The 576716-nt window shown below is 37.4% G+C and overlaps 5 protein-coding genes and 2 long non-coding RNA genes across 18 annotated transcripts; 5 read left to right on the top strand and 2 right to left on the bottom strand.

Moving 5' to 3' along the window:
• Positions 1-11202: 11202 nt before the first annotated feature.
• Positions 11203-48747, top strand: sema3e (sema domain, immunoglobulin domain (Ig), short basic domain, secreted, (semaphorin) 3E). The gene is made up of 17 exons (XM_027162065.2): positions 11203-11862; positions 26977-27137; positions 28602-28661; positions 28763-28882; positions 34446-34539; positions 35542-35658; positions 38297-38439; positions 38602-38716; positions 41605-41674; positions 41775-41919; positions 42837-43059; positions 43170-43261; positions 43353-43394; positions 43892-44061; positions 45305-45372; positions 45700-45827; positions 46736-48747. Exons 1-17 carry the CDS (start codon positions 11760-11762, stop codon positions 47186-47188), a joined length of 2304 nt encoding a protein of 767 aa, XP_027017866.1. The 5' UTR covers positions 11203-11759; the 3' UTR covers positions 47189-48747.
• A 12412-nt stretch (positions 48748-61159) lies between these two features.
• On the top strand, positions 61160-130543 carry pclob (piccolo presynaptic cytomatrix protein b). Of its 8 annotated transcripts, none has more exons than XM_047822561.1 (39): positions 61161-61391; positions 64808-64968; positions 68583-69337; positions 69659-70528; positions 71832-72695; positions 72982-73929; positions 74099-74971; positions 76071-76922; positions 77717-78391; positions 80736-81329; positions 81469-82245; positions 82584-83336; positions 83941-84720; positions 85418-86194; positions 86316-87584; positions 87805-88797; positions 97007-97582; positions 97656-104337; positions 104668-106382; positions 106866-109014; positions 111637-111663; positions 113122-113210; positions 114431-114506; positions 114623-114748; positions 116134-116242; positions 116404-116471; positions 116867-117075; positions 117854-117904; positions 118129-118259; positions 119708-119734; positions 121130-121223; positions 121940-122011; positions 122288-122570; positions 122661-122855; positions 124486-124591; positions 125142-125209; positions 126004-126270; positions 126787-126932; positions 127846-130543. In XM_047822561.1, the coding sequence occupies exons 3-39, from the start codon at positions 68789-68791 to the stop codon at positions 127987-127989; spliced, it is 24984 nt and encodes an 8327-aa protein (XP_047678517.1). In that variant the 5' UTR covers positions 61161-61391; positions 64808-64968; positions 68583-68788; the 3' UTR covers positions 127990-130543. The 8 variants fall into 8 exon arrangements, with proteins under 8 accessions (XP_047678522.1, XP_047678517.1, XP_047678518.1 ...); XM_047822565.1 differs by having other exon boundaries at positions 61162-61391; positions 126004-126138; XM_047822566.1 differs by lacking the exon at positions 122661-122855 and having other exon boundaries at positions 61160-61391.
• Positions 130544-138681: 8138 nt separating this feature from the next.
• Positions 138682-240832, top strand: LOC113652492 (voltage-dependent calcium channel subunit alpha-2/delta-1). 5 transcript variants are annotated; one of them, XM_027161603.2, is made up of 40 exons: positions 138684-139095; positions 147155-147236; positions 147683-147799; positions 178449-178508; positions 181168-181203; positions 181748-181880; positions 193959-194090; positions 196919-196988; positions 197417-197467; positions 197632-197731; positions 203322-203480; positions 203772-203876; positions 204050-204128; positions 204938-204987; positions 205119-205202; positions 205379-205456; positions 206087-206167; positions 208743-208817; positions 215579-215650; positions 216346-216420; positions 216512-216573; positions 217303-217376; positions 221376-221384; positions 221759-221819; positions 222179-222276; positions 223245-223326; positions 224667-224729; positions 225878-225981; positions 226966-227052; positions 228368-228435; positions 228607-228645; positions 228769-228840; positions 230826-230978; positions 231218-231270; positions 231357-231412; positions 231660-231777; positions 235467-235579; positions 236789-236871; positions 237285-237373; positions 238088-240832. In XM_027161603.2, the coding sequence occupies exons 1-39, from the start codon at positions 138989-138991 to the stop codon at positions 237369-237371; spliced, it is 3228 nt and encodes a 1075-aa protein (XP_027017404.1). In that variant the 5' UTR covers positions 138684-138988; the 3' UTR covers positions 237372-237373; positions 238088-240832. The 5 variants fall into 5 exon arrangements, with proteins under 5 accessions (XP_047678459.1, XP_027017404.1, XP_027017402.1 ...); XM_027161599.2 differs by lacking the exon at positions 237285-237373 and having other exon boundaries at positions 138685-139095; XM_027161600.2 differs by lacking the exon at positions 237285-237373 and having other exon boundaries at positions 138685-139095; positions 203775-203876.
• An 11786-nt stretch (positions 240833-252618) lies between these two features.
• Positions 252619-255168, bottom strand: LOC125146223. Its single transcript, XR_007144729.1, has 2 exons — positions 254920-255168; positions 252619-252902 (listed from the first exon to the last, which is right to left on the bottom strand). It is a non-coding gene; the product is annotated as an uncharacterized LOC125146223 (long non-coding RNA).
• A 62-nt stretch (positions 255169-255230) lies between these two features.
• On the top strand, positions 255231-281828 carry LOC113652610 (hepatocyte growth factor). Its single transcript, XM_027161798.2, has 18 exons — positions 255231-255473; positions 256804-256960; positions 257688-257800; positions 258240-258354; positions 260359-260501; positions 261594-261714; positions 262749-262867; positions 264959-265124; positions 266906-267039; positions 269934-270027; positions 273094-273230; positions 275384-275413; positions 275510-275615; positions 275916-275990; positions 276585-276734; positions 277793-277899; positions 278006-278148; positions 279046-281828. Exons 1-18 carry the CDS (start codon positions 255425-255427, stop codon positions 279229-279231), a joined length of 2145 nt encoding a protein of 714 aa, XP_027017599.1. The 5' UTR covers positions 255231-255424; the 3' UTR covers positions 279232-281828.
• A 132602-nt stretch (positions 281829-414430) lies between these two features.
• lrrc4.2 (leucine rich repeat containing 4.2) lies at positions 414431-420645 on the bottom strand. Its single transcript, XM_027161364.2, has 3 exons — positions 420444-420645; positions 419379-420309; positions 414431-419248 (listed from the first exon to the last, which is right to left on the bottom strand). The coding sequence occupies exon 3, from the start codon at positions 419137-419139 to the stop codon at positions 417190-417192; it is 1950 nt and encodes a 649-aa protein (XP_027017165.1). The 5' UTR covers positions 419140-419248; positions 419379-420309; positions 420444-420645; the 3' UTR covers positions 414431-417189.
• Positions 420646-424012: 3367 nt separating this feature from the next.
• LOC125146156 lies at positions 424013-424528 on the top strand. Its single transcript, XR_007144628.1, has 2 exons — positions 424013-424176; positions 424259-424528. It is a non-coding gene; the product is annotated as an uncharacterized LOC125146156 (long non-coding RNA).
• Positions 424529-576716: the final 152188 nt, after the last annotated feature.

Genomic DNA, 576716 nt, shown 5'->3' on the forward strand with positions numbered 1-576716 from the left:
CTTTGAAAAGATTTTTGAAGAAGTGAACATTGGTAGTGACGAATGTTTGTTAGACATTGTAAAAATTGGATTTGAATGTTGCATTAAAAGCACATACACATAGCTAAGCAGTCTTAATGAGTCATCGTTGGCTCCAGTAAATGCCAAGTAAATAATTAAACAGAACAAAAACTGGCTCCTACAAGGTTCCTAAAATGTTTTGGATGGCTAACAGGTCAATCTCCTAAATTGTCTTTACTCGGAACTTTTTTGTTGTTTAAGTAGCAGAAGGGTAGAATAAATTAAATCAAGGTAATCAGAATGGGACGTAAAATACCTTATAGCCTGGCACTGGCTTGTGCCAGAACAATGCTATATTTCATATGTATTAAAAAATAACTTCAGTATAGTTTGGACAAAATGACCAAACAGTTTTACTTCCCTGTCTCCCAGTGGTCGAGTTCAGGTTAATGGCACCATTTTCTTACCCTTATTCTAATTTTAACAGACAGACTGTGCACACTTGTTCCACCCTCCTCCCAATTACTACTGACCTGTCACTTCATGAAGCCGTATCCCAGCATGACCCAAGGTCTGCTAATGTGCAGGGCTATTTTCATTTCAGTGATTTCAGAGAGGAAGTCAATAAGACCCTATACTAGCAGCTGACAGTTTCATTTGTGTGGTCACACACATGCCATGATAGGAGTTTATAAATATTCCACAAGGAATCATCATGACATCTGGAATTTTTTGCAGAATGGTTCTGGACATGGTATGTGGTCTTGGCTCATTATTGCAAAACTACAAAGAGTAACACTTGGCACTCTCCAAGCACTTGAAATGGGCATAAACTCACCCCTGTTGTCAAAATGCTCACTAGTCATTGGGAAAACCCCGATTTTTCCCTCAGTTTATGAAAGCCATTGTAAGAAAATAGAGAAAATATTCTGTTAAAAATGAGGGTTCTAAGAAGCTTTAGATAGTTCAGGGTACATTACTTCCTAAAGAGGTTTCTCCTTGCAGCGTTCTCTAAAAGTGTAACCCTCTGTTTTAGAGTTCTACGTGGAAACTTCACAGGTTTCTTCACAGGGACAGAAACAATTAAAATTAGATGTTATAAGCTGAATTAATGGATAAAAGCAAGACCCAATACATGTTAGACATTGTGTAAATGATAAATGAACAACCAGCATAAAGTTCAAACCTGTGTGTGTGTGTGTGTGTGTGTGTGTGTGTGTGTGTGTGTGTGTGTGTGTGTGTGTGTGTGTGTGTGTGTTAACAGAAGTGTTCAGGCTCTTCTAATTTCAAACTGATTTATAAGCTGTTTTGTTGAAGTTACCAACAGGGTTTAGGCCGCATTCTAGTGAAGGATATTCAAGGCCATTTAGACATTTACTGTATCACCCTTCAGCTATTGTTTGGTGTCTGATGGAATGTGATAGCCTAGGGGTTAAGGTGTTGGGCTATCAATTGGGAGGTTGTGAGTTTGATTCCTATGTCCACCAGGTTCCCACACCAGGGGCCCTGATCAAGCCCCTTAACCCTCAATTGCTTAGTTGTATAAAAAATGAGATAAAAATGTGCCTTTGGGTTGTTTTCATATTGAAAGGTAAAACAGCTTTGAGAATAGTTTCAACCTCCTTGTTCAGGGAGGAAAGAAAATTACCCTGTTCTGCTTATAATCAAGGCATGTTTGTGCAGGATATGGGGTGCCATAGACACAAACATACCCAGTGAGCTTGTAGTGATCAGCATGTTTTTTTTCTATATGTTAGCTTTTTGGGTGTATTTTGTGTAATCTAGTGGCATCAGCAGTGATCACACAGAGATTTTAATAAAACATTTTGAACACTGGCACAACTTGCATGTTATTGTATCGCAGGGTACCATCGTGCTGTTCAAAACAAGCCAGCTCTTATTCGGTGCCCATCCCTTTAATCGCTTTAAGTTGACAACAATTTGGATATTCAGCTCTGTTAATAACTCCATAGTGCTTAAAAGGCCAATTTTCAATCTGCTTCATCAGCAGAATATTTAGCATTGCTGCTGATTGCACCCCTTTCCACGGCATTAAGATACACTAGCATCTACCAATATTCACTCCCATCTGCCCACCCCCATTAAAAAAAACTAACAAAAAAAAACATTCTTCTCAGGCAAACTATCAGTCCCTCTGAATAATAATATAAAAAAAAATGCTTAAAATGGCTTATTCTTATGATGGCATTTAGAAAAAAAATCTAAGAACTCCATATGGGACTATATTTTATATTCCATAGGTCACAAGTTTGTTAAATCAGTCTTTGTGAGAGAGATGTTCTGGAAAGGTGTGGTAAATTTCTTCACCTTCTTTGCCAGCTGCTTTCAGAAAGACACTAGTCAGGTCACCATTAGGGATTACAGCGTGTGTTAGTGTATATGTATGTGCAAGTTGGACATTCTTTTAACCCCTCAGGGTCCAGGGAAAACTCCCTTTAGTCGAGAGTTGATATTTGTGTGTGCAGTGATGCATGGGTGAACACAAACACACCTGGATTCACTGTCAGATACACACACAGACAGACACACACACCATTCTTTTAAAACGTACATTCAGAAATCGTCCATAACACATAGCTTTTTCTGCATTTCATTTATTAATATTTTTCTGTTCTTTAGAGTTACAGGGTATTAAGGAGAGATATGATGCACATAGAAATGAGACAAAGAACAGGATACATATCCTAACAGAAAAAAAGACAAAATACCGCATAAGGCTTCAGGAAGTATCACATTTACTGTAACAGTCTGCAAGTGGAAGAACAATTACATCATGTTTAAATGTTAGGACTTGAATGTTAAATGGAGGAGCATGGGGACTTAAATGTTAAAAGCAGGAACAAATGACATGATCCTTGACTCTCCCATTAAATAATTGCCTTTCAGTAGGAAATAATGACCTTTTGATTTTGTCTGTGGTATTTCTCACTGTAATTAAGCTATTTGTGCTGAGTAAAATGTTAAAAGGTGAATGACAAGTTGCTGGAACTCCTACAATAAAAACTACTTTATTAATGTTAATTATTTCAAATAAAATACCAGCCTGGTCAAATTGATGATGCTGACATCTTTGCGTATTCATCAACAGCACTCACAATCCCAAGCATGAAAATATTTTAAGGTAACAACAGACATAAGGATGGCAGTCATTCAGAGCAAATCCCTGCGTATCTGTCACAGCATGTGGTTTCATTCAGGTTATCACCAAGAATTGTAAAGGATAGCATGTGTTTTAAATATAGAGAGGGGAAAGCAAAATATGATTGATATCAGCCGTTTTGGATTAGACCTTTATCAGATACTTGGCACATGTGGCTTGAGGTACATAATAGATGTGAACTTTAAGGCATTATTAGACCCTTAAAGACCCACAGGCTGCCACATATGTCCATGACTGCTCATTGCTCACACAATGAGTAATTGTTTTTAAGGAAAAGATGCTTAAAAGAAGAAAAAAGAATTATATTCAGCAAAACATGCATCTGTACCAAATATCAGGTGTATATCAGGTTGGTATAAAAAGACTTAGTGCCCTTCAGTTTTAACGATAACAACACGTTAATATGTTTTATGAACAATAACAAATGCCTTAAGGACAACTTGTTTTGAAGCACCAGTAGAAGTAAGAAGAATATACTAAATTGTAAGAAAAAGCAAGGATCAGGTTGAATTCTTTCTTACCTGTTTTGTAAATATATGCAGTCTATTTGTAAGAGTCATGTCAGCTAACATACTTTTTTCCTCTTCAGGATGCTTTTGGAGATTAAATTATAAAAGGGAATGCAAAGCAGAAATTATTCAATTATACAACCAACTGTGCAGAATCATTCCAAAGCAATTTTTTTTTGTATAAATAATTTTTTGTTTAGCAGGTTTGCCATGAATACAGTATGACACGATGACCCACAAATCGCAAATGCATTTACAGTATTGAGCCGTCAGTGTATATATTATAGTTTGCACCACATCATTCTTTTAATGCTTTTGAGGAACACTTATGAAATAATGCCACTTTTCTGGATTTTAGCCCTTATCTAATATCACAACCAGCCATCTTTTATTAAGTCTCTGAAGGTGCTACACTGTTCTCTAAATCATGCCTCTATTCCCAACTAAATCAAGTTAAAAAGGTCTGTATTATTTCTAATCTATCTGAGCTATCATATACCACTTATCATTCTTTGTGTCTCTGTGGCCAAGAAATACAGAAATCTCAGTTACGGTAAGTCAATGTTTTTGCATAGTGCTATGATGGTTATCTCAGCAGTGATAGGGACCACTTACCACAAATTCAAACAACAGCATCTCATTGATTAAAAAGTGTTGAGGTTTAGACCTTGGACGCTCAAGAGTTTGACACCCGATCGATGGCGTGTGAATCGGCTCTGCAGTGAGGCCTGTAGGGGCTAACAAGCTCTTCATTCAAATCGTCTAGACATATGAGAGCCGCCTCGGTCAAATGGGATTTAGGTGAAACCATTGCTCTTGCTAATCTCCCTCGCCTTTACTAAGATCCTACTGAGCAAAGCTTTGTTTCTACATCGGCTGGAAAGTTGCACTTCATTCTGAGTGAAGTGTAGTGTGGAGGCAGTGCACAGGAGGCCCTTAAATCGCTCTGCCTGGTCAAACTTGGCATGAAAATGGATGATCCTGCACATCCACTCCTCCTGAGTGTTCTCCTCATGAGCCTGATTTAACCCCGGTCAAATTGCACAGCTGTGGGTGGCATGCTTTAAAGAATTTGACATCCCATTAAATTGGGGAGTTGTGCAGAATGTGTGGTTTGGGTATTCCACAGCAAAATCAGCACTGATAATTAACATCAACAATGTTTAGAATGACCTGTGACAGACAACATGAGTCTTACAAGTGATCTTCATGTTCAGTTAGTTGATTTTACTGTAGATGCCTGATTATTGATGATCATTCTCATTACTGGACCACTTGTTTCCCCCCCGAGGGTGTAAACATGGCCACCTCATATGCTGGACCTTAACAAACCAAACAAACACCTAACATCTGTACAACTCAATAAACACTGCCTGCACACTATGACCACAGCCATATGACAGACAGCTGAGTAAACTGGCGGTGAGCTTCGTACTGAGCAGGCGGAAAGCCGAGAAGCAGCCCGGCAGAGAATGAACAGTGCTTTTGTTAAGAGCGAAGGGATGTAGACATCACAGAGGAGCCCCCCATCGCTACAGCCATCCCCACTCCCTAAGACCTCATCATGAATTGTGTGTTTCTCTCAGCCAGCTACCTCCTCCTAATGCTGTGCTCTGGGCCTCTCAGCCTACCAAGGATGTTTTCATAGCATTAACATAAAAGAAAATATTTTCTCTTCTATACAGGAGCATGAAAGGTCCAGCACCAGACAAAGCAAATTTAAACAAATCAAAGATATTAACACTGAGTCAAAGCAAAATATTTTTCACTCTCAGACAGACATACAGACATACATGCTAGCAGTGGTTGTTTTTTGTGGATGAAGCATGAGACTGTCTGGCCTGAAATGGTCTAGACTCTAGAGGAAGCTGAGAAATAAAAAGAAAAAGAGAGTCTGAGATGATTGATAGGTGATGAAAGATTGAAGGTTGACCTGGAGCTGGTATTACACCGGTGCATATTACAGCTCAAAATCAAATGAAAAAATATATATTTATAGACATCATGAGCACACTGTCAGATATTGTAAGTACCCCAAGGTTAATTTAAAATAAATATATCTTTAGATGTTCTGTATGTACAAATACTTGAAATTGGTCACAGTCAGAAAATCCCTGACAGACGTATCCCACCCACACTGACTGACTGATGAGTTACAGCCAAAATTTCTATGTAATTATTTACTTTGGAAGTCCTCAAATTGCTTTTTAGACATTGAACATTTATAGTTAAGAACATTAACGATCATATAGTTTAATAAATAATAATAAATTAAATAAACAATGGCACAAACTTATTTATTTATTTATTTATTTATTTATTTATTTATTTGTTTGTTTGTTTGTTTATTTATTTTAAATTAATTTTCTTGATGTGTAAAATAGTTACAATAGTTAAAATAGTTAGCATATTTTTAAAGTTTCCAATTGTCTATCGTTACAATAACAACCCTTTTTTAAATAACATTCAAAGGATATAATATGTGTGCATTAAATGTAATATTTAAATGCATTTTTATATTCATAATTGAAACAATATAGTGTATTTTCTTTTCATTTATTAATTCAAAATATATGTGCATGACCATGTGAATGAATTTCTTTGAAAACTAAATCTGATAAGATAAAACTTGTTCAGTAAATACTTTCAGACAAACTTAATCTGTAAGTTTGGTAAGTAAAAAAAAAACGGTAAAGAAGTGATAATCTGGGAGTCTGGAGGAGCTTTGCTGATCCAAAGCAAGTGGCAAAGTTTAAATTACAATACAGTAAGAAAACTGCACTCCTGCACCATCATCAGGTACATGTAGGATTCCAATCTTGCTTTAGCATTGTGTTAGAAGAAGAAGAGAAAGGAATCCTAATAAAAACAGACAAGTGTTTGGATCGCTAATCTTTAGGAATGACTAGCATGCTGACATTCCTATTCCCATTCATATTCCTATTCTCTTTCTTATCTTTGGTATGTTCTTAATCAGGACAACATACCAGATGAACAGAATAACAAATTTCACTGAACTCCTCTTCAAAGCTTGTTGGATTCAAATTTATTCTTGAAATCACACGCAATTCAGACTGAAACACCCTCAAAGGCTAAAACAAATACTTGGTCCATTCTGCCCCTTCTCGACAAAATTTAGGCTGGATCGAATGGTGAAAATTCTGATTGGAATAATCCAAATCAGAATACTGCTTATATTTCCTTAGCCCTGGCATACCTTTTCTTCTCATCTCTGTCTCAGTTGCTGTGTGTCGATCGTCCAGCTGGAGATTGTAGGATGCCTGTGTGTAGGATCACTGTTATTAGGGGCGAGTGGTAATGAAGGGTTAGGGGAGCAGACATCCTGCAGATGGAGATTATGTTGCATTTGGCCTATTTAAGTAGTTTGAATACAGACATAACAACCGTTGAGTGATGTGGTTTGTAAAGATATGTAGTATATATACACTACGTATATGCGGAGAACTGCATGACTAAATTCGTAAGTTATGCTGATCCTGTTAAAATTGAATCCAAATGGATCTAATATCAAATTCTGGCCCGTGAAAGGAAAAAAAAATCAAGTAGTGGTTCTTAAAGTAGTGGAACCAACACTTTAGATTAACTCTAATGTTGTGTCCCTAAAATAGTGGCTTTACACGAGTTACAACAAATACTGTTTAATTCTACTGGTTTTACAGAAAGTTTATTCGAGGCTAATTAATTTTGTTTTAATGTATTTAATTGCTAACTGTTTACTGGTAATAATTTACAGTATATAGCAAAAGGTTTGTAGATACTTGAACATCACACCTACAGTATGTGATTTTTGAAAACTTTATGTGTCGATGTCTATTATTCTGGGTAGCTTTCCACTAGATATTGGGATGTTGATGTGGGGAGTTGTGCCCATTCTGTAACAAATACAGTAATGAGATCAGGCAGTGATGTTGTATGAGGAGACCTGGTGTGCAGTCAGCATTCAAATTCATCCCAAAAGTGTTCAGTGGGATTGAGGTCTGGGCTCTGAACACTCCAGTTCAACCTTGGCCAACCAGATCTTCATGGAGCTTGCTTTGTGCACATGCTAGAACAGGTTTGGGCTTCAAATTAATATCTTTTTTATTAAACTTTATTTTTATAACAAATTTATTTTGAAACAAATTACAATGAACTGAGCATTCTTTGACAACCATAGCGACTCGAATAAATAACCAAAAATAAAATAAGCAAAAAGAAAACACATGGTAAAAAACACGTACGAAGAAAATAATTAAATAAATAAACAAACGGATATTAGCATTGTAAACCGTAACAAAAATTCCAAGGGAATCTTTCTGTTATGGAAGAGTTAATAATTCTGTTTTTACATTCCAAAATACTTTTTGTCTTTTTGTAATTTTCATTTCTGGAACAAATTTTTGAAGCCCTGTTCAGATTCACTCAAAGTCTTACAGCTACAGTAAGTGACAATAACAACATTATTTTTAGCCTTTATACAACAGCACTCTTAAACTCTCTATTCTGATTGGTCAGAAAGTATTGATTCAGTAATGTTATCATAAATGTTATCATAATCAGACAAAATTAAGTACATGTTTGTGTTGGCAAATTGTAAAGAACCGAGAGTAATAAATCGAGAGTAATAAAACATGTTATTCTATAACCACACACCCTGTCATTTTTGTATTCCATTCTTAATAATCTTACGTCTTACAATTTAGCAAGACAATAAGTATCAAAGCTACAATACATTATTCTTGACAGTATAGAAAAGTCAATTTATAAGTTTTTCAGAGGATTTTTAATATCATAACCGAAGATTATGATTGTGGCCAGAATTACGCCTTGTATTTAGGAGTAATGTTTCATTAAAAGCACTATTTATAAAGATTTCTAATTCGGACTTGCCCCTTGGTATTGCCCGCGCTTAGAATGAGAACGACAGAGAAACAGTTGTACTGTATTTGGGTTACACAAAGCTGTGGGGGAAAGCAGGTGTAGAACATGAGTGATAGTTTGCTACCACAAAGAGGACACATGCAGGGGTCTGGATCCTTTTGTCCTTCAGTCTAGTATAAACATCTTTTTGGACTGATGGGAGCTTTTACCTACAGATGCAGGTTACAGAGGCGATAGGTTATGCTTCTCTGAATGTTTATACATGAGAGCATGCCTGGAGTTTACAGGGTCTTACCAAAGATAGCCAATAGTGCATACACGAACATAAAAAAGGACAGACATGTTAGTGCATTGGCAAGTAAATACATCATTTACATCTTATTTTTCATTCTTTTTATTTATAAGTTTGTATATAATTAAACAATTATCATGCGCTATTCTGTTACTAAAATTATTCAGTTACAGGAAAAATGTGTAACTGGAAAAATATGTAGACTACACTTAAAGGAATGTCTGGACCAGTCCAAGGATCATGGAACACAATTCTAATAAAATTTAGTGCAAGAGGCATGACAACATTTCTACAGGCACATCAGGTCTGCCAGTGTACTAACTGAATTACTACAAGTTCATATCAAACCTCAATAATAATCCAGTGTTATCACTTTAAGGAATATCTCAGTACTGTTCCATGCCATAGCTTACTTGCTTACTTAGATACAGATCTCTCATATGAGTACTGTATCAAATGACACTTCAATGACACTTAAAGGTGGTAGAGTGAATTATGTTACTGTGCTACATCTGTGGCCACATGCTAGTGGCTTGTGGTGTGTGGGTGTGTGGGTGTGTGCGTGTGTGTGTGTGTGTGTGTGTGTGTGTGTGTGTGTGTGTGTGTGTGTGTGTGTGTGTGTGTGTGTGTGTGTGTGTGTGTGTGTGTGTGTGTGTGTGTGTTTGAAAAACTGCTCCCTATACGTCATTGAAGCCTCAGGCACACACTCTACCTTTCAGAGAAGAAACTCAATTCTCTTAAGGCTGAGAACAAAGATGTGAGTGGACTAGGCAGGACCAAGGGAAATGGAGAAGAAAAGAGGTGAAGAGAAGAGAAGAGAAGAGAAGTGAAGAGAAGAGAAGAGAAGAGAAGAGAAGAGAAGAGAAGAGGTGAAGAGAAGAGAATAAAAAAGCAGTATTCTAAACTAAAATTATATAAAACAATTATAAATCTTTTTATAATTATAAACAAATTATTTTTATAAATAAAAATATTATATTAAAATAAAATTTTTTTATAAAATAAAATATTTTTATAAATTTTTATAAATTATAAATAAAAATGTATTTGTTTTATCTTCTAAACCTGAATATTATATTAGATCACTAATGTTTATTTTAAATATTGAATACACTCAAAGTTGTATAATGATACTTTTGAGATAATGCTAAAACATTCATTCATTCATTCATTCATTCATTTTCTACCGCTTATCTGAACTTCTCGGGTCACTGGGAGCCTGTGCCTATCTCAGGCGTCATCGTGCATCGAGGCAGGATACACCCTCTACGCAGTGCCAACCCATCGCAGGGCACACACACACTCTCATTCACTCACGCATGCTAAAACATTTCTAAGCCTATTAATGATAATTCACTTGATGTCTTTTTTGTGAACTCCAGCATCCCAACCTGTGCTGAGGATACTGCCTGTGTGGTTCCTGTGTGTGTGTGTGTGTGTGTGTGTGTAAGGGTAAGTGTGTGTGTGTGTGTGTGTGTGTGTGTGTGTGTGTGTGTGTGTGTGTGTGTGTGTGTGTGTGTGTGTGTGTGTGTGTGTGTGTGTGTGTGTGTGCATTGCCATCAAATGCAATCGGTCCTTGTGTTTCTGGGATAGAAGAATATCTGCTGTAATCCAGATACCAATAATACCTGAATGAAAATAAATGATTTTTCAGAAGAGAAGAGAAGAGAAAAGAAGAGAGTAGAAGAGAGGAGAAGTGAAGCAAAGAGAAGACAAGTCTGTCTAATGAATATGGCATTGAGCTCATGACTACAAGCACAGTACCAGATGGAAGAGATGACTCTTTATGTGACCTCAATCCACAAGGGAACAGAAACCCTACAGTGCTGAAAGTTTGTTTGGGGATGATTGGCCCTCGAGCTGCAACACATTACTTTTAAGTGTTAGTGCCTTGATGGGGCATCAAGAGAAAGAGCAATTTTAACAGTTCCACAGTGAGATTCAGGTTCAGACTCAGGCTATGCCATTAAAGATGTTTTTTTATTGCCAGAAGAAGATGACAGGGTTCCTCCCTCTATACTGTTACACATAATACCAGCAAATTGGGTGGCAACGTTTGACTTTCAAGACATGGGGACATGTATGGGAGAAGTGGAAAGGTATTAACAATATGTAACAGACAAAAAGAAAGTAAGGCAAAGAAAATAACACACATGAGGAACAGGTGACATATGAATTTTGGGTGAGGAGAGAAACCCAGCAGCTTAGAGAAAATAAATGAATAAAGAGATAGACAGAGGAAGGGGGGAGGAGGGAACAAGAAGGGGGGGAGTGAGAGAGAGAGAGGGGGACTTGGCAGGAGTCCATGTTAGCAGCAGGGGAGTGGAGCAGTCAGTAGGGGAGGATCACCGAGTGGCACGTGGAGAGGCAGTATTTCACCGAGCTGAAAGAGATACAGAGCTGCGGAGGAGGAGAGAGAAAGAGAGAAAAAAGAGAGAAGGTGGAGGCAAAAGACAAGCCTTCTTCTCCTTTGTAAGACAAGTGAGCAGTACACCTCGAGCGCTCCAAAATCAGCACAGACCTTGACTGACACACACTCATGCGTGCACACCCACACCCAGAACGTTTGAGGTTGTGGAATGTGCTTGCTGTGGTGGAGACTGACAGGGCAGGCAGCCAGCGTTGAGTCACAGCACTGCGCTTTCTATAGAAGAACGCCGGCTGCGCCCTGGAAACACATACAGAAAGCTTTGCACATACAAAACACCCCTGAATACTACGGACATAACACAGATACTTCCACACCCAAGGATTAATGATTGATGAAACAGTGACTGCATGCAAACCAGAACCGGGGCTGTCATCTCTGCACTGAATGATGGATGCTCCTTGTCCTGGATGGTAGGCACTGAGGGACCTTTCAACAGGATTGTGTATACAGTGTGTGAGTGTCAGGATGGCGACATGGATCTGGACCGTTGTACTTTGTGTGGCACTGTGGAGAGAGTCTTCTGTACACGGATTGAAGAACTATCCAAGATTACGGCTGTCCCATAAAGGTAAGGGATAAGGAGGCAACAGGTTTATAATAAAACATTATATTATTATTGAATTAACATTAAACTACATTAACTGTAACTGCTAATTTGGATTACGGTGTAATCCCATGTGAGTGTGTCCCTGCTTAAGGGGGTCTAATGATGCGTGTGAGTGGGTTTTGATGCATGGCTTCTGCTCTTCTTTATGCAGGCTGAATAGATTAACAGAGTGCATAATTTACACGGCTTCTTTAACAGCCTGTCATTCCACATTTCTCAGATAATCCCTCATTAGATTTATTAGATCTAGAGTGAACTACACTTCAGAAAAGAATGAGCTATGTCAATTAAAAGGTTAGAAATGATCAATTAGACAGTGATGGTTTATGGCCTTCCGGATTCCTTTTATATCTTTGCATATCACTCGTGTAGTGTTTAATTTGTCTTTGTGCTTTTTTTTTGCATTGGTTTATACTTTATTATTTTCAGTTCAATATATGATGCTCTAATGCATAGTGTATTGTGGCATGATGTTGGTAGGAGATATATGGCCACTGATTTAAAATGAACCCATATTTTAAATGTGAATTGTATGCACATATACTGAATGCTTAATGAATGCTCAACCCTTATATAAGATTTCTTTAGTGCGATTTATAAAAAAGCATATAAATTGTATTATATGTGAATATTTCGCATATATATTTACTAGTATCCTAGTATCAGGACATACTATGGTATCTATTTTATTCCTAAGTTTCATTCTATAAAGCTAAACCCGATTTTATAAAAGATGCTCCTTTGCTTTCTGAATATTCCTCATTCCAGCATGAATCGTTTATGCATAACTTATTTGACTCCTTTAAAAATGTCAAGTCTTGTCTTTTATTGTTGTTTTCGCTCTATTGCATGGTGGTTGAGTTTCTACAATGTGGCTTTCTTTAAACTCTACAGGTTCATTGACAGAGCATCAGCCTTTGTTATGCTGGTGTCTATCTTTGGTGTTTTTGGTATAAGATGAGGGCACTCTTTGTAGATAGGTTCATAGCCTACCATTAGGGAATCCTCAATGTGTGTGTAACTCCCATACTTTGACTTCATAGCTGTGGAAAGAATGTTGTATAAAAATCCACAGTGCAAACATGGTCATGTTTGAAAAGATCATGTGTGGACTAGAGACCAGAGAATCTTTTTTTTATTTTGCACTTCAACCATCTATGCAGTGGAAATTGAAAGTCTTTCTGAGCTTTGATCTTAATTTTACAATATGGTGCATGATACCATGATAAAGCGGTATAATTAAATACCTATGAGTCATAGCTGGATGACTGACATGCTCAGAAAGAAAGCGCTTGTTTTGCCTATTCCTAAGATTATTCGCTTATTCTCTTTACACCACTTACCTCCAATTGACTCCTTTTTATCAGCCGCTGACAGCAACACTCTCTATCACTTTATGCAAAACAGTCTATCCTTTACTGTTTACTTCACACTCCATTTCTCACCCGTTCCATCGCTTTGCTCTCTGCATGCCTGAACTGATAAATCGTGCTTTGCCAAAGCAGGAAAGTGTGTTCAGCGAACATCCTATCATTACAGAATGAAAAACAGTTGGCTTTTAAAGAGATTGTCAATCTGTTGCCAGTCTGAGAAGCCAAAATCCTGTGGTATGTGCTGAGGGATTCGCAGACCTTGGAGGCATTGCGTGCGGTTAGATTTTATAGGTTTCACCCTTGAGATATTAATATGTCTTAAATTATAGTCTGATTGAAAACAGGGAGGTAATTTCAGTCAGATTTGCTGTAATCTGTCAGTAGCTGCAGAGTGCAAATGTAAGTGTTTGCTGTAAGAGACCTGTCAAGAACCTGTGGCAACATGCCTTTGGGTCTAATATAGATTAATTAGACGTTCTTTCAGCGTCTCTATTTTTTTAGGGCTGATTTTCTGTTTTACTACTTCCTTCACGTCTGATCTTTGATTGCAGTTCCGTTTACCATCTGATTGCTGTTTTTATGTTAAACGTAACTGGATAGCACCTTTCACAGAACAGCTTGCTGTATTACCTTCTCACAAATATTATCCCTGTCAGTACAAATATTTTTTTTTATTGTAATTGCAACAAGATCCTAGGCTAACAATCCTAGATAAGCCTTATAAGGTGTTGTGTTGCAATACAAAATTATATCTTAATATGTTGAGCATTGGTTGGGCAATTTGGTTTCATCAGAATAATCTCAGAGACAATCTCAATCTCCTTTTGAATTCTTTGGCGAAGAAAGAAATAACAAATATTTGAAAAGTTCTAACTTTTAATCATTTTGAATTGGAAAAGTCTCTCAACAATCAAATGTTTTAATGGAAAAAAAAAGAATTGCTCAATAAACCCTAGATTAGATCAAAGCATGAACATATGGCAGGCTAGCTACAACTCTTTGTGGAATATATTAAGGGAACATATATCAAAAACAGAAAAGAAAACTTTTGTCTTTTCAAAGACAAAATAGCAAATTCATAAGATAATTCATACGGCTGTTACATTTTAGAGTTATGTTCAAGCGTTTGTTTTAATGGTCATAGGGTAACCATATACCCCATTATTTGTGTCAAAGAGAATAAAATCTCTCTTGCTTGTTCTGTTTTTGTACAAATGTTACAGTAATTAAGGTAGTATGAAAGTAAAATAGCCACAATCGACCACAAATTTGTGTTGATCAACTGGAATTTCAACAACTTAAATTAATGTATCTATGATTAGAAAAGTTTTACGTGTTAGGGTGGAGCTGCCTGGGTGGAACGCCACATTAAAAACTCTGTGGTAAACATTTTCAGTTTAACTGGTACAAACATAACTCATAGGATGGTTCTAACCACGGGAGTTGAGCAGTCTCTGCAGTGTTTAGGGTTAACACATGCTTCTTGAAAGATTAGAAAGTTCCGTCTAAAGACAACCATCCAATTTTGAGGCATGAAAATGGTTTGGCCCAAATCCTTAAAAGCACGTCAATGCTACATTCCTGGAATGACAGTCGACTTGCATCTGTTCTCTGGTATTTTGTAGAGAATTATATCATGAGGCTAAATTCCTTTCAGAATATTGAATTGATCTAGATCATGCCCTTTTCCACCAAAATGATTGGGGTAGATTAAGGGGTGGCTTTGAATATCCAAGAGCTGTACATTTATCCCCAGCTGAAATTAGTTTAAATCTTTTCCAAACATTATTTCAAAACACTTCCACCTGGTTGTGCAGAGTGGGACTCTGTTTTAAGTGATGTCACGATGTTATGACAGAGTTCGAGTTTCTTGCATTAACTTGTATAAATAAATGTCTCGGGATGTACCACAGCGTCGTTGAGCATTTACTTTTCACAAATTTTAAACACTGAGCTGCCAAATGCTCTCCAGAGCTTTCAGTATATGTTTAAGCTACTTAAGAGGAACCAGTTTCTAGCATGTATCGATAATAGTTCAAATAGAGTTGTCCTGCTGTGCCAGTCACATCGATATTAAGCACCATTTACCACTACCCACTTTTATAGTGAGCATTTGATTATGAATCGAAGAGAGTGTTTGTATAAAGCCTTAGTTTTAACTGGCTTATCATCGTTAACTGTGTGCTAAACTGAAAGATTCATTGCAGTCTTATACCACATGCTGCCAACGTACCTGCACCTTTGATGTTATTTTACAGAACTTCTGGCAGTAATGCAGATGGAAGCTGGTAGTGTTAAAGTCTGTGCTTTGTTTTAAACCTGATAACATTAAACTGATATTCTAACCACCCAAAAGTCATCTCAGGTTGCATGTACTGTAGGTTGAAACCATAATTGCTTGCGCTCCACCCCGTCTGCAGTGTAATTTTAAACCAAGCTTTTTAAGTCAAATAAAAGCGTATCTACTGTATGGCGTATCTGTGGCTTTAAATGATTTTGATCAGTCATTTACTTAAAAAGGCAGCAGACTGTGTTATAATAAATGCGGCGAAAGGCAATGGCATTATCTGTATCAGTTGCTGTTTATCTAAATAACCATAACTGATTTAAACCCAAAATAGGCATGGCTTAAACTAGAGAAACGTTTTTGTTTGTTTTTAGCTCTGACAGTTACTCAAACTCAGCTTCATCATTCGGATTCATAGCTGGTCCACAACTTGAGATGTGTACTACCTGTATACTTCTGTTTTAATCTCATGAATTCAGCTGTTGGTGTTTGGACTTCCAGAATATTTTCTAACTGATTCAGTTGGTTCTAAATCACAATATACATATAAACAAATTTTAAACCGCCACATACCTGACCAAGCAGTTACTAAGGATGCTGTATATGCTTTGTGTTTACAATACCGGTATTTCAGGAACTACTGATCTCTTGGGATTTTCATGCACAACAGTCTTTAGAGTTAACAAAGAACGGTACAAAATGTCCTTGTCGATTAGAGAGGTCAGAGGAAATTGGCCAGACTTGTTTGAACATACAGGATGTCTACGAAAACTCAAACAGCAACTCTTTACGGATGTGCTTAGCAGAAATGCATATCACGAATGCATTTTTACAAAAAATATCATTTTAGATTATAAAACATTTTATCTTTTAACTATTAAAGTTGGCTGTATTTTGGTATAATTAATAATACAGATTTGATAATCTTAGTTTAAGAATGCTAATTTTCCATCTTGGTCATTCAATGAAAAGAGGAGGATCTCTGCAGTAACAATAAATCTATGTTGCCTTCTGCCACTGCTGCAGGTATTTAATTAAAGTACTTCGAATACTGCTGAGTTCTGAGGCTGTAGCTCTGACCTCCCACACTTTCAATGGCACAAGGACGCATCCAGCAGATCTCTCTGTTTCTGCCATCACACCACCCCCTCTTCTTTTCTTGGCATTTCTCCTGAGTGCTAAAAGAGGTCTATTTACCCAATAAACCCATCACTTCCTTTCAAACATGGGAGCTAAGCGGTCGTCATGGAGACAACTTCATGGCGAGAAAAAAGAAATGAGAGATATTGAGAGAAAGGGAGATAGAGATTAAGAGTTTGCTATAAACATCACTAGCAGTGCCATCAGTAGAACAGACATTTGTATGTAAGGGCATCGTTCTGCCTGAAGCAAACTTTGGTCCTAAATTAGATATCTAAAAAACAGTGCAAACTTAAACCAAGCTTTTTGTGTGGCTCCTTCCTTATAAACTCAACCAAATACTTGACTTGATTTAATATGACATTGAAAACAGCGAACTCTTAAAGGTCATTCCATCACTTCTTCTCTTTCCTCTTCTCATTAGATCTCAAATCTGCTTCTCTAGTTCACCCAAAGCTTCTCCATCCTTCAGTTTCCCATCGTCCTGTCAGCCCACACATTATCTCCACCCTTCTTCATGTGGCATTCATTTTGGGTCACAACACTTCACAAAAGGCTGTAATGAAAACAGAGTAATTGTCCTTGACACTGATGAGACTTCCATCTGTCTGTTCTCCCACAGCAAAGCAGAGTGATAGGGAATATTCAGGCTTTTTTTTTCTTCGCTTTTCAGAAAAGACGGTCATTCAGACCACTTGAATGCACAAATTTAAAAGTCGATGTTTCTCTCCAGGTCTCCTGCTGTCTGACTGGCTGTGCAGGAAAGAGTAGAAAACTCATTGAGTTAAGTCAAAGTATTGCTACTATAGTGAGAATTCAATGTAGTGAAGAAAATGACTCATGTAAGAGTCAGCAAGTAAAGATGTCTGATGAAAATCTACTTAATCTGTAATTTGTAATTAAGTGGTAATTCATTTCAAAATAAATGGCTACAATTTGACACAAGTAATTAAAAAAAACTTCTATATGTGAGGAGTGTGCTTCATCGGTAGCTTACTAAATTCAATAACTAGCTAGCTAGCTAGCTTGTTATTTATTTAAATTAATGCATGTGTTTAGCTACATAGTTAACTATTTAACAAAGTTGAACTTCACACATTATTCTGGATGTAACCTATAGGATTTATCAGTACTTTCAGATCGTTACATAATGCTTTCTTTTAATTGAAAATATTATATAAATTGAGCCCAAGATTCTCCTTTGTCTTCACTGGCTCAGAAATTGCTGCTGCTGACTAAGCATTTGATGCCTGAAGTATAGACTTCAGAACAAACGTATTTATTTGAATTGGATCTTGAAAATTCATCACTTAATATTTGTACATGCTGTCTATTAAATTATCATTAGGCCTTCTGGGGTTAAATGCATTACTATTTATATACTCTGTAACAGTGATTAAAAATAAATGAACTAATGTTACATGTATTGTGTTAATTAATTGAAATAGATAATAATATGTTTGTTTTTTAATGAAATGTACAGGCTTAAATATACTCAAAATTGCCTCTACAATGAACCATGTCCACTATTCGATATAAAGTGTTTTAGTGGCATTTCCCCTGGGATGGCGTTTAAGTAAAAACCAATCATCTTAATGACCGCAGATGAATTGCAGCATAGCATCAATCACCAGGTTACTCTCACTGACTGCCAATTCTCTTTACAACAAGCAAAGATTTATAATACACTTTTAGTGTTCTGAAATCAATAACTCATTTTCATTTAAAGCTTTATCCTTCTATCTCATGTACACTCTTCCCTCCGTATACTTTACTGTCTTTGTTTTTTCATTTGAAGTGTGATTGAAGTAGACTTCGGTGCTTCCAAGACCAATTTCCTTTAAGCTTCCTGAGAGCTGACAGGGAACGTTTCTAACCCAGGTGGAGAAAATAACAGGGAATTATAAAGGGGGAAATTCCAGCAGTAAACCTTCAAAGCATTCAGCTGTACATGTGTATAGGCAGTGTGTATGATTTTAAGTGGAAATGTTCCTTCGATAATCACAGGTTTTAATGTGACAGCCGTTTTTGAGAACTTAGAAAGATGTCAAACGTGCCAGGACGCCAAGAGAATTTGTAAAATACCGTTATTTATTTATTTATTTATTTATTTATTTATTTATTTATTTATTTATTTATATTAAACCATGGTTTAATATAATCAGTTCAACCCAAGACACTATGCAGACATACTGAAACTATTAGGTTTAATATTCCGAAAAAATTTTATTTCTCTGTTTCTCTATCATTCCATGACTACATCTTAACTTTTAATAACTATACTTAATTAAATAAAATGCTACATAGTTTAAAATTAATACATAATGTGAACCTCATAAAATATTTTTGCAAGATTTCACATTCAAGAGAACTGGTATTGATTAATGCCGTATGGTTACTCCAGGCTAATTGTTATCTGCAATCATGTAGAGAAAGGTTTTCAAAACGTGCAAACTTAATTCAAACAGTCTTCACATTTTAGATACATTTGAGTTGAATTTTGTCTTCTGTAAATTCTCAGCATGTGTCCCATCTGACCTCTAAGGCTGAGAATATGACTGATGCATTCCTCCTGTTCCTGAAGGAAGCGCACAGGCAGTGTGTGTTTGTACATCTGTCAGTCACTCAGGGAATAAGGTTTATCTTGTAGCCATTGGGAAACAGCAGCTGAGTGTTATTTTTACTTCTGATGGTGTATAAAGTTAGAATATCTGTCTGAACGCCCATCGCCATTAGCAGGAGCAACAAACCAGAATACTGTAGGTGAGCAGGGTGAAAGGTCGAAATGTTCTGTTCCTGAATAAACGACGAAATTCAAAGGATGACGGAGTGAGGCAGCAGTGGGTGGTAGAATTTGAAGTAAAGGTGCATTATCATCTGTGCTAATCAGTACTGATACTAGATGAAAAAGATTAAACCTAATATCAAGCAATAAGCTTTAATAAAATAACATCAATGGCACAGAAAGAATGATGTAGATATGAATATTTAGAGCATATTGTTGCATGCACGGGTGGGCACGGTGGCTTAGTGGTTAGCACGTTCGCCTCACACCTCCAGGGTCGGGGTTCGATTCCCGCTTCCACCTTGTGTGTGCAGAGTTTGCATGTTCTCCCCGTTCTCACCTCAGGGGTTTCCTCTGGGTACTCCGGTTTCCTCCGCTGGTCCAACGACATGCATGGTTGGTTGATTGGCATCTCTGGAAAATTGTCCCTAGTGTGTGATTGTGTGAGTGAATGAGAGTGTGTGTGTGTGCCCTGTGATGGGTTGGCACTCCATCCAGAGTGTATCCTGCCTGATGATGCCTGAGATAGGCACAGGCTCCCTGTGACCCAAGGTAGTTCGAATAAGCAATAGAAAATGAGTGAGAGAGTGAGTTGTTGCATGCACTCACACACACTGACACTTAAATAATCTCTAATCTTTATTGTGTCTTGAGTATGTAATAATCTGCTAGCTTCATGTTTTCCATGTCATGTTTTCAAACAGAATATCAAACAGAAATCTTGCCATGTAATTCAACTAGTCTACATACCATATACAAAAGTCTAAAATTATTTTGTCTTCCTGACTTCCCTGATGCAAAATAACCATTTGTAAAATTAATTGCTTAGCTACAGCATAAGGGCAGACAGAAAAAAGTTCACAGCATCGACTTCTGAACTGCGCATGTGACATCATACAATTTTATCTCTATTTCATCTTCTCTACTCTGATATCTCCTCATTACAGTATGATATCATCATATGGAGTCTCTCCTCTCTCTGTGTCACAACAGTGTTTAAAGAGGCAGTAAGTTCTTTAATCTCACTCTCTATCAGACACGTCTACTATAAAGACAAAACAGCTCACATGCAATGCAATGCTGGATCTGAACACTGTTCCATGATGGTAGCGAAAGCAGATTAAACCATATATTCCCCATGATGGTTCAAGCAGGATAACTTCTAGAGAAAATGAGATCAATGCTTGTAGTTAGAACATATATAGAGTGGATTAATGTTCGGATTATGGTTTTTAAGGACATTCTGAATTAATATTTTGAGCATACTATCATTAACTATCAGATGTCTCAGGAATAATAAAGCTTAAATATAGGAAAAAATGTTCCCCAATTTAAGGCTACAATATTAGTATTAGTAAGTGCTGCTGTTATTGGAGCACTCATACTCCAACACCTGAGTTGTTAATTTGTAGTAAACAATGAATCATGACTTTATATCAGTAAACTTTCTAGTACAAAGTCACAGATCCTTCCTCCACCACCCGACTCCAGTGTTTATACATATTATAAATGTACCATTATATCCCATCAGTGTTGAGTTCTTAAATCTCACAAACCTGGTCAGAAAGTGTTGAATGGTATATTGTCTAAAGCAGCAGTTCTGACAGTATTTCTGTTTTTCTTTTTTAAGGCAAAAAAGAAAACCATTTACTTCAAGTGTAATTGAAGTAAATGGTAAAGCTGGTGCTTTTTCTCTCTTATTAACATTATTAACAAAGTTGGAGGTTGGTGAGGAAAAACAACTGTTTGTAGCTGCTATAACAAAGGTTATAACATGACTATACTTGACTCACAGATGATCCACCACAATTAATATAACGATAAATGTATAAAAAACACAATGTGTTATTTATTAAATTAAAAGTCTAAAGTAGATGCTACATTGTGTGAATGCATTGTGTGATGGCATTTTCTTAGAAAATCAATTAAATGTATTTGTTAATTCATCAAGCCTACAAAAACCAGAGCTAAATTTTTGTAAAGAACGGACTTGTTGTCTTATGTTAATGGCACAATTTTTGTCAAATGCTACAGTTTTTAATTAGTGTTATGTAATAACATAGTAAACCTTATAAACATTCAGCCATATCTTAAGACTTAGGCTTCCATGATAAATACTGTATCAGGAAATTCCTAAGATTTTCCTCAGTACAGGAAATTCTATGGTAAAGTCTGTAGTAATCTTACATACAGTAAGCCACAGGTGTGGTGGATGGAGATTCGACTGAAAGACTAAAACAATGAAACACTGACTGATGTATGCTGAAGTTACTTAAGTCTGCAAATTCATGAATACACATCTTTAATTCAGTTAATCAGATAATAGTTTCACAGTGAGTGTTTGATAAGCATATAGTTGGCTGAAAATTATAACAAAATTGAAAACATTTGGCAGATGCTATTATTCAGGGCGACTTACATTTTTATCTCATTTATTACAACTGAGCAATTGAGGGTTAAGGGTCTTACACAAGGGCCGTGCAGCAGTGTAGCTTGGTGGACCTGAAGTTTGAGCTCACAACCTTCCAATCTGTAGTCTAACACTTTAACCTTTGTGCTACTATATCTCCACATACCACATAAAACTGTGACCAAATTTAAATAGACTAAAATATTACCGCACACATGTTTGTAATTCTAGCTTTGTGGGGCAATTCCACTGACTTGTGTGTTACTGTAGCTAAATAATTGTCTTGTTCTCATGTAGAAGTAATTGCTAAGAGGAAGAGAGGCATGGCTGGTTAATTTCCGCTGGATAGTGAATCATGACAGTCCTAATTTGGCACAGACACACAGTACAAATAACACCAGTTACTGGGAATAATACCAGCCATACACAAGGCAGTGAAGGGTCTGCTGTTGTTCTGGAGCGCCCCAAAGGTATCATCTCTACAGGGCCATCTGGACTGCAGAGCATAGAGATCCCCCTGCTATTCAGGCCCACAGGAAATAAACTCCTCTGGGTTTCTGATCAGAGCAAAGAGCCTTCACCTCCCAAACCCTGCAGAGACATAGACTCGGTGACTGTTTATCATGCTGTTCAGTTTGATTACAGGGAAAATATTTCAGGTGTGTGTCTGGAGTGTCCTTCTCTTTTCTGAAGTAAAGACATAAATATTAATGAAGTAAAGCCAGAGGTTAACGTTAAAAATCCAGGTCACGCTGGTTATCAACAACAAAACCAATTCCAGCTTACAGTAACCAGGTTTTTTTTTTTGTGTGTGTGTGTGTGTGTGTGTGTGTGTGTGTGTGTGTGTGTGTGTGTGTGTGTGTGTGTGTGTGTGTGTGTGTGTGTGTGTGTGTGCATTTTAATCATATGTAAGGAGATTATTTGTTAGAATACATATCTATACAACTGGTTAAGCAGCATTAATTGCTAAATAAGGAACAAAACATAAGGGGTGTGAGCTGTTATAGAAAAAATAATCACACTCTGTCAGGTAATGTGGAGCTCAACGCTCTTACCACTTTAAATTTGATTAGCATTGCTATAAGTAAATGAATGAAACATTTAATTCCTCTTATACCACAGCAACTTACATTTATTGATGCTTAGTCACACAGTCATCATCTCACCAGCTTCTATTATTTTTCTATCAATATTAACAATTATACAGTTTTACTTTGCTAGCATGTTTTAAACCATTTCATTTTAGGTTTCGATTATGTGGAGAGTCTGCCTTACAAGTGTGTAATTAACTGTAAATAAAGTGTATTTATTATTTATTTTATTTTAGTATTTATTACATTGCTGTTATTGAAATGGAAAGTAAGCAAGTATCTCTTTCTTTCACATGAACAGGCATTGATGCACAGACATCTTCATTCTCATAGGATTTCATTAAAGGACAAAAAAGGACAGTCCTTCACAAAGCCAGAGAAAATGAATATGGGTATTGATTCCTGAGACTTTTACAGAAAATCTGATCAGTGGTCTTGAGCATTTTACTTTTCCCTTATCAATGGCAAGGCGGGATAGTTATTCTAGCCAATTGTGCAGTCCAGACATTCAGTCTGTGAAGGTGAATGCAGAGGTCAGGTTTCTAAATGGAGCATCAGCTTTGTGATAATTACTGAGGTTAGTGGGTTAACAAAGTCAGTATGGTCGTATAATAAAATCTGTGCTCTACTAACCACCATCTGGGTTTCCAAATAACCTCCTTTTCCCCATCAGTCTTTTGATTAAGTATAGCGAGTTCCCTCTATCCAACTTAAATTCATCTTTACTGCTAAATTTGCTTTAGACCACATCATATGAGATCAAATAGCAAGGCAAAAAGGTCACATAATGCAAGATTTACTGTATGGAGCTTCTTGTTAGACGGAATGATTAAAATAAACTCAAAGTGACAGATAAAAGAGAGAAGTTCTTTTTCTCTCTGGGATGAAAGCATTTCCCTATCAGTGATAGCTGATAGCCCCATGAGTGAGGGGATACACACACACACACACACAGAGGGAGAGAGAGGGAGAGAGAGGGAGGGAGAGAGAGGGAGGGAGAGAGAGAGAGAGAGAGAGAGAGAGAGAGAGAGAGAGAGAGAGAGAGAGAGAGAGAGAGAGAGAGAGAGAGAGAGAGAGAGAGAGAAACAGACATGTCTGGGTAGCACATGTGGATAAGGATTTTAAAAGAAGCACTGGTCTATTTCCTTTTCAATCTATATTCCATTACATATAATTTCCTGTAATAATAGGCTTTCTGTGTCATTTCTTTTTTTTTTTTTACATTTATTCCTTCAGTGACATATGCAATATTTTTCTTGAAGAAATTCATGGAAAAAATTCTAAATAAGTATAATTAAATTAAGTATAAAAATCTTGTTAATTATTATTTCCCCATATTTATTGCTATAATATAATATAATATAATATAATATAATATAATATAATATAATATAATATAATATAATATAATATAATATACAAATGGAATAATTAAAAGCATTAATGTTGTTCTTGATCCACTTACCCTAACTGTCTAATCTAACTACTACTATTAAAACTTTCCAGACATCTTTTTTATAATAGACACTAGAAAGCGCCACCATATAATAACATTGCAAAAATCAGTGCAATATATAAAGGTCATATATTATATATTATTTGGTCATTTATTAATAATACAAAATATTATATTTCTGGTTATTTAAGCTTAAGTTTGACTGATGAGTTTTATTATTTAAGAACAAGAGTTCAATTAAGCATTCAGATAAAAAGTCAAATCACCCATAGCACTGTGGCTTTGATGCTGAATTTAATAAAGAGTGTTGGATTTATTTCTGTTGTCCCTCTTGGTCTACCACTCCCCTTAAGCACTGTATGGTATGACCCTTGTCTATGCCTAAAGCTCTCCGTCAGTTTCTATTATGGCGACTTTCAAACACTCATTGCCTTAGGGGGAGTTTGAGGTTTGCTTTTGGCTTGCAGTAGGACATTTGTTACATGCTGTTTGTTCTAGCTGTACTTCCCCTTCATAAACAGTAATGAGCCGCATGCCTCTTCATCAAGACTAGAGCTGATGAATGGAGCACAGCAGGTCATGTTGAGCTGGATGACCCTTTTAATGCATCTGATGCACAGACTAGAGTAGAGTCTCTCTAATTTATCTGGCTCAAATTACTGTACGCTGTTGTTTTTGAAGCCGCAAGGATAAGGTCAAAAAAATAGATGAGTAAGAGGCTCGTAACAAAATTAAACAGACGATGGTCCCCTGGGTTGTGTCTTATATATTATGTCCTAATCTTACATAAACCAAAATTAAATCAAATAAGCATCAGTAGGACATTTGAGTCAGAGTGGAACATGGGGAGTGCTTTGAAAAAGTGAAAAGCAATTATCAAAGATTTTCATTTTATTTTTCTCACATGTATTAGCTGACTGTGCCGTAATTTCACCTTAAGGTATGTGACACTATTAGCCTCAATTTCACGGCCCTTTTATTTCTTCTTCGGTCAACAGAGAGATCTCCTGCTGCGGGCCACGGGTGGAGATGGTTTAGAGGTTATGGCTTAAACAGTGGGATGACTGTAATTTTGAACAGCTTGCAGCAAAACCACAAGCTAGTAGAATTACCATGAACCTGCACACATCACATAGATAGAGTGAAGGACTGAAATGCAAAAGATGATTTTATTTTATAGGACTTTCTAAAAGGAAGAGAAAATAATGTTGAAATCTGTCAATCTATCTAAAGTATAAAGGCAAAAGCATTTGGACACCAGACTCTCACACCCACATGTGTTTGTTGATCTTTCTATGCCAGGTTTAGGCCTCATTTATTTTTATAATAATCACTCTTCTGGGAAGGATTTTCACTAGATTTTGTGGGATTTGTGTTCATTCAGCCACAATGACATTAGTGAGGTCAGGCACTGATATTGGGGGAGAAGGCCTGGGGTGAAGTCAGTGCTTTAATGCATCCCAGAGTCCCTTAGTGGAGTTGAATCATGGTTCTTTGCAGGACATTTAAGCTTTTCCACTCCAGTCTTGGCAAAGCATGTATTCACAGACCTGGATTTGGTAGTCAGGTGTCCACAAACATTTGGCCTCATTGTGCATTTGATCTATCTGAGTTATTTTCTTATCTTGTTTCCTATTGACATGTCCTTCTGTTACATTTTATCTGTTAACTGAAGCAACTGGTGAGCCTTTGAAATAAGCAGCTCAGCAGGGAGCAGCTTCTGGCTCTTGTGTGTGTGTGTGTGTGTGTGTGTGTGTGTGTGTGTGTGTGTGTGTGTGTGTGTGTGTGTGTGTGTGTGTGTGTGTGTGTGTGTGTGTGTGTGTGTGCGGTGCCCAGTAAGGTTTTAGCATGGTATTTGTGACACTAAATCAGCTACAGATTTCAAAAGAATGCCTACTTTCAGAGGAGTGTATGGCCAGTGGGCCCACACAAACACACACACACACACACACACACACACACACACACACACACACACACACACACACACACACACACACACACACACACACACACACACACACACCTTATCTATATTGGTTTAAATTACAGCCTGGCAGGGAATCTGGTGCACATGCACAGACACACACGCACACACACATAGCCAAAATGCCATAAGTTGTTGACACCATACACCTTGTTTATCAGTTCTCTCCATCTATCTCACACAGAGATGCTCCTCTGAGAAGCACTGTGTTTAGCTGTGTGTTTAATTATGGCATGACTAATCTTTCCGCTTCCTCAGCTGTATGGACTCTCACACTGTGCTCTCTGCAGGAAATATTATGTGCACTGGAGTAGACAGAATACTCCTGACTCTTTCTAGTGACTCTTACAGTACAACAGTGTTATGTCTCTCACATGCTCCAGCACCTGCTATTCTCATAAACATTATTGATTTATTCCTCAATGATGTCACTTACAGTGTTCATTTTGTGTGTGTGTGTGTGTGTGTGTGTGTGTGTGTGTGTGTGTGTGTGTGTGTGTGTGTGTGTGTGTGTGTGTGTGTGTGTATGTGTGTGTGTGTGTGTAGAGCTGTGGGATTTGAACAGGACATGGGTGTTCCAGGCGGCAGAAGGGAGTCTGCAGCATTACAGTATGCTGCTAGATGAGACTCAGGAGAGGCTGATTATTGGAGGAAAAAACACACTGTATTCTCTTAACCTGGACAGAATCAGTGAACCTCATAGAGAGGTAGGTGTGTGCGTGTGTGTGATTGTGTGTGTGTGTGTGTGTGTGTGTGTGTGTGTGTGTGTGTGTGTGTGTGTGTTTGTGTGTGTGTGCGTGATTGTGTGCGTGATTGTGTGTGTTTGTGTGTGTGAGTGTGCATGTGTGTGTATATGTGTGTGTGTGTGTTTGTGTGTGTGTGCATGTTTGTGGGTGTGTGGGTGTGTGGGTGTGTGTGTGTGTGTGGACACTCAGTGATGCAAATTTCAGTTACACATTCATGCACTATAAAACCAGTGAATCTCAAAGTGGTTCTGTGAACCATACCCAGTGGCTACATGATTACTTTAATTAAATACAGTGCTGGAAATCACAACCTACAGCTGATTATGTGTTTATATTTTATATGTATATATGTCACAATTATAATGATCATTTATATTATTAGCCTGTTTGAATTCGCATGTGAATTGAATGGGATTAAAGAATATGAGGATACAGAATATTTCAACATTCAAGATTAAAAATCTCTTTGGCTCCAGTTAATAAGTAACATATTTATGGAATATAACTTAAATAATGATCAAGAAATGTATCTGTGTTAAATGGGTCTGTGTACATTGATGTCCCAGTCAGTCCCCAAGCTTAGCTTCCATTTTCTGCCTCTAAAGCACCAATGATAGAAAACAACACCCTAACAGACCTAGATTCATAAAAGGTCATAGATTTAAAACAAATATTTATAAATGATAATAATAAGAAGAATTCAGAATCAGAAAACAATAAATGCTAGCTAGTTAGCCGATACTAGCTAGGATGATACCTGTTTACAAAAGTACAACAGTTCCCCCTGGTTAAAGTGGGCATTTTTCTTTTATATGTCTGCTTTTTTTGGGGGGAAAAAAGTGTTATTCAGCAAATAATTCATAATACATAACCAACTAGCAAGATGATCTTTATAATGACATACAGTAGTAGGGACTAACTACAACATATCACATAATACATTAAAGTAATGCTGTTTTTGTTGTTGTTCTTGTTTTTTTTTTCCCTTTTAATGCTGCAGTAGTTAATGGGCCTAATATTTTTATTCATAAAGTAAGAGAAAAACAAGCTGACAATGAATACCGAGTCTAAAAGAGTGCTTTCAGCTCAGATATAAACACATAAAGGTCAATTAGATAGTTTTCCTCTAAAAGGTATACTCTTTCCATGGTTTTAAGGGAGGTTGTTTAGTTTTGGTCAGAAGAACACAGACAGTGCTACTGTGTGGACCTGCCCTTAACCTCAGGGCCTTGAAATCTATCCATCTCAGTTTCTGTTTCTGTGTTTAATTTAATTTAATTCAATAAGGAACGGGGGTTTGTAAATAATTCTGTCTAGAAGCACATTTTACAATGACCACTGCTGTTCATGACGTGATCGTTTACGAGAAATAATCCATGTTCTTCAGTGACCTCAGTTCACTGTCTCTGTCTGTCTCTGTTTTAGATCCACTGGGCTACCTCTGAAGAGCAGGTGAAGGACTGTCTCATGCAGGGCAGGGAGAAGGTACGTTGTTGGGTAATGTGTTAAAAAAAATAGATATTTCAGGTTTTCTCTTGCTTTAAGGAGACATGTTGTAAAGTATGTCGCCCTGCCTTTTTCCCCAGCCGGAGTGTGCTAACTACATCAAGCTGATCCAGCCATATAACAACACTCATCTTCTGGCATGCGGCACTGGAGCCTTCAGCCCGATGTGTGCCTACATCAGAGTCAGTGATCGAGCAGAGGTACTGCAGCTTCTCGAAGCAGCTACCGCATCAACATTCAATTCAAAGTGTTCTAGTCACTACATTTCCAAACACTACATTACTACACATCACATTTGTTAAGTTACAAGCTGACATTTCTTCAAGGAGTTTGAACCAAATTTTTAACAACTCTAAACCATATCAGATGTGACAGCAAGAATGAGATGATATACTATTTGTATTTATTATAGTAGTTTGTACTGAGCCAGCTATTAGCATTTGTGTTATTAGCATTACTAGCTAGCATTGGAGATACTAGGAATAAAGCTGTAGTGAGTTTAAGCTAATTCTAGCTGATTTTCCCAAGTTGATTAGTTCTTTGGTAAAAGAGGCACTCATTTATCATCAGTACCTGAAATAAGTGTGCAATATGAGGAAGATATATATTGTGAATCATCTTCATACTTTCATACTATAAGTAAATGTAACAGTTTTTACTTACTGAAGTAAAAAGTCTGCATGTTCTGATGGTCATGTTAACATGACTAAAGCAATGGATTAAGGATGAGGATTTGTCCACATAAAAAGGCAGAATAGTTATACTGTGTGTGTGCCTGAGGCAGATGGGTGTAGTCAGAGGCAGGATGATGGTCAGTGAAATGCTTTAATTCTGTCTGGTGATCATTAACCAGCATATGTCTTGCAATGGATATGTTTTCCTCTGTTGGAGAATTTGTCAGTGATTCAAAATATTCCTTATACCAGAAAAAAATACACACTGTATACTTCCATATAAATTTTGATTGTGCCATAAATAATTAGAGAAAATCGATTAGATGTAACCTAAAGGCTGCTACTGATTCAAACGCTAAATGAAGAAAAAAGTGATGGTGTTGACAGCCATGACTCTACTGTAGACCACTTAAAAAAGGAATTTGTTTAGGCCTCAGTGATGGGACGTTTCATTCTTCTCACTCCTTCTCAAATCCGTGACTAAACATTCAGGCAACCAAAAACAAACAGTCTCATCCTCTCTGGAGAGCACCAGCCAAATTACAGAGTGGCTAATCACAGGGAATGACGGTTTATTTGAAGCAAAAAGCAATGTTTAAAGAAACATAAAAGGCTGAGGGCTAAAAAGCTTTTTTTCCATATGTTGGAGACCTCTGGCTGGCCTGAACCATTTTTACACAATCACTGTATTGTGTTGTGTCTCTCCTCCCACTGTCTTTAAATCCATGTGTCCTGTAAAGTCAATGCCATGCTCATATGTTTACGATTAGAAGAACCACAGTTTGAATTGGTGCTTTGGTTTTTTCCCCTAAAGTCTGCACTCAATCCTAATAACTACTTAATTCATCATTTACTGTATCAAAATGCAGTAAAATTTTATATTGAAATGTTAAAAAATAAATAAATCTAGACTACCTTGTTGATTTAAAAGTGACAGGATACATTTGCATATCATTTTTGTTCAAAATGTCACATTATATGGATTTTTTGTGAGATGTACATGAAATAGTCCAAACTTCACTAAAATAGGTTATATACTGTAGCATCAGCAGCAAAATTTGGGACGCTAATAATTTAGTTATTTTGAACTGTATAAATGTATGCAGAAATCAATGAAGGAAGTATGGAATAGAAATAACAAATAAATAAATAAATAAATAAATAAATAAATAAATAAATAAATAAATAAATAAATAAATAAATAAATAAATAAATAAATAAAAATGTTATAATAATTACATAGAAACAAAACAACAAAAGAAAGAAAGAAAGAAAGAAAGAAAGAAAGAAAGAAAGAAAGAAAGAAAGAAAGAAAGAAAGAAAGAAAGAAAGATCATACAAACATTATATATTTCCATGGAATAAAAGAATATATTCTATTATGAGAAAAAATGTTGAACTTTCCCCACATCTTTTCCTGTGCACATCTTTTCCTGTGTTCTTACGGGTGAGTTTCCCATGCTCATTTCCTTAGGGAGAAGTTGCAAGTTTGCCTTTGGCTTGTGGTAAGGGGCAGGAGATCAGAGCGAGGGTAATTAGAGGAGGCAGGTTTGAGCAGGGCACCTGATAACCCCAGCACTCAGCTGCAGGCAAAGAGGTAAACCGCTCAAGCTATGAGGAAAGCAATGAGGCAATGAGCTACCAGTGTTACTGCACATGCATAATGTTCTTCAACCTCAAAATACAGAAAACAGATGGATATAAACACAGAGACAGAAAATATAACTGTTCATAGACTAAACCAGTCTGATGGGTGGTGAGGGTGAACATGCTGATGGCATGCAGATGTGCATGTGATGACAAGTGAGACTGATCCAAGAGCGGACAAAGAACAGAACCGGAGTGAGAAGAAAACTCACAATGGATGGAATCTACACATACAGACAGACAGACAGACAGACAGACAGACAGACAGACAGACAGACAGACAGACAGACAGACAGACAGACAGACACACACACACACACACACACACACACACACACACTTGCCCAGCTAAGCCTGGTTGTGTCTTATGCCTGAAAATACACAGTAACTTTGAAGCCTTCTGCTCACTTTCACACCAATATGACACATCACCTACTTCTACACTCCTTTAAACAGACCAGCTCACATCCCCAATACACATCAACTTCCCACATTTTCTCAATTTTATTTCAATTATTTAGAATGAATATTTTATAGACTGACATCAAAAGAGACAAATAGCAGACACACTATTTTAATTATTGCCTTATTCTGGAGATGCTGATCAAAATTAGGGACTCCGGGATTGGGATCTTGTTTTCATTTTCAGAATTATTTTCCGAGGAAAAAAAGAGAAATAATAATAATAAAAAAAATTAAAAATTTGATTTAGGCCTTGAGTATTTAGGCCTTGATTACTTGAGTATCCTCAACGATAATTATTTTGCACAATATTGTATATCCAGTTACTTATATTCCACAAAATCTATAAATCTCTGAAAAAAGATAGCACCTTAGTCACTTTGAGTCTAATTGTAAAAATATTAAAGAAGCTATTCGTTGTAATAAAACTGACAAAAAAAATATTTTAAAATAAAAATAATATATTTTATTTCTTTAACTACATTGAGCATTTCTACTCAAACAAGTAGTCCTATGGTTTTACTGTAGGAGGAAATTACAATATCAAATAATTTAAATACCTTTAACAAACACACACACACACACACACACACACACACACACACACACACACACACACACACACACACACACACACACACACACACACACACACACAACTACAAACCATATGCCCTGCAAATGTGAACCATGTGTTTGAGAGAGAGAGAGAGAGAGAGAGAGAGAGAGAGAGAGAGAGAGAGAGAGAGAGAGAGAGAGAGAGAGAGAGAGAGAGAGAGAGAGAGGCTCCAGGTTCACTTATTCAATGTCCCAGAAGAACACTGGTAGCTGTGATGCTTATAATTTTAGCATATTATTATCATTTCCATGATGCTGTTTTCTGTTTAAAGTTATTTACCTAGTCAAGGATGAATGGGCCAAATTGATTTCAGATAAGTTATGAATGAATGACCAGCACATTCCACCAATCTTTTAGCTAAACAGTGATATTGTGGAATATATATGTAACCCTGAAGTACTAGCCTAATTACATATTTGATTCTTAAAGGTTTAAGAAAGGTAAAAGGTAAAAAAAAAAAGAAAAAACAGAAAACCAAAATAATAAATAAATATATAAATTATTTTAATTTATTTTATTTTTAGAGAGGGTACGGTCATTTTTCTTTAGAGCTATATATTACTAAGAAAAAATATTTAGGACATCCTCTCATCCACTGGTGTGTATAGAATGGTCTGTAGAGATTGTGTGTGTATGTGTGTGCGTGTGTGTGTGTGTGTGTACTGTGCCTTTGTTCTCTTCCACAATTTTCATTTCACTGTCCACTTATTCACCTGGATGTAATATTTCCTCTGAGATTGCTAAAAATGGTGTGTGGAAGTGCTAAATGGAAGTGTAGCTGTGTGTGTGTGTGTGTGTGTGTGTGTGTGTGTGTGTGTGTGTGTGTGTGTGTGTGTGTGTGTGTGTGTGTGTGTGTGTATGTGGTGTGATAGATAGGTTGTGTAATACATCCTGATAGAGACAGTGTGAACAGATTAGGATGTGTGATAGGTTGCATTATATGCCGACAGGCTGATTGATGCTTCACTCTCTGTGATCTTCTGCCCATCCTGCTCCAGATCTGTTTATGGGAATGGCTTGAAACCATTTTCTACAAACCACATTAGGCCAAATCCAATGAGATAAGACACACTGAATAAGGACATACTGGATTTGGTGTTCTGTTCTGTGGGTTTAGGGTTTTGTTAGAGGGTTGAGGTGTTTTCTTCATAGACATGAGAGGTCACACTTTTCAAAATGATTAGTACTGAATATAGAAGAATGAAAAAAGGAATGTAATAAAATACAAACCTTGCACCCAGATAGACTGTACAACAGTTTAACTAGCTACTGTAGCTAAACAACCATGTTAATGACGTATTAATATGCTAATATCACCTCATTTGACAAACTTGTTTGCAAACTACTATGTTGGTTTAGGAATTATTGAATTTCCAGCATTTTTTTTTCAGACACTCTTATCCAGAGTGACTTAAATTTACTATAATTTTATACAACCAGTATAGGCTCAGTAATGGTAGCTTGGTGGACCTGGGGTTTTGAACTCATAACCTTCTGATCAGTAGTGCAACAACTTAACCACTAGGCTACCACATCTCCATATAATGCATAAATTATTTCACGTTATGAAAATCAAAGTCTATGAAACTTGCTATGCACATGAGCGAGCTAATGTTGGTAACCAAGTCATTAATTTAGCTAATGTCAATTGCTACAATATTTGACTTTATTGAATTATTACTATTACTATTTGTGAAGTACTAGTTGAAAAAAATACCAACCGTTTATGAATTTCTACTAATTATGCTACATCATAAGAAGTTATCTTTAAGACAATAACACAAGGCAGTTAGAAAATCTAGTCAAATAATAAAACTTGCACTTGACCAGCTGGTCAAACAAGGCTGGATTTCTATTTTCTTTTATTTTTTATTCTCTTTTTTCTTTTTTACATATTGCTACTTGACTAGCTCATGTAGGCTTAATATTATCAAGTAAAAAGCAAACATGAGAAAGCTAGCATTAGGTTTATGTGTAAATTAATTTCTGGGTAAACTGTAAATTGCTAGCAAACTAACATGAGGTAATTGAGAGCTCTGGTCTAGCTATTGTAAAGTAGTAAGCAAGGTTATTTGCAAGTTTGGTATCACAATACTGTGAAATAAAAACAGTAGCAAGTTTTGCTAGCATGTGTTAGTTCTTATTCTCCCATATTGCTATTGGTGAAACTAAATTAGGCAGTAGGCATTAGTACTGTCTTAGCTTGTTCTGTTAGCTTAACATTGCTCACTACTTAAAATTCTATCTTGCAATTCCAACCCGATGTTTCAACCCTTCCCCTAAAGAATCCATTGATCCTGTTACACAACTAGTATTTCCAAATTGCATCAATCCCTTCAAAAACTGTTTTCTTTTTAACAGGAAGGAGTGTTTCAGCTGGAATCGGAGCACATTGAGAGTGGCAGAGGGAGATCCCCGTTTCATCCCAACAGCCCCACAATGTCCACGGTGTCCAGTAAGCACTCAATAACACAACTTTTCAACAACTTTTCCCTCTATCCGCTTCCTCTCTCATAAGCGCCCCTCCTCCATATCCATATCTATTCTCAAAGCTGGTGTGTTTCACAATAAGAGCTGTGTGTTTCAAGCCTTGGGCAGTCTGTATGGAGGCTCTACATCTATTCAAGGTTTTCTACCTCCCTCGAATTCGCACATAAGCAAGTCAAGTCAAATCCATCAGCTCTCCCTGTCAGAGTCCACAGATTAAGACAAGGATTAGAATGGAAGAAGCTGGGAACTATGGGTGGTGAATAATGTTTGGACATTTCATGCTGATGGAACCATCAATAAGCTCTTTACAGGATTGCTAATTCTCTCTAATTTACCATTTTACACCTTTAGATAAATATTATTACTAATACTCCTGATAAATATGCTAAAGTGATTGTTCTATTGACATGGAATGGTTTTGAGTTCTGTACTGTAAGGCTTTTTTTTTAGTTATTCTTTTGCTGCCACCTTGTGGAATATTTAATAATAACAACTTAATCGTTATCAATATTTTAAAATTATAAAATATTTTTGGGTTTAAAAATACAACAGTCATTTTTTTTATTATTATTATTCAAAATAACATTTTTTTAAAAATTTGATTTTTTTTAAATAATAGTTTATGCAGTGTTCTCAGAACAAGTGTATTTACAACCCTTCACATCTCCCTAAATTGTTATGTGGAGAAGCTGCAACTTGGCTTTCAAGCATCTCATGGTACGTCTAATTAGCATAATAATCAAAGTTGAACTACAATACCACAAGTTTTGGGTTAGGTGGGTTATATGGATGGACGACCTCCACCCATTTAACTCTCAGAAGGTATTCCAATACCACCAACTCGGTTATCTTTAATAAAATTAGGTTTATTATTACTATCACAGCAGAAGGAATACTCAAAATAGTAAAGGAATAAATGATATGTTCAATAACAGGAACATATTCTTCTTTCTTTTTGAATCAACAGGGGATCAACTGTTTGTAGCAATATACACTGATTACTGGGAGAACGATGCTGCTCTGTATCGACTCGGCAGCCATAGCTACACTAGGACCGAAGTAGGAGACAGACAGCAGCTAAATGGTGAGAAAACCTCCAACTTTTACAACTAATTTATTATAACGGCCTTACAGATTAACCCGGTAAGTTCCACTAACACTCACTCACTCACTCACTCACTCACTCACTCACTCACTCACTCACTCACTCACTCACTCACTCACTCACTCACTCACTCACTCACTCACTCACTCACTCACTCACTCACTCATTCACTCAATCCCTCACTCACTTACTCACTCACTCATTCACTCACTTACTCACTCACCCACTCACTCATTCACTCAATCACTCAATCACTTACTCACTCACTCATTCACTTACTCACTCACTCATTCACTCACTTATTCACTCACTCACTCATTCACTAACTTATTCACTCACTCATTCACTTATTCACTCACTCACTTAATCACTCACTTACTCATTCTCTCACTCATTCACTCATCCACATGCCCCTTTAATATTGTTTTATTCCATGTTTTATGGGGGCTTTTAACACAGATATTGTCTTTGCAAAAATCTATTAAGAAAGCAAAAAAAAAGTTTGCTTCATTCCCTGTGAGGCACCCAATTGCCCTTAAAATCTTAAATAAAATTATGCTTTCATTATAATGGGGCCCTTGGGAAATTCCTTTAGTCTGGGTCCTTGGCTGCAGAAAGTGTAAGAACCCTGCTTGAAGTCATCATGATTTCAGAAGCAGGCTGACTTGAACATGCAAATAGTTTCAAGATGAAGCAGCAGAAGCACACACTGACACACTTACAAATTGTATGTTGGACAATATAAAGGCTTTTAGAAACTGAATCTTATGTGGTGAAAGACAAAAAAATACTCTTGGTGTGTTCTTTAATTTATCCCACCTGATCCACCATCTGAACATCGTTCTTAGATGATTATAGCTGGAAGTACTCAGCAGGAGACTCGAACACAGTAAGCTTTTTCAACTGGAATGTTTCCAACTCTGATCAAGAAATAACCTCTAAATTAGATCTGGTAATCTGATGATTATTTGGATCAGGTGTGTTAGTACAGAAAAAATAATAAATTCTTCAGACTAGGAGTCATCAAGGACCAGGATTAGGAACCACTGCATTATTCTTGAATAAAAAAAAGCGCTCTGTCTCAGACATAATAAAGAGAGTAAACAGCATATGGAACCCCATTTTATCATCAATCAACATCAGTGACCAGTTAGATGGTTGAGTGTGGAGTGTGGAGTAGTTTCATGCTGTGAGCTTGTTTAATGTTTACCTCATGCCCATACATCTTCCCTCAAAGGTTCTGAGCATCACTAAAGAACACTGGGGAAAAAATGAACATAGCCTTTGTTTTATATTTATAGAAGTAGCCTTAGAGTATTTCCTTGCTGTGCATGTGTGTATATATTTCAGTGTAATTCTGATGCACACCACAGAGGGGCATTGTGTGTCTGAGAATAAAGGAGTATATTCTTCATCTTTAGAGGGGCTCATGTAGACTGAGCCCCCCAGTGCGTGCCATTAATCATACAGAGAAGCAGAAAAAAATGTGTGACAGATGCCATCTATCTCTTCCCACTCTGTCTCAGACAAATCCAGCTGCAAAATGGTCAAAGACAGTTAAAGCCAGTCACAAAAATAAACGTCATACAACCCTGTTATACAACAGTGAAAATCTGAGATCTCACTGAAAACATCTACAGTCTCTCTCTCTCTCTCTCTCTCTCTCTCTCTCTCTCTCTCTCTCTCTCTCTCTCTCTCTCTCTCTCTCTCTCTCTCTCTCTCTGTGTGTGTGTGTGTGTGTGTGTGTGTGTGTGTGTGTGTGTGTGTGTGTGTGTGATGCTGATGGTTTGTATGTGATTTGTCACATACACATTTTGCAAACTTGCCATATGATTATTTTCACATGATTCATTTGTTTTTATTTTTAAATGTTTCCCATTATACTGTATGTAAACCCATTTTCCCATTATATGTACAGTATCCATGGTTTTATATGTAATTAATTTATTTTTATATGCGACATATACACAGTTGTTCATTTATGTTAATGTAAATTTTAAAAATGTATTTTTAATGTTATTATAAAATGTTATTATATTTACTATAAATGTCATATTAAAAAAAAAACAGATTCACATTACATGTCATCGAAATATGGCATATGGCACCATTAAAAAAGATCGCACATGATTTTCCATAAATTGATCTAAATCTAAACTAGGGTGAAGGTGTGTAAATATTCTTTAAGGATCTAGCAGGGAGTAAAGTGTATTCAGTCTAAACTAAAATAACAAAAGATATAATATCTTCTAATATCTGCTGTGGCAAAAAGTAAACAGGCAAATTTAACTCACTGCCATGGTCTATGTCTGTCACTAGAAAATGCTCTCATTTTGATATATAAAGTATGCATGCCTTGTTTTTAATCATTGTTTCAGAATAGACATGTGGATAAACAGAAATCTGTGGCTCAATGACACGACCTTGCTTGAAAGCTGTAGCTAAGATGTTTATTCCACAAGTTTAACAACTTCCTGCTACTGTAACGCTGCAACTACCCCATGAGAATATTGATGAATTGTCTATCTGTCTGAAACTATTACGCATTGGCAGACAGTGGACAACTATTTTTTATCATTAGCTGCATTGACACATTTCCTCTGTCTTTTTTTCTCAGAGCCCAAGTTTGTTGGTTCTGCGGTGATCCCTGATAACGACGACCCTGCTGATGACAAAGTTTACTTCTTCTTCACTGAGAAAGTGTCCACAACAGAGGCAGGAAATAAGGCTGTCTACAGCAGGGTGGCTCGTGTATGCGCTGTAAGTCTAGACAATATTAAAATGAAAGGCTTGAATATAATAGTATAGGCTTGAATTGAATAGTTAAAAAGGATAACAGTTTAGCAGGTTGTACAATCAGAAGGAGTCAATGCTAACTAACAGCTTTGAGTAAATCATTTTACTGTCACTGTTGTCTTTCAGAATGATCAAGGTGGTCAGAGGATGTTGGTGAATAAATGGACCTCTTTCCTCAAGGCTCGTTTGATATGTTCAGTTGCAGGACCCAACGGCATCGACACCCACTTTGATGAGCTGGGTAAGAAACATTATGAGTAAATCTCAGTAGTGGTACTCATTTAAATAAAATGTCTTCAGATCAAGCCTTATGTGTGCCAATGTGGGCCTTTATCGCATTGTTCTTCTTCTTCTTCTTCTTCTTCTTCTTCTTCTTCTTCTTCTTATTATTATTATTATTATTATTATTATTATTATTATTATTATTATTATTATTATCGCATTATTTTTAAACTACTGATTCTAGTGCAAACTTTAAAATAAGAATGGAGAAATGACAATATTGTGCCAAATTATACAAGTAATCTATATCGGTGACAAACCTTTGATGCTCAGCTCTATCTGTAGAAGAAACTGATTGTTTTGCCGTTTGGTTTAGCACCATTTTGTATAGATTAGATTTAATCCATCTTTATATCTGATGTTTGAGACTTTTACATTTTTGTCTCTGTAAGGATGCACTACGCTCAATAGGAGTATCTTATATATATATATATCTTAAGACTGAATCTTGCATGGCTCCTGTTTATATATGATTATAGCTGGATTTAATCTAGTCCATTCCGTAATGATAATCTGTACACACACATTTTAAGACATTAATGATGTGACTGATTTTATACTCTATTCCACACAGTCCTTTCACATGTCTGGTGTCACAGCCTTTAAAATGACATTTTGTGAGTTTCATCATAAGTTTATTCCCAAAGGGTAATGTGTAAGTCAACTATATTAGTTGGCATTTAGAAGAAATCCCATTTTGTATGAAAGCTGGACTACTGTATAACCAGAGGAAATGTTTTGGATACATAATTGCTTTGGTGAAATGGCAGTAATCAGTATGCACAGAGTGAACTGGAGAAAAGGAACTGCTATGTGAAATAGCACATTCACATATATCTGCTCAGAGACTGTGTGGGTAGGTTTTTTCTCAGTAGTGTGTGTTTGTAACCTTTCTTAGACTGTGCATTTTTTTAAGTTATTTTGGTTAGGCTAGCATAAGGGGGTGAGGTTTTCTCAGTGCTGTATCAGCCAGGTTTCACATCATGGAGCTAGCTACTGATTATTACCTCAGGAGGTGTGATGTTATTTATTATTATTGTTATTTATTATTTTATTATAACTTAGATTTTGAGAATAGCTTGTAGAGTTTGGGTTATTTCTGTATTTTTACTACATGTGGTTTGAGTTAAAGTTAAGTCCTAAATCATTTGCCAGTTCTGTCTCACAGTTGAAATTTTCCCGATCTTCTTCTGGTTAGCTGATGACAAGCAAAACAAGTCTCAGCTCTCTTTCTCCCTCTCTCTATCTTTCTCTCTCTTTCACTCTTTCTCTTTTCTGACACTGTATTCTTATTAGCAGGTGTCAACCCTGTTTCTTGGACATGCATTGATCTGTAGCAGTATTTAAAAAAAAATCATGCTAAGCATCTTCTTGTGCAGATTAGCAAAACAAGCACATGTATATTTCTCAGTGACTCAAATGATCTTTAAACACTATGGGTGTTTGTGCTTGACTTGTGTGTGACAAGATTAGCATGAAACCATGCTTGCAAGGAAATTGGATCGTTTAGCTCAAAGTCTAAACTAAACTAAAACATCAGACCACTTGTACAACAGGATTAGACTGTGGAATCATATGAACTACATATGAACTTTCTATCTGCATAGAAGTTATAAAATGTCAGTTGATTTGTCACGTTTACTCCGTGTGTCATGAGCACATATAAACCGAATGGCCGTCTGTTGATTTAACTCTCGCTAGCGTGAATGTAGGATGGCATTCAGTTGACGCACTTTTCATTTTTCTTAAATTTTTTAGCATTTTTGTTGCTAACCTTTTATTTACACAAAAAAATAAGCACAAAGCAAAAATGCAGTGCTACCTGGTCCTACAAAAACAGCTACACTGCAGTATCCTGTAGCTCACTAAATAAACACAGTGACAAAAAAAGATAAAACAACACTGTCAGTATGGACTCGGTGAGCACAGCCTGGCAATAGAGACCAGCTGGAATTAGAAATCACGGCTCCCACTTGAGGACAGAGTGTGTTAGCAGTGCAGATGTCTCTGTTAAGACAGAACTAAACTTTCTAACTGAATGAAACAAAAAAGATTTCAGACTACTTAGGTGCAGTTTGCACAAAATTTGCACAAACACACACACACACACACACACACACACACACACACACACACACACACACACACACACACACACACACAGCATGCTTTTATTTATAGAAGAAATTCACATAATGACACATCCAAGGCAGGTATAAATTTTTTAGCTATTTCACATCACTGCTAACTCAAAGGCAAGATAAATAAGAACTAGCTAACACAAACAGTCTGCTAGGAAAGTCAGACATGGCTATAAGAGCACCTTCTCCAAATACAGTGGTTACACATAATAACAGAAATAACAGAAATTTCCTGTGTTTCTTGGATTTTAATAACGGGACCTGATGTAAGGAAGAAAACATAACAGAGAATGTTGTTATAAAGGCAGTTTTTTAGTCTGTTTATTATTAGGCTCAGATTATTGTGTCATCTGGCACACAAGTCCCTATGAATGAGTTGTTACCATAGAAACAAAAACGAATTGGATCTAGCACATTAATATAAATTTTGAATTATACTCAGCACTATAGTATTATTGTCAGAGCTGCTGTTGGGGAAAATTAATCAACTTCTGATTATTAGATTTAAGAATTCAACAGAGGCATAAATTATCATCCCAATATTGTCCTCTCACACACACACACGCACACACGCACGCACGCACGCACGCACGCACGCACGCACGCACACACACACACACACACACACACACACACACACACACACACACACACACACACACTCGTTTATCTTATGTCTTTATGTTTGTTCCCTTTTTATGAATAGAGGATATCTTTGTGCTGAAGAGAAAAGATGAGAAGAACCCCGAGATCTTTGGTCTATTCAGCACAACCAGGTACTTGACATTTTTAGTACAGGTTCTTCTATATATTCTGGTAATTTAAAGAATTTGCAAACACACATTCTTTGCAATCTTCTTTTTTTTCTCTGTACAGTGCTGTGTTTAAAGGTTATGCTGTGTGTGAGTATAACATGGAGGAGATCCGAGCTGCATTTAATGGTCCATTCGCACACCGAGAGCACAGTGACCATCACTGGGGTGTGTATGAAGGGAAGGTCCCATACCCTCGCCCTGGATCTGTGAGTCACATACAGTACACTGCATTCTTTTTCATTAGTTAGTTATAGAAGATTGTCAGTGCTTTATATTATATCTTGTCCCCAACTGAGGCACAGGATGATGAGTTCAATTACTGGGTTGCAAATAAATCAAATTTGGGAGTTTATTACATGATTTCAAAGGCTTTTTTAACACCTTAATCTGATAAAGGTGCAAAACACTGAGAGGCAGAAATGGGAAATTTTTAGAGGCACATGCAATTAGGACTTGTAATTATAGATGAAATATCTGACCTTTTAGATGACAGTATTAGGATTTTATCACTTTTTTTCTTTTTTCGGAAAGGTTAGACATATAAAATGCTTCTCTGAGCAAATAGCATTGGTACCATGGTATCCACAATTATCAACACCGATAAAAACGAATCCAAATATAAAATGTAAATATATTTTTCTTTTAAACAATAGAAGAAACCATTTAGTTTTGTAAATAGAAGTAAACAGGAATGTTTTTGTAAGAGCTTTTTTATAATTGTTTTATTATTATTATTATTATTATTATTATTATTATTATTATTATTATTATTATTATTATTATTATTAATAATAATAATAATAATAATAATAATAATAATAATAATAATAATAATAGTCCATATTTTGCGCAATTGTCTTATTTGTTGAAAACTGGGAAATTCATACAAAGAAAGTGCTTAAGTGTCAATGGTAGAGCTCAGAGTTAATTATCACAGAACTTCTTTATTCATTAAAAAGTGACACATTCTAGTTTATACTTTTGGAATGTCACTGAAACGAATTCCTGTGAGAATCAGATTTGCTTGTATTATTCTGATCATGTTCTCATCTCATTAGAACAGTTTCGTCCGTACAGTTTATCAGCAAATTCATTCTCTTACTTTATTTTCTTCCACTTTCAGTGTGCCAGTAAGATTAATGGTGGTCAGTTCTCCAGTTCTAAGGGATTTCCAGATGAGGTTCTGCGCTTCATACGTTCACATCCCCTCATGTTCCAGCCAGTGCAGCCGGTCCACAGGAGGCCCATCCTGCTGGACACAGATGGTGGACGCAGGCTCACTGAGATTGCTGTGGACAGAGTGGAGGCTGAGGATGGACATTATAATGTCCTGTTCATTGGGACAGGTATTGTGACATGTCCACGTATTAAACTAAATTAGGATGCATACATCTAACATGTCTATTACAGAAGTAATATTACACATACCAAATAAACAGCATTTATTCTCCCGCAGATGATTCATTTGTGTTAAAATTAATCACCATTTTCAACAAAGAGGCCAACACGATTGAAGAAGTGCTTCTGGAGGAGCTACAAGTGTTCAAGGTAAATAGACAGTAATGAAGATGAGCGTTACATCTGGTTTATAATGTATACTTCCGTTAATGGTGGGATATTTAATCCTTTTGTATTATAGGTTCCAGTGCCTGTTACAGAAATCATCATCTCAAATAAAAGGGTAAGATACTTTAATTTTTTTTTTATCAGTTTATTTGTCTTCAACATTATCAGGTACAGTATAGTGATATGTGAATAAAATGCAGTCCTGGACAGTGCCACCAGATGGCAATAAGGAGTACAGTTACATTGTTAAACGTTATTTTAAAGATACGCCAGTAAATGAAAGTAATACAACAGTATTAACCTTAATAGTAAGTGCAACAACAACAACAACAACAACAACAACAACACTATTATTAATAAGAATTAATTCGTTTTTTGTGTTATATAATTTCTATTATTGTTATTTATTATTATTATTATTATTATTATTATTATTATTATTATTATTATTATTATTGTTGTTGTTGTTGTTGTTGTTGTTGTTGTTGTTGCAATTATTTATTTATTAATATTATTTGTTTTTGTTTTTATTTACAATACTCAATACTCTTTATAATTTCTTTCAATATTGTATCCCATCGAATTAATTGCAAATTCTTCTCAATGTTATAGCAACACCTGTACGTGGGCTCAGAACTGGGAGTGACACAGGTTCATGTGCACCAGTGTAGCCTGTATGGCTCAGCCTGCGCTGACTGCTGTCTAGCCAGAGACCCTTATTGTGCCTGGGATGGAAACACCTGCTCCAGATACATACCTGCTGGCATTTACACTCACAAGAGGTACACACACACACACACACACACACACACACACACACACACACACACACACACACACACACACACACACACACACACACACACACACACACACACACACACAATGTGTTAAACTGATGTGACATAAGCCAGCCCCATATTTCTGAGAACAATGATTTTGAGGTGTTTTAAAATATAATACAAATAATCCAAACAACAGGATATACTTAATAAAGGATTACTTACCAGTAAAGGATTTTGCCATGTCATGGGTTTTAAATCTCACACACACACATACACACACAGTGGTACAGACACAGAGATGGTGCTGATTCTGTATGCTACACAGTGTTTTCCAAGAGGTAGAACAATGAACACACATACACATACACATACACAGATGGGCTGACACATTCTCATCACACACTCACGTGTACAGACACGGAAATCTTCCTGCTCCAGATGCTCACTGCTGCAGTACACAGAGAGAAATGCACACAGGGTTTTAATTATGGCCATTACAGAGGCTAAGATGGAGACGTGCTCCTGGTGAGTGAGTGTGAAGTCTCACCTCACCTCCTGCTGTCTCATGTTTCCTACTCATCACCTACTGCCTTGCTACTTCACAATGTGTGTCTGTGTGTTCAGTTCTGGCAATTTTCTAGTCTTCCATCTGAGACATTGATATGTCAGTTCACAGAATCTCTGCTACTTACAGAGGGTTTTTAAGAGCAAGATAAAATTCTGTGTGTGTGTGTGTGTGTGTGTGTGTGTGTGTGTGTGTGTGTGTGTGTGTCTGCACTCATCAGACCAGAATAAAGGGTTTGTGTGGGTGTTTCCCTAATCCAATGTTGTCAGATCTTTCACGGCTATCAGGTTGAACCCATTAGCACTTTATGCTAACACTTCCCACACATGCTAATGCTCATCACACACTCATTCTGCATGTACAAGCGGACACGGAAATCACAAATAATCAGTGCTGAGTAGCCGTCAATGCAGTCACAGGCAGGATGCTGATGGAAAAGATTAGCTGCTCTCAATTGATTTCATTCTAAGATTAAACATCAGCAGGGGAGTGACAATCTATTTCTGTCTCTCCCCCCTTCCTCCCTCTCTCTCTCTCTCTGCCTTCTTCATTTTTTTTGCACTGTGCTTTTTCATTTCTTTGGTTCTTTAATCCTGCTCTTGATAAATGAGTGTCAAACAGGGCACTTGGAATGTGTCTGAGAGAGTTCAAGGCTTCTATTCTCTTTCTCTCCAGGCGATTCAGAAGGCAGGATGTCCGTCATGGCAATGCAGTGCAGCAGTGTAACGGTCTCCAATTGAACGGTGCGTGAAGAGCTTATGTGTTGATCTTAAACAACCGAGGCCATAATAACACCTTCGGAATCCACTAACACCATATCATAAATATGAAAAATATCATAATGAGTAATCATGCATTTGAGCAAAAAGTTCTATCAGTAAGATACAGTACGTACTGTACTTACTCTATTCACTCATACACACTTACCTTTACAAAGCACTGAATATGTTTTCTAGGGTTATGGTTGGGGTTAATCCTGACAACTATGTCAGGCTCTATGTCTTTATTTTTTATTTTATTTATTTTTTTGAGTCAATGTCAATTAAATTTAATGTCGGTGTGTGTTTCAGAGGCCCAGAGCATATCAGAGAAGTTAGTGTATGGAGTGGAAAAGAACAGCACTCTGTTAGAGTGTAGAGCCCGATCCCTACAGGCATTGCTCACATGGTACAAAGTGAAAGGAACAGACATGGAAGAGGTACACACACATACACACACACACACACACACACACACACACACACACACACACACACACACACACACACACACACACACACACACACACACAGAGAGAAATAAAGTTATATTATTTTAGCCTGAAATCTTTTAGTTAAGATGTAAATACAGTAGGTATATATGATATAGATTTTAAAGTGAGTGACGTGACATACGGCTAAGTACAGTGACCCATACTCATAATTCATTCTCTGCATTTAAAGTGCACACACACAGCAGTGAACACACACACACCGTGAACACACACCTGGAGCAGTGGGCAGCCATTTATGCTGCGGCACCCAGGGAGCAGTTGGGGGGTTCGGTGCCTTGCTCAAGGGCACCTCAGTCGTGGCCGGCCCGAGACTCGAACCCACAACCTTAGGGTTACGAGTCAGACTCTCTAACCATTAGGCCACGACTTGCCCGTGTGTGTGTGTGTGTGTGTGTGTGTGTGTGTGTGTGTGTGTGTGTGTGTAATTGTTAGGTTGCTTTCTTCTTCTCTTTCTTTCGTTCTTTCTTTCTTTCTTAAACAAATCTCATTCTTTGAAAATAACTATCATCTTTAACACACAATATTATTATTATTAAGGCTAAATACTTGTGATGTATTTTTAAAGCATTTTATAAGTAAATTAGATATTAGAAATTCATTTATACATGTTATCATATAGTTTTTAAGTGAGGATAGACTTATGCCATGTGTCATGCAGCTCTATGTACATTATGCTAAAGGTTATATGAAAGAGGATTGTTTTTAAGATTTAAATGATACTTATATAACATATAATAATAGAATAACAATAAAGATAGTAAAATATATAAATCAGTCCAATCCAAAACTCACCTTTCATTATCAGTAATTCATATTCCTCTTCTTTCACTCAGATAAAGGGCGACGATCACATTATTCAGACGCCTCATGGCTTACTGTTTCTGATAACCAAGAAGTCCGACACCGGTGTGTACCTGTGCCAGTCTGTGGAGCACGGCTTTGTTCAGACCATAGCCAGGGTGACTCTGGATGTGTTGGAAGAGGACAGACTGGAGAGTCTGTTCCATAGACGAGACTACGATGAGAGCGAGGCCCAACTGCGTTCTCACCCTTGCCCCTTCCCAAGCCTCCCATCTGCCTCTTCCTCCAGAAAGCTCTGGTATAAAGAATTTATGCAGCTGATTGGTTACAGCAACTTCCAGCGAGTGGAACAGTACTGCGAGAGGGTGTGGTGTGCATCCGAAAGAAAGCGGAAGAAGCTCAAAGGCGCGCCGTCTAAGTGGCGGTATTCCCAGGGGGGTGAGCGGCGAGGGAAAGCTCGGGCACCCAGACATACACTGGACTAGTGAAGAGCTCCATATACTGTACCCTGAACTGAACAGACAGAGCACGGGGTCGTGTTCACACATCCAGATAATATTCAGACATATTTTGCCCATTATTGTGTAAGATTATATTTAAAAATAAAACCAAATTATGTTTTAGTTTTAGTAGTATCACCTAGGAATGCTTCTCTAGACACAGTTGGATCAAATTTTTGTGCTATTCATTGTCAATGATTTTTCCAAACTGATGGAGGAAAAACCTCAATGTGCATGTCTGGAGATCTGTGTTTGGTTTGGAATGTATTAAATCATAGAAGGTGTAGAATTCATGTATATATGTAACTGTGCTTGGTGGTAAAGCTTATTTTGAACCTGATTTTCAGATACAGGAATTTGTTTAGGTGATATTTTCAACAGAGACTCACAAAATGAGATGCAGTGACCCCACTGTTTCCTGTCACACACTGACAAACATGGGAGTGCAGTGATTCCATTTACAACGGCGTGTGCTCTCATGTGAGAAGCAACAGAATAACCTTTCTCCTTGGTTGACAGCCAAAAAAAAAAATTCAGATTCAATGATTGCTCTTGCTGAATAGAATGACTCATTACTCTGAAAATATTTAACACTGTTCATTCTCAGATTCTCTCAAAGACAGGCAGCGTTTTCTGCACATAATTTACATATTTATCACTTGTATTTTATACTAAATTATTGTAGTTGGTGTTTGGTAGTGCTTTAGATGTGCTCATTAGTTTGAACTGGAGATATGTTACTGCTTGTGTTAAGTGTTTCTAGGTTTTTATCACTGATGTGTAATGATCATTTTTAAAGACCCAGTTATACAAAAATTTTGAAGGTTTGAAAAGAGGTTTCCAGCAACATGAATCATGTAGGATTCTATACACATGTAAATATAAGGTAAAATGGAGGTGAGTACCGATATAGAGGTTCTTATTTTCATGTAGGCTACTCTAATAAATGCCATAAACCATTGTGACATGCAGCTTGTTATACAACATAAATCGGTGTACTGTGCTTATCATAACATGGTATCGTTACTCTAAAGGGGCTTTATTCGGAGTTGGTGATTAGAGTTGCATCAATATTTACACAGGTTTATTAATGAAGATTATTTATGCTTCATTCAGGTTACACCTCTGAGTTTGCTAGAGTTTAACAGGTGTCCATTGTTTGTGTGTCTGTAACACCAAGTATGCAGGAACTTGGGGTGATGATGGTGCTGCAGCACCCTCAACCTTTACGATTACAACTGCTAAATAATAATATTAATAATATATAGATAATGCACATCATACATGTGCTGCTTGAATGTCCAGCACTACAATTTAACCCCAAAATGCATTTCTGCATCCCTGTATGTACAGTAACCGTCTTTAAACGCAAGCGCTTGTGTTAAGTCTGAAAAAAATGGGGGATAGAAAATGTGGACTGGAGAAGAAGCTTTTTTACTTTTACTTTTCTGTCAAATGTAATCTGATGTAATGAGGAAATATAATGTAAATATATATGAATGTGAAGATAGCAACAATTGAAATAAAGATCTAATAGAAGCTGAGTCTATTGCCAATATACAGTATTTTGGCATGGAGTCATAGATATCACATTATTAGAATTATCACACAAATCACTCAATTTTGTTTCTATTTCAACAATATGGCACCCACGCTTCTGATTCAGCAAATTATCGCAGTAACACTCGATCCAGCATATTCTATTGTTTTTACTTTTTTGTGTGTGACAGTTAATTGTGCACACAATGCAGTGAAGCCACAAGATATATAACCATAACATGTTGAATGTGGCGTTTTATTACGCTTTTATTTAGCATTTATTTAATTAAGAAGATAATTTCAACAAGCTGACCAAGTACTCATTGCATATGCTTATTGATCACTTAAAATTCATTGGTAATTGTGGAGATTTTAAAAAATAGACTCTTTATTGGTCATATGTGTCATATTTAATTAATTAATATTGTCTCTGAATGGGATTCCATAGTTTTTCTGTCTCTTTTTTGAGTGTATGTACTGTCCAAAACATACATTTTAATGTTCCATTGTGGATAAAGTCAAACTGTCAGAAAATTAACGCTACACCAGCCAATATTACACCTCTTTGTGCATACGCACCTCTTAGTTCTTGCTATAGGTGCATATCTCAAATCTGATTATGACTTAAAGTGAAATTTTAAAAAGACTTTAGCTTCTAATTTGTATTTCCAAACATGAGACTATTCTGTACACTAACAGATTTAACTGCAGTTCTTTAATTACTTTGTACAGCCTGTCCAGGTAGGCTGTACAAGTTTAAAAGAACTCCAAGTCTACTTGCTGATCACCTGAACGTGAAATATGGAAAATATCTAGATTAATCACCTGCCATTCCTGAGATATAGCTCAGCACACATTTCAGTTTTAGGCATAAGAAAATGTACAATAACTGACAATTTTGTTTTTACAGAATTTCAGTCATTTTCTCAAGCTGCAAAATTGCTGAAAGTTATCAGAAACTAGGTATCACGGACCTCAAAGGCATGCAGAGTTAACAAAAATTGGCAATTCCATTTTAAGTAATTTTAGCAGCACCACCTTGTCGATACAACACTCCATTCTATGGAGAAACAAGTCTTATTTGTAAGTGAATTAGATTTCCAATAATCACTGTGAAAGTAATAGTCCCCTCTGGCTTTAGCAATCAAATATAAAAAAAAGCAAAGACTGAGTCTATAAATTTGTAGCAGCTACTATACTATGTATAGCTGTTATAAAATTGTTTAGTTCTTTAGTTCTAACTCCTAAAGCACCTACACAGCATATATATATATATATATATATATATATATATATATATATATATATATATATATATATATATATATATATATATATATATATATATATATATATATATATATATATATATATATATATATATATATTATTCATTAATTAATAATTGATGATAAAGTACTTATCAAATGATTGTTTTATCTTGACTGACATTCTAACATACTGGATCATTCACATTAATTTATAATAATTCAATAGCAACATTCTGGTTATGGAGAAAATGAGCCAACTGAGATTTAAAATAAGCTATACTGTAAGTAAGAACTGCACAGGAGTAAATTCTTTGCACAAATATAAAGTCAGATTGATGGGAAATGTGTACTGAACTATATTTACATAAGATATTTTGTAGGATTTCACTTTAAAAGAAATATCAGACAATACACACAGTATCTCACAGAAGTTAGTACACCCCTCGCATTTTTGTAAAAAAAAAATTGTTACATACTTTCATGTGAAAACACTAAAGAAATAAAACTTTGGTATAATGTAAAGTAGTCAGTGTACAGCTTGTATAACAGTGTAAATTTGCTGTCCCCTCGAAATAACTCAAACAACAAAACAGCCATTAATGTCTATACTGCTGGCCACAAACGTGAGTACACACCTAAGTGAAAATGTCCATATATATATATATATATATACATATACAGAATATAATTAATTTGGTTCTGAAACCATCAGTAGATCAGAATCTGTAGTCCTAGAAAGCCAGCATGGGGGAAACCACAAGCTTTTGTTAAGAGAAAAAGTGCGATGTTTAATAAAACGTGAAAGTTAAGCTCTGATCATTCGCAAAGAATGTGAGAGTCAGTGAATATAGAAATACAAGCTTGACAAAAACATTAGTATGTAGACCCTGTGCACTCAGCTACCGATGCTTATCCAAGGTGACAATATTATACCAACTCCTATCACTGCTGATCACAGAATAACATCTAAGTCATCAAAACTATGTATAAGCTTTCTTTAAACAGAAATTTACTGGCACTAATATGTATCTTATTGGATGACACAAGAAACAGCACATTATCGTTACTACGGTTTCCTACAATGTACTCTGCTCTGTTTTTGCTGGAGATAAAATAAGACTAAAATGATGACCGGCAGCCAAATTAAAAGAACTATAAGTCATATTGTTAGTCATACTCATTTATAGAAATGGGTGGTCCTCTTTTTTCCCTAATTACATAACGGTTAATTCAAATCCATCAGTATTGCTTGGGTCTGTAAAGGTTATGTTATCGATTATTATTATTTATATTCAATTGTCAAGACTTATACAGACTTGGATGCAAAAGTTAGGATGAGTGTGTTAATTAAAACCAGTGGAAATAAACAAATGGCCCTAGACTGTAGTCAAGAGTTATGAAATGGTTGAATAAGCTATGAAGTGGTAAATAAGTGTTTTTCAATGAGGAAAACGTCAATATCAAAGTCTATAAAAATTATTATCATAGAAATATTTTAATGAAGATTATAAAACTCCACTGCTTTAGAGGGAAGAAGAAAGCACACATTACATAATTTACTTGTGTGAGTGTGGACTAGTCTTTACTTGATGTACAAAGGAATTCAGTAGAGAATAGAGGCACACAAGCACATTTACACTTTTACCCTCGTAAAAAAAAATCCTGATTTTATGAATATGAATGTGGAAATGCCTCAAGCCTGGCGAACACCCACCTGCTCCTCTTATCAACTAGTGTTGTAACAGTAGACTGCAAAGCTCTACATGCTCTGAATTTGCAAATTGGTAGATGATATCCATTTCTGGCGTCCTAAAAAAAACAATTTTTTTAGTTCAGGCCCTTTGAGAGCCACCCACACCTCCAGACTCTGGGAAGTCAGTTCTATTCCCTCTAGCACTGACGCCTCTGATGATAGTTTCATACCTTATGATGCAATAACTAATAACACTAGCCTGTCATGCTAATTTAGCTTTTCACATTTTCACAGTTTTGTCCAGATTGCACACATTAATTCCCCTGAAATTATTGAATCATAAAAATGTTTTTAACTTTTTAGGGTATAAGTTGTTTTCCTAGCACATTTTACAATGCAATACACACAGCAGAAGAGATGGTTGAAGAGATCAGATCCCTTGAGACTACCTTTCAATTTATCCCCCCAAAAACTGACTCAATATAAAACTATATAAAAATATATATACTGTATTACACTGCTTCTGTTGCTTGATGTGTATAACATATAATGGATATATAACATATAGCTAAAGACTGAAGGACAGGGACCATACTTTTACTTTCAAAGAGTAAAATCCTGAATAAGTATCAGAATGGAATGCAACCCACCATGAAATGTAATCTTCTCTGCTACATTGCATTTGACTGGGTGTTACGTCAACAGAGCCAAGAATACATGCCAACCACCTTGCTGCATTTCTCTAAAAGTTATTGTAAGATTATACTTATTGCATTTCAATATAATTAAAACAATGCTACCCTAATAAAAAGCAATTATGACCAATAAAAGATTGTAAATAATTTTAAAGTGTGGAGGTACAGTTTTTTTTGTTTTTTTTAAAACTGCTTTTACCTGCGACTGTGATCCCATGACCCATATTCTCTAACAGACACTTTACCAAGAGCGCAGGTGTCTCTTACATCACCACACACTAACTGATGCAGCAGGTTGGTAATATCTTCTCTAAGAAATCCAATCCACTGCCTGGCATGAATATCCAAGCCTCATTGAAATGCAAAGCATTCCCACACCTCTCAGTTAAAGTTTTAATATTACAAAGAGGAAAGTCTAACAAACAAATAAAGTCAAACTGGATCCTTTTCAGCTCTACTCTACAAAGTACAGTAATATAGAAAATTCAGATTTTTGTGGGACCAACCACTCACTCTCACTCACTCACTCATTTTCTGCAGCTTATACGAACTACCTCGGGTCACGGGGAGCCTGTGCCTATCTCAGGGGTCATCGGGCATCGAGGCAGGATACACCCTGGATGGACCATTGTATAACCATTGTATAACAAAAGCATTACTACTAATGAGCGCAAGAGGATCCAAGCCAAACAATTAATTTTCAAGTGTCTTCCCAGCAAATATTATGACTCGTCATCACTACAATCTAGAAATTGAACATATTATTCATGAGTAACAGATACATCATAACGAAAGCTGTTAGTGGTTGTATGGGAATGGGATTTGAGATAGGAATGCTATATGAGAACACACACACGAACACACACACACACACACACACACACACACACACACACACACACACACACACACACACACACACACACACAGCTGCAGCTAAACTATACCGGATTGCAAAAGACTTGATCTGGGTTATTTGACTGATTGAAATACTTTTACATCATTTTAACTGCAGCTGCAGTGCAAAGGTTACATTTCTACACTTTTTGACTGTGTTCCAAATGAAACACTCTGCATTCTGCTCACAAAAACACACCTAATTGAATATTTTGTGTGTAGTGTATAAACAGCATACACTACAATATGACAGCATGGCTCTACCATGAACGAACACGACCAAAAAGAGGAGGCAAAAATCTGTGAATCTCCATAAAGGGCACAACCTGCTTACACAGAAGAGTCTTTGATGGTGGCTTCCTCATGATGCTGGTTGACAGAAAGCCAATAAAGTGCAATGCTGTCAAAAAGGCTGCAGTGCAGAAACTAAATTATAGATTATTTTCTTTAATGTTTCTTGTTCAATGCAGAATATGAATACAAAGTGTATATCAGTGGACATATCAGCACTCAAGTAGAATTAAAATTATAATTATTGCTTTAGTTATTTGCATTTGAAAACCTACATTTTGGAGTTATATTGATTTCAATAATAAATTTATATTTACATTTACAGCATTTGGCAGATACTTTTATCCAGAACGACAGACATTTGATCTGATATTATACAGCTGAGCAATTGACCGTTAAGGGCCTTGCTCAGGGGCCCAACACTGGCGGCTTAGTGAACTCGGGGTTCAAACTCACAGCCTTCCAATTAGAATAGATCTACTGTCATAGGTCACTTTATTATGAACATCTGCATATCTGCTATTTCATGCAATAATTTAATCAGCCAATCAAATGGCAGTAATGCAAAGCACAAAATCATGTAGATGAAGGTAAAGAGCTTTAAGTTACTGTTAACAGTTTACTTCAGTTGACCAACACATCTTCAGTTGACTTTGACACATTGGTGTTGATGTGCTGAGTTAATTATTTCAGCAAAGGTTCACACAGACTGGAGCAAAGTGCAGTATATCTATGTGCATAAATGCCTTAATGATGACAGAGGTAGACAATGGCCAGAGTGTTCAAATCATTCTGAACCCCACACACCTGGCCGGCCACCTCTTTGAACCTATTCCATCTTGGTTGATGCTACAGAACACGAAGCCCCAGAAAATTCAGGCACAAGGACAATTTCTTCCCCCAGGCCTTCATCTGTTCATCTGATCAATGTAAATATCTAATGTGAATATGTTGATTCCTTATTAATTCAGCACTCATACCTTGCACATTAATTTTACTTGCACATGTTTATGCCTTATTTGTATATGACTTATAAAACCTATTTTTTTTTTGTTTATTTTCTACCTTGTTTCTATTTTGCATGTCTCACCGTACACTTTCTCCCACACTACAAAATATGCTTTGTATGTGTGAGCATACTTGGGGCATTTTGAACATGATTTCTGATTCTAGTTCGAGCTAATAAGAATTCTAGACGTCACGTTAAATCTGAGGTATAGTAGCTTTGCTACAACAGGAAAATACCACATAGGGTTTCACTCCTGTTAGCCAAGAGTGGGAGTGAGCAGTCTTCAGTGGGGAAAAGCTTACAAAAACAGGACAGTTGAAGACTGGTTAAAATCAATCATATTTTTTTATCCATTCTGATGTTTGATGTGAAGATTAAATAATCTAATGATTTAACTGAATCTGCATAAATTTATTCATAGCGATCCTGTCACATGATGGATATTTTTGATAATTAAATGATTGCATAATAGCATGAATGATAAAAGTTACCATTATATATAGAAGTGGCGACCGGTTTATGGGAGGATGTATTTTTTAATTATACTGCACATAATCTACATCTCAAAATGGTTTATGTGCATAGAGTGAGGTAGGTTCAAATATTTCTATTTTGTAATATTATGAAATACTGTAACTTTAAACTTATTTTGGTTTGTTTGTCAGACATAATCTATTGAAACTCTTGAGTTTAATGAGGTTGTATTACTTTGTACCGGTGCTGTATGCGTGCAAGGTATAATCTGTCTCACTAATTGTGCAGCTGAAGGTCATCAATGGCATGAAGATTCTATTCAGCAGAACTTTATTGCTTCCTGAGTGTCTAGCATTTTAGTAGAAACTTCTTCAAATGACTTTTACTGCATACAATGTATATGAGTGACAGATACTGCAGTCGCAAAGAAAAAAAAAGTTAGACTTTTATCTCCCAGATGTCCTTGTCGAACTAAAGGTGTCTGGTAGAGATTTTTATACTACTGGGACTATTTTACTCGCACCATTGCTTCAGGAAGTACTTGAGAGGACAGGCAGATTGGAGCAGCAGTAATGTCCACAATTCATCTGTCGGAGACAACATTTTGGCTCGGTTTGCTCATTACTTGGTATGAAATGCAGAGAGAAGGAAAGTGCAAAAAGAAGAAAGCAGTAAGATGGAGCATGACTGCTGAGAATAAGGTAGCATTTAAATCTTGCTCTGATATTTTGTTTATTCATCCATCTTTAATAACAGCTTAATTCTGGGCAGGTTAAAAACAAATATCACCACCAAAACCAAGTAGTAGGTGGAAGAAGCTGGAGCTCCTTATTTACAATTACAGAATTTATGTCACTCAGTGGAGTTGTGAGGTTTCAGGTGTGTTTCAGGGCCAGCTATGCACTGGAACACTGGATCATGAATACTATATGAATGAGACCCCAATCAATTGTAGGATATCATGTATAGCCGATCCATCTACTGGCATGTTTTGGGAAAAAACGAGAACACAGAGGAAACCTTCAGAGACGAACATCAGAAGAACATCAACGGATCAATTCTTTTTGCCTTCATTTCAGTTTGCCTAGGTAAGACATTATAAAATGCTTAATCCAAGCCATAATGCTTTCCACAATAAAAATAACAACATGAATAACAAACTTACATATTGTGCTCGTTTCTTTGCCATGCCAGTTTCCTTCAACTAATCTTATTCTGCCTACAGCACTTTAATTATGTCCTTTTCTACAGTGCAGAACAGAGCGATCAGGGTCAATCTCTCTGTGCAACAGAAACATGTTAATCTGAAAGTAATCACACTCTCTCTGGGTTTTCCTGAATGTAGTTCTGCTGTGTAATCTCTTTTTTCCCATGTATACTAATTGCATAACCCTGATCTTTAAACTGTAAAGACACAATCTGTTCCTGAGCTGAGGAACACATCATCTGTACTAAAAACACCATCAGTAAATTACACACTGGGATACTGCTGGTTAAAATCAATAAAATGAATTTGTAGGAGATTATTTTTTTTTCTTTTAGCATTCACATGACCCTTTACACATCATAAGTCTAGACTTATAACATTGCCTTACCACCAATTCTAGTATTCTAGTCTTCTAATAAGTTTGGAGAGCTTACTGTTTTATTTGAGAGACTCAGATATCAAGCATGTTGGTGATTAAATGTCCCTTGGCATGCTGTTGATGACCTGAGGGGAAAGAATAGATATTCAGTTTCAATGAAGTTTCTTACAGTGTAAAGTCATGACTCTAGCGTTTGTCTCTAGAGAAAAAAAAAAGGATGAGAGGCAAATGTAAAAGAAAAAGTGTTTATCATGCTTTACAAGTAGTTTGTCATTGTCATCCTTTCTGATTACTTTTCTAAAGGCCTGGGTAGATAGGAGCTCTCAAATGTTCAACCATTTATTTTATGTGATCGGTTACTGAAAACATTCTTAATTGAAATGACTGGCTAAATAATGATTCAAAGACTGCTTTTTGACACATTTTCAATAGCAATGCTTTTAGGAAATAGTTTGTGGACACTTGAACATCACATTCATGTATACTCTTTAAAAATTACTCACAACTCGGTCCTTTGCTCTTATAATAACCTCTACTCTACTGTCAAGACTTTTCTCAAAATTTTGTAGTGTGGGTTGGAGATTTGTGTTTAGTCAGTAATCGGAGACTGGCTGCTGTGATGATGGTCACACCTTGAAGTTGGCTATTTTCAAGTAATAGCACATTTGTTTGGGTTTTATTTACTCTTTAATTTGCCAATGTTTTCAGTTTTTTAAATGTTTTTTTTTTTTTAATTTATTAATATGTCATCAGACTTTCAGCTATTTCAAGTTAATTTGTTTACTCTCTCACTCACTCATTTTCTACCGCTTATCCGAACTTCTCGGGTCACGGGGAGCCTGTGCCTATCTCAGGCGTCATCGGGCATAAAGGCAGGATACACCCTGGATGGAGTGCCAATGGCAGGGCACACACACACACACACACACACACTCATTCACTCCCACACTCACACACTACAGACAATTTTACAGAGATGTTAATCAACCTACCATGCTTGTCTTTGGCCTGGGGGAGGAAACCGGAGTACCAGGAGGAAACCCCTGAGGCACGGGGAGAACATGCAAACTCCACACACACAAGGTGGAGGTGGGAATCGAACCCCCAACCCTGGAGGTGTGAGGCGAACGTGCTAACCACTAAGACACCGTGCCCCCTTAATTTGTTTACTGTTATATTTAAATTATTTGTGTTTTTTAACAATTATACTTATACTAATACATAAAACATCTAATTTTCTTGTTTTTAACTCAAATCATTTATTTTATTACAGTTCTAAACTTAAATAAATCTCCATTTATTAAAATTAATTAAAAAAAAAAATGCAACTGGCCATAACAGTGTCAACACATGGGATAACCCTCTGTATACAGAATGCTTTGCCATAAAAAGAACCTTGTGTGTGTGTGTGTGGGGTGTGTGTGTGTGTGTGTGTGTGTGTGTGTGTGTGTGTGTGTGTGTGTGTGTGTGTGTGTGTGTGTGTGTGTGTGTGTGTGTGTGTGTGTGTGTGTGTGTGTGTGTAATTACAATTAATGCATTAATATTATTCTAAGATTGGATTTCATTTCATTTCATTTGATTACAGCTGGAATTTTTACAAAATTATTTCAACACCTGACCAATCACATTTGAGAATTCAGCAGTTCTGTGGTCAAAAGGTTCATTTTATTTGACTTTCACACTGAGCAGCTCTGTGAAGGCTCCAGTATATGATCTTTTTACCAGGATGTGATGCATTTTTATCAGGATATACTGCATTAATTCCTTTCATAAATACTATACATGAGAACAAAATCGATGATGGATAATTTCTTATATTTTATTTCAATTGCTGCACATTACTGTTACTTATCAAGTGAAAGTTGAATTTATGAAGTGTTAAGTAAGACAGGTTAGGTGAGGTATGTATCAACGCATTAATATTTCATGGCCCAAAAAATCCTAATAACATGCCTGAGTTCCCAAACACTTAAATCATTTTAAAAGAGTTCTTAACAGCTTTTGCATCACCTCCACCATTTGCACATCTCATTCAGCTGCACTTGGTAAAACATATCAACTCTGTATTTGTGAGTAAGACGGCAGTGTAGCAACAGCTGCGTATTTGTGGTGACTCATGAATATTTGAGCAGGGACTTGATCTGGTATTGTGATGCAGAAATACAGTAACATTGCTAACTTATACCCTGACATGCCCCGCCAGTGAAGGTGATATTAAAGTATAACTTTTCTCCTATTCATGAAAGGTATACCTGAAATTGATGCTGTTTTTTCTCCCTGCACTCTGTCTGACATGCAACACGTAAGGGCATGTAATTGACAAGGTCATGGACACGGAATCAGATTCTAATTCAAATCAAAATCTTTTCTACTTATTACAGTGAAGCTATATTGTACTTAGAGGTTTTTTGCATTATTGAAAGAGAAGTGTTTTCAAAATGTTTCAAATAATGCAGCATTGTTTCATCCAGCATTAATAATTTAAATGGCAACCACTTTTATGAAATTTCTAAAAGAATCTCTAAAATTGATTGTTCCTTTTGCTAGTCTTTATGAAAGGAAGTCTTTTAAAGCAAATCCACTAGGCTGGTGCGTCATATGCTTGTAAAAACACTCCATAAAGCAATATCTTTCATAGTTAACCAAGACTCATGCTGCAGATCCGAGGGGATTGTTGTATTTTTATTCTACTTACATAAGGCTATGACAAGGCATTTTTGCAAAGGCAACGACTTCAATGGCTTCAGCTTTGAATGAGGACCAAAACGAATTGTGGCTTTTGACACATTGGGAGGTTTTTAATGAGTTTTTTTTTTTTTTTTTTTTGTGGAACTGTTATCAAATGTCAAAATCTTTATTAAGTCAAACTTCTTGAACATGCAATTAACTTCAGCATTACAGTTTTTGAATTCTTATTTATATGTACATTTTGTTTGTTTAACCTAAATAGCTGAGCGTCATTATTATGTGAAGTGACTATACACAACTTAAATTATCGATTTCAAGCTTTACAGGTTATGACTCTTTTATCTCTGTTTTAAAATAATGACATTAATGAAAAATAGATGAGTTTGGCACAAGCTAGTGACTAATTTAAAACCTGAATCCAAAATTCAAATAATAAATATTCATGAATAATATTTCCCTTATTCATTTTTTTTTGTTCTTGCTGTAGCATGACACCTGCTATTGCAAGAACATCAACAAACACAAAATTCAAAACAAACATCGAATAAATAGCTCCAATGGCAAACAGTGGGTATCTTTGATGCTATACAGCTTCAGCTTTTCCGTGTGTTCATGTGTGTTTAGTGCGTCTTCTCCGGTTTCCTCATAGCTCTCAAATACATACAGCTAAGTATACTAGCTATACTAAACTGTCCATAAGTGTTCATGAGTGTGTGCATGATGCCTTCTGGTAGACAGATATCCCATCTGGGGTGAATCCTCTCACTTTCACTGCCCCCAGTGTTGCCTGGATAGGCTCCTGATCCCCTGATACCCTGATCAGGGCAAATAAATAGATAAATAAATAAATGAATGAATAAACAGCTGATTTTCATATTTGATTTTCTTATGAGCTTATGTTTTATTCAACATGAGCACTTTTTTTTAGAATTCTGATTATAGCTTCAATAAATACATTGATATTCAAGAACAAGAGTCCTTCCCCATCTTGATTTACACCTCTTCAATTATAAAGTGCTCAGTCTAGACCTCACTATTCTATTACTCCTTCAAGGACAGTTTGTGTCAAGAGCCTGTATGACAGTGCTATATTTACGCCCGTGTTGAAAGGCCGAAATGTAGATAAATATATCACACGATTTATTTTTAGGGGAAAATATATACATTTTGTTAATAAATACATTTGTATGGATATAAAGGGAAAGGTTCAAATGTATACAGCCATGTTAAAGAAAAGGTCCTTTAGGGAATTATGTAACTAACAGGTCAACTGAAGGTCACTTTATCTGTAATAGCTGGATATTAGCTTTAGGCACTGTGTTGTGTGTGTGTGTGTGTGTGTGTGTGTGTGTGTGTGTGTGTGTGTGTGTGTGTGTGTGTGTGTGTGTGTGTGTGTGTGTGTGTGTGTGTGTGTGTGTGTGTGTGTGTGTGTGTGTGTGTGTGTTTGTGTGTGATGCTGATGGATGCATTTCATAACTGTCCTCATTGTAGGAAAGAGCATTACGAAACCATTTTCTGTTTTGTCTACCATATACACATATGTAAAACTCAAAACCCTCCCACATCACACTACCATCATTAAACACTGCATCTCATAAGCCTATAATCTCCTGCACTTTCTCTTCTGACCCCCCTCTCTCTTTCTCTCTCACTCTCTCCATCTCTTTCTCTCATTCACAGCTGCCTGCATCTCTTTCTCGTGCCGCTTACTACGCATCACTACTGATTTCCTGACTACATCTGATTGGTCTGTGAAGGAGGAGCTGGAGGGCAAAAGAAAAAAAGGAAGGGAGGAAAAGTGAGAGGAGGAGGGAGAGACAAGATGCTGTCTCTTTAAGAGTATTTTTAGGCTGGCAGTTAGCAGTGGTCAGTGTTGGGGGAAAAAAACATTAGTGGATGTAGTGCAATAACAGCCCATGAACATGGCTGACGAGGACAAATCCATGCTGATATGGATGTGGATTTAGGAGCGTCATACTTAAATTCATATCCTAGTGCTGTAGAAAGGTATATGTTTTCCAGCTCATGAATGGAACTAAATTAAGGTAAGTGCTGTTTCAATGAGAAATTGTTACTCATTCTTACTTAGTAGTGCAAGTTATCAAGTGTGCAAGTTTAAGGAAACCAGCCTGTGTTGCATACTGTTTTCAGTTCTGGTTAATAGCAGATAATTTTTTTCCTCTCTTGGGCAGGCATGTAAATTTAATGAAAGTGGCAAACAGTGGATGATCATGTTACAGGATTGATTACAATTTGACCCTCTGCTGTACTCTACACTCATGGCATGCGTGTGTGCAAGCACTGTCAGTTATTGTCCTGAGTGACGTAGAGCTTAGATATATGTATGGTTTTCTGTATTAGTTGTGTTTAATACAATTACTTTATGTGTGTCTATGTATTTATGACTAAACATGCTTTGATAAGTAAAAAAAAAAATGCTTTTCTTATAATTTCTTATCATTACATTTGTACTATAAAAAACAAAAAACAAAAACCATACATTTGTTATCAAATATGGTCAGATATTTTTAATTTGTGCTTAATATGTGATCACATATGAAAAACATGTGAAACGTGTAATTCAGTAATTCAGTATCTCCTGAAATTGCAGGTGATCACAAAAACATGTGATGTCATATAAATACTGTCAGATCTGGAGAAAGAAACAATGTGTAAAAAAATCACATGAATAAAATAAATGAATAAGTGTTAATTGGTGAAATATGTGAAAAAGTTATTATTCATTAGATTTAGGTGACACAATATAAATTGTACTCATACTCATGAAAAAAAAATACTAATCTGTCCTATGTCCTATTCCTTGTCTCGGGACAAGTGCAACTATTGTACCCTTAATATGTATTTTTCACCTGGAACTGTGGATACGGCCTATGTTTAAAATGATTTAAGATACATAAATGGAGTGTAGTTAATTTTTTAGAGGAATGCTTTGAAGATATAATACATGAACTTTTCTAGGTAGAAGACACATACAAAACATAAACTACATGCTAATGTACAGTACATATACATATAAAAGGTATTTAGCTGACAGGGTGACAAGAAAAAATCGTCACACAGTTCATACCATTTATTTAACAATATTAACTTATTTTAACCCTTAATATTACAACTAATATCAATACATGCAAATTCATATACATGTATAGTATATGCAAAGTAAAAAAATATGAATTGTTAAACTATATGCATTTGATATTTAATTGAAGCAATGACTATGCTATGACTGGCTTGCAGTCACACTTAGCTTTAGTAAATGTACACTTTGCTCCAATATATAAAGGACAATAGCACATATTTTATTTATAAATTGTAAAACTCTCCACACAAATACACACCCACTCCGTACACTCACATATAGAGGGAGGCGAGAGTGATTCCAGCTTCCTGCTGTTCACACAACCCCACGCGTGACGCAACAAATGACCATCATCGCCCACAGCCTCCCCCAGAACACGACACACATGCCAAGTAGGAGTAGGGAGAGTGGGGGCTTTATATCCTGCACGACTCACATTCTCCACACATGCTCATTGCTCACAATTTAACTCTCTCACGGTGGCTAAGGAGTGCCGGAAAGCACATCTCTCATTTGCTCATGCTCCGTGTTTCAATAGATTCCTGCTTACTAGCCGCACTACAAAGCAGAGCAGCCTCCTTATTTATATTCAAAGGTGTTGCACCAAGAATGCGTGACTTGGATCTTGCCTTGCCTTCATGCTGAGGAAAAAAAAAAAGTGCTTTGCTGTGTTTGAGTCTAAATGTACTCACAAGTAAATGGAGCATTTTCATTTCGGGATTATAATCTGAAAGGATAAAGCACCATCTCAGGGTTATGTAACGTAATATGTCGTGTTTCTGTGGCATCACAGGACTTCTTTTAAGTGAGACCAATGTAATAATGCTATAGCATTTGTTTTGTAGTACATTAGGGAAAATATAAAATAAACATGCCAGTTTGAGAAAGATACATATGACTATTCAGTCTCTACATTTTAAGCTGCATTTCTTTACTTTAACTGTCATTGTTAACATTTTACACAGTCAGCGTAAAATGTTATCAAGGGTTTCATGGATATTGACAAGAATGTAGGCTGACTGGAAATGTATACAGAGTTTTATCTGATTTCTGCTCTCTGGTGTATACCGCACTCTGTAGCATACTTGGCAGACATTTTGGTCTGTTCTTGGTTAGGTGTCATTCTTTGGCAAGAAGAACTTAGTGAGCCATTTAGTGAGCCATTTTAAAGGAAATCTCATCTGGGCTAGAAGCCAAGCGCCACAAGTTCCACACTCACAATCCAGTCTGCTCTTCACTGAGCCTACTCAACCAATGTTCTCTTAAAAAGAGACAGAAAAAAATAAATAACCAAACCTTTATTGTGCAATGGAAGATACAAGGTCCCAACCTTCCTATACTTTGTTTCATTCCTGGGTCATGTAAATGTTAGTCGAAAGGTGATAGTTAATATCCCATGGCTTTTGTTAATACTGAGACAACTGACCCAATCCAAGAGAATGTTGTGTCCTCTTTGAATCCTCATGTTTGGCCGGAGCACTATATGTTTTTGATTTATTTTTTTTTTATTAATCTTAGCATGTTTAGTCTGATTCATTGACCTGTATTCTAAATTTATGTGTGTAAATTGTACCATAACGATATAAATCAAGGCTGAATTAGAGGTCTTCTGTGGTACCATGTGAATTATTATACTCACAAATCAAAAATTTAATTGATAGAAAGTATGACAGTCTAAAATTAGAGAACTTTAAACCATTTCATCTACTGAGGAATTCAATGCAAGCTTATAGAGAGCAGGGGAAGGGGTGTTGTCAGCCGGTGCAGAGGACAAAAAATGTTTGGATTATTTTAGTTGTGTAATAAGTGTTTGACAACTGGGTTTCAGGGCTTGGTTATAAAGGGCAAATTATTGTCTATAGCATTTGTCGATTTCATCTTTAACTGTAAAAATTAGGTGAATTATAAGACATATAATATTTACCTTGTTCCAAGCAAACCTTAAATTATAATATTTAATAATAAACATCATTCAATATATGTGAGATACAGAGGAGACATTTAGTCACCTTTAAATGTTCATTAGAATCTTGAAGGTCATTGGTTTGATATATATATATACTGGATCAGAACTTTGGAGAACTAACTAGAAAGCACAAATCTCAATGTTCAGCACTGAATTATACTGTTTTGGCAACAGAAGTGCATTTGTTTTCCTTTTCTGTTCACAATCATAACGGTAAATTCAATTTTGGCAGAAAATACAAGGAATTTCACAAAACGTTATCCAATGAAAATAAAGAAAGAACAGTGATTTTCAGAAGAAAAAGGAAATAACATCGATACAACAATTCTATTGTAGTGTTGATTAAAACATATTGGCTTATAGACGTAGTTTTGTCTCTTTAACTCCACTCTTAGTGAGGTGATAGGCTAATCACCTGTCCTGCGTAGCGCATGCGCAGTAGCGAGAACGGGAGCCGCGGTCCTTTTCCCAGCCAGCATCACGGAGCTGAGAAGAGCGAGCAACAACGGAAGCTCTCCGTGTAGAAATGGGTGAAATACCTTGGCATCCACGTGAGGTAGGGGCTGATCTGCGACTTTATATGAGGTTTAACGTTTCTCAGTGCAGTTTATGTGAGAAAGCAGGCATGCGTGTGGAATGGGAAGGAGTTTGTGTGTGTGTGTGTGTGTGTGTGTGTGTGTGTGTGTGTGTGTGTGTGTGTGTGTGTGTGTGTGTGTGTGTGTGTGTGTGTGTGTGTGTGTGTGTGCGCGCGCGCGCCTTTAGGCTGCCTCAAGAAGAAGCCGCTGTTAGGATGCGGTTGTTGACTGTAGAGCTGTGAATCGGCCCTGACACGGTAGTAACCTATAAATTGTCAAGGGCAAAGGCGAGGACATTAAATATCCTACAGATATAAACTAAGCAATATTCAAAGGTATTTTATTTGCTTTTTGGAAGCTGATTCATATGGAATCGACACCATATTAATCGTAGTAGACCACATTGCAGGTCTGTGTAGCATCTCGACAGACATAGACGTGTACTACAGGTTACTTATGTAACCTATTACTCCATTGATAGATTATACATTGAAAGTATCCCAAACTGCTCACGCTGAATGAAATATGATTTTCTCTTGTTGTTGTTGTTGAGTAAGGGACAACTCTACGGCGCCCGATTAATCGAACCAAACTCTGTAATCACATGAGTTTGTCATGTTTGTTTGTTGTTGTTGGTTTATGTTCTTAAGGATATTACTGTGGAGCGAGTAAAGGTACCACAGCTAGTGTTTTGCAAGGCATTAATCTAGCTTTTTTGCTACCCAGAAGGTCGCCAGAGATCGAATACTGAGCAATGTTTTCCTTCTCATCCTATAAAGCACGAAATACAAAAATCTAAAGGTTGATTCAAACGGGTGTGGAGAAAGCGGAAGTGGCCGAATAACTGACTGACTGAATAATATTTTACTGCTTATATAAACATGAATCGGAATGAGATTAAGGGATTGAATTAAAGAAGTCTGATGACCTTATGCATTATTTAAAGTGTCTGGGTATAAATTGAAGGCGAATAAATTGTGCAAAAATGACACCTATGTAGGAAACACTTCACCAACCCTCGTCTGTGCAGAATTACAGTGCACTCACTATACTCCAGGCTCGGTTGTGTTTTGGCCCGTATTGGATTTCATGCCGTCAGGACAGCGCTGATGAAGACTAGCATTGTCGCGGGTGTATAGCGCTGTCCACGGTGCTGAACGACAACGTCGGAACAGTGTAGTAAATACAGATCAGTAATTTCCCATCTAATATATTAGCACCTAGTGTGAGCTTTCATTTTCATCTAGAGCCGGTACGGAAAATAAAAAAGGTGTCATCCAAAAGATCGTTTATACTTATATCGTTTTACGTTTGTGTAATGTGTTTTTAATCCTCGACATTCAAATAATGGAAAAAATGGAAGAATATTCTAAATAAATTCCATGTGGGTTGCTAACATATCTAACGCGATATTCTGGCTCATTTATATTATTTCTTGTGTGTGTGTGTGTGTGTGTGTGTGTGTGTGTGTGTGTGTGTGTGTGTGTGTGTGTGTGTGTGTATATAGTTAAATATACTTGACCATAGTTGAATATATACATATATATTTCCTTTTTTAACAGAAGTAAATATGAAGCAATTTAGTATTTTCATTTAAATAGTAGCTGCACCGAAAGATGCTTTGCTTAGTTCTACACTGTGACATTATGGAAAATATATATGGGAAATGTTAAGGAATTTTACTATATTGTTTTCTTACAAAATTAAGCCTTATCCTCCTCCTCCTAATCATCATCATCATCATGATCATCGCCATCAACAACATCCCTTCACACTGTCACATCATTTCTGTTCACACTAACACGAGGGATTGTTTCAGTCTGTTCTGCTAACTAAATTTCTTTTTAATTATTGTATTTAGATTAGGTCAACTTAATATTCTAAAACTGTTTAATGTGATCATTATGTTTGGATGTTAATTTGACAGTGCAAGAGTTTAAAGAAAATTTTGTCAGTTACTATGTAATTACAGCATTGATTGGCCATTAGGTTAAGGTTTTATGCATCTTTCGGCAGACTGGCTGCACTTATTGCTGTGTTTTAAACTGGCCCTTTACTCAACGTTATCTTTTCAGAAAAACATTTCTAAGATAATCTAATTAAAGATTTTCACCTTCTTTTGGTAAGATATATACAGTGGTTAGTATCGATGCCTCACAGATCCCAGTTCTCTAGTTCAGTCCTAAACTGGGCTACTGTCTGTGCATGTTCTGCCCATGTTCATGTGGATTTTCATTTTTGCTCTGGTTTCCTCCCACTCTCCAAATCCATTCAAATGAACATGAAATTGGGAAAAGTTTTTGTCCATCCTTCTCCATAATAGCCGAGTTTAGAGAATGGGAAAATTCAGCCACAGTGACACCCGATGTGATTTCCCAGACCAAGGCTGAGATTACATAATCATTAGGAACACTTAATCTTTTAAGTAATCTACGCTGTATAAACTGGGTATTTTTAGAAAAGACATGTGTTTATGTCAGTGTGAAAGCATAGCACTTATTTCATTGCCTACTAATTTTTCTCTTTATCTCCTATGTGGATCATACAAAATATTGTTTACACTATTTTAAAAAGACAAATTCATACTCAGAAAACCTAAATAATCACAAATAATCATGACATTTGGTTAACATTTTTTGACTTGCTTTAAGAATAATGTTTATTCAACTTTTTTAATACTCTGCCAAACCTATAGGGCTACATCTTACCCTTTAATGTCTCAGTTAATTATTGAGTTATTAATCTTAAACTCTTACGAGTCTCTGATGGGACCCATGGCTTAAAATATTATACATAGGTCTTACATATTGCTTAATAATTTAGGTTATATTTGAAATTAAACTTACTTTAAAATGCATCTTGTCACAGATCTGTGGTATACCAGGAGAAAAGATTTTAGGTGTGATAGCTTCACGGTATAGCAGTAACAAAACTTTATAAATCAGCACTCTGAGAAAGTTTTGTATGTTTATTTAGTCTGTGTTTTATTTTCAGGTCCAAAGCCTTATAAAAGTTTCATTTTAACCAGTCATGCACATTTTATTTCAATAACCAGTAATCAGATCATTCAGCAAAAGGTTTACATAGGGATAAATAATAAATAATGTCAAATACTTATTTGGGTTAAAGAATATTATTCGTAACCGTTATAACAGTAAAACTAATAATTTGAAACTCTAGGCAAAGGAGAATAATTAGAAAGTTTGGAAATGCAACACTAGACCCATCTATGGATGCTGAGATTTTTAAGTAGCTTAGCTCTCAGAAGGTTAATTTTTTTTTTTGCCTTAGTTTATGGAAGTCACTAAAATCTAAAGGGATCCGTTGTTCTGTAGAACTATAATTCTGTCTGTGAGAAATACAATTTATGTTACCATCTTGAATTTGTCAGGCCTGTCCTCAGAATATTTAACGGAATTTCTATTTCTTTAAAATTGTCTACTCCTTAGAGAATCATATGTCAAAGTCAATAACTAAGTTTTAATTCTGCTACTTTCACTTTCTATCTAACCTTTTGTCAATTTATCATTTTCTTTCTCTATCTCTATATTTGACTTCTTTTTTATCACCTTCTGTTTCCTTTCTCTGTCCCAAGGTAATGTGCCTGCAGACGTGAGTGAATCATAAAACCCTCCACAAACCTTTCACTAGACTCCCCAACCAGCCCTGGAGCAGTTATTTTATTGATTTTCTGACTCCACCCCATACTGGCAGACTGCGCCTCCCAGGAGTGTAGTCCCCCCATCCTAATCAAACCTTCCTACTTCACCTGCACCCAGAACCCTATACCCCCCAAACAGAATGTTTTCTTCCAACTTTCTGGGTGGGGGGAACCCTCTGAGTGCCATGTCTTCTGCGGTGAACAAGTTTAGCCTGTTTGGTGATGAGACTGAGGATGCAAAAGAAAAACAGCAGCCTCTAAAGCAAAAAATTCCTGAACAGCATGGAAATGGACAACCTGTTTCACACGGGTCTCAAAATCACAGCACAGAAAAGACAGCAGGAGCTCGTATGGGTGATGCTCACCAGCAAGGAATAGGCAAGGGGCTACCCCAGAGTCCAGCATCTGAAAGAGGTAGCCCTCAACAACAAAGAGCTGGTAGAGGAGGCCCTCATCATCAGGGGGTAGGAAGGGGAAAATCTCCACAGCGTGAAACAAGCAGGGGTGGACCTGGGACTCGCCAATCAGAAACAGCTGCAGCATCAGCTTCAGGCACAGAGTCACTCTGTCCAATCTGTAAAACTACAAAACTCAAATTTCAGTCTAAGGAACCGCCCAACCATAACACCTGTACAGCATGTAAATCTGTAGTCTGCAGCATGTGTGGCTTTAGTCCTCCAGATGCAGCTGTGAGTACACAATATCATTTATTTATTCACTAAAATGTCATATATCCCCCTGTATTGTTGTGATAAAACAAAGACTAGTCTTAGTACACTATACAAGTTGACTTAATGTTTCACTTATTACAAGTGCTTTACCTTAGGACAAGTGATGGGAAATGAGAAGTGAAAAAAAAAATCTAGTAATCAAAATATTTAAAATACATACAGTACAGTAGAACTCAAGCGTAGTTAATTCTAGCTGCATACATGTATGTTTTGATGATTGTTATATATGAATATATGTTGTATTGTTATATATGAATTGCTTATGTATTTGCTTTGCAGAATAAAGAGTGGCTTTGCCTCAACTGCCAGATGCAGAGGGCCCTTGGAGTTGAAAATGCACCTACCCCTTTAATATCCAGCAAAACTCCAACACCTTCTCCATCTCCTGTCAAGCAAAGTTCATCAGCAGCACAAAAGAAGGGCACTATAGAAATTCAAGCATTACACCCAACCTCCAGTGAGCAAAGCAAACCTCCAGACGGTCATAAACCACCTGGACAGGAAAGATCAGCAAACAAAACAATGTCACCACATCCACATCAAAAGCCAACTCATCAGCCAAAAGGAAAAGATTCCCCAACTCCTTCCAAGTCCGAACCACCAATAAAACCTGAAACTCCCAAAGAGCAGTCTGGATTTTTGGGTTTTAGATCTACTGGTGCCCGATCCCGCTCACCATCTCCTCAGCCTTCAGTCTCTGCGGTTTCTGGTAAAGTTTTAGGCTTTGGCTCCTCCCTTTTCAGCTCTGCATCTAATTTAATTTCATCAGCTGTTCAGGATGAGTCTTCCATAATACAGCCAACATCACGTAAAGCCTCCAGTGTTTCCCAAACCTCTGACAGTTCTACACCTCCAGCATCCCGTAAAGGATCCGAAGCATCTAAGGCTTCTCCCAAACTTCCTGCAACCCCAAAACAAAAGCAAAAGAATCCAGAAGTTCCTCAGCCAACCAAAGCAACTGTAGACCAAACAAAAGAGAGACTGCCATCTTCTCAGTCCCCAAAAGCTAGTTTGAAACATCTTCCCAAAACCTGTCCTATCTGCAAAGTGGATCTCAAAAAGGAGCCCCCAAATTACAATACCTGCACTGAGTGCAAAACTATTGTGTGTAACCAGTGTGGTTTCAATCCCATGCCTAATCAGTTAGAGGTAAGCAAAACAGACAAATTACATTTTGTATCTGTAACATTTTATTGACATCCAGCAGATTCATTATGGAAACAATCTCACCATTTTTGAAGGCACATTGAAGACTGAACATTTCTAGTAAAGACATTAATTTATTTATATAAATAATGTATTCTCTGGCCAAACCTGGGAATGTGTTCATAAGGTAGATGACAGTGATATGTACATTTTGATCTGCAAATTACAGTATTCCTATATAGTATGTAAATTAACATTTCAGTTATGTGATTAATGAAAGGAGAAAAGTCTGTGTATTAATTTTATTTCCAAACAGTGATTTGTTAGATTTATATGTATAGGAGATATCGAATACAACACATATAATCTTGAAATATCTTTCGTATATCTTTTTTTGGACAAAAATTAGCATAGTATTCATTCACTAGATATACAGTACAGTATATTTTGTAAGACAATTAAACAGTGACAGTTTTAGTTGTTAAACTACATAAAAGTGAGCTTTAAACTCAGAAATGTTTTTCTTTGTAGACCAGTGTGTGGGAGTATTCATAAGGGTTATGAAGCACTGACCTTTCATTTTGAGCTTTGGGTCAGGCGTGTCATTAGTGCAAAATGTGCTGTGAAGATGTAAGAAGCTTAAAGCAGTCCCAACCACCCAGAGAGACTTCATCTGGCAAGACTGATCATGTTGAGCAGCACCTTTTTTCATATTTTAGGGAAGAAATTATGGCACATATTTCTTTAATTGAACATTTATGATTTGAGACTGTCAAGCTGATGCTATTTTATCACATTTTGCGATAAGTAAGAGCATGTCTGAACATAAGAACATGTCTGAAAGTATAAAACATACGTATTCAGGGATTGCAGTATATAACATATGAAATAACTTCATGCACTGTAATTACATCATGTCATAAAGTGTGCTTTAAAGCTTCTGATTTTAATTTTTTTTTTCTTCACTTTTATAACTAATCAGAGTAAAAAGCATATCACCCTATGATCCAATTACTATCATCAAAACTATTGGTACCCCTCTAGTTGTTATTTATTGTTAAAGTCTTCCACTTTGAGAAGAACAGCACTCAAGAAGAACAAAATATAATTTGCAATAATTCTTAAATAAAAATTTAATATAAATATGGTATGTGGATGTGTTTATTAATGAAAGCATATTTACACTTTATTAAATAAAACAGAACACTACAGGATTTCTACAGGATTTCAGGGTGTATGTGAGTATATTGCAGACATTTTTTATAGCAAGTTTTACATTAAAATCTTTGTTTTGATTATATTTCAGGGGACAGACTGGCTTTGTTTAACCTGCCAGACACAAAGAGCATTAAATGGGATTGAAACACAAGGGTCTCCTATGATGAAGCGTCACCCTCAGTACCCTGAAGCTACAACCCAAAAGAAGAATTCTACTGCAGGGTCCACATCAAAACAGCCCATCCTCCAATCAACAGAGACAAGTTGTGCCAACCAGACAGTTGCTCGGAAAGAAGGAAATAATGAACAACATCTTAGTTCAAAAGGAACAAAACTGACTAATGAGCATAATCAGCAGGCATCAAAAACTGGCCTACATACTACTGATACAACATCAAAGGCAGAACCTCCTCAAGAAGAGACAGGTTTCTTTAGCTTTGGCCTTGGTGGTGTGCGTTCTCGTTCTCAATCTCCATCTCCTCACGTGGTTAACTCTGATGTTTCTGGAAAGGTTCTAGGCTTTGGCTCTTCCTTACTCAGCTCGGCCTCTAATCTGATTCCATCAGCTGTTCAGAACGAGCCTTCCACCACACCACCAACCTCTCGAAAGGGATCAACTGTGTCTCAATCCTCTGCCAATGGAGCCAACACACTTCCTGCAGCACAAAAAGGATCTGCAGCATCAAAAATCGATGCCAAAATATCCTCAACATCAACAACTGCTTATAAGGAGAAGACACCAGGACATCAGCAGAGTAAGGGACCATTATCTCAAGAAAAGTTACAAGAACATGTGCCAAAAATAGATAAAGCTGCTCAGCATCTTCCCAGAGCCTGTCCACTCTGTAAAGAAGAGCTCAGGAAAGATCCTCCCAACTATAATGTCTGCACTCAATGCAAAAAGTATGTTTGTAACCTTTGCGGATTCAATCCTATGCCTCACCAAACAGAGGTAAGATAATTTGATGCATTGTATATCATTTTATATGTACTGTATAATTGTTTTTTCTTCTTTAAAGACAATTCCAGAATGTATGGATTTTGTCCCTTTTGTCTAGATACATTTTTGTTAAAAGGATTTTCCATCGGATAGTTTTGCAGAACTGTACATTGTGAGCATGTTCTGCTGAATGTTCAATGTTATCTTAAAACAGTTTATTAGACTGGCTATATACATTTATTTTGCCATACTGAGAGCTACTTGCATCATTCTTTAATTATTTTATATGACATTTCAGGTGACAGAGTGGCTTTGTCTGAACTGTCAGGTACAAAGAGCTCATGATAATACTCCAGTGGTGTCCCAGAAAACATCTGTACAAACCCATTCTTCACCAAAGGCAGGAATGACGCCATCATTACAACATAAAGATGCTAGTGCTGTGGACTCAACAAAGAAAATGTCTAAGTCTGTAATAGCAGGTCCACAGAAAGACAATAAATTTGAGGCAATTCAGAAAATAGAGCATCCATATGACTCACCCCCTCTACATAAACGTCAGCAGCTAGAAATTGGGAAACCTCAGGGTGACACATCAAATATGAAGAAGTCAGAAACCAAGGATGAATCAGGTTTCTTTGGTTTTGGTTTAGGGGGTGCTCGATCACGCTCACCTTCTCCCAAGCCTGCTGCCTCTGCTGTTTCTGGGAAGGTTTTAGGCTTTGGTTCATCCTTTCTTAGTTCAGCATCTAATCTGCTCTCCTCAGCTGTTAATGATGAGCCTTCCACAACACCAACAGTCTCTAGAAAGGGTTCATCAAGTTCTTTTACTTCTACTACACCACCATCTTCTCGAAAAGGTTCTGCAGTTTCACAGACTTTGTCTAAAACAACACCACCCACTTCCCATAAGGAATCATCAGTTTCACAGTCACCTCAAAAGACAGGATATTCAGACTCATCTCCAGTTACTTCACACAAAGGGATTAAAATTTCCCACAATTTAACAAAGGAGTCCAGCAATTCTTCTAATGAAAAATCCGAGGAAAAACAGCCAGGCCAAACACTATCTGAAAAAGTTAAGGACTCTGCAGCTGTTGAAAAAACATCTCAGCAGCTACCACAAACTTGTCCACTTTGTATGACAGATATAAAAAAAGATCTCCATAACTATAGCAGCTGTACTGAATGCAAGGGCATTGTGTGTAACCTGTGTGGATTCAGCCCCATGCCTCAAGAAACAGCGGTAGGCCATTACATTTTGCTAGTAGGCCTATATACATGAAAATAAGATCATAATGTAATGTTATTAAGATGGTCTTGTAGTTCACTTGTTTTTCGGTACTTTGTACCTTTTAATCCAATGGATATGTATATATATATATGTGTATTCAAACTATTTTCTTCAACTGCAGATAACAGAGTGGCTCTGTCTGAGCTGCCATACAAGACGAGCAACAGGATTATCTTCTATGCAGTCAAACAAAATGCCTCCATCATCACCTCAAACTAAGAAGACATTTTTGTCAGAACAACCTGAGAAGAAAAGTGATCTTCCTGATAAAGCTATTCAAAAAGGCAAGACAACCACTGAGGTAAAACAAAAAGATGAAATATCTGCTGGAGCAGCAGGGAAACAGGCCAGTCAGCAGCAGTCTGCTTTACATCACAATGCTGAGAAATCTCAAAAGGGTTCGAAAGTTGAGCCATCTCCTGCCAATGATAAACCCTCTCAAGAACGCTCAGGATTATTTGACATTGGTGGTGCTCGATCCAGATCACCATCCCCTCAGCCTTCTGTCTCTGCTGTTACTGGGAAGGTTTTAGGATTCGGTTCTTCCTTTTTCAGCTCTGCATCGAATCTCATCTCATCTGCTGTTCAGGATGAACCTTCCACCACACCCCCAATTTCTCGCAAAGATTCATCAGTCTCTCAAAGTTCCATGAGGTCCAGTACTCCACCTCCAACGTCCCGCAAAGGTTCAAGTGTCGCAGTACCACAAGGGGACTCTCAGAAAAAACAGACAGATATAAATAAATCACCATCTGTACAGAAAAAAGAAGGAAAGAAACCTGAAGTAACAAAACATCAAGAAAAGGAACTCCCAAATTCAGATAAATCCAAACCAGAGCCAGCAAAAGTAAAAGATTCTCACATTCTGCCAAAAAACTGCCCTCTCTGCAAGGTGGAGATAAAGAAGGAGGCTTCCAACTACAACACCTGCACAGGCTGCAAAAATATTGTATGCATGCAATGTGGATTCAATCCCTCACCACATCAAACTGACGTAAGTAGGATATATAGCTTGGTGTTTAAATAAGTCTTCAAGGGTTCTTACACATTCAAGTGCCCATAATAACCCCGATTCCCATGATTTGATTTCATTAGTTGGTGTATATAAGTAACAAACCGGATGCCAGGGAAGGAGCATACGAAAGGGCTTGACTGATTTAAACAACAGCCAATAGCATTCAATATACACTTCGCCCACAAAAACTTTAAACTCAGTGGTTAACACTGTTAGCAAATTTGCTTTGGTAGGATTTTTCATTGCCAGTTTGAACCTTGAAGCTTTTTTCAGTGTCCAAATGCAGGGGTTTCCGAAAACCTCAACTTGGAATGCTATTAAACTGTGTTTTTTATTATCAGCCCCAAGCAATCTTTTCTTTCTCACCCACAATAATACTAAAACAGCACTGGACTCCCTGCTGGGGGAGATAAGAAAGATTGTCATTTGACACAAGGCAATGAAATAAAGCTATAAAGAAGCATATACACACAACTGTATCACCCTACACTATCACCAAATGTTTGCTGCCTTGTCTTGCTATATTTGACATATCATATACATTAGCTGAATGGCAAGTTTTTAAATAATGCCATGCCAAAGCTAATATATTTGAGGTAGAATAAGTGCAGTTACGCATACCGTGCAAAATACCTTTTCAATCCATTGTATTACAGCTACTGCATGTGAGAAAGAAAGAAAGAAAGAAAGAAAGAAAGAAAGAAAGAAAGAAAGAAAGAAAGAAAGAAAGAAAGAAAGAAAGAAAGAAAGAAAATAAAAAAGCTAAATTAAAATAAGCTACCAAAAATTCAATAATATGTCCCTGATATGGTCTAGTGGTTTACAGAACCACTGCTTTATTACAATAACAAAATAATAAATGTTCAAATTTGATGAAGAAATCTGTGTAAGTGCTTGTAATGATCAAGTGTAGAATGGTTTCTCTCTGATAACACTGTGGGTTAAACTGTAAAGAATTTTGAATTATGACTATAAGCTTTGGTAATTTACATTACCATCTTGTTTGTAATGCAACTGTTTGCTAATATCTAACATACCTACAGATGTAAACTGTATATTTTTTCCCCCTGTGATACAGAGAATGGAGTGGCTATGTTTGACCTGCCAAATGCAGCAAGCAACAGGAGCTCCTCATCAGCCTCAACCACAGGCAAACAAAGAAGCACTGCCTGTCTCAAAGCAGAATAAAGAGCTTCTAATTCCAGCAAAGGATAAGAAATCACTTGCTGATGGAAAGCGACATGACAATCAAAGTGAAGCTGAGAAAAAGCAAGACAGCTCTACAATAACACATAATGTGCAAAGTCAGCATCCTACACAACAGATTCAACAAACAAAAGATGGGCTTTCCAAACCTGCTAAATCAGAAACTCCTAATAAGGAAGCCGATTTTTTTAGTTTTGGTAGACGATCTCGATCACCATCCCCACAGCCTGCTCATTCTGGAAAGGTTTTAGGTTTTGGTTCTTCAATCTTCAGTGCAGCATCTAATCTGATATCCACAGCTGTTCAAGATGGAACTACTTCAACATCATCAACTTCACGGAAGGGTTCTACTGTTTCTCAAACCTCTGAAAATGCTGTACCAGTGGTACCTGACTCTAGCAAGAGATCTGAAAACAATACCCTGCTAGCTACCAGTAAGGTGTCTTCCCAAGTCTCCATTAAAGAGAATTCTAGTAATGTAACAAAACTACCAACTAAACATGATGAAGAAAGAAAAATACAGGAAATGAAGTCACCCAATTTGAAGTACAAATCTTCATCAGATTCCAAAAAACCTACAGAAAACACTCAGTTACTTCCCAAAGCCTGTCCTCTCTGCCAGGTAGAAATCAAGAAGGATCCTCCTAACTACAGCATCTGCACTGAATGCAAGAATGCAGTATGTACCCTTTGTGGATTCAACCCAATGCCTGACAAAACAGAGGTAAGAAAACCTTAGCATTAAAAAATATAATCAGCTGACATTTCACATCTTTTGTGAACTGAAACTTTAGGTTCATGTTTAAACACATGAGTATGAGATGTTAAAAGCATATGAAAACAATAATGATGGGTTTAGTGTGGAGTCTTTTGTTTACGTTTACCTAGAACCTCATTAAACTTGCTTGAACTATGATATTTTCTTGATGGTAGTAATAAATTGAATGCTACCAATCAGAGCAATGGTAGTGGCGTTCAATTCACAAATGATTTTTACAAGGCATGATAAACTAAAGAATCTTAATCTATGTGAGTTTTTACACTGGGTGAACACACACAAGGAATTCTTTTTTTCTTGCATTACTTTTAAGCTGACTGCAAATGATTTCTTGTATTTCCAAAACAATATTTACCACCCATCATTTCAACAGTGATACAGGGTTACATTAGAAGCTTTGCCCATGGTCTTGCACCACACATTCTCACCACAGTTAAAGTAAAAACCTGCATGACTACTGAAGTAACCCTAGGTGATCATCTACAGTGCATTAGTAACACATGGGTTGTGAAGGATACAGTGAGTAATGTGTTTGGGACCTGCATAGATAACTGTAGTGTCCTTGTTATAATGAATTTTGTTTTCTGTAGTTTATGTTTATACTATTTTTACACTCCGGTATTTTTACTCTTTTACCAATCAAATAAAAATAAAAATAAAAACGTTTTTGAAATTTGTCTAATATCTTTGAGTTGAGAGTTATGAATATATTAATGCAGAAACAAAATTTTATGTTACAGATGAAAAAGTGGCTATGTCTGAATTGCCAGATACAGCAAACATCAGGAACTCAGACAAAACCTATCAAGATTCCTGCCACCGCATCTCCACAAAAGAATGTTCAAGCTCTGCAAAAATTCTCTCCAAAACAGGGCTCAAAAATTGACCCATTAACAAAGCCTGTCCTTTCACAAACAGAAACCATTATAGATAAATCAGGCTTTGGGGTTACTCATGACCAATCTCCTCAGCCTGTCACCTCTACTGTAAAAGAAAAGGGTTTAGGGTTTGGCTCTTCCATTATCAGCTCAGCATCTAACCTTATTTCTTCAGCTGTTCAGGATAAAATATCTATAACTCCAACACATTCTCAAAAAAGTTCTGAAGTATCTCAGGCATCTATAAAAGCATCAACACCACCTGCTTTAGGCAAGGTACCTGCAGTCTCGGAAAAAGACCTTTTCCCTAATGAGGCAAAAACAGCTTCTCAGAAACCAAGATATGAGGAGATAATATCAGAGCTTCAGATGTGCAAAGAAGAATCTATGGAAGTCAAAGAAGATGTTAGTCTACCAGCTTGTCCATTGTGCAAAAAGAATTTCCAAAATAACCCTCCAAACTTCAGCACCTGCACATCATGCAAGATGACGGTGTGTAATTTCTGTGGATTTAACCCCATGCCAGATCAAACTGAGGTAAGACCTTGCCAGTCCTTTAATACCATTGTGTGATTGTTCATCTTCTACATGGAATTTACAGAGGATCGAATTGTTTACCGAAATTTTACACAGATAATTATTACTTTTTTAAATTTACTGATAGAAAAACAAAATGCAACATTTGAATTCTATGTCAAGTTACAAATTTACATAAAAGAACAAACAAAGAAACAAAATTATCTTTAATTTTACTGTATATATTCAATATGGTTTTATGAAGTCTCTGATCAGAAGCATTCATAGGCTTATCTTGTGTGATGTAAGCTGTCTCATGGGTGTTTTCTATGGTCAGAAATATCTATACGTCTGCCAGTATGCTTAAACATTTTCAGCACTCAAAAAACTGTTATGCAGTCTTACAATGCATTTTAGTCATTGTCTGTGCAAAGATTAATGATTTAACCAGAGGATAATTTAATCAGTCTAGTCAGAATACAGAATATTATCTTTGTCTGAGCTGTCTAGGTTAGCTTTAATAAAACCCCGGCCAATTCATTATCCAAGGTGCTGTGCTTTTTCAGCCCTATGTGACATCTTTAGGCTTAGGCTAGTCTAGCTGTGCAGAAGGTGGCCAGGAACTTTAAAATGTTTATGAGACGTTTTAACATTTGTCCGTGTAACATTTTCAGCATACATTGCTATGGTGTAGTAATGATGAGGGAATCATGCAGCACAAATTATACAACATTGTACTGCTAAACACCATGGAAAAAGTCTGTTGTTTTAACAGGAAGCTTTCTGATAATAGGGGCACAACCTCTCAAAACACTCAATAAATATGTCCACCCAGCTAAAACAGGAACAGATGTACTTAATTACCAAAGGGGCATATAATGAAGGTTTGAATGAGAAGGAATGAGATGTTAGGGTAGGGTTAGTTTTCTGTTAATTAAAGGGAAAATATGAGGGAGAACCGCAGAGTTATTTTGTTTGGTGAGGTTGCAGAGAGCTGGTGGTCAAGAAGAAGAATGTACCTGACTTCCAGCAAGTTTACAAAAAGTAAAGAAGAGAATAAATGGAGACGAATTATTCTATGGTTTGCTTGCCCATTTCTACATCCATAAGAAAAAAAATCAGAATTCCCTTGCTCAGCACAAAGCAGATAAAACCAGCAAAGATAGAATGACAGAACAGACAACAGAAGAAACATTTGTCTATAAATAAAATTACACTTCAGCTGTCAGATAATATCTTACCAGGCCTCTTGTAAGGCCAGTAATTCAGCACCATATATCCAGTTCTTCAATTGAATGATAACATTGTGTCTTCTACATATGTCCATAAACATCTAGATCTTTTGTGGACTAATGGGCTCTACTTAGCATAAATAATAAGCCCTTGTACTGCCAGAGGCAATGGAACTAGTCAGTTTTGGCACAAATTTCTTTGTTCAAAAGGTTCTGCCCATCATGAAAAAAAAAACACTATCTAAGTATCTAACCTGACTTAGTTAGGTACCATGTTCAACATAATAAGTATGCCTTTTAAAAGAAAGAGGACCTCACTCTCACTCACATGAACTTTTTTTTGTTGAATATGCCTGCTTTGCACTGCTTGCTAATCTACCCATGCCACTTTCATTGCAATTAAACACTGAAGAGCACCTAATCAGCACAAACACAGTTTCTTCTTCACTGACTAGCATTTGCATTCTGCCACATACAAATGTTAAATGCATGCATTAAATCTCACCTCTACACCACACAAATTGGATATTGTTTTATTTTGGCTGCTGCCTGTGCCTGCTAGTGTGTGGGTTGTTGTGCAAGGATCTAAATTACTGGCATACGGGTCGGGTAATTCTATTCTCTGAGGTCTGGTTTCACAGGTATTAACAACAGAGATTTCACACATAAGTAATAATGTTATCTTTTTTGTTGTTTCTTTGACATAATGATGCATTAAATACCCATCTAGCATCATGCCAATGGTACTTGCTTGATGGATTGCATGGGAAACTACTAAAAATTATATTTCTCTTGGAGTTTCAAGACTTTACATGAAAGGATGTCTTGACATTTATGTTAGGAAAAAGTGTGCACAGTGACCTCTTAAAGACAAAAGTCAGGCTTTTACTGTTCATACTATCCAAGCCATATTTGTTGGATCAGAGTTGACACTCATATTGATGCTCTGTCAAGTTTTTTGCATGTTGCATATTATTATATGTATAATTTATATTACATATGTAATTATAATTTATATGCTATTATTATTATGAGATTGAAACTTCTCTGACTGTATGTGTAGCCATGTAGTTCTAATAAGAAATAATTAATTATATGCAAGTAAATGATAACCACTGCAATTGTTTCTCTAGGTGAAGGAGTGGTTATGTTTGAACTGTCAGATGCAGCAATTATCAGTGGTTTCACCTGCACAGCCACAGGCTAAAAATATACTGCCACTAGGACCAGAAGACTGTAAGGAAACTCCAGTTGCATCTCAGAAGCAATCGATTCACTCACTAGATGTCACAGACAACAATACAAATCTTTCTGAAGTTGGAAAATCTGAGGCACAGCCCCTTGTGCCAGCATCACAGAATCCCACCACACCAAAAGACGAGCCTCTGAAAGAGGATACGGTTTCAGCTATTTCTCAAACTTCTGCAAAGCCTGCATCAATTTTGCCTGCATCTGTAGAAACTCTTATGTCTGGGAAGACAAAATTACATATTGTTCAGCAGCAAGAAGAAATCAAACCTGCAGATGAAGCACAGTCTGCCAAAGTGCCATCTGCTCTTGAAAAAGGTGATACGAGTTTATCTAAGCTTCAGAAAGAATGTTCAATCTGCAACGAGAAATTCAAGAAAGATCCTTCAAAGTATAATACTTGTGATTCATGCAAAGCCGTTGTTTGTAACCTTTGTGGAGGACTGAACTCTAGGGCCTCTATGGCAGACATAACAGAGGTAAGTGATTATCCAACAAAATATTAGCATAGGTAGTAAAGAAGTCTTGTTGGATTGTCTTCTCATTTACTCGGGTCTTAATGTGTACACGTTTTATCTTTATAAGATTTAACTACTTCTTGTTTTGTTTTTCTTATAGAAGAACTGGTTGTGTGTGAACTGCCAGAGGCAGAAAGAACCAGGTCCATTTCCTGCAAAAGAAAAGGAGGAAGTACCTCTTACAGAATTAGAGAAGGGCACTCCAAGTACAGGTCCTATGAAGAAAAAGACAAGTATTCCAGTTTGTGATACAAAGTATGATAAGAAACCCATGGAAAATGGAAAACCTGATGATAAACTGACTTTAGAAAAGACCCCAAAAGCCACTGCTAGTGTGGCAGAACCTAAACCATTACTTGTTGACTCTGTTGAACCGCAAAGTACAAAACCTTCAGAGAAACAGTCTGGCATGTTTAGTTTCAGTTTTGGTGGTACTAAATCACAACCATCATCTCCTCAACTGGCTGCCTCTGTAGTTTCTGGGAGAGTTCTAGGCTTTGGTTCATCTTTCCTTAGCTCAGCCTCTAATCTGATCTCTTCAGCTGTTCAGGATGAACCATCCATCACTCCACCAACCTCTCGCAAGGGTTCCACGTTTTCTTTAAAAAATGCTACAACCCCACCTTTGTCACGCAAGAGCTCAGCAGCACAGCAACACGAGGAAAAGAAAGACACAGAAAATAAATTGCAAGACCAGGTTGCAAAGGAATCAGCTCCTCTTCTTAAAAAGGATACAGCTTTTTTAGAGCTTCACAAAGCTTGTACACTCTGCAAAGCTGATCTCAACAATGATCCACCCAACTTTAACACCTGCACACAATGTCAAAATATTGTGTGTAACCTTTGTGGATTTAGCACTATTCCACAAGAAACTGAGGTAAGGCACATCATATATGATTCTGTAAGATATGACAGTTTAAATATATAAATATTTTCACACTGTACGCTTGTCTGTCAAAGGTAAAAATATTTTAATATTATGATTTTAATGGGAACACTCTTAGACAAGTAAAGTCTACTGTATAGAGAGTGCAAATGTATGCCCAGGTTTGCCTAGGTTATATTGTCTATTATATTGGCAGGAACAAATCCATTATGCTAGTAAGATACAGTAAATGTGCAGATTCATACATGTACTATATTATACATGTACTATATGTACAATTCATACATGTACAATTGACTCAGGAGACAACCTCTATCATGGATCAACAGGTATCAGAGTGGTTGTGTTTGAGCTGCCAGATACAACGAGCCACAGGACCTCCTCAAGTAAAAACACAGTCAGAAGATAAAAAGGTACCTTCACCAGCATTACCAAAGAAAAAGGAGACTCCTGGTGCAGATGATTCACTGAAGAACCCAAGTCTTCCAGTCAATGCCAAAGATGAGAAGCCATCTGGATTTGTTAAACCAGCAGATAAACCTATTAAAGCAGAAACCCAACCCACCCCTGCTCCATCAACACATCCTTCTCCAGGAAAATCTGCAACACCACAAAAAGTTGAACCTACGAAGGAGGAATCAAGCTTATTTGGTTTCAGTTTTAGTGGTACTCGATCTCGGCCAGCATCTCCTCAGCCTGACATCTCGGCTGTGTCTGGAAAGGTTCTAGGCTTTGGCTCCTCCTTTCTCAGTTCTGCATCTAATCTGATATCATCGGCTGTTCAGCAAGAGCCTTCCACGACTCCACCAACATCCCGTAAAGGATCATCAACTTCCCAAAGTTCTGTAAAAATGTCTTCAATTCCACCCACTTCTCACAAGAATCAAGTGGAAATAAAAGCAGACCCCAATCCAGATGTGCAGTTGCCAAAAGCAGATAGACCTCAATCAGAGTCACTTGGAGCTTGCCCAATCTGCAAGGCTGATCTTAAGAAGGATCCACCTAACTACACTACCTGCACTGAATGCCAGAAAACAGTGTGTAACCTTTGTGGATTTAGTCCTGTGCTACAAGAAACAAAAGTAAGACACAATCTTTAAATGCTTTTCTGATAAAATCCTTTGCATTCCTTTGCATTACTTTTCCCTGTGGTTTCCCAAAAGAATCACTGCACAAATGACACCATAAAATGACAAAGTATGCATCATATTCCACAGAATAGTCTTAATTTTATAATGTTGTAGGGAAACTGACATTTGGGTCAATGTTGTGCCAGCATCGGTTGTTGCTTGGAGTGCTAAAATGTCTTGTTACATTAGCCTGCTCAGTCTTGTGGTCTAGAAGAGTTAAATTTGTTTTATTGGAATTGAGTGGAACAATTTGTTAGTTCCTTTCCTTCTTCCAGTATAACAGGAAGCTTACCAATTAGAGTAATAAGCTACATAGTTTGACCCTTTGGGCAGTTAATGTTGTCCTTTGTGATTTGTCAGTATGTGATCTGTCAGGAAATTTTTAAATGTACACACCAAACACATATTATTTCATTGCATATATACATTTGAAAAGAAATTGTACATTATTTTTCCTATTATTATTATGATTCATATTATTAATATTATTATTCATATGAATTAATATTGTATTAATGATTACTGATCATATCCAAAAAATGTGTTTGCTAAACAGGTAAAGAAATGGTTATGTTTGGACTGCCATAAACAGCATGCATTAGGACCTTCATCTATACAGCCTCAATTAGAGGCAAACAATTTACCTTCACCAGCACCAAAGCTGGATGGTCAAGCTACAGATGATCCACAAAGGGAGCAAAGTCTCTCAGTCGATGCAACAATGAAAGCTGCTGAAATTGTAAGAAAAGATGATACATCTACTCCAGCAGAGTCACAGACACCTACTACTGTTCAGTCAGCACAACAGGCATCTCCTGGCACACCTGCTATTCCAAAAAAGCCTGAAAGTTCAAATAAAGAGAAAGGCTTTTTCAGTTTCAGCACTGGCAGTGATAAGTCACCAGCTCCTCAGCCTGATATCTCTGCAGTTTCTGGAAAGGCTAGAGGCTTTGGTGCATCCTTTTTAAGCTCAGCATCTAATTTGATTTCATCAGCTCTTCAAGATGAACCGTCTACCACAACACCAACTTCTAGAAAGGGTTCTACAATTTCTCAACAATCGGAAAAGGATACTCCAACAACACATACATTGGACAAGGGGTTCATCGTACAGAAAGAAGAAGAAAAGACAGACTTGAAAATGACATCAGATGGCAAAACAGCTGTGCCAACTACTCTTGTCGAAAAAGATGAGCATCTCAATAAGCTTCTTAAACTTTGTCCACTGTGCAAGGCGACACTCACAAAAAATCCACTCAACTATGAAACCTGTACTGAATGTAAAGCTATTGTTTGTAATCTTTGTGGATTTAGTCCTATGCAACAACAGGCTCAAGTAAGTTATTTTATTTAATCTATACACTAAATCACCAGTGCATACCTTTATGGTCATGTTCTGAAATGAGTCATGTGTGGAGTTGGATTTGCCTAAAACAAAGGAATGACTGTGTTGCATATCATTAATTTTAAGTTAAGTTTAAGTTAAAATTTAATCATGTTTGGGCTATGTACACATACTATACAGAATTTCTTTAGAACAGCAAATCAAATTAACAACAAAAAGCTAATTATTTAATTACTTTGGAAAATCTAAACATAAACATGATACAAAACGTGGTAATGAATCATAATTTGGTATGTCTTAGACATTAAAATGTGTATACTGTCTAAATAGAATATGAACTTAGTAGATAAGTAAGTAAGATACAATTCAACTCCTGCCTCACCTCCTTTACTTCAGGTTCATCAAACAAAAAAATCTACATTTTCTTTTCTAAATAAAGTTTATATGTTGTTTGCATCAAGTGCTGTTTTATGAGCTGCTGGTGGTTTGTAAAATTGAAGAATCTATAATGTTAAATTATTAACTTTTTGATCCATGGAAAAAATATATAAGATGTAAAACCAATTAAACCAATTTACAGTAACTGGCCAACACTGAAAATAGGACAAAATATTTTTTATTCAGACATTCACATGTATTAATAAATTATTCAGTATTTATACCATTGATTTTTGCTATGGCCCTACAGGTGAAAGAATGGCTATGTTTGAACTGCCAGATACAGCGAGCACCAGGAGCTCCCTCTACACAGCTTCAACAACAGGCTAACAAAGTACCACCACCAGCATCACCACAACAGAAGGCAAAATCTCTTGCTGATAACCCAGAGGACAAACCAACTCAAGTAATGACAAAAAAACCCATTCCTATGCCTACAAAACAACAGTCCACTGCTCCAACACCAAAAGGTGATCCTTCAAAGAAGGAGTCTGGCTTCTTTGGATTTGGTGGTGCTCGTTCTCGATCTCCATCTCCTCAGCCAGCTGTCTCCGCTGTTTCTGGAAAAGTTCTAGGCTTTGGATCTTCTCTCTTTAGTACAGCATCTAATTTAATTTCATCAGCTGTTCATGATGAGCCTAAGACACCACCAACACCTCGTAAGGGTTCTGCTACTTCTCAGACATCTGTAAAGTCCATATCAGCAACTCCTACTTCTTCTCAGATAGAACCTGTAGAGCCAGAACAACACACTAAAAAAACCAAAACATCAGCCACAGAGGAACAGCTTCCTGTTGCAGAGAAACATGAGAATAAAGAAAATGAAAAGCAAATGAAAATGACTAAGGTTACAGATGATTCCCCGAAAGTAGAAGAAAGTTATAAACATCAGAATGTTGCTTGTCCTCTCTGTAAGATGGCACTTAATGTTGGCTCAACTGAACCACCTAACTACAATACCTGCACAGAATGCAAGGACACAGTGTGCAACCTTTGTGGATTTAACCCCATTCCTCATCAGACTGAGGTACCATATTTGTTCATTTGTGCATTTCCTGTTTTATTTAGTCACTGTATATTTTATTCACTCTATATTTTATATATTTCCAATTGAAGAAAGAATGTAATGAGTTATTTGATTTTTATAGGTTTATGAATGGCTTTGCCTGAACTGCCAAACACAGAGAGCATTAAAAGGAATTGAACCAAAAGAACCGAAAGCTAAACCAGATATCGTATCCATTCCAACGATGTCTTCAAGCAGCATAACACCTAAAACAGCAAATGATGGTTATGAAACCAACACAAAGGTTCTACATCAGGTGCAGGCACCTCACAAAGATGTACCTGCTGCAAATCAAAATAAAGCTTCTAATCTAACTCCATTTCAAAGTGATAATATTTCAAATACAGCTCCAACCCAAGTGAAAGATACTGTAAGTGACACAGTAGTTACAAAAGCCCAGGAAAAAGATCGACAAACTATCGAGGACACTGAAGAGGGAACATCATCAAACAATATGCAGTCTTCTGAAGCAACAGCTATCATAGAGGCTCAGAAGTCTACAGTTTCACAGAAACCTGGAATTGACCAAGAATCAACTGGAAAGCCATTAGAAAGTAACTCAAAAATAGAAAGCATTCTGGAAAAACCTGAACCCTCTGCACCAGAAGTAGACATCTCAAAGCAGGAAACAGGTTTTTTTGGGTTTGGATTTGGCAGTAGTAAATCACAATCTATGCCAATTAAACCTTCTGATACAAACGCAGGAAAACGCTTTGGCTTTGGTGGTTTGACTGAGGCACCTTCACCACAATCTGCCTCTTCTGTTTCTGGAAAGGTTTTAGGTTTTGGATCTTCCATCTTCAGCTCGGCTTCTAATCTGATCTCATCAGCTGTTAATGATGAGCCCTCCAAGACACCACCAAGTTCTCGTAAGGGTTCCACAGTTTCCCAGACAGCTATCAAATCAGCCACAACACCCTCTTCCCGTAAAGGTTCAACAGTATCCCAAGCTTCTCTTAAAACACCACCGACTTCTCGCAAGGGTTCAGCTGCTTCCCAGACCTCCTTAAAGACTTCTCCTATTGGAGACACTAAACCATCTGATTTAGAAAAGCAAGATGAACATGAAACAGATGACAAGTCAAAGGTCAAGCTAGATGGAGGCTCTTCAGAAACTGCCAAACCACCTGATTTAGAAAAACACATCGACAAGACACCAAATGACAAGTCAGAAATCAAATTATCAGCTCCTTTACAAGCAGCCTCTAAATTGGAACAGTCTAGTTGTCCTATCTGCAAAGTGAAGCTAAATATGGGAACTGAAGAGCTGCCGAATTTCAACACTTGCACTAAATGTAACAACAATATATGCAATCAGTGTGGATTTGATCCCATGCCAAATCAGACAAAGGTGAGGAAGTCTATGGGACATATGAGATCTATGAGGTCTATAAGACATACATTTGATTTTTTTTTTCACTTGTATCAAATGCATGACTTATTGGCACTTAAGTCTAGTATTTAAATATTAAATACAATCTGATTTACTCTGTCTGAAGATATATCCCCAGTGCAGTGATATAGTCAGAGGTTTGACTGTGAGGTTTTTTTTTCCCCTAAATTTCTTACAGGTAAAACAATGGCTTTGCATGAACTGCCAGAAGCAAAGAGCAGAAGCAGGAATAGAAACAACAGGAAGTTCCATAATAAAGCCTCACCCAACATTGCCCAAAAAGGACCAACAGTCGATACCTTCAGAGCACAAATTAGCTGAAACATTGACTGTCTGTGTAGATGGAAAGACTTCATCTCTCCCAGAAGCAGCAAAAAAAGATAATCAAAAGCCAAGCTTGAATGAAAAGGTACCCCATTCAAATAAAGAGCTGTTTCAACAGAAGGCACAAGAAGTGAAAGATGAAAAGTCAGAGAAGCAGATGAAAAGAGGTCCTGAGTCACCAGCCAGATCCATTCCACCTCCACAGGCCGAGGTTCCAAAACAGCAATCAAGCTTCTTTGGATTTGGCATCAGTACTGGTAAGTCTCAGCCTACGTCTTCTAAGTCCTCTGAATCGACAACTGGGAAGCTTTTCGGATTTGCTGGATTGACTGAGACAGCCAGATCACGATCACCATCACCACAATCTATGACTAATGCGTCTGGAAAGTTTTTAGGATTTGGATCAACCATGTTTAGTTCTGCCTCCAATTTGATTTCGTCAGCTCTTCAGGATGAGTCATCTCCACCAGCCTCTCGTAAAGGCTCTACAGTATCCCAATCATCTACACCACCTACTTCTCGCAAGGGTTCTGTAGTTCCTACTGCAGAGCCTAAAACTTCCATTTCAAAGAAGTTAGATGACAAACCAGTGGAAAAGAAGATAGAAGAATCCAATGTAAACAAAGACAAGTCACCTGTTAGTAAAAAGCAGGAAGCTATGCCTGAGTCTATGGAAGTGACCGTACTGCCTAAGTCTCCTTCCAAAGCAAGCCAACCAACCTGTCCACTTTGCAAGGTGGAACTTAATGTTGGATCAAAAGAACTTCCCAACTACAATACATGCACAGAGTGTAAAGATATGGTGTGTAACCTCTGTGGATTTAACCCCATGCCTCATCTTGCTGAGGTAAGATATTTCTATGGTTACTATATAATGATTTTGTATGCAGTCTGGTTTTCATTTTCAAAATCCTGGTTAAATGCCTCATTAAAGCTTGTTGATAAATTGACTGAATTATATTTGATGTGCAAAAAACAGCTGGCTGTTTAGTTTATGTTACAGAGTTCTGTTCTGTTATGTTACATGTTCAGAGAGCACAAAAGCAAGTCCAGAGTAATCAGACATAATATCCTTATATAATATCCTTTAGCAGTCCTAAAATGTGGTGTGAAGTTTGTCTATACTGTATATATATATATATATATATATATATATATATATATATATAGATATATATATATATATATATATATATATAATGTGAATATTTCATTAGTTTTTTTTTTTGTGACTTGTGATTTCAGCAAATTTATGAACTCCTTGTTTAATTGGTTAGTGATCCTTTGAAACTAAGCAGTGACTTCTTGTTTGGTGTATGAGAACACCTGACTAATTGATGAATCATGGGTATAACTGGGTATAATGGCTAATAAAAATGTTCCTAAAGCTATCAGACCTCAAATCTGGATTAGCGAGACTCTGTGTGGCTTATAGCATCTATTTCACCCACTAAAAATCCAGATGGCTTTTATTATACCGCTGTGGTTTCAATTTGGCTTTCACAATGGTTTTAGATGAGAGCAGGTGGCCAATAGAGGAAATATGGCTAGCAGAGTTATTCTTATTTCTTCACATGTCAACAAAACCATATGAAATAAAGCAAACTAAGGTTCCAAGTTTAGAAAGAGTTGAGAAGTTGAAAAGAGTTTTTAAGTTTCAAGTTTACATCCCTTTGTTGACTTTAAGCTGGCATTACAAAGCAGTAATAGAAATCTACTGCCTTTAGATTGTATTTTATGTTATGTTGACTATGTTCATATATAATCAGCATTTAATATATGTCTGGTGAAAGCTAGTCACTACATATGAGCTACAAGTGTCAGTTACAAAACAGACACATTAAATTGATTGTCGATTGTGCAGTAGCATTAACGAGATAAGATCTGCATTAGATCTTGTAGAGATGTAGATACCTGTGTGATATGGCACTAAGCAGACATGGTGTCTTTCCTGTGCTTACTTGTTTTCATATAAATAGGGCCTTTTTCAAATGCATTTGTTTTTGTGTTTGCATTAGTCTTGTTTCTGGGTGCAGTACTATTACACCACAATCGTTGTGAGTGCTTTCTTGGTGCACTGCCTCCACACTGTAATCTAGCCTTTGCATATTTGTCAACGAAATCTTGTTTGTGCGATGCTTGCTACTGAAAATCCTGCAGATCCTTATAACTGATTCTGAATTTTTACGCAGTAACGTCTCAATGTTGCTATGTTGGAAGACAAAACAAGGTGGAAACATAGTATAAGGTGCTTTTATTGGTTTATTTTGTGTCGGTCAGGATGTATGGGTTGAATAGACTAAAAGAAATCTGGATTTTAATAACTTTCGGTGTCATACACTATCTATAACTGACAAAAAGTATTTTAGTACTGAAGTAGTCATATTCTCTCTAGATGGTTTCCAAATACTTGTAAACATGTAAGCTACATATAGAGGGATGTAGCTCTATGGCACTATCTGCATCTGTGTTGATTTCAACAGATACCAAACTTTTTAGTTGCTTGTTTATCTGTTTATAGTGTATAAAACCTCCAGTCTTTTATTAGTTTCAAAAGTTCAAGTGATCTAAAGTTCTATGAATCATTTTGGTCATGATTCATATATCAGACTGAACCCACCTAAACGAATCTAAAATATTTTCTTAACCCACATAAACTATGATCCAGACTATGAGTCAAGCCCTGGCACACTAATAGTGAAGCTGTAAAACTTTCAATGGCAACGTGCTTCCACATATGGCTGCCATGCACATGTCTGGAGGTGCCATTTCAAAAGCCAGTGGCTGCTGCTGAGATACAATTTTGATCTGCAATAGTCACATTATCCAAACACATTTCTGGCCAAAAATAGGATATGATTTAATCTACCCCACTTAGCATCCTCATGTGGGCTTGGAGGGAACTGTCATCAGTCTCAAGAGATTGTAGGTATATTTGGAGACCCATTGTAATTCAAACATTGCCTGCAATACATTCTGCATTTACATTCTTCTATTAAAATATTACACTAAACTACATATTGGTTACAGAGATATGCATTTTATGTCTTTTAAGGAAGCAATAAAGTGCTGCCTTCACTCTTATGAGAAAATAGTCAACAGTGCTGTGGGGTGATGTAGAATGATGTGAAGTTAAGTTACTGTTATCACCCTGAAGTTAATTATGATTATGGCATGCCCTGTTGTGTTTTATTCTTTTTATAAGATAGTAATGCTGTATTTTTTTCATTTATTACTAATGATTAAGAAATTGCACTTCCATGGTTAAATTTAATGATGTGGAACATCCGTGATATAGCAATTTTTGTTATGAAATTTGTGTGAAGATTCAAGTTCAATAGAACACTTAAATGGAGAAAGATGCAAACTCCAGCCTTTGAGGCTGAAGCCTAAGAGACCTTCAGTGCTCTGTTGTTCCATTTATTGCCTGCCACAGTCATTGCAAACTCAATAGTGAATTCTGTCAGGAACCCTGGTGATGATCAGGAGATGCTCCATGGCCTCCCTTCCATCTGGAGAACAGTGCAGCAACCCATTTAAAGGACTAGGTGGGCTTGCCCTCTTGCTCCCACACAGCTGTATCCCACATCAAAGCCTTACTAATAAGTAGGCTCAAGAAGAGTGAAATCTTCTACCAGCCCAGCTCTCCTGCTGCATCCATGTTATCTGCTTTCAAGAAACCAGAAAGATCTCAGTCTTGAAATATACTTGAATAATATTTCAAGAAACTGTCACCTGAGGCTCTTTGGATAAATGTTAAATATGTCTGCTTATAGATAATGCAGTCATATCGGTATGAATAAATAAATAAAAAAAATATTATACTATATATATATATATATATATATATATATATAGATATATATATTATATATATATATATATATATATATTAGTTATGAGTACGTTAATATATACTTATATTAACGTACTCATAACTAATCTATCATCACTATTTGGAAATTAATTTGAATTATAATAACATCATTGTCAGAGCCATGCTGTTTTAGAAAAATTATTAACATCCTCTGACTAATGAAATTTGAGACCTCAACAGTGTTGTGGTATAAATTATGCTAAATAGCATTTAGAAGCAATAAAGAGGCAATTCTAGGTTATAAAAATGTAGCTTATATCAAGCAACTGATTCACATTGTGTGTGTGTGTGTGTGTGTGTGTGTGTGTGTGTGTGTGTGTGTGTGTGTGTGTGTGTGTGTGTGTGTGTGTGTGTGTGTGTGTTTGCTTGTTTCTCATATTTCTATGTTTATACGACTTTGTGCCTAGTGCAGTAATGTGATCATCACTGTATACTATGCAGTTCTAATGAGACAAGTGTTTGGAGAGAGCAGGAGGTCTGCTGCTAATTCATCAATTATAAGTGTGCTTGATGGAAGAGACTGAGGGCAGGTCAAGCAGGCTAGTCTAGTGTCATCTGCATGAACCTCATATCATGAATCTGATATACATTTTAGCCCAGCCAATGAGGGTTTCTTGTTTCTGGTGTTTTGCAAGCACTGTTTACATTGTTGGAACCAGATGGATGATTGTAATTTATTCATTGTAACTAGTTGTTGCTAAAGTATTAGCATAGATTTCAAGTGTGAAGAGTTCACTCCATGGAAAGTCGTATCTTTGACTATCAGGTCTTAAAGTCGATAGCCTTAATCGTTTGCCAAAAAAAAAAAACTTCTCTTTAATGAATACATTACCCACTAGTATCTTTTAGGATTGTGTTCAGTTATACACATTTGCATAAGGTTAAGATACCTTACAAGCTATCAAAGGCAAGCATATACATAATTTAATTGTGTATCCTGGAACAATGGGCATGAGGTGGGAATATGCAGTGAATTTGATGCAGTCCATCACAGAGCACACTCATTCATAATAATAGGCAGGTTAGCCCAGCAGAAGAACATACTGGCTTTGCCCAGGGAATCAGAGGAAATCAGATGAAACCCACTTGCACAAATGGGAAACATTCACAGCAACTCCATACAGACAGTAACCTGTAACTCATCAGGCAACTATCGCAAATTTTAGTAAATATAGATTTAATAAATCATAGATTTATTCACTGATTTATCATCAGTACCCACATCATCCCGGTCAGGGTTAGGGGTAGACCTTCAGCATATCACAGAAAGCTAGGCACAAGGAATACAACATATAGATACCAGTCCACTGCTGCACACCCAGAGTCATCCAGAGTCACATTTACAGGCAATTTACACGAGCCCCTCCACTGACTGGCTTGTTTTTCAAAAAATGGTAGAAAACCCACACAGACACAAAGAGAACATGTGAAAGTCAGAAAGTAATTGGAGCTCAAGACCGAATACTGAACCCTGGGCACCAACACTACCTGTTGTGCCACTCTGCCTCCTCTAGATCAGGTTATTTTGTGTCCTGTTCAGACAGGATTTCATTTACACGGGGATGAAATGCAATTCCATTATACGAAGGGGCTCTTGTTTTTGTGACATGTTGCAAATTGCAAAAAGGATGTTATAATATCATCCATATCACCCAGTTTTGTAGATAAACATTGTCTCACCCACATTAATTTAATTGACATATGTACTATAAAGTTTTTCAATTTTGTTCTGAAAAGCTGTGTAATAGAAATTGTCACAACCAGAGGAGGAAGGAGACTGACCCGTATGCAGGATAGCTTCAAATGAAAGGGGTTTAATAAATAATGAATACAAAGACAAAAAGACAATAACTGAAACAATACAAATGACGACACTTAACAACGACTAGACATGACGAAGGGGTAAACGTAACTAATGATTCCGCGCTGCACTCGGCAACGCGGCTCACTTAAATATAAAAGACAATAATGACACAACAAGGATCAGGTGTGGAGACAGGGAGGGGCGGACGAAGGCGGGGCAGACACGTGACGAGGAAAATAAACAAAAGGCACGTGGCCAAAAGTCCGGACTGAGTCCTGACAGAAATATATGCAATAATAATAATAATCATAATGATAACAACAATACAGAAGTCTTCATACATAGAAGCCTATTTTTGAAAGCACCATGTCAGTTGTGCCTTCATCAGTGGATGTTAATGGACCTCTAATTTTTCGTTCGTCTGCAGAACGTCCAGTCTTTTTCAATTAGTTAATGTGTTTGGCAGCAGTGTTGTGTGTGATGTGTTTGCCATTTTTCCTGTTCAAGTCCATTGCAAGCCATGAGAATTGAACCATGAGAATGATTTCAGTATGTTCTTCTTTTCTCAATTATTTAAGCCTACCTGAAAAAAAAACAAAATGATGTCTGGATATTGAAAATGTGTTATCTTAACCTCAGCACTTCAAGTCAAGACTTTCTATTATCATTAGGCCTGACTTATAGAGAAAGCACTACTATGGGGGCTGATGAAAATGTACTTTATTAGCCAGCTACATCCGATGCCAGTTACTGCTGCCAGGAAATCAATAATGGTCCAGGCATACTTCTGAAACAGCAGAGCCTCTGCTCTACAGTACAATGCATATTTTATTCTACCAATCAAAGGATATTCAGTGCAAATCCTCTTCAGTTCAGTTGTTCGGGTTTACTGATGAAAGGGCCCTAATGCACTGTAGGTAGCTTCTTTATCTGCCTCCAAGATGCTGTAAGGTGTCTGAGAACAGCATAAAAAGGCAAAGCATGTTAAATGTACAGTACTCTTCGGGAGAGTTACGCTTTCTTTATAACTATTAAAGCCAGCTGTTGGTATGCATTCATATACTAAGTCACTCAGAGAAGATTGAAGCTTTGAACACTAGCTGTGAAAGAGGAAAAAGAAGGACGATAATTCTAATGAGTCTCAGGAACATGAATTGCTGCTGTCAGCACTTGTCTGTCTCAGCAGATGAATAGCAGTAGTCACTTTTACAGAATCAGATTTAGAGATTTTTAATCCAGGATAATATAATGAATGAGAACCGTTAAAAATATAACTGCCAGTGACTCCTAATAGCTGACTGTCTCTACATTATTTAAATATCCGCAAGAGTCCAATTGCTCTATATCTCCAAACAGCTCTATAAATCTTTAACATTTCTATAATTTACTGATGAAACTACTGAAAATAAACTAAATTTAATGTAGCTAGACTACTCTCTGAACTACTGAAAATTATTATTTAAAACTATCCAATCACACAAACCAAGCCTAGTGTAAAATAGGGACCCACAGGGTCCTGGTTCACCCGAATAAACCAACCAGTTGCCTTAAATTTATCTAGGTTGTGTTCCAAATATTATCAAATATTATTATTTATTTTGTTCTAGTAGCAGGCCTATTTCCCATTATGCTCTGTCCAGTATTATAAGGGGCATCATTCCAAATCTAAATGGCTAGAAACAAATGAGACACAGGAAATACAGACTAATAATGCATCCTGGGATAATCATGATACTTAGCCTGAATACGGATACCAATAAGGATGTGAACAGCAGATGGTCAGACGATAGACAGTAATGACAATGTTGCACTTACTCATTCTTGTGAAGATGCACTGTTTGTGCATGTGTGTGTGTGTGTGTGTGTGTGTGTGTGTGTGTGTGTGTGTGTGTGTGTGTGTGTGTGTGTGTGTGTGTGTGTGTGTGTGTGTGTGTGTGTGTGTGTGTGTGTGTGTGTGTGTGTGTGTGTGTGTGTGTGTGTGTGTTAGGTCAATGCCAACTGTGAACTCTGTTTCCTAGAGCACACTATGGCCTACAGTCATGGACTCCCACAACTCGTTCCTTTAATCCATCACAGATAAAATGTTTTTAGTCTCCAGACTTTTGAACATCCTTGCAATTACCAGTCACACATACATACACACACAAATGTGGGTGTGAGTGCGCATATCAAAATGTGTTTTCTGTTACAAAAGAAAACACAAACATGAGCATATTGAGCAGTGTTCACACACTGTTTTCTTTGTGTTAACCTTTTCTCGGGGGCACTGATCACTGATCTCTCACTTTGTTCTACAAATATCCTTGGAAAAAATGTATGGCAAGGGATTGGTGTTTCTCTGTGAATAGTTAAAACGATGGAATTAAATTTAAATGGCTAAGCATTTAAGATGTTAACCTGGTGAATAACTAGTGTCTAGTGAACTGTGTCTTTTTCACCCTGTTCTCCATTAAATAATATTTTTCCTCTCCATTTGACAATGTCAATACATTTAAGGTTTAATTGATACAAAGCAAACTATATAATTATTTTCCTTCTATTTTCATTTGTGTGAACCAGCTCTTGTCATGTTCTGTTTTGTGCTTATTAAGAAATGTAACCCATTTGCTTTCTGCACTGTAATCAGATAGCTTTGTAGCTAAATTGAATTGTATTGATCCACCCTTAAACTATGGATAAATTATTGAACACCCTGATACTTTCAAAAACCTCAGAAATAATTAACTGACTAATAGATCTAAAGTTCAGACAGTGAACAGTGCAAAAGTCTTCGTTGCACTTCAGAAAAGGAAAATTTAAGCCTATTTGTTCCTGAGACTTGTCACTGGAGTGTCTAATTGCAACTGAAAGAAAATACCATTGTCCGAGCTTTGCGTGACATCAGCTTTCATCAGCCAGTGGCCAAAATAATCAAATGGCAACTAGCCATTATTTTCACTTCTATTGCTAAACATATATATATCTTCCCTAAATTACTGGTCTTATTTGCATAATGTAGTTTAGCAACATTAAAAAGGATAACCAGTCGCCACTATATTGTATAGATTATTAATGTTAATTCTCCTGAAGTAAGTGTTTGATAATGGCTATATAAGACATTCAGTATTGTCTTTATATTGTAATAACTTGTCACCAAATTGCTAGCTAGAAAATTAAACATACTAGGCATACTCTGCATAGTATACAAACAATATACTATTTTTTGCAAATGGCTAAACAGGTCATTACAAATGTATTCTATAAGGGTTCACCAGACTACATTTGACTGGTAATTGTTATCATGATATTTATTTTTTGCTATGTAAATATATAAAAATTAGAATTCTGCTAATTTTGTCTAATAAAAATCTTAATGATTGTTCTTTATTCATACAGGGAGAGTGGCTATGTTTGAACTGCCAGACTCAGAGAGCCCTATCTGGAAACCTGGGAGACATGGGTCAAATTCCTAGACCATTAAGTACATCTGTAACTGAATCAGCAGCTTTACCCAACAAGCAAACAAGCAAAATATCAGATGATGTTCAGGGCATTGAAACCCCTGAGTATACTGTCCTTAAACCTACAGGTGAAGAACAAATAGCGGTTTCAAATGTCCAGCCTGTGGAACCTGTTGCTGCTGCACCGGCTTCTATACAGACTACAGATAATACATCTATTAAAGCTGCTGTTAAAACAGCTGAGTGGAAACCTGTGCCTCAAGAATCTGCAGTAAGACAAGAGAAACTGGCTACGGAAATCGCTCATACAGCTGAGATGCTACAAATACAATCAGAAATACCACCTACTGAAGCTGTCTTCACAACAATTAAGTTAAAAAGTGAAATTGTCCAACAAATGGACAGTACAAAAGATGAACCAACACAGGCTGTAGACTCTCCAAACATAATAAAGCCTCCTACTGTTGAAGCATCACTTGAATTTAAGGAGACTTTGGAACTAACATCTATGGTAATGTACAAAACCCATTTTCCCATTTTAAAATTAATACAATTTATTACCTAACACAATTTTTTTTTTACAGGCAGCAAAACTTGAAGAAGATTCTGCATTTCAAGATAAACTTATTTATAATGAAGGTCCACTAATTCAGTTAAAGATTACTCCTACTACAACCAGTGAACCAGAAAACATAGCAGTATCAGTATCAGAGGCAGAGGATAAGACAGATAACTTGGAAGTTGATAAAAAAGGCCCACATGGATATAATTTATTTCCAGTTTCACCTGAATCATACAGTTCATCTGAGGAAGAGCTTAAAGAGATTCAGAGAGCTAGCAAATCTCTTTTTAAGGAAACTGCAGAAGAACTAGCTCATATTAAAGAAAGAGTATGTACAACGCATTATTCTGATTCTGGAGAGGAAGAGTTCATACAGACACAGATAAAGCAAACAAGTGCCGATAAGGATTCGTCACCAACTCATCATCAACCTCTTATCACAAAACAGATCATAGGAAACATCAGTGATGCAGATAATGAAGGTACTGACCATGAAGCTGAAGGGACCATAAATGTGCTTGATGAAAGTGCGGATAGTTGTCACTTGTCTCAAGAACAAGAAGGCCAAGTAATGGAGGCCAGTTCTGTCTATAAAACAGTTCTCCTGAATGATAATGAAAGAGAAGAAATCACAGACCCTAACAGCACCAGCATCATTTCTGTACAACAAAATGTTCCTGTTAGTCAGATTTCAGAAGACGACAGTATAGCTGAAGATATATCTAAAGATGCTGGATCATCCAGTGTCCAAGGATCTCACATCACATCAGGAACAACATCACCTACATCACTGTCCTCACTTGGTGAAGAAAGTGATAGCAGTCTGTGTCTCAAGAAGGAGAATTTAGAGGGCAAGCAGCAACGGAAAGTTAAGCATAGGCAAGGTCAACCCCTTCAAACTATAGTAGACTCTTCTGAAGATGAAGAGATTTTGGAAGAAGGAGAAATTATAGAACAGGAAATACAGACTGAAACTGACCATAAGCAGTTCAAAAAGTCTCACAAAAAGTCCAGTAGAGAAAAAGACAAATTGCTAGATCATCCACCAGTTAATCACTCTGAGATCGAGTGCATATATCAAACTGATGAATTATTGCCGGTTTCAGAAATAAAAACCTATGATACATTTTCTTACTCAAACATATCACCAAGTACAGAGTCAGAACAAGAAAATGTTGTTAGCCAACATCTGTTACTAATGGATGCAATGCATGATGTTGGTGAGAAACAGTTGAAAAGTGCAGATGAGGCATATGAAGAAATGATGCAGAGAGCCCAAGAACTCAAGGCTATGACAAAGAAAATCACTCCACCTGACATTGAACCACTGTATGGAGGCATGCTGATTGAGGACTATCTTTACGAGTCACTAGTGGAAGAACCAGCACAGGCTAGAGCAATTGATGAAAATACTACTCTAGATGAGTATTTGACAAATGTGTCCGTTCCAGAAACAATACGAAAGCTTAGAACACCAGAGGAGGCCTATGAGGAGATGCGGAAAAATAGAGAACTCATGCTAAAAGATCAAACAATCGAAAATACACAGGTAAAAAAATCAGTTCCTTACAGAAATACCACTGTAACTGATACTTGTTATGTGAATATGTCAGAAAACTATGAGTTTACACAAAGCCAAGATGAAAATTGGCAGTGGTATGCTGAAACAGCAAATGATGAGCTGCTGAACAGGGAAAAAGAAATTATGACACCAGGAACAAGTCCTTCACAATCAACCCCTCTATCACCAGTATCTCCTTTGTCTTTATCTGAGCCTTTAGACGATTCTGCTGAAGTAATACAAATTCCCTCAAGTGGGGAAGAGGATAATGACAAGAACGAATTTGCACCTGAACCTATTGAGTGTACTATGGAGCCTTACAGACCTGAGGCGACACCTCCACAAGATCAGTCTGTTAAAAATGTTCTCTATCCTATTCCTGACTTAAAAATTACTCAGTGTTCATCTGGTGAAGAGGAGGCTGACGACGAAGAAGGCATCATGCAAGAACATCAGAAAGTAGTAAATGGTATTGCTCAGTGTGATGACAGATCAGAGGGAGATTTTGAATTTATAGAATCAGTGGAGGCACAGTCAATAGAATCTGACCCTACATCTGTTGTGTCTGAAGTTCCACTGTCAAAATCACCATTTGAACATGTGTCCTTTGCTTCTTGGGATTCACAATCATCTCCTTTGTCACCACCAAGTACATCTTTAGATTTATCACTTTCATCATGCCTTATAGATCAGACTGCAGAGCAAGATTCAATTCCACCAAAAATATGTGGTATTGAAAGTCCAAAAACTCTTGAATCTGATTGTGCACAAGTTATAATTTCAACGACAGACTTAAAAGCAGCACCTAGGGTGCAATCTGCCTCTTTAAGTGGCATTTCTAATGAAGAATTTGTATGCTTTTCCCAAGTTACTGCATCTGTCTCAACAGCTCCAAGTCTACCAGGGATGCCTGCTACTAAACCACCACTAGCTTCAAAACCAACACTAGTTGTGTCCACAGAAGAATCTGCTCTTTCAGATTCATCAGTGACCATACAAGCACCTAAACCAGCTGATGTTTTAATTTCTAACCCACCACTAAACTCAGAACAATTTTTCACCTCAGAAAATACCACAGATACAATTATTGTTACAATAGATGATGAAGTATCACAGCTCAATACATTTTTACAGATGACACCAACAAATATTGTTGATAATTCTACTATTCTGTCAACATCTACAGTAACTTCAATGTCCACACATGAGCAAATTACATTTCCTGTCTCAAGTAAAGTAATGAGTCAAACCACAGTATTAGCTACAGTTCCTTTAATTTCAGATTCCACAATTGCACCAGCTTTTGTGTCACAAGCCCCAATTTCATGTGCTACTTCAATTCCTTTTGTGCCTGAGATTATGTTTCCTACACCAGAGTGTCCAATTCAAGTACCATCTTTAGATCCCACTCCAAGATATACTGGTAGAGAACATACACCTGCCATTGTTCCAGAACCTCTTCCATGTATTGTTGAAATACCAGAGATAATGTCTTCAACTTCAAAGTATCTAAATCATAGTACTGGTATGATGTCAACTCTAGCACAGACTCCAGCTTTAACCAGTACCTCAAGCATATATGAAGGCCATGCTTATGCCCCAACTGCAGTATCAACATGCTGCTTAACAGACACTCTAACTACAGTCCAGAGCATATCTTTTGCACCATGTCTTCCTTCCTCATTGGTGGAACCGAGCTATATTTGTTCAGAGTCAACAAAACCAAGTACTCAACACCCACATGCTTTGCCTAATATTCCTTTTGCAGATAACACAGCTATGAGTCCAGCTATTAAAATTCCTATTACTTCTGTAGATAAAGATAAATCACTTGTGGAAGGAACAGCAGCTCATGATCTCCCTGTTGCAGTTTCACAAACCTGCCAGTCAGTAGAGCATGCTGACACAAAGCTTTTTCCATCCATAAATTCAGCCGTAGATTTTGTAAATGTGTCTTCTCAACCAACTAAATCAAAAGTTATGGACTCAAACATAAAGACACAAAGTTTTCAACTTGTTGAAGATGAGTCTCAGATTGTGACTCCTGGTATGCAGACAGTACAAGGTACTAATTTTGTTGTGCCAAGTGTTGAAAGCATACCTATGATAAAAGATCAAACACATGATATCATTACTAACACAATGGAAACTTCTGTTCAACAAGTTAGAAGTCTGCCTGTTGTTGTAAGTGTATCGCCTGTTATCAGTTCAGATGTTTCTCCTCTTGTGGGACTAAAAGTTAGCTTGCCTAGTGACTTAGCTTTTGTGTCATCTCAACTTGAACCTCATGTCACTATCTCAAGAGAAAGAGCAGATAAGCCAGTCATTGAATTTCCACCCCCACCTGCAGCTTCGCCACCAGCCCTACTACTTGATAGTTTATCTAATACACCTTTTAACCAACAGTCAGTGGTACCCACTACTATTGAATCTGTCAAAAGTATAGCCAGCCAAGTACCTAGGGCATCAGAAAAACAAATTGCAACCACCATACACAAGTCACCTCCCCCAGTCCCACCAAAGCCATTTACCCTACCTGGTGGCCTAGTGTTCAGTCATAAATCTATAGAAAGTGTAAAGCCATCAGTGATTTCCAAATCTGCTGTTGGCCATGCTGCAACTTTACCAAGAACAAGAGAACCTCCCAAGGCCCTTACACTGTCCTTGACTGCCCCCACCGACATCAAACACAGTATTTCATCTCCAAAATCTCCCTTATCACCTAGATTTGCTAAAACTCTTGAGACATATGTAGTTATAACATTGCCGTCAGAACCAGGATCACCAGTGGAAGGTATTACAACTCAGGCTCCAATACATAGACAGACTCTACCAACTTCTAAGCAGCAGGGCCTTGCAATAGACTCAACAGTGTTTACGCCACCTGTGGTATGTGCACCAATTACCATGATTTCACAACATAGAGTGGATACTTTTCCAACATTAGTATCTGCCCCTGTTTTGACAACACCATTTATTCCCGGACAAAGTAGGGATTTTGCCACAGATGATACAAATAAGAAAGCAATAACTTGTGCATCTACTATGATTTCAACAACAGATCTGATAGATGCTCCAGCAAGTGCAATTCCAGTACCACACTCAGTAGCAACAAGTATTGCCTTTGTTCCTGGAATAGACATAGAAATACAACCAATGAAAAAGGAAATGTATGAGCAAAAAGCCATCTACTCAGTACCACCTGTGTGCACAACAATATATTCTTCACCAACAGTAGTTTCCATACCCACTGTAACATCAACAGTTGTAGCTAAAATTCCAGACGTTACTATAGAACCAAAAATAAATTCTGTGTCTACCGTGATCTCAGCACCCATAACAAGTACAGTTGCAGTACCATATTCACTAGCACCAAGCCCTGCTTTTTTGCCTCAGACAGAGACAGATCCTGTAGTACCAATCAAAAATGTAATTTTTGAGGAAAAATCAATTTACTCAGACATAGTGATTCCTGTAACATCACCAGATACATTGCATACAGTATCAGTTGTCTCTGAAATTCCAGCAATGACCATAGAACCTAAAACAAGTAATGTTTTGAGCTCAGTTGCAGAAGAATATGCCACTTATCCTTCAGGCCCACAAGCCAATTCTCAGTCATTGGTACCTAAATCACTACTAATACAAGAAATACCTGTTGAGTCAACATCAGCAGCTTTTTCAATAGGCATTACCTCGGCATCTTCAAGAGAACCTTCAGCTTCACATGATATCATGCAAGGACATGAGAGGCAAACGATTCATCCAGGTTATGCTGCTCCAATAACAACAACAGAATTGCAATTAACCACAGATAATCTGGGAGTACATCTATTGGAAACTAAGGAAGAGGCAAAATCAACAAATGGACAACCGTCTGACCAGATTCAACAGCACCACGTATTTTTTGAATCAGAACAAATGGTACCATCAATGTCTACATCAGCATATATACCAACTGCACCAGTAACATTTGCTCAGTTAAAAAAATCAGTTGAGAATCAAGAAATAAGAGGCACTGATAAAGTCTTGTCTATGAGCCAACTGTTCTCTACAGTTTCAGCGAATGAACAACACCGATTTGCATTACCTAATCTTTTGGCACAAGTTGTCACAACTGAAGTCCAAAGAACTACTACAGTATCAGTGGTGCAAGAAAGAATACCGCTAGAACCCATTTCAGATCCTTACTGCAGACAAGCAGCACCTAAACCAAGTGGAAAAACACATTGCATTGATGATGTTATAGATCTCACAACATTAAAGGTCAGTTTTTCAAATACTGACAAGGGAATGGATCTAACAGCCCCTGAGTCAAATCTGCAGTCTTTCTTAAACAAATCAAGCAGTCGACAGATTACTGCTGTACAGCCAGAAATTGTAAACCTAAGTGCTGAGACAATTCCAGCTACAACAGTCTCTGTTGTGACAAACAGTATCACTGTTGTTACCTGCACCTCAGCATTCACATGCAACAAGAACATAACAATTGACACACACCCCGATTTACAAAGTGTTACTTCTATGTCTGTACCACTTAAAACGTACAAACCATTTGAACCCCTGGCACAAATAGTTTACAGACCAGTGAATTCACAACCAAAACCAACTACCAATACAGAGATTCCTATTAACCTATCATGTGGGCTTGCAGAAACCACAGCACTTTCACCTTTATCAGTAACAATGGCCCCAATAGTCTGCACACCTTCCACTGTACCTATTCGTATTGGGCCTTCTGCAGGTGGAGCTATTGATCTTACAATATCAAAGCCAAAGCGAACTATGTTGGCTATTACTGCATCTACTGGGGTGGTTACAAGTGTGGTTGAAGAAGATGTGGCACCTGTAGATCTGACAGCAGGGAGGCGAACAGTGTGCTGTGACATCCTCTATAGACTTCCATTCACAGGAAGCTGCAGAACACAGCCTCCAGTGACCACAACAGATAAAACGGCTGGCTTAATTAATTATGATCAACATCATGTCACAACCCTTGGACTTGAGGATCTTAGTAATACAAAAACTTTAGGGTTTGGCTGTAATGGTGAACAGACTGATTTGGCCACAAAAAATGGACTTGTCAGCCAATATGATGCGCCAAATGGGGCAATCGATTTGACATCAGCAAAAATGCAAAGAGGTCAGTATTACACTGCATGTGTATTATGGTATTTTTAATTTTTGTGTCATGTTTCCTTTTTTTTTGAGTTGTTTAAATATTTGAACAGGCTCTGATTATTTTCATTCATTTGTTCTTTTTCTTTTTTTATACAGATGCATGCATGTGCCTTCGTGTTCTCCCTCAGTGTTTTGGCTTTGCATCATGCTAGTATGACAAGTGTGACTTATGCATGCTCTCTGGTTTTCTCCTTGTAGTCATTTTCACAGAAACTCTATAATCTTATAATATATATTCAAGGTGAGACTAGTAAATTTATTGAACTAAAGTGTACATTTCCAACCACTACAGATGAAGCTGTGGACTATTCAACGAAAGGCACACTACCATTTTCTGAGATAAGCACCACTCACTCTCCCCAAGGAATATCCTCAAGAAATAATACTTTAAAATCACAAAAGGGAGTTGTGTATTCATCTGTGGCTTCACCTATTTCATCCTCATTTGCAATTACCACTCAGCCAGGCTCAATATTTAGTACAACATGTGACAATCTGACCACCAAAACTGAGCCATCAACACAGAACAAGGCTTCACCCTATGATATAATGAATTCCACTGAATGCAACCGGTCAATATATTTAGAAACTGACCCATCCAAGGATATATTGCCCTCTGCCATCACTAACCTGATTCCCTCAATATCAGCCTTCCCAGAACTATACTCTGATGCTACTCTTGAGGTCATTGCAGCCTCTCTGGATGCTCTTGTCTCCCCAAATTTTCCTACCTTTGATGACAGCAAGAGTCAGCAATACCAAGCTGAACATGAGTTTTTGCAATTAGAGAAACTGAAGCAGATCTGCTTAGCTGAAGAGCTTGAATGGGAAAGACAGGAGATACAACGTTATCGTGAGCAAGAACAGTTCATTGTTCAGAAAGAATTAGAGGAACTCCAGAGCATAAAACAACAGCTCCTAATGCAGCAAGAACAGGAGCGCAAGGCTCATTTCATTCTTCAACAGGAGACCTTTGCTCAGCAGCAAATACAGCTTGAGCAAATCCAACTGCTACAGCAGCAACTACAGCAACAGCTACAAGAACAGAAAATATATCCATATGGTTTTGATGGCATATCACAAACCACTAGTTCGGGTATTATTCTGGATTCCAAGTACTGCAGAGGAGATAATGGGCAGTACTGGCCAGTGAAGGATGACAACATTTTATCAAAAGTCACTGTCTCATCAGCTAGCCAAGACTGGCACAGAACGCCATCTGGTAATTTGTATCATAGTCTGAACATACCTAAATCAGAAGATGATCTTAAAAAAACAGAGGAAAAAAAACAGGATTCAGAAAAGCTTCATGAAATAACCAAGCAAGTACCTGGGCAAAATGTAGGCTTAAGTAGTAAGAAAATAAGCAGTAATTTTGTTCATACAGATGATGAGGAAGGTTTAGAAAGGACCTACCCTGGAAGAAGAAGGAGAGGTAGGAAAAGTGTGGATAGCTGTGTGCAAACTGACGATGAGGATCAGGAAGAATGGGACGTCCCTGTCAGAAGCAGGCGAAGGTCTCGCTCAAGCAGATATACAGATGGAGAAAGGCTCAAAGGCTCCAAAGTATCCAGCATTGCAATCCAAACTGTGGCTGAAATCTCAGTTCAGACAGATCATTCTGGCACTCTAAAGAGGTCCCCCGTTCGAGCTCAAGTTGATACTACATTTGACCTGCACAGAGGAGGAGAAATAGAGAGTGACTCAGATTTTACATCAGACAGAGATAAGAAACATTCGACTCCTATCGAAGTTGGTGTCAACACTCATCTAAAAGCAGATGGAATTAGCATTTCTTCAGTACCAAAATCTCCAAAGGTATTGTACTCCCCAGTTTCTCCTGTGTCTCCTGGAAAAGGAAATCAGAAAATGTTAACAGCTGAACCACCAAGACAGCCAAGTAGCCCAAGATCACTAAAGGCCTCGCAACGATCTCTGTCAGATCCCAAGTCTCTGAGTCCCACAACTGATGACAGAATCATGTACCAGTACTCAGATGCCTGTTTGGTAAGTACTGTATTTATATGTACAAATGTGTGTGTGTGTGTGTGTGTGTGTGTGTGTGTGTGTGTGTGTGTGTGTGTGTGTGTGTGTGTGTGTGTGTTCTTTTTTCTCTATCATTATTCCTTTATTTAGTTGCTAAAAAACCTGCAGTTTTGGGTATGGGTGTGTAGACTTTTCACACACACACACACACACACACACACACACACACACACACACACACACACACACACACACACACACACACACACACACATTTTAAAAGATAACAGTTAAGAGTTTGAATGTGATTAGTTATTCTGAACTAAAAACTAAAAAACCTAAAATTTTAACTCGGGTGTGTAGACTGTATTGATATAATGGTTTCATTATACACTTGTCATGTTTCTATGCAAATGGCTGTTACCAATGGGAGTCTTACGTAAAACATTCTAAGTATGTTTGATGATATATAAATAAAAGCATTAATTGTGTTTTAATCTCCAGAGCAAAGGTTCACAGAGCAGTACTCCAGTGGGAACCCACAAAAAAATAAAGCGTACCCTTCCTCATCCACCACCAGATGAAGACACTGTTGTTGGACATTTGGGATACAGTACTGGCTCATCCCGTAGAAGAATATGTCGAAATACTACCATGGCTAGAGCAAAAATTCTTCAAGATATTGACAAAGAGTTGGATTTGGTCGAGAGAGAGTCTTCTAAACTCCGCAAGAAGCAAGCAGAACTGGATGAGGAAGAGAAAGAGATAGATGCCAAGCTAAGATATCTTGAAATGGGAATTAATAGAAGGAAGGAGGCTTTATTAAAAGAAAGAGAGAAGAGGGAGAGGGCATATTTACAGGGCGTGGCAGAAGAGCGTGACTATATGTCTGATAGTGAGGTTAGTAACAACAGAGAGACACGAAGTAATGCTCACGGACTTGAACGACCAAGGACAGCACCTCAGTCAGAATTTAACCAGTTTATTCCACCACAGTCCGAAGCTGATTCTCAGTATGCACAACTTGCATACTCGCACTACCAGTATGCCTCACAGAGTGATTCCCCAAGTCACTATTCCCAGCAAACTCTGTACCAACAACCATCACTTTATCATCAACAGGTGTCTCCCTATCAGACCCAATCGATGTACTCTTCAGTCCCCACACTTAGCCAGCAATCACAACAAGCTGGTTTTGATCATGCCTCCCAGCTACTTCTAATGCAACAGAAAACCCGTCAAACTACTTTGTCTGACTTGGAGCCAAAGATAACCACTAATTATGAGGTTATACGGAATCAGCCTCTCCTAATTGCCCCCACATCTACAGAGAGTGCCTATGGGGTCTCACATCTTGCAAATAAATACAATAACCTTGATCTGAGAATTGGGCTTGAGGAAAGGGGAAGTATGGCCAGCAGTCCAATGTCCAGCATTTCAGCAGAGTCCTTCTATACTGACATTGACCATCACAATGTTAGAAACTATGTCATGATTGATGACATAGGTGAGCTCACTAAGGGTTCTAGAGGATTGGGCCAAAGCTTTAATGTCCCTGATAAGGATATCAGCAAAACTGATCGGCTACTTTGTGTTGCTGATGTACGTCGAACAACAGATGTGTCTGACTTCATTGGGCCACTCCAGGCCTCCTCAAGGTTACATTCATATGGTAAGCCAGAGGAGGACTCAATGGAGGAGCCATATGAGTTAAAGCTGCTAAAGCAGCAAATCAAACAAGAGTTCCGGAGGGGAGCAGACAGTCTGGAACAACTCACAGGTCTTCCTCACTACCTACACACTGAGAGTTTTAGACATTTTCCTAAATCTGAAAAATATAGTATTGGAAGGCTTACACTTGAAAAGCAAGCTGCAAAACAGCTTTCAGCCTCAGTCCTTTACCAGAAACAGTTAAAGAACAAAAGAACACTAATTGATCCTAAAATTACAAAGTTTTCCCCTATACAAGAGAGCCGGGACCTAGAGCCTGATTACAGCAGTTATTTATCTTCCACTGGCTCGGCAATGGGAGGGCTGTCCAGCAGGGCACGGCTGCTTCAGGATGAGATCACGTTTGGCCTGAGGAAGAACCTAGCTGAGCAGCAGAAATATCTGGGCTCCACGCTTAGTTCCAACCTGTCTCACTCACTGAATCTTGCTCACTCTCTCAACCTTGGCCCAAACTTGAGGTCATCTGTCCAAGAGGATGCCACTTATCCAAGTGGCACACAGTCAAGACCTTCTTCCAGGCCTTCCTCTGTATATGGACTTGACTTATCCATCAAAAGAGACCTTTCCAGCTCTTCACTTAGGTTAAAATCTGAGGGTGAAGGTATAGAGTCCCAATTTGGCATAGCAAGGGTAAAACCAACAAGTTTACCTATTAGCCAAAGCAGAGGCAGAATTCCCATTGTGGCACAGAACTCAGAAGAAGAGAGCCCACTGAGCCCAGTTGGGCAACCCATGGGTATGGCAAGGGCATCTGCAGGTCCACTTCCACCAATCTCTGCTGATTCTCGGGACCAGTTTGGTTCCAGTCACTCCTTGCCAGAGGTGCAACAACATATGAGAGAAGAATCACGAACTCGTGGCTATGATAGGGATATAGCCATCATTATGGATGACCTACAGGGAGCTATGTCAGACAGTGAAGGTAAATTTGCTATGCAACTTTAAATGCATTGAAAAATGTGTTAATAATTGCATGGTTAAAATATTTTTCTATATGTGTTCATTTTGTTTGATCATTTTGTTTCATATCTTCATATTTCTGGCATTATTGTGTACTATATATTTAGTACATTGCTCTACATTTCAAAGATATACTTTACCATTGTCTACTTTTCTTTCACTTACAAATAATATATTAAAATGTAATGTATTCATTTTTGCACTGAATACTCAGTCTTTGTTGCGGTTCATTTGCATGCTTATTTTCTTTTCTTTTACTATATACCAGGTGCCTCCATAGATCATGAATTTGTGAGGTATAAAAACATAAATATTACATATAGTGCAGTTTTACATTATTGTACTGTAATGAAAAATATAAATACTAGAGTATAGAATCTTAAAGTTTGGGACATCTGGCTTTATCCCAATATGTAATATGTTACATATGTGAAATGTATATATTTTATTAAATTCATTTAAATGGTGGCAACTGGTGTTTTTGTTTAGTGGAAATGTCTTATAGTGCATTGTTAAAGTGGCTCACACTGGATAAAGGATTTATTCAGATTATTTATTGGTGTGCCTTAGTCAATATTATTCAAGCATGTTACTATATGTAGCCTTATAAGAAATCAAAACATATTACATCTCATAAAAATTAAAAATTATTTATTTCATTGATAAGCACTTGGCTCAGTGATAACCTAAGATATTACCAAGATGATGTACCAAAACAAAATGTTCTGGAGCACAACATTCCTTCCTCTAAAATCCCTAAACTAACATACATTTGATTATTGTCTTCACCTGGCTCTGTCATACATTGTTTTTAATCTGGTTTCCTGAATCCTTTTTATGCTTAATCTACAGTAATATTCCAACGGATATAGTTTAAACCAAGGTTGAGGAATCTCTTCTCATATCAAGGCAGTGTGTGGCTAATTTCAGAAATGTTTACACTTTAACTAAAACATATAATCTAATGCTAAGATTTGTCACAACTACTTTAATATTAAGTTACTTTATTTAATTTATTTATATCACAATACAACTGGGTGTCAGACATTATTACTATTATTATTCCTATTCTTCTTCTTCTTTTTCTTCTTCTTCTTCTTCTTCTTCTTCTTCTTCTTCTTCTTCTTATTATTATTATTATTATTATTATTATTAATATTAATATTATTATTATAAAATGTAGTTAGTATTAGTTATTATATTACCATAGCTCAGGTTTGCTTGTCCATTACCTAAACCAAAATGAAGATGTGATCATTGGTGCTCAGCCCAATTTAACCCTTGACTTTTCCCAAACATTAATTAAATACAGCTATCTGAATATTACTATATTTTTATTTAAAATGCATAAGAACAAACAACCTATTTGTGAATCAGCCAGTTGATGTGTACAGAACATTAGAATGTCAAAGGTGAATAAACACCATAAAGGTAAGTAAAAATAAATATAGACATTTACATGAGGTAAATTAAAATGAGTTAGGGTTGGCAAATAGATTGATATATCTACCACCAAAATATAATAGTGATGTCTATAAATAAAACTGTATGAACTGGATTGGGAATGAAAAGAGTTCATTTGATTGCATATAAACAAAGCACATCTCTTGTGTTCACTTTGATCCTGTGATTGTAATCTTATGTATAATGAACCATGAATCTCTTATTTAGTATTATTGCTGTGCTCATGCTGTGATTGTAATATATTTGTTGGAGTTTATGTATTCACAACCAGTAGCAAAATACTTTTTCATTACTAGAAGCAGCATGTAAGACAATAAATATGTTTGTGGTCAGCAGGATTAAATAGCCCTTGATGGTGCACAGAAGTAATTATGACACAAGCAACTGACACAGTAAAAATATAAAACTGCAAAATCTTTAGAAATACTAATAAAGTTTGCTTACTAAATGGTAATTATCCAAGGCCCACCCAATATTTTATAATACAATAAACATTTTTTTTTACCTTAAAAAAAAAAACAATTTTAATACAATTAGTGGATATATCAGAATAAATTCATATTACAAATATTACTTTTGATCACATGACTGTGAGAGCAACTAAACAACTACTTAAACTTTATCTTACAGTAAATGTCTAGTTATTATAATAATTAGCTTAAAAGGAGTTTCTAGTGCTAATTTTCTTATGCTTTTCATTTTTGGTGTTTTGAAACAATGCAGCTGTCCTGAGTGGGTTATTACAGTACTATAGAATGATTATAAAATTGATATAATCACTAAAACGTTGCAATCCAAACTGTACGAGGAATCCTCATTATAACCAAAAGTAGTTGAATTTCTTTATAATAGCACAATTTGCCATTCTACTCACATTTTAGTATTCATGAAAAAGTAATTGTTAGTGTTGGGGACATTTATAATAATACAAATCACTGACAGAGTTAATATCAAATAGAATTAATTAACAGTTTACTATGCTTATGCTATATTTTCACCAGTCTAGATTTTTACAATGGAACAGAAATAGAATATCAATTTACAGTAGCATTTTTTTCTAAAAGCTCTTTCCTAGTATTTTTGTTTCTGTATCCACTGAATTGCAATGCTTGTGTTACAGCAGGTTGTCCTAGCTGGAAAGTAGAAGGTGAGAGTTATTGCATAATGACATTAAAAAACCCATTAAGCATAAATCAAATCTTTTCATATGTGTCATAGTCTTGGATAATGGGCATATCTCTGTGGTACACCTCAGCCCCATCCTGGTATTCATGTTCATATACTGCACTAGGTACCTCTGACATGAACCAGTCATATCATTGAAGACACATACATATCAATATTCTTACATATGTGTTGTGCCATGGCAATGGCATGTTGGAATGCTAGATCTCTATGTGTTGAGGTCTCAGTTCGGTCCATTATATGATCATAAATTCATACCATATTTGATGTATCCTCACAAGTGTGTTTTTCATGGAAGAGGACATTAGACTCTACTCAAAACTACAATGTACTGTAAAAAAATGAATAAAATAAATAAAAAGCTGTTATTTAAAACATAGTCTTTTTAAAATTTAATTTAAATGCTTTACACATCAATATTTATATCGCCACAATTATAAATTAGCCTTCAATTTCTTCAAATTTGCAGCATAAACAGATGAGAATTTTTTTGATTTCTCACACATTTGAACTTGAATATTTTATAAAATATTATACTTATTCTATTACTGATTAGAATGATTATATGTTTACAACTATCACAGGGTGGATTTCTTATAGTGTAGAATTTCAGTTAGGTCCAAATTAATTCATCAATATACAAGATCAACTTTTAAACATTTAATAATTCTAAAACAATAAACCACGACAGACAATGTATTGTTTGAAAGATGTATAGCAATGTATCAATAGTTATTATTAAATATCTCTCAGGTAATAATATTTTAGGATTATCAAAAAAGAAATACATTTCTATATAGGTCTATTCTAGTGTTTGCATCTAAACTGTGATTAAAAGTATAAAAGCAGCTATAAGGTGGGTTTTATGTAAGCTAGGTCATGAAGGGCACTAATGCTATTTAATGTTTTGTTCTTTATTGTACAGTAATAAGCAGCTCACAGTGCTGAGGTTTTTTCAGTATCTTATCAATTGTTATTAAGTGCTGGTCTAGAGAAATGTAGGTAAGCCATCTCATCTTGTGTGTACTGTATGGCTGCTGTGGTTTGAACCAGCAGTGGCTCTTTGTCCCACTATCAGTGCACGATGTGTGGACAAGCCCATTGTGTGGGATATGGTTTGCATGACTAAACATGCATGTCCAGTCCATAAAACCCTTTGTCTTTGTCTCAGTCCTGCAGTCTTAAGCCCCACTCTACTTCCCATAACTATTTCCACTAAGGTCAGCACATTTGAGCAATCATTAACCCACAGTGTTTCCTTTCAGCTTGTAAAGTTAAGCTCTGTATATGACTTACATCCATTAAAACTATCTCCTAATGGCTAGTATTTTGGGAAAAGGGTGGTAGAATGGGACACATTATCTAGTTTAAATAGTATGATACTACAATCATTGCTCCTTCTTCCCTGTTCCCCCTGAAGCCTACCACCTGCAGTATGAAGAGACTGACTGGTTTGATAAACCACGTGAGGGACACAGTGGATCAAAGCCAGGACAAGATAAAAGACAGGTGAAATGTCAAAATCATAAACAGTTTCATTTACAATGTCGGATTAACTTTTATTGCTCTTTTGACTGCTAATTAAATGTACATTTAAATGACTGAAAGTAGAATTTCGCTTCAGGCGAACAATAGTAAAGACACAAGATCTACATTGTTAAATACAGACCTACTAAAAAAAAAGAAATAAAAAAATGCCCAGCTAGACCAACAGTTACAGTCCAGTAGATCAGTCTTACTAGCATGCTTCAATAAAATGAGCATTCCTATACTGTATAATAACATTCCTGACGTTAATACGTTTTACAGATTTTCTACCCAAAAAGCTGGATAAAATTCTTACTATTCATCTAGCAAAAATGATCCTCACAAGATTTTTTAAAAAATTATTATCATCCTAAACCAGGATGCTTAACAGACTCCTAACAGCCTACAGAAGTCAGTCACGTTAGAAGGTCATAAGGGATGTTGCTGATGTTGGACTGTACCATTACACAGAGCATAGGGGTCATGAGATTTTTATAATATCCTAAAGTAGTGGAGAACGTACTTTATTTCTCAGCTATTTGTGTTGATGGGTTTGTGTTGATGTCCAAACTTTATACACCCGAATGGATGAGTTCTCCTATATATATGTGTGTGGATGTGAGTCGATGCATTACAAACCCAGCCATAGACTTTGCTAAAGTTACTGGACTTGTTCTTGATACTGTATATGTGCATTCTGTCATATAGAACCTGCAACAAAGGTCTTAACTAGATGCAGTCATTCATCACAGCAGACTAGCTAATCATTCAACTCCTTCTGCAATTTCTATTATTAAGTATTAATGAGAACAGGTGCAGAAAGATAATAGGCATTCTGAAGCTGGCTGATTACCTTGAAATAGCATAAATAAATGCTATACAGTACATTAATGTGTCCCTGTAGTCCCTTAGTGAAAAGCCCAAAAGTTTGGTGCTTACAAAAACATAAAACCCTTGAAATATCTTGATAATTGTTCATACTTTAATGCAACTACAGATGTATAGATTTTGTATTCTTTAATAATGAGCCAGAAAACATTTCCATGAAGTGAAACAGGACACATGAAGCATGGCACAAAGACATTTTATTACAATTGTCTTAATATTTTAGGCTCAATGTAATACACAGTATTTCCTAGCTGTAAAATGTTTTCTGATATTAATCCTGAACAACAATCAAAATTTTGTATGATGTCTTGCAGGTGAAAGCTATGCATTATAATTTCCCCTACACTCGCATTAAACTACAGAGAGACCCCAAGGACTACAGTGTTTCGGGTATTTTTATTTTTTATGAGCTACAATCATCATTCACTATTAACTGACTGATCTCATAATATAAAAAGTAAAATTTTATTCTCTGACAAATGACAGCCAACATCCCTTGTTTTCAGGGGGTGGTTTTGGCATACGTGTGGTGGGAGGGAAAGAGATTCCAGGTACTAATGGAGAGATTGGGGCGTATATTGCTAACCTGGCACCCGCAGGCACTGCTGAACTGTCAGGAAAGGTCATAGAAGGTAAGGTTATAACAATCCTGATACAATTCTGTTTGTTGATAGCTATTTCTTCATACTTCAAATGACAGTGAACCTGCTTGGGCTTATCATTTTGGAGACAAGGTTGTACGTTGTCAGCCTTTGCTGTGGCAAAGTTCTTTTTCATCATTCTGAATAGGACATACCAAATAAAAACAAAACCACCACCAAGGAATTTTGTTCTGAACGCTGATTATTATTGTGAAATAAAATTTGCCGATTCTTGCTATTTATATAAGTTGAATAATATTAAGTAAAAGTTGTGTTGTGTTTATTCAATAACATATGCTGTTATAATCTGTCCATTTACAGAAACCCTATTTCATTTCTGAACCGTCCACTGATATAACACATTTTGCTGACGTTAATTAAACCTAGTTATATTGAGGCACTGATTAAACACATTTGGTTTGATTGACAATTATACCAATAAATAGGTATAACAGCACAATATGATGTAAAAAAAAATACTTACACTACTGCATACTGTGTGTGCTGTAATGTCAGGCATTTTCATGTTTATTTTGTTTGAAATGGATGTTAGAAATTTTGTGCTTAGGGCCTCTGATGTTTGCCTTAAATGTCATCTGCCCTGTTAAAGTGTGACAAACCAGAATGCAAGATAGAGCTTATTCATAGTACTATCAAAGTAGCAATACAAAATTGATTGTTTTCATCCACTTCGGAAACTTACTCCACTATAGAACACTAGCGCTTATATATGTATATATGTATATATTTTTGAATGATGTTATTCTCTTATTCAGCTGTGGAAGAGTATCATAAGCAAAGGGCCTATATGAGCAACCGCATTTTTCATTTCTGTAAGTGCTGAGAAGTTGGCCTTGAGAGTGGGTTTGCAGTGCTGTTTTCTAAGCTGGACCTCTTCCCCTCATTTATTTCTTTTTGTTCTTTCTTGGCAGACAATTTTCACTTACTGAGTGGCGTGTTTCAAGAAAGCTCATTTAAAATGAATGCATTGTGTGTGTGTGTGTGTGTGTGTGTGTGTGTGTGTGTGTGTGTGTGTGTGTGTGTGTGTGTGTGTGTGTGTTTCTTCTAATCCTGCACTTATAAAGATTTGTTTACTTAATTTATTGTGCGTATGGTTTGAGTCGTTAATTACAAAGTTTCAGCAGTCTCAAAGATGTTTTATAACTGATGGCCACAGAGTTTGAAGAAAAAAAAAACTCATTTGAAGAATAGGAGTTTCTAGAACCAATGAAAATAGACATTTTTTATAGACAAGTTTTAAAAATTGTTTAAGATTAATGTTTTACACCAACAATGTGTGTCAGTCTGGCCTTAAAGATGTTTTTGTTTTTTTTCCCCCAATACTTTTTCTGGTCGGCATATTGTGTGCATTACAGGAATGCAGGTCCTGGAGTGGAATGGAATACCTCTGATGGGAAAAACCTATGAAGAAGTGCAGAGCATTGTGGGTCACCAGAGTGGGGAGGTAGAGATATGTTTGCGCCTGTAAGTTTTTTTTTTTTTATATGTATATCAATTATCCAATACTGATATTTTTTTTTTTTTTACAAATGCCCATTTCATTTTTTTTTAAGAATATTAAATCTTTAAAATGTGCAAATAAATAACATGAATGTAAGAAAATGATTCGTGTCACTGTTGTATAGAGATCTGAATATGCGCTCAGACTCAGACAGTCCCAGGTATCTAGAGCTGCAGTCTCAGCTAAAAGTTGGTAAGTATCTTTATACTGAATGTAGATACAGTATCTTGTTTTTCTCCATGCAGCATTCAGAAAAAATGCATTGTCATTTTCTATTCACTGCACATAGTTATTCAGTATTTTAGATAATATTTGAGCCATGATCTACATTCAGATTACTACAGCATCTGTTGTTTATCTCAAAAGCTATTTCCCCTGTCGTTGTCATTGCACCTGCTGCAATAAAATACAGGGCTGCATATCAGTTTACTGATAATACGTTCAGAAGAAGATAAACTCTAGGCCTGTCTTTGCTGATATACAGAATTGTTTGTGTGTGTGTGTGTGTGTGTGTGTGTGTGTGTGTGTGTGTGTGTGTGTGTGTGTGTGTGTGTGTGTGTGTGTGTGTGTGTGTGTGTGTGTTGCAGCTGAGCATCAGCGTTCTCCAGGTGTAGATCCTAAGCAGCTGGCTGCAGAGCTGCAAAAGGTCTCTCAGCAACAGGCTCCTTCCTCTGTACTGACTGTGCTAGATAAAGCAGGACATCTTCACTCAGCGACAGCATCCACTGCCTCCAGTGGAGTTCCCAGCCCTGGACAGCCAGGATCACCCTCTGTCAGCAAGAAACGGCACAACAAGGTAAACAAGTGTGTGCAAACAGAGTGATAGGTAGACAGACAGACAAAAAGCCTGTCAGACAGGTAGTTAAGGAATTGTGTAGATAGGAAGGTAGACAGAAAACAAACAGACAGGATGATAGGTGGGTATGTAGGGATGTAGGTACACAGGCAGACAAGCAAAAAGCAAGCAGGTAAGCAGGTAGAGAAATAGGTATGTAGAAAGACAGATAGACAGATATGTACACAGACAGTAAGGCAGGTAGATAGATGGGAAAATAAGTAGACAGACAGACAGATTGGTCTGTAGGTGGGAAGCCAGATTGACAGGTAGGTATGTGGATATACAGAGAGATAGATCTATCATTTCATTCAAGGGACCATCTTAAAATTGATCAAAATTAATTGTAAACATCCTGCCTAAACATCCTAAACATCCAATAGTTGCTGAACTTTAATGCCTAAACTATACACAGTCTATATTTGGGAATATTCAAATATTGTGAAAAAAAAATTGTGAAAGTTCACATAAACTCCAAAATCCAGATAAGCAACTAATATGATAAATTGATATTTACTATCAACTTGCACTATGTATGCCCCTAGGCCTATCACAGTTTCATGTTGTCTCGAGAGATATATTTTATAACATGCTGTTGAAAGATAGTTAAACATCATTTGATATGTTTTTGAGAATCTGTAGATAGCCTGCTTCATTACAGTCTACAGATAGATCATGTTACAAATTGCTTGTCTATCTTCACTACAGACATTACATAATATTTGTTTGTTTATTACAGTCAGGTGATGGGGTAAAACCACAACCACATCCCATTACTGGTGAAATACAGGTAAGTCTGTCTATGCTAATGTTTGGTCTCATGCTGGAGTCATGTTAAATGCATAGAAGTCTATTCGGGACACAGAATCAGAAATGACGAATGCTTCTATCATTTTGTTATTTTTAATCATACAAGGTGAATTGAAATAACAATAAGTGCATGCACATGGCCTTTAACATAACTACATTTATGAGGTGCAATATGATATGGAGGATCATATTTTTTCCCCACAGCTACAAATCAATTATGACAAGAATATGGGTAACTTGATCGTCCACATTCTACAAGCCCGAAACCTTGCACCCAGAGACAACAATGGATATTCAGACCCTTTTGTTAAGGTGTATCTTCTGCCAGGAAGAGGGTGAGTGTGTGGGTGTATATAAGAGACTGAAATGAGAGAGAGAGAGAGAGAGAGAGAGAGAGAGAGAGAGAGAGAGAGAGAGAGAGAGAGAGAGAGAGAGGGGTCTGTTTTATGTGTCTCTGTGTGTCAAACTTTTCTGTTGTATGCGTATTATTACTTCAATGATGTATCTGTCTATAATTGTTTTTGTGTACTTGTGTTTGTGTTGTCAATTTTTTTTTTCAATTTCCTCCTACCCTGCTGATTTTCAATATATTTTATCAATTTCTTTCTCATACATGGTTGAATAATTATTCATTCACCATTATGAAAAATAGGAAATATATTTAATAATACATTTATAAAATATGTATACAATTATAGATACAACATATAGAATGTTTTTATAAAATAACTTTAATATCGTGTGCTATGCTATTTAGATTTATGACATACTGTAAGTCTAAATCATGGGGGGTGAATACTTATAGAACCCTCCAAGTTTATATGGTAAAGCTATCATTTGGACAATTTGGGTTTTTGTTAGTGAATTTTGGTCTGTTTTTCAGTTTTGTTGGTCATATAGATTATTATTTATTTCTATTTGTGGATTAAGGAGTTAAAGTTTGCAGCCCACTTAGCATAAGACTAAACGTTATGTGGCCCATTATATAAAATTGTGTTGGCTGCTCAGACTCCACTCTTGATAGGTGAGTGCAGAGTTTTAAATTCTACCCCATTTACAACATCTTATTCAATTGAATTGCCCATTATCGAAAGCCTATAGAAATGAAAGTAGAAGAAAGAAAATACAGATGTCTGTATACTGTGTGCCCTTTAGGACCTGAGGTTAATCCTCTTTTATTAAGAAAAAATATAATAATAAATAAATAAATACATAAACAAATAAATAAATAAACCTAAATGCCATGACACATTGATGCACATTCTCAGATTGATAAAAAGCGTAATTAGTGTGCAATAAACTGAGTGAGGTGCAATCGCTGAAACACTGCGTGTACACTTAATGATTTAGCACGATGCCCTCTGAACTATTAAAAAAGTCATCCAATCTGCACATGGTTAACGCTGTTAAATCTCTGAGCCTCAGCATCTCAGCTTGATGCGTATGGAGTCAACAAACAGCAAAATCAATATGGCTTTCTCCGGTGTCAGGTATATAATGATATATCTACTATCTCCTAATGGCCATATCTCTGGAGTGTTTATGAGATTATGCTGCATTACCTGACTGGACACTCCTCTGGCTTATACTAGGAGCTGGCCTATATACACTCTCTTAGGTGTTGTTTTCCCGATAAACAATATACCCAGGATTGTTCATGCTGCAGTTTCTTCTGTACAGTACATTTGTTTTCCTCTCCCCTTTTCTTTTTTCTGGAATTCTCTGACTGTTTTCTGTTTGTTTGTCCGCTGTTGCATTCCTAACAATCTCTGGATTGGTTCAGACAAGTCATGGTTGTCCAGAACGCAAGGTAGTGTGGTGCTCCTCCTCCTTCCTTTCATTTGCTTTCCTTCCTCCTTATATGTCTGTTTTTGTCTCGTGTTCATTACTGAACTGTGGTTCATCTGAGTGGTGACTGGTGAGCTTGCCGTTGTGTGGTGTCAGAAATGTGTCATCAAAGCTACCTCAACATCTCTACCTCTGTCCATTGGGACTAAAAGCTACATAATTTTTCATCATAAGCTAAATACGCTGGCTATTAAAACTAACACACACACACACACACACACACACACACACACACACACACACACACACACACACACACACACACACACACACACACACACTGATGATTGACACAGAGATGAGGTTTAATGTAAAAGTCCAATAGTCCTTAAATAAAATTTATATTGGATTAGTTAACATTATTAAACTATGAACTTCAGCATCACTAAAACTTAGTATAGGTGACGGTCAGCACACCCTATTGGGGTGACCGTCACCTATACTAAGGTTTAGTGATGCTTTTGATATTGTATCAAATGCATTATTAGCACATCAACAAAGTCAATTATTATCCAACAACAGCATGACACAAAGTGTTCTATTTTCTTGATAACAACAATTACCATTTTAAATCCATTTCCAAAATATTGCCTTACAGTTTATCCATTTATAGTGGTACTTCAAATTAGTTATAGCAGCTTATAGCAGCATATCAATGATGACACGATTAGCCAGTGCTATTTAACTCGTGTATCTTTAATGTTTACTCAAACAATGAGAAAAATACCACCTCACTAATTAGCAAAAATCGAAATATAGCAGATGTTGATAACTTGATGAACCTCTGGTTTTAAATACAGTATAATAAATTCTTAAAAAAAAAAAAAAAAACTAGCAGTTAACAATGATGAACATTAATTAAGGGGAAAGTGAAGTTCATGGTTCGTTTCTGACAACTTGTGTGTTAAATAATGTGAGTTAAGGAAACTTTAATGTAAACTATTAACCAACATCATAGTGGCTTATAACAGATGCTCATTTTCCTATTCTATACTTATGTAAGTCATGCAGTGTTAATGATTCAGAGGTTCTACATGTATGTGCAAGCATAATTTCATGTAAACTCAATGTCATTCACATCATCTGCGATCCATACAGTATAGTAATCAGTATGGCTTTCTTTGAAGTAAAAGTTTTTTTTATAATTTGCATTCATTTTGATCTTTAAATGAGGACAATCTTTAGAAATGGTGTAGAACATTCTACAGTAATTGGTTAGGCGTTATTATTTATGTATGTATGTATGTATATAAGCTCTAGTTTTCATATTGAATTTAAACGAAACTGTAATTTGCACAGTTATTTTGTCTTCTCTTGTATCTTATAATCTGTATCTCTGTTTATAATGATTTAACAGTGCTGAAAATAAAAGAAGAACTAAATATGTGCAGAAGACCCAGAACCCTGAGTGGAACCAGACTGTCATCTATAAGAACATTCACCTTGAGCAGGTAAATATTATGATGTGGTTTCTTGGAGAAGGTTCATTTTGAACAATACTGTCAGATCTTATACCACTGTTTTCTCTTTTATAAACTCTTGGGGAAGTTGTTTACGAAGACATTTTCTATAAAGTTAATTGGAAGGAGAATGACTCAGATACGAATATAAATTTGCTCACACATACATAAAAAAAAACATGAGAGTGTAGCTGAAATCTGACAAGCGTGACAGCACGACAGCTTTATTTAGTTTTATTGGGTAATGATTGTAGGTAAAGAAACTCTGCAGATATACATTTGTCTTGGTGAGAGTAAAAGAAACACAGATTAGTGGATCATTTATTAGAGATAATATGTTTAAAAACAGGTCAAGACAATCCTTATTGTCAGTTACACAGAAGATGTACTGTATCTAAAACACAGTGCTGACACGAAGGAAATATCCAAAAGGAAAACAAATCAAAAGTCGATTTTCCAAGTAAAAGGCTTGGAAAGGTAGACAGAACGGACCGAACAAGCCGCAGCAGTGAACAAACTAAACAGATATTTAAGGCCGTAGTAGTCAGCAAGAGATTTTGGGACTGTGTGACAACACTGATGTCTCTGATGTACACTTAGATCTTGAGTTTTCTGCTCGAGTTTGGAGTTAGTTTTCTTGTGTTATTGTACTTGGGGAGGCATAAGCCTTGTGACTAATTTAATATGTGATTTGTTTTAACTTTCAGCTGAAAAGAAAAACCCTCGAGGTGACAGTGTGGGACTATGCCAAATATTCCTCCAATGATTTCTTGGGAGAGGTGAGTGTTGCTTGTTAACATCCTGATTTGATGTGTCAAAACCCTTTTTTTTTTTACAGTGTGAGAATTGAATACATTTTTTCTAGAACATGTTGAACAGCTTTCAATAGTCTTTAGACCTTTAGATCATAGAAGAATAAGAATATAAGCTTATACAAATGGAAATAAGTATATTTATAAAAAACATAATCATAATCATACTAAGATTAGAGACATAAATAGCAGACTTACTGCTTTGCACTTTATGCTAAAAGAAGTGTGCCTTATGTGTTACAGGTGCTTATAGATCTGTCCAACACTGCTCAGTTGGACAACATGCCTCGCTGGCACCCTTTAAAGGAACAAAGTGAAAGCATCCACCATGGAAAGGGACAGCTACCACATGGAGGAGGCGGAGGATCCGGTGGCCAAGGAGGCCAAGGAGGCAATGGAGGTCAGGGAGGCCCTGGAGGATCAGGTGGACCTGGGGGTACAGGAGGCCAACCAAGCAGCGAACAATCCCCCAAAACCTCTGTGATCAAGAGCAGAAGTCATGGAATCTTCCCTGACCCTGCTAAAGGTAGTCTACATAGTGTACATCTCTAAAATAAAGTATTCTTTAGTGAATTAGCAGGAGCATAATTACAAGATAAAATATTTATGCCTTTAGATACTCAGGTCCCCACTATTGAGAAATCCCATAGTAGCCCAGGCAGCTCAAAATCCTCATCTGAGAGTCATCTGCGTTCACATGGCCCCTCTCGCAGTCAGAGCAAGAGCAGTGTTACTCAGGCTCACCTCGAGGATGCTGGGAATGCCATCGCTGCTGCCGAGGCCGCAGTCCAGCAAGCCCGCCTCCAGCCAAGTAACCTTTCCCTTTACACATGAGTGCACAGCTTATCTCTCTGTCTTTCTGCATGTTCTCACACCCTCCCTGTCTTTCTGTCGCTGTCTCTCATGACTTTCCTTGTGTGTAATCATTTTTTTTTCTTTATTTCCCTAACCAGATAAATAATTAATAACTATCTATCAAACTCCTGTGGTTGATAGAAAATAAAATACAGTGCCTGGCATAAGAATTCACGCTATTAAACTTTCCACATTTTGTGGTGACTCCTGTATTGACATAATTAGGATCATATGCCATGACCCTCTGCAATATTGCCTTTAATATTGAAGTGATACACATGTATATGGTTTACAACATTATTTAATCCTAAATAAACAAAGAAAATGTTCACCAAAAGCTAATAACTGGGTAAGACACATTCTAACATGGTTAAACTTTGGTCAAGGGGGATGTACTGCATGCATACAAAATGTCTACTGAACCTTTGTTTTACAATAAAAATGTTTTGTTGGTTTTTTTTTTAACCTTGAAATGAAAAAAATAGCAATTAGATGCATTTCAATTCCAAGTTGAAATGCTGCAGGATCTAAAAGTTAAATGGGTGTGAAAACATTCGCACAGCTTTGTATTTAACCTTTATTTAAGGAAAAAAGGTGTTATATAAAGCATAGTAGGCAAAGAAATACAGTGCAGCATAAAAATTGCAATCACTTGTTCAATTCATAACCTGTGGTCTTTATGCTAATTCTTTATCTTTGAAATGCTCTGAAACAAAATTAAATAAAAAGAAAAAAAAAGCTGTAATATTTCAGTATTTCAGATTAAAATATCTGTCAAGCTCTCCCACTTCACAGTAATCAAAAAAAATATGACAATGAGTCAACCATGAAATACTTCCAGATAAGGATGAACTCCTCAGATACACAGATCTACATATAATAAATCTATTATGAATTAGGAACATGTGAGCATTTGTTACCTGTAGAAGTATTTCCTTTAATCCTACACACATTCAGTTACTTCATATTAAAATGTCCAGTATTCCAATGTAGCAATTTGCAATATAGAATATTTTCAGTAGGACTTTAAATTTCATGTACGTTTTTTTGACAGAGCATGACAGTTCCTCTCTTCCTAAATATTTCATGCCAATCACACCTTTACCTAGGCTGAACCCATATTTTTGTTACCATGATTGTGGTGTGCAAAAGTCATAAGCTGGTTTCATGTGAGAGTAACCACAGTCTCTGTGGAAAAGTCCAGCTCCATCAGCCAATGAGTGCTCATGTGTCAAATCAGCTCAGCATCAAGGGAGGAGATCTATTGAGGAGGTGAGGCACATGTCTCCTCTGTAGCCCACAAAATCCCAACAGGAAAAGTATAGTATGAAGATATAAAAAAAAAAAACCTAAAATCTAAAAATGTTTTTAAAACCCGAAAGGTTGTTAATATTGGTCTTGATAACTAAAAGAAAATAATTAAAGACAGTTATATTTCCATCCCTTTCATCCCTTGTGCCACAGCATTAGTTGCATAGTGAATGGATTTATTACTTACACTTAGAGCTTTGCTAATTGATATTTATCTCTATCTTTGCTGTAATATCTCTTTTTCATTTCCTCTTGCTGTACCTTCATATTTACAGACAGATCAGGACACATGCAAAATGATGGAGATGGGTACACCCTGGACAGCGAGGATGGCAATGGCACTAATACAGTGGACAGTGCTATCTTTCAGGTGCCTCAGCTGTGAGTGCACTCTTTCAACTTGTTCTTCCTCAGTTCATGATGCATTAGCATAAGAGATGCATTAAATTTTTTATTAGCACAGTTTGACAAAACATATATCATATATTAGTCAGTCAGCCCCGTGGACAAGTGAAAGCCCCAGTGTCCAATCTGTTGTTTGCCCAGAAATAGAACTGTCTAGGTCAAAATATTCTAGCTAAAGTAATGACGTACTGTATAGCAAGCAAGATATCTAGTTAATTGTGGTAATACAGACACAGGGACCATAGCGAATATTCCTCTTTTCATTTAATAAAGTTTCTAAAGTAACATCATGTTTGAGCTGTTGAAATGTTGTCAACATGTCAGTTATGAAATCATAAATATTCAAGTCTAGCTAGCATCTCCTTATCTGCAAACTTCATTTTAAGTCTTATGGTTTTTTTTTTTGTTGGTTTTTTTTTAGTGCATAGTGGTATTCTTTATAAGTGCTCAGATATACTGTACATAAAAAAAATAATGAAACAACCAGAAAGTTATATTAATAGACTGATGTTTCCTTGTCTACCAGGAAGACAATTCCTAATGGTTTGGATTTGAGAGGCTCAGACTCTCTGAAGAATCTGCACGACTCTGACAGTAAGTTTTTCTGTCATTAAGAAACGATGACCACTTGTAGTAAAAATTATTATGTACAAGTACTGTGACAGTGTGAGCTACTGAGAATAAATATTTTTTAGTCTATTTAATGTTATTTTAAAAAGCATTAATAGATAACTAGCATAGTCTCATGCACTAAAAGGTTTAAATGAATAACTGGGTCTAATACTAATACACTGTATATCTACAGTGTCACTTCTCTACACTTCTGAATTATTCATCAGAGAAGGGAGTGTGTTTGCATGTGTGTGTGTGTGTGTGTGTGTGTGTGTGTGTGTGTGTGTGTGTGTGTGTGTGTGTGTGTGTGTGTGTGTGTGTGTGTGCGCGTGTGTGTGTGTGTGTGTGTGTGTGTGTTTGTGTGTTTGTGAGAGAGAGAGAGAGAGAGAGAGAGAGAGAGAGAGAGAGGAAGTACTCTGCAACCCTGATGTAAAACATATGAAAGAAATCTTTCGAATGCATAAAGAGAAAGATGTTACATTTTTAATCTTTACTTATAATGTGATTACATTTAAAAATTAGAGTTGTAATGTTACTTTATCATCACCACAAGGTTAAACTGATCAAGTTCAGGTTGAACTGTTTTGAGGTGTACTTGATTAGTGTGGTTTAAAATAAATATTCAATTCACGTCCACTAGAGGGCGCTGAATGTTTACTTTAATTTCTTACATATAATCATTGTTCACAGTATACAAGTGTGTTGAGTAATGTAAATACTCTATAATGTCCTTTATCACTAATACAGATTTTTTTTATGATTGTTTATGGATGTAGGTAAGAACAATATGATTGGAGAGATTAAGGTGGCACTGAAGAAAGAGATGAAGACCGAAGGAGAACAGCTGGTTCTTGAAATTCTGCAGTGCAGGAATATTACTTACAAGTTCAAATCTCCAGATCATCTGCCTGGTAATGGAGAATTCACTAAAGCCCACATCTCAGCCACAGGATGCATAATGCATAACATTTATATCCTAATCAGAAGCACTCTCAGCACCCAGGATACAGCCTGGATTTTAACAAAAATAATAACTGTTGCAGGTCTGTTGTTATTTAATACCTTTCTGTTGCACAGTGTGTAGTGTTGCTATCGCACAGCTGTAGAGTGATCAGTTTGACCCTGAGTTCAGGTCTGTGTAAAGTTTTGCATGTTCTCCCCGTGTCCATGTTTTTGGTACGTTCCAAAAATATGATAGTGGGTGGAATAGCTACACTAATTTGCTTGTAGTTCATTGTGCCTTGCAAAGGACTTGTGTCTCATATAGAGCAAAATCCCACCTCACACCCAGTGTTTCTGAGTAGACCCCAGATTGACCACATCCCTGACCAGGATAAAACAGTTATTAGAAAAGTTGATGAAAGGAAGACTCTGATAGATGGGTGGATGGATGGGTGGATGGATGGATAAATCAATTATGACTGATGAAAGAGCCTTTTACATTTAAAGCCAATCATGGGAATCTGTTTGCTTGGGTCCTTTGAGACTGTAGGGTGAATTTTGGGAGAAAGTGACTGAAGTGAATTAGTGTCGTATTTAACTAAAATTTTCTTGTTAAGATTTGTATGTGAAGCTCTATGTGGTTAACGTGGCCACACAGAAGCGCATCATAAAGAAAAAGACGAGAGTGTGCCGCCATGACAGAGAGCCTTCCTTCAATGAGACGTTTCGCTTCAGTCTCAACCCGGCCGGTCACTCCATTCAGGTGAGGAAAAATGGATATTTATTTATATTTATTTATACGTAACAAACTATAAAATAAAAGTTTTACTGTCATTTGAAGTATCACAGGCCTGTAAAAAGGTCTTTACGTGTACAATACATGGTCCAAAGTATGTGGATACCTGGTCAAACTCACCCAATTATGCTTTTTAATTGAACCTCCCATTTCAAATGTAGTCCTTCCTTAGCCTTTAATATACCTTCCACTCTTCTTGGAGGGCTTTCCATTAGATGTTGGAGCATGGCCGTGTGGATTTGTCTATTCAGTAAGGTAAGGCACTGATATTGGGTAAGGAGGCCTGGCATACAGTCAGTGTTTCAGTTCATTCCAAAGGTGTTGAGTGGGGTTGAAATGAAGCAGTCAGTCATTAGCCTGCTCTGTACAGACTACTAGAGTGCTCTAATCTAATATTGGCAATCCATGACTTCATGGAGCTCACTTCCTGCACAAGGTCATTGTCATGCTGGAGCATGTTTGGGCCTCTTAGTTCCTGAAATCTTAATGTTACAGAGTGCAAAGATAATTTATACAGTCTTGTGCTTTTACCTATGTGACAACAGTTTGGGGAAGAACCACATTTGGGTATGAAGGTCATGTGTCCACATACCTTTGGCTGTATAGGGTACTATACGAGTATATACTGTAAGTGCACAGTCATGTCTAAATTCTAATTCAGGTTTCATTTACAAATTTTCTCACTGTCTTTAACTGTCTTTAAAAGGAAATATACTTATTCTGAAAGCCTATAAGTTTCATACCTGTCATGGCTATCAAGAATATTTAGCATACATGTTAGCACTCTTTTTTAGGGATCCTAGTAAATCAGGGCATTATTATGGAATTTGGCTCGGAAAGCACATTCCTAATGTTCTGAAATGTCTCTCTTAACAAACAGCTGTTCCTGGTGTCTAATGGAGGGAAGTTTGTGAAGAAGACACTTATTGGTGAAGCTTACATCTGGTTGGACAAAGTGGACATGCGGAAGAGAGCGGTGAGCTGGCACAAATTAGTAGCCAGTTCTCCTCATACGCAGCCCTGATTCATACCATCCAGTGCAGAAATAAATGACCATGATGGAAAAAAGGAAGATAGTGGTATTTCAGTAATAACTAATGTCATGATCAAACCTTATTTACAATTTCATACTAAACGTTACTGAAATTCAGACCCCCAGTCAAACTATCTCAGCTGCTGCAATTAATGTACAGAACATTTATACATAAATGTATAAGGTCAAAGTAATCAAAAAAATATATATATATAGAAAGAGAAATCAGTAGCAACATTTCTGATCTTATCAGAAAATATAACCACCTCCTTCCCTCGCAGTCCACTGTATAGTTTATATGATTAAATCGATCATATCAGATTATGTTATGTACATAATGAAAAAATGTATTTGCGATAAACACAGTATGAAACTTTATCGTATCTTTATTAAGCACACGTTCTTCGTGATACCATGTCTCTACTGTCATATTCAGTGTCACGTCAACATTTTGGGAACCTTTTCATCTGATTTATTACTTATTATTTTTTTAAATCCAGTATTTCATTTTGTCTGTGGAAAAATGTGCAGTCAGCGGTGGTATGATTTCATTCCTTCAAAAGGCTGCAGTAGTGAGAAAAGAAGCACTGCTAGTTTTATTTGTATTTCGATCGCCACTGTTGAACATGAACTATGTTCTCCAAAGAGTCTCGAGTGCTCTGAAAAGTCGTAGCGACAACAAAATCGAATCAAATACAGAGAATGATTGTACGTGTGCGTATTTTTTGAAAGCATCAAAATAATTGTCATGTAACTGTTCTGATGTCAACAGTGATTCCTGTTTTGTGATAATGTTCTGTGTTTAAACAAATATGCAATGAAAAAAAGGGACGAAAAAAAAAATCTGAATTGGTTCAGCTGAAATCGGGTCACTGTTTCTGTTTATTTCAAATGGTGCAAGATGTCCGTATAAAGGAGTGTCACTGTGCTACAGTTTAACGCTGTTACATTTTTTTATTTGGCTTTAAAAATGAATAATTGTTGCTGCTCATTTCATTTTTAGTAGCAGAGAATCAAACATATTCACTGCCTGCACCATATCAGTGTAAAAGATGTGTAAACAGTACATTTGCCTGTGCTCAAACACCAGACAGTGTGGCTATGGGTTAAAGCTCTAAAAATAAAGATTCATTATCTAAACACACAGATCTTCATAAATCAACAGCAGTCAGTGTTTCCATATCGGTGTCAGTGGATTTTTTTTATTTTATATATATATATATACATGCGGAAAAAGGATCTTTACCGATTCTTTAATGATGATATTCAGAACATTTTGTAAAGACAGTGTACATATAAGAAAGAAGAAATGTTCATGTGGTGACTGGGTTGCTGTCACAGTGAAGTAATCTACGTGCCAACCTAATGTCCAAACCAATTCCACTGCTTCAGTTTGGGTATTTCTATGCAACATGAATTATGCCTGGATGCATTTCTTCAGAATTTGAATATAAATATATATATATGAAAATCTTTTAAACATAATTTTACTTTTCATTTTACTTCTGATGAAGATATATAAATATATATGTAAAAAAAAACAACTGTTTTAACATTTTAAGAATATGCACTTTAGTTAAGTTCCTGTTCCAATGTGTGTTGGACTTTCATTATGACTATGAAAGTTATGACTATTGCGACATGGAATACAGTGACCCCTGAATTGTCCTGGAGAAAAAAGGCATTGCTTAATCTAAAATCTAAACTAAAAAAAAAAGGAATTAGCCTTGTCGGTGCTCTACAAAGTATGAGAGCCAAAGTTTATTCAATCTCATCGAATCAAATGAATATTATTGTTTTTTACGTCTAAAGCATTCCACCTCGAACAGTGCTGTGTATCTGGATTTCAATCAAAAGCTGTGTCCCCTTTAAATAATGACTGAAAAATGGCTGTTGTCTCCTCTCTGTTGTGTCAGTGTAATGTCCGCCTGGTTTGTTATGCTGTATTCCTGGGAATTAACACAACGAGTCTGACGTGTTCAGTTGCAGTAAATGGTGTGAATGTGATTTGATTATTTTTGATTATGTAAATACATAAGATATTTTCTATAAGAAAAGGTTTGAATATTTATTTGGTTTGACACTGAGCATGTGCGTGTGAACTCAAGGTCAAAGTCCTGTCTGTACATATGTATTTGTCTAAATATGTAAGCAAGTGAATCCATGTGATTATCTGGATGATGTCAATCAACCCACATCAATCTCTCTAATGAACTCTGTGAAATCTCACGCAATCAAGATAATGAGGTGAAAAAAAAAAGTGCACACGATTATCAATGGAATTTCTATGGTTTTACATGGATGTTGCATGTTCTGCTAGGTGTCTGTTGATATTTTTGCCTACAGATTCTGTTTAAAAAAGGAAAAATGATTACCTTTATCTGAAACATGTATGCTGACTGTAAAATGCTTGTAAAATGAGTCTTGTTTTTTTTTCCACTTGTAAAAAAGAGAAATTTAATGTCATGGTTTTATGGTTGTCCATAGGATGTCATGAAATTATGCAAATTGTGCTGTAGAAAAAAAAAAAAAAAAGAAAGAAAGAAAACATATGAATAAAATGTTCCCTAAGTCTAATAAATATTAGCGATTCTATTCTAAAAATTGATTTTTATTTCTATATCCAGTTTCACATAGAAGGACCTGATTTTGTCATCTTACTCTATCTATGAAGTCTGTAACATTTTGAAAAAAACAAGTGACTTCCACTTTTTTGTTGATCGATTCATTTTTATAATCAGATTTGACATGTATATCTCTATAGACTTCACTAGCTTGGAATTTTCCAATATAGAGGTCCTGATGTAAAATAGTAGCTAGTATCAGCTGGCATGTACCATTTTCCACTCTGACCTAAAACAGAAACGAGCTGTCAAAATTGAGGCAGTGGTGGCTCAAGTGCTTAAGGCTTTGGTTTGTTAATCTGAAGGTCGGGGTTCAAGACCCAACACTGCCAAGCTGCCACTGTTGGGCAATTGCGCAAGGACCTTAACCCTCCCTGTTCCCGGGGTGATGTATCATAGCTGCCCCTGTGCTCCAATGCCAACCTCCTCGGTTGGGATATGCAGAGAAAAGAATTCCACTGTGCCGTAACATATATGTGGTGATAATAAGATAAAGGAAGGTGTCCTTTTCCAGTAACAGGGCTTTAATTGACCTTGTTTATGAAGAGGGATGTGAACGCATAGCCGTAAAATGTTATTTAAATCAACACTCAATCAGTCTTATTAGGAAATGGATGTTAAAGCCTTCTTTCCATTCAGAAAGTACAGGACCCATTTATTTGCAGTACATTGCAATTTTCTATTTTCTTTCTTCAGAATGGTGAAACTGTATGACACTGTTATTACCTAAATATTCAAAGTACAGTGTATTGTTTCCAAACATTAGGCCAAAACTACAGATAATAATTGTTTTTAGATTCAATAGAAAAAGTTGTCAGATGGTTTTTGGGTTTGACCCCATTACCGGAGTGCAATTCTTGTGCAAAATACTTCCAGGAGAGTCAACATATTAAGGATTCCATATTTAACACTCTTAACCTCAAATGAATCCCTTAGTTCATATCATCATATTTAATTAGCCAACAACTGGCAAGAAACAGGAATAACTAATCCGAATAATTAAGTTATTTTCCAGTTACTGTTTGAAAATCCACTCTCTACACTCTGCATGCAGGGATAATTTCTTAATTATTAGTGCATTAGAGACACTGCAGTATATTTCCTGCCACTGTTATGCTGCTACTTTATGCTTCTGCATTCGAACATGGAAGTTCTGTAGCGATGTAGTTGACCTAGGAGTCATCATCAATGAGGTGTATACAGCATATAAATAAAATAATATAAATACAGTAATAAATACAGTGCATATTAACATGACAATTTATGCTTCTTTGCTTGAGAAAATGTATTTGACAAACAAAATTTATGGATATGGGCAAATATAGCCAAGTTGAAAATAGCTGAATAATGTCCTACAGGACATCAATTTCACTTGGTTCTAAGGTTGACGATGCCGAAAAACATTTCCTAATGGCACCTGAAAAAAATTTGTATATAAAACTGCTTGTGTTTCAACTCCCAGAATTCCAGGCCACAACCAAACACTCACACTGAACTTCATGTCCCAGCAGAACAGTGAACTACAAACTCCACCACATGGTTAATCACATGATCTATTTCCTGTACCTTCAGAACAGCTGTTTATAATCATACAATCCCTTAAAATACCAATATTTTTACAAGTTCAGTGCAAATCCTCACTCCTAGTTCATCACTAACAGTGAGAGAAGAATGTCTTCAGTTTGTTTGACATTCACCTGCCCTTTGCTGTTTTGTGTTCATCATTACATCCAACGTGAGCCTTATCCCTGACAATGACCATTAAAGACTGCATATTATAATAAAAAGATTAAAATAAGGAAATAATTTGTTTAGTGGCCATGATCACCTGAGTTGCTTTAGTTCTGAAAAGAACTGTAGTTGTTTGTTTTGTGCATCTGTACAGTGAGTTCTTTAAAGTCCGCAGGTTGCTGTTGTCACTGCTGATAATAATTCAATAAGATGAGATAACATAAGACAAGATAAACTTTATTGATCCCACAGTGGGGAAATTCACTTATCACAACAACTCACTGACAGTTAATGTGCAGGTATTAAAGACTTACGATAGGAAGAAAGAAACAATTAATATAAGACAAAATCAACAAAAGTAACAGTATAGCACTTCTAACAATGGACATAGATTTTTTTTCTCAAATATTTATGTAAATGTAATTGTATTATCTTTTTTTTTTATCCCTAATGAGCAAGCCTGGGGGCTGTGGTAAGGAAAAACTCCCAGATGGTATAACGAAGAAACCTTGAGAGGAACCAGACTCAAAAGGGAACCCAAACTTATAAATTATATATATAATAAATAATAAATATAATATATGAATGATTAATATATATATATATATATATATATATATATATATATATATATATATATATATATATATATATATATATATATATTTGTGAATATTGCAGTTTCTATTTTGTTCACATTGTCCCCCTGTGACTTCTTAAGTACATAAACCTTTGCACTAAATCATAGTAATAGAAGCTTTTTTTTTTTTCAAAACTCTGCTTATTCCACTTATAGCAGTAAAAAGAATTTGTTTTCTCTCACAATGGGTGGTCCAAAAGTGCAAAGTTGCATAATCTATTGCTGGGTAGCGGAAATGAATTTATTTAATTCAGTCTGATGAAGCAGGGATAAAATGAGTCCTCAACAGGGATAAAAATAAATTAATAGACAGGACGAATACAGATGCAGAGAAGATGGAAAATCCATGTGAATCCTGAAGAAGAAGGTGAAGAATGATGTGGAACATTTAGAGCATTTGGCAGACACCTTTATCCAGAGCATCTTGCATTTATTTTATTTAGACAGCTCAACAACTGAGGGTTAAGTGCCATGTTCAGGGGCCCAGGAATTTGAACTCATGACCTTCGGATTAGTAATCCAACACCTTAACCACTGAGCTACCACATCCCTAGCTTAGTGGTTACGGTGTTTAACTACTGATTGGACTGTTTGAAGTTTGATTGCCAGGTCCTTCAAGCTGCCACTGTTGGACCCCTGAGCAGGGCCGTTAACCCTCAGTTGCTCAGCAGCATTATGAGCTTAAAACATATTTTTCTCTGGAAGAGGGTGTCTGCCAAATGCCGTAAACAGAAGAATAACAAACAAAATTCTTCATCGTAATCAATAAACAGCCACTCATGCTTCTAGCTGATGAAGTTCAACAATAACAAGAACATTCAGCTCATAATTACAGGCTAGACTTTAAAAAAAATGTTTTCTTTACACATTATATTATTGACAAAAACCTATGTGAAAAATACCATCTTTTAAATACTTACATGGATTTCGACATTAGCAAAACTGACCCTGAATTACAATTTTACAATATGCTAGTGTTCTTCTGTGCACTAAAAATACGTACATGCTACTCAGTAAAAATATCTTTGTTGGCTCATTTTTAAAAATCAATAATACAATATTGAAAAATCTTTAATGTGTCATAGGGATTAGTGTATCATTGCAAACCATGACACGCATAACCTTATTTGTTTCTTAAATTCTTATTCGTTTACTTAAATGAACTAACACATTTATTTAATTTATATAAATTCAGTTAAAATTCACAGTTTGGTTAATAAAATGTGTTCTTAAGTGCATAAGCTGGTCTCTGGTGTGTTGTAAAGAAAGTTGTATTTACAGTGTTTAACCACCAGAGGGAAGCATACGACCATCAACACTTGTGAGATCATTACGCTTATTTCATCTCACAAGGGTTCCATCTCACATGAAGAAAAAAGCACAAAGGAGGTGAGAGAACATCACTAACTGGACTAACAAAGTTACTGAGTAACAACTGGACCATAACTCTGACACTGATGATGAGATTCAGTAAATAAATCATATTATCAAATCATCTCATGGAATGAATGAATGAATGAATGAATGAATGAATGAATGAATAAATAAATAAATAAATAAATAAATAAATAAATAAATAAATAAATAAATAAAAGTGGCAAGAAGACAAATGCCAAATATTTCCACTCATCTACTCAACATTCACATAGGTTTGAAAAGTAAGGCTATAGGCTACATGTACAATTGCTACAAAATCTGACCACCGCTTAGCTGTAAACATTGCACTAAGCCCAAAATGCCCCAAAACAGCAATTTGAATAAAAAAAAATTGCACCAAGACAGTGTGTGATAAAACTGATACCACTGACAAGCTCTTTCTGGTTAATGCAGGCAGGGTATGTTGCCATGGAGATGCAGTGTAGAAGGGTAGTAGGGCCCATGGGACTAGTGTAGTGTGTGTGTTTGTGTGTGTGTGTGTGTGTGTGTGTGTGTGTGTGTGTGTGTGTGTGTGTGTGTGTGTGTGTGTGTGTGTGTGTGTGTGTGTGTGTGTGTGTGTGTGTGTGTGTGTGTGTGTGTGTGCGCGCATATATAATGGTCTTCTGGGTTTGGTCTACAGAACACAATTGTGTTGCGCTGTGTTTTGTTTTAAGTGCACATGACATGTTTTTTTAATCTTGTGGAAATAGAAATTCCTTCTCCCACTAAACATGTAATAATACATAAAATATTGTCAAATAATGATGTTTATCTCATCTCATATATAATTATGATGATGATGATGATGATGATGATGATGACGATGATGATGATGATTATTATTATTATTATTATTATTATTATTATTATTATTATTATTATTATTATTATTATTATTATTATTATTATTATTATTATTATTATTATTATTATTAGCAGTAGTAGTAGTATTGTTAATACAGGTTATAGAGTGACCCCAGCCTTTATCTTTGGGCTTAGCTCACTGTTTTCTCAACCATAGTATTGTGCTTGTGAATAACGGATTTGGGTGAAATATGGCTTTAGACTCAAGTATAGATGATACTCAGCCTCGGCACTCAGTCCTTTTTTAAACTTGTTAATTACTTTTTTTTTACTTTTTTGGCACTGCCCCAGCTTGCTTTTAATAAACTTTTAATGCACAGTGGATATTTTAGACTTCTATATATGTGTTTATCCAGAATCTGTGCCTAAGTCCTTGAGAATACACTGAATAGAAAGCAAGGACATGCATTAGATCCATTTTGCTGTTTTTCTGGTGGGTTTTAAGGTGAGTGCACATGAACTCTTGTCTTCACTGAGCTTTAATCAGTGCCTGAAACTTGAGTTCTTTTAGTGAGAAAAAAAGAAAAGAAAAAGAGGTCACTATAACAGTCTTTGGTGAACATCTATTGGGAATTTTAATGAGAGGGCTTGTTTTGATGATGCAGTAGTGCTTTTTCCGAAGTTCTTTTTATTTAGTTGCTGATGGCCTTGAGCTTTTATCACACAGCAATATTGTTGTTTTCACTTAACCACTGTTGGGTCATGCGATGTCTCCTACTCAGAAAAGCAGCCGATCCTCTTTCGCGTTTCAGAAATCCTTGGCTCTTTTTAAGGGCTGGTCGATGGGACAGTGCTAATTGAATTGCACGGAACAATAGAACAGGAAAATAAGCGAACTCCTTGTGCTTTTGCCATTAGTCCAATTCAGAACCCTCCATGAAGAAAGAGAAAACATTTCATTCATCACTACGTGATGGCCTTGCTCTTTTCTTTTACACTTCTATCCCCCATTCTCACTCGCTCTTCCTCTTTATGTCTCTCTCTTTCTCTCCTGCACAACCTCTTTGCCACAGCCGTCGTCGAGCCAGAGAACGGTTGCTAGGTAACGGATGAAAGCCGAAATCCCTTGGCAGCTTGTTCCCTCTGCCCCGACCTGCCTCCACGCCTACTCTCTGATTAACTTTTATCTCTTCGCAAGGAAAGTGTCTATCTCCAAGAGCAAACAAAACACAAAGACCTTTCAAATGCATTTTATAGGAGTGGGGAAAACCGGCGGTTGTTCATTAAAGGCTTTAAACGGTACTGCACTGATGCTCTGAAGGGAATATCTAGAGTTCACTAGGAGCATCAGATTACTGACTGAATTATTTAATCTAAAACCTCTGTTCTAAAGAAAAGTAAGAGATCACAGCTCTTCTATGACCAGATTGTACTCGGATCAATGAGGTAAACATTGGCTTGATAATATAAAGAAGCAAATAAATATTGTCTTCTCTTAAAAAGCTTTCTATTCAACAGAGTAGCTCTGCTCATCTATATGGGCTGCTCTGGGTGCCATAAACATCAGAACTTGTCTGTAATGGTCACACTCATAAATATGTGACCAGAACCCCCCTACTAGTACTGTGAAAATATTCTGCACATGGTAATCTGGATGGTTGTGTGAAGAGTATATATAGGATCCAGTTTGACAGACCAAGAATAAAGCAATGGGCTCTTTCTATAAATAATAAATAAAATATGCTCCAACAAAAAACTTCAATGGTGTGACATTTTTCTTTGTTAAATTAGAATGTACATTAACATCAAGTGTTATGCAATTACCTTTGCTATGCAAATATCTATATATCTGTATGGTCGGTTAGTCAAGAACAATAATATACTAGTAGAAATGCATTAAGCTTGTATAAAGCGTTTTATTTGTCACTACTGTAATTACAGTCTGAGTTGGGCAAGTAAACAAAAACAATGCACACTTTTTGACCAATCACATCTATCTATCTATCTATCTATCTATCTATCTATCTATCTATCTATCTATCTATCTATCTATCTATCTATCTATCTATCTATCTATCTATCTATCTATCTATCTATCTAAGAACACCCTTACCCATGATAAAGTACCTGTCAAAACACTCCATTAAAAACTGTGTTCTGAATATTACACTGTATGCTTAATAACTAAAGCATACAGGTGAAGGAGTTAGTTATTTTTTCAGTAAAGTCTTAAAAATCCTATACTGGAATTTGCAGCCTTGCAAAATCCACCCTCACAGCTTCTCTAGGGTTGCCTGAGCCAGTTCATCCTCATGAAGACAAAAACTGCTAACAAACCCAGAGCTACCTGCAGGGGTGGGTCGGGTCAAGGGGGTAAAAGATGCAGTATTATTCCAGTGCCTGTAGCTATACTGAGGCAGTTTAAGCGTGTGTAACATACTGTTGCTGTAGACTGTGTAGCTGCTGTGTATGTCATTAGAATCTCTCCACTGAAATCTACTTATATTCCAACATTTCATCTTTATTCATTCATTGTCTGCTTCTATACTGCTTTTATTAATATGCTAATTGTGTGTGTTAGTTTTTACTTTATCTGTATTTATTACTTGATTTTCAGTATGCACTTGTCAGGGATGTGGGTGATGTCCAGCGTCTTTCCATTTAATAATATAAAATAATCTAAACTAAAAAAAAAAAAAAAAACAATAAACCATGAGGAGCATTCTGTTACAGGAAAGTCTTGTTGATTAGAGCAACAAAAAAATACTGTTCCCGTGCCAAACTTGATTATTTTCCAGTAATAGCATTCAAAAGTTTCTTTTTTATATGTCTTATACTATAGCAGGTTGCTAAAAAAAATTATAAAAAAAAAATTACATGGGCTTTACGGCTTAACAAAATTGAATACAGAATAAATTACATTACATTCTGATATATGTATATATATATATATATATATATATATATATATATCCAAGAATCTATAAACTCTTTCTGTTTAAGGTCCACTATCAAAGTATCAGCAGTGACCCAGTGGCAATACTGAGATCTTACACTCAGTTATTTAGATCCTTAACCACTGCTACAAAATAATGGTCAAAGCTCAACCAAGACTGATTTAGGGTGTGTGGCATATTTTGATGGCATCACTCGGATAGATACAGACAGAGAGACAGACAGACAGACACAGAGAGAGAGAGAGAGAGAGAGAGAGAGAGAGAGAGAGAGAGAGAGAGAGAGAGAGAGAGAGATATGCCAGCCAATAGGCTCTACCACTAGAATAGAGATGAGGCTCTGATAAGAGAAATACACACACACACACACACACACACACACACACACACACACACACACACACACACACACACACACACACACACACACACACACACACACTTTCTCTCTCTCTCTCTCTCTCTCTCTCTCTCTCACTCTCACTCTCTCTCTCTCTCTCTCTCTCTCTCTCTCTCTCTCTCTCTCTCTCTCTCCCTCTCTCTATCCTCAAACACACACACAATACACACCCACCCATCGATCACTTTTCCCGCCACACTCCTGCTTCAAGAGTTTTCTCAGGTCTTAAAACGGGGCAGACGAATGACCGTCTGCTGCGCGTGACGGCAAGACGTGACGGAAAGACAATCTGCGCGCGCACCCCCCCGGTAACCGGCGGGCCGGTTGATCTCATTTTAACCTGATGCCGGCTGATCCGATTAACTAGCAGGGAGGAGCGTTATCTGCGGAGAGAAGTGCAGCGCTGGATAAGTGGAGCGACATGGCGCGCGTGATGAGCCCGGGATCGCCGCTCACACCTCTGCTCATTGTGCTCGCCTGTACGGCGTTACACGGCTCGCGCGCATCGCAGTTCCCCACGTCGCTCATGTAAGTACCGGGACATGGTGTGGGGCTGCTGTGTTTACACTGAGAAAAGTGCTTTACTGCTCAAACTGTTGATTGGCATTCTAAACACAGTCTTGTCCTTACAGCGTACAGTGAACTTCAATAATAATAATAATAATAATAATAATAATAATAATAATAATAATAATAATAATAATACAAATAAACAACAACAACAACGACAACAATAATAATAATAATAATGACAATACTACCACTACTACTGCTACTACTACTAATAATAATTGTCATCTTCATTCAGATCACCGTTATAAATAAAACCGAACAAAGTGCTCCGCAATTATAAGTAGATTATAAACAGGATTTTAAAAGTGCTGATAAAACCCCTTTAATACACTCTCAGAAATTGAAGTACCAAACTGTGGGGCGGTACATTTCCATGCACATTTAGCAGACACCCATATCCACTTAAAGCACAACAAATCCTCATGTTAGTTCACTAGAGTCTAGTGACTAGACCATGGATTAAGACTACCAACGAGCATATGTGCATCGGAAATATATGATACATTAGTAGAGGCTGATGTGACAAAAACATCACATCAAGATACTTGTAGACATTTGTATGACATTCATTGTGTTTGAGGCAGGCAGCAAAACAGTGTGAAATAGAGTTCTGTTTGTTTAATGATGTTATGGTTTTATGAATGATGTTATGTTTAATATGTTATGTTTAATATGTCATCAAATTGACTGGTCCTGGTTGCTATATGAATAGCAAATATGAACCTTTGCCATACTGTCTAATGTTATATTGTCATATGTTAAAGGAATTAGGGTTTTGAGTTAATAGTATAATTAGTGTATTGCATTTTCTTACAACTTAATTAGTATCATAAAGTGTGTGTGTCTTTGTCAAATATCATTACTATGCATCTTTTATCAAGGGAAGAGCTTGTGTTGTTCCTTTAATTAACTTTTACTGTAATGAGACTATAAATTTTTTAGATTTGTAGTTAAAATATATAGTGGGCACTAAATATACACATAATTATTGTCCTTTATTGATAATACTACTGCAACAACAAGAGAAAGCACAGTCTGATACCATTTGTGTGTACAAGAAAGAAAAACAACAACAACAACAACAACAACAACAACAATACACAAATGACACTTTCAAATAGGTCTGGCTTATACGATGATACAATGACAGTCTTTATTACCAATATTGTAATCATGCTTACAGCTACAGTGGCTTGAGTTACTCACTGTAACTACTAACTAATTGAACATTTTAATATATAGATTCTGTATAAATTGTTCATTAAAGACAAATAAAAATCTCTGAAGGTTTTCATAATAAGGCATCGGTTGTTATTGCTTTCTTAGCAATACCTCAGCCAAGCAAACAAGATACATGTCTTTTGCCATGGGATGTGGTAGCTTAGTGGTTACGGTGCTTGACTGCTTATTTGAAGGTTGTGGGTTTGAATCCTAGGTCCACCAGGCTGTCACTGCTGAGATCCTTAGCTCTCAATTGCTAAGTTGTATAAAATGAGAGTGAGAGTGAATGAGGGCATTTTCTGTTGCTTTAAAACAGCTCTAGATTACCCGATATGTATTGAAGATATAGTTATTTTTATCAAATATCCTACAATAAATGTATATTAAAAATCTATTTGAAATGTTAAGAGTACTAAAATTACCTGCAATACATGTATTTTGACATTTACCACAATCTCAATATAATATAGCCATATTGCCCAGTCCTACATCCAATATTGCATTGTGATTTATTTTTTTTTTGCCATATTGTCCACCTGTACATACAAACACATGGCAACTCAGTTTGTACCAAAATAAAGAGCCCTGCTTTGATTGGATCAAACATATATAAGTTTGATCCAAACTGTTCTGACTATTGTTCTGAACAACAGAGGGAGTGTGTAGGAGAGGGAAGTAGAGAAAATGAGTTGATGAATGAGAATAATACGTGTGAAAGCATCACTGATGCCTCAGCTCAATAACAGCCTGTATGTGTGATGGTGTCTTCAATTTAGAGGCTTATGGTGAAAATGAGAAGAGAACACAATGTATAGGAGAGGAAAGCAAAATAAAAGGCCAAATGCTGCATTGAATCTGCCTTTGTGAGCTCTCCAGAGATGGCTGAGACTAAGGGTCATTAATAAACACAGTCTAGTATATGCCTTTGGCTTGCCGTAGCTCAGCGTGTTTCCCAGGCCACAACTGCATGTTGTTAGTCTTGCTTGTTGCAGGTACTGATGTTAGTTCTGACTCCTGCTCAGTAATGATCTATTATTGAGGTGAGATGAGAGAGGACGTCCTCAGGGATGCCCATGCTGGAGCAGGTAATTATTCCCCTGATAAACTGCCAGGGAATTCTGTCCCACTGTCTTCTAGCCCAGCTGGTTATGGACAACATACACACATAGAAATAGACACAGATGTTGGTGGTCAGACAAACTGAAATGGCGTGTGTGTGAGGGTGAGAGCTAATGATGTACTTTATATGTGGCAGCCTGGGAAAACCATTTACTCTGTCAGAATTTGACATGTTCTACTATATATTCTATGGTAGAAAACTGCACTGTATACAGTATGGCTGTGGATCTGAAATATCTTTCTGCTTTGCAATGTCTCTAAACTTAAGGTAAAGTTCTAGCCTTTTAACACCTGTTTATACCCAAAGGTGAAAAACTAGGGAATTGCATTTAAAGATTTAATTTCTGCTCCACTAATCCAATTTACTGATGGAAGAAAAACAACATTACTGCCAAACTTTAACGAATGACAAGAAGTTACAATGGGTAACAAAATCCATCTCTGATCCACATCAGTCTCTGTCTCATCTTCTCAGATAAAAGTCATCAGTGAGGAAATGATCACTGATTAACTCAATCATTTCTGTGCTGCTGCCAAAATGAAATGTTATTAATGTGTTTTTAATTAGGCCATTTACAGTAAACAGTTGAAAAAGATATCCACTGCCATTTGTACAGAGCATGTAAGTGCTCTTCTTTGTTTTGATGGTGATGTGACAGTGCATGAACATTGTGACATTTTGACAGTCGCAATCTGATTACGACATGAACTAATTAGGTTGGCCTGAGTGGCATGCAACGATCCAACACCTGGTTTAAAACAGGATGAAGGGTTGAAACACTGGATCCAAAAAGGCGCTATCTACCTTTTTTTTAACGCTTTCTGGACCAGATAAAGCAGTGTTCATGTATACAACCACCAGTCACTAATACAGCACTCTTGACTTGACTTGAAAACATTATCTTTGCGTTTGGACAGCAAGAAAAGGCAAGAAATCAGAAATAAAAACATTTCCATGTCAATTTAGTCAAACATTTTTTTCTTACAGTACAGATGTCAGTGTATTATTGCATTATTGCAAGTAAAACTCAATTTTGTCAAAACATGATTAATCATTTTTCCAGAAATCAGCTGCATAAATAACAGATGGGTTTTCCCAGACCACCATGCATATGCTTTAACCAGAGTACAGAGCTTCTCTGATTGATGGATTTGGCTGATATTTTTAGACAGATGTAGGTGGGTTCTGTCATTCTTCTTTCCTGGAGGAATTAGAAGTAAGTGTGTGTGTGTTATTTGTTTTTGTATTTTTGTTAAAGCCTGGGGTGTCTTCTTTTATTTACCATAATGTAAAGTGATGCTTTTGGTCCCATTTGTTAACAGATTTATCGGGAATCTCCTCAGAATATATATTCATGAACCTGTTTACAGTGGTAATTCACGTTGTCAAATTTTACCTAATAACATTTTTAAAATATTTTTTGGCTACATGGGCAGCAGCTGCTCGATGATTTGAGTGCTTAGAGTTATTCAAAAGAAGAAGAAGAAGAAGAAGAAGAAGAAGAAGAAGAAGAAGAAGAAGAAGAAGAAGAAAAGCCTAGAGTCACTTGCCTTCCTTCCCTTATCTAAGATGTAATCCTCAGGTTGTGAAGGGATTAAACAGTTTATTATAGGGGAGCTTAGAGAAATACACAATGTTGAATGGACCTTGACATTTGTGTGTGAGTGAAACCGTATGTACCCTGGATTAACTGCATTACGGTCACGGTGTCTGTAAATAACAAAGCCTTTCTTTAAAAATGCCTGCAGCTGTTTTTTTTTGTTTGTTTGTTTTTGTGATGAAGCACAGTTCATAAGACTAGTTCAAGATAAAACACAAATACCAATAAATGTTCGACTGTTTTGGCTTTAGTGTGTTTTGGCATTAGGCTGACAGTAGGAGGGTCTTGGCAGGGGCTTGTAAGAAATGTCTGTGTTGAAATCAGTTGTGATTTCATCTTCTTCACTGTGTAACAAAAGGATTTTTAGTCCGAACAACAGGAAACACTCCTCTTTGCTATTAAAGAGCACTGAGAAGGGAAGTGGATCATTGGTGGCTCCAAAAATATCTGGAAAAATGCAGGCACTGTTTTTCAGCAAGTAATTGATACTAATTGGATCAAGATGGTGTAGTGAGACCAAACTGTCTAGGAAACAAGACTACAAAAATACCAGGGACTCCAGCCATATTTAGCGCTTGCAATGCATTTTGATGTAATGAGTATCATCGTTCTGAATACTCATCAAATTTCTATTCTGCATACATACAGGTATTGTGTGGAGTGCTACAGATGCTTGAGGTTAAATATACCTTGCCAACAAAGCAGACACACAATCTGATCACAACAGAGCTCTCCAACCATTTTGTTATATCTGTGTAGTGCTCTGGAGCTTCCTGAGGACCGATTTAGGAGATGATGGAAGAGTTGAGTGTGCACTACCAGAGACACGTTCGCACATTTCTTTTGAATTTTGCTATTTATCACACTCCTGTTTGTTATTCCATGAAGTACAGAAGGTGCGTCATTATCTTGTGGGGAAAGGCTGTGGTTTTTAATGAAAGATTTGACTTAAAGATTTGAAAGAACACTGCATATCATATCATTTGTTTATCAGAATTTTTGCTTGTGTGATATAAATATTGCAGAAGGCACAATGATGCAAATTAGTTAAAAAAATCACTAATCACAAATTTAAAAAATCACTACATTTTCGATTTTGTGCTCTGAGCATCATAAATCAAGGCTTCGGCTAAGAAAGCAGCAACAACAACAACAACAACAACAACAAAACAACCTTTCACTCTAATTAAACTTTAATCTTTAATCTGTTTTTAATAATGTTATGTCGCAGTTCCTGGGTTGATCCTTACCTCAGTTTCCTCTGAGTTCTCTGGCTCCCATCACTTCCAAAAGGCTTTTAGGTCTATTGGTATCACAAAACTGCCCAAGCTATGAACCTTCTATGAAGCCTTTGTCCGTAAATTACTATAACTGTCTGTTCTTCTTTGTACTTCCTAGTAAGCATTTTATGAATTTCAATAATGTCCCATAAGGCTTTAATAATGTGCTACAGATAATCTCTGGATAACTGAATAAATTCAATAACATTTTCAAGAACAATTATAAAAATATTATAAACTTTTAAAATGTAATTGCACACATGGCTTTGTAAATAAAATTTTATAATACAGGAATAAAAATAGCATCTTAATTGAAATGAGTAATAATACACATTATTTTTCACTTTACATATTCATAACACGCCGTGGTGACTAAACGCTTATGATATTTTTTATAATTCTTAATCAGTATTAGATTCAGGGGTCATTGTTAGTGCTAAGTGATCATTAAGTAATCATAGTACATCAGTATGCAATACCTGACAGGACAATATTATAATGTGACACTTGTATTAAAAAGTATAAAAGGTTATTAAGGAATTAAACATAAAACATGACAGGTGCGTATTTGTAAGTAAATCCTGTACTGAGTGGTGTGATGAAGCCTGAAAGAAGTTGTTTGTTCCTCTTAAACCAGTGATTAGACAATGAATATGTTTTTTGGACAGTGAGAGGAAACTGGAAACCCATGCAGATCAAGTGAGAATATGTGAAATACAAAACAGCCCAAGCTCAGGATCAAACCTACAATGAGTCAGTGACACTACCCACTGCACCAGCACAGTCAGGACTGGTCACGTTATGGAGCATCTGAGGGACGAGTTTGTCCCTGATATCACTTATGTCATGACAGTTGCTCATCACTAAACTTTATTTTTTCTCTCTTTCTTGATTAAAAGAACATTACAGATAAACTGTAATGCTAGGGACAGCCAGTGTTCCCAGTATGAATGGAAAATTAATGAAATATTGAATATATCACAAGCCAAAACACAATCACAACATAGTTACACATCATGACTGCATTTATAGTCTTTCATATTCTACATTACCAGATACTGTGTGTTTAAGGACAAATATACCTTCAATGAAACAGTATTTGCATAATGGGATTAAACGTTTATTAAAAAGGCTTCATAACTTGTCCGTAAAAGTTTCCACACAATAAAAATATTCACATAATTTGAGTATATTCGCAATATACTGAGAACAATAGAAAGAAAGAAAAAAAAACTACAGGATTATGGCAGCCAAAACCAATAAATGTGCTCAGTTTAAATTAAATGGATTCAGTAATCCATGCTGGCATCCAGAATTTAATTTAGAGACATTGCCATATTGATATTTTGAAAACAATCCATGTGCGTGTTCCCGTTTCGGCTGTGCAGACGGAGGTCTTGGCCTCCACAGACAGTGCCAGAGCCAATCAGATGTGTTTGAATGGGTCTGCTGAACTTTTGCCTCTCTGGCACATTGGTGTAAAGAACAGCCTTTCAGGCCATCAGTACCAATACATCAACCAAAAAGCACAGTGTGTGTGTGTGTGTGTGTGTGTGTGTGTGTGTGTGTGTGTGTGTGTGTGTGTGTGTGTATGTGTGTGTGTGTGTGTGTGTGTGTGTGTGTGTGTGTGTATATGTGTGTGTGTGTGTGTGTGTGTGTGTGTGTGTATGTGTGTGTGTGTGTGTGTGTGTGTATGTGTGTGTGTGTGTGTGTGTGTGTGTGTGTGTGTGTGTGTGTGTGTGTGTGTGTGTGTGTGTGTGTGTGTGTGTGTGTGTGTGTGTGTGTGTGTGTATGTGTGTGTGTGTGTGTGTGTGTGAAACAGACAGATAAGTGACTCTATGCTAACCATTTTATAAATCTACAGGGCAATGCGTAGCTAAAAGACAACATTTTGTCCTCTGTTAGACTGCAGTGCAATATAGAGATGAACAATAAAAGGCTGAGATTCAGGTTCTGATCCCAGTTCACCACTTTCCATGCATGAGTGGGGGAGCGTGGGAATGTTATTCTTTTAGGCAATGTTGATATTTCTGTTGTGGTTTGGGAAAACTGGAGCCACGGGAGCCACATTCTGACAAAGAGCCAAAAAATGAGAGTTTATATATATATATATAATCATAGATTTTTTTCCCCTGTCAATTTTGGCATACTCGCATAGATGGATGGATGGATGGATGGATGGATGGATGGATAGATAGATAGATAGATAGATAGATAGATAGATAGATAGATAGATAGATAGATAGATAGATAGATAGATAGATAGAATTTAAATTATTTTTAATTGACATGCTACTGAAACTAATGTTCGATAGATTAGCAAAATGTTTTGCTTTGAAATTTAGTAGAGTAAAAATGGAAATGCATTAATAAGCAATAAGTACAAATACTTAGAAAATTTACTCAGATACCTTGTTTAACACACATGCGAAAGAGAAACTGATTTCAGTTCAAAAAAAGCCTGTGTTGTCAAGATTTCGGGATATTTATCACCAGAGGCTGCATTATGCAGATGTGCCCTTTAACTTCCATTTTGAAACTTTTTTATTTTGTTCTGTAAGCATCCTGAGGCTGACTATTTGCAATGAACATCCTTTGGGTGTTTTTCTAAATCAATGTCTTTATAAAGGTTTTGCTAATTTGAATGTGTACAGTATACAAACACTACAACATGACAGCAGCTTCACTTGGGAAATCACGGTCTGGTTCTCATTAGGATGTGGCTTGTCTGTATACGGTGTGTTTTTGTACATTTTTTAAATTTCTGAGTGAGTAATGTCTCTTTCTTTTCAGCATAAAAGAATGGGTGGATCAGATGCAGCAGGAGCTGGTGTCCCTAGCTGACACGGCCAGTGCAGGAAAAAGCTTAGTGGAGGTTAGGATTTCTGTCTATTTCTTTTATTACTACTTCAACTGCTTCTACACATAAATGCACATGGATGCTGCTAAAACATTCACCTCACATAAAAATGTAGATTGTAACTCAAATCAAAACTTTCCGTTTTGTCCAGACACACAGTGCTTTAAAACTTTCACACATGTTGTACTGTACGTAGGCGGTTCACTGAATCAGTTGTCAAGAATTCTTTTACTTCCCCATTTGCCTTGTAACCTTAAGACCAATCTAGAAATGTTTGGAATTGCTACATAATCTATCCAGCTTGCAAATTTAGAAGATAAAATCTCCTAGCCTCATGGCACATCTTGAAATTATTTAAAGTCATTGGGGTCTAGGAGGCGGCGTTCAGCATTAAGGTACCGCTTTGAACTTGTGTAATTTTCCTGATTAAATGCATTCTTGTGTCTTTACTGTCATTGCAGATCTTCATGAATAATACGAAATACTACACTGTGGAACCAAACAATGCTGGAAGGCTGGTGGAAAATGCAGCATGGAATATAGAGAACTTTTTAAAGAAGCGAGCGAAAGCACTTGAGGTACAGTACATTAGAGATTCTTCCTAGCTGAGAAAAAAACAAACAAGGTCAATGCAAGAACTTTAAATGTTTGACAATATGTAAACAAGTTACAGTACTATATTAAACAATGTGCAGAGGAAAGAATGTGTGATTATGTTTAGATACATGGCCATTTTTGGAAGATCAGGCCATTATTTATGACTGGGAATTAGAAGCGTAGGGGAACTTTTTTGTTGAATGCTATTTAAGGACATCACAGTGAATGCCTCTCTCACAGTCATGCCATTGCTGTGAGCATGCGTATGTGTGTGTGTGTGTGTGTGTGTGTGTGAGAGAGAGAGAGCCAGATGGCGTTTTTTTTGCATAGCCGAAAGATGAATTGTTTTCTGTCTTTGAGTCTGTGGGTATCTGTGCCCACTGCAGATGTGCTAGGAGACCCCCTGATGTCAGCCTACTGACCTGGACCATTGGCACAAAAAGTGTGTATGTGTGTGTGTATGCATTCATTATAACTGATTGGCAGAGAACTGGAAGTTGGCATGCATTGGTAGCTCTTTAAAAAAGTCAAAAGGGTCAGAGTAGTTTGGTTGGATGATCATGTGTGTAATGAGTAGTTTACATTGAGTGTATACTATTATTTGTCTGCTATTGCTGTGATAAAAGGCAGGAAAGGATCATTTGTGCCTTTGACTTTTCATCACTGATCTGAGCTATTTCAAGCTTTGTATTGGAGTAATAGGAGCAACAGATTACAAAGACAATATTCAGAATGAACATTTATTTTTAGAAAGCTTGCCAGAAGGCTGGTCAAGTCTCGAGATGTGCATCGGATGGAATCTTGTGGAATGCAACATAAGAAGACATGCACGCAATAATAATAAACCTGAAGCAAACATTTTTTTAAAAAAAGGTTTAAATTTTAATACTAAACAGATACAGATACAGAAAGTGGTATTGAATTACACCCCTATTTTTAGAGCGATAGTTTAGAATAAATCATTTTTAACTAAAGCTCTACTGTCAGTTGAATGCAAACTAATAAATACAGACCATATGATAACTTGGAGTTACTGCTTTCAGTGTCTGTCAGGTTGTCAGACTAAATTTGATCAGCCATGACTGCTTCTTGATGTTATCTTTGAGTACAGTGCATCTGTCTGGTGTTAGTTCAAAGCACACAGTGTTGCTACTGTATATAAATCTTCACTTATTGTGATTATGATCAATTCATTCATCGTTTCATCTTCAGTAACTGTAAAAACATAACATTTTTTATACTGCTTAGGGTCTTAGCCTATCCCTACTGGGTGTACCACCAGTCCATCACAGAGCACAGTGTTCTTGAAAGGTGTGAGACAAACCAGAAGAAACCTATAAGAACCAGGAACACTCCAGACTACACCTGTGCTGGCCTTGCAGATATCAATTGTCTCTAAAATGTGTCACGTACAATACGGCGTGTAAATTTATCAGGTTAAATCCCACATTAACAATCTGACTATTTCTTTGCTTATATTCGACCTGCATATTATGCGTTTTACCTCTCAGCTGCTTGTAACAGCATTCTGCGCACTTCATTTCACACCCATTACAACTGTGTTACATGTCTCTATGGGACTACCTTCACCTTTGCTAACTGCCTCCAGGATTCAAGCTCTGCTGCTTGTTTTTGCCTTTGAAATGTCTAACTGTTTATCACTTTGTTCTGTATTCCCATGCTTGCTTTATATTTATACCACAGTGCTGTTGAAGTCTTTAATCTGATTATTAAAAGGTGTTGACTAATTTTCCATAACAGCAGCTCTCAAACTGGCACTGGCAGTAAATTCATGTCATAAGTTTATTTTATGTGTTTGGCAATAATTTTAGTAGTAACAGCTAACTCACAGGGACCAGTACAGGAATCTCATCATATAATCTAAAGCTACTAATAAATGCATGTTAAAAACATGTTGCTATGCAACAAAAAAATAGGATAATTTGTGTGATAATTAGCAGACTTAATATATACTCAAGGGGAAGTCACAGCAGCTACGACCAGTGTTGTATAAAGTACTAGAAAGCAATACTTGAGTAAAAGTATCATACTAGAAAAAGACTTGGTAGAAGTGAAAGTCACCTTTTAGAATATTACTCAAGTAAAAGTCTTAAAGTATCTGATATTTACTGTACTTAAGTATCAAAATTATTTTCTGATATTTAATGTACTTAAGTATTTGAAGTAAAAGTAAAATTTCAGTGATTTTCAGTGGGCATAAGAGCAGGGGCAGTTCTAGGGTTTCATCTTTAGGGGGTTTAGCCCTCAGTGAGAATTTAAAACAAGAAGAGTTTTATATTATACTGTATATTATATGGCATAGTAAGCCAAAAGTTATGGTATTATTCAATGGCAAAAGTGGACACCAAAATTTTATGCATGATGTAATGATGCCAGTCTTAAATCAAATCAGTTCATGTACATATGTGTGCATTCTCTACAAACAGTGTGTCCAATGAATGCAATCATTAATGAAATAAATATTCACAAGACAAAGACCAAATCAATAAATGCTGCGCGTGCCTGTGCTTCTCCGTACAGCGTGCGGAGCTGCGTAATACAATCTAGGAGCAGTGATTCGCCAAACCTCCCTTATTGCAGTCGCACACATTTCTTCTGATTTTATTTTGTAGTAACGAGTAATGAAGATGCTTATTGGAAATGTAACGGAGTAAAAGTATACATTTTATCTAGGAAATGTAGTGGAGTAAAAGTGAATGTGTGTTGACATAAATTTAAATAGGGAAGTAAAGTGAAATTTCTACTTAAGTACAGTAACGAAGTATTTGTACTTCGTTACATTACAACACTGGCTACTACACACTAGCAAAAGTGTTAGATCTGCAAACTTCAGCTCCCAGAACACACCATGGCCTACAAACATGGCGGCATGTAATGGAGTCTATTACCCGCTGCACACCTGCACTCCCTCTGTCCCACTGATCAAACACTGTGTTTTCAATCACAGTCACTGCACTCAAATCTACACTGTTTAGAAGGAACAATACACAGTTCTACACAGTTCTAGTTCTTTGGTGCATATGTTTTTCCAAGTACTAGTTATTTCTGTATGTGATTTATCATCACATTTTTGGAAGCGTTTGCTGTTGTACTCATTAGAGCTTCCGTACTTGTAACTGTTTCCTTTCAGACTCCCGTTATCTGCTAAATATAACTCACAATAAAGCACAAATAAGAAAGAAAGAAAGAAAGAAAGAAAGAAAGAAAGAAAGAAAGAAAGAAAGAAAGAAAGAAAGAAAGAAAGAAAGAAAGAAAGAAAAATACACTGTACATATAAATAGCTCAAGTAAGTTCAAGATATCTGTACAGACTAACCAAACAAAAAATAGTGTGGCAGATTTAAGTACTGTAAGTGCAGTGACATAATGTGTGACATAATGTACAAATTTGTTGACATAATGCACAAAGTGTAGTCGCAAAATCATCTCTGTATCGTGTCCATCATCTCCCAAATCCAGAGACTCTTGTTGACTGTATAATTAGATAGCTATGGGCAAGAAAGTCTTCTTGTACCTTTCTCTGTTTACTATTGTCCATGATTCTCTTACATATGTCTATCATCTACCTCTCTACCTCAACATCCAGGATGTCCATCAAGCAGCGTAGAACAGAGCCATCATTTCCTGTTAATGTATTATACGGTGATATGCTGTTTTTATTTCACATTTGAGTCAGAAAGTTTTCCACCATGGGAAAGTCTTTAGGACAGTTTTTTTTTAAATAACATGCAAAGCTGCATTTTGTTGTCTTATTAGCTTAATAAGAGAAAAACAAATTCCTGTTGAAGGAATGGCTGTTTTTAGCTGCTATAAAATAAAGTATAACTACCTTGTCTGGCAGATGTTCCTAACTTTAACTATAACCATAAACAGTTGTGAAATAATATTTATTAATCGATTACATTGACATTTAAATGTAATTAAAATGCTAGCTGTGACTAATCACTGTGGTATAAGAGGAATCAAACAATTTAAAAACAGAGGTACTGTTATTGGAAACTATTCGACTTTGTTGCTGATTGTTTTCCTATTACGACAGGCCCTGTTGTGTTTTACTCCTTTACGCCTTCCCTTCGTCAGCTCTTTCTCTGATGGAAGTCTGAAGCTTGTTGTCATTCCACTCTTATTTCTCTTTCCTTTGTTTTTCAGCTTGTCCCAGCAGTGACCCTCTCTTCAAGCTAGCTCTGGAAGTCACTTTTGTGCTTGTTGTCTGTTTTACTTATGATGACACTCTACAGCTGCTGCAGACTGTGTTCTCTTGGGTGCTCTACCTGCTGCCTTTTTTTTTTTTTGGTCCTGGCTTTCTTCTAAACGCTAGAACTGTTTATACAGTATATTTCTTAACCTTTTACATCTTTGGTATCTCAAAGGTTCACCTCCATTCTTCAGCTTCGTATTACCTTATAAGGAACACATCCGCGTCTGTAACAGAGTGGTGCTGGAGTTGATCACTTTGTAGCGTTGCGTATCCTGCTGGGTTTTAGTGTCTCCTCATTGTGATACACTTCCCTTCTGGAACGTCTGCTTCATATCTGCTTCATTGACAGGGCTCTAAAATGAAAAATAGACTCAGTTCAAATCATCAGTGTTACTGACAGGAAATACTGTTATTGTATTAAAAAATAGAAGTTATTAAGAAAATTCTTTTGCTGAGGGAAAGTGAGTAGTCATACTGCTTATTTGTTTCGTCAGTGTTACTGAAATTGAATGCTTGTGCTTTTACATCATTTACATTCCTTAGATTTTATTTAGACCTTCATAGTATAAAACCTCAAAGCTCAAAACAATCTTCTTTGCTTTAGCTCTCTGTAAAATGTTTCACTATGCTGGAATAAGCAAAATCTCTTATAGAATGAGGCTTCTCCTTATCTGTTTGCATCCCTGGAAGACATGAACTCTATCTTATTTGATACAGCATGTGAAGAAAAGTTGTGCTAAACTGCTAACCAATATACAGTAGTTAGCAAAGTTATTTAGATTTATTTGCTACTGCAGGTTAGACTAGCCCTGATTCAAATAGCAAGTATAAATTGGATAGACAGCCCGTTTCTAGCTAAGGTTAAATACTGGTTCTGTACATGGTATTTTACTTCTGATTGATTTATTAGTAAACTGTGTAATGTTAGTTTTGACCATTCTCATAAATGGGGCTAATGATTCTAAAGTTACTTTATATGCGTATATGCACTCAGGTAAAGGACAGGAAGAGAGAGAAAGAGAGAGAGAAAGAGAGAGAGAGAGAGAGAGAGAGAGAGAGAGAGAGAGAGAGAGAGAGAGAGAGAGAGAGAGAGAGATCCACATTGTGAGTGTGTGGTTTGATTCCTTTGATATGGCTGATGAGAGTGATGCTCTGATTCAGTGTGGCTTGCTTTGTATTTAGGTTATGAAAGGGTCTCTGGTTTCATTTTCAACTTTGTTCCAGGAATCCTTTGGTGTTTGTGTGTGTGTGTTTGTGTGTGTGTGTGTGTGTGTGTGTGTGTGTGTGTGTGTGTGTGTGTGTGTGTGTGTGTGTGTGTGTGTGTGTGTGTGTGTGTGTGTGTGTGTGTGTGCGTGTGTATTTGCTCACTATGCTATAGCACTGCCCTCTCTTTAACCACTTATGTGGTCGCCCCCTATTTTCATGATTATCGCCTAGATGACATACCCACCTAAAAAGTAGTACAGCTCCCACATACTTTGACATACTTTGAGTTTCTGATACGTGTCAGGTTGATTCTAGGCCTTACTGACACAGAGATACAGAGGCTAGAATGGAGGGTTTTGATTTCCGTCTGAGTTGTTTACCTGATAAACTGATTAAATACATTGCTGTATTTAATGATGGGAGGTACACAACAACTGAGGGTCATAGCCACATGTCTTGGCTTTCACCAAAAAAAATTGAAGTCAAAAGACTCAAAAATGGATTTTATATGAATATTTTTCTACGGATATGTCCGTCCGTTCATGTTTTTCTTGCTTACTTGTTTACTGTATAACTTTGTATAAAAAGACTGCATGCTTAGTTTAAAAGGCCTATAACAAAGAGAACCCCTCTGCCTAGAAGCCTGCTGTGCTAAAGGCCTGTAACCTGACACCCTGTGATGTGAGAGTGAGAAGTTACAATCCACGAAACCTGTGGCTTACTCATGGTTTGCGAATAATCATACTTCATTAAATTTTCATGAAGACCTGTTGCTCTTCTTACTTTGCACTTCCTATTTTTTTCTAAAACCAAGCTGTATTTTTTGTTACCAGAGATCACCAGAGATGTGTAACTAATGGTAGAACCTTGGATTAGAACCCAAACTGCAGATTGACAGCAGGGATAATTTCTGCTTTCAATACACTGTTACGTATGAAGCCAGCTGGAAAGCTTAAACATAATACATTTTTAATGTTTGGTTTTTTTTTTCCAAGCAGATGTCATTTTGACACTTTTATTTGTGTTACATCCAATGGAATAGAAATCCTCGCATGCGCCCACACACAGCTAACAAAGACACTTGGTCTGGTTTCAAGTGTGTACACTTTCATTTTATCCAATGGAACAACGTTCTTATAGATCACTATGTGTGTGTGTATGTTTGTGTGTGTTTGTGTGTGAGTGTTTGTGTGTGTGTGTGTGTGTGTGTGTGTGTGTGTGTGTGTGTGTGTGTGTGTGTGTGTGTGTGTGTGTGTGTGTGTGTGTATTTGTGTGTTAAATTGGTATTACCTGGATTTTTCATTGTGTTATGGATGTTTTTGATCTCTTAAGGTCATTCATTTATGGGCAGATTTCCCTTGTTGGATCACTTGTTCTTTCTCTTTTCTCCAAACTGTTTTTGTTGTTATTTGATTAATTTAATTAGCCAGTGTACAGGAGAACCTGGTCTAGGAACGTTTATTTATAGTTGCTCTATTGCTAACGACAACTGGAATGAACTCGTCCATATCATTGATAGATATAATGTGCAATGTGTCATTAATAAATAAACAATTGCACTAAAAATCAAAAGCTGTGTCATTTTTGTTATAAGAGCACTTCTTGTTGTGGTATTTCTCATATGTTAAATGATAACATGGTAAAGGTTACTACTGAATGTTAAAATGATGACTAAGTTCCAATAGCTTTTTTTTTTTACATTGAATGTTGATGAAGTTTGACTAAAAAGACGATTGAGAAGCTGAAAAATACAAAATCTATCAGACAATTTCATTGTTTTTAATTGTATTCAACCTCCCAATAGGGGAATTGGTATGTTTGTGCATTTCTCTCTGTAATTACGATGAGTTGTGTATTCATGGGATTTGTACTATCAATCAATGACTGTAGTGGTTTAGCTTTATTTTATTAGACTATATTTATTTTAATCAATCAAATCAGAATATAAACATTGCATCGCCTTCAGCAGTGAGGTCTTCCTAATTTCCCAGGGCACAACTCTGCTGGTTTAATTAAAATTGTGCTTGGTGTCTGTTAACAGTTTCAGATCGTGTTTGGATTCCTCGCTGTCATCAATCTGTGTTGTAGTTTTGTTACTGTTTTCTTGTTTAACAAGCTATATATAAATGAATGTATGAAAGATTAATTACAAAGGATAAGCGTTAATTGTCAAAAACTCAAACTTAAGCTGCTTGCATAGGCTCTCATGGAAACAGGGCCATTTATTTATTTATTTATTTATTTATTTATTTATTTATTTATTTATTTATTTATTTATTTTTATCTCCATTATTGTTTTGTTATTGGTTTCTTCCCTTATTGTGTTCACCTTTACCCTGTTTTCTGTACTACTGACCTGCACTGCAATCAAGTGGAGACTGGAACGTTTCTGACCCCTAAGTAAACATGTGAATAATCCTATTACATTTTTTTTAAATGGGAAACTTATGTCATTTCATCAAGTCCGGTGTCACCTGTAATACAAATGATGAGATAACATTAAGCATCATTAAGAAGACTTAGTGTGTTGCACACACTATTATTACCACGTGAAGGAGAGTACTGTAGTTACACAATTCAAAGCTTTATTTGACTTTTTAAAGATCATTGATCAAATTTCATTAATGTACTTCAGTGCAAAAATAATTAGGAAGTTTAGTGCCGAGTGGGGAGGGTAATGGGTTCGTCGGAATTGATCAGATTCTTTGTGGAGTATTAGAAAAGGGAGAGAGAGAGAGAGAGAGAGAGAGAGAGAGAGAGAGAGAGAGAGAGAGAGAGAGAGAGAGAGAGAGAGAGAGAGAGAGAGAGAGAGAGAGAGAGAGAGAGAGAGAGAGAGAGAAAACAGGGCTGGAGCACTAAACAGACACATTACATTTGACATTGTCTCTCACTGCTGGTCATTTATTCCTCCCAGCTCTCAGCACCAGCCCAGGAGGCTTAACGTCATTATCATCGGGCAGCTGAGGGCTTGACACTGGCGCTCCTCTTGTAGCAGATGCATTTGTTGTGTTGGCTGTCTACAGTGCCTGAGGGCTTGCTGGCAGCGGAGCTGACCTGGCACTTTACAAATCAGTCCATGGTACCCGAATTAATCAAATTGGTTATGATTATGGAAAAAAGTGGAAGATAATTGCAGGGTATAGCATTTAGTTCCCAAAGCACCCCTGAGCTGAAAATATTGCATAGCCTAAAGTATGAACAGGTGCATCAAATGAAGTGTGATTTGGCTTTAAACCTGTAGTTGACATGTGGAGCAGAGTGTTATAAACTGTGAACTACCTAAGAATAGGTTTGGAGATATGATCAGACAAAATCAATACCATAACACATTATGTTACACCATATAATAGTCTGGGTATTGGTATGAGCAGGCGTCTACTGTTACAGCACTGGTTCATTTCACTGATTTGATGTTTAAATCTAAGCAAAGGTATATAATGCAAATAAAATACATGTATACACTTAGCAGTTTACTAGCAGCAAAATTAAATAGAACATTGTAATTTACTAAAGCTTTGCAAATGGAACATTAAGCACAAAGCTGCTCTTTTATTAACAGGGTCTACGGAGGATTGTCGGTCAAATAAGCAAAATAACATAGATTGTAGGTTTTGTTGGTTTGCCTAAATAAACATGGATTACTGTGGGCTTTATATAAAGGTGCAAATCAGAGATAGTGATTAGCTTTTCTTCCACAATGCAAATTTTATTGTAGCCTGAAAGGCATTTGGTTATGTCACAAACACATACTGCTTCTCAGTTATACCATAGTATATGAAACCCTATAGCATTATTTTATTATGGGTTCTTTAAATGTTACCTCTCAGTGTATTTAAATAAAGAGTGTCTTAAAAAAGACTGTAAATATTTCTGTGACAATTAGTTTTAAATGAAGTATTCTATTCATGAAGTCATAAGCAGAGTGCCTATAACAAGTTTCATCTTTTTCTTATTCCTTGTATACAGAAAGCATACTCATGTCTATGCATTTTTGTTTTGCAATCACACATTGCATATTGAACGTCTCTTCACACATCTCATCCCTTTTAATCCATGATATACATTATCTGGCCAAAGGTTTGTGGCAATGTGACTTTTAAATCTAATGTGCACTTTGTGAATATCACATTCCACATTTATTCCTTCTTTGCTGTTATAATAAGCTCCACTCTTCTGTGAAGGATTTCTACCAGATTTTGGAGTCTTGCTGTAGGACTTTGTGGCCGGATTTAGCCATAAAAACATTAGGGAGATCAGATAGTGATGTTCACTGAGAAGGTCTGGTGGTTTGCTTAGCTTTACAGTTCATCTCAGTGGTATTCATTGGGTTCTTGAGTTTTTTTGCTTCACCCTTTATGACATCATGTCTTCATGAACTTTGCTTTGTGTGCAGGAACATTGTAAGGCTGGACCAGGTTGAAATCGTAATGCTAGTGCATATAAAATTATTCAATACAGTGTAGAAATAGATTTGGAAAGCATAAATATGAGTGTTTGGCTCAGATATCCAGGTATTTATGTGGTAATATAGTGTACTTCATCTGCAATTGCGCAAACTTTTTTGTGAATCTGAGATTTAAACTCAAAAACCAATACCAAGACATTTAACAATTTAATAACAACTATGTGCTTTTCACATGGGGGGAACGGTGGCTTAGTGGTTAGCACGTTCGCCTCACACCTACAGGGTTGGGGGTTCGGTTCCCGCCTCCGCCTTATGTGTGTGGAGTTTGAATGTTCTCCCCGTGCCTCGGGGGTTTCCTTCGGGTACTCCGGTTTCCTCCCCTGGTCCAAAGACCTGCATGGTGTCACGATGAGACATGGTGAAACAAAGGCAAGTGAGGATCCAAATGCAGTTCTACTAATTTAATAAACAAAACAGAAACAGGCAGGCAAAACAGGTCATAACACTGAACAGGACAGGGAACAGGAATAGACAAGAGAAAACACCAAACACCAACACCAACAACGACTCACAACAGGGAAATGAACAAACAGTGTATATATAGTAAACAGGGACCAATCACAAAGCAGATACAATCAGAGACAAAAACAAAACACCTGGGGAAGAGATGGAATGCAATTAGTGTCCATGGTAAGGAATGAGTGGGTGGTGCAAACAATTAACATCAGGGAGAGACGGCAGACAGAAACAAGGGGAAACACAGACAGACACGTTACAGAAACACCCCCCCCATGAGCGGCTTCCAGACGCTCCCAAGTCCACAAAAACCAGTCCAGGAGGGTGGAGCGAAGGCGCATCCAGGGAGGGAGGGCGGGTCGGGTTCGTGTAGTGGCGGCGACAGCCGAGCAGGAGGCCAGGGTGGCGCCGGCAGGGCAGGAGGCCAGGGCGGCGCCGGCAGGGCAGGAGGCCGGGGTGGTGCCGGCAGGGCAGGAGGCCAGGGCGGCGCCGGCAGGGCAGGAGGCCGCTGCGGCGCCGGCAGGGCAGGAGGCCGGGGTGGTGCCGGCAGGGCAGGAGGCCGGGGTGGTGCTGGCAGAGCAGGTGGTCGGGGCGGCGCCGGCAGAGCAGGTGGCCGGGGTGGTGCTGGAGGCGGAGCCAGAGACCAGAGCAGGACCGGAGACAAGGGTGGTGCCGGAGGTTGAGCCAGGGACCAGAGCAGGACCGGAGACCAGGGTGGTGCTGGAGGCGGAGCCAGAGACCAAAGCAGGACCGGAGACCAGGGTGGTGCTGGAGGCGGAGCCAGAGACCAGAGCAGGACCGGAGACCAGGGTGGTTCGGTAGGTTCCGTCGACCCGGCCGGTTCCGTCAACCCGGTCGGTTCGGCAGGTTCCGTTGACCCGGTCGGTTTGGCAGGTTCCGTCGACCCGGGCGGTTTCATCGACCCGGTCGGTTCCGGCGACCCGGCTGGTTCCGGCTACCTGGCTGGTCCAGCTGGCGGCTTAGGGTTCCGCTCTGTAGACCCCGGATCCCGATGCTTGCTGCCCCCCCAAAAAAATATTTACGGCCGGCTTCCGTCTCTACACTGCTCAAGGTTAGCGTGGACCCGTCCAGGAGCAGCGCCAAGTTGACGAAATCCGAGAATGTTTTTATCTGTCAGGTAGACGGCATCAAATACCGCAGGATGTCTCTTAGTCCATGCTTGAAAATGTCCTTGAGCACCTTCTCGTCGAAGTCGACCTGATTGCACAGGTCCACGAATACCTCCAAATATTCCTTGACCGGGGAGTCCTCCTGACAAAGACAAAACAGTATTTCTGCTGGATCCATGGGGTGAGTCGTTCTGTCACGATGTGACATGGTGAAACAAAGGCAAGTGAGGATCCAAATGCAGTTCTACTAATTTAATAAACAAAACAGAAACAGGCAGGCAAAACAGGTCATAACACTGAACAGGACAGGGAACAGGAATAGACAAGAGAAAACAGAAAACACCAAACACCAAACACCAACAACGACTAACAACAGGGAAATGAACAAACAGTGTATATATAGTAAACAGGGACCAATCACAAAGCAGATACAATCAGAGACAAAGACAAAACACCTGGGGAAGAAATGGAATGCAATTAGTGTCCATGGTAAGGAATGAGTGGGCGCAGCAAACAATTAACATCAGGGAGAGACGGCAGACAGAAACAAGGGGAAACACAGACAGACACGTTACACATGGTAGGGTGATTGGCATCTCTGGAAAATTGTCCATAGTGTGATTGAGTGAGTGAATGAGAGTGTGTGTGTGCCCTGCGATGGGTTGGCACTCCGTCCAGGGTGTATCCTGCCTTGATGCCCAATGACGCCTGAGATGACGGGCACAGGCTCCCCGTGACCCGAGGTAGTTCAGATAAGTGGTAGAAAATAAATGAATGAATGCTTTTCACATTTGCTCAAGAAGTAGACTGGTAAACACTTTGTATTTCGTCCAGATTCTTCAGTCCTCTGCACTCTCCAATTTTTTTTTAACAGAGTTTAATTAAATGTTATATCAGGATTGATGTACAGTACTACCTGACTTTGAAACTTCTAGGTCAAATCATTAATTGAACAGGAAACTGTTCTCATCTGCTTTTATGGTATACAACCAGACTCTAGTCCTCTTCTATGTATTTTTATTTTTACTCTCAGTCAGAGGCAGTCAGATTTCTTTGACAATATTTCTCATATTTTTAGATAGTATTAATAATCTTTAAGATTTTTTTTCTCCAAAGTATCAACCTACTTTTCCAGTACTAGGTAATACCAAAATGCTTCAGTCTGTGGCAGCTAATACAGATTTTTGGTACATAGCACTAATTAGGACAGTTCAGTCTCTCTGGACTCGCAAAGCTAATCTTTTCAAAGAAGGCAAATATTAGCCTCCATATTTAAAAGACCTGTAGTCAGAAAATCGACGTATAGCATATATGATAGCGTAGCATCAAATGAGTTCAAATGCACTCTGATTGTTTACCTAACTTCGTTTTAGTATCTCATCTACCTAAATATTTGCTAAATTCATTTAGGTTGTAAGAATCTGATTATTCTTGTTCTGGCATCCAATTAAATCTAATTGTACATATGCTAAAAAACTAAATTTAGATCCATTATGAGCAACCTCAAGCTGACAAGAAAACATTTCAAGGAACTGAAATAAACCTATCTGACTCAGGGTGATGCGATAGTGGGATTGTAAATTACTACTCCACATGCATACTATTGGACAACATTAAAACGCTCCAGTTTTTCCCAAAACTATGCTCATTAACCCACCACATCTGCATTTGGCAATAAACATCACTCATTCCAAAGCTTGTATATGGTATGGGGAAATTATTCTAGCATCTGAAATAGTGTGTTTTGTCTGCTATCAACACAAGCATGTGATAAATTATTCATTCCATGTTATTATTAATAATAAATGTGAACTGCTTGTTTGCGAATTGGTATTAACTTTATCTCTTTGTACATCAGAGATGGCTGTGTTATATTTGGCTATGGAGATGAGAGAGGTACAATACTTTCATCCAATAAATCTTGTTTGTCTTGCAGCTTTCTGCTGACATTCAGCCTCTATTCTGGGCTACAGAAAATAAAGTGAATTATTTTGATATTTTGCAGTTTTAAACTTTAATGTACTGAAAATACTGTGGGCTGTAAATATCTGTAATGATCTCTCTAACACAGTAACGTGTTGCTGTATTTAATGGTGGATATTGCGATCATCCGATGTGTGTGACATCTCTAGGTTTAAGAAGTGGGAATATATTTGTATTAGAGAAAGAGAGAAACTTTCTTGTCTGTTTTGCTGTACATTTGCACCAATGATGCTTGTAGTCTAATTAAATACTGAATAATTGATGTTGTTTTGTAGCTTTTTTGAGACAATTAGCTCATGAATTATTTAGGAAAAGTCATTAGTGTGCATGTGAAAGAGAGAAAAAAAACATGTCTGTGTAGCACCTTAGAGAACTAAGGACTAATTCTTATTTAGCTAGTATTTGATGGTTATACACATTTAGGAATCATTTTGTTTCTGTGTCGATGTGTGTGCTGACATTTTTGTGTACAGAGTGAGAATATGAATAGAATATGTTTATTTTAAAGCAGATGTAAATGATTTTTAAAGCTATTTCAGCTAAACCCACTAACCTAATCGTTATTTCAGTTTTTTGGTTTTTTTTTTAAATCGCTTTATTCTGGTCATGGTGATGCTGGACTCTGAGCATACAGGAATACACACTCTCACACACAGACATTGATTCATTCCAAGGGACAATTTAGAGTCAGCAGTCCACCTACTGGCAATTTCTTGGAGGTGTGAGGAAACCGTAATCGAGGATCAAGCTCAGGATTAAATCTGGGGTTCTGAACCTTGAGCACTGTAGCACTCAGTAAACAACAACTGGAAATTTCTTTTGGTAAAAATGTACAAGCGAGTAATGATGGTTCACAGCTCAAAAGCTTTTTGACAGAGTTAAATTAAGTTTAGAAAAAAAATCCAGTAATCCTGGAATTGTGTAGAGAGAAAAACAAAAGGGATTCTGAAAGTAAACATAGGTTTCTATTTCATGCCAGTTTAGTATGTTAGAAAACCAAAGAAATACAAAAAGAGTTTAATGTTGAGTATATTAAGCATGGCATTTAAGCTTTATCTTTAATAGAGAGCATGAGGGTGGATGATTGGTTTGTGCAGAGCAGAATCAGTGAGCGTGGCTATTAAAAAGGTCCAGTGCTCACCAGAACTATAGTGCTATCACACGTGAGCTTCTCTACCTGCTCACTCCACTGCTCTCAAATGAACACCTTTGAGTGCATGCAGTTTATGGCATTGTATAGTCATTTCAATAAATCACGCTTTATTGAAGTCTGTTTTAAAAGGGAAAGATGTCGCTCATGTTGATATTTTCACAGTTTGCAGACTGCTAGGCTTTAATTGTGTTCACTGATTGTGTACCACATCCTGATTGTTGTAATTTGTTCTTAATGTTCTTGCTGTACTGTATGATCGCTGTTCTTACGAATCACTGTGCACTAGGCTTATGTGACATTTAGTTATTGGACGTTCAGCCCACAGCATTTTCAGGAGTATGATTAGTATGAGTAAAAAAGCATGATATTAGACCAGTAATGGGATTGACTGGTCATTAATTAAAATCTTTCTTGTGTGCATATCTGTGGAGGTTTGGGCTTTGAGGTAAGGTTTGGATTGATGGTATGAAGGTACTGAATGAAGGTACTGAACTCCTTTGGTAGCAGACATGGCAAAAATTAATTGTGATTTCCAGAGTTTATTTATTTATTTTACACAAATTGTGTCATTTGTCGTAAGTGCCTGCATAGTGGACGAAGCAAAGCAGGCAGACAGATTTGACAAAAATGATAAACAGATAAAAAAGATGGAATTGGATAGACTGTACTATAAAAGACTATGGATATGAGTTTTTGAAATGTAGGACATCATTTAACAGACTTACTTCTGCTATCATTTGTCACTAACCACCTTAATTCTGTATATTAATATGACTTGTAATCAAATCCCAGTTTGTAAATGTGCTTCTAATAAGGTGTAGATTTAGACTGACAATCCGGGTTTTAGTCGAATGCTGGATTTCACTAAAAGTAGCCATGTAGTCCAAAAACAAGTGGGTGATAATCTTGCCCATCTGAAGAGTTCCCATGAGCCAGGAACTGGGCCAGAAACTGTGTACACTCATTTGTCAAATTTCCGCTTTTAGCCCATGTGCTGCTAACTATTCAAACTCCTCTGCTATTTTTTAAATATCATTATCTCCATTTAAAGTGGACTGAGTAAGCTGTGTAGTTTTATTTCTGCAGGTGTGCGTGTGTGCATGTGTATGCATGTTGTCAGGCGGTGTGAGAGATGAGGCGGATTGATTAGAGAGTCTGTGCGTCTGTAGCAGATGCTGCTTCTCGTCCATCCTGTGAATATCCCACACATCAAACAGCAACGCAGACGAAAACTTTCACACATAACACACATATTCATCACTAGCCACAAGCAAGTATTGCATAGTGAAAAGGCGGCAGTGTATTTCCAAAATATAGAGCTGTCTCGTTTGTATGGATTACAGGTTAAATTGTCTGCTGCCTTTACTGATAAGATTGTATAATTGAGTCTTACATCTTTGTTATAAAAATTCAAATGTACACACCATTAGGAAGCTCATTTGAAGATTGAGACATAGCCACACAGTGGTACATGTGCTCCAAATGCACTAATGATTTAATGGTTGAAAACTCATGTAGAAATATAGGATTTATGACAGTTTTCCACTGGTTTTACTCAAATGAGTTGTGACAGAAGGATAGACACGTGTTAGTATTATCTCAGGCTGTTTTCTGTGATTCGGCTTAACTCTCTTACATCAAACCAGGCTGTGCACAGAGGACTGTTAATTAGACCACCGGGACCCATGTGACAGCTGCATGATATTCTCATTATTCTGTTATTCTCCCCCACACTGTCTCCTTTGTACTCTTTACCCATGTAATTGATAATCCTGAAACACTACAAAAGGGAATTTGGTACTTTTTGTTACTTTGTGAACTATACAGTGAAAATATTCACATTGTGATATATTCATTTGTTTTTATTCATCTAAACCAGGGTTGTGTTTGATCTGGAGTCTATCCTCGATGGGACATTAGTCCATCACAGTATCTCTCACATCCACAGCTATGGGTAATTTATTGTTACCCTAATGGCTTGTGTTTTTTTGGAATTAGGAGGAAACCCACACAGACACAGCATTAGAAATTCCACCAAGTCAGTAACCTGAACTCAGTAATGAACTCAGGACCTTGGAGTAGTGAGAAAGCATCACTACCTGCTACACCACTAGGATGCCCACATTGTAATATAAATTTATTTTCAACATGTAGTGAGATGTTTATAAAGCAGAAAATGAGCAGTGGTGGTTCAGAGATTATGGCTCTGGAATTCTGATTGGTATGAGTAGAGTTTGAATCCTGTTAGTGCCAATCTGTCACTGTTGGACCTTTAACCTTCAACTGCTCGGCTCAATTGCAAGTTGCTTTGCATAAAATTGACATATGAATAAATATACAATCAAAAACATTATAAAGAACAGATTCTATTATACAGTGTATAAACAAAGCAGCTTAAATGAACCCAGCAATCACTACAGCAGTCCAAAGGGTTTTTTATGTTGGTTATAAATGCAATAATTATTGCCTGAACTTACTGTATATCTTAACCCTGTAAAGCCTACTGTTGCAGAATAACATCACTTTTAACAATTTTTAAAAAAGGCCTGCGAATGTTTTTGTTCTCAAGACCACATTTACAAACTGTAGTTAATGGGTTCTATTGTTTGTCCTCATAATGCTATTGGATAGAAGAAGTGTTTATAGGTCCGGTAATCTGGCTATGAACACACTCTACCTGCAAACTTCGCATTGAGCTCATCTCTATTTTTTTTGCATCACTGGATTTGTCAAGATTCAAGTAAGTCAAATTCCTCACATATTTTTTTCTGTGTTTATTACAATGTCTAGAACACATACATATTTAGTTTTATTTGGAAAACATTCATAAAATTTGATTTAGAGCTTGTTAAGTCCATGTTGTAATTGAACAACGCTGGGCCAGAGTGGTGGTCAAAATAGCTTGTGCACCTTACACATTACATAAGGACACTGCATTTCTCACATGGTCACAAAGTGAAATTTAAACTGTTAGATGATTCATTATAACTAATTTCTTATAACTAGTTCCTGGCTCATGTACTTTTCTGTTAAATTTGTACTTACTTTAGATAGGACCATAATTACACACAAGAATACATTTTATGTGGTATTTAAAACTCCATCATATAGATCAGTATCTGAAACTCCCTGTATCTTTGTAGTTTTTTGTTATTTAACATCTAAACGGCCCTGAGATGTTTTATGAGTGTTGCCCAAGTAGCAGTTTACAGCATTAGGAGATAGAAAAGCAGGCTCTGAATGTTCTGGATGTTTTGGGGTGATGCCTGTTGCATTGTTCAGGGACAGGTGTAAATGGTCTGAATATGAACCTGTGATATGGGGCATGCATGTGTTCCTTTTAGTATGATAAGTAGATAGCATAATAGGCCATCCAGAGATACTGTGAGTGCTGTTCTAGCTCATTCCAAAGGCTTTTGGTTGCATTCCATTGGATCTGATAATTGTGAAGTCCACTGAAGAACACTGAACTAGAAATGATCAAGTTTTTGAAATCAGTTTGAGACGGCGCTTGCTTTGTGACATGGTGCATTATCCTGCTGGAAGGAACCATTAGAAAATGGTAAATTGTGGATATGAAGAGATGCACATGGTCAGCACTAATACACAAATATTAGTGTCTGTGGCATTCAAGTGATGATTGATTTTTTATTAACAGACACAAAGTGTTCCAAGAAGTACTCAGATCCCGCACATCATTACGCTCCCTTCACCAGCCTGGACTGTTCAGTGATATCGCAATTATAATTCTTTAATACTACTCAGCTGTGCCATTACTAGCAGTTAATAAATAACTAAATCTAATAAAAAATAATCTAAACAATCTTTGATTAGACAGATAGGTAAACAATATTCTAATGAATTTTATGAAACATATTTTATCATGTTTGGTGTATATCGGCTGCTTCACTTTCCTATCTTTGGCATCTAGGATCCTCTGTTTTAAATACTGTTTACATATAATTTTCAACAGACAGTTGTATCTTAATCCGAAATGCTGTTGTTGTTTTTTTTGGATATGTAATGCACTAGCTAAGATACTGATAACCATTATAATTTACTAGGAAGCCATTTTGGATTCCTAGGTGCACACTGATTTTAAGATGATTGGAATTAAATGTTGGAAATGGTTTATATTAGTAAGTAAATTTCTGTAGGTATGAAAGATATGAAATCATTAAAGTTTATAATGAAATGCTCAAGGAGAAATGACAGTGCAGCCAGTAGAATTACTCCCTTAAAGCATAAGAGTCCTGTTTGAGCTCAAGAGTTCACTTTCCTCTGGGGTCTTCAGTTCCCTCTCACCTCTTACAAACATGCCAGTAGATAGATTGGTTACGCTATTTATCCAGAGTGTATTCCTTCATAGTCTCAATGGATCCATTACATCAATCGGGATGAAGCTGTTACTGAAAATAAACAAATAATATACTTTATTAAAATTAAAGTTCATTCTTTTTACATGGAGCATTTTGACTATCACTGTCTATGTCATTTCATTATTTTTTGTGCAGAACATGCAATGATGGTCCAGACTTATAATACATTATTCAGCCCTACAGTACTTGTTGGGATTTTCAGAAATGCTACAAGTTAAAATCTATACTGTTTGTATGGGTGAATGCAATCAGAAGAATGCTATGAAGATAAATTTAGAACATCTCTGCAACCTGTTGGTTTGTCACAAACAGTGTACACTCATGCACATGTTGCTATTTAATTTGTTAATCCATCTGTAGAGATTTGCAGGCATTAGATGAATGTCAGTGTACAAACACGTCACAGTAGTCATAAGTACCCAGCTGAGGCGTCTTTATGTCTCTGCCAGTGTGTTTATATAAAAGGCCATTGGACCAAACAAATGTGTCCCTGCAGCACTGTTAGTCCAACCACAGGAACATAAATCCAACAGCTCTAATTCACTGCCACTCAGCCTATTGGCACATTCACCAAATTGGGGGCTTTGCATTCCCTGTCTGTTTAATTGGAGACATCCCCACTTTCTGAGCACTCCACAGATGCCACTGCTCTTTTTCTGTCTCTTATTTAAATCCTTCCTCTGAGAACTCCATTGTGAAAACCATTCTTATCTGTCTGTCTGTATGTACATTAGGTCTTAATACCATTTTGTTTCTAATTGTGTATATTCATGAACCTTCCTTATGCTGTTAAAAATACTGTAGATTTTACAGTGAATTCCTGGCAATAGCCCTCCTTTGCTTTCAGAGCAGCCTCAATTCTTCATGTCATAGATTCCACAAGATTTTGGAGACATTCCTTTGTGCTTTTCCGGTTCATGTTAACATGATTGCTTCATGATATACTTCATGCACTTTCATGCTGCTCCCTTTCTACTACATCTCAAAGGTCTTCAGTTTGGATTCCATTGGATCCAATGATTGGGAAGACCACTGAAAATTATTTAACTCATTAGTCTAGTTTCTGAAATCAGTTGACTTTGGTTTGTGTCATTGATGTTTCATCACGCTGGCTTATAGCCATTAGAAGATGATGGCTATGAAAGGATGCACATGGTCAGCAGCAATACTCAAATAGATAGCATTCAGGTGATGAATGATTGACATTAACAGGCACAAAGTGTGCTGAGGAAACATTCCTCACACCATTACACTACCTCCTTTAGCCTGGACTGTTGACACAATGCAGGTCAGGCCATGGATTCATGCTGTTGTCCTACCAGGCTACATTTTTCCAATTTTCATCTGTCCAGTTTTGGTCAGCTTGTGGTCCACTGCAGCCACAGCTAACATAAGTGGAACCCAATGCTGTTGTCTTCTGCTGTTGTAGCCCATCTGCCACAGGCTTTTGCATGTTGTGCATGAGATGTTTTTACTTCTCAACACAATTGTACAGAGTGGTTGTTCTCTATTGACTGCTTGTGTGAAAAGCTCAGGAGAGTATTAGAAAAATACTCAAACCAATAATGCCATGGTCTAAATCACTGATATCACCTTTTTCTCACTCTGATGGTTTATGTGAACATCACCTGAAGCTGCTAGCCTTAATCTGCATGGCTTTCGGCTTTCCACTGTTGCCATATGTTTGGCTGTTTAGATACAGTAATTGCATGAATGTGTAGGTGTACAGATGTATATTTATTCATTCATTCATTCATTCATTCATTTATCTTTAGTCAGATCTATATCCTCATCAGGGTCACAATGGATGCAGAGTGGAGTCTATTCCAGAAACATTAGGTCTAAAGTTATTAAATTTGATCTTTTTTCAACATTTAAACAATTTCACATGTCTATCTGCATTGCTTCCAGTTGGACATTTAGCATTGCAGTACTCATCCAACAACTGATCCGGCAACTAAATTGTCATCCTAATCATTCTTTTTGATCCTTTTTAATTGGAATATTACTCAGACAGGCATGGATGATGAATCCGACTCTAATGATATTCTTTACTGTATTGTCATATTACTCCGGTTAATCTCTCCAGCTGAGAGAATCTGTAGGACAAATTGGAACAATTTGTCACAGGATTCCTACTGCCAATTGATTTTTAGCCTAGCAGATGTTTGACCTCGCCAGTAGGGCATGAGGGAAGTATCACTCTCCACGTTTCAGTGGTTTCATTAGAGAATGACAGTCAATAAGTGGGAATGTGGCTTCAGGCTTGCTGATTAGGAGAGTGGACACCGGTTACACTGCACACTCATGTTCGGCAGTTCTTTATTTATGACCATGTAAACCACTCACACTAATTCTCTGTCATTGTCTTGCATTACGCTTATAAGAAACACTCACTTTTAATGTATCCCTGCATTTCTGTATCTGTACAGTCTGTTGCACCTTAACATATTACACATATATAATACTTATTATAAGTACATATTGTATATAATGTGTAGTGCATTGTAAATATGTCTAATAGTACACTGTGTGTACTGACTATGTATGAGCACATTGCATCCTTTTCACATTTGCACATTTCACCTGGTATTGAGCATTTTGCACATTTTTCACCCGTATGTAAACTGTTCTTAAATTCTGTTTAATTACTATATGTTAATTGTTCTGCAATTTCTGGAGCATGCTCCCAAGAATTTCACTCACCATGGCACATGTGTTGTGGTGATGTGACAATAAAAGTGATGACTTGACTTGATAGCTTCTGATACTGTGTATGTCTGGTATAGCAGCTACAGTATAAACTGTCTTTCCCTCACATGCATCTATTTTCTCTCTCTCTCTTAAAATTAATACAAAAACTTAGACAAAACACAGAAAAACATCTTCAGCATATCAACTATACTACACTAAAATTATGTGAATTTATGTAATCCCATACAAGTCAATAACATATTAGAAGAAGCACATTAATTTAAACCTGTCATTTGCATTGCAGCCAGCACAACTGTCAGAACTGCTGTAATATAAAATATTTTTTTTTCATTTTGACTAATCAGAATCGAGAATTAAACAGTATTGTGGCATAAATTATAAAAACCTAATGATATGTTCAGAATGACATTTCAAGGAATGTATTCTATAAATATTAATAAAATCTATTATAAAGTGTTACTGTTACCAGCAACACATACTGTAGCACAAAGCACCACATTAGTGACTGTTATGGATCAAACCATGCTTTTAAGTCAACAATCACAGTCATATTCTCTCACTCACTTTCTACCGCTTATCCGAACTTCTCGGGTCACGGGGAGCCTGTGCCTATCTCAGGCGTTATCGGGCATCGAGGCAGAATACACCCTGGGCGGAGTGCCAACCCATCACAGGGCACACACACACTCTCATTCACTCACACACTCACACACTACAGACAATTTTCCAGAGATGCCAATCAACCTACCATGCATGTCTTTGGACCGGGGGAGGAAACCGGAGCACCCGGAGGAAACCTCCGAGGCACGGGGAGAACATGCAAACTCCACACACACAAGGCCTAGGCGGGAATCGAACCCCCAACCCTGGAGGTGTGAGGCGACCGTGCTAACCACTAAGCCACCGTGCCCCCCCACCACAGTCATATTATATGTCATAATCCTCTTATAAGCATTGAGCTATAACCTGTCATACAGCTAACCTCTGTGGAATGTACTTTCCAGGCAGGATGCAGCCCAGTAAATTCATAATAGACACTTCAGATATGGGAATATAAAGTATTAGTCTTCTATAATTGTGTAAAGTCAAATAATAGTACTGTATGTGTATTAGGTGTGCTGAAAGGATCGTCAGTATGAGCAGATTCTGAGTCCTGAGATAAAGTATGGGTTGTATCTGTAAGTCTACAGAATCCAGGTGAGATTTTCTGGAGGAGGCCTGGGTAGGGTACAAATTGTTTTTGGCAAACGCAAATATTTGAGGTAGGAAAATCCACAGCATCAGTAGGTGAGTCATAATTGCAGAAACACAAAGAGTAGAATGAATCAGACAGGTCCTGAGGACCCTATCAGCCGATAAGTAGAAATACGACAGGATCAAGCACTGGCTTCATACAAAACATCCACTATATGGATAAAAGAATGTGTACACCATTGGTTTGCTCAGACCTTTGTATACATATTTACATGTTGAACATACCATTACAAAACCATGGACAGTAAAGTGGAGTCGAGAGAACTGTTGCTCACTGAATGTTTTTTGTTTTGCACACCACTGTGAGTAAATACTAAAGAGTGCAGGTGTCAGTAGGCAAAGTGAGCCTTCTCTCCAACTTGTACACACACATTTAAATGATGAGCGCATTAAAAATTGTAGGTTGGCACAAAACGTGGAGCAATTTAGAGTTTTAGATGTATTCCGTTTGACTGCAGTAATATTTAAATATATGCAGCTATCACTAAGGTTTTATTCTCATCAACATCTACATAGGGTCTGCGTTCCTGATGTTTCCAAATGTATATCTTGATCCTTAATACTGCAGCTTCTATGCTATATAGTATCTTGACTCCTGTGGAGACAGTTTGTTTGATTTACTGTTGAATCTGTTGGATTGTGTGTGCACACAAGCAGCAACAGTCTGCTCACAGGTCATTAAGATGATGTTATACAGACATCACTCCATGGTAATGCCTGTATGCCAATAATGCAATTACAGTATGATTGAAGCAATAATATACTCGCAGGACTATAGAATTTCTAAAGTCAATATCAGAGTAACTGATATTACCCATTACGTTTGTACTACATAAATAGTGGCGTTATTAACAGTGAACTGCTTGCGTTTATACCAAATCTTCTCAGTCATGTTAATTGCAGCAGCAGTTGTGGGGGATCATTTTGGCAGCTTTTTTTTTCTTAATCAGTGCCTGCCTAGTGTTGGCTGTTGATTTAAATGATCATGCCTGGTAAATAACAGAGCCAGATGCAATGCCTTGGAGGTAATTGGATCACTCCTCTAACCTCCTTAGGGGAAAAAAGGAAAGCATTAATGAAATCCATTCTTGAATGTAAACCTGCTTTCTGTCTGAAATCCATTGGGAAAACAAAGCTGTATTAATGGCATAACCTCTCTCCTCACTTTCATTTCCATAATTACCACACATCCTCGGGTCACAGGGTTATTTGAATTTACCATTTGCAATCGCAGACTATCTGTTGTTCACAATAGCTTATCTTCTTATCTACCGATTTATATTCTGCTCCTTACTTTGCTTTTCCTTTTCATTTCCCCTGAATAATTGGTCAGTCTTAGATTTACATAAAAAGGAGGCTGGCAAATGTTCCTCATTTTTTAAAACATTTTAAAACCAGTTTTAAATATCTCCTATGTTTTTATTTGGCATGATCCATTAATCAATTATGCTGCAATGTTACATACAGTATAGCATTTTGGTATTGCACTAAACTTTGGTAATATTAGTAATGCTGCATAAGTAGTAAGACCTCGGGCCATTTTTTGCGTTATACTTATTTAATACCCAGATTGCTCACATATGAATTCCACTCTCAGATGGGCATAAGCTCTGCTGAAACAGTTACTGTACATGCATGTGGTGAGATTTAACCAAATCAGAGGCATGAGTCAGTTTAGTCAATTATGTATGATTCTGACTCTAATTACATTTTTCTTGTACTTCTTCAAGGAGCAATATTACTGTAAATCCAGCAACCCTTTCAGACAATTTCATTTCATTCATTTTTTTTGGGCCATAACCACACACACACACACACACACACACACACACACACACACACACACACACACACACACACACACACACACACACACCCCACACACACACACACATGCACCTACCCACATACACACACACACACACACACACACACACACACACATGCAATTACCCACACACACACACACACACACACACACACACACACACACACACACACACACACACACACACACACACTCATACACATGCACTTACCCACACACACATATGCACATGCACACACACACACACATGCACTTACCCCCACACACACATATGCACATGCACACACACACACGCACGCACACACACACACACACACACACACACACACACACACACACACACACACACGCACACGCACACACATACAGTACACACATGCACACAAAACTATAAAATGCTATTTGACATTTATATTAAATACTTTATTAACACTATCGTCCTTTTTACAGGGCCACAAACTCTTTTCAGAATGAACAACATATGAGGATATAGAATTTTTAATCAGATTACTTATCTCAAAGATCAATATTTCACTAAGAAAAGTAAGATTATTTACACTAAAAGTGAGTTATAGGCATGGGAGAGCTTTAGTCAGCTTATTGTTCAAACTGTGACCACATTGTCTTTATAGTAGATTATACCAAATTCTTATTTCATGGCTATATTATTAATAATTTGAGAATTACAGCTAGGACTAATACACGGAACAATGAATTGGTCATCTGCATCAATCATCTAGTCAATGGTTGTCAACTTCTATGTTCTATACAGTACATATGTAGCATTATGTTTGACTTGATTCTATGTTAATTGATATTAAATTTGATGGCAGAAAAAAACTTCCCTTGTCTGTCCACAGTTTATAACCCTCTTTCTTAATTGCTTTGTTTATTATTTATCTATTGTTTGCCTAAAGGCTAGTGCTTGTGTGTAAATGTGGTGGTCTGGACACAAATGAAAAAGCCTAACTCTGACACTTACTTAATAATAATCAATTTTCTTATTTTGACTCTCGCTGTGTAACATGAATATACTTTTGAACTTGAATCAACACCAGTCCAGGCTGTGACTTATATCTATGCACGCTTCTGTACGTGTCCGGGGGATATCTCCATCTGTAAACAGACACACTCATCTGAATCATTTATAAACTATTGTGCCTCACCAAAAAAACAGAAGCAAACAGGATTTATGACTGACTTCTCTAACTCAATGACGATGCTCAACCAAAGCCTCCCATTAGAACACAATATACCTCGGGCTTTACTTAGTTTATGGCCTGTGTCAGACTGCTGTCTGCTTGGGCTGTCTCAAAATAATGGACATTACCAGCATTTTAAGGTCATACCCTTACATCTAGGTAATGATGACAAGACTGAATATTAGGCTCTTTGCTATCTGAAGGGAACGATGGGAAAAGAGGATGTTAGTTATTGCTCACGCAGTATATTGTTGTAATTTGGGCTTAATGAATTAGACTGTCAGTAGTTTCGGCACATCAAGCAGGTAGCCGATTGGGCTGGAAACATATGAGCACTTTAATGTGTGTTACAATAAGATGAATGTGTCTGTGTGAGCTTAGACCTAAGAACATCATTTATTCTGCAGTCAAGTGCCCATGGCTGGAATAATTAAGGATTGATGTGGGTGATATTCCAGTAGCACCACTGAGCGAGTCTCTTCCTTCATGCTGGCTATACTCAGTCTCTCAACACACAGTGTTTCTCAAGTAATACATCTTTGAGCTTCAAGGGTATTTTGAATATATAAGGCTTTGTGTTAAGAGCCTAGTCTGAATTTCTCTGCTTTATACCTGGCTTGAATTTTGAATCAGGTTTACCAAGACTGATCTTTTAATCTCCTGCCAGAGAGGGACAGAATTAATAAATATGGAGATCTGTTAAAGATGCAAGAAAAACTATTTTGATTTTGATCTTCTGCAAACCATTAATTTGTCATTCATATTCGCAGTTTGAGTACTAATTGGTGGAGCAGTGGACGTGTGACTTCGTGTGATCCTCATGTAAAATAAAGCCTCGCAACAGCTCAGCCCACTATATTAATAAACTGTTCTCTCACTAGACGAGAGTGGAGAAAAGGTGTTAATGAAACTCCACTTTGCTTATTGAATTACTTCACTGCACTTACTGTAATCAGTGTGATGAATTTGTCATGGGAAACATGCCTGGCTTGCTGATGGCTGGTCAGGCTGGCAGGGCTGTCGTTTGTGAACCTTTAAATGTTGTATATTTAAGTTATTTGGAAGGAAATTGATTTTATTGTATAAATATGTAGTGATACTATTGTATTGGTGAAATTCTGAGGTCGTCTGTCCGTCCTTCCGTCCGTCCGTCAATCCGTCCGTCCGTCTATCTATAAATCAAGCTTTCGGTAAGATACAGTGAATTTAAGAAACAATGAACATTAAATTGTTTATCTGCTCCATAAGATTAAGAAGGTATAACATCAAAAATCTTGTATATTGTTCCCCCTCTTACCATTTACTGTAGTTACACAAGATTCACAAAGAATGTTGTCTTGTCAAAGGTTTTTACAAGAATCCTAAATGCCAGATCCATTGTGCCAAATGAGCATGCTGACTGTTATTTCCTACTACAGGTTAATTTTATCAGCATCTTTTAGACAAAAATTTGCACCTGACAGTAAATGTTTCAGCGTGTTCTTTGTAGCTTACATTTCCTACTGTGCATTTAATGAGTGAGGGACATATTTCAGCCTAGGTTTTCATCCTAATCCACATGGGTCGTTACACCACACACTTTAATCAGCAACGGCTTCAGGGTTGTTATGGCAACAACTCACTATTGGCCAGTAACGTATAGATCTGTTCACCAATACTCTTCCAGCATGATTAGTGAAGATTTATAGAAAAGGTGTGATGGTAAAGTGTCATAGATCTACATCTGTCTTCTTAGTGTACAGTAGTAGATGAAATGGTGTGAATGTGTGTGTGTGTGTGTGTGTGTGTGTGTGTGTGTGTGTGTGTGTGTGTGTGTGTGTGTGTGTGTGTGTGTGTGTGTGTGTGTGTGTGTGGCATGTGAGAGAGAGACAGACAGAAAATATTTATTAAGAGGTGTAGAAGTGTGTATACATTTGCAATCATGTGTGTGCATATATATGTGTTTATTAAAGAGAGTAAAAATGTGTGTGCGTGAGAGAGAGAGAGAGAGAGAGAGAGAGAGAGAGAGAGAGAGAGAGAGAGAGAGAGAGACTATGATGTTGTGTATTTTTAGTTTCCCAGACTGTGCAGAGGAGGTGAAGAGACTGTTGAATATCAGCTCTGAACCTCAGCACCAGTGTGTGTGTGTGTGTGTGTGTGTGTGTGTGTGTGTGTGTGTGTGTGTTTGTGTGTCTGTTTAAATAGTGACAAAATCTGTGTAAATGGGACAGAAACAAGACTGTTGACCTTGAGAGTTGTGTTTACACAATGTTTTAATTAATAAACATTAAGCAAACAAAGAAAAAAAAAAGAATTGATTAAGCTTTGGTAATGAATGGTGAACATGCTGTGGACAAAATTTCATTTAAATATCTTAATCTTTATGTTATCTTTAAATGATAGTTTTCATTTCATCTAATAATTGTTCCTTCTGTTAATGCATTAACAACTCCACATTATGGCCGATAATTGGACACCACTGTGCACAAAACAAGGTCTTAAAGAAGAAGAAGCTATTCATGAAATGAAGTGTCCTGCACAAAGCACAACCCCTTTGAACAGAGTTCGTTAATGCTTTTGTGTATGAATGATCAACTCCCTTCAGCTATGTTCTAAATTTTAATAGAAAGCCTTCCCAGAAGTTTGGATATATTTTTATAACAACAAAGGAGGATTAAATCTGGAATGGGATGTGAGTGAGTGAGTGTCAGTGTGATGATCAGGTATCCTATTGTATTTCATAGGATGTTTATATATTACACACCTTACTATATATTTAGTAAAAAAAAATAAAATAAATAAATCTCTGTACTTCAATTTAATAAATAAATAAATAAATAAATAAATAAATGTCTTTTTAAATACCATCTGTAAATATAATCTTTAAAGACAAGCAGGCAGCCCTGCTGTTACATTCACACCTCTTGTTCAGAGTTGTGTTGTTTAACAGAAAGGATATACGTGTGACATGACTATGATCTAAATGCTCTAATAGATCTGTAACAGTCTTTTTCTTCTGAACTTGCTCTTACAGGGCGAAATGTGTAGTCTTGGCAAAGCTCTGACCTTTTCACCTGCTCGAGATTGTCATAGAGAACAATGTAATTGTCCTTACACCAGCTCTTACATCGCCAAGATATCCAGCAATGCTGACTCTACTGTAGCTATGTCCCATGATGCAATTTTTAATTCGTTATTTTTTTTTCCTATGTTGGTTTGATTTATTACGATTGATAAAAAAGTAGCAAACATGATAGCAGCCTAGTTCACTAAGCAGGAAATCTTATTGTGTGCATGTGTAGAATGGATACAAAGCATCATGGGAAACTAAGTGACTGCTTAGTGATTTATTAAACCTGTAGCTTAGTAACTGCCAACTAAATGCACTCTGTATCAAGGACATGTTTTGATGTAACCCTTTCCTGCATGATAGACACTACAGTGGACAGCAATTTAAAGGTTGTTCAATTGTACACGCACAGGTTCTATTGTTAAGACTGCATGCTAGCATCTTTATTAGATCTTGCTAAAAAAAAACACCACAGCCACCTGCTGGTAGGTAATTGTAACTGCAACAAAGGACATTGAACAAAGATGGCAGACTCCAAATGTACAGTATAATCATTCTGAATTTTCCTAAACTGATTTATGTTCAATTCTTCTGCAGTTAAATACCTTTGCAGGTAAATCAAATATGGTCATTAAAAACATCTAAGGAACCATATAATCATCTATGTTGCCCGTTAGCACACAGGCTACATAATAATTTCATATTTATGTGTACATTTTTATACTTTATTATTGTTTTTGCTCTGTAAATAAGTCTTTATCTGTTGAGTTTACATGCTTAACAATGCTGTAAAGAAAAAAAAGACCTTCTGACCTCATGAAAAGACCTTGTAGGTTGTTGTTATTATAGGTGGATGGGAGAAAGTTGGCCAATATTTTCTAGAGGCAATGGACTATAGTTGATGATGTTTTTTGAGATAGTTGTAATTTATTTTCTTAATGTAAAAATGCATTTTTTGATTTCCAAAGTCATTGCAAATGCTTGGTTGCATGCTTTTATTTTATTTTATTTTATTTTATTTTATTTTATTTTTGTATCATCCTTAAAGAAAAAAAAGCATGTTAGAAAAAAATGTTAGCATAATCCACAGTTAATAGATTAATAATAGTTACTAATACCACAGTTAAATCTGAATTTTTTCCCAACTCTTGTAAAAAATATAGGATATATAATATATATATATTGAATAATTAAATTATATTCCATTTTTTTGAGTAGCTGCAATATTGAAAATTCTGTATTGTTTTTTATTGTTAACTCTATCAGCATTAATTGTACTTTATGTATTGTAAATGTTTACTATTTACACATATTTGCAGTGTTGCAGTCACTGATTCTTGAACAAAATTGACTTCTGCACTGTTAAAACTTGTTGCAGAGTAAATGCAGAATAATGTAACATGTGTTTGTTACATTTCTGTTTAAAATATCTGATGGACGTGTTTGCGGATAATTTGTTCATCATTCACAAAACACGCCCCACTTTAAGTTGTGAAATGCGGCATAAAAGTGGCAATTGTTTAACACTTTCAACATTCAAATCATGTTCTTAATTAAACTCACTGAAGTAGTGTATGATTTATCTTTTTTAGGCTTTGGCAACTGCTGCAGAAAACTTCCAGATGGCTCATCAGTGGAAGGAAGAGTTTGACGTAAGTAATGCTGGATATTATGTTATATTATTAATAATAACTTTCCAACAAACCTTGCTTATTATAGTCATGATGCAAGTTTACAGACCATGTTTACAGACTCTAGACATTTTTCTATTGTAAAATAATAATAATAATAATAATAATAATAATAATAATAATAATAATAATAATAAGGAGGAGGAGGGGCACGGTGGCTTAGTGGTTAGCACATTCGCCTCACACCTCCAGGGTTTGGAGTTCGATTCCTGCCTCCGCCTTGTGTGTGTGGAGTTTGCATGTTCTCCCCGTGCCTTCGAGGGTTTCCTCCGGGTACTCCAGTTTTCTCCCACGGTCCAAAGACATGCATGGTAGGTTGATTGGCATCTCTGGAAAATTGTCCGTAGTGTGTGACTGCGTGAGTGAATGAGAGTGTGTGTGCCCTGCGATGGGTTGGCACTCCGTACAGGGTGTATCCTGCCTTGATGCCTAAAGACGCCTGAGATTGGCACAGGCTCCCCATGACACAAGAGGTTAGGATAAGCGGTAGAAAATGAATGAATGAATGAATGAATGAATGAATGAATGAATGAATGAATGAATGAATGAATAATAATAATAATAATAATAATAATAATAATAATAATAATAATAATAATAATAATAATAATAATAATCTAAAGGTGTATTTCACAAGGACATGTTGGTATCCCTTATCATCATGTTGTGTACTGGCTTGTGGTTGCCAATAATATTAAAAAAATCAATACTTCCCACAGACAGGCAGTGGAGGAAGGGGTTATGTTATTCAAATTTCCATTTCAAATTAGAAATGTATGGTTCTCTGTGTCCACGTCATCAAATCCTCAGACGAACGTCAACACAGCAAGCTCTAAGTCTGTTTTGTGTTTTGTATTGAATCACATTCATTTTACAGACTCTTCTTTCACAGCAGCAGGTGTCTGGATATAATATGAGCAGGAGTATTTCAAGCTTTCTTGGCTCTTTGTCCTCGTCACTGTTCTCATCAGCTACCAAAGAGTACAAAATAATAAATAAATGTATGAATGAATGAATGAATGAATGAATAAATAAATAAATAAATAAATAAATAAATAAATAAATAAATAACATTAAGACCAGGTGGTATGAATGCATCGTGAGAAACAAAAGAAAATTTTTTTTTGTTTTTCAGTTTGCATGATCAACACTCTCTCAAGCAACATCATATTGAGAGCACTTTAGGACTATGATGCTAAAGTTCAGCCTTTCCAAATCAGAGACATTGAATTGACTTATTATATAGATCTGTTTTGCAGGAATGGGTTTCAAATTTCCTTCAAGCATTTCTGGAAATTATTTCAGGACATGCATGAAGTTTATTTTTGTTTGTGCAGACCCCTGTTCATGTTGGGCAACATGGATAAAATCCATTTAAAAAAATAATACATACTGTCTAGAACAATTTTGGCCATTTGCAGCAATTTCAAAATAAGGCACAGTCTAGATTTAATTCCATATATGAACTGCTCAGCCTACAGAATACGCAGAGAATGCATTATACTATAGTTTGTATTCTCATGGATTTATCTGTGCCTCACAACGTCAGAGTATATAGCAGGCTCGAAGATTTGTTTGTGTATTTAACCTCAACAGACAAACAACAAACCCCATGCCAAAAAGACAGAATGAAGCTGGATATTGATATGTTGAAGAAAAACTAGTCTCAATACAGTGTATACAGCCATCCACCAGTAATTTATGGCATACACCGCATTGCATAAGTATTCATCGTCAGGACTTGCATTAGTATTCTTGTCCATCTAATCTTACAGAGCTTATGCAGATTTAGCAAAAAAGATGAGAAGAAGCATTCAGGATCTACGTGAGAATTAGATAGAGCAATGTTCCAGAAGACTTGACAGAGTTGGATCTAGTCATCTTGAGGCCCAGGGGAAATAACATGCCTTTTTATTCTTTTGTGTTTAATTAACCTTCATGTGACGATAAAGAGTACGCTAGATGTTAAACACCTTAGATAATTCCAAAGTAAAATGTAAAAATGTATAGCAATTCCAAAGGGCTGAATATGTACAGTATGTAAGCCACTGTTTTGGTGACATACAGTATTAGATGCTTCCTGAATAAATCATTACACCAGCCTCTTTCACCCATGCCTGGCTGGTTTTCCCATGGCTGAAATCTGGCAACTCTATCCCCTGTCTAATCCCCTACTTAAAGCGCCCACTTCATTAGTACAGACTCACTAACAAAACAGACAAGCAAAAACACTATTTTAATGATAACGATCCATTACTAGACATATCATGCACTCCAGAAATTATATTAAAAAAAATCAACAAAATAAAATTTTTCTTTTTAGAACAGCATCAAAAACAGCTCTGACATGTATAGAAACCTCAGCTCAGTGTAGTATCAGTGTGTCGCAACTCTATCGGATTACAAATTATAGAATAAAGATTGATCTCCACCCACAAATATGACTTTTGGCAAACCAGCACTATATGTAAATGCATTTTCCGATGGATATCAAAACTCTCTTTTGAACACAACCATCAATATTGTGTGTGTGTGTGTGTGTGTGTGTGTGTGGGGGGGGGTCTGTGTCCAAAAATAGATAAAACTATATAAAACCCTTGTCTTTTTCTTTCTCATGCAGAAAAATGATATTGTCTATTATAACGCCAAGGACAATGTAAGTAAAGACTTTCTATTTCAGTAGCTCAACTTTCTCATTTATTTTCAAAAATCATTAATACATGCTGCTTATTGCTGTTTATTGCTTAGTACAAGTCTCTTTGCTTACCAGCTTGAAGATGTATGGCTTTACAAGCAAAGTGACTAAAAAATGAAATTATATGTTTGACTCTGACCCTCAGTCTAGACTATACAATCTCTCAAGATGTCTTATATCACACCTGCCAATTAGCATAATGACAGAGACCCTACATGGGGAGAAGTGACGCAGAATTAGGCGCACTATGAAGAGCTAGGATGATGCACAGCTGGAGTGCCTAGTTAGAAGGTGTGAGTGCTATTCTGAGTAGTTAATGAGTGTCTAGTGGATTCTCTGGCACAAATCGGCTTGTTAGTGTCATATGAGGAGGTTTTTTTCTTTTTTTCTTTTTATCTTCTCCATTATACCATGTGTTAACTGTATGATTTGTTGGATGTCAGTTTGTGAAATTATACGTCATTCTGATAATACTTTGTGTTCTCGGAATTCATTCACCTTCAAGCTTGATGTCAATGAAACCGAAGGAAGGAAAAATCGGATCCGACCGGAATTTAAAGAAGATCCGTTTTTTAAAAACCGCCTCATCTCTTACAACCACACAGCTGTGCACATCCCTACAGACATATATGATGGATGTGAGTACGAGCATGTTTAAATGATATGGAAATGCTATGCCTTTATAAACATTGACATCAAAAAATGGGTGTGTCTAGAAAATGAATGATGCTGACTCCATTTTAACATTCTGTCGTTTTTTTTGTGTTGTTGTTGTTGTTTTTTTGCATGTGAATCGAGAATTTGTAGCACATCAGAAAATGTATTCGTATTCTCTGCTTGTTACTTTCTGACTGGTAAAAGATTATAAACAAGTATAAGAAACTACAAGAAACAGTCTCAGGGCTCTCAAGTTTTGAAGACAAGCAAGCATGACATCTCCAACCTCCCTGAAACACTGGAACAGCGAAATAAATAACTAAATAAAAAATTAAAATTAAAATTTAAATAAAAATAATGGGGGAGTTGTTGTGTTTGGTAAGGATCACTGACTGCAATTTAACCAAATCCAAAGTATTTCTTTAATTTCCATTTATTAATTTGTGTGTGTGTGTGTGTGTGTGTGTGTGTGTGTGTGTGTGTGTGTGTGTGTGTGTGTGTGTGTGTGTGCATGTGCATATGTGTGTGTGGGGGTAAGTGCATGTGTTTATAGTAGAGAGATATTATGACCGGTGTTGTTTATTGTGTTTGTTGCCTTTTTGGACTCCTTTATCATTGGTTCGGCGCCATCCCAGCCATTTTTAGGGTCATGATTGAGGACAATGTCAAACCGACCGACAAACCGACCATCGAAAAAACTTTTGCTAATGAATGTTATTTTATTTTCATTGGTTGTTGCGTTAAATCTTGCCCAGATACAATAGTGCTATTATCTGATTGGCTATTGTGTAGCCTCTATTTTTGATTGGCTGATAGGTGTCAGGCTCGACTAAGAACTCCAGGGCGCTTGATTTCTGCTCGGTTCCATAGAGACAGCGGTGCGAACTGATACATTTTGGGTGCTGAGGCATATTAAATATATGATAAATAGTCAAAAAGTTTTTCTGTGTGACAAATACGATGTGTGGCGGGAGAGCGGGAGAAAAGACCCAAATGCGTGACTGTCACTCTCAATGCGTGACACTTGACAGCCCTGCAGTCTCTCAACATGTCATTGATTCCCATTCAATCTAGTTTTAGTTATGGAATGAATCTCCTTAAATTTAAAATTGTGTTTTAGTCTTCTGGACCCTTGGCCTTTTTTCCCCAAGAGTTTAGTACATTTGGTGACGTGTGAAATCCAGCGACAGTTCAGAAAACCGAACTGCGGTCTTCTTGAAATCTATTTTCGGAAGCTATGCACTGTACAAACTGCATGCTGAATAACCTGATTGTTCAAATGATCACATTACATCCTGTATGAGTGATGATCAGAAGAGGACAGAAAATGCCTTATTGGTATATAAAACCTGCTGTTCATAGGATGGGAGCTATAATTAGCTGTGTAGATGAAAACCTACATCTTCTGCCAGTCTGCATGTCTAAATGACGTTTTTGGCATTTGACTAGAAGTTGGAACATATATTTCTACCTTTTGACAAGAAAAAAAAAACATTCAGCATAAAATTTCAACACAGGAACTTGGGTTGTCTTGTCAACTGCAAGTTCCTCTGATTTCATCAAGTGATGTCCAATCAACACGGCTTATCGCAGCATCCAAAGAAAAAGTGAAAGAATTAGCTTCTGATAAATCATCTTATGGACATTTTACCTTGTTAATTCAATGTAATTTAATGTGTGACTGTGGCACCCTTAAATAAGGAAGAAACTTCGAGAGGAACCAGACTCAAAATGGAACCCATCCTCTTTTTGGGTGACACCAGAAAGTGTTGATATAAATGATTATTTTTACACCAGAGAGTGTGATTATAGATCATGTCCTTTCTACAGTCATATACAGTCAATGTGGAGTTATGTAAGCAGGAGCTCCTGAGCAACTCATAAATTAGCTCATCATCTGAGTTCATTATAGATTCAACACCAACACCTCCGTGCTGAAGTCCTCAAATGCTGAATGATGTTATAATGTTATTTTGTGTACTGATTAGGAATAAAAATCCTCGTGGGGTTTGCAACTTCTCTTTGAATGTCTGAAATCTTCATGAGGCAGAATCCAGCTGGAGCTGGTACATCTCTGGATGCCTCGTGATCCTCTCAGGGTTGGAATCTTCTCTGTTACACTGTCTATACTCATGCTGTTTGAGAAGAAAAATATACATAGTTTGCTTGGTATGTATGTAAAAATGGAAGCATATATGTTTTATTCCCACTTTGTAGCTCAAATAAACACGGAAAAAAATGTCATCATTACGAGCGGTAGCTTTCTACTTCTGAGGTCGTTCGAATGCAGCATTACTGTAAAACCCAAATATTGAAAAAAATAAGAAAATTTTATTTTGACCTCTCATATATTGTTTTAGGAGGCCTCTGATGTAGAAATTAAAGATTTTTCAAGTTTTTTACATTTTAGTAAGTTTTTAGGGAAAAGGTGGTCTCTGCTAGGAGCAGAATTTCTGAATTTGTACTCACTTTGTCTGAACAAATATACAGAGCATTTAAGCATTCATTTGCAGGGTTGATTGCTTACTTTGCCCCATAACAGTATGTATCATGAGTAATAATCACACAACAATCATATTTTTATGAATACGCATTTATTAATATAAATATTGAAAACAAATGTATATTTGAAAAACTTTTTCTTCTGTCACTCTCAGTGTGGTTTGAAATCTGTGATTAATTGCAGTGATAGTCCACAAAACAGTTGTTTTCTTCTACAAGGCACAGGCGAACATTGCACTTGCTACACAGTGTGTATCCCCACCATGGGTGTGGCTTGCCATGCATATACTGCTTGATGTTACTGAATCTCCTTGAAAGTAATCATCATTTCATCCACTGAGTTGTGTTCTTCAGGTACCACTTGCAGGCATCTCTCCCTGAATGAATTCAGCCATGGTCTGATTTTCCAGAGTTTGTCCTTCTTTTAAATCTCTGACAGATTCAAGGAACACAGGATAAGATGTTACTATCCTTTGTGCAAGCATTTCCAAGAGTTCATGAACAGAGAACCTGAAGAAATTTAGGAACGCATCATCAGTAGTGTACCTTTGGTTCCTAGGGCCTTTCACACTATACACCCTCCCCAAAGGCGGTCAGCGACAGGGTGATCAAACCTACGCTTGCGTCCCATACCCAATTAGTCATAGGAGTTGCCTTGTTGTTGATAGCCAACATCCCATGGGACTATGCATGGCAGAGGCGTCCTCCTCCCTGAGTCAAACATTCTTGACCGCATACCTCCTGATCCTCTCACTTCGGGGCCCAGCTGGGGTCTTTCCTCTTCATCCAGAGCCAATGACTGCTGCCTTCTGCCGCCTCCGATACAGCTCTGATTGCCGCACGCTGGCTCTGGCCCTTAATTCCCAGGTCTCTAAACAGTCTGGTCGTAGATGTTGCCACAAAACCTCTGCAACCCACCTCCACTGGTCGGACTTCTGTGTTCCAGCCATGATACCGTGCTTTGGCAGCTAGATCGGCATAGCGCAGATGTTTTTGCTCATAGGCCTCATCTACCGAGTACTCCCAGGGTACTGTGAGCTCAATAATGAAGACCTTCTTTAGCGAACAGGACCAGAGCACCATGTCAGGTCTTAGGGTGGTGGTTGCGATCTCCGGCGGAAACACAAGTTGCTGACTAATGTCAGCTAGCATTTTACAATCGCGGGCCAAGCGCAGCTGGTCTCGCTCTGATGGTGTAGAGCTGCTCTTCTGTGGTTTTGCCCCTTCGTGGACAAAAGTTGTCCATAAGGGGTGTGATGCTGCTGGGGGTGGTAGGGAGTTAGTGGCAACTCGTTTGTCCTCCAGGGCAGACGCAAGGTTTTTTAAGACTTGGTTGTGACGCCAAGTGTAGCGTCCTTGGGTGAGGCTTGTTTTACACGCTGTGAGAATGTGTCTGAGGTTAGCTGGCATGGAACAGAGGGCACATTCCGGATCTTCACCATACCATTGGTGAAGATTATCTGGTGTTGGAAGGACGTCATATGTCGCTCTGATGGAAAAGCTCAACCGCTTCGCTTCCATGGCCCACAGTTCCTTCCAACTGATCTTCCTCTTTTCCACACTGTCCACACTGTCCACTGTCCCTGGTAGCCAAGAGAGACTGCCTTAGCCCACCTTGCAGTCTCCTGCTGATGGCGTACTTCCTGCACTACCATCATCCGCCACTCTGGTGCAGTGGCCTTACTCCAGACAGCACGGCTAGGTAGCCTCCTCTTCCTTGCTGGACATGACCCACAATGTCAGCATGTCTGAGGGCTGCTATTGCCTCCTGGACTGCCTTTCCTGGCCTCCATTTGCACCTGGTTGCCAAGGTCGGTGCATTATTGCTCACCACTGGGTCTCGAGATTCATTCAGTGTCATCTGGAGCCTGGTTTTTGCACACTTGAATTCCTCTGTTAGACTGGTGAGGGGCAGCTTGAGGACACCATCTCCATAGAGGCATATGGTGGTAAGGCATCGGTCTGTGCCCTGGTAGTCTCCTCTCGACTGCAGGACTGGGAGGCTGGCTGAGTTCCACTCTTGTTGTTAGTTCCACCTCAGTTGTTACTTCGGTGCTTGAGTTTACATCCTCCATGACAGTGGTACTGATGCACTGCAAACTATGGTTTGCGTCCAGTTGCTGTGCTTCATTCGACTGATTTGATCGCTTTCGCAGAAAGCGATCAGTGCGAGGCCTCTGTCTCTCTATACTCAAACACCCCTTCTTCCCCTGGTGGATCCTCAGCCCATGATATGATGTAACTTTCCTCCAACAACAGACACATACCGGCATCTGTTTGTGGGCCGCTGTTGCAGCGTAACTGGTGACCGTTGCTGTGGTGTTCTCTTGTGCTGTACTCTCATTACTCATAGTCGTTTCCAGTCCAGTCGTTACCATGTTGTCAATCAATGAGTCATCTTCCGCCCCCACTCTCGCAGACTCTAGGGGTATTCTCGTATGTTGCCTTTCTGTAGCTAAAGCGGGTTTTTCCACCATACTGCAAAGCATGGGAAACTACAGAAATGGGATGCTAGCCCATGACTGTCCCAATGGGGTCTATTCCCTCCTGTCAGCCGTCTCTCCGTGCCGCCACAAGGACTTTCCCCTGTTTTCAGCTGACCTTTCTCAGTAGTCATTGGACAAGTCCAGATATTCAGATTCAAGGAACACAGGATAAGATGTTACTATCCTTTGTGCAAGCATTTCCAAGAGTTCATGAACAGAGAACCTGAAAAAATTTAAGATAAGTTGTTTGTAAAGTGTAATGAAGTCAACAGAGATTGGAATCTGTTGCGGGACATCACATCAGAAACAGGGGTGTATCACGTGTCTGTCTCCCAATACATACGGACTCCAGACATTTGCATAAGACCCATCTTCAGGTACATACCAAGCATCTTCTCAATTGTCAGAGCCTCAATCACGTCTTCTGTCACAATTTAGTATTGGGACTGATAAAGTCCTTTTTCAGCCAACGATATCTGGGGCAAGGTGTGTTTCTTTGGTTGGGGCTGATGTTCATTGGCTGGGCAGTCAATGGTTTTGTGGTTTTCTTTGTCCATTTCACCTGCATCTTCATTCTCTGACTCACTTGCATCAGTGTCATATGAGTCCATTTTAAAATCGCTCTCTCCATTTTGGACTGCAGCAGTCACATCCTGCACAGTGAATAGCCGACCTTTCTGCACTGGTGGCATTCTGAAATGGAAAAAGTAAAAATAAATAAATAAATTAGTGAATAATACATATGGGTCTTATATTGTAGTAGATAAACTGAAAGAATAGACTAACTAAGTATTGTCCATCAAAGTATTATCAGTTCAATGCAAATGCTAATCAGAATTCCACCACTTCATTCAAACAATGCTCTCTGGATGGCCTATTATGCTATCTACTTATCATCGTAAAAGGAACACATGCATTCCCCCATATCACAGGTTCATATTCAAGACCATTTACACCTGTCCCTGAACAATGCAACAGGCATCACCCCAAAACAACCAGAACATGCAGAGCCTGCTTTTCTATCTCCTAATGCTATAAACTGCTACTTGGGCAAAACTCAGGGCCGTTTAGATGTTAAATAACAAAAAACTACAAAGATACAGGGAGTTTCAGATACTGATCTATATGATGGAGTTTCAAATACCACATAAAATGTATTCTTGTGTGTAATTATGGTCCAATCTAAAGTAAGTACAAATTTAACAGAAAAGCACATGAGCCAGGAACTAGTTATAAGAAATTAGTTATAATGAATCATTTACAGTTTAAATTTCACTTTGTGACCATGTGAGAAATGCAGTGTCCTTACTGTATGTAATGTGTAAGGTGCACAGGCTATTTTGACAACCACTCTGGCCCAGCGTTGTTCAATCACAACATGGACTTAACAAGCTCTAAATCAAGTTTTATTAATGTTTTCCAAAATAACTAAATATGTATGTGTTCTAGACATTGTAATAAACACAGAAAAAATATGTGAGGAATTTGACTTACTTGAATCTTGAAAAATCCAGTGATGCAAAAAAAATAGAGATGAGCTCAACACGAAGTTCATGGCCAGATTACCGGACCTATAAACACTTCTTCTTTCAAATATCATTATGAGGACAAACAATAGAACCCATTAACTATGTAAATGTGGTCTTGAGAGGCCTTTTTTAAAAATTGTTAAAAGTGATGTTATTCTGCAACAGTAGGCTTTACAGTGTTTTAAGCAAGATTGACTCCTTAGCTGAGAACATATGTTCGCTGAAGGTCTACAAAGCTAAGGAAGTTCTGTATGTTAATAGAACTAATCTAACCAAAGATACTAGGAAGCATTTCAACAATTTTCACTTTAGGCAGAGCTATTAGGTTGGCCAGACTATGGAGGAACTATTACAGCTCGCTTTGCCTGCTGGGATAGTGTTTGGCCCTTGATCTGCACATGCAAATAGACTCACAACCCCTCACACACACACACACACACACACACACACACACACACACACACACACACACACACACACACACACACACACACACACACACACACACACACACACACTTACTGTATGAGAAACATAGTTAGATAATTACTACACCTTATTTGACATTAACTAATGATTAGTCCTTCATTAAAAGGCAGTGCTGTTAAACTATAAATAATTTTATTCTTGTAGCATTTAATGGATCAAGACTCTAGACTTAATTATCATTATCATTTCAACCAAATCAGCTGATTCACTTCACCAGGACTTGTATAGCGCATTCATTATATAAAGAAAAAAAATAATTGTTTATATGATTCTGTACAGATATGTTTATTTAATATTTACAGAATTAAATCCAGTGTTATTGCTTTGTAACAGTTTATAAGTTTAACAGCACTCGCTCACGCACACACACACACACACACACACACACACACACACACACACACACACACACACACACACACACACACACACACACAAACGGTGGCATGATACATCTTCACACATATTGTTTAGTCCTTATTTGCTCTGCTTTGTTCATGTGACTCCTGTGCTTTTGTTTATTTCTCATTACTAAGTCATTTATCTTATTTGGATTTTTGTCCTTGTACATCTTTTCAATTTGTACTAACTTTAGGTTTGGAAAGGGTTCCACTGTCTTAGATTTATGAACCTGTACGCTCGAGTTATCAGTGACTAATGGAAAAGTGCAGATAGAGTGTACACAAACACTCATGACCTGCTGCCTCTGGCTCCACTGTGAGACCAGAAGAACAACCGCTTGCTAACATCACAGCAGGAAGTAATACAAGTACAATGATGATCATAAATTCTGCCAAACGTTATTAACACATCAGAAATCACAAATGCCAAAAGGTATACTTTGTCCATGTGTGTTATCCTTTTTTTTCCTGCATCGGAATGACTTATTTTTGCATCTTTAATAAATTATGTTTATTAACATACAAATATAAACTTTCAATTAAAAAAAATAAAAAGTGAAACATAAAGTAAGTAAATAAATCGTTAAATGAAAGCTCAGCAGATAACGATTACTTTAACGACTTACTAGTTTTAAGCTCTTACTATAAGTAAATGTTTTATTACTGTTGTTCGGTCGGATGTTCTGTCGGACCCAAGACATGTTGACATGTAGCAGGTCATCGCTTGCAAAAGAAAGTAGGTTCTTCACTTATCTTCAGGACATAATCGCATCTACAGTACATGGTTGTGACGTGCACATGATCATATAGCACTGCTTTGGAAAAGTTCTCCACTTTAAATGTAACACTTAAAACAACTAAAATCTATTCGAATGGTATAAAACTATACCGATTATAAAACAATATGTTTGAAAGACATTTTAATGCATACATTTTCGCTTGCAAAAGATGACTCCAGGCCTTATTCTTATATATATATATATATATATATATATATATATATATATATATATATATATATATATATATATATATATATATATATATAAGCAAAAATATATTAATAATAAATTACCTTCACATGTGGAAGCTATTGAGTTACGTTAAAAGAAGTGCCTCTAAGGTTAAGTGGCTAATGCAAAATGTAATAACTAGCGGGCTAAATATATCCTACAAAATTGCCCTTACAGGATGAATCCACTCACTAATCATCATATTAGACTTCTATGTGTAATATAATGATATATGGCTTAGTGCAAAGCACTTTAATTCTTATAAAATAATGAAATTAGGGAAATAGCTTTCTAGAGTTATCTTCCATCTTTCATGTCTAATGGAGGTACGGAAAGAGCAAAAGAGCGATACATTGATGACTCTTTTACACCTGTTGAATATCATATTACTTATTGTCAGCACATATGTAATGCTCAGATCTATTGTGTGAAATATTGTGCAATATTGATGATCTACCATGTCTAATTTGCCTAGTTTGTCCCCGAGCATGTACGATTCCAACTCTCCAGCTTGTCTAAAATAGCTGCATGCATAAGTACTAACACTACCAGGACTGCAAATAAAATAAACTCAACAAGGAATGCAGAGTGTGACAAAGTAATAGCGTAGGAGTGTGAGGTGCAATTGTGCCAGTGTTGGCAACACTCTGACCTTGGGTCAGGAAGAAGCATGTGTGTGTAATGAGTCTGAGGCACACATCTAGCTTTTCCAGAGGGGAAATGGGAAAGGGTGGCGAACATTCAAGTACAAGGGTAAAGTTAATTGTCTTTAAGAGCATGTGTGTGGGTGGGTGTGTGTGTGTGTGAGAGAGAGAGAGAGAGAGAGAGAGAGAGAGAGAGAGAGAGAGAGAGAGAGAGAGAGAGGCAGTCTGCTTGCAAATGCATAAACGAAAAAAAAGGAGAATTGTACTGTGAATTGTGTGTGTGTGTGTGTGTGTGTGTGTGTGTGTGTGTGTGTGTGTGTGTGTGTGTGTGTGTGTGTGTGTGTTTGTTATCTTCGTGGATGTTGCCAGATGTCAATCAGAACTGGCGAGGATAGTGATACTAATCCATAAACATTTAAAGTCAAGAACATACATCAACCCCTGTTACGCAGACACACACACACACACACACACACACACACACACACACACACACACACACACACACACACACACACACACACACACATATATCTACACAGAGTGAAATAGTTCAGACACGTGCCTCCCGCATGGGAGAAAATTGGATTTTCTAGGATAAAGTGGCACGTCGTTTAAGGGAGAGAAGGAGTGTGTGGGCTTGTACTGCCACGCTCTAAAGAAGCAACAAAATCTCCCAGTCATTAAGAGAGACAACACTGAAAGAAACAGCCACAGGAAATGGTTTTCTCCAGGAGGGCAAGAGAGCAAAAAGGGAAATGGAATTTAATGGGTATATAGTGAGTTTGGAGCAACAAAAATACAGAATACAAATCTTCCTTTTGCATCATACTGCAATTGAACTCCTGTAATTTCACTGGAACCTTTTTGAGATTCATTGTGTGTTACAATGTTGATGATCGTTGCGTTTGTGCTGATGAAAAATAAACACACTTATCATTTCAACTACACCCCTATTTGCCATACAACCTCATTTCTGTGCTGATTTATCCAACGATTTGCTCTATGATCAAGTTTTCCTGGTGCTTAAAAGCCAAAAAGATGCATACATCATAGCAAACCCGCTTGACATCTTTCAGATCTTCGCCCAGTTTATGAAAATAAATTGTTACTGTGACGGCAACACTGAATTTTGCATGGTTCATTAGCCTTAATGTTGACACATAGACCGTTTTCCCTCTCCAATGAGCATATTCTTTAGCAGCGCTACCAGCAGGCCTGCCAGCGCATGGCCTTTTCAGAGAGATGAGAGATTTGATAAGATGATTATAGGTTTCCATGGTTCCCGCGCCAGTGATTCAATAAAGTCGATCAGCGAGTTTGCACCACTGGAGCTGTAGAGCCCTGTGTGGATAATACAGAATTATCTTGTTCGCACACACACACACACACACACACACACACACACACACACACACACACACACACACACACACACACACACTCGCAGGTGTAACTTACACCTATCTGTCTTTATCCTTCATACACTCATTTACTGAATAACAGCAATTGTGAGAAGAAGTATGGATAAATTTTGTGTTTTTGTGAATCAAAAGAGTGAAATTGGAAGCACTCGCACCTTCACGAACGTATTTTTCTTCCCTGCTATCTTGAGGAAACTGTTTGTGAGACCCAAGATGATTAGAAGAAATGTCACTGAATACACAGTAAAATATGATAACCTACTTAAATGATTGGAACGTATCTTAAACTCCAATTGCCAAGACAAATCTTGGATCTTGAACGCGACTTTACACGGTTTCAGAGAAAATAAACCTTAAAGTCATCCATTGACTCCTTATGAGTTGAAACAAAGCTTATCTTCAACTTTGCTCAAATTTTTAAGAAAAATTGGTGAACTTTTGTTTCGAAGTTTAACCGTCCTGAGATGTCTAACAGTCTAATTCTTCTTTAATTCTCTAATTTGTTAATTTCCTAATTTGTTAATTACAGGTGCTGCTTTGTGACTTTATTACTGTCCTGATCATTGTCCTAGCAGTATTTTATTTCATCCTCCTTAAAATTACAGCATAGATTAGCTTCTGATTTTCAGTCTCCTTACCTGTTATCTGATAACACTATAAAACTGTCAGAAAAGTAAAGAAATTGGTTGTTACTCTGCTCAAACTGCTTTTACTACCTTGGTATTGATATTTTGAAATGTACCGATTTTTGATCAGAAACTCCTGCTCCTGTGATCATTTTACTAACAGCAGCTTGGACATGGAAGCTTATGTTAATGTTAAATGATAGTATTTGCACAGTAACATTTAATTCATAGGTAGTGGAAATTTGGTAAGAAAATATTATTGCATTATTGGAAGGAAACAGCAGTCTCCGCACTTTGCCAAAGTTTCTGCACTGTGTAAAAGTTTTAATAATGTGTTCGTATGACTTATAAAGAACTTCATCTTCCTGAAGTACTTGGCTTTACAATCTAACTTAAATAAAGAAGAAAGAATTTACCTCCCAACACAGTTTTTGGACTGTTAAAAGTCTTAGTCCATGAATTAGTGAACCGTATTCTCCAGATGGACAACAACCGCCTAATTAATACACCTATAATGACTGTATATGACTGTAGAAAAGACATTATTCATAATAACACTCTCCGGTGTTTATAGCAGTTCATAATCACACCTTCAATTGTCACCCAAATGAATTTGGTTTCTCTCAAGGTTTCTTCCTCTTCCATGTAAGGGAATTTTTCCTTTTATTAATCTTTGTATAACATTAATATTTTGTTCTATGTTTCTTATGTACTGTGAATCTGCTTTTAGACAATGTTAATTGTTAAAAACGCTATACAAATAAATTTGAATTAAATTTAATTTTTTTTACACCATTTCTGTAATTCTCTCTAATGGCAAATATCATAACTGTAAATGTAAATAAAAGGTAAATCTATATGCGTAGCAATTCTGAAACAGGACAAAAAACAGATTTTTCTGGATGCTATAGAAACATAAAATTGTGTGTATGTCTTTGTGTCTAGCCACCATTGTGTTAAATGAACTGAACTGGACCGAAGCACTGGAGGATGTGTTTAAGAAGAACAAGGACGAAGACCCAACTTTACTCTGGCAAGTGTTTGGCAGCGCTACAGGGCTTGCTCGCTACTACCCTGGTATGCTTTTCCTTCTTTGTCTTTGTGTGTGTGTGTGTGTCATGTTTGTATTTACAGCATTTTATTTACCTCAGACAGATGTAAATTATGGAACCCATTTAGGAAACTTTTAATGAAGACTAGAATGTGGGTTAGTCTGTGTTGCCTAGAATTCAGACCAGATGTGTGAATGTGTGAGGGCTTTTACAACACATGTGGCTGGGCTTGTCTGGATGGTATAATTGTGATAACAAGGCTAAAATTCCATGTCTTTCAAAGAAATATGTTTTTTTTTCTTTTTTGCCTCCACATCAGATTCAATTGTTTAAATTTCATACAGAGCACATACCAAGTGGTTTAAGGGAGACTTTTATGGAAAGTACTTCAAAAACAAAAGGGCCGAAGAAAAGAGACTGGAGCTGAATTGTTTCTAGCTCAGACCACAGATTCCTGCAGCTTATCTCTGGTGGTCATGTCAGGAGTTTACAAAACTGTGTCTAGATTTCTAAACATATACTGTAGTATTTACATTTGAGTTGATATTTTTCAACTCACTTTGGTGGGATGCTTTTGTATGTCTTTGTCAAGTTGCATGTTATTTAATGGATTCTCACTTTCCCCTGACATATCTTTGAATGAAAAACTAAAAGTTAGTAGACTGAACAGATGCGGAATGCGGTAGATAAGCGGTAAAGGTGTTAGACTACTGATCAGAAGGTTGTGAGTATAAATCCCATTTCCACCAAGCTTTTGCTGCTGGGCACCTGAGCAAGGCACTTAACCCGCAATTGCTCAGCTGTATTACAGTATTTTCCGCACCATAAGGCGCACCGGATTATAAGGCGCAGTCACAATTATGGGGTCTATTTCTCCATACATAAGGCGCACCGTATTATAAGGCGCAGTCATAATTATGGGGACTATTTCTCCATACATAAGGCGCACCGTATTATAAGGCGCATGCTAAAACATACGGTCTACAAAAAAGGTAACAGAAGCAAAACAGTGAGTTTAGATTAACTTTATTCTACTATTTAACAACACACACCTTATTTTGTAATCAATCTTCTCCCACAAATCCATCAAAGTCCTCATGGTTAGGAAAAAACAAATGTTGTTTTGCAACATACCGGTAGTTATACCTACCGGAGGCGTGGCAAAGGTAAGCGTACGTACTGTACGTATTACGTAATGTCCTCTGATTGGTTTATCGCTGCCAGCGTACGTAGTGTATGTATTACGTCCCTGTAAATGATCCGACAGTCAATCAAGCGGAGCACTTACCAAAGTCGCACACTTTTTTACAGATTTTGGAACTCAGTGCACACATAAGGTGCACCAGATTATTAGGCGCACGGCCGATTTTTGAGAAAATTTAAGGCTTTTAGGTGCGCCTTATAGTGCGGAAAATACTGTAAGTTGATCTCTATAATAGTATCATCCATTAAAGTACCTACTACACAAGATGACAGAACTGTAAGTTTAATGTTTGTTTTTAAACATTTCTGTTAACATCTTTGGCATTTAGTTAGAAGCCATGTAGAGAGTTATGTTAAGCAAACTAATATTTATAAATTTAAGCTATAAATAGATATTATAGATATTATAATATGGACCCTCCCATCCAGTATCACCACCGGGCCAGATCCTATCAATAATCCAGTCTCACTGTGTCTCACTTGTAAATATGATGTCATGTAATGCTCTGGTTTAAATGACACTGACATTTTACTATTAAATTTATGTGCTATCAGCTCTGTAGCGTGCTCACTAAAGTCCCCAGCACACTAATGATGATGGAGTAGAGAAGCGATGAAGCACTCAGCTTATTTCAATTACTTTCAGGTTCCCCATTAGTGGCTCTTTTAGTTTGAAGTCTGCATATAAATTGTGTATTTCTATTTTAAACCTTTGTCTAAATTATTAAGAATGTAAATGTTATTTTAGAGGGCTGGAGAAATCGTGGGTCTGCTATGCTAATTTTGGTGTTTGAGTGTGTGTGCGCGCGCTTGTGTGTGTGTGTGTGTGTGTGTTCACTCATTAATCACAGCCTCATTAAATCTGACAGGGCATTACACACACACACACACACACACACACACACACACACACACACACACACACACACACACACACACACACTAATATATAACACACACACATCTAATATACAATACTGTATTTTTTAATAAAAGTTGCAAGTATTCACAGGCAATGAAAAGGTCAGATCTACTTAATCAGCTTGTCAATCATAAACACACCTCTCATATGAGCACATAGTATAAAACATGCACACACACACACACACACACACACACACACACACACATACACACACACAGCTAGGCCTTTAATATTTAGAACAGTGTGCCGGATTGTACACCCACTAGTCTGCCAGTAATTGCTCAGCTCCATCTGCTTACTTTTATTCCATCATGGGAAGAAAATAATTAACTAAATTTTTGGTAATAATTTCTGATGTAAATGCAAGAAATATATCTATATCTTCGTAGAAGCTACAAATGTTGCATTTTAATGCATGCTGTTTTGAAAAGAAATGAATCTCCTTGTCTAAATGCTACTATTAGTCATCGTATGTAATTATTCTCACCTTCATTTTCACATCTCATGCATATTAATGTGGAGTATTATGCAGGAAATATGTTAACATGTTGAATCCTGCAGCTCTGCTCATTAATTATTATATGCTACACGATGCAGCATCCCCATAATCTTATATATGTCTTACATATGATCGCATGTGTCTTATGAGATCTCATGGTCTTATTTGTCACAAAGGTTTATTTTGACCTGTCGAGGAATTTAATGATCTTTTTTTTTACTTTCAGCCTCTCCGTGGAAAGATGCCAGGAAAACACCGAGTAAAGTTGACCTATATGATGTCCGCCGCAGGCCCTGGTACCTACTTAAACCTTTACAGTTGTGTTTAAATGAGCATTAAGACTGCATAATATAAAAAAAAGTAGTACACTTTAATGCCTCGTTACTTTTATTTTAGTAAACGGAGACCCTGTGATGAGTATTGCCTTAATAGACAATGCCTAACTCCTGATTCGTTGAAATCAATAATGCATAAGCTACAGAAAACTTGAATGATTAAAACGCACATAAGAAGATTTCATTATTTCTCATAATCATTGTACAGTTTTGCTAAAGCCAGCATTGAAAAGCCATTGTTAATTAAAACAATGGCTTATTATGCAGCCTTGATCCATGTGTCGAAGAGTTTTGTAGCATTCACATGAATTACATGTTAAAAAAACACAAGTGTACAGTTCTCTGGTGTCAGTATTGATGTATTCTTCCTGTTGTGTTGTTTTATTCAGGTATGTTCAGGGTGCTGCCTCGCCTAAGGACATGCTCATTCTGGTGGACGCGTGAGTGGGTTTTATATTAGTGCATTATTCTGTTTCAGACCATGACTGCTCTTTTTTTCTGCTGTTTGTCTGCCTGTAAAGAGGCTGAATGGTGTAAATGTTGTTGCTGCTGAAGTGTGTGTAAATGTGGTTACTCAGGTGTCATGTCTATCGGTGTGTTTCAGGAGCGGGAGCGTGTCCGGATTAACTCTGAAACTCATCCGAACATCCGTCAGTGAGATGCTGGAGACTCTCTCAGACGATGACTATGTCAACGTAGTGTATGTAAGTGTGTATTTAAGTGTGTCTGTGCGTGAGTATAGTATAGAGCATAAATCTGGCTTCAGTCATAAAGGCGGAAAAATATGATGGAAGAATACGATTTTTTGATCATAGGGAAAAAAATACTCCAGCACACACTGGAGTAGTTACACACGATCGTTCTATTGCTGTGCAATGTCTCAGAAAAAAGGGTTACCCTTTCATAGGTATGTGTGTGGTGTGTCTGAGTCTGTGAGATGGACAAGGTGAAGGATGGAGGTGAAATAATGAAATATGGATCTGGCTTCAGTGTGCCACTTGAAAACAAGCTCTTAATGAAAAGGCTGCTTCAGCGGGTGGATGTGCTGAATTGGTGGTGGGCGGCTCAAGCGAGAGCTGAGAGATCAGGCACAGAGTGAGCTGAGGAAATGCCCATCTATCATTTCGCTGAAAGAAAGCATACAAAACTTGGCAGCCTGTGGCAGCGAAAAGTTCTGCAGGATTAATCAGAGCTCTACTTCCTTCTCTTTTGACTTACGCCGAAGCCGAGCCACCGTCCGACATATTCTCCCAGAGTTTGACAGATCTGACATGCTTAGTGGGAATTTTACACCCTTAGTAGACAAGCTGATGTTATGACATTTGTAGTTTCAAACGTCATGTTCAATTCATGTACTTTACAACAAGAATAGGTTTTTGTATTTTCTTTTTCCTTGGGAATTTAGAAAGATTGTTTTGCACTACAGCTTCAGTGCCATGACAGGGTGTGTTCTGTTTGAGATTTGTCAGCTGACTTCAGGAAGTGTTTGTGTGTCTGTGTGTGTGTCTGTGTGTGTCTGTGTGTGTGTCTGTGTGTGTCTGTGTGTGTGTGTGTCTGTGTGTGTGTGTGTGTGTGTGTGTGTGTGTCTCTCTGTGTGTGTGTATAAACTCAGACAAGTTTTTTTAATAATGTTTATTTAGTATCGATGAGAAAAAATCCAGAGATGCTGTGTGTGTGTGCGTGCGCGCGTGTGTGTGTGCGTGCGCGCACGTGTGTGTGTGTGTGTGTGTGTGTGTGTGTGTGTGTGTGTGTCTGTGTGTGTTAAGATAGGCAGACAGCTAAATGGATACTTGTTTTTTTCCCTTTCCTTCAGTAGGAGATAATTAATAACAGTCTATAGCAGTCTTGGTGTGCTGTGGCTATAGTGAAGCTCATAGAGCTCTGGTGCATGCTGCATGGCTAAGGTGATAGATATAAGGCTCTGGTATAGGGTGTTTGGTTCAAATGTGAGGTTCAGGGCTCAAACTGTGAAATATGGCACAGGATTTAGGTGCTGTTGCAGAAAATTTCATCACTCATGGCATTAGCGGTCAGTGAAGTAGCAACCTCGATGACACCGTGTCAGTCCGGAAGCCTCACTGGCCTTAAGGCCTCCCTCCTTTATCCATCCATCACACACGACCACAATCGATCTGAGGCACACATGATGAATTACCTATTGAAGAGAAACACAGTAGACTCCATACATATTTGCGATACACAGATAACAGGTCTGATATGCAAAGTAGGGGCTAAATTAAAAATGATAGACTATAGTATTGACCATGTCACTTTACCAAGCTTGAAAATTTCCGCAAATAACAACAAGCATGTGAAATATCTGTAGAGTAATTTGACCAATCAGAAGCACAGCTGTTATCTAGTTAGAACAAGAATCTTGGACTTCAGTGTCTGCTGCTTTATAGCTTGGCATGGACACAGAAACGCACATCTGTCCTGAATTTGGCTGACTGTCAGCTCTGTCAAGCGTGTGTCTGTGCACAAATGCAGCACCTTGTCAACTATTTTAGCAGAGAATATTTTATTTGCATGCTTCTGTGACACAGACACAGAGCTTGAGTTTTTGGAGGATCACATCTTATTTAAACACTTATGTGTATGTGTTGCTGCATCTGTAAAATGTTAAATGTTAATAATTTGAAAGAAATAATTCTGATCTTATAAACTATGTTTTGTTTAATAATCTATTTCGCATAACAGATGTTTATTTATTAGCAAACAAAACACAACAGTAACTGAATTTACACAAATGAACCAGATCAAAAGTTTACATACGATGGATTCTTAAAGGTGGGGTCTCCATTGTTTAAAAGCCAATGTTGACATTTAAAATCACCAAAACAAACATACCCCTAACCCAAATGGGTCCCACCCCTGTATCGATAGCTCCACCCACACATACATACGTACCCCAGGCAACTAATGGAAAGAAATGTGTCTTTATCATAGCTGAAAGGAAGAACAATACGATTGGAGATAAACAAACAAGCAAAAATGATACACAAGCATGATCATGCAAAGGACGCAGGCATTCCCGCTCCTTCAGTTCTCTCCAGCGCTGGAAAGCTGATCCTATATTAACACGGGCCTTATCGTAAGCCTTTCTTTGCTTTCTTTCTTTGTTTTTATCCTCCATGTCAATGTTAAAACCGCTTTCTGCTAATGTCACACATGCCCACTGAACACTCTTTCCGCCTTTATCGACAAGATACGCCCCTTTCTGCTCATTGGCTACACGTTTGCTTTGTATTTGTTTCGTTTCGTGGCCCAACGCAGTTTTCTGAAGCATTTCTCAAATAACAGAGACCCCACCTTTAATACTGTGTGTTGTTACATGGATGATCTATTTTTATATTTTGGGATAGTTCTTGTTCTGAGCATTAAACCTGCTCACAGTTGTTCAGAACAGTCCATCAGGTCCTGTACATTTTTTCCCACCATCTTCTAACTAATATGATTGTGAGATCTATGATACTACTATTACAAAAAGGTTCAAAAGTTTACTGATGCTCAAGAAGGCAACATAATAATGTTGTGTGTGTGTGTGTGTGTGTGTGTGTGTGTGTGTGTGTGTGTGTGTGTGTGTGTGTGTGTGTGTGTGTGTGTGTGTGTGATTATGCTTGATAGTTTGCAGAGAGTCAACACAGGCATGAATCCAAATTTATAGAATATAATTGCAACCTCTTTTGCGATCTCAGTATGGCACAGTTTGTCTTCTGATTTAAATCAGTAGCTTTCCCAAGATACACTTTATCTCCTTAAAAAGTAAACAGTCTGGCCTTCTCTAATTCCCCTTTTCCCTCTTCACATAGTGTTCTTCAGAGATTAGTCCTTTGGTCTTTTCCTGTTTCACATCATTAGACATAACAATATCAGCTTTGCATCTTAACCCAATGTTTACTTCCCGTCATTGTGTAATGTGTCGAGTTCAAAAGCTGTAATGTGCATACATGTTGTTATTCATGTTATCAAAGGGTTATTATTATTATTATTATTATTATTATTATTATTATTATTATTATTATTATTATTATTATTATTATTATTATTATTATTATCATCAATAGATTATTAGGGATACACATACTAAATGTGCAGGAAACCTTTTATTTTCTTGTTATTATTTTTTTGCTTTAAATGAATTGTGCACAGGAGCTTTAAGCCAAAGAGACAGGGAAGTCGGTACATGAGACATGAAAGCAAAATGGGCCCGAGTTACCTAATGATAGTGCAGGGTTTTACATTTTGTACGATATCTCAGATTCACTTTTTTTCACTGGTTCCTTGCGTTCTCTGAAAATATCCTCCACCAACTTAGATTGTTTCCTGATTTTATCCAACGCACCAATGTCTCTGTGTAGGATGTTTAGCCTATGATTTTAACTTTGATGGAGCAAGCTGTGATCCTCAATATTTCTCAGTGTTATGCTGAAATGCATAAATAATATGGCTGCAAATCACATATCATGTCAATCAATTCGAATGAGGTGGAGCCTAATGTACAGCTGTAACTCATGACTGCTTGTGCGACTGCATTGCGAGATGGTCGTTAATCTATCTAAAATTCGGTGAAACTGAAGAATATCCAAAAAATAAAAAAACAACAAACTGTTTATTAACATTTTTTTTGGCCGTACATCCAATCAGTTTCTTTGTCTTTTGTTGTTTTCTGTTAGAAACTACACAACTATTGTTGTTGAGTATTTTTTTTTTATAAACACACATCTATTGGGCAGTGGTGGCTAAAGCGGTTAAAGCTCTACAGTAGGGTGAGGATTGGGGTTCAAGCCTCAGCACTGCAAAGCAAGGCCCTTAACCCATTTCTGCTCCAGGGGTGCTGTATCGTGGCTGTGCTGTAATATATATGTGACAAAATAAAGGCTTTTATTCTTTGCTTTTATTTGATTGTAGCTGTTTAGTAGATGACCGGCTGTTTCTTTAGAGCGGTATTGTCTAAGCTCCTTGCTAGCACATAGGATGCCCTGTTGTCCGTGTATTATTTTTTATAACTGCTGAGCATGTTCATGTGAATATGGCATTTAGAGTGAGTGCGGAACAATGAGAACCAGAGAAATTGGTGAATAAATAGTTAATAATTCCAGATAATGAATGGAGCAGGATATGGGTGCGGTGAAATCTTCTTTTGATTCAAGTAATTGTCAGGCATCAAGTCAAATATTCCGATTTACTGAAGCTCTATCACACAACATGTTAGCGCATTAGAGCATTAGAGCATTAGTTGAGTTGTTTGTGAATACTGAAGCATCAATAACGAAGTGTCTTCTGAAGCAATAGATGTACCAGATATACCAGTTTGTTTTCAAGAGCAATGTCTGGCTGCAAATAGAGGTTATCGCTTCTAGAAGAAAAAAGAAAAAAGCCTGTGTTGTAACATTCAGTGGAAGTTCTCGCAAGATCTCATATGGTTTCTGAACTGCAGGGGTGTTGCGAATGAATGTGTTCGTGTGTATGTGCGTATGCTTCTGCGTCATCTTCAGCTCTATTTAGAAGAAATTGTCTTTTGGGAGTACTGAGTCATTTAGGGTCTGTATGGTGATGGTGACACACTGAACATCACTGAGATATTCAGGGCTAGAGGCACTAATTTCCCCATGACTCATCGCTGTAGCTAAACAATTAATTACTCCTTGGAGGGAACCCACTGAAAAGCCTTTATTTTAAATGCCAATATAAACAGAAAGGGAGGTTATCCTGTGTCATTAAGCCATAGATGATGTTTGATTCGCAATTCTTCTAACGTCATGTACATATTCACTTATAACCGCACTGACCCCGTTTGACCCTATTGACCTTGTTCTTTTATTCCCATATTTTCCTACAATCGTGTTTGTATAATTATGTTTCTGTCTATTGTGTTTGTACAATTTACTGAGTACCACAGCCTTTTTTTTTATCACTCTTTCCCCTTTTCCCAACTCTCTGTCTCTCAGTAATAGGATTGCAAAGGTCAACAACTTTAAGTGACATCACACACGTCACAGAAATCCATTTCAGAGACAAAGAGATGAAACCTTTAAGTTAATCCAATCTGTCAAACCAAATATAGCTCATTATTTAGTCTATATCAGTTTGAATGAATGATACAAACTGGCTTTAAACTCGCTTTGGGTTTTGATGGGAAAGCTAAATATATTTTGTAAGTGACATTAAAACAGTATTCTCTGTGCGTGCGTGTGTGTGTGTGTGTGTGTGTGTGTGTGTGTGTGTGTGTGTGTGTGTGTGTGTGTGTGTGTGTGTGTGTGTGTGTGTGTGTATGCACATCTCTTTTACCAGTTTAACACAAAAGTGGACAACATAGCATGTTTCAACCATCTGGTCCAGGCCAACGTTCGCAATAAGAAAATCCTGAAAGATGCAGTGCAGAACATTACAGCTAAGGGGATAACCAACTACACAAAGGGCTTTGAATTTGCCTTCAAACAGCTCTCAGATGTGAGAGTTTATTTGATCTTTCTATTACGCTTGTCACTATTATCTTTCATCATGTTTTTTTCTCTTTTAACACTCAGTACACATTCAGCAAGACATTAATTCAATGATGAAACAAATGTTTTCCTAGAGACATCATCATCATCATCATCATCATCATCATTGCATGTCCTCCCTGGAACTACTCTTAACTCAATGAGGAACCTGTCGTGCAATTTTATTATTGTGTTATTATTGTGTACTGCTCTCTGCTGGCGCTGGTTTGTAACTGCAGGTGATGGGAATGTATTTTAGCAGAATGCAACAAGAGCTTACTGCAACAAAATCATCATGCTGTTTACTGATGGAGGAGAGGAGAGAGCTCAGGAGATCTTTAAACGATACAACAGTGATAAGAAGGTCTCTGTTAATGTTAAATCAATAATAATAATAATAATAATAATAATAATAATAATAATAATAATAATAATAATAATATAATATGTGGTATAATGTGGTATGCATGTGTGTGTTTCTTTCTTTCTTTCTTTCTTTCTTTCTTTCTTTCTTTCTTTCTTTCTTTCTTTCCTCAGGTCCGTGTCTTCACATTCTCTGTTGGCCAACACAACTACGACACAGGACCTATACAGTGGATGGCTTGTGACAATAAAGGTAAAATCTTGGAGCATTATGGTTTTGTCATGAACAGTTTATTTCAAATTGAGTATTTAGTTTCATTCATTTTTTTCTTCTTTTACCTGTTAAACCTGTCGTCCGCAGCATTCTGTTTATTTTTCTGATTTTTTTTTTCTGATTTTTTTTACACTTTGTAATTTTGCCCTTGACTTGCACTGAAAATGCATCTTTTTTATACTTAGAGTACCACACCTTATATAACTTTCCGAGTGATTGTTATCGTTCTATATAATAAGAAATATCTAATAAGGAATAAAGTTTACAATTTCACTGAAAATGACCGAAAAACCTAAAAGTTTAGACTGTTAGCAGCTGTGAATAAATAAAAAAAAAAAACAGATGTAATAACATATAACACAACATACTAAAAATTACATATGCATTGTATATACAGTATGTATATATGTATGTATATATGTACGTATGTATGTATCCATATATGTATGTATGTTGTAATTTATTTGTTTGTTCGTTCATTTTGTTTGTATTTTATTTATTCATTTGCTTTTTTTCATATTTACTTTCTGAATGCACACTTCTAAACATGATAAAACCTTTTTTCTTCAAACAATAGAACATTTTCTATTTTCTCTTTAACAGTAATATACTGTATTGTAATAATAATATTACAGTAATAATATTATAGTAATAATATACATCAGTAAGTTACTAAAACTCGCCTTTCCTGCTGTCTCCCTCTAGTGGTGGAAACATGCTGCGCAATGTTTGATGCAAATCAAAGCATGCACAGAGAAAAAGATTAACGCATCTCTGATTGGTTTCAGGTTACTTCTATGAAATCCCTTCTATTGGAGCAATCCGCATAAACACACAGGTTTTGTACAAAAACAAGGATTCTACCTCATGCTATTTAATCTTATCAGCAACTTTTTGATTTACAAATTAACCACCTAATGATGATAAGCACATTGTTGATCAGATCATTTTATGCTCCCTGTTGTACAGGAGTATCTGGATGTCCTGGGCAGACCTATGGTGCTGTCTGATGCTAAACAGGTGCAATGGACCAACGTTTACCTGGACGCCTTGGTATTTTGCACATTATTATATTATGATTTATATTTCTGTGTAGGCTAACCCTAACCCTAACATTAGTTTTTTATTTGTTTTATAGACTTGTGTGTTTCATATCAAAATGACAACATATTGAGTGATAAGGTCTGATAGAAATGTTACAGCACCTGTTGTTTTTTTGACCTTTTCAGGAGCTGGGTCTGGTCATCACAGGCACTTTACCTGTCTTCAACAAGACTAAATCCAGAGAAAACAGCTCGCGCATCCAGGTCTCACTGAACTCACTGATCTCCAAACTGACCTAGAAGCTCTAAGCAGTGCAAATTCTAGAGATATTTTAATCTGTGAACATAGACCAGAACACTACGCTTGACGCAAACAGCTATTAATAGCACTTTCTCTGGAAATGTGTGATATTTTTACACTTTTGTTAACAAAAAAACTGTTAGCAGTGACGCAGAAGCCTTTATCTCGAGGCATAGTAACCATCAGGACAGTAGCCTTTCAGGAAATTGGCTGCGGCGGATTAAGTTATTCCCGGTAGTGGAAAGTAAATATTATGTTCTAACTAACAATTATAGGTCAAAGTAAACTGTAAGTCTGTAAACTCCTCGGTGCGGGAGCTTAGTGTTCTATTTCTCAGTAGCATTGTGTTAAATGTGTTCATAAGTGCTATAACAATACAAGGCATTACGCTTCTTATGCATGAGCTGTGCTCTATTTTCCCATCAGGATATTACTCTGAATGTTAAACAGCTATCACTAAAGCTTTAGTGACATCTAGCTGATTGTGTTAATAAGGTCTTAGGATCTTTAACACCCTCTCCCTTAACTCATTTGTTATTTGCATGATAGTGCATGAGCATTTAAATGATCTCCTTTACTCTTATCTACTGTAGCACGGGAACCAGCTCATTCTAGGAGTGATGGGTGTGGATGTATCTCTGGACGATATTAAAAGACTGACACCGCGCTTTACAGTGAGCATACAGAATCCATACACATACTGTAGATACATTGTTCAGCATCGTTATATCTAAACCAAACCCCTCATTATCAAATATCAAAGTTACATTTAAATGCTCGTGGGTTATTTGGCTGTCGATTTGGGTTCGACTAGGTGCTGTATAGAAACCTGCAAGTGTTTTGTTTTATCCTCTCAGATAAGATAGAATCCTTGTAGACGGTTATGAATCCCTATGTATCCAAAGATCAAGTGTCTTGTACTTATTCACATGCTTTTTGATTCACACATGAATCAGGCAAATCATATCACAATTCCCAGGTGCTCAAGTGTTAGCATCATTATGGGGATATTTTCTTCTGCCGAAGGGCAATCACCCAAACACCCACCCACACCCAGCGTATGAATGTAACACATGTAAGCATGCTTCTGTGAGGACAGACAGGGCGGTTTCCTTTGGAATGGAGTATTCCTTGGAGTATTCATGGCCTATTCCCTCCGAACTCATGGAGTATTCCCACATATCAAGGTCCACACCCATAATTTCAAAGTCTGGGACAGTAGGTTCTGTCTGATGGGTAGTGGACACAGAACGCCCGTGAGCAATGTCAAGAACAAGTGGAATCATGAATTTAGGCCATCAGCAACACTGTTTTATTGTTGAATTTGCTGAAGTGTTATCCGTAACATGACAGAAGTGCAATGGCCTGGGTACAATTGTAGATTTTGGCCGGTGGTGTCTATTTCTGCCAGGTCTCCCGAACCATACTGGAGAGTGAGTTGTCTCTTCATAAACAGATTGAATTCCACCCTCTAGTACATGTTTCAAATGATCTGATTCAGTTTCTTGTGGCTTTGCCAACCCCTGGCGATAACTGTGCTGTGAGACAGTGCAGCTGATTGTATTGGCCCTGCAAGCAGCCAGATCTAAAAGGAAGGAAATGTGCTAATTTGCATCTGCCAACCTCCAGTTCAGCATAACTTGACATTTTGTGCTCTTCTGGTACTTAATGTAACTTACCACCATTGTGTTGCTGGTCCTCACTGCATGCATTTTGAAAGAGAATATGAAGGATTGGTCATACAGCTTTCAAATCGATAACATCGAACACAGGTCTCGTTTCAATTACATCTTTTTTCACATGTCACTATAGGCATGCAGAGAGATTTCTGTCATCAAGATTACCCTTTTTTAGGGAGAGCACTAATAGGCATACGTATTAATCTTGAATTTTGTATTCCTAATCTTTAGATTTTTCTTATAATAACCCTTTGTTCTATGTTTATGTTCTGTAAAGCTGCTTTGAGACAATGTCAATTGTAAAAAGCGCTATACAAATAAACTTGAATTGAATTGAATTGAATACGTTGAAGGAGAAAAACAGCATTGATCCAAAACCACATGGTGCCCAAACACGCTTTATCACTAAAACTTTAACATGCTTTTGTGAAGTTTAAGTATTTAAGCAACACTGAAAGAGACTAAGATGCAGCATTCCTTATTACACCACTTGGGTTGCTGCTTTCAAAAAACCTGCCAGATGCAGGTATAAATCTACATATGGGTAGTATGGAGGCAATCGGAATTTCCTAGACAGCTTTATCTACCGTAAAAGGTCTCACCTGGCACACAAGCCAAGCCTAATGCCTAGAAACTACAGTCTTTGCAGACATTAAGTGACTTTTCTGGCATTAAACTTCCAGTCTTAAAGCTTCCACGTGTGAGATCAGCAGCTCTGTCTGGCTCGTCACATGTTTTTCGAACACCAGCCAGTCATCTGGATAGGGGAGTATGCACTATGTGCTGGTACAGATTTTTATAATAACAACAAAATTAGCAAAAAAATAAATAAATCAAAGGATCAGAGTGCCATGCGCAATGTCTTTGAATCGACTTGCCTAACTCCTTTGACAAGAGTGGGAAAGAGAACGAGCTTGCGTAGTGAGGTCCTTTTACAGGAAGCTGTGTGAGGTGACGGTTGCAAGGTGATACGTTTAGTATTGAGAGAGATAGATAGATAGATAGATAGATAGATAGATAGATAGATAGATAGATAGATAGATAGATAGATAGATAGATTTATAGATTGATTTATAGATTGATAGATCGATTGATCGATAGATAGATGCTCTTTATAATAAATGTTACTAAATAACTACATAATAATAGTTCTATTGTTCTATGATCTGCTCTTATCTGACCTTCCTCCTTCTGCCTTTTCTCAGCAGACACACCCTGGAGAAGACATAAGCTTTTTATGCTTACATTATGCATTACATAAGCATCTGCTTGTACTTAAGACTTGATTTGTAAATGGCTGTGATTTTCCATTAAGCTCTGAGGAGCATTTCCAGATGAACAGACACTGATGATTAGCACACATAGCTTGCACATGATTGACAGATTAGGCCCATGTTGACTTGAGATCTTGGACAACGCTGATGCTCAGTGGGATTAAACAATACCTTAAAACAATTTCTCTGACTCCCGTGATTTAGGTCACGATGGTTGTCTTTCATTATAATGGTTATCACCTGAGTGGAAGTGCTCCTCACTATATGTCTTAACGTCTTGTTTCTTTCTGCCTCAGATCGGTCCTAATGGATATTATTTTGCGATAGATCCCAACGGCTATGTGCTGCTCCATCCAAACCTCCAGCCTAAGGTACACGTCATTGCATTCTACTCACTGCTACATCCATTGTGCCAAAACCATATTTTTGATAGGGCTGTTTGTTTCATTCTGTCATTCATATATATATATATATATATATATATATATATATATATATATATATATATATATATATATATATATATCTTTTAAAGCTGTATCTCTTTTCATACTATCTTCCTTTTTCCTGTTATATTTTAGTGTGTAAAACAAGCTTTATGAATAAGCTTAGATGTCATCATATAAATCTTGCCTCGACTGGGCACAAAAGCCAGACATGTTTCTATTGCTTTTCATTATTTAATTTTCCTTTTTGAGTAGATTTGATTTCTTTACATTGCCTCGTCTTTTAAAAACGTTTTCAGCACCAGTGACAAGCTGTCTTATTGCCTCATTGATCTCAGACCCCAGCCATGATTTTGGAATGTATTACCATTTTTTTTTCTGGTACATGAATATATAATCAGAGCTTGGGTAGACCTCCATGAGTGCTTCTGAGCACATGTTTTGTGTGATGGATGCTTTTTTGTGCATAACCTTTGCAATTTGCCTGAAGTAATACACTATAAACTGGCAGTGAACTTGCATATATTTTTTTCTCAATTGATCCCAGCCATGTTCATATTGGTGCATAACTTTGGAATATTACGCTGCACATGCAGGGTGTTATGGAACATTGAAACGAAGCATATGTGATGAATACAAGAAAGAATGATGTCGAGGATACACGGGGGCCGCCTTTTATTCTCGGTGTCCGTGTAGCAAAAGGGGTATTTATCACTTCATCACTGCTAACTACTTCCCAGTTATCAAACAGGACAATGCAAGGAAGACAAACCGACACACGGTGAGGAATCTGTGAATAGCTTACACTCGCTGTGCTTTAACCAAGTGAGACTGTGAGTTATGCCTGGGAGAGTATTTTAAACATCCAAGATTCCTCAGTTCTCTAAGCCACGTGTACCAGGGAAATCATGGCAGATGGTGCAGGGGTGCTGATATAATTTAGCATGCACAGGCAAGTGTGATGTTTGCTGTTAAATTCATAGTAGAATAACAATGCTCCAGGTCAAATATATGGAGAGGATTAACTTTTACCCAAACCAAGTCAAATCAAATAAACTGAACCGAGTTGCATAGACTCAGTTAATATAATTGAGTGTTATGACAGACTTTCATGTCCTTTAGAATTTTTTACCCTCCAGCATTTAGATGAAAGAAAAATAGCCAAGACGCTGAAAGCCCCCATTTCTCTGTCTCTTATCAACATTCATCTGCACCGTATACCTTTTGAAAATAATCTTTAACACCAATGTACATCCCCTTATCTGTGATTATTTTTATATCGCTTTTTTTTTTTTTAAATAAATGTCGGCTTTTAAACTGCCCAGGCTTTTCACCATGTCCAACAGAGGTGAATTTTTCCCAGCAGAATCTCATGTGGACTGCAGGCCACGAGTTCAAAAGTGTTTACATTTTTTCCCAGGAGCCATCTCTGATCAGTTCTGAAGACTTGATCTCAAATGATTTTCCGTGACCCGATATGGCCATGGGGTTTGCACACTGATTGAGTAAGACACATAGGCATGGATTGAATCTCTGAAGCACGGACGCTGTACTTGACCTTGAGCAGGGCGGGTATTCAAGCACAAACACCTGAACCAACCAGAGGGTGCTACATTTAGTGGAAATAGTTCAGTGTGCTGCACGAGTGTCCGGGAGTGAAGGACACAGGGGACAAATTTGTCTGAAATTTCAAGAAAGTCAGCACTCTGAGGAAAGTTTAGAGAATAGCTGTTTTACAGGACAGATTTGATTTTTATATTGATGAAATGGAAATGGCTTACACTCTCTTGGTGCCATTTAGCTTCACTGCACATGGGCATCTCTTCAAAGCTGTCTACTCTTTTAGTCTGTACATAGTAAAATGGGAATTATAGTTTCCATGCTGTTAGATGTTCCCAAAGCACGTTTAGTGTTTAAATGATATACAGATTCATTCTATCTGCTATGCTTTTTTTTTATTTTGAAAGAATTGACCATGTGTGTGTGTCAAGTCAAGTCAAGAGTCAAGACAAGAAGCTTTTATTGTTATTTTAACCATATATAGTTGGTGCAGTACATAGTGACATGGAACAATGCTTCTCCAGGACAATGGTGCAACATAAAACAACACAAAGCTACATAGAGCTAAGGACTGCAATTAAGTTAGTCCTAGAGACATAAAGTGTGACGTTTGCAACCTATTGCAAACAGGGCAAGACAAAAGACAGTGCAGACATACAATACAGAACACTACAAGACAGAAAACTCAAGATAGGTTGTGCAGTGTACATCTTGCACGTTATACAAAACATTGTGCAAAGGTAATGTGTTTGTAACATTGTGTGTGTGTTTATGTCTTGCATTAGAGGAGGATACATAATCGTCACATCAGATTAAATAACAAATACGCTGTAACTTTCCATGAGGTGAGACAACAGTAGACCGTAGCAAAAAAGTTCATTCTAATTTTATTGGCACACTTCATGAGTAACAATAAATAAACAGAAGTAATGCATTTGTTTTTAAAATTTTCTTTAAAATATGGGCACCTTTACGAATCGGTGAAGCAGACAAGAGCAAACAAGCTGTATTGATCTGAGATGGAAAGGTCAAAGAAAAGAGGAATTTATAACACTCCTCTGTGCAGGAATTTTTTTAACCATTCACACTACTGGGTTTTAGAAATGGCCTCATGATTTTTTCTCTTTGTCGCACAACCATGTCCGCACCGATGTGGATGTACTGAATGTTTTGAGAGTTTAGGCTATCAAATGCATCTAGATTTTGAGTTTCCACGATCCATGAGAATCCACAAATCTAGCTAGCAGCATAATAGACTGATCTGATTCAGCATCATAGTTTACAGTTGTGTATTTGGCTTTTTTTTACTTCCATGCACGGTCAAGTTTGGTTTTTGGTCTTTGATTAAAACAAAATTTTTTTTGCACCTTAGGTATGAAAAATAGAATTTCATGAACAAAACTAGTTTGCATGTCTGTAAAATATTTGTTAGGGGTGCCAATAATGTTTTCCACATTATTCTGTCATTATAGCTTTACTACAAAATAATATTTATTTATTTATTTATTTATTTATTTATTTATTTATTTATTTATTTATATTTATCTATTTATCTATCTATCTATCATTTGACAAAAGAAAAAACAATGCTTAGAGGAAAGTTAAGTACTTTCGTTTAATATTTTAAATAGATTTTTGAATCAATGTACTGTATAGTTTTTAGTTTATAAAACAAAGTCCTTCTCACAAAGGGTGCCAATAATTATAAAGCTGCCTAGAATTCTATGTCACTGCTATTGTAGACTGAACTGTGTCTGCATAGGTAGCATCAATAGCTTAGCGCTACATACCTTCTGAAGCTTTTTAGCGTTATCTTTCCCTTTAAAGAGCACAAACCCTGCTTATGTCTGACGTTAAGCTTCTTTAGCCAGAGTTTTGAGCTACAGTCACATCATGTGTATGTTAGTCAGGTGCAATTACTTTCGTGTTTTTACCCCAAGAGTATGCTTTTAAGATGATGTTCTAATATACATCTGTATTTATATAGTTTAGACATTCTTTGGAAGAAAAATAACAATGTCAGTCACAGTCATTTTAAACAGTAAAGCACAAAGGAGTCTTCATGCTGATTGGTCAGAGGTCCAATAGTCCTGGATGCAAGGCAAATCATGGGTTTATACAAAAATTCTGTTTCTGATACAATATTCAAAAGGATACATATGGAATTTTTTCTTTTACATAAATGTATTTATTTATTCTGTTTTGATCAGTAAGGATCAGCAGGATTAAGCGCAGTAGGGTCACTATACTGTCTTTGACGATAAAGATACAGTCACGTTCTCATGCCGAGATCTCTGGAAAATTAAGTCGTGTTCGCACCAATATGTCGAGATAACGAAAAAACTAAGTTGTGATCACGAGAAAACAAAGAAAAAACATAAGGGAAGTCATCTTAGGAATTCCGTAAGACTTTAACATTTTCTTTAACGTTTAACGTTATATATGAAGACTTCAGTAAGTGTCAGCACTTTAAGGTCAAGCTTTCATTCTTATCATTAAAACACTGCTGTCAAAAGAAACAGATCACACCACAAATCACTGTTTATTTCCTTAATGCTTATAAATTTTTACATGAGAACTTGCTTCTTTGTAGTTATTTGAATGGGGCCGTCCAGTCATTGTTCATTAGGAAGAAGATGAAACATTTTGGTATTTCCTGTTATTGGTGTTGTGGTGTTTTGCAGATTAGATTCCTAATGATCTCATTGCAGCCTTATTTTCATCTTCATCTTCATGCTGAACAATATTTACTGTTTACATAAATACATAATAAATACATTTCATGTTTCACTCGTTCAGTGCTCAAGTTAAGTCTTACGAGTCTGGTTTACAGATTTGAGTCTGTTTTATCTCCGCAATGGTAACTCGCATGGATACAGATATAGATTTTAAACAACAAAGAGTCTTTAAAGCCCTGAATAATTTATGAATACATGGTATATATTATCTACATCTGGGCTATGCCCATCCTAATAAAATGTCATCACAATAACATTCTAGTGATGTGTTGAAGAGTGACATTCCCTTGTATTAGAGGGATTTGGGTAGGACATGGAGGAAGTTAAGGGAGTCTGGTTTAATTCTACTTTAAACAAATCGTTCCTTTTTCTGAGTTATTTCGGACTATTATTTCTGGGCCATTCAGCGTGGATAATATTCCAACTAAATTTTAGCCACAATGAAAGATTGTTTACACAAAGCTCTATCAATGTACATTTCTGGATTTATTGACTGTATTGCGTGTGGTTGATTCAGGGATGTTAAACATTTGATTTTTTTTTTTTTTTATAAGAAGTGACTGACTTTTGATGACTGATAAGAAGCGCTAATCTGTGTGACATGCTATGGATAAGAGCTTCTGAGCCTTTTTCTATTGAAACCTAATGAGCTCATTTTTTTGTCTGCCTGAATTTGTTTTGTACATGATGCCATCTTAAAGCACGATGTAAAAGATACTTGTATCGTATACATATAAGATTACACAAAAAATGCGCATATGATCAAATGCATGCATAATAAGACGTAGTCACACGCTAGCATCATATCATGTGCGTGTCGTAGGGGTGGCTGAGGAGTATCGACACGCTTAGTTGACGTGTCAGTCACGTTTAACATATTTAGCTCCTCACACAGTGTGTTTTCGGGGGGGTGGGGGCGGGTTGGGGTGGGCAGTTGTAGTGAACATTGTGACCTCAACACTTTGATATTGTCCCTTTGCTGTGCCTGTCTCTCATTACTCACTCTGCTTTCATATCCAGCCCTGCCTGCTCACTCACTCTCTTTGATTCTCTATTCCCCTTTAAGCTGCCTTTCCCCCCCATAAAACCTCTTCTTTTTGCCCTTCTTTTAATACATAATTTCTTAAATGTTATTATTATTATTATTATTATTATTATTATTATTATTATTATTATTATTATTATTATTATTATTTATTTATTTATTTATTTATTTATTTATTTATTTATACATTTATACATTTCCGGGTCAAAATCAATAAAATCAATTAAAGTTATTTAAAATTAAACAATAACAACAGTTCACTAGATAAAGGTAGAGAGACTTGATGCTGGAATAGAGACAGTGATATGCATCATAATGCTGTTCAGGACATGAGATGACTTCTAAATAAAACATTTTCTGGAAATAATAGGTACAGTATGGAAATGAAAATCATTCACAAGCTCTCTTTATCATAGTGACTCTGAGTTATTGTTTGAAATTCAACATTGTTATTAATGTGTTGAAATATTAAATCACTTTGGCAATGTATGATCTTATGACAAGTGGAAATGAATGAATGGATGATTTGGTGAAACTGTGTGAAATGGAATATCAATCAAAACGCTTTCTTTCTTTCTTTCTTTCTTTCTTTCTTTCTTTCTTTCTTTCTTTCTCTCATAATTTGCATGTTTTTTTTTTCACTTTATTTTTATCTTCAACATCCTTATCTATATCCATTTACATGCTTGATCTATTGTCTGCCTGAAGTAAGAATCTAACACTTTTATCTTCACTAGTTTGTAGCTCTCACTTCATTAAGCGGCTCCACAAGTAACTAAATACACATTATGCACTTTATGTGTCCCAAAGACCAAACATTGAAGTCTGAAAATTAGAGATTTATAATCCAGTAGTGACTATAAGATTTATTGTTTGGTCTTCTGAAAACACATTTATTACTGAAAATGCATAATGTATATTTCATGAATGCAGCTATGTTATAATGAGTCCTTTAGCTTATTTCATTATTCTGTGAACACCTAAGATAACATTAAACCCTTTAGGGTATTAAACTTAGCGGTAGTGCCCGGGACTCTATTAGTTTTTATGGAGCATAACCGCATGACACACTTTAATATTACAGAAACGCTGAATATAGATTTCCCTTTTTTAATGCCACGGCAGCAGAATATAACAGAATATAATACGAAAATAACTTATTAGCACATCTTCTGGAATCTGGGATAAAACAGACCTGTTTAAAGGTCTGTGAAAGGTTTGGTCCGTAAACTTACTATTCAGAAATATTATTTGTTTCGTATCAGCAGTAATTTTGAGTTTATGTTCTGTTCTCTAGTGGCTCATTGTTTCCAATTATTAATCTGATTGTCATTTTTTGTTAGAATCCTAAATTTCAGGAGCCTGTGACTCTGGACTTACTGGATGCTGAACTAGAAAATGATATTAAAGTCCAGGTACACACACACACACACACACACACACACACACACACACACACACACACACACACACACACACACACACACACACACACACACACACACACACACTCAGTAAGAGTGTGAGACATTAAGGAATAATAGTTGCTAGATGAATAAATAATACATTTCAGACAATTCAGTGCACACAAATTATTACAGACCCCATACTCAGGATTTTTTACGGTGTGGCAATTGTGGCATTTTTTAAAAAGATGTAAAAAAAAGTGTATAGTAAATCTCACAGTGGTACTGCTGCTTTTTGCTGTTCCATGGACCGTGGGTGATATGTGGTACGTGGGTGTCCTCCTGAATTTAGATAAACAGTGCGGCGTAACAACAGGGTGTTCACGCTTGAAAGCATAGCTCTATTTCTTTGAAAACCACATCTAAATGCACAAAATCGTTCCGGAACAAATTAAACTAGACCATAACTGGGAAATAAAAAACATGGTTGTCAACATTTTCTATAACACAATAATTGACCCTGACACCAGGCAACCTTATGGGACACACTGGACTGGTGAAGTGTACTCTATATTTGAAATGCTTTTAGAGAAAACAAAAATCTGTTGTTAAGATGTAGAGCTTCTGTTGTGCCTTAAATAATTCAGTACTTATATCACTATATATATAGTGATGAATCAATTGAATACTTTAATCTGATTTAGATAAGAACCATGATGATTGACAGGACTGCTGGTGAGAAGAAGAAGATTGAGACACTGGTCAAATCTCAGGATGAGGTTTGTGAAGATTCAGCATGCAATTTATTTATTTGTTTGTTTATTTATTTATTTATTTATTTTTCCATCTGTTTTCTTTTTTTGCTGTCAGAGATACATTGATCGAGGATTAAGGACTTACACATGGGTACCAGTCAATGGCACAGACTACAGGTATGTTCAGACAGGACATTTCTATCTATTGCTTGGTAAGTCCATTTGTCTTGACATAAACATTGATTTGTTAGCTTCAAGGGCAACCACTTAGCTAATGGACTACAGTGAATAACTCAACACTTCAGAATTCAATATTATGCAAATCCTCCAAGATTTTGGACATAAGATTTAGACATATTTCATTTTATAAACAATAATTATTATTTAAAAAAACATATATATATATATATATATATATATATATATATATATATATATATATATATATACATAAAAAAAAGTTTCCTAGCTTCCCAAAAAGGTCCTGCTTGAGACTGTCTATAATAGCGGAACAAGCTGTTGTAGGGTCCTGCATAGTCATTCCCCAGGATGTCAAACTAGGAAACGATATAAGAATGTCTTGGAATAATGGTGTTCATTCCTGCAGTACACTTCCAGAGACTTGTATAATCTATGCCAAGACACACATCTGTATGTTATATCATAAAATAACTTCTAAGGCAACCGCAATGTATTTGTAACCATTTTGTGCAATAACGTGCTGTGACTTTTAAAGACTTTTTATAAAACCTTCAAACCTGTGGTTATTATTAGAATGGTGGATTTTTCAGCTAATACTTGGAATGACAGTTTACTTCACAACAAGCAAATTATGCACAAAATTGCTAATAAATCTGAATTTCCCTTTAATGCGCTATATAATCTATGTACCTGTGTGTTCTATAGTTTGGCCTTGGTTTTGCCCGAGTACAACTTGCACTACATCCAAGCAAACCTAGGGGACATAAAGCAAGCCATGTGTGAGTATAAGTGACTATTTGGAGTGCTTTTAGTCTACCACTTCTCTGCTCCTCGGTAGGGTGTACAATCTCAGCTTTTTTATTTTTCTTATTAGAATTGCACTTGCTTTTTATAGTTAATACCTGGCCTAAATAATAATCTATCCAATGCTGCCCGTCATTACAGGCTCAGTTAGTTTTGTACACCAGCAATTATCATGTCCTTTAAATGATACCGTAAAAAAAATTGTGAAAATCAGCTGAAATCTTTATGTGAGCATCCGTTAAATGTAACAGGATATGCTTTTGCTAGCTCGGATTTAAGATAAGGTAGCATGTATGTTTCAGAGCAAAGGACTCTACTGAAGATGCTTTTTTATATAGATGTTTCCATGCAAATCCAAATTTAAGAAGGCTGAATTGATTACTAAAGGCCTTTTAATTCAGTATGCTAAAGTATATCGTGCAGAAACAAGGTAAAGGTGTCCTGTTGCCCCAGAACATACAGTATATGCTTTATGATTTTTAAGGTATGCCTACCAGGCACTTCAATTCGAAGTTGTACCTTTTGGCACCTCTTTAGGAGATTCTGAGATGTATATAAGCAGTTCTGTCTTCCCTGATTGTTAGAGGCAACATGTTTTTTCTTATAAGGTTTAGGAAGGTCACTTTGTGTGGTAATAGATTCTGCTGGGTATGCTAGGGTTGTTGATATGGACCATACTTCCCTTGGGCTTGATGGATCAAATAGTGTTTTGGAAGTGTGCATGAGACTATGGCTATACAAAAAGCCACAAGGCACATGTCCTCACCTCAGGGAGCAGGGCATAGCCATAGCTTGCTGAAAAGGCAAGGCTTTTCGTGGGGGAAAAGCCCCCTTGTGATGAGTGCCCTATCAGAATGAGGCAGTCAAAACAGACATCCCCTTTATCTTTTGCAAAGTTACATGGGCACATGAGATTCTGCGCTGTCATCGCTGTAGTCTGGGTTTGTTTCCCAATCAGGGAAACCACGCATTCTAGGTCTGTGGTGGATTAACGGTTAAGGGTCTGGAATACTGATCAGAAGGGATGGGGTTCAAACCCCAGCTCTGCTGAGCTGCTGCTCTGGGGCCCTTTAACAAGAACCTCAACTCTCCGCTACAGGGGTGCTGAAACTTGACCGACTCTGCACTCAACAAGCTTGAATATGTCAGGAAAAGAATTTCACATAGCTGTGACAAAGTTTCTTTGTATGGATTTGAGAATGGTCCATCAGGCCCTGTTGTTTTATTCATGTAATATTTTTACTGGCCTTTGTCAATCATCACAGTAACAAAAGGTTAAATGGCTTTCTCAAACTTTCAGAAAAAACTACTTAGGTAGACCAATCCAGTGTAGCCTCACTAATAGAAACTTGTCTACCAGATCTGTACACCGGTGCAGTGGATTCTGTACGGAGATCATATACATCTACAAAAGTATCATCTGTACACAGAAGTTGTAACCACAACCTGTGAAAGGTTTGGCAAAACACAAGTTGATCTCTTTATTGTTTAATGTTTCCACTGGATCCAGAAACCCTGCTGGAACAGGATGCATGGATTCACTGACTTCTCCATATACAGTGTGCATTTTTACATCACTGTTGCTGATTCTGACATTTTGGTACCTGTGTAATTAACACTTTGAAATTAACTGAGAATTATGATTAAGCAGTCCAGGAACTACTACTGAACATGGGTGTTGTATGGTGTCCATTCCTCATTCCATTTCCCAATAAGAGACACTAACTTTATTTCCGGAATTGGTAGAAAGTAGCCAGATCCCATGTACCCTAAAGTTAAACACGATGGTAAATGCAATATGTATATAATCTTTCTGGAAGCATATTGATTAAAACACTTTTGATCTTTCTGAATAGATAAAGTGCCTCTATTCACGATATTTACCGTGTGTTAAAGTCCCTTGAGGAGCATCTATATAAGCTATTTAGACAGGCAGCTATTCCATCTTCAGGATAGCTTTTCATCTTCAACAATAGGGCTCCCTCGTCTCAGAGGAGTCTGACCCACTGAGTGGTGGTGGTGGACATCATCATTGCAAACATTAGCTCCTTTTTTATGGGTGTTAATTTGATGTATGTCTCTTGTGTCTGAGCTGCTGCTACCTGGATGGGAAAATGCACATTCTCCAGGTTGAATATTGTCCTTCCTGATGGAATGAGCTGCAGTTACAGTATACAGTATGCTGCTATTCAAAATATTTGGCTATATTTCTTGATTTCAGGTTTTCTGGATTCAACAGATAAATTGGGGTCAGTTGGGGAGAGAGGCGTGCTTGTCAGTATTTGCATTGAAATTTCAGTTCACTTTGCTAGATTTTAAATTTGTACTAGTTTTGGCATATCAAATGCGCATAATCACAGGTGCCATACTATTATCTCTGTGGTGTATGAGCCGTTATTTTTCCATTTACTTTGCACAATCTTGATATAGATCAGCATTTCCCTTTTGAAAAAGCATAATAGTGGCTAAATTTAGACATCTCCTGCCAATCGGCAGCAAGTTTGTATATGTGATTGATGACTCAGGAGTGTATTGCAGATGTGCATGGATGAGCTATGTCTCTGTGTCTCTGTCACACTGCCTGTCTCCCCTTCTCTCCTTTACTGTAAGTCAGACAAGCGCATATTTATGATGTTGTAAAGGCCCAGGTGAAGATGGAGCAGAGGGTGTAGAATAGGGTCATGTCTCTGTGTGTTTCCTCTCAGGCTTTGTGGTTCTCTACAGATCTCCTGGATGGTTTAAAAGCCTGAATGAATGCTCCATGAGCTCCAGGAGGCTCGTTTAGCTGAGTTGAAAGAAAATAGTGAAGCTTAGACACGCTCTCCAAGAGATGTTTGGCTCTGGAGAGTTGTGCAGAGTAATGAGAAGAACATGTGAACAGAAAGCATCGTGAACATTGCTCCTCATGAGCATTGTAGCTTTGTTCGTGTAATGATTGTAATGCCCAAGAGTATTATAGTATTACAGTAATGTGTTAGCTGAGCTGTCTCTTTATTTGTAGGCAAATATATAAACCAAAATAAATAAATAAATATATTGTAGTAAAAAAGCACAAACAGCAGATTCAAGTGTGGAAATGCCGCCACTGTAGTCTTTGATATATATCATACACTCTAGAGAAGCTCATGAACAGACATACACATACAGTACCTACCCCTGCTGAGCAAAATCTTATAAACATGTCTAATTGCATGTGGGTTCAGGTAAATCTGGTAATATTAAGCAGTGAGTGCAGCGTCTTGTCATTACGTGTTGTCTGATCATAGGATTACTTAAATCATGGTTCCATTATGCATAGCGATGAAAGAGTAGGTTTATAGGGATTTTGGAGCTAGTCTAAGCTTTAAGTATATATGATCATGTACAAATGGTCTTTATAAAGAGTTAAAGGAATTGTTTATATTGTACCCTAAAAAGTAAGTTTTAGTTTAAGACAGGGATACAGCAGTTTGTTCAATATGTGCAACGGACTTTGTACCTATTGTTTGCTTAAAAACTTTACTTTAAATGCTTTACTATTATGCTTGCGAAAAAATCGTTTAAATAAATAATATATCCAAATAATCATCCAACCAGCAGAAGAAAAAAATCAACCCACGGTTTTTAACTCTGGATTATCCCTTTTTCTAGAACTTGTTGAATTTAATAAGGTTCAGGATGGTGCTGTTTTTTTCCTCTGTGTTTTTTGCTGCTGTCTAGGGATTTCTGGGCACTGTCTTAATGTCTTAATGTCTCTGTTGCTATATGTGTTGAAAGAAGGGATTACAATTTGTCTTTGGTCATCTCCCTCCAGCTGTTACTTTACACCATCTTCATTTGAAAGGCAGTTGCTTAGCTTCAGAAGAACTCCTGTGTCAGATCTGCATGCTTTATACCGTATGTAATGACGTGTTGAAATATAGTGTTCACAATACAGATTGGTTCATAACTCTGTCTTTCTCTTTCCTGGGTAACCTGTGGAATTTACACTGTAGGGCACAAGGGCAAGTATAGTGCTTCTGTCATGTCTGTCTCTTCCTGTTCTTCTTTTTTTCCCACTTTTTTTTTAAACTTTCCACATGTTTGCATGTCTCACTTATCCTCTACATACGCCAAATGGCATGATATGAAATGTGCATGTGAGAGAGCATTCTTCACCTTTTTAGTACTATTGGTTTGGTTCTAGCACTACTAATCATGCACATTAAATAAATTGTTTGTCATATGAATTCCAGTTGGTGTTACTGTCACTGTTTTGCGTTTAGTTATCTGCTGCATGTGGATCATTTGGATATTGCATTTGCGTGACAGTTAACATTGAGTATTATGGCAGAAGTGACATTTGAGGTTCTGACCTGCCTCACCTCTTTTTCTACAGCCTTGGATACTATGCAAGTGGAGAAATTTGAGGATTATGGCTACACCTTTATAGCACCCAGGTAGGTCTCTCTTCTTATCTCATTCTTATACGCAAACACACACAGAGACCTGAAAGCAAGTATCGACCTCCCATAGCGTTAGCAGTGTTAGGTTTATCCGAGCAGTGTTCAGACTGTATTGATGATCGAAGGCTAATAATTTTAGACATTATAGCTGTTAGATATGACCTTTGTTTTTTCTGCCTGAAAGTTTAATCATACATTCCAGAATTTATATAGCATCAAAAAAGTACATAAATCTGATCGATGCATGTAGTGAACATCTATTTATAATTTCTAAGTTAATTGGTTATTCTTGGCACTAGTTATTTGCTTTTGACATTGTTTGTGTTGAATAAACTTATGATGACATCATGTAGGGAATATTGCCAAGACCTGAAACTCTCCACCAACAACACTCAGTTCCTCATTGACGTGAACCAGTACATCGACAAGAGAACGCCCAATGACCCGATGTGTAAGTGCATAGTTTATATCTGATAGGCATTCGTATGATAACCCAGAAGTCAGTTTTAACATCCTGAGAAATGTATCACCTTGACAACACTCAATGAAACACGGTGGTGTTAGCACCCTGTTATAGCGCAGGCTTTTCAATCAGCAGGGTTCATGAAACTGGTCAGGGGTAAAAGAAAAGCATGGATCGATTCAGATATCAGGACGATGTTTTCCAAGCATATACTTTAGACCCAAATAAGTTACATTAAATCATGATGGAATACAGTATTGAAACTTAACTCTCCTAATAAAACTCACCTTGATGTTAGATCACATCACCGTTACATAAGCCCTCTCTGAAATCATTATCAAAGCTCTGATATATTTACAACCCTAAAGTGTGTAAATCGATAAATGATCTCATGCTTTTAGAGATGAGTGTCTTTTTTCTTATAGTTGCTTAGTCAGATGCTTTCCCAGTCAAGTGATGTCACTGTGTGTCTTGTTCACTCAATGTGAAGGTGACCCTGGAGTGCACTGATTGAAATTAGCCTCTGTGATTGATTAGTCTAGTCTGGGACATTAGTCCTGTCTCTGTTACCTTTTTGCTCAGCTTCTAATGAGTCACTGCTTATCCTGACTTGGGTTTCTGCTGTCTCATATGCATTGGTCACTGGCCAGAGCAAAGTGGCTTGAATCATTGCCATGCCATGTCATATATACATCTTTGTGCAGAAAAACATAAAAAAATGTTCAAATCATTGATAAAGCTTTGCTTGGTAACCTAAGGGGTTATAATGAGATGGGTGATCTCCCATATACTAGAATCATACCGGTAGGTGGATTGGCCATACTAAAGATGTGAACCCAGAAAAGGATCTACTGTATATTCATGGTGACCTTGACCAGGATAAGACAGACACTGAAGATAAATTAATAAATAAACCTATTCACCAATTACATAAACAACGCTTAACTCTTTTCCAGGTAATGTGACTCTAATCAACAGGCTGTTACTGGATGCTGGTCTTACAGCTGAATTAGTTGATCTTTGGAAAAACCAGAATGTGTAAGTCTATCATGGTGCAGATACACTTCCTGAATTCGTACCGCATCAATTCAAACGACAATACAAAACGAAGGTATTGAAGTTAACCTTAACCTTGAACTGACATATAAATTGAAATATAAATTTGCATGAATTTATATGAACGAGACATTGTTGGTTTAGAAGATTAATAAACTTCAAAACTAGCTCAAATTGGGAAATCGGTATAGTACTAAAAATGAACTAAATGTAATGGAATGTAACTAAATAAATGTTGTGCTTCACTCTCATTGCTGAAAACTCCAACTGGTTGTCGTCAAGAGTCACGTTATTAGTTGTATGGCATTCACTTGTGTGCAATTAAAATGTCACATGATTGCAAATCAAAAACACTTGTTTGTGTAAGGCTCTAAAGCTTGTTAGAGAACATGCTTCCAGAGATAGGAGCTGTCAAGTTCTGGAAAAGCATCAATCAGCGTTTGGTTATCAACAAGCAAACAAGTAGCCAGGAGTAACTAAGATAGGAAATGTTCACAGAGCAGAACTAACCTGGACACTCCACAAAGCTGGGTTTAGAGGTGTGGAACTGTGCATTGAGAATGAGACCAAAATGATCCTTTTTTTTTCTCTTGTGCCAAAGAGCTGCATTTGGCAGAATCCCATAGCCAATCAACCTGAGAACATTATCCCCACAGTGAAGCATGGTGATGGTAGCATGGTGGTGTGGTTCTGTGGGAGTGACCTTCCAAAAAGACCACAGCCTTAAGCATACTGCAAATGCTACACTTGGTGATGTTGAAATCCACGACCTTGACTTCGCTAGACTGCATGAGCCCATTCCTTAATACAAAAATGTTTGCATTTCAGCGATCTTCATACAATCTGACATACTGTAGTTTGAGCAATTTTGCCAAGAAGAATGTGGAAACAATATGAGGATCCAGATATGCAAAGCTGATAGAGACAAATCACAGAAGACAACTCTATATCCAGCCAAACATTTCTACCGAGTATTGACCAAGGGGTTTGAAAACGTATGCAACTAACCGATGTCTGCTTTTTGTTTGATTTGAGATCGAGTCTAGACCATAATGGTAGAAAATTCTATAAAATATTCTGGATGCATCATATGTGGTAAACAAACAAACAAACAAAACAAATAAAGCAGAATATGTCATTGGAAGGATTGGGGTTTGGTGGTTGTAATTTTCCTAACTGGTTACTCAGTGCTCTTTAAAACTATTTAAAATGACTCAAAACAGACACCCAAACATCATGTGCGAATGAGTCACTTGTGGAACTTAAAATGTAATAGTTAGTAGAAAAAAAGAGCGAAAATGATCATATTTGTTGTGTTACAGAGAAGGTGTGTTGGCCAGGTTTGTGGCTACGGATGGGGGCATCACACGGGTTTACCCTAAAAGGTGGGGAAAAAGCGTTTTATTTCATCTTAGTCAACTTGTTTGATCTAAAGTTTGCCTATCATTAGATTTGATGTGTTTGTGTGTGTGTGTGTGTGTGTGTGTGTGTGTTTGCTCATACATTTCTTATCCATATGTGAGAAATATTTAGATGCTTTAAGTAAGACGCAGGATGTGGGAGAGAATTTCTGGAAGCATGTGAATCTCAGCGGGAAAACTGAAGAGTTGTGTTGGGTCTGTCCTGCTGTTTTAAATCACAGAAAGTAGTTTACGAACTAGGACTCACTTTGTTCTCTCTTTCACCCTTTTCCTCTTTTTCTATCTGTCATTAACTGTACTCTATAAAAGTGTTAGACAGAGACTGAGTTCATAAAGCAGTTTTTTGTAGATTAAAACAGCAGGACAGTCTGAGTCCAAATGATTCGGTGGTTGAGGTGTAAATAGTCCTTGTAGCAAAACGAAGATGATTTAATAAACTAATTCCACAGACCTATCGAATTCACGGATCTAAGTGGTCAGGAGATGTTGAATCATTTTCTCTAACAGTACAGATGGGACGGGAATTCTGAAACTGTAATCCAAATCGCATATTTTAATTTTAATGTTTTTTTTTTTTTACTGTTATTGTTTTCACAACTCTAGAATGTACTCCATATAAGAAACAGCGAATGGTTGTTGATATTATTAAGCTTGCTGAAGGGAGACATATTTCACGTGTATGAAAGGAGTCTCCTGTGTCAAGTAATAGCTCTTAGGTTTTCTGCTAAGGGAATGTCTTCAGGACAAGAAGACCTTGTGCATTCTATTGTTTTTTTTTTTTGTTTTTTTGTCATTTATAAACCATTTAACAAGTTTATAGCCACCATAACAGGAACTACTGTTTTGCTTTGTGGGCTTTTCACCACATTAGAGGTAACTATAAGTGGATAAAATGAATGCTTTGTTATTCATTGGATTAAACAGTATAATCTTTGACAATTTGCTTTAGAATTAAAGGAATTTCAGGATGTGTTCTATGAAATTAGTCAATCACTAATTATTTTCCTACTACATTACGTCCCTTTAAGTGTGTAATTCCATGTAATGGACGACATCGGTATTACATTTAATAACCTTATCTCATTAACATGTAATGTCTGTATTTGTCTCAGTGCTGGAGAGGAGTGGACCGAGAATGCAGAGACGTTTGATTCCAGTTTCTACAAGAGGAGTTTAGACAATGACATATATATCTTCACTGCCCCTTATGTCAACAGTAAGCAGCTACCAGACCCCACACACATTGTTGTCATCTTGCAGGTGTTTGAGAGAGAGAGAGAGAGAGAGAGAGAGAGAGAGAGAGAGAGAGAGAGAGAGAGAGAGAGAGAGAGAATGAGAGAGTCGGTGGGTGGGGCTGTGTGTGTGTCTGCTACATTAGACCACTTCTTGAGTAGGCTTTTCTTCTCATTGGCATGCTTCTGATCACAGCTGTTCGTCTATTTGATGCTTGCATGCATGCACACACACGCTTTATCTCCTTCCAAGATGCAGTAAGCCTGTGTTACTTACAGAATGTCATCGTATGAATAATCCCCACCTGCACACAAGTGTGGCCTGGATCAATCTCACATACACACATGCGCGCACACACACACACACACACACACACACACACACACACACACACACACACACACACACACACACACACACACACACACACATGCCTCAGTAGACCCTACCTAGAACCATGCTGGGTTAGATGTGTCAAGCCTTCTTGAGGTTATCAGTAAATTTAGAAAGCAGGGACTTTAAGTTGGACCCAAGTCCTTTTTGAATTTTGTTTCTTAACTTTGAATTCAGAACTTGCAGCAGTTCAGAGCCTTCAGCTTTACATCTACATACTCTTAGTAAGTGCATGTGTGTGGGTGGTTTATATCATGATGGGTCCCCAAAAGGATATGAAAATCTGACAGTTATGACCTTGAGGGAATGTTTGGCATTGGACCCCATGAGGAAAACCTTTTTTTTTTTTTTACAGAAACTTATTGTTGTACAGTATTATCCTTACAAGGATAATAAGGCAAACATGTGTGTGTCTGTGTGTGTGTGTCTGTGTGTGTGTGTGTGTGTGTGTGTGTGTGTGTGTGTGTGTGTGTGTGTGTGTGTGTGTGTGTGTGTGTGTGTGTGTGTGTGTGTGTGTGTGTGTGTGTGTGTGTGTGTGTGTGTGTTTCTGTCTCTTTCTCCCCTCATTAAACAGAGAGCAGGGAGTCCAGCTATGAGTCTGGTATTCTGGTCAGTAAAGCTGTGGAACTGGACTTCAATGGAGTCAAACTCAAACCAGCTGGTGAGCACACAAAAGAATTGCTGATCACTTTTCAATTGATGAGGACTTAGAGGGGTAGTGTAACCATAAATCAAACTTACACAATTTTCCACTTATTTCCACTTTTAGCAAATGTAATCAATCAGCCAAGAATTTTTTTTTTCTTTTTTGAACATTTGCTTCTTTAGTTTTACACTGAAGTTTTGAAGGACAGTATGGTTGACACCTAATGAAAGTCACACCCAGTACATCATTGTTTTTTTGTTTGTTTGGCCTTTTTTTTATTGCATGTATAAACAGTATTTATATAGAGTGTGTAAAAGGAACGATATTCGAATCATTTTCAACTTTTTTCAGTTTTATATGAATAGGACATTAACAATACATTCTGGTACAAAGCAGCTTCACAGAAATATGGATATAGATTGAGATCTAATGAGCGAGAAAGAGGTGAGAGTGGAAAAGAAAAACCCAGATGATGCAGACAGTGCAGAGGATAGACATTATATAATCCCTTCCTATTTCCCGAAAGCATGCCAGTGTGTATACTGGCTTTGTGAAATTTCATATGATGTTAACGATTGTGTGATTGTGTGTGTGTGTGTGTGTGTGTGTGTGTGTGTGTGTGTGTGTGTGTGCAATGTGCTATACTGCTGGTGGACAAGCATGTGCCAAGGGCAGTGGTGGCTCAAGCGGTTAAGGCTCTGGGTTGTTGATCAGAGGATCGACGTTCAAGCCAAGGGGCAAAGGTGCCACTGTTGGGCCCTTGAACAAGGTCCTTAACCCTCAAATTTAGGATATGCCAAGAAAGAATTTCACTGTCACTGTGTATATGTGACAAAATAAAGGCTTCTATTCTATCTATCCCATCCAGGGTGTGTCCCACACTTGTGCCCAATGTTCCAAAACAGACTCTGGTTGCACCATGACTCCATGACCAGGAAAACGTGATTAGTCCAGATGAATGAATGAAAAAAGATTAAGATTTATTGAGGTGGACTTCCATTACTGGTTAGCTACGTTAAACTAAAGCACCAAACATGTCTTGGCATTTATGGGGGAAGTCATGTAAATTTGATTTTCCTGTAAGATACCTGACATGGCTTTGTAAATGACATATTCACTCTGCGTAGAAGTCACTGCTTTGTGTCAAATCCTTCTGTTAATACTCCTAGCCTTTAGCATACATGAGGAGAGACAGGCATCATTGGTTGTATTTTTCAGAAAAAAGTCACAGAACTTTCAGAACAGCGCTGTCGGTTCTCATATCCCTACACGAGGAGTACATTGATAGTGTGGTCGCTATGTTTATGATGTGTAACGTGTTCTCTTGCAGTGGTGGGAGTCAAACTCAATGTATCTGCCTGGATGAACAGCTTCATGAACGCCACCTTGAAGATAAATGTAAGTGAAACAACTCCCTTTATCTGAACATGTGGAAGGCATTTTGTTACAGACTGTAGACAGGCTGATATTGCAGTCTGGAAGCAGAGAAGGCCTGACTCACTCTAATAAATGATGCAAAGCCTGTTTGGGCAATTCTCAGCTTTCGCCTCTCACGATTTTTCCCTGCAGTGTAAGGAGGAGATCTGTGGCTGCCTCAGGAACGATAAGGTACTGCATGTGTCTTGTGGTGTGCTGTATCAGAGTTCAGAAGATTCTAGATTGTCTGATTGGGTCCAGCCCTTTTTTTTTTTTTATTTGCTGTGTCACTCATGTTCATTCTGTTTTGATCAGCATGTGGACTGTGTGATACTGGATGATGGAGGCTTCCTGCTCATGTCTAATCAGGACGAATACATCATACAGGTCAGAGTCCCAGTGTGCACAGCAGTATTTCAGGAAAATACAGGTGCATTTTATTGGTTAAGCATACAATAATCATCCACGTCATGAGAGATGTTATTTACTGCCCCAGAGAATAAGATAAGCAAGAATGTGTTACGGTGGAAATTCAAATTTAAATAAATTACTGCAGTATGTCTCAGCAGGATAACTGCAGTGCATCATGCTTATTTTGCTCAGATGGATAGATATGCAGCTACCACACATATAACGCTGGAACAAATTATAACGCTTTAGTAGTGTATCCAACGAATAGGATTTCTTCATACCAAAGACATTTGAAAGGTTTTAACACCAGAAAATTGGAACTGCATTTTTTTTTCATTAGCTGCCAATACCATAAGTCTCATGCAAAATGTTTCAGGCATGGATTTAGAACTTCTCAGGATTGGTACCAAGAGCGACTAATGGTAGTTAGACGTATCGTCTGTTCCTGATGTGTTAGGCATACTTTGATTTCACATACATTGATCTTTTTTTTTTATTATTAGTATTGTACTTGTGCCATCAGAAGCAACTGGTTAATTTCACATTTTAGTGAGAGAATGTGGGTCTGATTATATAACAGATTAATAATGTAAAACCCCGCACAAGACTTCTTGTGTTCGTCTTGTGATTTTGACTCATCTTGACCATCGTACAGTCTGACATGGGGATCTTTCAGCAAGTTCTCCATGGGGACATGGAGAACTTGTATTCCTTATGTTTGAATACTGGACAGATGCAAAAAGCATTTCACTGCATGTCATACTCTGTACTGTATGTGTATGTGACAAAATTTAATTTGATTTGATTTTGATTTGATTTGATTTGATCAGGTTCATACAGTCTGATAAGCAAACGATCAGCAAGAATTATGAAAGATCGCACAATGTGAGAAGGCCTTTAGAGATGTGCGCAGGACTTTTGCGCTTCAGTTGCTCCATGTTCAGGGTCGCCACAGAGGACCATCTGATCCACATATTTACTTTTTACACCGGCTGCCCTTCCTGACACAACCCACCCATTTGGGACCACCACTGAGAATTAACCCCTCAGTGGCTGGGTTGGTTACCTGTCTGGACCACTAGCGATTGTATCTACCTGATATGTAATTGTAAATGTAAATGCTAGATTTTAATTAGCAACCAAAGACAATATTAGCTTAATTTTTACTTTCCTGACTTGAACCAGGTGGCTACAAAGGATGCTGTAGCTGCAGCACTCAGCACCACATGTTCATGTTAATAACTGTGTTTTTTGTTTTATTGGTGAGTTTCTGAGCATCTGACCGCTTACGTTGCTCCAGTGAAAGCAAAAACCACCTGCTCACGTGACTTTTTTGTTGTTTTCCATAGCATCCCAGTCCCAAAGCACAAATCTAGTCTCAACCAGATGTCCAATGAATAATATATTCACATTCATTTACATCTCTAACCAACACATGCACACTATGAGCATAAATAATTAAGAGTTTTGTTTTTCCCCAACGTTACTGCTCCCAATTGTACTGTTGTGTTGTGTTGATAAGTTCTTACAGTGCTATTATACTTTATTATAATATTACTAATTATTTAATAATATTATTAATAATATTCAAGTAAGTAGCTAAAATTCTGTTTTGTAATTGTTTTTGTTTTTACTTTCATTATTACTCGCAGAATTATCTAGACTTTATCTAGAAGCCTTTCTATTTGGTATTTCTCTGCAGACTTTATGAGCTTATTTACCACACAGCAAAGGAAATAAGTTTAATAATAAGCATACCAAGGACAAAAGCTAATCAAAGCATGTTTTTCAATTTGGATGGAAATATAGAGCTTCTCTTGGTTTCTGTTGTGGACAGATATTTAATTTATAGCTAAGAATCTGCCATCAAATTCATTACCCTATTTGTGTGTGCGTGTGTGTGCGTGTGTGTGTGTGCGTGTGCGTGTGTGTGTGCGTGTGTGTGTATGTTCACTGTTTAGATAGGTCAGTTCTTTGGTGAAGTGGACCCCATTCTAATGGCCAGACTGTTGAATACATCACTTTACACGTTTAATAAAACCTATGATTATCAGTCAGTGTGTGACCCCGAGAAAGAGCCAAAGGCTGCCGCTGGGCCACGATCTGCCTATGTGGTAAGTGAGAGTGTGTGTAGTGGTAATATAATAGTGAAAGTGTGTACTTGAATGTTTAAATTCAATTGTGTGTATTTATATGCACACAAGCATCTAGGTCCTTGTGTCTAGGTCTAGGTCCTTGTGCATATTAATTGTGTGTGTGTGTGTGTGTGTGTGTGTGTGTGTGTGTGTGTGTGTGTGTGTGTGTGTGTGTGTGTGTGTGTGTGTGTGTGTGTGTGTGTGTGTGCTGTTTTCAGCCTACCGTAGCTGACATGTTAAGTCTAGGCTGGTGGGCATCCACTGCTGCATGGTAAGCGGATTTGAGTGTTTGTCCCAGTGTTATTCAATCTGTTTAATCCTATTGAAGGATGCACACAGTTGTTCATTTTTTCTCAGGTCGATGCTTCAGCATTTCCTCCTCAGCCTCACTTTCCCGAGTTTTCTAGACGCAGGTAGATTTTCTAAACAACATGACATTTCTTTCCATTCTACCTTGTTATGCATTTGCATATCAAAAAAAGTGCTCCAGGAAAGGGTGTGTGTGTGTGTGTGTGTGTGTGTGTGTGTGTGTGTGTGTGTGTGTGTGTGTGTGTGTGTGTGTGTGTGCGCGTGTGTGTGCGCGTGTGTGTGTGCGTGTGTGTGCGTGTGTGTGCGTGTGTGTGCGTGTGTGTGTGTGTGTGTGTTTTCTGACCTATTCAGAGGACGATATCTCAGATGCCTACTCGAAAGAAAGCTGTATAACAGAGCAGACTCAATATTTCTTTGAGAACGACAACAGGTCTTTCCAAGGTGTGCTGGACTGTGGAAACTGTTCTAGGTGAGGACATAAATTTACCTGTCCTTTATGTGTGTGTCCTTTTCTTTGTGTATATTTCTTTCTGTTTATTTGTGTATGTATGTGCTTTTAAGATGAGGTCATTAGCCACCCCTACTTCACTTTCTGGATTGTTATTCTTTGTAATAAGTCCTCTCTTATAGGCGAGGATGTGAGCAGGACAGGTTTCCTGCTCCTCTTTTCTCTCCATGGCAGCTCGACTCTCCGAACCTCTATGCTTTCTACCTGATCCCACATTCCCCTTGATGTGTCCGAGATCCTGCGGGCCATAAATCCCGATGTCGTTCTCTCCCCTGGAAGTGGGGTAAAGTGAGAGGTGTCTGGAGTTTCGGCTCGCCGCAACCGCCGGCCTTTACGAGCCCCACGTGCGACTCTGCATACGATGGTTTTTCTTCTACGTTAACTACTTTAGACATGTAAAGTTTAACGAGAGCCATAAAAAAGAAATCCATTTGCAAAATCTCTGGACGGCGAGCCACTCCTTTCAGAGGGTGTAATTCAATCTCCCCCTCACACGTTCATGCCCCCTGTTCAGACCTGGAGAATGTAATACTCAGATATTTGGAGAAAACCAGATTTCAAATCTGAATTCCGAATGAAATATAATTATGCATTTCAAAGTTAGAACTACTGTGAATCATCCTTTACACAGGTCTCCCCTTGTGAGTAAAACTACAGTGTATACTACAGTTTGATATAAACAAAGTTGTAGTTAGAACTTCAGGTTTAGGTAAAACATGTTTATCCCTATTAAAATGACAAGATCTTTAAATATGCCATCTCGAGTAAGCATAAATGTAATGATTTAAATTAAAAAACCTGTCAAACTATATCACCATTCAATGAAAAATAGCATTTGCTAAGAAATCCAGCTAGCTAGCTGCCAGCAAATTAGCTTGTCATTAACACTGCTAAACAGTCTGAGAGGCTTGGACTTGGAGGTTTTATATTCTCAGTAGTCTATATAGCCACTTGGAATAGACAGACTTGTCAAAATATATCATATACATGATTTTCCAAAGTAATAATTGCCAAGCAGTTTTTAAGAAGGCTGAGAAGGCTACCTTCTAATTTGTGTTCGGGAACTTTTTGCCCCTGTCCTTTAGTGTTATGGATATAAAACCCTGAAGATATTTTAGTCTTTATTTTATTTCATTTTATATTTGGTCACATTTGGCTCATCCATATATATTTATTTGTATAGTCTCTAGGACTTGCTCTACAGTAGCAGTTCGATAGCAGCATCAGTGTTTGTTTGACTGTGTGTTTTCCTGAACATTATTCCCTTTTCCAAACAAACCTGGTTGGATTGAGAGATGGAAGCAGTTTTGTCTTAACCATCAGGGATACAAAATTTTGTTGCCGTACTGGCGCCAGTGGTGGTCAACCTTAGGTCGATTACAAAAACAGCACACTTTGCATCTCGTGGTCTAGAATATTGTCTTTAATCAAGTGGTTGTCAGTGAGAAATTAAACTCCCTGATGTTCTTCATCTTTATCTGCTTCACTATTCTATGGGCAAAGTTTAAGATTCGTCTGAATCTTAGACTCTGAATCTGTGTCTGAGATTCGATTAAGATTTGTCTGGGGCTTTTTTCCCCAAAACGCTATCAGATGCCATGAAAATCAGTCAAGAATTCTTCACTGCTAAAAAGTAAAATAAACATAATTTCACAAATTTCGGTTATAAACATATTAGTTCAAATAAGCCTTAGCTAAACGTGTCCAAAATTTATAATTACATTTATTTCATCCATATGCTAGGTCCTTCATTTTCATTTGTTAGGTTAGTATTTGAGATAGTTAGCAACACGACTACCAGTAAATTAGCTTGCATATATATATATATATATATATATATATATATATATATATATATATATATATATATATATGCAAGCTAATTTACTGGTAGTCGTGTTGCTAACTATCTCAAATATATATATATATATATATATATATATATATATATATATATATATATATATATATATATATATATATATATATAGATTGTGATTTAAAACAAACAAACAAACAAAAAATGTATAAAACTCAAAGCAGTAGCAAAATCTTTAAGACATTTCTGTGAGGAGCATTTAGCTAGTTAGCTTCCACACTGGTTCAAAGGTTAACGTTTTCTGCTTTTCCCTGTCGTGGAGCTTATTTTCTAAAATCACTAAGCCTCTCAAATCAATTTTTTTTTTTTTTTTTTTTTTTTACAGAAGTTCAGAGAAAGTCTGTTTTAAGAAAAAATGTGACTTTATTAGCACTTTGTTAGCAAGTTTGACCCAAACACAAATCTCTATAATTAGAATCAGCCATCCAAGAGCATTTAAAAATTACATTGCCAGTTTATGGGCACTTAAACAAGCTGAAGTTTGGGCTTTGATGTGCACGTTATCTAAGTGTGCTTGAATCACGCTCTCCTCCGTGTTGCTCGGGAATAAAGCATTCTTCAGTGGCCAGGTGGGAGAGTGCTCGTGAGCTTGGAGCACACTTATTTAGACGGCAGGATATGTAGCATTCCCTTTTTCCTCTGATCATTGAGTGCATGTGTGTAGGGGGTTGTGTCGCAGGTGGTTGTATAAGTGTATTCCAGCTTCATGTAAATGTGTGTGTAGCATGTGTGTGTGTGTGTGTGTGCGTGACCTGATGACTACTGAGATCAGAGGTTGTTGTGCTTAACTGAGCGTGCCCAGCTGCAGTAAACAGTGAGTGATTACTGAAGGTGCAGGTGAGATGTAATGGAGCGCTTTCACGCATACACACACTCACACACACACTCACTCTGACTTACATTCTCCCCACTGCTCTACACTGCACACTACAAAGCCATGAGTCACACTGTTCCAAAGAGGGGAGCTGAGGGAAAGCAGAGAGGGATGTTGTAAAGAAAAACTGGTGCCTGCCCAGAAACCCATTCAGCGTTGACAGCATGTAACAAGCCGCAAACCTGCTTTCCAATGGGACATGCTGATCTAAGATTACACTCACTAAAGACTTTAGCACATGTCTATTGTGTTAGAATGAAGTGCGCCCACATGACTAGTGATGGCTGTAAAACAAAGAGCTACACAATCTAAATCTTTGTATATATCAAATAATCCCTAAAGTTAAATAATTGGATTTGCATGAGCTAAAAACCTTACACATACTGAATGCTGAAGTCATCTGAACCACGACCCTTTCTCCATTTATTATGCTGCTCTTTCAGTGATGCCAATGCACCATTAAATGTATAAGAATTGTCCTGAATGACTTTTAACGGTACAACAGACGTACAAATAAAGTCACCACCTTTCTAAAATCTATTAAACCCTGAAACTTACGGTATATTACCTTTTCCTAAGACGAACAAAATTGATGCTTCTGACAATGTAAAAATCTATAATCTTGGTTTAGGGCCATGTAAGGCTGAATATATCCTTGTAGAACTATTTCATGCAAAAAAAAAAAAAAAAAAAAAAACTAATGGAAAAAAACTAATCAGGAATGAACTGTACCAAGAGGGAATATCAGGGTTTGTTTCCACTGGACTAAATGCTGCATATGTAAAAGCACTCAAATTTAACTGCACCCTAAAAAAAGCCTAATAAAATAAAAGTTATTTTATATCAGTTTTGTGTGCCATTTGTTTTTTTGTTTTTTGTTTTTTGTTTTTTTTCCAGAATGTACCGAGCAGAGAAGCTTCCCATGACCAACCTGGTGTTTCTGATTACTGATGCCAAGAGCACCTGTCTTTCCTGTGACACCAAGCCAGTGAGACAGGCTGAGCAGCCTTGTATCCTTCTGCAAAACACTGAACACCGATTCCTGACACAACTTCCATTCAGCCTGTGTCTACTGCAGTAATCTTCATTAACATCCACACTTCTTATGCTACTGCCAAAAACTGCATTTTGAACAAATTTTCATCAGTATTCCTAAAGAAAAATAAATAAATAAATACTAACTCACTATTTGTGACTAAAAACACAAAGAGATAGATATACACAATTAATATATTAAATAGGGGGCATGGTGGCTTAGTGGTTAGCACGTTTGCCTCACACCTCCAGGGTTGGGGGTTCGATTCCCGCTTCTGCCTTGTGTGTGTGGAGTTTGCATGTTCTCCCCGTGCCTCGGGGGTTTCCTCCGGGTGCTCCGGTTTCCTCTCCCGGTCCAAAGACATGCATTGTAGGTTGATTGGCATCTCTGGAAAATTGTCTGTAGTGTGTGATTGCGTGAGTTTTATGAGATTGTGTGTGTGCCCTGTGATGGGTTGGCACTCCGTCCAGGGTGTATCCTTCCTTGATGCCCGATGACGCCTGAGATAGGCACAGGCTCCCCGTGACCCGAGGTAGTTCGGATAAGCGGTAGAAAATGAATGAATGAATGAATATATTAATATTTGTGAGGTGATTTTTAAGTATTTTATAAGTAAGGAATCAAACACTAACACATTGCTAAAGGAAAGAAAACTGTAAAGTCATCTATTATAGAGACTTTTTTTACAGGACTTTTACAATTCTCTAACACAGCAAGTGCTTCCACAAATACTAATTAAACATTTTCTTAGAGAAAACAATTCCATATATATCTGTATATCATTCGATTTGAGTCACATGATTTGCGTCAGATCAACAATTAGACTTGGCTTTTAATCAGTTTATGTGTCATTCAAGTTTTTGTGGAGATAGAAGGTTTCTTCTTATAGAAACTTTCACATGTTAGGATTCATGAATGATTTTTGACTTTATTGACACTACATTAGCTTAGCAATAACGTTTGCATGTTAGGCAGTCGTCAGTTCTGCAAGGTTTATGATTACACTTGATTAATTGATGTGTTTATGATGGAGATGAATTGGAGCATTAGAGGAACTCGGATTGAAGGTCACTGTGTATATACAACTAATGTTACTTTATAGGCTGCTGTCAAACAACATAGAGGGCTACATTGTGAGATGTGTTACAGACGACGTATAGTTTTCCTGATGCTTTTGAATCAGCCAATGGTCCGGATCCCTGTTTCCTGGCTGCATATCCCCGCTACAGAAAAGGCCCAGAAGCCTGCTTTGATAACAACATTAACGTAAGTTACAAGACTACCTAACACAAAGGAAGACTTCTGTAAACCTTTATATGGTTTAATTTATATGGTTCAAGACTGTTTTAGTTTGAATTGTACAGTACATAGCAGTTCACAATTATTATAAATATCTCAGGGGTCAAAGCGTAAAAGCCATTATTTTATGCTTCTTTTTTGCACTTACTTTAAGGGATACTTTGTTTTTTTTTATTATTATTATTATTATTATTATTATTTGTTTGTTTGTTTTTAATTATGCCGTTTCCCTAAATGATTTAGTTCCTGTAAATATATCATTTACTTCTTTTGTCATGAATTCATATTTGTTCCACCTTTTATCTCATTTCTCTTTATTTTCCTTTTCTTTTTCCATCTTATCTTCACTGTGGACTAATTATCATGTCCATCATTCTCAGGATGAACCTTTGTGCCCCATCAGTGCATCTTCCACCTTGGCTTCATCTTCCTTTATCCTTATACTGACGTTTCTGTTTTGTGTATGATGGTTAGTTTTGTGTTTGTTTATAGCGTAATAGCAATGTCCTCTCCATCCAACATTGGCATGATATAAAGCTTCTGAAGCCCCTGAAATAACTAAAAGCAGCAATTTTGTGCAGTAAGATCAAAAATAAAATGTAAATGCCCATGATTAGATTATGATCTCCATCTTCTCTGTCAGTATAAACACGCAGAGAATCAAGGCGCCACAACTTTCTCTCAGCTGTGGCGATAGGAAGTATCTGGCTTGTCCCAGAGAGAGTTTTAGGGAAATAAACATGTGTTTCCTTTCTTTTGAAGTTCAGCCTTTCCTCATGCCAACATACACAAACATGCTCACACTTTAAAATAAGATCAGTGCTCCGAGCTATTTAGGTTCTCCAATAGAATATCATTGAATTTATTAATACAAATGCATACGTGTGAGAGCCTACTACATTCTAATAGTTAGATTTTTTTACTACACTGAGTTCGGATTAGTTTTATTGCCGTTTATTTGAATTATGCGTTCTAGGTTTTTTTACATCTGGTTAGTCCCAAAATTAAAAAAAAATCTAATTTACTCCTAATGAACTTTATCAACATTGATCTACACCATGTCTAACTTTATGGCTGTAACCTAATCTGCTTCTAAAACAATATTACTGTAAGATGTGATTTTTTTTTTCCATGTATGTATAATTCTGAAAGATTTCCCTAACATTCTTTGTATTGGATGTAGGAAGATGCGTCTGACTGTGGCAGTGGTTGTAGTCTGATTCCGTCTCTCTGGCCGGTGCTAGCTCTTCAGCTGCTGCTCCTCTGGCTGCTCACTGAAACTGGCTGCTGCTCCTGACAAGCACACAGCCGCTCAATGCCCACAAATTAATCACAGACTGATCATTACGCAATTAACCGGCACACACACACTTCACTTCCTAACCACCTTTCACAGCCGGACCAGAATTACAAACAACAACCAAATCTCACGGAAAGCTCTCCTGACAGTCTTGATCATGTTCGAGAATACATTCCTGATAAAATAAAAAAAAATATCCCACTCTTTGCTCTTTTGCATACACTGCTGACCAAAGCACAAAGTAGTAAGACATGACTGTGTTCCTCATGGCCTCTTCAGGTTTCCTGGAGGGAAAGATAAAAGACTATTATTTTCAAAGAGCTACATTTCACTTATCTTTTCAGTTTCCTTTCTGAGCTAATGAGGAATCGACGCTGGGACTCTCTCTTGCTTAAAGAGGGAAAGAGTCTCCCAGACAATGTAGCAGTCTTTTTAGTTCAATGTTTTGGGGGGGAATATTTTTCTTTTTGCCTGCTACTGCTGCACTTATTCGAGGCTTGAAGACGGTTAGATCATTTAAACGAATGTTGATCTGAGCACATAAATATGATTTAAGAACTGCGAGGTGCCACGTCATGTGTCTTTGGATTGTTTTATGTAATTCGCTCTCACATCAAAAGAGTGGTGGGGATGAAGTAATTATTTGACTGCCATTCAACGAATCATTAGACAAGTCGAGTTTATCATGGACGAAATCCATGATTTCTTTCCCCAGGCCCGAACTTAAATCCGGCATTCTACATTTGGCCCACTGACCATTCTGTTTTTTATTATCTGTCATACAGATACTTGATCTACTAGAGTTTCTTCCAGTATGAGTTCTATGCCATGATATCACACAGATGTCCATCACTGAGATGCAAGAAACGCTTTATTTATGTTAAACACAGCGCATGCCAAATTATGAACGTTCTGTATTCATTACTACTATCCATAAGAGACACTTTTTTTTTTCCCTAAAGAAAAAAAAATCACTGAAGAAACATTCAGGCGTGTATTTGTTTTCTTCTCTTTCCCTGGCCTTACTCAAATAGTACCTAAGAATACAGCTACCATTCATTTCAGTTCTGATTTAAAAGAAAGCTTAATGATTGACTGTTTGAAGCTCTGCCAGTCCTGACTAGAGGAAATAAGACTGGCAGCATCAGCATACATGGAGTCATTATAACCTTTCCTATTGTGTCCACAAATACAAGTGCATGACTTTTCGCAAGATCCTCAAATGGCTGTTTTTTAACCCGTTTATTTGGATTAGACACTTTTTTGAAGCTGTGGCGAAGCTGTGGTTTTGTCACACTAATCAAGTTTAAACAATGCTGAGTGTTTCAGGTGAAAAGTTCATGTGTCAGCTCGGTTGCCAAATGCGCGTGAAATACAGCATATTGGACTATATTTTTTGTCGCTCTGTAGCCAAGTGGAAGGTGAATGCAGACGGGAGGAAGTTTTCCTGAAGCACACTCGTTTTCTTTAACGTCTACTGTATTCTGTAGCGTTATTTACGTACGCAGTCTTCTATGAATCTCCGAACGATCCTTAAGTCTGAATTTCTTACCTTTGGTCTCAGGCAGATGTGGCATTGAAGTCTATCAGATAAAGATGAACACTATGTATATAGGCTAATCTTCATGAAGTGTATATAGGCACTGCGGATGCTTTCTTGTGTGCAGTGCAAAAAAAAATAATAAAAAAAAATAAATATCAGGAAAGAAAACAGTTCAGGAACCAAAACACAATCAGAAATATAAAAACTATATATAAATTTCAATTTTTAAGGTGGTGCCTATATAGTTACTCATTGTTGCGCAAATGCATTGCAAATTGCACATAAAAGTATTAAAAGGACAGTAATGAGGAAGCATATTATAAGATTGGAACCGTCTGTTAAATGTGGTCAATGTTTTCAGTTGCTTTGTTTTAAGATTCCACATCTATATTTTAGTGTACGTTATAAAAGTCCTTTATGCAAATTAGCCCGTCCAGCATATTTCAGAAGACGTAATATTCAGTAATATACTTCCACTTTACATAAGAGGACATGATCAATGACTTTTTGGACATGTTCCCTCTGTTACAGAGTATGTCCACATCTCCTGACTGAAGCAGTACTGTGTAACACTGAGAACTTGCATGTATCATTATATAGACTTTACAGAAGCATCCAAGCCCCCTTATGTAAAGTGGGGGCAGTAGGTGTCTATTGTGTGTGTGTGTGTATGTGTGTGTGTATGTGTGTGTGCACGTGTGTGTGTTCTCTGAATGCTGCTCTCAGCTGCTGTGTCGTCCCGTTGGGCTGCTGTGTGTCCGTGCTCATGAACGTACCACTGGTGCTGATGCTCGATGTGCCAGGAGAAGAAACCGCTTTCTTTCTAGAGTGTTTATCGAAGTTGCTCTTGTTTGCTGATGGGAGGTGTGGCCTGTGCATTTGTAGCTCCGCCTCTTTTCAGGTTGTGCTCTAAAATCCTTCTCTTTTTGTGGAGCTTGACAAGCCTGAAAACATTTTTGTATACATTTGTACCATGTTAATAAAGAAGACGACAAATGAGGGGAAAAAAATGTTTGTATTGAATTCAAATGTGTTAATTATTGTGCAGATGTATTCACAATAAAAGTTTATTGTTATTAACCTAAGTTTGTTTTTTATTTATTTATTTATTTTATTTTATTTTATTTTTTGTCTTCTTTTCCGAGATTCAAAGACAACGAGACATGATGGGCTGCTTTACATTACCATCAATCCATGGGATATTTCCCAGTAATATATGATGTCATAGTATTGTTTTATCACAGTTGCAATATCTAGTTACACAATAAAGCATTCGAAGATGACTGGTAACTCTAGCTCAAGTCCCAGTCATCATGAAAAGAGGGTTATACAACATTCACAAAGATAAAATTCCAATAAAATCAGCATAGCTTATACTGTTGAGTGACACATCAGATAAAAATGGGGGTTTGTCAGATAACACAAGTTATGAGCACAGACAATTTTCCCCCTGAAAGCAATTATAGCAACCGTCATACCCTGTTTTTGAGAGGATACATATATATATGATACAGATGTATTGTTTAATTTGTACCCATAAGAAGTTCTATAGGGTTCTATACTCACTTTCCATTTACATGGATTAGTTGTGCTTATTTTCTGGACACGCTATATATTAAGCGTTACACAAATATAGGTGTTCACTGAAATTGAAAAATTACAAAATACACAAATAAGCATTTAGGTACTGTACGCTGAAGTTCACATTGGCTTTGACTCATGTTGGACCAACAGTATCTTAAGATTGCAAGTCTTGTCTTGACGATGTGCACAAGGGACATTTACAGTACTTATTACTTTTTGTTGTTTTCTGGCTGAAAGTTTTCATTCATAATAAGGAGCTGTAAGTCTATTCTAAAGTAGAACATGATAGAACAATATAAAATTGTGATTGTAATAACTGTTGTTAATCTGTCTGCTTTGTTTGGGTTAGCATGCTACAAACAAGTAGAGCACAAAAAAGAATAGAAAAAGTAGACTTCAAAATGTCAATATATAATTCACATAAAATGTTGATCTCTCTCACTCTCTCTCTCTCTCTCTCTCTCTCTCTCTCTCTCTCTCTCTCTCTCTCTCTCTCTCTCTCTTTCTCTCTCTCTCACGCACACCTGTACACAATTCTTAAAGGCACATAATATAAAGTAGGACCAACAACATAGTAAAGGCAGTGTTTATCTCTATATATCTCTCCAACACACTCACACACACATATACACACTTTAAAATTCATGATATTTCAAGAATTCCACAAAATTCCGTAAGTTCCTCGAGTCTTTTATGCTCTTCTGGCTTCATGCCATGTTTACTAAACAGAGAAATCAAACTAAACAAACAAACAAAAAAAAGAATTTATTCCTTTTTGGTATAAACACCATTCCTCGGTGGTGTGTAATTCTGTGTAATCACCTGACATGGATGTCACTTAGAAGCTGCATGAATCTTGCACTTAAGATACCATGAGTTTAAAACATTTGTTCAAAGTTACAATGAAAAAGTGTCAAAGGTTGTTTTTTGTTTTTGTTTTTTTTTAATGCAAAAGATAAGGAAAGAATTGCTATTTGAAGTGTTTCCTGAATAAGTAGGTCTTCAACCACCGGCTTGAAAATAGCCAGTGACTCAGCTGTCCGGACCTCTAGGGGAAGTTCATTCCACCACCTTGGTGCCAGAACAGAGAAGAGTCTTGTAGTAGACTTGCCTCTTACCCTGAGAGATGGTGGAACCAGTCGAGCAGTGATGGTAGATCGGAGGTTGCGGGGTGCAGTGCGAGGAGTGATGAGGGCTTTGAGGTAAGAGGGAGCTGGTCCATTTTTGGCTTTGTAGGCCAGCATCAGTGTTTTGAATCTGATGCGTGCAGCTACCGGAAGCCAGTGGAGGGATCGCAGCAGCAGGGTGGTATGCGAGAACTTTGGCAGGGTGAAAACAAGCCGGGCAGCTGCATTTTGGATCATTTGCAGAGGACGGATTGAGTTCATAGGTAGACCTGCCAGCAGTGCGTTGCAGTAATCCAGTCTAGAAATGACAAGAGACTGAACAAGTACCTGAGCAGCCTGTGTGGACAAAAATGGCCGAATCCTTCTAATGTTGTAGAGAAGAAACCGTTAGTAGTTGGGACGTTATGCATTCAAACTTGTATATAGTGGCTACGGTGGTACCAGTTTAGAAGGATGTCTGTCTTTCTCTCTGTCTCTTTCTCACACTTCCTGACTTCCAAAAAGTTTTGCCCACCCCAGAGCCCAGCCTGGCCTACGGTCTTTAAGGTTAGCACAACCATGAAACAGCCATTTCCTGTTCCCTTTACCCATCTTACAAACAATGTTAGCTTGAAAACTGTCCAACCCCTGCAGACCGGTCGGCTGATGAAATACCGTCTGATTGGCTGTGGTTAAAGACATTTTCTGGGCTCTTGATTGCCTTTAAAAAGCCTGGAATTGCTTTTAAAGATCTGTGACGACAGGCTTGGACTGTTTTTTCCAGCCCAGTAAGCAGACCTGGTCCAGATGGATGTTAGCTTTTAGGAGTGTAAAATGTTATTTCTCTAACAAGTCTCATGGTGGAAAAGGAGGGGGATTTTTATTTGTTTTGTGTTGATGGGAAGGATGCTTTTAAGGAGCAGCATCAGGGGTCGGAGATGGTTATCTGGAGTGATGTGAGAGATGGGGTGGAGGGGGGGTTGTAATTAGATAGCTTTGCTGGTGGCACCAAGGTTGTGACCTCACATATAGTTACCAAATCAACACATGCCAGCTACACAACAATAACAAACAAACCATGGGGAGAAGACACTCTATTGTTTTCTCCCCCCTTTAGATGGATGACCTCATGACATTTTTCGCTCAGGGCAGAGTTAGTCCTAACGTCTAAATAATAACAATATTCATTACACAAAGAGTAGAAGTGAAGACTTTGGGGTTTCTTTTTAGATCTATACAAAGTTTGGGCTATTGAATATCACCATGGGAAATTCTAGTCATATTACTTATACCACATTTTCTAAATGCATCATACAAATTTTAACTTTACTATTATTTTACTTTAGTAATAAAACTATTTTAACTTTATTTAAAAACTAAAGCATTAATGGTTCTACCCTTTCAAGATTCCTAATAAGTGAAGAACATGATAATCCTGAAATTTTTATTCTTTATGATTTTAAAGATAAATATGCTAATTATTCCATTTAAAAAATGGACAATAGGCGAGGACAATTTTCTCCACTTAATGCTGAGGGATGTCTGTTTATTTCCTGTCATTATGTTATAGCAGCTAAAACATTCCTTTAATAAATTCTCTTTTTTTTCCTCTCTTGTTTTTTAAGATAATAAGCCAAAAGAAAAAACTGATACTAGGGAGAAAAGTCCTGAAAACGCTCCAAAGTACTGACACTAGTGATCCCTTCTTTTATTAATGAAATAAACATATTCCAACCAAAGTCTTCACTTTTTAAGTATAACAATTATTTTAGTGTATTAAATAACGGTTAATCTGTTTGTTTTTAGGTTTTGTCATTGCGTCCGAAAACCTATAAATAACTACGGTCCTGTGAACAAGAACGATAGAAATAATAATATATTACAGTCAGCACTACAGTCAGAGCCACTTAAGAAATTTTGCCTGTCTCTCCTGCTGTGGAAAACTCATTGACATCCAAAAGGCCAACACTGGAGAGGACCTCCATCATTGTTAAATACGATGTCTCCTTATAAAGATAACACCTTTTTCTTTTTTAAGTAATAACATTTAAATTATTCCTTCTTAAGATTGTACTCATTTGTACTTGTGCTAGTAAGTAGTGTACATAGAAGTCAAGGGCCTGAGAGAAATTCCTTACTTTATTTATAGAGAATAATCCAAGGCTAAGAGCAGAAACTTGCAGACTAATTGAGTGGCACAAATATGAACAAATCTTCATTGTTTAATTAGCACTTGTATAACTTGGCATAAAAGCATGAATTTGGCATCATGTAAATTTCACAAGATGACACTGTGTAAAACCATGTCTACTTTTAACATGTTCCTTATGCCTCACTCCTCTTGATTTGAGATTATTTATTTTCCTGAAAATGTCCATAACACAATAACGTTTAACTAAAAACTGATATGTAATATATGGGGTTCTGAAATATTAATGAGAACCTATTGATCTGTTCTTGATATACCTCTGATACCTCACAGAATCTGTGCTGAGGCTCTGTGACGATTAGAAGGAGCTTATTATTCTCAATATACATGCTAATTGAATTATTCATCAATATGCAAGGAGAAGCTAGTCACCTTATCAGGATTTTCTGGGGAGAAGCTAGTCACCTTATAAGGATTTTCTGATCACTTACTGAGGTGAATGTTCTCAGAAGGAACGAATATACAAACATATACAAGCTAGTCAACTTATCAGGATTTTCTGGGGAGAAGCTAGTCACCTTATAAGGATTTTCTGATCATTTACCAAGGTGAATGTTCTCAGAAGGAACAAATATACAAACATATACAAGCTAGTCACCTTATCAGGATTTTCTGGGGAGAAGCTAGTCACCTTATCAGGATTTTCTGATCACTTACTGAGGTGAATGTTCTCAGAAGGAACAAATATACATACATACGTACAGCTGAACAATCTGAACTAGCTCTGAGATGAGGACAGCTTTTTCTTTCAAGCTGTAGGTGTAACAGCAATGTTCACTTATGGTTAAACAGGGCAGGTACACATCTGGAGAATCAATCTAGTGCAGAGGTTTTACCCCAACTAGAAACATGACCACAAAACCATCCACTCAGACCTCATTAGCAATTAGATCCCTTCTCTCTCTCTCTCTCTCTCTCTCTCTCTCTCTCTCTCTCTCTCTCTCTCTCTCTCTCTCTCTCTCTCTCTCTCTCTCCCTCTCTCTCTCTCTCTCTCTCTCTCTCTCTCTCTTTCTCTCTCTCTTTCCTGCCAAGTCTGTAATACACCAAAATGAGGTTGTGCTTGAAAACTACAAATCCCCTCCCACAAATTTCCTCCTTTATTGGTTCTCCTGCGGCTGCCATGAGAAATGAGATTCCGCTTTGGGAATTCAGCCTTCCAGAGAAGAAAACTATCGGCATATTTTAGATGCCAGTTCTAAAGTAATTTAAGTTTAATTTCAACAGAATGCTGCTCTCGTAACACAGTCATGTAGCGCACGAACCTACAGACGATGTTTAAATTAATAACTCCGGCTGTTATTAAAAGAATAAATCTATTTTTATTTCAGCTAACTTGTATTAATATTGATTTACAGCACTTTCAGAAAGTATTAACACCCCTTCACTGTTACTTCTTTTTTTTTAATAAAACCCAAGATAATATTACCTAAGCGCGACTGAACTCAACTGTTTCCTTTCCCAGATCTTGGCATATACAATTACGTTTTAATCAACACATCTGACCTCATTTTTTTGTATGATTGCCTGTCTTTTCCTGTTAGATATAATCAACAGAATTTCTCAAATTTAATTAAACTCCAGAAACATCCTCATTGGAAGCTGGATGCATCTGACATGTCCTGGTAATGTTTTATTCAGGACAATGAATACTAAAAAAAAATACATACATACTCAAAGCAATAAATACATAGGAAAACAAATACACAATATCACTGGACAATAAATTAGTGGCAATAAATATTCAATTAATATTCAAGACCATACAGTACAGATTGACAACAAACAAAAATAAATAAATTAGTAAATTAATAATCAAGAAATAAATCAAGAAATGGATACTAAATATCCAAGGCAAAATATACTATGTACAATGAATAATAATAATAAAAAAAATAATTAACCTCCTAAGACCTGAGCTTTGGTTTGGCCTTGCATTTTAGATGCAGTGATGTCCATGCAGGTCGTAGGAGGTTAATGCATTGACAATAATGAAAACTCAGGAAGTAAATATTCATAAATACTTTTAGAAATACATACTCTAGAGAATAAATTTCATTTATAGCACATTTTGTAATAGATATTGTCACAAAGCAGCTTTACAGCAACTTTATAGAAATACATTTTATTATATATCGTTAATAAGCCAGCCAGAGGCAATGGTAGATAGAAATATCTCTCTGAAATGACCTGATTGAGAAACCATGATAAGATCCAGACCCAAATGGGATAGTGGAATAGTCACTGGCTAGTGAAAGGATGAATCATATTTCTTGTTTAACTGTAAAGAATTGAGTCAAGTTGTGCTCATTGAGATAAAAGGATCTCGAGTATGAGTATGAGCATCATCATGGTTTCAAGTCAGAAGTTATCGATTATTCAGTGATTGAGATTTTAGTGTAAACTTCGCTTAGCAATTGAAGAGTTTCGGCTAAGTAACGGAGTACATCCACAGCCATCTTTACAGCGTCTGTGTGAGCATGCCCAGTAATCACATGGTGAACATAAGGTTATTCGTTTGGAGCCTTTCAACAAGTGATTTTTAAGACAATACAGTACATACTCAAAACAATGCAAACCTAGGACATTAAATAGGACTTGATTGAACAACAGAACTGTATTGGTGGCTAGAAACCATTCTGAAGTGGCTTTTTGCTTTAATGAAAAGGAAGTTTATTTTAAGTCTGTACACATAATAGGAGACAGCCAAAGCACACTTTCTGAAAGCTTTGTATATGTAACTTTTACACCTACACAATCTGACATGAGGTGAATTGGCTCATTATAATAACTATATACTGTATATATACACAACCCATCATGTATAATAGCGATTCATCTGTTGATATTTAGTCTGAAGCTAATTTTATGAGTTTCTAGACGGCCCCTATGCACACTGGTCGTCCCTGAAGTTTGTTTTGAAAGCATCTATTATGAAAGTGAATCAGTCCTAATCGTGCTGAAAGCAGTGTGCGTGTGTGTGTTGTGAGTGTGTGTGTGTGGACTAAAACTTTCACAGATGTCCCTACTCCTGCCTCATCAAAAGTTAATCACACAAACATGGGGCCGTTAGAGATATGCTTCCCCCAGGGCCAACACTGTTCAGAAGCCTGTGTGTGTGTGTGTGTGTGTGTGTGTGTGTGTGTGTGTGTGTGTGTGTGTGTGTGCGCGCGCGTGTGTGTGTGTCCGTACAGAGTGAGCCAAGAACAAATACACTCTGAACTGCTGTGGTGTGTAGGGCCACACACAGAACACAGTCAGCCAGCTGTGAGCAAACACCCATGGGCTTAAGTGTGTCACCCAATTTGGGCTAGATCTAAAACTCAGGTGCGCACTTTCCAATAACGCACCCCACGGACCTGGCCATCATCAAAGTACTAATTAGGATTATTGACAGGTATTTAGGAGTGGGAGATTTTTTATTTTTTGACAGCTTATTAGCAGTAGTTGACACCAGACAACTAGTTACAGCTGCGATGGTGTGTATTTAGGAATCTACTCAATGTTAAAAACACTCCTGGTTAGTGTTGTGTACTCTCTTGAGGAGAATTCAGAGCAAACCGCCTCAGCTCCATGCAGTGATTGAAACACTTTGTGGTAATAGGGCTATTATGAAGACTATGGGCTTAGGGATACCGAGGTGTGGTTTTCTGTTGGGGGTTCATTTGTCTTGTGTGCAATCTGTGGTGAAGAACTATTGAGAAGTCCTGAAAATCTGACACCACAGATTGCACAAGGAGAAGCTGGGAATTACTCCATTCTTTTCTGATTTTTTAACGTTATCATCAGTAATTCTTAAGTGTGATTTCAATCCTTGGTCTGAGGAGCTATCAGCTGCCAGAACACAGTGTGCTGGTAATTACAGATAAATGGAAATGTTTTTGCATTATATCGACTAGACTCTATATTGAGAACTTTTTTTTTAAAGAAAAAGAACAGAAAATATTACTGGACAGATAAGACAAATAACAAGGAAGCTGGCGAACATGACGTACCAATTTGATCAGCTCTGACTGTGTTTTGCTAGTAGTAGTCAGACCAAACAAACGAATATCTCAGCAGCAATGAGCCATACAGTAACAAGCAAAGTCTCATGGAAAAGATAATCACTCACGTCAAAAGTATTACTAATCCTGCTGCCTTTGGATTAATTACAAGAATAACAATTCTGTTTTGAAAAGGAAGCCAACTCACTTGCCCTGGCATCTTCTTCCATGCGAGCCAAGAGATCTGCTAAGAGATCAGTGACATATAAAAGGCATGGCATGTTATACGTTTGAATCTTTTGTGGGCTCAAAAAGTGTATCTTTGTTTTTTATTTTGTTTGTTTTGATATATTTTACAGGTTTAGCTACTGAAAAGTAAAAAGTGACTGAGACTCCCTGTTATGCTAGCTTTTAAGTAATGCTAGCTAGTTTGCTAACCAGCTACTGTAGCTAGTTGGAATAGCAGAAGGAGTATGTTTGCAAATTTCCTATTTATGTATAGTTTGAATTTGTAGAAATGTAGACTCTTTTTTTTTTTTTTTTTTTTTTTTTTTTTTTAAAATAATTCAATTGCCATTCTTTGAATGTATTTAGGTCCATACACTTTGTATTTGTTTAAGGCAATGTATGGTTAGCTAGTTTGTAAGGTCTGACTTAGGAATAAATTTGTTGTTTGTAGTTAGTTTTAGCTACACCATGTACCTTAGCTCCTTGGTGAAAAGAGCACTTACTTATCGTCAGTGAATAAATCCAGTGTATGATTTGAAGTGGACATATTTGTCTTGTACTTGTCCTTTCATGAGTTTTAACACTTTTCCACTTTAACCTGCATGAAGATGTTGCATTTCACCTTTTAGCAAAGGATTTATTTAGGCTAACTGCACTTTTACTTGAGTAAATAATTTGGGTAATTTTAGCCCTCTCTGTCTGAATGGTTAATTATATGGCCATGGCTTTGGGATTCCAGTTAAAAAAAGGACAGCATCCAAAAAAGTGTCCTATAAAAGAACTACAATGAGCAAAAACATCCAGAACATGTCGACAGCATGTGCATACAGCTGTGAAGATTGCGACCTTGCCATAGTCAAATTTGGAGCAAAGAGTTCATTAACATTGCTAAAGATTTTTATGGAACGTACAGTATATGCTTTTTTCCATGCTTTCCAGAACCTTCAGGTAAGCATTACTGGGGGACGAGTGTCAGACTGTCAGCTCCCTGGAGTCCAGCAGACGACGACCAGCCGATCCACACTCTCCCACACAGGAAGTGTGTGTTTATTTAGAGGCTACTCTGTTTACTGTGCAGGAAGATTCTCCACAGGAATGCGTACTCACAGCTGTGCACATCAGTTTGCAGTCACACATCATTTTACACACCATGGAGAAGAAAAAGGTCTAAGTAGAAGTGAGATGTCCAGTAAAAAAATTTAAGTTTAGCAGAATGTTTTGGGAATGCTACTGGTTTTGTAAATTTTGCTCACTAGAAAGTTTTTGTTGCGTTTATTTTTTTCCTTTTTTTTCTTTTTAGCATTGGCAATTGAGTGATTATACGTAGCATTCTTCATATACTTCACATGTAAAACTATACAGCCTTCACTTTTAATACCGATCACGATCTCTGTAAGCTCAAACGGTTCTTTGTTTATAGAAAAAGTCAAATGAACTGATCGTGTACTATATAATCACATGACTAACGTAAGTCTTTTATTTATTTCTTTATTTATTTTTCACAAGTAGGCCATATGGTTCCACTTTACACAAACGGTGTTGTATCTCCATCTTATATCCTGAAATCATTTTTCCTTTAAAAAAAAGAATCACAAATATCCACTATTCGTTTTTCTTGAACTTCAAGTTCAATGCATAAAATGTTGACATTTCATTCACATGATCACAAATTGCACACATGTGCGTCACAAACTGTTCGACCATTTTAATAAACCGAGAACCTTAAACTATCTCGGAGAGCTCTTTTCTGTGAGGGTATGTGTTATGTAAAACTTATACAATGTTATGTAAAGATTGCATTGCTAGCACGTGTTAAGGTATTAATTTACCACAAATCCTTTTTAACAGCATGGCTGTAATTGGTATCATGTGTCGTTGAGGAAAACAGGCAGTTAGTGTGTGTTTGTGTGTTTCTGTGTTGGAAAGGTCAGCCTAAGGTAATTTGTTGCAGATAAAACCTAACACCAGACACCGGCACCACATCTGCATGACAAATTTCTACAAAGCTGTGGTAAATCTATTAACACCCTTAGGGTCTAACCTGTCCTAGCACTTTTAAGCACATTGACTTTATCTTTGTTTTTCTTTCTTCCTTTTTTCTTTTTGTCTCATCATCCAACCTCCTCCTCCTGTAATTACCTCCTTAGTTATATTTCTCTGATGTCTCAGTCTTTTCAACATCTTTGTGGAATGTGCATATTTTAAAACTCACTTTAAGTGTGTGGATGGAATATTTGAGCGTTTTGACCTTGTGGGGACATTTAACTAGTCCCCATGAGGAAAACCCCTTCTCCCCCTCCCTCACCTCACCCCACATTTATTTTTCAATAGCAATGATTAGCTTCATCAATAATTATGTCAGTGGAAAGACTTTACAAGCAGAGTAAGACAAGCCTGTGTGCAGTGGTGGAAAAATATTCATTAATTCAAAGTCACTTGTTTTCAATATCCAATATTTGCCATTAGCCAGAATTTTACCATGCTGCCTAGCTGACAGCTACTGGAATAGATTCTATGCTAGTCTAACCTGGCATTAGCAAAGAAAACAGCTAAATATATCCAGGTATGCTTAACAAATTAGCAAAATTTACCACAGCATGCTTTTTCAATTTGGTTGAATTTTCGTGCCTTGTAGGGAGACGTCTCTTTTTATATAGGTTTTGCTTAATTCAACATATTGAAACATTTTACTAGGGCCAGGTGCACTCATCCTCAAAATCTCTACTGTAGCACGCTGGTTTATCCATCTTCAAATGTGCATGGCGTGCTATAGCGCTAACTGCACCGTGTAACATGAAAAGGTCACACAAGTTTTTTTAACATGGATGAACCTGACTACGTGATTTATAAATACCATAGTCATTAGTGGTTTAGTGGATTATTGGTTTGCATTGGTTTGGTTTAAATAAAAATTCGGAAATGGAATTTCAGTGAGATTTAATGACATGCCAAAATTATTCAAGTAATAAGTATAATAAGATAGCAGCACCCTTAATTAGTCAAATATTTTCCACCAAAGCCTTTTATGTGTGTGTTGTGTGTCTGTCAATGAACCAGCAGTACAGCAGCAGACAAATACATGTAAATACCCTGTGCTAAAGAAGTGTTTGGAGACGTTCAAGTTTTTCTCTCCACACGAGATAATGACTCATTTATTCATTATATGTTTGTGTTTTGTAGCACATGGTCTGAGTTAAAACCATGAGGGGAAATTAATGTGCATATGTGTGCATGTTCTACACTGAACAGGACAAATTAAAAGCATAGTCACGCTGTTATGTTGAAATCACAGCTGTGACACTTAAGCCATATAACCATGCAGCAGAAAGGCCTACCAGCTCTTCCATTATTAAGCAACATTCTGAATTTTCGCATGTAAAAGATAACAGACTTGATGCTTTCTCTCAGAACAAGGAAACTGATTGACAGATCACAAGATTATTGTTTATAGCCAAATGTCATTTTTGGTTACTTCGCCATCGTTTCCCAAAAGCATGTCATTTATTAATTCAGCAACAGGCTTTGTTTTGCTTCTCAGCAAACCACAAACTTGTCATTTAGATTTCGGCAACTTGTGAAGTCACACTGCACATCTGCTTGCAGTTATCGAGGCGTATAACAGTATGCAGACTCGACGCTCCTGACATAGCGTGGTTTGTGTTATACAAAACTATGCAGTGGTTTTAATAGGAAAGGAATAGTGGAGCTCATTTTCTCATCATTTTAAGAGACAAAGAAAGTATGAGACTGAGAGCAAAATGCAAAGTTGTCATTGATTTTTATTTGGTATTTACGGTTTCTAATTCAGGGGTTCTGAGTGAAACAATGTGTAAAATGACAAAGTCCTCTCAGCCTCCATGTCTCTCTGTCTGGCTCTCTGTCAAGGATCACTAGCCCATCCGCTTTGGTTGTTGGGGCGGTGGTTGCGAGGTGTGAGGGGTTGAGGGGGTGTCATGGTTGTAGCTCGTGTCATCAGAGGATGCTGAGGCGTCACTGCCGCGAGTCCCGGATGACACCGAAATAAACAGGCAAGCTGCTAAAAACACTTATGCAAACACAGATAAAAAAAGGGAGATAAACAGAAGCCAAGCACAATGGAAAACTGATACACAAAGGCACACTTGGATGCAAAGTCATCAGCAGAACGTCCAGTAATATCTGCTCGAGTGCAACTGCTAAACATTTCTAAATGCCTACACTGTTGCTCATTTTGTACAGAGAGAAAGATGAGTAAAGCGAGCAAGTGTATCCAATGTCCTCAGTTTATGTTTTGTTGTGTGAGCATGACTCTCTCTTGGTAGGTTTTCAGTATCCTTCTGCCTCACTGGAAAAAGACCAGATCAAACAGCCTGTAAACTTGATCAATAAAGAATAATGATGAGCAAATAACTGAAAGATGTGCTTGCTACCATACTAAATAAAATTGACGTTATTGCTGTTGCAATGTCACACTGTTTAGTACAAGGGGTCTCAAAAGTTATGGTTCATAACCCTGTACGTTAACAACGTTCCATGTTAACATTATTTACAGTCCAACCTATTTTCACTTCAAATTGAATAATATCAGCTTAATAATAAATAAAATGCAGATAAAAATGGTTTTCTGTATGTTCAAATATGTTTTTTTGTTTATTACTGCATAAACAGATAAAGAATAATGGATCCCCTTGCTATGCTGAATGGAGTATACCCTGAACCCTGGGGTTCCCCAGAACTCACTTTGAGATCCACTACTCCATGGGTTTCATCTAGATTTAAACTCAAAAATTCCAAAGGGTTCTAGATGTAACTTTTTAAAGAAGTCACCTAACATATAACACTAACATAGCTGCCAATTAACCAACACAACCATAAATGGGAAGCCTAGTGGTTAAATTGTTGGACTACTAATCAGAAGGTTGTGAGTTTGATTTCCAGGTCCACCAACAGATCCTGGGCCCATGAGCAAGGCCCTTAACCCTCAATTGCTCCGTTGTATAAACTGAGATTAAAAATATAAGTCGCTCTGCATAAAGGTTTCTGCCAAATGCTGTAAATGTAAATAAAATGAGAATCAGAATCTGGTGTTCCCTGGACCCATCTTTGAGAACCACTAGTCCAGTAGCTTAAAAATGGCTTAATTAATAGACTATTATCCATCAAACAAGATTACAGTTCAAGGGGTCGGCAGATAGATAGGAGTTATTCCCTGCGTTTCTATTAGGAAATATTTTAGTTTTATATGGAAAGTTTATTCTAGAGGAATAACTGAAAAACATTTAAAGGGTTAGCTTTAACTTTATAGTTCTATCTAATGCTTAATATTTAAGTTATAGCCTTTTCTCTAAGGAAAGTCAAATTCACGATCATACACAGTCCGACATGCAGTGAAATGCTTTTTAGAGCTGTCCATAAATTATAGTTATAAATCTATTTATGCATAGTAAATTGACCAATGAAACCCTAAATTGCGAATCACTGATAATTTTGATATTCTGGCTTGCAATAAGTTAATAAAATAATTTCTTTTATAGCAAAAATAAGGCACAGAAACATAGATATACATTTTTACACATGCATTTTTTTTAGCTGGTATGTAACTTTGATGGATGATTTCTGTTAAGACTGCTTTCCCATGTTGGTAGTCATGAAAGACATGGAACAGGACGTTTCATGACAGTAGATCAAACCTACAACTCTTAACCGTAAGGGATCAAGGGATCTTTTGCTCTGGGGGAACCCTTCGAAAGATGGGGTTCTGGGTAAAATAAAGGCCGGGGGTCATTTTCTTTATCCTAATATGCACCACAGGCAAAACACTGCAAGTGAGGAAAACATAAGTGGCACACACTGTCTAATTTAATATCAATAAAACATTATTTCAGCTCAATCTCAGGAGATTTGATAACCACTGGAGAAGTAGGCCATAGTAAATTGCTCCATGTTCTAACAGAAACAAACACATTTGCTGCCCAGATGTTTAGAAAACGGTGCTCTCTGTGCATGAATGATAAATGTTGGAAAGAGAACATAAAATATTCAGGATAAAATATGTTTGCCTTGCACAGACACGACAAATATACCTTAAGTTGTGTCAGAAACCCATCATGAAATCCAAACTTGGTATGAATTGCTATGAAAAATGATGGAATTGCTCCCTGTTTTCAAAACAGACCTGAAGACTTGGACTTGATCCCGTTCTGGAGACTGATCTGATTCCAGTCAGTACATTAACAAAGCTGTAAAACTGTGCTTCGTGTTAAATGAACTTCCCGCACCGGTTCAACAACCTCAACTCTTAAGAGCATTGGCCAGGAAATTGTGCCTGTGATAAAGGGGGCTTTCCTCATCCTGGACGCTGGGATCGCTTTAAATGGCTGATGGAGTAAGAGGGGAGGGATAACAGCACTGAGTAGGACTCCGAGCGCGCGTCTCACCATCATCATCATCATCATCATTATCCTCCTCATCATCATCACCAGCCTCCGCTCAGTGGACATCACGGCCAGCAGCTCTGCGCTTCAGCGCGTAAAACACTTCGTCATTTCTCCTCTAAGCAGCCTCGATCACAGCCTACCCGACTACACCATGTGGATTTATAAGATCCTTCTTTGCCTTTCTGTCCTGCTTTACTCGGGTAAGTTAGTTTGATGCTGCACGACTGTTCTCAGCTCGAGGTATATTATTAGCATTATTATTCATCTCCAGAGTTTGGATAGAGAAGTCCAGGATAGATAAGATTGTAAACTTGATGAAACCCGAGTTGAGTCGATGCGCAAAAATCCTCTTTCGGGCGCTGAGATCTGAACTGTCTCTGTGTCGTACTTTAGCCTGAACACTTTTACTACATGTTAAATAAAGTTTCGCAAGCTTTAGACAGCCCTGTTAGGTTTACAACATCTGGACGAATGAGTCACGGAGCTGGGAATTAAAGAAGCAAGATGCGCTTATGTTTAGCAGGCAGTGGAAGTGCTGCAGGCTTTAAAAACAAGGAGCTTCCTCACACTCATAGCTCAAAGATGTAAAGTTCAAGATAATAAATAGTCATAGTGGCTTAATAATCTCATCTCTCTCTCTCTCTCTCTCTCTCTCTCTCTCTCTCTCTCTCTCTCTCTCTCTCTCTCTCTCTCTCTCTCTCTCTCTGTGTGTGTGTGTGTGTGTGTGTGTGTGTGTGTGTGTGTGTGTGTGTGTGTGTGTGTGTGTGTGTTTGTGGTGTGTGCCTTACATGTCATAAAAAAGTCAATCTCTAATCCAGTGCATTTGAAGAATGTTTGCTTTCGGGTAGTTGGTGATATATTCATTGATAAGGATATAAAATATGCTTAGGAGTTTAATCAAATTTAAATTTCAAATGTTGATGGGCAAAGGTTCAACCCTGATACCAGGGGGAATGCTGCCTGGAATGGGGATGCAGATGTGAATTTTTTTTTGCCTGGCTGCCTTGTATTTCCATTCAACATTCAAGGTAGGTTTTGGCTAGAGACAGACCAGTCCAGTGTGCTTATCTTTAACAGAAAAAAAAAAAATTCCCTCCTCTTTCAGCCCATTAAGAACTTGGACTGCAACCATGTCCAATGACCTTAGACACTAGAGCTTGTTCATGTATGTGGAAGTTTGTCTCTGGTTCGGTTCTGAAGGAGTTCTGTTACCTGATCGGCAAGGATTTGGCACATTCCCACGTGGCCCTTACAATGAATCCACTCAACCTGAGTCACTGTACTTAATCAGAAAATGGTGGATATCCTTGCCTCTTATTACACAAGCTGGATTAATCTTACACTAAAGCACACTGTATTGGCTCAGGTTCTGCTCCACGTTGCCAATGTCTAGTGTACTTATTCATTTATAGTCTTATTAGTGTCAGGCTTGTTATTATACCCTCTGTCCTGTGTAATCTTTATCATTATTATTAGGATTTTTTTTTAAGAAATGTATTTGATCTATGACAAATTTGTTTCATATGGCAGAAAGCAAGAGGCATGCACTTCAGGACTACCAGAAGACTGACGGGGTTCGTCTGGTTGCTCCGCCTGATGCTTCATACATGATGAAAAGCAAGAAGATGAGCTTAGGGAAGTGTGTGCGGCGCTGCAGCCGCTCAAGAAAACTCCCCTTCACCTGCAGGTATGGAGGCCTGTCAGGGTCAATAAATGCAGTTAACCTTGTACAGTTATGAATACAAAGGAAGCATGTGCAATCTATACAGAAAACCACCTGCAGCTTTCCCATAGAGAGACTTTGGAGGTCAGAGTGTGGATTTGATCAAAGCAAAAATATTTGTGCCATGATGAAACATTGGCTTGTTACTAAATGGAAAAATGGATAGTCTGCACCATCCTGCATCTCTCCTACAAAACCTTCTCAAAACAAGAAAAAAAAAATTGGCACAGTGTAAACTGCACAGTGTGCTCAGAGGAAGGAGCTGGAAGCTACATTACAACTGGAAATGCACCATCAGCAAATCAAGTACTTCCTATTTTGAAGTCTTGCGTAACGGCTCATTTGCCAAAGAGCACCTTGGCAAGCTCGGAAATATCAGCCATACTTTATAGAGACATTCAGCATAGAAAAGGAATTTAGAAATTAAAATATCAGTGCCACAAATTCTGTCAGGTAGAAAAAGTAGCAGCTGTTTCTAACCTCAAACAGCTGGTTATTCTCTCTCTCTCTCTCTCTCTCTCTCTCTCTCTCTCTCTCTCTCTCTCTCTCTCTCTCTCTCTCTCTCTCTCTCTCTCGCTCGCTTCCTCGGGTCCTTAATTCATCAAATGTTGTCTATTTTAAAAAAAAAAAAAAGATAGCAAAGCAAGTGAATGGATTAATGAATTAATTTGCATGCAATCTTTCTCTCCAGAGCTTTCATGTTTGATCAGAATGGCACAAAGTGTCATTTACTCTCCTTCGACAGCCTCACAGTGGGCGTCCACGCCGAGACTGACTTCAGCTTTGACCTTTACGAAAAAAAAGGTATAAAAGCTTTCTTGCATTACAGTTGCTGTGCTGATGCTGTAATTTGACAAGGAATTTAGTTCCATATGGTTTGATTAGTAACATACATCTGTTCCTGCTTTTTCATGGGGGTCCTTTACGCTAAAGACACACTTTCTTCCACTTTTTTTAGCTTATGTAACTGTCTAATGCTGTTTAGAGACCTTATTTATAAAGGATATATTTTTTTTTGAGAATGCTAGATGAAAGGTGGATGACTTGTATACACAGTGACATGCAGACGTCAGGAGTTGACACAGCACTGACAGCTTGTCTTGTGACCTCTATGTCAGCAAATCTTGTTTCTTTTTTTTTCCTTAACAAAATTGAGTACTATTGTCCTTGCTTGTGTGGCACATGACCCGATATGAAATAGCTGATCATTTATCAGACCACCTTGGCTGTGTTTCTTTCATAGACTTTGTAAGAGAATGCATCATTGGCACAGGCCTGAATTACAAAGGGAGGAGATCTGTGACCGAGAGTGGTGTTGAGTGCCAGAACTGGGATCTGAACACACCACATGAACATCAGTAAGATTCTCTGTCTACGCCTTTTTTACCGTCTTTTTAACATCTTTCAAAATCTTTATTGTTTCTGGATCAGTTTCACTAGTCCTTTTTCATTCCCGCTTTATTAGACACCTTTGTTATTTGTAATTCTGTGACAAATGAAATGCAGTTGCACTCATTTGGAACAGATGCATCACAGACTTCACAAGGGCCTGCTCAAGATTTGAGGATTTAATGATTAATTCAATTGTATTTTGACAGAAAACTATGCTTTGTGGAAAGCTTTAGTTCTGACAGCGAGCTCGGCTTTATAAACCTTGAGTCAGACATTCACATGCCGGCTGTTGTTTAAAAACCTACAGTCTATTTATGCTTATACCGCCCTAACATCTAGTGCCGTATTCAAGGCCACCATTGTCAAGTACAAGACCAGGTCTAGCTGAGATCAGATCAAGACCAAGTGTCTTCAGCGAGTCGAGGCCAAGTGTAAATGAAAGTGAGGTTTAGATTGTGACCAAAAATGATGAAACACCGGAGGCCAAATTTACTTCCCCTATCTGACTTTATTTAAGTATTGCACAAATTATTATGCTATTTATATTTATTTCAGACGAAGAAATTTGTCTTTGTGAAACTCCTAAAAATGGCAACAAGTCTAAGTCGATTCAGAAATCATCTCAACACCAGACACGAGTTCTATAACATCACGCACAACTCGAGCTATAAACACTGTATAGACTTGTGAATAGCTGCACTTAAATATGCATTTATATGCTCGCGCTTCTATAAATAAGTGTGCTGAGTTGTAGGAGTTGTTTTTAAAAGGTTAGTGCGGAGGGTCGGCGCAATGGTGGGAGTCTTGACAGAATGCAGCACAAGGCTTAGATAAGATAGCTAATGTGTAGGGCTTATTTGCCAAGAGTTCATTATGGCTGGTGAGTTCATTAAGGATGCTGAAACAGCATGGAGCCATCGGTTTACTGCCTGTCATTTACTAGGGAGAATAGTGAGACTGTGACTCGGTGCCAAGAGAGCTATGCGTCTCAGACTTTCACAAAGCTGCCGACACATGAAAACATGACTACCTTGAAGGGACCTTGAGGGTGTTTTTTTTAATTCTCACCTCCCCTTGTACTTTCTTTCCCCTTCAACTTTTTATATTTCCTGACGGACTATTGTATGGTTAAAAAACCTGCTTTGAAACTGTTTCAGCAGATTTGGAGCTGAACACTGGAAAAAGGAGGCACTGTCAAAATAATTTGTCACATTTTGATATCATTGACAGCTTTAAAACAGATTTAAAGCACAATCTAGTATTGCAGGCTAGTTGAGGTTCTGACTCTAGTGGACAGGTTTTGACTAGACCGTATGGACTTTATGAGATTTATGGGCCTGCTCACTTTCAGACCTCCACTGAGAGAATTGCTCTGGCCTCCTGGCACAGGGATGTTGACCTCTACATTTTTTCATGAGCAGGCATCTGTCCCATGTCTGGGAATCCCTCAGATCACTTATGAGTAAAAGCAAGCTAATTTTAGATTGATAACCAATTCCAAATTCTGAATAATTGACAGATCCCTCTGAGTTTCTGCATCTTACAATGTTTATTTTCTCTGTAAATCCGAAAAGGATGTCTGTAACGTGCGAATTATATTCTATAGACAGAAATGGCTGATTTTCTTCCTTTTTCCTCCCTTTTTTGTCTCACATTGAGTCTGAGAGTCTCTGCTTCTTTTGATCTGAACCTGCTTTGTGGTCTTTGATTTACTCATATGAGTGGGAGTGCAGAGGAGGACTTGAAGTGGGTGACATCAGTTCTAGGATGGCTGTCTGTCTTCCTGATCCCATTTATCTTTTTTTTTCTCTTTTTTATCTGTTTAAAGCGGAAGTCTTTTCCAGTGTTAACAGACATACAGAAGTCTCAGTAGCACAGCTGGTTGTTATTTCCTGAATATACAGATGAAACGATAGAATCCCTTGAGCTTACCCTCATTCTCTTTTCCTTCACCTATCAAACACACTTAGCTTCTTACCCCGGCGGCATAAGCAGAAGGACCTTCGGGGAAACTTGTGCCGGAACCCAGACAATAGCACTACGGGACCGTGGTGTTTTACCAAGAACCCCAGCATACGTTATCAAAACTGCAACATTCCCCAGTGTTCGCAAGGTAAGCTTCCGTTCATGTGTCTAAACTCTAAGCTCATTGAATAATTTGCTGCTGCTTTGATTTGATTTTTCGATTGCCTTCTTTGAGGTAAGAAGCCATTCTGCTTGTGAAGTCACGAGCCAGGACTTTTTTTTTTTTTTTGTTTGCATGTGCTACTCTGCTCGCTAAATCAGGACATGGGAGAATGTGGGCTGACTATGCGGAGTGCAATATAGAGAGCTTTCTCTGGAGATAGTGATCAGGCAAACAGAGACAGCCTTCTGTCTATTCTCAGAGCACTGTGCTGAAATACGACTGGGAGGGTTTGTTAATAAATTAGTTTCCCATAATCAGAAACACACGCAGATGGATGTAAAATCAAGGTTTCATGAAAATGGCCAGGGCTGGACATCTGGTTCCAATATGCTGATCCAGCCTTTATAGTGGAGTACAACAGTCATAACAGGCTTTCGCGGGTGCATTGCTGCTTATGTGACCTCTCTCTGCTGTGACGTTCGCCGGGCCATTATGACTAAGCCTCTAGATTTTCAATTACTCATTTCGGTAACCTTTGATCAGTTGAAATCAGTTAGAAGCTCTGGTCTGCCCCTGGAGACGTACTGACAGCTTAATGGGTGGTATTTCAGCTTATTAAGGTGAGGTGTTACCTGATGTAGGACCCAGTCTAATGGCTATGAATAGGAATTTGCTTAATATTAGATGAGAGAGAGAAAAAAAACATGAGATCGATTGCAATAAACATTAACCTAATTCCAGAGCCAGTGTTCTTAGTGACTGCAACATTCCTTCATCAGTTGTTTTTATTTCGGTTACATAATGTGACAACCATGTAGAATCATTTTCTACTTTCTGAGCATGTTAAAGTCTCTTAGATATGCGCGCGTGTGTGTGTGTGTGTGTGTGTGTGTGTGTGTGTGTGTGTGTGTGTGTGTGTGTGTGTGTGTTTGTGTGTGTGTGTGTGTGTGTGTGTGTGTGTGTGTGTGTGTGTGTGTGTGTGTGTGTGTGTGTGTGTGTGTGTGTGTGTGTATGAGTATTCCTTTGGGCTTGCTCCTCAAGACTGAGATTCTTACCAGCCATGTTCCTCATCCACAGTGGAATGTATGATGTGTAATGGAGAAAGCTACCGCGGGCCCATGGACCACACGGAGAGTGGCAGAGAGTGCCAGCGCTGGGATTTAGATGAACCTCATAAACATCTCTTCCATCCCAAAAGGTACGAACCCTCTTGGTGAGAGCATATTCTATAAGGACTTGTATTCTTTTAATGCAATACCATGCAATTCCCAGTAATTGTAATTGTACAAAGTCAATCTGCACCAGCACTAGGAAACCTTGTTGTACAAATAAATAGATAGATAGATAGATAGATAGATAGATAGATAGATAGATAGATAGATAGATAGATAGATAGATAGATAGATAGATAGATAGATAGATAGATAGATAGATAGATAGATAGATATTTACATCATGTACAATATTCTATGTAAGATATGTCTAAAATCTCAGTTCAAACATTTAAAACAATGATTTGTACATGAAAAGTTACCTGAAAATGGATGTTTCATCCTTATTCACCCCTTTGGGAATCACACTTCTGGAGTACATTATGACATGTCTGTTCTGCTGGTTGAAGTATGCACAAGAAATAAATCTGGATAGTTCTGGAAGAAAGCTTATGTCCACTTTGGTATGTGATCCTTACTGCTGTATATGTGTGCAATCTGTACTCGTGTATTGCTACACGAACATTGTATTCATCAACATTACTTTCAATTAACATCAAGCTGACATACTGCAAAACTTTAACCCGTAGCAAGTCTTGAGAAATCGTAGTGATAGGGGTTGAGAAATGGACGTGAGTTGTTTAGCTACTCTCCCCTGAGTCGATAAACTCACAAGAGCTCTTTAATCGGACATTGGAAATGCTTCCAGTGAGGAATGGCATCTGCCAGCACGGTTTGAAATCAATAAAGTATATTCCCAGTACTTTGCAGTGTGGGAAACGGTGCATCCTGTAAAACGTGACCGTTTTCCACGATCCTGCCAAAGAGGCAAGTTTTGGCCATGTTGTTTTAAGCTTTAGAGGCTTTAGGGTTCACAGTCCAAGCAATTCACAGAGATGGCACAGAAGCTGACTGCATCCGAAGCACAAATTGGTTGATACAGCATGCCTGCAGGTGATTGTAGGGACGGCTTGTTGTAAATCAGGCTGCACAGTGTTGCTCACTCTACTCTCTCTGTCAGGTACCCAGATAAAGGACTTAAGGATAACTTCTGCAGGAACCCAGACGGACGCCAGAGACCCTGGTGCTTCACCACCGATCCTGACACTCCGTGGGAGTACTGTAATGTCAAACAGTGTGGTGAGTGTGATTGTCAATGTGTGTGAGTATATACAGATTCTCCCTGGGTGTGTGTAGGCAAGTCAAGGAGACCAAAAAAAAAGGACTGCCAAATTTACAGCTTCCTCTTCCTGCAGCTCCCCACTCATTTGGGACCCTCACAGGAATGTTGTTTGTGGCGAACAGAGAAGAGGAGGGTTTGTCCATAAAAACCCTCTTCTTCCTCCATTATGCTCCCTCACTCTTGCTGTTCACCAAAGTCTCCAAGTATTTGTTTTTCCTCATCAGCGCACTGTGCATGGCCTTATCTGAGTGGGTGACGGGGCCCTGTGTTTTGGATTGCTTTGTAAACTCTGTGTCTGCACTGCAGACACGAGACACGTGTGGGTTTCAGCTTTGCACACAAACACACACACACACACACACACATTTTCAGACAGGCTTTTCCATCCAGTGCTGTCATCGGTGACATTAATGAGTAGACCTAGTTCCTCGCCTTTTCCTCTTCCTGTTTCAGCTCCTTCTCCTTCTGCCCGAGGATATTTTAATGACTTAGGAAGCAATGAAGCAGGATATCAGGCTTAGGTTTGGCTTCCATTTTATAAAAAAGACTTACTGTACTACCTGAAGGAACTGCGCTCGTGCTTGGATCACAATTGCTTTCAGTGCTGTACATATTTTTTTTAACAGAACTGATTTACTAGTTCTCTCAGACACTGTGGATCTACAACTTGTAGAATCTCCTTACATCTCTCTCTTTACAAAATCCCCGCACAGTTCTTTCAGCCATGTGCGTCCCATCTGTGTGGAGACTGATGCAGAAATGATCTGCAGAAACGATCAGAGCATCTGTGTGCAGATTTACATGGCGTAGGTCCACTTGGAAAGTGAACCTCCTGTCTAGCTGAGCCCTGGTCTTAAGGCCAGAAAATGCTCTTTAAACCTCGGCTGTTGCTCTGCAGTAAACACAGCTAAACATGAAGCTTGCTTTTCCAGCTTTGCCTTGCTACTAATGAAGCTGAACCTACATGACATTGCCTGAGTATGCAGTAATAAATTATGTTAACATGACATGAGAAAGCTCTATGTAGTAGGAGCAGACCAGCTAGAATTGAATGTCATGCGAGGGTCTAATTAAAGAGAGCGAATTTGGCGTTCATGTATCGGGTCCAGTGCACCTCAGAACTAGTGATGTAACCGGACATTAAAAACATTATTTGGAATAAAGACGTCAAATACGTTTTTTCTTTTTTATAAAAAGCTTATCAGTAAGCTTCACTGGGCAGATACTAAAGGTGTGGGCCAGAACTGCGAGCCAGCAAGTCAGTATATATTCATACAGTGATATGTGAAGCTTAGCATGATCGGTATAAGCTATGAAGCGTGCGGGACAATACTAACATCGAACGTTTATTAAAATGTAATGCGATTACTGCATTCGGTAATTGTGCCTCAGTTTAAATTACTCAAATAGTTTACATTTACAAAGAGGACATGAATAGAATACATCATGGCCAGATACATCAGATACATCAATACATCATAGCCAGATAATAATTGCTCAAACCGAAATAATAATTGCTCAAATGGGATTAAGAATAAAAACAAAAACAATCCTTTGTACATATTTAGACCGATCATGAACTTGAGTGATACGAGGTTAAGGAAGGATCAGAACCAGATTTCTTCAGTGCGTTCCAAAAACTTCACCCTTTCCAGTTTAAGCCATACAGAACAAACAACACTGATATTTAAAGATCCAGATGAGGATAAGCAGATGCTTAGTGACGCCCCTGATCTACACTATAGATATCTAAATATGTTTTTACTTATTTATTTAGTGATCGTGATTAAATGAGGATTAACTGGCTTAAGGAGTGCTTGTTTAAGAAATATTTGACTGTTGTTTTACCAGAAGTGTCGCTTGTTTTTATTGTTTTCCATTCAGCAGCTGCTTTGACTCACTGGACCCAGAACTACTGTTGTTATATTTTGAAGTTGAACAGTTGAGGAAACAATGAGTCTGACTCATCATTCATCATACTCAATGAATAACGTTGTTTATTGATGTTTTTTACGTCATTCCACCTCATTGTTTTTCCTCCTTTTCAGAATCTGATGGTCACAATGATGTCGAAACGACTATGTCATGTTTCCGGGGGAATGGGGAAGGATATCGTGGGACGGTGGCAGTTTCCATGGATGGTTTGACTTGTCAAAGATGGGATGCCCAGTTTCCACATTCGCACTCCTTTACACCGCAGAAATACCGCTGCAAGTGAGTGTGCTTATACAAACACCTCCAAAATACAGTGTGCATACATTATAACAGCTGTATATACCGCTTTGTTGGTACTATAACATCTCTATCTCCACCATCTCTACTCACACTTATGGCAAATTTTCAACTGTGTGTGTGTGTGTGTGTGTGTGTGTGTGTGTGTGTGTGTGTGTGTGTGTGTGTGTGTGTGTGTGTGTGTGTGTGTGTGTGTGTATGTATGCATCGTACCCAGACATTTTATAGATGTTAAAGTTGGCAACTTACCTTAACATAATGTGACTGTATGCTCTAGTGGGCAGTGTTGTATAATTGCCCCAAGGCAATATTATGCTAAAGTTACTTTTGAATTGCATTTTTTCCCCCAGAACCTTAAACAAGTTTGTATTGTTATCAATCAGCAAGAATTTAGCACCACTTCCCTTTTTGTGTAAGGATTGGCTGTATAATAATTACGCATTTTGTGCTCCCTTTTGCTTTGCATTAGTTTGGTGGTTTTGGTGGAGCATTTGTTTGAGCCTTGTCACAATCTCAGTCCTAGCAGAAACACTTCACTTCTGGCCAAATTAACTTTACTTGATGCACCACAGATTTGCACAATGATTACATGAGATTGTGCAGATGTGCATGCTGGCTTTCAGATAATTGCAAATACAAAATGCAAACATACATATGTGAACCTTTATAGAAGTATAAATTAACCCTTTTTTAAAACAGATAATTAGTCATTTTGTATTTGAACATTCTCTAAAGACAGACAACAAGAAACAGGCTCAGACATAAACGCACTACTGGCTAAGTTATTGTGGCTGACTGAGACCAAATTATGAAAGCACAAGCTATAATTTTACAGCTAGTATTTTTCCACACTGTTGAAAGAAGTCATATACCATGTTCAAGCACACTGTATATACACTGATTTAGAATATTTTCATGTAATAGATTGATTGTTTACATTTTTTCCAGCCATTTTCATAATTGTTTATTTATTTATTTATTTATTTATTTATTTATTTATTTATTTATTTATTTTAAAGTGCAGTTCATCTTACCAGCAGCAGAGGGCTCTAAATATCACCGAACGCTCCTTTAATTCAGCTACTCCGTGACAAATTAAATACATCGATTGCAACACAACATAATATTTCTTGCACTTCTGATCTATACTTTTATTTTCATTTATTTTCAAATAGCGATTGCAATTTTTTTAGCGAGTGAAATCATTTAGCTTAGATCGCCAATAAGACGTGACTTTTTTCAGTTCCCAAATAGCTTGTTGATGTGCTGTAACATAAACCAGACAATTATTAAAATCAGCAATGTGCAATGATAAATACATCAAGCATTCCTGAATTAATTATATCTTGCTTACTGAGTCTGTGCTTCATTATGAAGATTTATTTCTTTTTATCTTGATAACCGATCACCTTCAGTAATCCACCGACTCCATGCAGTATATCTTTAACAAGCAGCAGTTCAGCGGATCTTCCATCATGCTGCCTCATACGCACAGCTGAGTCAAACACACATCCCACTCTTCACACTAATGAACAGCTCAGATGTTGGAAAAAAAAAAAAAAGTTCTCACTTACCTCAGCTCTGAACATTCATCTAGAAGAACTGGTTCAAATAGCTGACTTGTTCACAAACCACAACTCACGACACTTTTTCAATTCTGCTTATTTGTCTGGAGCTGACCGATGGTACAGTCAAACAAAATCCATCACGGTAGCCAAATCTATGTAGTGTTATACATTATTGTATGTATGTTTGCATTACAGAGACCTGAGGGAGAACTACTGCAGGAATCCTGATGGACGTGATGCCCCATGGTGCTTCACTACGGACCCTAACGTACCTTGGGTCTTTTGCACTAGCATCCCAGGCTGTGAAGCAATAACAGCTGAACCTGACGGTGAGCTGCAGGTTACATTCAGTGTTATATTGTATTTTGCCAATGGTCCCAACCGACTTCTAAATCAGCATTGCTTTACAAGGTTACTGATGTATATATACAGTGCTTAGGTTTGCAAAAAATATCATTTGTCACTTGTTATCAACATATAACTGTCAGATTCTGAACACTTTTCTGGACACAAGCTTCCAAATCTTGTAGGTTGCAAACGTTTTATTCAAAATTCTGTCTTTGTTCGTGTCTCTTTATCAGTTTCAGACTAAAAAACAAACATTGACTCACAAAAACACAATGACAAAGTGTTTTCAAAGCAAGGTGTATTAGATGTTAATGGATTCCTGTCTTTAAAAATATACTCCAGGATATTGTTTATAATACAGTAGTAAGGAGTGATAAAATACAGTAAGGCTTTGACGGCTCAAATGATTACGGCTCTACGTTGTCGACCTCAAATCTGCTACTGTTGGGACCTTGAGCAAGGCCCATAATCCTCTCTGCACCAGGGGTGCTGTATCATACCCTGGACTCTTTCTTCCAAAGCTGGGATATGTGAAGAAAAGGATTAACGTACGTGCGGTGATAATAAAGGCTTCTAAATATAGTTGGTTTATAAATGTAGGTGGTCATGATTAGATTAGATTCACTTATTTGTTATTGATCAGAGTTAAATCACAAGGAAATGCAGTTAGCATATAACCAGAGGCAAGTTACCTGAAGGTGTAGAGAACAAATAGACAATGCCTTCAGGTGGCATTAAAAATTCTGTTATGTTTGACCTGTGATGTGTGTACATGAGTCTGGAGACTTGGATCAGAGTAATTAAGACTACAGTGAGCAAATGGAATGGAGATACAGAGTACAAACTATTTGAGGTTAGTCCATATGCAGAAGTGGGTGATGAAACTCTAATGGTGTAAGTTGATCTGAGGCAATATGGGGGTTGGAGAATGGGGGATTAGAGGCTTTTTCAGAAGTAGTAAAAAGTACTTTTTACTAGAGTCATGACCATACTGACCTTTTCAGCACTAATATGTAAGTCTGAGATATACAAATGAGCAGTCCAGATTTTTGCAAAGCACAATTTTATTGTATTCAATATAATATTATTGTCATCCTAAAATTAAATGTTTTTTTTTCTTTTTATTTACTTTTTATTTCATCAGAAATGAAGCAGTATATTTGCCATTTACAATTTATAGTTTTCTTCCATGTAGCACTAATGAGGCTTCGGTTTATAGACCGATGTGCTCATTATATGTGATTGGAAAAGAAATCAAGCTGTTTCACTAATTTTCGTCAACATTGGGATTGTTCTCTTTCCAAAAAGGTTACACGGCTTTAGTATAAAAGTTGCTGGTCTTTTTTTTATTTTATTTTATTTTATTTTATTTTTTTGCTTTTGATACCACTTGCTCTTTCGGGCTCGTTTGTCCTCATGAAACATAAACTGTTCGCTTGTAATGCAGCATTTTCTGAGATACTCTCATTCTTCCATTACCGAGGTTTGGCATTTGTGCAGACTGCTCCCAGTGGTCCGATATCCATAGCCTCTAAAATAGGCTGTAGTTTGAGGTATGCACATAGGGAATGAACGGTAGTGTGGGAATATGACAGTAAGGCTCAGACATTAATCACCACTGACGGCTTTGCGTGTGTTACAATGCCAGGGCGGGTGCATAGGAGGACATGGTTAGGTGCTGATGCTAAAATCAATTTAGCCACATTTTTGATTGTGGACAATAGGATCTGGGATCATGGCATATGGGGTAAATGGAGCTTTGTTGCTTTTCTGTAAGCACGGTTAGCTCATTGTTTACCTCTTGTTTAAACATATTGGATGTATTGTCTTTGCATGTATATTATTATTGTTATAGTAACATTGACATACATAGTGCAAGATTTATGTAACCCAGATGCACCAAACCTTTACTCATTTTCCATAGAAGAAATGCATTTTAACTTTGGTTATGTTTGTATGAGTCACTGAAAAACATTCAATATTTAAAAATACACAAAAAATAAGTCTTGTAAAATCTCCCAGTAATTTCAGCAGATGAGTCGATCGACATTTGGAACGATCGCGTAGGTGTTTTGATCTCCCTGATGTTAACGGAACCCCTGGAAGCCTCGTCAATTTCCCTATCAGAAACTATATAGCCGGTACTTCCTGCTTTAACTTTTCTGTCAAGGTAAATGCTAAAACAAAATTGATAAACATGTTTAGAATGACAGAAAATGTTCAGCTAAAGAAACTTCTATTCTGATTTTTTTTATTCTTTGCATCCTCAGATCCATGAATGAATAATATATACCATGTGGACACATTTCACAGCTTGTGAAAACTGGGAAAATTAGTAAAATGGCAATACTGAAAATATACTGTGCTTATGAATATAACATAATAAGATAAGATAAGATAAGATAGACCTTTATAAGATAGACCGTCCCACAATGGGGAAATTTCTCTGTTAATTTCTCTGTTACGGCAGCAATATATATATATATATATATATATATATATATATATATATATATATATATATATATATATATATATATATATATATAAGAATAAAGACATAACATAATATACATAATATACAAAAACAAAAATTTATAAAAAGAGTAGTGGTTACATTGAAGACATATTGCACATAGGTGATATTGTACATTTTTCAAAATTTCTGTTATTGCACATGTTTAAAATACTTTGTTATTGTTATTACTGCAGTGAAAAGTAATAACAGTGTGTATTATGGTGACTAGTTCATATATATATAGTCTCTTCAGTGGCATTGGTACAGAAACAACCTACAGCTACACAATATTCATATTCCATTTCAAGTTATGATTGACAGGTTTGTCTAAACACATTCCTGTATTTTTATCTTCAGAGTGTTACACAGGAATAGGCGAGATGTACAGAGGGAGGCAGATGAAGACTCGTTCAGGCATCCCCTGTGCACCATGGATGGACCATGCTGAGAGGTGAGATCCTGAAGCCTCAAACTCAGTAGCAACACTCACTCAATCATACTGAGTGCACTCAGGCCATAAAAACAAGCTTTCATCAGAACCTAACCTCTAACCACTAAACTCCTGAACCTGGATGCATTCTTCAATGAACTCTTTTCTATAAAGCCTGACCGATCTCACAATAAGACACTACAAAATATATCGATGTTCATGCAGCACATCTTTTCAGCTATTTAGTTTCCATGGACACGGATTCAAGTCGTATTAACACTTCATGCATTGCGGGATTTCAAGGACAGTCCCTTGATTCTGTGTGCTGCTTGAATGATCTATTTATCTTTGTGGTTCAAGGGTAAAGCTTGGTAGCAAAATTAATAGGATAGCAGAAATAGCTCACACCCACACGTTTCTGGGATTTGATTTTTAAGCTCAATGTGACCACACAAATGTCAATGGAGAAGCTGTAATGAAAAATAGCAGTAAACATGCAGGACACAGTCCCATGTGCAGTGTTACATGTATAAGAAATGTTTGTCTATGTGGGCATGTGCATGTGCAGTGTTACATGTATAAGAAATGTTTGTCTATGTGGGCATGCATGCATTTGATGCATTTGGTGAAAAATGGGTATAAGGATAGTAATACGCTGAAAGAAAGAAAGAAAGAAAGAAAGAAAGAAAGAAAGAAAGAAAGAAAGAAAGAAAGAAAGAAAGAAAGAAAGAAAGGGCATTTGTAAATAAAAATTGTAAATAAAAATTTTTATGTAATAATTATACTGATTATTATTATTATTATTATTATTATTATTATTATTATTATTATTATTATTATTATTATTATTATTATTATTATTATTATTATTATTATTTAAAAAATATACCACAAATAACATTTTAATATATATTAATATATTGAAAGTGAAACCAGTGTGAAAGCAGAAAGCCTTCAGTGTACATTTTCTTTTAAAAAAATGGACTTTTGATTTGTAAAAAGCAAGGTGGACACATCGTTTTCTTACGACGGATTGCAGTGAGTCCTGGATAACTCATAAGGCTTTACATTCCTAAAACACAGTGTCTATAAACACATTTTTGCTTTAGTTTGATTAAAACTAGCATGTTTATTTCACATGTACTGATATTTTTTTTACTTCTACATTGCTTGAATATTTGCTTGACACGTGCACATGTAAATGTGCTAGATTGCTTTTTGTTACGGAGATTAAGATTGGCATGAGTTGTAGGTTTCCAAAGAAAAGAAAAACGAGTGAGTGTGTGTGTGTGTGTGTGTGTGTGTGTGTGTGTGTGTGTGTGTGTGTGTGTGTGTGTGTGTGTGTGTGTGTGTGTGTGTGTGTGTGTGTGTTTCCCCAATTGAAACAGTGCAGTGATGTTTCTGTTGTCCACCCTGACCCAGAAATGTGTGGCGTTAAATAACTTCCTTGTTTTCATGAACAAGTTCCAGGTCAAAGTTCGCTCCCCCCGTGCTTTCGCACAACCTCGCTAAGGCAATGAAACAAAGCACAGGGGTTGCTGGATTGCCAGGGTGTATTTGTCTTGCTTGAGAAAATAAGCTCCTTGCAGTTTTTTGTGGAAGAAAAACATGGTTTAGTGGAGAAACCCCTTTCTGAGAGTGTTCTAATTGATGGCAGTGTGCAGCAGTCAGGGTGACTTAATTCTCCAAGAATTAACAACAGGCTCTTGCAGCTGGAACAGCAAGCTTTAGGGCTGACCTCTGACCTCTCTATGCCAGGTCCTTATTCAGACGTCTTGCCATACGAACATCAAAGCGGGTCTAGTTCTTAATTTGACCTGCACTCCGTGAGACATCACGGCTAGGTCAAAGGTCACTCAGGTGTGTAGGTGTGAGAACTTAAGATTAACCCTCACTACTTAGCAGTGGGTGTCTCATTACGATATAGAAGGATAATTGTAGTTTTATACTGTTAGCTTTCATGTCTACACAGTTTTGTCATTTCAGGTATTAGCAACTTAAACAATATGTATGAAAATTTTAAAAACCTTAATTTCACCTTGTGGGGCAGAGCATGGTGGCTTAGTGGTTAGCACGTTCGCCTCACGCCTCCAGGGTTGGGGGTTCGATTTCCGCCTCCCCCTTGTGTGTGTGGAGTTTGCATGTTCTCCCCGTGCCTCGGGGGTTTCCTCCCCTGGTCCAAAGACATGAATGGTAGGTTGATTGGCATCTCTGGAAAATTGTCCGTAGTGTGTGATTGTGTGAGTGAATGAGTGTGTGTGTGTGCCCTGTGATGGGTTGGCACTCCATCCAGGGTGTATCCTGCCTTGATGCCCGATGACGCCTGAGATAGGCACAGGCTCCCCGTGACCTGAGGTAGTTCGGTTAAGCGGTAGAATATGAATGAATAAATGAATGAATGAATGAATTTTACCTTGTTTCCTTTAGTCCATAATAACATGAATGTAAACTTTATATTATAGCTATATAAATGTGATATAGACATGAAGCGCTTTTTCATTTCCGTTAAAGAAAACAGCCATATACAGTAGCGATTTTGATTTCAGCATTGTCTCACCTTTAAGGAACATTTTAAATGGGTCATTTTGATCTGAACAGAGGAACCTGCTTGGAATTCTTCCAGACGTCCAACTCCTCAGCCCCATGTCTGTCTTTGTAACATTTGGATTTCTTCGCTCCTATGGAATTCCTGCTGGAAAATTTGTAGTGTTTTGACACTATGGTATTCCCCGAATGTGGAGGAACCCTGGCTATTAATGTGGGAGAGCTGAGAGAAAGGGGTCGTGTCACGATTAATGTTGAAGCCAAATGCTTCTTCGTGTCTCTGGAGAAGAACAAACCGCACAGCTGTATAGCACAGGGTGGGGAAGAAGAAGCAATTTAACACTTACGCGTATGTTCTGATTACAAAGCGTCAGGTGAATGACGAATGGGTTGGGTGTCAATTTTTGATTGTGTTGTAAATTCCCTTAACATCACTGCTCCATATTACTGTGGGTACAGGATATTGCCTCAGGGTTTGGATTTGATGAAATTTTATGTCCGTTATGGTAATATGTGAATATTTTCTAATCCTCTGCTTTTCAGTAAAGCACGAGACATGCTGACCCAGAGTGATGAACTGGAAGGTAATTTCTGCAGGAATCCAGACAAGGACAAACATGGGCCATGGTGCTACACCAACAGCTCCCTCATCCCCTGGGATTACTGCACAGTCAAGCGTTGTGAGTCACTTTCTCTCTCTCTCTTTCTCTCTCTCTCTCTCTCACACACACACACACACACACACACACACACACACACACACACACACACACACACACACACACACACACACACACACACACACACAAAATCTATATTGTTTGCAACATCAAAAAAAAGTGAAAGCTGTGATTGCGTAAGTAAATAGCATCATTGGTGTGAAAGCCATAAATTAGCAGATTCACAACATACATATTCACCATTAATAAGTGTATCTGAATTCCAGTTGTAACACTACAAAATGTGAAAAAAACTTAAATGGGTGTGAATACTTATGCAACACACAACCTTTTCTCTTTTCACAACGATTCACAATTTCTCAGCCAAATTTAGAGTTTGTCTAAAAACACCTTTTACAAAAATATCTTAATCTTTTATCATGCGATTCTTCATACACAATGTGTCTTGATATTCCATCAAGCTGATATAACTACAAACTCATACAAGTACACGTTTGTCACAGACTTAAACATAAACATATCATGTTCCTAACCACCTCAGTAACGTTTTTTTATTCTTTATTAAAATCGCACTAGACTTGTGTAAATTCGAATGTTTCAGCTAAGAACAGATTGAATTTACTATGTGTTTGAAAGTTTGTTCTTTATATTAACTCGGACCTGTGCCGACTTGGAATTATTTTCAATTTTTTGTCCATAAGCTTTTCCTTTCTGCTAGAAGATACTGTATGAATCATGCTCCCGCTACCTAGAACATTATTCCTGTAATCATTCATATCTGCAAGTGTTTGTTTAACTGAGAAACAATTCCCTTCATACATTCCCGAGTTTAATATGTGACTGAAATCCATCATTTAATAACAATTTATTACATTTTAGACACGAGACATGACTGAGTAATTTTAGCATCTAACTAAACATTCAGACTTGTCAAAGGCAATAAAATAGAAAATAATAAGCATCAGCAGTTTAAAAAAAATAAAATAAAATCCCAAGTAACAAACAAGCTTCATACTGTATGATGTAACAATTGCAGACATTAGGTCAGTGTTGGATAGATGTGTGTATGTGTGTGTGCTCTTTCTGCTAAAAATTCCTTGTAGCTTTGTAACTGGACACAGTAAAGCTTAGATAAATATTGCAATGTATCTCCAAAAAAGTATCTTTGACACTTAACATATCCATTGTGTCGTCCTAATTAAACATTACGTTCTATAGACCTTTCAGATCTACAGTCTTGACATTGATCATGCTACAGTAATGTTGTACAGTATACTCAAATCTGATTGGTCAGAAGGTACTGATTAAATTTCGATAAGGGAAGCTCTTGAAGCATTTTCCTAGCCGGATGACAGGTTGCTATGTATATGCTTGTTCCAATAAGCCATCATTTGTAAGATATCATAAAGGGATGTGCAAATGTGTGTAATTGTTGATCTAGTGAGGTTTTCTTTAATAAACCATTATTTAACATTTTTTCGAACGTTACTTTAAGTTTCCTGACATGAGAATGTCTTCAGGATAGATGGTTTGGTAACATGACAAACTGCTTACTGTATTAATTGGCATGAGACCGAGAGATACTGTATGGGAGGCTGGTGACAGAGTGACTGTTTATATCCGTTATAACGTAAGTGATAACGTAGCATTGTTCACGAACAATAAATGCACCTATAAATGGGTTTAAAAAAACAATATTACATGTCATTCCTTAATATATAAACATTCCAAGGTGGTAACAGTAACTCATGACAGCATAGTGACACTGACATGGTGTTTATTTGACTTACACTTATGGTCCATGATTACATTCACATACACTTTTGATTAAAGGAGGTAAAGTCCATTTGGTCTGGACTGCCTTTCAGCACTGGGTATGTCTTTCTCTCTTTGTCCATCTCTCATACAGAGCGAAGGTGCTTCACAGAGGGGTTTATAATTCTTGCTCAATCATCATGTAGCCAAAACAGTCCCACATGCAGGTTAAGTGGATGCAGTAGACCTCACACAAACGTTCTCTCAAGTTACACTGTAAACAGTGTGTAGATACGCTCATTAGTTTATCTCACATTGATCATCTTGGGCTAGCTAATTATGAAATGAAACCTGGAGTAATTTTCTTGTTTTTCTTTTTTTCCTTTTTTATTTTTTAGGTGAAATACAGAGCAGCGGACTACGAAAAGGTACTTTATGCAGCATTATTATGATTATGTCCCAGTTTTAAATAGTATTAGAGCTTTTCAGAGTATGGAAAAATAATATTTCTTTTTGAATTGTAGCCGAAGCCACGAGCACGTCGTGTTTCGTCCATAAGCAAGTGAGGATAGTGGGCGGTGGTCCCTTTCCTATTAAAGAGGGCAGTTGGATGGTCAGCATTCAGAAAGGGTGGGTAACTCAATGCTGATTTCTTTCTACATTTTGCGTGAGCACTTGCAAAAGTTCACAGTAAAATTTGCAGGAATAAAAGTCTAAATATTGTTTTTACACAATGTGTCATTTGTACTTGAACTGTCGCACCATGGCGGTTTGAATTCGCTAGAAATTCCCTGCCAAACACACTTAGCAGTGTATCTGTGCTAAACATGAAAAAGCATGATGTAAATGTCTGCCTGGGTCATCTGTGGTTTATAAAGTGTGACAGTTATATTCAGCGATGTTGTGAGTGTTCATGGTCTGTGTGTTCAGGGCTTCTCACTCATGCGGAGGCTCGCTGGTCCGTGAGGAGTGGGTGCTGACGGACAGAGAGTGCTTCTCTTCATGGTAATTTATCTGCAGTCGCTTTACTCAAGCAATGTCACGCCCTCAGTTTGACCTCCACATTTGCAGAGGTCAGAAGGGTCTTTCTACAGATCTCACACGATTTGTCTTGCATGTCTAACATAACAAATCATAGCTACTGATGCTTTTAAGACTAAAGATATTAGACCACCGCCATGAATGCATGTTCTCATAAGATCTCAATGTAAAGAGATAAAAGCCAGAAAATGAGGGATGGAATTTCTTTAGTTTATTTACTTAATTATAATACATTTATAAATAAATAAATAAATAAATAAATAAATAAATAAATAAATAAATAAATAAATAAATAAATTATTTGTAGTAGTAGTAGTAGTAGTAGTAGTAGTAGTAATAATAATAATAATAATAATAATAATAATAATAATAGTAACAATAGTACTACTACTACTACTACTACTACTACTACTACTACTACTACTACTACTATTAATAATAATAATAATAATAATAATAATAATAATAATAATAATAATAATAATAATAACAATAATAATAATAATAAAAGAAAAGATTATGAGCCAAACATTTACCAGTGATCCTTGTCTTTCTCAGTGTACCTGATCTGTCTGAGTACAGAGTGTTGCTTGGCTCTGCGCATCTGAATGAGTCTGGAGAGAACAATTGGAGCAAGCAGGAAAGGAGGATTACTCACGTTGTCTGTGGCCCCGAAGGCTCAGGACTCGCCCTGATAAAACTGGCACAGTAAGACCCACCAATCTAATCATCTAAAAATAAAAACAATCAAGTAAACAATTCAATTTATTCATTTACATTTTATTTTCTTGTGCTTTCTTCTGATAGTTAGCTTCATAGTTTTTAAACTGCTGCGCATTCTGACTTGCTTTTCTGCTCACCATGCTTGTAAAAAAAAAAGTACCTACTTTTTACAAGCATGGTGAGCAGAAAAGCAAGTCAGATCTATCTGAGTTATTATAGCCTTCCTGTCAGCTTAAAACAGTCGGTCATTCCACTCTGACCTCTCTCAGTAACGAGGCATTTACAGCCACATAACAGGTTTATTTATGTATTTGTTTGTTTGTTTGTTTATTTATTTATTTATTTATTGGGCACCATTGGGTGAACTCTTAAGACTGTTGAGTGATACTCCATGGAGAGCAGATGTTTCTGAGATACTCAAACCAGCTTATCTGGCACCAAGAGCTGTGCCATGGTTAAAATCACTGAGATTAAGATTTTTGCACATTTCGATATTTGATATTAAATGTAGCTGCTGTAGTTGCATGAGTCTGATGTGTTGCATTGTTGCCACATGTTTAGCTGATTAAATAATTCCATAAATGATCCAGTTGACACTTGTTCCTTATAATGTGGCATGTATAATTTATATTTTATACATTATAATCAATAAGTAAATATACAAAGAAAAAAATGTATGTGGAAATAATCACCAATGGGTTATTATGAGAAATCTAGTGATCTAGATCTAGAAACATGCTAACATAAAGCACACTGTATATCCACTTTAGTCATCCTAAATCTGTGTTGTGCCATTAAACATTATGATAGCTGGTGTAATTTATAAATACCATTCAGCTTTTAATCAGAATGTTAGTATAGTAAATACTCATGTAGACATGCTGTATTTATTATAGAAGTCACTATGCTTATGTTATCTTGGTATGGGCTTTCATCATTGATCTCACACTTACATACAGTAACATGTGTGTGAATTGCAGTATTTCACAGTGCAGTGAGTTAAATGTCATCGCTGTTTCTCTATTTTCTGCTCTGTATTTCAGAGATGCTCCCATCGCCGAGCATGTGAGGAAGATTCAGCTGCCTGTTGCTGGCTGTACCATTGCAGAAGGCACTGTGTGTTCAACGTACGGCTGGGGGGAAACTAAAGGTGCATATTATCTTACATTGCACAAATCAGTGCCAGGTTTTCACAGAGCTTCATTATCACAGTGCAATAAAAGTATAGTGTAATAATGAGAACTATAATCTTCTAGGCACAGGACATGAAGGCACACTTAAGAGTGTTCAGCTGCCCATTGTTAGCAATGAACGCTGCCAACAATTACACAGAGGAACGCTACAAATCACTGATGCTAAAGTGTGCGCTGGCGGGAAGAGAGATGAAGGCGTGTGTGAGGTGAGACGATTCACATACTATAGGATATCATATCCACAGCCATAGGCTAATTTAATTTTATATATTTTTTGCTTTGCATATACAGTATCAGAATATATATATATATATATATATATATATATATATATATATATATATATATATATATATATATATATATATATATATACACACACAATGTTTTATATTTGGAATATGAAGCAAGAGATTCAAATTTACAGCCTCTGGTGATGAAATAAACTCAGTGTTGAAACTTTGGGATAATAAAACATAATTTTTCAAACATGTTGGCTTAATAGTTAGCGTGTTTTTTTCATGTATTTCTTGCCTTTGGATGTGTATGTGGAGTTTGCATGTTTTTCCTGTGCTTTGGAGGTTTCTGGGTACTCAGGCTTTCTTCCCCAATCTGAAGACATGCGATGTTGGCTGATTGTCATGTCTAAATTATCTCGGATGTGTGAGCATGTGTTTGATTTTGCCTTGTGGTGGTTTGGCACTCCAATCAGGGTGTCCCCTTGGCAAGCTCTGGGTTCCCTACGACCCTGTGCACGACAAGCGGTATAGGAAATGGATGGATGAATGGATTTATGAAAAAATAATATGTAATGGTGATAACGGTAAAAATACTAACGAAATGATAACAAGTGTATGTATTTGTATTGTATTAGCTAATAGTTATAATGCTCTTTTTGCATATTGTAAAACAAAAAAAAAATTCAATTCTGAAAATTGTCCATGGGTGAAAAAAATATTTTTTTTCCTATGTGATGCAGCCTTACTGCAAAATTACTTTCTGATATTGTCTACTAGACACATTTGCCAGACTTATAGGGAAAAAAAATCATATATTATAAATAACTGCTCCATTTTAATGCATCTTTATTGTCACTTCAACAGAAAGACTACGGTGGACCACTGGTGTGTCAGGAAAAGGACAGTAAGGTTATAGTGGGAGTGAGCATCCATGGCAGAGGATGTGCCCGACACAACAGGCCAGGTATCTTCGTCAGCGTGGCCCAGTATACAGGATGGATACACAAGGTGTACAAAACATACCCTAGTTCAGATATAATGATGAGCTGAGCTTCAGTTAGACAAGTCCTGGAACTGTGCAGTCCTGAGGATCCAAAACATTGGAGACAAAATCAAGGTGACCCACATTAATGACTTCACAACTCGCACGTACATTGAAAGTTGATAAAAAACTATGTCCAAAAATGTGAAAACTGGGACAACATCTGAAAATAGAACCTGACTATGTTCTGATTTCATAAAAAAAAGTGAAGGTGATATGGCTGGATTTCATTCAATTCCATATGTATTGTTGGAAAAGTTGAAAGAAACGGTACGAAGGCCAGCTGCCTAAACCCTGATCAAGGACAAGCTTTGTAAATCTTTATATGGATTGTGGAAATTGTTATAAATTTGAAAGCCATGTTTGGGAAAAGTTTTTTTTTTTCCCTGAAAATCTGTGGATGATTTGTGAATGTTGTGTACACACGAATTATAGAAAGAAGAGCGGAGAAACGATTTCTCTGGGAATTGATTAAGATCATAAGGAAAGATACAGATCTGAAGCGATTGTAGAAACTTTGGCCCAGACTATAAAGAAAATCTTCTTTCTTATTTATATCAAACAAATATATGGACAGAACAAAGATTTGTCGAGTTATACATTCCTACATATTGTACATCTGTTCTCTAAACCTTCCCCGCAGTATTATCTGTTACAAAAAGGTGTGCATAATATATGTGTAAAATATGTGTACAGTACTATTAATTATAGGCTTTTTTTTTTTGTACTTTTATGCTCCTGATAATACTTGAATACACATACATCCAAACAAAACACTGTCTGCTCCAATCGCACTTCCTCATGTCATGTATTGAAGGTTCAGTTTTCTTTATGCAGGTGTGTACATCATGTTTAGTGAACTCTGTAGATGTTCTAACATGTTAATGTATCTCCAACATATGCTGTGTTTGAATTATTATCAGAAGCCAATAGAAGGTTTATGTGTTGTAAATACTGTAGTCATCACTCCCGATGCTTGGGTAGGTCTCATAGACCTTTTATGGAGGTTGTAAAATATTATGGGTCTTTGCTTGTGTGTGTGTGTGTGTGTGTGTGTGTGTGTGTGTGTGTGTGTGTGTGTGTGTGTGTGTGTGTGTGTTTTCTTGGCATAATCTTGATCACTAGATATTATTGCCAATAAAATTGTTGAAAGCATGCAGGGATCAAAAAGAAAGTAGATGCTAAATTTAGTTCTATTTTGTAGTTATTATCAACTGACCTCTTCAAAAGTTTGTGGGTGGTGGGGGGGTTGTTTGTCAACCATGATGCTGGCAGGATGCAGCTCTGCAGGACAGAGTGTGTGTGTTTGTGTGTGTGTGTGTGTGTGTGTGTGTGTGTGTGTGTGTGTGTGTGTGTGTGTGTGTGTGTGTGTGTGTGTGTGTGTGTGTGTGCGCAGGTTTTATTAATTAATCAAACGCAAACGAATGGGCCATTACAACACTTTTAAACCTGTGGAAACACTATCCAGGTCCCCACAAGGACACACAGATCTGACTGTTTTGGCTTTGTGGGGACATTTGGCTGGTCCCCACAAGGTTTTATCTTGTGTTTCAAAAATTCAAGCTACAAAAGTTCCAAAAAGAAAACAAAAGTTACAAAAGGTTTTTTTTTTTGGTTACTAATGTTTAAAGTTAAATTAAAATTAGGGTAAGATTTAGCTGTGGGAATAACATCCATTCGCTGTATTTTTTAGTTATGTCAGGAGACAAATGTGCGTGTTTATGTGCTTCTTCGATCTAGTTGAGAAACATGCCTAGTTAAGCAAAGATATATCTTTTTTCTGTTGTTATATTCTGGATTAGTTGTATGACAAAGCCCATTCGTCAGAGTCGGTTAGCGTGTGTGGCCGTGGCTTGCTCTAGTTTTCCATTCTTGACCTCTTACTTTGGACTGCATCCAACATCAATCAGCTTGGAATATTACCCCCCAAACCATGTCAGCTTAAGCAAATACCATTCTTTCCGAGCACTCCTGATGCTCATTAATGTTGGTTTATATGAAGGATGACTTTAATTTGTATGAGTCCAAAAGCAGACATCTTTATATTAAGCAATACTAGGAATGTTCAGCATGTGCTGCAAAACAGTCGAGACGAACCATGTAAACATCTTACTCTTACTCAAACTTTATGATTATATGATTTATCTCTTCCCATATTTGGACCTTGCTGATTGATTCCATACCAAACTATTGAGTTTCTCTGTGCAAATTTGCTATGTAATGTAGAATTATTTACACTGAGGTGACCTATACATACATGTCGAATCAGCGCTGCAGATTTCATTAGGAGTTTCATGTTGGTTATTTTATTATTGTTATTTGTTGTAAATGTGTCACCTTTATGAATGTACAGTGCTGCTATTTACAATAGAAGGTTGTAAATGTCATCTGTGTACAGTGTTTTCTCTCTTCATACACTCCTACTATTAGGAGTGTATTGTGTATTCATATTCAATGTATTATTCACCTGTATTATATGGTTCATGCTGAATTACCTGGACAGCTGTATTTATCTGCTTACATCGTGTGTTCATTAGGACTCCTTTATGTGCCTTTACCATGTTTACCATGTCTGAAATTAAAAATAAAATACGATTAAACAATATTAAGCCTTTTTTTTAATGGCTCATGCTAGTCTCAGACAAATTACACCATAGCTCCCTCATGTGGTGGAACAATTTTTAGCCCTAAATATATATATTCACTCATTCATTCATTCATTCATTCATTCATTCATAGGATTGTTTCGTATGAGAATTGTCACCACAATGTTTAGTATGACCATAATAGCATAATACAAAACTATAACCCCCAAAAGTGCAGTTATTTACTGTAGAAGGTTATATATTAATTAATATATAGTGTGCTTATATAGGGGATGTGGTTGCATATTGTAACCTGTATTATTCTACAATTGGCCAATCACATTTAATGTTAAATTCTGTTGAAAGACAGTAAAATAAAAGTCTGCATAAATAACTTCCACAACTTCTGCGTAAGTAACTTGAACAAAAGCAGTACAGAAGAATGTAATGGTTAGGACTGATGTGAAACACTGCCAATTCTCTCCAATGTGAATTTACACAGCAGATGCTGCAAGAACAGAATTAAATGATGCTCCATATGTGGTATCTCCATAAATTTGGTTTATAGAAGCCATTACAGTAAAAAAATAAAAAAATAAAAATAGTTCTATAAAGATTTCTTCTAGTTGTCAGGAAGCTTTCTTAACAAGCTGAGGTTAGCTACAGCTCAGTTTTAGGTAATCAAACCTAATAAAAAGTAATTAGCTATTATTATTATTATTATTATTATTATTATTATTATTATTATTATTATTATTATTATTATTATTATTATTATTATCATTATCATTGGTATTAATAATAATAATAATAACAACAATAATAATAATAATAATTATTATTATTATTATTATTATTATTGTTATTATTATTATTATTATTATTACTTTCTGGAGAAGTGAAGAAAATTGTTTAAAACTCTCGAAGCTATTACTTATCCAGAACTGAAAAAAAAAAAAATAACAGGAAAGTAGAAGCTCCTGATCAAATGCCTTTAAATAAAGCCCTACTGATTTCAATGTTCTAGTTCAGACCCTCACTAAGGCCTTCGCTCTCCTGATGGGCAAAAAGTGCTTTGCCTTGCTGTATTTTATTCTCTTTAAACCCTACAAGTGAGGCAGATTTATAGGAGACTTGGCAAAGTGTTTAAGATCTTTAAGGGCTTGTCAGAGATGCTGGCCGATGTTGTGTGGTGTGTTGGAGAAAAGGACCATTTTCATTCTTCCTTTTCCTGCTAGGCTGTGGTGGCAGGCTTAAATAGACAATTTTTAATGAGTTTAATTGTTTAATTGTAAGCTCTGGGTAAAAGGCATCATCCAACAACAGAACAAGAGAGTAGCTTAGTCTTACAAAACTAGAAATTGAAATACAATGATCTCTACTGCTATGGACCCTCAATGTTGATAACCTGCCAATTTCTTGAGTAATAAAGAAGATAAGTTCATAATCCTATAGACTAAAAGTGGAGGAAAAACAATTTTGCAGTGTTATAGAGGCTAGTTTGGGCTTTATTTTGGGGTGCTGAATGCACCATTTCCTGAAAGCAACCGCAAACTGCTCCCGAGGGCTGAATAAAACCACTTTTGAAAAGCGCTGACCTGTTTCTCCAGTGAGTTTGCTCATAAAGTGGAGGTGTTAAGCTGGACTTTTATGGCAAGAGGAGCAAGAGAAGGGGATAAGCATGGCTGCAGTCTCCTGGTATGGATTAGTGTTGGGCTCTTCCTCTGTGTTCAGCACATCCTCACTATGGCTTTAAGGTTTTATTGGTCTTCAGGGCTGGACAATGCAAGGAGAGCAGCTAACCGACCTAATTAGCTCAGCTCTGCCATCAAGAACGTGTGGAAATCTGATTTGAAGCGTCGAATTATCTTATAGCCACTGGGTGGTGCTACTGGTACAGGAACAAAAAAAAAAACAGTCTCCAATTTGATGAACTGATTGGCCAATGCAGGGGGAAAAATCCAAAATGATCAGTCCTGTTCTGTCTATATCCAGCCTCGAGCCATTTATGCACCTAATCTCCTGGTGGATGGGAGTGATCAACCTACTTTCATCTTTCTACCCACCAATCAAGTGTGTGTGTGTTTGTGTGTAGCCTGTGAGATGTTTTGCTCTGCTTGGATTTAATCAGCATGCTGAACACTGGGACTGCAGGCAGTACACTGCAGAAGCAGATTCATGTGAGCAGAGGACAGATGTGTTAAATAGAAGATATTGAGCTTAATGCGAGGAGCTGTGGCTCTCAGTGGCTGTTTATATTGAAGACAAGTAGTTAACCTGCAACCACCTCAAACATGTGGTGACCATCTGGATCAGGCTGCATGAACACTTATGGAGCATACTAAAAGAGAGAGGGAATAATTAAAGTCCAGAGCACTGAGCTGTATAACCATGACTGTTTTGACTACATACAGCACAGGCAGCACTGAGAAACATCATTATCATCAACAGCATATCAGCGCCTCTTTACTTTCATCATGTTCATCAGCACCACTATCATTCCCCTTCCTACTGACATCATATTGGATTTTTCTGTGTATTTTCATTTTCCCGACAAGTCAACTTGATGCCCTTTTATGCTTCTGGTGCCCTGTGTTTGAGGATGATAACTGAAAAATCCATACTTGAAACCCTCTACAATGCTATCGATCATCAGATAATCGAAGCAAGTGAAATGCATGCAATTCGGCTTTCTGGGTTAAAGTGGTCCTGCCCGTGCTTTAGAGGCTGATCGTCATGGAGACGAGGGCCAGGTGATGGATGTCACGAGGTCATCTCTCTGCAAATCGTCACTTAATGATGTGTGAATGAGAGTGACTAACTCATCATTCCATTACCAGAGAGAAAAAAAGGGGAGAAAGAATGAGAGAGAGAGAGAGAGAGAGAGAGAGAGAGAGAGAGAGAGAGAGAGAGAGAGAGAGAGAGAGAGAGAGACTGATATCAACATGTAGGGGTTTGCAATGAACCAAAGAAATTAATGTACCTGCAAAATATAGGCTTCTTAATGTGTGTGTCCTTTCAAAACCAACCAGAGTTGAGGGTTGTATGAGTGGGACAGGGAGAGAAGGATGAAAAATCGAGAGTGTAAAATGGCTGCACCATTAATTCATCTGAGCCAGGAGTGCTTATCAACAGAGAGCCGGCAGCAGGAAAATGACAGACAGTGTGAGGGCAGAACTGGGCTATGAAATAAGAAATGTTTTGTCAAGCACAAAGACGAAGATTTCCAAACTGGAGTTGCTCTCTTGCTTATCTGAAGACACTAATAATGCTGTCAGATGTCAGCTTTAACAACTAGAATGTGATGATTTTGCAAAAACAATGAGACACAGGTGTACAGCAAGAGGCACTTTGATTAAGAAGGAGGTGTCCTTGCACTCGAGCTGTAAGTGTGCTTCAACAACAATCTATGTAGAGTTTACACAAACATGCATAATTGTGTGCAGGTCTTATGATTGTTTGGGGTTTTTTTTAGATAGTGAAACAATATGAAGAAATGAATCACAGAGCGTGATGAAAACATACAGTACCATAAGCTCTTGTTTGCTTCAATGAGACACTTGGATCTTAGAGAAGATTTGAACCAAATAGGGTAATGTGTGTGTCGTGTCCTGATCGATACTCAGAAGGTCAGAATTCCTGATGCTTTGCAGTAGGGGCAGGTGTCAGTTTAAATGTATGTATGTCATGACCTCTCACATTATCTGCCATTTATAATTCACTTGCATTAACCTTTTTACAGGTACACTGGTATTTCATTACAGTGGAAGAATTGAAATCGACTTATAAGACATTTTCAATCAGTTAAAACAGGTGAATTATTAGTCTGATCTAACATGAGTCAGGACTCTGTTGGCTTTCAGTGTCAGACTGTTGTTTTTCCCTCTGTTGGATAAAAGTACACAGAATTTTAGTGGTTGATGATGATTATGGTGATGATTATGAACAAGCAGTTGAGAGCAGAAATTTGAGGGTTTGATATCATTATTTACTTTGAAGCTAATACATAAAAATTTCTACTAAGGATTTTTGTTTTATTAAACCTTTTCTATGTAAATATTTCCACTAGTAGGTTAGATAAATGCAGAATGCATTTATGCATTTTGGCCTCTGGTAATAAAAAGAAGTAAACTACAAATATATTTTATCGTAGATTTATTAGTGCATATTGCATATTAGTGCATAGACCACATAAAGAAATTTAGGTCTTATAGGTGATATATGTCTTAGTGGGGTGTGTAATATAATTAAATGGAAAAAAAATGAAAACAGTGGGATACATCGAGCAGCTGGAGGGGGCAATTTTTTATGGTCCAATAACTGGACATACACAGATTCTTCTTATTAAAAACTTTGCATTTTAATTGATATTTTTTTTTATGTTAAAAGTAGTAAGTGTGAATGTTTTTGCTAGAAAAATGTAAGACAAGATCTAAATCTTTAAGATGTAAATTCTTTAAAGAACATGACAGTCTTTCTTTTTTCAGTCCCAAAGAAGAAGTACAGTAGGTGGATGGAAGTGAATCAAAATCCAAATCAGAAGATAAACTCGCTGGTCAAAAGTCAGGTAAGGATCAAATGATTTGGCAAACAGTGAAATCCAGGAAAACCAGAATCTAAATCACGGAAAGGATCAAATGTCAGACTGGAGATAGCAACAGAGACAATTGCACACTGGAAAGATTTGTATTGAGTTAACAGGTTTAATGTTGGGTTTGACTAATACTCTGAATAGAAAATACTGCAGTTCAGCAAGTAACATAAATTCAATATGGCTGCTCACAGCATCAACAGAAAACACAGCAACCCCTTCACTTAAATAAGTAATGCTGTATTATACACATATACTGGTTATGCTAAATCTATAACCCTGACTATACAGTTCATTGTTTTCAGGAGAAAAATAGATATTTATTGACATAAATATATCACTCCTTGCTAGCTTGTTTTTTTTTTTTTTAAATAAATTAATTAAAAAATAAATTATTCTGACTTCTGAAGTCAAATGCAAATAAATACACCAGCCTGAGAGAGGGTACACAGAAAACAAGAAAAGGATGCCAGTAATCATGTAAATGAGCATGATACAATGTTCGCATTGGACATACAGTACTGTATATGTTTCATTTACTCATGTGATATTTTAAAGCAAAAAGAATTACCAGTTCTTAATGCAGGAGGAATCTATAACCTCAATCTATAACCTGTTTATGAGTTTATTCCCAGGAATGCTATTTGTGCATTAGCATTATTAGTTGCTTGTGGTTTGCTAGGAACTTATATTAATAAGTTCTAATAGTAGGATACTTAATATATTGTGGAAATACAATCCAGGACCCATGTTTGTCAACCTGAACTAGTGTAAGCAAGATAACATTAAAATATTATATTGCAAAAACTGTGTGAAACTGAGTGAAAATGTTCCTGTTTTACTCAGGTCTATTAGCATTTCACATTAGAATTGCAACATATTGCAATATTCACATATTTATCATATTACTGATATATAATTCAGTAACATATTCAGTTATCTTACAGTACTGCAGGGTGTGTACTGCTGTGTACCGAAAACACAAGTGTGAAACGAAAAAAACAAAAGATAGACTTTGAAGAAATAGTACTAATAAACTGCACATTTGCTTGTCACTGGCGTGATACCCTCAGGCCTACATCTTTTGTCATTTTAATTCAGTCTTTAGAGTAATGCTTTAAAGTGACACTACTTAAAGCTTTCCAGGTAAAATATAAGAAAATAATTGTACAAAACATTTGCCATGGAGGGTACCACCCCAGTGACACCCAAAGTTGTAGTTTAGTGCCTTCTGACAGAGTGCCTACAGAATAAAGTATAAACATCCAAGTAGAACTTGGTAAGTAAGTGAAAGAAAGAGTGCAAAAAAGAAACTTGAATTGAATTTTTTGCTATTACACCCAGTTACGAACTTTAACACTATGTGCCCCCATTCCATTAATCATTCTCACATCATCCAGTGAGATTTTATCCACTGACTCTGCACCGAGGTGACCCCACACTGCTCAAGCTTTCAGGAAGGTGAGCTCCATTCACCACCACCATAAAATAAAAAATAAAAAATTACTAACATTGCTCATCTGCACACCAACCTTCTCCTCTCTCTCTCTCAACAGTTAACACTTCCTCAACAGTAATTATAGTTCAAGTCCTACAGTGCTGTGTGTTGCAACACTAGCCTTCTCTTCCTGTCAGGGAAAAGGGCTCGAGGGCACACTGACCTCACATTGCTCTAGAATGAGTGAGATAGTAATGAGCTCTGACAGCTCTGGGGTCAGCTTTGAGGCCTGGCCGTCATACTGCACCAAACCTAATGTAAGCAGAACACTATGGGAACTGGAGACTAGTGGTCCCTTCACTCTACCTCGAATATACGCTTTGTCCTTGACATGCATGGAGAATCTGTTAGTTCAGCTAGGTTAGTGGATGTGGTTAATCTCAGGCTTGAGTTTATCTACTCTGTACATGTCACTATGTGTGAATGTGCTACATTGACAAAACACGGACCATTGCTGACTGTCAAAAACTAATTTGAAGTCAGTCAAGTTTTGCTATTGATATAGAACATGTTTTTCTTAAGGCCTTCTCCTGTTATACAAGGACTTCAGTGTAGTTTCTGACCCAGCTCTGAATTTAAAATTCATATTAGACCTGAGGTGCTCACCAAGAGCTTTTCATCCGTCTTCAGAATATTGAACATCTTTACCCTCTGCTGAATTTAAATACCCTAAAATTTTTCAATTATTTAAAACATTTTTTCTTGATTGTTGTAATTCCTTCCTGATCGGTATTCTGGCAAGGATTTATTTAAATCAGTTTCATTCATGTTGAAAATTTAACTGCTACAATTTTTTTTGTATACACAAATAAGTACATTCTTCATTAGTGTTGCATTGCTGTATTAAATAATAAAAAAAAAATCAATCTTTATGAGTTCAATTGCATTCTGTTTTATATTGATTATAATACATGTAATTTCCACCTTTATTCAGCTGATATTACCCTGGTGATTTTTTCCCTTATGAAAATTCAGATTGTTCTGATAGTTTCCGTTGCCAAAATACAGGCTGAGCAGATAAAATTAATAAAATATGTTTTATTTGGTGTTATTTTATCTTTTTCATTCATTCATTCTTCTACATCTAGCATTTTGGTTCAATATTTAGCATACAGTAGCTAATCTGCCTACTTGCATGTTTTGGGCACTGGGAAAGCACAGAGAGAAATGGAAAATGTGTAGAAATAGTAATCTGAGATCAGGATACAACCCAGGACTCTGGAGCTGTGAGTCATCAATGCTACACACCGCATAATTGTGTCACCCAGCTTCCAAATTACATCGGTAAATTGATCAATAAATGTTTTATTATAACATATACTGTATATCATATAGAATTATAGTCGCCTTCCTGTTGTGTTATTCTCTTAAGAACAGCTTGTCTATGATGATGCATTTGCAGTAATAGTTCTACACTACCCACCATCCACAGCAGACCACATGATCATGACATGGCACCAGACCACCTGATGTCTTGGAGAGCTTTGTTGTTATGTGTCATGCAAGTTACTGTCTGTACCTTGTCATTTATAAATCTAGAGTCCATGTAAACTAGGATTTACCATAAGGCTTGACATAAGTCTTTTCTCCTTATTAGATCTGTACAGATTGTTATGAATTTAATTGGATTATGTGATTTGGTAAGGTAGCAGAAAAAAGTACTTTACAAGTCGAAAATGTACAGAAGTAAAATTCCACAAAATAGTACTTAAAAAGTGTTCAGTTCTAAATATTATTGATGTAGCACCACTTACTTGAAGGACTTCATTCAGCTAGAGTGTTTTCAACTAGAATTGATGAAGCATCTAAGATAAGTGGTGCAGTGGCATACAGATTACAAAAACAAGGCCCATCGTACTCGATTCACTACTGCTAGACATACTGAAAATATTCTTTCACTTAATTATTATGTCGGCCTGTGGTTGCAGGACTCTGGAAAAAGCCAAGTCAGGTCCCAGTTCACAGCTCTAATATGGCACTATTGAGGGCTGCTGCTGGGCTCTGAAATTCTCCATTCCATCAATGAATCTGTCCTTCAGTGAATATCCAATTCACACCGCAGCCTTTGCTCTGTCTGCTGCACGTCAAAGTGATGAAAGCCATTGTTGGTATTTCTAACCTGCTAGTGTCCGCACGAGCAAGCTGACAGGGAAGTCAAGGCAGGAAAGTACCATTAATCAATCTGCATTGTGACAAGGTTTGTATGAAAAAAAAAAAAAAAAAGCTACTGAAATGAACAGTTCACCATCCAGGCAGTAAAATAAAAATGTGTTAAGTTTTTGTTGCAGTTGCATATACACAGTCCTTAACATTCAGTGAATTAATCACACTTGGAATGTTTCTATACAACGTTGCTGTCTTTAGATTATAAAGCACAACATTCTTTGTAGTGCTCCAGAGCTACAGAGTAAAATCTAATAGTACCCTATTGGTTAATTTATTTTTATTACTGCATGAGCCAAGATAATGAGGGTTCTGTGGGTCTATGGAGTCAATTAGATGTACTATTCTGTTAAAGAACAGCTTACATAATGTCCAACTATTGGACTAGGGAAATTGCAAAGTGTGCAGAATGTACATTTTTGTACAATGTTTTTATTTCTTTCTTTTATTAGCAACAACACCATAGAAAAATTATTATATATATATAAACAGACAATATGGGAAAACATGTAGAGATCATGCTGCCCTTCTAAGCTGATTTTTTTCTTCTTCTTTATGCTCACACATCTTTGGCAAATAACACCTATTAATTATAGATTAATCTTATAGACAAATTATTTTAATCCACAACTTGAAAACACATCAGGATTACAAGGTTTATTGTTTTAAGCATTAACATCGTTCAGTTTGCAGATGCGGAAAATAAATACGATTTGTTCAGCCAAGTATGTGTTTACATGTAGTTCTTGTTGTTCTAATTGGATTACATTTTTATATTTTCTTTCTCTAAAGGCACACCAATGTATAATGTTCCTGGCTATGCTATTAAGCCCTACACTAAATGAGTTCTACTTCAGCAAATTCATTTTTCCAGTTCTGTTTATCTTGTATTCAGCAATACCTGAGATCCCAGAATGATCCAGATGCAAACATGCTAATGGGCCTGATATGTAATATGCTTAATGGGGGTGGAAAGAAAAGCTTTGCTTTCCTATTCACTATATCGTTAATGAGGCAGCCAAACCTTTCCAATAGCTTCTTTCCACTAGGAAACTTCCATGAAAAATGTCAATAGCTAAAACCCATTTTGAAACCTAGAACCATTAACTATGGGGGGAAAAAAAACAACAAAAAAAACATTAACTCAGTTTTCAATTTCAAAATTGAAAAAGTTAAATGCAACTTCATAGTGAACTCTGATTTTTGGAAGTTAAGTGAATTTATTATGACATAAGATTTGATGGTTGAACCTTAGGCTGAGTTTGTAAGTACAAAAAAATGCTGCTATGTTGCCAAATGGATTCATTTGAGCAGTTGTTAAGCTGTCAGGATGTGGTGTCTGATTGAGACTACGGAAAGTTGTGCTTGCAGGAAGCGCCAGAAAACTTTAATTATCTCTGTATTCATTTCCTCTTCTGTCTGTGACACCTTCAGCTGTCTAAAAGATGATGAGATGGTTTTAGTCACCAGATCGGTTTCTACTTCAGTGTAAGTGTTCAAATGTACTTCAACTCAACACTAATCAGATCAGTCTTTATATTGATCTCATTTGTCATCAGTGTCTGTTTCTGTCTCTGCACTCAAGCTGCGATTTTTTTGAAGTCACCTCCCATATAAGGTTACATATTAATGCCTAAGTACTGTATGATAAAGATGTAGCTGTAGAAAAACAACCCTCTTCTGGTCAGTGGCACTTATTCGCTTACCAAAGTTTAATCTAAAGTCTTATTGCCCTTTATTGCTCTATAACTACTGTTTATAAAGTAAATGCATTGAACGACTTATGGATTATATTCATTATTTTGGATCATGGCATGCTGCCATAAAAAATAAAAAAATAAAAAAATCTGCCCATCTGAAAGTCACCTATTCAACTGTAAGGACACTGTCTACAGTTGTTTTGCATAATTTGAACTGATATTTGGCAAAAGACCATGCTTTTTTTCTCAATCTTCGTCCTAGATAACTCTATAAATTTCCATCTCTCACTATCTCCATTCATGATGAGGTTTCAAGATGACCACACCAAATGCACATCTGTTCATGCTTAATGTTTTCCTGCTCACCTCAAAAAACGACACATAAGTCGAAGCGCTTTCCATTCATTAGCAATTCCATGTTGCTTAATTTGATACCCTCTCAGCTTACCTTCTTTCACTCTGAGGTAAACAGCTACCACTTTGTGTACCATATCAGGTTACTGTGCTCTCAAAATTTCCTGGAGTTCCAGTCCTTTAAATAGAGAAGCTTGTTGTACACGCAAATACAATAGTACATGCAAATAGCATTTAGCGCCACCTAAAGAAAACTACGTCTCTATCAGTACATATTAGGCTAAAAACTGCACTTAAGTGCCTTCTGTAACACAATGTCTCCACACATATACTTCCAAAGCATCATCACAGGGATAACTTCTATGCCGGTTCAATACCTTGGAATGTATACAAGAACCACCTGAAGCATTGTAGATACCCTCCTAATTCCCCTGAAGCTTTGTGGGCACTCCTTTTTCCCCTGAAACATTAGACACACTCACTTTCCCTAAAGCATTACAGATGCCCTCTTGTTCCTTGTGAAACCTCACAAATGCCCCCCTCTTCCCCCAAAGCATTACAGATGCCATCGTTCTCCCTCCCAAATATTGCAAATGCCCCCTCTATCTTCCTTTCCCTGAAACATTGCAGACAGCCTCTTTGTCCCTCTCTCTGAAGCATTGCAGACACTTTCTTTCTAAAGCATCACAGACACTTTCTCTTAAGGAGCACAGACATGCTTTTACTTCCAAGGACCTCAGACAGTCCGACTTTGACTTCTGAAAGGACAGTCCTTCTTTTTGTCATACTTTAAGATTGCAGATTCTTCTTCTAAACAATGGCAGCCATTCTACTTCATCCCAGTCCTCACTATTCATTCCAACTTCCTTTCCTTTCTCATCCCAACACCCTTCCTCATTTATCCCAACAGTCTTTCTCAGTTCATACCACCTCCCCACACACATATCCCACCCCCTTTCACTTCTCCTAAATCTATCCTTCATTCATCTAAATTCTTCCTTCACATATCCCAAACTGTCCTTGTTTACCCAATTCTCTAACAGTTCAACACTCAACCAGCTCTGTTGCATCAAATGCTGTTGCAAAATCTCTCTCTCTCTCTCTCTCTCTCTCTCTCTCTCTCTCTCTCTCTCTCTCTCTCTCTCTCTCTCTCTCTCTCTCTCTCTCTCTCTCTCTTACAGATCCCACAATACAAAGTCAAAGCAAAACCCTACAGGCTCATAATGTCATAATCCCTACTCCTACCATCCAGAAACCAACCAGGAGTCTCAAGCCCCTGATTCATCAATATCAACTGAGCATGACCAACCCTTCTTTCTACCTACACTCAAAGGAGCCATATAAGCAGTTAAAACTATACTGATCCCATTCACAACTGGAATTTTATACTTTACAACCACTTACCTATAACTGTTAAGACCAGAAGCCAAAATAGATTTCCCTTGTAAGCCTCAGTTACTCCCAAGGTTTCTCCTCATATCTTTGTGCTAAGGTTTTTTTTTCCTTGCTCCAGTTGCATCAAGTACTTTAGGAAGAGGTAGGTCTTTAGACATGATTTGATGACAGCCGGTGGCTCAGCTGTTTGGACATCTAGGGGAAGTTCATTGCACCACCTAGATGCCAGAACTACTGTAAATCTTGATGCAGAACATCCTTGTACCATGAGAGATGGTAGGATCAGTTAAGCAGAGCTAGAAGATTGGAGGGATCATGGGGGCTTAAACAGACAGGAAGGGCTATTTAGGACCAAGATATATAGCCAAAAGTTAGAGCCCACATTTTGCAGTTTTACAATCACTCATTGAGTTAAAGATGTAATCTGCACTCAGAAAATGTGTGCATGGCTCAGAATTAAAAATTTGCAACTGGAATATAGAGACTAAATAGACACTAAAGCATAGTATAGTATAATATAGTATAGTATAGTACAGTATAGTATATAAATACAAATTATTATGCAATTAGTAGAGAATTACTGAGAACCTTTAAGGGAATGGGTCTTGATCTTTGACTAAGTGGATGATTTGTGGATATGACTTCATAGATCCAAACAGAAAGCCTCTAGCTGACAGCAGACTCTAAAGCACCTGGTTTGTACGCAGTGGTTGACTTCCTAGTGAGACATTTTCAATTTTCCTCCATACAACTAGTGCTTTAGACAGATTATGAACAGCCATGTGCATGTGAACCTTTGGGAACTTTCCAGCATGCTTCCAGGTGCCAGAATAATTGAATCGTGTGACATCTGTTGTGCCACAGAAACTCTTGTCATTGGAATAGCATTTCTAGTCTGATGGCTATTGGGCATAAAGAGGGTCAATAACAGACCAAATTATGGTATGTTTGGTCAGAATGGGGCTATAAACAACATGTGTTGCATAGTCTATGCTTCACATGGTATCTTCTATATCAGTGACAGTAGCAGCCTTTGATTTGGCCAGTCGTGTAAGCATATGCTTGGCCCAGAGCCCCAGTCTTCATAATTCCAGTCCCTGTGTCCAAAGCTTATTTTCCCAACTCAACATTTTTTTCTGCAATTCTTGCACCTCTGGTGAGTGTACTGTATTGTATTGTCTATCCACACACACTACTGGGACCTTCTCATTGGGTTTCCAATAAATGGTGCAGCACCATCCAAACCGCTTTCATTTCGAGGGTGCTGATATACTGTACTGTTGTTGAATTATTCCATTTTCTGGTTCTTTAACAAAGACTGCACTTCTGCAGTCAGTATTTCCTGAACTGAGTTGGAGTTCAAATAGAGAAAATTATACTCAATACTCCAGTAACCAATGATCCGATGTTATTGATCCTCAGTACTTTAATTGTAGAGGGGCAAACCATTGCATTACTGACAGCTTATAGTTAACCCTGTTGTCATATGCCACATGTCTGTGCTATATTTTAATTTTTAAAAATTATGCAAACTGTTACAAGGATTCGTGAACACTGCTTAGCATCTTGAATTCACTTTAATATTTATCAGCAAGACAAGGATGGGGAAGAGGCTGAGGAAGATGCAGCAAGGACCTTTTATAGGCTACATGTCATGTGTGTCCAGATTTGACCTTGCTATTAGCATTCAGCTAGAAAACAAGAAAAACTAGCCAGTTAAACAAATAACAAGATCTGTGGTTTGAGCGTATTTACTGAAAAATGCATAGTAGGGCTAAATAATATCATTTGTAATGAATAAGTAACTAATTAGCTGGAGCCCTTAAAATTGAGTAAAATTGCAGATTTCTCAGTAAACTCTGTGGCAGGCCTTGAATGTAGTCTATTTCCCTGGGTTAATTGTATGGCTGCACAGGTAAAATCAATTTGTCATCCTTTACTTTGGGGAACCCACAGAGCGTTCAACACAAAAAGACAGTAATTTCTGACCTGAATGAGCTTGGAAATGAAAAAAATATATATAGTATATTCAAAAATAGTATTAACCATAATCAGTGGTTTAAACACTTGTAAATGTCTGGTGCAATGAAGCCTGACACATGAGCAACATAGAAATAATTGAAAGGATATGGAAATTTTTATTTGTGTTTTTGTTTTGTTTCAAAAAAATTAAGGAACCAATATTTAACTTTTTTTTAAGTTTTATTATTTTTCTGTCCAAGGTCCTAGAGAAGCTTCACAACATATATATATATATATATATATATATATATATATATATATATATATATATATATATATATATATATATATATATAGGTACATATACAGAGTATTTATCCATATACTGTATTTTACACTTTTTATTAATCAATTTTTAATGTGTTTTTATATTGAAGCCTTTATGGTTAAAGTGATACAGTTTAATTTCCAGGCTCACAATATTTTAAAAAATTGTACAGAAAGATGCATTAGCATATTGAATTATAAAATTATGTAAAAATGTCTATTAAATGGATGCATTTTATAAGGATGACTGACAAACAAAAGATTACCATTTAAAAGACTTTTATGTAATTACTGCATCAACATTAATAATAATAATTAAGCCTCTAAGAGTGTTTTTATGCATGTATGGTGAGATTATTTTCTGTTGCTGCCTGTGTGTGTGTCAGAGGGGAAAGAAAGAAAGAGAAAGAGAGAGTGACAGACTGTAATCAGTAGAATGTGTATATCTCCATATCTCTGTTCGGTTCGTGTGTAGACTTCATCACTGTGCTTCAATCAACCGCTAATCAATCATGGCCAGATGAGAGGATTTTAAGATAAATATGTCTTAAATCAGTCAGCCACTGAAGAGGGGTGCAGCAAAGAATGTGAAATGATAGTCTGCCATTCACAACATGCTGTCAAGGGCAAACTCAGAAAAAGCAAGAGGAAAAAAAAACAGATTAAAATTCTTTTCCTGAGCCTCAGTGTTACTAAAGTACAAATCACATCAATCATGCCTCACCATCCATTAGACCAAATCCCAATCTCTGCACCCTTTAGACTCATCCATGTGTAGAAGCACTATTTTCACCTAAAAATGCAAAGTTTCCTGAAGACACACTTGAGCACCCATATACCTGTTGGAATGCTATAGGGGAGCTGCCGCACTGAGTTACTAATGGCTGCTGATGTTTGCAAGTGGTCCACTGAAGATGGCAGGGGTGTGGGGGTTGGAGGCGAAGGCGAAGGCGGGGGCTGATGCATGACGATGCAGCCTGTCATGCTGGCCCTTTTTCATCACAGCTCCCGGGCGCAATCGATGGATGCACTAAGTCACAGCGGCGATTGCCATGTGGATATTGATCATTTATTATTTAATCAACGTGGAGAGAGGGGGAGAAGATGTGGAAGTGAGTCAGAGATGCCGAGTCTGTGATCCTCCTGTAACAGTACACAAACAGCTAATGGACTTAATCAGTGCTAATGAGGCCACACATTAGCCTACGATCTAAGACAATGGCTTGCTCACTGCAAGCGGATTTCACTTATTCACTTATTTGTGCTGTTGTGTGCTAGTCTATCATAACGGAGATCTAATGACAGATGAATAATTTGTGGAAATTGCACATAAACTGAGCAAAAAAGAGAAATATCTAAATATTTATTTGTTTGCCTTGTAGCTGTCTTAATCTAATCATTGCCACAGTTGGTTTTGCATAATGCTGCATTTTACTAAAAGCAGGATAAAGAAGTGTAAAGTAAATGGAATAAACTAAACCCATTTTACCAATGAATAATTTTCTCAAGCCGCTGTAATATTTTAATATGTCCATTTTATTTGATTGCATGTACTGTATTTGTGTGAGGTAAGGAATGCCTCTCCTGCGGCTGTATTTTTTTTGTGTGTGTGTGTTTGTTGGGAATTGTTGATCATGCTCCAGTGTTCCTGCAGAGAAGAGAGGGTGTAGTGCGTCACCTCGTTTCTTTCTTCTCAGAAGCCCCAGAGGGACAGGGCATATGGCTGTCCTGCTCTCCCTGCTGTCCCACCCGCCCTCTTTCTTACTCACACACTGTCACATCTCATTTGGCCCGTCCTTGCCCTGCCTCACGCTTCATATCCCAAGTTCCTGTGAGGGTTAAAGAACCAATGGCGTACCTCTTTTAACGATCAATGGTATACGTGAAAGTCTGGTCCTGATATTTTTCGGTGGTGGCTTATAGATTAATCTTACAGTATATATGTTGTTCACACAGTTCAGTCTTTTTCTTGCCTCTTTTCTTCCCTATTCTTCTTCTTACCAGGTCTAGGGGCTTCTTTCGCTCTAGGGAACTACATATCTGAAAGATCTCGACCTAGTTTCCTTTCACAGTGTCTACTTTGTCTTCTACTTAGCTATTTTTGCTCATTTGGATCTGAAAACTTCAGTATCTTCTCACTGAATGAGATACCCTTTAGCCTTTTCTCTCACTGTCTCTCCACACCATCATCCAGGCTACAGACCCTGTCCTATTGCATGTAAATCCTGGATCAATGTGAGGGTCAAACACCACTCCGTCCATTGTAGCCTCATCCTGAGGGGATGTTCCCTACTGCTTGGCTATTTCTGGCATCCAATAAAGCTAAGCAACTTGTCATCTGCTTTAGGGAGTGTTTATTCAGTTTGGCAGTGCAGTTCAGTTTTGTGCATGATTTCAGCTAGTCAATCATCTGGCGTTGTCTCTTCTCTTCTCCCCTTTGCTACGAAGGTAAAGGTTATCAGTTGGGTGAATGGCTCAGTGTTGACAGGAGTGTGAGGTTCAGGGACACAGAGACAATGGGGATTAAATAAACTCAGATGGCTGGTGTAATATAAACTTGAAATGAAGTGATATTACACATGATCACATTGTACATGATGAGCTAGATGCCTCACTGGCCTCTGATGATCATCTAGTGTCTCTGTAATTCTCTGTTCAAATTTGAGCGAGCTGATCTCCAGACACCTTTGGTCATGATAGTTTACTCAAGAAGGTGTGTGTGTGTGTATGTGTGTGTGTGTGTGTGTGTGTGTGTGTGTGTGTGTGTGTGTGTGTGTGTGTGTGCACAAGCATGACATGTGTGTGCATTCGGACACTAGTAGGTAAGTGCAACAATGATAGTGACTTTCAATTATGCTGCTGTATTCAGGTAGGAATTGTCTGTCTTCAGTGTCCCATTTTTCACTTGTACCTGTAATTAGGTGTAGCTTTGCACAGCTGCTGACCTTTTACTGGTAAATGTAAGTAGATCCCTTTGAGCAGAGCGATTTCTGAGTATCTGTGTTTGTAAGAATACGAAAATAAGCAACATAATGCTGGGATTGGAATGCTGTACAGAGCATAAATACACAATATGCTGTGAATATCTTTAATCCCCAATTGTGAGCTGAATTGCGCATTTCTTTCACATTGTTTGGTCATGAAGTATGATGAAGTTAATTTATGTTTATGTACAGTATGTATATATTTATATATGTATGTATGCATGTTCCAGTCCAAGATGGCGGTATTGCACAGGAGACTTTGTCTCACTTTGTCTCACTTTTTTTGCAAATTTAAAATATTCTCCTTAGCATTTTTGGTTCATTTACATCATTATGAACACATTATACAACCAAAAAGCTCAGTGAATATAAACATTAAATGCAAAGAGATTGTGATGTGTGCAGCATTTCTCTGTGTGTGTGTGTGTGTGTGTAGATGATAATAGATTGAACCCTGTGTAGCTCAGACCTCATGAACAAAAACTGAGCTTTCTGCTCTCTATGATGTTCTCAGACCCCAATTTTTTTTGCCCTGGACAGCAGATTTGACTTCCATCAGCTGCCACTAGAGTAAGCCACAACACTGTGCTTGAGTAAACAAGCCAGGGCAACAGAAAGTGCTCAGTGTCAGCATTGTGACTATAAACAAAGACACAAAAACTGCATCTCTGGATCACTCGGATTGCAATGTGATTATTTTAATGTAAACTTGGCTCAACAGCGACACACCGAAGTGCACTATTGAGATAGAACGCTGTGAAATCTTCAGGGCTGACAGAACAGTTTTGGACTCAGGTAAAGAAAACGGTGGAGTGTTTGTGTCTTTGTAAACAAGGCCATGTGCATGGGCATTGTTGCTTCGAAAACCCATTGTTCTGCTGATAGTGTGTTCTGCATTGCATTGTCAAGTTTACACTCCATGAACTCATATGTTCCACCAGTCAGCCATGAAAGAACACTAGCTGCTGCTACTGGCAAGTAACCCGGATGAAGCGATTCACTGGCACTTCACTGGTGATTGAATTCTGTTCTTCACAAATTCCATTAGAATGTGTCCTGTCCTGTAAGAGACAACACCCAGGATCACATCTACACCAAGGTTACAGAAGATAAGATAGAAAGGATTTTTATTGGATGGAAATGCTATCGACATCTTGTCTTTTAACCTCTAATTACATGATGATTAAACTGGACTCATTTATGCTTTATGGCTTTTCCGTGCTCAAAAAGTATTTACAGAACTAGTATACATTGCAGTGAGATGAGTTTTAAATGAGCCATGAGGGAGCAAACCGTGGGTGCAGGTGAATGTGAAAGAAGGCTAGAATAACAAGCAGTGGTCAGACTATGAAGATTCTATGTATGTGAACAACAAAGCATATCCAGAAATTTATATATAAGGCCAAAACAATTGCTTTCTTTATTTGAATCAACATGTTTTATGTAGATAATACAGTTTTACTCTGGCTAACCACACTGTGGATGTACCTGCTGCTGATTTAAGCTTTGTCAGTGATGTGGAAGTGGACATGGAACCATGTAAGTGTTTACTGTAAATATGGGGAATATGTCCCCAAAGATCTGTTATAGGTAAGAGTAAGAAACCAAGCATCAGGATTTTCATAAATAACAGCACTTTACTAGTCAAATCTGTATGTGGAAAGACATATAAATCGGTGGTTCTGCAAATACCGCAGCTAGTTCAGCTCCTAGGCAGGATTTTCCTGAAGACCTGAAATAACTGAATATGTATGTGAAAAAACATGGATTTGGCTTTTGACTACTGAGCAGGAAAGAGAAGTATGTAGCTTGGAAATGGTTACTTAGTGCAACACAATGCAGGTAGAATATTTTCATCCTGTCATTTTTCAAATCTTTGAATAACATTTTTCCTCTTATTCCGTACTGATACAAATATCATTCAATGTTATGTCTGTCAGATATACCTAAAAAACTTGCTTCCTGATATACAGAATGATTTCAATGTGCATATGCGTTATTATAATATACATCTCAATTTACTACTAATCCGCAACAATCCTTATTAATAAATAAACTCTGCAAACCACATTATATTATTAAAAACAGACAAACAAACAAACAAAATCCTTAAAACCTACAACTAAAAAAGTTCTTGAAATTTTCTTTAAAAAGCCATTTTTTTCCAATTCAATTCAATTTCAATTCAATTCAATTCAAGTTTATTTGTATAGTGCTTTTTACAATAGACATTGTCTCGGCAGCTTTACAGAACATAAACATAGAACATAAGGTAAACATAAGGAATAATAAAAGAAATTTTCCCTTGCATTTTCATTTTATTTTATTTCTTTATTTTTTTGAATTCCTGTCATTAATAGCTTAATTACATAGATTTAACGTACAGTGTATATATATATATATATATATATATATATATATATATATATATATATATATATATATATATATGTTTTATGATCTGGGGTGTGTCCGTGGGTGTCTGTGTAATTGACAGTGTCTCGTTTGCATTAATGAAAAGAAAAAAAAAACACAAAATGTCAGTAATCAACTGGTGAAGATTGATGGTCAGATTTTCTGCTTTTTAAACACCAACAGTATCATCAGTAAAGCATATAAACATTTATTCTTTCTAAGGAGAAGGGCACAAAGGCTTTAAAATAAACACCACCAAATTGGTTAGCTTCTACTGCTACATGACAGAATGTCCACTGACCTCATGCATGACCGTGTGGTTTGACTATCTAACTGTGCACGACCTCAATTTTCATAAAACGCTACAAAAAAAATGGCTTCTGAGTTTTCTTCATTTCAGCACATCTTGGATGTCTTGCACCCATGTATCATGTATCTTCCATCTCTCCACTGACAAATACTTCTGCAGCATTAAGGCAAACACTAGTCACCTCCGAAACAGTTTTTCTTTTTCTTTTAGGATTCTCACAAGACAAAAATAACGACTTTCTCCATGTCATCTCTCTCCACTATCCTACTGCACTTTAATATACCATAACCATAACATTACATCTCTCATTCACCACTCTATTACCAGTCAGTTCAGACATTTCATACTTTTGTATACATACTGTATGTTATGTTGAAATTTGATTGAACGTGATTATTCCTGTATGTGTAATATCCTCCACTCTGCTACTTTTTTTAAACAAAAAAGTTTCCAGTTTATTATCATCTTTATTAGTTTCGAACCAGTCTAGTCAAGCGCATTTATATTCTTTCCACCATATTTTGTCTGTGTACAGTTTATTATTGTTTGTACTACTTTGGAAATTATTTATACTTTTTTTTGTAGCAGTGTTCAACATTTTTAGCCCAAGAATTCCACTGTATATACTGTTGGGTGCTTACGGCATTCTTTATTCACGTGACAATGCAGTTGAAACTTTGACATTTGTTTAACGCAGTGATAATATGTATGCAAAACTTTGGGGAATTTAGATTAGTGTAAAACAGTTGCTTAGCTCTTCTCAATTTTTAGCCATAAAGCCTCATTAATGTTTCAGAGATTAAACACCACATTTTTAAGAGCACACATTGCTACCTCGCTTGTATTATCCAAGCCTTTTTGAATCCATTTTTATTCATTAGCTTTTATTCATTGAATGATGTGTCAAAATGATTACTTCCATCCATTAGCTTATTCCTGTTTTTAATGGCAAAAAGAGTTTAGGTAGAAGCACTGAGGCATGCACGCTTTAAGTGCGGCGGGTTTGTGTGTTCACATATGTGCCAAAATGAATCCACACTCCAATTAGCTGACACAGCAAGCGTGTTTTCCTGCATTCTAGGATTAATTCATTATGCATGAGGAAATATCGCTCTCGACTGCCCTGTCTTCTCTATCCTCACATCCACCTCCATTTGCTTTACCTCACATCTGTCTCATTCCCCTCCTCCTCATTTCACTGCATTCTCCACTCAACCAGTTCCCATGTCATCAAATGTATAAACAGCCAGCTTATGTAAGAGCTGTCATAGATGTTGAACTCTGTCAGTTCATTGCACTTCACTTTACATAAGCTCAAAGGGCTTGCTGGTATCTTGGGTATCAAAATTGGGTACCATTTCATATTTCTGAGGAAAGAAAAACCTCCTTTCCAGCTCTCTAATCATAGGATATGCAAACACAGGCATGTCCTAATGTTTGAAATGTTAAGAATCGATATATTAAATATTCCCATTTTTTTTCGATCAATCAGATCTTTTTTAAATGATGTTAATGTCTAAAACCATAAATGCATCATTAATATGTGTTCTGACATACTACCTGTGCAATAACTAGTAAAGCTGCGGTGATCTTGCGACATGTACATCATCATATGGAGTCAGCCTCTCAATGCAAGTAGGAGTGGAGGGAACAGATTTAGATTTGAGGTTGCATCTGTATATATCTCAGCTCCCCTGCCTATTCCCATCCCTCAGTATCCCTCTTCCCCTCTTCTCATTATGCACTCCCTCATTTTCTTCTGTTTTCTCCCTATATCTCCTCTCCTTGTGTGATTCAGCCAGCACAGGCAGGACGCAGTATGCTAATTTCAGGTTTAATGATTAATTAGTTGCTGTGCTGCTTTTCCCAAGAAACAGCCACCATTAAACGCCCTTACTTTGTTTTTTTCCTAGTGTTTCTGGTGGGTGAGCAATTGTGGGCTCACACACTAATGTCTTTGAGATCCAATGAGCAAGAGGGGGAGCAAGAAACATGAATTTAGACAAAAAGTTTCTCCAGAACATTAACTAGCAGAGACTGTGTGTGTGTGTGTGTGTGTGTGTGTGTGTGTGTGTGTGTGTGTGTGTGTGTGTGTGTGTGTGTGTGTGTGTGTGTGTCTGTGTGTGTCTGTGTGTGTGTGTGTGCGCGTGTGTTATTACGTGTTATGTAAGCGGATCAAATGGCCCTGGCGTCTGTAAGAGGATGAGTGCAGACTGGAGTTGTCCTCTTTAAACCTCTGACTGAACGGAGCACTCTTTAGGGATCCTTGCAGTGTGAACCGTATCCTTTGTGTCTCAGGTTGACTGCCAAGCAAAATGTTTTACATTAAAATGAAAATCAGCCTGAAAATGCTTGAGACCTTCTGGTAAAGACTAAACTTGTTTCACTAAAAAAATAGCCTATTAATTAAATAATTGTTCCTGATTTTGTATTTGATCTTTTGTAAATAATAAAAATAATAACCATTATGGTCATTATAAAGGAAAGTGCAGCTCCTCTTTCTGGGGAATGATCTTAAGCTTGGCTTCTCCATGTGCAGTTTTGAGTTTCCTCAAAAATATACAAGTGGTTTGCCTTTGCTTAATTACCCCTACGCTGTGGTGGACATGTCCCATTCAGAGTCTGGTCCTGCACCTTGTCCAGTAGAGGCTACTTTTATTACTACTAATAATAATGATAGCACCCAGTGTGGTATAAATGTAATCGAGTATCTGGGCTACAGTTACATACGTTTTATTCAATTATTTTGTGCCAAACAAAAATTTTGAAATTTTCGTCCCTCAAATCAAATTCCCCTTTTCATGCAAAACTGTGGTAAATTGATTCTAGCTAATCAAACCCAAGCACCACCCAGGTTTGGTAATGCAGTCATGGGGTCATACAGTATGATACCACAAAACATAATTCTGCATTTGAAAGTGTTTGGAACAACTGAAAACCAAAGCAAGGCCTTCTCAGTATGCATTGAGAATGAATCCTTTATAATTATGCAAAATTGTTTTAACAAACTGCAAAGCAAAAGCTGCAGCTCTTAGCCTGTGCTTGTACAGTATAAATAAAATGAATTACACCTGCTTGAGTTTCTGCACAACTAAAACTGTAAAAGCTGCTTTTTAAGCCTAGTTATAGCTGAGGATTCTTCATGACTTTTGCCATATATTAACAGCCATTTTATGTGAAACAATGACAAGCTAGCTTGTACTTTATTCATGTTTGCTGCCAGTGAACCTTGTTTTTAACTACATTCATTTTTGTACTCATGGCTTATTATATCGTTGAATCCAGCTTGTATAACTAAACAGCAGATGGAATGAGTCGCCTTTGAGCTGACAGACGTGTCTTTCGATATGCTGTCTGTTCATCTTTACTGCACAGATGAATCCAAAGCTGATATTTTTTTCCCCATTTAAAATGTATAGAAAACAAAACCTCTTCGGTGTCAGGTCTTGCTCAGCCGGGTGCATATTTCATCAACCTGGAGCTTCAAATTCAAGTATTGTCCATGGCACAGTGACACCTGCTAGTGAAGTATTGAAAACTTGACCAAGTACACAAGAAGATGTTGATAAGAAATGGCTGGAGAAGAAAATATCATAGGGCTCGGGACTAGTCAAAAATCTGAATATAAAGTTTCAAAGATAGGTATACCACAGCTAAATAGGACACAAAAAAATGACACTTCATGCAGTTTGTCTTGATATGAATTGGTACAGCTGTGAGATGTAAAGTGGCCCATAGATTGCCACTCACTGGATGTCTATTTTTCTCTGTATTCTATGTAAAGTCTTGTGTTTGAGTAAACAACCCAGGAGAGCTGTAATCACAGATAATATTACAGAATTTTCACATTCTGAAATACGTGTTATACATTACCTGCTGTTCTGGACCTGTATATGCATAGTCTGATACATTGCCCTGCTGCCACCTGATTGGCTGATTGGATAAATGCATGAATGAGTGAATGGGGGAGAAAATTCTGTTATTGTGGCAGTTGAGTTCATGTGTCATGTCCACACTTGATATGTCACTACAGAAACCGTTTGTGACAGAAACAACAGTATAAGTAAATGACAATATTAAAAGCACTATTATAATGAAATTTGATTGCATGTACTTGTCACATTAAATATGATACCCATGCCTCCAACCAGCACTAGAATGAATGGATATGGATTAAAGAAAACCTTTTAGTATCAAAGTAATATAGATAGAGAGAAATTGATCTTGAGTGGCTGAACACATTTTTCACAATCTAGCTTTTAGACATATGCCCATGAAGTCCATTAGGTGGGTAGAATAGGGTGAACTTTGCCAAACTGATAAGACAAATCACCATAGGAACAAGACAGAGAGCTGAGTGTAAAGGAAACCAAGCTGTGGTGAAATTTGTAGCAGGCTTTTGCATGGCTGTGTGACCCAGAAGCAGCGTAGCTCTGTGAGTCACTCTCAGTTAAACAAAGGCAATCAACATTCGCTGTAATGCATTGTAAGGTGTAAATCATTACATTTTAGATGTAGATCATCTTACGCCTTACATTCTGAAAAATGTGTCTTTTTTAAAGCTGTATTCTTTCAAGCTGCAGGTCAGCTGTCAGTTTATTTGTATGTATCCAAATGTGTACAAGCAGATAGTAGTTAGTGACTTTAGTCTTTACAGTATGTTTCTATGCACAGACTGAAAGCCCTTATCTAACCCACTCTTAGATGTGAAATCAAATATGCATCTCGTTCTTTTATGATAAGGCCATATATAGAGATACATATATATTAGATTCAACTTCAATGTTATTGTGCAGAGTACAAGTACGAAGAATAATATATATATATATATACAGAGAGAGAGAGAGAGAGAGAGAGAGAGAGAGAGAGAGAGAGAGAGAGAGAGAGAGAGACCAGCTTAATGCAAATAAACTGTAATTTTATGTATTTTATTTTTTCATTTAACTGTTTCAGACAGGTTTCTTAAAATAATTCAAAGGTCACAAGAAATTCTACTTCTGCAGTATCATATATTAATTGCTCTTGCACAACTGATTCAACTCAGTAAAGCCTTAGTAATTACTATGCTCTTCTGTGTGTCCACCCGCCAGCCATCATAAACTTAAAGAGTTTATTTATGATTTTAGCGCCCATTGATAATAGAGGCAAAATCTCCTTAGTTTGACTAAAAAGATTATGATTGTTTAACTTGGCAAATGAGGCATAAAAAGGTATACACTATTTTGGTGAATGTCAATGATTCCAGTATGCAAATGCAGGCTTTATTGAACTCACATGAGTAAGCAATTGGTACATAGGGAAATCAAAGCAAAGAAACAATTAGGTTTAGAAAATTCACAGAGAGATAACGACTTGAAAGGAGTGTGGGTGCATGCTAAACAAGGCCCATACTCAAATCTGCATGTTGGCAAAAGAATTAAAATGAACATCAGCCTATCTAATAGCACTATTATGTTATGCACCCAAACTAATTTTTGCAGACATCCCCTGGGGAAATATATTGTGACATATTGTAAAATATTATGCAATATATATATATATATATATATATATATATATATATATATATATATATATATATATATATATATATATATATATATATTACAAATAGAAACGAGTGGGGAATATGCTGGCATGGTTTGTGTCCATGTCTCCTCTAAGAGGTCACCAGGTCGCAAGTCAAGTGAGCATCTATAGGAGATTTGTGACTGACCCTCTGCCAAACACCACATGAAGGAATATCTTTTGGGAAAATTGTGCCTAATACAGCATTACAGCTTGGATGACTACGTGCCAGTCGAATTTTTTGTCACCTTTGTACCTATCAATACACTTACTCACTCATTAATTAACCTGGCAAAGGATTGGTGCATCCAGAGGCAATGAAAACCTACTAATTGGAACACCAGTACATCACAGGCCACCATGCACACTCATTCACACACACTCCTTCACACACTCTTTCACAGCTAGGGGCAATTAGCACTGCAAATCTGGTTACATTTTTGGGAAGTGGCTGGAAATCAGAAAGCCTTGAGCATACCTACAGTATGTGGGAACATATGAAACTCTACCCTGACAGCAACTGGAGCTCAGTATTGAAATGTAAAACCCTGGAGCTGTGAACTGCCACCGATACCTGCGGCACCATCGTGTCTATTATTATTATTAATAATAATAAGTACTAGTAGTAATAGTAGACTTTTCATTTATTTGTCTAGAAACCTAACCAAATTTAAAGCCTGAAATCCAAGCCTGAATACTTATGATTCACTTATGACCCACCTATGATCGTTTGGCAATGGAAATGATAACAATATCACACATTTGTTAGAATACTAGGACATACTCCGCTGTCATCATGTGAAAGAGCAGTAAAAAATATAATAGTCATTTTGGTTTCATATATTATTAGCAGTTCCTCTCTTTAGGGATTCATATATGGGAGCTATTGCATTGTTCCTTTGAAATCCCTGAATATGCCTTTAAGCTCCCGGGCTGTTTGCATTAGCCTGTATCAGCAGTCTGAAAGAATTACAGAATAAGGAAGCCATTGAGCCAAGCTTCCATGTGTAAGCAGCCTACAGTTCATTCCAGTGCATACTGTAGTGTAATGTGCTGCTTCTTAGAAAAGTCCCCCTAGATAGCAATTATCTTTGGCAGATAGCTACAGCGTCAGTTTCAAAGCTTCTGAAATCAAATGCATCTCTAGTCTAATTGTCTCTTTGATGAAGAATATCTGGTCCTAAAACCAGTCTGCATGCACTTTCTTCTCCGACTTACTGAGGCATGGGTGTGTGTGAAAACAAGGTGTTGTTTACAAATAAATATAATTAACACCCACCTTAAATGTTTAATTTAATCATCTACGGTTCGGCCTTGTTGCTTTTGTCGAAATAACGCACCACAGATGTCTATGATAAAAATTTGGCAAGAAAGGCTAATGATGAATGATCAGCATTCTCTTTGACTCAAAGGGAAGTGTGAGATCAGCTGTGTATGAAGGTGTGTGTGTGTGTGTGTGTGTGTGTGTGTGTGTGTGTGTGTGTGTGTGTGTGTGTATGTGTGTGTGTGTGTGTGTGTGTGTGTGTGTGTGTGTTCCTGCAGTTAGATGTGGAAGTATCCAAAGGCTGCTTTATGAGCTTTATATTCATTCTGTATACAGTATGTACACTTTCCAGAAGAGATATGCAAGCTCTGATAACATGTGATGGCTAGACTTGTGGGAAAAACTATTTTTGTATACTTTATAGTCCTGTTTCAGTCTTTGTAGGCAAATGTGCTTGGGAGCATTAACAAAAAGTAACATGAACAACAATTATCTATGCAATCTAAAAGTTGGACTCTGTAGTGCCCGGTGTAGTTATTATGAATCCATCATTATGCTTTTAGAAGGAAAGAGATTTAAGAAACTGGAAAGGCACCTCGGTAATGAACTTCGTTAAAAGTACACTTAACTCTGGAAAGTTTTAAAATCCATTCGAATCATCTATCGCATTGCTGGATGTATGAGCTTTAAGTACAGCTCCAGAAATACAAGCCAAAACAGTAGCTTATTTGCACCAAAGCGGTCAAGGAGTACAATATAATACAGTAAGTCTTACCCCAATTATACCTTAAGCTAAAGGCCACCAACACAAATAATAACAGACAAAAAACATGCATTTCCAAAACTATCAGCATTACAAACCAATTCGGTCCATTCACTCGAAATGGCTTACCAGGATTACTATTAATTAATTCACTCATTCATTCATATTTTGTAAGCACCTTTGTCAGGGCCATGCTGGTTTCAGGTCCTATCCTGGGAATACTGAGTGTGAGTTAAACACCTATCTTACCTAGGAGGCTATTCACTGTAGATAATTTACTAAATATCCAAAACTATACACTGGACTTTAACATGATCAGTCACCTGAAACTTCCGCATCAAATATCCAACAAATTGTTGACAGTCTATAGATGTTTGAGTGACTGATTGTCTACAGCTAAACAATTTTTAAATGGAATTAAAAAAATAGAATTATATATTACATTATTTTCAATATCTGTAAAAAAGGAATCCCAGCATGACAATGAGTAGATATACTGTATAACACCAGTAGATGTTTTTGTACCAGGCTGAATGATAGAGTAAACTGTTTTTTAACAACTGACGTTAGTTTTGTACACGTTGTATATGTAACATTAGTCTTTGTTTTAAATGAAAAAAAGAAAAAATGAAAATGTGTAATTGTTGGCACCCTTCAAGAAAATTGTCTTTCAAACATTGATTATGTTGTTTTCAAATCAGGCTTTAACAGAGGTGGATCCATGATACGTGACGATTCAGGGATCTTTCGTCTGTGTTTATTTGAAGGAGAGCATTATTCTCTTTCCTGTCAACCAGACAGACACCAATCAATCATGAATGCTTTTGAGCTGATGTATGTGGAAGAGGGCAATTAACACTTTCCTCCAAGTGTATTCAACTGCCTCGTAGCCTGAGCAGCAGAAAAGATGCAGTGCCTGCCTTTATTTGTCTTGGTTTAGCTATACAGGATTCCTATATATTTTTTTAAGCTCAGAGTCATACTCACATAAGGTGTTATTCCTTTTGCCTATTAAATTGTTCACTTTAATAAAGTGTGCCAATAATCCTTATCAGCTTTCTATGTGGGAATTATACTAACTACATTTAGTGTAGAATGTTGTACCCTGGGGGTCAATGGATCCTCTTTGAGAAATGATGTAGTAAAATGGAAACTACAACAGGCAATGGTACTGCTATTATGATCCAATAGGTTTAGAGTACTGTATGTTTAAATGAGCATACTATTAGATTTTTGTACTGGAGTTATTTGGGATTCTCAAGCTCCAGAGCTCCCACAGAACAATTGACTACACTCTCAAAAAAAAAAAAAAAAAAAAAAAAAAAAAAAAAAAAAATGGAATGTTTAATAACGTGTTTTAGGGACAAACTGGAATTTTAAGCAAAAATAATAAATTCTACCAGAGATCACAAATGATTTAAAAGTCCTTTCTAGATTTTTCTTTTATTCCAAATTTCATTTATATATTTTGCTGCATCTTAGTTGGATATGTTGTAGTATGTAGCACTGGATAGTGAACTATCTTCTCCTTTTATCTCAGACCATTCTGTGCAGCAGCAGATCGATGCATCCCCTCCTGTGTATGGTGCTGCCCTGCTGACCCCATCAGCCACTTAAAAGGCCAAACACCAAGCCTGCACTCCCCTGGTGTGATGAGTCTGTGTTATGTGTGTGGCTACTGTTATTTAATGCACATTGTGTACACTTGGCTTTTTTACTCTTCCTCCCAAGTATGACCCTGTCCTTCAATGCACAGATATTTCAAAGCAGCTCTGTATTCAGAGGCCAAATCCTTAGATTCAGACTCTCTCTGAAGAGATATCTAGCACATATTTGAGTTTTAACAGTGTTCTCAGTCGACTTCATTTTTTCCTCTCACTGTTGCAAGTGGCTTTAAAGCCGTGTAGTAAAAAGGATAGACAGAGGCTTTACATCTGCTGTCTGTAATGAACAAATGAGAACAAGCCCTTATGTGAGTGTTAGCTAAGATAATCGGGCTGCCAAAGCCCACTGTCATTGTGCTAACTCAACCCCAACCTTATGCTTTAGGATAATAATCTTAATAATTTACAGCTTTCTTCTTCACATGAATGGATTGGCGTTTTTTTTTTCCCCCTGCTCATTCCTGTCATACATAACTAGAATATTTAGTGATTTGGACTTGCTAGGCTAATTCAAGAAAGTTCATTTCACTGGCTGTTTTAAAACAGCAATTGAAGACCTACTTATTCAGGAAACACCAGCTAGCACTTCTTTCCCTATTTTTTGCGTTTACAAAACAAAACAAAACAAAACAAAAACGATTTAAGCACTTATGTACATCGCTCTGGATAAAGGCGTCTGCCAAATGCTGTAAATGTAAATGTAAGAAAGTAAAAAAAGGCTTAAAAAAAAAACAGGTTAAATAAGTATTAACGCATTACCAGATGTGCTGTTATATACATATTAAGAATAATAATTAACAATTGGGTGAGGTTTTGACACTACCAAGTTGATTATTTTTCAGTATGAGGATATAATGAAGTTTTTCCGTTTCTTATCCATCTTATTTTGGAACGCGGCCAAAATACCAGCATGCCTCTTCCTCTTTTTGTGAGACTCATTTACGTTTTGATTAGTAACCGCTTGCTTGTGATTGTAGTAAAGTACAACATGTGCTCCGAGTTATTGATGCTCTTTGATGATCATGCTGCTATTATTAATATTGACTATTCTTCCATTAATAAAAACTGTGTGGGTGAATATCAGTCATTCAAGTTCTCTTAACATATTCTGTCCTTTAACTTTAACAGTGCTTTAAGTTTAGATATCCAAGTGCAAGTACTTCCAGACTTCAATATATAAAGATAGAAATAGAAAACCTCTATTTTTATTCAGGTAAAAATGTTATTGAACATCTTTAGCTGATAATTCTGAACCATGAGCACAGTTGTATGACTATGCAAGCTACTGTTTCCTTTGTATGCAAGCTTACTGTTGTTACTGTATCAGGTCTTGTTTGCCTCCATAGTTCAGGAACACTGAACACCACTGGACTTCCTAATCTCAGTAACCTTCATTCACACATTCACACGTTTAAGTTACATTTCTGTTCTAATATCCTCATGAGAAAATGCTGGACCTTCGGAACCCTGATACTTCTCCGGATAATGTACTTCTGTAAAGGTCATTTTCTCTTATTTTCTTGTCTTACATTTAAAAAGGTTTGAACCAAAGATTTTCTTTATTTTGAGGAGAGACTCCTAATGTTTTTTTCTTTTCTTTTTGGTTTTATTTAGGTTTATGGTGTCTATCAAAAAGGCTCATTCTGCATTTTCTCTCCTTACTGTAATTGTAAAAAAAATAAAATAAAAAAATATATTTTTTTCTTCCTTCAGCTGCTCCATGTTTAGGGTCACCACAGTGTACCACGTGATCCGCATGTTAGATTTGGCACAGGTTTTATGCCGGATGCCCTTCCTGATGACAACCCTCCCATTTTTATCCGGGCTTGGGACCGGCACTGAGATTTAACTCTTCAGTGGCTGGGTTAGCGCCATGCCCGGGAATTGAACCCAGGCCCTGGCAACGAGAGCACATGGGGGCCGTTTCACATCATATATAAAAAAACATAAATAATTTGTATATTATAAAATAAATGTAGAATATAGTTTTTAAAAATGTTTTTAAAACATTTTGCAGACACTCTTATCCAGAGATACTCATGTTTTGTTTTTACAAATAAGCAATTGTGGGTTAAGAGCCTTTCTCAGAGGCCGAGCAGTGATTGCTTGGTGGACCTTGGATTCAAAAAGACAATCTTCCAAACATTCACATTATGCATGTTTTCCAAATTCAGGCAATTCCAACCCCTCCCTTTAGTGTTCCATCCACAACCACACTAAAGAAACAGTAAAATGGCTACATGCTAGTCCAAAACAGTTAAGCTTCCTTGATTAAAAGGCAGGTAGAGATGCCATTTTATCCTTGTTTGTTGGATGTTTTTGCATCACATTATCTGTCTCCCCTATTTACGTACCCGGTGTGCCAGAGAGACCCATTTCTTCCTAAATAGATTTCCTTTTAAATTAAGAGCTGCTGACACGATAACAAATATTTTAAATAAAAAAAAGGTTTTTCTGATTAAAAAATAACCTCTAATTTAACCTCCATACTTATAATGGATTATTGTTGTATAATAATGTAATATTAGTTAAAGGATTCATCTCTGAAAATCTTGTTGTTGCTAGGTAATAGACCTTAATGTTTGGAACTGAGCACTAGAAGTTACTCATGTCTTAAGAACACTGAGTTCATACATGCAGCATTTTGCCTAACTGCAATTATAGTTCTTAAATTAGTCATTATGTTATAAATATAAAATCACTAAGAACAAATTGCTGTTCAATAGCAATCAAGATTTATTTTGTAGAGAACTTCTAAGTTTTTTCTTGAAATTTGGATCTGTATATACAGTATATATACTTTACTTTGGTTGAGAGTTTCATGTCACCCACAATGCCATTTGACATTTTGCTGCTTCTGGTGGTATTGCATCATTTCTATCTACAGTAATTCAACAGTGCTAGTCTGTCAATCTGTCTAGCACTCTCACCTCCACATACAGTATGTTCAAAAAGATAATCTTCCAAACATTCAGTTTTCATACTAATTACCAATGTCTTTCAGTAAAATCTACTGCTATCGAGGATTGAAGATGAAATTTAAGATTGTTGTTCTTTCAAATAATAAATTCTCACTGAAATAATGAAAATTCAAATACTTTTATTCATTCATTCATTTTCTACCGCTTATCCGAACTTCTCTGGTCACGGGGAGCCTGTGCCTATCTTAGGCGTCATCGGGCATCAAGGCAGGATACACCCTGGACGGAGTGCCAACCCATCGCAGGGCACACACACACTCTCACTCACTCACACACTCACACACTACGGACAATTTTCCAGACATGCCAATCAACCTACCATGCATTTCTTTGGACCGGGGGAGGAAACCAGAGTACCCGGAGGAAACCGAAGGCAAGGGGAGAAAATGCAAACTCCACACTCACAAGGCAGAGGTGGGAATCGAACCCCCAACCCTGAAGGTGTGAGGCAAACATGCTAACCACTAAGCCACCGTGCCCCCTCAAATACATTTAATTAAACTTTATCTGTACAGCACGTTTACAATAGACATTGTCTCAAAGCAGATTTACAAAAATATATTCAATTCAGGATATACATTTTAAATTTAAAAATGTACCGATTTATCTCGATTGAGCAAGCCAAAGGTGATGGTTGCAAGAAAAATATCCTTGAGAAAATATTAAGAACAAACCTTAAAAGGAATCCGATTTAATGTAGATGACACCAGAAAGAATGATTATAAATAACTTTGTTTCTATAGCTGTATAAATGGTCAAAAAGTGCAATTATGTAACAAGAAACTCACCCTAGTTTGAACATGAAGTCTATTTTCTTGAATAGACCAACTTCAGAAAATGCAGCACCAACTAACAAATATAGATAGAAACATATATAATGTATTTCAGGGTAAAAGAACAGCATGTGGAACTTGAAATAAAATGGTGTTTTTGCACTTGTCAACTGTCCAGATTCAGTGAGCCCGCGGTGTCTGTAGACTCAGATTCCTGTTCTTGGCTGACAGAAATGGAAACCAATTTGTTCTTCTGCTGTTGTTGCCCATCCACCTTTGTGCGTTTGTTCAATCTGTGCCTCAGGCCTCCTCACTCAACATCAGTGCTTGACCCCACTAATGCTCTTGTGGCTGAATGGACAAATCCCCAAAGACATGCTCCAAAATCTAGTGGAAAGCCTTCCCAGAAGAGTGAAGGATATTTTAACAGCAAAGGGATTGTTCAAATAGTCCATATGTGTGTGATGGTCATGTGTCCACAAACCTGTGACGGTATAGTGTGCTCCATTTTTCATATAGCTCTTTCATTAACCCCATGACCCTGATATCCAGATATACATACCAGGCACTGCTGCTGTGTATCATGTTCATCTACAGATAGAGAATCGCTGTGGTTGTGTGCTGAAGGAGGGGGAAGTTTACTCTCCCAGGGCTAATTAAAGGACTGCAGAGTTCCCGTTCTCTTTCCTTGAGCCGATATACAGTAACACCGTTGCACAAACGTAATGCAGACACCATGCTCCTAACTTCATAAGTCGCGGTTTCACTGATGTCTCTCAACCCTGCACAGTCATGTGGAGAAATATTATATTAATCCACTTATCGGGGAAGAGCACATTCCGATAATCCTGGCTACTAAAAGAGGCTGCATTTCTAAATGACTGCAGCTCGACTGTTGCCCCGAGTCCCTGCAGCAACGTTTCCTGTCGAAGATGAGCGAAGGAAAATATGGTTTAAGAGAGGGAGGTAGAGAAGGAGTGAAAGAGGACTGAGACGTAGAGGTGCCACCCTGAGATTGATCTGTGTGGCAGCAGATATTATGACACGCCGTGAAATTGAGACGCTTTACCTCCACAAAGGTGGTTTGCACCGTATGCTGTGTTTTATTTTCTTCCGTCTCCGGGGTGGTGTGGGTTGCTATAAAGCACAGTGTGAGTTCTCTGCCTACACTACACTGAATGTGTTTGTGTGCGGGGGATAAGTTGGTAGCCAAATCGTGGTTTATGATTTATTTTGCATTTTCTTCAAAGAGGTACCGCAGAATGCTTTATTGATGATTATGTACTGTACATTCGATGTTTTCTATGACATAGCATTACAGTTTCAGTCAATTAGTCTGCGCTGGTTGGATTAGAGTATTGTAATTGATTGTCTCTTGTGGTAAATTGATTAGCTCTAAACCTTTCTACACATCCTGCAAGCTATTCAGGAATACTTGTACTACGACCTTCCGACTGTTTGTTTGTTTGTTTGTTTGTTTGTTTGTTTATTTTAATTTGATTGATTCGGCTTCCGGTTTTGTTTAATTCACTCAATCCCACATCAGGACTTATATATTATATACTGCATATATTGTCTATCTATCTATCTATCTATCTATCTATCTATCTATCTATCTATCTATCTATCTATCTATCTATCTATCTATCTATCTATCTCTATTTATTTATTTATTTATTTATTTATTTATTTATTTATTTATTTATTTATTTATTTGTTTATTTATTTAATTTGATCGATTTGGTTTCCGGTTTTGTTTAATTCACTCAATCCCACATCAGGACTTATATATTATATACTGCATATATTATCTATCTATCTATCTATCTATCTATCTATCTATCTATCTATCTATCTATCTATCTATCTATCTATCTATCTATCTATCTATCTATCTCTATTTATTTATTTATTTATTTTTTTTTTTATTTATTTATTTATTTAATTTGATCGATTTGGTTTCCGGTTTTGTTTAATTCACTCAATCCCACATCAGGACTTATATATTATATACTGCATATATTGTATATCCCCAATGAAATAACCAGACGGCATCTGATTGAAAAATCAGTTCTTTATACCGACTACCGAGTATTGTAATTGATTGTCTCTTGTGGTAAATTGATTAGCTCTAAACCTTTCTACACATCCTGCAAGCTATTCAGGAATACTTGTACTACGACCTTCCGACTGTTTGTTTGTTTGTTTGTTTGTTTGTTTGTTTGTTTGTTTGTTTATTTTAATTTGATTGATTCGGCTTCCGGTTTTGTTTAATTCACTTAATCCCACATCAGGATTTATATATTATATACTGCATATATTGTATATCGCCAATGAAATAACCAGACGGCATCTGACTGAAAAATCAGTTCTTTATACCGACTCCCATATTCTAGTGTACGTTTTTAGTAGTTGTGCAAGCTTCCAAAATAAAATGATTAAAAAACAAATTAATGCCAACATTAATGGTGAACGAACACAGTTATATAAGTTCATGCAAAGATGTAATCTTGTATTGTAATCTTATTGCTATTAAGCATGGCATAATTCTCTTTAAGGTGGATACAAACCAAATTAGTTTTTGTGCACTTGCTATTTTTGTGGTCAGAAATACGTGCAGTGGGTAGAGCAGTAAAACTAAAGTGTGGCATTGAGCTTCCAAATCTATTCTCATGCTATAGCCTTTAATCAGAAGTATGTGAAAATCAAAGAAAATCGTCCTTCATTGTGGAACGTTTCAATATGCAAATCATCACAGCAATTCAATGAATATGCAGATTTGTTTATGGCATCCTCAGACAACTTCTAATCATTTATTCATACAGTAACTAACAATCTGCTTAACATCACTGCCTGCTTCAATTGGTTTACAATTTGCCCATTTCTATTGGTCTGATTTGTATATTTAGATCCATATTTAGTATAAATATATTTCTTTACCCAACTTCTAACTACTTACTACAGATCACATGCTTTTATTTGTAGTAAATAAGAAAAACAGCTCAGTTGTGGATATAAAATATAAATAACTCGGTTAAGGCATCATTACACTATATAATTAAAAAAAATATATTTAAAAAAAGTATTAAATATTAGACTCACTAAATTTATTTCCATCATTATTATGAAAAATGACGTCCTTGAGGGTAATGTAAGCGAATGGGCCTCCACAAAAACACACAAAAGACGGAAAATATCATTTTATTTCTACCACTAAAATATCAGCATGGAGCTATAATTAAATGTTATAACATGTCTTGAAAATGAAAAGATCCTCATATTTGGTTACACTGTTTTATTAAAATAATAAGACTTTTACTGTAACTGTAAAGCAGTCAGCCTTTTTGTTGAGAGTTCACAAGTTGGAATCCTGTCAGTACCATGGCCATTCATCACCAGAGTCCAAAACAGTATAAATGACCCTGGTATTGGGGTGAGAAGGATGGCACTACTGTCTTCCTCAAATGGAAAGCTTCTCTGAGCTCAAATATATGGAAGAGAGCAGCTAGTGTCCTCTCCAGACTTACTCAGTGGTCCTTTGACATTATATGATCAAGAGTTCAAAAAGTTTGTGTGACAGGGAGGAAGACACATAGTAGTCCTAGGTATCATATAGTAATATCATTTATCAATAGTTAAATAAATAAATCAATAATAATAATAATAATAATAATAATAATAATAACTGTACAAAGCTCTGCCTCAGGGTTTTCTGGTTTCCTCCAACCGCTCCCAAAATACATATAGGAGCATTAGTTACATTAATTTGTACATGCGTGTGCATGGTGCCCTGTGGATTAGTGGCCCATCTGAGTATTCCTACATTATGCCTAGTGTTTTCATACTTTCTGGATCCAGAATCAACGTATTTAGGATCAAGCATGTCTGGAAAATTCTCTCACTCACTCTCACTCATTTTCTACCGCTTTATTCGAACTACCTCGGGTCACGGGGAGCCTGTGCCTATCTCAGGCATCATCGGGCATCAAGGCAGGATACATACTGGACAGAGTGCCAACCCATCACAGGGCACACACACTCTCATTCACTCACAGTCTCACACACTACGGTCAATTTTTCCAGAGATGCCAATCAACCTACCATGCCTGTCTTTGGACCGGGGGAGGAAACCGGAGTACCAGGAGGAAACCCCCGAGACACGTGCAAACTCCACACACACAAGGCGGAGGCGGGAATCGAACCCCGACCCTGGAGGTGTGAGGCGAACGTGCTACCCACTAAGCCACCGTGCCCCCCACGGTCTGGAAAATTAGCTAATTAAATGCATAATAATAATAAGAAGAAGAAGAAGAAGATTTACTAATTGTAGTTTTACTATCTCAATAAAATTGTAGTAAAATTTTGTTGATTTAGTAAAACAGTCAATGTTAATACTGGATATAGTTAAAAAATGTAAAGTGACAAATTGATTATTTTTAACTCAAATTCCAATTTGACATCACATGATATAACTGCATATTATCTCCATTACCTTTATCCCCTCCATGTTATGCTGCTGTTGATCTGCTAATCACCTGTACTGATGGTCATGTAAATAGCAATCATATAACACATTTATTTTTGCACTCGCTAAAAGGGCCTCTCATTTCAAATTTACTGCATTTTCTCTTTTCTATTAGTGTGATTGTCCTGTAATTTTCTATCACAGCATGCTGCAATCCTCCTGCCCCTCTCCCCCCCAACCTTAATCTGAAGGTGAGCACATCTCTTTGATCAATATTGTGATTTCATTTTGTGCTTTAAACAAATTACGGACAACCCAACAGACATGAGTGTGACATTTATTCTCGTCTTAGATGGGCTTTCAACCCGCTGCTCTTCCGTCTCAGATCTAAGCATCTCCAGAAAACCTTTGCTTTATAGGATTAGTCTACTGTGTATATGCGTTCTCGCTTGCTCTCATGTACACGCCTACGTTCAGCCATGGCTAATTCGAGCTGATACGATGCTGACTCATGATGACCCTCCAAACTGGCCTAAAGGTGTAAAACAAGATTCAGGCTAATTTAATACAACAGCAATATGCTAGTTTGTGCTGTTATTGGTTACGGCAAGCAGCCTTGTCTGACCTTAGTGTCCTCTTTCCCACCACACCAGCTGATTCATGTCTTTCGAGTTCGGATATGACTCTAATGGAGCAGGCAGTGCAGAAAAAAGACCCGCTCTCATGGAGGAGCTAATTGGGAGTGCTCGCATATTGAGGTTTAAATTGAACTAGCAGTTGGTGGAAAGAGCCTGAGGGCAAGAAGGGAGAAAAAAGAGAGAATTGCACTCAGGAAAATGTACACCAACAGCCCCAAACCCCAGTGAGCTACAATCAAGAAATCAAGATGGTGTTTATTTATTTATTTATTTATTTATTTATTTATTTATTTATTTATTTATTTATATGTGTCTAAATTGAGAGCTATTGCACAATGAGCAGCATTAATGTATTCTAAACTGAGCAGTTCTCCGTTTTCTGAGTCCTCAGGATGCAGAATTGCAAACTCTGAGTAAAATATAAGCGCACATGACAAGAGTTGAGTTGAATGATTGATCCTCACAGGGCTGTGAATGAACACACACAGAGCTGAATCGTCCCATAATTGTCGTTGTTCGCTTTTCATCTCGCTTTTAGTAAAAACCGTGATGGCATGCAGACCAGAGCTCGGCATGCACATTAAAGTGACACTAGCAAACACTTGCTTGTGACTATAATGATGTCACAGCTCTCACTGTAGTGTGTGTTGTGTGTCTGGACCATGATGTGTAATACAGAGTGGCGTATGTCTTCCAGCTATGTGTGTGTGTGTGTGTGTGTGTGTGTGTGTGTGTGTGTGTGTGTGTGTGTGTGTGTATGTGTGACTGGGCCCTGCTGTGACCAACGGGCTGTGTCCCTCATCCTCCGGCTGTGTTCTCCTAACCCCCATGTCCCTGCATGTCCTCATACAGAGACCCTGAAGCTACACACACACCAGAAGCATGGAGTGTGTCCCGGTCCAGCACTTCACAAGCTTCTGTGAGTTTCTCTCCTTCTCTCACTATCATAGTTCTCACTATCTATTTCTATACATATCACTGTTTTTCATCTTCATTTCTCCATACATCTCCCTTATTTCTATTTTTTCTCACTGCCAATATTTCTCTGTGTCTCTGCATGTCTTTTATCTGTATCAATTTTTTCCCTGCAAAATTTCCCATTCCATAATTCTTTTTTATCACATTTCCCTTTATTTATTCATATCTGATTGATCTTTTTTTATCAGCTCCTCTCATACCCTTTAAAAACGACTGGTACCGCACTGTAATATTTCCATAATGACACACGATTAGATTTCATTTATATATTTCACATCAATATTACTGCTACAAAATAGCGGGCTGGAAAAAAATGACAACATTTTTTGTTTTCTCGTGCACTTTTGTGGATGGATGCTGCTGCAGGACATTATACTGTATGGCTTTTCACACATAAAACTGTTAACCCTGGATCATTGAAAATATTGTAAATAGTAACCTTCATAATACCTTCATAGTACATTAATAAATAGGTGTACGTGTACATTCCTAAATCTTATCTTAATGTTCTTATTTACATATTTTAATTATCCACAGCTTTTTTAACTGATTGGAAAAATATATAATTTTTCATTTAAGTGATAAAAATCTTTAAGACTATGGTCTTAAAAAAAGCACAAGAACATTATTCTGCATCTGAGCAGGAGATGTTTTCACTGCTTTCCAATATTTTTTTAGCCTTTATGATTTAGCCGTGTACGGTAGTTGACCAGCTGATTATCGATATCCAACATCCGCTAGGGTTTTTGTGTCAGTTTCTGAAATACTCTTATTTCTGAGTACCATCCAGTTTGTCCTGAAAAGACATTTCTGACCATCGCTGTGAAAAATATGGATTTTCAGGAACTTTTCTGACCATCCCTGTCTCATTTCTGCTCCATTGTACAAATTTCTTTCATCATTTAACATCCAATTTTTTGCTGTTGACACAATACTCAAGGTTTCTGTGACTGTACAAAGGACGTGACACGAGGCACACGCTGTTCAATTTCCGATTGAATGTCTGTTGCTAAGTATCTAGCCGTAACATTCTAACACCTCATCATTTCACACTTTACCTGCCTCCGAGCAGGGCTTCATAACCCCGGGGAAAAAACGGTACTAACGTTCCTCTCGTCGGGGTTAACAGCAAGCTTTAGAATGAAGATAGCATGAAGTTAAGTGCTATGTAAATATCCCTTATGTTTGCTTATCCCTTCTTATTCTTCATCTTCAAGCTTTTTTAGCACGAGAAGATGTTTCCTTTTCTATGAAAAGATATCATTCGAAATGAGTTTGTCAGTATAAACTGATGATTTCCATCAACAAGTCATCAGACACTATAAATGCTATGTCCCGTTTGGTATATAGATCATTGCCTGCCATCTTTGTTAATGGTGAAAAGAGTGATGATGCAGAACATTATTGTAAGGGCATGTCACACTACAGCCTTTCAGAAGGTCTTATTTAGAAGACTGTAGCCATTTATTTATCGGCTCTAGTAGTGGAAAAAAACAGTAATTCTAGTGGTTATGTGGTGATGACTGACGGGAAACTGGTCGGTTCTGTAATTATCTGTCTGCAACTGAAGTACAAAATACAAAGCCATAATCACTATGTAAATGGGTTGATTAGCTTTGACAGACATTCTAATGATTCAATTCTTTATATTACTGTATGTCCTGTCAACTGTCTGATTTCCATTTAATAGCCAAAACTGAGTCATTCGTTTGTTTCTTTTTATTTGTTACAAATAAATGACTCAGTTGTACTAGTTGGGGGAAGTAGCTAATTTATCTGCACCACCAGCTCTCTTCCATCATACAACAGCTGCCAAACAAGGTGGCTGAAGGCTACCACATGCTTGCTCCGAGATACATGAAACCAGTCAACCGCAGCCTCTTGAACTGCTGCTCATGCTGTGTCACAGGGCAGCCTAACACACTCACAGGAAAGTGCTGTCCTTATATTCTGCATGCATGAGCTCACAGATGCCCACCATTGGCTAGGCTTGTCTTTGTAACACAATGGATTCTCAATAGTAAGTAATATCAGCACAATTTTGAATCAGTGTTTGAAATTCCCCTGTGCCAGCATATTTCAAATGTCACACCCCTTGTTTCACAACCTCACTCTCACCAGCACAGACGACTTCATTTCTGACCAGGATATTGAAATTAGCAGATGAGTGCAAGTTAGCAATAAAAGTTGCCAGTGTTATACCAAAAGATTTCGCTTGCCACTGCACAAACACCGAGCCAATTGTGTCTCTCAGTATTTCCATCGATATCACTTTTCCTTTGCATTCAATTTTCCTTTTTTACCATCCTGCAATACTGTGACTCTTCTTCCATCTTTGCTTCTCTTCCTCAATTACTCTTACCTTATTCCTTTTTTTTCCCTACATTGTTCCTCTGTTTGGTTTCATAGGCATTACGCAATTTAAAGAGTCTTTAGGAGCACCAGTAGCTGTAGTTATTACAGTAGTTACTCCAGTGAAAATCATAGTAATGTTTGATGTAAAAAGCGAAACCATGATCAAGATTTTTTTTTTAATTGATATATTATGCACTAAATTGGGAGGGTAGAAAAAAAAAAGTAGAAATGTAAAAAAAAAAAAAAAATGCATATATGTGCACACCCTGTTATAATCAGTGCTCAGAATGAATCATATTCAACCTTGTTGCAGGTTAAAGATAGAATGTGTAGAACTGTTAGGGCACAAGTGTTAGTGGTGGCTCAAGTGGTTAAAGCTCCGGGTTGTTGATCAGAAGATCAGAGTTCAAGCTCCGGCACTGTCAAGCTGCTGCTTTTGGGCCCTTTATCAAGGCCCTTAACCCTGACTGCTCCAGTTGCACTATCTCATGCCTGACCCTGTGCTCTGACCCCAACATCCATACTTGAAATATGAAATGAATGACTTTCTCTGTGCTGTAATGTATATGTGGCAACATAAAGGCTTCTATATCCATTCTAGCTGTTTACTGTGAGCCAATATTCATACAGAACAAATTTTCTAACCTTCCATTTCTGAGTCGCTTCTTCTGCGACTGACCAATATGTGTGTACATGTTAGTGATGACTTCTCTATGCATACAAAACTCCTACTGCACATTTCCCTATATGCTGTATACTAAACACACTTTTAACCTTCACTGCTGTGCTATGCTTAAGACACACAGCTATAAGTATCGACAAAGTCCGATGACAGGCACCGGTAATATGGCTGAGAAATGTGTAAAGAACATTAGACACTTCCTCCTACTTAATTTTGATGTCAGAATTACTTCTACTAAAGCCACAGGCTGATAGAAATATGCTCACTGATTATATAGTAACTCTCAATTACATCATTTGGAGTAGTCAAACACTTGGTATGAATATTAAGGCAAGTCTCTGTAGATAAGGACAGATTTCCAAGATAGAGTTGTTTTTTTTTTTTTTTTTTTTTTTTTTTTTTCATTTAGGAAAATAACAATGGTAAGAAATATATGTTGTCATTACATTGTGTTGAAAAACTAGTTCATGCTTTTCACCACTAGGTTGAAACAGTCATTTTACAATCAAAACAAACCTAATAATATGAGTTTTATCTCTCTCTCTCTCTCTCTCTCTATCTCTCTCTCTCTCTCTCTCTCTCTCTCTCTCTCTCTCTCTCTCTCTCTCTCTCTCTGTCTATATGTGTGTTGATGTGCACTCTTGATGTGATGCAGGTGCCAGATCCTGACATACTTCTGCTGCTGTGACTCCTCTAACCCTCAGGACCTGCCTGATTCATCTTGATGCTCCACTTCCGTTTAAAGCTTTCTGCACGTGCGGCTCCCTTTCTACTCTGGTGGCTTGTTCCATATGGATACCCTAAAGATTTGCACTTGCCAAAAACTGTATGCACAAGTCATTGCCTTGCTTCAGTGGATAATCTCAGATGGATCCTGTACTGTAGATCTGCACCAAAGAACTGCCGCTGTATTCCAAAACACTGTCTTGTGCTAATCCTAGGACATGTATTCACAATCTGCTCATACTAAACATCCTTCCAACATGCTTAGTACAGTCTGCTTGTATATTAGTATAATATTGTAAAAAAATTGACCCTAGGTGCCTCTGAAGGTTGCTTATTTTCGTCTTTTACTAATTAGCTATTAGGTCTGCAGTCAGATCTCTATAAAGCTGTGTTGTGACAATTGGATTGATTTTTCCATTTTGTCATTTGTTATTCACCCAGGCATGTATATAGGTTTTATATTCTATTGTGTATTTTTTGTTAATTTTTCACACTATTGACAAAAGTGCACCTCAGCCCCAACCTGTCATGCAGCAAGGACACATTTATTTCTCTTGAGACCTTCAGGGCTTTTGCTGTCTGCCCTTTTCAACAGTTAGGCTCTGGGCACTATGTCTGTACTTGATTATGATCTTTCTGTACTTTATATCGCTGACAGTAAGGAGAGACTCTCTAGTCTTTTTGTGTCCTGTCCCTATAAAAAGCACTCTAATTTACTTTCCTTTTAGTTTTATGGTTTTTACACAGACATGCTGTCACCGTGTGCGTTAAACTGTGATCTCAAAGGCATGCATGGCGTATAGCTGCTTCTGATCATGTGCATTCCATAGCTTTGTTCCACAACTGGTTTATCGATCTGCTGTTCATTCTGTGAATGAATAGGGGCCACTCTTCTGCTTTGTGTTCTTCCGACAAGCCTGAAAATGACCCAAATCCCTCTTTATGACTAACTCACTCAGCTAACAGTGATGCTAATGGAGTTAGGCTACCATGAAGTCTGCAGGCCAGCACACTGAAACGTCCTTTGATGGATTATAAAGTGCTGGATATAAATGTCAGTTTATCTTATACCACCGGAGAGTGAAACCTGCAGTGTTTGTACTGTTTTATGCTACGGGTTCATAAGTAGAGGATAAACAACTCTTGTTGTAATCATAATCTATAAAGAAAGGCTCAGATCAGCACATTCTCTCTCTGAGGTAAATGAATCAAGTCCACAGTCAGTTCTCAAAGTTGATGCGACAGAGGCCAGTTAAAATGGGAAAGTGTAAGGACTTCACCGTGGGTCAAATTGTGTAGGTTAAAAGACTGGTCATGTCTAAAACAGCAGGTCTTGTGTGGGTCTTCGGTGTATGCCGTGGTTTGTACCTACCAAATCTGGTGCTGGTCTTATTAATGCATGTGGTGTGCAAAGGCTACTTCATATAGTCCAGTCCCATACAAGAACTACTGTAAAACTAATTTCTGAAAAAGTTCATGCAGACTATGATAAAAAATGTCAGAACACATAATGTGTCACAGCTTCCTGTGTAAGAATGCCTATGCTGACGCCAGTGCATGCTGAAAGTGTGTACAATGTGCATGTGAGCATCCAAACTGGACCAGTCTGATGAATCATGTTTTCTTTTACATCATGTGGATGGCTGGCTGCACGTGAGTCACTTACCTGGGGAAAAAAAGGTGCCACCATGTTGCACTATGGGGAGATAATAAACCGGTGGATGTAGTGTAATGATCTAAGCAATATTCTGCTGAGAAAACCTGGGTCCTGGCATTCATGTAGATGTTACTTTAACATTACAACATACCTAAACATCGTTACAGTCCAAATATACATTTCATAAGAATTATTTAGTGATAGTGATCTTTTTTAGTAGGATAATTGCAAAACTTGTTCAGGAATGGCTTGAGGAACATGACAAAGAGCTTAAGGTGTTGGCTTGACCTTCAAATTTTTCAGATTGTTTACAATATTCTGTAACTTTTGTTGACGTGATCTGTTTTAGTACATTGTAGGTAATTGTGAAGACACCTCTGGGTTTTATCAGGGTAGCAAGCTTGAGATATGCAGCATGTCCTTTCCTTTTTTATTCTAGCTAGCAAAACATATTAACATCAAAGCCTTTGGATCAGCCTAAAAGCATGTCCATTTGCATCTGGCATTTTGAATGCGTCTCCAGTGGCCAGTTGGGACTGGATTTCATACATCATAACCACTGGAGGAAAGCTGTCACACACATTTTTGCAGTCTTCCACTGCATTTGTTTTCTGGCAGAAATGTACCACAAGTCCTTTGTCATGTACCTGTGCATGGTTGCTTTAAAGTACAAACATCTTTTTGGTAAGTGAAATACTGAAGTCGGGATATGGCGGTTTTCAAACCTTTTGTGACAATATTGCAAAAATATTACTCTCGTTATTTAAATGTGAGAAAAATTTTTTGGCTAATTACAATATTATGTTCGTTTTTACCAACAGAACACATTAAATCTAATTTTTATGTTATTTATATGCCTACTTTTTGTGCTTACTGAGGCTTGGATTAAACTCAGTCATTTCAAATGACCAGTCAGAGTAATAACTATAGGAACTGAATGATACATGCAAATATAATATATTTGGATGGGCTGTAATTTTCACCACTGTGGAAAAATTAATCATGTCCTCTCTTTATCTTCCTCTCTCTCTCTCTCTCTCTCTCTCTCTCTCTCTCTCTCTCTCTCTCTCTCTCTCTCTCTCTCTCTCTCTCTCTCTCTCTCTCTCTCTCTCTCTCTCTCTCTCTCTCTCTCTCTCTCACTGTCTCTCTTTCTTCCCCCACCCACTCCATATCCTCCACCCAGAATCATCGATTGCTATCTGATGGCTCTATCTTCCAGTGAGACTGTAATCCATAGAACGATTGCTTTCTCCACTTGGCCGCCTTTCTCTGCTTTCTCTTTGTTTACACAGTCCTTTTATTCTCCAGATTTTTTTTTTTATTGTTTGCTTGTTTACTTAACAACCCCTTCTCAGGATTCTGATACTCTTTGCTCTTTTGTGCTTACAGATACTGGCAATGCACAGCTTTGCTAACACTCTTCTAGTAGGTCAGATATATACGTTAGAGCCACTGAGAAAGGTTTAATATGTGGCAACTCTTTGGAACAGTATCAAATTCATTTATTTGTTTGATTGTTTAACTTAGGAACCACTGCCTTGTCTGTGTCTCTGTCTTAAATATATAGATCTTTGTCTGTCTGTTACCAATGCAGCATAAAATAAGCACCATGTAGTAATGCATCTATTACCTTTGCTGACAGCCAGTTTTTCTTGGAATAATAATTCCCAGCCTATCTTAAGCGAGTGACATGTTTGTCAGTCACTGTGACATCTTCATGACAATAACTCAAATTGATATGACCCAGCCTTCATGAAACACAAAAAATCCTGGATCTGTGTACACGATGACAGTTGTTAAACGAAGGCTGATTGAGGTTCACAATGTTCCATAAACTTTCCCTTCACCTAGGGACATTGTCTCATATAAACACTGGAATGGACTTCAAACTGCTGGACGCTCTGGCCTTTAAATCACAGTTTAATAAAGCGCCACAGTGAGACTCTCCATGCGCAGGCCTGTGTGTTTGTGGGAGTGTGTGTTTGGATATAATGATTTGTTGTACTGTATTTGGCAGCATCTAGAGTACTGTATTCCTGATTGCCCTATCAAAAGAACTGCCAAGTCACTTAATATAACAAAAAAAAATATGAAATGTTTGTTTCGCCGCAAGAAAAAAAATATTTTTTTTAGGACGGACTCCCACAAATGTTTGTAGCAGATGACTAGAGCTAGAAAATAATAAAGAACGTGATGTATGAGTGCACTGAGAATGAAGGATATTTTTATATCACCAATGACAAGAATTTAGACTTCCATTATATATGGCTTGTTAATTTGCTACAGTTATAGAGATTATTTCATGATAATCTGTCATTTTAGTGCTGAAACTGGTGGTGAACTACAATGTCCATGAGCCCCTGCATAACACATGACCTCATCAATCACACATACTTGTCTCGGATTGCACCTAATGAGCATTGCATTTAAGCCCTGGCTTTTGTCCTTTCCTCTGATTAGTGTCATCGTGTGTCGATTAGTTCATGGTCCGTGTTTGTTTCATACTCCTTGTTCTCGTACTGTATATTTACCTGTAAATACAACTTGTAACTGACTCCAGATTCTCTGACAGATCACAGACTATTCCTGTGATTTACTCGAATCAGGAGGATTAAGCATTTTTAGTATGATTTGCTGAGTTATGTTTAATTTACTTAGCCGTTATTTGAACTCTCTGTCTCCGCGCACTGTTTATAGTGCGTCTGTAGATATTTTTTCTCCCTTAGCCTGTGTTGCTGCAGTGTTAGTTGCTGCTGTATGAGCTCCTCATGCTGAAATTTCTGTTTTCAATGTTTTATAGTAGGAAAATGCTGTAATAGCGCTACCTCCTCTTGATATTTTTGTGGTGCACAGTTTGCAGCCTTCTTTTGCTTTGATTGCCATCATTAATGAAGAAATAAATCTCGATCCCTGTCATTTTGTATTCTGATTCAATAGTCAGGCGACGTCAATGAGTACAAATTAGCAAATATGAGTAAATTAGCATGGTGTCAAATGGGTACCAGTGAATACCAGTATCGGTATTGATGTTAAGCAGAACACATATAAAGGGTATGGAAGCAGAGCAGTAGGTCCCCATTTTCACTACTTATTGTGTTCTCAGCTTATGAAATGTAGGCACACACACACGCAAACAGTCACGCTTAGTGTAATTAACACCCTTTGAGTAATAGGCTGAATCACTCTGGAGGTGTTGTGCCAAATAAGCACTCAGATGAGTTTTAGCTCCTCCAGGAGCGTCTGCTTCCAAACTCATGCCAACCAACCAACACATACACACACTTGGGAAAATCTACAACATATATATTGATAATTAGTGTGATATCTAGTTTACCTCATATTTTCACCTGTGAAAAAAGGATACATTAATATGTAGATATTTATATGTGATATTAATATGTAGATATCTAGCTACTGTTTGAGGTTAAAGGGGTTGGGCGGATTAGTGCCACGAATGCGACTGCATTGGATATTGAGTAAAATCAATATGTCCAATATAGCCTTTGTTGCTTGGGTGTGAGCACAGGGTTCTGCAGAGAGAGAGAGAGAGAGAGAGAGAGAGAGAGAGAGAGAGAGAGAGAGAGAGAGAGAGAGAGAGAGAGAGAGAGAGAGAGAGAGAGAGAGAGCACTGTTTAATTGCACAAATGCAGTATGTGTATGGTTTTGTAATCCCATTTAAACTGCATTTTAAATGTCAAAAAAGGTAAAAAAAAAAAAAAAAGCTTTTACATATGCTTTTACCTAAACACAAAAAATGCTCTCAAATCCACATGCTATACATCTCCACAAATTCTCTGACATCCACACAACATGCTTTTAAACCCACATAAATTTGCTCTCACACCACCACAAAATGCTTTCATTAACAAAAAATGCTCTTATAACCAATTAATGTGTTCTGACATGCACAAAAATATGCTCTCACTTGCACACTAAAAGCTTTCACATTCAGAACTCTCACTTAAACTTCTTTTTTTATTTACCCTCAAACAAAATGCACTAAAGGCTCAAAACGTTTCTCTTTTAAATTATTTTTACCATGAAGAAAATCCTAAGTCCCACATTTTATACACTGTCTCATGCACACTGATCGTTCTTTTTTTTCTTCTTTCTTTTTTGATGTTTTCTCGGCTGAGTGTCCTACAGGGAAAGACTGGCAGTCATGTCCTTGTGAGTGTGAGGCCTTGCCAGGCCCTCATGCAGACATTCTGCCCTCTCAGCTGTCTCTTTATGCTTGACATCACTGGCAAGAACAAGATTCTTCTTAAAAAATGATTCTTGTCAGAATAAAAACAAGTATGTGTATTTTTACTAAACTATATAGATATACATATAATATATACAGTACACCACAACTTTAACTGTAAAGAATTTATATCTGTCTTCTACTGTTTCTTTTCCTGCTAGGCCAGCTAGCCATAAAGGCAGGTTGGTTACCATGCCAACAGGGAACTAGTCAAGGGCATGGTGCCTCGTGGTACAGTAAATTCAATTATGCAGTGGTCAGCCTTTTAATTCTATTAATCTTTGTTGGAACGAGTGTGTGTGTGTGTGTGTGTGTGTGTGTGTGTGTGTGTGTGTGTGTGTGTGTGTGTGTGTGTGTGTGTGTGTGTGTGTGTGTGAGTTTATATGGATGGCAATTATTTTGCAGATTATTACAGTGCTCTTGAGAACTCTAGAAAACTGCACTGATACACATTTTCTCTATCAACTCCAAATTGCGTAAAATCATTGGAACAAAATTGAAACTGCTCGATATGGATGAAAATATGCTGAGACTGGAACTGTTTTGACTATAAAATTCATTCGACATTTCAGTCTGTTTGTCTCTTCATTCTTTACTTTGATGGAATAATTAAGTTAGATGCAGGTGACAAACAAAAAGCCATGAAAGGAAACCAGGATGTCATGGCAGCATTTGGGTGTTAACTACGTCTTCAGTGGAACATAATGGCTGTACTATTTAATATTATTCGTCAGGGAGTTGGCACAAATGGATTCAGGAATCTCTCTCTCTCTCTCTCTCTCTCTCTCTCTCTCTCTCTCTCTCTCTCTCTCTCTCTAAAAAAAAAAAAAAAAAGATAAGTTTTGTATGACAGCTTTCATCCGAACTACCATCAGAAGAAAACATGGGCGTTCCATATTACCACAATCCTGTCCTCTGCTTTGCTTGACGATGCATGCTTCATAAACCTTTGCCTATCCATCAAACAGATACGAATTTCCTTTGTTTCCTCCAATATATGTCTTCTTGATATCAATTTCAGCTTGTAATGTGGCCAATTCCATATTTGTCATGGTCTCAGGAGGTCATAAAAATGTACACGAACTAAATAATAAGTCATAAAGTGCAAGGGCAAAGGTACGATCCCAGGTCATTGCGTTTCTTATTACTACATGTGTATAAACAAACTATACACTATGTCATATACAACTGAGATACTATGAGATAGGATGAGCAGATTTTATTGGTCAGAGAAAATAAATCATATTTTACAAAAATGTGTGTATAAACCTGACAGACGTGTTGTCAAACTTTGGAAAACACAATAACGAAAAATGATGTTTTGATCAAAATGTAAGGAAATGTAAATATTTTTTACCATAATATTGTAAATTTGATTTTATTTGGGCTAATTTCTAACCATTTTTGAGATATTTGCCTTCACATTTTATACCAGTTGAGGAGCTGGTTTATGATTCTCGTATGATTTGATCAAATTGTTGTATAGTATAGTTATATATCACTGTGAAACATACACACTCTTAATCCAGGCAACCAGAAAGGGACAGTTTGGGCTCAGGTTTTCATTCCAATCAAGCAGAAGCCACACCGTATAGTATTTTACAAGTCAAGATCAACCCAAGGTGGATTCAGGTGAGGCTTCTGCTTGATTGGAATTAAACCTGCTCTTTGTGGATAAGATTGTAAACCCCATGCCTAATCAATTCTATATGTAATCAGATACTGATTGTCATAATGTCTGTGATGCTCCTGCAGTGTTACATTGTCATCAAAACAGATTAGTATGAATTCACAAAAAAAGTAGACTAGATATTATGTGCTTTTTAAACATCCCAATCCAAGTACACTCTTGTGGGTGTCCACTCTTGTTGGAAGGCTTTTTACTAGATATTGGAGAATGGTTGTGTGCTCAATCAACCACAAGAGCCTTTGTGAGATCAAGCACTGATTTCATGCAAGGAGGTTTGGGGTCACGTTAATCCTAGTGGTGTCCGCAGTGGTTGGGTTCAGGACGCCGTACAAGACACTCAGGTTTTTAAACTCCAAACTTAACAAATCATATCTTCATGGAGCTTGCTTTGTGCTCAGAGGTATTGGGATGCTGGAACAGGTTTATGCCTCTTAACTCCAGTGTATGGAAATCCTAAATTTACAGCACACAAAGGCATTCTGTATGATTGTGTGTTTCCATCTTTGTAACAACAGTTTGGGGAAAAAACACATACATGTGATTGTCAGGTGTCTACAACCTTTGTGAACTATATAAGTATATACTATGCTATCCTATATTTGACAATGTGAAGGGTTTTTTCTTTGGCTGCTATGGTGGTAGGTTTCAAAATATCTCAGAGATGAAGAAGAAGCAGAAGAGGAAGAAGCAGCAGAGGAAGAAGCAGGATATCAGAACTGACCAAGTGGCAATGGCTTTCCAATGAAATATTATAAGCTTTAAGTGAAAAAGAGAAGTCAAGCTTCACATAATTCGAGTTTAAATCATCCAGGTAGAGATAGAAAAGTTTCATGTTCAACTCAAAAACAGCTTTTCTGTGTTCCACATTTGGGGTGCCTATATATATATATATATATATATATATATATATATATATATATATATATATATATATATATATATATATATATTATTTAAAAATTGAATCTAGAATAAATGTGTTTCAATAATCCTTAAGATATATATCATAAATTAATAGATTTCTTTTTTCCAAAATGAGGTACGTTAACTAGCATCCAGTCGAATGACATTATCATTTCTTTAATTAATAATTCAGTTTCAGTCAGTGAATATTCATTTTCATTAACGTTTATATTCACTTTCAGTCAATGAAAGTGAATATAAAAGTTAATGAAAACTAATGAAAGGGAAGTTTCCAGCATGGGATATTGAATTAATGAACACATTAATCCAAAACAAGACAATTTTTGGAGTATTTCAATGATTATATTTTAAGGTAAAATGTCAATTTAATGGACTATAGGTTTTATTAATATTTTATGTCATGCACAAAGGTGCTTGTGCAGAAACCTTTAACCTATATATTTAAAATGTATGTTGCATTTGCATATATCAGTGGGACAAAATTGGATGAAAATGGAAGAATTACCCTTCCACATTCACAGTTCTATGTTGAATGTTGTATCTGTATATCAGTGTTGTGGAGTTGTGCATGCCGTCATTCTCTAAACGCTCTGGTGTGCATGATTTGGCAACTCCGCTAGTAAAGTAATGGGCTGAACAGAATGTTATTTCATTGAATTCATCACAGTCATAATTAGAGTAGAATGTTTATGATGAGAGTTAAGTGTTCTACTACATTTGGACTTAATTAGCACCCTGGTGTAATTTATTGTCAATTACTACATGAGAATAGAGTCATGATTGTGCCTTGGGCTATAAAGAGTAGAGTATTGATGTTTTATAACAACTAATAAATGAAGCCTTTGGTGCTTTCAGAGGACTTTTCCATTAGCCAGCTGAGGAACAAGCATATTTTGAAGGACCGCAAGGATTTTTGTAAGCTGATGATTATGACTAGCTTATGAGCCATTTTCAATTCACATGGGCCATCCTTTTGGAATTGTGTTCTGAAATGGAGCCAGACCTGGAGAGATCAACATGGAGAAATTATGCAATTCCCCACAGGCCTACCTTTACAGAGTATTCTGCAGCAAGTACTTTTCAGTGGAAATTGGCCTGTCTCGTCTCACAGTCATCCTAAGATTGTACAGAATGGAATAATTAGATAATATGCAAATATGTCACATTTCCTTATGCCTGGGATGAACAGGACAAAATGAAAATGCAGTTTGTGGTGATCAACAGTTTTTCGAATATCGTCTTAGCTCATATTCAAATAGAAACACCGCACCTATATAATAAAAGCATAGATAAACTATTTGTATTTTATTATTTGTATTATCGCTCCCTTAAGTGCCACTGAAACCTAAATGTCCCTCAGTTTTATGAAATGAAAGAGCTTAATGTAGCCTGTTAATTTTTTTTTTAATGTACCACTCACTTACCCTATTACATAAGTGCTATTCATGGAAACTCTGCTGCATTAACAGTCATTTCTGGATTTTTATTTTATGTTTTAGGCACTACTATATTTAGATCTACGTGCTTATTGAGTGATAGCAGGTTAACTTTACCTATTCACTTTACTGCAGATTACCTCTGTCAGTTGACTTCATCACAGGTTAGCTCTGCCCAATCACAATACCATAGTGTAACCATTTACAGAACTTGTCAGACGGCATTATCCAGACTTACATTTTAATACAGCTGAGCAAGAAACTTGCTCAAAGGCTCAGCAGCAGACATGTAATCTAATTCAAACTCACAACCTTTTGATCAGTGGTCCAACACCTTAACCACCAAGTTACATCATCCTTAAATACACAGTGCTTCTATATCCCTGAGTACAGCTATTGTAGAAATAAATTATGTTTGTGTCTTCACTTACAGTTTTGGTAATTCAAGCAAAATCAAACATTTTTGAATTATACAAAAAAATTCTGCAAAATCCTAGAAGGACTGTTTAATGTCCGGACTCAGCCCGCATTTTGGCCACGTGCTTTTGTTTATGTTTTGTTTTACATGTCTGCCCTGCCCTTGTCTCTTCCTCCCCGCCTCTGCACACCTGTTCCTCATGTGTCTAATTGTTATTAGTATTTAGTTGAGCCATGTTGCCTTGAGCAGCGCGGAATCCTCTATTGTCACATCGTTGTCCTGTCGTTTTTTTGTCTAGTCTGTGTCCCGGTTTCATGTTTTATAAGTTATTAAGCCTGTTTGTTTTATGCTATCCTGCATTTGGGTCTGTTTTATCCCCGCGTTCCTGACAGTTTAATATTCCTACAGTGTAAAATTCCACCTTTTGCTTTTCTTTATTGCTTTCACCGGTGTTTCAACCAATACACTAAGGTCCTGTTTGATATGCACTGGAGATGAATAAACAAGTGTAGGCATGTCAAAGGGACCAATTTTACTCTACTTGGGATTTTTGACAAGAGCCATTCATAAGACTTAAACATTTTCGGTTCTGTAAATACAATGTTTCAGGATATAAACTAGACATAGTCTTATCCATAATGCCCCTAGAGTTTTATAGTTCTTAGTTGCCTGGCATACAGTGTGGGTCAAAGCAAATTGTACTACAAAGGTGTTGTTGCTTTCTACATTTCCCCATGCAGCACAATTATACAGTGCTTTACAAAGGAGTAATGCTAGGAGTTGTTCTCAGCAGTGAACCTCATCTGTTTATAATGAGTTCAACTTCAGTTCAAGAATACCTGTTTTTATGTTTGGAAGTGACAAAAAAAAAAATCTCTCTATATTAAAATCTTTTGTAGTTTTTTAATTTACATGTAGTCACAATGGGGCCAGAGAAACTGTAGGGGTTGAAAAAATGTTGTGAAGCAATACAGAAATAGGGACAGTATGTTATCCTTGCTTTGTTTTAGCTTTTATTTTTTAAACTTTTTTTTTTTTTTTTTTTTTACTATATTTACACTGACACTGTTTTGCCAATATAACATCTATTATGTGTGTAAATTGCCCCATAAAAACAACAGCACCGATTGTACAAAAAAATTGTATTCAGGACATTCTTCCTGAAACCCGTCCCACCCTTCAACCTACTATTGAAGCTCTGATGCTCATGGTATTGGTACATAGCATACAGTACCATAATAATGACACCATGATGGGAAGCCATTAAGTCTATTCTGTCCAGGTTCAAACTGCTCTAGTAGAGTTCAGCAATCATAGACCAAGATAAAAGTAGTACGTTCAGCTTATTCTATATAATTGGTGAACTCATCCATCACTTTTCTGGAGTAGTTTTCCCTACCCAGCTGAAATACAGTAAATGCTACTGTACTGCTCTTTCATGCTGGATGTAAGTGCTCATGTGTGAAGTCAGCAATATAACACAGAATCTATTTTCATTAAGGAACTCATGCTTTGGTGGATCACTTGGGGATACAGAAAAAATAACTGATATTCTAGCAGGTTTCCGGGCAATCTACAAGCCTATTGAGACATGTTCGATGGTACAGAGAACAGGCAATGACCATGCAGTAGATATGTAATCATTAGAAGACGAAGTTTGATTGACTGAAGTACTGATTTTACATCATACAAAAAATGGGATATAAGCAGCATCAGGTTTCCACCTTAAAGAGCTCATGTTTGTTGTTCATGGTTCTCCAATTTCATTCCTTATCCCAAAACCTTGCTGGTAGGTGAACTAAATTATATATAATTATATATATACACTTACACATAGACTTAAATCCTTATGTTTCTATCAGACATTCCATGTCATTTGTTTCTAGCTCTACCTATAGTATACATATTGTGTTCTTATACACTAGTGAAAGCCAGTGAAAGATGTTGTGTGCCGTGTCTGGGGAGAAGGAGCTTCACATTTTATAATTAATTCCATTTAATTCCAACATTTACGCACAATTAGTCAGTTCTTTTCTTCCCAGTGCCATGATTTAATGCATGGTCATTAAAACAGACAAACAAGTTAACCCGCTAATAACAAGTGTTGTGAAACAAATTCAACCTAGACAAATTCTAGAAATTCATTAATTTGTTTATCCTGGGACTAGTGTATAAAAGGGCAATTGGTTACGATATTTACTTTATGTTTTCTTGCAGCTGTAAAGGCAGAATAAGCGAATGCAGATGAAGTAACATTCAGTAAATCACCATTTATTTTCATTTTAATATGAAATTTCTGAAACTTGCAAATTCTTTTAGGATAATTTAGCTGGATCATTTATTATTTATATATATATAAAAAAAACATGTTGAACAGGTTCAAATCATTGAGTAGGCTTCGGCATGAATCACATGAAAAATTCCCATTGTTCCTCTAATATCTGACAAATTATATCTGATTTGTCATATATTAACCTTTTAAAGCTCACATGGTCTGCTATCATAGAGAACGTCCCAAGGTTTCACATTTAGAAACTGTTCAAAAGACACTCAAATGTGCGCCGTCAGGCTGGCATTAACAAAGCAGGTCTAGACGGAGATGAGAATAGAAAAGGACCTAGTTTGAGAGATCTATATATAAGGACCTTGTGCATGGTTTATATCATAAAGAAGCTAAATTACTGGTTCTATACTTAACTGGCTAAGTCATTGTTGAGGAAATTGCTGGTTTAAATGGAATTGGCTAAGAATACCTAAGTATCTAAAACAACCTTAACAGAAACTGATATAGAAAAAAAAAAAAAAACATTATAAAAAACAAACAAAAAAAAAGATTTCTATCTTTTCTCTTGGTACTGATTATACTTGAAATTATACCATAAAAATAATTATATGTACATAAGGAAAATGTTTACCTAGGAAAACATGACAGCTGTAAGAAACACTACAATATGTTTCTGAAAGATTCCGTTGGTAAGCATATGTCCATGATGTACTAGAATATTGATTTATATTTAGAGCCTTTTTTTTATTTTGTATAAAGCAAGATTTAACCCTAAAGCTTGCATTGTACCAAGATTCATAAAAAAAAGCACCAGCTGATTAGCTTGTTGTTTAGATCACACCAGCTCATTTTGAGGCACTTGATCATTTGAACATTGATGATTATTTTTTTGCAGTATAGGAAACTTTGTTAAATCTACTATTTATGTAGTGTATGTCTAGGTGTTGGGCTACTGATCGGAAGGGCATGGGTTCGAAGCCCAGGTCCACCAAGCTGCCAATGCTGGGCCCCTGAGCAAGGCCCTTAACCCTCAGTTGCTCAGTTGTAAGTCACTCTGGATAAGGGTGTCTGCTAAATGCCGTAAATATAAATACAATATTATGCCTAATATAAAAAAAACAGATAAATGATTTGGTTTGGAAATCTGGATGGAAATAATTAATACAGAAGTATTTCTAATGTCAATTTATTGGGTTTGTACTTGATCTCACTGGAAAACATAATCATCCATAAAGGTCGGGTTCTGATATTCATGTGCTACCTCACACTATGGATATCGAGTATTATCTATCCATACTATGAATATTAGCTATCCATTACTTTCCTGATATTCTTTTTTTATGGTAAGAAAATAACATGGATTTACTTGGTATCTCTCGGGTTGCATTATTGGTGAGATGATTAAACATCTGCCATTATTAGCACTGAAATCAATTTCATTATAAAATCCCCAATTTGGACTTCTGTTTGTTCAAATCATTTTGCATTTAAAAAAAAAACAACAAAAAAAAAACTATTTGCAATGACACTTTTGTTTTGTTACAAATATGCATTCACCTGTCAAACCATATCAGGATAAACAAAACTCCTGTACAGATCAGTCAAATTCCAAAGCATCTCCTGCACAACACAAGGCCAAAAAGCAAATGAAATATAATATTTTTCACTTTTTATTCACTGAAAAATAACACATAAGAAAATGTTATGTAGTGTGTACATACTTTGTACCCTACTGCATTCAAAGGCCACATAGAGGGTAAATGCACTGAAATTGGATTTCAGCATGAAAAGAAATATTCTGTATATTGACACGTGTATATCTATATTTAGTAACACAGTGTGACTAGATGTTAGAAATGCCAAGCTGAGAAAATTCTCACAGTACAATGTGCTTGACTCTGAGGTATAGTACACTGCAAATCACTGTTAGTGCTACCTAACCATTATCCAAACCCAGACCTGTGCAGTGAGAAGTGGCAAGTCTTCGGTGTTAAAACATGTGTTAGGAACATGACTGAGAAACATTGTCCATTTAATTACATGGTACATCAAACTATTAAAAAAAATTCTACTGTATAATCGGGTGGATTCATATTTGTTTATAATTACAACTGGGCAAGTGCCTATCATTTGCATAACTTTACTTAACACACACACACACACACACACACACACACACACACACACACACACACACACACACACACACACACACACACACACACACATACTACATTATCAGGAACACCCTTAAAATCTGGGTACGAGCTTCAGTTAATGCAGTACATCAAATATCGAAATGGGAAAAATGTATGATTTCAGTGATTTTTGTTTTTTTGTGCCAAATGGCTTGATTTGAGAAAACTTCAGGGACGTTTTTGGATTTTTTTTGGAAGTACAATAGTATCTGGTGTATAAACAGATTGGTGGTTGGGAAAAAAATAAATACATAAATAAAAAGAACATTGAAGAGGATGGTCAGACTGCTAACATGTAAACTATGGTAACTCAATCACTGTCTACATCCATGGTGAGCAGAAAAGCATCCCAGAATGCACAACACATCAAACCTCGAAAGGGATGGGCTACAACCGCAGAACTGCTCAGGTTCCATTCCTATCAGCCAAGAACAGAAATCTGATGCTGTCACTGGTAGAAGCATTCAGAAAACGGAAAGGTGATGGTGAAAAAAAAAAAGACCTGATGATGTTATATGATTGTTATAACTGGTAATTAATCACAGGTAAAGTAAATAAAGTTTATCATTTTTGAAAAATATGTGTAGCGTCTATTTTTCTGAACATCAGTCAGCATATTTTTTGCACTGTATAATTGAAGTAAATAAAAATGAGAATATTATTAATTCTAATAATTCTAATTTATAATTAATACTATAATTATGAATATATACTGAATAAATTGTAGTAATATAATTATATTACAGTTACAGTTAATGATATTAACTAATACAGTTGGTAATGTAAATAATTGTAGAAGAACAGTGGCAGGCTGAAGTCCTGTGTGGTATTTATTTAATTATTTATTTATTTATTTAATTTTCATATCTAAAAAAAAAAAAAAAAAAAAAGGCTTGTAGCTGGTATACTGTGTTGCCGTAGTGATGTGTGTATCTGGCAGTATTTTAAGGAGCTTCATTAGAGGGTCTCAGGTGCTGATGACTTTAAAGGTCAAAAGAAATCCTCAAAAGAATTGTTGATAGCTCACTGGCTCTTGCATTCTCTCTCTCTCTATCTTTTTCCTTCACACTCTCTATCTATCCGTCCACTGAAAATCCAGACACTATAAGCCAAAGGTCAGTTCTGAATCACAAACTCTTATCACACCTTGAAAAAAGGTTTTAAAAACAAACCTTAGAAGAAAGATAGAGGAAGATAAGTGTTCATTGTTCAGTGTTCATTCAATGTCTTTTAAATGGAAGAGATAACTGAATAACCATTAGGAATAGACTGCTGCTCAACAGCCATATAAATGTTAAATGCTACTATCACATGTGATAATTACCAATGTGTTACCCATTACCCATGTCTGGTGGATGGATGGATGGATGGATGGATGGGTGGATGGGTGGATGGATGGATGGATGGATGGATGGATGGATGGATGGATGGATGGATGGATGGATGGATGGATGAAAAATGAAGTATTGGGTACATAGAGAAATGGATCAAAATGGGAGCAATTGATGAATGAACATTGGAGTGATGGATAAATAGATGGAAATTAGATGGATATATGGATGGATGGATGGATGGATGGATGGATGGATGGATGGATGGATGGATGGAAATTAAGTAGTGGGTATGTAGATAAATGAATCAAAATTGGAGTAATTAAAGGATGAACATTGAAGGGATGCATGAATGAATGAAAGATGGAGTGATGGATGAATGGATGGATGGAGTTTTCCATTGACTAGAGGAAAAAACAGACCATGACATCAGAATTATCACCTATTTTACATGAGAGTAGTTTACAACTCTATATTGTCTACATTTTTTTTTTTTTTACATAAAAATAGATATAAATAGATATCAAATGTCCAGTCATATTTATATCATAAACCACAACAGAGTTAAAAGTTTGCATTGAAATGTACAGTATCACAGCAGTAAAATCATATGGTCATGCAGAGAATGCAGGTCAAGGTGTCAGCAGACCAAATATATTTTCATCAAATAATTTTCACTATCCTGCAGTTTCCCCTGGACCAACACATGTCCTTACCAAAGACCTCTGGGGATTTATTCTCCCTGGCTGCTTGTAGGACAGCTTGGTTGTCAAGTGTGACCTTTCTGTCTCTTTGTGTCAGCTAGAAAATGCAGTGTAACTCCAGCCACATACATTTTTCCTTTAAAAAAATTTTACATACTGTCAGCTTTCTCATAGAAGAATTTTGCCATGAATAAGACACAAGATTTATCAGTTATCAGTGGTAGCAGTGGTAGCACTGATGTGCAGTGGTAGCTCAAATTGTGGGTTGTTGATTGGGAGATCATGGTTGAAGCCTTAGCACACCCAATCTGCTACAACACAACCCCCAACGCTCCAGGGGTGCTGCATTATAGCTGACCTTGTGCTCTGCCCCCAACCTTCCAAGCATGGGATATGTGAAGAACGAATGTCACTGTGCTGTAATGTATATGTGACAAATAAAGACAACTTAATGTTATCAAAATGGCATCTGAACAGATGGCTATGGTGGGTCGTTTCTAAAAAATAAAGGTCAACATAAAATAAGATACAGATTGTGGATTGGTTGGGAAGATGCAAGCAGCAAGAACTGTCTGTTCTGTAAAGAGAACTAGAGATGTAATGCAAATTATCTTGCCTACTTTAAAACTGTACTGTATGTCACCAGGAATCATTTCCTGCATGTTCTTCTTGCATGCAGCAGCATATGAATTTGATTTGCTTATCATTGGCTGCCCTGGCAATGTTCTTGTCTTAGAGGTGTTCACACTGCAAGATTTAGTGTCAAGAATTTCAACCATGCTTGAAAATATTGGAGCATCTGCGTAAACTCAGAGACTGAAAACAGTCTGCATTGCTGAGCCACTCACACTACACGAGGGGTTTGCTGCGGGGGCGTGCAATGTTTTATCACTGAGTTGGGTTGGGGAAGTCATAGATTGCCAAAATTAGTCTGCAAAAGGAAAATCTAGACTAAAATCTAACGTGTATTCAGGAAACCAAGCAGAAAATGTATGCCATTTCTAATAATGATGAGGAATGTACTAACATGAATCTTTTTCCTGTTTTACACAAATTCTTTGTTCATTCTGTGTTTATGATTTTTTTCAATTCAAGGTTATCTCCATAAGCCATTTCCGAGTCCTTCTCCAGCCATTAACAGCATTCTTTTTTTTTTTATTTCGTTCCTGCCTGATTGGCTCCACTGCTTCCTAATGAGAACGAGGTAAATGGAAACCAAGCCAGAATGTTCTATCACTGAAGTCTATAATAGGAAAAACCCATTTTAGATATTCACAAATCTGTACAATAAACTCCATTTTAATGAGTTTAGATTTAAACACATGTAGTAATATTTGTGTAACATTTCATAAATATGCATTTCATTTTAAAATTTTGAATTTTTATTCTATTTTTTTAAATATATATTTCTATAAAGCTGCTTTGAGACAGTGTCCATTGTCCAAGAAATAAATAAATAAAACCGAAGTGAATCGATTTGAATTGAATTGAATTGACACATCAATATGTGTCCCATATTTGTTATGTAGCTAGAAATGTGCAACTCTTTTTATTGTGACTTTAAGGATACACCAGTTATAATGTATTACATAGAATTAATTAATTGCCATTAGTTGGGGTATTTCTGTAGAATAAGCATGTTCAGTTCCATGTGTACAACCTCAGACATGTTGGCATGCATCACGAGATGGCTTGAATATGTGAGTGTTGTCTGAATGTGAATGAAATAGATGCATTTGACATTTCTAATAACCTTGCATTATTTTTGAGGAAGATGACACCTCAGCATAATAGCTTACTGCCTGTGAATATAAATGAAAACTTGCAGTTGACAGGCATGAGGTTGAGTAAACAATGGGGTAAATTCTCAATAATATTCTCTATCACTTCAACAGATGAAGCATGATGTCTAGGCTACGATACCTGTGAAATATTAAATGATATTAGATGTGTGTCATTTTAATGAAATTATTTATGTGTTTATTTTATACATGACAGAAGGCTGGAAAATGGAATGAATTTGAATAATAAAATGATCAGATCTTGCTGGCCGGGATTTGGGCAAATAGCCAGAAATGTTTTTTTTTAAATATTGTTTTGACCAATGTTGTGTTTTTGGGTCTGTAACATGTGTCAACGCCTCCACTTGAATCAAACTAGTATTTTTCATCAAAATAATGTTTTAAATGTTTTTTTTTTCCTGCAGCGCTAATACAGTGCTTTTGTCAGGTTGCTGGCTACATGCCACTGTGAAACAGGACTATTTCTTATTGATTCGGTTTGAAGATATCAGCTGCTAAATTCTCCATAAGCTACGTGCTGTCAGAAGAGAGTGGACAAAACATATGCGTTCGAATGATCTCATTCAGAATGGGAAAAAAAAACCTAAATGGAAAAAAAAACCAGATAGGACTCAGTGAATTAATCAGCATTTCTTTCACCTTCTTCCATGAAATGTACAGTGATCAGCAGTGCAGTGATGAGACTCCTGTTTGTCAAATGTTGCCGGCGATGAAACTCGAGAGACTGATGTAAATTATGCTGATTACCTCTTCCCTATAATATACATTTTGAAAAAAGTGTCATTTATGTCTTTTTATTCATAGGATCACAAATATAGAGGAAGGTTTAGTCTTAGCTTTCTAATGCTATGTCTTGTCCTGTCAGCTCGCAATAATATTAAATCTGGGTTTTTATGTTTGTTATGATACATGAAATGATATCCATCCATCCATCCATCCATCCATCCATCCATCCATCCATCTATTAATTTAACCATCCATCCATTTATCCATCCGTCCATCTTTCCATCCACACCACTTATCCTACTGGATTGCGGGGAGCCTATCCAAGGATGAACTCAGGGAACAACACACACAACACACACACACACACACACACACACACACACACACACACACACACACACACACACACACGTGATAAAGTTTATCGTGCCTCCTAGTTTTCACAAATATGCTAGAAAATGTTTCCAGGACACCACAGACATAAACATACCACTTGAAATAGAGTATTTAAGCATTATATGTTCTTTCCTTTAGTGCATCTCTATAAAGTTATATGAGAACGATTGATATTTCTCATCTCAAGTTTCCTTTTTTTTGCCCTGATCTCTCCATCCTTCTGTTGTTCCCATTCTCTCATTAACTTACTAATACTCTAGTTTTAGGCATCCTGTTGCTGGCGTGAATAGGCCCGTGTCGTGCTCTCTTACCCTGTGATATGTGATTCTTGCTGCAGTGCAGAGAAGGCGCCACCGGTTATGTGCAACTTCAAATCCGTTTCCCCGGCAACCAGCATGCCTGCAAATCGACGGCAACTTCCACAGACTAGTCCTTTTGTCAGTGCAGTCACGATCTGAGTGAGAATGGGGTGAAGAGAGGGAAACGAATAAACAAATAAATAGACATCAAGTACAAAGCAGTACATTTTAAACGAAGGGTCCATTTCTCCGACCTAGTCGCGGTCTCCAGATGACATATTGCTTGCTCTGTTTTGACCGAAGTGCACATGGCTCAGCAGTAGCAGACATCTCGCATAAGCAGACGAAGAGTAAATCCTGCGGTGCTTTCTGCAAGTCTTTGATACTCAACAACAAAATGGTCCTGGAGTGCTATCAGCATAGAATAAAGCATAGACCAGAAATGGAAATCCTTTCAGCAACTTTGTTCGAGTGTGGCAAATTTTCTATATGATGACGCCAGTTGCTGCATTCAGCCGAGTCGAGTTCTTACTTGGATATGACATGTCTCACTGTGCTGGATCAGGAGAAATCTTTTTCCATCTCCATGAGGAGAAAATCCACAGACTGGGTCCCTATGGATGGATTATTCACTCATACAATAAATCACTTTGTCCTTCTCAGCCAGTAGGGCAAATAAATATAGATGCATCGATATTAATCTGCTCAGTCTGATATTGTACTCATTTATTCAGAAATGTACTTTGATACTACAGTATGTGGTACTGATTTTTTCAGTGCTGTTGACCGCTGCCTCTGTCATGCTCCACTACAACACTGAGGAACTTTTTTTTTCTCCCCTTATTTTCTCATTTTCTGTTTTTCTGCAACTTTATCCAAAAAAATGTAAATGACACTGGGTTTGAGAAAGGTACTATATAAATCTGAATTTGCAGCGATTAGATAGGGAGCAGTGAAGTGAGCGTGCAGAGACACTGTCACACGTAACAGAATGCAGTTCAGTTTAAGAGCATCGAGCACTGAGCCGTGCACATTCGCTTGTCGGATTCTACACTTTGTTTGAGAGTCAAGGAGCAACTCACTCATTTTAAGCACTGCTTTAAACTCCTCATTCATTTCAGGCTGTCTTTTAATTGTAGAGTTTAAGTTTGACATAATACCCGAAAAGATAAAACGCAGAAGGAGGAATTAATTTACATTTACCGCATTTGGCAGACGCCTTTATCTGGAGCGACTTACATATTTATACAACTGAACAAATGAGAGTTAAGGGCCTTACTCAGGGGCCCAGCAGTGGCAACTTGTTGGACCTGGGATTCGTTAAGCTTTAGCGGCGCACATAACATTTTATCAACTGACATAAACAGCTTCATACGAAGTAAGTTACTTATCTCAGTGTGACTAAAATGTGCACGGTCCCTGTACCTGCTGTATTTCACTGTAGTTGTTGTTTATATTCTCGTTTGTATCGTAGTACAGAATCAGTATTCAGTAGTATTTTAGTTCAACAAGATTGTTAATTTCTTTATTTCGCTCCCATCAACCGCTGTCACTTTCCTAAACAGCAGTCAGATTAAAACCTAGTGAAGGAGAAGCATCCTTGTGTTTTGGTGTATCTTTTCTACGTACGCTAGTCTACATCAGTATTATCAACAAAAAGATACGTGTACTCACATTCAGTCTGAAAAGAAACTATATTTTTGCGTCCCTAATCAGAGCTGATGTTATCTAGGAAGATGGCTACATGATGGGGTCCATTATTGGGAAACCAAAAGAAAGTGTCCACTTTGTGCGGCGTGAATATCTCACCATATCTTCACCAGTGCTTTGCTATGTGAAGAGTACATCTTTCTACAATGCAGGATATGAATGAAGATGTCAATCATGATATTGTGCATTTCAAATGAATTATCTTTTCATTCAAATAGGCTGCTCTCATAAATGTACTTCTAAAATATATCCGTGAAGTATCATAGAAAATATTTGCCATGCATTCCTGTTCAAATAAAGCGTGATGTTCTTATATTTCTTTCTGTCTACTTAATTAAATTTTGGAAACGTGGTTCAGCGGTTGCCATCCGGACAGACCGTGCTCTGTTGTGTATTCACAATGGAGAGCTGTATTTTTGTGTGGTTGGTCACTTTTATGCTAATTTTCAAAACCGAATCCAAGTCAGCTTTTTGTGCTGAAATTCTCACTCGCTATCCTACAATCTGTCGCGCATGAATGGGACCGAGGTGATGAATTTTCGAGCATTGGACATGCAGTCTCGCTCTGTCTTAACTTGTTTGGTGACAAAACTGTTTCCTTCTTCATTCATTCTTATCTTTCTCTTCTTCTTTCTTTTAAATACAGCCAACCCATGAAGTCATCTCTATAATCAGCTGAATCTGGCAAGGTCTGGTGTAATTACAGTTCAGTCAAAATGCTTCAATTCACCAGAGATGGCCAGGTCCTTCTGCAATACTTTCCTCAGTGTAATCTTTCATGTGTCTACTGTAGAGTTGTACCTAGGGACTGACCTAGACAGGGATTCCCCTGTGCACAGATATGGATTTGACCTGATTTTTTCAGCTCTTTAATTATGTAATTCTAATTGTAGATCTGGTTCCTGCTCTCTCCTTGCAAGCTGTGCTGTCACACATGGCTTCTGGTTATAGACTGATGCAACTAAAAGGAAATCAGTTTTGAGACTCCTACTGAGAGCACCTGACTGTGTGTGTGTTAAGAGAATTGACTGAAGAAGAGAATTGACTGTGCCAGGTTAAGCCACCATGCTGGAATTGTGCTCCATGATGCCTTAATTCATGAGAATGCATTTTTTGTTTTGTTTTGTGTGTTTAGTGATCTGCCTGAGGTATAGAGACCTGACTGAAATTACAATTGGCTCTGAATAAAAGAAGGTTGCCAGTTAATTATAAATGATGGCATTTCACTTGTATCTCGTTTCTCATTTGCTTTTGAATTTATTTAATTTTTTTTTTACTTTGTGGACAAATCCTACTTGAAAGGTATCTGGAAGGGTGAATACTAACACATGCAAGATGTGTAAAGCTTCTGCATCTTTTTGATCTATTGATCATGCAAGCGTAAAAGACATCAAAATGTGTTATGGATACATTCGAAAAAATACTGCCAGAGAAAATCAAGCTATCGGAGGCGTTTTTTTGCCATTGATGTTAACGCAGATGAGCTGATGAAAGCACAGCAAAGCTTTTCACTCAAAGCTGTGTGAGAGTGAGCTATGGACGTGGTCAGAATTATCGAATCACAGAATACTAAATCTTTGATTGCGTATTTGAGATTCCCATTTGATCATTTTGATTTTACATATGTTTTCATAGTGAATCAGATTGCAGGCCTGCAGCTGAAGGAGAGACGGCGGTGGCTCATTTGCATAAGAGCTTTTATAAGTGGATCTGTGCCATGTATGCATTCCTAAAAGAAATGAATCCGTTTTACATCCCCTTACGAGGCAGCTTAATGAACATCACAACTTAATGATAACAAGACCATTTACAGATGACAGACTCTTTCAGCGAAATCCTCGAGGTCAAGTGCTTGATGCGTAAAACGGGAACGGATCATTTCTTCCCTCTCTTTCTTTCAGTTTGTAAAAAATTGTGTACCATTATCTTCCATAAATCAATAATGTAGGGAAAGAAAAGCGATATATTTCTTTCTGTCTCGAGTCAATGGCCTACCAATAAAAGAGAGAAGGCTGGCATTGCTGTAATTGTATTTGTATACAATGAGATTTTTGAGATATAAGTTTTCCAAAACGTCACTGAGATATTATTAGGGAAATTAATGGCCCTGCTTTGACTAAGCAATGTTAGAATAATAAAAAGCTATCAACATATAGAAGCAGCTCCATTATTACCCTGCTGTTTTATGACTTTAAGGTGCTGCTTAACTGTATTTCCACATAAAGCTATAACATTTACAAACCCAGCACTCTTCATGCACGTCTCATTTTCTTTCTCTCTGTGTACATGGCCCATTGACTTAAGCAGGTCTGTAGGTTGTAGAGGTGAGACAAAATGTTTCTAGCTTTCACATATGTGCCAACTTTATCAGCTGCAAAAAAGAACACAGTAAGCTATTAAATTCCAGGAATATACGGTGTGCTGCTGAAGGATCAGAGCGCTCGGCAAATACGGGTAATAAAGGTTATGACTAAACGCCTTTGTGGTTAATTAGCTTAAGGTCACACTGGAAATATGGGAGAAAAGAAAGCTAACCTTTGTATGAAAAATCTTCTGTTAAGAAATAGAATAAAACTTAATAAAAAAAAAGAAGTCACAATTATTGGCACCTTTAAAATTCGAATGAATTAATGAATTTCATTGACTCATAATTGATCATCTTTGACTTCATATTTCAGTGCCAATTTTGTTTATTTTATTTTATTTTATTTCAATGAATTTGCACCACTTTTGGGGTTGCCATGTTCAGTACTAAATTTCTTTGTCCACTCCACATTCCACTCCACACTCTTTAAGGATTTGTAGTTTTTGCATAGCGTACAACAGAAGGGACAAATTTGATTATATATATATATATATATACAATAGATTATTTAATACATTTATAGTTTAGCTTTTCCCGTTTCTGCTCTATGAGATGCCCCGAGTGCAAAAAATGTCAAGGCAATATATACAGGTAAAACTACTAAAGTTCTGTGGAAGGTTATCCAAACAGAGGAAAAAAAAAAAAAAACCTACTCAAACTGAAAGCCAATACTGTCCTGACAAATATTATATCTGAATTGATACTGATTGAAAATATCCGTAAGTCATGGGCAGGATGGAACACCACTGTACTGGTTTAAGGCCAGTGCACACTACTCAATTATAGTCCCAATAATCTAGTCGACAACTCATTTTTTGCACTGAGCAGCTTTACCCCCCGAGCTCGGTGACTGCTCGCTGTGCACTGTCTCAACCAGTCATGTAGTATGTACTGTATGTGCTGTCTATGTTTTTTTTTCTGTACAATGACTCACATGGTGTAGAAATGCTCTGTACAGTTCTCAGTATGTTGAGTAACCTGCAACGAGAGACTGAAGAGGCATTCAAATTATTCTGCTCTCATGTGTTGTAGATCTCAAAATCCAGTTTATCATCCATCAATTTGTGTGGAAATCTAAGGGTGAAATATATACGTACAGCAATACTACTTCTAGAATGTATTAAACAGTATTAAACAGGATTTAATGTTCGGTCTTAAGTGTGCACCTAGTTTTGTGTGCAATCATGTATTGTGTACTTCCTTACAAAAGACTTGATTGCAAGCACTTCAGATCATGCAGTGTGAGTAGGTCAGGTATTCCAAGATATTAAGTGTGCATTCAGCATCAGGTATTCTTTAACATGTGAGACATCATAAAACAAGCAAATGATATGATCTAATAATATCTTTTACTTCTTCTTCTACTTTCGGCTTTTCCCGTTGGGGTCACCACAGCAAATCATCAACTCTATCCTCAGCATCCTCTACTCTCTCAACAATTAACTTCATGTCCTTATTTAACACATCCATATATCTCCTCGTTGGCCTTCCTCTCGACCTCTTACCTGGCAGCTCCATCTCCAACGTTCTTCTACCAATATAACCATCTCCCTCCTCTGTACATGTCCAAACCATCTCAATCTAGCCTCTCTGACCTTGTCCCCTAAACAGCCAACCTGAGCTGTCCCTCTGATGTGCCCGTTCCTACTCCTGTCCATCCTCGTCACTCCTAAAGAGAACCTCAACATCTTCATCTCTGCTACCTCCATCTCTGCCTCATGTCTTTATCTCACTGCTACAGTCTCTAACCCATACAGCAGAGCTGCTCTCACTGTCTTGTACACCATTCATATGAGCTAAAAGTATATTGGCTTTAAATTCTAATGAAAAAATAATAATAATAATAATAATAATAAATCAAATCAATTGAACATGACCATATCTGCAGTTAAGGCAAAAAACAAAAAAACAAAACAAAAAAAAAACAAACAAATCCAAGTAACCAGAGCTGAAATGTACTTACCTGGAAATGTATTTTGTCCCCAGATGCTGTTAGGATGATTGTTTGAGATACAGAAATGTCTCCAAAGACCACATTTGGAGGTTTGTAGAAAATGGTAGCATTCTGGGTTTTCTCCAAATCTTCAAACCTGCAATTAGACACCACCGCCATGCCAACAAACTATTTGGAAAGCATGCCAGAAAAAAGCCCCGTCTTTCATCTAGCCACAAATACGAGCGCCTGGAGCTTTTTAGACACCGCTGGAACGGACTGGAACAAGGTCCTATGCCAATAATTGTGGCATTTAATTTAAGGGAAAAAAATATCTAAGGGTTTTATTTTTTTATCACTTTTTTTATCACTATAGTTAAGGTTTCATGTTGTCATATGTTCAGTGTGAGATTAAGGTAATTAACCAAAAATACTACTAGATTTTTTCATAAACTTTTTTTTTTTGCCCTGGAGTTGAATCTGTAATTGTTTACCAAGTGATATTTTTGACAGACAAAAACGTATAACCCCAGATAAATATTTTCAGCAAATTAGAAGCTCAGACTTAGAGGAGTCTCTATAATGCTAAATAAAGAAAAAAAATCAATTGTTCATATGAGAGAGCATTGAGCACTGAGCCCATTATCATCACTGTGTCCATTAACAACAATTACATCATTACAGAGAATATCTATGGCCTAAATAATGACAATAAATCTTTTCTTTTTCACCAATTATTCTCAACATTTTTGTACTTCTCATACTTCATGTTATAACGGAAGGATATTTTTTTTGTAACAATGTACACAAAGAGCTTCTTTCCTAAAAAAAATATTCAACCAATATTTATTGAGAAACAGCAAAGCCCTCCATCAAACTTTTATTTATCTCTTTGTGTAGCGAGTGCACTATGTAAGTCTCTGGGGCATTTGTTATTACAGACATTACAGCTGGAACGATGGTCAGAGCTGCTCTTTTAGGAAAGTATTTAATTTTCTGCTCAATCAGAATGAAGAATAACCCAACAGCACTGCAGGACAGTCCCTGTGAGTACCAAAATAATTTTAATGTTGAGACAAAGTCAAAATATAGTCAAAGGAAAAGGTGAGGTCAAAACATCAGACATCATGTCAAGGGGATTTGAAATGGCAAAGCATGATAAGGTCAAAAAGGGAAAAAAATAATCCCAAACAAACATGGCTTAAAAATGTAAAGGATGACTTGTAAACTGCATGGGCATATGACTACTGGAAAGTCCATATGCTATAAATTCAACTGATTGAACCCTTTGGTGTTCCGCAGAAGAAATGTCCAGGCTGGATGTTACAGAACGAAATGCATTTATTTAATTGAACCCATTTCTTCTTGGAATTTCAAACACACCTAAATGGAAGAAAATCCCAGATGAAAGCACTACACTTTTGCTTTTAGTCAAGCGCACAGCTCGGTTGCTGACTCAGCACTAACGTGATTTGCAAATTAGGGGTTTCAGTGACCAACAGCATTCAGTGATGAACAACATTCAGGGGTCAACCCAGACCTTTAATGCCTCTTCAGTCAGATGATATTACAGTGAGATTTCTTTTTCTCTCTAGAGATGGCTCCTAATTGGAAAGAGTACTTTTAAATGTCCAATGTGCAATATATTCTCTCTCTCTCTCTCTCTCTCTCTCTCTCTCTCTCTCTCTCTCTCTCTCTCTCTCTCTCTCTCTCTTTCTTGCATCTCTCTCTTCTTATACAATCATGCTTAAAAAGTCAGAAAATGGGCTCATGATAGAAATAGGCTTTGCCCCTATGAAACGTGCTCGCAGATGTTTACTATTTAGATGCTAATTTGCTGGTTTAGATGAATGTTTCCACTTCATTGAGAGAGCTAAGTGAGCTGTTTTGTGTTTGTGGCGAGTTTGATTATATCATTGGAAGTTTGGAAGGTGGGCGGGAGATTAATGGAAGATTCATGCACATTCATCTGCAGTCTCAGGGCACCTGTCTTCCTGTGACACTATAACCTGAAGCCTAACACATGCCAAACAGGGCAGAACAGTGGTGCAGTGGGTAGCATTGCCAACTCGCAGCTCCAGGATCCCTGGTTCAATCCTCATCTCATGTTACCGTTTGTGTTCTCCTCGATTCTGTATGGGATTTGCACACCACATTTTAATACCTCATTCGACTGATGCTGCTGAATAAGTGTATATATGTATATGTGTATTTACTAGAACCCTCTTTAGTCATGTAGCGATTTTGGCTCATGAAGCAAGGTAAATATTTATTAGCAACTATAACGTTGTTATAGTGACTTCCAAATATTTTAACCTGAGTTGAAATTAACGGTACTGGAATTAACGTTACACTTATTTGGTCTGTTCGTTCGCCGAACAGGCCGTGTAACCTTTATTAATTCTATGAAGGCGGTATCTTCCCGGCCAAGAAAGATTAGCTTTCCTTTTACTGTATATCGTAATTTAAACTAAATTAACTTAATAGAGCATGTAGTTCAGACCAGATATTGCAGGTACCTTAATTAGTGAGCGATACTCAGAGACAAATCACCTGTGGCTCAAAATTATGACATTTAATGAATGAGACAAACACAACATAAACTAACTACACAAACAAACAAAAGAAACAGGGAAAACGAAAATGAAAATAAAATAAAACAAAAGAAATTAAAATTGGGGAAAGGGAGGAAGAGACTGGAAAGAAGAAACTAGAGAAAGGAAGGAAAGGAGTGGCAAGCTTAGGCTCAAAAATTAATCACACCCTAACTGGGAAATCGTCACAGAAACTTAAATTCACCTTATGATTCAATGAAAGATTCCTACTTAAAATTACGCATCTAAATTGGTTGGTAAAGGAAACGGTTACTTGCATTGGCTTACTGAACAAGAGTCCGGATGCAACAGAGAAATCTCTGAAAAGTCAGTTAGGGTGGGGTCAGACGTTCTTCCAAGTTCTCCTGAAGATCAGAGCAGTTGTCGTTCTTGGAAGTGAAGCTTGCTGGAACTTCTTTGAAGGAAGATGGAGTCGTCTTGAAGCTGTTCCTGAAGTCTGACAACGGATTAGTGGTGTTTCTGACAATTTAAAGGTCGCGAACTCCACCCATCTTTGGGGAGATGACCAATACTTCGGTCAGGATTTTGGAGGAAAAAACTCCCTTTGTTTCAGGTGTCTGTGGGCGTGGTTTAGCTATCAAACTTTTAGATGACTTTAAAGTTTGATCCAGGGTGTATTAAGATGGTATGGCGCCTTTCGTGCTCAAATAAAATACACCAGTGCTTGAAAAATGAGTAACAGATAATTTTGTGGTCATTTGGATACTAAACATGAAGGGTAATGACGGTATGAAGGCAGCGGTACATTACATACACAGATCATTAATCAAGGCAAAGATAAAGGCAAAGAAACAAAAATGAAACATGAACAAGGTGCACTTTAATTAGGGAAGTAAAAAGAAAACGATAGCTTCGTATACATTCTGACATCAGACCTTAAAGGGGCATACGGCATTAGAACAGGTATACATTAACATGCCATGATCAGTAATTAGTGTAACGGATTTTAAAATACAATGTTGTTTTCTGACACATGAATAAAATACACCCTTGTCAGGAAATTAAGGAGCAAATAATTTTAAGTCAGGCAAGCCTTAAAAGAAGAAACACATTACAAAAAGGGTTATAAGAATGAGAACCTTAGAGTACCTTATCTTGGGTTTTATTAGTAAAAGGAATGTCTCATTGTGTTTTGTGTGTGTGTGTGTGTGTGTGTGTGTGTGTGTGTGTGTGTGTGTGTGTGTGTGTGTGTGTGTGTGTGTGTGTGTGTGTGTGTGTGAGTTCTGTTTTCGGGCCCCAATGAGCCGCATGGGGTTATCTGGTCTTTGTGGAGACTCCAGACATTCTGGAGCCAGGTGTGGGTGTAAAACTGGGTTGCTCATCGGTTAATTGAGGAGTAGATGTTGAAATTTAGGGTGCCTGGGACATGAAATCTAAAATGACTGGTACAAGACGCTACAGTCATATTCCTATTTTTTTACTTTAGCTCCTTAACTATATCTGTAGCTTATATGTAGCACAATGGTCTTGGGGAAGCACTGTTTCATTTCCCTGTGTACTGCATTAGCTATATACATTTGAAATGGCCACAGAAGCTTCTTGACTTGACTTGAATTTTCTCTGTGCTCTCTGGTTTCCTCCCACCTCCCACCCAAAACATGCCAGTAGGTGGATCGTTGGCTTTAATTTGGCTCAAAGTATGAATGTGCTAGGTTCGCTTCAAGTTTATGGTGTATTGCTCCCAGTGTGAGGGGGATAGACTCCAGATCTTCCACAACCATAACATGTATAAGATGAAATGATGTTTCAATCTGTTTCAAATATGTATTTCTTTTTTTTGTATTTGTTTCGGTTCATACCAAATAACTCATTTATTCTTGGTTACATCCTTAGAATGAATTTATGACTGAATAAATAAATGAATTAAAACTGATAATGGTGGTGTATACATGGTGCCTAGTACTGAGGATAAAAGATTATCACAAAATGCTAAAAAAAATTAACCAAGATTAGTTCAATAAGTGCTATTCATTCAACCATCTTGAGTGCATATACAATAACAGGATTGCTACATCTCTACCAAAATACAGTGCGATATAGACGATTTTAAAATTGTGGTTATTACTTGTACAATCACGTTGCATTTTAATGCCTTAAGCAAAACCTAGGAGAAAAATGTTCGGGCAATAAACGTCTTCCACCAAGGAAATAAATAGGCAAAATTCACTCGCACAGCCAGCATTGAATGAGGTATTGGAATAAAAAATAGAGCAAGCAGGTAATGGAATGTAATCAGACTACATTTCTCCATCTGTTATATTCACCTGGAGTCTATTATATTAAGGTGATGATTACAATTGAATGATGACCTGTAATGAAACACATTATGACAGTAACCTTCACAAGCCTGAGCAAGAAGGTGAACTCATGAAAAAATAAAAAAATTAAAAAAAAAGACATAAAGCCACAAATTACTAACAAAGAGACAGGCATGTGCAATTTGTCCCAAAAAAAAAAAAAAAAAAAAAAACAAGTTTACCACTAGGAATATATTAAAGAAGCTTTAGTTAATCATGTGTGTTCGTATTTAATTGCTGTCAGAAAGGCAGATACCAATACAATCCTCTGCTGTGAGGATAAATTGACTTGAATGAATTTGCATGGATTTACACCACTTAAAAAAGTGTAGGCTGCAATACTTGGGCTTAGTGATGAAAAACCTGCCTTGTGTTACACAAACAGTAAAAAAAAAAAAAAGTAGCTTTTTTGTTGTTGTTGCTTATGACTATGTTCCAGAAGTAAAATAATTCACTGTACATGAGGATTTAAAGATTTGGATATTAATGTACTTTCTGAAGGTACCTAAAGGGAGATGGAGATTAAAGCACCTTTTGTTTTCTCAGCAGATAATCAATGCATAGTGTATAAAGCGAGAAATAACAAAACTTGCCTAACATGAATAACCCTGAGTTTTGTAAACCTTTATTTAAATCACAGCAGGGCCACTGAACACTTGAAACAGGTTAGAAAACAATGCTGGATGCCATGCTGCCATTAATTAAAGACACAATGGAAAAGGAAATAAGGAAAGAAATCGCTAGCAATGCAACTGCACCAAGATTATTATGTTAAATGATAATGTCCCGCTAGCTTCCTTTATGCTTAATTTCTACTCCAGTGTTAGCATATAACTTCTCGCTTCTCCACTTTTCCATCTCAGATAATTTCTTTTGCATAATTTTACTACACAGTATGTTCACAATGACAATCTTTGTCATTTCTGGACCCCTGAAAATTTTTGCAAACTGTTGAAGGCACACCAGGAACATGTGAGTATCTGATTTTATACTGTAAAGCTTCATTTGGGCTTCATTATTATCAATCGGAATGACAAAACAGTAATTGCAGTAATAGCTTCACCAAATTGTTATTATAATCTTCAAGTTTTTTAGATTTCTTTCTGTAATTGCTGCTTTTGTTTGACTCATGGAATTGCTTTCTTTGCAAAACTAATAAGCAGCTAGCTATGGTATTGGGGCAGTAGTGGCTCAAGTGTTTATGGCTCTGTGTTATTGATTGAAGGATTGGGGTTCAAGTCCCAGCCCTGCCAATCTGCCACTGTTGGCCCACGAGCAAGGCCCTTAACCATCCTGGCTCCAGGGGTGCTGTATCATATCCGCCCTTGCGCTTTAACTCCAACCTTTTCAGTTATGATATGTAATGTATATGTGATGATAATAAATTCCACACCCCCCAACAATTCGTAATGTGTAAAAAAAATGTATAACAGAAAATATACAAACTATTTATCCAGCCAACAATTTTTGGGCAAACTCACTGGCATCCCCAAGCAACTTGGGTATGCTATGTGTTGATTGCCACCACCACTATTTGTATCTGGATTATGCATTAAAACCTCTGATGGAGCAAACTGACAGACTGCTGTGGTTTAAGATTTGCTACACCGTACAAGAATGGCTACATGCTAAAAGCAAATTTGGTGGAAATATCTTTATTTGTTCTTCTGGAGAATGTTTGTTCACATGATAAATGATAAGTGAAAATTATTTTGCTTGATGCAAAAGGTTAGAGTTTTGGTTTCAGATGTATCACTGTCCAAGTACAATATATAATGTGTGTGTAGTTTGCACTGTGCACTGGCAGAGGTGGTATAAAGAGACCCAGAGCAAAGTATATCACCCCAAAGCTACCATCTCAGATACAGTATCTGTTTTTTTTTTTTTGTTGTTGTTGTTGTTGTTTTGACACTATCTGGGTGTAGACAGGATAACAGATAGCGCCATATAATTCTAAGGTCACGTTGTGTTAGCTTCATCTTCCAATTCTCTGACCCCTACCATGGACTGTGGTGATATCTCACAGGGAAGCCTACATAAAAAATAATCGTATATGCAGGACTTTTGCATCATTTATGTTTTCAGATCTAGGAAGCCTCCAGTTGCCTACCTTTTTTACGGTATATGAGTCATAGCTTACTGCACCACTACTGCCCACTTAAATTTGGAGACAACTCACTATACCTTTGGCATACTAATTCAACACAACCCCAGCGTGCACAGGGTAAAATGTGGAAAGTTTTTGATGTAAGTGAGGTCAAATTGAAACAAAGGGATGGTGAGATGCAGGACTGTTACTCTGGCATAAGGATCCTGCAGTTGTCCTGAGACTGATTAGAGGGTGTAATGTGGAAGACAAGCATTTATGGCAGGGTTTATTGCAACTGGTTATTGGATCTGCTTTATTGATGCCTTTTTACACAGAATCTTTTATAATAAATGATGCATGCATTCATCCATAATTCAATACTTCACCACAAAATTGGCTGGCAACAACACACTGTATATAGTGTCCGTATATAAGAATCTTTATAGAAAGCATGTTTCTGTTTCCCCTGCGGTCGTGTAACAAAACCTGATGACAAGGAATAAATGTTTCACTTGTGCCACGTCTGCCAAGAGCTACAATCAAACTATATTCTACCACTTATACTCTCATCTTCTCTCCTTGCGAATGCTGACGTTACTAGCTTCTGCTGCCTGCGTGTGGCAGAATAAATTTGAGTCTATTGTATTATTCAGGGCTTTTCCTTAGTTTGAATCCAGAAATGCAAATGTGGATGAAAAAACGAATGGAGCTTATTAAGGAACAGCATGAGTTTCTTCTTGTTGCTAAGAGGCCGCTTGCTGCTTTATTTTGCTATTAGAACACTAATATTTTTAGGTATAGTTTGGCTTTAAGTTTGTTTCTCTTATATGAACAGAATGCAGCTAGATAAATTTTCAGGATAAACAATAACATAGATGGAAGCAAATGGTAAATATAAAACCCTGATTTAAAAATATAGATCAATTTATCATCACCACAGCTTATTATGAAGGAGGAAAGCTCAGGGCTATGTTTAAATCGGAGACGAGAAGTCAATGGCGAGTTATAATCACTGTCTTTCCTTTTTTAGGAACTGTCTATAAGCATGGAAGCCGGAGAAAGTCTTTATTTATCCAAAAGTGCAGCTTTAGACTCTTGAATTTCTCGTTTGCATTACCTGAGGACTCAGGAAGTGATTTTCCATACAATGCTTTGAAGGCATTTTTTAAAAGATTATACCGTCCATTTAAAAATAACAACATACAGTACTATGTGCCTCTGAACACCATGTCCTTAAGTAAGCGCTGGTTTCAGAATAAAATAATATATACTGACATTTCACAATTACGATAAAACGTCAGAGCTTCGTGCATTTTATTATATTTAATATAGAATTGTTTAAAAATACAAATATTTTTCAAATAATAAAATGTTTTAGCCACCACATGAACATTTTGTTCTACAGACACAATATTTTTGGTGATGTGATCCTTCTCCTCTCCCACTCACTCCTTTGTTGAGAGAATATTATGTTCTCCAAAAGTGCCAAAACTGCTCACTGGTCCACAATGCACCAATTATTATTGCAATAAATTGGTCTCTATTTTATCTGTGACTACTTGTGCAGCTATACACCATCACTGTCAGTTCTCTAATAGTGGCTCCGTACTTCCCCAAAAGCATAAGCAGTGTGTGTAAGGCTTACATCAAGATAAGAATGCTGATAAAAGTATGTTTCATCCTTTCTTCCATTTACTCAATACTTTCTGGCAAAGGAGTTTTTCTGCATTACGCTCTGTGTAAAAAGAGTGAAATTGTAGTGATAATTGTGTCCGTGTGACCAAATTAGGCCAGAGACTCATTCCATGTCAGCCCAAATGTCTAATTTATCCCTTTTTATCCCTATTGAACATCCCTTAGTCAACAGTGGCAAGGAAAAACTCCCTTAGATGGTATGATGGAGAAACCTTGAGAGGAACCAGACTCAAAAGGAAACCCATCCTGATCTGGGTGACACCAGAGAGGTTGGTTATAGATTATTATAAACACTGGAGAGTGTGATTATAGACGATATCCTTTCTACAGCAGATACAGTCAATTTGGAGTTATTTAACGAGGAGTTCGTTACAGATTCAACACCAATCCCGGCATGCCGAAGCCTTCAAATGCTCAATGAAGGAGCCTATGTGGAATGTTATTTTGTGTATTGACTAAGAAGTTGTTCTCCTCAAAGTCTTTATGGGGTTGGCATCTTCTTTTCGAATGTCCGCAATCTTCATGAAGCGGAATCTAACTGGAGCTGATAGAATCCATAGATGCCCCAGGATGGGCAGAAAAAGAGAAGCAAGTAGAGAGAAATTAGCATAACTACTGTTCATAAAATTAGCAAGCACTAGATGATAATATTCATTTGATCAGATGTACTGGAGCACAAGGTTATAGGATGTTTTATGTGTATGCCTAGCTAAAGCAATACTGACTAACTGTAGCTTAGTTTATTGAAGATGCAGGACAAACACCTAGTAATGCATTACATTAGTCAGGTTTGGAGGTCACGAATACATCTTACAACTATATACATACATACAACTAGCTTCTCAGCATCAGATGAGAAGTTTCTTAACTTAAAAGGGTTGTTTGTTTGTTTTTTTAACATGGGTGATATAGTTTTCAAAAGACAAGTTGCTGTCTAATATAACACCCAGGTATTTCACTGTGGAACAAGTACTGTAGATCCTTCTAAGTGGAAGTAGAATTGCTGTGTATTGCTGTTTGAACCGATAGGTAATTATAGGTCATCCAATCTTTTAGTTTGTTTAGATATTTATATAGTTTTGATTAGATAGATAACTGGGTATCATCAGCATAACAAGGGAACCTAATCCCATGCCTTCTGATGATGTTTCCCAGGGGAAGCATGTATATTGAGAAATTTTTTGCAGTATTAACAAACTCAAATTTTTTACCAAGTAGTAATACTGTTTTCCCTAATTGTCAATGCACCAAGGATTATGGGTAAGTGAATCCTCAAGCCATATGACCCACTGCCATTTCATCTGGTCCTCAATTTTAGAAAAATAATCCAGAAACATAGTCCCTACTCAACACTTTGTTAGTTCTAACACCTATACAGTTTCATGTAACTATGTGGTAGCATACGAAATTATATATTGGTTGATCCATGTGCATGTTTTCTATATTTATATTAAAATGAAATTTCTGGCAGAGGCAGTAAGGCAGTAAGTATGTTTTACTCATATTTATGGCCTTGTAGCGATTTCTGAAAAGTTTCTTCATGGAATAGCAAGAAAATTTCTTTCATTGCTAGGTGCTTTTTATATTGGATATCTCTATGGTAGAAACCTAGATGGGCTGCAATGTTTGAAGCTTGTTTAGTTCTAAAAATAAAAATAAAAATAAAAAAAGAAACATTTCTGGTGTGTTTATGTATTTTATGTTTTTATGCAAGTACTGTATGTCTGGTATAGCCATGTTTAATACTGCTCGCAGGCTAATCAATGATAAATTTACTCTTTTGAACTGAATTGAATTAACTCCCAGATGGCTCCTCACTCACAATATGTGCACTCTAGAGTTTTTGAAATAGTGGATTCTTTCTGCTATATATAAGGCAAAATATGTCCACTAACAAGCCATTTGGGAATAACTTGTAGCATGTATTGTACGGAGCTGATACATTAGTTTCACATTTGCACATGTGGCATTTGCTGGCTAGGAATATTCACTCACTTATGTTCATTAACCAGTGCCCAATCCTGCTCTTGCACAGTGGTCCCAGAGCCAGTACTGGGAACATGATGCATGAGGCAGGAATACACCCTGGATGAGATGCCAGTCCATAATAAAGACCATGCACACATTTACCCATACACACATTCAATAGAGGCAGGTTATCCTTGCCGAGGTTATCCTCCACAGAGACGTTAACCCAAGCCTGAACTACAACTGAATCTGGGACCCTGGAGCTTTAAGGTATCAGATGTCACATGATAATATCTTATAGTTAGGTAATGGCTACGTCATCTTATAGTTGATAACTGATTTTTTCAGACTCATCTCTCAGCAGCTGTAGATGAACTAGTTGCAATATTTGATCTGTAGGCAAACTACTTCTAATTTTTCTTTAAATTTACAGTATCTAAAAACATATTAATGTATAGCTCATACCGCACTGATGCCTGATCAGGTGATTAGACTTTCCGTGGTTTGATCCTCCATGTGTTCATGTGGCTTTGCTCTGGATTCTCAGGGTTCTCCTACTTTCCAAAAACTTGGGTAGGTAGATTGACTGGCTACAGTAAATTGCTCGAAGGTGTGGATGTATGCATTTATGATGCCTTGTGATGGACTGGCGTTATATCTGGCATTAATTCTGCTTCCTTGTGCCCAGTGAATCCAGTATGGGGTCTTATTTAAGCAAGATTCTGTCCAGGATATAGTGCTTACTGCAGATGAACGAATGAATGAATGAATGAATGAATGAATGAATGAATGAATGAATGAATGAATGAATGAATGAAAGTCTTAATAAAAGATAAATATCTAGGACTGTTTATGTGCCTTTCACTTTGGTCTAATGGTGTTTTTGAATCAGTTATTTAAGCCACTTCATTATTCAATGCTGTAGAAAACAGGTTTTGGAAGTTGAAGTGCTATTATCTTGGCAATCATGAATAAAAGTGCAGGCTTTATATGAAGAAAAACAAAAATAAGTCATTTTCCAGCATTATTTCAAGTTTACTCTTACTCATTTCCTAATTCTATTCACCCAACATATTGACATTTATGAGTACACAATGTGAGGCATCAATCTACTGCCAATCATCGGTGACATGTTTTCTACAGAATTTGTATTAAAGCATATAATGATGAATGCAGTCTTAGCTACTAGGACTCTGGCCTGACAGATTGAAACAACAAACATTATGCTGGTAACATTTTCTGTGAAGGTCATGCGTTATGTAAAATGATCTGTGAACGCATGCATACATTATATTTTGGAAATGTGTTACATTTTATGGTGCAGTTATAAAGTGCAAATGTACTGTAAGCAGTGTTTATAAGACATTATGATCTGCAATGCCAAAAGGATTTCAGCTTTTCTGTAGGACACTGTGTTCATTCATAGAGACTAAAGTCCTATTCGGACTGGATTAGTTTTACGTGGGGACGTGGGGGGTAAAGAAATTTTTATCAGAGCTTCTCTGTGATTTTAGTCCCGTCCGAATGCGCCATCTCGGTAATCATTACGGACAATGTCAGTAAAGATTACGGCAACTTTTACCTTCTGTAAAAAGGTCTGGAAAAATTACCTCAGGTAATACTAATCCCGTCTGAATCGACCCGCTGTAAATATGTTCGGTAAAATTCCGTCATTTCCTGTTTAAAAGTAGTTTTTGCCGCGTTTTGCAAGCATGGAGGCGCTTGAAACAGGAAGCAACGTCATATGCACATGACGACAAGGAGGTTACTGTTGTGCGTAAAGTGAGTTACCCCTCCCACTTCTGCTAGTTTTACTGAGATGTCTTGTCCCGTGCGAATTGGCCAATTAATATTACAGACGTCCTGAGGTAAAATTGCATTTACTCCACGTCCCCACGTAAAACTAATCCCGTCCGAATAGTGCTTATGACACCTGTACTGATTATTTCTAAAACAAAGATTTTAGTGTGCCAGACGCCATTGATTGTGAGCATTTTCCTACTCAATTCGGATATGATGACGAAATGCAGCCAGGTCGAGACCCCGATAAGGATGACGAGCATTCAGATGAGCTTCCCTGAGACGGTATCTGACTGAGCAGAAATTCTTTGGTTATGCAAACCGTTTGTTGTCCAGGTGGCTGGTCTCAAAAGAATCTTGGAGGTAAAGATGCTGGATGTGGAGGTCCTGGGCTGGTGTGGTTACTCACGGTCTGTGGTTGAGAGTCTAGTTGGATGTACTTCCAAATTCTCTGAAACGCCTTTGGAGACGGCTTATGATAGAGAAATGAACATTCAATTCATGGGCAACAGCTCTGGTGGACGTTCCTGCAGTCAGCATGCCAATTGCATGCTCCCTCAAAACTTGCGACATCTGTGGCATTGTGCTGTGTGATAAAAACTGCACATTTTAGAGTGGCCTTTTATTGTGGCCCTTTTATTAAAGCACACCTGTGCAATAATCATGCTGTCTAATCAGCATCTTGATATGCCACACCTGTGAGGTGGATGGATTACCCCGGCAGAGGAGAAATGCTCACTAACACAGATTTATACAGATTTGTGAACACTATTTGAGAGAAATAGGCCTTTTGTGTACATAGAAAAAGTCTTAGATCTTTGAGTTCAGCTTATGAAAAATGGGGGCAAAAACAAAATGTTCCATTTATAATTTTGTTCAGTGGAAATATAAAAGCTTAAAAGTTGTATTATTGAGCCCTAAGTTAGACTGAGGCATATTTAAAAAAGTAATAAATAAATAATTGCTGTTGATAACTTTAAAAATCCTTAGAAATCGTTTCCAAGTCAAAGTCAGATGGGATCTTTGGTCTTAGTGATGTAAAACACACACACACACACACACACACACACACACACACACACACACACACACACACACACACACACACACACACAAATATATCTATATATACATTAATAATTAATAAGGAACAATAAGGATAGGCATAAAGTGTAATGCATTTTATTAATAATGCATATAACAACAATGCATTATAAATTGATACAAATGTGTTCTTAGTTCCCTATCAAGATGACCGTCATAGATTGCTGTACCATTATCTATTTTGTACTAAGTTTCTAGATCATCATTAGTATCTGGTGGTAAAGCTCTGCACCACAAGACCTGTCTTTGTGTTAGTTAAATGAGTTAGTAAATGCAGGGTACTAGCCTGCAGCTAACCCTGTCACAGTCCCTTGCCTCCTTTCCCCCATTTGCCCAAGACCCATACATCCTGACTGTGACGGCCCACAGATGGCTGCTAATTAGCAGGCAAATTAAAAGAGCCTGATTGAGATTGGGAAAAAGCCTGTGGCCTTCACTCAAATGGTCTCACTAAAGAACCAGAGAATGGCCATTCAAATAATGCATCATTTATGAGGAAGATAAACTCAACAGGGTGGCAGCAGTATCCCCTTCCTCTACAAAATGAAGGAATGAACTCTAATAAGCAAGGAAACACACAAAACAAGCAGCTGTACTCAAAGGAAAGTGAAAATTGACCCACTGAGGTTATTACTCGTATATATATATATATATAAATATCTGAAAAAATAAAAAAAATATATATATATATATATATATATATATATATATATACGTATATATATATATATATATATATATATATATATATATATATATATATATATATATATATATATATATATACGTATATATATATATATATATATATATATATATATATATATATATATATATATATATATACACGAGTATGGGAGTGTAAAATAAAAATTACCTCACTATATTAAAGTTCCTGTTACTACATGATCTCTTATTCTATGAATAATATTTCAGTTACGGGGGCACGGTGACTTAGCACGCTCGCCTCACACCTCCAGGGTTGGGGGTTCGATTCCCGCCTCCGCCTTGTGTGTGTAGTGTTTGCATGTTCTCCCCGTGCCTCGGGGGGTTCCTCCGGGTACTCCGGTTTCCTCCCCCGGTCCAAAAACATGCATGGTAGGTTGATTGGCATCTCTGGAAAATTGTCCGTAGTGTGTGATTGTGTGAGTGAATGAGAGTGTGTGCCCTGCAATGGGTTGGCACTCCGCCCAGGGTGTTTCCTGCCTTGATGCCCGATGACGCCTGAGATAGGCACAGGCTAGCCGTGACCCGAGTAGTTCGGATAAGTGGTAGAAAATGAATGAATGAATGAATGAAAGAATATTTCAGTTATATGTACCCATCTACACCACATCGTATTTTTATTGATATAAAAATACAAAAAATCTCAAAGCTTCAAGATGAAGGTAAAGCTTTGTAAGTGTCTCAATATAGAGCGTTTATTTGGAAGCCAAAATTTTGACTTGATGTGGCCACAAAATGCTCTCACAAAGTATTTGACATTTAATCGCTCATCACACAGTGATGTCCGGGACTGCCTACTAAATGCACTCTGCATGAAGCACAAATTGCATTTTAAAAACCACTGTGAAACGGACAACCGTAGAACAAATATCACTGAAATAAAAAGGAACTGGCTGTTCAGTAACATAAACTTTTATTTATAATCAGATTAATCAGTCAAGTTGTAACGCTAACGGTGCTTGATGACTAGATACATTTTTAGAGAAAGGTTCATTAGGACTTTAAATTTTAATGGAAGATATTTCCCCCTTTAATCTGCCTTGTTTCCTGTGACTGGTCTTTGTTTATTATTGGAAGAAACCAAGGCTGAGGATCCTGCAGTGAGAGTCATGCTAAACGAGAGAGCACTGTTTTGAAGGCCAAGATGTAAATGAGACAAAATGGAAATGGGAAATGCAACAGAATTGTAGACTTTTCAGGACAACAAGTACACCGTTCAAGACAAAGCCCAAATCTGTAAGAATACCATGTATCATGGAAGCAATAGCACAGAGCTATTGAGCCAAACACTTGGTTGCAAGAGGCAGATAAATATTATGAGAAAAATTGATCCTCTGACCCAGATTTAGGTATAGTGAGGTTTACATGCCGGTGGTAGTCATGGTGGTATTAGAGGGTTGGATCAAGCTCTGTGAATTTAAGTAAAAGTATGGATAATGTGCCAGCCTTTCTCGATTAAAAGTCTCTTTACTAAATGAAAAGTTTTTAGCAAAAAAATACACAGGAAATGATTTTAAGTGATGAAGTCTAAAAAGAATTGGCACAGTAAATAAACAAATTGCACAAGAAGCAATTCTACTAATGTGTAATCTATAGTTATTGGCTGGATGAGAGAAGAAGAGACCTTATAGATTCATAAAAAATAAATCTGAAAACTATTACAATTATTCAAGCTATCATCATATATCTGACTGATTATAAATGCCAAACTCGTATAACTATGATGCGTTAAAACTAATTTTTAGTCAACTATTGTCAGTGTCATGTGTCAGTGCAGAAAAGTGTTAGGCGATCAGTATTTACACTGCTGTGGCAAGGATCCATTACCTTGTGATGCTGCCACCAGGTCTGCCAGCCACTGCTGATGACCTTGATCATGAACAACTGTCTCTGCTGCTGGTATAAATCAATCAGAGCCCCTGTATTCATTTATTACACCTGCTGTGCTTCACATTTGTACTCTGATCATGACACGATTTTTGTGAGTTATACTGAAGTACTTTAACAAGACATATATCAAGCACATGACACTGGATAAATACACTTGTGAATCTTGTTAGTGCTTTCTGAGCCTTTCTTTTTAAAGGTTTATTATAAATGCAAGGCTGTAAACTGTTAGGGAAAGGTGTAAAACAGTGGGATGTGGGCTGTTTTAAGAAACCTGGTGTCTCAGAAAATATGGGGTTCTATTTTTGTCACTGTCTTTATGTATAGCCGGAGGTAGGAACAATATTATGTGTATATGATATACAAACCTATACAAACCTTTAGCATTGTCACCTCATAGCTCCAGGGTCCCTGGTATGTTCCTGACCTCCAGCTATTGTGAAATTCTGTGCATGTTCTCATCATGTTTCTTCTAACTTGACACATGCCTGTGGGTGGACTGGCTACATTAAATTGCCAATAACTGTGAACGAATGTGTGAACGTGGGTGTGTGTGTGTGCATGGTGCCCTGTGATGGACTTGCATCCCATTCAGAGTGTGTTCCTGCCTTCACACAAAGTGTTCTCAAATAGTCGCTGACTACACTGCAACCCTGAGCAGGACAAAGCGGTTTCTGAAGATGAATGAACGACTAAATAACACGGTGTGAAATGCTGTAAAGAGCAAGTCAAACATTAATACACAAATACACTACAAACCAATATTATATAATAAATATTAAACATACAGTATAATTGCAGCTTTACACAATATATTAAGAAATACTAGCGGTTAACTGTCATGAAGAATTAGAATCATAATCTTCATGCTAATTATCTGTCTGTTCAATTTACCAATCTGGCATCCGTCCACATTATATTGCAGATGTATACCAGCCGATAATAAAGCAATAGATATAGCAACAGACCTAATAATGAAAGCAAAACAACCCAATTAAAAAAGTCCTTTTTTTTCTTGATGAACTACAAAAGCTTAACATTCAGAACTCCAGGAGGTGCATGATATTTACTAAGTTCAGGACATGGACATTATTTATATCCTAAGGTTAAATAAAGCACTATTCGGACGAGACTAGTTTTACGTGGGGATGTGTGGGTAAAGAAATTACCTTTTACCTTCTGTAAAAAGGTCCGGAAAAATTACCTCAGGTAATACTAATCCCGTCCGAATAGACCCGCTGTAAATATGTACGGTAAAATTCTGTCATTTCCTGTTTAATAGTAGTTTTTGGCGCGTTTTTCAAGCATGGAGGCGCTTGAAACAGGAAGTAACGTCATACGCACATGACGACAAGGAGGTTACTGTTGTGTGTAAAGTGAGTTACCCCTCTCACTTCTGCTAGTTTTACTGAGATGTCTTGTCCTGTGCGAAGTGGCCAATTAATATTACAGACGTCCTGAGGTAAAATTGCATTACTCCACGTCCCCACGTAAAACTAGTCCCAACCGAATAGGGCTTAAGAGGGTGAAATATTAGGATAACCTAACCTCCTCGGTTAAGTGGCTAAAAGTGAATTTTAGAGGAAAAATGAGACCCGTCTCTGTTTTGAACAAACTCTGCCTTTGCATAAAACTGTCTGAGCAGCACTTCAGTTAAGAGATAATTCTTGTATGCACAATTTTGGTATTAAGTGTTTGATATTAACTTTACATGTGCTTAATTCAACTCTGAATACAGGCCAGAGACCTCATTTGAAAAGAGCTTAAAAGGTTATTGAAGTTGAGGGTATTAGCATCTTCCGCTCTCTCTTTTTTTTGTTAAGGCTCTAACTTCTCTCTCTCTCTCTCTCTCTCTCTCTCTCTCTCTCTCTCTCTCTCTCTCTCTCTCTCTCTCTCTCTGCTTTCTTTTTCATTTCCAGCTGTTCTTTCCAACAATGTCAGCACTTTCCTCTCTGCGTTCTAATGGGTACGTTCTGAATGTTGATTTAATTTAATACACCAGCTTTTAAAACCACAGAACTGTCCCGATTTAATCAACCTTGACTTGACAGTCCTTTACTCTCTTGTATGCTGGCACTTTCCTTATATTCACTCCATTTGTTGTAGAAGACATATGCTGGTTGGTGACTAGAAACTTCTGAAATATAGCCTTTTTAATGCCTCTTGACCTTGATTGCTTTAACATTTCAAATATATTCAGATTGTTCACACATAATTTACTGCACTGATGAATGTGATGCTTTGCCTAATTATTTCCAGATCAATTAAGACATTTAACATTAATGAGCCTAAATGGGTTAGATCATTTCACCAAATTTTGCATTAACTCTAAAGGAACCAACCAGCAAGTTGTTTTTTTTTTTAAGATGAGGTTAGTTTTAGGATCTAGAGCTAAAAGGGCAAAAATTGGCCATGCTTTCAGGATGGGAATGATGGCATAGTGTGTCTACTCTGTTTATCCAACACTACTAGTGAGTTCATGTACTGTATGAGGAAGGTGGCAGAGGCATTTGAGGCATTTTTGGCAGTGGTTAAATACAATGTGTTGGCTGGTTTTGTGTGTTTTTGAGGAAGCACATGCTAGACTCTGTGCTGTCAGATACCAGAGTTGTCTGGTAGCTTTTCCAGGTCACCAAATTTTGATTGTACTGTAGTAGTGAACTTCTTGTACTAGAAAACAAAAACAAACAAAAAAAAACGAGGTAACACTTTACCAGAATCATACAATCGACATAAAATTACATATATGATGTATTTTATTATTTTATTTATTGTATACTACCGAGTTGAGATCATGGTACCAACAAGCTTGGTCCTACTGGGGGTTTCGCAGATATTCCAAGTCAAGAAGACAAGAAGCTTTTATTGTCGTTTCAACCGTATATAGCTGATGCAGTACATAGTGAATTAAGGACCATGGGACTACATAAAACAATGCAGCACTACATCAAACACTACACAACTAAAGACTAAAAAGTAAGATTTGTAAATAATAAGAGGATTTTTGAAACATATGTACACATTAGCACAAAAGTGCAAAAACAAGCCAGATGTGGGTTATAGTTTCTCCAGCAGGTCTCTGTGTTATTGAACAGCTCTGGGGAGTCTACAAGGGGTATCCTTATGAGGTGCTTAAACCGCATCAACTCATTTCTCTTAATTTAAAGTAGCACCAGCTCTGCTGTGAGACTCTCCTAGATTGCCAAGTTCCTTAACCTGTCACAGAGAGTAAGCTCAACAAACCTTCAGGGGCAAGGTCTCACTCAAGGAAGCATCCCACTTTGCTTCATGACAGAACCATGACCTTGGACTTGGTGGTATGGATTTTCTTCCCACTCATCAGCGAAATATTTGATCTTGTGTCAGAGGTTCACTTTCCCAAGGTACTTAATCCCAAGATATTTAAAGTCTTCCACCAGGGGCAAGGCCTCTCCTCTCACCTGAAGGGAGCATCCTACTCTTTCCAATGAGAGAACCATGGCCTCAAACTGAGTTGCATTTTTTTCAGCCCACTCAATAGAAAAATGTTTGATTGTGTGTTGGTGGGCTTTTTGGTGCCAAAAAAAAAAAATCTGTAAATAGCAAAGAAGATTCTTCCATACTGGACACCGTAGCTGTTTCTTCATTTTATTTTTAACATTATACTATAGACCACTGGAGAAATATGGCATGTTTACAAAGTTTAAACACACGATCAACACATTAGTCACATGACTGAACTTGAGATTGTATTTACTTGTGTGTACAGTGTCAGCACTGTATTATTTCAGTGTTTGTATATCACCCACATGAGGTGTTTTGAAAAAGAAAGTGCTTCCTTTGTTTGGGAGAGGAGAAAGTGGAACAGATGGATTTTTAGATTTTCTGTTATCTAACCAGACAATAAGTCTTCCCACCTGTTAAATATTCTCATTATATTTAGAGACACTTTTATCTAATAATATGAATAGCTGTTATAAGAGCTAAAAACAGGGAAAACTCTGTATAATGCCATCTGAGGCATCGAGATGTCCTTTCAGATTTCTATGAGCGGTCTTTCTTAACTATTTTACAATCAGCACATTTGTCCAAGCCTGCTTTGAAGCAAGCAGCTTTCTTGCCATTACCATACACATAACAGTTACACATGCAAAGAAGTTACAATATCAGCATAAATAAAGACAGTATTTTCCATTTACCAGTCCATTTTAGATAAAGCTAGTGACAAAATGGTTCAGTGGCTGCGTTGAGATTTGCAGCAAAAACCTTTTAAGGAACGGGGGATGGATTTTTCATTGCTAAGGCACAGCTGTGTAATTATCTAAAATGTCCTTAAACCGACATTTCGGAGAGGGTGTTCGGAATCGATTTAAATCTCATCGAGCCGAGAGAAAGCCCAAGAGTCACAGCACATTACAGGGCTTTTATGTGCGCTTTGATTTCGCTTTGCGTGCACGTAATTTGGTATCACACTGGAGCGGGAGGATGCCCAACTGTGACTGAAATGATCAGCCATCCTGAAGAAGAGGTTGCAGGTTTAGTTGCTCTGATCCCTCCCGTGTCTCATCGCTCCATCCTCTTTGCCCTGCAGCATCTCCAGAAGATGAGAGCAGGTCGCTGCCATTACATGCCAAGCCCTGATGCTGTTCCTCATCAGACCAGCTTTCAGCACAGAGAAAGAAGAAGCAGCATGTGCTTTAAATCGGAAGCGTCCCTCTTCTCTTGGAATCAATTACCGAGAGAGAGAAGGACCTGAGGCTAAATGCTTTCCAGAAAAAAAAAAGCTAAAAGCTTTCACCAATCTGCTTTTTTCCAAGTTAGCCTCAAATTCAGAATAATAAAAAATGCACGGATTTACAGAACCACTGCTGAGGACTGAATGGTCTTCTTAATGGATGCAGGTAATAAAATGCAGGGAATCTCAGTGCATTTACAGAGTGAGTAATGCCTGATACATTAAGCTTTTTCCTTGAACTGCAGTTAAATACGTTAGCAATCAAATAAACTTTAGCTTTAAAGACCAAGTCAAGTAAATCTTGTCATATTCATTGGGACTTGAAATGGAATAGAAATTTTGTGCAAATTTATACAAATTCAAATGAATAAGACTGCTGGTGTCAGAATTCATTTGAATTTAAGCAAAGCAAGTCATAGAAAGTGAGAACAAGATTATTTATTTAATTGTTCTTGCTTGATCTAAGCTAATATTACTATCAGTGTGGAGTTTTATATGTTTTCATCATATCTGCCTGGATTTCCAAGTTATTCCCACCTCCCTAAAAAATGCCTCTAGGTAAAATTAATTATATTATATTGTTCCATGGTATGAATGCACATGTGTGTGTACAGTACCCTGTTAGCTCAGTGGCTAAGATGTTACTCTACCGCTTAGAAGGTTGTGAGTTCAAACCCCAGTACTGCTAAACAGCTACTGCTGAGCCCTTGAGCAAATCCTTTAACTCTCAACTGCTCCATTATATAAAAAAACGATAAATGTGAGATGATCTGGATAAGGGGGGTCTGCCAAATTCACATGATCTGTTTTCTTGTTTATTATTCAAACTGACCCATGTGGGGAATAAATAAGATGTAGGTTTTAGATTAGAAACAGGGCTCTCTGCAGTCCATAGTAACCGGATATCCTTGAGGAACACGGTGACAGGTATAAACGAAAAAGTAACATCAATCCGTGTCATCTCTCTCTCTCTCTCTCTCTCTCTCTCTCTCTCTCTCTCTCTCTCTCTCTCTCTCTCTCTCTCTCTCTCTCTCTCTCTCTCTCTCTCTCTCTCTCTGAATTCAACTCAATACAATTATTTTTATTGGCATGACCGTTACAGCAGTGAAACCATTGCCAAAGCATTGTATTAATAAAATCATTAAACTGTGCAAAAACAGAATAATATCTCTCTCTCTCTCTCTCTCTCTCTCTCTCTCTCTCTCTCTCTCTCCCTCTCTCTCTCTCTCTCTCTCTTCAAATATTCGGAGCAATATATATCTCTTTAGAGCTCTATATATGTCAAAATACAGTATATTCAAAAAGGTATTTAGACTAGAAGAGTGCCATAAGATTAACTGAACTAAGCCCTTAAAGCCCTAGAATCACTAAAATCTCTGGAAAAAATCCAGAGGTCTCTGTGTTACATCTCTGACAGCTCCTCAACCTCAGATACACCACTTTATTTATTTATTTATTTATTTATTTATTTATTTATTTATTTGTTTGTTTGTTTGTTTGTTTGTTTGTTTGTTTGTTTTCTTTGTTTGTTTGTTTATAATCCCACGCACACAGCTCATTTTTTTCTCGACCTGCCCATGAAATTTGATCAAATTTATCAAATATAGTTATCAGATTTAATTCTTTTTTCAAAATTTTTAACAATCTAGTAGCCAAATTTACCCCCCCACAGCCCTAACCTGTGTGTTACTAAACGTGAATGAATGCTGTGATGTTCTTTCACACCCATATGAATCTAAAATCCACTCCAACTTTTTCCTTTCGTCATGCAGGGTCCCAGTCTCAGCTGCCAGCTCTGATGTCAATCACATGCTCTGAGTCCTTTTGCTAGTTTATATGTTTAACTTTATATGTTACAGCCATACTATTTTATGAGGGCCTCATTTATGATATCTACATAGTATTCATAAGAAAATATAAAATATAACACTTCTAACAGCAATGTCTGCTCGATTACAAAGGATTCAAATAAAACATTCATGCACTGGTTTTCCAAAGACATGTTCATGTTTAAAGCACATTACTGCATTCGATTCCATAAATGAACATTCCTATTATTGCCTCTGTTAATAATTATTTCACTTTAGTAAAGCTGGAATATAGAACTGTATAAACAATAAAACTTTGCTTTAAGGGTAGCATTCAAAGGGCTAAAGCTTCATGAATGTACTTTTAGGCATATTTCATATTCAGGTTTAGTCAGTTTTAATGTTAAGGTGATCAAGTGATCGAGTTTCGAGTTTAAAGTGAACTGATACAGTTAGTCTTGATGTCACAATGACAGTTTTGTCATAAACGAGCATAAATTGAACAACAAAATTAGCTGTTTTAATGCTCTAAGTTACATCAGCCTGGATACTACAAATAAATAAATTATATATATATATATATATATATATATATATATATATATATATATATATATATATATATATATATATATATATATGCCTCATGACTTGGTTTATATGTCAACATATTATCAGTATGGACAATCAGTTCAAACTCTGGTGTTTTTTTTTTTTTTTTAACACCAGTTAGCACTGGTGAGCTAATTTGATCGGACAAGCTGAAGTTTAGTATAACAGCACCAGAACATGTTGTTTGTATCACTCCACTTGTCTGTGTTTGCTATATAAAATGTCAATTTTAGCAATAGCTTGTTACATTTAAATCATTACTCTACTTACAATGGGCTGTCAGTCAGTCTGTGATCTATCCTGTGTGAGTTTTTCCTTGACTGTGCAAAATTTAAACATCATATTTGGACCTATTCTGTCTGAAATATCATTTACTTGATATTAATTTCTTGTTTATAGAACTGTTGTATAAAAGCAGTACCACATTCCCAACTCAGCATGACTCAGATTACTGTCTGTGTGGAGTTAGGTATCATTGTTTAATAAATAATAATAATAATAATAATAATAATAATAATAATAATAATAATAATAATAATAATAATAATAATAATAAAAAGTAAAGGTTATTGGAAAATTATAAATGAGAAGGTGATGTGTTGCTTCATTTCAGGCTGCTGCCTCATACCCCAGCTCATATCTGATGGCATGGACAATCCGCTGCTGTTCTGCAAGGCTCAGTGGGTGAGTCCTCTTCATGCTCTTTCTCTATAGCCACTTTCTTCATTAATCATGTCCTCGAATGGGTTTTCATCCAATTACCATGCTGATGACACTCAACTCATCTTCTCTAGCTCCTCCCTCCCACTCTCCCTCACTCATACATTCATATTTCTGTAAGGATTTCAGCATATCTGCCAAACATCTCATTCTGGATGTCAGCTAAACTGTTGAAGCCATACCCAGCAAAACTGAGCCTCGAAACATCTCAGGAGATGCATCCACATGTCAAGATTTTGTGATCTCCTTGGACAACTCCCAGATCTCTCCATCTGTTACTACATGCAACCTTGGAGTAAGCATTGACAACCAGCTGTCCTTCTTGCTTCACATCACTAAGCTGACTCAATCATGATGGTTTTCCCCATATAACAATAGGAGCATCCAACAACTACTATCCACAGATGCCAGTCATATGCTTGTTCAGTCACTTTTCATTTCAAGACTAGACTACTGCAGCACACTCCTGGCAGGTTTACATGTGTGCACCATCCAGCTTTAGCATCTGATCCAGATTGCAGCAGCATGACTTGCTTTCAGCCTCCCCAATTTCACACACTTGACCAGCTTCCTATATCTGCCCACATCAGATTTTAAACATTGATGCTCTGCCTACAGCCACTCCACTCCGTCTGAGCTCCACCATGGAAGACATGAATGAAGGATCTTCGCTGTCCTGATAATATTGGAATCCAGCATTCACAAAGTTTTAGTCAATATTTAAACGAGCAATAAAAAAAAAAATCAAAAACAGTTTAACACTGACATTTACTGCTTTAAATGTTATTTAACAAAATAATGATATGTAATCACCGATATAGTGTTTTCCTTAAATTAAAAATTATGGATGCAGTCTCCAGTGTCTTATTCATTCATTCATTCATTCATTTTCTACCGCTTATCCGAACTTCTCAGGTTATGGGGAGCCGTCTCTGGTTTCATCAGGCATCCAGGCAGGATACACCCTGGGCAGAGTGTCAACCCATCGCAGGGCACACACACTCTCATTCACTCACACACTCACACACTACGGACAATTTTCCAGAGATGGCAATCAGCCTACCATGCATGTCTTTGGACCGGGGGAAGAAAACCAGAGTACCAGGAGGAAACCCGTGAGGTACGGGGAGAACATGTAAACTCCACACACACACAAGGCGGAGGCGGGAATCGAAACACACACACACACACCCCCCAGTGTATTATTTATTTATTTATTTGTTTGTTTGTTTGTTTGTTTATTTATTTATTTTTATTAACCTTAAGGTAGTGAAATAAGAGAGGCTGGTTCATATTGTACCTGTTATATTGTTGCTGCTACATGCCATTTTAAACGGATATAATGCAATGTTCATTAAAACAAAAGATAATAGATTCACTGGCAAATTTCTGTGGTATATGAGAAATGAAACCCATGTGTTATAAATACTTTTAGAGAAAAACAATCAAGAAAAACAAGATTGTCTGGTTCACACCACTCCGCCATCGATCATTTTTCGACAACAGAATGCACTTGCTTAGTACTGTAGATAATGTTGGTTGAGTAAATCTTAATATTTGAAGAGGAATGAATTGGGCATGGGATCAGACGCTCGAAAGCAGAAGAAGGACGTTCCACTAGATGATATAGACTTTTTTTTAAAGTTTTTTCTCTGATAAATCGGTGCATATTGCTAAAGATAAGTAATCTTTTTGCCCTCTTGCTCATATGGAAAAAAATATGCTGGTATATCACAGAGCTGTAGAGACTCGGGAGCTCTGTATATCTCTTTATCATCATCCAGAGTTGAGAATATCTTCCTACCTGAAAGAGCCAAATGCTGGCTCTCAGATTGGATGGGCTGTATCAGACCGGTGTGTGTATGTGTGTGGAGGCGTGTGTATATGTGTATGTGTCTGGTTTAAGTGCCTCTGTGTCCTGTCTGGTGCCAATACCTTATAATGCACTTTTTATAGGCAGCCTGTGAGTTCCTGAACATGGTGAGCCACCTTGCAGAATATCAATGACACCCCTCTGAGGCAGTGCAGTAAGGGAATGTGGCCTGAACTGGCCTGGCTCAGAGACACTGTGTGGGTTTCTGTGTGAAGTGGAATGGATGATGTGTGTGTGTGTGTGTGTGTGTGTGTGTGTGTGTGTGTGTGTGTGTGTGTGTGTGTGTGTGTGTGTGTGTGTGTGTGTGTGTGTGTGTGTGTGTCTGCTGAGCCTGTTGAAAGCCATGCATCAGATCTACAGTATATAGTATTTATGCGGGTTTATGTAAGGCACTTGAAAGAGTAGTATATTAAACTTTATATGATCTGCCTGCTTCATGTTCTTCCTGTAGAGTATGTGTACACAAATTCTGCTCAATTACATGAAATTCTGCTCCTAATTTACAGCATTCAGCAGACACCCTTATCCAGAGCAACTGACCTTTTTTGTATTCCATTATACACCTGTGCAATTGAGGGTTAAGTGCCTTGCTCAGGGGCCCAGCAGTGGCAGCTTGATGGACCTGAGTTTCAAACAGACAACCTTCCGATTGCTAGTTAAACACCTTAACCACTAAGCTACATCCCTTGGTGAATGAGTATATGAGATGGCATTCTCTCTTATCCTGGGTCTTTTCATGTCATTCATTCATTTATGGCATTAGGCAGATGGCCTTATCCATGGTGACTTACATTTTTATCTCCTTTTATACAACTGAGAAATTGAGGGTTAAGGGATTTGTTCAGGTCTAGCATTCCGAGCTTGGGGCAATCACAGCCTAGCATTGGCAGTTTGCTGGACTCAGGGCCTAGCATTGGCAGTTTGCTGGACTCAGGGCCTAGCATTGGCAGTTTGGGGGAATCAGGGCCTAGCATTGGCAGTTTGGGGGAATCAGGGCCTAGCATTGGCAGTTTGGGGGAATCAGGGCCTAGCATTGGCAGTTTGGGGGAATCAGGGCCTAGCATTGGCAGTTTGGGGGAATCAGGGCAAAGCATTGGCAGTTTGGGGGAATCAGGGCCTAGCATTGGCAGTTTGGGGGACTTAGGGCCTAGCATTGGAAGCTTGGGGGACTGAGGGGATTGCATTGGCAGCTTAAGTGAATCAGGGCCTAGCATTGGAAGCTTTGGGGGACTCAGGGCCTAGCATTGGCACCTAGCATCTTGCTGGAGGTGAAAACAACTTTCCAATATGCAGAATCTGCCAAATACATTATGTATACTATAGACCGGTGCTGATACTGCAATCATACAGCTATTCATGCTATTCTTGCTGATTCAATCCAGTGTCAAGAATTCACTTTGGTGACTGGAACGTTCATATCCTGTATTGGAGACAAGTTTCAAAAACAGATCTAAGCTACAGAGGGCTAACTGGAGACTAGGAAATGTCCCATGCTTCAGACATGACGCTGGGGGAAGGTCGAGCATCGGGTGTGGAAAGAGAAAAGGCAGGTCGTACTGTTTCATTAGACAGAGTTTACTTATATGTAACATTTTGAGCCTTCGGGCCACACTGTAATAAAGGAGAGAGAGGGGGGGAGGCGGGAGAGAGAGAGAGAGAGAGAGAGAGAGAGAGAGAGAGAGAGAGAGAGAGAGAGAGAGAGAGAGAGAGAGAGAGAGAGTTTAGCAGCAGACAGATGTGTGTGATGGTGCATATAAAATACTCACTGGAAAGTGCACGTAAAGAAAATGGAATATAAAGGATCTGATTGCGTTGTCCCAAGTCTGCCTCCCGTCTCCTTATTCCCAAAGTAAGGTGTTACAGTCGCAGCAGTGTTTCATTTCGTTTAATTCCAATACACAGCGAGAGTCTGAATGGGTTACACAACAACTGTCACTATTACATTTCAATGATTGCACTTTATATAAAATTGTAAATGTTTTCATCGATTGGATTGAATGGGAATCTAAAACTTATTCAAGCAACGCTTCAAAATATTTTTGTATATACAGTACTGCAGTAAACGCTTTGTGTTCGTACCACCAGGACTCTGCGTACTAGTAATTCAGCGATGTGTCAGCGTGCAGGGGTGAGGACCTGCCAAGTCTACTGGAAGTGAATTATATACTTTCAGTTAAGTCGAGCCATCTCTGCAGTGCTCAACTGCAAACCCTAAAGCCTCCAGTCACGCTGAGCTGCAGCATAGACCAGGATTGACTAGTTTGATGAACCTATCAGCATCAAGCATGTGGAAGGAGGAACAACTCTCATTAAGCTCTCTCTCTCTCTCTCTCTCTCTCTCTCTCTCTCTCTCTCTCTCTCTCTCTATCTTTCTCTCTCTGTGTCTCTCTCTCACTCTCTCTCACACACTCTCTCTTTCTATCTCTTTCTCTCTCTTTCTCTCTTTCTGTCTCTCTCTTTCTGTCTCTCTCTCTCTCTCTCTCTCTCACTCTCTCACGCACACACACACACACACACACACACACACACACACACACACACACACACACACACACACACACACACACACACATTCTCTCTCTCTCTCTCCGTCACACATGCTCTCTCTCTCATACTCTTTCTCTCTCTCTCACCCTCCCCCTTCTCTTTCTTTCTGTCTCTCTCTCACTCTCTCTTTCTCACACTCTCTCTTTCTATCTCACTCTCTCTCTTTCTCTCTATCTGTCTCTCTCTCATTCTCTCTATCTCACTCTCTCTTTCTCTCTCTCTCTCTCTCTCTCTCTCTCTCTCTCTCTCTCTCTCTCTCTCACACACACACACACACACACACACACACACACACACACACACACACACACACACACACACAGGTGTACCATATGCCAAGGTAATGCTTTTTTATTTAATTTTATTTTATTTAATTTGATGTAATTGTCAGTACATTTTCATTACAGATACACTTGGCTATTTTGCATTAGAAAATTGGTGCTTTTTTGGATTTTCATGTGATATTCATAAACGGTGCATAAATCTTTTAGAAAGACTCACACCTTTTGGTGTGAGGCTGGGATTTGCACATCAGGACATACTGTACCTGCGATTAAGCACTAAAGCAATAGTCCCAATATACAGAATGAATATCTGTTTGAGATTCATGCACTTGTTTTCCAAATCCTGTGCTGATAGGCATGTTATGGTAAACAGCTTATTTCAGACGTCCCATTCCGTGATTGTGTAGTGAGTAGAACTCCTTGGCATTCAAGAAGCTAAATTACCAGCTCCTGTTCTTCCTAAGCTAGAGTCATGTCGTCTGCAAATTTGACTCCCACCGATGTAGATTGGAGTCAGCCACATGGTGTCAAGAAAACTACAGGGAATAATGGCCTCTTTCCCCAGTACTCTATCCAAAGCTACTTTAAATGCTGATAGCCTTTTTTGTGCACCAGTAGAAACCCTATTCACATGGCCTGTGGAGATATGGAATGTAGAATCGTCCCTGAAGAGTCACTCAACCATTGTGGTATTTATTGTATGGGATACAGAAGCTTTAGTGAGATTGAAAAGATAGATTTCCCAAACGCTTAACTTTCTTGTTCAGTTCAATAGCAGAGACTTCATCTACATTTTAGGAAATCAGATAGGTAAGTGATGACCACTTGTCCATTAAACATTCAGAGTAAAAGATGTGCAAGAAGGGGTGATAAATTGCGAGGCAGTTAGAAGGCACATTAAAACAATAATAGACGTAATTTTCAAGTGGGATATAACTAGCTGTCATGGCAGTAATGTTGAATTCCTAGAAACCCCATTAGCCTACACTTAATAGCATTTCCCTTTTTAACACTGCTTTCAACTGAACTCGCTAATTATTGAATCCATGGTGAATGGAACCGTTGTGTTAGAACTATTGGCGATGGTGTACAGAAGTGTTTGGTGTGTGTGTGTGTGTGTGTGTGTGTGTGTGTTTGGGTCACACCAGTGATATGGCTTTGGATCCATGGGTGAAAAGAGAAAGATAGGATCGATATTGAGGTTTCAGGCACACTCTGTAATTCTACTGTGGATTCAGATATATGAAGCGAAAGCTAAGATCAATACTCAATCAATATTGGATCATTTGTCCAGAGAAAGGAAGTAAACAGTCTTTCAGTGATGTGTGCACTTGGCACGGTTGTCGCCTTTGGAAAGGACATAAAACACATTCCCTAGTGTCCCAAAACTTATAATCAAACTCACAAAGGTGTAAATACAGTGAGATTATGTGTGTTTGTGTGTGTTTAAGGTTCCCAATATTTAAGGGTGCTTTCACAACTGCCTTGGTTAGTTCGGCTGAATCGTATCAGAGTTCGATTGCTCATTTGGTGCGGTTCGTTTGGGCAGGTGAGAATGCAGCAATCAAACTCTGGTGCGCACCAAAAGCGGACCAAACGAGCGTACCGAGACCTCCTTGAAGAGGTGGTCTCGGTACGCTTTCAAAAGAACTCTGGTACTGTACGGTTCGTTTGTGGTGAGAACACGGTCCGAGATCGAATAGACCTAACTGCAAAAAAGTATTGCGCATTTTTGACTAAACCAGCTGCCGTAGTGGGTCGTTGGCAATATTTTCTGAAGATGAGCATGTCACAGTTTCGCAAAAGTAATGCTCGCCGCCTCCTGAAGTGTCTTGCGATGTGTCTTCGCCGTTTGCAGTACATTAAAATGATATTTTCAAGCCGCATCCGCACTTCATTCTGAAAATTAAGACTTTGCATAGAATGCTGTATACAAGCGATGTAGTAGATTACAACCACGAACATAATCGCAGCGCGCAGTCGTCTCTCCATGGTGTACCGTATGCTGTATTTTCCTCTTTTTGTTTACTTCCGGAGTTTCGATGAAATTTCCCGCACGTTTCTTCTGACCAATTGAGAAGCAGTTTAGGAAATACTCTCAAAGTCATGTGGCCAATGAGTGATGTGGATGTTATCACATGACTGCATTTTGGTTCGTTTCAACTGGTGCGGAACAGAACGATCGGTGTGGTGTGAAAAGGAACCAAAACTGCTAAAAAGCTACAATGTATTTTTTGCTTTTGGTCCGGACCAAATGAACCGAACTATAGATGTGAAAGCACCCTAATACTCTGTATCTATATTAGAACTTAAATCTGAAAATCCACATTACAACTTGTGGAGAAACTGAAAAGAAGAATATAAGTAGAAATGCCTGCACTATTTGCATGGTCTGTGAATCACTTGAGTTGATCTAGATGTGCACGATGGACTAAACGAATGAGTAAAAGCTTTAAATACATCACATTTCACACATCCCAATGGCCTGTTGTCTCCTATCCAAATGGAAACAAAGATCTCATGCTTTTCTGCCTTTTTTTTTTTTTACATATGATAAGATCCTAGTTCAGATACACGCCTGAATGTGTACTCATTTAATCTGAATGAATGTGAAATCCAGCGGCAGGATCACATGCTCTGGCTGCTGTAGCCCGGGTTCAATTCCAACCCAGCTACGGAGGGGTTAACTCTCAGTGCTGTTCCCAATTCTGAATGAAACGGAAGGGTTGCGTCAGGAAGGACGTCCGGAATAAAACCTGTACCAAAAATCTAATATGCGGATTGGATGATCTGCTATGGCGACCTCAAACAGGGAGCTGCTGAAGGACAACAACAACACCACTCTTTAGTCTGAATAATGAATTTGTATTGAATAATGAATTTGAATTACATCCCTGCTGTTTTGTTTTGAGCATTTCCTTTAAGATGCACAGTGCAACTAAGATTTACATATGTTTCATCATCGGGTTTCTGTGGCTCATGCATCAAATCAGCACTTGGCTCTTCTAAAATTGCAGAAAGTACCTTTAAGGCATTGTGTATTCACATACCCTTTTTCCTAATATCATATCATTAAACACAAACATAAAATAACACCCAGAACACTTCGCAGATAGACGAATTCATATCTTCTTAGCACTATATACAGTAAACATTGTTTAAATGTAATACAAAAACAACAGAGAATCCTAGACACGGGAACTCGATGGAGAAAATATCGTTTTGGTCTCATTTTATTAATAATGGCAACATTCATTCTCTTGCACATGTACAGATTTGTTTGTGAGCCTGCGGCAATTTGTTCTCCAGGTGTAGTGTTCCTCTGCTGCCCACACACCATGGTGTTTATCAGAAACCCAAATGGTGGCGAATTAGTGGATTTAAACAGTTCTTTCTGTAAAAAGCAGCATTAAAGCTATGTGGAACTGCTTGTTGAAGAGGTAGCCATGTCAAGGACTAGGTTCCTTTCACACATACAGTACAGCACATGTACTGTACATAAATCAGCCAGGTTAAAACTGTCTCATTGGGTAATATCAGAGCTGCTGTAAAGCCTGAGCACTTACAAAAGGGCGCCTGGAATATGAGAGCAATGTATCTCATTATCTCGTTATGCAAATTACAGCCCACTTGATGAAACCATTTATGTGATGTCTTAGATTTCTAAGAGGGTGATATTATGTATTGTGCATGTGGGAAAAAAGACAAAGACAGAGTGAAATATATCCATAGATATCCTCAAATAAAAGCTTTAGATTTTCATCTTATCGGGGAGGATGTGTAGGTGTGATGCAGGTGTAGCGTTTCATCAAGTCATATTGGGAGCCTGGGACTACTTGTGTGACTAAGGGTGCGTTCACACTTTTCTCAACCACCAGCGCATGTTTTACATGTATTCCTATGGGAAGCGGTCGAAAGGTGGACCGAATGGGCGATTTTATAAAAACAATGCTGTTGGCATTTCTTCGGTCGTTCTGGAGCGCTATCAAAAGTTTAAAACGCTTTCTTTTAAGTCTTTGTTTTTTATCTCCTGATCAATCAGGTGATAGCTCAGGAAACAAACAAGATAAAAATAGATGACCAGTAGGGGGGAAAAAATGACTCTTTTTACAAAGTAAATATGAAAAGATTTACATTTTTAAATTTAAAAAGTTACAGAATAAGAAGTTGTGATAAACAAAAGCCATGTTGTATTTTAACTTAACCCCATGGCATAAGAAATTGTTAGCATGAAGCATAACAGTCAGTTAGTTGATAGTTACATGACTGATCCTTCATTCAGAGTAATCATACACAATATTCATTCAATCATTCATACACACTAACAAAAGGGGTTTCTAAACATCTTAATATTCATTCATTCATTCATTCATTCATTCATTCATTCATTCATTTTCTACCGCTTATCCCAACTTCTCGGGTCACGGGGAGCCTGTGCCTATCTCAGGCGTCATCGGGCATCAAGGCAGGATACACCCTGGACGGAGTGCCAACCCATCGCAGGACACACACACACACTCATTCACTCACGCAATCACACACTACAGACAATTTTCCAGAGATGCCAATCAACCTACCATGCATGTCTTTGGACCGGGGGAGGAAACCGGAGTACCCTGAGGAAACCCCGAGGCACGGGGAGAACACGCAAACTCCACACACACAAGGCGGAGGCGGGAATCGAACCCCCAACCCTGGAGGTGTGAGGCGAACGTGCTAACCACTAAGCCACTGTGCCAAAATCTTAATATAATAATTATAATAATAACAAGAAGAAGAAGAAGAAGAAGAAGAAGAAGAAGAAGAAGAATGACTCCAGTGCAAATATCTTTATCTTTATAATAATATAGTCTTGTGAATGTTTTTTTAAATTTTGCAATAAATAAGAACCCACTATAGTCTCACATTTATACATTACATTTTCCTGTGATTTATTTCTTCGTACCTTACAGCGAGGCATTTATAAACCTCACTGCATATTAACATAGCGGCCCAGCTGAGCTGAAATAGCAGATTAGAAATATCCTGTGGAGACCTGCATGTTTTTTTTTTTTTTTTTGCGATCGTTGAGACGGCAGCCAGCGTAAAGTGTCAGTGTGAAACAAAACTTCAGTGTGGACTCGTTTAAGTGCGAGTGTAAGAAGCTGGGAGAAAGATTTTTAAGGTGTGAACATTTAAAGTGAGTGTGTTCATGTAGGCTCCACACTCTTACCTGTGTGTAGGAGAAGCTTGAAAGCTTCCTACCAGAACATCCCACTGTGTAACAACAGTACAGGTCTTAATGGCTTGCTCATACCCGTGGAGAATGGGGACTGTGTAGAGACATGTTAGTCCAACCGGCTCTGCATTAACTAAGTGTTAAGAGTACTTTACTCTCATTGGAGGTGTGCTTAATGAAGCACCAGATTAGCATTTTAACACAAATCCAGATCTTCTACATTTCCCAGTGCTTAAAGTGTTCCACACTAAACGTTGAACTTGTGTGTTTGTACTTTAATTTGACCTAAGAGAGTGTTTCCATACCATGTTTATTACATGCAGCCTAATAGCTCAATCAGACCAAAAATGTTCCTGCCGATAGATTGAAGCGGATAAAGAAAGTGGATTGATCTCAATACATTTTAACATTGAATAGAATATTTTCAAGAAATCCAAGAAGGATATTAAGAATACACACAATAACACTTGTAAGTTGAATGTTGTAAAAAATCTTGTCAGTGAGATGAGGCCAACCCTGTGGGGATCCTGAGGCATCTAAAGATGTACCAGCTCCGGTTGGCTTCATGAAGTATTTGGACATTCTAAGAGGAGATGCCAACTCCATGTGGTCTTTGAGGACAATAAACTCCTAATCAATACACAATTGCCGGACTTGTCAGTGTCACCCGAACGAGGATGAGGTTCACTTTTGAGTCTGGTTCTTTTCAAGGTTTCTTCCTCTTCCATCTGAGGAAGTTTTTCCTCACCACAGTCGCCTCAGGCTTGCTCATTGGGGATAAATACAAACACGTTTAAATATAAGTCTAATATCAATCTTTGTATTATATAAATCTTCGTATAATATTAAATTTCTTGTATTCTATTTCTTACGTTCTGTAAAGCTGCTTTGAGACAAGGTCTATTGTTAAAAGCGCTATACAAATAAAATTTGAATATTGAATTGAACTGAATTGAATTAAAGCTTTTAATTCTTGTGTTCACAAACAGTGCATTTAAATATTGGTCATATTAGAAGATGAGTAAAAGCAGTATAAGTGCTCGTTTGATTTTTTCAACAAGAAGAACATCTTGGCTTCTGATTATTGGACAAATATGAAAAACTTTACTGTTGGGAAAAGCTCTTCTTCTATGTGTTCTTTTAATAATTGCACTTGGACTTGCTGAGACAGAAATCATTTGATAATTATAAATGACACATACATGGCCAATCCTCGCTCCATGCACGCACATTATTTTGGATTGCACTACAAGCGGGACGAAACGATTAATGCGGATTGTATACAAAGAGTTTCATTTCTGAAACACATCACCACAATGTAGAATTTATTCTGAATTCATTTCATCCTTAATATAACGACAAATAAAAACCCGACATATACGATATCGTGTATATGTAGATAATATACTGTATATGTGTTTGATCTTCGTTCTACTGTGAGGTTTTTTCCTGTCGTTAATGTTTTTTATTACTGTTTTTTTTTTCTTATTTCAGCCTTGATCGTTATCTAGATGGCCTCGAATACACTTGAGGGTCTTGACTCTACTGCACAGTATAAAAGTCAACAGTTTTCAACTTATGATTGATCTATGGATTGCCCAGGCTCTCTCTGTGTACACAATAAATATCTCTTTCATTCTACCCTGGCTCTAGACTCCTGATTCTTCAGTCATCTTACATCCTGATGAAACTGCAGTGTTTTGATCCTCCAGAAAGATCTACAACAGTTCCTGGCTTTGTCAGCAGTCTTTATTTAATCTTTATTACCAATAAGAACAACAATAAATTGAATCTAGATTACAAGAAAAAAAAAATATATATAAGCAAACTAATAATGCTGACTGAAAAGCAGATATGATAGCTTTATAGAAATTGAATGCAGAGAACATTTTGATCTTTTGCAATGAAATAAAACACAATCACGCCACAGTCTTACATTTACACACTGTATTGTTATGTGATTTGTTACTTCGTACTTTCCGACTCCCAACGTAAAAGATTCTGAACATAAAATTTAACATCGGGGGAGTCAAGCTTGCGTTTTGTCTCAGAGACATCACTAGAGTTATAATGAGCATACCGGCATTGCTACAACAAGGGAGGAGAAATGCACTTGTACATTTTAAACATAACACACTATTGATGTATTGTCCATGTAATTTACTCCCTTTCTAACAAATTACAGCATACCACAATGGGCTAAAGAAGTTATAGCCCAGAGACCCACCGTTTAAAACCCTAGTCATGGATATGTTTGTTTCAGTGAAATAAGAAAGATGTTTGTTATTTAGTTACTTACTTTAGTTAGAAATCTCCATTGATGATATTTATTTTAAAGGAAAAAGTGTGAATCAATTAAATTTAAATTATCATATGATTTTGGATCTACAGTAGGCCAAATGTCGAATCCACTGAAAAATGTAATGATTTAGTTATAAAATAACTAAAGAGACTCGAGACGTTCGGATAAGCGGTAGAAAATGAATGAATGAATGAAAATTTACATTCAAATTCAATAATTGAGATCAGCCTCGATCCAGGACACTGAAATGCGGATGGAATGTACAATTCTACAGTTGTATCTGAAGGTCAAGTGCAAGAAAAAGGCAACACTGTGAGGGGCATTCGAGACAAACTCTGGTTTACATTTACATTTACGGCATTTAGCAGATGCCCTCATCCAAGGCTTACATTTTTATCTCATTTTCTTATAGAAATAAGCAATTAAGGGATAAGGACCTTGCTCAGGGGCCCAGCAGGGCAGCCTGGAGTACATGGGATTAAAACTCAAACCAGCTAACACATACCCATGGTTTAAGTTCAGTAGTTGCTTACACACCTTTACCTTTCATATGATTACTGGCAATGCATTGATCCAATCAACCAATCAAGTCAATATGTTTTTTTTATACTACGTGAACGCTTGAAATTTAGGTCCACAGGTCCACATGAAAATTAGAAAAATAAGCTAAATGAAAACCCCTTGAATTATAATACAATTCAGTGTTTGTGTGTGTGTGTGTGTGTGTGTGTGTGTGTGTGTGTGTGTGTGTGTGTGTGTGTGTGTGTGTGTGTGTGTGTGTGTGTGTGTGTGTGTGTGTGTGTGTGTGTGTGTGCAAAAAGGGATCCCACACAAACAGGCTTACATAGATATGGCTCAAATTGCTAGCTTTATATAATGGTCTATCAGCTCAGGGCTATGGAGCATGTAATGCGAGTGTGATTCTTGGGATATCTCACTCAAACCTTTCTTCTGCAGTGAGAAGAGAACAAAAGACTGCAGGAATTTTAAAAAAGACACCTGCATTTACTGCATATGCAACCACTGCAGCGAATGCAGAGTCACCAATCCTAATTGCAGCAACAACTGCCTTTGTCACTCATATATTTCTTTCTATTTTTATTGGACATTAAGAACAAATTCGTTCTTTGTAACCTCTTTAATGGTTGACTCTGATGTTCTTTACACTCTTACTGCCTCTTGTTCTGATGTCTGCTGTAACAATGATGGGGCATCTGGCAGTCTGTGGCAGTGATAAACAGGTTATGGTGATGGGAGAGAAATGGTGGTGGAAGTAGCAGCGTGAATAATTCAGAGGATGGCTAGCAAGAATCTGGCAGTGAAGGAGAAAGTGACATTGAATGGACTGCAAGATGTTTATGCTTTATTTCTGGTGTTAATGTAAGTGCTGTACACAAAATGCCACTGTGGAAAGAGGTGGATGATGCTTATAGTGAGCATGTGCAGTGGTAATACATAAACATGCTGGTTGGAATGTGTGAGAGGTCAGCTGTTGTTTGTCTGATTACATCTACTTCTTTTCACAAAGGTGGCATGTCTAGTGTTTTTATATTGTACTTAGATGACACAGGGCTGTTTTTTTTTTCTGAAACAATTCCTTGGAGAAGGGGGCACGGTGGCTTAGTGGTTAGCACGTTCGCCTCACACCTCCAGGGTTGGGGGTTCGATTCCCGCCTCCGCCTTGTGTGTGTGGAGTTTGCATGTTCTCCCCGTGCCTCGGGGGTTTCCTCCGGGTTCTCCGGTTTCCTCCCCCGGTCCAAGACATGCATGGTAGGTTGATTGGCATCTCTGGAAAATTGTCTGTAGTGTGTGTGTGTGAGTGAATGAGAGTGTGTGTGTGTCCTGTGATGGGTTGGCACTCCGTCCAGGGTGTATCCTGCCTTGATGCCCGATGACGCCTGAGATAGGCACAGGCTCCCCGTGACCTGAGAAGTTCGGATAAGCGGTAGAAAATGAATGAATGAATTCCTTGGAGAAATTATATAGTATGTACGGTACAACTTTTTTTGTTTTTATTGTTGTTGTTTTTTGTTTAATTCCTCAATTAGAACTTTGGGTTCATGTTTACTTTCTTATTCTCAAAAAATGAAGAAAAACTTAACCATGATTTGAACTTTTCATTAAATGTGTAATGCGACTTATATCCATTATATATAGAATAGAAGTCTGTACCAGATATTGTTTGTATCTCTGGGGTGTGTTCATGCCAAGTGCAGCTAGCTTGTTTTGCTAATCTACAAACTACAAACTACAAATTGTAATATTGCTGCATTTTTTTCTTTAAAAGTTCATAGTGTCAATACACACCCTTAAGAGACAAGCTGAAAACTATATGAGTGACATTTTTCCTGCCATTGTAAATGTTACATAGAGTACACAGATAAGAAGAATGAATGTTTATAAAATGTTATAGACCTAACATTTATGATCCATCTTCATGGTGCTTGTCACATGTACAGTAACTGCTTTTACTGGAGCTGTAAATGCCTTAAAGTGAGCTGGAACTGTTGGGGAACTGTCCAACTTGCATGGCCTTTGGTACTGTGATGGAATAGTTTGAGTCTCTAATGCTGTGAAGGCCAGCGCACAAAACCCATAAACATTGAGAAGTCCAGTGAAAAGTCTCAGGGGCCATTTTTATTGGGGAATTAACACAGAATACTGAAATTTATGTTTGGCCAGGGAAGAGCATGAGACAATCACTTTAACACTCATCAGTATACACAGAATGGTGTCTATTGTGTCTCAGAAAGCAGGAAAGAAAGAAAGAAAGAAAGAAAGAAAGAAAGAAAGAAAGAAAGAAAGAAAGAAAGAAAGAAAGAAAGAAAGAAAGAAAGAAAGAATGGTTTTACATTGAATAAAAGAAGGAGGGAAGGAATGGAGGAAGGAAGGAAGGAAGGAAGGAAGGAGGGAAGGAATGGAGTAAGGAAGGAAGGAAGGAAGGAAGGAAGGAAAGTAAGAGAAAAACAAAAAACAAAAAGAAAGATAGGAAGCTGGAAGGAAGGCAGAAATGAAGAAGATGAGAAATGCCATTAATTAATTCATTTTTCAGAAACCTAATAAATCACTACATTACCATAATATATAAGCAGTAAGAAAGTACTTAAGCAAGACCTAATATTTCTTTTCCTTCAACAGAAGTGATGCTTCTGCTTTAATATTTCATGATGTGATCATGATATAGGCAAGATGCATGAAAATTCAAGCCCAGATGGATCATTTATGCAAGTTGTTGCCTAGTGATGAACCAGAATGGAGCTGTCTAGTTAAAAATACCATGCAGTGAAAAATGATTCAAAACATATCAACGATATACTAAGCAGACTTTAGAAAAGTGAAATATTACTTCGTAATTTTGTCTCGTCGCGCAATAATTAGTGAATTAATCCAGCACAAAAAAGAAAAAAAGAAAAAGAAAAAAAAGAAAGAAAAAAGCAGGTATTAGCATGTCAAGCTGTTGTTGACCATATGTTAACACCTCCCATGGCTGTGTGAAAGAGTGACTTAGACACAGGTGACATTTCTCAATTTCACACTTACCTACCTATGATGGAGGAAGTAAACAGGAACATGATGGACAATGGAATAACTAAAGAAGAGAACAGTGACAAGGTCAGGGTTGAGGGAAGAAAGTTATTCCAGATGTGTACAGTATGTGTGTGTTGAGGGGGTGTATTTATCTGCCTGGTGCAGCAGTGTGTTATACCCGATGTACCTCATGTAAAACCCCATATATACACAATCCAACCAACCCACACACTATATATATATATATATGCATGTGAATTAGTGTATTTGTATCAGTCCCTCCAGGATTTCATGCTTTTTAAACACAAAAACTTTGCACCAAGACACATTGCATGATGTCATCAGAATGCATATTGAGCCAAATTCCTGTTCAAGTCCTGTGTGTAGCACGATTACAGCTATCATAGAAAGTAATTACAGTACATACAGTATGTGTTTTCATTGGTAGTAGTTTAAAAGAAGAATCCTGTTCCAATTTTGTCAATTCATGTAGTTTCCTGGTTAAAAAACAACAACAAACAACTCAGTTTGCAAATCACAAATTGTAGAGCAGCAAAAGCAAACATTTTGGAAGCAGAAAGCATAAAAAACTCTGAAACGGACAAATCCTAGAGGGACTGATGTATGTATGTAGAGTGTATGTACTGTAGTAATACTGGCTAGGATGTGCTCTTCTCTCTGAACAGCTTTCTTCGTAGCATGTATTCCACAGGGTGCCTAAAAGATTCCTTTGAGATTCGGGTCCATGTTGACACGATTGCATCAGATAATTGCTGCAGAATTGTCAGCTCCACATTCATGCTGTGAATCTCCTGTTCTACACGGCAAAGGTATTCTATTGCACTCAGATCTGGTGACTGTGGAGGCCGCTTAAGTACACCGAACTTGTCATGTTCATGGAAGCAGTTTGAGATGTCGGGCTTTATAGCATGGCACATTACCCTACTGGAAGTAACGACTGTATGATGGTTAGGTTATGTTCAGCAATGCCACTCGGATACACTGTGCTATTCGAGTGACGCTCGACCGGAATCGAGGGCTCCAGTGTGGGTCACGAAAGCATTTCCTATACTATCTGGCTGAACTTACCGTATAGTTTATGGTAAATTCCAACCCCATCATCTGCAGTAGAAATTTAGATTCATCAGACCAGATGGCAGTTTTCCAATGGAAAATCTGTACAAGGATAGCTTGATATGTGACTGTGCAATGAACAAAACAAAAAAAAAAATGCATGTGTATTCGTAACACTTGCTTGTTATAAATTGACTTTATGCTTAGGATGTGACCTGAATTCGAGCAGCAGGAAGGGGACAAAAACACTCAACCAAACCATGGCAGTCATTTCATGGACTGTAAATGCTTGAAATTGTTTTTTTTTTTTTTTTTTTTTTGTATCTCATTGCCTATATGTTTATGAGCTGTTCTAAACACACAACATGGCAAAAATTTTTCTTTTTTTTTTCTTTCTTTCTTCATTGCCACCAGCTGGTCGTCATCCTGGGAGAGCTTTGTGTCTTTGTGCGAGATAATGCATAAGAGGTTAGAGTGTCCTAGTCAGAAACATTATTTAACCATTTATATCAATCGTATCATTGTTTTATTTGACATTTGCTTTTCAAATGTGTATTGGTTAGTGTGTGTGTGTGTGTGTGTTTGTGTATGTTTGTGTGTGTGTTGGTGTGTCCGTGTTTGTGTGTGTGTGTTTGTGTGTGTGTGTGTGTGTGGTTGGGTGTGTTTATGTATGTTTAAATCAATTCCTTCAGGATTTCTCAAAAGAAACACTCGACCAAACCAAGACAATGATTTAGTGGATTATAAATGCTTGAAATTGATTTTTTTTTCATACCCCAGCCTACTGTATATGTTAAAGGGCTGTTCTTAACACACGATATGGCCAAATGTTCTGAGGGTTTTGTTTTTTTTTCATTTGCCACCAGCTGGCTGTCCTCCTGTGAGAGTTTTATATCTTGTTTTGAGTTAAAGCATAAGAGGTACAGCATCCTTGTCAGAGAGATTATTTACCTATTTATATTCTACATAGCAAATTTGATGTGTTTTTCCCACGCGAGCTCTTTCACTGTCATCTACTGGGTGATATATGCACAAGTCTCATGGCCATTCAGCTTGCGATACATTCATTTAAAGGCTAGATCCCCGGCTTTATTGTAAAAATCTGATCTTATCACCCTGAGCACATTCATTCTGTACTATTTTAACAGGGTAATAACCATGACAAAGATGCACAGACAACTCATAAATAGGCATTCATGGCACAGTGGGGCATTGCGGTGGAACATCAGGCAGCTGTGGAACATCTGGAACATGCTGACTCTGCAGATCTGCGAGATCAGTCACGCACTCGCAGCAGTCCCCTGGGATGTTTCCTACACCGAATACCCTGCTGTCACTGGCTCTTTGCCATCATGTAATAAGAACCGAGGAAGAGTGTGGTTGTACCGAAAACGTGTGCATCATTTACAGTCTCTTATAATTGTTTAAATGTTGTTATTGCACAGTGGCACACATTTCTCAATATCCAAAGCTCAGTTGTATTTTTTCTGAGCCATTAGTGCTAAACACATTTTACTGCAGTTTGCGCTCATTACAAACTCCTTAATCACTTCACACAGCGTTCCATCTCAATCAAACATTTCCCGAGATAAACTCTAATGCCATATTTGGGAAAGCTATGAAATAAAATAAATGAATCCATTTTCTTTGCACTTGAAATTAATTATCTTCAGAAGTGTTTTTATACGGACAGCTTAATTAAAACAGACTGTCGCCACAGCGAATCATCTGTTTCCACCTAACTCTATCTTCGGCATCCTCTACGCTCGCACCAATTAACTTTATGTCGTCATTTAACACACCCATACTGTATATCTCCTCCTTATCGCCTTCCTCTTGACCTCTTACCTGGCAGCTCCGTCTCCAACATCCTTCTACTAATATGACCATTTCCCTCTTCTGTACATGTCCAAACTATCTCAATCTCTGACCTCATCCCCAAAACAGCCAACGTGAGCCGTCCCTCTGATGTGATCGTCCCTAATACTGTCCATCCTCGTCACTCCTAAAGAGAACCTCATCAATGCTACCTCCATCTCTGCCTCATCACTGTTACAGTCTATAACCCAACTACTGTCTTGTACGCCTTTCTAAAAGAGACATACAGTAGATGTCTAAAAAAAGCATTATACAGATCTTTATAACCTTTATTAATCGTGTGTATAAACTGCTCTTGAGCTGTAAAAAAAATATTTTAAAAAAGAAATCATTTTTTTGCCAATAAAAATTCTTAACGAATGAGCCAATCGACATTCTAATCTGGAATGATTGACACATGCGTAGCTTCTTTTGAACTGTTGTAAGTCCTGCCCCCTTTCCTCCATCTCTGCTACTGATGTTATCTCACCCTGATCTACTTTTTGTCTATTTGAAAGATGCAGTGCTATTGCTTTCTGCCTAGATAAACAGTTTTGTGTTGGTTTTAATAGCAGTTAACTATTATGCATGGCAGAAAAACAAATTGTGGCTGAAAATGGTTTAAAAAAAGAGGGAGAAAAATAAGAAATGCCATTTTCAACAGCATTTTCAAGTTTATCATGGTTGAAACTGGAGTGCACTTATGTGCAGGGCTTTATGGCAACCATCAGGTGCTTGGGGAAATAAGCTGCTGCTTGTTTGTTTTAGTTAAGATGTGGACACCAGAAAAGCTTAAAAAATGTATCACACGTTCTTATTAACTGCTGTAAAATATTCTAGTGTCTACATCTAAATCAGTCGAGTGGCACTACACGGGGCACTACACATTATTGCTCTTTTGTGTTGGCAGGTCTAGTCATGCAGTGATTAAATGTACAGTATGCTACATTAGTAAGTCAAGGTTCAAACAGCTTCAGCATAGGACTGTTGAACAAAAATACACGAATGGATTAAAAGGAGAAATAAATAAACTAAATGTTGCATAACAGAGAAAGAAAAAAAAAAGATGAGGAGATTAAACCGCATTTCAAAATCAATTTAGGGTGGAAAAACTGACCATATTAATAAAGCAGCTTTGTAGAAATGCAGATCGTGATTGCATGTGAATTAGCCAGAGGACACGGTCGCAGGAAAATCTCCTTTGATGAACCGAGGAAGAACCTTATAGAGGAATCCTATTCAAAAAGTTCTTATCCTCTTCTGGGGAACAAAATATAGTTAATAGATGCAGAAGCGAGGTTCTTTCTGACTCGTACCTGGTTGTAAGAGGTTCAAACTTTGCCAGAGAATAAAATAAATCTACACAGACAAACAGATAATAACAAGAAAGGTATACAGTATATCCTTATATACGTATTCGACTATAGCACTATTCTAATATCTGAATGTGATGTTTCTGATATCAAAACATTTCTTTGGGATGTAAAATTGGGTTCATTTCCTGAAAAATACCTATCTTAACTTAATGCATGTTATTCATTTAAATATTAATTTTGAAATTGGGACATTTACAGCATTTAGCAGACACCCTAATCCTGAGAGACTTACATTTTATCTCTTTTTTTATATACAACTGACAATTGAGGATTAAGGGCCTTGCTCAGGGGCCCAACAGGGGCAGCTTGGTGGACGTAGGAATCAAACTCACAACCTTCCGATTGGTAGCCCAACACCTTAACCACTAGGCTACCTCATCTCGTAACCATTATCTGAAATGATTCAGATAGCCATTAAGTTGAGTGTAGGTTAAAACGTCATCTTAGAGAGCTTTTAAAAAGGTAAACAAGAAAATAATATAAAATTTGCTGTATGTCTCATAAAGAAATGAATTTTTCAAAATGAAATAATGAGCTACCAGTGAATCCTCCTGTAGTGCAAATAAAGCAGCCAACCAACAAATTTCTACTGGAATTATTCAGCACCTTAGAAATGTTTCTATTTGAACATATTTAATGTGTTTCAGAGCCTTGATTCGAGCCATTGTTGCTTATTGTACATAACCAGCCAAATAAAGAAGTAGATTTTTGTGTATGTTTGTTACTCATTCACGTGTATGTGAGCTTTATCGTGCATGTTGTTACAATACACTGACTTGCTAATGCCTCCTTGTCCTTGTCATCTGGTTGTGATCTTTATCTTCAGCGACACACACAAGCACAGTCATGTGGGCATGTGGTAACAGTGTTTAAGGTGTTGTGCTACTAGTCAGATGGTTGGAGGTTCAAATCCCAGCTCCACCAACCTACCCCTGGTTGCCCCCTGAGCAAGGCCCTTAACCCTCAGCTGTTAAAAAATGAGATAAAATGTAAGTTGCTCTGGATAAGGGTGTCTGACAAATCCCATTAATAAATGGCGCTATCTTCTTTATACAGTTAAACTGATGTTTTAAACGTGAAGGGAACACATAGCAGATCCATTACTGATACCCTGAAGGTCTTTCACGGAAAGAAGATAAGACATAGATAGATAGGTAGACAAGAGAAAGACAGACTGAAGGAAGTAGACAGTAAATATTTCCTCTTTAAGCTAGTAAACTTGCTCTGAAGGACGACTTCAGCATTTGGGTAAATAGTGTCACGTGTCACTTGACCGACGATCCATAAATATGCTAAAATTTAGCGAGAGAGCTCAATCTTTCTGTAAGCAATCTTTCTATCTTTCTGCAGCAATGATTCATATTAATATTTATAAAAGTAGCAGATACACAGAGGCATAAAATTCTGTTGTATTAATGCAAAACAATATATGTGCTAGGATAGTCTGAAGATTTGGTAATTATTATTTACAGCTGCAAGAAAAAAGCTTTGTGTACCAATTGAAATTAATTGCAGTACTCATAAAATGTGGTCCGTTCTTCATCAGTCATAATTAGTTTTTCTGTCCTCAATGAACAGATTCATTAGTCATCCACAATCCAGACTGCAAAGAGTATGTGGGATGTAGTTTTATTGCTGGAAATGGCAGGATAACACACAAGAAACAGCAATACTAAAATGTATTTAGTGTTTTGGACCTATTTGATGGAACAAGGTTTTCAACATTTTGTCACACTGGCAAAGTGAATACTTTTCTTGGCATATCTCATCTTAGGAAGTTGAGGTCAGAGCAAAGGGTCATTCATGCTCCAGCATGCTACAGCATCAAGGGCCGTCAGTGGCCCTTCCAGTGGCCTTCCAGTGGCAGCACTGGGGTTTGGCATCATGATGATTATGATGATGATGTGACATACGGCTAAGTACGGTGACCCATACTCTGAATTCATTCTCTGCATTTAACCCATCCAAAGTGCACACACACAGCAGTGAACACACACACACCCGGAGCAGTGGGCAGCCATTTATGCTGCGGTGCCCGGGGAGCAGTTGGGGGGGGGGTGCCTTGCTCAAGGGCACCTCAGTCATGGCCGGCCCGAGACTCGAACCCACAACCTTAGGGTTACGAGTCAGACTCTCTAACCATTAGGCCAAGACTCCCCCCCGACCAACAACCCAGAGCCAGTCAGTAAACATATGTGTCTGAACTGCCCATGCTGAAGCATGTACCTGTTGTGTTGTGTTGTGTTGTGTTGTGTTGTGTTGTGTTGTGTTGTGTTGTGTTGTGTTGTGTTGTGTTGTGTTGTATTGTGTTGTGTCATGTTGAGAGTTTTGTCTATAAAGGTAAAAACCATTTGCTGATCATCAGAGTACAAGGTACAGCACTGAACTGAGGAGTTCTTTAAACCTTACACTCGGGGGATTTTTAGGAAGTCTGCAAACATATCGGTGTGCCACAAAAATTAGAAATAAAAAATTAAACATGTATTTGTTTTGTTTTGGAAACCGATAGAATCAGTTCCCTTGGCGCCCGTTACTAACTGTGTGGGAGGCTATCTACTTCACTAAATCTCTCCTTAAAAGATGCACTTTGTGCCAGAAGTGTCAGCACACATTTATTTCAAGTGAAGCAAATGAAACTTTGTAAAAATCGAATGCATTATACTATTAATTGCGTCTATTATTGCGTCGTGATACGAGACCTGGCGCTCTGATTTTTATGAGATATGAGAACAGTTATGTGCAGATCCATGTGCAGTGGGTGTTTTGAGCTGACAAAGGCCTGAGACGGCGGAGGCCTTAGCTGCAAGACGAAGCTCCAGACTGATCATGTGGGCTTTCTAATGAGACGAGAGAAACAGACAGCTAGGCTCTGAGTGATGGAGTAATCCACTCTTGAATAATTCATAGCAACATGTGAAATGAAACATGGCATGAGATTAGTGCTGTTCTGCTCATCATTCTTGTCCACTGTGGACTCCAGAACCACCCCTGAGCAGATTTAGCTTACTTTCTTTAAAACTGCAGTATATCATAAGGATAAAAAGGGATTTGGTTGCAAAGTCATTGCTTTTTGACTTTGTATCAGTGTGGCATCAGAGGTGGACAAATCACTAGCCTGGGTGCTTAGGATAAGAAGATTTTATGTCTGGGCTATTAGTTTTTTATTTATAGTTTCAGGCGGACAGGTAAAAAACTAACTCTACTCTTTACAAATATATATATTCATTTGGTATGTAGCTTGGATTAAACTTACTGCGCATTATGATGTTGTGACACACCTCGTTGCTGCAACTGTGGATCATACTTTCAAATTCCACCAGCTGCTGCATATGCTAAGGTCCAAAGTGCTTTCATTGGTAGGGTTTTTTTTTTATATTATTTATTTATTTGAGTTTTTACAAGGAATACAAAGGTATGTGGGATCACTGCCACAACCAGGTTGAAGCATCATTTACATTAGCCACATTGGGGTTACATTTTTTGCAACAGAAAAATGATGCCAGCCAGACTTCAATAATACTGGCTATGTGTAAAAGATCACCACATCTCATAGCTTAAGTTTTACATTTACAGCAGATGCCCTCATCCAGAGCAACTTACATTTTATACCACTGAGCAATTAAGAGTTTAAGTGCCTTGCTCAGGGGCCCAGCAGAGGCAGCTTAGTGGACCTGGGATTTGAACTCACAACCTTCCAACTGGTATTCCTACGCCTTAATCACAAGGCTACCACATCCACAATAAATGTTGGCCAATGATTTTCAACCATTTTCCTCTCTATATATTTTGGTCCTTTGACAAGTTCTGATCGGTTAAGAAACCTAAAGCCAGCCAGTGATTCATTTTCAACTGCTGCTCACGTTATCTCACAAAACAGATGAACGAAATCTCTGAAAAGTTCCTTCTGCCCTCTTTCGCATACATGTGCTTACTGAATTTAGCTCCTTTTCATTCAGAAAGCATGGCCAATTTTGACCCCCAGCCACAAATGAGTATATCTCCCAGTGATAGATCTGTTCCAGCTCTAGAAACCAAACAGAATAGATTTACCAGCTTTAACTCATGGAACTGGAGTGTAGCTAGGTTTGGTCTTGGAGGACTAGATTTGCTATGGTGCTGCTGCTTCTGAGCAAGTTTGAAGTCTTGCTTTGTTAGATATGTTTGGATGTGGAGATAAAAGAACCATGCTGTGGCTGTGAAAGGTACAGTAGGAGGACTACGGTGTTCTGGGGAGCACAGAGAGCATTGTCCAGAGAGTTAGTCAGGATAACAAAACATTACATAGATAGGAAATCGTAGGCGGCAGCACTGTCATTGTGGGAGCCAATCAGAGCACAGATAGCGTCTCATGGCTGAACTTGGGCATTTGTTTGTTTTAGTCTGTGTTAAGAAACTTGCTTGCCTTTCCTTATTACATTACTTTAGCTGCTACTTTTTAGCTAGCCAGTTAGATTTCTGGGCAGCTAAAATGCACGACAGAGGAGGACTTCTTTTTTTTCCTTTTTCTTTTTTCCTTTTTTTTTTTTTTTGTTATGATTTATCCAGCCCTGGGTAAATCAACTATGTAGAAGATATTCATGACTACTGCACAAAATAATTATCCTTTCTCTGAAATGAGAGAAATGTTAAGACGTAATAAGCAATTATTTCCCAGAAAAATAATAAATGCCGTCAGCAAGCGTCTAATAATAAATGAGAGCGGTTTTGCTTGGACTATGCATACGCAGTATTTGAAACAGACTTTTTAAAGATGATCATATTCATTTAATCCTCAACTTTGTACCCTGCGTGAGATAACAAATGTGATTAAATGTTGTGTTTGATTGGAAATCTTCAAGGCTGCCAGAAGAGAGGCGCTAAATTGCCAGCAAATGACTCATTCCAAATAATAAGAAGAACGCCACAGAATCTCAACCCTTAAGATTTGCAATGCACATTTTTTTTTCATATGTACAGAACCAACAGATTTTGTTTACATCTATTAAGATGATGGTTATTTAATGGAAGATTATCAGTTGGGGGTTAATAGCTGATAGAGACCTGACTGCATATCCAGGCATGATTTGAACTATCCAGTGAATTATAATCCACACACACACGCACACAATTCATTATGTTGTTTACATCTTGTGTCAAAGACTGCGCATAAAAATATAACATCTGTATTTCATTTTAGCTAGTTGTCATATGGGTAATGTTGTGTTTCTCTCCATAGCATTCACCGCAGTGTTTGCTGTACATCATAAGATGCCATAAACAACCTGGGATGCTGGATCGATTGTTTGCGCCAGGGGCTTTACTGGAGGGCAAAGTTTGAAATGTCTGGGCATTTTATTCCTTCAGGCGGTGTGAGGATTCCTACAACACATTGAAGGTGTTGTACTCAGGTTCAGCAAACACGCCGGTTTGATTTTCTGAGGTTGAAATGACATGAAGTTCTCAATATGATCTGCAGAGACCCCAAGTAAAAACAAGTTAAAAATGGTGCAGGTCTCTCAGGACTAGACTGGAGACTTATGGATTGAGAGCCCAGCTTTTTTGTGGAAAATTGAAAAACTAGACAGCGCTCTCCATCTTGCATCACTGTCTATGTATCTACTATCAAATGTATTCGAGTGTTTACTGCTGTTGTATTTTTTTTTTTAGATAATATGGTTAATATGATGGGAACTCAAGATGTCTATGAATTAATTAACTGAAAGGTAAAGGACATCTCTCTGCCGTGGTAAATGTCATTCAGGTCTTTAGTCAAGTGGTTCCCAAAGGGATCAGGACTAATTGCAAATATAGCCTTAGCATCAAACACTGCCTTGAGGAAACGTGTGCTGGCTGCTGATGAACCTTCACCAGGAAATGGCTGATAAAAAAAAAAAAAAATAAATAGTTTGACACGATTTTAAGAAAGGATTCATCATGAATTATTAATTTGCTGACGTATTAAACTCCTGCCTGGGAATAATGCATCCCACTCTATTACAGTAGCATTTGTGGGTTTTGTAACTCCTAGCACATCCTTGTAAACCTGACGTCATAAAAACAATATAGGAAAAAAAAAAGATTCAAACAGATGAATCAAATTTAACGATCAACACACGAAGACAAATGGATTGTGTAAAAATGTGAAAAGAATTGAGTCACGTAAATAAACATGAAAATAAATATCACGTGTAAAAATCATGCATGAAAAAAGTGAATCTTGAGACATGAAAATGAAAATGTGTAAATGAGTCATGCTAAAAAAAATCAGGTGTAAAAAGGAAAGAATCATGTGTAATTAAAACTATATTTACTATGAATAAATCATGTAAAAGAAAAGTCACATGTAAAAATATATTAATCATATTGAAACTATGTGTAAAAAAAAAAGGCTGAAAAGAAAAATCTTATGTTTGAAAAAAAGGTGAAAAACCAGGTGAAAATAGTTTTAAAAAATGTGTGAAAATAAATGAAATTAAAAATTAAATTAAAATAAATTAAATCCCTATGATTTATAATTAAATCAGTTTAAAAATGTGAAAATAAATGAATAAAAAAACTTTGAATATACAGTATGGGAATCACTGAAAAAGGTTTCAAATTAAAAATACTGAATATAAATGAATCAATTAAACAAATCCTATGAAATCAAATGAATCTTGTGTGAAAATACTGAACAAAATGTGTGAAAAGTGAATCGTGTGAAAAAAAAAAATCATATGTGGAAATAAATGAGTAATGTGAATCCACACAAACAAATGAATCATATATCGATAAATTCCACATTTAACTCGAATGGTTATTCGTATGGGGGGGCACGTTTGCCTCACACCTCCAGGGTTGGGGGTTCGATTCCCGCCTCCGCCTTGTGTGTGTGGAGTTTGCATGTTCTCCCCGTGCCTCGGGGGTTTCCTCCGGGTACTCCGGTTTCCTCCCCTGGTCCAAAGACATGCATGGTAGGTTGATTGGCATCTCTGGAAAATTGTCCGTAGTGTGTGATTGCGTGAGTGTGTGTGTGCCCTGTGATGGGTTGGCACTCCGTCCAGGGTGTAACCTGCCTTGATGATAGGCACAGGCTCCCTGTGACCCGAGGTAGTTTGGATAAGCGGTAGAAAATGAGTGAGTGAGGTTATTCGAGGCATATGACGTGCATTTGATTTACTGCGAGTTGTAGACGTTTGTGCTGCTTCAGAGTCAGATTCTTCTGTAGAGTTTTTTGTTGATCTCTACTTCTTCTTCTCCTCCTGTTCTCTCTCTCTCTCTCACACACACACACACACACACACACACACACACACACACACACACACACACACACACACACACACACACACACCTTTAGATCATTTGTGATGAGTAAACTAAAGAGTTTGATAAGGAGGTCATGTTGATTGAATCAGGTTTGGGGTGTAGTGGTGAGGTTGAAGGCTGAGCGCTGTGTGCTGTTTGTCAGTGGTTTGTGTGCTGAGTCTCTGAGCGTATCGCTCTCCTGGGCCTCTGAATGTGGGGATTAGGCTAAATGAGTTTGTCGGTTTCACTGTTTCAATCCTGTCAGCTCAACAAAAGGAAAGGCACTTTTGGGATTTCAATACGCTTACTCTGCAATCCCAGCATATTTGCTGTTTGCACTTTATTTATTTATTTATTCTCCTTTTTTTTTTTTTTGTATTGATTGTGAGACTATTAAGTGTCAGAGAAGAACACCATTATTTGAATAGTGAATGCTCAGAGGAAACGGGGATTGCAGCAGAGACCGGCTTCCCTCGTGTTCGCCGTCTTCGTGTAATCCTCTTCTACTTCACTCCCACCTCTTTCTCTCTTTCTCTTTCTCTCTTTCTCTCTCTATTCTGCCTGCTTCTCTTTCTGTAACAGTCTCTTATCATTCCTCTAGCTCTAGCTTTCTCTATGTCTCTCTATCTTCTTCTACGTGTGACTCTCTTTCTGCTTGTCTCTCCTCTATATCTCTATCCTTCAGTATTTCTCTCTGTGCCTTACTTTTTGTCCTTCTTCTTTCTCCATATTTTTCTCTCTCTCATCCTCTCTCTGTGCTCCCCCTTTCTCAGCCTTTCATCCAATCTCAGTCTCTCTCTCTATATGTATCACATCCTGCTTTCTGTTTCATATAGTATCTCTCTCTCTCTCTCTCTCTCTCTCTCTCTCTCTCTCTCTATCTCTCTCTCTCTCCCTTTTCCTCTCAGTGTCTCTCCTATAATCTCCCTCTTGTACCCCTCTCCTTGTCTGTATCTCCTGTTTGTATCTCTCCCCTTCTGCCTCTACCCCCTCGCTAGATTAAGTTTTTGATCTGATGATGTTCTCTGAGGCAGTGGACGTTGGATGCTTTCAGGCTTTCATACAGAACTGAATGCTTGTCTTTGTCTGTTTATCTAAAAACTAAAGAGAGTGTAACACACACACACACACACACACACACACACACACACACACACACACACACACACACACACACACACACACACACACACACACAGGTCGATATTCCATAAATGGCCCCATATAACAATGCAGCGGTTTAGCCTTTTGATTTTCACTCTCTGACCATCTATCCATATATATTTCGCCTTGCAGCGTTACATGAACATCTTCTCTCCGTATGGAACATTTGGATTAATCTGGAGGCAAAATAAAGGTCCAAATAATGTTTAGGTTACTGCAGCCACTTCAAGGCTGCTTTCCAGATTTCTGTCATTACTTTCAGTCCAGAACGGTTCTTCTACTAAACATCTTTAAAGGCAATTGCTACGGTGTAGAAAATCAATCTGCAAAGTGGATCACTTAAACAGCATTAAAGCAGCAAGCCTGACATTTTCAGCAATTTGAAAAGATTAAAGTTACAGAGGAATATAGTTTATAAGACAGCCAATCAGGCCAGCTTTCCCAGGCCATCCCTCATTTCTGTCGCAAAATGGTGCATGTCTAAAAACCACTAGAAACTAGAATCTATTTCTCATCACACTGTTTCTGAATTCACAATTCTGATTGGTCAGGACATATAGATTCATTTTCTATAACAGCACCACAATACAAATGAAAGGTTTTGGTTATAGCAGTTGATTTTACACAAACTTTTGTGGCAGATGCTCCAGATGCTGTTATAGGAAAAGCTTCATGTCAGGCTACATGATGTCATTCTGCCTTTCGATAGTTTTTCTCTAATAGCATAACCTTAAGTGTTTAACGTTTATTTTAATATGATTATAAAAGGCAACATAAAAATAACGATATTCTTACAGAATAGAAAGTGTTTGGTGATTATGAAGTAATTAGATAACAACACATGAAGGTGCATTTGAATGTGAACAATAAGTGCACACACTGCCTGCATGTGATTCCCTGGGTGTAAAGATTATATAGCTTTTCTATAGGCTCTCTCATCGGGGTGCTGTGTGTACACGCAGCAGTAAAGCTCGCTCAGCGCTACAGTATATTATTCTTGCGGTATAATGACATCAGCTTTGTCTCTGTCTCTGCAGTGTCTCCTTCTACCACTTCTTCCTGACTCCAACCCTCTGCAGTATACTGTACAACCAGCAAAAGTGAGAAATCACGTTAGGAATGCCAAAAGACTGATGGCGAAAATGATGAACGGAGATCAGGTTGAGGAGGAACCACACACACACACACACACACACACACACACACACACACACATACGGATTGAAGAAGTGGCAAAGGCTGATGAAGCATGAGAGCTGAGTCATACAGCGAGACAGACTCAGTGAGGAGAATCACTCCTTTAAAATATTCCATCACCCTAAAGCTGCCCCTAGCTAATCGTAGCCACTCATGAAGCATTGAAATGTATTCACTGCTCATCTGCGCACTAAAGGAGATACTGCAGGTATTGACCTTGTTTCCATTCAGAGCAAGTGTTTCGTTCTGATAAGGCTTGGCTTGTGTATTGTGAGTAATGATGAAATACACTTCCACTCATTAGCGATAGGACTGAGACCAGCGCAGACTTCTGATGTCTTCTGTTGTCTTTGCCTAGATCACAAAGTTGTTGTTATTTCTATACTAACTTCACAGGTAAACGAGTAACCTAAGGGCCGATGGTATAAATGGTCTAATAGGGCTCTTTCTGTTATGATTAAATACCACATTTTTTTATATTACATCATGGTTGAATTCTTAAAACTAACTGAACGTATCTGTTTATAAAAGCACGGCTTAGACTGCAGCTCGTTCACATGGACTTGCATGGCGGGCACTTCACAAATGCTAAATAATAGATTATAAAATGAAAAAAAAAAAACTGTTTTGTTGTGGCATATTTTTCCTGAAGGAGACATGAACACTATAAGGCAAAAGGTGTGTGGACACCTGACCATCACACCCATATGCGCTTCTTCACATTGTTACCACAGAATTTCTTTGCATGCTGTAGACGTACAGTTTCCCTTCACTGGGTATAAGAGGCTTAAACCTGCTCCAGCATGACAATACCACTGGGCACAAAGCAAGCTCCATGAACACATGGTTTGAGAAGGTTGGATTGGAAGAACCCGAGTGTCCTGCACAGAGCCCCGACTCTGACCTTTAGGATGAACTGGAACACCGACTGAACACCAGACCTCCTCTTACATCAGGGTTTGATCTCACTAATGCTTTAGTGGCTGAATGATCACTAATCCAACAGCTACGCTCCAACATCTAGTATAAAGCTTTCCCAAAAGACTGGAGCTAATTATCAGCAAAAGTAGATTAAATCTGGAACATGAATCTGGCATATTCAGTAAGCATATCAGAGTGTGATGGCCAAGCCTCCATAAACTTTTTACCATAAAGTATATGCAACATTTATGGAAGAAATATTAAGTGTTGGAGTTTTCTAACATTTATGGTAGTATGAAAGTCTCCTGGATAGCTGCATTATTTATCTATCTATCTATCTATCTATCTATCTATCTATCTATCTATCTGTCTGTCTGTCTGTCTGTCTGTCTGTCTGTCTGTCTGTCTGTCTGTCTGTCTGTCTGTCTGTCTATTTATTTATTTATTTATTTATTTATTTATTTATTTATTTTTCTTATCTATTAAGAGAGAGTATAGGACAGAAAAAAAGATGATGGAACAACAGGTTATCGCTGCTATAATGTAAGAGAAAACTGAATGATTTTTTTTTCTCAATGAGGTTCCTCAACATTATTATTATTATATACATCTATAAATTGTTAAAAACCATGAGGTCTAGTTCATTCATAAATAATATACATTGCAATCAGTGGAAAAATCACTGATATATTTGTGAAATAAGACTCTTCAGACTGAAGTTAAAACATCATCCTAGCATGAGTTATTTAGTATTACAGCGTGGTCTGTCGTGTGTTATTCCTTATTTATTCAAGGCTAACAAATGTTTTTAAACGTGTTTATTTTTACATTCGTCGAACCACAAAACACCAGAACAACAGCACCCCCACTGGTTGTACATAAAATTACACGGAGACTAAGACTGATTTCTTTCTAACACAGATTGTAGATTCACACAATGTATCGCTGACAGCCGTGTAAAGTAATTGCATTTAGTGCAAAGCCGTCTAGATTTCAGTGTGCACTGGGGCTAATTTATTTAAGCCCACTTCTCTGGCACATCTATAACACATCACCGGCAGTGACTGAGGAGGCTCAGCTGTGGGTTATAAATCAGAATAACTTTCTCAATAACATTTTTTTTAAGTTCTTTAAAGAAAGTAGACATAAATAGACTAATAAAACAATGTCTAAAAGTTAAAATTAAACAAAGCTTTAAATAATGAGAGAACAGTACAATTAGTGTGGTAAAAGAACATGCTAACAAAGCGAGAGGTTTTTCCTGCTTACTGCGAGTTCTTATTTTCTCGATTCCGTATTCGAAGCATGAGTTAAAAAATAAATAAATGCAACAATCACGTCTTTCAGTGAATATATTCCACTAGACCTACGCTGAGACCCTGTGTTCCAACCATCCAGCTATAATGCTTTTTATAATAGTACCAGCAATTTCCTCATTGGTAGTAGAGTTGTTTATCTCACACACTTAATATCATGACCGATCTTCTATAACTTACAAGTAGACTGACCTTAAACAAATTACTTCTCCCCTTGAAAGGGATAATCCACTATTTTTGAGTGTAGCTCAGATTTTATTATATAACGGCTTTCTGAAATTCCAGATTGGTTAGCTTAAGTAAATTGTTACAAATGCCAAGGGTGCATTGGCCAGATGGTAAGGGATGATTAAGCTGGATCAGACAGTTTCGCAACAAGATTCTAGGCTTTATCGTGAACAACAGATTTTAGAAGCAGGTGATTAGTGTATCAATTAGCCTATGTGGAGCCTTTTTAATAAAATTAAGGAAGACAGGGAGTTATAGAGGATTAATTATTATCAGTGTACCTCGGAATATCTAATACACCAGGAGTTTGGTGTGCAAATACTGTCTTTATAACACTGTGCAAAAGTGTTTATGAGAAGGTGTTCTGTGAAAGAAAAAATAATAGAAATGAATTGAAAGGGGGAAAAAAGGCAAGCACTGGATTCCTAAAGCAAATCAATAACGTTCTGAATTTCTTTTGCATTTCATGTGTCCATATTTTGAATTCTGAATTCCAGGGTGGAGTTTCTGATGCTAGATTGGACTGCAGAAGACAATAATATATTGCTAATTTTTTAGGCTTTGTAGAAGCCAATATTCTGTTTTCCTATTTCAGCTTAGACAAAAATTTATAAAATTTAATGCGGCCTAGGGCTTTCGAACCACATGCACCAAATTCGGATATGTTGTAGAACCTGGTCGGAAGTTTGTTGCTATTACTTTTCTAAGCGATCTGACAACCGGTACTTCCGGTACTGGGTCTCAAATTGGCCTTTTTTCCCATAGACTCCCATTATAAAATTTGAAGGTTTATAACTCGGCAAGCTTTCAAACTATCTACACCAAACTCGGCCAGCTCCTTTAGGGTGATACTTTGAACAAAGGTTTAAATTGGTGTACCGACTGGCCTTTCGGTTGTCCCGCAGCCCCGCCCACAAAATATGCCAAATAAAAAAACTTTATACAACATGGACATGTGACGTATCTAAATACTCAACCTAATGAGGGGAACGTCTTCAGGAGTATTCAGATGACGACACATGCTAGTCTCCACTTGGCTCAAAATGTTTTGGCACCCTATCTTTCTGTCCACTTGCCTCCAAAAGTAACACTGACCCTTATGTCCACTCGCCTCCAAAAAGCACCGGCCTTTGCGAATACTTGCACCGTCAAAGCCAACAACAAATTTTGTCAGGACGAACTTTACAAATCTAGTTATTCTTTATTACGTATAACTCATTACGGACCTGGTTATAATATTTATAAGAGAAACTTCCATTGATATAATTATTGATATAGATAATTAATGCTACACTTACATTAATCTGACCTTAACCTTAGCTTTTATAACCAAAATAATTTTTTGGGCTCTTTGTTTTATTTATTTATTTATTTATTTATTTATCTATCTATCTATCTATCTATCTATCTATCTATCTATCTATCTATCTATCTATCTATCTATCTATCTATCTATCTATCTATCTATCTATCTATCTATCTATCTATTTAAATAATTTTTTTACATTTTTGGCTTTTCCTTGTATTAACCAGACGATTGTATTTCATACATAATAGCTTCATTTAAAAAATAAATGCTACAAAAATCATTCATGCGATTCTTGCTTTATTTCTGCCTTTTAAAAAAATCTTTTACAAATCAAATAAAAAAATATTTCCTTCATATTTCATTCATACAGCACTTGCCCAATAATGCAGCAGGAATTGGCTTTCAGTTGTTCATCTTATATCTAAAATGTTATGAAAGTCAATTCCTGCTGAATTGGCTTTCAGTTGTTCGTCTTACATCTAAAATGTTACTTATTTATATTCATTCTTTAAAAATGTATGTGTGGTATTTTCACACTAAGAACACAAAAGATTTTTTGCACAGAAGTGCACCCTAGTAACCAATTAAGGGGCTTAGTAAGGTGTTGGGCTTGAACTAGTACAGCTTCGGCTGGCACTGCATTAACATACCATTGAATAATTCCTTCAAGTCTGTAGGACTGTACTACTGTAGAGATGATCACTATTTGCTCAAAAGATGTTCCCTCAGTTATTTCGAAATCTCTCATGTCACATAGGAGTTTGGTGAGATCATTCATCATCGCTTGTGTTTATGGTTCTTTCACTACACTCGAAATGATGGTATTTTTGCTGTCGGATCTCCAGGTGCTCCCGAAGATGACATCAATGATGTTCGTGTACTGTAAGTAAAGTTGCAAAGAAAAAGGCTTCAAGAAATGATCACCAAATTGTTGGGTTACATCCATCATTCAACACCAGCTATATTTTCCAGAACACCAGACCACAACATCAACAGACCCTGTTGTGTTCACAATCACATGATTACTAATCACACACACCTATATACAACCATGACACTATTTAAATGCCTTCCCAACAATTATTTACTTTGTGTACACACCTGAACTTACCAAGCTGTACTATCTCAGTATATTGTTTATCTGGTTCTGAACATGTTTGCTTCTTGTTTGATCTCCTGACCTCTGGCTGTTCAGATCTTTTTTGGACGCTGTTTTGGATTTGTCTGCCAGTTTCTTAAATAAAACTTCATACTGCACTTGCATTTGTTTCTGCAATCTTTACCTGTTTCTAAGCAAATTTAGTATCCTACTATTTACTGCAAAGTAGCACGAAGCATTGGGAACTTTTTATTTATTCATCATGTGTCTATTTCCCTTCATAAATATAAAGCTGCATAAATATTAATTATATTATAGAAGAAGAAGCCTTTATTTTTGTTGCATACACTGTACATTACAGCACAGTGAAATTGTTTCTTTGTATAGCCCAATTTTCGAGGTTGGGGACAGAGCGGCGTGTAGAGTCAGCTATGATACAGCGCCCCGTGAGCAGAGAGGGTTAAGGGCCTTGCTCAAGGGCCCAACAGTGGCAGCTTTGCAGTGCTAGGGGTTGAACCTTGATCACTTGAGCCATCACTGCCCAACAGCTAGAACTAGAAGTCTTTATTTTGTTACATATACATTACAGCACAGTGAAATTCTTTCTTCACATATCCCAACCTACAGAGTGCAGGGTCGGACATGATACAGCACCCCTGGAACAGAGACTTCAGGGCCCTGCTCAAGGGCCCAACAATGGCAGCTTGGCAGTGCTGAGGCTCGAACGCCGATCCACCGATTAACAACTCAATGTCTTAAACACTTGAGACACCACTGCCTGTTAGTTCACTCACTCTAAATCAGTGGTCCCCGGGCCCAAGGAACAATAAATTATTTCCATTTTATTTACTCTGGTGTATTTCTCTCGGGTTTGTGCGACTTTCCATGAACAAGAGGTTAACCGGGAGCTGAGAGACGTCACCTAAAGCCGCACCAATACCGCGCAAGCACAAAATATCGTGATATCGGGCCGGGTTTAGGTGACGTCTGGAGCTGAGCGGCTGCAAGCGGCAGTGGTGTTGTAGCTTTGGTGGAGAGAAGGTGTGTATCGCTCTTCTCTCTGTTCACCGGTACTTTGTCATGTTTAACAGTGCTTGGTGTACGTGTATATTGTGTTTGCTCAAATTTAACCCACAAATTAGCAAAAATGAGCACGAAACAGACGTCGTTAGAAAGTTAGAAACTCTGCCGGTGTTCTGGATTAAAGTCATGGCGGAATACCCTGAGATTGCCACCACAGCACTTAAATCCCAATTGCCATTTCCGACATGCTATCTGTGTGAAGCGGGGTTTTCTGCAGTGATGGCAACCAAAACAAAACAACGGAATAAACTGGACATAAGCAACACACTTCGGGTGTCATTGTCTCCTATTACCCCAGATGGAACCGTCTCGTTGCAAAGAAACAAGCTCAGGGTTCTCATTGATTTAGCGTTGTAGTGAGTTAAAAAGGCATGATTAAATACAATTTATTTATTATTATTTTTATTTATTTATTTTAATTTAATTGTATAGCCGCCACCCCCCACCCCCCACCCCCAGCAGGCCGCGGTAAAATTATCAAACATTCACCGGTCCGCGACGAAAAAAAGGTTGGGGACCACTGTTCTAAACAGATGTCTTCTGAAATCCCACTGGTCCTGGACACTAAGCTGGTTAAAGAGCTGTACAACTTTAAAGCTTCTGTCCACCGATATAATATTTTATTTTACAATATATTTCTTTCTGAAAATGGTGTCTTTAAAACCTTACACTTTGTGATGTGCCATTAGAGACAACTGGGGCAAAACTTGCTGTCTCATTGCACTGAGGAATGTAAAAGATGTCAATAGAATGATCATAACTAATCTAATCGTAACTGAACGCAAGGAGTTCATTTGGTTAAGTTCTGCTTGACTGGATTCATCACAACATATTATTTACTGTACATATATACACCAAGCTGGCAATTTATTATTAGATATTCTTTCATAAAGACTAATTAACTAACATCCTGTACAAACTGATCATCATTTACAATCAAACTGTCTTCCCAGTTTTTTCCCTGGCTGCATAACATTTTAAAAAAGTTCAATCGTTCTAAATAGATCTGATTTTAATCTTGGCGTAGACATAGTAATATTAATCGTCTCCGTGTCATAACATGTCCTGCATAATCAGGGTATTATTTTTCTCTGAATATCCAGCTTAATGAGGTTATTGTGCAAAAAATGTTGCCACTGGTAACAAACAGTCAGACAGGCCCCAAGGATTCAATTACAAATTAATATGTGCAAAATGCTCTAACATTTATTTTTAGATAAATCATGGATATTGGGTTAACACCGCACTGACACTGCATCTCATTGCTTAGTGCTGGGCTGCTAAGGGAAATCATGTCATTCCCAGTCTGGCAGTCATGCATTAATGTTTATATTAATGTGAAAAGTGATGTTTCATTACAATGGTCAGTTTCATGGAATAGAATATTCTAATAGAATGACATTTTGTTGTTAATTATTGGGAATCAAGTAACGATCAAGTAGCTAATAAACTGAGAACTCACTGGGGCATTCGTTTTTAATTTAAAGACAGGAAAAATGTAATGCCCGTCATCTGCTATATGATTAAAAAAAAGGTTAACCTCAAAAAAAAAAAAAAAAAAAGGAAACTATTGTCGTTTTCCCCAATGCAAAAAAAAAGCAGTTTTCTCATTGGGGACAGTGAATGTCAAAATATATTCCTGTCCTTCTGAGGACACTCTGTCTCCCCCCCCCCCTCTCTCTCTCTCTCTCTCTCTCTCTCACCTACAAGCAATGCCTAAATTCATATAAATTCATAATAAATGCCTAATTCAGCTGAGGTTCAAATGTAAAAAAAAAAAAAAAAAAGGTAAGAAAGAAAGAAAGAAATCCATAAATAAATCTCCTTGTGATTAGAGTCATTTTACAAAGGTCTGCAGTGAACAGTTTTGATGCCACAAATCTGAAATGATGCAATGCTATATTACTCAAACTGTTAGTCAATATCAAACAAACCTGGTGCCTTAGCTATTAAAACCTGATCTACTTTAGAGTCCTGATTTTGTCCACACGATGTTCACTTGTGAGCAAGCGCTGACGTGTAAAATTAGGACATCTCATATGGCTGGTCTCTAGTGTAGCACATAATGTAATACCTGCACCAAGTGAAAACTGCTAGAACCACATCACATAAAATTAAACATGTTTCAGTTGCTTTAAAATAAAATTCGAAAGACATTTTCATTTGTCTTGTCTGTCAGAGCACATGGCTCCATCCTTTCAAACTGCTCGGGTTCTGCATTAAATCCCAAAAGCTTAAATTTGGTTTTTTGGTTGCTGGTGGCTTGTATGAAAAAGAAATAGAAAGGGAATAACATCGGTATGTTTTCTGAAAAAAAAAAATAAAAACATCTCTGTTAGACAAATATGGAGAAAAATGATCACAAAGCTAGTCTGGATTTCTCCTTGAACAGAAAATTGGGTGTGATATATATCACTCGCTCTAGAAAGACTTCAACCCATTCATGGAAATTTCCTACTATACTTATTGACTGTAAATTGTTTTGACATGCTATCAGTCCCAGTACTTTTGACTGGCAATAAAGCAAAACAAATTATATTAATAAAACAGAATTACAGCACTTAATTTAATTTACTTATTACATACATTGAGCTTCAGTAATACCGGCCATGATGAGTTCTTAGCCAATCATATGAATCCTTTTCAAGGCTTATTAAATTAATAAACTTCAATCATAAGGAACCGATATACTTCCTAATGGTCACACCAATGTATCATGCATATTTGAGTGTCACTAAAATGACAATATGGAGCTCTGAGTAGGACTGAATAAAACATGAGATGTCCTATTTTTGTATTTTACCTACAGTATGTCTCTGTCAGTCACCAGTTCTTGGAACATATCAAATCAGATGGCTGTTCTGGCCAAGATGGCGGTCAGAGCATCCACACCAAATAGAGAAAAAGACCACCCCGGCCCGACCAAGACACTTCATTAACTGATAAACATCTGATGTGTGCTCCTCTCCACCTTACTCCATCTCGCTCCTCATGATTATCTATCAGACTGCAGAAAACCAACATATCAGGCTGCAAAAGAAAGAAGAAAAAGCAATTCTCGAATCTGTCAGGATAATTGTGCCAGTGATAAGTTTCCCATGGAGAGGCCATCAAATAGTAGCCTCCTTTCTCAGCACGCACATCCTTAACGTGAGCCCCTTGCTGCAGTAGTGTTGACATGGAAAGTCAATGATGGTAAGTCAATTAGCATCATAAAAAAAGGAGAGGAAGAATGCAAGCAAAAAGATAAGCCTAATGACACAAGCTGATGTCGCATAGGACAATAGAAGCACAAGCGCACAGACTATGCCCATTAAAGATCTGACAGAACCGTCAAATTAAGCCTATTCGCAACCAAATTAGAATCTCTGTTCATGTGCTATTGCATTTCGGGTCCACTTCACCTTTTTGTGTATGACATGCATTATAATGATGAGTGTCAAAAGCGTGCAGACGCTCGCCGTGCCATCTAGAACGGATAGTTCCTGTTGAGCTTAAAAGGGAAGGATGGCACGAGGCAAACACCATGTTGTTGTGTGAAAGCTACAAGCACATGTCACTCAAACATTTAGGCTCTGTGCAAGACACTACAGGGAAAAAAAAATGACAGTTTTGGTCATGGGAAGCATTTTGCAGGTTGCTTGGATTAAGTCAAACATCTGTAGTAATAAAAATAGAAATAGAAATGTGCATCCATCACTTCAGCTATTTCCATCCTATTAACATGGAAGAGGGATTAAGCTCCGCCTTCTCAGCCATGCCAATCATTGCGTGTCATATATTTCTGAAGAGCTTGCATGCTAATGTATACAGTGTGTGTGTGTGTGTGTTATTAGAATTAAATCACGGTTACCAGAGTGCAAAAACAAACTACATTGCTTTGTTTAGTTTTATATTAAGAATCTAAGATGACCTGCATTCATGACATTTGAAATTTTCATTCCAGTCTCTAATCACAAGAATACTTCAGGGCAGTTTCTTATAATAGGCATCGCTGTTGGATTTACATTAGATTGTAGTCTCAAAAGTGGTTCACGGTGCATGGAATATTCTTAATAAACAATAAATAAATGATTTTTCCAACAAACCATTATCTAAAAGGCTTTTGTATTAGCTTGCGAGCAGCTTCACAGAGAAATAACGATTTAATTTAAACAGCGTAAAACAATATTCACCAATGAACCTGCAACAAAACTTTTTTTTTTACACTATTCAGCTGCAGTGTCTTACTTTAAATTGAAATGAACTGTCCAGTCAAAAAAAAAAAAAACAAAAGAAAAAAAAACTTCCTGCCACTTGATTTTATTGATTTTAGAAAGTCAAATGGACTTATGCAGAACGAATCCTGGTGATATTACAAATTAAATTTACAAGCCTCATCAGCCACAGACACTATGCTGCACCATTTTCTTGTAAATAAATGTAAAAACTGCAAAGCTGGCTAATTAGCCTGGTGTGTAGCTGTTTGTGCGTGATGTGTGTGATGCAGCACTATGTAAGGGGTGTGAATGCTATGGCGTGAGTATCCTGAGAGGGCAGTAAATTGCTGTGTGTGTGCGTGTGTGTGTGTGTGTGTGTGTGTGTGTGTGTGTGTGTGTGTGTGTGTGTGTGTGTGTGTGTGTGTGTGTGTGTGTGTGTGTGTGTGTGTGTGTGTGTGTGTGTGTGTGTGTGTGTGTGTGTGTGTGTGTGTGTGTGCTAATGTTGGGTTACTGCAGCTCAGCTTTGGAAGACATTCTGCCCCTGATTACAGACTGCACCCTCTCCTCTTTCCCATCCATGCTAAAAATGTACAGCATAATAGCACTTTAGCACCCATTCAAGCCTAAAACAGACTCTATGTTGCATGGCATCAGAAGAAATGTTTTAATATTCGGCATATACAGAGAGTCAACATAGAATGTTGTAAAGAATCTGCCTGAAATGCCGAGGCAGCATAATATGAACGTAAGCCACTGTAATCATATTAAAGGTCACTCACTAAAGGAAAAAACAAAGAAACAAAACAAAACAAAACAAACAAACAAACAAACAAAAAAATAGCCCAGGGAGGCATTCAAAATGTTCTAGAGCAATAGAAGTTTCGCTGTTCAAAAAAAATAATTAAAAAAATGCATTGTTGAGTTTACAAGACTACACTGTAAAAGGGAGTCATAAAACGGCACTGAATGTCATTCACATACACTTTCTTGATGTAACACACACATGCACTCCATACCTAATTTTCTATGTGCACAGGTGAACAAGATCAATAATGGATGATATTAAAAGCCGCACTTAACCTTATTAGTCCAGTGCTTCAAATGGAGTTGTGTTACCTGAGCTCTAAGTGCCATAATGACGGGGGGAATAGGATCCTAGCAAAAGTCTGCCTATTGCATTGTATTTGTCGTGTCAGAAAAGCAGACTACCTTTTTATTTATGTCATTGCTGCACCTTTGTGTCATGAACATAATATTTACTCTTAATAGACGGGACCATATGCTATCTGCGTATTGGCAAAGATTCAAATCTACCCAACAAGCCGTTTTGCCAAAAAAGTAGGAGAAGCAAAATGTGCCATGAAAATTCTGTGCACTGGACCTGCAGATGCAAATCTGGCGCATTCCCAAAAATGATATCTGACAGAGAAGGGTTAGTCTTTCCATTACAATTCTCAAACTTCTACCACTGCGTACAAAATCGGGGAAAAAAGGCAAGAGCAAAGAGTTATCTTTAGAGAAATACAAACCAAATGTTTTATTGTTGGAACCTCTGAAGACTCCTCATAAAAATACTGTTGCTTGAAATAAGGACAAATGAAATTCACTGTTTGAATGATCACCATTGAGGACAGCCTAAAAGTCACACATTCCTTTGTATACCCTTTCTTGATTAAGAAAAAAAAAATAGATATACTGTAAGCAGTCATGATAATGTTAACAGCTCGCAACAAACCATCGTGACATTGCAACGATCTCTGCAGTGTTGCAAATAAACATCCTGTTCAGCCCTTACACTACTAATCTGAGGCAACTGTTGTAACATTTTTAACTATATTTTAGCCCTAAAAGCCGCGCAAGTCTTAACAAAGCATTTGGGATCTTTAAAAGAATTTGGACCAGTTACAGAGAGGATAATGGTCAGAGCTACTGTTGGTAAATTTGTCAAATCCCCTTAAAAGAAAAAAAAAACTCTAAAGAGGCTTAAGGGGAATTAAAGGGGGGGGCAGGAATCAGATCACCTCGCTGCTTCTTGCTGAGACACAGGTTCAATACAAAACAAAACAAACTGCATAGAAAAATCCCCAGTAGTGAATGAAGAATCAATGTTGATTTGTATCCAGGAACACTTATGAAAACACTGTAGGTGTTTGTTCAGCACTGGGGATTCTCCTTAAATATGAAGTTAAACTGCAAAAGCACTCACTGAAAAAAGCACATAAGAGACCAAAACCATTTGGCTGATAGCTACTGAGACTCAGCAGACTCAGGAGAACTTTTTTCCTTTTTTGTGTTTTTTTTTTTCCTTTTCTTTTCTTTTTTTTTTTTTTTTTTTTTAATGTCTTGCGTTGTTTTGTCATAGAATTCTTCAACCCAAATTTCATGTATAACATTTGGCACATTACAAATTCTTGGTGCTCTTACAAGAGAAACTTGTAAATATTATTTTGGGGACAGTTATGTAGAAATGTTACTGGATTATATCTAGCATGGTCTAAAAACCACAGACTTCTCAAACAAATCTGTTTCGCATCTGCAGTGTAATGTCATTATCTTCGTTATTCCGTCTTAAATAGAAGTTACACATTAGAAAATAGTTTTAAATTCATTTTTTCTTTTTTTTATATATAATCTGCTTCTCTTATCACCCCATAATGGATTAATTTATATATTTATATTCATATATTTATATATAAGCATGTACAAGAAAAACAGTCTCATTTTTGCACTGGGTACAAAAGTAATCGCTGTCTTTCCTTTGTGCATTCTATTGCATGTTTTCATGAGGAACAGAAAAAAAGGGTACAAGGAGGAGAAGGTTATGGGAATGTTAGATCTGGGTTTCCTGTACCTTCTCCTTGGTGTGAGTTTTAATCAAGTAGGGTTCCGGGATGGTGCTGATGGTTGTGGGCCGAGGGCGATGTAGAGAATTACTAATGCTGTTCTCTGTCCAGGGAGCAGAGTGTGCTGGTTTGTAGGTGCTGTAGCCTGACTTGTAGGTGTTGTTACGATCTCTTAGACCTGGTAGCACCATCCCACCCTCTCCTGGTAAAGTTGTTCCCGATGTGGTAGGAGGAACGTTCCCCTCCATTTGGATGATCTCTAAAGTCCTGGCATCTGCCACCGTGCTCCTCTGTTGGTGTCGTTTACGGAGCTTGTAGAACGCAATTAGCATGATCGCAGCGAGCAGCGTGACGGCAACAAAGCAGCCAATGATGATCTTTGTAGTCTTCATCACTTCGTCTAAGCTGGCAGAAGGGCGCACTGTTCCTCGGATAGTTGGCACACTAACCTGTCTTGGTGTCTGCAGTAGCACAGTTGGAGTTGAGATAAACACAGGCTGGAAGACGGAGGGTGAAGCCGTGACCGTCTTCGGTTTAATCACCTCCTCTGATGTCGTCCCAACTATTTCCACAGTGACTGTGGTAAAATAGCTTAGGTGCTCAGAGGTGTTGAGCTCGGCTGCACTCACATTCAGGTAAGCTGATGCATTGGAGTTTCCAGCCATGTTTGTCACCATGCACGTGTACACACCTGTGTCAGATGGCAGAACATTGGAAAAATTTAGAGTTCCATCATTGAGAACGTATATCCTTGGGTGATTGGAGCCATGGGTCAGAACTGTTCCATTGGGTAGAAGCCATCTGACAGATGACATGGGAGCTGTGCGACACCTGAACTCAGCCACTCGCTCTGCAGATATGTTAAGGTCCCGTGGAGCATCCAGGATAAAAGGAGCAGAGCACTGAAACGTAGTCTGGTCCACCTCCACTAGGTAGCGTCCTCGCAGATGGGCTGGGCTATGACAGCGGCCACAACACGTGGAGTTGGTAGGGATGTACTCTCTTAGCCACCAAGCCAGCCACACCACGTCACAGTCACACCGCCATGGGTTATGGTGCAAGTGCAGCTCTACCAGGTAACTCAAGGGTGCAAAAAGGTCATGGGGCAAAGAGCTAATGTTATTATGGGCCAGGTTGAGTTCAACCAAGGCTGTGACATCATCAAATGCATTTCTCTCCATGGTGGTGATTTTGGAGTTCATAATCCAGAGCTTTTTTAGGGATTTCAGACCCCTAAAGGATCCAGGTTTGATGTCCGGAAAGTAGTTTTCTGACATCTCTAGTTCCTCCAGCCCCACCAATGGGGTGAGCACAGGCATCTCCCGCAGATTACACATTCCAAGGTTTAGGTATTTCAAGTTGTATAATCCTTCGAAAGCACCCTCCGAGATATACTCCAGTTTTTTCAGTTCTCCTAAATCCAGCCGCATGAGAGAGGGGACACGGTTGAATGCATAAGATGGTATGCTTTCAATAGGGTTGCTCCTGAGCCATAATTCCCGCAGCTTAGACAAGTACTCAAAAGCACCACTTGGGATTACAGTCAACCGGTTGTCAAAGAGCTCCAGGGTGTTAAGATTGGTGAGACCATTGAAGGCCCCCACCTCAATCTGCCGGATGGAGTTCCTGCCAAGCTGCAGCACTTCCAGATGGTGGAGGTGTCGAAAGGTGTCAGCATGGATTACCTCAATGCTGTTCTCCATGAGGTTGAGGTGCCGTGTATTAGTGGGAATGCCAGGGGGCACTCGAACCAGGCCACGCCTGGTACACACCACCTTGCTGAACTGGTTACTGCAGGAGCATACAGCTGGGCAGTTCTGCGGTCCGGTGGGGGTGGCGCACACACTCCACACTCGCACCATGAGGTAGACTGCACAGAGCAGGGCTGCGTTCCAGTGCACAGTTACCTGCCACAAGAGACTCATGATGTGGCGCATTCATAATTCAACATCATGTGGGGATTCGGCTCGGGAACGGAGAACAGTGGCCCTACCCTGGCTTGAGCAAGACACTGCTTCTGTTTTCCATTGACAGTGCAGTATGGTACTATGTTATACCCATTAAAGAGAGAGACAGAGAGAGGGGAGGGGAAGAGACATGGCGAATGATTATAAAGATAAAGAAAACCAGTGAAATATGAAAGTAGAAGGAAGAAGTTTATATACAATATACTTACATCATTAGTTCTCCGTTGAATGTCCCTTTTTAATTTGCATAACACTGACAATGTTCAATTAGATCAGTACAACATTTTTCAAAAGAAAGTAAACTGGACTGTGAATAGATGTGCCAAAATGGCTCCTTTGAATTTCAGAGGAATGCAACGTTTAAATGAACTGATTCAAGAGGTAAGGCCCATTGAGCTAAGCAGGTGCACGGATCCAGTCAGATTGTAAAAGATCTCCTCTCAGCTCCCCCATTGATTGTCCTTGGAAGCCGACGCTGCATACAGCTGAACATTTTTCACAAGACTCCATTTCCAAACTGCAAGTAGCGCAGAAAAAGAAGAAGAAAAAGCAATAGTGTTGGGACTGGTATCCCAAGTCTTTTAAAGATATTCCTTCCTGCCTGTTATAGACTAACACGCTGTTGTTCATCCCCCGTCGACACTTGTCCTGTCGATTAGCAGTTCTCTGACGAATACAAAAAACGCCAACGGACGCACATTGCGGTCATTCCGTCTTGCTTTTTTCAACTCGCTGTTCTCCTGCTCGTTGCCGTAGCAGCTGCAGACTGCCGCGTGCACAGTTAGCAATAATCCGTCAGTTTCTCTGGAGGGGGGCTCGGGGGTGGTGGTGCGCAAGCAGGAAGGGGGAGGAAGGGGGGCAACAGCATCGCAGCAGTGAAGCTCTCTCTAGCGATTGTGTGTTCTTGCTCTCTCTCTCTTTCTCATGCTCTCTCTCACTCACTCACTTCAGTGTCAGAAAAAGGAGGAATTGATCTTGCTGTGTGACATGCTGTCGATTTCAGAGCGCTCGTCTTGAATAGGATTCCGTACTTCTTCTCCCCGGTAAAGATCTTGCAGTATTCTTTTATTCCTGCTTCTTGAGGTAGTAAGTTGTGGCAGTTTGCCTGCTCTGCTTGTGAGCTGTGGACTGCCTGGCGGTCTGCAGAAGAGAGAGAGAAAGAGAGAGTGAGTGAGTGAGAGTGAGACGGAGAGAGAGATTCACGCACACACATGCACCCGGAGGAGAAGACAGTGTCCAACGGCAGCGACAGTGGTGGCAGCAGCGGTCCTCACCGTATCCCCAGCATTCAGGATCCTCTTGCGCTTTTTCCCTTTATGTGACAGGGTTGCAGGCAGTCAAACCTCTGTGTTCTACCTCCTCCTTTTGTCCTTCAATGGAAACGTGAATGTACTGCTGACGCATCCCGCTCAGAGCAGTGCACTGGTTTGATGCAGTGTTCCTGTGTATTAACACATCCACCCCCTCCTCTCTTTCTTCTGTGCTCTGCCTCTCTCTCTCTCTCTCTCTCTCTCTCTCTCTCTCTCTCTCTCTCTCTCTCTCTCTCTCTCTCTCTCTCTCTTGCGGACATTGGTGAGTCTTTGCACTCTCCAACTCTTGCTTTCTTACTCTTTGTTCTTGTTGTGCCTCTTTAGCTTTTTTAAAATATATACTATTATTTTTTTCAATATACATATTTTGCTTTTCTTTTTTAATTTTTCAGTTTCTGTCTTTATCACATACACTCACACATACATACAGTACACACACCCACACACTGCTCACTCGCTTGCTCTCTCTCTCTCTCTCTCTCTCTCTCTCTCTCTCTCTCTCTCTCTCTCGCTCTCTCTCGCTCTCTCTCTCTCTAACATACATCCTCATTCTCCTTCTGTAGTAAGCCCTATTGGGACTGCATTGACTAAGATAAAACAACACTACTGCAATGGGGGCTCATCTAACACCCCCACCCGCTCTCACTCCCCTAACCCCCCGGAGAGGCTTTCCAAACCATTAAATGTAACATGGAAATGGGAGGACTGTCTTTTCACAAATATCCTGCAGTAATATAGGTTAAAGAAAAATAATAGCATTTAAATTACACCGAATCTAATCAATCACTTACACTGAAATGACCCAAAATAAACGCAAACCATTTAATGGATTTCATAACCCCTTTTACACACACATCCACAAGGACCCGAGCACACGAGTACACGAGCTACATGCTTCAAATGTCTGTGGGGTCGGCCGTTCTGCCGAAAAGACTACAGGAATCGTACTTGTCCTTTAAGGTAAATTCAAGAGGTTATAATAAATGTTATGAAAAGAAGCAGCAGCTAGAGATAGAGAGAAAAAGGCAGAGGAGACACGAAACAGCTCATCTCACAGGATTAGATGGCATTTGAATGTAGATGTGGAGTTTTTTCGCTTCCTTGTTTTTTCCATGCTATAGTTAATGGTTTCTTTCTCCCTCACCTTCTCTCTCTGTTCGAAGGCACTGTTTTGCGAATCAAGCAGAGAAACGCACTGTACAGTTGAGTATGTTGTGCAAAACGTTTCGTATGTTGAAAATTGCTTTTATAGTATGTCTCTAATTTGAATAGCGTTAATTTAGGAGCTTTGTTAAAATGTACTATTTTCATTTATCTTTCACATTTGTTGTCATGGTGACTCGTTTCTCATGTAAAGGGCCGATAATTTATTAATTAATTAATTCACGTTTGTTGATCTAACCTTAAACTTCAAACCGCTTTCAGCTCTTGATCCTACTTCTGCATACCTTGATGACAATTTCAGATGATGATAAACTGGCCAGTTGGCCCTCTGTCCCCTGTTCCTGCGTTATGTTCAGTGTTACTAAGTGCATAGTGACATTACCCAAGAGACACCATGCAGTCTAAGAGGTCCAAACACTTCAAGAACCCAGCTGAGTTGATCTGTATCCACTCCTGCACAGTTATACTGTATACAGTCCTGCATGTGGAACATACTTAGGTATTATGTTAATGTATTATTGTGTAAACCTTTTAAATGTCCATTGATTAACTCTATAATACAGGATTTAAACAACTGAGTTGAACTACAAGTTTGTTTTACACTGCACTGTTTTGTCGTGCTCCATTTGTAACAACCAGCCAATTGACCTGATGGATCACCAGAGAGACTTTGCACAAGTGTTGCCTTCTCTTCGCTGAACTAACAGGACAAAATGGTTCTTTGTAAAGAGTATTAAGCTACTAATTGTCCCTTTCAAGTTAAAGAGATACTTAGGGCACTTTAGCCAGGAGCCAGTGGCTGGGCAGGCTTCATGCATTAAGAATCTGTATAAATTAGCACAGCTGGGGTCTAAGACGGTGTAAGGCGATTGGTTTAGCCTCCAGTTTAATGGTCCAGCAGTGAAGGTAATTGATATCCCTGTTGCCAGTTCTAGTGCTAATGTCATTATAGAGGTCATATGCGTGAAAAGGTCAAAGGGATAAACATTCAGTCTTATAGAGACAACACATTTCTGCACTTGCGTTTCTACACCAGATGGAAACCACATTGAAAGATTATGCGGAAAGAGCTGTGATTTGCTAATGTAGCATATAATATATAAAGATCCACACGGAAGGACATTACAGTCATTGATTATAACGCCAAAGGTATTAACAGGATCGTTTGTGGTTTATAGTATGAAGCTATGATTTTCTGCACAACAAACCAGGATATGTGCCGCTGAAATGTTAGATCTGCTAAAAAGCCAATGACCCTAATGGCTGTATTTGGTGATCAAGGTCTCTTTGCGGTTTTTAGACAGTATGTGTGGGGTCTGTGCTCAAGAGTCCGATTCGGTTTGTTGACCTGGTTTGTGGGTGGCGAATGAGTGCACCCTAGGGGGTGGAAGATGGAGGACAGTGAAAGAGTGAAATGGCCTGTGTCAATACTGCACTTTTCCCTGGCCTACATCCCCTGGTCCTCTGGCTGCGCAGATTAAATTTGTGGCACCCCGTGACCTAGTTTCAGGGCTGCTGTGTTTAGCGGTCACAGTGAAGGGTGTTAGTGAGACACAGTAGGCTGCAGGGGAAACAGTGACGCTAGAAAAGTCAGCAGAGTTGAGATAACAGTTTCAGCGCTCCGTAGTATTTCATGCTAGTCCACTAATACGCCCTTCATTACTATGATTACTGCAGAGTGCTAATCATAATGCATGTTCCGTATTACAGTAAAGGAGTGTGATTAGGTAATCAAGGAGAGACATCGAGTGAATGTATGAGAGAGAAAGAGACTTGGGATTGGGATCCTCTATGCTTAGCGTTGCATATTAGCAAAATGCTGCTCTTAGGCTTTTGGGCTCTCCTGGATCGATGGAGCCTTTAATAACGAAGCCCTATTATTTGAGAATTTTTGGGGGGAGGGTTTGATTTAGTAGCTGTCTGATCTTGCTTGCCCTCATCGACCCTCATCATTGTACAGTGTACTGAAGTGGAAGTTGGAAAGGTGAGACTCGGCTGATGCTCTTCCTTCTGCCCTCTGATCAGACCTGTCTGTTTTATAATGAGCTACAAAGGTCTCAGACAAAACAGTGAAAGCTTTTCCGGTTAATCTTGGAAAATTACAGGAGCGTTTACGCATCCATTTTTTAGTTCTTAATGAGATAAACATATTAGTGTTGAGTAGGGAACCCTTGTTAATTAGCTATCTGTCATGTTTGGTTGTTTGGTCTCATTGTTCCTCATCGGGCTCCAAATCCGGCACGGACTTTACAGCTCTCGCTCTCACCTGAACATTGGCACAGCTGTTTACTGTTTAGCTTCAATTTAATCAGTGTATACAAATAGCTCATTCATCTCTGTTCTTTGCAAGCGTTTGACATCTTGTAATCCTGAGTGTTTGTGACTGCTGAGTGTTTGTGACTTTGTGACTGCTTTCTTAATTTTGGTCTTGAGCTTTCTTTCTTTGATCATATGCCAATAAGCCAGCTCTTCTCTGTCATACACCAGATACCAAACGCACCATGTGTCACGGGGCAGCGGAATACGCTCCCAGGTAAGTGCTATCTGCCCTTGTCTGTATACACTACATGCACTCACAGACACCCATGATTGGTTAATGTTGCTATGATTGACAGGGCAAGAAGAGTATGCCAGCTGTCCAATCCAGAAATCTCAGGCAATTTTGCTCTCTGGTGTAGATATCAAGCGACGGGTGGCTTCATCAGGACCGAAACCTGCAATCTCCTGATGATAGGGCAAACACCTTTCTAATTGCACCAGTGTTTTTGATCCTGATTGCCTATATTGCACTGTTTGTCTAATCATTTGAACTTTGCCTATCCTTTGACCGCAGTTCTTACTGCTGATTTAATTTGAATAAAGGTTAAAGGAGATATTAAAATCCACCTGCCACCAATTTGTGACGGAATCATTCTGCATGAGTTTGTCAATTATTTAGCAGAATATACTTTCTGTTTCTTTGCCGAGACCTGTCTCATTTTTTGCTTTTCTATCTGAGGGCTAAACACTGGCTTATTATATTTACGGTCCTTATTTTCACTGTGATTGATTTTGCATGTCAGAACGAATGCTTCCTTCTCTGTTCAATATTTGTGCTTTGGTTTTTCTTTGGTTGTTCTTCTCCTTTGTAGACTAATGAACTTAATTATTTGTTGACCTCCACTGGCATTTTGCCATCTAATACAGAAGATTTAGGCTGGTTGACAGTGCAACTTTGGCCTTATTCTAATTAATCCCCAGAGCTTTGAAATAGACGTATAATAACTATGGGGTCAGCAAAGACGCTTCATCGATAATGTCTTGTAGATGATGCTCTTGAATTTACGCTGTGGTCACCCAACTCATTAAACTTACGACATACAAGTATTTTCAGTCCCTATTAGAAATAGTGCAATGCCGATGCTAGTGCTGGGGCTATGATCTACGGTGTAGTGAAGCGCAATCCCAATAGAGGAGCAGCAGCTGAAATCTAAGGCTTCAGTGCCAATCAGAGATGAGCTGTAGCCCTAGCTCTAGCTTGGCCGTGCAAATTGGAAAGCACTGAAGGCTGATTTGTGACTCATTTTAATTCAGAAATAGTGTGTGTTCTTGCCAGTCACATAGTTCCAGACACTGTGCTGTGCATTGTTCGACTATGTCAGTCAATGAGAAGAGGGTAATTCTTCATCCAAATAATGAACTTCGCCATTTTTAAGGATTCTTTATAACATACAAAACCTCCATCATGTGAAAATGCTACATTTACATATGGGACTGTGATGGGCCTGGCAGAATTAACATTCCAATCACGTCTGAATTCATTATCCTCGTGTTGCTGTGCCAACAGTTAGCACTAAAAAGAGACTTTGTCAGTGTTTGATGTTTGGTAAAGAGAGGCACGAGACCCTGAATCTGACTGACTTTTAACCAAAGCTGATAGCAACAGCTGAATGATTCTAGACAAAAAAAAAAATCCCTTTTTTTTGGATAATCATAATCAGCATTTTGAGTTTTCTTTTGGAAACCATTAAGGAGTTGTCAAGTAAATTAATTAAGCATTGACAGAAGGAGGCCAGAGCTGCTGTTGATAAGCGTCCTGCTGTGCTGAATATGGCTGCACCACAGTCTTTCTATCATAAAAACTGCAAAAGTTTATATCGCCCAACTCATAAAGATGCAGTGCTAATAGCAATAACATTCAGTATTAAAGATTTATGGACTCATTTGGCTGTAAGGCAGACTTGTTATATGAGAGGAGGCGATTCTGTTATACTTTTAGGTTCATACTAAGATGTATCAGTAAAACACGCCGGTTATTTTTTCTTTCTTTCATGCACATGGGAAATTTTCTGTGCACTCAGGCTGTTCCTATGAGATTTAACAAAGTAATCGTGAGTGATTGCTACTTGTCTTCTAAATTAAGTGCACTTGAAGTATGGCTCTCTTCCAGGAGGGTTAAGATGAGAAGGAATACAAGCTTTTCTGCCGAAAATAAGAACATATTCCATCATGCTTGTTACTCGTTTTAGCACCTGTAGTAGCCAGTAAATGCATTAGAGGGTAGACTGATCAGCCATAAACGGAAAACCCGCATGGTCCGACACATAGCAATATCGAGTACATTTTCAATTAAGACGTGACTGAGGTGTTGTGAGGATTCTGTGTCCCAAAAGTTGTAATTGAAAACATGCTTCTGAAGCTGGGAGAAAGACTGGAGTATATTGACATGGAAAGACTATCAGTGCTGTACTCAACCCCAAAGAAGAGAGAGTGAAGGGAGCAGAGATTGGTGAAATATGATTAGGGGCTTGGCAATAAATCCTTTAAACTGGAGGTTCTGACCTGTGGTAATATGTTTCCTATGGCAATTCTGAATTTCCCGGAGGTACTCCAGGCCTCTATGGAAGAAAAACATTCAGCAGCTTTCTCTAAATTGAAGTCAATAACAGCCTGCCGTTTATTAAGTGTTCTCAGATACTCCAGGCAGCTTCTGGACGAATGGCGATTGAGTTCTGAAAATATAGCAGTCTAATAGGAATCGATCTATCACTCCATGGTTGAGAAAGGCAACAAAATAAAAATATTATATTAGAGAGGTAATCGAATTGTGCTCAATTGAACTACAGTTCAAATACATTCTGAATAAAACTTTATTTCATAATCATTTTTAATAGCATTGCGTTTTCATTTGGGATCCGGAATTAGAAGAGATGGTTTCACAAAACCAACAGTCTGGGAGGCAGAGAAGGAGAAACATCATACAACATATTGTTAATTAAAAAGGCCCATGGGTAAATAATTATTAGTCATTCTTATGTACCCATTATAATAACATTCATTTCATTCATCTGATTTCAGACAAAAGGGAATATGTTTCACCTTGAGAGCTGAGAAACATTGAAAAGTTCTCCTTCCACTTTCATTCCTACATTCAGAAGGACTGAGTGGATATACAGTATGGATATATATATATATATATATATATATATATATATATATATATATATATATATATATATATATATATATAGATAGATAGATAGATAGATAGATAGATAGATAGATAGATAGATAGATAGATAGATAGATAGATAGATAGATAGATAGATAGATATAGATACTCTACATAATAAAGATTTTTTCACACCAAACCACACTAATTGTCACATTAGGAATATGCATGAATGGCAATGAAATGTCAGGGGCTATGACCATATCTATGTGACCATGGCAACAATCCTCACCCATGTAGATAAAATAAAGTGGCAATATAGTGTATTGACTTTGACAATGAGTGTAAAATGTTTCTTCATTATTGACCAAATGAACTCCTGAGAGATTCAGGAGTACTTGCAAGTGTATTTTCATATCCAAGTCAGCCATTTAATTTTATATCTTCTTACACTACTTGAGAACTGTAAGCTCAGGGATCCTTATTCTGGCAACGCTGGATGAAGTATTCATCCACAATAGGATGACAGACTTAAAAAAGTATGCATTTAACATCAGAAAAGAGTAAAATAATGTATGTGCAGATTTTGAATAAAACTGATCAAAATAAGGCTGCTAAAAGTCTAATCTTTAGCACCAAAGTCGATGTCTGAGACAGTGGAGACAAATGAGTATCCCTGTACCAATTTATCACAGTGATAATGATCTGCAAATTATGCAAGCCAAAACCTGTGGAGATACCAGCATTTCACAGCTCAATATACACCATGCAGAAACATGTACAGGTAAGCCATTAGCTGAGTGCTAGACTAGCTAAACAGACCTGTTGATGTTTTACAGTCAGAAAGCCCGGTTTTAAACTCTCAAGATGTCATTTCGAGGCTCATTTGCATTTGCCTGGTGTGTTAAACTATATCTAAGTGCTGCTGCAACTCTTAGAAAAAGTGTTCGGCTAATGTGGTATCTTTGCTATCTGAGTCGTTAGCTAGTGAATAATTGTAACTGATGAATCTCACATGCAACTGAAATCTCAGCAGCATTTAACTAGCCAGATAACTTCACCCTTCGTAAATATTGTTTTATTGATAACAGAGTGGGGGGGGCATGGTGGCTTAGTGGTTAGCACATTTGCCTCACACCTCCAGGGTTGGGGGTTCGATTCCCACCTCCGCCTTGTGTGTGTGGAGTTTGCATGTTCTCCCCGTGCCTCGGGGGTTTCCTCCGGGTACTCCGGTTTCCTCCCCCGGTCCAAAGACATGCATGGTAGGTTGATTGGCATCTCTGGAAAATTGTCCGTAGTCTGTGATTGTGTGAGTGAATGAGAGTGTGTGTGTGCCCTGCGATGGGTTGGCACTCCGTCCAGGGGGTCCTGCCTTGATGCCCCCTGAGATAGGCACAGGCTCCCCGTGACCTGAGAAGTTCGGATAAGCGGTAGAAAATGAATGAATGAATGATAACAGAGTTGGTGTTCACTTTGTAGCACATGTTAACCTGCTTAGTTAACATATTGTAAGAGTTCAAAAATGCATTCCTCATATATCGAATGTTTTTGGATGAGTTGTGTTGATTGTACTGTAGATATGTCATTTGTAAAATCATTACACAAGTAGTTTTGCATTAAAATAACTCGCTAAATCTTACTGACATTATTATTTATTACATTATTACTTTTAACTTTTTACTTATACTAACGATAACAATTACTTCAGCGGCAGCTACTTTTACTGCTAAAAAAATCACTTAGTTATCATATTTTCATATTCACTTTGGAATTTGTTTATTTTCAAAACCAAGTATAAATTACATATTACAAGGTAGATATGAGCGGCTCAAGCACTTATAAGATGAGAAAATATCAGTTATTTGGATTTTGAGCCTGCAGTATCAGTGCAGTGTGCTTCTGTATTTCAGTATTTGAAATGTGTCCTTTGGACTCGATTCAGATTCAGAGCCAAAATGTTGCTTGCCATATTTTTGGCTATAGCTTCAGGTTAGCCACATGGCCTTGTCCCAATGCTGTGGTACTGCTTGTAGCCAAAAGCAAGACTGGGACTGAAAATCACTGAAAATCTGTGTGATGTGTTGTTATGAGAAAGACTGGCATGATAGACTGACCATGCTTTAAATCATGTAGAGAAATTACTTATTAATACTTCACACCTTGGTCCTATTACAAGGATTAGTAATAGTTGTTGCTTGTTTTTGTGTTCCTGTGTGTGGGCTGTTTATAGGGAGGAGGCATTTTTAAGGTATAAGTAGGGAGAGTTATTGTTGCTATTGTGTGTAGTGGTGAACAGGTGAAGAGGAGAGATAGTGACGAGTGCTGAGGAAACGTAGAGAGAGCTCTATTTGCTGTGTAGACTTTTTTTTTTTTTTTTTTGCAGGTACCTTCAGCCATTGGAGGTTGTTTGTCGAGTGGAAAATAAAGCTTTTGTTGCTGAACCGCAGCCTCCTGAGGACTTCAACAACGATGTTGCAAGATTATTGTTTTGCTTACAATGAAATATGAATTCCCCAGATCTGGATGACCCTTGGCTTATGTCATTCTTCTATCAATATTTTGACACTGACGAAGTGCAGGGGCCAAAGGTTTGGATCTGACACCATTCTGAAAGCTCATTGCGAGTCCTCAGTTTGCTTCTGAAGCCTCAGTGCTGGCGTGATGTTTTAGTAACAGCTTGTGAGTAAGTGTCAGTTCATGATTTAACTCTTGCCTGACAGAGCTGCTTAACCTGATAACTCATTGCTAGCATAGTGTTCGAGCATGAGCCCCATAGACCTCTTTAAATCCCTGCGGTTAAAATGGTTGTACAGTCTCACTGGGAGGGGGTGTAACGGGGGAAAAATGGAATCGATTTCCGGTCACGGTCCATTACATGTGTGCTCTTCCCCTCTCAGAAGCCAGGGTAACACATTTTCACACACACACACAGCACTACAGCTTACATTCAGGACATGCAGGCTCTGGGATTTGGCCTCCTTAAGAAACATTTTAGCTCATGACTGGTCAAGTAAGAGTGAAAATCAAGGAAATATATAATGGGTTTTTTTTCCCTCTCTCTCTAAGGCTTTATTTGCATATGACATGAATGATAGAAAAACAGATTATGAATCAAAAACTCAGTGATGTTTTCTCCTGTGAGCCTTCACAGCTAATTATTGTGGCTTTTTGTACTTTCACTTAATGAGATTCAATATTCCACATGTTATTGTTACTGGAATTAAAATATTATAAATGTTTATTCAGGAATGAAAATTAATCTTTGAATCCTTATTGTTTTCATAGCATTACTTATGAATCCATTGGTCTACAAGACACTTACAATAACCTGTTATGTTAATTCATATAAATCTGTTTATAACCTTTATTTCTGATAGTAACAACTGAAATAGACTTGTAGGTTGGATGCCCCCAAAAAATTCTAAATTATTATTATTATTATTATTATTATTATTATTATTATTATTATTATTATTATTATTATTATACATGTTAAAATGTACTAATGTACAAAGAAAAGTGTATAATTATTTATATGCTCTAGACTCGAAGGAGTCTCAAGTGTCAGCACTTTGTAATTGAAGCAAATGAGCTTCTCTTTTCCAAGTTTCTCAGTAATTACAAGCTGTTTTTTTTCCTGTCTTATTTTGTTCTCTAAAGCCAGTAAGGCTGCTTTAATGTACATTATAAGACAGAAAGTAGAAGTAGCTCCACTTATAAGTAACTCCACTTCAGGTCAGGCTACCATGCACCATCTATTAGTAATTATGTTTCTATAACAGCACACATTCTGGTATTTTATTCCTTATTTATGTTCAAACATTTCTGGAGACATGACTATCACCCCATACGAGTTGCCAAAAGTTTGAAGAAGCCAACTGTATCTTTATAGATTGTCTTTGTATGCTGTAGCATTAAGATTTCCTGTCACTGGAATTAACCCTGTTCCAGCATGACAATGCTCCTGTGATAAAGCAAATCATAAAGACATGGTCTGCCAAGAATGGAGTGGAAGAACTTGAAGCTTGCACAGATCCCTGACCTCAACCCCAGTGAACCCCAGACCTCGTCACATGACATCAGTGTCTGATCTCACTAAAGCTCTTGTAGCTGAATGATCACAAATCCCATAGCTATGCTCTAAGATTGAGAGGAAAGCCTTCCCAGAAGAGTGAAGCTTTTATAACAGAAAAGGAGGACTAAATAAGAAACAGGATGTTCAATAATCACATGGGTATAAAGGTTAGGTAACCTCTAACTGTTGGTCAGATAGGGTCAAAAATTGCATAATAAAAGTATAATTATTGCATAATTACCTATGGTAATTTTACAATATAATTTCTATAAGAATCATTGCTTATATTTAATTGCTTGTGCAGGTTGTTGCTGGTTTTCATAAATGCCTTACGCAGATGCCACACCACCTCCAACTGAAAGAAATCCCCTTGTCATGTTGAAATGATGTCGAGCAGCAATGCCACAGGGATTTGTTGCTATTAACTACAGCTAGTGGTTCTGGTAAATGTGTTATAATACTACAACATATCTGTGTGTGTGCTGTGAGAAGTGTGTGCATTATACCAGTGCACTCGAACAAGCCAAACTTGCTGTTATGTGAAATTACAAAATCAATGACTGTTCAGAGCATCAGGGAATACATTGTGATGATCCTGCTAAATCAGTCATCTCTCTATTTTTATTTATCAATGAAAAGGCAATGCACAGATTAGAATTGCTAGAGGATGGGAATTAAGGATTGAGGGGAAAACTGAAGGAACCCTCTCCTCCTCTCTCTCTGACTCTCAGCAGAAGGTAATGTTGGACAGTGTGAGGTGCCATGTGCTGCACTGCCCACTCCAAAGCTGGCATCTATCCCACATCTTCCGCTACTCTGGTGGCCCTGAAGAGGAGCTCAAAGGCTTAGCCTATGTTTATATGACAGATGGGATATGTAGAGCAGGATACACCCATTTTACTTTTTCAAAAGTTTGAAACTTTTAATCTTTTGGCATATTGTAAATCTGAGAGAGACAGAAGGCATGGTCACATTTGTGCGACAGTGTGTGAGGATGATGAATGTGGGGTTGTTCCGCACCCCAGCCGGTCTGAGCACTATTTAGTGATTGTCCCTGACAGGAATCCGCCCTCAAACTGCCATCATCCCAACCATCAGGACCAATGTTCCTACTGCAACTCCTTAACGCAATTACTACTTAATATCAAGAGCCGTTGCTTTGGTTAGGACTAATTTTTACTGATTAATGCATTGATCTGCCGTGGGTGTTAGAGAAAAATGAGCCTGGAGTTAAAGCCTACTCTTTTCATATAAACCCTGTGGACTGAGTCCAATTAGATGTACTGTGTTCAAGAGACCATGAATATTAAACCAGAGGGATTCTCCAATTCCACATAGCAGAAGTTTGATAAGTACTGATAAGAGTACTTTCCAAAGCCAGTCTCACTGAACAACAAAACGCAACTGGGTTGCAAACGACGTAAAAAAACAGGGGTATCTAAGATGTCAACCATCTTTTGGCTGCAGACTGGAAAGATTATCTGCATTTCTTAAAATATGCTTGCAATGTCATGCCATATTATCACATGACTTGCAAACCTGATTGTGTATTCAGCAAAGAGGAGAATTAGGATTATTTCATGAGCCCAGTAAGTCTAATACTATGTTTGGAAAACCAGACGCTTTATGCATGAAGTGGGCAGAAAATGTAAAATTACTTAGTACACTTCAATCATATTCAAATAGCATAGTGGTAGAGGTGAGTGTGGTTAAATTATGTTCGAGGGAAGGTTGGATGAGTTCCAGCACATTGTATAATTTTAATAGAACGTCTATATTTATTGTATAGAAGGTTTTGTAGATAACAATTCTAACTGGGTTACGTATTACGTCTGTTTGAAGCCTTGTTGGTTTTTTGGTGTAGCTTTTTTTATGGTGTATTTTTTTTTTTGGTGGAGGTTTTTCTTGGTGTGTTTTTTTGGTGTAGTATTTCTTGGTGTATTTTTTCCCATTGTTGTATCCTTAATGAAGATGAGGACACAGCAATCATACTCAGGTGTGGACCAAAACAACCAATCCAAAAATGCCTGAACGAGGTCCAGTTCTAAGCGAGTGCTTTTTGTTTGCAGTGGGAAAATGATTTGACTCTGTATCAACCCAACTGTGGGAAACGAACCAACATACCATATTTTTGGATTTTCGCCAGCTTCTTCTTTTTTTTTTAACTGAGCCAGACAGAGCAGACCTATAACACTGCAAAAATATAATGAGTTCTGGAGATTTGGATCCATGACCAAAAATGAAGAAAAGACAATAGTAGAATTAATAGACAAAAATGAAACAATTATTGTACAATTATCTAGTATTTTTTTAGCTTCAGCTCTGTGTTCTCTATACAATGAAGATTTGGGGAATCGTTTATATATTTGACACTAGACCAGTTCATGAATGAAACAGTTTTATAGGTAAATTTTAGCTATACATGCCCTGAAGCTAATATATTATTTTTTATTGTTTATTCAACTATTTAATTATTTATAGTCTGAAATTGAATGACATTTATTTGCAAAACAACCAAAATAATGCCACTTTAATTTTCATACATAGAAACAGGTGTGAAACTGACCATAAGAACTACAATCTAAGTAATTATCATGGACAGTACATATGCATTCAATTGCGTATGAAGGCTTCAGATTGAAGTCAGTGCAGAAATAGAAATGATCAAGGTTGATGTTGCTTGTCATTCAGTGATTTTGTACATGTTAGAGCTCAGACATTTCAAGTATGAGTCTTCTAAAAGGTATGCTATTCAAGTCCCTCTTCTCTCCGTGGTGCTTAACCACTGTTATGCAGGTGTGGACGACTCACTCCAAGCCATTCTCTAATATCCACTCATCCTACGAGGGTCCTGGTTAGTATACCTTGTTACTATGGTAACTGCACCCCCATTTCCACCCTTTGCGCATCACCACTGTGGAGTGGTTGAGTCACCATAAGAGAGAGAGAGAGAGAGAGAGAGAGAGAGAGAGAGAGAGAGAGAGAGAGAGAGAGAGAGAGAGAGAAAGATGGGGTTTAGCATTTCATTTTGATAAACATTATTTACAGAAGCATAATGATTGAGAGGTATGATCTCATGCTTGTCTCATGCTATAAATGCAGATTATCTGCTCATAATTAACCAATTTAAGCCCACTGGCAATGCCTATAAATATCCTGTTAAAATATACATACACGCTATACATTTTTATTTCTTTTTTTTAACAATCGATGACACCTCTGTTAAGGTTGTAATTATTTTCAGTTGCATAGCTATGACAATTCAAATGAAAACAGTGTGTTAATAGGGACATTTTAGCCTAGTAGATAATGCGTTGGTCTACAGATCTTGAGTTCGAATCCTAGGTCCACCAAGCTGCCACTGCTGGGCCCCTGGGAAAGGCCCTTAACCCTCAATTGCTCACCTGCTCTCTCTTTTATATATAAATAAAGATTTTAAAAAATAAAGATTTTATTAAAATGGCTTAAACATGTCTTCCTGACTCTAAAAGTCTCCAGAACTATACAGGAGGAATAAACACCGCTCTTCAAAAGATAATCCCACAGTTGGTGTTCTAATGATGGTGTTGGAGAATGCTGTCTAACTCATCAATCGAAATCACCCTTACATGCCAATTAGGTGAAGAGCTGTTGAGTGGGAAAGGAAGTGGGAGGAGAAGGGGGCGTGGTCATTGTGGAAGAAGCCACTCCCATCAAGATAGAAGTGTTTTATTATGAAATCAAGGTGATCAGTCAGAAGAACTTTGTATTGATTTTTTAGTGATTGTCCCTCTGCAGGAGCGAAAATGCCTCTAGATGTGCATGTGTGTGTGTGTTTGTGTGTGTGTGTGTGTGTGTGTGTGTGTGTGTGTGTGTGTGTGTGTGTGTGTGTGTGTGTGTGTGTGTGTGTGTGTGTGTGTGTTTGTCCAGTAAGGACATTCTAGATTTGATTCTTTCTGTGACTCTTCTTCCCGAGGACACTTGAGTTAAATATTCTGTAGTAGCTGGATGATTGTGAGGTTCATTCATTCATTCATTTTCTACCGCTTTATCCGAACTTCTCGGGTCACGGGGAGCCTGTGCCTATCTCAGGCGTCATCGGGCATCAAGGCAGGATACACCCTGGACGGAGTGCCAACCCATCACAGGGCACACACACTCTCATTCACTCACACACTCACACACTACGGACAATTTTCCAGAGATGCCAATCAACCTACCATGCATGTCTTTGGACCTGGGGAGGAAACCAGAGTACCCAGAGGAAACTCCCGAGGCATGGGGAGAACATGCAAACTCCACACACACAAGGCGGAGGCGGGAATTGAACCCCAACCATGGAGGTGTGAGACAAACATGTGTGTGTGTGTGTGTGTGTGTGTGTGTGTGTGTTCATCATCTAATGGAGATGAATGAATTAATTTATTAAATGCTACAGTGTTTCTTAAACCAAACCAGGTAACACTTAAGCGTTTGGTAATAAACTTAAATCCTGTATCAAACGTATCATACGTACTTTACTTGTTTAAGGTTCCTTCTAGATCTAGATTAACACATGAATTAATTAGTTAATACATTAATTAGAAAGATTTGCCAACCTTTTTATCTTCTATGAATTATTCAGTTACTACAGTGAGGAAGACCAAATGGCTTCAGGGAGTTTAAGTCATTGACACACCAAATGACTGTTAGCATGATGCTAGGATATGAATGGATGAAGTTTATAAAATTCTTATTTATTAGTGAGCTATGCTCACTGTATTAAATAACTCATTTGTTTATCAACAATATTCTTTTTTCAAATGCTGCTTTAGACCAAAATCTTTTCAATAATAACCTTTGAAGCCTTTGATTACAATCAAATTCATTAAGTAAATAGATGAAAGTCAATCACATGGCACTCAATTTGTGTTGTTTTAATTTCTTTCTTTTTTTTTTGTGAATAACTTTACCGTTACAAGCTATTTGTTCACCACCAATTTTGAATAAGCTCTCTATTAAAAAGGACAAACATGTACAGAATATAAATATTATTAAACTACTTCAAGGTCTCTTGCTAAATGATAAAATTTGTATTCCGGCACTTCAGCAAGTTCCAGCAACTTCTGTTTCGAGGTCAGAATGTATGTCCTTCTGAAATTAATCACAAGAAAATAAAATATCTCATGACTTTAAACCACCATTTAAAAAACACTGAATATATGAAATAATATTAATAATGATGATGATAATGATGATGATGATGATGATGATATTAGCATCACTGCTGTGTAATGTGCTTAGGATTATTTTTCCTATAGTTTATGTATTCTTATTCTTATTCTTATGTGCTTCTTATTCAGTTGTTATTCAGTAATTAGAAAGGTGCGTACATACTTAGATCAATGGTCTGGGTGCTGGTATTAGAAATTAAACAATAATAGAAAAATTAGATAGCTAGCATTCTCACAGCTTTGGGTTTCATTTAACATTTTTTCTCAGTATCAGTGTGGGTTCTCTGGGGTCTCCAGTTTTCTCCCAGCAACCCGAAAACATCCTAGCAAATCGTTTGGCTTGGCTAAATTACTTCTCTGTGTGTGTTTGGTGTCCTGTGATTAGACCGGAGTCGTATGCAGGGTGTATTTATTTCAGTTCAGTTTTTACTTATGTAATGCTTTTAACAATAGACATCATTGGATATAAAACGTCTTCAATCCCATAAGTCTTTGCTCGGAAAGATTGTTGCGTTAAAATTTAATGAGGCAAAGTGGATTGAACTTGCTCTGATGTTATGTATAATGTTCTGGTTATATATGAAGTTTTATTTAAAAAAATCATACAAACACAACTTAATAGCTTGGACCATATCTCTGAAATATCACATTGGAAAAAAAAAAACTTTAAAGGAGCTCATTTGATAATGTGAAATAACTTCAGATGACATTTAAAGGTGATTACTGAAAATAGTCTGGAGCTTAATTGAAATTAGCGTGAACTACATTTGCATTTAGCTGTGGCAGTTGATTAAATCAGAAATTATGCTTGGTTTTGGGTTAAATAGATATAGATTTTTAATGTAATCTGTAACAGAAAATGGATCCTTTCCTGGCCAACGTTTAAACATGAACACACACAAACGCACACACACACACACACACACACACACACACACACACACACACACACACACACACACACACACACACACACACACACACACACACACAAGCCCCATTTTGTATTCCAGCCTGGCCTGTGTTGATTCCATTTTGACTAATTAGGCTTCTGCATTCATCAGTGCTGTGTGTGTTGTATAAAGGAAGCTTTATCTGAAGGTGGCACATTTCTTAAGTGCCTGTGAGTGCTCTCTCTCCTTCTCCATCTCTCTCTCTCTCTCTCTCTCTCTCTCTCTCTCTCTCTCTCTCTCTCTCTCTCTCTCTCTCTCTCTCTCCTATAGCATTCGCATGCCACCGTAGTGTGGCATTAAAAGGCATTTTAATAACAGAATTTTATTGAGGTTCAATTAGTGTGTCAGCGAGGTGAGTGTTTGACCCTGAGTTGGTTATCTCCTGGGCAAAGGTTCTTCTTGTCAGAGATCTGGGCATGCAAGAATTACAGGGACAACGACAGAAGAAAGGGGTAGGAGAAGAGAGAGAGAGAAAGAAAAAGAAAGAGAAAGAGAGTGAGGGATGCGGGCAGTAGGAGAAAAGCTCTTTGATCCTCCAGATGGCCCGCAGCATTCATACTCTGTCTTCCACATACAAACATGCAAACAAAGCTTTATGATTATCAGCCGAATGAGTTTTCAACCCATAATGATCACATAGGGATCCTCCCTGAGGCAGCCACTGTAAAGCATTTCAGCACTTTGATAGCTCTTAAAGCTATTACATCACTCCAGGACACTCCTCTCACTGTCCGGGGAGTTTTACACATGAACGTTATTAGCTTTCATTTTAAGATGAAAATTTGAATATTGTAAGTGACCAATAACATATTTTTCATCTTGGTCATGTGTCAACTACATGGCATTTTTATTATGCAGTGTTTTTTTTTTTATGACCTAATAATAGTTTACTTATTTGAATGATCCATCCATCCATCCATCCATCCATCCATCCATCCATCCATCCATCCATCCATCCATCCTCTGCCACTTATCCAGGGCCGGCTCGCGGGGGCAGCAGTCTAAGCAGGGACGCCCAGACTGATTCAGTGAAAACTAAATGGTCTTACACTTGAAAATTCATTACTGGTTTGCATTGGCATGAAGGTTAAGCTTTCATTTAAACCTCATCTCCTTAGTTCGGTCTATTCATAAAATAAATGACTTAAAATCATCTCAAATGGAAAATATGCTGTCTGTAACAATTACATATTTAATTCTCTACCTGGAATAGATATATAGATATACAGGTGCATGTAGAGACATACCCTTGTGCCTTTGAGCAAGAGTAGCATTTAACCCTAAATCGCTTATAGTTATATTGGTCAATGCCAATATCGATGCCTTGCTCAAGGGCACCTCAGTCGTGGTCGGCCCGAGACTCAAACCCCCTACCTTAGGGTTACGAGTCAGACTCTCTAACCATTAGGCCACAACTTCCCCCTCAAATGTTATTAGAGTTGTTGAAGCTACTGTCTGCTGCTATATGATGTAATTTAATAATATAACCGCTGTTAAATTCTTGACTCTGATTGGTCAGAAAGTGAATCGGTTTAAGTGTTGATATGGTGATGTTTTTGTTTTGGTCGTATTAACCTAATTAACTTAAAGGGTTTGAGTGTATTTAGCTGCTGTAATGTAAGCGATAACAGGAATTAACTTGCTTTGTGTTGAATGTCGCTATAAATAAATACGATTAAAAAATGACGTATCTACTTTTTCAAAAAAAGAAAAATAAATCCCTGGAAAATGTCTGCAGATGAAGAGGAATGAAATATTTTTCCAAATGCTGCCATTGGGAAATAATCATACCATCCCATCCTTGATTATTTTTCGATAATTTCACAGCTTGTCATCTTTTATTCCTTACTTATGATTCACTATAAATCAGCGATAGCTGTTAATCTACAATGATAATAAAAAATAAATCAACATTATCGTCTCGCCGGCTTTACCGGATTAAGCCGCCATTATCTTCCTGTTTTTAGTTCGCTCTGTTCGAGAGTGTTAACTGAAATTAATTTCCTAAATCATTTTAATCAGAACATTTCCTGATTGGGAAACGCTCGGCTGTCGTATTGAACAGGGAGCTTTAAATGTTCCAGGGCATCTTTTTTCCTTGAGTGTAGAGACTGTGTTATGTGAAATGGATGGGAAGGTGTGAGTGTTTTTGTGTCTGCAAAGGCCACAGGAGTGCCATGGAAACAATTGTAAAACTGCTAGAACTTCTAGAATGGTCTTAGAGAAAATATATACAGTAAGTCTCTGTTATACACACATGAGAGAGAGAGAGAGTGTGTGAGAGAGAGAGGGAGAGAGAGAGATAGAGAGAGATAGAGAGCAGAGAAGAAGGTAAAAGGAGAGTTTGTGTATGTCAGATGGTCTCTGGCCTCCTCCCAGGTATTCATAGCTGTCATTGGCGGTTAGCTCAGTGATCTCTGACTCTATTGCATATGCATAATTCAACAGGCACATTGCTTCCTTAATCATAACAACTCGGCCATGCTGATGGACTTTCTCACATGCACGTATCAGTAGGAGAGCACGGGGAATGAAAGAGGACAGTGGCGAGTGCCAGTGACGGACACTAAGTGGCAATTTTTAGATTGCATCCATTTGCCAAAGCATCTGTTTTATGAATACATTGTGAATTGTCTGGCTCTTTTCCTCTGATCCCATACTGTGCACAAAATTTGCACAAGCCCACCAAGAATCTAAATGAGTTTCTGTATGATACACAGTGCCAGTGCCAATCAAACTGCGTGCCCTTATGTATTAACATTTTTCCATTACCCATATGGCTAACTCATTTCTGCACACCAAACAATTACTCAAGAACACATTTTCACCATGCGTGAAGTTGATTAGCATAGTTTAAAGTAAAAGGAACAGTTTAATAAGTCAATATTTTGTGTAAAACCATCTCTAATAATACAAAGTGTACAGATATTACCGTGCAGATCGTTCTGTTCTGTCTTCTTAGCCGTAAGGTGTTCAGTCGTTCGTGCCGTGAAATTGTTTTACATTGCATTAAACATGTTTTAATCATTTTTAATAATATTCCTATTGTTTCCTAATTGTTTGTCATTAATGAAAAATAAGTCATGGGATTAGATTGCAGTGGTGAGAGAGATAATTATGTTTGACTAGTGTAGTGATGGCTTTTGTCTTTGCTGCCTAGGAGTCATTTTGTTTAGTACAATGTAATGTAGTTTGCGTACTAAGTGAGGGATAAAAGACTAGGGGTAAGCTGTTATAGGAAAATGATCAATGTTGGGATGTGACCTAATGAGATGAAGAGTAAAAGAAGCAGTGTGTTGTTCCTCTTACGGAGTTACTTAAAGAAGAAGAATTACAGCATGTCATGTTACCAAAAAAAGGGGGGCACGGCAGTCAAGTGGTTAGCACAGTTTCCCTCACACCTCCAGGGTTGGGGGCTCGATTCCTGCCTCCGCCTTGTGTGTGTGGAGACATGCGTGGTAGGTTGATTGGCGTCTCTGGAATATTATCCGTAGTGTGTGAGTGTGTGAGTGAATGAGAGTGTGTGTGTGCCCTGTGATGGGTTGGCACTCCGTCCAGGGTGTATCCTGCCTTGATGCCCGATGACGCCTGAGATAGGCACAGGCTCCAAAAACTAACAAGATTTTAAAGGTTGAGACAAAACTGCTCATGTGGTGTCTCTGCCATAGTAATTCCTCTATATCATGACATGACATACGGCTAAGTATGGTGACCTATGCTCAGAGAATTTGTTCTCCGCATTTAACCCATCCAAAGTGCACACACAGCAGTGAACACACACACACTCACACACACACACACACACACACACACACACACACACACACACACACACACACCGTGAACACACACCCGGAGCAGTGGGCAGCCATTTATGCTGCGGCACCCACTGGGCAGCCATTTATGCTGCGGGAGCAGTTGGGGGTGGGTGAGGTGTCAGTCGTGGCAGCCCGGAGACTCGACCCCCCAACGCTAGGGTTAGGAGTCAGACGCTCTAACCATTCGGCCACGACTTCCCCCCATATGTTATTAAAACAGAATAATTAACATATTAGAAAAAGAAAAGTAATAAAAACTTTGCACTGCTGTCACCTCCTGACAAATCAGATTTGAGCATTCAACAGCACTGGGGTATAAACCTCAATAACTACCTATGGTGGGTTACGAGCAAGCCTGATTGAAATGGTTCATCAAAAACAAATCACTATTAAAGTTGCCCTGCATCTGTTCTGTGCAACAGATGCTGCTACTGAGCAAACTGCAGGTAATTTTTCAAAAGCTCTGCTGCAGGTGTGCCAAGCTATGGAATATGAAAGCACTCACTAAATGACTGAAGTGTGTGATATTTCAGGACCCTCTTTGTTCACTATCCTAGAGCAACTAGCCATGACCAGGAGAATAATTGGAGGCTGCACAGAAAACAGATACACGATCGCTCCAATGGGTGCAATTAGGATTTGGGAACAGGCCGCTGATCATATTATTATGAACGAGAGCAGCTGCAAAAGGGTTTCAGACATTAAACCAATACATTTGAAATGCCAAAATAAGAGATGGATAAAATTTGTTGTTGAAAGTTGTATATCATGCTAGGCTTTGTCCCAAATTTCCTGCTTGAATGTCTACTAAAGGTTAACACAGTGGTCATTTCAGCAACAGGCTTGTTATTAGTATGAATTCTTTATCATAATAAAGAATTTTTTCCCCCACCACAACTGGAAATGCATCGGATAAGGTTACATGTGATTAAGGTGGAGATAAAGGTCAACGTCATGGCTAAGGTTAACGTTTGCATAAGGAGCAGGGGTCATAGTTTTATTTACGATTTTGTGTGAAATCTGGTTCTAGCCACACACCACACCAAATGTCAATTATATGCACAATAAATGGATCCACGTTTTCATGTTTTGGCACCGTAATGCAAGGTCGACACTGCAAAAGCATTGCTAATCCTGCTTCAGAGCAGGTTTACATGAAACTCGCTTCTAAATCGCAAGTGTGAAATGTTCCTCATGGTTAAAAGCAGGGTTTAGAAAAGTCTGAAAAGCTCTAGTGTTTATTTTCTTCAAATGTCTTTACGGAGGTTGCCAAATATTCTGGAGGGTACTGTGTGAGGAAAGACTGTTTCCGAAGTGATTGTTAGTTAGCAAGAAAGTAATGATGTCATGATGTAATAATACACATCCATGAATTTAGCAGGATTTTTGGTACGTTTTTTTTTTTTTTTTTATGTGACTCTAATTTTTATCTTTGAGGATGTTTTAAATCTTCCTAGCAGCACTGGGGTGTGAAGTCGAGTATCTAATCCAGTTGCACCGAATGAACCTAAAGCACAGACAAAAATATTTGAATCAGCTAAACAAATACCCCAAGCATGATATGCATAACTTAACAAAAAGCAATTCGATCAAGTCGTTCTGAAATCAGACTGTGTTTCACTGAATGCTGATGTGATGCTCGAGCTTGTCTTTTCTCTTTCCCTTCATTACCATGTGCATTGGAGTGAGGTGTGTGAGGCTCTCGGATGCCTAGAGTAAACTATATTTGTGTGTTTCATATGTTAATGCAATAAACGGCGAGCAACGTGCTAACGACCCAGCTGTTGGGCAGTTACAGCTTCTGTTTCCCTTCTTTTCAGAAGAGCTAGCAGTTCTTGATTCTCATTATGCTATGCTAAGCAGTTCTGCCACTACTTTAAAATTGCACATGGAGAGAGCGGTATAGATGATGGGATCCCTACTGTTCTGCTGAAATGTGTTCATCAGACTCGCAATAAGTTCAATGCAGAACCTTTGAGCTGTCATTATAAGGTGGAAGGATAATGTCGCACTACAGGACTGTGTCAATCTGTATCAATGTCTTTTCCTTAAAGAGGACACCAACCTTCAGAAAGCTTAATAAAATTGTTTTAAGGACTGTTGAGTCAAGTGATAGGTGTTTTAGTTGACACGAGGCTGTTTTATGACACTTTTCAAGCAGAGGTTAGAACAACATAATGGTTTTGTAGCTCGGTGCATTTCTTATGCCAGAGAACGACGACACGATGGTGACTCAACAAACAAAACAAAACCAAACTCAGAATCTGAACCACTTTTGCCTGAGACGATATTTGCTGTTCCAGTGACATGAATCTGCACACACCTAAAAAATTAAGCTCCCAATCTGTAATGACATTGTGATGAAACATAAAAATATGTGTGTTTTGTGGCTAAAATTTGTGTATTGTTTTACAGTATATTTAACAGTGTGATAATAAATTTGCTAGCTTCGTTAATGCCCTGGCTGAAGAAGGCAGCTACGCCATTTCAGATGACAAAAGGCTCTATTGACGAATGTCCACCCCTCCTTCTGTACTCCTATTCCTGGTTTCCCGTTCTCTCTATGTCTGTCTCTCTCTCTGTCTCTGTCTCTGTCTCTCTCTCTCTCTCACACACACACACACACACACAACACACACACACACACATTTTCCTTTTCCCTCCCGCTCTTTCTGTCAGAGGACAATAGAGCAGGGTGGACAGAAATGGCTTTTTGAATGACACAGGTTGGCACCTCATTCAGTGTGTGTATAACAGGGTACTGGGATGAATGATATTCCCTCGGCAAGCCTCTCTTTACGTTCTGACACAATTCCACCTTCATCAATATCAATGAAACCACGCTGCTGCTCCTCTAACCTTTACAAATGTCCCTATACTTTTGCTGGATTGTACCATATATCTGTGTGCTCAATCATTTGATTAGCGCTGATGAGATCTTTGATATGGGCTTGCTGGGGTAGTACGAGAGCAGCACACAGCATCTCTGTGACTGGATGCGAATAAAAGCCTCATATCTTGTTTCTCTCTTATCTTCGACTAGTCTGTCACATCCAGTTACAACAGGGGGCCTATTGAGGAGTTTCCTCCTCTTTGTTTGCTGTGTCATTCAGGATGGATTTCATGCTTGTTTCTTCTTTTATCTTTCTCAACTGCCACAAAATAGTAAATGCAGGAGTATTGAGGGACTTTTGGAAATCTGTCTCTCTTTCTTGCTCTCACTTTCTCTGTTTTTAGTCAACATACAGTAACAGCAATAACAGCATCCTTACACTGTCATGGATCCCTAGTCGCCAGTTTGATCCCAGGGCTTTGCCGTCTTTGGGTCCTGACACCTGTTCTTCATTATCTCATCATCACCTCATACATAATACTTTCTGTTTCTATCTGGTCTGTTCATAAGCTTGAGTTTAAGCCTTCAAAAATTCCCCTTTTTTTTTCCATTGGTTGCTTTATTCATTCAGTTTATAATAAAATCTTTCTTTTGTCTTTGTAGTCACACATGCTGCTTCTTGCTCTAGCTTACACATGCTCTCACCTTCAATCTCTGTACACCAAATAATTATTCTAACTCTATTTTTATTATTTGTTTATAAAACTTCTTCTGAGAGGCAAGTCTAATGCCTGAAATATTAGCTATATGAAATATTAGCCTTTTAACTATGTTCCAGAATGGATTTGGATCAGTTAATATGGTCCATATGTTCATTAATAACATGTTTACCTGCCAGATTCATTGACGTCTTTCCTTTTAGATTCCATTTATCAAAATAAATCGAATCCATACGACCCTTTGATATCATCTGGAAGGTTTAGTTAAAACACTACACGGATTGTATAAAAGTTTACTCGTTCGGCTGCATTTAACACGTCAGATTTAACATACCATCTAATCAGCCAGGGATTTAATGTGTTAAGTGGAAAAGCATAAACCGGGTTAACCTCTGGATGCCTGGATGTTTTATAATGCTGTGTATGCAGAACATCTTTGTTAAGTCTTGCCTGTTGAGTCATTTTTGCCTTTCTCTGCATTAATCTTTAGTTGCTTTTTTGACCTTTTGTATGATTTTTCGTTTATATGTGAGTATCTATAAAAGCCTTTCACTTGTGGCAGTAACCTTGTTCGATTCTAAAAGATGTGATGGATCAAACTTTTATACTGTTAATTTATTCTTTCCTTCATTCATTCATTCATTCATTCATTCATTTTCTACCGCTTATCCAAACTACCTCGGGTCACGAGGAGCCTGTGCTTATCTCAGGGGGCATCAAGGCAGGATACACCCTGGACGGAGTGCCAACCCATCGCAGGGCACACACACACACTCTCATTCACTCACACACTACACACTATTCCAGAGAGGCCAATCAACCTACCATGCATGTCTTTGGAGCGGGGGAGGAAACCGGAGTACCCGCGGGAAACCCCCGAGGCACGGGGAGAGCATGCAAACTCCACACACACAAGGCGGAGGCAGGAATCGAACCCCCAACAATGGAGGTGTGAGGCGAACGTGCTAACCACTAAGCCATTGTGCCCCCCATTTTATTCTTTCATCTTCAATAAATTCTTTTTCCTGAGTATCGACATGAGCCTTTCCTGGGAACACTAGGTCTGAAGTAGGAATAGACCTTTAATCGGACACCAGTCAAATAGTATTATTTGTTAGTCTGGTGGTTAAGGTGTTGGACTACTAATCAGAGGTTTGAATCCCAGGTCCACCAAGCTGCCACTGCTTGGTTCCTGAATAAGTTTTGTAAGCTTCAGTTGCTCAGTTGTACAAAAAATGAGATAAAAATGTAAGTAACTCTGGATAATTGCGTCTGCCAAATGTTGTAAATGTAAATACAGAGCAAGGTGAACACACTCATTGCAAGCTGCAGCAGAACTAGTGGTATTATTCCCATTTCCACCTGCATGAGGATTTAAAGCAACATTCAAACCCAATCCTTAATTGCTCAATTGTATCAAATAAGATTTAAAAAAAGATGTAAGCTCTGGATAAGGGCATCAGGGCAACAATCCTTGTCCATCAAGGTTTCAAAGTAGAGAGTAAAATGAACGCGTATTTTGCATACAGTGATGTCTAACACACTTATGAGCTCTGTTAAATCTTTCTGCTGTTGTTGTGAATGTTGTCATGATCCGTGCTTCAAATTAGATGAGAGGATTTGAAAGATTCATAAACACTAATCTTAGGAAAACTGGTTAGTGTTAGGACTGAATAACTATCTTAAAGAGGTACATGAGAATGGAAATGCCTTTAATTCTACTCACAAACTATTATTCGTGTCTCAAATAACATACCTATTTTATTCACTATTCTAGACCACTTCTGAGTACTAATACAAAACAGTCAGTAGTTGAAAAAAAAAATCTAAAAAAATGTGTGTATATATATATTTATATATTTATATATTTATGTGTGTGTGTATAATATATTTTTTTTCTAGATTAGTAAATACTTTTGAAGCTTGCATCAGAGTATTTATTTCGAGGCACAGTTCATGACAGCAGTCAAGATGTCAGACTCGTCAGTCTGTTTAACATTTTACAGTTAAACTTTAAACCAAATGGATGTTTTGGCACTAACAATTAAACTACTGAATGTCATTTTAAAATAATCCAAATGTACATAAAGTACACCGAGAGTGCCTGACCAACCCTGCTCGCATTGTCTCTGCTTCTGTATGTGCAAAATCGTGCGGCTATATAAACCTGGTTCATTTGCTTTGCATCGTTTGCATTTTTCTTTTTATAATAGCCTTAAAATTAACTGCAAAAAATATTTCCATTCATTTGTGGTCACTTCACTTTGCAGGTATGTATATAATAAATCTAGATCAGGTTGTCAATGCTTGAGGCATGCAGAAAAAGCATAATCACAATTTGGGTTAATTTGACCAAATGAAAAACAAAAACCCCTTTGTCAGTTGTGGACACAATGCCACATGGTCAAATACTGCCCCATTATACATGTTGGAATTGCACTAATAGCGTTAATGTCCGAAGACCTGTACAACTTACACTCTGAAGAGTTGTGTGTGACGGTAAAAACAAGTCTAATCGAGCCTTCTGGGAAATTTAAAGACACAAGTCCACTATGTATGTTTTTAGGATGTTTTGAGAAAGCCACAGAACCCAGAAGCAACACACAGTGACTTATGATAATAATGTATGAACATGAACATATGAAACTTGACCAAGGGCATCTGAGCTCATGAGTTGAATTTACCTTTATTTGTATAAGGATTTTAACCGTATACACTGTCACAAATGAATTTTACAGAAATATATAAAAATTCAGAAATTTGATCTTTATGAATGTATTCATTTGTCCCACATACAGTAACATTCTTTTATATGATGTCTAGTATAAAACACAACACATCATTTAAACCCATTTCATTACACATTTGTCTCATAGGTCCTATAGCTTATGATTCATAATGAGCCATATTCTTGGACATTGATTTCTTTTTTCTATTTGGATTTAATGAAATCCTGATCGCCATCTCTCAAATGGAAATGATGTGCTATAGACAAAGTGTAATTTCGTATCCATTGACTGGCTTGAGAGCCATTCTGAAAATGAGGGATTGCAGTTATTGCTATTGATTTCAATAACTAGACTGTTACAATCCATTCACCACGCAATTTCTCAGCGCTGTGGAGAAATTAACAGGAGAGCCATTCTCAGCCAGAGAGATCTCCTGGAAAGTCATTTCATGTCTTTTGCATATGGCCTAGAGGAAGCAGCTAGTTAGCACCTGAATGATCGTGCCACTTGAACTGTCACGTTTCAGTTTAAGTAGTCAATCACATTTCGGACCCTGTTGGATGTCAGCAAATTCGATGTGTCGACAGTGGTATTGATTTGTTGTGTATTGGCAATCAGCCTGACTTTTTTTTCTTTTCCCCAAAGGTTAGAGAGAGCAGCTGTTTCTTGCTGCATCGATACCGACAACACGCTCTATTAAAAAAAAGGTTCGGCTTTAAATATCGGTCCGCCTTCCTTCCTATCGATACGTACTCAACGTGAAGTAGTGCTTTATTTAGACGCTGGGCCATGGGTGGATTGAGTATAGGACACAGATACTCTGATACACAGCTTAATCCATCATTGGGTCACAGCTAGCTGGCATTTTTCCTATGCTGCACAACACCAGCAGATTTCACTAATGAGCTCACCTTAACAAAGCAGGGAACCTAATTAGTAAAATCACTTAATGAGCTGCATATCTGGAACCAGTACAAGTCCCTTTTTATACATCAGGAGGGTTTTTTTTGTTTGTTCAAGGAGACATGCTGTAATATAATAGGATGGTATCATTAACTTGAACTCTTTTTACTAGTACAGTGGCATTCCACTAAGCTAGACACGTTCGATCAGTATAAAGAAATGAAGTCTGTTTTTAGCAGTTGAAGAATTTTAGTAGTTGATGATAACGGCTTAGAGAGCAGAAATGGGCTTAAATAACAAATCATCATTTATTTATTTATTCATTTTTTAAGTGAAGTGATGTGACATACAGCTAAGTACGGTGACCCATACTCAGAATTTGTTCTCTGCATTTAACCCATCCAAAGTGCACACACACAGCAGTGAACACACACACACACACCGTGAACACACATCCAGAGCAGTGGGCAGCCATTTATGCTGCGGCGCCCGGGGAGTAGTTGGGGGGGGTCGGTGCCTCGCTCAAGGGCACCTCAGTCGTGGTATTGCCAGCCCGAGACTCGAACCCACAACCTTAGGGTTAGGAGTCAAACTCTCTAACCATTAGACCACGACTTCCCCAATTAACTTTTCTACACTGTAAAACCTATCAAAGTGGTTAAACTTAGAAACAATTTTACCTGCTGCCTTAAATTCTTGAGGAAACTCCCCTTGAATATAAGCCTTGGTTTACCTCTCATGTAGTCGAGACCATATTACTTTCATCTTTTAAAACTTATAAACTTAAGTTCAGTATCGAAAATTTGTCATGGCAATTAGACTTAAAGAGAAGAAATAACCTCACGTAACTTCACATAAAAAGAAAAATCTAATTAATTAATGAATTGATTGATTGACTGATTGATTAATCAATCAATTAACTAAAAAAGTTGCAATTTTAATCTAAAAGTAGCTGAAATATACCAAACACCTGGCAGATTACTGTGGAGATTATATTATTTAAACATGTAGGACAGCAGCACATGTGGTTGTAAGAAACCCACACAGAAGCAAGACTGGGGCTGATTTCTTTCTTTCTCAGACTATAGATTCTTTCAGCATCAGTAATATTGGGTAATTACAGCAAGTTAAACACCGTCTAGATTTGCACTTCCTTTGGTCTGATTTGTTTAGCTTGCTTTGCTCACAAATTTATCATCAGCAGTCATTTAGAAACCACATGGTCTGTAATGATTATTTACTCTATCATCCTTTTTTCTTTCCCAGAATGTCTTTTATAGGAAAACTAAAAAGAAATTGAGTAAAGCACACAGTGGGTCTCATTTCTTCCTTTTCACATGTGCAAGATAAATGGTGATCACCCAGAAATTACCTGACGGGTGCACGGCAGAGCTGATTTGCATTAGTGACTCCCACAAAACCCCATTTAAGGCAAAGCGCACAGAGCAGAAAGCATTAAAGCAGATGTGGGAGTCATCGGGAATAAAGAATTAGAATATTTTTTGTTGTGTAATCGGTAGAGTCACAGTACCTGAAACGGCCAAACCGTCCTTGCTGCTGCAGTAAACCAATCTTATAGTGCTGGAGGACATTGCAGGGACTTTACAAGACATCATGTAAATACTGCTATTCTGCTATCAACACAAAATGTGAAACAGTGAAAATAACACTTGATGTTTAAGTCATTTCTGAATGTTTCCTGTTCATGGCAGGAAGCGTTATATTTATTTTTACGACGTTTGGCAGACGCACTTATCAAGAGTGACTTACAATTTGATCTCATTTTAAACAGTGTTAAGGGCCTTGATCAGGGGCCCAGCACCAGCAGCTTGGTGGACCTGGGATTCAGACTCATCACCTTCTGATTGGTAGACCAGCACTGTAACCACTTATTTACAACATCCCAGTTTACTTTACAAGTGCTGACATGCAGTAACAACGTCCTCACTAGAGCATTTAGGGCGTTTAGGGCAACAGGAGGAAAGCACTGTGTATTCACGAACATGCCTGATGTTGGTACGAAGCACACTAGGGAATTGCAGTGAGACAAACCAGATCAGTCACTTATCTCTTATCTTATATATCTATTATCTTATCTCGCGTATGTGCAAGTAACAAGAAATCTAATCAAAGATGAAAGATAAACGTGTACAGGAATGGGACGGGACTTCGTCAATTCTGCCGTTAGCACAGCCTTGATTTATGGTTAACACACAAAGAACATCTCAATGTCCTTTTATACAGCTGCAGGTCAGTCTTATGACAAGACGTCATAAAATCCGTTCGTGTTGGCTTGCTTTTTTTCATTTGTAATATTTTTTTTTTTAATTTCATTAATATGAAATGAAAGGATTCAGTAGGATACATTCAGGTGGAATTGAAATAAATTCTCGTAATTATGAGCATATCAAAATGCACAGACTACTTTGCAAGTCATATGATTTGAAGCCAGTCAATCAAGATTTAAATGAGTTTTCGTATGTGTAAGCTTACATACTGTACACTCAGGAGCTCGAGTAGCATCCAATTATTATTATGAATATTATTTTTTGCCAAAATATGTCATGAATACCTTTTTTTTTTCTTATTTATAAATGCATGTACAAATGATTAAAAGAAAAAAGTCTATTCAGGCCCATGAGGCTGATTTTTTGACAGATTACACAAAAGGACAGATGACAGAACTGTAAGTTATTATTTTGTGTCTGCCTTTTTTTTTCCTTTTGAATGAAAGGGTTACAACCTTTTTGTTTACCACGTCTGGTATTTAGAGGAAATGCTCCATTAAGCCTGTAGAGTATTACACACATCTATTTCTCAAAACTGTGTGTGTGTGTGTGTGTGTGTGTGTGTGTGTGTGTGTGTGTGTGTGTGTGTGTGTGTGTGTGTGTGTGTGTGTGTGTGTTTGTGTTTGTGTGTAATATTTCACCCACATCTTTTTTATAATGCAATAGATTTATTCTAGAAATACAGATGCATTAAAAGCAAGTAAGGTCCTTAAGCCTAATAAACACATATCAGGAGCTACACAATAGGAACGGAGAGCATGTGCTCAGCATGGGGGAAGTGGATGATTGTATTAGTGTTCAAAGTGTTCACTGCAACTGTTGTGCGCATCCCTAGACGTAAGACAGCAAATATACAGTCCATGGAATGTGTTTTTACACGTGACCAACGTCGTCTGTTTCATGCAGATGAGCTTACTTTTCAAATATTGACTTAATGGCTCATAAAAAAGGCTACAATTCCAAGAAGTAAATACTTTATAAGGCCAATTACATTCCACAAAACGATATTTCCACTTCAGCTCTTGTGTCATGGGGCCGATCAGCTGTCGTAACAATGACTGCATTGTACAGTATCACAAAGGTAGAAATGCGAACAATGTAGCAGCGCTGTACTCACAACTCCTTGCTGCATTGTTGCATTCGAGGTCTGACTGTGTGACTGCCTTGGTCTTTTCTTTATCTCCATCTCAACGCCTCTGATTCAAACTTGAGTCAGAGCTAGGCTGGCATTTATGGCCTGTGTTATCACTACTCTAAAATTTGGTTGGAGCAGCTGGAGGTGGTGGTGCTATGGATGGTTTACGGGCTGCTGACATCAAGATAGTGTTGATTCACACACTCATAAACATGCTGCTGATGTACAGGAGTGGAGCTGTGTGGCTTAGTCGAGGAGACTTTCATAGGATCCACTGCTGCTCTGTCAACAGTGCACTGTACAATGATTGGTTTTAGTTACAGAGGTCTTTTCGATAATGCTGAAAATGATGAAAATGAACATCACTCTAACTCTATCAATAATTACAGTATAGATAAAAAGCATTAGCTTATAATGACCGACGTTCCCTACGCCATTATATCTGTTTCTTGTATCAGAAATGATCAGGCTTATTTCGAGAAGCTTGTCGAACACTTCATCGACCCAGCGCTACATCGACCCGGAGCTCGACACAAACCAAAAAGGTTGTACTCATGTGCCTTGCGTTTTTGCTGTACAATCAGCTTTTAATTGAAGGAAATGTTCTCTAATCTGCAGTGAGAATAGTGGATTAAGTTATTTCAGAATTGAGGACATGAATAAGCAGGTAATTTGAATGAAGCCCCGCTCTCCCCTCTCTATTTAAAAATCAATTACGTTGGAGAGGTTTTGTGCTTCCTAAGCCTCTGCTTGTTTACTGGCGCATTGTTCTGGAAAACAGGGACTGAGTACTGAAGTGTCCTGAAGCAAAAATCTTTAATTGTAATATGTGCACACGTGTACAGTATACAGTGCTATGTAAAAGTACGTAACATACAGTAAACACAGTAAATGTTTATATTTCTAAAGAAAATATAAATGGCTGTAATAATAGAATTATAAACATTTAAATAAATATTTAAATTATTTATTTAAATAATTTAAATAAATAAACATTTGGGGTTTGGGCTCAATGAACAACTTATTAGGAACTCATGTAGAGTACTGTGCAAAAGATTTAGGTGGGTGTGAAAAAATGCTGTAAACAAAGAACGCTTTCAAAAATGGAAGTGTTAAACATTTATTTTCATAAATGAACAAAATGCAGTGAATGAACAAAAGAGAAATCTAAATCTAATCAATATTTGGTGTGACCAGCCTTTGCCTTCAAAACAGCAGCAATTCTTCTAGGTACACTCGCACACAGTTTTCGAAGGAACTCGGCTGGTAGGTTGTTCCAAACATCTTGGAGAACTAAACACAGATCTTCTGTGGATGTCGGCTTTCTCACATCCTTCTGTCTCTTCATGTAATCCCAGACACACTGGATGATGTTGAGATCAGGGCTCTGTGGGGGCCGTGCCATCACTTCATGCTGGTTTGAATGCAAAAGGTAGTAACACCAAATATTGATTTGATTTAGATTTTTCTTTTGTTTGCTCACTTTGCATTTTGTAAATTGACAGAAATAAACACTCATTATTTATATTTCTGAAAGCATTCTTTGTTTACAGCATTTTTTCACACCTGCCTAAAACTTTTGCACAGTACTGTACATCTGTTAGTTTATGCAAATATCTAATGAACGTATCACGAGGCATCGGCTCTTGATATCCATGAATCCATGTAAGCATTAATTAATTGTAAATGTAACTATTAAAACCAAACAGCATGTTTGACTCTAGACTTCACACTAGATCATGCTGTGGGTCTAAAACACAAAAACAATAACAACAAGAAGAATAATGACCAATGAACCAGTAGTTTTGCATTTTTCACACCTTGTTAATTGGAAATGTCAAAGCGAAATGGACAGACATGATCAAACTGCCAGGAAGGGTTCAGTAACTTAAATAATCGCTCTTTACAACAGTCATGAACAGAAAAGCAGCTCCACTAATAATAGGTTGATATATTCCTATGTTCCTAATAATTTGACCATTGGGAGAATTTAGTTATAACTCCAACTGAACCAAAAATAGAGTCTATATCTCATGCATATTCACTTCTTTTCCACTTACAGCATCTTTGTATATATCCACAGTGAGACACTAACACTGCCTTTCTTCTACTGGCATCAACATGTATTTAATGAGTAGAAAAGAATACATTTTGGTCAAATGTAGTCCAAAAATAAATAAATAAATAAATAAATAAATAAATAAATAAATAACAATAGCTGTATACTGTAGTTTCATAGGGAAAAAAGCATGCCATTAAATAAAGGAGAATAACATCACATCCTGAAGTGTTCTGTGTTCTGTTCTCCTTACATCACAGCAATTTGTCAACAATTTATTAATTTATTACCCAATTTATATTTTCTATGGATACAAACATGAACAGTATACACAATTACTAGGCGTGTCTGTAAAGAACTCAACTGCATCTTTTTTTTAGATTTTTACCCATTTTTACTGTTTTTTTGTCTCTTTATACATACACTAAATACGTATATAAGTATATAAGTTATATATTTAGTAGAGCTCTGTAACTACAGCAAATTCCATGCATGTGTGTGTGTGTGTGTGTCCATCCCGAACACTTCCATCCCGAAGACCTTCCTGTGTAACTTAATTACAGCTTTACTTTGCAGACATGTGTAGATGTTTATGTAGGTTGTGTACTTGTGTTATTGCTATTAGAACACGTACATTAGACAGATCTATAGAACTGTTCTTCAACTCTGTCCACATGACGGAATATCTCTCAAAAGAATGCTCAGTCCTTGAATACTGTTTCATACACGCATACTGTACGTCTTGTTTTTTTCCCTTTAATTTGTCACATATTTTGAAATATGGAAAAGATCACTATACCATGAACATAATAGATGGAGCGGTATATTACAAAACAATACATTTCTCAGGTATTTCCCAAATTCCCACAAGATTTAACCAGTGGCTTTGTGTACTGAACGCTATCTTCATTTCCATTCACCTTCATTCATTCATTCATTTTCTACCGCTTATCCGAACAACCTCGGGTCACGGGGAGCCTGTGCCTCTCAGGCGTCATCGGGCATCAAGGCAGGATACACCCTGGACGGAGTGCCAACCCATCGCAGGGCACACACACACTCTCCATTCACCTTCAGTAACTGCTAATATCCTGGTCATCGTCACAAAGGCTCAGGTTATTATCCTGGGAAGCCTGAGTGTGAGGCAGGAGTACATAAACCCACACACACTCACATACACCCACACATATTCATGCACAATTTAGAGCATTCAATCCATCTACCTGTTTTTATTTATTTATTTATTTATTTATTTATTTATTTATTTACTTTTGAATCCGACTGATGTGTTGCTGACTGATATGAGATTTTTATTAGACTTCTATTAAGCAAATGTTTTTTCATTATTAGATGAGCATTTGATGGGTAATCACAATCAGCTTTATCTAATAAACACGGTCCATTAAGTGTCATGAATATTTGATTAAGGTTACATTTACAAGTAATTTGTCCATTGGTATTCAAAGCTGGGCTTGTGAAGAAGATTTAGGGAATGTAAATGTTGAACCTGTTTAAACAAGGTGTTGTTAATGGTACATCAAAATCACAGTAGAAAAAAAAAAGATAGAAACACAGAGATAAATACATTAACGAGGCATCGAGACATTAACACGCCGTTGGGTTGCAGCGTCTCTGATAAATGCACGCTAGACATGTCCTGTGCTTGTAGTGCTGAATATGGAGAGATTTCAGCTTTTAGACTGTGATTTATATTCATATAAATATTAAAGCCTCCATGTGCAGGCTTTTCTCTTGGTCTCCAACTACATAACCGGTGTCCAGAAGGGCCATAGACATGGACATTTCAATTCAATTCAATTTATTTGTAAAGCATTAACAATTCCCATTGTCTCAAAGCAGCATTACAGAAGTATGGAAAAAAAGAAATAAATATATAATAATAATAATAATAATAATAATAATAATAAGAAGAAGAAGAAGAAGAAGAAGAAGAAGAAGAAGAAGAAGAAGAAGAAATAAGTATAAAATAAATAAATGAATACAAACAATTAAAGTTTAAAATGAATTTTAAAAATATTCAAATTTCAAATATTATATATTTAATTTTTTTTATGCTTATATACCGGACAGTCGCAAAAAGCATTTCACTGCATGTCGAATCCTGTATGTACTGTATGTGTATGTGACAAATAAAATTAGAAATTTGACCAGACCACATGGCTGACTGATACAACATTTGCTCAAAGATGTTGTGAAAGATTTCATGTTTTAACATACACGTTTTATCTCATCTATTATTTAAAACCAATAACCAAGGCTCAAACAGTATTTACAACATCATAACCTGTTTGTAAAAAGGTCAACAAAGGCATTGTATTGTTTTAACATTTAGCAAACCAAACATCTAACGAATGCATCCCGTAATTTAAATAATTAATGATTTAAGGATTCATTGGCTACCAGCTGCTATGACATGAGACAGGATGAACCAATCAGAATGTATTTTTTCTGGTTCCGGTGAGCTACAGTCTGAGCATAAAGATTTATTCAGGAGATAAAACTAAAAGCATAGATTTCTTTTTTCTTTACAAACCCGCTGTTATTTTAATGCCTTTTATTAGAACTGCCATAAAGCTATTTAATGTCATTTCTGTAATGTTATTACTAGGATTGGTTGATAGTAAAAAAAAATTTGAATGCACACGTCGGTTCCGCATGACTGAACTGAGTAACACAATAAGTTTTAATACATCCGACATGATTGGAGTGCGACTCTGGTGTTTTGCAACAGACATATTTCCGCTGCGCTATTCTACCATTCAGGTTTTAATTACTTACATTAAATACTAGAGTTATGCAGTAGCCCCCATCAGCGCCGACATCCTCGTGAGATTTCACACCGTAATTCCTTTACGTTAATACTGTGTGAGACACACTCACTCTACGTCATTCAAATCTAGTAATTAGGAACTTGTTTACGACGTTTAACCTGAGGAATGAAATCACATTTTGTTGGAAAACAGAAATAATCGTTTTCATGTAAACCTCGTGTTTTGTTTTTTTTCACTCTTGAAGTTATAACAACGAACTGAGAACTCAAAGGTCTTTTGTCCCGTGGTGGAAAATTGAACATTACAAACCACTGATACTGGAGACTCCTTCTATAAATGTGAAATAAACACCTCTGTACTGAAATACTTACCATTTTTGTGGCTAAATTGAGTGTGTGTGTGTGTGTGTGTGTGTGTGTGTGTGTGTGTGTGTGTGTGTGTGTGTGTGTGTGTGTTTGTCCAGTAAGGACATTCTAGATTTGATTCTTTCTGTGACTCTTCTTCCTGAGGACACTTGAGTTAAATATTCTGTAGTAGCTGGATGATTGTGAGGTTCATTCATTCATTCATTTTCTACCGCTTTATCCGAACTTCTCGGGTCACGGGGAGCCTGTGCCTATCTCAGGCGTCATCGGGCATCAAGGCAGGATACACCCTGGACGGAGTGCCAACCCATCACAGGGCACACACACACTCTCACTCACTCACGCAATCACACACTACGGACAATTTTCCAGAGATGCCAATCAACCTACCATGCATGTCTTTGGACCTGGGGAGGAAACCAGAGTACCCAGAGGAAACTCCCGAGGCATGGGGAGAACATGCAAACTCCACACACACAAGGCGGAGGCGGGAATTGAACCCCAACCATGGAGGTGTGAGACAAACATGCTAACCACTAAGCCACCGTGCCCCCCGATTGTGAGGTTTATCCAACTAAATAATGCACAATCTGTATTTTTGGACTATTCATTTTTATTGTTTTTTTGCCTGAATCGTCTGTACGTTTGTCTCACACCTTCAAGGTTGTGGTTTGATCCCTGCCTCCACCATGTGTGTGAGTAAGTGATGTAGAGGATAAGTAGGATGGGATGGGATGCAGTAAATTAGTGGTTACGGTGTTGGACTACTGATTGTTAGGTTGTGAGTTAAAATCCCAGGTTTTCCAAGCTACCATTTCTGGGCTCCCGAGAAAGGCCCTTAGCACTCAGCTGTATAAAATGAGATTGAATGTAAGTCACTCTGGATAAGGATGTCTGCCAAATGCTGAAAACGTAATCGAGAAAGAGTGCATATAATCTCTCTCAGGTAGGATTTGATGATAGCTGTCAGGTCGAGTGTATCTGTACATCAAAGTCGATGCTATCAAGTGTAGAAAGGCGATGTACAGAATTTCTAATCCCTTATTTATTTTCTTTTAGCTATAGTAATCAGATATACAGTCATTCTCTCTGTGGTGATGCCATAGTTGGAAAATAAATCCCATGTTAATATACTTTTACTGTAGTTTCATTTGAATTTAGCATGGGTGTTAGCACAGAAAAAAAAAATTATTGTGAAGGGATTTAACACAATGGCACTTCAGGGCTTGTTGAAGATGGAGACCATAAAACACTCAAGGAATACACTGAGGTGTTCTTGAAGAGCAGAACGAGTCTGTAAGTAGTGTAACTCTGCTGATTATTAAAATACGTTCTTCTTTATAAAGTCCTCAGAGGCATGGATGAGAGTGTGTGTGTGTGTGTGTGTGTGTGAGAGAGAGAGAGAGAGAGAGAGAGAGAGAGAGAGAGAGAGAGAGAGAGAGAGAGATACAAAAAAAGACAGAGTTGTGAAATACCTGTTAAGATGACGTGAGGGGAGACACCTTTAAAACACTAGCCTTTGTGTCCCATTATCACCTCGGCTTGGTATCACAACACCTTAATGCAAACTTTTGTGTGTGTGTGTGTGTGTGTGTGTGTGTGTGTGTGTGTGTGTGTGTGTGTGTGTGTCTGGGTGGGTTTAATGATGGTTTTCCTATTGTTGATTCTCTCGGCGTGAGCAGGGTTTAAATGAATTCTCCTTTGAACGTCTCCATTTGACTCCTCTTCTCAGAGATGTGTTAAACCCCATTAGTAATTGCGATCAACCCGCCGTACATTACTCTACTCGGCTTTAATGGCTTCAGGGCTAAATTTCAGAGCAAAATATAAAGTTGACATCTGCACGCTAGGTAACAGACACGAATGCAAATTACACCCGGCATCTTCAAACCTACCTGTGAAAAGAGTCTTGGTTTCTCTGAGCTCTTCTCTTGATGGAGAATTTTTTCTTTTTTTTTTCTTTTCTGCACAGGAGAAAGCTTCAAGTAAGGGAGTCAATTACAAAAGAAAAATATTTCCATTGCACTCTGTGCTGTGTAAATTCCAATGCCTTGGGAATGATTAGAAAGACTTTTTATTGACACTGTAAATTGATTATACGAGACTGTGAGAAAGAGACTTCCATCTAGAGTTCAGAATAAAATAGAAGATTCCACAGTCGCTGTGGGTTTCACTAACTGTTCCCTCTTCAGCTCTTTGTGAAAAGTACCAAAATGTACAAAATATGATATACGTTAAAGCTGGATTAGAGAACGGGTATCCCTAACGCTCTCGGAAGGGAGGAGGAACAATTCGGTGGCGGTTTGGACTTATTGTATTTTTCTATCACCTTGGAGTCTGACTGAAAGTGGCCTCTGTGCAGCTACTAATAATGTTTCTAGGCAAAAACCTTTAACACGGATTTATATTTGTGATGGGGTTATGGGACTCTTGGTTGTACTTTGCTTATGACTAATAGACTGCAGAGGACATTTATCATTAAAATCGCTCTACAGGCCTTGCTTAGAATGAAGAGTCGGCGACCTTAAACTAAGCTTTTACTGTGCTGTTGGACTCATACATCTCTCTCCCTTCCTTCCTTCCTCCCTCCTTCCATCTCGTTTCTTTTGTTTTCCTCTCTTGCCTCCTCGCTCACGGTTTTAAATGTACACAGAGTCATGAAGTGTGTGAATCACTGGGTTATGTAACGCTGCTGAGGGTCATCCGTGAAGGATGGGAGGGAGATTCAAGCTTTAATTCAATTTAAAGTTTAATTAAAAGAGAAGGAGAGTAGAGTGCATTGTTTATATAGACGCATATTCACGTGATAGTTTAGTGGCTAAGGTGGAATAGTGTTAATTGGAATGTTGTGAGCTTGAATCCAGTATCCAGTAAACTGCTGAGCCTTTCAGAAAGGCCCTTAACTCTCAATTGTTCACATAAAATACAACTTTCAGCATAGTGTAGCTGGTGATCTGGGGAGTTGGTAGCCTAGTGGTTAAGGTGGTAGACTACTGATTGGAAGGTTGTGAGTTTAAGTCCCAGATCCACCAAGCTGCCACTGATGGACCCCTGAGCAAGACCCTCAGCTGATAAAATGAGATGAAAATATAATTTAAGATTAAGATAAGGGCATCTGCTAAATAGAATAAAATTTCAGAAATTTCTTTTTTTTTCATATGAATCTAACATGAATTTCCATTTTCTAAGGTGCCAGAGATGAATTATCACAATTTTTTAACACAGTTAAGGGGTCAAAAAGGTCTTCTGTACCCGTATAGTATTTCCAGAAACTTTCTTTAGTATGATGAATAGTATGATTAACACATATATATGTGTAATGCGCAAAATATATGAACAAGAACAAAACGCGACCACAAACAAAAAAAACGCAATAACAAAACCAGAAAACATGAAAATGAAGCAAAAACAAAGCAAAACAAAGCAGCATAACAAATTCACAAACACATGAACATGAACTTGGACATGAACCATGAAGAGTCGAACCATGGACATCACAGACTTGCTGACAATCTGACCGACCGCAGAAAAAGGACAGACAGAGGATGTTTACAGTAAGAAGAAAAACAAGACTAAATGAATCTGCTGTGATTCAGAAGAAATAATTACTCTTCACTATAATATTGTTAACTTTGTATTCAGACTAACTAGACTTTGAGATAGTCACATGATGTGTCCTATCAGCAAAGATCACGTCGTCCAATAAGATTCAAGGTTGAAGAGTTTGTTAAATGTACGAGAAACAGTCGGCACAATGCAATCCTTTCTCTGTCACTCCTCTAGCAACCTCAGACTTTAAACGGCACATAAGGAAGATGCAAAACCATAAATTACATACTGTGCAAGAAGGAGGAAAGGGGGGGGGGGGGAATCATAAAGACATAGATTTGAAAGAAAAAGTGTACGTGTGCACTGCAAACAAGGAAACATGCGTATGTGCAATGGAAATATTACATAACCAGTAATGGTCCATGATGGTATTCTCATTTGTAAATGTGTGTGTAGGGAGATAGTGAGGTGGTAGTGGAAGTAGAGATAGAGCGTAAAAAAATAAAGAAATTTTAATCGAGATTAAGTGTGTGTTTTTTTTTTTTTCTTTTGCTGTGTTTTTTTATTTTGTTATATATATTTTTGAAGGGTGTGTGCGGTTAATTTATTTAGGCCAGGAGCACCATGTTTTTATTTATTTATTTTTTTCTTTCTTTGCCAATTACAACATCACTTTGAATTAAATTGCCTCTCACTTCAGATATTCACTATCAGAGAGTTTGTGTAAAGTCCAACATCTCACATGACGCATGACATCAAATAAAAAGGGACATTTGATAAAAGGACGGCTATCGAAGCTAATTATCCTGATTGTTTACATCACTAGTGTCATGTCAAACCTTGAGCCAAGCCCTGTGATCATATCACTTTGTTTATTTATCAGAGAAACAAACAGAGGCACACCAGCGCCGTCGATGCTTGGCAGTGGCTTATCTTTTTGCATCAGGAGGGCAATTAGAACAGGATGTAGAGTGACCGCATGCAAGTAATTGGATCATCAAATGAGATTGGCTGTCACTCACTTTGCAGAATACCAATTAAGCTTGATGCGTCACGAAGCACCAGATTAAACTTGAGGATGCAGTGAATGATTAATGAACATCGTTTATATAATATTCACCTCGTTTCTAGCACCCAGCACCCAGAAAAACATATGCATACAGAAAATTACACATGCACCAATGCCCTAGGTTGTTCGTCCATGCAATCACATCTTAATTGTGACTTCGACCCATTACAACTGAGCTGTGAATAATACATGGGCCTTCATTTGTTCTATGCTGTTTGTTTCTGCTTGCAATCCCTGTTGATTTACCACTGTAAATACATAACCGACAGCCTGCTTCACACCTGCATACAACTGCCACATGCAGCAGCCGAACATGAAACTACTTAAAGATGTGGACGGAAAGGAGCGGAAAGTGTACGAAATATGACGAAAAATTCAGATACCTTTGTTAAGAATGTGAAATACTTAGCAGTTGTCAGGGCTGTGCACTAAAACCATGTGTCTACATCATTTGTGACAGTGCAAATGATCAGAATCGCGTCTAATTCATTTATAAAGACAGAAGCAAACAAAGCCAAAATGTAGCTGCTCTCTGTTATATGTTCTCTAATATTTCTTATATTTCAAGATATGAGATTATCTTATGTGTCTTCTTATATTTCTTATATTTCTGCTAAAAAAAGTATATAGTACAGATCCATACTATGTAGAATCCAGACTATTATCCATACTATATAGAATATGTTTCCAGCATTTTTTTCTAAAATATTTTGGGGGGTTTTTTCCCCTCAATTTTGGAGTTGGGCTGGAAATTATGTGGAGACCTGGCAACCCTGATGACACAGTTGTTTGTATTTAGCATTGTAAAAACCCCAACCTTTTAAACAACTGAGCAATTGAGGGTTAAGGGCCTTGCTCAGGGGCCCAGCTGTGGGAATCTGGTGGACGTAGGAATCGAACTCACAACCTTCCGATTGGTAGCCCAACACCTTAACTACCAGGCTACCACATCCCTGAAATGAGTTGTAGCATACAGTAGATATGAATTAAATCAAAGTCCTCTATGTGGAATTTGGACCACCAATCAGAATCAATCTGACAGAGTGGAACCCTGTCCACTACATTTAGTTATTCTAACAAAGTTATGTTAGAAATTAAGCTATAGTAATATCATTTGTTTGCAATTATAAATAATAGCATGACTTAAAGGTACTACAAGTACTAAAACTAAAACCACTACTACTACTACTACTACTACTACTACTACTACTACTACTAATAATAATAATAATAATAATAATAATAATAATAATAATAATAATATATAAGGGGGCACGGTGGCTTAGTGGTTAGCATGTTCACCTCACACCTCCAGGGTTGGGGGTTCGATTCCCACCTCCATCTTGTGTTTGTGGAGTTTGCATGTTCTCCCGGTGCCTCGAGGGTTTCCTCCGGGTACTCTGGTTTCCACCCCTGGTCCAAAGACATGCATTGTAGGTTGATTGGCATCTCTGGAAAATTGTCCGTAGTGTGTGTGTGAATGAGAGTGTGTGTGCCCTGCGATGGGTTGGCACTCTGTCCAGGGTGTATCCTGCCTTGATGCCCTATGACGCCTGAGATAGGCACAGGCTCCCCGTGACCCGAGGTAGTTTGGATAAGCAGTAGAAAATGAATGAATGAATGAATAATAATATATTTGTATGATGTGGATAGCACAACTGACAGATTAATTTATAATGTAATGTCTGGCAACCGAAATGGGTAAAAAAGAACTGGTATATATACTTATCGGTGTGATCTCTTCTAGGACGACTCCGCCCAATTCCCAGGTCACGAAGGCTCATTAAATGTTTTGTTGATTATGAAAATGATAAGCTATGGCTTTCACAGTCACAAGATCACAACTGAGAGATATTGAAGCAACTCTTAAACACACCATCACCAAACTAAACAAAAGTTTTGTAGAAGTCATAGCTCAGACACACTGACTCATGATGGCACAACACATTACTTAGGCACTTTATGTTGTTTTTCCCCCTTTGATTCGCTACTCATTTGTCAGTGAGAGTCTCTGTTCTAACAATTTGGCACCAATTAACAAGAATTCTCATTGCAGTAGTGAAGCTCTCAGTTAAAGAAGTAGACTTCCCAAATTAACCCCTGCAACCAAATGCAATGGTTTCTGGTGAAATACGTTAAGACTTTGTGTTAACCCCCAACCCTGGAGGTGTGAGGCAAACGTGCTAACCACTAAGCCACCGTCCCACCGCATGACTAGTGTTGACGTAGTTTTATATATATACAGTATATATACATTCCCTAGCTGCATGGGGTTTATAAGATTTGAGCTTCTTTGTTGACGTGTGATGCTACATGTACTTGATGAGTCATGGATGTCTAATTCCTTTAAATTTTCAAACTGGATGTGCCAACGCAGTTCTTGTACAAATAGAGAGAAATTATCATTGTAAAAACTTTCAGTGGCAATTTAAAATAAATGCCCTTTTTGCTTTTCATTTAAACTACTGACATTTATGCAATAAATAGCCCACTTGTACTTTCTGACCTGGAATGATTTGACATTTTGTGTAGTCTTCACATGCTAGCTTTCTATAAATGCTTTATAACGACTCACGATAACCTTCTGAGACATTTATAAAAGCTGATTCCAGCATCCATTAGTTGATGACAACCTTAGGTCTTGCCTAACTTGATATTACGTCAGTTTATAGTTTTATTTATTTAGTTTTATGTCAGAAATGTTTTGTTGGAATGAGACTTGAGATATAATATCAGTGTACTATACTTCTATCAGTTGTCATGAATAGCTTATGCTGTATTCACACAGCAATGTAAACATTTCCCCAGTTAACATTTTTATACCATCACATGTTTTCTTCATTATTTAACTCATTTCATTACAAAGATTTCTTTCCTGTTGTTTCTACTGCACAGTTATTGCACACCCACCATCACATATTTGTTAATGGAGAATAAAACTATAGCTGTGTTTGTGTTTTCTTTCCTTTTCATGATACATTGTGTTGGCATTCAGTGCTTGTCAGGAGAGATCAGCAGTTTTCTAAGTTTGTTGCATGCTGTTCCAAGTTGTCCCAGTGCCAGGAAGGACATTAGCCTAAGAGTGTCCACCAAAATGTGCATTAATATACCTCACATTTCTCCTCTCTCGCTGGCTGTCTCGAGGGAAGGCAGACCACAGGAAGTGAATGAATGATCTCGCTGCTTGGCACGGGCAGTGTGCCAGCCATCTCCATGGTATCCAAAAACCAATGGCCTCCCTGTGGCACTAAATGCTACTTTTTTTAGCAAAGGCAGTGGGGCCGAACTGACACATTTAAAAGAGCATATATCACAACTGCACTGCCTTTATGCCTTTTGTCTAGGATTCAGTGTTTTTATTCTAAGAACTACAGAAATCTTTTTTTTTTTTTTGACTGCAGATTGACTGTGATATCGGTTGGTTATATACAGTCTGCTTCCTGTAACTAACATTCTTTTTTGCTTTAGTTAACATGAACAAATCACATAGATCGAAATCAATTACGAAAGAACTAACATTAATAATTAATAAAGAATTCATTGATTCATTTGAATTAATTGAATCTTAACGGAGAGTGTGTGTGCCCTACGATGGATTGGCACTCCGTCCAGGGTGTATCCTGCCTTGATGCCCGATGACGCCTGAGATAGGCACAGGCTCCCCGTGACCCGAGAAGTTCGGATAAGCGGTAGAAAATGAATGAATGAATGAATGAATCTTAACGTAATTCATGTGCATGGGCATGTTTATTTAATCCATGACACACAATTAATACATGAATGATTAAAAATAAAAGTACAGAAAGTTCATAATTACTGCCAGCGTACTGAACTCCAAATCCCCAGTTTCATCTTTCAGGTCTTAATTATGACAGTTAATAACCACAAATAAATAATAACTATTTCAAATTAAGATTTTGGTTTATGTTAATCAATGTGTGCTTAATCTTACTCATCAACAATTAACAAATTTTTTTAAATGTATTTATTTTTATTTATTTATTTCTTACAATTTTTTTTAACTATTTGCTAAGTTTTAATACTAATAAGTTTTAATTACTATGTCAGTGTACAATACTATACAATACATGTACAATACTGTGTCAGTGACTACACTTGTTTTTAATCATTAGGGCTTTTCACACCCTGTTTAACCCCAGGTTATCATCGCTCTAATCCCTGCTTTTAACCCGGGGTAGAGAAACGCTTCATACTTGTAATTTAGACGTAAGGTTAGCACAGCTTTTTACCCGGGGTTATGAACACCACTTCTGTGCTGTTAACCCCACATTGTGCTGCCAAACGTGTATGGTGTAAATGTTACAGCTAGTTGCAAAGCAACTAGAAAAGAGACAAGCTGTTATTTAAATCAGCTACACGCTGTATTTATCCAATCGTGGTTATTGCCCGTGCAAACATGCAAATACGTACATTAACCTCGGTCAAAATGTGAAACGAAATAACCTAGCGTTCTGTTTACACAGGATTTATGTAACTATGACGATCTGAAGTGTGTCAAGTGTCATAATGAACAAAATAAATGTGAGATTTATAAACAATAACAATATTGAACGAATGAGTGGAAAAAGCGCAAAGATCTTTAACATTAAAAACAGTATGAGGTATGTAAATATTTGACATGAAAATATTAAAGAATTTGGCACATGATATGAAAAAGCTGTGATTTCAGAAATATCTTAATAGAAATGTCAAGAGGAGATTCTCTGTGATCTGGAAATATCTCTAGATAACTTTCTACTACTTAGCGCTGTGAAACTGAACATAATTAGTGTTAGATGGAAAATTCTTCATTAATAAAAGTCTTGGCTTTGTTCTGATTTCTAAAATGCTTTAACTGGAATTCTAAACTAGTTGTACATATTCTTACCACATCTGATTCTGAATAGTGTCTTGATGTATGCCGTGTGTTTATAACATTTGAATTCAATTCTAATAAAATAAAAAAGGAAACTGAATATTATTTAATTCATGTGTTTGGTGGGAAATGATTCAAGTATCTGAAAGAAATATCTTCTCTGTCTATATGTGCTATAAACCTGGTAGTGCACGCACACACACACACACACACACACACACACACACACACACACACACACACACACACACACACACACACACACACACACACACACAACACTGTCTTAAAGTAGACATAAGGGGGATTACAAAATGTCTTCCTTAGAGAACTGAGAAGCACAAGGATTTGTATCTGGACCATTATTATAATTATTGAGCGTTTCACCGGATGGTCCAACGCATACAAGAATTAGTACATTGTATGCTTGGGGGAAAAAAAAACCTCTCCGGGGATCTTTAGAAGTGTAGATGATTCATATGATTAATTAATTCACAGTGTTTTGTGTATGGTCCTCAATTGGCACTCCATTAGTTTTGAATGTGTTTACGTTGCCCAGAACATGTATTTAAGCATGAAATAAAGCACCTACAATATGTAATCAGACAGTAGAGCTTGACTTGTTATCAGAACGGATATCACCCTGGGAAAAAAACTGGAATTGGAATAATGCATAAATAAACACTCATCTTAAATTCCTAATAGCGATGTGTAAACTATAAATTTCCAAATTAGCTGCTTACTGTATGGTGTTAACTGTCGGTGTTTACTTCTATATTCTGTAGATGAATACAACACCCAAGCAGCATGCCATGAGCTATAAAACCTATTTAACAAACACTCATCACACAACATTATTCACGTTATCGCCCATTCTGGCTGTTCTCCTTTAAATAGGGACTTATGAGCCTATTTAAAAGAGAAACAGTCAGAATCAGAGCTGATATGCATAATGTGTGTTTGCTAAGAAGATTTCTCACCTCACCGTGAGCTGCTTTATTATTCCGACTGGTGGACCTCCACTGAGATTTACTCAGGGACTTACTCTGTCTTGGAAAATAAACACTAATCACGTCCGTAGTTTGTGTTTTGTTAATCTAAATGTATAGTGAGTCAGCCAGGAAGAAAGGATTCACATATTTAACAGCATAGCAAGAGGCATGTGGGGAAATGTGATTTATTGTAGCTTTCAAAGATATTCTGTGTGATTTTAAAAACAACAAAGGTATGACCTTGTCTTTTTTTTATTTGCTTTGAAGCCTGAAGGAGATGGGTGAAGGTGATTCTTGCTCAGTGATGCTTCACAGTGGATGAAAGAAATAATAGTGTCCAAAGGAAATGGGTTTTGGAGCTCTGTTTGCTTTGTGGAACTCTCAGAGCATGTAAAGATGAGTTGTCTTCTGGAACTGATCTTAATATTTGACTCCTGTGTAGGGGTCATGATGAACGCGTGACGAGCGGATGACTGGACTCCGCATGCCAGCGGTATCCGTGATCACACACGAGAAGGAATCAGACCTAGATGCAGGAGTGTGAGGAAAAACATAACATAAAAAGACACCAAAACGGAAAACACCCGAGGAAAAACCTTGTGGAAGGAAAACAATCCTAAACACCAAACAGAGACCACGAAGACAAAACAGTGACAAGGATTCCGTGCTGCCAAAGGCAACATGGCAGGGATGAATAGGTAAGACTATTACAGACGTAAGGAACAGGTGTGCCGAGGCGGGTAAGAATGAAGACTAGGGCGAGGCAGACACGTGAACACAAAACCTAAACAAAAACACATGGCACATCTCGCATGATTTCCAGAGCGCCCTCAATGTTCCAACAGGTAAATGTCCAAGTGTGATCTGGCGGAATGGGAAAGTTCACGATACATCTCCCAGTTTTCTAGTTTTATTATTGATACTAATGTTCATCAAACCTGATGATGTCATTTGCAGCTATTGAAGGCAGTAAGTGTGTGTGTGTGTGTGTGTGTGTATTCTCAGCGTCATTCATTCATTCATTCATTTTCTACCGCTTATCCGAACTTCTCGGGTCACGGGGAGCCTGTGTCTATCTCAGGCGTCATCGGGCATCAAGGCAGGATACACCCTGGACGGAGTGCCAACCCATCGTAGGGCACACACACACTCTCATTCACTCACACACTCACACACTACGGACAATTTTCCAGAGATGCCAATCAACCTACCATGCATGTCTTTGGACCGGGGGAGGAAACTGGATTACCCGGAGAAAACCCCTGAGGCACGGGGAGAACATGCAAACTCCACACACACAAGGCGGAGGCAGGAATCGAACCCCCAACCCTGGAGGTGTGAGGTGAACGTGCTAACCACTAAGCCACCGCACTCCCCACACTCAGCGTCATTTATCTTTAAAATCCAAAAATCAATATATTCATAACAAAGGTCAAGAAGCAGGCAGGAGGCATTAAACAGGCACAATCCATATTTACAACATGAGACCAACAAGGTCATAAACACAAAGAAACAATTAATAAATTAACACCTAAAAACGAATTGAACACAGTACAGAAAGGGAAACGTACAATCATATAAAATCATAGAAATAGCCCAATGACAAGATAGAAGCAGAGACCAAACATTGTGCTGGAAGGTAACATTTTTCTTACATCATCAGCTGTATAACAGAATCAAAATAGATTAATGTTTGGAGTGCTCCATGACTCCCACTGTCTGCTTAAGAGAAACGGTCTTAGAACATAATACTGCCACCACCATGCTTCATTATGTGAAGTTTTTTTTTTAGTCACCCCATCCTCTAGCTCCGACATGTGTAGAGTAAAAGAGGTAATTATTACATGCACAGGCACTTGACATATATTTCAGCAGCAAATTTAATTTTTTTAATTTTTAATGTTGTCACTTGGTCCTTCCCCTGATCATGTTTTGTCCTCTCGTCGATTTTAGAGGGACGGACTATTCTTAGAGCTGCGCTATTGTCTCTATTTTTTTGTTGATGACCTTCACTGTGTTCCATGTTACAACTCTTTTTTTTTATTTTTGGAAATTCTTTTGTACCCTCAAACCTGATCGATACATTACGACAATGTCATTCCTACGCTCGCATTGCGATTCATGGCAGGCTGTGGCTTCAACGGTCAGTTAAAACCAAGAAGTTATCAAAAAAGAAATAAAATCTTACACAAACAGCGGATCATTATGCGTAGTTAACGTGATTTGTTCATTCTGAGCAAATTCTATGTTTTTTTTTTCTTTCTTTAATTGTCTCCCACAAAAATGATCCCATTTGTTTTTCACTTGAATCTTGAATTTGCTGTTTATCACAGAAAAGCTGGAAAAGGTTCTGATATGATTCATCTTGGTTTCATATTTTTACAAAATGAAAAAAAAAAAAAGCAATTTTAACAGCCGTGTGTAGAACTTTTATATCCACCGTATGTATTAGATACCAAAAGAATTGATCTACAGCAACAAAAAAAGGTAGAGTTTAGTACTCTGAGAGTGTTGAAAATAGCAATAGATGTCAACATTACTTTTTGATTTATTCATCTCAAGTCACTGCTTTATCTTGGTGATCCGCAGCCTATCCCAGGACCACTGATCAAGATGCCAGTCCATTACAGGGCACCACGGATACACACATTCACACACTCATTCACACCTAGGGGAAATTTAGTGTAGCCAATCCACCTACCAGCATGTTTTAGGGAGGTGTGAGGAAACAAACAGAGAACTCAGAGGAAATCCACTCGGATACTAAAATTGCCTAACATCGAGTATAGAATCAGTTCAGTAAATCATAACAATAATAACAAATTCGGATCCGGACATTGAACTGCTTGGTAATATGTTTTCTTGTGAACACAGAGTATCTGGATGTTTGCTGAAACAAACATTGTTTTTTTTTTTTTTCAGTCAGTCATTTGACATGTTTTATTGTTCTTTATTTATTTATCTTTATTGTATCTTTTGTACACTGTGTATGTGGAAGAATAAAAATAAAGCATGCGTTGAGTTGAATTGAGTTGAGTTGATATTGGACAATAAACATTTATGAGGCACTTGGGACCCAACGTCCAAGAGATAAAGCTGGTGTCTGGTTTTGGACCTTGATTGAGGTGAGGCCAACCCTGTAAGGATCCTGAGGCATCTAAAGATATACTGTACCAGCTCCAGTTGGCTTCATGAAGTATTCAGACATTTTAAGAGAAGATTCCAACTCCATGTGGTCTTTGAGGACAACAACCTCCTCATCAATACACAATTGTCGGACTGTATATTTATAATCACACCCTCGGGTGTCACCCAAATGAGGATGGGTATCACTTTTGAGTCTGGTTCCTCTCAAGGTTTCATCCTCTTCCATCTAAAGAAGTTTTTCCTCATTACAGTCGCCTCGGTCACCTCAGACTTGCTCACTGGGGATAAATACAAACATGTTTAAATATAAGTCTAAAATGAATCTTCATATAATGTTCAATTTATTTTTTATAATGTTCTGTAAAGCTGCTTTTAAACAATGTCCAATGTTAAAAAGCGCTATACAAATAAAAAATGAATTGAATTGAATACCAGTGTGCACACTTTGTAATGAACTCCTCAGTAAAAAAAAAACAAAAAAAACAAAAAACAAAACAAAGTAAAGCCAAGAATCAAAAAGGGAACATTAGTCCTCTGTTTCCTTCCAGATAATTATAGGATGTAAAAGATCATTAGAACATTAATACAAATGCCTACAGTAAATACTGACTTTGTCTTGCCGGAAAATAAAAAAAAAAGGATTTCTGCAAGTGAAATTTTGATTTGTTGTTGGTAAATGTATGCTGTCCTTCATGCCACTTCCTTAACATTAATGCAGGTATTGAATCTTATCCACACGGAGAGCTTAAAATGACAAAATCATGACCAACCACGACCAAAGAGCTCCACTTAATCACGGTGTGAAACACACAACGTGATAAATACCCTTTTTTAATACTATCTCATTCTAGAAAGATTTTGACTGCAAAAAAATAGATGCAAATTCATTTGTTTTGCCTTGCTCTCACCACATTTTTTTTTTTCAAGTTGTCGCTGAATTTGAAATAAATACGGTATATAAACTAAACACGATCTGCATAGATTTGCATTCGATTTGCAGCAACTCGTGCCAATTATACGATCTGAAGCCTAGTAATCGAGGTTTAGGTTACTGACTCTCGATACATTTACACAAACTCCGGAGCTCTCGTTCTGTATTCATTCATTCATTCATATTTTTTTTTAAAACTAACTGGATGTTCATGAATAAAACATTTCTGCAAATAATCTGGAAATACATTTGTTTGTCTCCAACTTGAGGAGCCCGTATATGTAAATCCAGAACAATTTCAGGACATAAGAAGTAAGAATGGATGCAAAGAATAAAGGCAGGATTTCGGATAAACATCCGAAGTTGTTTGAATCCTCGGTAGCACCCATAAATCTCACTGATGTGAATCGAATGTCTGGGGTTGATGTAATTAAACTGGCTTCAGTTGCTGTGGAGATCGGCTGGGCATGTGTGTGATCGCTACTCATTACTGAGGTCTAAAGGGTGGCCTGCATCCCATAGAGGTCACCTTTTGATCCCACTGATCCCTTTCACACAGTCTTCTTTCTTCAGCAGACCCGGGGATAATCACTCCATCCCCCTTTTAAAATGGGATTAGTTCATTACGACTGAGAAAAGCCTGTGTCCTGGCCACGCTCCACTCTCTAGGGTTACGTGTGCCAGCTTCCATTTTGGACTGGAAAAGAGGAGCTGTCTGAGGCCTGTCTTCTCTTCTCTTCTCCGCCTGCCCCTCCCTCTCTCTCTCTTTCTCCTTCCGCTACCCCACGCTGCGCTCTTCCTCTCTCTGTCCATTCTAATCTCAGCAGGCCATGATGGGCCACTGCTACTTTGGAGCTAAAATAGACAGATATCAAAGGCCAAACAGCCTTTTCACAGTAACTGGCTTCATAATAGTTCTTTATAAAAGGGTATATTTTAGCATTTGTTTTTACAGATCTGATGGAAACAATGGCACATAGACGGCAGGGAGGCAATAGCGCTGATTTGATTTGTAATGGGTTAAAAGGACGGGCATTTAATGGACCGTTATCCGAAAATAATGATTGTTTTTATAAAGTAGTCATAAGAAAGTAATGGAGATTAGTCACATGCATTTGTAGCATTCTGGGGAAAAATGTCAAAAAATACTAATGGTTTGCATTTGGAAAAAAAAAAAAGCACCGTGATAAACACACACACACACACACACACACACACACACACACACACACACACACACACACACACACACACACACACACACACAAAGATTTTCTAACATTCTATGCAGATAACTGTTGTTAAACTCAGTAGAGCTTTCCAACCTCAAGCTGCAAAATGACAGAGTGGCATTTATGTTAAATCACTTCATTTTGCACCAGCAGTGGTATAAACTAATCAGTGGTATTATTCATTATTATTAGGCCTGATTATTAAGCACTTCAGGAATAAAGATAATTGACTGCAGGGCAAGTATTGTATTTTGTCGCAGTCTATTTCTGTGAATTGAATTGAAGAGTGTACCATCTATTAAATCTGAATAATGTGTATGTTTACTTCAATTCTGTCCTGGTATCTCGGAAACGATCAGAGATGCTTTTCCTGAAAACACTAAATTACTGAATAACAAACAAGTCTGAAATTCTCTTCAGGTGTAGAGATTATGAAGGCAAATGAGAATGGAGGAAGGGCAAGTATTAGACTTTGTAGGAGCCAGTTTCTCATAGTACAAGACAAACTTTGTTCTCCGCCAAGAATCTCTCTATCCAAGCATGCAGCAGCTATCGAAAACAATCAACAGGTGCAAATCTAATTATATATAAATATATAATTCATGTATTATGTCCTAATTTGCAGAACTGAGTACAATTGATCTGATTATTCGGGATCTGAGTACAACAGTCTGACAATATGTACTATACATTAAAGCACTCTAAAGTTCTCTAGCTATACAGAATAATCACTTGACTAACATGACTCATTTCAAAGGTGAAGACTAAAGCTTCACAGATCAGATCATTTTGGGGAATGCTCCTGTGCCATGTCCTGGATTGTTCAGCAAATGCGTGGTAACCTGTAGAACAGCAACATCCTTGTCCCTCTTGTATTCTCGCTTATCTACACATTGATCTGTCATTCTGACAGCTTCAATGTTGGTGTCTCAGAGACCCAGCGAGGGCCAGATCTCAGGTCATCAAATGACATTTCTAAAACACAAACACACCCCTTCTCCCATCGACCTGAACAACCTGATCTGATGATGCTCCTAGCATTCCTCTGCTTCGAGGCTTTGAGATGTTGTTGCTTGGATACAAGGGGAAGTGTGGACTGTTGATTGGAGGCCTGAGAATGTCTCCTCTGACTCTGCTATTGATCATGCATCACGCTAAATCAATCAGGCTCTTTGATATAGTATTGTAACAGTCTTAAGTCCATCAGTTTTACCTCATTCTGTCTGGATTATATCAGACACATTGAACTGCCCTTCTGTCAGTCTCTATTGCCCTCAAACTTCAGTATCTATCACTTTCAGACCTGATACCAAGAGACATCTGTTCTGACTCGTCCTCCGAGACAGCCTGTTTTTCTTGCATGATAGAAAGTGAAAATCTTATCTTTTAAGTAGTCCTGGGAAAATGTAATTGTAATAAATAAAAAACTGGATAATTATACACACAAAATAATACTGCTTATGATGCTTAAAGGATTGTGTGTGTGTGTGTGTGTGTGTGTGTGTGTGTGTGTGTGTGTGTGTGTGTGTGTGTGTGTGTGTGTGGTTTACACATGTGATTTGGAAATGTACAGTTAAGGAAAGAGAGCACGAGGCTGAGGGACATTACAGGCAGTCGGCTCCATCAAACTGACAAGTAGGCATTAATGTGTAATTAAGTGCTGCCGAGGCGGAGAATAAAAGTATGTTACTCAGATTTAAAGTTTGCTTCAAATTTATATATAATTTGTCATGCTACTTACTTCTTTATTTTTTTATTTTTTTATTTATTTAGTTTTTTTTTACAGAATTACAGTAAATTGCTAGTCACATCTTTGAAGGAAGAGAACCGGCAGTTCAGAAAATTTATAATAAACATACCTTCGGATTTCAATATATCATTATATTATACTCTTCCTCTTTGTATATGACAGATTTTTTTTTTTGTTGCAGTACATATTTCTGAATAAAGGGAAGTGGTAGCTCACTGGTTAAGGTGTTGGGCTACTGATCGGAAGGTCATGGGTTTGTACCCCAGGTCTACCAAGCTGCCACTGCTGGGCCCCTGAGCAAGGCCCTTAACCCTCAGTTGCTCAATGTAAGTCACTCTGGATAAGGGTGTCTGCTAAATGCCGTAAATGTAAATGTAAATCAATAGCTAGATTTATATATATATATATATATATATATAATCTTTGGATTTTTTTGTTATTTGGAATTCTTCAAGAGATGGAGAATTCTTGTAGAATATGAAGGATTCTCCCCAACGAACTAGATTTTTATGAACAATAATGAATACATTCATTAGAATTGAGTTTGATAAACAAGGCACAGTCTGGCTGCTATATTTTTAGAAAGTTTCTTCAGAAAGCATTTCTAATCTTTTTTTTTTTTTTTTTTTTTTATTATTATTATTCAGCTCTGTAAATTACATTATAAGCCCCTTTTCCTTCAGAAGTGACCAAATCAGACTAGGGATCTCAGTACATAAAAAGCCAATTACCATTTTAGGAGATCAGGAATAGAAATGCATATACATCTAAGCGAGTTTGCTTATGAATTCGTTTTTTTTGCCCTCAAAAGTGAGACTCGTGAGACGTGGAGAGACACAGTGTGACTCAGTGAGACTCAGTGAGACTCGAAGAGACACGTGAGGACTTACAGTAAATCATCATTATTTTAAATGATGTAGTTGGGAATCTTATCATAAACCAGATGAAATATAAATGCAGGAAATGTATTGGCTCTCTAGGTTGTGTGTTTACTGTATATCTGGGTATTAAAAAGACATGAGATCAGACTGGTGTTGATTATAAAGGCTTATACATGCTATTCATCTAGGAGACGCATCAAGTCCATCCGTTTACTGTAACATTAAGTCAATAAAATATAGTGCCAATTTTAGCAAATAATAATTCCCTTTCCTCCACTTGACCAGACCTTTTCTGTTTAACATTCAGGTTTTTTTTTTTTTTCCATGTCTCTTTTCACACCGGGTTAAACGTGCATAGAAAAGTAATCTACTTCCCTACTCATTTCTTTCTGTGAACTGAAAACATTCTTTGAGGTTTGAAAGGATAATAAAATGTCTTTCGATATCAAACCCGACTCTCCAAATTATATAATGCATTAAAGGTGTGGAATCTTTCACACGGCCTTGAGCATCTCATTCATTCTTAATTTCTCTAGATTGACTCTGACTCAGCACGACTAAGATGTTTGATCTTTTTTCAACTAACATCGCTTGAATATATCTTACGCTGTGATTTGCAAATTCTGTGATACTTTACCTAAAGATTGGGGCTTTAGATTTTCATGATAACTGCCATAAATCCTCATGAGTTTTCCTTTTAAATATGAAAAAAAAGCATGAAAATAAATACATATTTGACGATATTAGAAGGTCCTAAATTTTTATTTGCTTTTGTGATCATCCCCAAAACTGATTTCTATCAGCTTTCTATCCAACATGACAGTATACCAAGAATATTATTAAGGAATTAATAAACTGTTGCCTACTGATAAATATCATGATTAGCAACACGCATAGAAAACAAAAAACGAGTCATCATTTATAATGGACTGTGCTTTGTTCATTTATTTATGTCAGATCTTTGAAGCTCAAGGTTCTTCCACGAAGCCAGTAAATGGTTTGCCTTGTGCGTCAGAGAGAGAGATGAAGCTAGTGGGCTTTCACTGATAACAATAGAATCACTGAAACGAGTCAAAAACATGGAGCAAAAAGCGCTAATCAATGTGAATGCCGTGACGTTATCTGATTCTTTCCAAACTTTAATATTTAATACGTTGGGAGGGAAATGTGTTGAGTAATAATACAAGTTGATCAGATTAGTGTAGAATTACTGGGCCTGAACACCTCCCTCTGCAAATAGATACAGTACTGGACTTCCTGAGTGAGAAACTTCAATCAGACACACAACTGTGTAGCAATGTATAGTTTGAATCACATCATCGAGTTAGCAGATGACCATTGTGGGCACTTGTGATAAACAATAAGTCGGCAACAGCTAAATGTTTGGTGTAGAGCCAACAATCTGTCTCTGAGCGTTGATAAAATAAAAGAGATGCTCGTTGACTTTAGCAACCACTCTCTGCTGAACATCGTTGGACCTTCTATAGAGATCGTCCTTGTGTTTCATTTGTCAGAGAACTTCATCTGGTCACTCAACACCAGCTCCATCACCTAGAAAGTCCAGCAGCATCTCCACTTCCTATGAAGGCTGGCAAAAGCACATCACCCTCCAACTATCTGACTACCTTTTATTCAGGGACCATCGAGAACATCCCGAGCAGCTACATCACTGTCTGGTTTGGGAATTGCACCCTCTCAGATCGCAAGACCCAGCAGCAGATAGTGTAAACAGCTAAGAAGACCACTGGAGTCTCTTTTTCCTCTATCACGGACATTCACACCACATGCTGCATCCACAAGCATTATACACAATGACTGCACTGATCTGCACCAAATACACATTCATCCAATATACATCCATGTCTCCAGCACCACTTACTGTATATCAAACTTGCACAACTCATTACAATACCTTATATAACTGCTACTATATTAAGTCTTCAGTCCAGTATTTTTCCACAGTATGTACACTGGTCGGCGCTGCTTTTATGTATTGTCTTGTAGTGTTTTGAGGTAAGAGGTAAATTAGAGGTAAAAAGTGACTATTCAATACAATTCAATTTTCTTTATGAAAAGCTTTTAACAATAGATGTAGTCACAACATAGCTTTATAAGTCAATGAGGTAAAACTTAAAGAGACGAAAATGAAAAGAAACCTTGAGAGAAACCAGATGCAAAAAAGAGCCTCCTGGGTCAACCTTGTGTTCTACTGTACCTGTGTTTCAGGGTTTTCCTGGGTTTTTTTCCTGGTATTCTGGTTTTTATCCCAGTCCAAAGATATGCATTGTTGACTGATGGCATCTCTTAATTGTCTGTTGTGTGTAAGTGTGTGTGAAGGATTGGCAACAAGCCCCTATTGTACCCCACCTTGTACCCAGAGTCCTGGGGTAGGACAGGTAGTAAATAAAACAACCCTGTGTAGGATACTGTAGATAGTAAATAAAATAAAAGGGTGGATGGATGGATATATAATTTGGGTTATCCATGGTTATTCATTTTAATAACCAAAAAAAAAAAAAAAAACAATAAAAATGATCAAATACTAGTTACAAATACTATATACATTTACATATACCATATACGGCTGTCTGATACTGTTCTAGTTGTACCAGTTTGTGCTGTTTGTTTTCGATGGAAATTCTCTACATGGAATCGATGGAGATTATCTACAATGCCTAACCCAAAATCTTGACAGCTGATTGCTGGTGACTGTGAAGGACATAACATTCAATTTACACCATTTTCAGTTTCATCAACACATTCAGTCATGCTGGAAGAGACCACTTCCTTCAGGACAGAAATGGTTTAGCAGATGATACAAAGGATCGATCAGAATAAAAACATTGTATTGATTAGCAGTGATGCGTCTGCCTACTGTAAGTGGACATAAACCATTCCAGCATGTTCAGAGTTACAGATCCCCCTCACTGTAGGGGTCAAGCATTTAATCCTCTACACTCTCTTGGTGTTTTCCAGACATGCACTCGCCCACTTGTCGAGAATATAGTGAAGAATGACTCATCTGACCACATCACTTATTTCCACCTCTCTGTAGACTAGCGCCTGTGGTTTTTGCACCACTGAGCTCGCAATTGCACATTAGTCTTTGTAATGAGGGGCTTATATACTGCAACCCAACTATATTATTCTCTCAACGTAGTTTTTGACTGACAGCCTGATGACATTCTGAGCAATTTGATCTTCTGTTTTTCTTTACATATTGCACATGTGCCAGAGCATCACACTCATGAATGTGCACACTGGGCCATATTTCCAAATCTATTTGTTGTCAATTAGTCACTGTTCTTGTTGAAACACAGCCAATTAAGTCATCTTTGTGACTGTAAAAATGCGTTTGTTATTGAAGCATCAGTTTTCAGTCACTTAGATATTTTCCTTTTGCAATCTTAATCTAAAATTTGAGGACTAAAAAATGTGGTTAGTTATTTCATTGATAAAACTAAAATTAACCAAACTAACTTCTTTCTAGTCACCTGGATGTTATAGTCTTACTTTGGTCTATAATTGTAGAAGACATTATTTTTTACATGAGTAGATGCATAAACATTATGAATCTTGTTTTGTTAACTCATCTTTTTTCTTTAACTGATAATATATGAATGGTCTAAAGGCAAAATTGTAATATATGAGGAATCCTCTTATCTTAACTATTCTCAGGTCACGGGAAGCCTGTGCCTATCTCAGGCGCCATCGGGCATCAAGGCAGGATACACCCTGGACGGAGTATATGAGGAATATAATATAAAGAAATTTCCTAATATCCATGAGTCAGATATGAATTTTCTAGCTGAACAACTTTAAAAACATTACAAATTCCACAACTGACTATCATTAACTATCTTCTCACCAAATTAGAGAAGAAATAAATATCTAGATATTCAACAACACAAAACTCTTCCATTTACCTGTACAGTACAATATTCTCTCATGTATCTGTTTGGTTGCTACTGCTTGTCTGTCACTATGTACTTTGACTTTTTTATGCCTAATGCTGAGGGGTGACAATGTTTGAATCATCTAAGCTGTCATGTCATGTGATGTAATGTATATGTCCAATTTGGACCGGACCCCCACGACACAAAGCATGCAATTTACTATTACAAAACTTTCAGGAGCGACTCATAGCAGCTCAAGAATGACATATTATGAATAGAATTTTTCCCCATGACTCAGGAATACTGAATACTAATGACAATGTCATGACACTAGAATGACAGAGTTCTTTGGTGCTTGTCATGATCTTCATTATATGATTTTTGACATGCTAAAAATGTCCTACGTACAAAGTTATTCGATGTTCTAAAGAATGTCAGCCTGGAAAGTGTCACAACACAGAAAGGTCTTTATGACAGCTGATGAATGTTGGAAAACAAACATTTATAAATATATTCATGTAGATTTATAAGAGATGTCAAAAAACACTTAGGTAAATGCGTATAAACACTGGCCTAATGTAAAGTGTTGCATCATTTTTAAACTGATTTAATGTTTCTTTCAAAACCAGTGCTGGTAAAAGATCACAAATTCCTTATTCAAGCACGTATAAAAGTAGCCTGGTAATAGTTAAAGTGCACTTCTCGTTATTTGAGTCCTAGAGGTATGCTTTACGATTTTTTAAATCAGGAAACATTTTTAAAAAATTAGGCATAATAATAATAATAATAATAATAATAATAATAATAATAATAATAATAATAATAATAATAATAATAATAACAATAATAACAGTGAAAAGTTGGATTGTTATTATTATTATTATTATTATTATTATTATTATTATTATTATTATTATTATTATTACATAATGCCAGTTCTACACTCCACATGCATGACTCTGTAAAAACATCAATTCGAACATTTAATTTATTCATTGAAAAATCCATTTCTTTATGACATAATAAATGAAATATTATATATTACTCCACTCATCTAGCTTTGATGTACCACACATGCTGATCAGTGTAGGATTTGAATGTAGATTTATATGTAGATCTTCTAGCACCAACTGGACCAACAGAATAAAAAAATTCAGGAAGAGTTACACTAGGTCTTCACCTACCAGTGACTCAGCTGTTCAAACATCTAGGGGACGTTCATTCCTCCACCTTGTTGCCTGAACCGAAATGAGTCTTGAAGTTCACTTACCTTGTTCCCTGAGAGATGGTCCAGTTGAGCAGTGATAGAAGATACACATATAGTCCATGAGTTATAAATGCCATTAATACAAATTCTACACTTTTCAGCATGTTTGGTGCATCAAAAGCTCCAAATCCAGGTACACACTCATACATCAGTGTGATATAAGAGAGAGAACAAGAGAAAAGACAGAAAGTGCACTCCAGTTGCAAGCCTCCTGCAGCAAAAGTGCTCTATATTTTCCATGTTTATGGAAGTGAACTGATCATTATGGACTGTTGGGATTTCACAGCGGTCCATTCATCACAGTCTAGCCATCCAGTAATCTTCTCAAGCTTCAGAGCTCTCAGCTTGAACTTACAGTACTCCTGTCTATTGACTGATAAAAAGAAGTACTCTGGTAAGCAGGTAGATAGCAGGAAGTAAAAGAAACAGTGGCTCTTAAACACATTTAGATCATTGGTTATCGGATTGTGGTATTAAATCGCATCTGTTTTTTTTTATTATTATTATTTTTTTTTTTTTATCACCCAACAGATGGGTGATGTGATGTGGCCCAAGACAAAGCGTTGTGTTACTGTTACTAGGCTAAAGGTGATTATTTTCCAACGAAAGCATGTTATTCATCTTACAAAAACAACCATGTGCATGTTTTAAGAACATGTCATATGTTTCATTCATTTATATGAAGATACGATTAATCCGGGTATAGGTCAAAAGTTCAGCTCCAGCCTAGCATAAATCATGGCCATTGCCTTGTTAAATCTCCCTGTGATAGGTTAGTTTTAATAATAACGAAATGTCCTATACATTTCTGTGAAATTTGAAAGTTCTTTTTATCTTTGAAAGTTCATCATTTTATTTAAACAGTTTTTTGTTTCATTGTTAAGGATTGTTAAGTGGTTTAGGAAGAGGAAGGTCTTGCTAGCTAATGCAGAAGTGGTAGCTCACTAATAATGTTGTTGGACTACTGAATTAAAGGTGGTGAGTTCCAATCCCAGGATTGCCAAGCTGTCACTGCTGGGCCCTTGTGCAAGGCCCTTAACCCCTTGTTGTAGAAGTGAGATAAATGTAAGTCTTTCTGAATATGTGTCTGGTGTCTGCCAAACATCTTAAATGTAAGTGATCTTCCTTCACTGACCACAAACAGGTATTTTGGTTTGCTATACCTTATTTACCATACCTTACTTACTTAAGACCTTGTGCAGGTTGTTACCATAGAAACAGTAATGTATTAGAATTGATATAAGCCTCCTTTCAGAGCAATAGAAAATGAATCACCTTTTTGACCAACCAGAGTCAAACATCCAACAGCCGGTGCTATAAACGTTTATAATACACATCCAATGGTGAGGATTAACAGAAGGTCTGATAGGCGAGAGCTCTGCGACAGCTGGATATGTGTCTCTCTGCGTGTGACACCGAGCAGCCTGTCGTCACTGCAGGTGTGTCTTATTTTAGAGATTGCAATATAAAAGCATGTGTGATTAAGATGAATAAACACACTGGAGTGTGGTGAGAACATGAACACCACATCAGCATGGGGTCAGGTTAAGTGGATAGGGATCAGATTTGACCTTTAAAGTCTCTCTTCACTCTGCCTCCAGCCTGTAGCCTTTTACCTTTAGCTCATTAAAGATCTTTTGAGGACTTACTCGAAATGACAATCTTAGGTAACACTTCAGGGAAGTCAACATTATGGTGCACCAAATGAATCACCATGGCAACATTAAGATTATCAGCATAGCGTTGATTTTAGCAGGTTATTGTCTTATTTATTGATTTCTGACCTCATATTGAACATGTACTTAATAATTGATACTACTTCTACTACTCGTAATTGCTCCGGTTAATGTTTACTTCAAACAACAGAATGGAGGAGCATCTGATCTGCATTGGGTCAACAGTTCAGGCTTGTGGTGCTGGTGTAATGATGTCTGTAGGGACCTATTTTGAAAACATTTCCCACAAGTCGTGAATGTACTTCAATGTCCTCCGCAGTCATCCAACAAAGCATTTGGGATGTGATAGTGCAGAAGATTTGCAGAATGAATGTCCAGCAAATGCAATCATTTCGACATGTCACGTCGACCAGAATCCCAAAGGAATTTCCTCCTATACCTGGTGGAATTCATTCGGTAAAGAAGCACTGAAGCATTGAAGCTGTTCCCGAGAGCCAAGAAGGGGGATACTGCTTCATTTAATACCTAAAACCTGTCAGATTTTTTTTTCTTTAATTGAGAGTGATTTGTTTTGGTACTTACCATCTTTTTACCGGAGGTACTTTCGAGTTTGCGGTGTTAATTAGAGCTCTGTTCTAAGCAAATATAGCTAAGAGCAGTCATCTCAGAGGGAATGAAAAATAAGATAGCACTTACAATATAAAGTAGGAATGAGAGAACATCCAATAAAGGAAATAATACCTATATATCCAAATAACTGCTGTATTCAATATTACATAAATACATGTGCACATGTATCAGTTATGGCTAACTCTAGCTTATGTCTATCTTATTATATGATATGTTAAAGTTAAAAAAAAAATGTTCACTTTCTAGCATATTTAACAATGTAGTAGAGGGATTGTTTTCGATGTGAATCAAGGCCCATGATGTTAGTTCTGGGAGTTGGGTTTATTTTTGTTTTCCCAGCAAAACACTTTAAATCACTGAAATAAATGTAATAGTAATAGTTTTAAATGCCTTGTATGAGTGGGAGGTTTAAAAGTTGGCTATAACAAGAAATCTGAGCATGCACTAGGACATTTTTACATCCCGTACAAACACAACCGATCTATTTGTCTTAATACATATCTCCTCACAAAGCTGCTGTGAACGTGGCCGTTATTCCTGTGGTTTTATTTTATTTATTTATTTATTTTTTCATTACTTATTCCCAGTCCTGTATATTTTTTTATTTTCTGAACAAAGCATGAAAAACCCAGATGTATGCTTCATCGCTAAGAGTCGAGTAAAGCTCCTTCGAACACAATCATCAGAACGCAAAGTTCATTAAAAACCGGAGCCATAAACTTTAATAATTGTTGAGATCAAACTGCAATTCTCAATCCACACTGTGACTCATTCATTTCACATGGCCTGGAACTCAGTTGGAACATCATTCATTCATTGGAGCCCACAGAGAGAGAGACAACACAGCCTGTGTTACAAAACAGCTCAAGACTTTCTGCCATTAAGTTTTGTCGAGGCCACATACACACATAGCATGCAACACAATCGCAGCCTTGAGACAGACCAAAAATACACAACTCTATGCAGCTTCTACCTGCAAATAATATACATAGCATGTATTTCTGTGGGTTCACGGTGGCTTAATGGTTAACATGTTCGCCTCACGGGTCGGGGTTCGATTCCCGCCTCCGCCTTGTGTGTGCGGAGTTGCATGTTCTCCCCGTGCCTCGGGTGTTTCCTCTTGGTACTCTGGTTTCCTGGGTTCAAAGACATGCATGGTAGGTTGATTGGCATCTCTGGAAAATTGTCCATAGTGTGTGAGTGTGTGAGTGAATGAGAGTGTGTGTGCCCTACGATGGGTTGGCACTCCGTCCAGGGTGTATCCTGCCTTGATGCCCGATGATACCTGAGATAGGCACAGGGTCCCCGTGATCCAAGAAGTTCGGATAAGCGGTAGAAAATGAGTGAGTGAGTGAGTGAGTGAGTGAGTGAGTGTATTTCTGTTGGTGACCCTTTACTCACACTATGATTACGTCAGGTCAGCCACTGGCTCCTGATGCAGATACTGTAGTGTTTGACCACAGAAGCGTAACAACAGAAAAAAAAAGGTTTCTAGTGTCTCTTTAATGCTTAGTGGCTTTGAACATTCCTCTTATTATTCCTGTAGACAGTACTGATATGTGTTGACCATAATAGAAATCTTCAGAAACTTGTTTTATAGTAAGAAACCATGCACTTGAGTGACATTGGAAAAGTTACAAGGTGTTTTCACCTTACTCAAGATATAATGGATAGGCTTAGATTTTGGAATAACAGAGATTTGCCATTCAGGCATTTAATTATTTTTTATGCTTGAGTAAAAATATTGCTCGCTGTCTCTGTCACTGTGTATCACTTGAGAGAAGGAACATGATGGTGAGCAGGTATTGCTGATATTTTACAGGATGCCAGATGAGCTCACTCATTGTGTTTTACTGTAGGAGAAGGTCCAAGCACAAAGAGGATTTCAAGCTGTGAGAATCAGTTTATGCTTCACTGAGCTTCCCATTAGTCCAGTCACATGCCAGTGCTTTCTCTCTGTACCCCAGAAACACATACTCTTCCCATTTCTCCCTCCTCAACCCCTCTCTCACACTCACACAGTCTCACTGTGGAGGCTTATGGACAGGGATGGTCTATTGGAATGTCATATTTGGCCTTATAATGGCAGTTGTCTAGTAATTTATTGGTGCCATATTCTTAGACCTTTAAAAGCAGTGGAACTAATAACCCTCTCTTATGGCCAGCTCTCAGACATCCATTTTACAGCACTTATACTGGACTTATATGTCTTTGAATTACATATTGTCCTTATATTCCTCTCATACAGAGCCTTATTGGACAAGAAGCATCATTAAATTGCAACTATGTTGATGCCAAACATTTTAAAACCAATATTTTGGAAAAGAAAAAAAAAAGAAAAAAATACATTAGTAAGCCAAAAAAATAGAAATCTTTCTTTTTTAAATATTTAAATAATATATTTCAATAAAATTATTCACATGTTTACGTGCAAAATATCACTAATTGCTGGTGATACTCGTTGTATATATTTCTTTTTATTACGGGTGCCAATTTTTAATGGAATTGTTTACTGTATATACAAAAAGGAAATAAATGCACCATTAATCACACATTAACACCATTATATTTGTCTCCGAAGTGCGACTTTTCTTTATTATTGTTCAAATATAGAGGATCGCAGGGTTAAAACCCCATAAGGATGGTATATGAATGATGATACTGAAGCTGCTAAAAGTTTAAGACCCTCATGTAACACACAAACCCCGAACTCGAAGTAAAGGCATATTTGAGGAGATATGAGCAATATGTATTGTTTTCTACTGGTTTTACTCCAGAGAGCTTTTCAGCCCCACACTACTCTATAGATTCTATACATCTCCGGTTTATCTTGCTCACACAGTTTACTGGAGTGTCCACTTAAGTCAAGGTTGTAAGCATTTCAAGAATGTTCACAATTTAGCCGTATATTGTGTTTTATCAGGTGTGGATCATCCATTAGGATCTGCAAGGAGGAACAGAGCTTTATAAAGCAGCAGCATACTTGATATAATGTTCTTTGTCATGTTTTTCAAGTGACCTCTTTTAGGCTTCTATTTCTTATAAAATTCCAAACATGTAGTAATCATTTGATAGCGTGCCGTTGGATAAACTGCATATTTATTGTAGTTAGTGGGTGTCTTGTGGGTGATTTGCACAGAATCACTGAGTAAATGGCAATTTGCTATGAAAGTGGTGAAAAAAATTTTCATTAGAGCTTTGACCAGTTCCCAGAGCTAGAGCATTAGCAGAAAAATATTTTCTCTAGTATACCATAGATATCCTGTATCGTGTGTGCTATTATATAAAAATAAATAAAAAATAAACAATCTGGTGGTTTAATGCAACCTTATATGAGTTCTTGTTACCGACCTAAAGTCGGTTCCTTTTCAATAACAAGGTGTTATGAACACACACCCTTGGACAGTACTGTAGATGCAAGTGTAGCTCCCTTTAATAAGAACAGTTCACAAAATTAGGAACAGCCCAAAACTTGAGGAACGGATCAGAAAATTTGCAACAGTTTACAAAATGCTAAATTCATTTTGAACAGTTGGAAATTATGAACAGTTCACACATTAAGGAACAGTTCGTGACATTAGTAACAGTTGACAACATTTAAAAAAACACACACACATTCACAAAATTAGGAACAGTTCACTAGAAACCATTTAGAAATTTAGAAACAGTTCAAAAGATGAGGAATAGCAAATGATCCAAAAACAATGCCACAGACTGGTGAACACTAAACTAGAAAACAAAGGTTGGGCTTGGTTACCTTAAACACACTAGTGACCTGAACATGTGCTTTACTAAGAAAAATGCAGAAGTGCATTTATTTAGCGTTTAAACATAATTTACTAACCATGCACAGGTCAAAGAAATCAGATAGATGTTGACCGGGAACAAAGAGAATGCAGGAATGCTGGGAGTGTGAGTCTAAGGTGGCCGTGTTTGTAGGCCGCGATTGTCTTCCGTGCGATGAAGATTTTGGACCTCCACTGAGATGAGGCCGAGTCTGTGAGAATCCTGAGGCATCTAGAGATCTACGAGCTCCAGTTAGACTCTGAGATAATAAAGAGGAGATGCCAACTTTATGTGGTCTTTTGCATCATTACAACATTTTTCAGACTGTATATTTATAACCACACCCTCCAGTGTCACCCATATGAGGATGAGGTTCCACTTTGAGTCTGGTTCCGCTCAAGGATTTTTCCTTCCATTCAGGGGAGTTTTTCCTCACCACTGCTGCCTGAGTCACCTCAGACTTGCTCATTGAGGATAAATACATACACATTCATTCATTCATTCATTCATTCATTCATTCATTCACTCACTCACTCACTCACTCACTCACTCACTCACTCACTCACTCACTCACTCACTCACTCACTCACTCACTCACTCACTCACTCACTCACTCACTCACTCACTCACTCACTCACTCACTCACTCACTCACTCACTCACTCACTCACTCACTCACTTTCTACTGCTTATCCAAACTACCTCGGGTCACAGGGAGCTATCTCAGGCGTCATCATGCATCAAGGCAGGATACACCCTGGATGGAGTGCCAACCCATCACAGGGCACACACACTCTCATTCACTCACTACAGACAATTTTCCAGAAATGCCAATCAACCTACTATGCATGTCTTTGGACCGGGGGAGGGGACCCCCGAGGCACAGGGAGAATATGCAAACTCCACACACACAAGGGGGAGGCGGGAATCGAACCCCCAACCCTGGAGGTGTGAGTCGAACGTGCCACTGTGCCCCCAGTTCATACACATTTAAATATATCTAATATTAATCGTCAATTTTGTATTAAATGAATCTTTATATGATTCTTTATTATAAACTTTTGTTTTATGTTATTGTTCTGTAAAGCTGCTTTAAGACAGTGTCAACTGTAAAAAGCTGTAAAATTCTGTGAATTGAATAGGCCGCAGTGAAACAGTCTGTGACATACATGGATCTGACACAAGGGGTTTATTTCTCTTTTGCCACTTCACACTTTTCATCAGTTGATAATTAACTTTAATGTTATGGTACATCCATTTCCTGTTATCAAGTATTATTGCAGCTATACAAGCTAAACCCTCATCATTCTGTCCTTTTCCACTCTTGTTAATAGAACATAGTTTATTATAGTTACTGAAAATAAGTGCCACATTTCTGAAGACTCTCTCGTATCTGCTGACATTAAGAAGCTTTACTATTTTGAAACACTTTCTTAACATTTTTAACAAATTTCTTACTTTTGTCACTCGTGACTTTAAGTCTTTATAATAATAACATTAAAAACCATTTTCCTGCATTAATGATTAGAATTATTTTCAGCAATTTCAATGTTCTTTCCAAGTTTATGGAATCATTCCTGATTGAGCTCAGGTACACCACGGACTAGGCTGAAAGTTAGTCTGAAATTGTGTGTCTTGCCCAACTTGACCCCAGGAATCCAAAATGATGGCACCATTTCTTAGTCCAATCATCCTGAATCCCCAGGCTCGAGTTAATATCAATGTAGCCTTGGAGCTAAAAGTTCAATTCCACTCTGAAGCTAATTTGCACCTGCTTAAAGTAAAGCCCACCATAATTGTCATAGTAGTGCAGAAGATGGAGTGCTGCTCTCCTCCTATTCGTCTGTGAAGGGACACTGTGACTGGCATCTGAATTACATGCAATCAGTACATAACCACTGCCTGCCAATACTGATGGTGGCTGAGCATGTCACCAATGATGCCCGTGCTGCTTCACAGGCTCAGGTTAGTCTCTCCTACGCTCTCACACACTCAAACGCCAACCTCTCGACATTTGAAGGTTTGCCTGCATTCTTTATTTTTTTTTGTAATGAAACCTTAAAATGTACGCACAAACATTTGGCCATCACTATAGATTGCTTGCACTGTACTCAAGTGCTTGTTTACTTTAAGTCACACACACACACACACACACACACACACACACACACACACACACACACACACACACACACAATTACATACTCTGTAATGTGAAGAATTACACACTTCTCAATGTTTTGCATTCTGGTACCACTTCAACTTCTCATGAACATTATTTATTAGACTATATTAACATATTAAAATTCTTACACTAAATGTTTTGTATCTATTTTTTTTTCTAATAGTTTTTTTTTTTTAATTTAAAAATGTCACTAGATTCAAGTGGGCATTATATATATATATATATATATATATATATATATATATATATATATATATATATATATATATATATATATATACTTTTTTAATATTTTTATTAACATTATGATTATTATTATTAGGTATTATTATTATTAGGTATTATTATTATTAGGTATTATTATTAGGCCTACTTTTTTTTCAGATATTTTTAAGAGATTTTTTATTCTATTTCATTAATTTCCCCTGACTGGGAGAGCAATGGCTAAGAGGCTAGCACATTTCCCTCGTACCTCAAGAGGTTGTGCTACTGATTCCCGCCTCAGTCTTGTGTGTGTTTCATCGGTTTCATACCTGTGCTTCATCGGTTTCCTCTGGATATGCTGGTTTCCTTCCTCATCCAAAGTTGTGTGTTTTAGGCAGATGTATTCATTTCTGCATTCTCTGTAGTGTGCGAATGGTGCATGAGTGTGTGTGGCCACCAACAACACCACCTCCTCATATTTTGTACCCCACGTCCCCAAGAAAGGACCCCAGGCTCCTGGTGATCCTGTGTAGTATAAACATTACATAAAATTGATGGAATGGATTTAGTTAATCAGTCTAATATATATAATCAGTCTAATATCAAGCACATAATAATATAATGATAATATAATAACTCATCTATAACATATTCATAGTTTATTGTAGAAATGACCTTCATAAAAAGTGTTACCTAATATAATATGCAAATGAGTGATTATTGATGTTCCGCAAATCAAAGTTTGTGTGTGTGTGTTTTTTGCTGATTCACTAGCGGTACTGTGATGTCTAGCAAAGTGATTCAGGGCTCAGAGGAAGCTCACAGTGAATAATGTCTCATCAATTAACTACCTATTTTCTAGCTCCTTCTCCACTGCAGGACACCACCAAAGGTCGCTATTTTTAAATCTGCCCTTCACTGGCACTGTAAATCTTACCTGCTCGTGTTTGCACAGTCTCATTCGAACTTTTTATCCATCTTTCCCTACCACCTACCTCTTATCTTCTCAATGTTTCAGCAACTCTGAGGATCAGTTCCTCTCGCAGCCAAGAATGTTTTATTCCTGCGATTGTCTTTTAAAAATAGCGTAACCTCTGAGTGTATGCTTTCACTTTTCCTATAGCTTGCACCATGTATGTTATGCAACCCTTTCCTGGTGCATCTGTAAGGGTTAATGACACTTTGCCCTTTATTTGAAGGTTAATTCGGGCTCTTCGATAAAGAATGTTCACTGATGGACAGAAAGGAACCAGTAGATCAAAGCTTATTGACTATCAACAGCTCGCTTGTTTCTTTCATTTGTCAAAGGAATCCCAGTGTGACACACACAGGAAATCCCTTTTGGCAACATATTGATCAACTATACAGGCTTTAACACTATCTATAATGACTTTTTTCTTCCTGTCCTCAGTTATTACAGGAAATCACCCACATGTGAATAACGTATTATTTGCTATGGACATAAAATGTAATAAAATAAAAGAGGGATCATGTCTTAGCATTTCAGAACTAAAGATATCAAATCGTTTTTGCCACTGAAGTTAAAATATCTTCGAGGGTAAAGCTTTAGTATATATTTCTTACCCAGGAAATTGTACATTTTGTGGTGTGTTCTTTAATTGGGACCAATTAGGTTCCTTAAATTATATTTAAAGGTGAAAAATACAAACTAAAAGTACAAAAATTGTCCCCTCGGTAGTACACACCGGTCAGAAAAAAAAAGTTCTATTTATTTATTTATTTGTTTGTTTGTTTGTTTATTTATTTATTTATTTATTTATTTATTGTTTTCTATTTTGCCATTTTTCTGCTTGAATGGTAGAACAGACTCCATTCAACAGAGTCCCAGATCGAGAATATGAGGCCATGCCCTGACAGTGTTCAGATCACTACAGCTGGCTTTTCTACAGTGTTCTTTATAGGAGTATCATTTTTTTTTTTCCATAGTCTCCTTCCTAGGATCAGGACGTCTCAGTAAGGGGCATTTTTATGATTATTTTTAACATTCTGTCTAAGAAACCATGCATTTAGACACTCTCAACAATCTCTCGTTTATCTAAGGTGTGCATACTGACAACATTTGCATTTTGATCTTAAATGACTGTAAAAACACACAAACTATGCTAAACTAGCACTCATGCTATCTGCATCATTTGCCTAAAAATCTATACTGTCTATCTAAATCAGTCTCTTTAAATGTGACCTCATTCTGTCAATATCACAATATCATTAAACATAAACAGAAAGAAATCTTGCTTTACTGATCTTCAGGGAAGTGGGATGATGCAACTTCCTGTTAAACATCATATGACCTCATATTTCATAACGGATGTACTGTAAAGTAGATGTGTTCAGATAAGTCTAAGCTGATGGATGCGAATAAAATATAATGTTCATTTTTATAGCCTATAATGAATAAATATGGAGAAAAATGATGCTTCAAGCATGTTGAAGCATGATGTTGAAAAGATTTGTGGTTTTTGGTATCATTTATATTTGAAATTGCACTTTTCAAGAATAGGTATTTGCTTGAATTTTGTGTTATAGATGTTATGCACAAGTTTTTTTTCTTTTTCTTTTTTTTTTTTAATCTGCAACATGTATGTATCGTTGTAAACGACCTGTATTTAACTGTATATACACATTTGTAGATGTAACGTTAACAGGACACACGTGCCACCGAAATCTTGGGAGCCGGCTTTAAATTGTAAATGTGACTTTGTAGGCTTCGACTTTACAGTTGTGTGATATTCTGCCATGTTTCAGTTGCATGTGATACAGAATATGTTTTAAAGCACGAAAGCAGTGTCATTTTTTTTAACCGTGTTGCCTGTCACCATATTGAAAACCTAGCAGTGCAGTGAGACATATCCAACCTCGGTTCTCTTCATAAATTGAAAAATTCAAATGTAGACCATGACAGACATGACACCATTCTCCTGTCTAAATCCCTGTATGTGTGTGGATCGCCTCGATTTCCAAAGCTCTGAAACTCTAATGGAGAAAGTCTTCAGTGCTCAGCCTGTCTGTCTTTCTGTCTGTCTGTCTCTGTGTGCATCTGTCTGGTTCTCTTTTAAATCCCTGTGTTGCCCCGTCAGTGTTTACACCATAGATCATGACAGACTGCAAACTACAGCTAGTATTAAAAATGCAAATGCAGATTGCTGGCTCTCCTCAGTCACACATTAAATATTGAGTTTTGCTGCCCTACTGGAGTGGCACACAGAATTACTAAGAGGACAGAGGTGGACATTGTGTCTATGCGCTGTGCCAAAATTTGTGCTGTTGGAACTTCGATGAGTTTCTTTTGTGATCTGTGCTTGTAATTAATAGGGTTATAGTGCAGATGCTCCCACATATGAGCAGCGTCTCCCAGGTGGATGGGCTACATTATACGCAGTATGATGTATGCATATGATGTACTGTGTACTCGTGCGTCGGTGTGGTGCAACCAGCTGGTGCATTAGCTCCTCTGCATCATACCTCAGTATGAACAGAGTCACGGCTCTCTGCACCATGATGCGTCACAGCTCGGTATGAATAAGGATGTCATCCTATAGACACATCCTATAGCTGAAACCCAGCTTCACATGTACATACATCATAACATTATTAAATCTGTGTGTGATTTCCAAGCTCCATGAGGACTAAAGAGAGGAAACAATGATAAAGGAAATACATGAAAGTCACACAGAATTCATCTAATTTTTGTAGATAGAAATGTTAATCTATAGTCTTTCTTTAAAAGTGATGCTATAGGTATAGATATTTATATACGTTTACATTTTCAGTTTATACTGTGACACACGACTTATTTATAGGGCTACATGATATCTGCAAAAGCCCTACATGGTGACTGACCTAAATAAATCTACTTAAACATACAGTATCTTAAGGCTAATTTAAATATATGCTGTTTATGGCTGTGTTTCAATCAGCTGCCTAGTTCCCAAGTTGTGAATCGATTTTGGCAGATTTAATGCATGAATATGACTCGTATATAACACATAATAGAGTATTAGTGCTTGCCATCACAGGCTATTGACCCAGATACTAAGAAATAAAGTCAAATAAACAAGAACTTCATTGAAGTCATGTACATAAGAATGTAAGATTATGAATCTCGACTTTAATAAGCCATGTGTACATGATGGAGTCATTATAAACATGACATTATGAAACCACATAAAAATGAACCCTACATTATGAACCTTTTATTATGAAGTCATATAAGCATCAACCTGGCATTATAAATCTAACATGAATTCGTATCAACATGAAGACATTATGATGCCTTATACTATACACATGCCTTCCAATGTATTATAACTATCATGTATCTAAAGCATTATATCGCATATTCTATATGTTATACATGCATTTCGATAGAGATATATAGATAGTTTATTGAACTGGGAGGAAGTTTTTATATAATTAGAATTTATAATGTATTATGAATACATGGTTCATAGTAAATATTAAAGCTAGACTTTAAACTAACTGACTTATGTAGATGTTTCTGTTTGTTTTTCTAGATGTTATTTTCTCTTAATTATTGTTTTTATAACTTTTTTGGTGATATTGGAATGTTGAAATGCAGTCTTTATGAACTGATTCCTATCAGATTAAACCATAAAGGGTTACAGTTTACAATTTTGCCAGGCATGACAAGTGTATGTAAGAGTCATGTAGCTCTATGAACACCACCCTTAAAAAAAAAGCACTAGCAAATATTCTAATATTAGCTGATTACTTTCCTTCTTTGAAAATTTGCTCAGTATTTGACAAACATTTGGAAGGAACCATTTCTAAATTTCAAAGCTGATCTATATCCAGCGTATTGACTCTGATGATTAGGTCGTGTTGTCAAAATATATGAGATTTTGGAACCTCATTATTTTGTCCCCATGACATACTGGTGCGGTGTTAATTTCAAGCTGAATATTTTCAGGGTCATCTTCCTAACTGATAGCTGAAGAACTAGTGCACCGTTAAAAAGAGCAGCTGCTGTGTCATCTCACCACGTCACTCCCTAAACTCTTGTATTCAGCATAAATGCTTTAAAAGCTGTGTGATTGAGCAGGGAAGCATTTTTTCCCCTTCCTTTTTTTCCACAAAGGCTCCCTGCCATTTAAGACAAAGCTGGGAGACAAATGTCGAGCATGAGAAACATCTGTTGGCAGTGGGAGTCGACTACAACACTGCAGAAATTCCCAGCTGCTTCTTCTCATCCATTTTGCCACCTGTGCTGTTTTAATGCATAATGCAGTGCTAAAGAGCATGTCCCTCTGCCCTCTCAGTCTCATTACGAGCTTCTTTACTCGTCTTTCATAAGCGGTTATTGTCTGTGTGGTCCTTTAGCACAGATTTAGCAGCCTACTCAGTGTTCTGAGCCTACTAAAGCTAGTATGTAAAAAGGCTTAATGCATGGAAATTGCACAGTGATGGCGACATTATATTGTCATGTTCTAGTCAAAAAGGTGCAAATTGCTTAATCGATATAGTATGTTAATTCACCCGATTGAACGCCTTTGTATCTCCAGCCGTTACCACTGTTTCAAAACTAATGGACAACCAATTAGTGTAGTATCAAGTGTGAACATGTGTGGTGTTTTAGTGAACATGAGAGTGCAATGTGTCAGAGCAGAGTGGCAGTATCCAGCGGCACTCTGCCATCAGCAATTATAGTTTAATCGCTCGGTCAATACTGGCAAGGCCAAATCAGAATAACTCAGATGCAATGTTCACTATGAAAAGAATTCAAGTATCCTTTCAATTGTCAGTGATCACGGATTTTCTAAATGTCAATACCTTTCCCCTCAAGATTTCCTCAAACGCCAGAATGACATTGCTGGATTACAATAGTGAGGCATGAAATGGCTTGAGACAGCTAATTCCAAGCTGTGTTTCTTTATGTTCTTTGAAAGGGATCAGCGCTGAATATTTCAATAGATGCAGCAGTGTTTATTGGGATGAACAGACGTCAGATGAATGCCAACCTATTATTTTCCACTGTCTTGTTAACTGGACGCTTGGTATAGCTTAAAATGTCACTTTTACAATTATTTCATAACACATCTTGCCAACTTTGGTGACTTTATAAACCCTTAAACTTTATCTAAATTGAAAACCAACCTGAAGTCAAATCTAGCACGATTTTGAGCAGATGTTAGTGACTTTCCTGTGCTTGTTTGAGTCAATGACAAGAAACAGTGAACAATGTCTCAACAATGACATATCACAGGCCACCAAGGTTTCCAATGATGAATCATTGATCAACAATGGGTTTGATGAGCAATCATGGATCACCATTGTTCCTAACAACTAATCATGGATTACCACTGTTTCTCAAAGGCAAACCACAGATCATCATTGTCTCTATATCATTAATTATGTCTAAAAACTGCTCACTAGTGTTACTAGAAGACCTTCCACAGCTCACCAATATTCCCAAAGACTAATCACTGCTGATCATTGTTCCCAACCACCAATCACTGATCACCATTGTTCCCAATGGCCAATTACTGGTAGACATTCTTCCCAATGACCAATTACTGATCGGCGTTCTGTTGAATGACCAATTACTGATTACCATTGTTCCCAATGACAAATCACTGATCACCATTGTACCCAATAACCAATCATTGATCACCATTGTTCCCAATGAACAATTACTAAACACCATTGTTCCCAATGACCAGTTACTAATCACCATTGGTCCCAATGAACAATTACTAAACACCATTGGTCCCAATGACCAATTACTAACCATTGTTCCTGATGACATTACTGATCAGCATTGGTCCCAATGACCAATTACTACTAATAACTAATTATTACAAATAATTACCAATTATTGTTCTCAACAATTAATCACTGATCACTATTTTTTTTATCACAGAGTGATCAATCAACACTATTGTTTCCCAAAAAACAATCAACACCATTTTTTTTCACCAACCATTGTACTATTGTACTATTGTTTGACCCAGTCATAACAAAACCTCATCCTTTGTGATCGTAACTACATAAAAATATGCTTCTATAATATGCAAATTAACACCATCATCAGGACAATACTTGCAACTTATATTGAGACAATACTGAGCATGGATTAGCTACTGATAGGCGTTGCAGATACTGGACATACATAGTATGCCATAAAATTGGTTCATGTACTCTCCATGCTCACACTTGGACCATTTCTGTCACTGCCATATCTGGAAAATGAGTCTTCCACTTTAAATATAGTTTTGGACATTGCTTTCGTCAGGATTAGAATTGACACTCAATCCTATTTAGTTAGTTTAGATGGCATCAATCTTATTCAGTTTATGACAGTGTGTGGGGGGCATGTGACGAAGTGGAGGAGGGAAAGTGTGGACAAATTGCTTGCCATATTGCCAAAAAAAAATGTGAAAAGAAAAGAATGTTGTACAGTGAAACGTCTTCTCATGACACGATTAAACCTAAGTTATAAATAAAGCTGGTATTCTCTGTAATTTCAGTGATGTGAATGATAAAAAAAAAAGTATTATTTGTTGCCTTTAATTCAAATATCATTTTATTTCTATATTCATCTAACGTTTAATATGAACCTAGGTCTTAATTATATTTGTTTATCATAATTTGAATGTTTGATTTAAATTACAAACTCCCACAGAACAAAATTTCAAATAACCATAAAGTTACTTTTACAAAAACACTTTCGTGATCTTTCTTATTTGTTCTCTTGTATATTTAATCAGATTCTGCTCATTAGTTCAGCTGTTTTAGCAGCGATGCAACACAATAAAGTCCCTGAATCCCACTAGTTGACAAGATGACTTAGTGGTTTAGAAATAGATTTTAAAGCTAGATTTTATCTAACTTATTTACTTACAAAGCTGGAGAAAGTGAAATTTTCAGACACATGTGAGATGTACAAATAATTTAGTTGATAATTCAGTTGCAAACTTCTACAGTATAACTAATGATGGAAGTGTTGAGTATAACCAACATAATGAAATATGTCATTAATGGCAATATGATGCTTTGACACATTTGGAAGGTACTTAACCACTGCATACGTGGAAAACCCCAAAAGACCTGCCATTTTGGAAATGCTTGAAGCCAGTAATCTAGCCAATCTAGACAATTTGTCACTTCATTCAAAGTCAGTCAGATCTTTTTGCTTGCTCGGTTTTCCTGCTTCCAACACATCAACTTAGAGAAGTGATTGTTATAATGTATTTCATCCCTTGATAGGTGCCAGAGTAATGAGATTATGGTATTCTCTCTCTCTCTCTCTCTCTCTCTCTCTCTCTCTCTCTCTCTCTCTCTCTCTCTCTCTCTCTCTCTCTCACCATGCATGATGCTTGCAATAACGACTATTCAGCATCTACCTGAAAGAAAACCTTCAGGCCAAAACATACAATAACTATTTACACTATTACATATGGTAACTATTATCTGTAAAAACTACATTAACTATATTAGTTATTAATTGCATTAGTAATATTTTAAATATTTTCAACCTTTACTGTCAACCTTAACACAAAGTTTCATTTCAATTGTAATGTACGGAGCCAAACCTACTCATTGCTGCTTAATTACTCACTGATTACATTACTGTACTTACTGTGTCTTAAAAGTTTCTTCATTTTATTGACCTGTAGTTGTATCATGTAATCTACAAACTTGAAGCACAACAGCAACTGTGAAACTAATAGCAACATTAGTGCATGTTGTCCATTTGTGTGTGATAGTAGTCTAGGCAATGATTACACAGAATGTCCATGAACAGCCAAATGAAAGAGGATTATTGCTCTCTAGTTAACTAAAGCAGAAGGCTTTCACACTTTTTCATCCAAGGAGGACATCACATGACGCTCTCGGTCCTATAAACGGTTGGATATTTACTCAGGCAATGTAGAAATCATAATACAGACCTGAAATAGAACCATTAAGCAGAAGGTTGAAGGCAAAGGCGTGGACATTTATGGTGACTGAAAGGCAGTGATTAGTATGTGTTCATAGCCACAGCCGTTCTGGTGTTATGGTGCATAATATTGATTTTAAAGTTTATAAAGTTTGGATATAATAAGTTTTGAACAAAGGACCCAATGGTGATTTACAGATAGAATGATGAACATACTCATAACATGCTCTAATGCATCCACAAGGCACTATCAAGCCTATTGAGCTTAACTTACTAATTTTATATTTGTGTTTGTATGAATATTTTCTGCCAGAATGAGTTTTATTTTATTTGTACATGCACATCACCATAAAGTGAAAGAATAGGCTCATGTTCAAAAGGTTAAGCTCACAGAGAGTTGAAGGCAAAATGAGCTATTACAATGCTACTACTACTACTACTACTACTAATAATAATAATAATAATAATAATAATAATAATAATAATAATAATAATAATAATAGGATTTTGGCATGAAAAATTAAATATAATATATTCCTTGTCCTGCATTGTTGTTTATTCCTGGTCATATATTAAAACAAATGCAATATATACATTATGAAATGAGGTTAATAAACATTTACACTATTACAAATACAACCTGTACTACAGTTATAAGGTCCTACGCTTTGATATTGGTGATAGAATGTTTTATAAACAATGACTATATTGCAATTCACAAAATCCTGTACTAATATTGCACTAAACTCCATTTAGATTTTTCATAGTTATAACAGGTATAAAATGACATAAATCCATTATAACATGCCAAGAAGTGGTACAAAAAAGATCCTGCTTTAACAGGGAGATGGTTTGCTCTTTGTAACGGTCCAAAGTGTATGGAAGCTTCTGGAAACAAAATGGAGATGTTCAACGACCATGAACAATGAAGAGGATTCTCAAGTAGATGTAATAGCATTTTTGTCTTTATTTAATCTTGGGTTGTTTGCCTCTATGTGTTCACGCTAAATAGAACACTCGAGAAAAATGGAAAAAAGTTGAGAGCTTAGATTAAACAATGTACAAAAAGTGTGATTAAGCTGGAGAAAGTAATTGGTTTTCTTCATTTTCACTCTCTGCCAATAAGTAGAAAAAAGCTTGATGGCCTACCCACCCATGTAATGAGGTCCTTTAACCCGATTAATAGCCCTATTTGTAAGAAAATGTGCCTGTGCTTTTGTCATGTGTTCTGTGTGGCCATTATATGCCAAGAATAAAACACAATAGGTCTGTAGGAAAAGTTTGGTGTGATGCAACCTGATGTAAATTGTTATTGTTAAAAAAAAAAGAAAAAAGAATGACATAATGTCACAAAATAATGTCTTCGTCGTTAAGTTTATATTATCACTTACATCTTAAACAGCTGTAAACAGTTGCTCCTTTTTTCAGAACGGAGAAACTAAAAAAAACTGTTAAATTACAGCTACTGCTAATTGTCACGTTTAAATTGTACGACTGTCTGCTTATCAGTCCCCATGACTGAGTTATTGCTAAAGAAATGATAAGGCATTAGAACAAGCCCAAGCCCATGATTTAAATTACAGCTGGATCTGCTTTCAGAGCTGCTATTATACAAAATAAATCAATTTGAGCAACCAGATGTGATAATTCACCAGCACCGTGTAAGAATGTGTATATATTACATTATTGTAGGGGGATTTGTATATATTATATTACTGTATAGTGTTTTGCATATTGTAGTTTGTTGAAGTCTATCTGATAATGTATAAAGTGCATGTGGTAGCCTAGTAGTAAAGGTGTTAGGCTACCAATCAGAAGGTTGGTAGTTCAATCACAGGTCCACCAACCTGCCACCGTTGGGCCCCTGTGCAAGGCCTCTTACCCTCAATTGCTCAGTTGTATAAAAAATTAGATAACGTAAGTCGCTCTGTATAAAGGCGTCTGCCAAATGCTGTAAATGTAAATGTATTGCATAGTATTGTGTATAGGCTATTGGATAGTGTTGTGTATAGTCTATTGGATAGAGCAATGTACTGTATATCGTTGTGCATAGTCTATTGTATGGTCTAAAGCAGGGGTCGGCAACCTTAAACACTCAAAGAGCCACCCGTTTCCCACAGAAAAAAAAAAACACAGGGAGCCACAAAACCCATTTGATATCTAAAATGAAGATAACACTGCATATATCGTTTTTTTTACCTTTATGGAAAGTATAGAAAAAACTGTACTCTGTTGCTGTCATGACTCAGCCTGGACTTTGGCCACGTGCAGTTGTTTGTTTAGGTTTCTCGTCACGTGTCTGCCCCGCCTTCGTCTGCTCCTCCCTGTCACCACACCCGCTCCTCATTGTGTCATCATTGTCTTTTGTATTTAAGTGTGCCACGTTGCCGATGGCAGCGTGGAATCTACTGTTGTCTTTGTTCTGTCTCTAGTCCATGTCGTGTTTCGTGTTCCTCTGTTATTAAACCCTGTATTGTTTTGCTATCCTGCGTTTGGGTCCGCTTCCTGCCCCGCGTCATGACAGTTGCATTTCTGAAATCAATGAACTGCTACCGAAAAATATTTTGAACAGTTTGAACCTTAACAAAAAAGATGCTGGGTTGAAGGTTACTTTCAAATAAATTGCTCAATGTCTAATTGAGTTCTCATCGTATTCATGACATCAAAATTGTAACAAAAATGCGTCTGCTTCTGTGTGTTGGATTTCGCAAGTGGGCAGTTATGACGCATTTTTTGAGCGACAGAAGGGATGAAAGAGCCACTTGTGGCTTCGGAGCCGCGGGGTTGCCGACCCCTGCTCTAAAGTATACAGTCTGACACTCTGTGCTATGTACCTGTACATTTAATGAATGTTATACATTAAATAGCAACACATCCACGGTGAGAAGAAATTACAATGTAATTTACTTTGATTTGCAGTAATCAATAAAAACACTTGGAGAAAACAAAAAAGTTACATCTAGAACTCTGAAGCTTTTCTCAACAAGTCTACAGCAGTGTGTTTCCCTATCAGTCATTTTCTCTGTAGCATGCACATATTTCATCATTTCACTAAACCCCAAACAAATACATCATGAAGTAAAGGAGTATCTACAGTACATCAATTAAAAAAAAAAAAAACTTTTTCAAAATTATTGACTGAAGAATAATGATTATGTTCTACCATGTCCACAGCAGACCAATCAAAGATGGTGTTGGTTTCTCAGTCTTCTTTATACGCACTCCAAATTATCAGGGACATATGCACCATGAGACTACCCATCATCTCCATATCCAATGTAGCCAAAAAGGGAAATCCGGCTTTAATTTGGCTCCGTCTATCTGGAAAGGGATTGATTAGAACTGAGATGTTGCAGTGCGAGAGCGCTATCCATCTCGGCTAAAGAGAGCAGTCAAATGCCATGGCCCAGCATGTTCAGAATGACATTCATTAGTACATCGCTTCTGCTGCCCTGCAAAGTTCACCCAAATGTCACTCAACTTGCATTTAAATAGGGGATGACTCTCCAGTTATAAACTACCATTCACACCCCTTTCTTGTTTCTGCCAACACTATCAATTCAGTATCAGCCTCCTGGGGCCATAATGTTGACTTTCAATCTTGTTCTCCTTCTGCAGTAATTAATTAATTTACATTCATTGTGGACTGCTAGACTGACATGGCTGCCAACATTGATGATTTCATGAGGTGCAACATTGTCAGGATATAATCACAGGAAGACGGTTGCTTTTACTATCTGTGTGTATGTGTGTGTGTGTGTGTTGGGGGGGCTGAAGGACAGTCACCTTCTCAATTACCTGATTGGTGGCATGCACACAATGAGACGAGTCATACTAATATTCATCTTCATGCTGAGCGCAAGCTGTTTGTGTGCAGAACGGTAGTTTGTGTGTAGATTTTCACTCACTCGCTCATTTTCTACCGCTTTATCCGAACTACCTCAGGTCACGGGGAGCCTGTGCCTATCTCAGGCGTCATAGGGCATCAAGGCAGGATACACCCTGGACGGAGTGCCAACCCATCGCAGGGCACACACACACTCATGCAATCACACACTACGGACAATTTTCCAGAGATGCCAATCAACCTACCATGCATGTCTTTGGACTGGGGGAGGAAACCGGAGTACCCGGAGGAAACCCCCGAGGCACGGGGAGAACATGCAAAATCCACACACAGAAGGCGGGAATCGAACCCCGACCCTGGAGGTGTGAGGCGAACGTGCTAACCACTAAGCCACCGTGCCCCCTAGTGTGTAGATTCAGGTGAAATATTTTATGACATTTTATTCCAAAAGTTGATGTGAGGATGGTTAACATACACGTACAGCACAGCTCATTATACTATATGCATCAAATAATATTGTTTTGCGCAATAATCGCTTTAATGAAGCTCATAAAAGGTCAGCATCAAACTGGTGCTTCCCGTACACTGTTTAATCACGTTTTATTGGCTACCAGCCACCACGGTGAGGATTATCCTGTCACAATCATGCATTTTTCCATGTAGATCTGATTTTATGAGGTAGGATTTTTGCTGTACTACTAGCATGTTTACTTTAATCTCTTTCAGTGGAAGTGTCATAAAAGTATTTTATTCCTTACACCTATTAACATTATTAATACAGTATGGCAAAACCGGTTGATGGTAAATCGTGCTTTTACTGCGGTCTGGCATCCAGCGGAAGTGCATGAGCATGTGCCACTTATCAGACTTATAACTGTACATATCATGCAATGATTTTTCTTTAGCATATTTCATCATGCCCTCTAAAATTAGTTCTCTGGCTACACAACCGTCTTTGTAGACGCCCTACTTTATATTCATTAATACAATATGTCATATTTCCAAAGTTATTTTCCAAATGATTTTTTTTTTCCATGATACTTTGTGAGTGTCAGGGGATCAAACTATTTCCTATCGTTAATTACTCGCACTCGGTGCAATTTTTAGGTTGAGTGAAGCCAGTATGGTTTGGAATGAACATGTAGGGCTCTCCAGTGACATGGGTTGATCTTGTGCATGGCGATTTATTCAACAGAAGGAAAGTTATGAGTGCACTTATTAAAACACAGGGTTCTAAATAGACCTCTGAGTTAGAAAACATTTCAATGACTCTTTAAAGGTGTATGAATATTCATACTGATATCCAAGGGCTCTTGTTGGAACCCAAAACTTTTTTTTCTGCATAGAACCTAATGAAATAGGGGGTTGTAGGGGTTGTTTAATAAAAAAGGGTTCTAAGGATTTCAAAGGTTTTTTGCTGCCTAAAGTTGTTCTAACACTCTAATAGAGAAACACTCAGTACTATAAGCTTCATGAAAACAAGAGTACTAAAACAGACATGAAAATATAATTTAATGTTCATTTTAATTCATTCATTAATTTCCTACCGCTTATCCGAACTTCTTCAACTTTCCTACCGCTTATCCGATCTCAGGTATCATCGGGCATCAAGGCAGGATACACCCTGGACGGAGTGTCAACCCATCGCAGGGCACACACACCCACTCATTCACTGACACACACACACACACCACCGACAATTTTCTAACCCAGAGATGCCAATCAACCTACCATGCATGTCTTTGGACCGGGGTAGGAAACCGGAGTACCCGGAGGAAACCCCCGAGGCACGGGGAGAACATGCAAACTCCACACACACAAGGCGGAGGCGGGAATCGAACCCCCAACACTGGAGGTGTGAGGCGAACGTGCTAACCACTAACCACCCCATGTTCATTTTAATATTTAGTATATTAGGGTTTTCTGTTGTTTATTGTTCTAGATTTAACCTTTTTATTTCATCTTTGTTTCTGTGTTCTTATGCAGGACCCTTTCATAAACCCTTTAATAAAGATGCACATAAAAAACTTAAGAACTTAAACAAGGCTTTGTAGTCAGCATATTTTGTTAAAAGAGTATATATTGTATGTTTTCCTTTGTTGTCCTTGTTCTTATTGTATTATAAGAATATTGTACTCCACCTGGAATATTTAAACTTTAAGCTCTCTACTTTTAGTTATAAATGGTTAGAACCCAGAAGTGTAATTTGATGTTCTCCTTGGAGAAATACAGAACAGAACCCCATTAGGAAGCTAAAAACCGTTAATTATCCAGTCCTTGTTTTCTCAAGCTTGCATTAAACAGCTAATATTTGTAAGTTCAATACAGAGCTGATCATGTGAGAATTATCTTAACCGAGATCCTCCAGTCAGTCAGGAGACTCATTGATTCAGTGTGCCAGTAAAAAAAAAAAATGCCTGTGGTTTTCATGCCCCTGAATTGATTAGTTGTGGTGAGACCTAACACAGACAAAGATGGGGGATGAGAAATGATCTATAGTCTGTATAAAACAATAAACCGAGCAGCACACCAGTGAGCAGCTAAATCTCTTTCCCACCTAAGCTCTGCAGTGCTTCGACGCTGGAAGGAAATGGTCCATACTGACAAGCTGAGTATTGCTAGTTAACCTTAAGTCTTAGTTTAACCAAAAACAAACTGCATCTCTGTCACTCAGACTAAAAAGCAGTGCTGAGCTGAAACAGTGGAGATTTCGTTCCTCCAGTGTAGTATCTGTGTAAGCAGTTTAACTGAGCAATAAAACACAAGACATGCTGTTAAAGGAAAATAATCAGTGACTATAGTGATGTGATATGGCCAGGTTTGAAGGGGAATTATTACTTCAACCTGAGTCTGTAAATCATAAAATGTTTTACTCTTACAATTTAGAAATGTTAAATCTGAATTCTTTAACCATTTTAAAAATATGTATATTCTATCTATCTATCTATCTATCTATCTATCTATCTATCTATCTATCTATCTATCTATCTATCTATGAACATCTGTGAAACATCTGTGAAAGTTCATTCTTGTTATTACATTCAGTCCACTCTAAACACTAGACTCTCTTTTTTTCCTGTTTTGAAATGAATAAGACAAATAAGTCACTGATTCATGCCATGTAAAACTGGAGATTCCTTCCATGACTGTTAAATAACCAATCTCTTTACTGATGCTCTGGTAGCCTGAGAAGCTAACATAATGTAGCATAATGCAGTGCAAATGAAATGAATGCATGTTGTGCTTGCGGGAGAGATAAATGAGAGAGTTCCGTTTACATTCACATTTATGGCATAGCGCAGATGTTTTTATCTCGAATGGATTAAAGCGGTGCTTTGTAATCTATAGCAAAAACACATCCTCCACTTGCTACAGTAGCTCACTAGGTCAGAGACTAACAATCGGAAATCCCAGTTGGCGAGGTCAGTGCAGTACTGTATAAACAAAAATACAAAAGACAAGGATTTAAAAAAAATATCTAAACAAACAAACAAAAAAAGATGCTAATTCAAGGGTTTGGTGAAAAGACTCAGTAGGTCTTTAAGCTTTGTATAAAGACAGCCAGTAAATCTAATGTGGGCAGCTTACAGGAAACTGGTTTAGCGAGCATAGCAATGGATGTTATGCTATAAATTATGTTGTCAGTGTATCCACATACCTGTGTGTTTTTGTTGTCAATGTACAATAAATAATCTACTGTGTGGTGCAGCATTTACTGTACTGTACTGACGTCAGACACGATCTCTGAATATCTATATGAATTACCTCCCATATTATGCTACATTATAGTACTGAATATGTGACATATTTTCCTCTAGGCTTCATTATGACTGTACACACTGTTGTTGTTTTTTTTTTCAACTATGTCTGGGTAAGTGTGTTCTAATGTAAATAATATCTTTATCTACTGTACAGATGCTTAAGCAGTCTTTATGCACACTTGAGGTGAAACTCTATAGTGCTAGAATTACGACTCAGAGGTCTGTCAGACTGTCAGGACTCAGCCATGTGCTACTGTTATTGTTGTTGTCACGTGTCTGCCCCACCTTCGTCATCATTAGTTACGTTAGTTACGTTAACCTCAGTCATTGTTAAGTGTCGTCATCTGTATTGCTTTAGTTCTCGTCATTTACTGTCTTTGTCTTTATCATTTATTAAACCCCATTCATTTGAAGCTATCCTGTGTACGGGTCTGTCTCCTTCCTTCCCTGGTTGTGACCCAGACATTCGGAGAGCATTTAGATTCAATATGAATCCCAAATTAAAAAAACTTTTGCTCTATTACATAGTAGATTTTTTTTTCCATCTCTGATGAAGATGAGCCAGCCTGCTCAGCTTATTTGTTTATGTAGCATACAGAGATAGTAATTTGTCCATTCATATTTAAAGCATACACCCTTTTCCAGAGAGACTTGAATTTTTATACAGCTGAGCAATTGAGGGTTTATGGCCTTGCTCAAATGCCCAGCAGTGGCAGCTTGGTGGACGTGGAATTTGAAATCACGCCCTTCCCATCAGCAGTCCAAGGCCTAAACTACTAACCTAGCACATCCCATCCCAGCCCTGCTTTCTGATCATTCAGATTGGAGATTTCAATGTAAGTTTTATCTAAAGGACGTGTTATAAAGCAGCTTATGTGAACTATAGAGGGTGAAATACTGCGTTTATAATGCTAAATATTTATATATATATATATATATATATATATATATATATATATATATATATATATATATATATATATATATATATATCACACTTGCTCTTTCTCCGTTCATGTTCTTGATTTTAACTGGTTTGGTAAGATTCTCTTAGATTTTTTTAAAATGAAAACTTTATGGAAATGGGAACTTCCAAAGTTTTTCCCCTTATGAAAAATACATAAACAATAGATTAGTGAGGAGATGTCAGGAAGTTGGAGCGTTGGGGGTGAAACAGTTTTCTATGGATGCTTGTGGGAATATTGAACATTAAAACACTGACTCCTTGGTGTTACTCTCTCTCTCTCTCTCTCTCTCTCTCTCTCTCTGTTTGACTGTCTTTTTTCTCTCTTTGACTGTCGGATTTATGGTGTAGTTGATGTTTCTGAGTGCTTGTTTTGGCTGCACTAGGCCAGTCTGATTTTGTGAGCAGGTGCTAGTGTTCACTGCTGGCATATGCACCATTGTTTAGTAATGAATGAAGCAGTTTGCTCCTGCCACTCTATTTCCGCTGCACCTCCACACAGCTGCTTTCAAATAGCTTTGATATACTAGCATTCACCTGGGAATGTGCTGCTGTTTTATTCCAGTGCTTTAGTGCATTCCTCGCATTACTCTGCGTCCTCACTCAGATGTCATATCAACAGATTAAAATGCAAATTAATACGGGCTGAGGTGGAGCTTAATTGTAGATAGAGTGATCAGTTATGTTCCAATTTGACCGAGCTTTCCAGATGAATTTCCCAAGAGAATTCATGTAGCTTTGAATATCTGGACCTAAAAGACAGCTTTTTTTTTTATCTCTCTCAGGTTTAAAATATTAGATGAATGTTCACAAATTGAGGCACAGAAAAGATTTTTTTTTCTTTCTTTTAATGTACCAGCTTTAAATAAAACATGGCAGATATTCAGACGGAACCATATTTCAGGAAAACAACATCTTCTAATGGTCCATTAATCACACTGTGCATTAAAGGCCAAGACGTACTACTGTAGCTATATCAATAAAGAATTTATACAGAATTTCTCTTTTTATTATTGATTATGAGTAAAGAAAATCTAGAATCAGAGTAAGCACAGCACAGTTCATTCAAAGTTAAATTGAATTTGAACATAATACATTAACATTATAGTGTAGTAGAAAAACAATTAGTTAAAAAGCAAAACAGGCAAAGGAAGTAGCATTTATATGCGTTTATAGATATATATGTGTGAGATGAATACTAGAGGACAAACACATGAAATACTGTGCTGGCAACCTGTATAACTACTTCCTAGATAGCAAATGAGTGATGGCCGAGTGCCTGACTACCTTCTCATCTGGTGCACACATGCGCATGAACTGACTGTGATACAAAGATCCGAATCTGGCTGCTAGACAGAGTCACAAGTCAAACTTAAGAAAACCATCTCTCAATCAGAATGTGACAAAATACAGCATACATGCATGAATAAGAGGGGGGTCACCTGTCCGAAAGTCTGTGTAAATTGTAATTAGATTAGACATTACTGTATGGAACTGATCTTACGTTCACCAGAATATTCTTCATATTAATTAATCAGTAAAACACTTGACGCCCGTGTTGTTACAGGAAAATAATCCTGAAGTGCTTTATTCGTCTTATATAGATATGTATATTATCTGTAAATACACTGTATATTTCTTAGTTACTGTTATGTACATACATGAACAACTATATATATATATATATAGCATTTAATCTATATTTTTTAGCCATATTGTACTGTCTATTTATCTAATGTGGGCAGCTTACAGGAAGCTGGATTAACGAGCATGGCATTGGATGTTATGCTACAAATTATGTTGTCAGTGTATCCACATACCTGTGTGTTTTTGTTGTCAATGTACAATAAATAATCTGACTACTGTGTGGTGCAGCATTTACTGTACTGTACTGACGTCAGACACGATCTCTAAATATCTTTATAAATTACCTCCCATATTATGTCACGTTATAGTACTGAATATTGACATATTTTCCTGTAGGCTTCATTATTTTGCACTATGTCCAAGTACAGTAGGAGTGTTCTAATGTAGCACAAGAATATCTTTGTCTACAGTTGCTTAATCAGTCTTTATGAACATGACAATAAATTTGAGGTGTGTGTTTATACAACTAGCACATATCCCTGTTCCACATATTCCAAGCACATACTATTATTTTGCACACACTCTACCCTAACTTTATTTATTTGTTGTACATATATTTACATATTTGTTCCTTTGCACATGTTTCTAATATTTGCTCAATGTTTGCATTTTGTTGCTATGCACCTGTACTATGCAATGACAAAGTTGTATCTGTCTGTCTGTCTGTCTGTCTGTCTGTCTGTCTGTCTGTCTGTCCCTCCGTCCGTCTGTCCATCCATCCAGTCTATCTATCTATCTATCTATCTATCTATCTATCTATCTATCTACAGTATCTATCTATCTGTCTATCTATCATGCCACACTGATATACAGATTGTCACACTGTGCTTTTTAACCATTTAGAGTTACCTTTTAACAAATTAGTTCCAGCTGTCATTAAACACTTTTCTTGTCAGTAAACACTTTTCTAATCAGTTTATTATTAGAATACTTAGATCTTTTGCCATATGGCTGTGACTACAGAAAAGCTGATGTACTACAATGAGCTCTTTAATTCATTCCTTTGATTAGAGCTCCTGTCATATAAAATAAATTCACATCTCCCGACTGATCAGTCTGGAGAATTATAAATGTCGCAGTAGAAAGCTAAGCTATGTTACTCTGTCTGCTGGTTTCTGAGGTGCTTTTTTTGTTGTTGTTCTATTTATTTATTTATTTATTTATTTATTTATTTTATATTTAGTCTTCATATTTCCCCAGATGATATTAAAGCTAATAAAAAAAAAGCCATCCTCGACAACAAAGTGCCTCTCAGAAGTCAAGCAAGTGAAATGAATGGCATGGTTTCCTTTAGAAAAACAAACCAATTTCCCTTAGGAACCTGGAAAAAACTGCACAGACAGCATGCACTACATAAAGAGTATGTATAAACATACACATACTGATGTGTGGTATACAGTACACTTACTTACACTTACAGTACACTTACAGTACACTATCTATCTATCTATCTATCTGTTTATAAATGTAATTGTAAACATATTAGAATTTGTAATTAAGTAAATGAATACTAATTTGCCAATCAATTATTATTATTATTATTGTTATTATTATTATTATTATTATTATTATTATTATTATTACAGTCTTTCTCATGTCATATTGCATGAATATAAGTTTAGGGAAAATTGTTTATTACAGAAGCTCATTTTCCTATGCAGCAGTATAATAATGAGGTCCTAATGGCTGTGCTTTTTCTCTCACACATGATGAGATAATGCACTTAGAGCACAGTTCTAGACATTACTGTAGACCAGCATCTACTTGCAATTGAGTTACTGTAGACCTTTTCAGAAGACAGATGAAGCGTCACATGAAGGTGATTATAAGACCTTACAACTGGTTATATTAATCATATGACATATCTGTAAAAGAAGAAGAAAAAGAAGAAGAAGAAGAAGAAGAAGAAGTTTGGTTACTATTTTGATGATAGTCAAGAAGATACCGGGTTCACTGCAACCTTGACTAGGATAAAACTAAAGATTTCAGTTGATGATCGTATAAAGCTACACCAAATATTGGACTAAGACTCACTCGCTCTTCTGACGGATAAAACACGGTTAATTTAGACGGTTAATTTAGATACTGTACATGTGTACTTAAAGTCTTGAGTTTTATTCCTAAAAACCATGACATTTAACTTATATTTAAAGCATTTATGAAAAAGTGATGATTTCTGAACCTTTTGAGATTCAAAGAATGGGTTCCCTTTTGAGTCCTGTTCCTCTCAGTTTCTTTCGCTCTTTCTCATGTCTCTCATGAAGTTTTTTTTTTTTCAACTCTTATTTCCGACTTTCTCAGGAATCTAAAACTATGTGTATTACTTTAATGCCGCCTTGTGAAAGTGTCTACTCTTAAAAGCACCGTACAAATAAAAATGAATCAAAGTTATTATATTGTTAAGAAGGCTTCTTCTCTCCACGAACCGGACGCATGCAGTAAGTGGTAGGGTTTGACCTTGTTTCACTTACAGTAAGATGAATTTTATAACTGCTAGAAAAAGACACAAAGACAGGACTTTGGTGAGTCATTGGAGTAATGAATCATGTAGCATTTCTCAAACCTTCCACCGAGTGCAGCATTCAGGCCTCATGGGTTTGCGCAGTGATGCACTTCACACTTTCACTGTGGAATGTGTTTAAGTGGAATCTGATCACTGGCAAGACTTTACAGAGCCAGCGTCACACTTCAAAGTTTTGGAGTCACACCACTGAAGAGTCACGATTGATTACAGTGAAATGTCAGAGGCGATTTCTTCTAACTGGTCTGATGGACTGTAGGTGATTCTATTGAAAGGAAATGGAGGCTACGCTTCACAGTTGTACTATCTCTGCAGTATCTCTCACTCATGCCTGGTCTACTGCCATGCAGAACGTTAACCTGTAACATCTGTATACACCCAGGGAACTCTCTCTCTATTTTTCTGTCTTTATCTGCCCTTCCTTGTGTATCCTATAACCTATACAGGCAGGGGGAAGGAATGCAGAGCAAAAGGAATAGATCTTGAGTCTCTCTCTCTCTCTCTCTCTCTCTCTCTCTCTCTCTCTCTTTTTGCTGTTTCGGATTTAAAGCAAAGTCTTGCTTGAAGTGTTGACATCTCTTTGTAGTGTGTGTTTGGTATTCAGAAGCCATCTGCACACACTGATATGAGTGAGAAGCCTTGAGCTGGGAAAAGGAAGTCAGTGCCAGATCTGCCTGACTATGCAGCTTCATCTATTTATAATGCTAGGGAAAGTGCGTGCGTCCATGGGTCTCTGTGTCTGTGTGTGTCCGTCTGTGTGTGTATGTGTGTGTGTGTGTGTGTGTGCGCATGCATATCTTGGTGTTACAGTAATTATTATTATTGTTGTTGTTGCTGTTGTTGTTGTTGTTGTTATTAATAATAATAATAATAATAATAAGGTTACATGTGATTAAACTATCCTTAACACAGTTACCATTAGTGTAGACATAGTGTAGTTTTGTACATCCAACATGATTTGAGTTTGTGCTTTAAAAAAGAAGAAAGAACACCAAACACACACCTAAGTCAAGATTCAAACCAACAATGATGGTGAAGGTCACGTGATCATGTTACCACTGTATTATTTTAGCATGTACACTTCGGTTGGCTAAAATTAATTGCACAATATCCTTATGAGATTTCACAGTGTGTGCATTAATACTACGTGAACTGATAACGTTTACTGTACATCATTCAGTATAGGAATATATAAAGAAGATTGTTCAAATTAAGTATAGTATAAACGATAAAATCGCATTGTTTCGACACCTAATATTTTTGTGTAAACTATGCTTGATATTTTTTTTTCTTAAATCTAACTGACCACATATTCATTTTTTGTCATTTATTCATTTGAGTACATTTGCATATACACGAATGGATGAAAAAAAATAATAAATACAACTTCTGGCATGACGTCTCAGGAATGGAATGGATGTACATTGTTCCCTCTGCTGGTGTTTTGCTGATGGTGAGCAAACACTGTCTAACACATTGCTCCCATACAGGTTCAATTGGTTAGAAGGTCATAGCATATCATTTACACCATTTTCACCTTCATCAAAAATTTCAATCCATCAGTGAAGTCATCCAAAAAAAAAAAAAAACATAAAACTGCCATCAGGATAGAAATGTTTCATCGAGGTTATAGGTGATCAGTCAGAAGAGCTATTGATTTGAAGTAACACTCTCTTTAATGGCCAAGTATACATTTATAATTCATATACAGTGTATATAAAAAGTCTACACAGTCCAGTTAAAATGGCAGGATTTTATGATGTTATTAAATAAATAAATAAATAAATAAATAAATAAATAAATAAATAAATAAATAAATAAATAAAGAGAAACCACTTCCGAGATGTTCATCCTCAAGGTGAAATTATAATGAAGTGAAAACAATCAGAAACATTTCAGAAAAGTGGGCACACTCAGTGTAATTATTCTGATGAACTCCAAGTTAAAATCAGCTGTATCTGTAAGATTTTCCTCACAGAAGTTCAGAAACATTAGATGTACAATGGAACGCTGTAAACATGGTACAATTAACATTACCAAGAACAGGACATCCTTCCAATGTGTATACAGTAACAGAACAAGACAAAAACTTAGGGAGGATGTCATGAGGTATAGAATATAAGTAAGAAATGTATAAGAGGTATAAAAGGTATGCCACAATGCATAAAAATGATCAAAAGGTATGTTTGGTGCAAAAAGAAAAAAAAAGTGATGCATGGTGGTGGCAGCATCATGCTTTAGGGCTGCTTTTCTTTAGCCAGAATGTTGGCAGCTGTGGCTTAAGTGGTTAAGGCCCTGGGTAGTTTATCGGAGGATTGGGATTCAAGCAGCAGAACTGCCGAGCTGCCACTGCTGGGCCCTTAAGCAAGGCCCTTGTTTCATGGCTGGCCCTGTGCTTTCACTGTACTGTAATGTACTGTATATATGAAAAAAAACAAATGCTTATATTTTATATAAACTGGCCTTTTATTAAGGTGGACTGAATTACTAATAGCTACAAAAAGAATTTAGTGCATTCAGATGTTTGCTAGTAACCTGAGGATAAAAAAGAAAAGGAATTTTACCTTTAAGTATGACAATGGCCCAAAGCATTCATTTAAATCAACAAAGGAATGGCTTAGTCAAAAGAAGATCAGTGAGCGAGCACTAACCGCAAAACCCAGACCTGAATCCAACTTAAACATCTGTGGGGTGAACTGAAGCAGGATGTGCTCACCTTTACAATTTGATGGATCTAGAATATTTTTTGCAAGAAAAATGGTGGGGAAATATTGCCAAGGCAAGAAGCACCACGCCGATAAGCTCTAAAGACGGTGTAGTGTTGTGTAAAAAAAACAAACCTTAGTTTAGTGGTTTTGTTTTTTCCCCTAAAGGTCTTCTGGTTGTTTTTCATTTAATGTTTATATATTGTACTTTCACATTGTGTGTGAGAAATGTTCTAACACCATGTATCTTGATTTAATTATTTTTTTTTTCCATTACAAAAACCTGCTATTTTAACAGAAGTGTGTAGACCTTATTATCCACTCCAATACCGTACACTGTATATTATAAAATCCTTAACATACTGTATATAACTGCTGATCTTCTGTTCATCCTTATATAATGTGCTTTTGACTACAATTCCCGAACCCGTTTACCTCATCTTGCCATCAAATAAATCAATTAAAAATGATTTTATAAAATAAACATTTCATGCAAGAATAAATAATTTCCACTCAAACAGCGTGAGAAACTATTTTGTCTTATAGTCATACAGTACCATACACAGCAGATCATCATGAATACATCACTCACTCCATAGCATTTGTAATAGCCATATGTTACAAGCTTTTGTGCAAATCCAAGCTTTTTGTGATTGCCTGCACTGCTCCAGTGCCATAATCTGAGCTGACTAAGTGAAGACTAAGTGTTTTCTTTTCCTCTCTGTACTGCTGTGCTTTGCATGCACAGAAATAGGGTGATGAGAAGCAGTCAGCATTCATGCACATCATATCTACAAATGATTCAGTCATCACTGCAAGCAGGGGTCAATACTAATACACACACACGCACACACACACACACACACACACACACACACACACACAGTAGCGCAAAACTCCTTTAGAGCTGCAGTTTAGAGCTACAGTAGAGGTTTGTTTCTCTAAACGGAGAGATTTGTGATATAAGATGTAAATGTCAGTAATTAAGAAGGGACAGTAAGGACAGTAGGACTGCTGCATTAAGGTGTATTATTTAAAAAAAAAGATGGACTGTTTGAAAAAGGGAAAAGTTAAATTAAATAACTTTTTCTTTTTTTTTTTGACCTTGTATGGCGCACGGGTGGGGAGTGACAGGTTTTGAAGGTTAGATAGATTGATTGCTGAAACACAAAGGTTATATATATGGAGAATATATCATTCCATGAGATTTCTGGATCAGTTATTTTTCTATGTCACCAATCCTTAGGAATATTATAATATCCTGATTATTATTATTATTATTATTATTATTATTATTATTATTATTATTATTATTATTATTATTACTACTGTTTTTTATTTCTCTTTTTGTTTTGATGCATACACACATACATGAGGTATGTATATAAAAATTCTGGGTCCATTTGAGGTGTCTGTGCTTCCCCACAGCAGACGTATCTCCACAGCTCACACAGGCAGGGGATTTGGTGCAAGGCCTAATAAATATAGAAAAGGTCTCCCTCTCACATCTCTTTGAAGCCAGGCCGGTGTTTAGGAAAAGAAAAGCAAAACAGATTTCACTTTATGAATGTTTAATGAGGCTGCCGCCGGGAGCGGGAGTTTGTAGCATGCACAATGAGGAACTTTCTTCTCGCCCATGTGAAGCGTAGAGGCTAAGCCCTGTTTAGATTCACAGCCCAAACATTCCAGCCACTTCAGCCGAAACACGTGGAGGTCATTCAGAAGCTAAACATATCCCTCTTCTGTGCAGAGGCAGAGAATCATATTTTGAAGGACTGTAAATCTAATTTTTTTTTCCCGTCCTTCTGTCAGTGAGATGAAATGGTGCTGCTCGTTTATTCAGCAGATGGAGCCAGAATGACCCCGGGCAAATCAGAATGTGCCAAGCCGCCACTTTTAATTTGGAAATATAAACAACTGTCTTGGCCAGCGGTGTACCTTTGACCCTTATTTAGCACAACCCTGAACCTTGTGCCGAAGCTGATGGCCAGAGACAGACTTGCTGTACGGTCCATTTCCCAGGAAATAAAGACATCATCATTTACTCATCTTTTCTTCCTCTCGCCACGATGGCCAGACTCATTTTCATATTAATACGCTTTGCAGCACATCGGTAAGCAATGGAACAGAAAGACTATTAATGATCTCCCTCTTGTGTAATAAGGTTTAATTCTGTCAGAAACATAGCAGGCTTCCAAGAGATCCATACTCATTTCATCAACAACTGTTCTGCAGCAGGTTACTTTATAGATTGAATATTAAGGTCTAGTGCTGATTTGACATCTAGACCGAGTTGTTCTGCATATAACTCAACTTTGTGAACACAACTGGGAGCCAACACGATATATTTCATCAGTTTCAATCATGAATAAAGTTTAAAGTGAAAATGGAGAACATTGATTTATAGATTTTATTAAAAAAGAAATAAAATTTCATATTTACTGCAACTTTCACTATTGATTTCATTCACATTTCTATTCATATCCAAAAGACTAAGGAATGGAAATCGTGTCTTATTTAATATGATAAACACTTTATCAAACAGTTATACGTTTTCAGTACTAAAAGTCACTGTTAACTGCTTGGAGGGGAGATGGCGGCTTACTGCTTTAGCACATTTGCCTTGCTGTCAGAAAGCGGTGGTGTCTTTATGATGAAATTCAGGCACAAGCATGAGGATAGCTAAAAACATGATTTATTTTTGTATTTAAGTCTAAATGGAGTGCAAACAGAGTCGAAACAGAGTGCAAACAGAGTCCAAAAAAACCCCAAAAAATAAAGATGATACAAAGACGAAGATTCCACGCTGCCCAAGGCAACATGGCCAGAATACAAAGGAAGACAATTAGACACATGAGGAGCAGGTGTGCTGGGGCAGGAAGGAGTAAGGACGGGGCAGACTCGTGAACACGAAACGTAAATATAAACACATGGGACAAGAGACAACTGCCGGAATGCGCCCTAACGTAAAAAGTCCGGGCGTGATCCTGACACTTGCACCTCCAGGTGGGGGAATTAATGATTCCTGCTTCTACCCTGTGTGTGAGGAGGTTACCTGTTCTCCTCATGTTTCAAGGGTTTCCTCCAGGAACTCTGGTTTCAGTCCAAAGACATGTCTGTAGTGTGTGAATGTATATGTAAGTGTGTCTGCAGTTGAGTTGTGCCCAGCATTAAGCTGACCCACACTAAGGACCTGTCCAGGACGTCCCCTGCCTTGTGGTCCGAGTCCCTTGGGATATATGCTCCAGGTTCCGGACAACCCTAAGTGGGAAAATCAGTACAGAATGTCTAGGAACTTGTTCTTTCCAACTGTCTTTTAGTTCATGTCTTATGTCTGTTACAGTACATATTTACCCATTTTCACCTACCTTAATGAATCACTTTAAAACTTTGTCCTCTGCCGTCTGCACATTGTTTTTTTTTTTTGTTTTTTTTTTCGTTCTTTTATTTAGCATTTTACTCTTTTCATGATGATGCGATGGTGCGAGAGCATTGCTAAAATTTTTAAAGCTGGGTTTTAATTACAACCTGAATTAATTAGGCTTATGTCTGTTTCACAATAGCTCTTAGACATCCAACAAACAAAGTGTGACATTCACTACAGTATGTGTGGAAATCCCACTTAGCTAGCAAGGTTTTAGAGATTTTTATTTTTAGCTAGTCTTCAAAGCTATATTTGTTAAACCAACTGCTCACCCAACATGAGGTATGAATATAGAGTAAATAATATTACTAATAATATTAATAATACTGAAATACATATATATATATATTATATATATATATATATATGTATATATACACTGCACATATTCACTCTGTGTTTATATTCTGATGCCTTGACAGAGATAGCAGGAGGACTCAAAATAAATAAATAAATAAATAAATAAAAACAAACAAATAAACAAACAAACAAACAAACAAATAAATAAATAAAGAGTATTATTTGAATAAAGCAATGTCTTCTCCTGAGGGACTCAAATATGATCCTATACAGTAGCTTATGATTTAAATTCTTGGGCCACAGTTAGGCCACATTCAGTGCTCGAAAACAAGAACCGGTTTTATTTCAGCAGCTAAGAAAATCAAATAATATTCAATCAAATTATTTTTCCTGAAAAAGATTAGATCGTTGTTTACTAATAGAAATGATGTAATTACATTTTATCTCAACACTTAAGGGCAGTGTTCGTAAACTCATCTTATCATAAACCCGCAGCTGTCTCAATGACTGCTTTTGTCAATTTTGATGCGAAAGTACAAACACGAGGAAGTTTTGTTGATATAATATTGCTGATAAATTGCATTATGATGCTTCCTGAGCTGACTTGCTTCTAGTATCATTGACACAAGGTGTAGAGAAAAGTAGAACTTATTAAATACAGAGACAAAGATTAGTTTTGCCCCAGCGAACACACATGAAGTAGACAATGTAGAGAATCTTTTGGAAGTCACCTTGATTCAATTTTCTGCTTAAACTCGATTAGCTAAATAATGTCACATCATCATATAACCCTGATGTTAAGAAAAAATGAAAGAGGTCAGTTGTCATTACCAAAAAAAAGTCAGAACACTTAAGCATATAACCTTAGGTCAAATAAACAAACAAACAGTTTATAGAGTACCTTTTTAGTCTAAACCAATAACCAAAGGTCATGTACAGTAGGAATCAGTTAGTCTGAGCATTTATCCTAAGCATTATCATAAATCATTTATAATGAGCATTATCCCGGAGTATATTTTATTACTGAAAGCAGAAGAAATAATACTGCTCGGAGGAACACAATAATGCAATTAAGGACTGCATCAGAGAAAGTGTTTTCTGCTAAAAGTATAAATGAATGGCTTTAAGAAAAACAGTCACAAATCCTAACCGTGCTACACACACACTGATGGCTGGGAGCCTAGAAAGCAAAATATACCGGGTTTCTGACTGGGAAGGATGAAACACTGTTTCTCCTGTTAATCACAGGGACACAAACATGGACTTACTGTATGTGGAAGAGGGCAGAATGCACTTTACTATAAATGTGATACTCTGGTCTGACATATCATGAGCTGTAGTTTTCAGGGCTCTCAAGGTTTGAAGACAGGCAAGAGTGACATTTCCACCCCCCGACCCCGGACACCAAACTGTTTTTAGACTCCTTTATCATTTGTAATGTTGCTCCCATTTTAAAACAGTTCGGCGCAAGCCCAGCCATTTTAGGGTCATGATTGAGGACGATGTCCCGTCCAGAGACAAGCTTTTCGTGTCGAGGTTTTGTTCAAACCGGCTATCGAAAATACTCTCGCTAATGAATGTTATTTGTTTCATTGGTCATATTCTTACTCAGATACAATAGTGCTATTTTCTGGCTGTTGTGTAGCCTCTTTTTGTGATTGGCTGATAAGTGTCAGGCTCGACTAAGAACTCCAGGGGAGACGCACTTGATTCCTGCCCGTTTCCATAGAGATAGAGGTGCGGACTGATACATTTTGGGCGCTGCGGCATATTAAATATATGATAAATAGTCAAAAAGTTTTTCTGTGTGAGAAATACAATGTGTGGCGGGAGAGTGTGACAAAAGACCCAAATGCGTGACTGTCACTCTCAATGCGTGACACTTGACAGCCCTGAGTTTTAGGTTAGATTGAGGTTGGCTGGCTTTATGTGTCTTGAGGTTTATAGGATGCATGTGTTGGTCATATCATCGGGCAGTGCTGGCTGGTGTGACTGGGATATATACTGTATATATTGGTGATGGTCTCTAAATAAAGACATTCTTTATTCATTATTCAGGACTGTATGCTTCACATATTGTTCTGAGAGCTCTCAACATTTAGTTAGTAGTACGACAGAGCCAACACGCCTCCGCTTTTATTGTGTACTGATACTGATACACAATTCACCTCCCAGGCTGGGTGTTTCTTTCTTTTTTTTTTGTAATGGACTACACTCACAAAGGGACACTTCATCCTCCATACCACCCACCCACAGACGGAAGGATAGAAAAGCTTAGAGGAAGGGAGCGGGATCGAAAACAAGACAGAGAAAGAAAGAGAGAGAGAGAGAGAGAGAGAGAGAGAGAGAGAGAGAGAGAGAGAGAGAGTTAGTCCTGTTCGTGGGAGGAACCACTGCGTCTTTGTGGTATTGTATTGTGGGATGTGTCAGCACATCATTTCTTTAAGTGAGACACCTCTATGTGTCAGCACATCATTACTGCCCCTAATTTTTCTGTCAAACCAAGACACGTACACTTCAATCTGCATCAAAAGCGACAGAATAGCAACCTCTGTGACCTCTGTGAATAGTTAAACCGCTTAACGTGTCTAACTTAAAACGTCGCAACGCTGTGATTACGGCATGCTGAATGATACTGTATTCATATGCTAGTTTTTACTAGATTTTGTCAATTTATCTTTCCTGGTATAGCTAATTCCATATTTTTCCAGTTTATTTTACATTTAAATGTTATTATTTCATCCATTTTACAACAGAGTTAAAATCCTCATGTCGTACTGTGTATGATTATCTATGTGAGAAAACACAGAAAATACAAATTACACAGAAATCTTTGGTGTCTGGAAAATGAGTGAATTCATAAAAAAATGCAACCATTAGCAAATGGCTATGGTTAAAGAGGAATAAAACAATTTAAGACGTAATGTCGTGGGGCACGGTGGCTTAGTGGTTAGCACATTCGCCTCACACCTCCAGGGTTGGGGGGTCGATTCCCGCCTCCGCCTTGTGTGTGTGGAGTTTGCATGTTCCCCGTGCCTCTGGGGTTTCCTCCGTGTACTCCGGTTTCCTCCCCCGGTCCAAAGACATGCATGGTAGGTTGATTGGCATCTCTGGAAAATTGTCCGTAGTGTGCGATTGCGTGAGTGAATGAGAGTGTGTGTGTGCCCTGTGATGGGTTGGCACTCCGTCCAGGGTGTATCCTGCCTTGATGCCCGATGACGCCTGAGATAGGCACAAGCACCCCGTGACCCGAGGTAGTTCGGATAAGTGGTAGAAAATGAATGAATGAATGAAGACGTAATGTCTTTCCGACATAAACAGCTTCAGGAACTCAGCTCCAAGCTGCAAGTCCTCTCACAGCACATCCTGAAATGACGACCCAGCAAAGCTGAGTCATTCAGGTGAGTAATCTCTGGGTTTTTACATATACACAAGGCTCAAGGCATCTTTTAACAGTCCTCCTGAAGGCCATGCCGGCAATATGTTTGTAGCTCACTTTAGTTATATGCACGGTCAGTTTGAATAATGTCTTTATTCTGAATAAAATGGTCTGTTTGAGCCATCATGACCACTTAGGTAGTGGTTATAACTTTACTTTTATTATTACCAAAGTGGTTGTAGCATTAAAGTCGATTGAAGAGGAATTGGATGAGGAGGAAGACCAGGAATTCCTCCAGAATCTTGGCCAAGTCGTGTACAAGAAATAGTGTTGAGTTTAAACAGCCGCTTTGTCTCACTGCACACGCCAGAGCTTTTAAATCTCTTCAATCATTGCCAATTTTTATGCTGCATTTGTTCCCTGTAATGTCGATTCGATCAGGTCTTAGGTTCTTCATCAAGTTTGAGCAATAAACCTTACAGCCAAATTGAATCAAAAAACATTTTTTTTTTAAATCAACGGAACATTGAATATTGAAAAGTCGAAAGATCCAAATCTATTTTTACTTTTCAGACCACATAGTAGAGAAGAATTTAGAATTGGGAATGCAGAACAAAACATTACCCAGGTTACTAAGTCACAAAGCTATCAAAGTTACCTTCGCTTTTACGGATTGGGGTTAAGTCGATGAGTCTAGATGTCAGGAAGCGATCCTGCACTCAGAGCCACCATGAATAGTTTAGCCATAGCAAATTGTATTATCGTGTTTTATTCATTTTTGCAAGAATGTTTTATTTATCAGGTTTTCACACTGTTTTATATATGAGAATGAGGATCTTTATGAGAAAGAATTTCAAATTTACAGATCAGTAGATATCGATTTCAACTGTTTTAAAAACCGAAACGCAGGAGAAAAAAAAAACAAAAAAACGATTCAGTTAAAATACGTTGATGTTAATATTAATATGAAATGCATCATAAAGGATTTATCACATTCTTCTTGTTGTTAATTTTAAAAGGTTAGGCTTATAGGAATCTATAGGTTTTTGTGATTCCTACTAAAATGTTTATGATGTGCTGCTGATCTCATTTAGTGATTTTCTGAATTCTGTCTTTTTTTTTTTAAATGAATTGATTTTATTTGATTTTGTAAATGCAATTAAATGTATTAGTCAAATAAGCTATTCTAGTTACCCAAACATCTACAGAATTGGGTTCTTTTACTGTATGTACAGTAAGTACATGGGGATGGAAAAACAGATAGAAGACTAGGTGTGTGACGGTGGACAGAGAAGATACTGTATAAAGAGATTTGAAAAGAGATGATGAGGGAAAGCAACATGGTATTTACTCTGAATGCACAAACATGTGCCAGTCAATAAAAGCTGTGTGTGATAAAGACAGTGTATGTGAGTCAAAACCTAAACACACACACACACACACACACAAATTGTTGCTTTTGTCCTACTGAGAAACTCAAAGTTCTCTATTTCCTGTCTCCTTTATTCTGTAACTTTCACATTTCCTCCCCCGAGCATGTATGAGTGTTAAGCTGACCAGAGGGAGCTGGCACACAGGGGCTGAAGGCTGGGAGGCTTTTCAAGGAACAATTTGTGTTCATATCTCTCCTCCATCTTCACACCAAGGACACTGTGCGCTGGGGCTGGTGTTGCCATGGAGACTAGTCTCAGTTGCCGTGAGTACCAGCAAGACTGTAAGTGATGATAGTATTACATATGCTGCAAGACGTCAGGATCGACCCTTCGACCTTTCAAATTGACCCTTACGACTTTAGAAATGAACTAAAAATAAGCTCCTGTGCATTTTGTCATGACGTGTTGGACGTTTGTGTGGAAATAGTAATTAAGATGGTAATTAAGGGGAAATTGCTCCAACCTTTTTGAAGGAAAATTCCTATCAAAGAAAATGATGGACTATGACCTGCATGCACAAGAAGAAATAAAGAGAAGAAAGAACATAAGAACATTCTGAGCTTAAAAACTACATAGTTCTTACTTTTAACTTTTTTATTATTATTTGTGTGTTTATTGAGCATAGTCATTTTTTTAAAAGCACTTATTTCCTTATTGAATAATGACAAGTTTGCAACCGCACATTTACACACCAGGAAATAAGCAACACATTTCTGATTCCTGGGTGCATTCCCCCCCCCCCCCCCCCTCCATGATGCCAAATTGATTTATTTATCTATGATCTAGTTGTAGCAATGATTTACCCACATGCTTTTGAGAGAAAAAATATTATTTTAATAGGACTTATTTTCCTAGATGAAAGATAAGTAGTTTCATCTGAGTCAAAAAGAAATTGAGTCATTGTGTGTCGTACTTTTAATATCTAGTCTGAGGACAGAAAGTGACAATATGCCTGAAGCCGGCTGTATATTTTAAACATTTTGAATATGAAAAGAAAATGTCACGACTATGAAAAAACGACTGCTGTATTGCCAAATAAAGCATTTATCATAGAACAATGTATAAAGGACACGCAGCTGGTCACATGCACAGGCTGGAGCTCGGAGTGAAAGAACGGCTAATTATAAGTAAGACTGTAATTAAACCCTAGAAACACTACAGAATATATCCTTATTATGTACCTTGTGTGTTACCGAATGTATCATTAATTTTTCTAATTTGAGAAAGAACTAATCATCGGTGACTCTATTTCTGAGGCTGAGATCAGTCCGGCGCGCTTCTGTGAGCATGTGTGTGTAAGCTGCTGCTGTCATTAGGGTTCTGAGGGCTACTCCACTGCTTGACTCCTGTCAGCACTTAGTGATGGATTCGGAGCTGTGATTAATTACGATACGTGTTGAGCCGAGGATTCAGAGATGTGCATGAGCTTGTTCAAACCTTATGTCCTCTGATGACTTCCTGCATAAGCTTACCTTAAGCTGTGCCGTTTCATACATAGATTAATTGTGCTTGTTAATATGATTCCTCATTTTTATACTGAGATGTTTCAAGAAAATGTACAAACAGTTTTTATTACTTTAATTAATTTTGATATAACTGAATATTAATACATTTTTTAAGATAATGTTTTTTTAAGCATCTGCTGTACAGATATGAACCAGAGGAGACCTTTTTTATTTTTATTCTTATTGGTTTTTTTTTGTTTTTTTTTATAAAGCTTTTCAGTGCATCAAGTGTGCATTAGAACTAGGATACCTTTGTTTTATGGCATTTTTCTTTGAATTTGATCAAAGTCGGTGTCCAGAAGAGAGAGGATTGAGAGGTTGAGAGATTCGATGAGATGAGATAAGATGAGATGAGATGAGAAGAAATGAGATAAGATAAGATGAGAACAATATCTGTTGGAACATCCCTCTTATTCCCCAAAATCTCAAAACTTGACTTGTGAGCTGAGTGAAGCCCTGCGAATAGCTTCATATGTATACCTATTACTTCTCGATTCTGGTTCTAATGCTAGCATTCTCTCTAACACTGTTCGGCCACCCTCGAGCTTTCTATTAATGATACTGTTTCTTTAAATTCTATATGGAATGCAATAAAAAAATCAAGCAGGCAAGCGACAGATTTTTCATGTGGGTGCAAGCGAGCAGTCAGATATTAAGCTGGCAGGACAAACAAAGATCATATTATGTGATGCATTTACAGTGCTTATTTATGACATGCTCACAGCACACAAATGTATTTCTTTTCCTCAGTGTTTTCATGGCCTTCTGGTTTAGGGCATGAGTTTTTCAGGTTGAAATACAAATAGAGAATCAGATAGGATTTTTTGAAGCACTAAACAGATAGTGGTATCACATTACACTCCTAATATTTTTTATTCCAATTGAAATGAAGTAGATCTGAGGTTTTTCTCACTTTTGTTAAATTATATATGTTTTACGTGATGGCACTGACCTTTCAGACTCAAGAGAAATTAATCTGTTCTTTAATAGTAACATGTTACATAACTGACCTCATTGCGTTCCTTTCAAAAGAGATTTTAATGCTATCACAAACGTCCAACAGAAAACCTTCTGTAAAAATCTTAAACAGATTGAACTGAATTATTTTCTGTTCGAGTTACTGTCTCAAGCTGTGCTGCTGTCGCTGATGATTGTGTCAATGTGAAAATGTGCCAGACGATATTGCTTATATTTGTGTTTGCGTATTCAGTAATGAACAGTCTCTCCCTAAACGCCTCTCTGGATTTCAATTAATTCTGCTTTTCACAGTTTGAAAAGAGCGAAAAATAGAACAAGATCTCATGTCTATTCAGAAAAAGACGATACATGGGCATTATGCCCATTTTGGAAGCATCCATTATAACGCTCTCCCATTACTGTTACAATTAACATCACATACTGCTTATGTAACAATTCATTAGCCTAATAGTTGAGTTTAAAAACTTTCTGAATCTCTGTTTCATTAGCATGACCATTTGTTTGCCATTTCTTCCAGCTGTAATGTAAACCTGTAATGTGTATTATTGGAAAAGCAGATTTTGTTTGTGTGCCTACATTCTCCTCATTTCAAAACCACTTATGAATCACACTCAGAGGGGGAGGCAAATGAAAAAATGAAAGCGTGCTTCCTGTAATTACCTTCATTGCACTCCAGCATTCTCCCTTAATACCTACACACACAGTGTGTGTGCTTGTGTAGGTTAGTGTTTGTGTGTGTTGGCATTCTCTACAAGCTGAACGAGTAACTTTCGGATGTTCCTCAAGACACGTCGTTAAAATACTGACGGCTAAAATCAAATTTGAAAAATGACCTAATAGCGCAGTGCAGTGTTATGCAATCTATTCTGCTTAATAAGTAAATTAATTTGTTTAATTTAATTAAAAATAAATTGTTTAATAATTAAAGAATTACTCGCTGTAGCAATACTTTATCATTAAGATTTGGGGCTTTACAAAGCAAAAAATCATGACTGCTAATACATTTATAGCTTCACAGTTTAGCAATCTATCCATCCATCCATTCAACCATCCATTCAACCATCCATCCATCCATCCATCCATCCATCCATCTATCCATCCATCCATTCAACCATCCATCCATCCATCCATTCAACCATCCATCCATCCATCCATTCAACCATCCATCCATCCATCCATTCAACCATCCATCCATCCATCCATCCATTCAACCATCCATCCAACCATCCATCCATTCAACCATCCATCCATCCATCCATCTATGTGGAAGCTCTATGACGTGGTAGTGCATTGTTTAAGGCACCAGACTACAGACTGGTAGGTTGTGAGTTAAAACCCCAGATTCACCAAGCTGCCACTGGTGGGCCCCTGTGTAAAGACCCTAATGCTCAGTTGTATAAAATGAGATAAAAATCATATGTCGGTCTGGAAAAGCGTGCCATAAATGTAAATCTATCAATTTCCTGAACCAATTTTCTTTTTTGCAGAGAGGTTGCAGAGAGCCTTTTCTTGGGGACCTAGGGCACAAAGCAGGTAACTACCTAAACATGGTACTAACCCATCACTTTACAATTTAGAAATACCATTTAGCCTACATAACTGTTTCTTTTGTTTATTACAGTGGAAACTAGTTGTTTTATGAACCTCAGGTCCACAGCTTTCAAACAAGACCTTTTGACCAATCACACATTTTGTGCCTTAACCTGTGCTGAAAGAAAAGGGAATCTTTAATATATTTTTTATTCTATTAAATCCAGGAAACAAATAAGCCTTCAAAAGCAACTAAATTGTACTGTACTGTATGATCAAAGCCTTTGAAAACACAACCATCAAGGTCACTCGCGAACGTCATGTAATTCAGTAGAGCAGAAAGAAAACAAGAGAGCTGCTAGGAATTCAATCAATTAGACACCTCTAATCACCATTTCAGAGTTCGACCATAGGAGGCTGGAGAAGGCTTAGCTATATTCATTGAACCCATTTCATGTAGATCTTCCCTGGTTGCTCATGCAGAAAAAGAAAATGTGGATTTTTTTTGGTCTGGATTTTTACTGCCCTGACTAGCAAATGTAATTGAACTCTCTGGCGCAAAATCGTGATAAATTTACTACGCATAAATACAAAAAGAATCTGCTGCTGGACGGCTATATAAAATGGTGCCAATCTCTCAGTTGTCCAATCAAGTAAAAAATAAATGTCAGGCACAAATTATATATGCAATAAAACAATAATTGGTTAGCTTCATAAGTAGCTCCCATGTTTGAATTTTGCTAACAGCTACTGATTTACACCATGCCTCTCCTAAAGCCCAGAAATTACTAATCTGTTCTTTTTTTTTCTCTCTTTTTACTTACAGTAAGTCTAGTGCTGAGCCCTGAGTCCCAAAAGAATGAAAGGCAAATTTGTCATCTAGACAATTCGAACAGTAAACACGCAATAAAAGTTCATTTAGAGATGGCTTGCTCTAAAAGCATAAACACTTATTATGAAAGAAGAATATTTGCATTGCTTTGGTACAACAAACAGCATTTATTTTATTGTTATACAAAGCTCTGTTGAATTCTTCAGACTTATTGGATAGTAGGTGTTGATTAATATCCTAAAGCACCAGCTCTGACAGTTGTGCCTGCTCTAATCCAAATTTCATAATTATTTCATTATGCTTCTTCTAATATATTACAATTTTATAGTAACAGTTGGTGTGTATATTAAAGGAATTTTAAGGCTTATTAAACAACTTTTATTTTGCATTTTTAGAAGGAGCCTACAGTGTTGGCCCCATGCTCTTATTGTGACATGTTATTTTTGTTCCCAATAGTCTTTTCTCTACCTCCTTTTTTGTACACTGGATTGTACACAGAATTGTTTCAAGGGCCACAAGTGTCAAATAGGGGCCAAATTTTAATGACTGGGTCTGGGTCATCTCCATGTCTTTTGAAATATTCCTGGTTCTGGACTCAAAAGGAAACCCATCCATATCTGGGACACTGGATAGTGTGATTATAAATCATGTCCATTCTAAAACTGTACTATTAGGACAAAAAGTACAATTGCTTAACGGTTAAGTTCATTCTAGTTACAACTTAAGTCTAATTTTGTTGAAGTTGTTGTTGAGAAACTGTTGTGACAATAGCGGTCCGAAACAATCTTTATGATTTTTAAGTGGTACCATCACCTTCAATCCCATGTATCTCAAGGCTGTACATGTGGTCTACCTTAAGCAGCAGCAGGAAGAGTCCAAGTGATGGGAAATCCTTTCAGAAGTAGGGCATCAGGATGAGTCAGGCAGGTCTGAAATCAAAACGGATCAGAATCATATTTTCTTCATGAATCCTTTGAGCTTTTGTACTTAAACAGTGTATACAGTATAGTATCTGGTATGGGTACTACATTCTCTCAAACTGCAAGACCAAAAAAGCGGATTGTGAGAATGGCTCAGAAGCACATCAGAGGTCTCTTTATCCACCATTGCCACTCCTACCACAAATGGGATTTCTGAACAGCGTAACAGATATTACGTCATCGGGCAGGCGTGGCCTATTTGATAATCGAACCCTAACCGCAGTTTTTGGTTGTTTGTTTGTTTTCGAAAATTGCTTAACTGTAAGATAATAAAGCATAAGATATAAAATATAAAATCTACCTGTATGACTGTTTTGTCCTTCATTATCCATCGTAGGTATGCCCTTTTTTTTGAAAGAGGGCATTTTTCCAAAACCTCCAGAAATGCCCACTTTACATCGTGATCGTGGTAACAAAACCCCTGGAATTTAGTGAATGCCCACCACAAATACTGCATCTGCAAGACCATTAGCGCAGTGGATCCTCCTTCCCACCACTTTCCTAGTCTCTGCACACTCCTGACATCTGGTAGAAGGTGTCAGAACATCCATATCACCAGCACTAGCTCCCTGAGGCAGTACTCAACACAATGCTGCAGCTCAACACCCACTTGGATTAATCAAACCTTTCTCAGCACCCACTATTGTTTAACCATCACGTACATACTGTATGCACTTCATAAAGCTCTTTGTTCATAAAAGACATTTTTTTTATTTGCTGTTACTTTTTACTTGATCTTGCTCCTGCACTTTATATTCTTTGTGTTCTGTTGTCTTGTTTATACCTGTACCTTGCACGGTCCTGTGTAATTACTGCCTTGTGATTTTATTGTACATTGTCAGAGGTGTCTCATACTGTCATGTATTTGCACTTTAAGCTGCTCATTGTGTATTGCACCATGGTCCTGAACAAAACATCAATTCATTCCAATGTATAGGACAAAGGTGTAACACTCTGCAAGTATTTGTACCTGTATCTGTATTTGTTTAAGTCTCCATATATATATGTATATATATATATATATATATATATATATATATATATATATATATATATGTATATATATTTGGAATTAAATTGGAAGTGATTTTATTTGGAAACCCCAGCAGACATACAGTATATGACACATGAAGTGTGCAGAAGCACATGGCCTGCGTGGGCCATATGGAGAACTGGGTCTGTAAATAAATCAGAAATGTCTGTACACCACTGTTAAACTCCCATGAAGAGGAGGAATGCATCTCCCTTGTCTGATACCTAAATATATTGCTCACTGTGTTTTGTTCTGAGATGTAGCTAGGGTGACAATTTTACTGGAACTTGGAAGCCCTGCCTATGAGCTTTATCCTTAACACACACCATAAAGCTAAGAGATGAACTAAGGTGTAGTTTCATCATGCATTTTTTTCTAGTGCACACACCTAGCCTTAGCATGTCACACCTTGTGCACATACTGTTCATATCTATATTTAAATCAATCTAAAACATTATCAGATCCAAAAAATAAAACACATTTACTTATGTTACATTGAGAAATTCTACTAAAGCTCACTGAACTTACAGTAAATAAATAGAAGCAATGTTGTACTCTCTCCTGATGAAGATTTCCTGAAAATCAAAAACCACCACACTCTGATTGTTCCTTTCGTACTTGATGTTGTGTACGTGGTGAGTTTACTGGTGAATAAAAACACTGGATTATTCCATAATAGCCTCTAAACAGATGGAGAAAAACTGTGATGGAGAATTTCATTTGGTTTCCGACAAGCAATTAGGTGGAACTAATAGTGTTATTTTCGAACAATTTTATGGCTTTGTGTAGAGGGAAATGCTTCTGATGTCCAATTGTTTAAATAAAATAAAATAGTGGGATTGTGAGGTACAGAAGATTGTTGTAATAGAAAATGATAGAGAGAAAAATACTGTGGCTAGTTTGGTTTTATTGCAAAAGGACATCTTGAATTTGTATGAGGAAGAATCATGAACTGTATAAACTGTAGATTCCGACATATTTAACATGAAATGTCCTATGTTTAAAATGTAAGTCTCTAATCTTGCTATGTTCTGTGCATAAATATTCAAGAAATCATTAAGTTGATGCTTGCTTGAAGAAAGTCTTGAGGCATGCAATGAGTCAGCGAGTCCAATCTCTTTACCTCATAGTGCATACTTTGTTCTCTTGCCGGTTCTACATGCAACAGTATAAAATTATCCCTCCCTGTCCTATTGCTTTTGTCTATTGGTGTCCTGTGTATGCATATTTAAGTACAGTCAGTTTATAAGGAACAGCTAACAACATTAGAACAAACCAAAAATACGACACAGGCGCAGGTCTGTTGATAAACAGGTCAAAACAGGCTCTGCAAAAATCATGGACAAAGGAAGAAGGCTTAGTAAAATCACCGATACTAGTGATCTGAACAAATACTTAAACTGGAATAAAGTTGTTATTAAACAGTGCTAAACAAGAACACAATGATTAAACACAGATGAACACAATTAGAAGGATGTTGACTGGGAATGAAGAACCTCAGGTGATTGTTGGGAAGGTGAGTCAAGGGTAGCTACAGTAAGTTAGTAGGTTGCTGTGAGCTAGTCTATGACCTCGGTGGATGTGACAGTTGACTTTAGATTGTGATACTGCATTTTACATTGACATTTTCAGCATTTGGCAGACGCCCTTATCCAGAGCGACTTACTGTACATTTATCTCATTTACACAGCAAAGCAACTGAGGGTTAAGGGCCTTGCTTAGGGTCCCAGGAGTGGCAGCTTAATACTGAGATAGCAATATCATGGATTACTATGTTAATGATTCTGTGGAATTAAAATATTAATCAAGAAATAGAATCCATAATAATGAAACCCCTACAGATATATATTAATCTAAAAATTCTAATATATACTTTGTAAGATTGAATGTCTGTTTTTGTTAGCGCGAATGTATAATGAGAGAGATATTTGTGGATTCAAAATTGTGTGAATTTAGAGAGAGAGTGACTGAAAAAAATAAAGCAGCCTGTCCTGAGACTATAAATGTTTTGCTAGAGTTACTGGAGGTTATTCTGCTATCGGTTTTGATGTAGAGACGCACCGCCTCAATCAATAATAATCTGTGGGGAAATTGAATGGCTTGTTTAATTTGGACATTCCATGGGTTTTAAGGTATATGTACTGTACTGTAGCTCTGGGTCGCTGAGACGTTGTTGCTGTAAGATGAGTTCTTTGTATTAAGAAAATGTCAGATATTAAGTAATTTGCAGGACTCTACAAAGTTACTTATAGAGACATTTCCTGGGATTATCCTGGGAGTATTGCAGTTAGTAGGACAAAAGGTACAAGCAGTGCAGTAGGGATACTTGAAAGAGAACAGTTTGTACATTAAAAAAAATACATATACTATACATACAAAGGAAAAACTTAGGAACAAGACAGAGTGTACTGTGTAATCGAGATTGGGAGGAAAAGACCAGAGAAGAGGTCACTGGCTTGATCCAGCAGACATGATGTAAAGCAGTTTATATATTTGGATATATATATATATATGGATATATTTGATGTCAGATATGAGAATATTGTTGTACTGTATTTCTCCACACATCCAAGTTTCTTTTGCTGCATATTCATGTCACTTTCACAATCTGGTTTCTCATCTATCCAATTAACACATTTCTTTCAACTTGAAATAATTAAAAATACTTTCAAAGTAATGAGTTCTGATTGACCCAATTTGGTCATTTGCCAGTTTTTATCCAGCAGTAAGCTTTCACACAACTGCCACCAAATGGAAACGGTAGGGCCTAGCACGTGCTTCAGAGACATGTGACAACAGCTGAGTCATTTTTTCATCATCTTGCTTATGTAGAATCACATGGCATCATTCAGAGGAAACACACTCAGAGGAAATCTGCCCTCTTCTTCACTCTTAGTGTCACTAGTAACAGGGAAGAGAGAGCATGCTATCCCTATTGGAGAGCACAGCCAGTTTTTACTCTCTTGACTCCTAGCCATGGATGGCTATAGCATTTTTTACGATTTGAACTCAAGATCTTCCAAAGTTACGGCAAAAACGTACATCTATATTCTTTGAATTAGAGTTCACTTTCTTTACCCAGGCATTAAGCAGCTCTTGTGATAAAGCACCCAGGGACAATGTGTGTATCCAACATGCCAAACTAAGCATGTTAAACTCCTGGTATCTTAAGTATGTAACCTAGTGAACCAGCATTAATGTATTCAGTGTTAGAGATTTAAGCACTTATGTACGTCGCTCTGGATAAGGGCGTCTGCCAAATGCTGTAAATGTAAATGTAAATGTAAGCAAACCAAGCTATATTGAGTCTTTGGTTCACTGAAAAAATGTCAAATACTGTATGTTGCAATAGGATGATGGTCCCTTACTTTATGTCAAGAGTGTCTCTTCAAAACACACAATTAAGGAACGTATACATGTCCTAGCAGGAGGCAAAATCCATGTGGGAAATCAAACCTGTCAGAATACTGGTACATGAAAAAAGCTCTTCCATGCGTCTTCTAAACCTCTTCATGCTCAGCAGTCTGGAAATAACACAAACTGGTGATTTGTGTCCCCTTTTTAGCATTAATTCTTTATTAAGGTGGACATATATGGTTAGTTAATAAAGCTGTGCTAAAATTTGCATCCTTAAAATGTTATTGTTAATATATATTCCAACATTGTTCCTATTAAAAAAAAAGATCTGATTAGGATTGTACATGCATATCTAAAATCACAGTTGGGAAACCATTTGTTTATTTATTTATTTATTTTTTCAACCGCATGACATTTTTTGCTAATGGAATTCTTGGATCAATAATTAAACTGGCACTGTTTTATTTTTGTATATGTCACACCACATGTAAAACATATTTAGCTATTTGCATAACATACTGTTACCTCAGCACTACAGTATGTCTTCTATTTTCATCCTCCACTGCTTAGCGGAGCAACGGACCTGCACGTACGTACATGTGCTGCTAGTGTGGTTGAGAGGATCTCCCTCGCCATAGCATGACCCTGTTAACTCAGCTGAGCTCTGCAAATGATCATACAGGGCTCGAGTTGGATTCGCTCCATTCTCATCTTATTTCTCTATTGGGTCAAGTACTCCCTTGGCTAGACCACGTACTTCTCATATGTCAGAGCAGCATAGATTTCAAATCTCTTTGGGAGTTTATTGTTTCTGAAAATGGTGCTTCCTTAAACTGTGATTTGTCAAGAGTCCATATTGTGATCTCTGCTTTGTTCATTAGTCCCTTAAGACCTCACCTTTTGATCCTGCGCAAGAACTGATACGGGTATGTAGAAAAGCTAAAATGTACGCCAGTGAACGGGAAAAAAATGTGGGAGAATTTTATTGAAAGAATTTCAGCAGGATGTTTCTCACAGAGCATAGCAGGCCCTGGATAATATTAGGTTTCTTATTAGTGCCTGTGTCCTTGGCAGAGTAGATAAAAAAAAGTCAAACTTTTCAAAACAAATCACAGTGCAGCATTCCAGCTGCTCGGCTTTTACTCGGGAAGAGAAAATACGAAGAGGAAGATTACATACATATATGTAAGACAACGTGGCGCAGGTATGCCACGTTAGTGATTACCCTGCTCGCTTGTCCCTAACAGCTAGCTGTTTATAGAGGAGGTCCACTCTAAACCATGCTTCCACCTGCTACATGCATGCTTTACTGATAAGCTTACTTTACATGCATTCGTGGCCCCATGACCACATTACCATGGAGTGACCTTGTGGTTAAACCTGGAGTTACCACCCAAGTTCACTCAATTCTGACTCTGATACTTAATCGATTGACCCACAAGATGGACTTGCAGAGTTCCCTTTTATACCAAGTGCACACTGTGCAGGCCTGCTTAGTGTAAATGTGGCCAGTCAATCCTCAGAACAGCTGTTCATGTGTCACAGAGGAAAGTAAAGGCACTAGGCAAAACTGACCAACTGGATAGTGGACTTCATCATCATCATCATCATCATCTGGCCAGTTAAAAATTTGGATGGCACTATGTTTAAAAATGGCACTTTACTTTAAACCATGCTGTACAAAATAATGACCTTTTTTGGATTGGGATTATTTCCATTTCAGTATCTTACACTTAGTGTTTCCAGGAAAGGCTCCGGCAGTCTGATCAAGATAAAGTGGCTCCTGTAATTAAGTGAGTTAGTGAACGAGTGCTTCATTGAGCTTAAGCTTCTGCTATTTGGATGTCACCATGTATCTTTTAAAGAGTTTTCTTTGTTCTGCCAATCTTCACCCTATACACAGAAACTGCCCCACTGGGTGTTAGATGTGAAGGTTCTGACTTATAAGCAGTCTGGAAGCTCAGTAGCATGTGTCTCTACATGGGGTTGCATCTCATTATGGCCGTTACTTAGAAGCATCCCACTATAGAAGCTTTGTGCTGGCACTACCTGGTCATCACCTTCTCTTATTTGAGCTCTATTGTTCTAATTTGTCCAAACAATAGATCTCAGACCAACTGTTCATCTGTCGTTGAGGAAAGACATGAGATGTGCTTTTTTGTAAAAAAGCAAAAAACTGGTCCGGTGGTTGGTTGGTGGACATAGCGTGGCACTCTAAAAGGAGTTTTTCCTCCTGGTTGTCATTACTAATCAACCGATTAATACACAGCTCTACCTGCAAGTACAGTATATCTGATTTGGATGAATTGAAAAGTCAGAACAATCACAATTAGAAGAAAAACATCTGTAAAGGGAAACAAGCTCAGATCTCAACCTATGCAGGAATTTATTGTATTGGAGTGCCAAGATGTAAAAAGAGGGGAAAAAACTAAAACTATCCAGGGCAATGGGTTTTCATGGCTACCTGTAGATCTGGAGATTCCTGCTTTAGATAAGCCAAATGATACAGTACAACTTTAAGTCTCACTTCACAGAAACAATTATTATTATTGTCAATATGTACTTCAAAATTGCTTTACATGTTTAATTTCAATAAAAATTGAAACGTTGGAAAGCAAACATCATACCATGTTCCCTTTGTGGAACATGCTTATAAAGTTCCTTTATGTTCCTCTAAAATTATATTTTTGAGTTGGAAAATGTCTTTAATCCTCTATAGATTTACAGTACAATGCACGCGAACAATACTTCTGACAATGATGGTTCCTTTATGAATGCCTGTCTGTCTTTTTCAGTTAGATTGTTGGACAGAGATGAAATTATTGATCTTGAGCACATTTGTCTGAAATTCTGCAGTAGACCAGAAATTATGCTTAAAGATTATTGAATTGTTCATTTTAACTCTTGCATTATGTCTGCGAGTTTGCAATTGTCTCTTCTGTGTCATGTCTCTCTGGAGGATATTTCAAGAAGTAGCTCATATGAATTTCAACAATGTATGCCTTTTTTCATGGCGACAAAGGAGCCGGGTTCTATCGTGCAGACAGATGAGGCAGTTTAATACAGTAAAACCAGTGGGAGTAAAAAAAAAGAAGGTTTTGATTTTGGTGGGATTGGAATTGAGACTATTGTCTGTGGCAGTTTAATGGAGAAGATTGCTTTAAAAAAAAAAAAAAAGAAAGAAAGGAAATAAAATAAAATGGTTTTAATTTGCTAGAATAAATGCTGATTGATCTGGTCTTATTATTATTATTATTATTATTATTATTATTATTATTATTATTATTATTATTATTATTATCCATTCATTCATTTTCTACAACTTATCCGAACTTCTCAAATCACGGGGAGCCTGTGCCTATCTCAGGCGTCATCAGGCATCAAGGCAGGATACACCCTGGACGGCGTGCCAACCCATCACAGGGCACACACACATACTCTCATTCTCTCACACACTCACACACTACGGACAATTTTACAGAGATGCCAATCAACCTACCATGCATGTCTTTGGACCGGAGGAGGAAACCGGAGTACCCGGAGGAAACCCCCGAGGCACGGGGAGAACATGCAAACTCCACACACACAAGGCGGAGGTGGGAATCAAACCCTGGAGGTGTGAGACGAACGTGCTAACCACTAAGCCACCGTGCCCCCCTATTATTATTATTATTATTATTATTATTATTATTATTATTATTAGTGTTGTTGTTGTTCCTGTTCTGGTGGTGCAGCAGGTAGTTTTACATAATTTCACATACACTTTCTATTGTGTCTTCATAGGTTTCCTCCAGGTTCTCTGTTTTCCTCTTTTATTACCCAAAATTGCTTATGCTAACCTGCACCTGAGCATGAATAAGAGTTCTTATTATGCCAGCACTGTAAAGACACTCTTCAGAAAAGAAACATATAGAATTGTTTAAAGTCTTCCATGACGCCACACCGTTCCTGGAAATTAGCAACCGGTGCTCCCTGTGCTCCGTCGGACAGCAGGGTTTCGAGTCTCTGATTACCGAGCCTTACATCCCCTGCCAATTTCAACGCGCATTCCACTTGCTCATTATCACTTATTCTAATGCGAAGTATACATTCGGCACTAAGATATCACACCTGCTGCTATTCTCCAGATGCTCCATAAGACCCTGATTAGGTGTGTAGGTTGTGTTAAATGAGGGCTGGAAGTAAGCAAACCTCCTGAGGGATAATCATCCATGCATAAGACACACCAATCCAGAAGTGATAAACTGCAAAAGAGAGTCTCCTTCTCTCTTTCTCACCCACTCGCTTACTTTACACAGAACCGAAACCGTTTTCATTTGTTTTATATCCTTTGGTTAATCGCTTCCGGCAAGGAAACAACCACCCTGCTCACACACAGCCATCGTTTAGCCTTAATCAGGCACCGGTGACACTACGGCTAGAAGCTGACTTTAGTTGACTCTTTTTGAACATACCTCCTGCATCACAGTTTTTCAATCAGTGTGCTTGGATTACACAGGGATCTTCCTAGCAGGTGGTAAAGCCCTGTGTTTTGCAGGAATAGCATCCTCTGGTGCATAAACCTCGCCTCCAACCATGTAATCTCTCCTGAGGACACTGCAGAGACATTTGATAGTAATTGCTTTCTGCTCCAACTTGTTCACAGAGCTTGTAAAAATAGGCTCACCAAACAACTTGCTCCAAAAAGAGAAACCCATCCCTTCTCCTGTCTGGCTTCAGTAGAGCCTCGGGGACTGTGCATATCTGGGCAGAACCTTGGATCAATATTTAATCTTCATGCACTTTATGTTCTTTAGTAAACAGATTTCAATGATGATTCTGTGAGAATTATTACATACAGAAACGTATTACTCACACCGAGTTTACCAGAGAGACGCGCAAACCGAGGCAAAGCAACATGTCAACAGATATTTTATAATAAGGTAGAAAATAATGCTATGTTTAAAAACTAGATTGTAAAAATGCTTCTTATTTTCCTTCTTTCTTTAAATGTGCTGCGTGCTTGTTCAGTTACAGTCGGATTTTTTTTTGTTTCCTGATCAAATAAACGGCACTAGGAGACATTACAACCTCTTCGGCTTTGTGTTTGCATGCAAGGGCGCACGTCTTGCCACTTTGAGGATGTGATGGTGCCATGATCTGTTTTCGTATGCTGATTTGTTTGCTGACTAATTTGTAAGGTCGTGTTTGCTGGTGCTGACTGGAGCTTTATTCAAGCAGCTGTAGAGTATGCTGAGGCACATAGAAGAGAGCAAGTGGGAGAGAGGCACATTTTGTGATTTTTTAGCCTTGAGGGTTGAACAGAAACACACACACACACACACACACACACACACACACACACACACACACACACACACACACACACACACACACACACACACACACACACACACACAAAGCATGCTCTGCAGTTCTTTTTTCCTGTCTTATAGAAACCAGGAATGCCGACACACTTTAATGAAAGATATTGCAGCTGAAGGACAAAATCTGCAACTGTGTTTATTTTTATGCTCTCTCTCTCTCTCTCTCTCTGCGTCACAGGTACAATGTACTGTCAAACCTCTTCTCTCCATCCCTTCTTTCCATTCTTCATCTCGCACACAGCTCCAGGGGTGCAGCACTGCAGTATTTAACTGAAAGTTGTGCTAGTGAGCAAAACTAAATGTTGTGCGCTAATGGAGTTGTTGATGTTCAAAAGTAATAGCAACCATAAATAGGAAAAAAGAAAAGGTGTAATTCCTGTCATTGTATTAATAAATAAACAAATAAACAAACAAATAAACAAACAAATAAATAAATAAATATATTGCAAATCACAATATCTCACACAAATCTGAGGAATATAAAAACCTAATTTATATTTGCAAATATTTTATTCTATTTATTAGGGAACAAAGTGTAATTGTATAGTACAAGGATTCAAAGTAATATCCCTCAAAAATTCTCTTTTATTTCAAACGATCAAAACAGACAATTTTATTACGCTGAGCAATATTCATATTCGTATTTCTAATCAATATTTGATCTTCATTATTTATTTATTTATTTATTTATTTTAAATAAATTGCTAGTTGATGTTTTAAAAACTTTGTTTAAAAACCTTTCATCTACAGTATATTTTGGTTTGTTTTCACAATGTTATTTGACTACGTTCGACTTTTATGCGGAAATCACTGTCAACACTTGTGGATCTCTAGCTAGCCAAATGTTTTCAATTCTATTTGTATAGCACTTTTCACAATAGATTCTAAAAGCAGCTTTACAGAACATAAGAAGTATAATACAAAAAGTTGAAATGATTGATAATCATTTGTTTAGTTTAGTTTAGTTTAGTTTAGCTTAGCTAAAACGTTTTAGGTCATTTAGGGATAAATATAAATTTGAATCTTTCATATTTCTTCTAAACTCTTAAAACTCTTAACTCCTCTAAAGCTGCATTCTGACAAAGTCTTTTGACATAGTAATAAAAGTAATAAAAATTAAATTTAAATAAAATGAAATTTAATTTTAGATATTTAAACAAAAATTATTTAGAAATGTCTTAACTCACTAGGAAAGCTTTAAACAGGGCTTCGGTAGGGAACCAAGCCAAAACAACTAAGCAAAAGTTGTTCAAACTTTTTTTTTGTTTAACTTTTCTAACTAAACTTAATCAAAAACAAAACTCACTCATACAAAGCTCTTACCTCACCCCTTTTCTAACCAAATACAGGAGAAAATAAACAGGAGCAAAAATGCCATCCACCTCCATACTACTTCCAACAAAATGTAATACGATTTACACAAGCAGAATGAAAGAATCTGGCTGGCACTCAATACTGTAGCGAACAACATCATGTACACAGACTGAGGCAACAACTACACAACCTTCAGTGGCAGCAATAGCACACACAGTAACATTCTGGAGCAGAAGAAAAACCAAGCAAACAGTAACATAAAGACAAAAGATCTCTCAGAACTCAAAGATCTGATTTATACCTTGGCTCCAACTCCAGGAGCCAATCAAAGCACTACAGCAGTTAATCGCAAGCAGAGTCAGCTCGTGTCCATTAAATTCAGTACGGGAGAGAGAGAGAGAGAGAGAGAGAGAGAGAGAGACAGAAGAATCTAACATGTACAATCATGCATAACATTAATTATTACAAATGTCTTTAACCCTTGTATAATATTTGGGTCGGCGGGAACCATATTTCATAAACATCAATAGTTTTGGAAAACTTTGCTTCCTTGTAAATTTGTTGATTTTTTTTCCATTCATAACTTGATTAAATTTGATTAAAATTTTTTTAATCACATTTAATTAAAAACAAAAAACAAAAAAACGAGTAGCACTTTAATTAAAAATGTGATGTAATCAAGTTTAAGGGCAAATATTAACCATATATGATGTTTATATTGCTTGTAATTGGGATGAAGTAAACATCTGTAGAGTATTTTAACATAAGATTTTTGATTGTGTTGGATCAAAAACCCATAAATTCAGCGGGTCACCAGACCCACAAACACTGGTTGAGTAACGAAAATACGAACAACATACAAGGATAACTACATAAAAGAAATCATGCCCCAGAAGAGGTAACAATAAAAGATGACTCAGGTGATATTGAACAGTATCAGTGCTAAATAGTGAAATGTATATAAAGGATATAAACACTACACATTATGCCCAAAGACTACATATGCATTTTGAACTGCATAATAAAAAAAAAAATAAAATAAAATCCTGTGTACAAAGTGTGGCACATGCAATATCTTAAAATGTCTGCCTTTAGTTTAGGATTCATACCTCATAGAATAATGTGGTGAGATTTTGGGAAAATGCACAAAGCTACCAACACCAATATATTGTACAAGCATTACGAAGAAAAAGCGCATACTTGCATGAAAGTATGCACCTGCTCCTATAAACGCTTTCTTACTACAGGGCTGTTATATGATCATGCAGAGCAATCATCATGAGAAATAAATCAAGTTTATTTTAAAGCTCAAATTTACAAGCAGGCCTGCACAGGCTTTACAAGCTGCTAAAAAGTGACAACCTCCCTCTACTCCTCCACCAGCCAACCACTCATAAAGTCAGAGCCTCCTAAAGAGAGGAAAAAAGCAAGAAACTGCAGAAGGGAAAGATTCAGGGAGATCATTTGTCCCAGCCCCAGTGTCCCAGTGTACACACAGACACAAACAATTCAGTACAATTCAATTTATTTGTATAGCGCTTTTAACAACTGACATTGTCTCAAAGCAGCTTTACAGAAGTAAGGAAAAACTCGACAGGAACCAGACACAAAGAAGAAACATCCTCATTTAAGTGACACTGGACAGTTAATAACATAAATGTAAATAATGTCTTTTCTACAATGGTTTAGAGTCGAGTGGAATTTTGCAGCCAGGAGCTCGTTAGGAACTAATAGGTCATTGTTATATCTGAGATCAGTATAGACTTAACCTTAGTTCCTTCCTCTGGATGTCTTCAAATGTTCACTATGTTCAAATGAGCACTAAGCTGACCGAAGCAATGGCAGTTCAAAGAAGGTTTGATTGTCTCCAAGTGGTTCTATCTATAACAATCCCAATGGTCACGGGCTGTCCATGCAGATCTATCCTGGGGGAGAGTGAGCACCAAGTGACGAGACTCTAACCCCATGTAGGGCATCAGGAAGGGTCAGGTAGATCTGGAAAGAACCAGTCACAGTTGGAGCTCAGGAGTGGCATGTATAGCTTGAGAGAGAGAGAGAGAGAGAGAGAGAGAGAGAGAGAGAGAGAGAGAGAGAGAGGGATGCTAGAGGCAGATTAGTTGTACAATAGGTCTAAAAAAAAGTTAACATTTGGTTTAATTTGAAAAGAAGAAAAAACACCAATTATCTATCATTTTCTACAATGTATATTTAAATCAAAGAACATTTTAGTGTTTCGACATTTAGTTTCTTTTCCATCGGCACTTCAGAGACAGAACCAATCCACCTCACTGGCGTTCATTAGACCTGTGATTGTGTCTCACTATTGCTGATGATGTGTCATGACTATCATTGATAGGTTGCATGGGCTAGAAAACCATCATCCTACAGTACGTCTTTATATACGTTCTGTGTGCCTTTATTATGACAACTGCTACTACTGTTAAACTTGGTTTCATATACAATCCAAAATAATCCAAGACATTTATTAACAGGATTTATATATCGAAGCCTTTAACCAAAAGTTGTGCCATGTCATTATTTCAGGTTAATAGCGCATTATTTTAGGGTGAATCAATCATTAGAATTAAGCACATTATTTCTATATAATATTTTAGATTGTCTCTGTTCAGACCAAATTAATCATTAAACATTATGATTGATCATTAGATATGTGTAGCTGAATTCCACTAAAGCAAGCTAAGCTAAGCTATGCTAATTAAGGCATTTTTTTAAGTCTTGTATTCATGGATTTCTATTTGAAAGACAGGGATCTTGGTCCTGCTAGCCCAACTCTATTAGCCATTCCAGAGCAAGTCACTAAAACAGAGATAAACAACAAAAGAGTAGTAATAAGTCTAATCAATACAGAACAATACACTGACACTTTGCAATAGAATAAGAGGATCACCTTGTAATGAAGAAGAAGAAGAAAAAGAAGAATAGTCAATTAAAGACCAATAAGCAGCACTTTAGAATAATTCATTCTCACTACATGGGCATCACACACGGGTCCAGGTGCTTTTCCCTTCGTGAATTGGCCTTAAAAAATAAACCAAGAGTCCTGCCGTAAATTCCGACGTAGTAGAGCTGTCGTACGGTTTTTATTGAGACTCTGTCCTGTGATGATTCAATTCTGCAGCCATTCTAGAGGTTGTATTTTTGTTGTTGTTTGTCAACTGTCATGTTACAGTAAGTCTCTGCCTATCCTCTTTGACGTATTTCAGCTTTTAAACACTTGTTGTCTTGTGCTGGTGCAATTCTTCCTTATTTGTGTGATGTCATGATTTTAATCCACAACATCCTTCAAATCAAATCCAAATTAAATACTTGACCATCGGTCGTCTATTACAAATGATAATCAATAAATCATTGCTTTTCATTCTACATTTGGCAAAATCTAGATTTTATGCAACTGGCTTTATAATTTTGTCATTACTTACTTCAGAAAGCCTATTTTGCATGAGATTTTCATGAATTTTCTTCCCCGCATAAAACGTGTCAGATATGCCTGAGCTGAGTTGATGAAAATAAGTGAACCCTATTATTTTTATGGCGCAGTAAGATGTAAGGGAATAATGGCGGAACAATGTAAGGGAATAATGGCGGAAAGCCCATCTGACACTGAAAAGCTAATTGAAGCTTGCTTGTATTTCCTCTGAGCTCTCCACACTACCTCTTATTAATAGTAGGCTATGAGCTGCTTAATGAGCACCTGAGGCTATGACACTTTTAAATGAACTTGTCACTACACGACTTTTTACATGCTAGTTCATCTGCTTAGTCTTTTCCCTTCTTGGTTCTTCTTTTTGTGCATCCAGTCAGCTGTATAAATTCCTTTCTTTAGTCCTAAGGACATAATTAAAGTAGAACTATCAAGGGACTATTGGGATCACTATTGTATGGTCAATACAGTACGATGAGGTACTGTAGATGAATATGACATGATACACCAGTGCCCACTGTAGCCTCAGACTACTGTTCATGCCTGGTGAATTCAACATGTCACAGTCGGAGATGTTTTCCTGCTCACCATGGGGCTAAAGAGTTATTTAAGATGTAGTTTTCCTGTGAGAGTAAAGTGGTGTGGCATCAGCAGAGTTTCAGCCCACAGAACTGCCCCTCACTGGATTTTATTTACACCATCCTTTGAAAATTTGAGAAGTTTATAAAATACTCCACTCCAAACAACCCCATGTGGCACCAACAACCAACACGCTGCGGTCAAAATCGCTTAGAACACATTTTCCCCAATTCTGATGTCTGATGTGAATATTAACCAAAGCTCTGGACCTGAATGATTTAATGCATTGCACTACTTTGACACGACTGGATAATGAATGAGCGAGGGTGCAGGTGGTCTAATTAAAATGACAGGTGTGTGTCCATGTTAACAGCAATGATTTCAATCAGGACTGGCTTTACACAAAGCTAGTTTTATCTGCTCTTGTGTTTATTGGATAAATACTGTGTAGAAATAACTGGAGAAGTTTGACGTGTTATAACTGCTAATCAGTGACCATGTGATATCACTAACTCCCAGAGCTATCACAAGAAATCGAATGACAGTGTGTATCGTCTTAGACTGACAGGGATATAATCTTATACCGGATCAATCGAGTGTTGTCTAAAAGGCGATATGAGATTAGAATGTTTCAGAGTGCTCAAGGAGCTGAAAGTGAAGAGGCATGCTTTTCACAATCAATTTCTGCTCTGTTGGGGATTTCTCTGTGAATAATGTTGAGAAATTTACCAAGTGATCCGGACTGTTGGTGCTGCAACAAAAATGTATATGAATTTCCTTTCTATTTCTTTAGCGATAAAATCCACAGCCACTTCTTACAATAATTCCAGTATAGTATTGCTAAAGGTTTGTACTGTTTTTGTAGCCATGCCTTTTTTTTCCTCTGAGTTAATTGAATCTGAGGGCTTCCCCTTTTCTACTGACCAGTTTGATTTAGGTGAGTTTTGGAGAGCTCTTTAGCTCCACTTTATATTCGCTTGAGAGAACAGCATTGCACTAACCAGCTGTGCGCTAGAACATTCAGCCATTTGCAGCTACATAGCATGCTGACTGAGAATCTAATGTCTTCTATTGCCATTAAAAAACAATTACAGAAAAAAACTCGGGTGTAAATTGGGATTCCCTTGCTTTTAAGCTATTGACCTTGCGATAATTCACCATTAACGAACGCTGTAATAAATGTGTTATTGTTCTGATGACTGTCTGAATTACAATCACTTTAAAAGGCATTGTGATGGGTCCCTTTTAAAACAATGGATTAAAAATTCTGAATAATTAAGTGTAAAACAATAGAATAGAACAGTAAGGCACAGATGTTAGAGCATTAATCCGAGGAAGCTGGGAAGAGAAAGTCCCTTAGGTAGGAAACTAATCAATGACAGGTCACAGGGTGTGATAGGTTATCACCCCAAACTGAATATTACCGCTTTATTAAGTTATGTGAACTTACTTAATTACTTCTCTGTAAGTTTTGGATATTGAACTCAAGTTTTTATTAATCCATCGACTTGTCCTTATCTAATCCTTAAATTTAAAAATTTAATTTTACTCATGAGTTTAAGCAGAGGGTGAACTTTTATATCAAAGTTACAATTTTAAATTGTTTTATAGCACAATAATCATTTTATTACTTAAAGACCAACCCATTGTATGTTTCATTGATTCATAGTTTAGTTTACTCATCTATAGGCCATGTTCCTGTTATCTTTTAAATTATAATTTAATAAATAACCTGCATGGTAAATTTCAATTTAGAATATTTCAGACAAAAATAAAGATAACCAAAGATGGCGAAGTGAAAATGCAGGGTAAAAATACATACATCTATAAAAATCTGTGACTCTGATAAAAAGTACAAAAAAGTCATTGGATGTAAGCAAATACTATCAGTTATGTTTTAAAAATGTTTACGGCATGCAAATAAAAGAGGACAAGAATGCCACAGTTTAGGAGCAGTGAAACTGAGCACTTTATCTGATGGTGTAGAGGCAACAGGACAGGAAGGCAATCGGGTGAGTGACAGAGGATCTGAGTAAGTGGATCAGTAAGTGAAGCCATGTTCAAACATAAAGACCAGAAAAGGTTTCTTGTGCAATATACAGTACAAAAGGGAACAGGGGTGAGTGTAAGTTTTGGAGTGTTGGTGCGATAGATGAACCTAAGTCTGGATAGAACACCGTGGCAGTAGTCGAGCCTGGAGGTAAGAAAAGCGTGGATAAGTCTCCGATAAAGAAAGGAGATGCTAAAAGCATCTGCTGAGTTAAATGTTACAAAACCCGAGATAAATAATAAGGAATCTCTCATTTTCTTCAGTGCTGATGAAGATGCAGTCAGTATAACCTCAGATTTGTTACTTTTACACCTCAAAAAGTTCAAATTCATCCAAGTCTTTGGGTTTATGAGACAAATCACTAGTGCCAGAGGAGGCTGTGTGTGTGTGTGTGTGTGTGTGTGTGTGTGTGTGTCAGTATGTATGTAAATCTGAGTATCATCAGCATACCAATGAAATTGCAGACCATGTAGCCTTACGAGATTACCACCAAGGAGCACATATACATATACTGTAATAAATACCTTAAATCACTAACCACACTTAAATCACTAGCTACTAGCTTGTTATGTTACCAAGAAACTGCAAATCTTTCCATCCTGAAGATTTTCCTGTGTCTGAAAAAGTTTTCTTTCTAAGCATCATCGAAAACCTGATACCGGACACAGTAGCAACAAAAACACACATTTTAATCCATTCATGTAGCGAGTCTGCTTTACAGGTCTCTGTTCTTATAACAGAATTAATAACATATTTATATTAAATCACATGAATACTATCAGATGTGCTCTTATTGTGCTTTTATCAATACTATCAGATGTGCTCTTATCTTCTTTCGAATAAGATTAAAGAATGTTAACAAAATTCTGCTGTAACATAAATGACAAATAAAAAGGCAATTGTCCTGCATGTAAATAATATATCCAACATCTGAGTCTTTTCAGATAAGTCCTCAGTTGTTGCTGCCTCCATTAATATCTTCGGCATCACAGACTAGTCCTTTTGATAAAAATACCTGCTTTGTTTTCCGATCTTGATCTTGACAGGAGCTTTCTGAATGGATGCTCTCAGCCGCAGACAGTCTCAGACTCTCTCTAGTGAGTCATGCCGGTCTAGGACGCTAAACAGGTACACTGCACTTAATATAGTCTGCTCTAACAGCATTATGCCAGGCCTCATTCAGCTACTTACCATATCAAAAGTGAGAATCACATTGACATGCCTTGCACTCTGCCTCCCAACCACTTACGTTTTATGTAATTCAGTCTGAAATGCTGTTAGGCTAAAATAACATTAGCTTTGCGTGTTCCTTTTGAGGAAGAAAAAGAGGTGGCATATTTAGAAAACACTGACACAATTTTGAAGACTATATATTTTTGAAGCTGCTACTGTATGAAGGATTTAAAAAAGCCCCAGGATGCTCAAACATTTCAAAATGAAAGACATTAAGATGCTCATTGACAGACCTCTATAATAGATGATAAATATGTTGTTCTTTAAATGATTAATTAAAGCTAATTTAATTTCTGCCTATATGCTGAATGAGTAACAAGCACATTAGTCACACACACACAATGTTTACCTTTTGTTGTTTTTTCCCACCTTTTTGTCATCATCTGTATCCTTTATTATCATTAACACATTTGTTTTCTCACATCTTTATGTATATATTTCTGGGTTTTGATATTCGTATCACAAGTTTTTTGTTAGGATTTAGACCTGACACTGACTGAAACATCCTAAAACGTCTACTTCTGAATCTCATACTTTTTTGACTTGGACTGATGCTTGCGGTCATTATCATGCTAGATAGTTATTCATTTTTCTCTCTCATCAGCTGTATAACAGAGGTCTACATATTTGAAATTTGGAGCCATTCATGATTTCTTCTTGACTAGGTCTTGAATAGCGCCACAATCCTGAAGCAGCTCCATGGCATGATGATGCCACCACAATGTACAGTCCCAGCTGAAGCTAAAATCCTGGAAATATTCTACCATGGTCTTCTCAGATCATAACACTTTTTTATATTAGGTTATTTAAATAGGCTATGATGTTGTTGTTTTGTTTTTGTTGTTTTGTTTTTTTGTGGCTACAGTATGTAGATGGAAGGAAGGGCTTCCTACGGTGGCCGAGAAGTGCAAAACACATTAACAAATCCGAAAACACATTAACAAATCCGAAAACAACACATTAACAAATACGAATTTGTTCATTTGTTTTCGGATTTGTTAATGTGTTTTGCACTTCTCGGCCACAACGACAAGTCAGACAATCCGAAAGAGGTAAGTATAATTTGTGAATGGAAACTTACCGATCATTGGACGAGACACCTTTCGTTCAACTGTATATCTTGAATGCCAGGTGTCTTGCCAGGTGAATGCAGACTTGTCGTGTTTTCAGATTTGTTCATTTGTTTTTGGATTTTATTAATTTGTTTTCGGATTTTTTAATGTGTTTTCGGATTTGTTCATTTGTTTTCAGATTTGTAAATGTGTTTTGCACATCTCGGCCACCGTAGCTTCCATTTACCCCATCCAACCCCATAGCCCAGATATGTCACTGTGGATGTCTCATTTTCTCTATTTGTTGATGATCGGCTTTAAAGTGCTTCATGGTACATTTAATGTTTTTGGAAATTCTTTTCTTCTGTTCACTATAAGACTCATTCATGCATGGTAAGTGTGGACCATGTTGTACAGTGGCTTCAGAATTATGATGAAACCAAGAAGATGTCAAGAATGTCTGACAGGAAAATCTTTATGTATGATCATGATGTTTGAACCAACATGATGTTTGAACATGTTGTTTAAATTCTGAGCACAGGATTTGCCTTATTATACAAAAGTGTTTACACTTGTGCCACCAAGTTCATCTAAGTTTTTTGTTTTTTTTTCGTTTTTTTCTCACTAAAAAGTTTCTGAGTGGATTTAATAACCTGCCATTTTAACAGGGTGATAATATCAGTACTTAAATTACGGCTATTCGCAGATAATCCCTAGCAAGGGTCACATTTTAAGAGGAATTTTGATGAAAAGAAACATAACCTACTGGAAATACTATAAAATTAAATAAACTTTAGCAGAGGTTTTAAAGTTTGCATCCCACATGGAGTCTGAGGGTTGGGAAGAAAAAGTTAAATCTAAAAGATTTTAAAAAATTAATTTAAAAAATAATTTCCAGACTTTAAAGATGAAATACGAGGCATATTTTGCAAATCATAAAACAAACTCAATCAGTCTGACAAATTTGAGGTCCCCAAAGCTTATAATCCTTATTAAAGCAATGATTATTAGAGAATATTTATATTTCTACTCAAAATGGGAAATGCAAGCTTTTGAATATTTTTGCATATTATTATTTCGACATACACTATTAGAATATGACAAAATGAAGGAAAGCAATACACAGCAGCAGAAAACATTTACTTTTGAATAATTTCCAGATTTGTATTTATTTTTTCCCCCAAATTCAGTCGCTTATTAGAAAAAGTGGCAGTCGCATACCCGACATGAATGTACGTGCTATATTCTGCGACATTGTTTACATTCTCTTACGAAATATATGCTAACGCTTGTGTTTGACTGACAGGGCTACACCTGTTACTGTGAAAATGTAAATCACTTTATAAATGCGAATGAGTTTTATTTTTGGCATGCAGCTGTGAAAGTGTATTCACAAATAGAAGGATTGTTATTACTTTTTCAATGAGCCAGATTCAGACCTGTTTAGACTCTGAGGATGAAATGTCAGATGGATTTTGCGTTTGCATTCTAATTTTGGCGGTCAGTTCATACGGCTGTGCACAGAAATGCGAATGATAATGCACATTTTGCAACTGAACTTGATTTAGGTCTCTGACTGGAGTCGTGCAGTTCCAAACCCATGTTTAAATAAGCATTATATATTAATAAGAATTAGAATAAAGCGGTCCGGAATGAAGTCCAGAAATTGCAGTCGTAATCAAATCATTTGTTACTTGTGATAATGAAGTAAACACTGTAAATGTATCGTCGATGCATATTTAATGTCTTAAATTTAAGGTGATTTAAACATTTATGCTTAATTATCTGTAATTACACCACAGCGCTGATCCATTACTGAATCTGATTGGACAACAAGTATTGATTCATTTTAATAACAGCATCTCTGACAGCAGTGCAGGTTTATAATAACGCACCTCTTACTAAACATTATGTTTCTATAGTAACAGCTCGTTCACATGGACTTGTATGGACAGATGCTTCATATAATGTAAGCCAAATATTTGAAAAATACCTTAACGCCGTATTGTTATAATATGTAGAAAACACAGAATTACTGATATCAAGAAGGTGGATGTAGTAGCCTAGTGGTTAAAGTGTTTGATTACTGATCAGGAGGTTGTGAGTTTCAGTCCCAGGTCCACCAAGTTGCCAATGTTGCTCCCCTGATTGCTCAGTTGTTTAAAACTGCAGTTGTTGAGGGAAAGTGGTAGCCTAGTGCTTAAGGTGTTGGTTGTGAGTTCAAGTCCAAGGTCCACCAAGCTACCACTGCTGGGCTCCTGAGCAAGGCCCTTAACCCTCAGTTGTACAAAATGACATAAAATATAAGTCACTCTAGATAAGGGTGTCCTCCATGTACAACGAATGTAGATAAAGATGTAAATTGGATAAGGGCATCTGCTGAATGCTGCAAGTGTAAGTTTCTATATAGACTATTTATTTATTTACCCAACATGCACAGCACTCCACTTCCCAGAACACATACATTTCCTTGTTCACCTGTTGATCAGTACTGTAGGTAGGTGTAGTAGTTTCCATAGACACAGGTTAAGGTGATGCTTTAGCAAAGTATAAACTCACTTACAGTACACTCTGTTTCATTGCTATCGAGTCTTTGTATTGTGTTTGACTGCTTGGTTTTGACTTTAGTTGTCTGAATCTTGTCTTTTGCCTTCTTTAGTCGTACTGATAATGCTTGCTGATCACCTGAGTTGTGCAAGTGCCGCTTTTGACCATGTCATTGCCTGACATTTTGGATTTGTCTGCTTGTGTTTCATTAAAACTGCCTCATTCGTATTTGCATCCTCTTAGACTCTCATTATCTGATAAAAGGAGTCTCTAAGAGAAACAACTGAGATAACGACTGTTTAGAGTTTTCGCTAACATAAGCGATAAGAGTGATTTGTGTTAAACTTTTAAAAAAGTACACAGTGTCATTCTTTAGTTAATAAAAAGAAAATAATGGCATATGATTGTTGTGGTGAAAGAGGAACATTCTGTTATTTGAAAATAAAACAATTTTCAGGGGCTTCAGCCCATCTCACACTCCTGTCAGGTTTATTCAGTATTCTAGTATGCATAATATCCATTTAAGCTCGCGGGTATGAAATGTAGAGAAAAAGCTTAAAGACACAATGGAATTGATGTTCCATTCTTAAGAATCATCATTATGCTTTTCACTATATACTGCAGTGAACATTAGAATAGAAGCATTTGTTTGTCAAATATACCATGAATACACCATGAATTTTTTTTCTTCTCATATCCCAAAATAAGAGGTTGGTGTCAGAGTGCAGAGTCAGCCATGATGCAGCACCCCTGGAGCAGGGAGGGTTAAGGGCTTTGCTCAAGGGGCCAATGGTGTCAGACTGGTAGTGAACCCAAAGCCTCTGATCAATAAGCCAGAGCCTTAACCACTTGAGAATCCACTGCGCATTAGGCCTCTTACAGTCATTTAAATATGTACAAATGAAGGAATGACTCAACTTTTTTCCAGATTTGTTGATAAATAATGCAGGGCTCATGCCATAGGAAGCAAAAGCAGGTCATAACCGTAAAAGCATTAGTTAACTACAGGATCTTATGAGCTGAAAGTCTTGCTTGCCTATTTACCTATTGATTTGTCTGTTCTTGTTTAATAACAATGGACAAATTCGTTATAATTAATAATTATCTGCTTATTGTGACTTAAAATTGAGTAACTAACCCAAGTATAATAAACAGATAATAAAAACATTATTAGCAATTTCAATTGTATAGTGTTTGTTGTTTTAATACCAGATTGTCTGTATGTTACTGTGTGTGTGCGCGCGTGCGTATGTGTGTGATTGACAGAATTGTTTATATTACCTTCACTTCCTGCACAGTACTCTTGGTAACTAAGGCTAGATAACTTGCTAAGCCAAGCTAACAAAACGGGATTTCTAAGCATTTTTTTTTTAATAAAAACCATAAAATGGTTTGGATGGATATCAGATTAGCTCTGGTGCTAATGTAATTTATCAGCTTCCAACAACGTACGCTTGAGTAAAGTAAACTATTCCCAAGACATATTACACTAGCGCTATTACTATAAACCACTGGTATTGCATTGCATGAATTAATAATTTCAAAAAAGTAATATGATGCTCCATGCACGGGACATCAAAATTAAATAATTCATGACACTTTACTGCATTAGAAATGCTAATAAAAAGCTTATATATTGATTTTATGTTTTTTAACTGATGCCGAAATGCTTGTTACATTTCTTCTTTTTGTTATTGCACAACTTAATATTTCAGTAAATATGCAAATTTTCTTTCATAATTAATAAGCAGATTTCTTTATGAGCAGGAAAATATCTAGAATATTGCTGTTATAACTTAATCTAAAAATAGAAATAGAATTCATCTAAGAAACCCGAATTGCAAAGAACTGCTCACACACAAGTCATTTCCAGAAGATGAGCAATGTGTGTGGCCATGCATCTACTGGATGTGTTTGTGTGCACGTGTTGTAAGATATTAGGTGTCTGATTTTATGCCTTGTATCTTTCTTCCTTACATGATATCAGCTCAATCATCAGCAGAGCTGTCCAGACAGCAAAGTGTATTACTTATTTATTATGGTCAGCTTCAATTACGCAGCCAAAGAGCAGGAGATATATCACTGAGGCTCCAGGAATATGTTTCAAGGACAATTATTTTTTTTTATGCCACTGCATTCAATCCATCTGCATAAGAGTCAGGCGGAGAGGCTCGTGACAGATCTGTCCTTCAGCAAGCCTCCATGCCTGCTGTCACCTGCTGACATATTTTCCACTTGGTTTATTGCATTAGTCATAAAATTCTCATTAAGGACTTCAGCTGAGCTGGTGACCAAGCAGCAGACTGAGCTGCTTGAAATACTCATGCATGATTGTACACCTAACCTGGCCTAAAAGCCACATCATTATGAAGACGCTCCCAAGATTGATTGGCGGAGGTTGTTAAGGTTTGCACTACAGAAATTAAAGAGTTTACTGGAGGCAATTTGTAGTCATTTAGAGGAATCATTTGTTGTGGAAATTAAAAAAAGTGAATTGTTAGAACCATAGTGGTCCTCATTGGTAAACCATCTGTAGATGATTTCACATGCTGCAGTTCAATGTGGAAAAGGTTCCTGTTTTGGCAGAGAGACCCACAGAAAGACTAGGTGATGAGGCCTTCTAAAGATATGAGTACTGTAGTTGTTAACCAGCATGGTGTGCCTCTTCTATCACTCTGAGGGTAGACTGGCATGGTACTCAAGCTCATTCATCCTGTAGTTTTCTCCCTGACTTAGGAAGCTATACTGTAATATAATTTTTTTTTATTTTTTTAAATACCTCATTAAAGTTGATTTTTTATTTTTTTTTTCAGGAACAAAGAACCACAGCACCACCAATGGTAGTAAGTAAAAATACTCAGAATGGTACAACAGGCTGATTTCATTCTAGCCCAGACTGTAGATTTTATTTAGATTATGGCTAGATTTTATTTAGCCCTAAGATATTATTTAGATTATGGCTCCATTATTGTTGTAGCACATTTTGCTGAAACACCAATAACATGTCATTAACAGTAACTGTGAAGCTATACAATAGCAGGTACTAACCAAGAACAAGGTGGGGTCTCCTTTCCGATCAATCCTTTTTCAAAAGAAAGATAAACCAGAAAATAAGTCAACTAAGCAAAAGGCTGTACTCAATTTAACAAAGTACATATTGCACAAAGCATGAAGGAAATAGCTGGCTAAGCGCAAGCAGTAGCACATTTCTGTATGTCTATAAAGTATGTAATTTATTTAAGCATATGTTAAGACTCCAGGCTATAACTCTGAACCATCTGTGTTTCATAATAGTGAAACAAGTTACTGATAGATAGTGTAATATTCTGGTGCTAAGATTCAATATCATGACTAACCAATACAGACAGGTGCTGTATGTATACAACAAACATTCACTTCCAATGTTGTTGCTGTCTTCCTTCAGCTGTTCAGGGTCGCCACAGCGGATCACCCTATCCAGATATTTTGATTTGCCACTGGTTGGCCCTTCTTGACACAACACTACCATTTTATCCAGACTTGGAACTGTCAATAAAAGTTAAACTCTCATTGTCTGGGTCAGATCCCTGCCTGCGAATAAGACCCAGGCTGCAGAAACGAGAGCAAAGGATCCTGCTGCTCGACCACCAGGTAAAACACCTTACTTCCGATGTGAAAATGAAGACGTATTATTCTTTACAGCAGCCTGTATTAGCAGACATTGTAACCACTGGAAAATGGCTTTGGCAACACAGTACAATTATTTGTACCTGTTTTGTAACACAAAGTTAAACTACAGTACATAAACAGAGCATTATAAATATAGCTAGATAAGTATAGCTACCTCTAATAGCTAATTAAGCAAGCAACATATTAGCTAATCATGGGCTAATTGGAATTAAAGGTACGAGCTCTCAAGCCAATTAACATAATTTGTGATTAATATCTTTAGGTAGTTGTTGTTGTTGTTTTCTAGAAGACTAGCTAACATCAGGCTAGGTATTATTTTGTGTAATTAAAACTAATAAAGTGTGCCAGCAATTGTCAGTCATTACTCTCTGACTTGGTTATCATGTGTTATACCAAAGCAGCTTTTGGGAATATGTGCTGAATAATTGGGATATTCATATTTTCTTTATGGTGCAGTCATCTCTGCATGCATGGCCTTTTGTTTGTGCTGGGAAAAAATGGTTTTAAATTCATATCTATAAGAATTTGTGAATGTGTGAATTATTTTGTTCCACATAGTGAATTATTTCGTATCTGTTTCATAGGGCGGATGTCTGTAGTTTATTTGTTTTGTTAATTAGCCCAAGAAGGCTACAAGACTTCTAAGTAGATACAGTTTATTCCCATGGAAGCGCTGTATTGACCTAATTAGCCGAAAGAAATGGGGGTTGATTCTGTGCATAAAATGTTTATTATAAACAGTAATAGCTGTTGCTGCCGACGATGATGGTGATGATGATGATGATGATGATGATGATGATGATGATGATTATGATAGCTTTAAAGATTTCCACTGTTTAACTCTGCTAATTACATTCTGTTCTAATCTGCCTCATTAGTGGATCAGGATAGTTTTATTTAGTGTGATCTGCAGGGATTTTCACATCATCGTGTCATTACAAGAATTACTGTAAGATTATGGGTTTTTTTTGGTTTTTTTTTTTTAATTTATTAACATGAATAAACTCCACTTTAGTATTTGAAGTATTTAGTGAAGCTAAATTGGCATCAACAGCAGAATTTTTGCATTATTCCTAAACTATCAGATCGTATTATATAGCGTGTGTGTTGTATACACAATAGTTTCAGTTAATGTTCATGTCAATAATCATGTGTGGTTTCCTGGAATCAGTTTCTCTATGGTTGACAGTAACAGTGAAATAAAATGAACTAATATTGCACATATAGTTACAGTATTTATGCAATTACTTTGTTTTGCTGTTGGAAATGCTTTGTGGATTAGAGAGGTCAAGCTAGAATGATCAGAATGTTAGTTGGAAGATGTTAGTGAGAACATTTACGGTATATGGGAGACACTCTTATCCAAAGCAGCTTACATTTTTATCTCATTTATTCATGTGAGCAATTGAGGTATAAGGACCTTCATCCCTCGCTCTGTGGCAGCTAGGTGAACCTGGGCTTTGAACTCACAACCTACCAATTGGTAGACCAACACATTAACCACTAGGCTACCACATGAACTAGAATATGTGCTTGAACATGCCCTCAAACATGCGACCAAACATTCCCCGAGAACCTGTCCTTGAACATGCCCCCGAAAATCCCCCGAACATGCCCTCAAACATGCCCCTGAACATGCCCTCAAACATGCCCTCGAACATGCCCCTGAAAATGCAGCGAACATGCCCTGAAATATGCCCCCAGAACCTGCCCGAACATGCCCTCGAACATGTTCCCGAACATGCACCCCGAACATGCCCCCAAACATGCTCCTGAACATGCCCTCAAACATGTCCCCAAACATGCTCCTGAACATGCCCTCAAACATGTCCCCAAACATTCCCCCGAACATGGCTCCAAACATGCCCCTGAAAATGCCCCAAACATGCCCCCCGAACCTGTCCCCAAACATGCACCCCGAACATGCCCCCAAATATGCTCCCAAACATGCCCTTGAACATGTCCCCAAACGCCCTCAAACATGCCCCGAACATGCCCTCGAACATGCCTTCAAACATGCCCCACGAACATGCCCCTGAACATGCCCCCGACATGCCACCGAACGATATTTTAGTTTTTGTTTTTTCTTTTGAAGGAGTGAAAATACCTTTTAACAAAATTAGCACTACAATCACTAAACACATCACAAAAATGTAAAGCTGACACATTTAATGTGTTTCGGATGGAAGAGATATTTAAATGTGCACTTCTTGGCTCCGCGACATTCTTCACTTAAGCCCTACTGCTCCACTTCTCTGCTCTTATTGTGCTCCACTTCTCTCTCATTGTGTCTGACTGACTGCAACTCGGATCCCAGCAACTGATAGTATTGCATAATGTCCATGCATAATTCATATCTTGTTTCTGTGAGAGGTCGGCTGTCCCGCTGTTGTAGTTTCCTTGGGCTCTGTAGCGCCTCTGGTGAAATATTAATGACAGAAATGACCACAAAGCCACACTGGAACAAGTACATATACAAATACATCCGGTCTCCGCTTTCATTTCCTGATGTAACATTTTACATAATGTGGTACAAATGCTAATTAATTATTGATTAAAATAAATTCAATTGTGCAGGTTGACTATAATAAATCAAGCACCGCAATGTAATGTGGGGACAAATAAATCTCTCCTATACTACACCACACTATTATTGATTGCTAGACTCTTTCTCTCTGTATAAGCTCTGGGTATATTTAATTTCAGTATCTCTTGCAAAATTGTCAGAACAAGTGCTCTAATGAGAGAAAAACACATTAAACAAATTTTATGACATCATTATGGAGTTGCACCTTGAATGTTGAAGTTGGGAATTGGAGCAATACCGCACATAAATCACGCCAGTCCCGGTGCAATAAAGCTAAAGGAGCAAGCTGTAACAGATTAGAGCGTCAGGGGGAAACACTTCTCCTGTGAAACCTGGATGAGTCACGCATGTTCAAAGCTTCTGATGATTTCTCCGAGAGCACGCAAATGATTGAAGGATTCTTGCGGAAAGCGATTGCGAACGTTTGAATTTGTGGCCCAACAAGCAAATAAATATTCAGCTCTGTTCACATGATTGATGCGAGCACGTTCCTTCCAAATCCCCTGCCACTGCGAGGAAGTGCTATAGACAATAAAGCTGAATTTGTGACTGAGTGTGCGAGGTTTGTTTCTTAACGGTTACCCCGAATAAACGGCTGTTTCTGAAAGCTAGCGTAAAATAAAACTTCCTCAGATTACAGGGCTGTGCTGAATCTGCTGTGGTTCTGATTATCAGGTCTGTACTGTACATGAGGATAATTATTTCAAGCCCATGAGACGGTAAAGCAGTCGCAACGGTGGGATAGATAGAGAAGGTGAGAGGGAAGGATAGAAAGACAGTGTGAAAGAGACCCGTTCTCATTAACAGCGTACAGATTTGAGTGGTGCAGCTGGTACCACACAGAACACTTAGTCCCAGCTCTCCTCTGCCAATTAGTAACATGCTGAAGAGGAAGTGCATTTGTCTGTCTGCTGGTCCGTCCAATTATCTGTCAGTTCAAGCTTAAGATCTTAATTACGTGCATGTTTCTGCATGCTTGAGAACATGTTGTTTCTAACATTAGATTAAAAAATACCTTGGTGACCAAAAACAGGATTTTTTGGTCCATTTTGAGATCAGTGTTTTTTTGCGTAAAGTGCTGATGCCATCCAATGTAAAAGCCCAGTGTCAGGGCTGTGGTGACTTTCCCTTCTTGTCTTCTCGGTTCCACTGGGTGCTGTCAAAAGCCCTTTAAGAGTGTCTGATCAGCACACATCTGTACTCCGACCAGGGAGCATCAGCTCTGAATTATTCAGCCTCAGTCAAGGCTCTGGCTTTTAATGGGCAGATATCGAGGCAGCGGACAGGTAGAGCGGATTCTCTGGGTCTCAGAGGAGCGATGAGAAAGCTATATTAACTCAGGAAAATGCTGCCTCATGACTTTTCCTGCCGAGTTGTCTCCTCTGTAGTAAAGTGCAGGGAAGCACACCGGGGTTAGGCATTATTTGGGATATAACTCATCCGCTCGACAGAAGTGTGGGCTAACACTTCTCATAAGCATGCATGATATTCATGAATAAGTGCATTTGCAAACCTTATGAATGTACTGTAATATTTATCCCCATGTCTGTTAAACTCAGTTTTTGATTCATGGTTTTCAGGTACAGTACAGCACTGTTACATACTGTAATTGTAGCTACTTCCTTCACCATGCCATCATGAAACAGATTAATTATCAAATTAGTATTGAGGTGGCAGCGTAAATCCGAGCAGCACAACACAGGGGTACAAGCTTAGTAAGAGTTGAAGAGCTGTAAGGGACACGGTGTACCGTGCATACCTACAGCTTGTCGCAAAGCAAAACTGCAAGGGAGAAAAATGGCAAAATAACAACATGGAGATACAGTAGGATCGAAAAGAGTTTAGTCACACTTCAACACAGTTACGAGATCTTTACTATTAAATATCTGACATATCAATACCCTAAGGCAAAATGTAGAATCTGATACACCATGGAAAATAGTCTTTACCAAGCTGCTGTGTCATACTCAAGGTTCTCCAGTGTCCTTCATAAAGCATGGAAGAAGGTGATCCACAGGTAAGACTCCGGATCCATCGTGGCCTTGAAAAAGTTAATAGATCGATGAGTGAATGTGTTGAATATAAAAAGACAAAGACCCCCTTTGGCTTCGTAAATGTACATTGGATTAAAAATTAAAGGCTCTTCATTTCCGATTCTTGGAATCATCTCTGAAAAAGGGAAACTCTCTGTTGTAGGGATCTTCACAGAACCTCCATGGGTTCTCCCAGAGGAATAACAAAGTTTAGATTTGAATTCTTGTTGGTAGAATGGATAAGGATACATTTGAATTCACTGACAGACAGAAGTATAGACGTCTAACACAATAAAACTGAACACCGCATGAAAATTTAAATTCTCTAGATCCTCAGTGCAACAAAGAGCAAACCACATCACATGAGCAGCCTTGTGATCCAGTTCAAAATCTCAAAATCACTTCTGTAACCATTCAGTCTTTGTGAGGTCTCAGACTGGGGTTTCATTAGTTATACTAATCACAGTTTCTTATCTGTATCAAGTGAATTCAATTCGGCTAAGAAACTCATTGTCTCACTTTACAACCAATTATCATTATGCTGTATCAATTATCATTATGATGTATCAGTATGTATATGTATCTCCACATATTTAACTAACACCTCCAGAGTCGGGGGTTCGATTCCCACCTCCGCCTTCTGTGTGTGGAGTTCTCCCCGTGCCTCGGGGGTTTCCTCTGGTTTCCTCCGGTTTCCTCCCCCGGTCCAAAGACATGCATGGTAGGTTGATTGGCATCTCTGGAAAATTGTTCATAGTGTGTGATTGCGTGAGTGAATGAGAGTGTGTATGTGCCCTGCAATGGGTTGGCACTCCATCCAGGGTGTATCCTGCCTTGATGCCCGAGATAGGCACAGGCTCCCCGTGACCTGAGGTAGTTCGGATAAGCGGTAGAAAATGAATGAATGAATGTGCTTTAAGTTTGTCTGATCCTTCGTATGCAAAATGTGTGATGCAGCAATCAACATCAACTACATTCTGCATAAAAAAGTGTGGACACCAGTGGTCACTGGACTAGACTGGAACAAATGCCAAATTCAGTGCGATACTGATGCAACGTTACTGCATATCAAGGGCTTCACAAATCACTAAAAAAAAGGAATTTATGCTTCACAAAAAGATAGAATTTATGGCAGTGGTGCTCTTCGGACACCAGCTATATACAAGGCCAGTATATAACACTGCGTAACCTGGTGTAAGGAGCCCAAATCTTGTACCCTTGAGCCATCATATAAAGTTGTATGGACAGATGAATCATACCCCCCCAACAAGGTTACATTTGAAGAAAGCTAAAGTACGCCTTCAACCGACGATGACCGCTGCCTACAGTTGAACAATTGAACACTGAGTTACATTCACATGGGATTGGACAACCATTGTACTGTATAAAATATTTCAATCTAATGACTATGCTCTGCATGGTAATAAATCAGACAGGGAGTATGAGAGTGTAGTGATATAACTTACAGAACAGTCTTCCAACATTATATATATATATATATATATATATATAAGAAAGAGAGATAGCATAATTCCTGACTGAAATAACAAAAGTTTAAAGCAATGAGATTATTATACAGATACTTATTGCATCTGTATAGAAAGTGTTTCCAAAGGCATCTTGATGACGTGTTTTTTTTTTTTCCTTCTTCCTTTCTTTTTTCTTTTTGCTGGAAACTCTTTTTTAATGACTTTAAAGGCAAAGCCAATAAAAAAGCTTACCTGTAATTTTCAGTGTACCCAGAAGGCATCTGGTATTGATTATAGCCTTGAATTTAATATGTGGACGGGGCCACTGGCGTATTGTCTTTATGTCCTTTTCTACGACAGTTGAAATACTAATTTGATTATCTCACATGCCAATGGCCATAGTTATGCAGATGAGACAGACACTGGCATGGTAGAAGGAATAGTGAAATGCTTGCTTCTTCATCTCTCCCACTCATCCTACTAAACACACTGTCTCTCTGATTCTCTTCTCTTTTCTTCTCATTTTAATCTTCTCAGGTAAAAATGAAACATAAAAATCTTTTCACAGACCCAAATATGAACCGACAGACTCATGTTCAACATTCCAAAACTCCCAATGGCTAGACTAACGCTTAGAAATTGATGCAAATGCTGCCAGCAGGTGATTTGACCTAATATTGGCTAATGGAAGGTTAATGACGATGTGCTGTCGATCTTTTGTGTTTCATTTAGATGACATTACTAATCAAGTGAATGCTCAATCATTACATTTACATTCATAGCATTTACTAGAACTGTATTCAGTTTGAACAGGTTCACAGAAAAATAATAATTTCTGACAGAAGCTGAGGTTGAGGAACTGTCAGAGACAGAATTCACACAACATGCTGATAGTGCTGGTGTTTCTACATCTGGGTTTTAAACCCTGAGTTTTCCAGTGTTTCTCGGGACAGTGTGGTAAGGTTAATATTTAATCCTAAAAAAAGTCTGGGTTAGACCATACCATCTTTAGGTTTAAACCTAGGTACTATTTGGAGAACAAACAGATAGTGGCATGGTATTTAGGCAACATCTTTATCTCATTTCATGAAAATGAGGGTTAAGGGACTTGTTCCAGAGGCCCAGAATTGGCAGTCTGGTGGTCCTGGGATTTGAGCTCACAACCTTCCAATCACCTTAACCACTGAGCTACCACTTCCCATTACAGTGCTTCTACCCATGTATGTTTACACTCAAAGAACAACTGTAGACCTACGCATTCACAGAGTTATCTATTCACCAAATTAAATGGCAATAGAACAGTGCTTAAAGTCATGCAGATACAGGTCAACAGCTTCAGGTATCAGCCATCAGAATAAAAAAAATATGTAAGTTCGGTGATTTTTACTGTGGCATGATTGTTGGTGCCAGACAGGCTGGATTGAGTATTTCTATAAGTGAATTTCACACACAGTAAACAGTCTGTAGACTTTACTCAGAAGGGTGCAATAAAGAAAAAAATAACACAGTGAGAAATGCTGAGGCTGCTGTGGACACGGGCTTAACAAATCTAGACAGTTTTTGAGAAAACTGAAAGAAAAAAAAAACATTCACAGCATTTAGCAGACATCCTCATCTATAGCAAGTTACAATACATCTCTTTTTTTAATAGGCCCTTGCTCAGGGGCCCAGTGGTAACTGTGCACTTGGGATATGATCTCACAACCTTCCAAGCAGTAGTCCAACACCTTAAACCCTAAGCTACATAGTCTGGACTGATAAAGCTCCATTTCTGCTGAGGCATACAGATGGTTGGGTCAGAATTTTGCACCAACAGCATTAGTCCATGGACCCAATCTGCATTGTAACAACAGTCCAGGCTGGTGGAGGTGATGTAATGATATGGGATATGTTTTCCTGGCACATTTCATACTGTTAACATCAACTGAGAGCCACAGACTATTTGAGTATTGTTGTTGACCATGTGCAACACAGCATGGTAATAGTGTAGCATCGTCTAATGGCTACCACAAAGCAAAGGTCGTCTCAAACCGGTTTCATGAGCGTGACAATGAGATCAGTCTTCTTCTGTGGTCTTCCCAGTTACCAGATCATACTCCAGTAGAACAACTTTGGGATGTGGTAAAATGGGAGATTCACAGCATGAAAAATCTGAAGGAATTGTGTGATGCAATCATACGAACATGGACCAGAATCTCAAAGCAATGTTTCTGACCTTGTGTGGAATCCATTCTATGAAAAATTGAGGCAAACAAATTTAGGTTTTACTAATAGCGGGATCGGTATAGTGTTCCTTATAAAGTGTTGAGTAAGTGTATATTTACAGCATTTAGCAGCCACCAATAACTGCTTTACAATTTCTATCAAAAACATCTACAATGGTGCTATAGCTAAAGAGTTAATACAGCATGAACACACAAGTCATGGGATATTGAGCCCTCTGTCTTCCGCATGCTAATTTTTAAAGATTCAGCAGTCTCTTTATATAGAAGTCCTAAAATATAACATCCCTGTCAAGTGAACTTTGTGTGCAAAGCAGGTTTTTGTGTAATAATACAGTATGAGATGACAGTGACAGTGTGAAGAGTTTGTTACAGGCTGTGCCTCAGTGGAGCGAGCCTGCTCGTGTGTGACAGAAAAAGACTCTCCCAGGGCATGACTCACACATAACCTTGAAAGCACATTGCCGGAAGACAGCTTTACCATATGACCTATTAATAAACATTATGTATAATCTTTTTCCAAAAAAGACAAGCCAGTGCCCTGTTTTAAAAATCATTAAAGTAACACAATGCTTCTTGCAGCCTGAGCAACTACAGTGCACTGTGCAAAGATGGAGACGAATGTTGTAATGAATATGTGATGCGCTTCACTCAAGAATAAAAATGATACAAGTGGAAATATAAATGAAGCTCAAACATGCACACGTGCGAACACAGCGACATGCTCCAGGGGAGCCCAGAAGGCAAGTGACATGGATGGCATCCTGCAAAGATAGGGCTTGTTAAAAGGTAATACAAAGCATATTCGATAAGGAGCTCATCTTGTGAAAAAATATGGAGCCGGATGGCAGGGCTAAAGACGATAAGGCAGAGAGAAAAATGGAGAAGGGAACAGAGGGAGGAAGGGGTGGGGCACAGATTTAGAGAGATACACAGAAAAGGGTTGGAAAAATGAAACAAAAGGAGCAGATGGAAAGAGAGGGCATGGAGAGCGAAGAGAGATAACATGAGACGCAGATAGAAAAAAAATGGGAGCAGAAGGCAGAGGAATAATAGTCCATGATGACTATGACTTTTATCGAGGGAATAGTGAGACCTAGGCGAGTGAATCGTGTGAGTGGTGTGGAGTTGGAAGTCTTGTGCTGCGACAGATGATGACTCAACATTGCCGACAGGGCCAGATGGCACACGAGCCAATGACCAGACCAAATGCTAAAAATGGAAAAGGTATCCAACAGTTCGGCAAAACAACTCGTCCACACGCCACTGTGTGCAATTCAATTACTCACACCAGCCCAATGCACACACACATGCAAACACTAGTAGGAGTTTTTATGCTACAGTACAATGATAGCTGTGTGTGTGCGTGTGTGTGTGTGCGTGCGTGCGTGCATGTTTAATATGCATACGTATACTCATCAAAAAGACAAGGGAAAACTGACAGCCAAATACAGATCACATTTTAAAGGTCACAAATTCATTGGCATGTTGTCAAGAATTTTACTCATTTGTGCCTGGATTTAAAATTTAAACAATGCAAGCTGAGCGACTAACAGGATATTCAGACAATTTCATCTTTTAGATAAGCAAAATGGTATGCATAATCATTCAGATTTAATACATATACAACTTTATACATTCTACTTAAGCATGCTAAATTGTTTGGCATTCTATTCTGTAAGAATTGATTCCACCGTCTCCTTTTCAATTGTCTCATACTGTATGGTGGCTTAATGGTCAGGATGTGTGCCTTACTCCACCAGATTTGGGGGTTTGATAGTCCTCCAGATTTAGGAGTTTGGATGTTCACCAGATTTGGGGGGTTTGATTGTTCACCAGATTTGGGGGGTTTGATTGTTCACCAGATTTGGGGGGTTTGATTGTTCACCAGATTTGGGGGGTTTGATTGTTCACCAGATTTGGGGGGTTTGATTGTTCACCAGATTTGGGGGGTTTGCATGTTCACCAGATTTGGGGGGTTTGCATGTTCACCAGATTTGGGGGGTTTGCATGTTCACCAGATTTGGGGGGTTTGCATGTTCACCAGATTTGGGGGGTTTGCATGTTCACCAGATTTGGGGGGTTTGCATGTTCACCAGATTTGGGGGTTTGCATGTTCACCAGATTTGGGGGTTTGCATGTTCACCAGATTTGGGGGTTTGTTTGCCCTCCAAATTTAAGGATTTTATTATCACCAACACTGCGTGCATGTTCTCCACAGGCCTCAGAGGTTTCCTCTGGTTTCCTCCCCTAACTCAAAACATGTCTTGTAGTCTGAATGGCATCTTTAAATTGTCTGAGCTCTGTGTGTTATTGTGCCCTGTGATGGGTTGGAACCCTTTCCAATGTGTCCAGTGCCTTGTGCCCCAAGTCTCCTGGGATAGATTCCATGTTCCCTGTGACTCTGTGTAGGATAAGCAGTGAATGGATGTATTAACCACATATCTTTTAATGTTCAAATACTCTTTATATCTAGTATTAAATATATAATATCTTAAAAACATTTTCCTTCTCCATTTATAGATTTATTGTTTTCTGTAATCGTCATTTTGTAAAGCAGCTTTTAACATGAAAAGTGCTGTAAAAAAACAGACACATTATTATTATTATTATTATTATTATTATTATTATTATTATTATTATTATTATGTTGGTTTGTATGTACAGTAAAACTTAATTCTGCACCTACAGTATCCCGATTTTACACCCAGAAGTTATTGTGTAAGTAAATATAAACAAATAGAATTCAATTTGTGCAAATAGAAAAGATTTATCTATAATCTATCTTCATAAGTCAATCAGAAGTGTCTCAAGTAGATGACTTATTATTGCTAGTTTCACATTACAAAAACACTCAAGCACAAAGGTTATTGATTTAGCTTATAACATAATGCACATGTCTACATACTTAAACAGTTATAAACAATTTTTTTGAAGTATCTTACTGAGATTAAATCCCTTTGAGATCCAAGCTTGTCACAGTTATCATGAAAATTTAACACGCGCAACCTTTATATTGTTTTCTATCAGTTCTTTGCATGTGACATCATTTATGAACTATTATTTATTCGATTGTTACCGTTTAACAGATCTTTCCAAAGAACCTTATTTTTTATTATTATTTTTTTCATTCTTTCATTTGTTTGTTTGATCGCTTCATTTTTGAAACATTCATTTTGTTTCAATTCATCTTATTTTGTAAAAAATCCTTCGAGTGTTTTCCATTTAAAATCTTTTCCACACATTACACTGCATCTTTTAAAATATAAACTGTGTGTTTTCTTAATTAAAAACCTAAAATGGCAAAATAACTGGACTGAATTAATGGCATCATTTTAGAAATTAAGTACTTTTATTGCTTCACTTAAAGGAATTTTGTTGGTTAGATTTTTTATTGTATCGTTACAGTCGAGTCAATACAATAGAATCTGTAGCTGTACAGTATGATTCTGTGACAAATTATTAAATTAAATATTGTCAAATTTACTGAAAATTACAGAAATGTGTTACAGTACAATATTTAGGTGAAGACCATATTTTCTCTACAACATATCATAAAGTATTTGTATTCTCATGTTCATTGTTAACTTTAGTATTATTTACATTTACAGCATTTGGCAGACGCCCTTATCTAGAGCGATGTACATAAGTGCTCTTAAGTCAAAGTGACCACTAGGGGATGACCCAGAAACAAGCTTCAATTCAACTTTAAAGCATCAAATCCTCCAAAAATACGAAATAACCTATTTACCTAGTAAAGTTTATACTCTCAATAATTTTTTAAGCCCACAGACAAAGCACAATATGATTCACAGCCTTCATACAATTAGACAAAAAATTCGGACAAAACTGACCTAGGTGGCGCTAGACCGGTTTTTCCCTTACCTTTAGACGCGTCTCTTTCTTCACTGGGGTAATATATTCCAACACAAATAATCCACAAAAATCCACACAGGTCCAAGGAATTGAAATCTGTAAGCCTTTTAATCCAAAACGCTCTGGTCGCGCCGCAAATATTCCGTTAGTGTTCTGAAAACTGGAAACAGAAGTGCGCCATCATCTCGTTTTGCCGCTCTAACTCCTAATTGGGATATTCAAAAATTCAAAGCCTACGTCATATTTATAGCCCAGGGCCTAATGAATCAAATAAGCCCTCATTTGAGCCAATCGGTGCTTGTATGGCAGAGATAGACGGCTGAGAAGCCAATGGTGGCATGACCTAATTTTTTGGGAACCCGCCTTTGACTGACAATTACTCCTTCCAATAGCAATGAAATGGGCTGTGACCTATACAGCTGTTTAGCCAATAAGCAGACGATTCCAACGGTATATGACATGCCGTATGTTCTTTGCCTGTGTCTGCGTGAACTGGATGCGCAAAGGAATTCTTGCGTAATCCCTGACCTTTTGTCCCTCTCACAGCTCAGGGTGTCAAGTTACAGGCCTGTTTTCACACCAGAGTGATAGAGAGAGAGTCTATTCTTGTTTATGGCTTGTCAGACTGAGCATGCAGCCTTTTATTTCAAAGTTATACAGTAAACAAGTACACAAAAAGGCTGCACCCGATGACAAGGGCCGTAGAAAAATATTCATATAAAATCCATTTTTGGGTCTTTTGACTTGAATTTTTTTTTGTTGAAAGCCAAGACATGTGGCTATGACCCTCAGTTGTTGTTTTGTCCCTAACATGTTCCAGAAAAATAAGATTAATCAGTTTATCAGGTAAACAACCCAGGCGGACATGAAAACCTTCATTCTAACCCCTGTAACTTTGTGCCAGTAAGAATCAATCTGAAAGAATCAGCCTAGAATCAATCTGAAACTAGTTTCTGAAACTAGAGAATCTCTTCTTTCAAATGAGACCAGGCCCACCCCTGTGTGTCAAAGTATGTGGGAGCTGTACCACTTTATGTTGGGCAAGTCATATAGGCGGAGATCCTTTAAAATCTCTAACACTGAATAGATTAATGCTGGTTCACTAGGTTACATACTTAAGATACCATGAGTTTAAAACATTGTACAAGTTACAATGAAAAAGTGTCAAAGGTTTTTATTTATTTATTTATTTATTTTAATGCAAAAGATAAGGAAAGAAGTGCTGTTTGAGGTGTTTCCTGAATAAGTAAGCCTTCAACCGCCGCTTGAGAATAGCCAGTGACTCAGCTGTCCGGACCTCTAGGGGAAGTTCATTCCACCACCTTGGTGCCAGAACAGAGAAGAGTCTTGTAGTAGACTTGCCTCTTACCCTGAGAGATGGTGGAACCAGTCGAGCAGTGCTGGTAGATCGGAGGTTGCGAGGTGCAGTGCGAGGAATGATGAGGGCTTTTAGGTAAGAGGGAGCTGGTCCATTGTTGGCTTTGTAGGCCAGCATCAGTGTTTTGAATCTGGATTTAGGATTTGCATGCATTGTTTCTGACTAAACAGTCAGAGCTTTGTCACTGATGAGATCATGGAGGATCTGGAGGCTGTGACACCCTGAATGGGAATCCAGGGATAATTTAGCATAGCCAATGCCATGTTTTTGTTTTGTGGGAGGAAACTGGAGAACCTGGAGATCACAGCACCTGAGTTCATGGAGGAACCAGTTAGCTGCACGACTATGATATATGGCAATTAAGCTTAATTTTCTATTTGCAAGCTGCTTGTTATTGGATTTAGTGTGTGTGTGTGTAAGGGCTTTGTATATTGCCTCACAGCTACAGTGACTCTGAGAGCACAGTGAACACACACACACACACACACACACACACACACACACACACACACACACACACACACATTCGCTCTCGATAATCTCTCTGTCTCTCTCTTTGAGTTCTTATCTGCTCTTGGCGGCTCATGGCACTTCACCTCACGAAGCAGTCCTGGGCCCAGGAGCACAAATTAACACCATGTGATTACTTGCAGCTCATGGCCTGCTCCTACAAATTAAGACCAAGATTAGAGAGACCCTAACTGACAGTCTGTGCTCAGATGGTGGCCCTCAAGCCCCAGAGAAAGCTCAGGTTTATTTAGTACTCCAGCTATGCTGCCATTCTGGGAATGAATACCGAAGCCGCTGGCTAATGAGCATGGATGGATTCACAGAGGAGAGTGCAGCAGCAGCCATGTTATTGCTGAGTCGGCTCTTTCTCAGCAGACCCGCCTCGCTGTTCAGTGACTTCAAAGCCCACGCTCCTGCTGGTTCCATAGACACAATTGGGCAGGAATTTATTTTGGACCAGAACTCAAATCCCAGAGCAGAATCAGCTCTAACTTGTAATATGAAAGTTTTGGAAAGTATTTTATTATCCTGATTATAAAATAATTACGAGTGATAACAAATCTGGCCGATCCCAGAACTGATTCCAGACATCTGCTTCAAGAAATGTCTGATCCATCACCAATTCCTTAGTAATGCAGGCTTTAGTTGCTCAGGCGTCCAGGAGTTTTCTATGCACTTTGAAACTCTGATTCAGACACCTAAAGCTGCAGGAGGTTTCCAGGACAGCTTGTTTTATTTCAGATGATCAAATAAATACAGTTTGTGTCTCATCCAGTCGCAGTGGAAAATACTGATCAAGTCAGATTGTGTTTGGAGGAGAAGGACACAACCCCTGCTATTGATGTCAAGCAGAGAATAAAAGGAATATTTAAGAGGGAATAGATGTGAACGCATATACAGTATGCTGGTTATTCCATGATCAATAAGACAGAGCTTGACATTCAGGAATGAGAGAAATGTGAAATCTATGAAGTGCTACTGACTTTCAGAAAAGCAAAGAAAATTGTCAGTGCTTTCATGTTTCCATTCTTCATCCTTCTGTAACATCTTTTAACTTGGATGGCATGGGCCGAACACTGAAACTTTACAGGAGTTGTTAGAGATCCTGGTGGAGTCAAGGTCACTGAGGTGGGCTGAGTCGATAGTACTGAATTCATTTACACATTTTTGGATTATTCTACACAATTCAGGAGACCGCCTTCATTCCCGGATCTTCAGTAAAAGTATTATCCTGATCAGGGTCATGGTGGATACGAGGGAACATGGAATGAGAAACAAGGAAAAATAGTCTGAGACTAATATGGACAAATGTCACAAACTCTGCTTCACCTCGACCTATGAACATGGCTGCCACTGAATCCAGCTCCCAACCATTGACCCACCCAGACTCAAACTCTATGTTTGGTTTAGAACTCCTTTTAAGTACAAATCACTTTTTTACGAAGTATACATCCTTATACATTTATTACGTTACCAAGCCTGTCTGTCGCTGTTTGTTAACCTGCTTTTTATCTTTTCTCCACTCTCAACCTGTACCATATGAATGACTGAATTCAAGTCAATCAAGTCAGGAAGCTTTTATTTTCGTTTCAACCATATATAGCTGAAGCAGTACATAGTGAAATGAGACAACGTGTCTCCATGTCCCAGCCACATAAAGTGCATCTGTGCAACCTAGTGCAAACAGTGTGAGACAAAACACAGTGCAAACAACAATACAAGACATTACACAAAGGACAACACACAAAAGCAGCGCTGACCAGTGTACATCTTTGGATTGTTCACTATTTTAAGTTAATTTGGATCCTATTTTTTTTTCTTCTCACTTTTCAAAGAATTTTATTATTCCTATTTTGTGTTGTTTTTATTATTGTAATTATTATTATTATTATTAGTAGTATTATTATTATTAGTAGTAGTAGTAGTAGTAGTAGTAGTAAATATTAATATTTATAATTTTAATACTTTTCATTATTATTATTATTAAATAAAAATGTCTTGAGAACAAGAAAATAGCTTTATATTTTATGTTGGGTTTTTGCGAAAACATATGAAATTAATTTAATCTTCAATGATTATAATATATTAATTTATATAATCTAAATCTAATATGGTAATATTATAATCTATCTAAAATGATTATCTTTTTTTATTTTAAAGTATTATTTCTTTAATTATATATAGAGTTTTGTTTAAATATTGTCTGATTTGATGATTGTTTTTATTTGTTTCTAACATAAAGACGAAATATTCATGAATGCAAATATAGAAATATGCCTTTCTGGTAAATCTGTGGTTTAGTGTAAAGACAAGAAGTCTATTTTACAAGAGATTCTGTGCTTAAACTGTATATTCTGCAGCCTTATTCTGTTTTTCATAACAGATATGATAAAAATGGGATCAGCATGTACAGAAATACATTTTCAGTGAAGCTGGAGCAGCTGGAAAATTCTGCTGATTTTTTCAGACACTGTGTCGTCCTCCTTTACCGTCACCTTCTTGCTATTTTTAAAAAGCACATAGTGATCGCATAGTAAACAGTGCATCACTACAGGCACTAACAGCAGTCTTCAATCTACCCTCCTTTCTTCTACCCAGTTATTGCACCCAGTTTATATAAGATCATTCATTTCTTTCAATCACAAAATGAAGGGGGGAGAAATATGACAGTTTCTTTGTGATATTTATCATTTTAATGCCAAAAACTGTTTAGAATCAGGACTCTGTAAAGGTCAGAGACTGCCCTTTGGTTTTTCAATCAAATAGTTGTTTGGTACTTATTGTTAATTATTTCGTTGTAAAAAACAATGATGGGAAAAATACACGGTAGATTAACTTTATTTTACCATTCAAACAGAATGAAACTTAGTTAATTAGTCAGTTACAAATTACATTGTGTGTGTGTGTTTTTTATATTACTTCAGAACACCTTTGTTTGATTTATGAGAAATAACAGTGATGTACAATACAGTAAGAATGGGAAAATCAATTTGGACAGAAAATCACACAAATAAAAAAAAAATCATTCATTTTCTCTTCATCTTCCGACTCTTGACTACGTCATTTGCTACATGAGCCACAGCACCTCACCCTTCACGCTCATGCGCACCCTTATTAAAATTCCTGTTGCTATATAACTTCTGTTGATGTCGAGATTGTGTACTGTACAGTCTTATAGTCAAATTTATGTGTTTGTGGTTATGTGTCTGTTTTTTTTACATCAATCAGGAGCGGCGCTTCTAATTTCGTCGTATGCAGGAATATACAATGACAATAAAGGCATTCAATTCAGTTCAGTTGTGGTCTGTATGTTTCTGCTGTTTTGTTTTTACCCATAGTTTGACTTGTCTTTGTTGTTCTGGCTTCACCTGCATCATCTTTGCATCCTAACATGACAGCCACCAAATGATTAACAAGTCCTGAATGTTTATTTTATTGAAGACAAACCAGTAGCCTTTTTCCTGACTTTTGCACTTTTTCCTATTGAAAAAAAACATGACAGTGTACACAGAGCTAGCTCAAACTGACTCTGCCTTCCTTGGCTTGAATGTATGTGTAAGGTTTCAAGTTCACTTTTATAATAAGTTTTTTATTTCTAATCTAATTCAGTCAATGAGCCAATGCTAGTGATTTGAAATTTGTAATACAATTTTCATATAGATGTGATATGGATCGTAGTGATGAAATTGCAACGTACTGTACACTAACTCAATCAGTTTCATTTCGATGATTGTCATTCAACTACACAACTTTGTGATTTTTACGTAATGTAGATTTGAAATTCATGTTTTAGTGGCGTATTTCTTATTTTATATTTGTGAGGAATACACTGGTCCATTACAGTGCACCATGCACACACACACACACACACACACACACACACACACACACACACACACACACACACACACACACACACACACACACACACACACACACACACACACACACACACACACACACATACACACACACACATTCTAACACTCACTCACCAACATCTCCAGGCAATTTACTAAAGCCAAACTAACATGTTTTTGGTAATCGCGACACCTTGAAGAAACCTGTATAGACACCTATTTTTCAATCTTTTTTTAACCTATTTTGAAAATGTATAAAAATATAATGACAGGTATATTTTTTTGGACAGGATTGCCAGAAAGGGGAGATCCCTGATGAGCCTTCTAACCTGGAATATTGCAAAAGTTCTTGTGAACCAACTAGCAATCATTGGAAAGTACAAATCGAATTAACCTTCAACCCTACAACGTGACCCAGGTATTATCAGTTTAATGCTACTTTACTCAGATTCTGAAATATTTCATTTCTCTTGTCATTTATATTATAATTCTATTATTGTCAAAAAAAAAAAAATAGGAAAAACTGTGAAAGTGAGATAAAAGTTGTATCAATGTAATACAGGAGAAAGTAGCCAGATAGCGGTATGAGAAATTATTCACCCAGCAGGCATGTGTCATACACGTCCCCAGGGGGGTTTGGGATGCCCATGGGAAACAGCAAGAGAGTGCGTCATGCTGGTGGGATGTTTGTGTTTGAACTGCAGGCGGAAGATCCCTGACTACCTGACGCAAGCAGAAATCATATACAAACAAATACGCACAGCATGACAAAGTCTTATCAACTCCCTCATGTACTGTAGTATAGCTATAAATGAATGCAGAGAAAAATCAATGCTCTCTCTCTGTCTCTCTCTCTCTCTCTGTCTCTCTCTCTCTCTCTCTCTCTCTCTCTCTCTCTCTCTCTCTCTCTCTCTCTCTCACCCCTCTAGTTTTACTCACTAACCTTTAGATTTTATATTGTACTTCACTTAATAGTGCTCCACTCTGTTCTTGTGTTTCATTAAATCATTCTGTTTATTAATTTGCCTCTTTTTTTCCCCACTGGTTTGAAAGTGTACAGATTAACACACAGAGTGCAGCTTTAGGACATTAATTCTGCATATTAGGCATGCATTGTATTGTGAGTTTTTATTTGAATGTTTTAAATTAAGCATGAATAGCGGTAAGGGAAATAGCTAGGCTGTTTTGTGATTGCTTGAAAGGGAAAGTGGCCTGCAGATTTCATAAGCTGCTCAGGGTGAGGGCCAATCGCAATCAAACAGGAACTGCAGGAACCTTGTTCTCTATTTGGAGTACACTTCAACTGGGAACATTCCCTGTGTGTGTGTGTGTGTGTGTGTGTGTGTGTGTGTGTGTGTGTGTGTGTGTGTGTGTGTGTGTGTGTGTGTGTGTGTGTGTGTGTGTGTGTGTGTGTGTGTGTGTGTGCGCCTAAGCATGTGTGGGCCCTTGTATGCGTGTGTGTGTGTGTGTGTGTGCCTAAGTATGTGTGTGTATTTGTTTAAGCATGTATGTGTTTGTGTGTGTGTCTCAGAGATTGTTGGTATCTCAGAGAGAGAGAGAGAGAGAGAGAGAGAGAGAGAGAGAGAGAGAGAGATGGTATATTTATAGCAGTTTTTTTGTGATTGTGATTGGATGCACATTTAATCAAAAAAAATGAAAGAAAGAATTAACATTAATTAACGGATGTGTGTGTATGAGTTTGTGTGTGTCTAAGTATGTATGTATATATGTGTGTGTATGAGTTTGTGTGTGTCTAAGCATGTGTGTGTATGACATTGTGTGTGTATGTGTGTATCTAAACATGTGTGTTTATGTATGTGTGTGTCTAAGCATGTGTGTGTGTATTTGTTTAAGCATGTGTGTGTGTCTAAGCATGTGTGTGTATGTGAGTGTCTAAGCATGTGTGGGTGCATGTACAGTATGCGTATGTGTGTGTATAAGTGTGTGTGTGTGTGTGTGTGTGTGTGTGTGTGTGAGTTTGTATGTGTGTATGTGTGTGTGTCTAATCATGTGTGTGTATGTATGTTTGTGTGTGTGTGTGGTGTGTGTGTGTGTATGAGTTTGTGTGTGTGTATATGTGTGTGTGTGTGTATGCATTCGAGTGTGTGTGTGTGTCTGTGTGTATGCGTGCGTGTGCGTGTGTGTTTAAACTGAGAAAGTAAAATTGAGAGGAAAGTGATATTGGAGAAAGTAATATTGATCCTTTTGCCCGAGGTCCAATCATTTGTTGTCCTCTCAACTGGGTCGTCCTTTCAATGGAAGAAAATAGGAAACAGACTGAGAAATTGACCAAACCAAATAATTGCTGTGGCCTAATACCAAAGGGTGATACCACTTACTTTGAAGCTAGGCTTTGTATTTGTTTCACTGGATGCTGAAGCCTGCAGAAAGGTATTGTTAGATGATTTATTGGTGTGTTACTTGGTGTGTAAGTCGATCAGTGGTTAAGGTGTTGGACTACTGATCGGAAGGTTGCTATTTGAATCTGAGGACCACTAGGCTGACACTGCTGGGCCCTTGAGCAAGGCCCTTATCCCTCAGTTGTGTAAATGAAAGTTATTTTGTATAAATAAGATTTATTGCTCTGGTTAAATGTTATATAAATAGGTGTTTGTTGCAGTATGTGCATTCAGGTATATGATAAGGTTTCTCACATTATACAACCTCTTGTCTTATTCAGCCTTATCTTCAAACCAATCCAAGATTATATCAACATCACTACCTTCTCAAGAGATTCATTTGCTTGCCATTAAACGATGTTAGCTAAAATAGTTCATCATTTTATAGCTGGCTTAACCTTTCACTCACTGTCTCAGAACTTTATCTGCTCTTCTTCTTCTTCTTCTTCTTCTTCTTCTTCTTCTTCTTCTTCTTCTACTACAACTTCTTCATTTTTTTCATCTTCCTCTGACATTTTGGGATCTGCCTGTCAAAATCTCACAAAGCTTGACACACTTGTTAGGAACGCTTTTAAATAAAAATAGCAGCAGTCTGACTGACTGATATTCTAGGTACAGTGGAGGTGGCAGGTTAAAAAAAAGGGCAATGTCTATATACATTTTCAGTCATGCTGTGATTGCAGCAGAGCTGTAACACTTTTCTTTAATAATCTTGACACTCGCAATCTGATTGGCCAGCTGGCACAGATGTGACGGAACGAAATGAAGATGAATAGATTTTATTTGCGTTGAAGAGATAGAAACGTCCCTGTGCAGGGTCTCATTGGGTTAAAATTGTCGATGTTTAGAGAAGAGAACCAGCAAATCAAATGTACGAAGACAATATTAACTGTGTGAGAAGGATTAAAACAGTGGTAGTGTAGGGGTTAAGGTTAAGGGGTTTAGGTTCTTAGGCTACTGATCAGAAGGTTGTGAGTTTGAATTCCAGGTCCACCAAGCCACCCCTGCTGGGCCACTGAGTATATATATAAAAAAGAAGAGATTAAATGTAAGCTGCTCTGGATAATGGGAGTCTGCCAAATGTTGAGGGACTTGACAGAGGCAAAACACACTGACACTTCATTTTTATTTATACTGTACATCATTTTTACCAATGGACAAATCAGATCTACAGAAAACTCCCAAAGATGATATAAGGAAGAAACCATGAGAGGAACCAGACTCAAAAGAGAATCCATCCTCATCTGGGTGACACCAGAGAGTGTGAATATTAATCATTTCCCTTCAGTTACCATCTACTATATGGTCAAAATATTACCAGGAAATTTATTCAAGTCATGTGTTCAAGTCTCTATAGCTGCGGGTATCAACTTTTCTTATCAACTGACTTACGAGCAGAACTGTTCATGAAATTTCCAGCCCTAAAGCTATCATAGCAATTGTAGTCCAAAGCCATCATAGCAAAACTGTTTGTAACAATTGCAATCCAAAGACATTTTCATGGTTTCTAAGTGGTACCATTAACAGTAATCTCATGTATCTTCGGGTTGTCCGTGTGGAGCCATCCTCAGGAGCAGTGAGTGGTTTCAAAGTAATGAGAACTCCAGCCAGAAGTAGGGTATCAGGGTAGATCAGGAAGGTCCAGGGAGCAGAAGTGCTCAGGATCCTTAGAATCGAGAGAGAGAGAGAGAGAGAGAGAGAGAGAGAGAGAGAGAGAGAGAGAGAGAGAGAGAGAGAGAGAGAGAGAGAGAGAGAGAGATGGTATTTACTGTTTTTTTGTGAGTGATTGGATGCATATTTAATAAATAAAAACGAAAGAAAAAATTAACATTAATTAACGCATGTGTGTGTATGAGTTCGTGTGTGTGTCTAAGCATGTGTGTGTATGTGAGTGTCTAAGCATGTGTGGGTGCATGTAAGTGTGTGTGTTTGTGTCTAAGCATGTGTGTGTATGAGTTTGTCTGTGTATGTGTGTGTGTCTAAACATATGTGTGTATGTATGTTTGTGTGTGTGTGTGTGTGTGTTGGGTGTGTGTATTGTGTGTGTGCGTATTGTGTTAAAGAAATAATTAATATTAATCTTATGACCAAATAAGGTCAATTAAGCCTTATTTGGATGCCTTACTAAGATTAAATAAGCCATGCCCACTTCAGGTTTAAAGCCATATACATTCTGTCTTGCATGCCTATTCTTAGAACACAGATTTAGTTAAGTTTGTAGGATTGGTTCCGAGTTTTGTTTGCTTGTTTCTTTGTTTCTTCGAAAAATACTCTCAGATAAGCCATTATTCCATCTGTCACTATAACAGCACTAAAAAATCCATCAAAGTCACCGCCAGAATTCAAATACAAATATTTCCCTAAGCACAAAACGATCAGATTTCCTTTTTGGAAAGTATCGGACTAAGACGATCAGATATTAAGGCCAGTATGCATTCAAAATCATAATGCATTCAGAAACAAAATAATAAACACAAAAAAGAAAGAAAGAAAGAAAGAAAGAAAGAAAGAAAGAAAGAAAGAAAGAAAGAAAGAAAGAAAGAGTACATTTTTCCTTTAATTTTTTTTGACCGGCTCATGCTGTTTGGAGGCACATTAGAACTTTTAGAAGCAATGTTGTGTACATAAATAAATAACAAAAACTAAACACTGTATTATTATGTATAATTATGATATAATTATTGTTATCAAATTCCCTGTGGGTTTGCTTTAGGGGTGGAAAGCCAGTTGTAATTGCTGAAGCAGACAGAAGTAAGCCTGCTGCTGGTGCCATCCATGTCAGGGTGCTTCTACAGTGCCACCTACAAATATAAAGAAATTGCATAAAACATTACAAGCAAAAACAACAATGATAATGTTTTTCTCAACAACTATATTTGGTTCTTGTTGTTAATAACTGACAAAACTTGTTGGACATTCTCTAATACAGAACCACCTATGAAAGTTTGTGAAAGAGAAATAAAACAAACAAAAGAAAGTAAGTAAGTAAGTCTTAAGCACTATTCGGGC

Source organism: Tachysurus fulvidraco, chromosome 13 (assembly GCF_022655615.1).
Source record: "Tachysurus fulvidraco isolate hzauxx_2018 chromosome 13, HZAU_PFXX_2.0, whole genome shotgun sequence".
In the NCBI taxonomy this organism is placed as follows: Eukaryota; Metazoa; Chordata; class Actinopteri; order Siluriformes; family Bagridae; genus Tachysurus; species Tachysurus fulvidraco.

Bases quoted from the DNA above. Each gene is read 5' to 3' on its own strand.
- sema3e (XM_027162065.2), top strand. From the start codon at position 11,760: ATGGCGACATGGATCTGGACCGTTGTACTTTGTGTGGCACTGTGGAGA. The intron at 35,659-38,296 runs GTGAGAAAACCT...TTTTTTTCTCAG, and splicing joins AGACAGACAGCAGCTAAATG to AGCCCAAGTTTGTTGGTTCT. The intron at 43,060-43,169 runs GTATTGTGACAT...ATTCTCCCGCAG, and splicing joins TGTCCTGTTCATTGGGACAG to ATGATTCATTTGTGTTAAAA.
- pclob (XM_047822561.1), top strand. From the start codon at position 68,789: ATGTTTTCTTCCAACTTTCTGGGTGGGGGGAACCCTCTGAGTGCCATG. The intron at 83,337-83,940 runs GTAAGACACAAT...TTTGCTAAACAG, and splicing joins CTGTGCTACAAGAAACAAAA to GTAAAGAAATGGTTATGTTT. The intron at 113,211-114,430 runs GTGAAATGTCAA...GATGTCTTGCAG, and splicing joins CAGGACAAGATAAAAGACAG to GTGAAAGCTATGCATTATAA.
- LOC113652492 (XM_027161599.2), top strand. From the start codon at position 138,989: ATGGCGCGCGTGATGAGCCCGGGATCGCCGCTCACACCTCTGCTCATT. The intron at 196,989-197,416 runs GTACCTACTTAA...TGTTTTATTCAG, and splicing joins GATGTCCGCCGCAGGCCCTG to GTATGTTCAGGGTGCTGCCT. The intron at 197,732-203,321 runs GTAAGTGTGTAT...CTCTTTTACCAG, and splicing joins ACTATGTCAACGTAGTGTAT to TTTAACACAAAAGTGGACAA.
- LOC113652610 (XM_027161798.2), top strand. From the start codon at position 255,425: ATGTGGATTTATAAGATCCTTCTTTGCCTTTCTGTCCTGCTTTACTCG. The intron at 275,616-275,915 runs GTGGGTAACTCA...CTGTGTGTTCAG, and splicing joins ATGGTCAGCATTCAGAAAGG to GGCTTCTCACTCATGCGGAG. The intron at 276,735-277,792 runs GTAAGACCCACC...TCTGTATTTCAG, and splicing joins GCCCTGATAAAACTGGCACA to AGATGCTCCCATCGCCGAGC.
- lrrc4.2 (XM_027161364.2), bottom strand. From the start codon at position 419,139: ATGCGCCACATCATGAGTCTCTTGTGGCAGGTAACTGTGCACTGGAAC.